The sequence below is a fragment of the Neopsephotus bourkii genome, unplaced genomic scaffold (assembly GCF_033783945.1).
Source record: "Neopsephotus bourkii isolate Nb327-2 ecotype Australia unplaced genomic scaffold, CSIRO-AGI_Nbou_v1 NB_1542, whole genome shotgun sequence".
Classification (NCBI taxonomy): Eukaryota; Metazoa; Chordata; class Aves; order Psittaciformes; family Psittacidae; genus Neopsephotus; species Neopsephotus bourkii.
The window spans coordinates 5,280,827-5,847,042 of record NW_026902018.1 but is presented as its reverse complement, the minus strand read 5'-3'; the positions used below and the strand labels follow the sequence as shown (position 1 = coordinate 5,847,042).

Sequence of the window (566,216 nt, the reverse complement as noted above, 5' to 3'; positions counted from 1 at the left end):
TTCTGCTCATAATGGACCCATCTGACACCCCTGCAAAACAGCTGAGGAAGGCTTTGCTCTGTACAAAGAAAACAGCAGGGCTGCTTTAAAAATGTTTCCAGGTTCCTTCCTAAGTTATCATCACAGAATTAATTTGATACAAGTTTGGTTTTAACACCCCCTCTGGCAGCACCAAAGAGCCGAGTCTTCTGGCGTGACTCGATGGCTGAAGCCGGGCCCGTTGGTGTTCGACGTCGAAGTTCCTGCTCCGTGGTAAGAGGGAATGAAAAAACCCCGGGAGGGACCAGACCTGCTCGGAGCAGCCGCGGCCCCTGGCACAGCAAAGCCCGTGAGAGCCACCTAGTGACTGACGGTATTTTGCTATCGTGCAGGGATAAACCCCAGTTATTTAATACCAGAACCCAGCTTACGTTCTGTGACCGTGTTCTGATGGACATCTATTAACATTTAAGTGGCTCCAAACAATGGATGTGCTCTCATCACAGCCATCAGGACGTTACCCATGCCCTGAGCTCTGGTAGCTGAACACTGAAACATGACAGCAGACTTACCTCGGTTATGTTTTGCTAATTCCTTATTTTTAAATGAACAGCACTGAACCCAGAGTGTTCTTTTAAATGCAAGGGAGTTTTAAACAGAGAAACTAATAAAGAGCTACTAAAAGACTTTGAAATAGGGAACTTAAAATTGCCTAAAACGCACAGAGATAAAGGAGGAAGTTCCTCAGTGGTTCTAGAGCATCACTATACCAGAATACTTACAAAAAGTCTAAATCCCCCCTTTCTGAAAAGAAAACCATGCCACAAAGCCTTTGAGAGCAAATTTTTATTAGGGTAGCAGAATGGAATTGCAGGAAGCCTATACCAGTACTCCTGGGTGTAGTTTTACCAGCATGTTGTATTTTGGATATTAAACTGCACGTTTAGAATTCAGCATGGCTTAGGGAACCGGAGAGAACAAGAGCTTGATTTCCTGAGTTAACATAGGACTTCATACTGTGATTTACTTTCCTCAGACTTCAAGCATACAGCACAGTATCTGATCTGTCTTTTTCCAGAGGGCTGCCTACAAACAAAAGCCATCACTTGGGTTACACATCTCGTGGTTTAGAAAATGAACTATGCCGAACACACCCAGAGAACTGATGGCAGTATCTGTCTTCTATGTGACCTTTGCAGATGAAATCGGAATAGCTGGTGTAGCGCTGCTGTAGGCCTGCAGGGATGGACTGGAGCTCCTCGTGTTACACAGCCCTTCCAGCTCCCTTCAACGGCATCCGAGTTACACCGGTTCAGAGAAACGCAGTCTTTGACCTGAGAGGCTCACAACCAGAAAGTATGCGATTGAGTAGTAACGAGGGCAGCCAACTAGTGCTACAGTCTTGTTTTAAATAAAACCTCAAGGATGGCGAGTTTCCATGCCCACAGACATGATCAAACGGTACAGTGACTCACGTGATGCGGAAGTTACACACTTCAGCTTGACAGATAATTTGGCATTGTTTTATTATGAATCCGAGCGTGAATGAAACAAAATCAGTACCAACTTTCTGCAAATGAAGACACAGAGATGTGAAAATTTGGTAATGGACAGTGCTCTCACAAGCCGGAAAACACTCAGGAAATGCAGGTTTCCGTAAATAAGGTGAACGTGGTTTATTTACCTGCCAAAGAAACTGTCTAAGAACACTTAAAACATAAAATGTCTTAGCTCCCTAACTTAAAAAAAGTACTTTCAGAGGTGAGGTACTGGGCTGTCATTGTTTACACTAAATCGAAATGAAAGCCAGATGGGAGGGATGAATGAAGAAATAGCAAATATACAAGACATTAAAACCAAAAGAGACCTACTGCTTGACACACTAGTTGTGAAAGGTTGCAAAGGCAGAGGCTGCATTAAATCTGGATTTAGGAGTGCAGACAACCACCTGGGTACGAGGGATTTTCTAACTCAGCTTCCTGCATATCACAATGATATGTGCTCCCCGATCCCTGTGGATTTGTGGAGATTTGCTCAGTAACCTACCCAAGTTCAAGAGGCGGGAGGAAGCGGCAGTTTGACTGTATGGCAGTTTGACTGTAGCTACGGTCACGCTTTAGGCTGGGGAAGAAGTGGCGTAGGCAGAAAGCAACAGGCGCAGTAAAGGACGCGCAGTTCTGAGCAGACAGGGCTTCCCCCTTCAGCATGTGCAGGGGGCCCGGCAGGAGCAGGAACACAGCTCTGCCTGATGAGGTTAGAATGACAGAATGAGACCTGACACACTCATTACATCATCTAACCTGTGTGGTTTCACAACGCAGGAGCAGCAGCAGCGAAGTGCACTCCCTTACAGGTTAGTGCTCAGCCCTGCTCTCCTCCCATTCTCAGTCAGAGCTGTGCAGCAATTGGGCTGGCACATGGCACAAGCGCCATCCCATTAATACATGGATATTTGTTACGCATTCTGATGGAAAAGTGTTCCAAGATGGGCAGCAGTGCTGCCAGATTTAGTACCCGAATTCAAAATTAGCATCTCCAGATGACCAATTTTTAACTCAAAACACAGTTTAGCGCTTTGGTACCCCTTGGTCCCCAGTTTCTGAAACTCTTCTGAACTGGTTGGGCTGTTGTTCTGTGGGTGCGCGTCCCCAGCTGCTCTGCAGAGGTGTTAGGAACAGAAGTGAAAGAAGTTTGTAATCACATTCCACTACTCACTTGCTACAGAATATTTTTCCCCAAAGTTTTCCAAAAGCAGGACATGAGCCATATTTTAATTCAATGACGCACACAAAAACTTGGGTTTCCCCGTTTAATAAACATTTGGTGGTAACATCAGCCAGATTTACATAAGACCTGGACATTATTTCTGATTGGTTTTGTGGGATCTATTGGATTCTTATGTTACAAACTGAAGTTAAGGGGAACTTGCAGCAAGTCCCACAAAGCACAGTGCAACATTTGGAAGGAAAAGTAAACAAAACTGCCAAACACTCAATCATTTTCTGCCAGAACTGGGATATTCTTTTCTAAGACATCGGCTTGGGGAGGGGATAAAATCCAATGAAGAACTGAGTGAACTCAAGAGAGTGGGAACTGCAGAAAATATAAGTGACAGCTGCAACCTTTTCAATTTAAGGGCAGAATATAAGTCTAAGATATTTTTGATAAATTCTGACAAGAAAAAGAAAACAGCATACTTTAAAGTATATTGAAGCAGTGATTTTTAAACAAAGAAAGCAGAACTAGAACATCTTAAATTTTAATCCTTTCTTTACAGGTTACCTAGCCCACTTTTGATTAAGAAAACTGTAGAAAGTTAGTAACTGCCACAAGTTAACACCGAAAGGTGGCACTTGTCAATTTTCCATAGAGTCCTGCTTTACGGGGTGTCTCAAATGCACTGCTCCGATCTTCTATCATACGTTGCTGACACCAACTGTGTCAGGTTTAGTCCACTGGTCGCTTTTCACCATATTTCTTTGTAAACTCTTCAGCGTTCTTACAGAATTTTTTACGGTCCTTAGAGTATTCTTCAGCTAGGTCAGCCCGAAGGGGGTGCTCGGGCTGTGGATCATTCACCAGTGCTATGAGGGACTGGATTACTGTCAAAAGAAGTATAAACACCGTCAGGCCAAGATGGTTCATTTGGACAAACATCAAAGTGTAAGCAAAATTCCCCAGTGAGAAAAGAGCTTTAACTGCCTTTAAATACATCCCATAGACCTGGGTATGAATGAGCCATAGCAATGCGCCAAGACTTAGTTCAATGACTGTGAATGAACGCCAGAAAATCCTATTTGTAAACAAAACCTGAACGGAGACCAAAACACACTACAAACTATTTCCCATGTAACTGGCATCCCATCCAAAATACTATGGCTAAGGAAGAGCCTGTGTTTCATGGGCAAGTCCATCTAAAAGGGCTTGGGCGACGAGGGGATTTCCATCGTGAAGCATTTTTCCTATCACCTGTCACAGTAACACCACTGTAACCAGACTGCATCTGGAAACCATTTCTCAGCTTGCTTTATCTACAGTTCTTACTTACAGGGCACAACTCCTCCCTTTTTTCTGAACTGCCAAATGCATCCACTGGCAGAGATACCCTGGGCAAACCGATGGGTAAGAACTACAGGATGCTTTTCACCCCATGTGTACAGCCATTTCGTCAACATTCCCCATCACTTGCAAAGGAAATGTCACTCTTAAAGTAACTGAGCTGTACAGGACATTCAGGCAGTGAACCTCACACCACAGTGACATTTATTGCTACATTCTCCCCATATGCATTCTCCCAACCAGTTAAAGCCAGACAGGTCACAGTGGGCAGGGAGCTCTCATGTCCCTCCGCTAACAGGCACACGTGTAACTGGGCAAGTCTACAGAAAGTGGGGACACAGGAAATGCACCTGGCTGTACAACAGTATTAATAAGATAAGTTTGGGCTACCCAGAATAACACAAAGCAGCACCTCAAGAGTTTCCAAAGCAAGTGGAACAGAACTGTGCATCGCACGGTACAGCCAGATGCCTTCTCCTGAGCTCACCCAACAAACCAACCTCCCCAGCCACAGGGAGCTCCACAGTTCAGCTACACATCAGAGCCCATCGCTTGTTCTGAAGCTGCCACTGTGCAGTTTAACTGGATCCTCCCTACTTTTGCAGTGTCAGTTCCTACAATGCTGGTCACTCCAGTAGATGCCAGGATACCAGAGTGGCTTCTTTAAGAGCACTGATTTTTCTCATGCTCATATTCTTTTCCACCTTGATCTGACAGGAATGGGGAAGACACCCCAAAACAAACACTCAAAATCCAGAGAAGCACACCCATCACTATAGTGCTGAACAGGAACAGTTCTTACCACAAACCAGAGCTTAAACTGCATCCTATGGAATTTATAAATGATACTAGCTCACTTGGCAGGAACTCACCAGTCCTGGACATCTAACAACTGTCATCAAACTGATCATTACTTATGAAATTGGCATCAATACCACATGCAACAATCCCTTCTCACTGAGAAAAAACTCGCTAAAGCTCTATAGAGAAAGCGTTACTGTGTTAACACAAGATGTTGAGGAGCTTCCTCAATACCCAAAGCATTTTTAAATGATACCACCCCAAAGGTCTGTATTAATAGTAGGCATAAATTAATAGAAAGTACAGCAGTAAGATGCACGTTTAGCCCATGAAAGGCAAATCAGTGACTTACACTGAACCTGATCTCAACCTGTTCTTGACAACTGACTATCAAAACCAAACACTTCGATGCTGCACTGATCACCTTGCATTACTGGAGTTCATTTCTCATTGCAGAAGAGTTCAGGAGAAAAGGGAACAGGCATTTGAGCACGGCTGTAATAACATTGTTACAGGTTCATACAACCATGTAGTAACAACAGATGCTGACACTAAAACAACTTCTTGAAGAAAGAGTTAAAAGACAGATGGAAGACCAGAAAACAGCAGAAATTGAGAGATTTGCTGTATTTTGGTACCCAGGGTTTGTTCCAGATTCTGATTTTAGCACAGCTTTTATTCACTCAGTTAAAAAAGGAACTGCTCTTTCTCAGGGAGACACTGACTACTTCCTGCATGTGAACCACTGTTTCAGCAGTTCCACGACTAATGCCATTTGCATTTCAAGCTAGGCAGATGTATGGTTCCTTTACTTCACAAGAGATTAAACCAAGTGCCAAGGTGTTAACAGAAACCTGCTACACATGGCTTCCATTTCATGCCTCCCAAGGATCTTTGCCTTATATAATCAGGAATTAATCAACCACAAATGGTAAGATCCTCACTGACCTATTTTGCAGGTTCTTTTTGCTGCCCCTTTGGCTTTCCCCAACATTCAACTGCTTGGTCTTTACTGAAACAACCACAGGAATTTTCCTATTTTATCTTTGTAGCAAAATCACGCAAACTGTGAGTAGTTTTGTTAGCACACAGAAAAAAAGCAATCTTCTGTACAGCATGGCCTACTATCAGCAACCCGGTTCCAGTGAAAATAACCTTACAGAGGACTGAAAGAAGAAACCACCTCTTCCTACAGAGCAAAACACTTCTGTGTCACTGAAGCTCCTGCAATGAATGCTACTCATTTGAATTAGTGTTATTAAAAAATACACAGTTCAAGGATGTTTGCTCTTTCTAGAGGTAAAATAATAAATGCTTAGTATCAAACCAATCACTACCTGACCGAAACCATGAAGTTCTCACCCCAACTAAAGGGAAGCAACAACAGAAATAAATCCCAACTCCAACCCCACTCTCGGTCTGCCACAGAACCTGATGAAACTTTTTTCCTTGAAGTGTTTGAATTCCTATCCAAAGGCACTCGACACAGCAAACCTCACAGCAGTGATCTTTTAAGATCTAAAGGTTTATTTGTACTATGATATCAGGTTTTGTTTATGATTCCCTATGTATTTCAAACCTTGTGTTCAAATCACTGAGCCACAGGGCAGAGAGCTACACAAAGCCTTGAGGTTTAGGTCCTTAGGTATAGGAATGTCATGAACACCTCTGAACTATAAAGTTCCTGTTTAAATAACCCCTGTCAAAATCCCACGGGAGTTTTTAGGCACATCGAGCACACACCCGTGATAAACTCCTCAGTCATGAAGAGTGGTGTGGTTTCCCGCCGGAGGCAGTGCCACGCGTCAGCGTCATCACCTTACGTTCCAACAACAAAACGAGATTCCACAAGAGTTGCTCATAGCACCTGACTCATGACACAAATCTTATGACAATGAATATTCCATACAAGCGGTGACCAGATGACAAGCTTTACATTTAAACACAATACAAGGGTTTTGATACCCAGTTCTTTCTCCACATGGAGTCCTACCTTGGTCAGTTTTGGTTGCTGGCTTCCAGTTTTCAGCACTAATTACTGGCAGACAAACCTGCCCCTTTTCATCGATGTTAGGGTGATAGATCTTTGTTTTAAATGTAATCTTAGGAGGTTTGAATGGATATTCTGCTGGGAAGTTGATTTCAATTCTGAAGGCTCCTTTATCATACGGAGGATTGTCCTGCAACAGGAAGGCAAAATGTCAAGAATCTGGCATATTCTAATGGATACAATTAAGTAAAAGCATGCTCCAGACTTCTATCAATCAAATGACCTCTTCTAAAGGCACTTTTTTCCAACACATACTGCTGTATCTGTGTGTCAGGAAACATCAAAACCTGCTTGGTAAGAGAAAGACATGACAGCCTCTACCTCTGTGTTCACCCTGGAAAAACAGTTACCACTGTTCTGAAATCAGCTGACATTTCTACCTGTAAGAAAGCATCCAGTCCGATTTACTCCAAACTCAAAGTCCTATGTAATAGGTAGCTTCACTCCCAACTTTGTGTTCCAAAAAGCAGTGTAAACCCTTTGAGATACAAACAGGAAGCTGACAAGGAAAATTGCTCTCTCTAAACCTAGCTATTTTATGTGTCTCACAACACAGCAAAGCAATTTGATTTGTCAGATTTCCCTGTATGTTCTGAGAACATTTTTGTGCTGACTACACAGAAATGTGCTGAGTATTCAACAGCACTAAAGATAGATATTTACTGCGTCTGCTGATGAGAACATTCTGAATTTGTACGTGGTTTTAGCACCCACTCTTATCAGATCATTGTTGAAGAAGCATGATGAGAGAAACCTGAAGTAAGCCAAGCAGTGCTTCGTGCTGCAACAGAAAAAACAATGCCCAGAATCTCATTTAGAAAACCTGTGAGACTACTGATAGTGCTTCAGATGCTAACTGCAGAAGAAAAATAAACCATTGCTACATGTAAAGCTTATGAAAACACCATTCTGCACCAAAAACAGTAACTATGGCATGAAGCCTTTCCAAACACTCTGGGAACAAGAATCAAAGGATGAAAGTTTCCAGTTAGCGTGAAGTACAACCACACACATTCTTCATGAGCAACCAAACCACTCCCTGCAATCAAACCCACCCCAGGAGCTGAAAAAGGTTTACTAATACCTGGGGGGTGAAGAGTGTTCTATTGAAATACTGTTCAACAGAACACATTTAGTTTTAGTTTCATCCATATGGAGATGCCTGGCTGTGCGTTTCTAAGTACGGCAATGATTTCTGTGGTCAAGGAAAGGTAACTGGAGTGGCTTGAAAACCACTTTTTATCCAAGCAACCCTAAATGCTTTGGAAGTTTCACAAGTAAGTTGTGGTGGTAACAACCAAAGCAGTTAGTGCCCTCTTCCCCTGCAGCTCACTTGCTCTTGTCTTCATCACATGGTATAGTTTGTGAGGATGTTCACTGAACTGATATGGGAACTGACCTGGCTTAAAACTGTCCATTTTCTACTTGACTTTCAGTCAGAATAGTCCTTCACTATAACCCACCAATAAATTGAACAAAAAATGTATGTAAAGAGTTGCTCATGTTTTCAACAGACAAACCAGAATATGCAAGCAATCAAGTTCCAACTATTTGTTACATTTGTTTTGATGCTGACAAGGGAGAGAAGCAGAATCATAAACACCAAAACACAAGTGACAAACGTAACTAACACTCACTTGGAGTATTCTTAGTCTGCAAAACTTTGTCCATAGCAAGCAGCTTTGCTTGAGTGACATGAAACTCACAGTACACCAACTGTACCTGACAAGAACAAGGAGCCTGGGGCAGATAGACTTGTTCTGATGTTGAAATCAAACAGTGTACCTTTACCATGCACAGTACAAACTACATAAACTATCTTATTCTACAGAATAGGAAAAGGAGTTGACAAGCTGTCTTCAATTTGCTTCTCAACTGAGCAAACACCCTTAAGAACTAACGGTGGTTCAGAAGAACAAAGTATGTTGAGTACAAAACCTTTTAAAGCAGTATTGCTTGCAGTAATTCTGGATGAACACTGGTAAAAATACCAGCCTTTGCATCTCTCACACCTTCATTAAGCAGCTAATCAAAGTAATGCCTAGTTATAGTTAACAATTGATAACTGGTTAGTCCTGCTGAAGCAGGAGTGATAGATCTTTAAACACAGAGCAGGAACATTTTCTAAAATGGAAGCAGCATGTAAACCTTCAAAAGCAAAAACTAACCGATAACCAGCTTGTGCATTAGAGCTTGAAGCCATCAACTGCAGCACTGCAACAGCTACAAAATTACGCCAAGACTAAAGCATCTTCTACAGCATACCCTGAAAATAATGAACTATACTCTGAACACTTACAACACAACAATTAATTACTATAGGAATTGTAATTTCATGACAAACTCCCTCTTAACTTGAGCAATCATTAGTAAATTTAAGGCTATTTCCTCTGTAACAGGGCCTGTTACAGACCACAAGGCAGGTATGAAGCATGGTTTGCTGCATCTAAACACTTAGAATGTTGTGAACCTCTGCAAAACAAACAGTAGGTTTCTAGTGGGCAAAACCTGTTAAAATAGATGCTGTACATCACATATTGAGGATTTTAACAGGAATAAATATTTTGGTGTTTTGCTTTATCATTCACATTTACCAGTCTTATACTGCTTCACAGTTTTATCAGAGCAGCAAACTGTTACACATGAACCACAAATATCTGAGTGGCTTATTAAAGACCTGTCATATTTTAATGTCAAACCCTGCTTGCTTTATTTGCAAGAGTAGCCTCAGCCACTCCAAAGAACTCCTTCAGGAATACAAGTAAGCAGTAAACTAAAAGTGTTCTACAATATTTAAAGGCCTAGTTATTACCTCAGCCTGCATGACCTGAATTCAGGAATGGCCTCCAACTAACAAAGCAGCAGCACTGCTAAAAAGATGTCTCAAGGTCTTATAATACAAAACCAGATTGCCACTGGTTGTGGTTTCAGTGTGACCGCTCAGGCAGCTCCCAATGAAAAGCAGAACCAATGACCAGTAGTGGCACAGCCTCTACTGCTGCAGGCTTAGAAGTAGCTCCTGTAACAAAGGGAGCACGGGCCATGACAGCAGAAATTACAAGAGGTGAAAAACCAAGTGACTGTCAACCAATGAATTCAATATACCACATTCCCTGCTTTCCCCTCTCTAGTTGACTGATACAGCAGTTATCTACTTCTATCAAGCATCCTCTTACAAGACTACAGTGCTTTTAAAAACATGAATTGAGTTGTTGTGGCATTAATTAATGTCTAAATAAAGAGACTTCCTTTTAAAAGCTTGCTTCTGAAAACCTAAGGCCTTTCCTGGCATCAAACTTTTTCCAGGACTCAATTTTATCCTAGAAATGCAGCCAGTCGATTAAAAAAAATAAGGAGTAAACAAAATATTTCATATCTTTTTTTTTTTCAGATATTGTACTTCAAGCTTAATGTAATAAACCACGAACTTCATTTGCTCCCCGCTTCCAACAACCCTCCCAAGTAACCCAGTGCCAGCAGAGTCCACCGCTTGCCAGCTGTGGCCCCATATTGGACCAGGCCTACAGTAAGGAAGCATCCAAGTAGGTATTGACCACAGACCTTTCAATTACATATGGATTTTTCTTCAGGCTAGCTGCAAGGAACACCTCCTAACATTATCAGTCTGGGATAAAACCAAACACAGAAGACACTCAAATAAAAGGAGACAGGGAGATCACACAAGAGGTCTGAAAAGAGGCAAGAATGAAATCCAGGAGCATATTTCACTGCCCAGAGTATGTTTAAGATGCTGCTGAATAAACTTACACTGTATTTATGAACAACCAGCTTCTGCACAAGCCCACAGCTGTGAAAGCCAGGGTTTATAATAATCAAAGAGACTGTCAGGGTGCAAACATTATCTAACGGTCACCAGCAGTGCTACTGAGCTATGGATTTATGAGGTAGAAATGATCCTTGTTTTATTTTAAAGCTCATTGGAACAAGGAGTGATCTGTACTCACAGGAACAATAAGCCCTTGCCAGGTCAATAAATTCGCTTCATCAACCTGGATATTACGGAAGTTTTTCATTCCACATTTGCGGATTTCTTCAAGCTCCTGAAAAAACAAAGTGTAAGTTAGTGACAGTATTAAGAAAGATGCTCATGTTCACTTTTCAAAACACTCAGAGGCCAACGTGGGTTTCTTTAACATTAAGAAGTTTGAGGTTTCAGTGGTGCAGCCCACACAGACAAGAAATGAAATCGTGCACTGTGAGAACTAAAATATCTGAGTCAAGGGATTAAAAACCCACTTATGTGTGTGTGAGGAAAATACAACCCCACATTGTTATTAACATCATTACAGACACAACAAAGTAAAATGCATTTAAAGGTGTTTTTGTATCTCAAATGCAAACCTGTACCTTTGGTAACAGACTACTGATAACTGTGAGACATAAAGTGTATCTTAGGGCTATCTGAAGGAAAGCAGTGATTTGGAAGAATTATTTCATTACAGTTTTAAATACAGATAAAGCCACTGAACAGACTGATTATTTCACCTGAAAACTAACAAATTCCTGCATGAACTGCTTAAATTTATACAAACTCAGGAAAATATCAATCTAAGCCAAACTAGCCTTATTTAGACCAGTAACTTTAGAAATCACAGCCTTATCTCTTGTTTTGTACTATAACAGCATATAGTAAGATACCTGTCTTCGTAGCTGTTCACTCTTGAACAAGGTACGTTTCTGCTCCAGTCAAAGCACTTTTGATCAGTTGGCGATCCAGGTATCACCAAAACAAGTATTAAGACATTTTATAATTAAAATTATGTATAAGCCCTATTGTAGCAAACTCTTTGTGGGGTATTTCATGAGACCTAAAAAGAAACACCTCAAGGTTTCACTTCTCCCCACCCCCAAACAGCAACTGTAGCCCTTTGCTGTTGAATTCAGCAGTTCTCTCTTTAATTTAACTGAATTCAAATTCAGAAGTCCTCTACAGTTACATATAAAGCTCTCCTGGTGCTTTCAAAACTGAAGCACATGCCTGCATGTCCACATAGGCTAGGAAAAATGTTGCTTATACAGCAACACTGGAGCACTCTGCAGCACATAGCTCCTCACTGGGCACTAGTGCGTTTGCAGAACTGAGCTGTATCACTGATAAAACACCAACTACAGCAAAGCCACTGTGCCCTGAAAACAAAGAAAGATCAGTTTTTCTGCTATGAGTGCTCTACTGCCCAGGTTTTTTTCCTAAACCAGCTCTATGTTCATCAAACCTTTCTGCATCCGACTGGCAGAGATTTAATACTTGCAGTAATCTCTTGCATAAACTTAGCATCACCATAAAAACCCAAAGGGAAAATGAGATTTCCAAATGCACATACAAAAACGCAACAAACCCCGCATGACAGCCACGCATCAGATGAACATTTACATTCCCACCCACTGCACCCATGAAAGCAAGAGCATACTGAGAACACTGACGGTTAAACTCAAGAGTCTTGGGTGCTGAATGGATGCCCAACACAATCTTCATCACACTGCACCCAACTATTTAGTCTAGGCCTCTGGACTAATCCCCAGATTCCACTGCTGTTAGATTTATGCAACATCACACACAGTTTGGGTGGTTTGTTTTGGGGTTGTTTTTTTTTTTTAGAAAAGGATAAGAGGATTATCCTATTTCCTTACAGCAGGAAAACGTATTAAACCCACCCAATAATCCCATGAAGCACATTTACAGGGATACAGAGCAACCCAAAACACTCAAAAGAAAATAACCTTTATTATCACAGCTATAGGAGATCCTCTCTGCCCACTGAAACTGCAAATCCAGCCTCATGGTAGTGCTGAGTGCTCAGAGCAGCAGCTGAGGCAGCATCTGACTGAACCACACCATCTCTCCCATCAGGGTCAGGACACTAACTCAGTTGTGAGCAGTTCACTTCCTACACATACAGAACTGTGAAGTCCTGGCAAAACACTACTCCACAATATGTAGAAGGGATAAATCCCACTCCACACTACATGTAATGTACAAACACTGGGAACAAAAGAAGCTAATTAACCACTAGGTATTTAAGCATAAATAAACATGCATCCCAAGTACCTTCACTCTAAAACAAGGAAAGAAAAATGGGTTTGGACAATTTTCTAGTTACTACATTAAAACCATTATACCCAGGACAGAAATGTCCCCCACAATGTCCCAGTGGGAGTGCAGCTTGCATGAAGAACAAGTTCAGATGATAGCATTAACACTGCTTCTGGCCCAGAGAACTACTGCCCAGACACAGAAAGAGGGAATACTGTGATTCCACAATTCAAGTGTGCTACTAAGCTAATAGAACAAACTAGAAAAGCATGGCTTCACATTACAGGAGAACTGAACACCTGATTTCATAACCAGATTCAGGTTAAAAAAACTGGATGCAGAATTAAGAAATGCAAGAATCCAGCACAGAGATCATTCTGAACTGTGAAACTCTGTGTGAAATTAAAGAAAAGTTTAAAACAAATATGAAAATTGCTCCTCATTTTCCCTCAAGTCCATCACATGAGAGAGGGAAATAAACAGTCTACAGGACACTAAAGAACTAGCTGAAAACAATTCAGGACATCTTCCTCTTTAAACTGACCTATGAAGCCTTTGCAGGAATTCACTTTCAGAATCAAGAAAGTGCTAAATTACTTCAGTGTATCAGGCCTATATCCTGTGCTGCTGCTGCCTTGGGTCCAACGCAGGAATAGATGGGAATAAATGAGGCAATTCTTTTCCTCCCACACAGGCAGGACTGCAAAGAGAATCAAACCTACCTTGGCAGAGGACTTGCCTGAACTCAGTGCTTAAGACAGATTCCAATTCATTTATAGGAGAAATCAGTTATACCCAAAGTGTTTAAGATTTCATGTCACTCCCAACTAACCAATTCCACATCAGACTTGCTTACAAATAGCTTGGTTTTCATTCCACTGTCGCCACAAACACAATGCAATATTATACTTGTAATTCATGCTTTTAAAGGTCTTATATCTAGTGCTCCATGAGATTCACCACTCACAATTTAAGTGTGCGAGGGGAGGTGTTTTGTTTTTTTATTCTAGCGAGTATCAAACCCCACAGGAAAGCTCAAACTGCCCCAGAGCTCCAGAGGCAGACACATCTACAGTATAAATGTACTGCTAAAAAGGTGAATGAGCTACTAAATACTTTCAAACAGCACAGATTAAAAGCGGACACTGCATTTAACATGGGCTTGAACAAGTCCAAAGGGACAAAAATTACTTTATGTGGTAAAAGGATACAGTCCAGATATTTAGCTCAAAATAATACTTAAGAGTCTAGGCAGACAGTAAATAGATTAATTCCTTTTCTTGTCCTCCACCCCTTCATTTCATCAAGTAACATAATTAAAGGAGCAAGTGAGGAGCGTAACTAAAGGTTGAAGGACTGCAATGAGGGCTTCAGTCAGCCTTCATGCCCACTGTTATCAACCTTGCACGTGACCTTGCGGCACTGGGCTTCCCCATTTGTGAAACAGAAAAGCCTTATTGCACAGGCTCTCGAGAGGGGCTGTTTGCAGTTTGGCTGTATTCAGTGTTACACAGCACACGAAATGGAGAAAATGTTTCAGAGCTGGTGCCTGATCTCCAAGTATAACGCTGAAGGTGGTCATAAAAGCATGCACTACCTCTCATACAATAAGGATTTAAAACTTTGATTTTCAATATTGTGTAATTGTTATGTGCTGTTCAGAACAAAATTCTGGTTTTGAAATTGAAAATTAAAGTTACATCAGCTTAAAATGCAGCTGAGTCATTTAAAACCCTGCAATTGTTTTGGCCATCCATCTTTCAACTGTTGGGACTTCTCTTAACAAACCAAGCCAGATAGGAAAATGCAGACAAGCAGTTGTAGGAGTGCAATCCAGGAATATGGGAATACGCCTAAGAGCTCACACTGACTTCAGTAAGCTCTACATCAAGCCCAAAATGCTCTTAAATGCCAAAGAAAACCAAGTCTCCTGAAATACCTCTAAAACATGACTCTCTACTGTTTACAATTTGTGTTTCCCTATTTATAAATATGCTCTCTAAAAGCAGCCTGACAAAGATAAACAGGCTCCACAACACTGATAAGGCACAGTTTTACTTTCTGAACCTCATACAGAGAAGTGTTAAAACACCTTAAAACAAAACATGACTTTATCAAAACAAAGCCACAAAACCACCCAAAACCCAAACCAAATTCTGGTTCTTACAAGAACTATCACCAAGTTACCTCTGCAGCATTACAACCCTGCATGTTCTTCTGTTTACTGAGTAATTCTGCTTTTTGGAAAGGCGTTTTCATTTGATTAAAAATCCTTTTGTCAATTCTCAGTTTCAAAAAGGGAAAACGAATCAGAATTCTCATGTCTGCATCAGAGCAATCGCACAGTGCTCAAAGGCACATTTCCCTCGTTACGGAGAAATGGTGCTGGAGCCAATTTAGAATTGTTTTTCAAATACCAAAGTTGTTGAAAGCCCCTTTCTTTGGGAGGGCTACGGTGTGCCCCAGCTCCCAGCATACTGGAGATCACAGGCCATCCACAGCAGGTACCTGGGTGTGGCCTCGTGTACCTGGCTTTTGTCACAGAGTTCACCAGTTGCATAAATGTCTGACTGCAATCGTGGAAGCGGAATGAACACAGTAAGATTAAAACAATCGCCAGTACACCTCACTACGCATCTGAAGAGTTATTTACACTTCAAATCCATTTCCAATTTCTAATACCAAAGATACTGCGGAATGAACACAGTAAGATTAAAACAATCGCCAGTACACCTCACTACGCATCTGAAGAGTTATTTACACTTCAAATCCATTTCCAATTTCTAATACCAGATACTGCGGAATGAACACAGTAAGATTAAAACAATCGCCAGTACACCTCACTACGCATATGAAGAGTTATTTACACTTCAAATCCGTTTTCAATTTCTAATACCAAAGATACTTTTTAACAACTAAAACCAGGAAAACAAAAGTGTGGACTTTAGACACCTCAGCTCGATCACATCACACATCAACACGGAAGGGAGCAGCTCCACACATGGGACAGGCCAGCCTCCTCCAAACACAACCGTTGAAGGTGCATCTCAGTACCACACACTAGTACACCATCAAACAAGTACTCCAACTATCTAGGACCAAAATAGCCTTCCCTTCACAACTACCCACTACCTCTCCACATAGTTTTTGGCTACGGATCTCAGCTGGAGAACGGCTTGTTTTACATTAGCGGGTGGCAACTGTGAAAAGCATTTCACTGAAATCTCTGGCATGTCTCTTGGAGATCTATGCTCCCAATCATACATGTTTGGAGACAGTCTGCTTTTCATGAGAAAGGGTCATGAAGCAAAGGAGCTCCCTTCAAAGAAGCAGCCTTAGATCCTTCCCTAAATATAATTACTCTACACTGGTCTGTTTTTACCCTGAGAGATCATCCATAACATATCCCTGACAAAGACTGCTTTATTCCCACCTCTCACATTTCACGAGGAGTCAAGATCTGACAACTGTGGCTCTTTGAAGAGGTGTAATGGTGGCTCACAGATCAAAACTCCACCTCAGATGTCACTGGAATATGATTCATTAGCTATGTTTATTGCACATTTCGCTAACCTAGGAGCGCTCCTGGGAAGGGCACACCTCCACTGATTTCTGTGAATCAGCACAGAGAACTTCAGTTAGCCTATTTGACGGTAAAAAGCTGTGCAAAAATAGGCCGTAAATAAGGTATTTGGCCTAGGAAAGGTAATTTGCTCAAACAGACCCTGAGATAACAGAACAATCTTATTCTTGTTATAACTTGACTTTATGTTTAAAAGTGAACTGTACAAGTACAATGGCAAAATTGCGCTGCTTCTTTCACAAGGAGGCTTGCAAACTGCAGATACAAAGGCTTTCACAAGCTGAAAAGGACTCCCATTTCCACCTGGAAGAGGAAAGCTATACTCATAGTCCCAGTTTTCTACAGGCAGACAGCGTGTTATTATGAACTCACTACATGCAGTCTCTCTGAGGCACTGTGATTAACACCAATAGGTACGATGCATGACACGAGCCCAGGAAAAATGCAGTGCTTCAAAATGTTAGCAATACCTGAAGGAAATGGTAATTGTTTTATTTTATGTGACCTATAAAAGGGTCAAAGTTTGTTCTCACTTACTGAAGACTAACTTGATATTTAGCTCAATGAGAAGACAGTTAATGCTTATCCTAAATTAAACATAATTGAGTGGCACACTGAAAACTTGTTTCCTTTAGTTATAAACACTTACTCTACAGCCCTGAGAAAGACACACCACAGACTCTTCTGTAGTGCAAAACACCACCGTGAAAGACTTTTTTAAAGCAGGTCTCTGCATTTGGAACTTACTGAGTTGATACACATGCGAGTCTGGACCTTTGAAACATCACACTGCAGCAACCCAGATTACATCATCTGTACAAGAGCTCTACCTTGTTCCTACCGAGATGAATGGCAAAACTCAAAGCCGTTTGGGCTGTGACTTGATTCTCCAAAAGGCAGGAAGGTGGCTGCTTACTGAATAGCCTTTACAAGCCATGGGATGCAGCACCCCACAGCTCTTGAACTGGCACAAAACACACACACGCAACCCACAAACGTCAGGCAATAAAAACGAAAGTAAAAAAGTAAGAGGGAAGCAACTGATGCCTCCTTCCTTCCTACACCCCTCCCTCCGAGCAGCAACTGCCACACTGCTTTCCAAAAAAGAAGGAGGTCACGCTGTCAAAATCCATTTTTACAGCATTTCAGTGGCAGATTAAGCACTAACTAGCACTTCAGAAGGGCACTGGAACTGAACTGAGGAGCAGGACTGAACAGCAAGAGGCTCTGCAGATACTGAGAACAATTTTTCTTAACTTTAATGTCAAGATTTTAATGTTCTAGTTTAAATTTCAAAAGAAGGAATGATTGGAAATACGTGTTTCCCCTACCAGAACAATAATGATGTGCTTTTGGAGAATTAACACTTCGGTTCAAAACAGGCAGAAAAGCTGGCTTGCAAGCATGCAGAATTACATGGTTGTTTACTATCAGAAACTAAGGGAAACCTCATTTCAATATAAAGCAACAGACACGCTGATGACAAAACTAAAGCTGTGACAATACACAGCTATCAAAAACGAAATACAAAAATGAATGCCCTCTCATCAAGATCCTTCAGGACAATTAAATTGTTACTAATTTAATATATATGAATGACTGCACACAATGTATCCACCATGTGATGTTTGATCACTCCATAGCACATTTTAAACAACAGAACTAGCTCTGTGAAAGCACTGCTATTTGTGTCTTCAAAAATAACCAGGCTGCAATGGTTAATTATGTACCTGCACAATGAAGGAAACACAACTTCAACCATTCTACACATCCCAGCCCCACCAGGGCTCCACGTTCTCAAAGCCAGCTGCAAAACTGATAATAAAATACTAAATTAAACAGAACTGCCCCTGTATCTGTCAGGTCCTAACGCAGGGGGACACCGCACCCCAGAGGGACAGGGGCTTTAGTACGGCTAAAACATCACCCCACAGTTGCAGGGTCTTCCCCCTACGTTTCACAGGGCCAGCCTGTGAAGTTCATTGATTTACGCTACAGGCACTTCGCATGCAAATACTGTAGGGCATTGCCACAGCACTTTACAGATGACTAAATTTAATACCACTGTGTATGCACGTCCGAGGCAAACCCCACTGCACGCAGTTTGTGATGTTAACTGGCAATTATACACAACACATAGAATAAACTCGCATGCTTTGGGGTCAATGGTCACCATTTTCTAAAAGTATGTACTCCTCAAGCTAAATGAGGAGAAACACAAATCCAAGGCGTATTTCACAACAAACTAAACGTGCTCCCGGTTAAAACCCAGCTGAGGCCGCGTTTACATTTACAAGTATCATCCGCACTTCCGAGAAACACAGCGAAAACAGAAACTGTACCGCGTCCGCAGTGAATGAGGAAACTTCTGAACCCAGGTCCACGTCTCAGCGCGATAAACCTCTTACTCATACAAGGAAGAGGTCACCCTCCCATACAGCGAAAACGAAATTATCTCACCCCCGAGCGCCCGGGGAAGGTTCCTCAGCAAGGGGGGAGCGGGGCAGGGGCGAACCCCCTCCCGCAGGGCGGGAGCACAGGGCGCTGCCCCGCGCCCGGCCGAGCCCTCCCGCGGGCAGTGCCGGGGACCGTGCCGCGGATGCGGCACCACCGCCGGCGGGGCGACCCCTCACACCGCCCCGGGCAGCGCCCCGGCCCCGGGCGGGGGGCGAGGCGTCCCGGCAGCGCCGTTTCCTTCCCCCCCGGCCCTTCCTCTTTGCTTAGTCACCGCAGGAGCCCCCCGAGGGAGGGGGACGGGGCGGCCCGCTGCGGCCCGCGGCAGCCACTGAGTGCCCCCACCCAACGCCGGGGGGCGGCGGGGGGCCGCGGAGCGCTGCTAGACCACCGGGCGGCGGCGGGAGAGACAGCGCGGCCCCTCACGGCCGCGGCCTAGGAGCCGGCTGCTCCCGTTCCGGTCGCTCCAGCCCGGGGTGCCACCGAGGGGACGGGAGGAGGCCGCCCCGCCGGGACACGGCAAGGAACAGTGCCCCCCGCACCCGGAGGGGCACCGGGGCGGAGAAGTGTGCCCGCTGCCGCCCGCCCGCCGGCCCTGCCCGGCGCGGCGCTGGCTGTTACCTTCATCAGCCTCCTGCTGGCCGCCATCTTGGCTCTGCTGCTGCCGCCCCACAATGCATGGCGGCGGCGGGCCGGGCGCTACAGCCCTGCGCTTCCTGGGGCGGCGGCGGGGGCGGGCTGGCGGGGCTGTGCTCCCCGCGGGCCGCGCCGGTCACCGCCCCGCACCGGCGGCCGCAGCGCTGCCACAGAACCGGGCCGGGGAGCGCCGCGGCTGTGCGGGAGCGCGGCTCCGTCCCGCGGGCAGAGGAGCGCGCCCGGCCGGAGCCCGCCTGCAGCCTCCCGGGCCGGGTCTCCTGCGGCAGCCGCTCGCTAGAGGCCGGCTGCCCGCCTTCCTCCAGCACTCGGTGATGTCTTTTGTCCCAGTGCAGTTTTAATCCTAGCCCAACGCTTTAACGTGCTGGCGTGGCTTGTTTTATTTACTGGGCATCACCCCAAATTCAGTGTCATTGTGAGGAAAAGGACACCGAGCTGTAGTTGCAGGTTTTATCAAGTAACACACAAGCGTTATTGCTTAGCTTCTTAAAACACCCCGAAGAAGAGGGGGGAGAGTTTCCATAAGAGGCACCTGATCCACAGAAAACACCCCGGGTACATCCCTGCCCTTAGCACGGCCGGTTCAGCCCAGCCTCACCCCGGCACTTCCAGCCCGCTGTGCCCTGCTGCAATCTCCTTGAGGAAAGCAAGCTGTGGAAGAGGACATACTGTCACTGTCAGTGTTAATCAAGGCTGTAAATGGCCATGTGCTTTTTAGCTCTTTAATGGAGCTCTAATTGTAAGTGCTCTCCGGCTCTGGTCCTTCCCAGCTGGCCTCTAGCAATGGCTGCAGGAGCAGTTCAGGTATCTAACCATAAGCATTCAGTACAATTTCGGGTGCCCTAGGGTGTCCAAGACACAGGGCTAGCAGATACAACATGGGACATAAGTTACCATACTGTATGACACCTGAAATGCCACCAGACGTGTATCCAGACACCTGACCTGCTCCTAAAAACATTCTCTGCGTACTCAGGAATTACTCCAAAATCTGCTCTGCTGATGCATGGCCTTATTTTCCCTTTCCCCTCCCTCATGTCACTTAATCATGTCCTCAATCTAACACTTGTTCTGTGAACAAGTCACGTGAAAAGGTTCTAAGCTCTAAAATAAGCTTTACAGGCTCAGACAACCCGAAAAGGAAGTGTTATGGTTATTACAAGAGGCTTTCAAAGACTTGTAAAAAAGCAACAGAAGTTGTTAATTGTAAAGCCCAGGATGCTGTCTTCAAATTATCCCCTGACATAGTGATAGTATCTGATAACCAATATTTTGCATTAATATAGTACTTATTGCTCCAAACCTTAATTAACATTTGTTAATGAAGTAAGCTATACAGCACATACAGGAACCAAGTTCATGCTGCACCTGCTTCACATAGGTGTTATTAAATAATCTATAAATAATTATTAAACATATTTGCAGATCATGATAATTTTATTAAATATCTAAAGATTAGTACATCCACTTTACTCAAGAAAAATGCAGTCAGAGGAAAGTGAAAATGAAAGAAGCAGAGAGCATCCTGGTGCAGTAGCAGAGAGCTGTAAAGCAAGTGAGAGCTCTGACTGGCTGCAGAAGTTACACACTACGTACTCGTGGCAGGTACACGCAGTGTGGAAACAGAAGGTGCAGGCTCTAATGAGGAGTCTGGATGTGCTGCTGAGATGGGATGCTGGTGGTGAAGATTTAAAAAAGCCAACATTGGATAAAAGGGCTAGTTCAGATCATACGATTCAGAAACACCTCAACTGGATACCATGGTAACTTGGAAGCACGGTTCTTACAACTTATTTTCCAGATGTCTACAAATATGAAAACCAAGCTGCTTCAGAGACTATATTGATTTTTTATTTGCCAGAACTCTGTTCATATCCCCATCTCATCGTCATTTGACTGCATAATTTTCCAAGACCACCATATGTCTCCAAGTATTTTCTAACCTATTTTTTGCCCCAAAATAGTTATTCAAGGCCCACACCTGCACTGAGACACATTGCCACCACATGCCAGAGGCACAACTAGAAGCACTACAGAGAATTCCAAATTGATTGTATGTGATTTTAATCCATGAATTTATAGCTTGTAAGAGAGTGTCAGAATCATCTGGGTAATTATAAATTAATCCACATTTCCTTTGACAAGGACAAAAACACCACCCACACTACAACTAACAACAGCCCGGCCAGTTCTTAAGAAATCATTGTTGAGTGTAGCTGTCCTCACAAGTTGCCACCTCATGTTGAAATCCTTTATTACAGCAAGGTGTTTGAGAAGTTTACACAGAGCTAGGCATGTTTCACATACCTGCTGCCAGTATCCTGGATCCTTTCAGGATCTAGTTTCAGGCTGATCCAGAGTAGATCCTGTGGTGCTAACACTGGTGCATCTCCTGGTTTTGAACAAGGGCTATGAAACCATATTGCATCTCACCTGGGTAAGTTGCTGGCAGTCATGACATGCTGTTGTACAGTCTCAAAGAAGCAGTAGGAATTTCCTTTCAGACAGAATTTCAATATACCTCTTACTTCCCTGTAAGCACCAAGACCAGGTATTGGTTACACTGAGTTTTGCAGATGGTTTTGCATCTTTTAGCCTTTTTTAATGTGGTTTCCAGGTTCTATGCATTCTTTTAACTGACTTTTAAGAGTGTCCGGAATACAGGTTTTAATGCTTATTCTGTGATACCTTCAAGGGACTGGACACTACATTTATGTCTGCTCACTCCCAAAGATAACTTTCTACCACATTTCTGCTGTTTTAGGGAACATAAGAGTTCGGCTTCAAAAAAAGAAACTGTGTGAGCAGCCTTTCTGAACACACAAGCCACAACAGTGCCCAACACCTGAAAACCTTACAGAAATCTCTCCTTGCTTCTTTACTGTTATAAAACGGCCATGGAAGAAAACGAGATGTGAAAAACAAAGGGGAGGAGGAAAGAGTAAGGAGAATTTTGTTGCTGTATAAAACCTTGGTACCCTCACATCTTGCTTACAAGAGGGACAAGTCCATACACCTGAAGAATACAAAGAATTAGGAAAGGTAAAGAAAACGGCAGACACAATGACCCAGAGGGTGAGACAGAGCCATATTAAGAGTCTAAAACAGCTGGGGCTTTTCCACCTACAGAGGAGAAGGCTGAGAAAATATGATCAAGGCTTATGAAATAATAAAGGCAATGGCTCAGGTGAATACGAAGTTGTTAGCTATCAGATATTACAATACTAGAATGAAGGTGCACACAGTGAGACTCATCGGGCACCACTCGCAGCCAGCAGACAGTGCCTTTTCTCACAGCAGGTAATTAATGTCTGGGAATCCCTACCACAGGCTGCAGTAAAGCAATAGTCAGCAGGTTCAAAAGAAACTAGTCAAACTGGGTAACACGTCTACAAACAGATTAGAATAGGTATGGAATCATTATTTAACATCTGTGATTGATACCTGATCATAATTATGGATGCTTGGGAGCACTGGATGAGCAGACCAGGAACTTAAATGCTGGTTCCTCAATTGAGCATCCTCTATTGCCACAGAAAGGAGAGAGTAGTGAGCAAGATGGACTGCTGTGCTGGTCCAACAGGCCACTCCTTATGTTCAGGATTCCTTGGATATGCTGGTTTGCAGAATATAGACAGAATTCAGATTTCAGACAGATTCTAATTAATTTAAAACACGTTAAAAGGATCTGCCAGTAAAACACAAGGGCAAAGTTCATCTCCAGGAGCATCTAAGATAAAAAATTATAAAAGTAATTAATGCCCTAACTCATTAGATGCTTCTCCGTTGGCATTATTAAAGCTAAAATGCATTTCAGAAAGTGCGCATGCTTGCTCTGTTTTTTGATGACAAACCTCCATCCTATATTCCTGTCAAACTGCCAACAAATTGACATTTTTATATAGGTTTTCTTGTTCCTTTAGTTCTAAGATCTTTAATGACAAGCATCTTAAAGCAATTAATTATGTATGGTGATTGGTATTTGACACTTGATCCGTTAGGTAAGTATCCACTACAGAGTTATAAACTAATTCTCTCCCTCCTGCATTTTGTATGTCATGTACTTGGATAAAGTGATTGTGCTCTACACAGACCCCTTTCCTCTTGAGTGCAGTATTTCTTAACCGTTTGTGAAGAACTAAATCCATTAAGTCCCTTTTGCCTCTAAGGAAAAGAAAAGGGAGTTATGTCGATTTCCTTTGTACTAACAGTGAACATAACAGACTCCAGCTCAAGGTAACACTGCACAAGCCCTAGTAGATTCTCCAGCTCTTTTAGCACTAGGGGTATACCAACTCATGACTGTTTCTTTCATTCTTAACTTGGTGGATTGCTTCCCTTTCCACCCGTGACCACATAACATCTAATGGGTTACGTAGGAATTTGCTTATGTAGAAAAGTCATATGTATCACTGTGTTTTCAGCTGCCTTGTAGTGAAACAGCAGCATCAAAGAAAGGGTGAGCTCACACCCAGGCCCCAGCCAGTGCTGCACAGATGGACAAAGCAGAGAAAAAATGAATTGCTCACTGGCTAGAGATAAAGGCAATTTAACAAACAAAAGAAAGAGGACGGGAAAAAACCTGCAAGAGTTTAAAAGATGTTCACCTCCAGGAGGAATGGGACAGCACAGAGCTTCTGCCAGAGGCTGTGGGTGAAGACATGATGGTGCATGGTCTGAGCTCCCTGCCAGAAGTAAGGGCAGGCAGTGGTGAGTCTGTGGGAGAGCAGTTGCAGGCAGGAGGGCAGGAAGAGGACTGGCTGCCTGGCAGCAGGGACTGGCACCCCAGAAGAGCCTGGAGAGACTATACAATGTCTTTCAAAATAAGAACTGTCTTCTGAGGAAGGGAAGCTCTTTGGAAGTGTAGCAGGAGGCCAAGTGGCCCAAGCAGAACTGCTTCCACTACCCAGCAACTAGAACAAAGATCCAGGCAACTTTATAAGACCACTTTCAGGGCAATCAGGTCTTGATATCTTTTAGACAAGGAGACTAAATGAGACCCAGGAATCAGTAACAGACAAATGTTCCTGAATTCTAGAGTCTTCAGGACAACAACCTGCATGATTTAAAGTATTCTTAGCTTGATATAGTTATGACCTTTTTGATGGTCCTAATAAGCACCCTAAAGTAGATCTTCCTGTACCTAGTGGAGAATAAGGTTTGTATCTTTTGAGATATGGATGAGGATGGTTTATTTGAGGGAGAGCTGACTGATGGCAGAGGGGGACAGGTCCCCCCTAATGTGATAGAAGTTTCAAAGGATGACAGCTGAGCCTCTGGAGCCAAGTGTGCTCTTGGAGAATGCAGATCACAAAGTCAGATTTTGCAGTAGAAGCATTAGCAATGGAGGAAAAAAGGATGATCTTGACAGAGGAATCTGTGTCATTGTGCTGGCTGACAGACTAGGAGACAAAGAGATTCCTCTTCATCATGCAGCAGTCCCTTATCCGAGAAATCTCACTCTGATCAAACAATTTGCAAGAAGTATCATTATTGGCTGGGAGGCCTCCACTTGTGCCAGCTGCACAGATACTAAATGTGGTTTTATAGCCAGAATGTGAGACTCAGCTCAGAGACTCCATCAGTCACCAAAGATTTCGAGTTTTGAAAAGAATCAGACCTACTGAATTCTAGTTCAAAGTCTAACAGAAAAAGGAAACTCAGGCGATCAGCAGCATCCTGTCCTGGTAGGGAAAGGCTTCCAAGCAGCCCCCCAATGTTTGAGAATTAGGATAATCATTCCTATTTCAGAGGTCATTTAGATGCCAAGCAACAATTATTTGCATGCTGTGTACCGTAATGAAAGGGACTACATGGCGGAGGGTACTGATCCACTTTTGAAAGCTTGCTGCCCAATGCCCAGCAAAAAGCACAAGTGAAAGCATAGCCTAAAGACATGGAATGGCAGATTAACCAAGGGAAGCAGGAGCAAAATTCAGCAACAGTGAGATTTGTTACTTCATCCCTTCAACTACCTCATGCTCCACTCAATGTCCAGTGGATGTCTTGTTTACCAGCTGACAACTGGGGCCAATCAGTGCTGGAGGAGCTTCCAAGGGAATAAAATTGCTGTGTGTATCTGTGAACAGAGAAAGAGAAAAGTTGCATCTCCAACACTGCAAGCGCCCTGGTGGTTTATCTGAGTTTAATAATACAGCAGATGCTCCTTCCTTCAACCAGCAGAAAAACCTCACATGGTTGTTCTCTATTTAGAAAACAAAAAAAGTGCACCCTTTCCTGTTCCAACTGAATTTAGGAGTTTTCTGTTGACTTCTAAAGTGTAGGATTAATGCACCCATTATTTTCTATCTCTAGACCTAAATACAGATATTTGTACCATAAATACATACGTTTTCATTGAAACTGAACAGAGGAGTGACTGCCAAAACCATTCTTCTGCTAAGACATGAATTAAATAACTTTACACGCTATGAGGACTATTTATACTCAAGAAAAAGTTTTCTTTAGCACAGATTTTAAAAGAAAGGATTCTGCTCAACTAGCACTAAGGAACCAATTTTGCAGCAGTTCTACCTATACGTGGAAATCCCCTATTCAAGTTACATCCAGCATCAGAGTCCCACTTTGTGCACTTTATTACACAAAGTGTTTGTTTGCTGTCACTGATTACGTAATTTTCCTCATATAGATTTGTTTCCTTGCAATATTACACTGGTTTATTTGTTAACTTTATTTTTTCCATACATAAAAGCCTGCCTTTTTCTAGGCTGATTGGCTTTGACTGTAAGTGCTGTAAAGGGTGGCTCACAGCTACATTATATGTGGAGTATTTTTAAGCAAGTGAATAGTCCAATGTTTAAATATCACTCTTTAAGATAACTGTTTATAACAGTGGAAAGTTTACTAGTTTCTAAAGCACTGTTGGTTTCTGTACCTATCTCATTGTTTAAGACACAAATTTGGTTAGGTTTTGGTTGTTGAAAACATGGATGTTGGAGACTGCTTTATTGTAATAAAGGCTTACTTAAAACAAGCTTTCTTTTGGTTTTTTTTTTAGCATTTTCTTTTAAAGGCACCATTTAGTGAAGGACAAACTTGTAAACACTTATTAAAAGTTATTTTGCTCTTGCATTGTATTTAGTCCCACCATTAACTCATAAATGAATCTCTTTGTTGAGAAAGGGATTTTGCAGAGGCAAGGTGACAGGTCTAGTACGGGTTCTACCAATTTCTGTGAACCTGCACCTCCCAGATGCTGAGGCAGCTGTGGGCTGAACACATCCCATACATGCACACTGCCCCAGGGACTGTTCTGACTCCTGTCAGACCTAAAGACCCATCAGTAATTTAGAATATGCTTTTTCAATCTTTTCTATTTGTAAGCTACAGAGAGCTTTACACGGAGGTACAGCTAACTTCAGCCTACTGCTGGCATAAGATAGCTTTTCCGACTTACTGCAGTGTTACATTTATGGCTGGACTCAATGATCTTAAGGATCTTTTCCAATCTAAATTCTAACGGGGAGGGGGGAGGAACAACCCATCCCGACTTGCTGCTGAAGCGGTGCTGCCACCGCAGAAAGAGCCATTTCAAGTGACTTCAGCAATGTCGATGGAACCATGAGATGGCAGCAAAGCCCACGGAACGAGCACCGGGACCCAACGATGTCCTTGCCCAAGAACCGCTTCAGTCCTAAAGGGATCTAGAGTTCCCGTCTGGGTGTTTTAAAAGGGGCTCTACTCCAAGCACTCTTCATCTCTGTGTTACACTGCAGCTGTGACAAACGCAGCCAGGAATAATGCGCACAGCAATCAGATCTCTGTTTTAGGAGAGGTGATTTTTCTTTCTTTTTTAGTTCATGCTCATCTTTCTATCTGTCCCTGGTCTGGAAAAGCTTGTCTAAAAGCAAGCCAAGTTTGAGCCAAACTCGACCTTCTAATGTTCATTCCTCAGACAAGTCTATGTAGGAAAGGAATACTTCATTATAGAAATGTTACTGTACTTAAAAGGTTGTGTTTGGAACCAGGAGGAACCAGATCCCAAGACTCCAGGCACTTAAAAGCAAAAGTGAAGTTCTTTTTACAGCAAATAAACTCTAGAGAGATTGTTTCCAACCCCTAAAATAGCTTGATACTTCCCAGTGCTACTATAAAACGTTTCATTATGACTGAAAAAAGTTTAAATCTCACTGCCCTAACTGAAAAGGTGTAGAGACATCATCCTTACCACAATAAATTTTACTAAATACAGTATGAACTCAAACACTGTATAAAGGGCTGAGGGAGCTATCAGAAGGATGTTCGTCTAGCTGTATAGCTAGAAGTTCAGGAAACAACAGATACAGGAATAATCGAGTGGTCTAGAGCTGGCATGGCTCCTGAAGATGGGCTTAGCAAAGTTTGGGGTGAAGTAAAGGGGGGGGGGTAGTACCAGGGACAGCTTGGAGGTGGCTTCTGTGCCATTTGAGGGGAAGCAATGGGGAAGGTTGGAGCTGACATGGTTAGCAGCACATGCCAGGGCAGAGGAAGGGCATTGTAAAGCTGCTGAGAGCCTTGATCAGCCATAACCTTATGGATCATCAGCCACAAATCAGGTTAGATACCAGCTTGCAGCAGCTGGGCTGTATTCTGTTGTGCATTAGCTATGAATTGGGCTGCCTGCCACTGCAGAGGACACATCCTGGCTCATTACACAGAGTCACACACAGCAGTGCTGAGACAGGTTGAAACAGAAAGTAATACAGAGATAGATGTAACACTGGAGTTTTCTGTGGCATCATAAATATCACTCAGTACAGTTGTCTTGGATATCACCATCCATATGTAACCTGCAAGTTCACTGAAAGATGAGGCAGATGAAGGACAAAGATGAAATCATTTGGCAATGGACTTCAAGGGTATTGAGAGGATAACTGGCATGTCTTGCACCCCAGGAGGTATTGCTTTTAATTAAAAGAACTGAAATTGCCTCATGATGCACAACGCCAGACCAGCCAAAAGGACTCATAATACTACAAAAGGATGTTCACAGGGAGATGGCATCAGATGACTGATAATTATTTTCATGTCTAATTTCTATGTTTAAAGAGGCCCGTAAATCCCCAATTTTATATTAAAGTTGTATTTCATTCACAGCCAGGTTTTAACTTGAAGAACAACTGAGGGGTAACAGAACCAACCAGAATGCTGAATGTAGTTTTTAATAAATCAACTTTGAAGAAAGGCATCATCTCTCAGGAACCGCATTTCTTGCACAAATAGCACAGAAAATGGTCTGGGCTCCTAACTTGAGCCCTTGCCTATATGTGTGCCCTCAAAACCAGATCCCCTGACTGTACAGGCTGTGAGCTTCTGAGCATGAGCAAAATTCAGCAGATATGAGAAATGACTGATGGATGAATGGCTCTGCCAGACACATCAGAGCAGTCCACAAGGTAACCCCATAAAATGAAGCCAGAACACTCATGCTTGCCTTACTGCAAGAAATACTCTCTTAGAGCAAAGCTGACACTGGCTGGAGATGCAATGCTTGCAATGCTCCTCTATTCCTAGCTCAGTTACTTCTGTACACATCCAATGGAGCAGACCCCGTGGAATGACAGAACATGAAGCCAAGTCTAGATTTATCATATTTCAGGATGTCAGAAAACCTAACATTATCCTAACCAATGAAAAGCAGGAGTGCCATCCACTTGAAGTGGATATATTTTGCTATGGCTTTTACCCCAACCTTTCCTGCACAGCACATTTCAATCTTGTGACCCAAGCACGACTGGTGCTTGTTATTCAAGCTGTCACATCCGTGAAGGAGGAAGTAGGGCTGGCATTAGCAATTTGTTGCTTACTCATGTAGTCAGGCCTATGACAAGAAGACCCATCCCAAAAGGAGGATCCAGCCCTTGAGGCTGGCACATTTAGAACACACTGGTCGACAGAAAGATTCCTGCATATTAGGCATGCACCTTCTTCATGGTGTTCTGTGGCTATATTTTCACTTCTTACTGCCCATAGATAAAGATGTGATGAACATGGTTTGACAGGGAAGGTTTAGATTGGGATCTTCTTATGTCAAATAACTAAAGACAATCATTCCTTATGTCACTTATTCCCTCACCATATGACCAAAAGCATTTTCCCAGCTAAAATGCTGACATTCTCCATCATACAATGGGTTCACTTCTGATTGCATGCTAGGGAACAAATGCCTTCATCCCATGTCTCCATCAGTACCTGTCCAGTCACAGGAGATCCCATCCTTTCATATATTGAGAGATTAACAGATTTGACAGTTGAACCACAAGTGGACTGTTGTTCACACTATAGAATAATCAGTAGAATGGCCAGAGAAATTCCTCTGCTACCTTGCATCTGGCTCCAGCTTTGGTTCTTCACTTTACTGAAAGGATTTGCTCCCAAACAGGTGGAATAACAGGGTTTCTCACACAGCTGCTGACTGTCCCTGCTTCATTCCCTGATTTAGCTGCCCTTCAGAAGAACAGAGAAGTGGCAGGAAAATTGCTAGTACAATAGATGACTATCAACTTCTGCTGTTGCTTCTCTTAGTTCACAGATATTCAGTTATTAAAAATGTAAGAATACCCTGTATTTTAGGTCACCTTCCTTTCAGGTCCTTCATCACTAAATGTTGTCATAGTTTTCTTTTAGATCATACTAGTAACCTAGTTCAGAAAGCTCCATCACAACACGGTTTATAACTGGTCTGTGAAACATGAGGACCAAAAAGTTGTCTTTGTTTTTTGACTATTCATCCCAAGTTAAAAGCACATGCAGAAAGTTCTTCATGCTTTAAATAATTAAATCACCAAGTAGGAAACCCACCTGAGCTTTAAAACAAACTCACCATGCATTACTGATGATCTCTGAAGGGGCTGCCAGGTGAGAAGGAACATGGTAAAGACAAAGGAAGTCTGTTCAGCAGCTTTTATATCCTGTAATGCAAAATAGCTCTCTAAATCCTAACAGAAATCACCATTCCTTACCTTACCCTAGTAAAGAAGACAAAGAGCACAGGGAGAACAGAGCTTGCATGGCTTATGGCTTTTAGAAATTACCTGCCAAGAGTCTAATTTTAAAGTGATTGTCTCCATTAGGGCTACAATAAACAGCATGGTGGAAAATTCAATCTGATTAGCTTTTCTAATGAGCTGCAGGAGGTTGTGGAGGCCAGAGCAGAAGAATCTTAAACATTTCACCACTGATTACAAACCTGCCTCTGAATTAATCAGATAATGAAGTGCGTGGATTTAATGAACCTAATGCTGATCAACAAATTATCAGTGATCCTTGTAGATTTTTGTCAGGCTAAACACCTTTTTTTCTAAGACTTCCTAGAGCAGGAAGGTTACAAAACCTTGTGCTCTTGAGGTAGATTTTTATGCAATAACCAGTAGTTGTAAACTTTGTAATTTACACAATTATTTAATTTACTCACAATGTGCTCAAGTTCCTGTTGGGGCTCCAGGAGGGCTGTTGTTATCACAGATACAATTTAATTGAGACAACAGCAATTAAAGAGACGAGCTAAATCCTGAGGACTTTTACTACAATCTCACTGGAACAAATGGAGCTCGTACTCTGGAAATGAGAGCACAACAGGTTTTAGATATTGCCAGTGTACTATGTGCAAACCCAAATTCCTAAACCCAAACTACCTCTTTGGTAGATTTTAATTAGCTACTTCCATTTTGCAACAGAAAAACTGGCCATAGTATCCCAAAGCAGTTGTATCTAGCTGGGTGTAGAACAAAACAGATAAATGCTATTGGTACTCAACATTATATTTAAGTGTCAGCAACCCCAGTGCTCCCTGTGAGGTTAACACTTTTATTACACCTTATCAGCCTGATACCTATTTCTTGTGAGACACAGACCTTTAAGGCACAGCGAGAAATGGTTTCACTTGCTGTTTCTTCTGTTTTGGAATGCTCTGCTTTTGGGATTTCTTTTCATTTTCTGCTTAGTCACCAACTTAATACTCACTGAAAGATCAAAGCCATTACTGTTAAAATCTAATATACTGCTCTTGGCTACTGACAGAGTCAGGGTATGGACTAGACAGACCTTTGCTCTGATCCAGTATGGCAGGTCTTATGTTCTTATTATGACTTAAAATTTACTTTCCCCACAGGGATGTGCTTGTAGAAGTCCATCTGTCAAGTGATTCATGAGAAGTGGACATAAAAGAGAACCGAATATGACTAACTGAATACATTAAAAAAAATTAAACAAGTATTCCTGACAAACGAACACTTGAAAGATCTTAAATAAAACCCTAAGCACTTGGATTTGCCACCTCTCTAGTATCTGTTTTGCATCTTAAACAGTTGCACCTTTGATGAAACATTTTTTTAACGTTATGTATTGCCCTTTCCGTAGAAAAAAACATATGTGGCTTTTCCTTTCTATCTCAGTTGTTTTGGATTAAAGAAGAAGAGACAATTACAGCAATATCAAAGAAAGAGACAGAAGCAATCGCATGGATCAAATTATTATCTCATTGAAATCCAGGGGCCTGTTACTTGCAAGCTCAGTCAGACCAGGATTCATCCCCAGTGCCTGGAACAGTGGCAAATTGGTTTTAAACCTTGTGCATTACTCATCTGTGCCCAATATGATTTATCCTGCAATGTTAGGGTTTTGGAATTTGCCTGAATGGCTTTCAATAACAATAGCTCTGGAAATCAAAAATACTCTGAATAAAAGAGCCCAACTTCTTTTGTAAAGTAAATTTTGTTAGAAATTTCATTTCTATTTCAGTTACTGACTTTGAATGTTCAGAGTCACTGTGAAGGCAGAGCCGATTGATAGACTATTTGCAACATTTGTTATTGAGGAGTGGGAATAAGCTGAATTTTATAGCAATAACCATTTAATACATTATTCCCAACATCACTGTGTATGCTTTCAAGTGATGGCATGCACATGTTGTAAACATGGTATCTTTCCGATTCTGATAGGGGATAATTGTAATAGATCAACCAAACCCGCAGATATGTGACTGCATCTGGGGGTTGAATGGCATAACACTGACACTCATGAAATAATCAAATAATCTCATTTTCCTGCCAACCGCAAGCTAAACATTGCTCACTGTGCTTTTGAGGTTGAAATACATCTCTAAAATGTCTTCTTCTAAGTACAGTTTTGAACATCGGCTGTACCATAGCTTTGGAGTTTTCATGACAGGCTTAGTTTACAATGCTAGAAAACAGGATGCTGGAGCATCAGCAAGCTTTTCAAAACCCCTAAAAGAACAGGAATTCTGATGGATACTATCTTAAGTGAAATGAAAAGATGACAACATCCCAAAAGAAACAAAGATGAAAAGTGGGGAGTACTTCATGTCTCATCCTGTTAGCAATGCTCAGCAAAGCTCTACACAAGTAAACTGAGAATAACCTGGAGAACCAAATTAATAAACCTGGGAGTCAAAAAAGTAAAACTTAGTTTGACTGTGTTATTCATGTTAGATTCACAGTATTTGTTAACTTGATTCGTTAACCAAAGAGAGACTAACCTAAAACATTTCTCACTGGAATTTGGACACTTTGGAACTGTTTCTTGCTGTGCTGATTTACTTATTCTTCCCCACATCTCTTTATGGGAATTCTATAATGGATGTGAAACAGCTTTACACTCCCTGCTCAATGAATTGGTTATTTCTCAAGATGAAATACTTAAAAAAGGATTGTGGTAGATGATGCCTACTTTTGGAACCTCTGAATTTCCAAGGTATTTTTCATATTGAAACTATGACTAATATTTTTATTTTGTGTCTGATGTCAGTTGTTCTTTTTCTAGATCAGTTGGGTATATTTGGTTAACGCATTTCTAGTTATTTTGGGGTAGTCCATGCAGGCTGAGGCCACTTTCAGGAAGCCCATTAATAAGCTACTAAGACCTCACAAGTTTCAGAAGGCAAAGATATATACAGAAATAGGACAAAATGCTTATCTTCCGCAAGTCATAGAAAGGATTGTGTCTAAATTCAGGCTCAAGGTGGCAGTTTGGGTTTGTTTATTTGTTTTTGCTTTTTTTCTTTCTTGAGAGGAAAACCAGTGGCAGCTGTATGTGTTCATATCTCAGGCTCACTGAACTTTTCCTTTTATTTCAGGGGGGTAGATTTGGTCATGGAACTTCAGTCTTCCCAACAGTGAGATTTAAATACCTATTTTGGTACTAAACAATCAGCATTTTTTCTGTGGACCTCTGCTGGTTCTTCCACATATCCCATCCTCTGAATCACAAGAATTTCTGTTTGGGCATTTTTCAGATACTTGTAAAAACACAGGGCTGGACAGATCCTCAGGATGTACCGATGACCTGAGCTCTCTGTAAGCTGCAGTCAGTGGGGATTCTTGAGACAGAAGGTGTTTTCCATATCCCACCTACCTGTCCAAACAGTGAGTAGGGAAAAAGAATAATAAAAATAATAGGTAGCTCAGACCTGGAAAACGGCTGTTTGATTTAAAAATTCTCCCTCTCTGGGATTCCATAGCCTTCCCTGACAACCTGTTCCACTGCTCAAGTGTGCTATCCACACACCCAGAAATGATGTGCTACCATTTAACCTAATACCCCTTGGTGTAAACTAGCCAACTCTTTCTTATTGTGTGTTAGGGAACCTAAGAAGTGACAGTTGACATTTAAAAAAACACCATCATCATTTTTGGAGGCTTGTAGCTTCCCTCATTACTCTTCTAAATTTAATAACGACGGTTGTTTCAACCTGTCCCCCAGGCCAGGTTTCCTACATCTCTTAGCACTTTAGTTCTTCCTCTTTCTCCCTCCCTTCCTCTCTCCCCAGTTTTGCGCTGTTCAAACTGCAGAGTTCAGAACTAGATGCAGGAATCTGACTCAAGTCTTACAAGTGCCAAACAGTGCAGATCAATCACCCCCTATTTCCATATGTGCTTTTTGCAGACACAGTCGGGGACAACTCTTCGTGCCATCCAGCTACTCATCCACTACATTCCTGTGCACTTATCTCATGAGGAACACAAGTATTGCCACAAGTAACCAAGAGGAAAAGTCATTCTTGATTTTAAAGTTAATTAAATGGCTGAGAGTTAGCAAATTTCCATGTGTCCCAACCCCGAGCAGGCTCAGCATCATTCCAGCTGTGTGCTAGGATAAGTGTAAGAAGGCAGTCCAGAAAAGTCTGTTTACTAGAGCATTATGATGGGTCAAAGAAAGTTCTTGGCAGGCTACACAAGCTCATGGGTCAGATGTTATGCAGTCCTGTTTTATGTCTTGTCTTTTATATGTTAAATTCTTGGGAAGCTGGGAAAGGAGAGAAGAGGAGAAAAGAGGAGAGGAGAGAGATGTTCTTTGGACAATATAAGAGCAGTTTATAATAATAAATGCATGGAGAGGATTAAATTCACTGCTGTCATCAGCTTCTCTGACTCTCTTAATTTAAATGAACTTCTGTCCTTTTACTCCAACCTGACCAGATCTCCTGGCAAATACTTTCGAAAGCTTCCAGAGTATCCAGTCACAGAACTGGGGACATGCTAGATTAACTGCTTGTACAGATCTGAGTGACCCAACTGTCACATGTTCACTAACCACTGGGGCCTGCTGGCACCGTGGACCTGTGGCTGCTTTCTCGGTCCTGCAGAACGGTGCAGGCTGCAAGTCAAATCCACTTTAGCTGAGCAAAGCAGCTCGTGTGCCATTTTTTGAATATACAGCTCTATAAATCTCAGTATGGCCTTTGGAACTGTATATTACTACAGAACTGTGGGAAACCCCTTTTGGGAGAGAAGTGGCACAGTTGATATTTAATCACTGCAAAGTCTATTGCAACACACTGTCTCTTTCCTTTGAAATAAAAGCTTTTGAATTACAGATGATCAAATATATTCACACCCCAAGCGAAACCAGAATATTTCTGGCCTTTTGCCAGTATCGGCTTGGGTGTAAAATATTTGACATTTTGCATTAATTTTTTACAGTAATAAAAGCACTTCCTCAGCTAAAATCTCCTTTGCCATCCAGCAAATGCCACTGGGCTTGCAGTTAGATTAGACGCATACGAGTAAATCCATAGGTCTTATGACTGTGAAGAACAGTAGTTCTGGGCATTGTGCTACATGACTGCTTATAGATGCCACCATGGTACAGTCATCGACCACATCTACAATTTGACAGATTAGCAACAAGCAATGCTTTGAGATATACTTTACTAAAAGTAATTACATTAATCTATGCACGTGACCAGTGAACAAGGCTGCTATACTGTGTGCGATGTGGCTGAGTTAGCACTGATACAGGCATCTTAGCTCAGCATTTCCAAAATCTCTAGCTCTGCAACCTGAATGTTGCATTAACTTACCTTCTTCTTTCATGTATTGACATTTCATTCCTTTGGGGAAGGAGGCACAAGATTTTAACGAACTGAGAAAGACGATGTTAACCTTATAAGAGGGATCAGTCGCAGAGTGAGTTATGAGTTCATTTCTAACACCTGTTGTCATTGCAGTGTTGCTACTAACAGGGTAAGTATTCCTCTCTCCGGGAAACAAGGAGTCACCCCCTTAAACCCTGCTCTTGTACAGTGCAGGGAACTGGGGATGGCAAATCTGTGAGGGCCCGCAGAGCAGAGGCTGACAGAGATCAGCTCCCTGAGCTTCCCAGCTCCTGCTGAGGCACAGTGAGGGAACAGATCACACCACCTCTGCAGGACCTCAGAGGCATTTGCTTTCTCTTTTCTTCCTGAGAGAACAGCTCTCAGCCTTACTTCCAATGTCTCAACCAAATTGTCTTAGCTGTAATTAAACAGAGAGGGAGAAAAAGTATTTCCTTTCCTGCTACAACAGTCACATCTAGCATTCTATTTATCTCTGAGCAGAGATCTGAACTCAGAATGTGTGACACACGGGACAGAAAGAATGCTGCCACTTGCGGCTCTGCATTCTTAAAAAGGAACATTGCTGGGTATGAGATTTAGACTCTCACTTCTGGCTCATTTGAAGACAGCCACCTTGGGCCTGATTTACAAAGGTAGCAAGGTCCCTCATGGTGCAGACAGGAATCCAAGACCCTGAGTCATGCAAGTCTGTAAAACTATGATCTGAACAGGAGTTTTGTGTTCAAACTTCGGGACTTCTGTTCTCTTCCCATAGGTGCTTAAGTGCCATTGTGAATCAGGAATGGTTTCATTCTTCAAATGCTCTCTTTATTGAAAGGAGTAAATAACTGCTGTTTGCCTCTTTACACAGGAAAAATTGCACCATGACACCCAGACCTACAAGCTCTCCAAATCATGGGAGCTTCCCTTACAGTTAGCACACCATGAACAACAGGACTGCAGTCTGCAAGAGTGTTGTGTTTGGAAGCTACCTAACTTCCACCTAACCCTGTTTTACAAATATATTTCTACCAAAAAAAAAAACCAACCCAACAAACAAAAAAAGCAACAAAAACCCCAGAAAAAAAAAAAGAAAACAAAAGGGCAAAAAGAAAAAAAAATCCCTATATCTTAAAAGTGTTCAACTATTTGTGAATGGATCTACACAGGCATCTGTTGGCCAGCAGACTTTCCTGCTCATTTATGATGTTAAGGGTTGGGATACATGACCTAGTGGGCAGGAAATTAGGCACACACACAAGTTTCCCTCTTTCTGCCTCACATAGAAACAGGATAAAGAAAACACAGGGGGGAAGGGGATGGAGCAAGAGACAATGAGAGACAGAACGGTCACAGTTGTTCCAGCTCTCCAGCACAGTTTTTACCAGCTGCCACCTCCAGCCGCGGATGTTTTGCCTGGGCTGAGGATGCTCTGGGAGAGCTCTGGCCCGTGGGAACAGCCATGTGCATGTGATGTGCAGATGAGAACAAAAGGCCCTGTGAAGCCCGTACATGCTCCACACTCTGAAATGCTGAGAGCCACTTTTAGGAGACAATTTACAGAAAAATAAAGAAGTTTACAAACTGGTTTACGAGACACTTAAATGGTTCTTGAGGGGGGGGCTTTATAATTGAATTATAAGAACAAAAGAAATCTGAGGAGCAGGCAGAGGCCTTAAAGGCCCAACATGCTTGACCTCATTTGGTTTAATTGCACTGCTGGCTCTCTCAGTATAACCTTCAGTTGGAGAACAGTCTCTGGAAATCATTTAAACTCCTTGCTTCAGTTGCCTTTGTTAGTGATTTAGTCAATAATTTTATTAGCTCTTTGGTAAGATAGATCTGAGTGCCCCAGTCTTTAATTAAAAGCCTCTTAGGTTTGAATCTTTTAGCAATATGAACATATCTATCCAAGATCGTTATGAGAACCTTCTATATATTTTATAACTTCCTCCTAGTTATCTTGGAGATGCTGTTTTCCACAGTGAATAAACCCAGCTCCATTTGCATTGTCAGTCTGTCAGGAGCACGGCGCAGAGCTGATGGCAAGCTGAGCTCTGCAGACCTTCCCAAGCCACAGCGAGGTGCCAATGGGAGGGTGGCCAGGGCTGCGGACGTCACTGGGCAGCGACATCGAAGAAGTGTCTGCAACAAGGGCCAGGAGTGGCCAACAGAAGTACTGCAGCACTGTTAAACCAGGGTTTGGTCCTACCCTGCCACCTTAAGTACTGTAGCCTGGGGTACTGGAGAGCGGGTTTTGCCTTCCTCTGTGCTATTGGTTAAAGCAACTTCCATGCCATAGTCCCCAAGATTTTTCCCTCTCCTTGACTTTACAGATGTCAAATTTTGAGCAAGCCCTTCCTGGAAGTCTTAGCTTCAGAGTGACTTTTTTTATATCTGCCCTCCAATAACTTCTTTATTTGTAATATTTAGATAATTTTGTTTGCAGTGAGTTCCTGATTTTTCGGGTGGGTTTCTGTTCGGTCAGTGATCTCCCAGAGTCACAAATTCAGTGCACCATTTTCAATTCAAAGCAATGTGAATACTTGCAAAGCTGGAAACAGTCATTTCCCCTCTGAATATGGCTGTGGTGTTCAGTTTTCTGGGAGCAGAGCAAGGGATGGTAATGAAATGGGCACCATGAAACTCCTGGTAAGCTGATTCCATCAGGGCTCAGTCCTGCTGTGAGAGGGCTGTGGAGGATGGCCTCCTTGGGAGCACATTTTGGAAACATCTGGGTCTGATCCTACTCTGTCTCATGTTCTGAATCCTGTGCAAAGGAGGTCCACTGTGCTCTCTAATTAGATCTGCTCACCCTAACTACAAGGATGGAGTTAGGCAAAGGTACAAGCAGTGCTGAGTCCATCCTGATGGTCTCCAGCAAGACTGATGAGGAAGCTCAAATTGCAAGATAATATACTAGGAGGTGGCACTTCCTTCACCTGTGCACAGTTCTTCCAGTCTCCCCCCAGCACAGCATCCACCCAGGCAGACCTGCAGAGGAGCTCATGCAGGCTGCAGTACCCAACAGCAGGCTGGTTTTTGCTCCTGACTGCCTGTAGGCAAGGGGAACGCTCAGTAAAATGCTCTCCAGGGCTGGAGGAAGCTCCTTGCACCTCTATCCACACACTGAATTTGAGAACTCTCTGCTTCCCAGCATCAGAAGTTCAGCCAGCTCTCCCATAAGGAAGCACAGGAGGGGTAGTGCCAGCTGTGACACTGTCCTCCAGGTCACAACCTTCCTGCCTCAGTTTCCCTTTCTTCAAAATCAGGATAATTGTGCGGGACACCTCAGGTTGGGGGGTACGCAGAGAGCTTAATGAGCTCTTTGTAAAGTGCTCTGACTACAAATACTGCTATCGATAGTAAGTGTTAACTATCAATTATTAAGTGGGAGTCAGGTTTCAGGAGCTTTATAACAGGGAAAGGTTAAGCTAGTGTAATAGCAGAAGATGTGTAATGAAGCTCAGGACTGCCCTGTAGCACCGGCTCTGAGAAGCTAATATCCACAGTAAAAATTCCAGCTCTGTGGCCTATGCAGAGTATTTTGCTCTGCTGCTATAATGATGACACTTAGAATTAGACCGACATAACCTAGAGAGCTCTGGGGACTCATCATCTCTGAGATTTCACTTAATTATTGGCAAACTCTGTCATTTAGTATCCCGAGCAGGCTGCGCTATGTATAACCAACACATCTAATTTGATTTCATCTTGAATTGCTCCTATGAGTGGTCTTGAATGGAACCGCATCTGGTATCTTGGCAACGTCTCTTCTTCTCTTGGAGAGAGCTGTCCTTGAATCTATAAAATGGATCTCTTACGGGGGGGGGGGGGGGAGAGTATGTGTGCATGTGTTGGGGGGGAAAAACCCTCCGAGAGCACACAAAGGGAGGATTTGCTTCATGCGCATTTGATGTGTTTTGGGTTTTAATATTTTTTTCCAGATAAATTATATCCATGAATCTTGGTGTAAATCTTTTTTGAACTCGGGCAGTGGATTTAAGAAGCACACAGGTTACTTTGTCCTTAATTGGAACTTTCAAGAGGGAATTGGCTGCTGGTTTGTGTGGACAAAACATGATTGCTTTCTCCCCTCTGTGATATACAATTATACATAATTGTATATAGGGGACAGTGGGGGGATCAAGTGTATATTTCAAGGAGGAAAAATAGTGATCATAAAAGTATAGTCAGAAATGGATTTTTCTGGGTAACTTGGCACACAGGGATCGCTCAGCTCCCCACTAACTCAGGACTTCTCTGTCCAGCCAGCTCTCCCTCCTGACAGCTGGCTTGCGGAGAAGAAAACTCATCCCAGCTTTCATGTACAGCATAGAAATGACAAATGATGCACAACCCACCACCTTTTTCAGGGTTTTGGATGTTGTACTTCACATGAGGACAAGCCCAGGTAAATGAATGAGTAGATTCCACAGAGAAGATATACCTTCCACTGTTTTTATGGCGGAGCATGGGGGGAGATGTACAGGTAGCGCATATACATTCATGTGCGACACAGTTTCAGTGTCGCCTCTCAGTTTGTATTAGTCCATCATAAAATGACATTTTTCTGAATTATAGGAACTTCATCTGCCACTTAAGACTTGTCGTGCCCTTTTACTATAGAAAACTTAAATCACTGGACTTAGTCCAGGTACTGCAATATCCTACTTGTCAATAAGACTCAATCCTACAAAGCTGAAAGCACAATGACTCTTCTATTTGTTTCTAGACATGCAGTATCTTGTACCATTTGCAATATAAACAGCTACAGAGAATACTCTCCATTTACACCATAAATGGAATGTATTTAGGAGTCACATTTTGAAATTAATATGTCTCAGCTATGAAAAACAGAGGCACATCAGGGAAGCTCGGGATAAAAATGAAGTAACAACTCGGGGGGCTTTTTATGCTCCATAACTCAAAACTATCTGACACTTTCTTTCAGTTTTCTCTTGGTCATTCCCAGACTACCAAGTTAAGATTTTAGTGGGACTACAATACAGATTAGAATCCTGACCATTATCAGCTACTTGGTAACTTGATTAACTGCCTTTTCACTTGACAAATTGATATTCATAGAACTTTATTTTTCCTTTTCCCTATGGGAGGATCCAGTCTTTCTCTACTAAAAAGAAAGCTGCAGTTATTTGTTCCTTTAAAACCAGATCTTTTACCAAAATCAACAAGTTTGTGATGACACAACAGATACTGTCTATGCCTTTCTCAAATCTCTTAAGCAGAGTGAAACCACAGTAACACGTGCATTTGTGAATATACTGTGTTTGAGTGGTCAGTGTACATTCATCAGCTCTAATAAAATGCTCAGTGCTTCCTGGATGTACAGGATATGAATCAGATAATGTGAAGGAGATGACCAAATAGCATCATCATTACAAAATGGCATCAGGGTTCTGCTGCCTGTGGAGCAGCTGTGGTGGTGTGTTGCTCTGCACATTTCAACAGAACGAGCCAAAGAGAGGTAGATGAATGCAGTCCGCTGCTCAGGCACATAGGAGTTAATTATGAAAACGTGTGATCTTTGGGATTTTCTTCTGTAATTATATCCCTTACTTAACAGGGCTTCTTTCCGACTGTTCTTCCCATTAACTATATGCTTTTAAGTACCCAGCGATGATTGCTATTCTTATTTGCACTGCTGGTTTGGTCAGATGGTGGAACTTTGTATGACCTTCCAAAGAAACAGGAAAAAAAATGATGCTAACATCGTGGTATTTTGGGTGATTAATAAGGGAAGCAATGTTTGGAATCAGGATGGAATTGGTAGTGTTGCTGGAGATCTAAGCAACCCTGCTGATGGTTCCTGCAGGCTGAGAGCTATGCTGCGTGTGACACTTCCAATTTGTGCATTGATTCCACTGCCCTTTAACTAGTAAAGAAAATGTTTATAAGCATCTATGAAAATAAGTGATGTTAGGATAACACTAATCAGAACAAAGGGACTTATGTCTATTTAAAGGAATAAGTAGATCTGGCTTTAATTTTTGCAAACTTTTGTTCAACATGCCTTTCTCCAATTTAAAGAATAAAATCCAAGTTTTGGTTACTTTTAGATTCAAACCATTGTGCTGGCACTGTGCAGTGGAACATTTTCTTTAAATTCCAAGGCAGTCCTTTGATTAAAAAACCCCTGATGACTGCCAGACTAGACAATCTCTCAAGGTCTCTGCCAGCCTTATGGCTCTATGATTTGTCATCGGTCTGGAAAAGTCTCTGCTCTCATTCCTATCCATGCAGTTGTACTGCCTGCATTTTACAAGAAGGAGTGGTGCCATAGAGAAGCTGAAGAAGCTTGCCAAGAATCAAAAAAGGGATCAATGATCGAGTCCATGCAGAAATCAGCCTTCTGGTTTTCCACTGTGTAACCAAGGAGCACAGCCTCTGACAAAACTGCTCAGCTATCCCACTGAGGATTCTCTACAGACCTTGGTGCCCGATACCTGCAGTCAAATGTCAAATCCACAAACAACTGCTTTAATGGATTTTTTTAACATTCCATCACCCTCCTCCCTCTTTCCCATCTCTTTCTTACTTCCATCTTTTTACATACCCTGCATGCTCTCCCAGGTCCCCATTGCTGCTCTGTTCTTCAGGTCAGCGTTCCCATCGCTTCTTTCTTAATGGCGTTTGGGGTTGCAGAAGGAGTGAACGCATGCAGAGATGGAGAGAAGAACCTGAGACAGGTTTGACTTATGGGAAGGGAGAACAGACTGAAGAAGGGGACCCAGGCTGTGCTGGTCTTACCATAAACTGGAGCAGTTTTTGTGAGAACTCTCATGGGAGAATTTAACACAGGATTACCAGGAAATGCCAAGGACTTTTCAGACTTCCTCCTGGCTGCCATCAGTAGGCAGCAACATGCCAGTGTATATGACACACACAGCCACCAGACTGCAGAGTCCCCATCCTTATTTAAACCAAACCTGCAATGACCCCTTGGTATTTGGCTTCCAAAGAAAATCAGAATTATGCAGTCACATTGTCTGTCTGTTCCTCATCCCAGTAAGGTTTGAACTGGATGCCCAGCTTCAAGGAAAACTGCTTCAAAGCTATTGAGTTGCCACATGTTTCATGGAAGTGAGTGTCTGGACAGAACATGAAAGCTTTTGCCATAAGAAGTTCCTATTCCTCATAACAAAAACCTGGAAGAGGAGGTGTGGTTGCCCATTCTGCTCTGAGTTAGACTCAAATGTGTCTACATTTTCCTTTGTGAATGATTTTTGAGTCTGAATCTGTTCTTGAAAACCTCTAGCAAGGGGAAACCCTGTCACTCCCTGGCAAACCCAGAGCAGTCACCTAAGCCTTTGCCTTCCTCCATGCACTGCTGCTGCATCAGCTTGGTATGGGAGACAGTTTTAGAGAAACATAAATAAAGAAGCTTGAAAAGAAACAGAAAAAAGAAAATACTTACAAGTAACAATGCCAAATATCAGCTTTGTGTCCTGAGATAACAGCTTCAAAACACAACAGCTGCCTAAAGAAGCAGGCCCTTTCAAAACTGAAAAGACTATTTGAAGAAACCAGTCCCAATAGTCCCATAAGCACAGATCAAAACACAACAGTGCTGGATGTTGCCAATTTGTTGCTGACAATGCTTTGTGTCACTACCCTCATTTAGGCACACAAGATGGAAAACACAGTCGTAATACCTAGTTATATCTAGTAGCCTCTGCTCTTTGTGGCACTTCATTTTTGGTATAAATCTACTCTACATGCCATATCCTTTTGTGAGAGGCAGGGACCCGGGGCTAAATGTATATAAGTATCACTGAGATACATCCTTTAGCCTTGAATCCAAGCGAGGAAGTATTACTCCATTTTTAAGTGCAGTGAGATAAGAGCACACAGCCAAATGCCATCTCCATTAACAGCCCTGCCTGCGGAAAGCATAATGGTGCACAGAGCACAAAGGCACTCACTCGAGCGGCAGCGGAGCAGCCTCCTGCGCACTTCCAGCGCCGGAGACCGGAGCTCTGCACCATGGCTCCCAGCCCCAGACAGCCCGGGGTTCTGTTTGGGAACCCAGCAGAGGGCACTCCGAAACCAGCGCCAGGAGAAGAACTCCTGGGCGGCTGGGCAGAAGTCGCATTGGGATCTCGTTCCAGAGGTTTGTGGTTGGAAGCCTGGCCGGTTTGCTTCCGCTCATGCAGGGGCATTCAGAGAGAGAGGAAATCCTGACACAAAATGAGCTTTCTGGGAAAAAAGCAGAGACATTCAGGGGCACATTGCTCCCCTGATGCATGTTTGGTTTGCCAGGGGAAAAAGTGATAGTTTTCCGTGTCCTCCAGCTCATGGCTGTGGCTGCAACTGCAGTATTTCCGCCAGGTTTGCTGGCAGTGCCTAAGAGTTAGGGATTGTATTTCAATATTTATTAAAAAGAAAGAATATAGGGAAGGATAAAAAATATCTTGGTTTAATGGGAAGGAAGAAGGAGAATGAGGAATTTGCAATCTGTGCTTTCCTTTGCATTTCTGTGCAAACTGGTTGCTTACTGGTTGATATCCCCTCTCTCAGCCATCCAGCCTGACGAGCCCGTGTTGCCTTTCAACCATACTGCAGAGCAAAGGAAGTTTAAAACTCCATCAGTACTCACCAAAAGCATTCAGCAGTGCTTCTTAGTCACCTCTGCCTGTACTGCCCTGTTGCTTCTCAGTAGCTTGTGCCCCTAAATAATTAGAACTACCGTGGAGATTTAATTCTGGCTTTCCCATTTCAGAGCTGTCCTCTGCTTTCAACATGGCATTGTATTTACTGAATACTCTATCCCTGGACCTTCCACCTTTCCAGGAAAGTTACTTTAGGATTTTGCCAAACATGCTGGGGTAAGGCAGAGGCTGGACAGGGAGGAAGTCAGGCATTGCACCTTCTTCCCAGCACCCACGGCTCTGAAGTGTGCCAGCTCACCATAATCTTCCTGCCCCTTGCCAACGAGTAACTGCCTCTCCACAGGCAAACATCACAACAAAGATGTAAGAAAGATTTTGTTAAACATTTTGGGAAATAGGGTGCCATTTAGAAATGAATCCCAAAGGTTCCGGGAGGGGTAGAACTGGCAGAAGGGAAAGTGATTAGGAGACACACACAGTTCTGAGCCTAGCCCAAGAAACATGGGGGCCTGGCTCCCTGTGCAGGACTGTGCCGTGGGATGGAGATGCACACACAATCTCTATTCCACCCTTGGTTTTTATGTCTGCAAGAAGAGATGAAAAACTTCCCCTTGCCCACCGGAAAGAAGTGACAGGTATGAAACAAACCCCAGCTGACTTTGGGGGAATAAAAGCACTAAAAATCAATTCTGTGTATGCTCCTTTGGATTCAGCTCCAGTTAAAATTGCCTCTTTCTATTGATAGGTCTGCTTATGTCTGTTGTGCTGGTAGCTCAGATCGTGGCTCAGCCTTGCTACACAGAGGCTTGGCCATCTAGTGTGGGGTGTTTATGTTCTCAGGTTTTGAATTCTTGCAAGTGATTTAAGGAAATAAATCTGATTTAGGAACTTTTAAGAAAAATTATTACTTGTAAGAGACACAGACGGATTGCAAACAAAGGGCTGGTTCCTGCTCCTGTTGAAGGCATGAAGTTGAGGCAGCAGAGTTCATTCCTGACTGCTTTAGGTTTTCAGGGACAAGGAATGAAGTAAGAGCCAGCTGTAAGGGCAGAAGCAAGCACTGACTTGCTATGAGACCCTCATGATCACCTCTGAGGGGAGAAATGCATCTTGCAGCTTGTAAAAAAATTTATAAGAGGATACCTGCACCTTCTTCTTCATGAAAATGAGCAAATTCCAGAGTGTTTCTTTTGCTGCCTGCTATTGCCATTTGCTTCGGCTTCATTTCACGTGCTGTCTCACACAATAGCCTCCAGGGATTCTCAGGGAAAAAAATTTAGCTGCCTCACCTTCTGTGCCCAACTCCTGCCTCTCTGCAAGAAAATTATTTGCTGCTTTCCTAACAAAGCAGCATCAGTTGTCACTGTAGTTAAGGTTATGTCAACACTTCCATTATAAACTCCTCTTGTCAGGAATTTACAAGTCGGCTGTAAAAATTCCCTTTGCACTTAATTCTGGCATAGGCGAAAAAGCCCCAGGAGCACATTCAAGAAAATCAACATTTACGCATTAGATTTAACACTTTCCAAGAAATGAAAATTTCAGTGCTAATGCAGACACTATCATCAAAGACCTAACCAATGGCTCCAGTGATTGTGTGAATCCTCTGCTCACCTTGGAATGCCCTGCACTCCAGTGTTGCAAATAAGGAAACAACACTTGAGTGCTACCATAGGAATAAGAACAGAAGTCCCCGGAAAAATCCTTACCTATTTATCCTGCAGGGATTAAAATGCAAGCCATCCTGTTTATTGAGGGATACATCCTGGCCCTCATAGCAAGAAGCTCTGTTTAATGTACAAAGGTTTTGCAGGAGCTGAGGAAAGATTACTTGTATCTGTCTAAAATATTTACCTCCCTTTCATCCTCATCAGAGCCCCTTGTAATCACCAACACATTTAGCTTTTCTGGTACACTACTGCCATTTATTTTCATTTCAGAAAGAGAACAGTGCTACGGCGAGAGGTCAAATGATTTGCCCAAGGTTGCAGAGGACAAGCCTCTACTCTGAAAAGGCACTAACACCCGTGCCTGGGATCCACCCTAGCAGATCCTCCATCCTCTCATGGCTTGCGAAGGAGTAACAGCAATTTATTGTCCTTAATACAGCTCTGAGCCGGCAGTTTCTTCTGTCCTCCCCAGGCTACTACTTGGCAGGATTTAATAGTTACTAGCTTCATCCTCCCCCTCTACTTTCAATCTTGCTTTTTTTTTGGTTTAAGAGGAGCCTGAAAAAGTCTGAATTTGTCCCTGGGGAAGTCAAGAGAGCCCATGTATGAGCTCCCCAAATCCTTTGCGTATCAGAAATGTTGCTGCTTACAGGTTGAAACAGAGGCTAGGATTTGCTCTACACACAGAGGGGTGTGCTTTTACATTTTGTCTAGTCCCATATGGAAACTGAGGAGTACAGGGCACTAAGGTAAGCTGTATGTCTTGAGGGGAAAAAAAGGGGAAGGCCAGAAGGAGGAAAAATAAGATACAGAATTAGCAAAAGTGTTGTCAAGACAGTCTTTAGTTAATTTTCAAATGCTACAGGAAATCAACTGAAAGAAATTACAATAATCCAGGCAGAACTAGTGCAGCTTCAATAAGACCACATTTTAGAATGTATGATTCCAGCTCTCTAAACTCTTCCACATACTTAATGCATGCAAATATCTACAGCCATGCATATGACTCTGCAAAGTTATGCTCATGTTTGCAGTGTTGCAAGCCACATTTTAAACAAAGACTTAGATCTCTATCTTCTACCTTCATTTAATTGCACTAGTACATGCACAGGGAATGCTGGTGACAGCTGAGGAGGACAAGGAGTAACCCTGTGACAATGCAGGTCCAGTTCTGAGCAAAGGACAGTGTAAGTCTGCAAAGAAAAGTGCTGAATTCCGAGTAACAGAATCAGGCCCGAGAAGCGCAAAAGGAATTTACAAAGCAAGATTTTCTGTAATATGGTCCATTGGCTTTTGATAATAAAAACCACATTGTAAATGGCCAAGAAATTAATCTTTAAAAGGCAGCTGTAGCCCATGTGTATTAACTATGTATTTCAAAGATGTTTCCTCTGGATTTCTGTTACCTTCTTTAATACATGTTTCCAGCCAGCAGAGATGTTATGCTCTGTGGGCGAAACACAATATGCATTTTGAAAACATTTATAAATATGTATACACCCTATGGATTCACACGGCACTGTAGGAGCTGTGCTCTGGTCTGCCTTCAAATAAAGGCAGTCTTTAAAAAATAATTACAAATATACTAAGGTGTACGTCGAACACAATGCATGGGGATTTAGCCACATCAATTTCATTAGCGCTAATGAGAGGTGTGCAGCTAAAGCCCAGCATATCAAGATATCATGCATAAAGAGAAGCCTGTCTAATGATGTGTTTACTTATTAAACCAGAACATCTCTGAAGGGCATGCATGTTTATCTATTTTTATTTATCCCTTTCCAAAAGAAATTAAATGCGCACATTCACACACACACACATGCATCTCTATTGTGTAGAACACAGAATGTCTGCATTTTTATACATTAATATAGCAAAAAAATCAATTAAAATTCTTTTTTTTTTTTTTTTTTGCAATAGGCAAGATTAAAATATCCCTTGAGGTTGCAAACCAGAAACATGCAAATAATTTGATGATGTCGAATGGCACTTTTGTGCTAGAATAAACAGGTGTGATCATAAAGGCGTCAGTGGTATGTTTTAGTAGAGCTGAGATTGTGACATGCAGCATGACTCAAAGCTGGGAAATTCCCAGCTCACCTACCTCGTTTCCTCAGCTCTCACTTTCGCCTTTATAAAACTTCCTTCCTCTTCTCACCAGTGGGGCATGTAGAGGGCACACAGTCTGAGTTAAGGGAAAGCCTTAGTTCTAGTGCATGTATGTGCATCAGAAACTAGGTATTTTTCATCAGTTTCGTTAATTTCTGGACATGCAAGGATGCAGTTTCTGCAATTGTTTATTTTCTTCTCTTGATTACAAGTAGCTTCCTTTTCTGAATAGCTATAACATGCATTTGCTGCCAAGTTCAGGGTCTGAAGATGTTGCTCCAATGCATCATTTGAACACTTCGATGCCATCTACTAGATCATTGTGTTAGGGGCCAAGTTAGGGCCAGCAGGGTAAAGGCAATTTATAACCCACATAGTGACATCAATCTAACCTAGCAACCTCCCTAGCAACACTGCCAAAGCATCACAATGTGGCCCCTATAGCTTAGATGATATGAAGATAGTAGCATTGTTAGGGTGGGAGGTTGCCACTTTGGCCTAGCAACAAATAACAGCCTGACCTTGGGATCTATTGAAAGCTGAGAAGCCAAGCAGAACAGAGGGAGAACCACCAAATGAAACCCCATGGGTTCCTGCCTGTTTCTTTTATGTAACCTAAACAAATTCTTCGGAGAAAAATATGGCAATGCTTACAGACATGCTGCATTCATGTATATTCAGCATTGCTTTAGCTGGTTAAGCTGGTACATCTTTTATGTTGTGGTTTGGAAATCATAAAACCCAGGTGCAGAAAAAGGATGAGTATAGAAATCACTACAGCCAGCTCAGAGTGGTGATAAACACATTGCATATTGCTGTTGAAGTGCACTGATATGTAAGGGCTCACACATCAGGACACGCAGGGTAATCCAGGAGCCCCAGACACACTGGGGTTTGGACTCACCCAAGAAATCTAGCTGTAGCCATCTTATATGCAGCATTTTGTCACTGAAAATAACAAAATGGATATAATTCATACCCCCCCCCCCCATTCTCTTTCTTGTTACCTCATTCAAATGAGCCCCCTATACATGTCATTGTGCCAGTTCTGTCCATGCAGCTGCCGAAGCAAGGTAGTATTTTTCATTCCCATATAGACATCAACTGTAGGACATCCTCTTAAAGACACTCTGGAGCTATAAGGAGTTGCACCTGAGCTGCTTGATGTTTCCAGTTTCTAACAATGATCCCATACTCCTGGTGTTTGTAATTGAATACCATTTACAGCATCTTGACAGTTGCTGTGATTCAGAAGTGATTCAAAGACAATTGAGGGAAACAAATGAGAAGTATGAAAAAAGCAAGCGATGCATTTGTTTCTGTACAGGTAGCCCTGAATCAGTGTGTGGTGGTGGAGGTTACCTGATGCTGAGCTTCCAAGCACCATTCAGTCTTAAGAACATATATAACAGTATTAGCCCAGCAGTTCCTATGGAACTCACAACCCTTGTAATCTCAAAGCTATTCTGTATAGTGCCCACTTTTAAGCCCAACCAGAGGGGATAATTCACCTCCCCCTCCCCATTTGCTGGTTTAAGCTACCAGCTGGCCAGTGTGGAGAAGCTCAAATTGCAGCTGCCTTCACCCTCTTCAGCATTCAAGATACACAGATGACTTTGGTCTGCAGCAACTACATATTGAATATATATTTTCAAAAATGTAATTTCTTTTGTTAAATGAAACATACCTGCACGTATGTGTGGTTCTGCATGTGGGTGAGTTTACACACATGTTTATGTGCGATTACATAAACTGAAAAGGGGATTTTTTTAGCTTTTTAATGCCATCCGTTTTGTGCCTTGTTTCCCCCTTGTGTAACACTTGGTATCACTTTCAGTTTATAACTTCTCTTGAGAGAGTAGCCACAAGCCACAAATAGTCAATTGTCTACTTACAGCAGACTTCAACAAAGGGACTGATAGAGCTGAACTGGAAATGGCACGTCTATACTGCAGTCACTGCTACAGCAACCACAACTGCAGTTTTGGTTAACACAAAGTCAGGGGCAATTTATCTTATAAAACCTTAGCACAAGTTCCATCACAGAATAGAGCATTTGTCCATTAGCTCCATTTGTATTTTCAGTCAAGACCATGACAAACTCAAAGACATTGTATGAAGTGTGTGAGAGTTTGTTCCTTTGCATGTTTCTTAAATTACAAGCTTTAAATGCATTGAAGAATAGTGAGGATTGGGAGAAACCTCTCATGTCCCAGAGCCACTTCATCCATTCCATACTTTTTCAAACTGAAACTGGCCAGCTGGATTTTTTTAATCCCTTGAATTTCCCATAACAGCCCTTGTTGGAATTATGTGCATCTGAATGGTAAAGCAGAAGGGCACAGTGGTAACCCAAGCAGGATGCCTACCTCCCTGCAACACAGACCTGCTGGGATTCCCACAGATGTGAAGAAAAATGAAATTTCAGCTTCCCAAAGCTTTCTCCATGTATTTCCCATTAAGCTTCTTTGTAACAGTGATAATCTTTCTCTAACCCTAATGTTGGCCACAGCCTGCTCCCCAGGGAACTGCTCCACATCAGTAAGTGAGCCCTCTCTCCCCTTTTCCATCTCATTTCCTTCCCCCTTTGAACCATACTTCCGGAAGGAGGGAAGGGTATGGAAGTTACTCCTCCATGCAGGGCTGCCAGAGAATGAATGGTCAGTACTGGCTGCATGTCTTTCCCTTGGCACCACGTTCTGCCAATCTGTGAAACGTAAGGTGTGAAACACACTTGCAAAAAAATAACCAAGCAGCAGCTCATTTCCTCCTCCCTCCTCATCGCCCTGCACCTCTGAAACTCCAGCCTGAGCTCTCACCAGTCCTGGCCACAGTCTTCAGAAGCACCAGCTCTGACTGTCCTCTGCCTTCCCACTGCAAATCCAGCCCAGAGCAAGCGCCTGGTGTAATGAGTAACCCAGGGCAGATCCGACAGCACCCAACACCAGGAAACCTACTTGATTTCTCTGCTTACAAACTTCAGTGTAGTTCGTTTTCCCAGTTCTTAAACTAAGCAACTGAGGCAAATACCAGAGTCAGGCTCAGCTACTTAAGAGGAGACAGAACACTCTTCCACAAATAGTTCAAGAACCAGGCAATACTTTTAGATGAGAGAGGTTAGGACTGCCTTGCATGGATGTCTGTATGTGTGCAAATTTAACATTTTTAATAGCCAAGCTTTTTCTTACATGAAACCAGAATTTAAAAATACATACACCTTCTTAAATGCTTCAGATTCCTGCGCCTTCCTCTAGAGATCATGCATGACTAACATTGAAGCTGGGCCATTACAACCAAAAGAAATGACTGATTCCAATGAGCAGACCCTGATCTGAGCACTGGTGAGCTCTTGAGAGATTACAGCTAATTTGGGATGTTTGGATCTGTTCCACCAGTGAAAGGGAGGATGATGGATGCAGAATCTGATAGATGAAGGTAGACTTCATCTATATTCAATGCAAATTTAGGTGCCTCTAAATCAGGGTATGTGAGCACTTGGGAAAACACAGGCTCACCCGAACACATTCATTCTTGCACAGGAGTGAAAAAGAAGTGGTGCTGCGTTTGTGAGAGGAATGCAGCTATATATAAGGATCCCCAGTGCCTGTGGTTAATGCCAAGGTCAGCTCCAGCTGACACCGGTGCCCGAGGCTATGGGGGAAGGGATAGCTGTACTCTATAGCGAAGCCACAAGATGTCAGGAGACTGCTGTGCTGCTGCTGCTGCTGTACTGGTCCTGGTGCACTGGGGCTTGGCAGGCACTAGGGCTTGGGAGCAGCCTGGAATCTCCTGCCATCAGTTTTCAGGTCAGCCAGCTTCTCCCCTGTTCTATCCCGTCTCCTTCCTGTGCCACTTTGTTTCTTGATGAAAAGGTTTGGGCAAGAAAATGAAGAATTCTCTCCCTTTTGATGGCTTTTCCCAAGTCCCTGTTTTACAGCTTGCTAAATCCCCTGCTGTATAGCAACATGCAGCTTTCTCTATGATATCTCACTTAATATGGTTAATTGTGTTTGTGTTCTCCACAGGGTTCTTGGCAGTTACAGCATACTATGAGGTCAGTGATTCACCTCCCTGTGTTCAGAAACCTCCTCCCAGTCTCCCCACATGAAACTGGAAACTAGTCATATGTGAGAAAACAGCAGTTTGCAAGAACGCTTACGATAAAAGGGTAAACAAGATCTTACACAGAACCATAGCACTGTTCCCCCTTCCAGACTGCAGCAATCAACATCATTCACTTCTCTGCCCCGCTGCTGCCATGGGCATTAGCACCCATATTTCAGAGTCACCTCTGCAGCTGAAATAATGCTCCACATTGTCCTCACTGTCCTGAAGAAGTGAAGAACTGTGCCTGCTGTCATAAATAAACCCCTGCTCCACCACTGACCCAGTGGATAATAGCTCTGCACAGCCAAAGCTATTTCCACATTTGGGGATCCTCAGGACTCGGAGGAGTAGGCTGAACTGAAGCATGTGCTCTCTCACACATAGTCTCCAGCAGCTTAGCACCAATCTATGCCATCGTTCAACCCGTCTGGTGGCTATTTATGGAAGCACTTGAGAATTTCAAGGAATTTTAATATACTTTGAATACCCTTGAAGCCAACCTGGTCGTTTTGCTGGGAACCAGCATGCTGCTGCCTATGGTTCAGGCCTTGCTTAAGGTTAAACAGCTAATAAAGAATGCCACCATGCTTTATACACTGGATATGATTGTTTCCACAGTGGCCATACACCCATCACTGTGCTGGCTGCCTTGTGGCACCCATCTCCACTGCTCCAGATTTGAGGATCTGAACCTGACTCCCTTTTGATCACCACATGAATGAAGAATTAATTTTGACAAAACTGGGCAAGTGCAGCAGTGATGGGATTGGAATAAGCTTCAGCATGCAACAATCCACCACCACACACCATCCATCTTTCCTGCCCAAAGAGATTCATGAGAGATGGAGCTCCAAGTCATGGACTGAATGAACTCTAACAAACATTTGCAGGGATGGTCCACAGACTACGGGAATAATCTCTCTGTGTGTGTATACATATACATATATATGTATATATATTATGTACACATATATACATCTCAAAGGACAGGAAAGGTGATGGTGTCACCTTTGATGGTGGAAAGTGTGAGAACTGGCATAACGCGAATGCTATGGAATAAAAGGTAGATCCTGGTTTTGGCTGGGACTGAGCTAATTTTTTTCCTAGTAGCCGGTGCAGTGCTGTGTTTTGGCTTCAGTCTGAGAACAGTGCAGGTAACACACTGATGTATTAGTTGTTGCTCGGTAGCACTTACCCTCACCAAGGACTTTTCCGTCTCTCATGCACTGCCATGAGGAGGGACACAAGAAGCTGGGAGGAAGCAGACACAGGACACCTGACCTGAACTAGCCAGAGGGGTATTCCATATCACAGCATGTCATGCCCAGGATATAAACTATGGGGAGTTACCTGGAAGGGACTGATTGCTGCTCAGGTTGGGCTTGGTATTGATCAAAGGGTGGTGAGCAATTGTATTGTGCATCACTTGCATTTATTGGGTTTTTCCTCTTCCCTTTCTCCTTTCACTTTTATATTCTATATAAATATATTGTACTTTAATTACTAGAATGTTCTTATCTCAACCCACAGGTCTTACATTACTTTGATTCTCCTCCCCATCCTATTCGGGGAAGGGGGTAAAAGGGGATGAGAGAGCGGCTGCGTGGTCCTGAGTTACCCACTGGTATTAAACCACAAGAGTGGCTTACAGACAGAATCACTCCATAGCTGTGACTCAGACTGTCACCACAACCTGCAGTCAACCCTCAAAGGCCACAGGCAAATATTCTCAGTACTAAACCTAAAATTTATTATCCAAACAATAAAATTGCCATCAGGACCAACCCTGTCCTACGTGGTGCTTCTGAGTTCTGTAGAGAAATTGACCATGCAAGAAGGAACAGAGGGGTTTGGGAGTTCTTTTTATTTAGTTGTACGTATTGCACCTGCATAAAACAGTTCTCTCTGCCTGCCCTACCAGCTTCTCAGAAACAGAACCTGGAAAATCTGTAACTAAGGATGCATTGAATTCCCAAATACCACCCTGGGGGGAAACAAAAAAGTATCCACCCGCCTTATATGTGATGATATCCAGCATGAGCATCTTCTGAAATGACCCCAAAGCTGTGACCAAGAACATCAGAGTTGCACTTAAAGCCCCAGACAAGCCCCCACCTCTGGCTAGTGACTTCAACCCCTCTCTAATTCCAGTCCCCAGCAGGCTGGACTTACTCTCCTTCATGAACTGGCAGCATTGGTCACCTTTGCTGGGCAGTAGCTAGTTCCCACAATGAGATATACAGGGCATTCTGAAAACACACTGTGACAGATCTCCAGCACATGGCCCCAGATGGAATCCTGAGACAAGGACATCAACTACAGAGCTGCCTGCCTGGAGTTTTCTCATCCTTTAGACACGAGGAGCCAGAAGTAGTCCCCATTTTTCTGCAGAGGCCCTTTGGAGATTCCTATTGATGCAGATGCTGGGACCAGTAGTAGCTGTTTGTGTCATGTTGAGAAAGGATGTATTCAACAGCATTGCCAACATGCTAGAGAGCTGGAATGCATCCACATCCAGAAATGTATTTGTATTCCCTTGCTCCACAAACAAGGAGCCCACAATCAGATTTGCTGTTTAAGGATCTTGTTCTTCTTCTGCTCTTCCTCATTCCAGAGAGCTCACTGATAGCAGTGTCTTTGCTCAAGCACAGCCCAGTGAGCCCAGGCAGAGACAGGATGGCACTGACTTCTGAAAAGCTCTGAGCAGTCAGGAGCTGGCAAGTCAGGAGCCAGGTCTGCCCAGAAACAATACACGGAAGGGAGTGGGCAAGCTGAAAACAGGCAAGGAAGAGGAGAGGGTATTCATACAGGTATTTTGTCCTGTAACCTATAAATACAGAGCTCTCAAAGGTCACATCTTGGTGAAAACTGCTCAGAGAGAGGGTCAGAAACCCCATGAAGTGACATTTCAGAAGGATACATCCAGGTTAGTCCCCAGCCTCAGAAAGGGCTTGAAAATCTCGCTAGAAATCCTGCTCCAGGACAAGAAGAACACTGTTTACGGGACTATCATTCAAACATCTGGTGGCAAACAGGACTGCTGCCAAGCTTACCCAATACTCTTTGGATTTCAGTTGCATTAGAAAGCTAAAATCCACTGGGAGAGAAACCAGGGATGCGTCTCTAACTAAAACCTGCGTTCAGTAATATCTTGCTGTCACATATGACATTAAACATTTGAGTCAGTGAATTTTCACACTGGGTAGAATGATTTAGCACTTCCTTACTTTCTGGGAAGGTTTCTTAGCAAAAGCAGCAGACTGAGGCTGACTGCTGCCACGATGGATCTTTTTTGGAATAGATGTTAAAAGAACCTGTGTTCCGCAAGTCCAACCCTTTCACAGGGAAACAAGGCCAGCAATGTGTGAGGACTGCTGCACTGCGCAGTGTGGTTTGGTGCCTCACCTTGGCACACAAAAACAAGTCGACAGCAGCACAATTTGTAAACCAATTACTGCGTCTGGAATTGATAGTCTCGTGCTGCTAACTGGGGGTCTAACGGAATCAGGTGTTTGACTGCAGCACTGGCCAAACAAGCATTTTCAGTGCTATCCTGAACAGCAAAGAAAATATTCCATTTCTTGCTCTAAATAAGCCACACTGAAGTTTTGATTTAGACCTCAAAGGCTTACACAGAGACCAAAGCAGTATGGTGCTCTCTGATCAGTGTACATTAAAAACAGTAACAATGCCAGACTGAGAAAAAAACCCCCAGAAAGACACAGGATTTGTTCTTGCATGGAAAACACGATAAACTCTGGGAGCATTCGCTACTGTGCCTTGTGACCAAACTTCCCCTGCTCGTGGATGGTGGATTATCGTCAAAACTATTCGGACACACGCACATGACCTTACAAAAATGCGCACTAGCAAAAACAGGCTTTACTCAAGCCAAAAAGGGAACAAAATTTTTCATAAGAGACCTAAGCCTTGCTCCTGTGCTAGTGATTGGATTAGGTAATGACTAATTAGATGAGGTCATCACTTTCTATGTCATATATATACAGTATTTATGGAGAATTTGCTCATTCTAATTAACAAAGAGTTTCTTGACAAACTTCATTTTCCTGAAACTAAGAACCTTGAATTTGTTCCACTTTTGATCTTTCTTCGGTGGCTATGTTTGCTTTACATTAAAATAACTTCTAACATTCCCATTAAGGATAATCCCTCCAGCAGCCACAGTATGACATTTCTATATTAATCTTTTAAGCATTTTAGAAAAGCAAGGTTTCATGTTTTAATAATCACAGTGTTTTTCTCTGAGGAGTTGTAAAAATTTATGGGGCCTTTCTATCCTATTTGACTTCAACATCTTTAGAGTTTGGTGCTAATGGCCCATTCAGCCCGCTTACTCTTTGACTCCTTCTTTATTTCTTTTTCATCTTCTTACAAAAGAAAAATTGCTTCCGTGCCTTACGCTGCTGCAGATGCTGTTCAAGTGGTAAGTCATTTCAAACCAACTAGCTGAAAAAACACCACAGTTTACCCTCATCTCGGAATCACTTGGGGGTCTCCACTGTAGACATGTGCATACCAACCCTTTTATTCTTAATTAAGGATAAAATATAGCCACTTGTTTAAAGCAGCAAAAGCAGCAAGAACAACACACATACAGGTTATTTTAAACAGGTTATCGACTTGTCTTAAAAATAAAATACTTTTTCTGCTTTAATATTTTATCCCTTTCTTGCTTTTTTTAGCAGAAAAATAAAAGTAACAGGTTAACTATGTTTATTATAATTTTAAGATAGCCATAAAAGTGGCTCTCCAGTGCCCCCGGAAGCATTCTTGCCCCATACTACTCACACTTTGTTTTATGCAGAGCCAGGAAAGCCATTGCAACTACTAAAAATCCAGCCACACAATCACAGTAACAAACCAAGCAAATTCCTCGCTCTGCCACCGAGACCTCTCCCAGTGCTCACGGTTTCACTTCCTGAGAGCCTACAAATGTCGTCCCTTTTGGACAAAGTTATTTCCAAAGCGGAGAGAAAACAATATGCCTGCTCTGAGTCAAGATTGCCTCTGTGATTTCTGCTGCTGAAAACCCTGCATCTCAATTAGGCACGTCTCAAAGCATTTGTGGTTACAGAGAAAAAACCAATATTCTCTGTTCAATGCAAGTGGAAGACACTTAGTGGGATCAATTTCTTGTGAGATGCTTCACTCAAGAAATAGATTGTGATCCACACAAGCAGCATTACTGTGAGAAACGGGGTCCTACCCCTTACTGAAGCCACCACAAGTCAAGTCTCACCTGAATGCCCTATAGAGAACCAAGGAGATCAAAAAGTTTTGCAGTATCTTATAAAGCAGCAATACACTGTTTGTTGATACAGTCTACTGTGGCCCTACAAAGGAAACTAGGACAGAGAGGATAAAGAACTGAGCAGTCAGCAACACTTTAGAATAATTTTGATAATGAAGGAGACAGGAGTTTCAGGGGCTGGGAACACTGCAGTAAGTATAGAGGAGTGGGAAACTGTAGTTTCTATTGCATATTCAGGACTGTAATCAAAGAGATATGTGCCAAGAAGATCTGCAGCATCCAGAAATTGTCAGAGTTGTCTTGCCACAGCTTCTTCAGTGATCTTATCCTAAGACAAGTGTTTCATAACAGATCGAATGATACCTAGAATGAATGTTTAAGAATAGACAAGGAAGAAGAAACCTTTTTTTTTCACCAGAAGACTTCATGCCCTACTTAAAAATAAAGGGCATGGTGGCGATTCAGGCACCACCGCCAGAATCAGCACTGTCTCAGTGCCCCCAGCAGCCAGCATGGAGATGGGGCTTCCCTCACTACAGCCTCTGTGATTTACTGCATGCATATAAAGCCTGAGAGCCTCCTGTATGATTTATAGAGGCGTGGGTTGCTCATCTGAGCAGAGGAGTGGGATGCAGAAATGCTTGTGCTCTAACCAGTTTCTGACATGGGCTCCTGCGGCCCAAGGCACGTCATGTTGTTTCTCAGCCTCTGGGCAAGTTCTTACAGCAAATCCTGAGCCTTTTTTGATGTGCTGTTAAAGGTTCCAGAAGAATGGCAAGAGCTTGCAGAACTGCGTTGCTGTTCCACTTCAGTCCCCCTCCATCTGTGTATCCAGGTCTCCTCTCATTCAACCCCTAAGAGCAAGTACTGCTGAGCTGTCTGATGCAAGATGGGGCAATGATTTCCTTCAGGAGCCATCCTTTGTCTCTTGCCTCTAGGAGAGCAAATGCAGCCTATCTGCTGTGCTGGATGAAAGGGCAGAGTTGTCATTTGTCTGTTTCACAATCACATACTTCTGGGCCCTCAGCACTCCAGAATTTTCCTTTGAGCTTCCTGAGCACTTGGAAGAAAGATTTGCCCCTTTGTTCTTCTACTTGTACAATTATGAGTGTAAAAATTCATTGCTCTGTGGTGTCTTTGGCATTCCCAGTAATGGTATCCAGAGTTCCCTGTCCCTGCACCATCCTGTCACTCATCACCAGTTAGAGCAGGATAAAAGCTGCCTTAAATGACACGTAAATGGCCCAGGGGCAATAGAAGAGCACCAGGAATTACGAATTACATCTTTATCTGGGTTTCTAGTATGTCCCTTTTTTACATGCATTGTCCTTAAGATAAGTGTGAGTCAGGGATTTTGTGCCTCTAGAGAAACAGAAGGAAGAAAACAATGCAAGTGTTAAAGGGGAAGGAGAAGCAGAGGGTCTGTATTCTCATGCAGAGCCCCTAAACTGGTACTGCCCCCAGAAATCTGCAAGAAGGCAGCACTCAGCCCTCAGTGCTGATACAGAGAACAATGGAACTAAATCACCCCAAACATTCATAACCAATCTTGTGTCTGCTCCTGAACGCCCCCCTCCAATCTCTTGTTCTTTGTCCTCTGAACTATAGTCACCTTGCATTACGCGGTATGAAATGACTAGTCAGGCTTCCCATTGTCATTGGTGTTAATCACAGGAGATGAATATGAACTGAACAATGGTGTTTATAACCTTGGTTAACAATGCCAGGCACTGGGCTGGAGTCTCCTCTCCCTTTCACCCACACCAGTCCAGCGGCTCCAGTGTAGCTATTTCAGGTTTGCAGCAGCACTGGGGAAGTCAGACTCCAACAGAAAGGCACTTTTAGGATGGAAAAATCCAACAATACTTTTGAAAAATAAAAGGAATGAAAGCAGCAGAACCCGGTGAATTTCTCTGCTTTGCAGCTCAGGTGCACATAAAAGCCACTTTCCATGAAACCAGCATAGTGTATGCGAGAGTAAGGGTGTCTGACCTCTGAAGCAGATCTGCCAGCATAAAGCAAAGCACGGTTCACAGCCATATATTTTAACTAGCATTTGAGAAATCACAGTAAATACAGCTTATGTTGGTACCAAATGAAAACAATGTCTCTCTGGTGGCAGAGAAACTTTATCTTGGGTCACTGGTGTCCTGCTGGCACTGGGATGTATTTATTTTTTAGCATTCAGTGACCTTTGATACCAGTAACTACAGAGGGCTGCCAAGCTGCCCATGGGCTCTTCCATGCCAGTCTTTATCTGCTTTGTACACTGGGCAGTTTGAAACTGAACTCTGCTTGTTTGTGAAGAGGTAGATAGGATCGGTAACAAGCCCTACAGGGACTGCACCCGAGTGTGTCAGTGTATGTGCATGTTTATGGATGTGCCTGTGTGCGTGACACTGATTCTGAGGCTGCTGGTGCTCAGCTAATACACACCCGTGTATGCATGCATGTAATCAAGGGAACTGTAGTTTCTTTCTCTTCTACAATATAAAAGTGGTATTTGCATGGCCATTGGCTTTCAAGGGCAGTCTTCAGCTGGGCTACAACATAGTAATATTCTGGTACCCACTATGTATGGAAATGAGGCTTTTTGTTGTACTTGTGATTATATTCTCTACCACATTAATTAAAACCACTGCTGTGACCTGACCAAACCTGGAGTGTTGCCTGGGTTGTACTTTACCCTGGGCAGTGCCAACTTTGGGGAGTTTGCATAGCCCAGATGCTCTACGACAGTTCAATTAGTTCAGCCAAGTTCCCGTCTGGAGAGGCACACGTGGCCTGAGGTGGCTGTCCTAGCAATGACAGCACGTGGCTCCTGTTCCCCTAGACGCAACTCACTGAGAAAATGGCAAGTTAGGGAAGGAGGAAATGGTGGCTTTTAGCTAGACCTCCACCGACTATATCAAGCTAAAATAACCTGTGCCCTTCTGCTTAAGTGCCACTGGTTGAGAAGCAACTTCATTACGTGCAGTTAACATATAAGCTTAAAAGCATTCAGCTAAAACCAATCCTTCTGCTGTCCTCTGGTCACCAACTGGCAACAAAGCTCCACATTGACACCAATCTGGCAACCTGTAGAGTTTGCCCTGTTACATTTTGCTTCTATAAGCACAGCTATTATTGGAACTGCTTACTTGACCATATTGTATGCTTTAGCTCCATCTGACAATAATTCGTTCTTCCAGCTTGCAACATTAATTACTTATGCATACTATACACACTGCCACTCAAAGTACATGCACATAAAGAAAACAAAAAGATTTTATGCACAGTTGAGTTTTTTGCTTTTTTTTTTTCTATTATTTGTATCTAATGTGAGGACAAGAAGAGATTTTTAGGTTACCTATAACTTGAAAACCAACACCAGAAACACTCGGAAATGTAGCACGTTAACAAACACTGGCTGGGTCTGTAGGTTAGTATAGATAATACAAAGTATAGCTCAGTATGTCTGCTCTACCCAATAAACAGCAGAAGCAAATCTTCACTTAAACATGGATTTGTGGTTGGATGTGTGTGTACACACACACACATTATGTACTTACATGTAACCCCCCAAAAGTAAAAACAGGACTAAAAAAAGCTGGCCAAAATATACATATGCTTTTGGTGATTAACACTGTCCTATCTGTAACACTACAAACATAAGACTGGAAGAGATACTAGCACTCAGGAATTCCCAGCACCATACCGTACATGGATCAGCACTTGTCTGTAAAGCAGTTGTGGCTTTCAGCTCTGTTGTTGCTGGGAAGCTAGTGTCTCCTACGATCACACTGGGCATCCTGATAGACTAATACCTGTCCTAATACCTGTGATGAGATCCTACACAACAACAGACATGACAGTCCAGCAGCACCTTGTGTCATGCCAGCAGAGCTTTCCTATCGCTGCTGAAAGAACCCTGTCTAGGATTGTATTTGTCATTTCTATTACTGCCTCATGTACTGATGGTTCACAGTCATCCACAAACAAACCAATGCATGCATTTTTTCTATCTTTTTTACTGTAGTCAGTTTTTTCCTTCAAGGGAATCTAATTTTCTTCATCCTGCATAGAGCTCTGTATAGATAATAGAGAGACACATCCACAGAACAGTTCCTCTTAACCTAAATCAAGAATCTAGAAGAGGCAGGACAGACCTCCAAGGAGCCCTGATGATCAGCTTGAGGAAGCAGCCTGATTTTTGATGGTTAATGGTGAAGTGCATTCCAAATGTATGTTTTTGCAGGGAATTGTGTCCCATTGCCATTGCTCATTGCTTTCACTGTGCTCCAGCTCACCAGCCCTGATGCTCTGACCCTGTTAATGACAGTGCCTCTTGACTGTTTCATCAGATTTCTTTAGCATACTCCAGCTTAAATGACAATAGATCATTATAGTGAACATTAAACAAGTTTAGTCTTGAATCACCGGTAATCTGTCTATCCCAGTAGTAATCTATTGGCACCTCTCCTTCAGACACTTCCTTATGCCTTTTACTGCTCTTTTACTAATCCCCATCTTTTCCATCTTAATTAATAACTTCCCATGTGGCATCACATCAAATGCTTGACTAAAATCCATACAGATTAGATCTACCACATTCGCCTTGCTTAGAAAATCAGTTATCTACGCAAAGAAATAGTTCAGGAAACTCAGCAAAATCAGCAAAATCAGCACTGTGGTTGTATCCTGTTTATCTTCTCTTTTTCTGGTCCATTATATTTTCTTTCACCACTCTTCTGAAAGCCTCAAATGGTCTTAAAATGAGATAATTTTCAAATATTTTTAAAAATAAAGCATTTAATCAACTATTTTTAAATCATGCAAGAACAACTTTTGGGTCAAAAATGTAATTCAAATCCTTGCTATCAATCTGGTACTTTTTCCTTTGGAATTCTGTGATGGAAATGATCTGGTTTCCCTAGCTTGAAAAATATTAGCTCTTTTAGATTTGCTTTCACCTTTATTGTGATCATTTTCATCCCCTCATTCCAACTAATTATGCTGGGTTTGCTTCATTCTTCCTCTTAAAAGCCTTGGAAAAACCCTCATTTAGATTCTTTTTCATTTAGGTTCTTGTCTCATTCCCTGTTTATTTATGTATCTGAATAAATGTTTCCTTTTTGTTTTAATATTCTTCTGACATCTATTTCAGAGTTATTTTCAGCAATTCTCACTTTATTCTTAACACATGGGTAGTGGGTTTGTCCATCAGTTGCTTTCCTTACTTTCGCTTGCTCTCCCATAGTCTAGTGAAATGATGCCATTGCACAGACTATATTAACTAACAGGATAGACGTGGTTAAATACAGATGTTTTGTAGATAGGTACAGAGTGAATATATCTGCAATTAAATTCACAGGCCAACAGAAATCAAAGATCCTGTTATAATGGAAGCAATGTTTTTATCTGATTAGAGTTGAAAACCCCTTGCATCAGCCCTGCCTATGCCAGAATGCCGAGCAAAATGCTTTGGCTTGCAGCAATAAAAATACTGTATGCTTCTTCTCTTCCAAAGGAATTAAAACTTTCTATCACTAAGAATAAAACAGAAGCAGAATTGTACAAAATAGTGCCTAATTTTTCAAACTGTTGCCTTCTGTTTATTTATTTATTTTTTTTAATTGGGTTTCTAATGCCTGATTTTGAGCAGGAGCCTTACACTGCAAACCAGAGCAGAGCTGAGCCAATCTGTGACCAGCCACAAGATAAAACTAGCTCTGAACTGAAAACCTTTGTGGCTATTTTTGATGCTAAGGATTCTGATTACATTTACAGTTTTTGATTTCCCTTGATCACATCTTAGTTCCTTAAAGATTGCATTTTCCTCTTCAGCTATGGAAAAATCGTATGTGGAATTTGTGCACTATCAAGTTTTGAATTAGTACAAATAGGAGAGATATGAGAAATTCTGGTATCATTACACAAAGGTAAAATGGAATATTCTTTGTGTCCACCCACCAACTGCAATCAAAGGACCATACACAGCAGTGGGAGAACCAAATAATCCAGCTAATTATAAAGAAGCTTTACTGCAGAGGGTATATTCATACATGGAACATTTGCAGCTAAGAGAGAAAAGATTTTCAAAACCCATCTTAGCATAAAATTGGAGTGTCCTCCATGGACACTTTGAATCAGTTGGAAAAAGACCTTCCAGATGACACATATGTCTGACTGTAGAGAGATAGTTCTATTGGGGGACAATAAACTAACTTCTTAATTTCACAAGCCATCACCAACTGTTTGTAACCCTTCAATCACCGTTTTCCTGGGTTAACGTGATGCCTCAGAGGATGCCTGTCTCAGATCCAGTCTGATGTTCTGGTGCTCTGCATTTCTAGTAGCACTGTCAGGACTGCCTCATTGGAGAGCAATGACTGCAAACCTCTGCTAAGAAAGTATTTTTAGGGGTAAATCCTTACTTATTCTTGAGGAGCAGGATGGTGAGCCCTCGCTTTCACTTCCCTTTCTGACATACACCCTACACTGGCATTCTCTGCCCTTTATGTTTTGATTAGTTCCTTGAATTATAACTTTTAGGTTTTCCCTTCAACTTTTCCGCCTAGCTTTACCCATCAGTTTCCTACTGTAAACAACTGTTTTGCCTGCTAGATGGCACTGGACATCCACTAGCGCTGGGACTGAAGGCAGGTGGCACTGAAGAGCTGTAAGGGCACACGGCCACCCTTTGGTCGCTGTTCTATTTACTTTCTGCAATGGCATTTTCTTTGCTCAGATTACTTCATTCCTCATCCACAGCACTGCCCTGCCACTATAACAATTCCATCCGTGTCCTCTTCCTGTTTTATGATGAGTATAAACTTGCTATTAGCACTGCTATGGAGGATTGGAGCTGTTTCTGAACCCATCAGTTGGTTGAAAACAATTAAAACCAAACAGAAGCCCTGAAATTCCTCTGGGTTTCAGCCATTGACTTGATTTGAGTCCAAGTATTTTGCAAGCAATCTGATTTGAGGGATAAAATTAATTAAACTTTTCTGCCTAAAAGCAGCATTACAGAGCTATTTGTGAATAGATACTAAGGGCTAATATAAGGCTGGTGTGAAATCTTCTTGTTCTTGCATTCTGGTCTGAATTCTTTGTATACTGTTAGGACAAACATCCTTGGATGCGCTGTGTACAATATATTCATCAACACACCAAAGAGGAAGCTGATGCTTTCATTTGTGTCTGCAGAGCACCCAGCATAACCCACTGTTGCTGTCCTGACTGTGAGCTTCTCTAACTAAATGTTAAAAACCCCACAGTTGAAACAAACTAGAAAACAAAGTTAACCACAAATATCTGGCCGGAAATACAAGAGCCTCTATCTTCAAAGTATCCACTAGCTCTCATGAAGATACCCCCTTGTGACCCAGCATCTGAAACCAGAGTGCCATCATCACCATTCTAGCCCAGTCTGTCACTTGAGAATGCTGTTCTCTGCACCTACATAATGAGTTTGCTTTTCAAGTACACAGGCAAATGTTTCAGCCAGTGCCAGATGTGCCCACAGTGGGTGTGATTTCTTGGAACCTGAGGGTGTACCCTCTGTTTGGATGGCAAGTTCCATGGCTGTGGTTGCTTGGAGACATTACTGGTATCGAGGTATCTGTCTTGCATGCCTGTAGATGTTTTCCAGGTAGGTGTGGTCATACTTCTACCTGGCTCATCAGATTCCCCACAGATGTCCATGGATCTAGTGACAGAGCCAGGTCTGGCTTTCTCATTAATTCTTTTTCAACCTTATAATTATCATGTATATATGAAGCTGAATGCAGTGCTGCATCCTACCTTATCATTTCTAGGTGCCAGACACCTAATTTCTATCTTTTTTTGTCTCCTCTCCACTAAGAATGTGTCTCTCCATTTCCTCATGGATGCTCAAAACTGATCATCCCCAAAACTAGAGAAGACTCAAATAGAAGCAGAGCTTTTCACAGATTGAATCTTGTGTGGCATTTTAGGATGTCTCTCCCCTTCCTCCCAACCTTTTCATTTCCCTCACTTGGAAAAATTATCACCTGCCTATCAGAGTTGGCAGACACACTGAAATGCTTGTGCCTTGAGCCATTCCTGTGCAACGCCTGGCACCTCTGCTCAACTGTCTGCAGAAAGTGGGTTTGAAGTAAGATGCTGGTCTGTGAAGCAGCAGGGGCATGCAGACTGTTCTGCCGACTCCTGCTGGGGTGGTGAGCTGCTGGGGTGGTGAGCTTCAGCGGAAGGAAGGAAGATTGAGGGCAGATGGTGGCATTGTTGAGGTCTTGAGATGCCACACAGAGATTCACAAAAGTGGCTATTTCTAAACCCAAATGTCTAACCCTGCTTGAAATAACTATGATGCATTTTCTCCCTGTTTAGATAACACAGCACAAGGACTTCTGTGTATTTGCCTACCAATCCCTCTGGCACAGTGTGAAGCAAATGGCTACCTACACCTCTCTGGCTATTTGCAAGGCCACTTAGCTTTAAAATACAGCCAAGAGCTGCATCACCAATCTTAAAATTAACTTTCCTGGTGGGGGGAAGAGTCTTGAATTGATCCTTATCTACTTCACTGGGTCTTGTGCTGACAGTCCGGTTTGCTGTTCTCATCACTGTTAAAGTGTTCTGCTCTTTATTGGGTGCACTGTGAACAAACGCACCAGTCCAGACCTTTCTGATACGGCTGTTGTGATTTGCCTTATCTTTATTTGCTCCCCAAGCCACTTTGGTAGGGCTGAAAAAACCATCTCCTGCAAAAAAAACTTTGAACTCTGGATGAGCAACTAGAAAATACCTTTATTATCAGGGAAGGAGAGCTCAGGCTGCAGCTGGGGTCCAGCTGAAGTGCAGGGAAACTGCAGGGATCTGCACAGGAAGTGGCTGAGAGTCGCTGGCGTGGAGGCTATTAGGGAATTCTTAGAGATGTGTTAAATGGTAGGTTCAGCTTCGCTAATGAATCACCTTGCTCAGGCTACAGAGAGTTTTGGTTATAGGTGGCGTTGAGGGCACAGAAGAAAACGTCATCTCGCACATGCAGCTAATACAGTGATGCCTACACGGGACAGAAGAAGACCTGAGCACGATGACAATAAAAATGTTTATATGCATCACTCCTGTTACGACAAATTAATTAGCTGTTGAGGGAGAAAGTGCTGCAAAGGTATAATTCAGATTTCTGCACGGTTGTACTTTGTGGCAATGGTCAGGAAAATTGAGATGGTATCAGTTCACATTTTACAAAATAATAGTGTGAGCTTGTGGGCTGTGCACATCCAAATAGCCCCTGCTTGCTCAGGGTGATTACTGATGTGCTTAGAGTTAAGCACGCATAAAAGTCTTTGCAGGACCAGGGATGCAAAACACAAATAACTTTTCCCCTCGATATCTTTCCAATAGGTAAGCAACTAAAATAGGAATAAAAGAAAAAAGCACGAACTACAACTTTAGATTTCTACAAATTTTGTGGGTGCAAAGGCCATTTTTTCATCTGTGCCTTGGGTGGTGCAAAACACACTGTTAGTTCTTAACAAACAGACACGAGCGACAAAAAGCTAATATGCAAATTGCCCTATACACGAGGATGTTTTCTTAATTTGTGTGTAAACCTCATTTCGGATTCCAATACATGTCAAACCTGTATCATTTCTCTTAACTCACACTTGAGACATCAGCGACGGGAGAAATAACCTTAACAAATGCCTTTTTCAGTGCCCGGAACCCGGCGGGAGCAGCAGCACTCGGGTGGCCGGAGGTAGGGCTGGGGGTCGGGGTGCGGGTGGTGGGGAGGGATGGGGGAAGCCCTGGTCCCTCGGTGGGAACGACCCAGCTCCGCGTCTCTCTCCCAGCCCCGCCGCGGCAACATTTATTGCAAAAGCAGGAAATTGCTTATTACTAAACTAGCCGGCCAGGGAGCGGGAGCCGATGCTGTTCCACCCTGGCACAGCACTTGCTTAGCTGCTGCTTCCCCTTGTTCCGCTCTTTCTCCTTCTTCTTCTTCCCCCTCTTTCTCTCCTCTCTGCCTCTCTCTCCTCTTCTTTTTTTCATTTTGGCTTCTATTCAAATGTGGGTCAGGGGTGAGCGGCTCCCAACGTCACAAGCTTGCAAGATGGCGCTGGGAGGAAGGCTGTGAGATGAGGAACAGGCTGGTATAAACCGAGAGGACAGGAGAGGGAGAGGAGGAGGAGGAGGAGAGGGGAAGGGGAAGAAAAGCTGCTGCTCCAGATGCAATAAGAAGGTAACGCGGAGCGGGGCGCGGGTCCCGCTCGGCCGGCCGGGCGCTGCCGGGCTCCGCGGTGCAGCCCAGCCCCGCTCCCCGCTCTTTATTCGCAGCCCCGGTCATCTGCCCATCTGCCCGGGGCCGCTCGGGAGAGTCGCCGGGGTGGCGGCGGTGTCCCCTTGTTCCCTGCCCTGCAGCAGCCGTGCCCGGCACCAGCGGCAGCTCCACTGAAAAGAACGGGGGGATCATTTTCTTGTCCCCCTTTACCCCTCTCCCCGTGCCCCAGGCCCCCTCCCCTCGCTCTGCCGGCGCGCTGCCCACTTGCTTTCGGGGCTGGGGCGTGCATACGGTGTACCGGCCACCGTGCCTGCCTGGGGATCGCTAATGCTGGTTATTTGGTTGAAGCGGCTGAAAACTTTCCCCCTCCTCCCGTGCCATTTGTGTGTGTGTGTGTGTGTGTGTGTGTGTGTGCGCGGTGCCCCTTCCCCGGCGGCGCTGGGGTCGGGCGGGGGCCGCAGCTGCTGCCCGCGGGGCCGGCGGGCGCGGAGGGGACCGGCGGGGCGGGCAGGCAGCCCCGAGCGGCAGCAGCCTTCTCCCCATCCCCGCTCGCCCCTGCGAGTGAGCCGTATTTTGTTTTAATTGATTTTACCCCCCGAAAGGAGGGAGCGGAGCCTCCGGGTGCCGGGGGGCGTGTTTGTGCTGGGGATCCGGCCGCATTGTGGCGGAGAGGGCAGGGAAGGGGCTCCCGGGACTCGCATCGCCTCCATTCCCCCCCGCAGTCCATCCGCGGGGCCGCTAGGAGACGAGCCAGGCCCGGCATCCCCCAACCCCAGCGCCGGCCCCACCGAACACCCCCTTCCCCACCGGGACCACGGTGAACTTTTGCCCCGGCTCCCCGCTTCCCCGCCGCCCCCCGTGGTCGTTCGCGATCGCGGAGGGAAGGACCCGCCGGCTCTGCTCGCGCTGCCCGTCGCTGCGGGTCTCTGGCTTTTGTTACGGCACCGCTCGGACGCAATGGACGGAGCCGGGATCGCGCACCCTCCCGCGGCCGGGGTCTCCCGGGACCCTGCCCGCCGGCTTTGTGCCAGGGGGCAAGGCGCGCTCCCCGGCCCCGCCAGCCGGGAGCAGAGCTGTGCCCCCCGCTTTAAAATAAACCCAATTCAATTGTCCGGCCAGGCCGGCACTGTGCTGCCGAGGCGCGGTACGCTGTAATTCCGGGAGCCGGGAGGCTGATCGCCGCCCGCGGCTGCCCGGTCCCGGGGGAACGGCGCCGCGGAGCCGGGCCGCGCTCCACATCCCCAGGCGCGCCGGTGCCGGTGCCAGCTCGGCGGCGGGGGAGCCGCGCTTTTTGTTTTGTTTGGGTTTTTTTCTGGTTGCATTTAAAAGCAAAGCAAAGCCTGCGGGGAGGGGCGGGGGGGGAGGCTGTGTGCGCGGTACGCGGGGGAACCCGCGGTGCCCGCAGCGCCCAGCCTGCTCCCCGCCTGCTCCCGGCCCCTTTTGTATGGGACGGAGAAGTCAATTATTGACTCCGCTTGGCCCGGTCCCAGGTGGCGGCTCTCGGGGCACCCCCCGCGCCCCTGTTATCGCAGGCGCCAGGCGCGCTGTACCCGGGGAGCGCGTACGGACACGCGCGGGGAATCGGTGATGGGGAACTTTCTGCTGCCTTTGGAAAGTCGGGCAGCCCCGGCGCTTGTTGAGGCGCGTAACTTCGCGTTCAGCATCCGCGAGTGGGGCGGGCGCAGCCTTTACACCGAATTACTGCATTATATATGAGCCCGAGTGGCAAGCAGAGGGTTCCTCAAGTCACCCTGGATGTCACTGAGCCGTTAGAATGAATCTGAGAGAGCAGCCAGAAACAAGTTAAGAAGAGCATCAACATTGCATTCTGCTAATAAAATGTCCTTTGGCCAAAACTGGTTTAAATTTGTTGCGGAATGCTGTTTATATTTGAATGGCTCCCATGTTTTTCCACAAATTAAAGGGGAAAACAATATGCAATAGTCACTTTCATTGGAAAATGTCAGAACTATGAGCAGATGTTTGCTGTGCTTGATAAATACACTTTATAAACAACTAGTATTTCAAGATGACTTACTACTATTTTGTATGACTCAGATCTATTGTATATACTGCAGTGGCTCTGGAGAGAAAGCTGTGAATGAGTCCTTAGGATTTCACAGCAAATACATGGGGAAAATGACATATGGAAAGAAAATTGACTTATTTCCACAACTGCAAGTGGCCTCCTTTTGCGCCTTTTCATTAGCAATCTAATCCTAAAAGCATTAGGAGCAATTATTTGCAGTGGTGCCTGACATTCTAGGTCTAATTATTGAAATCAGTTTAACTTTTGATGGTTGACCCATTAGGTCAAATCTGTGTGCCCTTTGTTATATTTATTTAGAAAAAAAAAAGGAGAAGGGGGGGGATGTCTTCAAACTTGCCACCTGCTACTGACATATCATTTTAGCTCCGGAGGAGATCAGCAGTAAGAATAAGCAACCTCTTACATTTGTTACTTTCCATTCTAACACGGGTAAGGGAACCCTGCGGAAGAGCCTTGTTCTTCTGCGTCCAAAATCCATTGCTTAATCATGGCAGACTTGCATGGCCGCAGGGGTGGGAGCAGGAAGAATGGGAGAACCCGAGGATATGGCAGGTTTTTCGTTTGTCCTGCTTCCCTAATCTATGGGAAATGCAGATGAGATGCACATAGGTGAAAAGGATGGGTTTTCAGTGTTTGGGGAAAAAGCTTCTTCCAAGGATCTGGGAGGGCTCTAAATCTTTAATGCATGAAGAAATAGCTCACGTTAGTATTCACATACGTTGCTGGGCAGAATGACTTATGGATGTGTAGATAGTAATAAGTATTGCAAGATGCTTGAAGCAGTTGGTATCACGTGAAAGGCTGTAGTGTCAGTGCTGAATTGCTTGGCAGAAGCCAATGTGTGAGAAGGAGTGGGGGGAGAGAGGAGAGGAAGAGAAGGTGAGAGGCCTTATTTCAGGAGGGTACCCGTTCAATTTATTTTGATTAGTCATTTAAAACAACTAGAACGCAACCTCATGCTAATCCCTTTGGCTGTGTAATGGATTGAAACTCTCTAAACCAGCCACCGCAGCCCAAAATTGGTGATCACAGTGTGAAATTTGAAGTTGTGAACAGCAGGACTTGCAATGAGAGTTCTCATTTTCTAGCATTTTTACAGCCCATAGTAATTAAGAACTGTCAAACATAAACTGTGTTGTACATTGCTTTGACCTTGTATAGAAAATAGTGTGTGGCTATTCTCTGAACTCCTGCTACCTTCTTTGGTGATAGATGTAGGGAAATAGGATAATGTTTGAAAACCGAGGTACATTTGCCTTCATAGCAGAACTCCTGTTTGTGCTGACTGCAGCATTTAACCCTCTCATCCAGTCTGATGAACATACCGTAGCCTGATAGGTAGAGGGCTTAGTGTAGTGAGGATGCTATGTTTTCTCTACTGAAAACCAAGTTTCCCATCCCTTAACCAAACCTGGCTGAGAAAACGTATGAACAAAACTGCAGTTTCTGACAACATTCAGGGAAGAATGTTGCCACAAAGCTTCATTGCAGTGCAGCAGCAAATGTGGAGTGGGAGAAAGCAGAATCACATTTGTGCCATAGCCATTATACTGGCTGCATTGTGACAGGCGAGGCTCAATGGGAAGGGGGACATGCCCACCCTGCTGGGCTTGGAGAAAAATTAACAGGGCTCAGCTGTGGGATTGCCACAACAGAGCATCGTCCCAGCCATAAGCAGGAGAACATCTTTTAGAAAATAAAGATGACTTCTCTTTTGGTTTGCTGTGGATTGCTCCAATGATTAAACCACTAGGGCTGCTTCAATTGGTTTTTATCTTGCTGTAGTATCGGGAACAAGGACAGTGCATTGCAGTCGAGATTTCGTTCTGCTGAGCAGTAGCTCATTGGCAAAGCAACTGCACTGGTTTGTTTAGGTCTTTTTTAATCAGTGGTGACAGTGTGCTTACTGCTCTCAAAAACAGCAGAAAAAAAAGTGTTCCAGAGAGTTTGTATTTTCTTGTTCAGTTACATCTCCAGGTTCCAACAGGATGCCAATTTTAAGCTGGGTTTCTTTCCCTGAAGTGTACACGTATTACAAGCTAGCTGTCCAAACTTGTGAGTTACTCACGCTTCTTGTTTGCAATTCCTGGAAAGAAAATTCACCCTCCAGTGCTGGCTCCCACAAAACAAGGAAGAACTGAAACAGTGAGGTTAATCCAGAATTTTAAGCTGATCTAAAATGGGTTGTTACAATAGCTGTAAGGAGGAGACTACAACACTGCAATAGCTGTACCTGCTCTAAGTGACAGGTGGGAGAAATCCTGTTCTTTTTCATCTATGTTTGGATGACAGCCCAGTGCTGGCCACAAACTGCAATCCGGGATTAATCCTCGCATACTGTTTTCTTTCTATAGATCAGATTTCTCATTTTGTTAATAAGCACAGCCTAGCATGCACTTCAAGTCAGCTGTTCTGGAGTGGAAGCAACAGGGTTTTGCATTATTGAAATGATGGCTCTCGTGCTTTCCTAGAGCCCGTATTGTTTGACCAGGGCAGGGTGGAGGGTGATCCTTGTAATCACAAATACTAAACAGGGATTCCAGTTTCTGATTTTACTTAATGAAAAGGGGAGGGGAGTGTTGTTTATCCGGGATTACATACGTACTATGTAACATTTTCAGATGTGCGCACTGTGGATTTGAAGGGGCTAAAGAGTGATCTTTTAAACCAGAAACTTCAAACAGCGGTTTGAAACTAGACCTACTGTGGGAAACTTCCTTCAGCACTGACTTGCTGATGTGGAAATGACAAACTGCTGCGGTCTCCTGCAGAAAGTGCAGAAAACACATGCACTGACAGCTAAGCTGGGAGAGGAAGGGTCCTAGTCTTCAGCTGGCAATAAGAAGAATTTAGAGAAGTGCACGAGTTTCTTGCTCAACACTTGTCATTAGGGGCTGTTCTAGTAAAGACAGCCCTGAAAACAGGGTATACTTCTTGCTTCTGTCACTGGCTGTTCCGAGAGATCTATGCAGGGACTAGGAACAACTCCCTCTTGTTCTTCCAGCTTTAGATATTGGATGGAAAAACTTGCCAACGTTTTCCTCACCCAGGTTCTGGATGAAAGGTAGAAAGCGTTTCATGTCAGTATGCTGGCCTGAGGCACTCGCTGTCCTTCAGTCTCTTGGGTGAAGGAAGAGGAGGTAGCTTTCAATAATATATCAGTTTGCCCTATCCACTCCCTTCCCCCTCCAAACCGAACACTGTGCAAGATAAAATTGCCTTCAACTCAGTCTTCTGCCATGAGTTTTAAGAGATACACTACAGGCTGACTGGGGAAGAGGCCTCATATGGCAAACAACCTCACTCTGCTCTTCATGCTGGGCTAGTCCCATTCATTCCTGGCCTGGTTTAAGATGACAGGGGTGTACAGCAGATTCCTTCCCCTAAATGTGTGCTCATTTCCCGTTGTATAAAGAACCATTCAGTATGTGGATGCAGTTTTCCAGGAGTCACATAAAGACACTGCCATGTAGGACTCTACTTACTGCATTTCCATCTGCTGTCAAGATGCCACCAGGCAGTTTGACAGTTTGGAAATCTTTTCTCTTGCCCGATAAAGAACAGGATGGAGTAATTTGCATTGCCAATTTTAACTGAGGATTGAAATCAGCCAACAAGAAACCTTACTTTAAAGCTTGCTTGTTTGTCTATGTGGTTGTTAGTTACTCTCCAGTGGAAAGACTGGATCTCACTGGTTTTTACCTATTAAAACATGTATGGATGTGCAACTAAAAATAACTTTGAAGTAAATCTGGCATTATTTTCTGCTGAGCAGGAGGACAGGATTTAATGTATTCAAGCTATGATTTAACATGCAAATCAGAAACAAAATTAATATACTATGTTATTGTTTCTGAGAAATGAATCTAACATCTTATATAGCATTAAATTCAATGAAATGCTAAATCTGAGTATATTGAAGTGTTAAATAAAAATATTTGGAAAATACTTTCTTCTCAAAATACTTCCTGCCAACCTTCCCAGGACTCTTCCTGTGTGACTTACTCTGTAATTCTTATTCAGCTCCATTTTAAATGCAAAGCAAAGGAAATGTTCATTAAGCAAAAGGGAACTGATTATTTTCTAGCTATGCTCCTCTTCTATGAGTTTAGAACTAGAAGATGTTAGTCTCTTAGCACCTAGTTTTGATTTGGAGGGAAGGAAGTTTTCTTGCCCTTCTGCCCTTCCTCAAATATCAATTGCTGTGTGCAGTCTGAAAGAACTAGTTTTTGAACTAAAACTGAAAAAACATCTTCTTTGTCCCTTTACAAAAGGCTCCTGATGCAAAAGGTAAGATAACTGCCCAGGACTGGATGAAACAGTGAAGTAGTGGCTTTCTCTGTTTAGGGGTTAACTTGCCTCAAAACTTCACTACCAAAAAAATAGTGAAGAGTGACTTATTTTTAATAAACCAGATCTATTTACAAGCAGGTTTGCTATTATGCCAGGGTATAGTGAGACATGAACTTATGCTGCTTTTATTTAATGTTGTTTACCCTGGAAGGATGAGGTGCTTTGTATTCCTAGTTTCTTTTTACCCTCTTGAAGTATTCAGAATGATGCTCACGTGGAACTTTTTGCATCAAACTTCTCAAGTCCTTGAAAAAGGCTCTTTGTTAGTTTTCCAGGCAGTTCAAATGCTCTTTGATAATGTGATATTAGTGACGTGATTATGTCCTGTCCTCAAAGAAAAATGTGGATGTCCTTCTACGCAGGAAAAATATTTACCAAAGTTGTAGATGGCAGAGAATCCACTAAAAATAAAGGTCTGTGCACATCTATGAGGTGTAAATAGCCAGAAGTGTAGTACCAAAATGCTCAACAAAAGGAATTTTGGCATGAGGGTGAGTTGTCATGTAATTTCTCAGGTGTCAGCAGACTGATGTTTGGCTGAGCATGTTTTAAAAGTAATATAACTTTGGACTCAAAAAGTTTTACCCAGAAAACTTGGTTATAGGTGCTTACTGTTATGAATTGGTGCAGTGATAGAAGGTATGCGGACATCTAATACTTCTGGGTGAGCCTGTGGTCTAGGGAATTCTGGGTTCAGTTTCTATCACTGATTTAAATTTTCCATGCTCTGGTCATGAAGGAAGTTAAGCAACTTAAGTTTTCTTCATCTTTAAAGTGTAGAGAATACAATGTCCTTGGTTTATCTTGTATATTTATATTATAAGTGCTTATATTTAAAAGTTTGCACAATGGGACCCTGACCTCAGCAAGGGCCTGTAAATGCTGTCATCATACACAGAGTTGTAATACAGCTTCAAAATGGTAAAGCTGCCAAAGGACTAAGGCTTCAGTATTCTGCAAAACCCACAGTGGGGGAGGAAGAAGAGGGAAGATTGCTCTCCACTCCTTCAGAAATGCTACATTTCTTAGTCTCTGCTGTCCTTTATCAAACCAGGCTTTCAGAATTGTAATGAAAATTGCAACATGCCAACTATAAAAACTGTTCACTTTTTGTGACAGCATTGAAAATATTAACAAGACTTTATCCCCCTGCAGCGAACACTGGGGGTTTTTTTGGAGGTCTGTTTTGCTCTGCCAGCTTCTTCCTGGGAATAAATAAATGCCTCTAAATAACCCCTTTCAGGATGCGCAGAGCAGCAGCTTGTATTTTTTGCCTTTCCTCCCTGGGCTGCACGGTGCAGTGCCAGCGTCCTGCGTGACGAAACAGTCTTGGAAATTCTTGGAAAAGCACTTCCGTTTGCTCTAGGTAAAAACTGTGTTGGCAGCAAAACCGACTCTGCTGTTTACAAGCTGGCAGCATTCTTAAGTGAACTCCAAGAAAAGTGGTTTAATGTATGCGGTTCTGCATATCCATCCAAGACGCAGAGGTGTTTGAGACTGTTGGCCTGGTATTATGGGTGGTGCCTCTGGAGAAGGAATGTCTTGAGTATTTCCCCAGGTGTGGACCTCTTTTTAGTATCTGTAGTCAGCTGGCTTATCCCAGTTTGCTGGGTCTCCCAGTTTCTGGTTGCTACTTGTAAGTGATGGGTTTAATTACTCTAGTGATACTCCTTAGCTCCTAAGTAAGGGAAAATTGGACCTGAGCACAGAGAGAGGACTGTAAGCCATTACCTTCATTCTGACAATCTACTTTGGTGGCTAAAACAAAGAGTTGTATATGAGAATTTGTTTGCCACTGATTTGTTGCTTGATTCTGCCTCTGTAAGGACATGGTATTTTGCAGATGGGCTGAATTTCCATTAGCATTTAATGAACAGTAAATAACAGTAGTAGCTGCTATTGTCTAATATTTCACCCTGTTAATTGTGCAAGAGGGTTTCAAGCTGAATGCTGTACTAATAATTCAGTATCCTGTAAGTGGAACCAACTGCAGAGAAAAACTAGTATGTTTGATAGTGCTGTAGTACCGGAAATCACGCTGTTATTTAAAAGCTGCATGAAGGTGTAACTAACAATAGAGGACAGTCATGAAAGGAAAATATATTTCAAAGGTCCTGCTGGAACAGTGAACACTGGAGTATGTATTAAAATATTTGCCTATCCAGCAAAGAGGTCCTTTCCACCCAAGGATCTCATAATGCCTTCATAATTACTAATCAGAGATTTACAGCTGTGTCTCTGCCATCTTCATATAACCTTTTTTGAGATGCTTATATGAGTTTCTGAAAGCTGCAGAAGGGTTCTTCTGTACAGAACGGAAGCCATGGCCATAGCCAGACAAACCAGCTTCCACTCCCAGTACACGCAAATGGCTGATTAAGCACCCCAGTTTCTCTCTTGCACTTGTAACAAATAAAATCCCTCTCCCCTCCAAATTTTGAGAGTTATATGAAATGAGACCTGGGTTACCTGACGCCAGCTGTGGTGTTTCAAAAGACTTATCACTAGTTTTCTGCCTAATACTCAGAGAATCTAATACCATATGCCAGAGGCTTGGGATGTTCCCCATCCATGAACTGGTCGGACAAGAAAGGGGGAAAGGACTCCAGGTGAGTCCAAGTAAGTTTCCATGTGAATCTACTCTGCCATTATTCAGAATATTTGCCTATTTGTGCTTGCTTCCTCTGTGGTTACGCATGGACCATGCTACCTCTGTGTCTGTCTGTAACAGCTAGGGCTGTACCCTCACAGAAAGCAAAAAACCAAAAAACCAAACCCACCGACCAAACCCAAAGCACTTCCCCTAAGCCTTCTTGGAGCAAAATCAAAGTATGTCCCCTGTTGAGGTGGAGGGGAAGCTGCTTCAGTACAATGGCTTTGACCATCACTGATGGTGAGTGGGAGGGTATCTGACAGTGTTAGCTCTGTGGATTGACTGGCTGGGATCACGTTTTTGTAAGTGAGAAGGTAGCAGCTGTCCTTTGTGGCATGCAGGACACAGCGTTTCAGGGCAACTTGCAGCCTTTTTTTCCACAAGAACTGCTCCATGCTGTGTCATGCTTTTGTCCCACTATTCCCTCCTTTGTGCCCAGGGAGGGGAAGGGGCTGGGTGCCCACCAGCAATGCTTGACTGGCACAGGGAAAGCAAGCCTGCCTCTGCTAAACTTACACATCACTGGAGATGAATCAGTCAAGTTTGTTGTTTTGCTTTTGTTTTTAGTTCCCAGTTTTTCAGACCTTCGGGGAAGAAAGGATGTCAGCATCCTGACTGAAGTCAGTGTAATGCCAGGGTGTGGGATTTCCATAATTCAGTGTCTGTCTTACTGCTTTTTAACAAAATGTCTGAAATTAAAGAAGTAGAGAGGTGGTTTTGCAAGAAAATAAAAGAATGAATGGTGCAAACTGGTTGCTGGTCAGATCAGAGTCTTCAGGAGAAACTGTCTTTAATAGATGTCATTGTAAGGGTAATGCTGCACTTGGCACCACAAATTAGATTTAATGCCATAAATGGAGATAAAGCACATTGCAGCTGACAATATACTCCCAGACCATGTCCCTGGGTAAAGATCTTGCAATGCAAGGCACAAATAGGTGCAGCAGAGATAACTGACTGGGGGGGTCAGATTCTGCAAGTGCTTACTCAGGCACTTTGCTTGAACTCAGTCTGGAGTAAGAGCTTGCACAACCCAGCTGGAGGAGCGGGGCTGGAGCTTTAATAGCTGTTGGGTAAAACAGAACTGCTTGGGGGTTTTATTTATTTTTGAAGTGCCTGGTGAGGCTGGCTTTAAGTAAAAGCCTGCTTCCGACCCTGACTTGCCTGCCTGTTTATTTGCTGCTATCACCTGTAACCCAGAATTGCAAAACTCCTGTGGATACACTAGTGATGCCTCTGCAAAGCTTCCCTAGCAAAACTTCAACTGGATTTTAAAAGCACATGCTTCTTTCAAACCCCTCAGCTATGGAGTTCAGGCTTAGCCTAGTGGGGTGAGAACGTTTTGGACTAGGTCAGAGAGCCACATCGAATGCTCTGGATCCAGTTTCCCAGGCTGATCTGTTGCCTGAGTTCTTTGAAGGGAGCAGAGCACCTGCAGATCCCCTTCTGGGGATTCCCTTAAAATGTGGGGAAGCCTCCAACAGGTGTGTGGAGCTGGCATGGCCTTGGCCTAAGGTGGGGAGAGGTGCGGCTGGGACACGTCTGAACCTGCACTTGGGCTGGAGCAGGGAATCAAAGAGGCTGTAAGTGGTAGCTGTTCTCAGCTCCTCTGTGTCCCTGAGCAGAGGGAAGGGATGCTAACCTCCAGCAGGCCCGGTTCAGTAAGATATTCCCGTTAGGAAGTAGGCAGCGGGCAGAGGAGTTGCAGCTGCTTGTCCCCCCCACTCTGAAAGGCAGTGAATTGGCTGCCACGGCAGATGCTGACTAATTGTATCAGGAAAGACGTGGGAGGTGATAGAGCTGATTCAGGTCCCTGCCTTGAAAATCCTGAGCCCGGCTGGGTGAATGCCTGATTAATGTATTTCTCCTCAGATTCATTTGCTTTGAGGTCATGGTTCAGAAGCTTAAGAGCAAACAGGCAAGACATTCTGAGTCCTGCTGGACGTGTGTCACACTCACTGCCTAGGTGCTCTCCGTTTAAAAGGTTTTGACAAAGTGAAGTCCCAGATAGACAGAGGTACTACTCTGTCAGTGAAGGCTCTGCTGGGATGTCAGCATGGGTAGCGGTTTGAATCTTTCTTAAGAGGCAGTTAGTTGGCTGGCATTAAACTCATTCCTTCTGATGGGTCACTGGATTGTCTTCATAAGAGCTTTCTGGCTTATTTTAAAAACTTAATGTTTAAGATGTAAATAAAGCATTTTCTTTTGCTTTCACTGAAAAGAGTGTAAGCACCTCATCCAAGTAGGAAAGAAAAGCATGATTATTCATATGAAGTCAGTCTCTACAGTGAATGACTGAATGAGTGAGTCTAACTGGAAGAGTACATCAGTTCTACTGAGGGCAACAGACTCTTTAATTCTGTTAATCCCCAGAAGCCTTACAGAAAAATATGTTTTCTCCCTCCTGCTTCTTGTCAGAGGATTTGGCAGAAAGAAATCTACCTCCTTCCGAATCTAGTTTCTAGAACGTATTTGCTCTTTAAGAACAAGTCAGCACAGTAATCCTGGTCCACGTTAACTGCTATGAAATATGGTGTTAACGTTTTAGCCCTATAGTGGCAGGAAATTGGATTTAAGATTTTTCCCCTTGAATATAGAAGAGTTTAGGAGCAGGAATAAAAGAAAAAGAAAAATCCTTACAATCCTCTCTCCAAGTCTTATTTCCATAAACTAATCTTTCAGTTCATCTCATCTGCCTATTGTGCAGTTTCGTGTATGATTTAAATCATGATAGTCTTTAAATGCAAGTTGACACCTCAGATCTCTGTGCTGGCTTCAACTCTCAGTCCATAGTGTTTGCTTATTTCGATTTATGCTTTGATTGTCTAACCTGTTGGATTTTTTGCTTCCTCCAGAATGCTCAGTTGTGAACATACTTGCTATTTCCAAACATTTCTACCTATCTGCTGTATCACCTCAACCAATTCATTCCCTGGGCTGTGCTTGTTCCTACCTGGTTTCTCTGTCTCTTTCCACACAAACTTCGCACCATGTTTTGGGCTGTCCTTCACAAGTGTAACACTAATTTCTTCACTGTAAGCTACTCCACAACTTCAGAGACTGACAGAATAGTTTAGGGTTACACGCATGCAAGTGTTTGTGTAGCATTTGTTGGTGCATGAAGACTCTCTTTACAATAAGATCCATGTTTTAAAACTCTCTGAAAACATCCTTCCTATTCTAATATTGGATCCACTTGGCTCAAATCTTTCATTGCCTGACTTGTATGAAACTGATATACCAGTAAATGAGAAAGTATCGTTGCAGTTCTCTTTAGGGACAGGGAAAATGAGGAACATCTAACTGACTTGCAGGAAAATCTTCTGGCTGTTCTACTGACAGTGTCCTTCCACTTCCCTTAGTATACTTTTTAATGTTTGGTTAATTCTTCTGGAGCAGAAGAGTCATATGATAAAGTTCTAAGGAATATTCTAAAAGATACAAACTTCAGTGTGTTGCTGCTTTGTTTTGCTAGATACCAGTGGTTAGATTGAAGCCTCTGTTTGTACAATTCCCACTTGTTCTTGACCTCAAACCTCCAGCCTGTGTCAAAGTCTTGTTTTGCAGAACTGCGTGCCCTTATGTCTAAGGAAAACTTGTGACTGATGGAAGGTTTGATATTGAATGCTCTCAATTCCTATTGAAATCAGTAGGTTGAAGGTGCTCATTGTTAGATTAGGCCCAACAGCTAAGATGCAACTTGCAGATCAGATCTCTCCTGCACCTGGGTCGCAGAGCCTTGGAGAGAAGCAGTAGATGGTCTCATTCCCTGCCATGGACAGTCTCAAGCCGTCCCATTAAATTGATCATTATTTATTATACACACACCCATATGGACTCTTTCTCTATTTTAAATATATGTGAATAATACCAGACATGAGTGTTCCTGTGTGGAATAACTGAACTCAGTTACACCTGGCATTCAGTTACAACAGGAAAAAATGGGGTTTGGTACTTAGTGCTGAATAGCAGAGGCTAACTCATCAAAATTTTCCATTGCAAAAATGCTATGTCCGAATTTCTCAAATAGTGTGTGTCTGTAATAGGCCCAGAGACATGACAGCACACGTGGAGGACATGAGGGGTAAGACACAGGACATGAATTTTTCTGCAGGTTTTAACAAAGCCAGAATCTTCTGTGCCCTCTCTGCTCTGCCACACAGAACAAAAACCCCAAGGGGGGTGTTTCCAAAGTCATCTGAGAGCTGACAGCACAAAATGAAAGCCCCAAGGGTTTCTCCAGTCATTGAAGGGGCATCCACAGCCTATGAATGTGAAAATGCAACTGAGCTGCACTTTGAAAGTGAGAGGATAGCGGCCTGGCACAGTGACTGGGGAGTCACTGAACAGTAAAGACTGCCACAATGTGGAACTCATGAGCCCGTGTTTAAAAAAGTCATTTGTTTAACTGGTCTGTGACTTACTGCATGCTGGTGGCTGTTGGGCCCCAGATCCCGAATGTTCCTCCATCACCCTCCCCATGTCTGTGTCTAAGTCAGCTTCCCTTTGGGGAAGTGTCCCTTTGGGACACTTGCTGTGGCATAAAGCTTGCTGGAAAATCCCAAAGCCATGCTTCGTTTCAGACCTGGGCATGTCGGATGCCTGGCTCTAACAAGTAACATGAGTTCTCCTCTGCTGTCTTTAGGAGGGACTGCCCATTTCTGTGTCTGGAGGCAAGGGCCCACAGCCTGTGAGTAGGAGTCTGCTCCCATTTTTGGCTCCATCACACAGATATGCAAACTTTGGAAGTGAATGATGTTGTTGACCCATTATGCAGCCCATGGGGCAGAAAGCACTGCAGGAGGGAGCTGGAGGGCAGCATGGGCAATTCAGTTCCTGCTCCAGCCCGTCTGTCTGAATCCCCAGCAGGCAGACCTGCTACATGGCCACTGTTACGGACAGTTGCACCTGATGTGTAGAGTTACTTGGCACATTGTGGATGTAGTTTCCCATTGATTTTTGGTGGAATTGATTTATAGAGCTATTTAATGGAATTGATTCTTTTTACAACTTTTTTCCCTCTTAAAGACCAATTGTTTTTCTTGAGTGATGGCTACAGGTTTGTGTTTATGTATTAATATGTTCATGCACCAGCAATCCCAACAGTGCTCTTTCTACTTGCACTGCAAAAGAAAGCCTCAATCTCACATGCCATCTTAAATTTCAATATTATATTTGATGTATGACCTGGAATAAATTAAACGTGCTAGAACTTGCAAGGTGAAATCCTAGTGGTGGGTATAACCACAAGGCAGTGTTCTATTAAGCCAAGGACTGTGGAGAATGTCTGTTGTGGTTGTGTCTGGGTTACGAGTGGCTCCCTTTGGTTTAGTGTGGGTGGATATTTTTATTCTGCCTGGCTTGTGAACAAGGGGATGAAAATTCAGAATTTACCTACAAGAAGTGTAAGACTCTGCTGAGTTTTCCTTTACAAGCCCATAGGTAGAAACCACATTTTTATCCTAAACCAAATATTTTGATTATACTTAATGTCTTTCATTGATTGTCACTCCAGAGTGGCTTGCATTAGGAAAATGTGATATTCTGTACCCGGAGGAATACTATGAGAAAGTGTGAATATCATCATTCTCTGTTACTGTTTTGCACTTTGCAGGTCAGTTCTGTCAGTAAGCTTAACTTGCAAATTTGCGTTGCGGTTTTAGGCTTCTTTCTTATTTCCTTCCTTTCTTTCTTCTTTCAAGAAGCACCAAAATAAATTTGGGCAGGATCTTAGCTCTGGGTGGGACTCCGGAGCAGATACTATACCACCCAAATTTCCAGACTGGAGAGGTTTAAACTTGTGTGCTGGATCCTAGGATCCAGCTAACAATTGCCTGTCAGGATACAACGAAATAAATAATCTCTGAAATAGCCAGCACCCAAGTCATACAGGTATTAGTAATCCGAAAGTACCTCCTTGAATGGCAATGTGAAATAAACATCAGCCATCACAGTTGTTCTGTGTGATCCCTGTGTGAAATCTAGCTAAGCGATTTGGCAGCTGTATGTAGTACTAACTGGAGCTTCCAAACAGTGGTCTGATGTAGCCTTAAGCATAGTACATTTGGGTAATCTAGTTATCACCAGAGAAGTGACAGAGATAGAGTCAGCACTAGTCAACATCCTATTTGAATAGAAGAGCTCTCAACTTCATGACTGCTTATCAAAACTTCCACCCTTGGCCAGCTATAATCTGTAGCCATCTAAAAACTGTTGAGAACCCAGCAGACCCCCCTACTGTGCATTTAACTTATACTGTGAGTTTAACAGGATGGCCAAGAATAATATCATTAGTATGCTGAATGTGCAACTGCTGAAGAAGTGGGCTGTGCATGTGAACAATGCTTAGCAGGAAAACTGTAGATGGTACATGCATGATGCAGAACAGATATAACAGCAGAGTATCCGGTTGTCTTTTATCTACAACTCTAAATCCCACATACCATTAATTTCAGAAAAGGACTCCAAATGTAAGCAAATTGCTCTGACCCAGATTTTAAACTGGTAAAGGAACTTGAATTCACATGCGACACAGTATGGGCCCTCTTGCAAAACATGGTATTTAAATGTGGCTTGCTTAGAGAAGCTTCCAACAACAATCAGCCTTCACCATGTGTCCCAGAAGACAGCAGAGACTTCATTCAACATCTTAGGGATCCTAAGTGGCAGTCTTTGAGAGGGGAAAGTGTATCATTACTTTGTAAATTAAACCTGCAGCAGTTGAATTATACTGTAGTTTTACAGAGGTGTTTTATATACCACAGCCACATTGTAAACTAGATCTTGTTTGCTTGGAGTTATACTAGTAATTTGTAGTCTGTCTCTGACAGACATGTATGTGTCTCCCTCTAACCATCACATGCCCTAAGCAATTATGCAGAGTTAACAAAACCTAGCCAGAGAAGGCAACTGCTCTTATCTGTCTTGCCCCATGCCAAGTCTTTGCCTTCCACTCTCTGCTGGGAAATAGTAGAAATTCCAGGCATTCTTTGGAAGGGAGAGGGTTAAGTTTAAAGAGAAGGGTATCTTGTCTTTCACCACTACTGGGGTGGAAAGATTTTAACTGTGCTTGCTCCCTAGAGGTGCTTGACTATGGGTGTGATGATATGGCCTTGGCATGTCCTTGTGGGACAGATTGGATATTAAGGATCTGTACTGCCAAGGTTCTTTCTTGTCATATGGGCAGATTCTGGTACTGTAATTCTCAGGACATCAGAAAAAAGCAGTTACATGAGAATATGAGATTTCATAGTTGGTGTTATGTAAATTGGTCTATAGCAAAATTTTTATATAAAAGCACTGTTTGGCTGAAGGATCGCAGAGCCCTAAGGTTCTCACTGGGTACTGTACAAGCCCAGTCTCTTCCCTGAAGAAAGTCATAGTCTAAATGGACAAGGCAGAAGGCGAGAAAGGAAGCAGAGACACGAAGAGAAGTATTATTCAGCCAAGATGGTGTGACAGATGGAGGAAACTAGGAGGAGAACCTAAATTTCTTCAAGTTTACTTTGCTACCAAAACTGACTGCTGTTATTATAGCACTCTTCTTTGCATCCTTACTCTTCCAACTAAATTAACTTTCCTTGCCTCAAGGACTGACACAGTCCCCATAAAGTCTTCTGGTATATTGTAGCTATTCCGGAAAACTGGAACAACAAGCACGCAAACAAGTTACTGCACACTGACTGATCATATACTCTCTGTATGTGAGGCTTTAGCTCATGGTAGTGAAAGGTAACCAGATAAAACAGCATTATGCCCAGGAGAAAGCCAGCCACACAAGTAGAAGTTGCTTCTGGATTTACACAGCTAATGTGTCAGTCTGGAGATGCCTACCTTGGCTTTTGGTCTCTGGGTTCCTGATGCTGTGCACAGATGGGTGTAAGGCTAGACAGTGCTAATACCACATCAGTCTGCCCTAGCTCCATGTTGAATGCATCTTACCTGGACTGTGTCTGAGCTGTAGCCAGCTCTGCTATTAAGTCAGAATTGTGTAAGTTGTTCTTGACTGCGTAACTTAAAAAGAGCAACATCTAAGTCTGACCTCTGGCCACCTAGTCTCAGAACACAGAATGGGCCCTGTTTTTATGAGTCTCCTTGGGACAAAGTGGCAGTAAGAAGAAACAAACGCAACTTCTTACAGCCCTGTACTCTGCCCTGGCTCCATAGGATGGTTTTATCAGAACGCTCTTGTGGTTGCCCACTCTAATCTTGCTTGTGTTTCAAACTCCTTGCCAGACTCCTGCCTTACTAAGAGTTTGAGGGATTGCATTTCTGTAGTGCTTGCAGTCAGAAAGCTACAAGATGGAAACAAATATTCCTGCTCCCGAAGATGGTAAACAGGACCAGTTACTTCAACAGTTACTTACTCTTTGTGTGTTGCCTTGGTAGATTTAAAGACTTACATGTATGAAACGATGCAATAGCAAATTCCTTACAAAAAATAAAACGCCTGTAATCAGATAATAGTTGCTTTGGTGCTAGTGGTAACATGGCATTGAATATCTCTTGGTTTGGCTTCCACAGTTCAGGGGTGAGGGAATTGGAATGGTGTTTACTGAGCCAATAAACTTCTCACTAAACATAATTCATGGGCTCTAGCTGGCTAATAACCAGGACCTCAATGCTCTAACAGTTGGCCCCATACATTTTAAAACAAAGCTTTATTTGAAGTGAAAACTTTAAGAAAAATAAACTTCAGGATTTAGTGGCCTCTAATATTGTCTGCCTGCACAGGCCACGAGAGATCTCATAACCAGAGAGTGCATTTTTAAATATGTCTATTGCAGGCTCCTTGACCAACGCCAGAAGACTGCTTGCTCCAGAGGTTGCCTCAGCATCGTTTTTTGTTTGCTGTTTTTAATCTTACAGGAATCATACACTTCTTTTAAAAGAAGAACACTGTGCAGGGATTTTTTTCCCATCTGAGTGCCTCAGGCAGTCAGCATTGCTTCAGTTATAAGAATAAGGTGAAGAGCTGGAACAGCTGAAAAGGCTTACTCTCTTTAAATGGCATTTTAAAAAATTATTTCCATAACCTTTCTTACAGCCCTGGTTTTTCTCTGGAGAGGAGAGATCTTCATCTGAACAGGCTTATTTAAACACTTGCTAGATTATGTACCAGGATTTCCCTTCCCCTCCTCATGAATGAAGACCTGTGCTTCTGCAGGTTCAGTCAAGGAGTGCTCCTCCTCGGAGCACTACAGAACTTCAGGTCTGGATTGGTTTCAGATCCCCATCGTTTCCCTGTTTAGAAGAGTACTCTTGTGTTCTGTGTTTGTTTAGTTTCTCATGAATGAAATTTAAATTCTTAAAGAATCCCAGCAGTTCTCAGAGGGGTGTGGGTGAGTGGAGGTTCTGCTCTCTGGTGCACGTGTAATTTGTACTGGGAGCAAAACAGTTCATTTTGAAGGACTGCAAACCGGATCATTTAGATTTCTGCTAATGGTTTTACCTTCTCTGGGAGACCTTGCCACTCTGTGCTTCAGCTTCTTTCTTGGACCGATGAAGAAACAAGGCCTGCCTGCCTCCTGTCAGATGCTTTGAAGTCTGTAGATGAAAGATACCATATGAATGCAAAGTACTTGCCAGTTAATGTCAGCAAGTCATTTTGCTTGTACCTTGATGGAAAAAGCTGTATTGTCAGCTTACAATGAATGGATCTGCATATGCACCAGTAGTTCTTTAGTTTTTACTTAAGTCTTTTGGAGAATTATATTGCCTACATCTCAGCGATAGAGGCAGGTTAAATAACAAGTGATAAAAGATTATCAGAAGCAATTTTTTGTCATGCAACACCCACCTTATAGATCATACTTTATATATAATATTTTGAAATGAAAAGAAAATAATGACTATGCACCCAGTAACAAGGAGTTCCTCCTAAATATTATCTTATTCTTTGTCTTTTGGGGATTATTTTCTGATGCAGAGCTAAGCCTAGTTCCATCAATGCATAGCGAAATTCTATTATTATGCACTGACTTGATAAGATAACATAATTAGTGTATTGGTCCATTGATGCAGACCTCTACTGTCCAAAACTAACATTAGGTTATTAAATCAATTCTCATATTTGTTACAGTAATAAGTTAAACAGCATTATTTAGATATCGCTTGTCTAAACTGAGATAAGTCATTCAGCTGTATCTATGTTTGCTTATCCACATTCTCTTGCTTTTAAAAACTGGCACAAATTCACTAGGTAGGTGTAGGCTTTGGATTTCCTGGCTTTTATTGTTTGGCGTGGCTACATCTTCCCTGTCAGTTATTTGTGTGGCTCTGCCTCCCCTGCAGCAGATGGGCAGTAAGGAAATGAGGGCTCCAGTGGATAAAGGCAGCAGCAGCAGCAGCTGCCTTCAAGAAGGGTATCTGTGAAGCAGGTCACAAGTGAGATAGTGTCTGGGCAGCTAATCTGGGCAGATATCTACAAGCCATTTCTGCTGACACAGATCGGGAGACCTGGAATTGAAGGCTAAACTGGCCCAGAGCCAACGTCAACAGAGAGAAGAATTTTTAGGTAGAAAGGCAGGTCTAAGTTTACCCGGATTACAGTTGTCTTGGGGAGCTTGGGAGCCTTCTGGCTCCAGAGAAGGAAGAAAGAGGCCTTGCCAAATGCACATTTCAAGTATAAATGCTACCCCAAGCCCCTGGTGCCCAGACTGATAGAGGTGTTTACTATTCTGCTGCAAGTGGGTTGACTTACTCAAAGGTTGTAGGGAATTGGTTTTGTAGGTAAACTTGGTTGTGTTTTGTCATTTTTAGCTGTAGAGGCACAAATCCTACAGGACAATGGATAATTTAGCCTGATGCTGAGGGGCCTCTGTGTCTCATGAGATCTGTTTTGATTGACTGATTGATTTATTAATGCTGCATTTTGTATGAACCTGGGCTACAGACCGCAGTTCTGCTCTGTGCCTTGGTTTTGTAACAAACTTGCATGGGAACATCTTCTTGCATGTGTGAGGACTCCCAGGGCAAGAGCTGAGCCCTGCTTTGCTTTGTTCCCAAATTCTGCAGTGTAACCCAGAACTCTTTGCGAATGCAAAGGGCCAAGCTGTGCTGCTGTGTGCTCCTGGTGTGCTGCTGGCATGATTGTGCAGGGCCAGATGGAGAGGGAAGGCTATTTAATGGGGCCGTGTGTTATTGGAACTTGCCATCTAACATTCCTTGCTTTCCCCAGTGTGCTCTCCCCCTTCCAGGGTGGAATGCAGTAATTGCCATACCAGAAAGAAGCCATGATCTGTCTGTCTAGTCTGGCATCCTTTCTCCAAGAGAGGCAAACACCAGATGCTTGAGGGAAAGGTACAAGAACTCCTAAAACAAACAACTATGGAGTAACTTGCCCATGGAGGAAGTTAGTGGTTGGCTTATGCCCTAAGGCGAAAGTTTCTGGCCTTCACATAAGTGTTCTGTGTAGCTGGGTATTCTCTATCATATACAACATACTTGAGTTTAAACTACTCTTGCTGGCTGTTTACTTCCTGAACTGGGGACCAAGGAACTCCACCACTGTGCACTGTATTAGAGTGGTCCCCAGTCTTGATCTTTTGCAGGGACAGGGATAACAAGATGTGATACTGCTCCATAGTGTTGCTGATATGTTTGCCTGTAGACAATCAGTCACTCTGGGCAGCTGTCATTCACATTTCCTGCTTATTTTATTTGCTAGTTTTGACTGTTGGCTTTTCTCGGTTGCGTGTTGTAAGAGCAGCTCCTGTGTCTTGTGCCAAAGGCATAAACTGTGTTTGCCTGTGTGCTTTTCTTGTAGGGCTGCATTTTGCATACCTCTGTCCTCTACTCTTAGTCCCTTCTACCTCTACCTGTACAGAAGTCTGTGCTGTACATGGCTTCATGCTGTATCGCATGTCTTCCCTGTGGTTTAGGCCTGATGAATATAAGACATGTTCCTGGTCTTCCAGTAGCTCTGCCTGGAGAAGATCCTGACAGACTGTGTTCCTGGTGGTATTACGAAATGACTGGATTTACTCTGTTCAGTGAAGTGTGATGTGAGCTCTTCCCTTGTTCCTTCTGCACACAAGAGCAGGTGGGCTGGCTCCACTGGCGCTCAATCAGGGTCACAAGTAAGGGACCACTGAACATCTATTGCGAGGCAAGATAATAACTACTATCTAATTCCCTCCCTCCTGGTGTTCTCCATTGGCTAAATCTTTCATTGCAAGTTGCATATATGAACAGCATGTCCTGCAGCATAGGAACACTGCTGGTAACTGGTGTGGGATAGCCTCCAGCAACTGAAAGCAAGAGGGAGAGAGGCCTGGCTATAAATGAGAAAGACCTCAAGCGATTGTCTCATTCTCTGGTGCTGATGTAGAAATCAGTATTATGCAGGACCTGTGTTCACCTCAGAGATGAGGAAGGGGAGAGTGCTTTTTTTAAAACTACGTATTGCTAATTCTTTCCCAACCACCCAGCCTGGGATTTCCTTACATTCTGAGGCAATGCTTTCATCTGTCTCCTGTTTGACAGTCTTGACTTGCTTGTGAAGTTGGATTTCCTTCTTGTGGAAGACTGCATTGGAGACACAGCATTGTTTACTTAATGTCTATAAGAAAAATTCTGTAGTCTTATTTCCCTTCCTCTCCTACTCAGAAAGGGGTAGCATGGAGAGTAGCAGGGGGGGTGTGGGTGTGTGCATATGGAGGTCTTTTGGGTTCTGTTTAGGAACCACAGCTACCGGACCCCTCTCACTTCAAGCGGTTGTCAGTCTCCCTTGTTCTAGCTGGACTTTGGTGGTCTGTGGTTCTGATTTGCCACAGCTTCTCCCAGCAATCAACTGAAGCAGAGAGGAGATGTTAAGTCTCTTTTCCTGAACAGCAGATAGAAACACCTCATTAGTTGCCATTTCTCCTCTGTGAAATAATTTTTGCTGAGCTCTTTTGATGAAAAAATGTTGTGTCCATGCAGCTAGGTGAGTTACGGTGTTGTATGACCCTTGATGAAGCTGTAAGAGGTCTGTACTGAATCGGTAAGCTGGAAACATAACTAGTTACTTAAAAACAGCTCCACAATCTCACTTCTAAACCTTGAGATCTATTCTCTGTGTTAGGTGGTCAGATCAATAGCTCATGGAAATGGTGGAGGCCAAATCTAGATCCAGGTCCATAGGCAGACTGTTGCACGGCTGTGGCTGGGATCTAGTGCCTGTCTTTTCTGTGTGTGAAATAATGCCATGAATGTTTCTTAGGAGCTGTTGGCTTTTCCCTTTTTCTATGATATCAATGTCCTTTTTCTTTCTGAGTCTTAAAGAAAACGTATGTTCTGGTAGATTGAAACAAAAGGCAAATGCAGAGCCAGAGGCAGATTTTTTAATGCAGCTTGAGATTTGTAGGCATGGATAATTATAAAAAAAATGAACTTATAATTTTATTTATCTTATTTTTAACGGGGGGTGGGGTGGAAAATGAATGCTCTTTAGCATAGAAGTGGGGAGACTTCCTATACCACATTCGACTCCAGCCTGGCATGTAACTTCATCCTTTGTTCAACCCACTAATCCCTGCATGGGCATTCTTAGAATGAAAATGCTCGTAATTCAGTAAAAGATAAACCAAATTAAAGTTCTTTTGAATACTCAATGAATGTGTCTGTACAGAGATATAATGTGGTTTAGCTAAATTACTTTAAATTCACAACTTTAGTTAATCTGAATTAAGTTTCCCAAGTCCTGCGTGTAAAGACCTCTTTATTTAGAAAGAGCTGCTGTTGTGGAAGGAGCAGTGGACTCAGCCCTGTCCTGAGGCATTCTGGCACACAGCTAGCTTTTTCAGAGAGACTTTCTGGCCATTAGCAAATTGTCTACCACATCCTTTTCTTCTCCTCTCAGAACGCCTCTGTGCCACGTCCTAATATTGAGGTTTCTGAGCCATTAGTCTGAGTAACTTACTCTGTTTTTATTTGCTCTGCAGCTGAGGAGGCAATATTTCAGCAACTTGCATCATTTCAGAACAGGGGATGTTAAACCCATCCAAAAATCAGCCATGAACATACCTTTCATTTGAAAGGCCCGTCCAGTAATGTTTATTGCCCAGGCCAGGTACAGAGCAGGAAGCAGAATGTGGGATCTGCAAAGCTTTGTGCAGTAAAACTTGACTTGTATGCATATAGATGGGAAAGCCAAACCATCTTTTAGGGCTGGAACTTGAGCTCAGAGATTCACTCCTGGAAGTATGTGCTCTTCTGCTTGGAAATGATCTTGTGGTCATGTTATACTTTTCTGATGAAAGTAGAAACAGGTCAAATATACCCATTTAGGACAAACATGGCTTAATGAAACTTGCTGCCTGCCAGATGCAGGGAGTGCTGGACCATGTGAATTTTGACTCTAGTTTCACCCAGTTCAGTTCATTGTTTCCCAGCTCTTGGCCTAGTGGGAAGTTGCTGGGAGAACCACTGCATTGTCTCATGGGCTGCTGGTTTTGCTACAAGATCAGCTGGGGGGATCAGCTGGCTTCCTCCAAAATTTTGCAATTGGAATTTCCATTAGGTTGATCATGGAAATTATGAATATTAGGTAGGAGATAACAGAGCAAAAATTAGCTCCTTTCACTCCAACTTTGAGTTTGGAGTACACAGGGGAGGTGTTTTTGTATGGGTCAGCTGATGAATTGGTGCTCCTTCCACCTGGCAAAGTCATGCCTAACACGCTGAAGTCTCCGGAAGCCCTGAAAGCATCATGCACTGTGCGTGTGTATTATAAATAAACTTTGAAAAACATAATTTAAAATCACCTCTGGCAAAGCACATGCTTAACTGAAACTCGCCTGGTGAAGGTTGACTCAGGGGTGTAGGAAGGAGATGAGGAAAGAGCAAGTGGGAGGAAATAAATGGAACCTGCTGTCAGAAAAAAGCCACTTGTTTGTAATTTTCAGGCTGTCCAAGCCCTTGGCATGTCAGCTTTGGGAGATCCCTAGTGCCTTTCTGGGTATTTGCCCTTGGCATGCATGTTTGTGTGTGAACTGAGAATTCAAGTATTAACAAAGCTGCATGAACAGGTTTAGTTAAGCTACTAGAGAAGGACTGGATGTCTTGGAATGAAGGTTGATCCTCCGGTTCTACATATCCAGAAAGCTCCTACTGACAATCTCCAATCAGTCAGACAGAATAATTTCAACAAGTCCTCTTAATGAATTTTCCTATGTTCAGCCCACGACTTAGATTGCTGCATGCCTTTATTTCAAATAGACAATAGTTCTGATCAGCACAGAACCAGAAGCTGTTTGGGGAGATGGAACTCTCTTAGGGTAAATTCCCCTGACTGTGTCAGTGTAGGTGTATAATCTGCAGTGCTGCTGTCTCAAAGCAGGGCTGGTGTACTTGCTTGTTTGTCAAAGGTATATGAAGACATGATGCATCTTTGAGCAGGAAAAAGAAGTCTTCTACACCAAGGCCTCTTTAGATTGGCCACTAAGGAGTTAAACGCATTGCCTAGTTCTGATGAAGCCTGGTCTGAGGAGGGCATGGACTGGAATAAGGTCTTGCTGCACACACATGCTGATGTGCTTGCAGCAAAGACTGCAGGCTTATCAGTAAAGATAAACATGCAGAGGCTTCCAAAACTGTGTCCCTGCCACTTGTTTGGGATTGTTTTCCAGAGACCAAGAGAAAATACAAGATCTTCTCCAAGATAGATGCTACTTCCAGGACGGCTGCCAGCAGACTTTGTAAACACAGAGCCCATGTATTGCTGTGTGGTTTGGTACAGGTACAGGAGATATTAGTTTACCTAATTCAAAATAGTATTTGAGACCTTGCAGGATCATGGGAGGCTGGCTCTCTCCACTCAAATCATCAGTCTTCTGCAGTGTGTCCAAATGCTGGACAATGCTGGGATTTGTTGCCCTCAGTTACTTGCCACAGCTAATTTCTGCTTGTGGCTTTCTGCTGCCAGGCAATCTGCAAGCTTTACTACCCATTTGTCTGCCATTTCCCACAAATATTTAGAGTATTATTTTATTTTATTTTAAGGCTGGTGATGAGAGGAGGAGAATGGAGTTATTTTTCTTTAAATGAATGGAGTAAAAATGTACCAGATCAGCTATAGAATTTCTGGGCACAGAAAAGACCTTTTGAGTTGCCTGCAAAAACAGTCACAATGGTAACATTAGGTATAATTATGGTGTAGCCTTGTAAATAATACATTTTTCTTTATTTCCCTCTCTTCCTCTCTTTTTCTTTATTTCCCTCTCTTCCTGTTTCTGTCATCAAAAACAGCAAAGCAGGAGATGCAGAAATCAAGCACCTGGCTTCTTGAGGTCAAATTCCAAAAGCCTGCAATGAAAAATGCAGAAATCATTCCAGATGGGTGAGGACTGGCATTTTCTTTCTGTCCAGGGAAGTCTGTGCCATTCTGAAATCTCAGCCTGGGTCCCTCTGTTTTGCCACCAAGCCTGATTGACACCTACATGTGTGTGGCCCCTTTTACACAGGGGGCCACAGGGGTGGACTTAAGTTTGAAAATCCGGACATTTTTGGACTGTGACACCAGTCGGTATGGTGTTTCAATCTGTATTCTAGTTTTCTTTTAATTAGATAATATTATTTTAAATGGAGTGAGGCAACAAGAATCAGAGAGGAGAAGAGTTTATAAAAACAATTGCAAAGTTTCTCTCAGTGGAGTGAGTTTTTGAATGTGCAAAGGGAGACTTGTACCATTTCAGAAATTCTCTTAAACTTGCAGAGTGATAGATAAAGCTAGTTCTGAGAATGTGAAAATGTGGGCTCCATGTGCTAAAGCTATTTGAAAAGAGGTGTGAGTGAAGGGGCTGAGGTTGGTGTGAACGTCAGACTTCCTGCCTTCTGCGCTTTCTGTGTCGCAGCTGTAGCACGTTCATGGTGTGGCACTTCTTTCAAAAGGGACTCTGAACTAACCCAGCCTTTCAGGAAAAGGCTAGCTGCAGCCAGAAATTCAGGCCCACTGCAGGATGACAAGAGGAAGAGCTTTGTTACTAGCTTGTGTTTGATCTTAGCTGCTTTTTTTTTCTGCTCTCAGTAGCATGCTAATGATACCTGTGGGAGGTGAAAAATGGGTGAATTCCTGCTAGGGTGCGGACAAGTTCGCAGTTTAGTTCTTGTCCTCTTCTTCCCCTCTGGTGAAAATTTTGGGGGCTGTCCCAGATACATAAAAAGGATCTTTTTCATAGAATAATTTCTGTCTTACATCTGCTGAGGACTCTGAATCAGAAAGGCAGTAAGTGGTTGACTCAGTTTGTTTTGTCTGCTCTCTCCCTTTCTTTATTTAAAATTATGAGTATTTATGGGAAATGACTGGCTTGAAAGCCCAGGACAAGTCTGAGCTGCCCATAAGCAGTTCCTTTGCTACAGGTCAGTTTTGCCTTGTTTATTTTGAAGTTTAAAGCTGAAATGCCAAGTGCATCCTGAATTCCCATTCTATTTCAAATGCCAGAGTTGCCAGTTTCACATTGCTTACATGTGATTCTCTACATATCACCCCACTCTCACTATCAGAGAGTCCAGCTGGGTGGGTAAGCTGCTCTCTGGGTCAGAAGCACAGGGTGATGTTGAAACAGAAGGGTGCCAAACGTCGAGGCAAATATGCTCCAGTTTCTGGTGCTGCCCAGGGAGAGGGTCTGCAGGTCTGTGATAAGGAATGGAAAGAGACCAAAAGGGATGGGTGGGCCCCCAAAGGCGGTGATCTGGATGCCAAAATATCTTGCTCCAGCCCTGCAAGGAGCAGCAAGCACGTGCTTCAGAGGGAGGGCTAGCTGTGGTTTGTGGTTAGGGAGTTGACACAAATAGGCTCAGGACCCTTTTCTATGGTCTTGCAAAGCAGTGTCCCGTCTGGGCAACCAGGGCCTGTCCTCCTTTGTGTAAACCTTTCTGTCTCAGCAGGTCTGAGGCAGTGCTCAGGAGAAGCAGTTAAGGCTGGCTGTCAGAAAGGCTCCTAGATTAAGAAGTAGGGTTTAGCATCCTACATAGCTTATGCTATGTTAAGACTTAGATGAGGATGGACATATCTGTAATTAAACGCTTGGGTTTGGTTTCTGTTTTTAAACACCTGTTTTATGTAAGTACTGTGGCAAGCAACTTGTGACAATGATTCTGTGCCCAAGAACCTCATGGGCTTGGCTATTTTTTTCGTTCTTTCCGTAAATGAACTGTGTAACTTTTTTGTGGACAAAAAATACAGACCAGCATGCTGACCTTCATTGCTGATCAAACTTCAGTTGCACCAAGATATAACTGATAGCAGGTCTTACCTGGATTTACTTTCTCACAGCGCACGTAGCTAGTCACATGGAGGAGAAGTGAAGTACTTCAGTATATATAGCCCAAATGCCTGGATGGAGTAAGAGGAAACAAAGTGTGTCAAGAGGGGAAAAAGCACTGCAAATATTTCAAATTCAATAAGAAAACATTTCCATAGGTTAAATATTTCATTCTGCATGACAGGCTGGTGCTGAACCTGATAAAAGTCACCCAGATGGAGAGAGATAGCTAGCTAACACGAAACCACCAGCATGCCTATTGACCTGTACTGTGCTCCTGGTACCTGGCAAAGCACTGGTTACGCTAATCTCCTGGTCTGCTTCCCTTCCAATTGAGAGTTCTTCTACAGGGATGGCCAGAGGGAATCTTAGTGGTACTACAAAGAAGCCTGTTTGCTTAAGACAGCATATGTACATCTTTTAACAATCTGGTTGTGTACCTTCTTTGTGGGAGGATCCCTGACCTTATACAGAGAGGGACAAGTGCTAATTAACTTAATTCTGGGAACAGGAGGTGGTATGACCTTTTCCAAAGTGATTCGTTTGGGCTACAGTTTACAGAGAGGTATTTGCTAGGACTGGTGCCTGGGTTTGCTGTAAAAACATTATTCATAGTAAGGGGTAAAATTCCCTGGTGTGGCTAGGGGAAGAAATTCACCTCCCATCCCTCTGGTTTGGATTCATGGTTCCTTGCCTAAAAATTGTTGGCACTGTGGCCACATTTATTTTATTATCAAAACACAGTTATGTTTTCTGTCTCATCTTTTAGCATTGAACACAGCAAGCAGAGCCAAGTTAATTAGACCATTGTTTTGGCCACAACTCATATGTTGTGAACATTCCATCTTTCATTGGCACCCCAGGAGATTAATTTCTGGGGCTTCTTTTTCCTAGCTGTCAAGATGCTGTCTGTCCTGAGCATCTTCCAGATTCCTCCCTCTTTTGCCAATAAAGTGGTAAGGATTCTTAACACCATCTCTTTGCTGTACTCCCTCTGTGCAGCTCAGGGACACAATTACAACCACCCCGAGTGTGCGCCTATGCCATCTGAGTTTTGTTCTTGCTGCCAGCACTAAGCAATCAGCCCCAGTTGCCCCAGTGTAGAGAAGACCAGAGGCAGCTCCAGCACTGCCTTAGCAGCAACTGCAGAGAGCAGAGCTTATGGGGACATGCCTGAGGTGAGCAGGACGGAGGGCCATCGGTGTGACTGTTGAGGAAATGAAGTGCAGCCCTCATGAAGGAAGCAAGTCACTGAAAATGGCCTGGCTGGCCATGTGTCAGGCTCCCAAAGCATCTAGAAAGCCTTGTCCCTTGAGACGTGGGCAGAAAGCTGGCCACGGGGTCTTACAGCTTGAGAGAGGTAAGAAGGCAGCTGATGAGACTGAATTTTCCTCAGGGAAAGAAAGACCTTTGGTCCCCGCTCCCTGTTGTCTTCCGATGTTTTGGGTTTTTCAAGAAACAACAAAGCAACTCTTCCTCATTCCCTGCTACCACCCCCAACAACAAAACCCCGCAGTTTTACTAGACCCTTAGAGAAACAAATGTAAGCACCTCCTTGGAAAACACTCCAGAGGCCTGCGGCCATCCCGCATTCCAGAGGAGGCTGCAAGCCTGCTCCCCAGCGTGCCTGCCCAGCAGGGCAGCCGGCTCCATGCTGCAATGCCGCCTGGCCCACTGCACCAACACACCCACCCGGAGCCCAGGCAGGGGCTCGGAGCTCTCCCGAGCCTGTCCTTAGCTGTGTTCTGTGCTGCTCGGGCTCGGGAGGTGACTGCTCAGGAGAGCAGAAGCAGCATCTTTGCCATGTGGCACTTTCTGCCATATTCATTCCAAGGACAGCTCCATGTCTGAAGTGTTGCCAGACTGATCTATGAACACTGTGAAGCAAACAGCTGCCACGTCCTCCTCCTGCTTCTTGTCACGGCATCGTCAGCAGAGCAGGAAGTTTTTCGGTAATGTAACTAGGTAAGGGGTATTTGTTTAGATGAAAATGAAGGTAAAATCCCTATTTCCCAGTTGGTTTGACCCCTGTTTACAAAGCTCTAGTAATGCATGTGTGTAGAAGAAATATCTACATGAGTGAAAATGTGCTCTGCTAATATTAAAAGGTACACTGTGGAATTTTGCCTAAGGATAAAATGTAATTTTAATTGAAAGCTGCTGTAACTTGATAGGGAATATCCACAACAGTCTTGAGGATCTACTTTAAACTATAGTTAAACACAGAGCCAACTCCCACCACTCTGTCTCTTAGAGCTACATGTCCTCTTTGATCCATCCATGGTGCTTACGATTCCTAAGAGACAGTAGTCAGCTCATTAATATTTATATGATACCTTCCATCTGAAGACGTGTGCTTGGCAATTATTAATTAAAGCAATTCACAAACCCCTAAAATTTAGCTCCATTTCATAGCTTACAAAACAGACCCAGAAAGTTTGTGTATCCTTGCTGTATTTCTTTTATCTTTCCTTCTCCAGTAACTTTTGCAAAGAGAGCACAGGTTTCCTTTGGCAATGAGACACACTGTGAGCCTAGGCAGTATTGAGAAGGTGAGTGAAGGGATCCTTCTCTTTCACTGTGGTTCTTCACACAGCACTTACTTGCTTTTTAGAAAGCCTCTTTAAAAATACGTCCTGGAAACAGCTCGTCAGCCCTGCAGAAAAGACCCTGAACAAGCCTTTACTTGAATGTGTTAAACCCTCCCCTAGCAGGCTGTATTTTAGTTCCTGTGTAAGAGCAGGCAAAAGGGATGGTGGGTTATAATCCATGCCAGACGTGGGCTCTCTTCTCTCAGTCCTTCCTGGTGCATATGGAATGAAGGAGCTTGGCTCAGTGTGAGACTGATAACGGGAGGGAGGGCTTGCCGTTCGATTAGCACTGTTCACTGTAAACACCTAAGTTGCACAAGGGGCTCAAACTTTGATCTTTTTGTTGTGGAAAAGAAATCTGAGACTGTGAAACCTGCCCTCCGTCACAAACAAGGAGGTGAACATTACTCAAACCCAGCTGTGGAAATGTAAATAGAGTTAAATGTGATCAAAATGGGGGGAAAAAAGCACTTCTTTCCTCCCCATCCCCTGCTCCCTGGCATGCATAGAGTCCTCTTTTACTAGGGGCTTCTATTCTGACTTGCCTAGCTCTGTTTGTGAGCACAGGCCCCAGTCCCACACCTGAAACGCCCAAATCCAAATGCTCCCCAGTGCTGTCTGGGATAAGGTTTAAGCCACAGGTGCAATTAAGCTTTTAAGTGGTAAGCCTATTTGGTTAGGGGCACACCTAGAGCCTGCAAGAAGCTGAGAGAAAAACGATCAGTCTTTCAAACTGACAGGCGGTTCCTGAAATATTGCTGGAAGGGTTAAGAAGAAGCTGCAACATTCGTAATTCTCCTGGTATTTATTGTAACAACCCTCTCAGTAAGTTCTCTGTGGATGCATCTGGCTGCCCTAGTGAGGTGGGACTCAGATTTTAATTACAAATCTGGCAATAGATTATCGAAATGATGGTGTTGCTAAGGCCCTGGGCACACTTTTCCTAGTCCTTTCTTCTTTTTCCCCTTACCCCCTCCTTTCCAAATTTGCCTGAGCAAACACTGGAGCAAAAGGAGAAGTTTCACAAGAGTGTAGGCTGTTAGCCTGTAGTCTCTTTGCCTATTGGCATTTGGAGCTTTGATTAGATTTTTAGAGGAAAAATGTCATAGCAGGTTGTTCAGTAAGAGGCTGGTGAATATTTTAAGATGCAAATGTTCATAAGCATTCAATGAGCGTATGAAAAATGCTGGAGGTGAGACCCGGGCGATTCCTCGACACTCTGATTTCTTTGCAGTGTGTCATAGCTTTGCTTTTATAATCATTAGGACAGCATCAGACCTTTGCTTTGCATAGCCTTGAGTTCTTAGGCAAGGATTTAAAAGTGGAGCATTAAGATGTGTTGGTGAACATGTCCTAATTAGTCTTTACCTTGGCTACCGCATGCTCAGAAGCTGTGAGCCTTACCTACAGTATGCCTCTGAAACACCTTCAACAATATAGCATTTTATCCTAGTCTAGACAAAGTCTTAAGGGTTAGGTTGTCTAGTCAACTAATCACTCCTTTTAGTGGGAAAATGCTTTCCTTTAGGTTTGTTTCTCTGCCTGCTTTTTCCTCCTTTCTCTCTTTTCTCCTTCCCTCTGCATACCTTCCCTGCAGCAACTCCTGTTCCATCTGCTGTAATGTAAGCATTAACTATTTAATTGCTGATTAGGAAAATCTCATCATGTGGGGTTTGGAACGATATGGGAATGGTAATAGAGGAGTGGGAGGCAGAGGAAGGAGATGTGCAAGTTCCCAGTTCTCTATCACAGGCTGAACTGGAGAGCATTAGTCATTCTTGATGCTATGAGGCTGTTTAATGTCTCTCCAATCTAATGGGTAGAATAGTTGAATGGGATTTGGATGTAACTGAGTCCTAGTCATCTTTTGCTGCTGAACTTGCTATTTGACCTTGAGGGAGCTAGACCTGGCCTTTCATCCCTTAAGTTGATAGAAGGCAAGTACTGCAGCTAAGTGCTTTGAGATTCTTGAATGCAGAAAAACATATTCATGCAAAGGACTAGATGCTTTTCCTGTATAATAAAATACTGTGGGCTTTTGGAATTCTTCTTTATGTTTCTGCACTAAGTTACACACAGAGTGAGATGAGCAGCTGGAGGAGATCTGCAGTTCTCCAAGCAGTGAAAGCCCTTTAACTCCATGTTCCCTAGCAGCCATATGGGGGCTTTTACCCAACCGCCTTATTTCCCTGTGTGATGCGAATTCAGCTGGTGGCCCCCTTCTCTCCCCCTGGCATCAGCTATTCTAAGCATTCTCGCAATATCAGCATTTCAGCTCCTCTTTGCACTTGCAGCACCTAGTTGCCACAGTCATATATAGCCTGTAGTATAATGCTTGTAAATATGGAAGACTTCTAGAGGACTGTGGACGAGATGGGGAGAGAAGGTGTGCAGGTGGACTCTGCAACCCACATAGTCTCTGCCCCAAGAACTTTTCATGGGTGCTTATAATTGACAGTTTCTCAGTTGGTTTTGCAGTACCCTGACAGCAGAGCTGGAGTGGGAACTGGAGCTTTTCCTTTCTGTCACAAAAGAGAAAGGACTGAAATGTTTTGATAATTGCAGAACTAATGAAATTGCCATTGTAAAAGACAAGAAAATGGTTTTCTTAGCAATTGGGAAGGGAAAGCATTTTAGTCAGACTGAAACTATCTTCTCATTTGTATGGGGAGTTTATTGTTAGCAGATGTTTAATTTCCATCAGCAATTAATAGTTGGAAGGCTTGCAAATTATTTATGTACATATTTTACAAACCCTTGTATTTTACTTCAGTCAGAGAGTAAGCACTATCTGACCCACTTACTAAAGTAAGTGGGGTCTCCTCAAACCCCACAGAGACCATGACTGGCATTGTTGGTACTTCCAAAGAACAGATGGGGCTATGTGTAGGGGAGCACAGGGGAGAGGGAAAGTGTGTGGGCAGGGAACAGAAATAAAAGATAACTGAGGAAAGGGACAAAAAGTGACAGTATACCTGTGCTGTCTGCCTTCATCACAAACAACTCCCACCTCACAAAATAACCCAATTCCATTAGAAAACATCCTTGTGGATCACATGGCAGCTGGCAAAGGCTACTAGCCCTTCTACCAAAGACAGCTTAGACTCCTGAAACAAACCAAACTGGGCTGAAATTCTAGGCATTAAAATACTGAAGCAGCTGCCTCCCTGACATCCTGGGTTGGACTCTGATTTCAGTTTCGCTTCTGCTACATCTTAGGTAATGTCATTGGTACGGTGTAACTGAAATGAGACCTGGGTCTGCTAATCTTTGACATTGGGTCACCCACTGGTAATCCATTTACTGTTACATTTACATTTATCTCTGTTACATTTGTGCGAGCACACCCACTCGCTCCCTTTAGACTGCAATAATTTATTTGGCCTATTTTATGTCTGATGGTCACTTGAAACTGTACCTCTTGCCTGTCAGCAGCTGTAGTTGTTCTGCTAAGTGACTATCTGAAGTGAGACTTCCTTGTGCAAATGTGTATTTTAGACACTGTCACCAGAAATCCAGTGGTTCCTCTCTCTCCCTACCCCTCCTGTCCCCTTCAGCTGTTTAGATATCAGGACACATGGCGTAAATGGACGTATGCTTGGAGTTTGCAAAAGTGGCTTGGATGACACGAGAAATCGGATCACACAATGGGAGTTCAGAACCCAGCCACCAATTGGTACAGCAGGAGTCTCTGCAACTCCCTTGTGCTCTTCGTTGTCTCGGTATAACATCTAGCGCTGTGTGTTTCTCAAGTCCCCCTCTGAAAATGGTAATGCAATTGAAGTGAGCAGGCGGAGGAATGTCACCACCTCCCTTTGAGTGGCTGGGCTGTCAGCCTCTGCTCTCTGTGGTACCCCCAAGGGCTGTGGGTATCGGGGTGGAGAAGGGCCTGCACACCTTATTGTGCCTTCCTGCTTACGCTGGAGAATCTCCAGCTTATCCTGCCAGTGCAGTGACTGCTTGTGGAGGAGGGGGAGAGGTTGTGTTGCAACCTCTGAGAAAATTAGTTGTCTCTATTTTATCTTTTGCAGCTGCAGCACTTTTTTTCCCCCTCATCACACACAATCTCCACCCCCCCCCCCCCCAAGCGTGAGTGGTATGTCTGAACCATATCCTTCAAAACCAGTTTTCTAAGCAGATTAGATGGGGAGCAGAGACAGCTATGCAATCGGGCAAAAATGTGCACTCAAGCCTTCATTTTGTGCAGTGGCCGGAGCAGTAAGTGTCTGCCACCTGGCTGGGGTGTTTGTTCTTCATTCTCTCCCTTTCCTGTTATTCTGCAGCGCTGTGGTCTGTTGCTGTTGCAGACTGAAACAAAATGCTCATTCTAGTGCTTAATTATATCAAAAATAGGGAGAGGAAGGAAGTTGTGTTCCTCATACTCATTAACGTGAAATATAAAGCATGCTCCCTGGCTGGCATGCTTCACCATGCAAAGTGACATTTGCTCCCTGTGAGTGTATTGAAGGGTAATCTTGGGATTACCCTTAGGTCCTCTAACACCAGTCCTCCCCAACCGGTCTGGAAAGCCAGTGTAGAAGTTTGCTGCTCCTCTGAATTCACTGTACCCTCCTGGACTGCCCCTGCATGTGAATTTGGTCTCTTGTTGCCCCGTATCTTTCAGTGCTCCCCATCAGCCTTGTTGCATGCTAGGAATCTGACAATAATGGTCTTCACCTGCTTTGAGATATCATGAGAACTCTTAAGCATTGGTATTTGTTTCATGTCTTGTCTCTTATAGGACAACGAGCTGAATTTAGGATTAAGCTCTGCAGACAAGTTTGGAAAGCTTACGGCTTGTTCAGTGTGGGTGGAAAAAGGGGCTCCGTTAGTGGGCTGAGTGGCAGACCTGAGGAAAAGAGTTAAGTAAGCTTTGGCTTCCTTCCAGGAGAGGAAACGCAGTGAAGTGTCCCAGGAGCCATTTGTTGCTCCTCTGGAGGAGAGGAAGGAACCCAGAGCAAAGCGATCCAGAAATGCTTCTTAAGTGAGTCTGCAGAAACACGATGGATAAGAGAAAGAGGGAGAGAACTTGCATGATAAAATGAGAATTGAGAAGTTGGGCAATAAGGTTTGGGGGAAGAAGAGAGAAGGAGAGAAAATAAACCTTTTATTTCCCATATAAGGCATAGAGAAGGAAAGAGAAACTAACCTGAAGACTTTTATGTGCTTTATGGTGTAAGGAAGATGCTTTTAGAAGTCCAGACAAATGAAGTTATGTTTGAAATATTGATATAAAACTGTGCTTTAACATGTTGGCACAATGCATTTGATTGGTTTTTGCTGATCCCTTAAGAGTAAAGAATTACTTTAAGAAGAGAAGAAAGCTGCAAACAAAAGGAAGACTCAATCTTACTGGCATAAAGGGGGTGAGAAAGTGGGTGGAAAGCTGGTTGGATGTGTCAACCACAGAAGTGGTGAGATACGATCACAGAGAATCCAGGGTTTAAAACACAAGGAAATCATGCAGAGATACTTTTCACGCTGACTTGTAAATAGCATCTTTGGGTGTGCAGCACTGCCAAATTTACCCTTGTTACAGGGGCAACTTACAGTAAGTTCCTACCAAAGCCATACGCCATCTGTTTGAATCATTTAAAAGAAAGGTTTGTCTCCTTATTCCCCTTCTATTAGATGTGACAGATTAATGTCTTTGAGGGCAGATCACTGTTAGGCTAAATCTCTCTCTGGTTATGATTCCTTATAACTATAAAACAGTCACAAGGTTATGGGGTTTAAAAAGAGAGGTTTATTGCAGTTTCCAACACTGGAACTACAGGCTAAGTGTCTCTCCTTTTTCTTTTTTTTCTAAAGTAAATCAAAGCCATACATGCACTCTGCCTTCTCTCAGATATACAGACCTAGGGGTAAGAACACACAGTCTACAGGAAAACTACTAAAACAATGTTCTGTGAATACACACTAATCCTTACACTGAGTCTTTTACACTTGAGTAAGAGCTGCTTGTTAAGCATGGGTTGGTGGCATCCCTGACGGTTGGGGCAGAGCTCGGTGCCTTCAGCAGCTCCACCAGCATTTGTTTCTACCCAGCTACCCTAAAACCCGTGTCCATGCCTCAGCTAGAAGCAGGAAGAGATCGACTGTTCAGACATACATTGCAGAATCTGTAGTTCAATACTTGCCAGGCTCTCCCTACACTACATGTTATCCTCAGCTGATGAACTCAATCCTACAGTCCCTGGGTCACACCAGGAAGCAGAGGGGTGCTGATGTTGCTGTATTTTACGTTTCCTGTTAGGGGAAATTTCTGTAAGAGTGAGCTTTGTTCACTGTATTATTTCTGTGACAGTTTGTAGGAGTGCTGCTCTGGTCAGTAGGAGACTGATGGGAGTTTTTTCTTTGAAGAGGCTTTTTCAGGGAAAAACTTGAGTTTCTTTAAAATTGAAGATTCCCTCTCCCCCCACAGCAAAGCCCAATTCTAGATTTCTGATCACCTGTAAAATTAATACGTAGCTTTTTACCAGAAATATTACATTAACCTGTCTGTACTAACTGTATGGGAATACTTCTTTGCTTTGCTTTACTTGGCTTTACCCAGAATTGGTTCAGAACATTGTGCTGGATTCCAGGTAGTCCTCAGCTGCTCAGAGAGCTGTTTTTTGATGTACCTATCCTCTTCTGCTGGACTCCAAGGGCTTTGGTCTTTCCATATGGTGTTACAGCTGTTCTGGGGCCTGTGCTGTGCCATGGGACACCTCGGTGTGTGCCTCCCAGCCAGGGAGTCTGACCCAGAAGAGAGACCAAGGTCATAAGGCTGCAAGGGTGCAGTTTCTGAGGCAGCACAAGGCTGTGGGAACAACACAGTTCAAGAGTGTACTGACTCAGAACAAAATTTCTCAGGTCAGGTCACCAAACCAAAATGAACCAACCTTGGTTTCAGTGATGTGAAAATATTCCATTTCAAATGGCACAATATGCACTGGTGTTCATAAATGGGTGTTGGGGCTGGTTGGTTGGGGTTTTTTTTTTCCTGAACTTGTGAACTTCTGCAGAGAGTCTCTAATCCGGGTTTTTCTCCCCAAATTGGGATGAGAACAGATGTTGAAATACAGGAATTTCTTCCCTTCTGGAGAGGAGGCAGCTGATGAGTATGAGCAACCAGTTTCGGGGTTAGGACAGCAGCCTCTGAAGACCTGTACAGTGGAGCTAAGCAGGCGATGGTGGAGCAGATAGGTGATGGAGGGGAGGGGAACACACAGGCAGAAGGAGGGAAGGAGACTGGAATGAGAAGCAGCGATGAGGGCTAGAAGAGGAGTAAGAGGAGCAGAAGTTTCTGCTTGGCTCCCTGAGCTGTAGAAACTGCCACATTTTTGTGCTGTGTGCTGTATTTTGTGCTGTTGGCTGTGCCTAGCTAAGCACCTTCTGCTTTGCTGAGTGACCGGCAGACATGTGAGCTGGTGCTGCACTGAGAGCTCCTGTTGGAGTGAGCTTGGAGCATGGGGACAGCAAGAGCTGCATGAGGTAGAGCTGGAGGTTCACACCAGCGCACAACCAGTGCTGTGTGGTTTCGCTTCTGCTCACTGAGCAACTGAGTCCTTCCGTGCTAATCGAGCAGCTGGTGAATGCAGTTGGTCCTCCTTTGAGCATGTCTCAGTTCTCACTTGGGTGCTGAGCAGGGCACTGCAGCCCTTGCAAGCAGAGAATCTCTCTGCCACCAAGTCTTTCTCTGCCAAGCAGAAGGAACAAGAGCACTCTTTCCTGGTGTGACTGGGAAGGAGCACTAGTGACTGTTCCAACACACTGCAGTGTTTATTATGCTGATGCTTTTATTATTTAACAAGTTTCTTAACTTTTTAAAGATACCAAATAGATACACTCCATCCATCAGCAATGCCCTCCAGGAATGAGTAGCTAATTAGAGAGCAGGACTTCTGAAAAGACAAACCCGGGTTATGCACAGAACAGGTTTCTCCAGTATTTATTGCCTACGTTACTGGCCAAGCTTCCTTGTAAGTAATAGTCAAATAATCGGCCTGGGTCCTTTTGTGAATGGCTTGAGCCTGTGTGGTCCTCCTTTGTTAGAGCAGCTCATGGCTTCTTAAAGCTCCTGCACCCCCTGTTCTGAGCAGCAGAGCCTGGTGGCACCAGCTGCTTCTGCTTGGAACAAACAGTTGCATGTGACATTAAAAACAAGCCAATTTCAAAATGTATTTGTTTTTCCTTATCCTTTCACTTTTCGGCTCTTCTTAGAACTCAGGAAATATTTGGAGGATTAATATATTTAGCTTTTGCTACAAGCATCTTTTGAACAAGTAAAGCTTGAAGAGGAAAGAGAAATCTTTCCTTCAGAAATAAAACAGCAGGCAGTGTTTGGAAATATTTTAACAATGGACCATATGGGAGTCCCAAACTATTAAGCTTTATTATTCAGAAGGCGGAAAATGTGGTTTGATATTCAATTGATATACAGCATAAATGAGAGCCGCAAACTCGGCTCCCTTGAGCTGGGATTCAGATGTTCTCTTGAATATAATAACTAACACTTTGGCCTAGTTCCACAGAACGCATCCAGCCTGCTGATCACAAGCCAAGAAAATGTAGGCTTTTTTTTTTTGCCTTCCCCTCTCTTCTCCAAAGTACTTTCCTCTCCTGCCAGCATGAGCTTTTGGCCTGAATGTAAATCTCCTGATATTAGATGCATATAGAAGATGAGGAGGATGCTAATAGCATGGAGCAGGAGAGCTGTGTGTGTTCATGTGTGTTTGTTTTTCTTCTGCTTTAATGGTAAGGTTTTCCCTTCGTGATGCGCTATCAGGGGATGATGTTGGTCATCCTAGGTGGGAGGGAGCTGCTTTGTTCCTGTTCCACTGTTTGTTTCTTGGTGCTGTGGGAGCAGGTGAACGTCTTTTGGGGTTACTGTGAAGTGGTGCCAGAGACAATGAGCGCGTGGAATTTGGAGAGAGAGAGTGGAAGTGGTTTCAGTTTCTTTTTTCCTTTGCCTCGCTTGACTTGCGTATATTTATAATTGCCCTTTCCCTTTTCTATCATGTCTCTATTAACTTCCTCTCCAATGAGGAAAACAGCCCATAAAAGTTGCTTATAAAATCCTACATACATGGACTAAGACTGCCTATATGCAAAGGGAGACTGATAGTTACACAGGTACTGCAATCAAGTAATGGCAGGCTGGATCACCTGCTATTTTTGACGCAGGATCCCTGATTCATTCTGTGTACAGGATGGACCAGCTTTGTCAGTGTGAGTGTGGGAGGTGTGGTATGAACAAGGAGTTGCAGGGACAACAGAAATGGTCTTGTGGGTCTGGCAGTTGAATGCTGCCCTGAAATCCTGAGCTCTGTGCTGTCTGTGTCAGAGCTCCTCTGAGATGCCAGTATCATCCTTGGAAATGGCTGAACTATGTCCACTGATACCCTTTGCCCTAAGCCCCCCACCAGAGCCCAACTACCTGGGCACAGACTTCAGGCATGGAAAATCATGCAGATGATGATGTTTAACAGTCAGGTATACCAAACCAAGTCCTCTTCTAACAGGCTAGAAGAAACCTTAGAGTATGTTACCCTGTAACACATGCAACATGAGATGGTTTTGTGTTTTCTGTTGTAGGTATTCAGTATTTCTCTCAGATTTTTGTGCTGCAGGGCTTGACAGTCGTCTATAAGTAACTCTCCTGGTGTTGTGACACACATCTTCAGCTGTGTTGGGTCCTGCCTCTTTTAGCCTCTTAAAACTGGGAAGAACTTTCTTTCTGGTTTGTGATTTCCCCTCAGGAGCCTATGAGACTCTGGCATTTTTCACTAGAAGTGTGATGAGCCCAAGACAGACTTTCACTTTGCGTGTAAGTCCAGGAATGCCTGTAATACAGAACACTGTAGAGAATATAAATTATTCATTCTGAATGTGAAGTTCAGTTTTGGCTTCTGTCTTTCCTCCATTTCTGTTTTCAGTTGCTCATGATAGCTGAAACTTTCCATGTTTTTTGCCTCATCCCACACAGAGATTTTTTCCTTTGGGGAAAACTGGAGCAAAATCAATTTTAGTGCAATTTTTCAAGTCTCTTTGACTTGCACCTACATCTGTTTAGTGTGGGGGAGTGGAATTTTATCATAAAACGTTTGATTTATTTAATGTATTCAATAAGCATCCAAGATGTGCCAGGTACTTTCTCAGCCCTTTTTGGATGAGAAATCTTGCAAGCTAAGAACTTAATAAACAAAGAAGCTACAGAACTCAAAGTTTCCCTGCTGTTAACGTCTCCATATATCTAAGGAATAAACCAAGTTTGAACAGTGCAGATCCAGGACTTGTACAAAATATCACATGCAGTACTGATGAGATCTAACATAGGAATAACTGTTCTTTACCTATTTTTTGGTCCTATTATTTGGCCAATTTACAACTAACGTGGCTGTGTCTACACCACAGCTCAACTTCCACTGCAGCTGTGAGTCTGTTTTTACTGGTGAAGCCATTGCTGTGATTTTATGACTCCGTACTAACAGCTCATCTAAACAGGGTCATTGATTCAGACCAAGGTAAGTTATAAATCTGAGCAGAAGAGCTATTCCCAATTAACTTTTTCATCCTAACAGAGTGGTGATTTGGAGTAGTTAATAAGGAATAGCTGTTCTGGAATAGTCCCTTTTTAAGACAAAACCTTACTCTTTCTATAATTGCATTCTAGGAAGCTATTCTGTACTGAATAAGCATGGGATAGAGTGCCTAGAAGACGTTAAGACCAAGCACAGCTAGCGGTGAGTGGGGCAATATACGCTGGGATGTCCTATTGCAACTGTAATGAGTGAGCAGAATAGCAGAACTGGATGCCTGTGCATCTTTCTAGAAGGCAACAGAAAGTATCCTACCAAAGTCACTGTATGGAGGCCCCTATCTCAGCAGGGATGAAGCATGAGCTGCCCGTTACTGTCTGAGCATTAACCTCACGTTACAGACAGATTATGTGTTTTAACTCGTAACTGACTGCAAATTGATTAAATGTTGGGGTTTGGAAAGGATCTGTGTGCTTTTTCCAATGTGTATTTACATTATTATGTGGGAGCAATCAATTTATCAAACCCGTCTGATTATACAGTAGTGGAAAAGACAACTGGTTAGAAGAAAACTTGGTTTTAAGGTGGATAGAAAAATAGTTTAGAAGAAATTTGCACACTTTTTTCCTTGAGGAGATCCTACACTAACAAACTAATGAAATGAAGGAAAAAGCCAGTAATTTTAATGGCTTGGAAACTCTCCTGCAGCATAAAATTCTGTACTTCACCTTGCAAAGGAGGATGGGCTGGAGTAGAGATGGTGCTCTTGTGCTCTAGTGCATTGTAGTTGTGATCCAGGTACTGTTAATTCATAGTTCTCTAGGTTCTTGGAATTCATCCCTTCCCTTAAAAGGGAAGGTGGCAGCCTGGAGTGGAGAAGCTCCAACTGCAGCCCTTTGGATGTTAATCCACACTGACTTTCTTAAGCCTCCTACTTAAATCATTATCTTAATGAATCACCATTGCTGCTATCTTCAGTGCTACATAGGAACATGCAAATTTTAAACAGCCTGGGGGAAAGACCTTTTTGTCTGTAAAGTGCTCTGATACTTGCATTTAGATGTTGCCATGATAGGTACCTTGGATACTCTTTTCCACCTCATCGGGTGGATAGATCCTGGGTATAGTGCATCACCAGTGCATGGCTGCTGGGCGGCTCTGGGGCTTGTCCCTGAGAGGAGATGGATGTGATTCTGCTACTGAGTGTAAGCAGCAGCTCAAGCGGTTGAAGCCAGATGCTGTGCAGGTTTGTCATTCCTCTGCCTGCCTGTTGGCTATGCTTTTCTTCAGGTCTGAAATGGCAAGGAGCTGAGGGAGTGAGGATGGGGGACCATTTCGACTTTGGGGCAGGTTTCTTTCATTTGACTCTTTTCACAGCACAAAGAAATAAGACATGCAAATGTTAATGGATCAGCTAAATTTTCTCCCCTGTAAATTTGGTACAGCAGGAAACTGAGCAGCTTGCTACAAAATCTTAGGAACACTTGTTTGAGGAAAAACTGAACATAGTGAAGCCGCTGCGGAGTATCTCCAGAATTTTCAGCACTGTGTAGTACAAATATGTCCTTGAAGAATCAACTTGGCTTGGCATTGAGCTCTGCCCACTTTCAGCTCTCCCAGATTATCACTTAAATGTTTATTCATAGGTGGTGGGTATGGGGGGAGAGCCATGTATAGCTGTTTCAGATGGCAAATCTTTGAGGTTATTTACAGTATGCAATGAAAGATTTGATTCCTTTATTCATTAAACCAAGAGCTGAGGGAGCTGATTTATGCAAATGTCCTAGATGATAAGAAGTACTCCTCTTAAATTGCAGAATAAATTCACCCACTGTCCCCTTTCTGTGGCTTAGAAGAAGAGCCCATTCCCCTACTATGGGTAACTTTTCCTCACCAATAATAGATCTGCTTCTGAAACAATGGCAAGATAAATGCAGAAGATACCAGGTGAACCGAGATCCTCTAATCTCAGGTGGGAAAGGGACATATTAACAGAATTGAACTTAAATGCATTTACTGCAGCAACATTACTAATTGCCAAGTCCTGCTGGGAGAGTTATGCCCACAGGAGGCCAGAACATCTATCTCAGGGAGGGCATCCTTGTTCTTCCCGGCTAAGTCTTCTCTGAAACCAGTTGAGCTAGATGGTTTTAGACTAAGAAATGCATTTTCTTGCCTCATGCTGAAGCTAAGTAACATGTTTTCACTTAGTTACCAGAGAAGGGGAATGTGAGCAAATGGCAAGTGCTTTTTGCAGCTCATGGCCCTCATGGGTCCAGTGTGTCAGGAGATACTAACTGCTTCCTCACCCCTTGATGTGCACCTTCCCAGACAGCAGCAAGTAACCAGTCTGTGACTAAAACTGTTTTCCTTGCCCGGTGTAGCTGTGACCAGATTGTCACTTTTTTGTAATAGCATTTAAGACACTTACTGTAAACTGCTTTACAACAGTAACTTTTCTGCTCATTGTGACCAGACTCTGGTGGATTCTGTATTTGAGCTCTCAGGGGGTTCTGATCCCTCGTTGGATGGCACTGTTGTATAATACAGGGGGTAAGTTAACTGGGGAAGCATCTATTAGGTTCAGCACTTCAAGAACAGTCAGAGTAGGGATTTCAGAAGAAACACCAGAAGTGATTTATATGTGTGTATTAAGTACATGGGGGGGGGGGGGGGGTGTATGTGTATTGTGTGTATATTTCAAAAGAGAGAATTGGGGTGACTAACATTTGAGGCTGAGTGCAAAACTTAAACACAACTTTTTCTCATTGCAGTCTTAGGAAAGTAATGGTGATGGGTAATGGGTGGGAGGTCTGTGCTGACTTTCTGAATTTCCTGTATGTCAGAGCTCCAGGAGGGAATTTGGTGGAAATTTCTCTTTGTTTTGCGTAAAAGTGATGTTCTATCCCACATTTGTTTCCTTGGAAAACTGAAGGAAAGGGACTCTTCTCCCCAGCACTTAAAACGCCCAGTGTTATTTTTGCAGGCACTGTGTGCAAAGTGTTTGGGAAATGAGATATCCAGAAGAACCATTTGTATTTCAATATGCTGAACTGGCTTACATTATTCACCTAGCTTTTGCATGCTATCTCGTGCTTGCAGGTAGTAGTAGAGTTCTGTTGATGTACAGAGGTTATTATTTCTATAGTTTGCTCATTCAAATGTAGAGGTTTCTATCTAGAGAAATACAATGTGTCTGTGCTGTTATTTTGTTACACTGTATTGAGCTCCCTTTGTTAACCATGTGTTTACTGGAGTCTGCTCAGTGTTCTGGTCAGGTGTGCTGAGATGCAGTGTTTCAGCTTGGAACTTGGTTTTAGGTTGTCTTTCTCATGGTGTGTGACGACTGCCTCCTAGGAGTTCTGGAATTGGGGTCAGACCAACTACTCTGTTTCTCCCAGCATTCACTACCAAGAAGCACAAAGAAACTGCAGCTGAGCGCTGTGACTGCCAGTGCTGTTATGAACAAGAGATGCACATAGCATTAACAGGTAGATGGATTTTAATCTACAAGCATATCTGTCATTAATTTTAAGGGCTTTTGGAACCATGGCAGCTCAGCTAAGAGAGGGGAGATAAGCCACGCAATTACATGAAGCAGCTGTATTTGGTGAAGTACATCTCTTTGGATTAGCAGGGGCTCAAAAGGCTGGGTAGGGAACGGTGCATCACACTGCCAAGTCTGATCCTTCAGGACAGTGACGCATTACATGGGAATGCCTGAGAAGTTTTTTAAGCCTGGAATATTCGCTGGGATAACGTTAAGAAAGTTTCCTTGGTTAGTCAGGATAGATTTTAATGCAACCATGCTTTCCCCTGATTGTACTTTCTGCTTCTCTGGCTTGTGGCACTTCTCACTGTGTGCACAGGTGAAAGAAAGTGGTGATGAGCTTGGAGCGGCTACAAACTTCCATGCTTTTGGGAAGACTTTGCAAGGGGAGGAAATAGGGATTTGAAAGCTGTGGGTCTGACTGGCTTGAATTGGGTAAAACAAACAGAGAGATCTGTGGCAGCATTTGTAAGGAGATGAAAAATTTGAGCTGCACCTCAACAGACTCCCTGAGAGCAGTACCTGGAGTGAGTCCCCACAAGGTTCTTGCAGAGACTAATGGGCAGCTGGGAGGAAATGCTGCACTCCCTGACGAATCAACAAGCTCTCTGGGTGTTTACCCAAGCTGGTAAACCAAACAGAAACCATCAGTACGCTTCATGGTGTGCCAGTATCTTCAACAACATACAGGTCTGGTTGCCTCCTCTGGAAGGTAGTGGAGGGCTTGGGAATGTCCAGAGAAGACCATCAAAGATTGGTCTCAAGTCGTGTTGACTGCCTTCTCTTTTACATAGAGAAGAGTTGACCTATTACAGGAATTGCAGATGTTTTATACTGTCATGAATGAAGTGGGAAAGGGGAGTGGGGAGTGATTCTTCATGATTCTGTGTTAACTACCTTGATTCAAAGCAGGCAAAGAGATGGTACTCTGTCAAGCAGCAGTTACCACGTGAAACTCATTGCCAAAGGGTGCTATGGATAGCAGAAGTCTAAACAGATAGAAAAATCAATGAAGGACAGATAAGTTCTTATTAATAAATTCTTATTAAAATGATAGCCTGGGTGCAACTTCTGGATCAGGAGATCTTTAACAACTGCACAAGGGATAAGAAGGGAATAGACTGCCTGTACACTGTTTTACTGCTATTTTCCCCTGTCTCTCCCCTTCTACCAACCTCCTTTTTTAAATTGGCCCTATTCTGGCTACTCCTGAAGAATAGAGACCTAGACCTTTGCTCTTGTAATATGACTTTTTATAGTCCAAAACTAGAAAGGAAGTGCTCCACTGCAGTGCAGAACTAGTTTTGCCTTGCAGCCCACAAGTAATGTAAATGATGTAATAATCATTCTCTATGATTCTGAAGCACACTGAAATGAAGAGAACTAGGAGCCAAATTCCTCCTAATACCTTAAAAATGTGTGTTATAAAATGTTTCCATAGCTGGTTTTCTTCATTAAAATTCTGTCTTACTAACAGGCTCGGATTCCTGTTGAAGCTGAGAGTCACTACAATGTTTCTAGTTATTTTTCTCAGTGTGTTTGGTGCTACAGTCAGTCTGGATGCTTGGTAATGCACCTCATGGCCTGCCTTAGGCGTTTTACCTTGAGTAGTAGGGACACCTTGGGCTAGATGCTGAGGATGGCTGCCCTCCACTGAAAGGACTGTGGAGCATGATAAGGAGGGAAGCAGCAGCAAGTTGGGAAGGAGGCTGAAGAGGAGGGAAGGTATTAAAAATCTCTTGTACATGCACAAAAGTGGGGAAGTCTGATACAGGGCAGGGCTTATAGTTGTGACTGCAGTGGCAACAGTCAGTTGGTATTTGGGAGGTGAAAAAATCAGTTGTACATTTTGCTAGACGATTGTACTGTAATACAGCAGTGCCTCCTGGCAGGGAAAGCAATGTAATGTAAAGCAATACAGCATGGAAGAGCAGTTGGAGAGCTGTCAGAAGCTGAGTAGCTTGGAATGCTTCCATGTGAACCTGGGAGCAAGCGAGCTCGCTGCAGCATGGCATTCCCCTGCCCTGAGGAGGAGTATGGACTGCAGCACAAGCGTGAGCAGTGCACCTGACAAACCAGGCAGCTCTGGAGGAGGTCTATGAGAGGCTTTTCTAGGCAAAATAGGGAGAGCTTCTTCCTTCTCTTCCAGCTTGCAGAGCTCTCCTGAGTTCATGTGCCAGGCAGCCCTGGGGCAAATGAGTTTGTACCTGTCAGCTGTCATTGCCTGGCACACCTGAGTACCCAAGGGCACCAGGTTGCCAAAGGGGTAGCAGAAGGCTGCAAGAAAGCTGCTGGGTCTCATCTGTTTGAGCAAACAAGGAAGTAATGACTTGCTTTTATTTTATATATATATATACACACACATTAACGGTTAGCATTTCCAGAGGGCTTTGGTGCATGGCATTGGCTTTTATTCCAGTTTTCAGATGTTGGATATACTTAGCAATCTTACTTGTGATTTTTGACCCTCCCCCTTTCCCTGCCCCCAGCATTTTCCTTCCCTTCAAATCCTCTGCCTCACTCTATGTATTGCTACTATAAATTGCTGGGGCTGATGGGTCCTGCCTCTTGCTTGGAGCCTCTGGATGCTATTAACAAGTAATTGCTGGAAAAGCTTGTTTAAACATCAAACCCCAATGTTATTTTTTAAATTGCCCTTTGAGGTGGCTGAAGTGCTACTGAAAGATTACTTTAATAGTGGACAGGGAACTTTATTAGCTAAGGGAAATAGTGTTCTTACTAGACTATTTCTGAGGTACCAAGCCATCTTCCTTTTACAGAAAAGATGTGTAGTTTTACTCCTCATGCTTGCTTCTCCCCCCACACCAGCAAAACTGATGTTTTAGCAAGGAGCAAAGAGGTTTTATTGGCCTCATCCCTTTCAATGCATTAGCTTTCTCTTTTCAGAAACCTATAAGAATGGAACGATCCATTCTGCATGTTTCCTATCTAACCACAACTTGAAATCCAGCAATACTGGTAAATTATGCAGCGACATTCTCTCAAAGTCCATGCTACATTTATCAGGGTTGCCCAGTATGATGTGGGACCAGGGTACCATGTCTAATACACTACTTCTCCTGTTGTAATCACATCATTCAGGTTACTGGATGGCTACCCTGCAGTCATGGATGAGTTTGAACAGGATCTCCGCCATTCAGGAAACAGCAGTTACACACATGATGCACCTCTCTGGGTTAAGACTGGCTGAAGTGCAACAGGTCTTGCCCAAAATGTAACTGGGGTGTGTTCTGCCAGTGGTGATTATGAGTCACCATTAGCCTACCAGCAGCTACTGGATAACCAGGTGGAATTGGCTTTTATTTCCCATACTGAAAACTGCTGGGTGACGTCCTTGCAGGATGAGTGTCTCCTGGCTTTAAGAACAAATAGTGCATGTGGACAGAGGGGTGCAGTAAATGTATTGCCTTTTTATTCCCCTCCACTCTTTCATGTGAGTGTACACACATTATTACAAGAAAGCAGCAAGTGAGCTTACAGTTGTACATCATCACTTAATGAAGCTTTTGATTTAAAGACATGACATGGACATTCTGGGGAGGCCGTAGAAGCAGTATCTAGGCTGCCCAGGCCTCAGCCCCAGCAGGCCAAAGGGAAGACCTCATTTCAGGTCTGCCTGAGCTTGTCAGGCAGCCAGGTCTGTGCTAGCAACCAAGGTGTGAATTTTATAAATGGAAGTGCTATCTTGGGAAGGAATAAACAAATAAAGGACTTGGTGCAGAAATGGGCTGAGAAATGTCGTGGGTTGTGGAGACAAACATGAATTTGGAATAGCATGGGAGGTTTCATGAATACCTCTTTCTTCTGCACTTTTCACATAAGATTAGGTCTGATCAGGTGAAGGTCTGTCTTCTGATCCTCTGCCATTTTCCTGATAGCAAATTTAGCTTTATCTTTTTCTATCTGGCAGGAACATTAAGAGGTTTTAGGAAAAGGTTTATTTCTAATATAAACTGCTAAACAGAATGTGGGCAGTCACAATCACAGTGTCTCAGTATGCATGCCACAGAAAGGGAAGGAGAACACGTACTGTAAGAAAATAACAGGTACTTCTGCTTTCATGGTGTGCAAGTGCTACTCTTTCCCCATTCTTATTTATTTCTATTTGTGTTTAGTAGTCTTTATGTTAGGAATTTGTGGGATACTCAGCAAAATACAAGCCCATCATAGGCACGGTGGCTAACAGCTACTGAACTGAACAATCTTTCTAATAGCTAGGAAAAATGACTTGCTTGAAATAGCAATAGCTGTCTGAAATTTCATAGTGAGTTTAGGTCCGTCCTTATTCAGGCACTACTTGTCTTCTGTGAAAGGTTTAAGGAAAGAGAATGTTCAACTGCAGAAAATCTGTCCCTAAGCACAAGGAACAAGAGCTTGGAAGAAAGTACGAGGCTTTTGATAGATGTAGCTGCTTTTGCAGGGAGACCTTGAGGCCGTTTTTGCCAAAAGTTTCTTTTTTCCCATCTGATTTTGTTTAATGCAGTAAAGGATTTCAGTTGAGAAAACAGTGAAAGCTTAAGAAATTTAGGATGCTTGTTTTCCTTTTCTAAGCTAGGGAATAAGAACTAATTTAATGGGAGGCAAATATCTGGTAGCTCTAGATTTTGAAGGACAAGGCAATGAGAATTCACTTCTAAACCATCAGCTACAGTTCACTTTATTAAAGAGTTTGTTTTAAACGTTAAACATGTTTGGACTTAAATGATTCATATGCTTGATAGGAAAATGAAGTCAGAAAGTTCTCAATGGTTGGTTACTTCTTGAATTTTCGGGCAGTATGAGTCAAATGAGGAAAAATAAAATGTCTAATAAAAGTCATTGGCTGTTTATTGAAATAATGAAAGGAGGAAGCATGTCAGCTGGATAAATACCTGTAAAATAGAATAAATGTTCAACTGGAGATAGTGCAGCTCTGGTTAATAAAAAATAATACCAAATTGAGAGCGGACTATATTTAGTTGCAAATCAATATGATTTAGTCGTTACCAGCCACTGTTCATGCTTTATGAAAATAACTACAGTGTAAATGTAAAACAAGATTAAAATTGGTAGCTTTAAATTACTTTGATTTAAATCCACCCTTTCTCTACTGCTGGATGCTATCTGCATAAATAAATAAGTAAAAGCACATTCAGCTGCTGGCACAGCATTGTCATGGCTTTTCCTGTATTTGCTGTGATACACAGATAAAGGCAACTCCCTCTGGGTGTTCATATATTAAGTAACTAACTAACATAACACTTGGTCCCTTTTTTCCCCTCTCCTTCCTCCATGTCTCATCTCCATTACTCTTCCCCCCAGATGTAAATGGGGAAGTGGATTTTGAATTTGCCATGTTTTACATACTTCTCAAGGTGTGTGAGCTGCCTCTGGAGTGCACCTGGCCTCCTCTTTTCCTGTCTTCTATGTATTTGCTGCATACTGCAAGAGAGCCCTGAAGAGGTTTTTCTTATTTTACTCCTGGTCCCATGTTTGGTGCTGGAACTTCCGAAAATTAAGATTAATTATTACCTTTGAGGCAGACAGGGCAGCAGTGAAGCAGCCTCTAACTCATCTGAACTCTGAAACCCACTGCTTAAAATTGTGTAAAACTTCCCAATAACTTGTTTATATGTTATTTCAAAAAAGAAAAGAGCCCTCCTTAATGATGAGTTTGGCTCCTCAATAAAAAAGGGGTAGCTATCTGGCTAATCACTGCTGTGCACTAGCTTATTAATTTTCCTCTTAATGACAGTAGGATTTTTGCCATTTTCCCCTGTAAACCTTCTTCAGTTATACAATAAATGCATTTTTAAAGCACACTCTCTAGGATTTTATGCCCCAAGACAGGTACGTCATGAAATAGCTGGAGGTTGGTGGAGAACCTCAGCTGGATTAAATGCCTGCAAGTCCTGACAGGAGTGGAGGTTGAGCATTTGGATGGAGGCCTCTACAGAGGCTCCTGGACAGCTCTGTTCTCAGCAGCTCCTACCTGAAATGAGTTACTTTGTTTTGCTCTTAGCTAAAAATTCAGTCTTAAAGAAGATGTACGTGCTGCTGTCTCTCTGTGGGAGCACCCACAGACAGGTTGCTCCTAAGAAAGCCTGGTTTTCCCACATTCTGTTTGTGGAAAAATGAAACGAATGACTGCGTTCCTGCACTACATTTTCTTTAAGTGGCTTCTTAAATAATTGTTTCTGCATTAGATGTGTCACTAAGTACCAAGATTTCTGGAAGTGTACATCCTGTATACTGCACAGTTATGAAATACAGCTAGGCTTCCATTTCTCTGCTGGGGACACAGACCTGCTCTTGGATTTGGTTTGATGTGGCTCAAAGAAGATGCATCAGGGTGTATCCTAAGATCTTGTGACAAACATGTGAGGCTCAAGTGTTCTTGCCATGCTGGCTGCTAGCAGGCCAGGACGTCACCAACACTGTGCCTGGCAAAGAGTAAAAGGAAATGCTAAATCTTGGTTATGTGAGACCATTCAACATTTAAACTCCTGATGTCTGAGAACATGGGGCTGCATTTGCAACAGATGTTTGCCTGGTAATCAAAGACCCAGTGTAATAAATAGTTGGTTAAAGACTTGACCTGGCAGTTAATGTGGATTTTTATGGCTATGGACTTGAGACCTCTTGAAAATGAGGAATACCAGTAGTAAGAAGTGTACATTTTTCTAGAGGTAGATGGATTTGGGGGGCTCTGGGGTCCTGCTCATTTGTTTGAGACTGAAGTAGCATAAACTGGCCTTATTCTGGACTCATTTGAACAGAGCTGGCCAGCAAGATGAACATATGACTGGGATGTAAGGTATGTGAGAATTTCCCTCTGCTTCCGACCTGCACTGGACTGATGAGTTGGATTTATTGAACGCACTGTATCACCCGGCCCTGGAGGGGTTATAAAGCAGAGATGCACTGCAAACATCTTACCTATGCCACTTCAGAAGAACACTCAGCTTAGCACTGCCTCCATCCCTGATGGCTGCTTATTATGCCTGGAGCTATTTACTGTAGGGATGATCAGGCAAACCTGATGTGTGCTCAAACCTGGAAATCTGAATCAACCAGTGGAATAAGTTATAGATGCGGCCGATTCCTCCTAAATTACTTTTCATCAAGACTGGTGTGTGCACCCTCACTCGTGTACTCTCTCCCCTAAAAGCTGTTGCAAGAATCACTCACTGGAAAATGAAGGCAGAGTAAGAAGAGGTCCTCCACCTCTGAATGGCTGGTCATCAGCTTCTCACATCATCGCTGCTCTGGCTGCTTGTTAAGTACTACAAGATGCCTTTCATGAGATGGGTGGCATGGGGGCAGGTCTTCATGCTGGAGAATGCTTTTGTATTGAAATGCAGTGCTGTAGCTAAACCAGGTAGCTTTTCTCTTTTTATTATCTGTGCCAGCCATGAAAATATGACATTAAAAAATGCCATTAATGCATTTGCTGCCCTAAAAAATTTCATCTTGGCTCTTTCAGCTGCTTAGGCCAGCAGCTAGTATCCTCCAAGGCTTAGTGAAGAATTAGGTTGAAATTGCCAAAGGGTGTCTCCTGCTGCACTGACTTAGAGAGATGTATGAGGCTCGCTTTCCTTTGTCCTTCCTTCATCCTGCACTAGCCATATCTGCTTGTGCCATGTCAGCATTTTCTACTTGGGAATGGCTGAGTGGACTTTGCTGTGTTAGCCATGCATCTTTTTTTTTATTTAAAGGAGATCTCCAGAGTGCCTGTTTGGCATAAATCAGATGAGAATTTGCAGGTAGTGTGCAGAGGAGGGAAAGGAAAGTATACTTAGGAGCCCTCCATTCCCTTTCTCTTGGCAGTGCCTCATTCCTGCTCTTGGAGGAGGTCTTTTTGCTTGCCCCTGAATTGATTTAACCCCCAGAGCGCAAATGCTCTGAGGCTGCAGTCTCAGGGCTGCTGTCTGTCTCCAGAAAGCCATGTGGCAAGGGGCTGTGCTATGGAGAGCAGCTCCCCCCGTGTTTGGAGTTACAGGATACTGCTGGGGGTAGCTACAGCTGGTATGCACTGGTACTAATATAATCCTGCCGACTGTATCCATGAGACACAAGTGTGACATGTGAGGTATTTAGGGAGACACACCTGTTCTAGGCACAGGCCTGGGCGCTGCATGCCTTGGAAATGGAAGGGTTTGGTGGAGCAGGAAGGACTCTCGTTTCAGTCACAGGAGGGTTTTGCTTGCTTCTTTTCCCTCAGTTTCATGCTATTTTATAATTTCCTAACATTAGGCAATCCTGTGGCCTGTTAGCATGGGGCTGTTTCAAAGGCCAGGCTGGTGTTTGCGTTTGGACTTCTTTTACCTTTAGTGTGTGATTCCGGAGTGATTAGCAGGAGAGAACAGCTTCTGGGCTGAGTGATGGTTTGGGTGTAACTGCTCCCAAGAAAGGGCAGAGAATTCAGAGAATGTCATCTATGTGCGGGGTTGGGTTTTTCAGTCCTTTAGATAATTCAGATTTTATGTTGTGTTTACCTGTATTCCTCTTATAAGGCCTCTGTCTTGCGATTTGGAGCAGTAAATCGCATAAAAGTGATATCATCTTAGCAAATTTTGTACAAAAACATTGTGTGCCTTTGGTTTGAAATCTCTGCCTTTCCCCATCTGCCCCCATCCCCAAAAGTGTTGTGAAATGGCTACTTTCCATACAGAAGAAAAAGCAAGCAAAAGCAGAATAAATCTTATGGTTGTGTAGTATAAGGAAGTGAATGTGCTCACATGTTTATCTCTCTTTTTGTTTTGTTTTTTAAGTTAATCTGACACTTGTTTGGCAGAAGATAACCTCTTTTTTGCCATTGAAAAGGGGATGTATTAAGATGGAGGGAAAAGATCGCAGGGTCTATCATGACTTGATTCCGTCTGTCTGTCTTGTCTTTCAAGTATAATGGAATTTTTCCTTCAAACTTAGTTTTAACAGCCTTTATTTGCTGCTAATGTGGAATCTCCTAGTTTGCCTTGGTCTCGCTCCACATGCCCCTTCTTTCCATGGCTTGTGCTCTTGGTGAGGTTTTAAGTGTGTGTTGGTTTGGGACAGCTTCCAGGACTGGGGCCAAGATTTCTTCTGTACCTGATGGAGTGTTGTGTGAAAATAGTAGCAACTGGACAGTCTTTCCCTCCCATCTTTACTTTAAATAGAATTTGCCAATAAGTATCCAGTATGTCAATTGCTGGTAGAACTTATAATGGCTGGTGGAAATAAGGAAGGGAGGGTGAGAGGCATGTTTTACCCTAGGACGTGATTAGTTTGGGCAGTAAGTTATTTAGGAGGAAGGAAGATGTTATTCCCTTCTATATAAGAACTCTGCATTCTCAGGGGGGTGGACTGGAATAACCAGACCCTGAAAGGACAACATATTCTCCTCAGAAATGAAATGCTGTTGGCAGGGGAGAACGTCCTGAGGATGGAGACTCCTCAGCTCCAGCCTTACTTGGCCCCTGACTGTGAGCAGGTCATTGACACTTATGGCAAGGGGATAAATCTGAATCTGGTTAATCCTAACTTGAAAGATGGCTGCACAGAGGGAAAGGCCTCCTTACCTGCATGTGTGAGCAGAGGTGCTGACCAAAACCCATGGTCCTCTTTAGTCCCTGTGCTGGCATTCGCAGTCTGACCACCCCCGAAGCCTCTTCCTTGTGAGCAGACATTTTTGTACATATGAACGTGAAAATACTTCTGATTGTGATACTAAGAAGCAGAATATCTCATTTTAAGGGAAGAAGCATCCTCATCCTAGCTGTGGTGCCTCCCAGGCTAGCTTTGTATCTGTGTATACGTTTTGCTGCACAGCCTAAGGTAGACATGGCCTCGCTATCCCTGCTGGCTCGTAACGGTGGGCTGGCTCTCATCCCTGTCCCTACTGGGTTCTCCCAGAGTTAATTGATTTCCAACCAAAAATGAGATTCATTCTGTGTTTTTGGTTGGGTTTTGGCTGGGTTTTGGTTATGTTTTTTGGGGGGTGATGGTTTGGTTTAGTGGGGGTTTTTGTTCCTTAACTGCACACTGCAAAATGTCCTGGCTGAGTTGTTTCCAAATACTGACATCTCTAGGGAAGGGGTTATAAATTGCTAATTTAAAGCCTGCAACAGGATAATTAACTAACCAGTTTGATGTAAATGGCTTAATGGGGCTTTACTAGCCCCTTTGAACTTAAAGTGGCACTAAAAAGTAAACTGTAAATACCTTCAAGGAAAGTACTGACATGCTTGAATGTGGGGCTGCTTGCTTGTAAGGAGCAAGCCTGCTCCACTTGCCAGGAATTCAGTGGCCTTTGTGACAGCAAACATGTCAAGGGGGTGAGGGGGCCAACCAGGCACCCCTTGGGGAACGTTCTGCAACTACCCTTGTTCTTCAGGAAGCACATACACCCTGATACATCAGGCTTTCAAACCTGCCCTGCCTGCTGTGGCAAATTTAAATCGCAACCTCAGTGTAAATGCAACTGTAATGAATTTCATCAGGATTGAAGGAAAAAAACAAAAAGAACCAAACCCCTGAGGGGGAGGCAGCCACTAGAGTCCACCCTAATTTTCCTGGAGTTGTATTTGCATTAAGGTCTTTTGGCAAGTCCAGGCAGAAGCACTTATTACGCTGTGTTTTAGAAGACCTCGTTACCCACTGAATCTGCTGAGACAGTGTATTGCAGCCCTGCAGCAGATTCCAGTTTCTGATGCGCTTCGGGGACTTTTGGGAGAACTTTCATTTCTGCTGGGCTGTTATAAAATTCCAAGGGAGGAAGTCACCAACTACCAAGCATCTAGAAATGAAGATCATGGCAAAGTGGAAGCATCTCATGTAGCTAGGCACTGACTTTGCTCCTGGCTATGCAAACTGGGGTGTTAGAGAGAAGAATTTCAGGCCCAAAAGCGGGAGTATTTCCTTCTGTTCCTGCCCCTATGCAAGAGAAGCTCCTCCTGGTCGGAGTACTGCTCTGCTCCATCCTCTCATCACACAGGCACCATGCACTGTCAGCAGTAATTCACAAGAACTTTCTTTTCTTCATCGTTTCTCTGTCTCACCACCATCTTTCACCTATTGCCAGCAGCCTTCCTGGGTACTGGAGGATGTTTTGGAGTCTGAAGCACAGCCCTCAGTTACTGCTGTGACCTCTGACACATGGGATTTGGCTTTACAGCCAGCTCTGCTGATGAGCGTTCCTGGTCCTTGGCTCTCTGCTGTGCTACCTTGAGGACCATGAGGCTGTAATGCTGAGCCAGACCAGGGCTGATGCAGGAAGAGGGCAAGATGTAACATTTTCAGTGGTGGCCCTGACTTGGATGGGCTAAACCAGATCATGATGCCTCATCTGTAATAATGGATCTGTTTCTTTGTGGTGCTGGTTTGTTTGTTTGGTTTTGTTGTTTGGTTTGGTTTTATTCCCCCCAGCCAGGCAAATAATGCGTCATTGGCAGTGTTAATGCTGGCTTAAAAAAACCCCAAAAACCAACCAAAACCACCAAAACCCATAAAAGTGCTGAAGTCTGTTGTAGGGGGCAATGATGCAGAACTGCTACATCTCATTTTAAGAACCATGTCTGACAGAGTCAGTCCTGCACTCTCATTGTCCAGGTGTCCATGGACCTGTTGTATGCAAGAATCAAAATGCTCTCCTGTGGCCTTCAGAAAAGGTGATAACATGGCACTTCTCTGTCCTACATGTTGACTGAAGAAGTTGGCACCACGGCAGTACCTGCTTGCTGTGTGTGGGTGGGAGCAGTGCAGGATTAATTTGGGGGTTGATTGTGTTGGCAAGGATCTGCCAGCAGAGCTGGCCCAGCTGCCTGTGCTATGCTGTAGCTGCTAATCCTTTACTTTTATGAGCACTAACCTAGATCACATAGTTAAAGTTAAAAATGCATGTGCTATTAGAGACACTTGCAAGGGAAGAGCTCTGTACACATGCCATGTTGACGGCTGGAGACTTCCTTCAACGAACGCCAGAACACCTTAGCGTGCCAGCTTTGATATCTTGGCATCTGACAGGGAAATGCAAATACTCAGTCTTAATCCATCATTCCCACATGCTGACATATATCCAGGGGGAACTTCTGCGAATGTTGTTGTTATTCCCATATAGTTTCAGCTGCTTCTTTGCTTCCCAGTACTACCCCATCATATATCCAGCTGAGTACAGAGTCTTTCTCTTGGATTTCTCATGGGGAGGCAAAGGGGCATCAGTGTGCATGTCTTTATCAGTGATCTGGATGAGGGGATGGACCACACGTTCGGTAAGTTTACAGAGGACACCAAGTTGGGCGTCAGTGTTAATCTGCTGGAGGGCAGGAAGGCTCTGCAGAGGGATCTGGACAGCCTAGGTTGATGTGCTGAGGCCAGTTGTGTGAGGTTCAACAAGTGTCAGTGCTGGGTCCTGCACTGGGGTCAAACGACCCCATGCAATGCTACAGTTTTGGGGAAGAGCGGCTGGAAAGCTGCTCAGTGGAAAAGGACCTGGGGGTGTTAAGTTGACATCTGGCTGAGCATGAGCCAGCGTGTGGCCAGTGGCACTGTGGCTTGAATCAGAAATAGTGTGGCCAGCAGGACTAGGGAGGTGATCATCCCCCTGTACTTGGCACTGGTGAGGCTGCACCTCAAACACTGTGCTCAGTTCTGGGCCCCTCACCACAAGACAGACATTGAGGTGCTGGAGACTGCCCAAAGAATGGCAATGAAACTGGTGAAGGGTCTAGAGAACAAGACCTATGAGGAACAGCTGAGGGAATTGAGGTTGTTTAAACTGGAGAAAAGGAGGCTCAGGGGGTCCTTACCACTCTCTACAAGTACCTGAAAGGAGGCTGTAGCAAGGTGGGTGTTGGTTTCTTCTGCCAAGTAATGAGCAATAGGACAAGAAGAAATGGCCTCAAGTTGTGCCACAGGAGTTTTAGATTGGATATTAGGGAAATATCCTTCACCAGAAGGGTTGTCAAGCATTGGAACAGGCTGCCCAGGGAAGTGGCTGAGTCGCCATCCCTGGAGGTATTTAAAAGATGTGTGGATGTGGTATGTAGGTACCACATGGTTTAGTGGTGCACTTGGCAGGGCTGGGTTAACAGCTGGACAATGATCTTAAAGAGCCTTTTCCAGCCTAAATGGTTCTGTGATTCTATGTGCAGTAGAAGAACAAACCCCGTGTTTGGAGGGGTGGGTTGGTTATATGAGGCTTTTCTCTTTCTAATCCCTCCCTCAACAAACCCTTCTGCAGATTTTTAGATTCCTCACTAAGTCCTTTAAATAATAAGATCAGTTAAAAACCAGATGAGGAAAAAAAGCTTTTTCACACTTCCCAGGAAAACAAAACTGAAGTTAAAGAAAAAAATGGGTTGTAACAACCATCCTTTCTTTCACATGAGACATGGCCAGAGTCGGGACTCTGCTCTGGAGTTCTGGTGTAATTTACATTATCTTCCAACAACCATACTTTTGGGTTTTATAATGAAAAAATGTCTCTCAGTGATCCAGTATCTCTCAGTGATCCAGTTCCTTGTGGGGGAAAGAAGTAATAGCTGCAAGATGGCAAAGCAGTATTTATTTTCTCAGCAATTCCACTATTTGTTATGAATAACTGTCTCTAAAAAACCAAACACTCCCCTTCCAATACACCTTTTGTTTTGAAACACACTGAACCCGATACCCATATTTGATTTGTTGGCTCAAGAATAACAGGGAAAATGTGAGCAGTAAACCCTGGTGCAGCACTCTCAAAGGCTCCTGCTAGAGAAGGAGCAAATTACATGTAGCCGTGTGTCCTGACCTTTCCTCTGCTTTTAGAAACATGAAAAATTTCATCATTGCTTTTTCTGCTTATTGCAAATAATAGAAAGTTGTGTGAAAATTAGAACATAATGAAGACAAATTATGGAGTGGTGTCTGCTGCAGGTCTTGGGTGTGTTTGCTGAATTGCCTCCTGCTTAGGGAGCAGCTGGAAAATCCAAGTCCTCTCCCAACTTGTCAAAACCAACTTTTTCAAAGGCTGCAGTAGCTGTGCCAAAGCCCCTTGCCCATTTGTAAGCAAACACATACTACTGGGGCTATCTCTGCCTGGGCCAGCACTCTCACACGCAGCTGGCTGCATTAAATCAGTTTGATGAATTACTAGATACTTCTAAAATTTTCTGCAGGCAGGTCCCTGCTATTTCTTGCCTGCACAAGATTAAATGGGCTTTTACATTACATACTGTGTTGTTAAGACTTTAATTGCCTGGAATGGATCTGTGTGTGCAATGACTGGTTCTGGAAGGGTCTGGGGATTTGGGATTATTGTCAGGCTTCCTACACTGAGGTAGCAGAGAAAGGAGGCGTGTGAAAGCCGTGTTAGCATCCACAGTGGTGGATAACTTATGATAAGAAGGATGCCACCTATGCCACTTACTCAGATTATTTATTTCCTGTTGTTTGATGTCTGGATTTTGGGATGGTTTTCCTGCTGTTAAAACATATTGAGTGAGGAGCCTGCCAAGAAAAAGCCTGGTGAATGGAAAAAACTAACCCTAAATGGACTGACTTGATGGGTCAGAGAAAGCTGGATGGCATCAGAACATCCCTGTGGCTGATGAGGCAGATCTCTTGTTGGGTTCATGAGCCTCACAGTGTGTGTGTTTTGGAGCACCTGCACTGTGGTGTAACAGAAGTACAATTTATTCAGTCCTTCTCTATGACAGAATTGCATATGGCTAAATAATGTGCAGCCAAGAGCCAGGTTCCGAAAGCAGCTTGGTACCCGCTACAGGTGTTTGGGAATGCACAATGCCAAGAGAGAGGTTTTAGTCCAAACATATTCTCACTAAACACACTTTCACATCTTCTGAGAGTCTCTTGGTGCTGTTGTATTAGTGGGTGGTATATATTTATATTATATATATATTAACTGCTGGAAGTGGTAGCAACGTTTTCCTTCCAGTCCAAGTAGTATCAGTGTTTGTTGTGGTTGCTAGCAGCAGTTTGTACATTTACTACTCCTTTGGCCAGGCTCTGATCCTGTTTCTGTAGCTATAAAACAACTGAGTTGTCTCCTCTGTGCAAGGGAGGTTTCAGTCTCTCTGGCCGTTTTGGTTTCTCTGTTTTGGTTCCGTTTGGGTTTTTTGGTTTTGATGTAACCACCTTCCTTGCCGAGAGGGGAGAGCTCTATGGGAAGTGATCCAGAAAACTTCTAAATAGCTTTTTAGCATGTGTGGGGAGTTAACTCTTGCTCAAGCTTTTAAATATGTGAATTCTCACCTGAGCCTATGTAACCTGCCAGCCAAGCCTAAATCTTGCAGGAGGTGCAGCCCCAGTGTTGTCGGAGCTCTCTGGCACAGACACCTGGTACACCTGTGTCTCCTGCTAGTTTCAGTGCTGTCACAACTTCACCCCTCATGCCTGTTTCTCTGGTAACTCCAGTTTTTCCTAAGGTTATCTTCTATAAATAGAATCTGCTCCAGCTTTTCACTCCCCCACACCCATCTTGAGGAGAATAATTACCAATGAGATGGTTTTAACAGTGCTGAAAGGAGGGTGATCTATTCTGCTGTGCTCTTTGAGGCTTTTTTCTGACAGGAACTAAATGCTCAGAGTGCTTTAGCAATTTCCTTAGGTGACAAATGTAAAGTGAGTAGCTTCTGAAATACTTAAATTTGAGTATTTAAACTCTTGATAAGCTCTGGGTTATCTGAAGAATAAAACTGTAATTGTTCTGGCATGCAAAGGTCTCTATTTTCATAGTCATTTCCTTAATCATCGTTAGGTTGGTGGAGGTGACTGTGGTATCTGCTGTTCATCTGTCCAGAAACCCAAACTGTGCTCAACCCAGGCTAGCAGAGATGCTTTGGATGATGAACTATCTGCCAGCACATGATACAGCAGCCAAGACACAAACATTTAGAGCATTCATAAACCAGAAACATTTCTCAAAACATGAAAAAAATAAAAAGTGAGAGCATGTAAGGGGTTGAGATGATGATGTTGACTTTACTGGCCTGTAAACTATGCCTGCAGCAGCCAAGAGCTTAATGTCATATAAACCAAGAGAAATGAAAGAGAAGCTGTATCTACAGGCTACATGATGCAACTGGTGAACAGCTACTCAGATAGCAGGGTGCTCTGTGTACATTAAGGGCCTACAGATAGAAATGCCGTGTAAAGGAATCATTGCTGGCACACTGACACATGCTGGCAAATTAGACTGTACTTGGAAGGATAAGAATCTACTACAGCTCTTTAAAATCACCCCTGTCGTGATCACCTCATGATAAAAATATTAGTTTCTCCAGTGTAAATAAAAGTGTAGCACATTTCCCAATGAATCTTTTGAAGTAAAACCAGATTGGTGTGTAAGAGTAAACCAAGTGGGAACAACCTGTCAACCTGTGTTACCAGACAGAGCTCAGAATGAAATGGGAATGGCAGCACCTTTTCAGGTTTTACAGCCACCTCTTTGCTTGACTTTTGACAATTATTTATTACTGCTAATATTGTGCTTTGTAAACTTATGCAGTGCTTTATGAAGTAAGACATGTTTCCTGTTTTAAAGGTTTTATAATCTCGTGGGCTGATAAGGGGTGCAGATTATCCCTTGGATGTTCATAAACAGCATTAGCACTAAGAGTTTTATTAGTGCTGGGTCCTTTCAAGCCTGTGGCTCTTTCTTTTTAATGACACTTTCCTAGTCAAGTACCCAAATCAGGATTTCAACACCTTGATCTTCCAGGCTGGAAAAGTCTGGGCATTCTTTTGTTCTGCTTGTAGGGGAAGAGCAAAACCCAAGCAGAATCCCAGAGTTGTTGCTCTGCATGGATTTAATCCGCTGCCGTTGCTTGCCTCTCTCTCTGAGACTACAAATCTGGGTTTTGGGTGATGGCAGCAGAGAGCAAGCTTGGGAGGTGTGTGTGTTTTAAATAAACAAACAATGGAACAGCAACTTCAACAAACTGTGAGTGGTGCTAATTTGTTATAGGGCTGTCTTGCCTTCTGGCAGTGTTGATTTAGGAGAGGCTGAGCAGACTGGAACGGATGCGGGGAGCCGCTGGTTCTTTCGCTCTGGGGTGTGTATATGGTTCAGTAGAAAATGCTTTGAGGGGTCCTGTCCTGAGGAGCTTTCAAATTACAGAGTAAAGCACATGCATAGGCTGCCAATCTCCTTTTCAAAACCAAATCTGGGACAGAAGTACCTTCCCCTCTGCCTTGCTCTTCCACTTCCGCTTTTTTTAAATGGAGAGATGCTTTAAGTCTTGATTCATGACAAGTACCTACAATTTGTGTGTTTTGAGGACTGCCAGAAAACCCTTGACAATGATAGTGTCTAGGGCAGGGAAGGAGGAAGATCCTGTGCTTTGGATTATAGCAAAGTTTTCAACACCCCACGGCCTTGGTGGGCTGCAGTCCCCAAAGCTGAGAACCTGACAGAGGGCCTGGCCGAATGCACAAGGTATCTGCAGCCCTGGACCACTGTTGTGCAGCGCTGCAGGATACAGATGGCAGGATGGGAGCCTTGCTGGGAAGAGGTGGATTTTGGAAGTGTAGAGTGACCTCCCTGCAGCCTCTGAGCTGAGTTTAAAGAAAGTCTGAATTCTCAAGTGAAGATGACAGTCAGAATGAGAAGTCATGCCTGAGGAGAGGCAGCCAAGGAAACAAAGAACTTTGAAAACGAGTATACCCTGTTTTCCCCGTAGGTTATCTTCAGTTCAGATAGATTTGGATGCAGAGCCCAGCACAGTTTGCAAACCTAGGCAGTAGTGGCTTTCTGGCATCTTCTCATTTGCCAGGCTCAGAGCTGCAGAAACACTTTTTGGTGGTTGCAAAGAACCAAATCTATGAAGGTTGAGTGGTCAGTTACACATCTGATTTGGAGGAATGTTTGGCAGGCAGCAGAGACTTGATACTGCCAGGACCAACTCTTAAACAGGGGTTTTCCTGAAAGACTTCACTGAAGTGAAACTTAGACAGAAAGATTTCTCTGGGAAGTAGAGGGCTGAGTACAGGGTCAAGTTCCTGGGGGGGGGGGGGGGGGGAAGCGGATAAAGTGCAAAAGGTGCTGTATTTAAGGCATTGTTTATTTATATTAGAACTGTTTCTGCTGCATCCATAGGTACAAATGAGATAAAGGAGTGAGACTTGGTCTTGTAGAAGAAAACAAGACAGCAGAGTTTGTTCCTGTCCTTACTGGTATCTGGCATGTGGTGAGAGAGATGACATTTTGGTCCAAGGCCGTTACTACCCATGTCCATGACCTGGAGGGTCAGAACGTTCCTTTTTCTCTGCCATGCCGTGTGCTCTTGCCCTAGAGCAATGCTCAGCATGAAGCTGCCATCCTATGCCCTCAGTGCCGACTGTGCCTACCATACTGGACAGGGCCTAGGCTTTTAGGACCAGAAGCATCTTGTCACACCATGTAATTCATAGAGCTGTGGATTCTGCCTAACACTCTCTAGGATTAGCTGGGAGGTAGCAACAATCCTTTAGTCATGTCCTAAATTCTTGCATTGTAAAGGGAGAATTCTGTACATCAAGGTTCAAAGGTACCTGGGAAACTGAGGAATTTTGCATACCAAAGGCGCCTTAACTGGTGGATGGGTGGAGGGTATCCCTCCTGTGTGGGCTGAGCTACTCCACTGAATATGTGGGTATTTTAGTGCAATAAGGAGTCATTAGATTAGCATGGGACATCAGAACTGCTTTTCCTATTTGCAATGCAGGTACAGTTGGAACTGAGCTTGCTCAGTTGTTGCAGGGCTGCAGAAGAGCCTAACATCTATTGCTGCTCGTTAGTTTCTGAGGCTTTATTTGTTTCGTGCCACTGCTGTGTTCCTGAGATCAGCTGTGCTCTGCAGATATGCAGGAATTTTTAGTGCCTGGCTCTGCCTGACAAGACCTGCAGTGTCCATGCCTCTCCTCTTCTCCTCCCACTGAAGGGTTTGGGTAGTCATAGGTTCCTTCATATCAGCAGTAAAAATATATGTATAATATACAAGGGTTCTGGTTAGGAATTGGCAGGAAACTTCATTTTTGACTGCAGTCTGATATTCTAACAGTAGGAAACACCTTTGTTTTAAGCAGTTCTCTGCTAATCATTGCCCTAGAGGGGAAATAAAACTACTGAGAAGAGCTTCTTACTTCACAGGAGCAAGAAGCCAACTGCTGTAATCTGGGTGTAAATCTGCATTTGAGCTGCTGTTCAAGAAATATCCTTTTGTAACATTCAGCCTTTCCTAAACAGAGCATTGCTGCTGTTGCTGAGTGTTTTGCAGTCCTGATGCTGGCAGATGCAGCCAGCAGTATGCAGCTTGCATGCATTCTAGAGTGTGTGATCACTTGGGGAGGGGGGAGCTCCAAATCCCTGGGGCTCTGGCCCTAATGTTTAAAGCTGCATGCTATCTAAACGTGTTTGGTCTGTTCATGCTGGCAGTTGTCCGTTCAGACTGGTTCAGCAAATGCTCTTGGCTCAGCATAGCCCAGGTCAGTAAGCAAACACTTGCTTACATTTCACTTCTTCATTGTATTGACAAGATTTAGAAATCTTCAATCTATATCAGTCAAAACAGGGCAATCTGAATACAAAAGACCTATTAGTTCAGTGTGAAAAGGATTTAGTTACAGAATTGTGGGGATAAGAATGCAGGTGGGAATGATGGAACACTGTCCTGGGCTTGAGCCCAGCAAATGTCCAGGACAAATGAGGAACTATCTCCTTAGATTCAGCGTCCCTTTCACAAAGACCCTTTCTATTTCCCAGGCCACTGTCCTCCTTTATGTTCTCTTTTGTCCAGCTACATTAATTACTGTAAGTCTTTTTCATTTGACCTCTTACCTTTTAAGGTTGAAATAGTAGTCAATATTCTTTTAACGTTTTAAATGTAAGATTTCTGTCTCTAACAGCACAGCTAGAGACGTGCAACCATCAATGTGACAAGAGCTGTGCTGAAGTTTCACTTCACTATGAAGGTCTAAAACCCTATTTTAAATCCCTGTGAGGCTGCAGGCTTGTTTCTGTTCTGCTTTTTGTGTTGTGGGTTTGTTGTCTTATTTTTTTTCCCCATTGGGGCAGCATCACCACCTGTAGAGAGGGACCAGTCCTTAGCATCTACCCTGAGACTGCCTGGAGCTGATGACAGGAATTCTGGGGAAGGGAGGACAGGCACTGCAGAGGATACACTCAGCTTATCAAGCCTAGGGTATCTGTGGGATGTGCTTTTCCCTGACATGGAAAAGATGATGTTGCTTTTTCCTTTGGGCAGGGAAGGGTGAAATTACAGATCTGAAGTTTTGCGACTCTCATACCACCTGCAGTTCCCCATGAATCAGCTCGATCCCCAGTCTCCAAGAACCTACATTAAATTAGCAGTGAAGCATTGTTATGAGTAGAAGATACACACTATTTTCTTTTCTCGTCTTGCCCCACAGATGTAACAAAAACCTGTCTCAATGCCGTAACATCTCTAGAAGAACAGGATTGTGAAGGCTTGGGAAGGGGAACTGGGAAATTGGGACAACACACATGATCAGTATTGAAGTGTTCCTTTCATTGCCTTTACTGTGTGGGGAACGAGACCATGAAGCTCTGGCGCCAGGGCTTTCTTGTAGAGGCATTTCTAAATGGTGATATTTAGTTTCCTGAATTTCCAGGCAGAAGGAAGCTGGTACAGACATCCTGGGATCTGCTGTTCTTGGATACACATGGACTGGTCCTCCTGAAGCTCAGTGCCATTGGGAGCCCTGACTGGAGGTGGCCAGAGTCATCAAGAAACTTGCAGAGGCCTTCTGCTGTGTTTCTGTCACAGTTCAGCAGTGCTGGGGAGCTGGGTGGAGGGGAGGTTGTTCTGGTAGTTACATATATAAGGCAGGTGGCCGTTTTAAAATGTACCTTTCAATTTTGATTGCAGTTTTTTAATTGCATTTAACAGCGTCCCTGCTGGTTCTCCATTCTGCATCCGTGCAGCCACGTTCTATTGATGGCCTGTTGTGATTTCAATGGAACATCATGGGATGTACCTGGCACGTCGGGCAGCACTGGATGGAGGTGCCTTTAGCCCAATGTACCTGGCATGGTAAGCAGCAACCAAGTGGTTAATCTGCATTCTACTGCTCATAGTCTCAGCTTGTATAGCAAGGTGTTCCTGCTTTGCTGCAGCCTTGCACTGACTAGAAATCACTTGCTCTCCTGATGTTAGTGCTTTCGTGCACACAGGGCCCTTACCCTTTTCACCCATGGAGATTCCCCTTCTCTGGGCAGTTTGCCATGCAGTAGAGAATGGCCTAGCCATGTTAGGCTCTCCTTGTTGTTCTAGAACAGGAAAGAGAAGGGACTGGCAAATCATTTGACTCTTCTCTCTTTTTTGGGCCAGGAGCTGGTAGCAGTTGAGCATGTATTGCCCATGTACCTAATGTCCAAACGCTGCTGCACAGAGGTACCCAAAAGGTGCTTGTGTCCATAAGCAAGGCCATACTGTTTCTGCATGAGTCCTGCTAGAGCTGCTTCAGGGAGCTGGGAGGGAAGTTCTGCCTGGCACTAATTGGATTGTAACAAGCTACACAATGGCCACTTTTAAGTTTGCTGATGTGGTATCCTCTGTGAAAAGATCCTCCATTCTCCTTCCTTCCATGTCCAAACCTGTCACATGAGCTGCACACCCTGCTCTGTCCTGCATGTCACTTCCTCTCCCTTCCCCAGCTCTGCAGACCTCTCCCTGAGTAACTTGACACGTTGGTCTTACCTATTTTGAAGTGAGTTATTCTGGTGAGAAGAACAAGGGTGCTGCATCCTGTTTTCTGCTTGAGCCCACACCACAAAGCTTTTGCTGCTCCACTGCCAATGATGAAAATGCATGTTCTTACCTCTGTTTCCGAGTTCTGCTGTCTGCCTGCTCACAGGGGATGGGGATAGGGAACCCTTTGGGCTAACACAGTCCCTGCATTCCTCCCCATGCCTCTGCTGCTCTGGAATGTGAATACCTTTAAAAGGCATGGGCTAATGACTGGACTACTGCAGCTCCTGGGGGGAAGCCCACTTCACTGATACGTTGCAGAGTCCTGGAAATAGGTTCTGTTGAGATGTGGGGAGAGAAAGATCAGATGAGCCAGAAAGCAACAGGAAAGCTCTCTTCCCAGTGGGGTCCTCAAGTGCAGCGAGGAAGTTAGCTCATCTGAAACTGGAGAGTGCAGAAGTCACCTGTTTCAGTTTCACCCAGGTCCCATAGCAATTGGACACAGCATTTTTAATGTTGGAAGTAAACTGGTGGGAAAGAGCAATGCAGGAAACAACTGATTTAATTTTGTCTTGTTCTTCCCCACACTCACTGCTGCAGTGTCTGCTCAGCACAGCACAACTGCTTGGGAAGGCGGAGAAATAAGTAAGCAGGCCACTATCTTGCCCTAGGTATATTATAACATGCACAGTAGGCTAATGCTTTAACAGCATCTAATGTGATACATCACATCTAATCTGTTTGTTGGTTTTTATCTGCAGTACTGTTAGTTCACTGTTCAGGTGCTCGGTGTCTAATCTTCTCATCCATCCACAAATCCTCTACGTGAAATGAGTGATTCCTTAGATCTGTTTTTGATTGATTCTTTGCTTCACTGGTGTTGCTTCTTAAAAGGTAAACAATATTCATATGCTGCAATCTATAACACAGAGATGAAATCAAATAGCATCTCCTGCCAGAGGTTGCTAAGATAACATATTTAGCATTCACTCAGGAATTTCTTTTAGGAAAAGATTTAGTGATATTAAAGAAAATCAGATCTGCAGTGAATATGTAGATTTTTACTATTTAAAAGGGTGAAGGGACTCCTGTCTCCTGTACTTTGGCAATGTAATATTCTGTGATGTCCAGAGTCTTTGCGGAAATGGAGAGAAAATGAAGTTTTTCCTGCTTTGTAGTGAGAGCAGCTCAGCTCCTGGAGCTGTCTGTGTGTTCTGCACAATCTTCATGCCCACAGGATCCCAGTGTGCCCCAGGCTGGGCACAGCAGCTGTCAGTTACCCACCTCCTTGGGCAATAAGCTTATGAAGATGCTGTCGGCTCTTAGCTTGCAAAGCTTTGTTTGATGTGTGGCATCTGCTTGCAGCATTACTGTATTCTGTGATTTGTGCCCTGTATTTTTTATGTCTTTGCATGTGCTGTGTGTCTCAGTGTCATGGATATGGTGGAGGTAGTGGGAGCCTCAGTCTTGCTTCATTTCATTGCCTACTTGCATAAGAATATTTGAGCAGGTTCATTGCTCTGAAATCTGTCTTGAATGCCTAGGAAGCAATCTGAATCTAAAACCAGGCCATCTCTAATGCTGTTTGTCCAAAGCCTTCTGTGATCCTGTTTTAAATGCTAAGGAGTGAAATTCTACACACCAAATTCAATGATAAAAAGACTTGGCTCCAGTGAGACATCTACATACTCTTGGGCTTTGGGTTTTTTACTGGAAATGCACCTGAGCATTTCCTAAGGCAGGGCTCCCCTGAAGTAGGAATATGGTTTTTCCTGTCTTTTTGAAGAGAACAGAAAAGGAAGGGTTACAAATGACACTGAGATACAAGAAATACAAACCACTGTGATTTTTCAGGGCTTTGGGGAGCTTCTGCTGTCATTAGTGGTGGTGGTGATGTTATCCAAATGCTCAGGGTTTGTTAAGAGCCAACTGGAAACTGATGGATAGCAAGGCCTTTGCAAGGCTGTATCTGCCATTTGTTTGGGAAGATCTGCTAACTTTTATACTGGACTTAACCTTGTAGTTGTGTCTGGTCCCATGCTTCAAGCTAGAAGTGAGATTTTAGGAATGCCATAGATTAAAGGAATAATGCCTGTTTCTCTTTTGCTAACAAGTTTTCCAACACCCCTCTTCCCCCACCTCTGAAATGCATTAAAGAAGGGTTTGTAACTGGTCAGCTCTGGAAAATACTTGGAATGAATTTAGTTTTGTTCAGGACTGCACAAGACACACAAGCCAGGTTGATGCTGTAAAGCTGCTGTCGGTCAGTCAGAGGTGTGTTCTCTGACCACGTTGCTGCCCTGGGCAAAGCCCTCGGTGGGCAATTCTGGCAAAATTTGAAACATGGGGCTCTAAACTTGGCTGAAGGTTTTGCTGCCTTTTCCCATCACATTCATTTTATTGGGATTGCTAAATCCATGATAGACTTCACCTGGCAAATGCAAATCTGACAGGCAGTGTTACAGTGCTTAAACCTGACCACTGCTTTTAGAATGTACTAAAGGTAATACCTGACCTCACACTTACATGCTACTGAACATGAATACTTCTGTACAATTTGACATGTGAGATAAATAGAGGTAATTTAAACAACTTGTACCATGCTAATTTTTATGCAGCAGAACGTACTGAGGTTTAATAATATTATTTTCCTCATGAAGGTCACTAAAAAACAGACTTAAAATTCTTCCCATTTCCAGGGCTTTCCCTACAGGCTTATTACCTGTTCTCAATATCATTTAAGGCAGAAAGAAAGAAAAAGGAAATGAAAATGTAACCATATTTTCTATTAGTAACTGCAGCAAGTCTTTACTGTTTGCAAAGACTTAGACAAGTACATACACAGAGGTTTCTAGACCTCTGCTTCAAGTACCACATGAATGGGAAATAAGCTCGCTTTTACTTCAGTAACACGCTTTTCTTTTTTTATTAGTCTGTTTAGGAAAAATATATTGGCTGTGCTGTTTCCTTTCCTTTACCATATTTGTACTTTATGGAGCACATAAAAATCATATCCAGGGATTTTGTGTGTTATATGCATGGAAAAGCCACCATTATGTTTGTAGTGAAAATAGTGTAGGAGTAGGCTGTCTCGTGCTATTCTCAAGCAGGATGCAATTGTGTATATATAGATGCTGTGTTATGTTACAGGCCGTGTTTTTGTCCTTCCTTATCAATATATCTTGGTGACCCAGAAGTAAGTGCTTTTACTGGCCTGGCTAGATAAAAGTGGGTATTTGGTGCCTCTGTGCTGTTGCTCCCTCCTCTTAATCAGCAATTCTGGAAGCAAGCCACTAGAACCAGACACATTGCCTGCATGCTGCAACTCTGATGTAACTCATTACAGCAAAACTTGCTTTTAAAGTGCTCAGCACTGTTCGCTGATGGTAATCCCTGTCTCTATCATGTTTTTGGGATGCTGCAGGAAGAGTTTCTGTGACAGAAACACTACAAATGATGAAGAAATAGCTGGCAGCACCATGGCAAGCCTGTAGTTCCTCCTGTTGGCTGCTACCCTTTCTAAAGCCAGCCATCTCTGGGAACATTAACGTGTACAAAGGCACAGTGGTGAATCCACTGTCTTCTTGGGTTACCATCCATTGCTGCAATAATATAGAACACAAAAGCAGAGCAACTATTTCAGCTGCGGGTCAAGGCAATGAGCCACTGAGATCTGTGTGGATGCTGGGTTAGGTGGTGGCGCACTGAACAGGGGCTACCAAATTCTACCAAATGTATAACCAAGTACCAGGCTGACCAGATAACAAAGTGAAGGAATTTGTCCTGTGGAGGAAGGGAAGCACGTGCTTGGCAGATCTGATATGCTGGAAGAAGTATAAGTACCAGGCTAGTCAGGCAGCAGCGCTGGAGAAAGAACTGTATTCCTTTACCTTTCAGTAGCTTTTTTCAGAAAGCAAAATCTTTTTGTTGTGCAGAAATGGATGATGTAAATTTACCACCTTTCTGCCAAATTAAATCTTCCTATTTATCACCAGTTAGTAAGAATCACCTCTGAGATTATTTTTAATACTGATAGTATCGCTCCTTATTTCTTTTGTGTACATACTTGACACAGAGGGAAGTCTAATGCTTCATCATCTGGAATGTGATGGGACAGAATGGGGTAATGGGACTCACAAGCAAGAAAGACATTAACTGATTATGATTTTAAGAGAAAATTTAAGCTCTTCATTTCTGTGCACTTATGGCCTGCTCCTCCTTCAGTAAGAGAAATCTGTTTCAATAACATGATAAACTAGGGAAAGAAGGAGGTGGAAGGCTAAATGTGGCTGTTGCATGTTTGGTATTTAATTCCTGTATTTGAACTCCAGAGACTATTTGAAATCACTCTTCACAGATAAATAAATGCCCATTACAAGTAGTAGGTGGCTCTTTCAAACAAAACCAAACCAAAAATAAAATCTTATGTTGGATTCCTGAACGCAGCCCCAGATTTAAATTCTGGTTTTTATGTGCTGTAGTATCTACCACACATGCAATTGCAATTAGTTCTGATATGCCTCAAACTAGGTATTTCCTACAGTCCATGCTACTGAGAAAATCAATGTAAGTATCCAAAATACATTGTGAATACTGTTTGTGAAATACATGAGCTACACAGAGATAGATAGCCACAATTTTCCCCTCTTCCCAGCACTTCAGAGTAGAGAGACTGTGACTTGTGTTAGTTACTTGACTCTTACCAGTCTGAACAAAACTCCTTCAAACCAAAAGGCAGGGCAGAATTAACTTAAGAAATCAGTTTCAGATTGTTGAAGACATTTGGTGGCATTTAGCTAGCTCAGCATCCTGAACTGCAGCCAGTTCAGGGTTGATTCTAGCCCTTCATGTCAATGGATTTGGGATATGGATATTGCCAGGGGGGTGTTTTTTAAGACAGCCTTTCATACTCTTAAGGAGATTCCCCATTCACACCTCAGTGTGATTAATTCCATCTTCAATGGATTTAGTTGCAACATGTCATTTTCTCAACTCCGGAGCAGCTGGGTGTTGTAGGATTTCAACATGTAAGAGCCAAGAATCAAGCTACATGTTAAAGCAGGGGAGCTGCAGCTTATGCGAATTATTTTACATGCTCAGATATGCAAATGGAAGTGAAGTAGATGCTGCTTTTTTCTTCCTTTTTTTTCCTTGCTCTTCATCCTCCCTTCAGATTTGTGTCAAGAGAGAGAAACAGCTTTCCCCTGTACCTAACTACTGTGTTCCTGCTGGTATTTTTTAATAGTAATTCCAGCCAATGACTGCTGCTTTTCTAAAGAGATATTTACAAATCTGATTTTTGAAAGACTTGAATCGAAGCTTAATGTGAGAAATAATTCTCCCTGTACTCCAAGCAGGGTCACAGCTTGCAGGGCTGAACATACCCAGAGCTCCTTAGTCAATGTCAAGCCTAACATTAACTGCATTAAGCCAGTCTATTAAATGTAGACTTGTTAGAGTTGAAACAGCAGGTTCACACCCTCTCATCCTCCTGTTTTGCAGGTGGTAAGGTGAAGGTGAAAGGAAGAGAAGGTGGAGATGGAACTGCCAAATCATGCCAAACAACTGCTACTGCAGCTGAACCAGCAACGAGCCAAAGGTTTCCTCTGTGATGTGATCATTGTGGTAGAAAATGCCCTGTTTCGTGCCCATAAGAACATCCTGGCAGCCAGCAGCATGTATTTCAAATCCCTTGTCCTGCATGACAACCTGATTAACTTAGACACGGACATGGTGAACCCCACTGTGTTCCGGCAGGTCTTGGACTTTATTTATACTGGTAAGCTCTTAACGACTGACCAGCCCGGTGAACAGAACTTTAATGCTCTCCTCACCGCAGCAAGCTACCTCCAACTGCACGACCTGGCAGCTCTCTGCAGAAAGAAGCTGAAGCGGAGCAGCAAGTCCTTTGCTGGCAAGGCCGGTGGCCTTGGTGTCGGGAGATCTGCCAGGAGTCAGAGACTTTCCACTGCTTCGGTCATCCAAGCTCGCTATTCAGGGTCAAATGAGGGGTTGAAGGGCTCGCACTCAAAAGAGCTGTCAAAGGGAAAGCTCTCCGATGACGAGGTCTTCATCAGTAGCTCCAACCAAGAGAACTGTCACTCCTTAAGCAGGGGAGCCAGTAAGAACGGTGGTGGGAGCGGCAGTGCGAATGGGAGCACTGGGGACCAGGAGCTAGGCCTCGATCTGTCCAAAAAAAGCCCGTCGCTCCCTGTTGCAGCCTCCCATGATGACACGCAGCACAGCGAAAGCCAGCATGGATCTCCCCAATCTGCCTCAGCCCCTGCAGCCAACAGTGCCTCATCGTTTGACGAGTCTGGAGTCGGAGCCCCTCACAGCATGGCAGACAGCAGCGACCCCATGGAGATGGATCTGAGCGAAGAGTGCCACCACTCACTGACGGAGAGCAGCCAGCGCAAGGGCCTCCGGCACTCCTCCCGCAAGAAGGAGTGGATCAAGAAAGACAATGCCTTCGACCGAAAGGAGGGGGGCAAAGACAGGGACGAGGGCGAAGGGCTGCCCAATGGTATCCTGCTGGGGCCCTTGTCCAAGTCTGTGGAGAGGAGTCTGGCCGGGGCCTACGGTGCAGACCTACCCTACCCGTGTAAGGAGGAGGTGGAAAATGGCAAGGAGAACAGTGACGACAGCGGCCAGAGCGAGAGCGAGAGCGGCGGGCATACGAGTGCCAACTACGTCTACCGGCAGGAGGGGTTTGAGCCAGTGGCCTACGGTGACAACCTGTATGTCTGTATCCCCTGTGGCAAAGGCTTCCCGAGCTCTGAGCAACTCAACGCCCATGTGGAGACGCACACCGAGGAAGACCTTTACATCAAGGAGGAGGGCACATACGGCGGCAAGGATGAAGCCGAGGATTTGTCCAACCCCAACCAGTCCTACGCCGCGGAATCCCGACCTTTCAAGTGTTCAGTGTGTGAGAAGAGCTACAAGGATCCAGCCACGCTGCGGCAGCACGAGAAGACTCACTGGCTGACACGGCCCTTCCCTTGCAACATCTGCGGCAAGATGTTCACGCAGCGGGGCACCATGACACGGCACATGCGCAGCCACTTAGGGCTCAAGCCCTTTGCTTGCGAGGAATGCGGGATGCGCTTTACCCGGCAGTACCGACTGACAGAGCATATGCGTGTCCACTCAGGAGAAAAACCTTACGAATGTCAACTGTGTGGTGGGAAATTCACCCAGCAGCGCAATCTGATCAGCCACCTGCGAATGCATACCTCTCCCACATAAGCCAAAGACTCCAGAATGAGCTTCGAGCCCATCCGCAGTGATTTACCTTTCTGTAGACTTGCTGCTTAAAAAAAAACAAAAAGAAAAAAGAAAAAAAAAACCAGAAAAGGGGGCAAGTCCCCACACTCTGTTCAGTCATGGGAGGCCTAAACAAATGTAGCTTTAACATTTAAAAAAAAAAAGTTCCTTTTTTCCCTTTTTTTAAAAAAAAAGAAAGGTCCACAGCCAAGCTGATGCATTTAGTCCAACTCTCCTTCCAAATCCTGGTGATCTGGCAAGAAATGCCACTTCTTTTTGCACACATTGACTTCATCGTCATACTGATTATCTGGAGCAGGCAGGAGGGGGACCATGGGGAACCTTCTGCTGGCTCCCCACTCCCTGCCTCTTTCCCTCCTGTTACTGTCACCCTACTTGCCTCCTCTCTTAAACCCAAACTCATTAGGGACATTTCTTGCCATCAAAACCCCAGTAAAATACACCTTTCCAGTGGCCTCAGCAGCTGTGAAACAACACAGCCTTGCATTCACAAGTGCAGAAGCTGTGTCTGTGGACCATCTCACAGAGTTGGCAGCCCCTTCAGACACTGTGGGAAAGCCATAGCAGTGGTGGAACCCACCACCCTTCCCCTGGCCTGGCGATGGCGGGGAGTGCACCAGCTTGAGTGATGCCTCCCTCACCATGCTTTCCTCTTTTGGTTTTGATCTTTATCCTTGGCACACATAACCACACGCCACCTCCTTCCCACAAAACACACAAACCTCTTCTGCCTTACCCATGACTGAACAGGGCCTGGATGCCCTGGGAATTTCTTTCAGTGAGCAGGGGGTCGTCTTTACTTTTCTAGTAGTTTCGTATGAATATTCTTTGCTTAGAGGTACTTGTTTTATTAAAGGAAAACCCATTGTAACGTTTATGTGAATGTTTGAACTGGAAGGTCTGAGGTTAATTCTGGGGGGTGGGTTGGGAGGGGGTTTGATGTAGGCTGGACTTGCTACAAGTTCTTTAGGTACTTTTTTATTATTTTTTATTTTATTTTGTGTGTGTGTGTATGTTCTTAGCTTTCCTCCCTCACTAAAGAGCGAGTCTGTGTGGACAGGCTTGTTACCTTTGCTACCTCTTGACTTCATGAGAACAATAAGATGGTTAGTGAAAGATTAGGCTTTTTTTTTTCTTTTATTGTAAGTAATTAAATGTATAAAAGTAGAAGCTAAATTAAAGTTAAGGGATTTTTACCACCCCGTCCTTCCATCAAAAGTCAGCTAGAGAAATGTTAAAGCAAAGCTTGGCCAAAGACAAAGCAAAAAACATAGTTTGAGCCAGAGGTTGTGCTGGCTGCTTGGACTGGCTCATTCGCAGTCTCTTGGCTGGTTGTAGTCACTTTTAGATAAAAGAAGAAAACTTCTCTGAGCTTTTTGGGCCCTTTCCAGCTTTGTTTATTGAATCTGGATCCCATGGGGAGGGGAAAATGTCCCCCTCATCTTCCACTCCCCCAGCACATCTGGGTCAGTCTGTAAACACCTGGCAGGACAGAGGGTGAGGGCATAGCAGCCTATAATTTACTAGAATCCAGAGTGCAATAAGGTGGGGGAGAGGAGGAAAAAGCAAACCAAAGTGTTTCATATCCTCCCTTTTAGACAATTTAACACACGCACACAAAAAAAAAAAAAAAAAGGAAAAAAAAAGGATTAAAAAAAAAAGAAAAATGAAAAGAAAAAGAAACAAAATGTTCCTACAACATCTGCATAAGACATCACAGCCAACAGCTGCTATTGGTTTAGGAGAGAAGACAGAGAACTTAGCCCACCGATTCTTGGCCCCCTTGACTTTGTTGGCGTGACCTTGTGGAAAGCTATGGCTTATTTCAAGCCTCCCGTGACTGTGGTGGTAAAAATTCACAGCCAGTAGAATCACCCCTCCTGAACTGAGTCAGGTTTACACTTGTGTTTTCTCAGTTGTTTGTTCTGTTTGGGTTTTTCCCCCACTCAAGCCAGTTCAGTCTCTGCGGAAGGTTCTCCAGACCTCACGCTTTGTCTGTTTCAGAAAAGAAAACCAATTTTTTTAAAGTTTTGACCAAAAAAAGAAAAAAAAAAGAAAAAAGTGATCGTGTTTGACTAAAACAAAGGAATATAAGCTTCATTTTCTATTGGTTTTTTTTTGTTTGTTTTTTTGTTTGTTTGTTAAGGTAGACTAGTCCGTAAGAAGTTTTTGGGTCAATTGAATGAACTGAGGAAACTGGAACCCAGGCTCCAAGCAATAGAGATCCCAAAGGCCGAGCCTTGGCCTGGTGTTATGTTACAGGGAACACGCTGGCCCCTCTCGTGCCATGCTCCAGGGTGCTGCTCCCAGTGCCACTGTCTGCCTGCTCCGGACCCCGCGAGAGGGGAGCATGGATTTGTGTTTTTTCCTGACTGTGCTGAGATGCGCTGTTTTCTTGGGGGGGGTTAGGTGTGATTTTAGTGTCTTTAGCACTTCCACATTTTGATAATATATTGAATTCTTTTTTCCTTGATTCCTTGCCAAACCCCCCTGAGCACATCCCCAAAACAGCCTTTGGGGAGGACAGGGAGGGCCCTGCCATCTACCTTTTTCTCAGAGCAAGTCTCAGCAGGGCTGAGGGACAGCAGTGCAACATTAGTTCCTAGGCACTTTCACCCTGCCTTTATCTTCCCTCCAACCACCCTAAAGCTGAGCTGAATCCCACTCTGGCTCAGGCTGCAGCTCCCTTATGGGTTTGGGACGCTGGTCCCCCTGTTCCCTTGAGGCCAGCAGTGATGGGGGTGGCAGGAGGGGGGCTGCAGAAGCCAGCCCTGGGACAGCAGCTCAAGCTGTGACCCACTGAGCCAAGCCATGGAGCAGCCCAAGGCATGAGGAAGCAGTGAGCTCCTCAGCAGGCAAATAACCTGCTCCCCTCTTAACTCCATTTCTACAAGCATGTGCGTGGGTGATGTAGCCTCTCCCCTCCCAGGCCCCCTCGTTGTTTGTTTCTTAAGCCTTTGAGAATCACGTTGAAGTTTCAGGACCCAGTGCTATTTTTTAAAACCATTTTTCAGAGCATCTTTCTTTTTTAACTTGATCCCCTCCCCAGCACTTAAACCATACGACATAAAGTCTGTGTACAGCAAGAGTATTGTACAAAACCAGATTTTTGTTCTTTTGTTTTCAAGTAGCTGTGTAAAGTTGTGTTCCATAGATTGAGTATAAACAACATTTTCCAAATTGTGACAGTAATAATGAATAATACTCAAAGCTTCAGGGACTGTTTCAGGCCTGCTTGGGGCCTAAACACTCAACTGCATTTGTACGACATAGTATTGTATCAAACATTTTTCTGTATTTTAATGAGAAAGCAAAACACTAGTTTCATATTTAAGATTTTAAGAGTTTTAGGGTGGGGGGGAGGGAGCTGCATTTTTTGGTTTTTGTTTTGGTTTTTTTTTTAATTTTATTTTTTTTTAATACACAAAGAGCCTCAAGAGGAAGAAAACAATTTAAAGACAAACAAAAAAACAAAAATTAAAAAAAAAAAAAAAAGGAAGAGGCCAGGCAGCTTAAGTATATGCTTTAGTCACTTACTTAGTTCCAGAATGTTTTCGGAATAACAGGAAAAAAGATAAAATAGCAAAAGTTGTATAAAAGAATAAAGAAGCTCATACCCAAATTCACAAAACTATTTTTTAAACCAAAGCACATTTGAATGAGTATGGAACCTCACTTGGCTCAGAAAAGTACTAATATATTTATCTCATTGTTTACATAAACTTTTACAGTTTCAGACCTCAACAGATCTAGGGGCCAGTCAAAATTAATCTTTACTTTTTCCATTGGTTTGTCTGTGAAGGCTACGCAGCGCTCCCCAGCTTGGGAGGGAGACCTGTGTCCCAGCCTGCATTCCAGCGCTGCTCAGGAGGGCAGGGAGAGGGAGGGCAATGACAAATATGGCATGTAGATACTATTTTCTTTGTCTTCAACCCATAAGAGATGTTGCTGGGAATGAGACCCAGGCACTGTTGTGGTGGCATTCCAGCCTACCTCTTCCTCAGAGGAGTCTGAGGGTATCGAGAGGGCAAAGACAGACGCAAGATGCTCTAGAGACAGATATTGTCAGAAGATGGTGGGAGCTGCTGTACCCAGCACATCTCCTTACTGTTAGCCATGGGGAGCTGGCCTGAGCTGCTTTCCAGTCCTTTACTGAAAAATCCCCAAAACCAAATTCCTGGCAAAAAAAGCCCCAAAAGCCCAGCTCTGTGCATGTGGGGGAATTAGCAGGAGCCACAAAGTTCACAGAAGACACCAAAGAGCTATTGACATGCAGCTTCTGTGAAGCTTTGTGGCTGCTGACATGGAAGAGTACGCACAACTCAGAAGGGCCCCTCTGGGCAGGGCTGTGGCAGAGGTGGCTGCTCTCCCTGCGCTGACTTGGGTAGCTTTATTGGTCTGGTGTGAGGGCAAGAGCACAGCCCCTACCTGCCTCCTCCTGTTCAGAGCTGTGCTGGGGCCTGAGCTGTACTGTTGGGACCATCTGAGCCACCTCTTAATTTAACAGCTGGATCCATTCACTCCAGACTTCACAGTCACGCCCAAAGAGCCCAACCAAAACTCCTAAGGCATTCTAGGTGGGAACCTAAGCTTGATTTGCATGTTAGGACAGTTTAAAGATGACTAGTGAAGGTGGTTTGCTAAAATACTGCTGAAGCCAAAAAAAAAAAGGATTAAAAATAAGGCTCCCCATCATTAATCTTGACCCGTTGTAGCTTTTACCTTCTACACCAAAGCCACCTCAAAGATTTGAGGGGGGGCTGATGGAAAATGAAATATTAATTTTGCCTGGTCTTAATATCTAACAAAGATGGTGCAAACACTATTTGACAGTGTTGTTTTTGTATCAATATGTATGTGCAGTAATGAATGTATTTATTTCTCAGATTCTGTATGCACAGTTTTGCAATGTAACTCAGAAAGTTGCAAACACAAAGATGTGTCCGCAGGGTCTTCTCTACAGGATTTCAAAAAAAAAAAAAAAAAAAAGAAAAAATATATTAAAAAAAAGGAAAAAAAAAAAAAAAAGGATCTCAGAGACTCTCAGCATAGCCATAAACCATAACCTGTGAAGACAATACAAAGACTGGACTTTTGTAGCTTTGCATAGAAGAGGAATTTATGTTTTGCTGTATTTAAATGTTTCAATTTACAGTGTCACTCTCTTAAGATTCCTGTTTTGGTTTTTTGTTTTTATTTCCTCTCTCTTCGTGTGTGTGGAAAGCATTGTTTTCAAGCAGTGCAGGTTCAAAGTCTGGGTTAGCAGTATTTTACCGTGTTGCTTCAGTTCTGAAAAGCAGGAGTGTGGGTCTTGACCAGGGAAACATCCAGCGCACTCAGTGACACACAACCAATTCTGAGGTGAGTGCTGGCAAAACCCAGAGAAGGTAAAAGTCATCAGGGGGAACAGCTGTGTGCTTCTGATTGCAGCTTGTGACTGAGACCAGCCTCTTGTCCTGCCTGACAGGACATAGCTCCTTTACTCTCCCTCATCCCTCACTCTACTGTGCTAGCAATAAGGATCTCAGAATTGGGGAGCTGATGCCTAAGATACCTAGAGGAAGTTTTGTGCCAAACCCAACAGCCTCTGTGCCATCTTCTGATGGGCCTTGCAAACTATACTGAAGCATCAGATTCCCCGTAGTGTGACGTGCTTAGAGTCCCAGGGTCAAGCTGTACTTCACAAAGCCTCTTATTCCAGCAGTATTGGTGGAGTCAGCAGTTATGGACCTCCTACAGCCTTAAAAATTAGCATAAAGAAAGGATGTTTGTTGATTTATGGATATTTGCCAAATTCAGAAACCGTTCCTATCAGCTGTGCTGGAGTTAAGGGAAAAGCAAATAGAAAACAGAGACAAAACCTTCCTACGTTTTTAAATGGGTTTGAGAAGCTCTAAATAGCAAATATCTTGCTCTCCCCAGACAGCATAAATGCTCATCATTGAGATGGCATGTTTGAATAAACATTTGTTTAAGCAAGAGTTTAAAATCTAAGGAACTCTGAGCTGTAATTCTGGAATAATTCAATAGGCTTCTAGCATTTTTTTTTCTTAGTTTTTGTTTAATAATTTGCTCCACATCAGCAGAGTCTCTCCATTTCTTGTAAACCCCCTTTTCTCCATAGGCTTACCCTTGCAGTCCAGAACTGACCATGTTCTTGAAAATTTGGTGGTTACTTTTAATGGCTGAAAGTAGCTTGCTGCAATGTTTTAAGTCTCATGGTACTTTACTGTCCTGATTTTAATGCAGGGGACAAGCAGGCAAGCAGTAGCTTATTCTCAGCCTCTTTACATTCCTCGTACTTTGTATTTTTCAGAGTAGGAAATCTCACTTTTGATGATTCTCCATTAAACTTGCTAAATCTGCTGCTTTCCATGTAAAAGGAGAAGATCTGGAATCCCTTGTGAGGCAGTTCCAGCTCTGCTGTAAGGCTGTAAGCTGGACCTCCTGATCAGGAAGGATTCTTTCTTTCAGCCCTAGTTAATCCCTGTGTCAAAACAGAATTACTATTTATTTTGCTTTTCCTTGTTTTAACTGGACTCAGAGACACTGAAATACAAATTTAGAGCTAGAAATGCATCTTTTGTTCAGTTGTCTCCTGTCACCATCCTCTTCTTTCCTTCCTTCCCCAATTTTACCAAGTATTTTGAAGCTCAGTGTTGAACACATGGGGATCAATGGATCAGTGTTTTTGAACAGAGCAGCCCTGTGCAATTCAGTAGGGAAGGTCTACACGAGAACACATCATGCTGCATGTTGGCAGTTGGGGGACACAATTCCTAGCGCTTGTTTTCCCTAAGGATGGGATGGTTTTAAACATTCTCATTCACAAGTTAGCAGTCGAAGCACCTCGCACAACTGTTCCTCTAACTTTCACAGGAGTTTGGCTGGCTGGGGATAACTTCTGTGAGGAGAGGATCTTGTTCTGGCTGGCTGGATATTTTTTCCCCATTTTATTTGGATACTTCAACTGAAAAAGTGATGTTGCATCTCTCTTTGTTTTATTTTAATTTTAAGCCTTAACTATCAGTCAGTCGAGGAGCCCTGGATGTTTCCTGGGGAGGGGAAAGGAGGGAAGGGCAAGGGAAAGGCTGACATTCCTGCTGCAATGTTCTGTTCATTTCCTTCAAGAGCTTGAATTCAGGTCAGAGCCACACATAGTCTGTGGCTTCAACTCAAGTGTCATATAAAAAAATACAGAAATTATAATATGATCTCAGCATTCAGAAATTTGCAGTCTTAATGTACAGTGATGAGAAACTGTTATTTTATGATCTTTTCATTAAAAGCTTGATTGAAAAATTGCATCTTTTGCTCTAGAGTTCACCTTGTTCCTATAGCTAATTCTCTCCATGTCTTCTCCACATTTATTCTTGCCCAGGGTTTTGAACCAGCTACTTCACAACGCAGACACCCCCCATGCACACAGAGCCAAGAGAGTCAAACACAACTTCTCATTTTAAGCCCCTATGCTATCTGCTCATAAGCCAAAATCTGATGCTCATTAAAATATATAGAAAGGATGAACTGCATGGGCCTGGTGCACAGTAAATGTGCAGGCAATGAATAACAGAAAAATGATAATTTCACCTTTCTTCTTGTGACCCTGCGCAAGTTGAAGCTGGTTTTGAACAGTTACCGCTGCCTTGTCCACAGTTTGAAAGCACTGTTTGGCAGAGACAGTAGATGGACCTGCCAGTGCATAAATCCCTTCAGTCCATTTGGACTGTAAGTCTGACTCCCTGAGCACACCTTTGAGGAGCAGAGAAGCAGCTGGGGCAGAGAAGTTTCCTAAAAGGAATTACGGTTCTCCATCCACCTGTGGTGCAGGTAAAAAGGGGAAATGCTTCCAGGGAAGGCGGCTGTAAGTAACGACAAAAGCACCCACTGCAGATCTCAGCCTCTCAAATGTTAAGATCCAGACATTTTTCTTTAGGCAGGTTAAGTGTGTCCCTAGTAAAATTAATGAACATTTCCTTGGCCTGGGTTCTAAGTGTTGTTTTCTGGTTCCCAAGCCATATTTTTGGATCTAAGGATCCTTCAATAAAATACCTATTTAATGGAGACAAATTAAGTATCTTCACCATAACACAAGAGCCAAGCCTAGTATTCTGCAACACCTCCCTTTGTCACACTACTCATCACCAGAGTTTTGCTGTTTTCTCCCAGAGCCTGTTGGAATGCCTTAATATGCATCAAAATAACCCTGGTGTTGAATTCATGTATTTCTTTTTGATCCTTCTTCCTTTCTTTATAAACACAATGCTGACTATATTTTAAAGTGACTGACTGAAGGAGCTTCAGGTTTAGTCAGTTTTCTGACAGGTTGCAGAGTCAGCAGCACTGGTAAGAAAATCATTTTTATTTGTCCTTGGAGATGTGTTTTACCCAGCAAGGTTAAAGAGAAGGACAAAAATGAACAGAAAAACAGATGAAGAGCTACAGAAAACCAGAGGCTGTTTTTCAGCAGCTCAGATGTGGTAATGAGTCTGTTCTCTTCCCCCAGCTACCAGGGACTTGTCTTTACCTTTTTCTTTCCTTTATTGCTAATTTCTTCTGGAAGTTTTTGCTTCCTGGCACCCATTGCTCTGTGGCATAAGTGGTTTCCAGCATAGTTAATAGATTGCATGTTCTATTTTCCTTTCTTTGCCGTGGTCAGCTCCTTTTCACCTCAAAAGATCCTGTGACAACTATACAAAACTCTTCGTATAATAATTCACAACTGAAATGCAGCTGCCTCTGCGGTAGAACACTGAAATATGTACAACTGAAGCACAGAGCACAGGATGTAAAGGATACCAGATATGTCTGGAATGCCTGGGAATTTGTACTTTCTTCCCTCTGCTTTCATTGCCCCATTTATTGGTAGGACTTCTTTTCTCCCAAACCTGCACTTGCTTTCTCTCCACTACTCTTCTCCCTCTTGAAAAGCAAACAGACTTTGGGTCAAACCCTTGAATGACAGGTTTGGGTTTTGCTTTTCTTCAGGGAATATCATCAAAATTGGGGCTTTTCTATTAGAACAAAACTTCTAATTTTTTAAATGAAATTTTGTTTCAGCCACTGTTGCGGTCCCATTTGCTGAACAGATACAGATGCAGAATGTTTGTTTCATGAGAACTCTGACGTCTGTTCCCTCATTAAGAAGTTACAAGGGAAGGACAGGTTTTTTAAAGAATAATTTCAGTAAAAGCCAAAAGACCAGCACCTCACTTTGCAAATTACTTCTAAAATATGCCTTCACCCTGTTCTGTACTGAAAATAAACTCTGAAGGACTGGAGGTTTTATCTGCAAGTAATGCAGAAGCTGTTACCAACTATCAGTTTTGTGTATCTATCTGGGTTTTGTTTGTCTGGATGCACTACAAAGTTGCCCAGGTTTAAACACACTGATTTTGTGCACACTTTGTGCAAAGCCTGCTGCGTACCAAGCTTAGCATGCCCTGGCTTAAACTGTAAATAGCTAAAGCTGGTGCCTTTACCTCAGCAGAACTCATTGTTCTTTGTCTTCTTTTCTTGTGCAGTGGCAGCCTCCCATAAGCTGTACCTTGAGAATCCAACTGTTTCTCAGTGTTCATCTCATTAAGACTGTGTTCTTCCAGCATCCAAAGCCAACACCCATCCTGCGCCTTGCCTTGAGGTACCTGGATTACAAAACCTGGCATACAGGGCCAGAGATACTCCAAAGTTTGCTATTTGGACCAAAATTTTCTTCCTTCTACAACCCCTCTGGGCACTGCTTTTGCCTCAGTTCTGCAGTTCCCTCCTATCCTAGAAGTCACCACACCACATCATCCTTCTTTCCTTTCATGGGCTCTGTAGCAGCAGTCAGTTTGGTTTGGTTTTTTTTTCTCTCTGCAATTGTACTGTCTTAGTGATGAACACTATTGGAAACTGCTGCAGAGCAAGCTCTGAGTCCATATGTTTCAGCTCACAGGTTGAGCCAGCTGCAGGAAAGCACGATCTCCCTACAATTACAGTGCATCCATACTCCAATACTACAGAGTGAAAAACATTCATCATACTGTCGTCTTCTCTTCCAGGTGCTAAGAAGAGAGGCCAATGTAGCTGGTATGTATCAGTTTAGGAGGTGATTGATGGCCCTGCCTACTTGCTTTGGTTCTGCCCTCTCACCATTTTGCTCCTTACCTTAGTTCCTTGCTCAGTTACAGAAAGCACTGGGAGAGATGTTGTGGGGCTCTCCCAGCAGGACAGTCATTTTTTTGATAACTGGGCTCTAAAGCAAAGACCTAATTCTTCTTCTCTGTTCTTGTCCATCCTCTCCTTCTTGTACACAATAATTAATGGTTTTAAAACCAGACAGAATCCCGCTGACTCTGGATTCAGACTCAGTCTGGTCAGTTACGATTGGTTAGAGATTTTTAACTTGATAAAAATCAAGAACACTTCCAGAAGCCTGACTTGAAACAAGCAGCACTAAGTAAAGACATGACACAGCCTTTGCTTGATTCTAGAGGACAGTGGTGACAAGAGCAGATGCTAGCTCTAAGGTTTTCTGGTCAGCCTTCCTGCACAGCATGTGTGCACATTGTCTAGTTGTTTGGTGTGCACCTACTGAGGGTTCAGACGCAGGAACCTGGCCAGACTACATAACCACATCCCCTGGCTGTGGCCGCACAGGGAGCACTTTATGAGCACAAGGCAGGAACTGAGCTCCACACCTGGGCAGATGCTGCTTCTCTGTAGCCCTACAGATCTGTGTGCCTTTACACTAACGGGCCTGGCCATTCAAACACTGCCTGGGACTGGCCAGACAGATCTGGCCACAGGACAGAGGAGAGGGCAGCGTCACCAGATGGCCCTTATCAGCCTCCCAAGCATCTGTAAAACGTGCAGAACTAAGCTCTAGGTTTCTAGCCTTGTCACCAGAGGCTCTTGCTACCCCCATTGCCTGGCAGCAGCCTCCTGCCAACTCCAGCTGGTCCCCTTGCCACAATAGCAGCCAAAGGCCAGCCAGAGAAGATTGCACAACCAGGCCTTGATCTGTATTTTCCACTGCTCAGCCAGCAAACCCCTCCTTTTTTCCAGCACAGCTGTTTTCCATCTCTGCTCAGGAAACATGCCCTGCTTTTGATTCCTGGGTCTTGCTTTATGAAGCAATCATGGGCAAGCTGTCTGGGTGGAACGGGTCACAAAGTGGCTGTGGGATAACTCCGGATTCTGAACGCCAACACAGAACAAAAGCGAGCTTTGCCAAGGCTCAGGTGAGCCTGGGGTCAGCATACAGACAGGCTACTGACGCAAGCATGAACGCAGGGTTTTCTTTCTCTGGGCCGTGATGGCTGAACCCCACTTCCCTTTTCCTCTCCTGTCCACTTGCCACAGCCCTTTCCTGGTTAGATCCACATTTCAGTAACAACGGCGGGTGCAAGGGTGACAGTGTCACACTTTTGCTACATCTCACACAGAACTCCCAGACCAAGGTTGTTGTGCTTTCCTAGGCCACAAGCCATACACCGCTAGGGTAATAAGCTGCCAGTTTGACCCCTTCTAGGCATTCTGGTTGACAGTATCACAACACACAACTGCAGCTTGGTAACTTGCAGCCCTAACATTAAAGACACAGCCCACGGTGCAAGCAGAGCACGGGGGTGAGATGTCAGACGGTGGGTGGAAGCCCATGATGAAGCACAGACCCGGATGTACTCCACTCAGGAATACCAGCAGCCAGAAGTACACTAGCATTGCACTTCTTGGCTTTCTCCCCAAAACACTGGAAATTAGCCAGCTCCCTGGTCATGCCGACCTAGAAATTAGCTACCTTCCTCAAGGGTTAAGGCATTAATGTTAACACCATCTATATTAACAGAAAATAATATGTGTGCAAAAAAGGTCTGAGTTACAGCTGTTGCAGGAGTCATACCTTGGCTCTTCTGAGTCATTTACATGTGAAGTGTGGTCCTTTACAGTAAAGTGTCTTTTAGGCAAGAATGGGTAGAAGGGACAGTTATGACAACAGCCTTGGAGCTCACACAGATGCGCCTTGGAGCTGGCTCCAAGATCACCAAGGGCAGAACAAGTGGTGGAGGAGACTGATCCCAGAGGGGCAAAGCTAAAGACTAGCTGGGCACCATCATCAAACTGCCTGGATGTGCTTCTAAGTAGAGGCAACAGACAGAAAAAGAGAAGGGAAGCAGATTTCAGCCTCCTTTCCTTTTGCAAATTTACACATGATCAGTTCCTAGCCACTCTAACTGGTTTAAGAGTGTCCACACAAAGGACTTACTGCCATAAGAGGAAGTATTAAAAAATCATTTAATTGAATCATTGCTGTCATCACAAAAGCCACAGTCTGCAGCAGCAGCAGTTGACATGTGGGCAGCAACTAGGGAACCTTCCGCTATAGCTACTTCTTTGCTTTTAGTGGAAGCCTTTGTTTCAGGGCAGGGGGTGCAGGAGGGAAAGGAACACAAGCAGCTCGGGTGTCTCTGGCAGTGAGTGCATCACCATCCTGCCCAACAGACAGATGAAGCCTGCTCTTCCAGTCTCAGGGCTCTTGTGAGCAAAGTGTGCCACTCACACCAGGTTGTGCAATAGCAGCTTAGGATGTGTACAAACACTGGCAGGAGGGAAAAATGTCAGTCCTTGGTGTACACTCTGACCTATCCTGGCTTCAAGCCGCTGATGGTAGTGGTAAGGTGTACAGATGTCAGGGCTTGTCACGCACTCACAGTGCACTCTACCTTCCCAATAAGGTCTGTCAGGCTCCTCCTGTGCTTTGCTTTACGTGTGTACACACAACACAGACTATGAGCACTCTGTCCTGCCTGTTTCCTTTGAAGACAGCAAAGGTGAGAGGGATCTCTATTATTTGACAGAGCATTTAGCTTAATGTTCTGAACTCCTCACCAGATGGGTATCTTCCAAGCCTCCTGACTGCTGTGAATGCTTTCTACAGAGGCATATTAACTCCCTTGATTTGGTTGGAAATGCCTGCCTGCTCTCATCACCCTTTTGCCACACAGTAGTGCTCTGCAGGCTGTCATACTACAGAAGACCTCTGACCACAAAGTTCAGACCAGTTCCTGCTCCACAGCAAAACTGTAATACAAGTAAAACAACAATTTTCAGATGGAAAGGTAGCCCAGTAGTGGCTCATGCATAGTCTGTGGGGCACATCCTCCCAGCAGCATGGCCCCTTCACACCCTAGGAACCAGTGAAGCAACATTCTTGAGCAACAAAGGGAAGCATGACACAGTGGCACATAAAACTAACTTGTTAAACTTCTACTGCCATGTTCTTTCTGCTGGGCTCAGATTTAACCTTATCTCCAGTGTCAGTACCTTGCCATTACCTTCATCTCCATTTTGTTTATTCATTTTTACAGTTTCATTTTCTCTTGAACAAGCTTAAAGAAGTTTAGGGAAAAGAAACCCTTGATTTGGTTTGATGCCAAAGGCAATTTCCACCCCCACCCCCCCTTTTCAGTTTTTTCAATGCAAACAAGAGATGACATACCTTTGAAAAAGCAGCTTTCCTGGGAATGCTGGTGCCCCGAAAACATGCACCCTGGAAATGCCAGTGCTTGAGAGAAGATCAGTCTGTTTTTTCTGCACTTGGGGAACTAGAAGATGGGCTGGATTCCATGCTCAGTCTTCCCTAGAAATGACAATATATGAAAGCATGAGCACTGAAACGTAAGAGCAAATTAAAAGATGAGGCTCCTTTCCCTTTAACAAGATCTCTTGAACAGCCTTCCTTGACATCTTAGTAGAGTTGACTCCACTGAGATAGAGAAAGGTGATGCTTTGGCAAGCTGATCTCAAATTATGCAGTATACCACTACAGGTAAGAGAACAACAAATAGACCTAGTCCTAAAAGTTTCTGTATTGGCTGGTTCTACCTGCCTCATTAAGCCTTGTAAAAGGATAAAGTGCATTTCTTTAAAATGAAGCAAAGTCTGGCACTGCCTGCTGCTGGAGAGCACTAAGTTCTTCAGACAGCCTTGAGGTGCTTGAAGGGAGGATTTGTGAATACACACAAAAACATGTGAAAGCAAACTATGAAGGCTGTTAAAAAGCCAGAGAGGTTTAAACTGTGGTGCCCTTCAAAGAAGGACTGTTCTGAGCAGAATTAGGTAACATCCCATCTAAACCACAACTGCCTGTGTCACTTAAGCTGATGGAACTGAACGTGTATTAACCACGCAGGGGGAGGGAAAATTTCAGAAAGGAGCCTTTAGAAGCCTTTGATCATCCATTTTGCCTTTTGTTCCCTTGTACCTGCTACAGCCAAAGCCCTCCATCAGGCAGCTGAGGGGATGGCTGGTTTAGAAGTGTGCATAGCAATAAGGAGAGTTAGCAAAGCTATGTCAGGTTGCTCTAGGCCTTATCCAACTGAGGTCAGAGTATCTCCATGATGGAGCTTTCATACACTTTGCTGGGCTACCGTTCCAATGCTTAACCCACTCTCACTGTGAAATCTTTAATGGGATATTAAGGCAGTAGGCTGAGGGGTTTGCCTAAAATGCCAGCATTACACTTTCCTCCCTAACTTTAACGTGTGAAGGCTCCAGGCCATCAGGAATATTACACAGTGACAGCACTACAAAGGGAGCCTGCAATATAATTTGTATGGGCAGACAGGCTGGAGGGGCCCAGGGGTCTGGAGATGACAAAAGACATGGTAACTGTCTGGGCCTTGTCTTTGTTTCTCAAGGCCTGTGCCAACTGTGCTGCCAACAGTGTGTGCCGTGCACATTAGGTAATGGTCTGGAAAAGCCTTCATTCCAGAGGTATGTTCTGTGTTTGTGGTCTTTGCTGCTATGCAGCCAGCCAGTTCTTCTTCCTCTACCTTAGCTTTGTGAGCCTGAGAGTGTGAAGGAGTTGGCCCATGTAAGGGCTGCAAGGAGCAGTCATCCTCTTGCTCTGCTCTTGAGCTTGTGAAGGAGGGGCACTGTGCAGTGCTGAAGGCAGAGGAGGGGACAGATCCTGAGCAGCAGGTGTGGTATAGCACAGAGGGCCTGAGGAGATCCAGAATGCTGAAAGCAACAGATGCCCCTCTCTGTCTCTTAGGCAAGCTGAGTCTAAGCTCAGCTTTCCATGCTTTTACAATTTAAGATACAGGGAAATCTGTATTTAGAAAGCGGCAATAGGATGAAGCCAGTTAATGCCACCATATATGCATCCACTCTGCTTTAAAGAGTATGTAAGGCCTTGCTTTCCTCTGACAAATGGGTGAAGGGAGAGGCCAGGGACTGGACATTTATTCGCTTTATTCTGGTGGCTTTGAAAGGCTTAGTTATAGTAGGGCTAAGAGCCAAATGCAACTCTGTCTTGAGCTGTTCCTTTTCTTCCCCCACTAAAGAATGATTTTTAAGCTCTGGACCCTCATCTCCACCCAGAATGACTGCCCTGATTAATTTTTATGCTTTTTTGTTGTTTCCTTTAAAATCACTTCTAAGCTAAGCTTTTGTTTGCCAAGTTTTCAGCCTGGAGCAAATTTTTAGTTGAATTATAACCTCCTCTCCTTCCCCTTGAAAAAGAGGTGTTTTTCAGGATATGCTGCTGTCCCACCCATTACTCACCTTGCTGCTGGGAGGCAGAGGAGATGGCAAGCATTTTAAATATCAGCATCTCAAAGTTCAGTGTCACAGGCATGGGCGCACATCTGGTTAAACCATTTCCCTCATATCTTGGCTCAAAATCCTTGGCAGAGACATCTCATGGCAGTAGATGTATCCAGGGAGCTGAGAGGGAGGGAATAAAGGAGACAAAGTGGTTAGGTTTCTCAGAAAGGGAATGGTTGTGGGCTGGAATATAAAGAAATGCCAGGACTGGAGAGTCTGCTCTCTCAGCACATTAAAGAGCTTTGTCTGTTCAGGGCAGCATGATGTGAACCTGCACTTGAGAAGCCCCCTCCAAAACACAGGCTGCTGAAAGCAGCAAACAGCTGAGGCCAGTGCCTTCCACTGAAGGGACAGGTGGGAAATGGTCTGAAAAGGTGCTATGACCTGGAGCTTCAGAGACTTGGACACTTCTTTTCCTCAGGGATTTCGGTTTCCCCAGTTAGAGCCCAGTGAAACTGAAAATCCCTGCTCAGCTGCCAGTGAATTTCCAACACTGATTTTGAAGCCAGGAAGGTTCTGGAGAAGACATTTCAAAGTAAGCAACCTCACCTCCCCAACTGCCTGCTTTACCAGTGCGATCCAGTCCCTCATGCTTAATCACAGCATGTCCAAAAATCAGTGGTCTGGGATGGGGTGTGGGAAGGCACAAATAGGAAAGGAATAAAACATATTTGGAGGGGAATTCCCTGTGGATTTGTCAGATCAGGACTGAAAGTCCTTCACTGGACTAAAGAAGTTTCTTGTACAGGAATTGATGCCCAGATTACTCTACTTTATGACCTTTCATTATTTTTATCAACTATACCCCCTCGTCCCACAAGATCAGTTATCAAGCAGCAGTTGACTCTCACTCCAGGCAGGTCGCCTGCAGTTCCACCACACTCCCAGTCCTAAGGAATTGCTCCACGTTAGGAGCCACCATAGTCTGCAACGATGTTTTTACACATGCTGACATGACTGCTAGGCTTTAAAATACTCCATGCATAGGTCTGGCTGTTGACTGGGAAGGGGAACAAACAGCATTCAGCACAACAAAAAGGCCAGTTCTGGTATTGAGCAAAGAAGGGAGCTGGGCCCAGGACTAGCTCTCAATTTGGCGATGTCAGATGTGAAAAGCCATCAGAAGACAGGGATGAAAAACTGCTCATATCCTGTATCACAATCTTCACATTCATTAAAAAAGCCCCTCCCCCCCCCCCCATGTCTAGAAGCCTGCAGGATGAGAGACACTTAAAAGCCCATGCCATGCGTAAGGCATCTTGTGATGCCTGCCTGAATCTGCAGGCAGCCTGAGAAGGATGAGCTCTTATCTTAATATAAGATAACTAAGAAGCACAGATCTGGAAAGGATAAGACAGCAGCAGCTCACTATCTTTCCTAAAATACTATATTTCTCACCTAGCATCCAAACTCCTATCCTGGCTTTCCAGGGAAGGAATAATGTGGAGTGCAGATAGAAACACTGCTCTCTCCTCCACAATCAGTGGTGTGCCAAGATCCCAAACTGCACTAATTTGACTTTGCTAGGCTTTTCAAGGCAACAATTACATGGGTCTCTGCCCTTAAGACTTGACATTCAAAGCCATCTTCACCTGCTTGGCTTACAGCTGCTCATATCCACATGACATGAATGAGTTGTAGGCAAAGAAGGGCTGGGACGTGCATTCTACTGCAAGAGTTGTGAGAGAGCAGAGACTATCACAAACCTTCCCCTCTCCACCCGGTGACAAACCCTACAAACCACGGACCCTTGCAACCTTCGCCCTTGCCTAAAGTCTGATTTTTCCCTGGAATATTTGTCTTTCCTACATTTCCCCTCAGTAATGATCTAATCAAGTAGAATTCTTCTGGTATTAATCAGATGAGCAGGGGAGCACTTTGTGGTTAATATTATCAATGGGGATGTCAGGACGGCTTTGACAGGATTACCCTTGGAATTTGCCATTTATTAACTAGGCCATTAGCTAAAATGGCACAGCTGGGGTGGGGCTGGTTTTGCTTTGCACATGGGAGATGGCTTGTTTGAGGGTGGGGAATCTGAGGGTGGTGGAGTTCTGTCTCCATCTGATTCAAAGATCTCAAACAGCTGCCCTGGCAGCCCTGAGATATCTCTCCTCATCTGTGCATCTTTCTTTGCTTTCATCATCTCTTCCCATTATTGGGAAATCATCACAAATCAGGCTGCAGACAGAGCTAGGAGACCTTGCACCACCATACACAGGCTTGTGGTTCTGACCCAGGAGGATGGGGGTGAAGCCCTGCTGTTACAGACTGTTCTGCTACGGGAGGCCACAGTCAACACTGCAAGCCCCTTAGCCCAGGGCACCAGGAAGGAGAACCCAGGTTTGGAAACTGAAGCATATTAGACTCACAGAAGCATCTGGAACACGAAGTAAGCACACACAGAAAGGTTAGGCAAGTGAGAGAAACAAAACAATTACTTTGTTTTCTCTCCTTGAAATTTTGCAGAGCTGTTCATCCAACACAGGCAGGTGGATAAACATGGTGGGGGAATGGAAAAATACAATCAAACGTTAAAGAGAGAACCTGTGTAAAAGTAGAGCTGCAACACCCTCCCCCTCCCAAATTCCCGAGGTGCTTGGCACCACTTGCTGTGCTCCACACTTTACATGGGCTGATGCTGGAGCGAACTTTGGCAAACTTCACTCTCAAAGATCACTGCACCAGAGAAAAGACAGAGGCACCCAGCACCTAAAGTGGCTGGGCTGTGGAGAAAAGGGCCAAAGAGTAAAAGAAACTCCCCTAACACAGCAGGATATGTCTTCATTCATTCCTTATTCAGGCAGGAGCAGGGAAATAAAGTAAGACTTCTATTTAGTGCTTTTGTTCTTGGTAGGACACCTCAGGAAAGATGGCAGGATTCCCTCTGCACAGCTAGTTCTGCAGGATGAATCCCATGCAACAGCACTGGTTTCCTCGCAAGAGGGGGGTCTCTAGTCCTGGGGGCAGTAGGAGCACAGAGCTCCAGAGCAGAGATTCTGGGAGAGGACAAAGGCACTCATCAGGACAGATGTGAGTCAGTGTCTGGGAAGTCTAAAGTGCAGGTAGCCCAATGGAGGGGAGGCCTGAAAGCTGCCTCTAAATAGGATCTCACTGCCAGAGACAAACCCCTTACCTGGACAGAACCATCCCAAGAATGTGCCTCAGCAGGGCAGTTTTTACATTCCTACAAACCCCAGAATACAAAGACATTGACTGAGAGCTTTTAGCATCTCCCCAGGTTTGTACCTGCAGCACCTGTCACTGCATTCAGATACTCCACGGCGTTTACTTGTCATGGGTATGTCAGTGGAGTAACTGGACTCAGCATGGAGCAGAACTGGGCCCTCACAGAGCATTTAGATAGGAAAAAAAATGTTGCTCTAATCTAGAAAGGCAAACCCTGTCCTACCTGATCAGCTAAAGAAAGAATTAACACTAGAATCCAAACTGCTGCAGGAGCAAAAGCACGTCCAACCCCTACAGTCTCCTCCACTTCAATACACACAATACGTCTGTGTAACTCCAGCTACTCTCACCTGAAATGTGGCACTTCTGCATAGAGAGGCCAGCAAGAGGAGGACCTTGAAACCTTGGTAAAATTGGTAAGATGTATTTCCTAGACCATAAACCAAGATCTTGCATCAGCTCTTTACCATTTATTCAGCACAAACAGAATTAACTGAAAATCCAACAGCTACTCCATAACTTCTCACATTGGTTATGGAAAAACCTATCAATTCGTGTCTCAAAGTCCAGGTGTGAAATTCCCATTTCTCAATTTGTTCCAGCAATTGCTCTGATGAAGGAACATCATCATTTCTTCACAAGGTACTTTGAAGAAGTCTGGCTCTGAACCCAAATTCCCTATACCAATGTCATCTTCACCTGAAGCAGATCTCCTGGGCTTCATCTAGAAAGAAGGTTATGGGTTCTCGTGGAGGCAGCTTGCTCTGAAGAGGTCCACCCAAAAGGTAAATGAAAAGCCAAAAACATGTCAACATAAAATAGAGACTGAACCTAGCAAAACTGCTGCTGATATTCGGGAGCAGAAACCACATGCCTCTTGCCTGAACAATTTCCAAACCATAAATGATGTTTAATGTGGAAAAAGTCATAAATGTACAAAAGTTACTTCTAAAACCAAAAACACAGAGTTCCTTGCTTATGGCTTTGATGAATGAAGTGTTCTGTATTCTGGCGTCACGCCTGGCACTCTAAAGAACCTTGCTGCTAGGTGGAAATTCATGGCACTGTATGTCAGCATGTCCACTGCCTTTGCAGCAGACTGAAGAGTGCCCTTCAAGATCCTAACACAGGCTAGTTCTGTTGACTGCTCAGCAAGATGGGATACGTTCTCCTTCTACCAATGGTGTATCATAAGAAAGGGTTAAATGATACTAAAAGGACTTTAGATGTTGCTGTGCACTATGCTCTTTCCTACTCTCAGTTCCTACCTGTCTTTCAGCTACTGCTCAATTCAGCAAGAGACAATGCATGAATACATCCTACTCAAGCCAGAAGCAGCAGATTTAGGGATTTCAAAAGGACATAGGAGCTAAGGAAATGATGTTCTAGTCTCCTCTCTGTTACTGTCGGTTTGCAGACATTTCCAAGTATGTTCCAAAACTATATTTAAAATTAAGCTTTTAAAGTAAACAGATTGCACTGGGTGCCAAGACTGCTTTGGTGCCAAAATAGAAAACTCTGTCTGGCACATGCACCACTTTCCAAGCAGGAAATCCAACAAAGCATTTAATACAACAGACATCATTTGATAGTCTCAACCAGGACGCCCACTTGGCACTGTCAATAACCAGTCTTCCATCAACTGCATCCAAAAATGATGCTTGCTTAACTCGTTATCATGCAAAACACTGATGGGAGTATCTTCCTCTTTTGAAGTCCGCTGGAACTGGAAGCGTAGGCTGAAAGTGCCTGGTACACAACCATGCAGAACATCTGAGAACCACCCTTCCGAGGTGGAAGCAGACAGAATAACATTGGAAAGCAGAGCTTCCCCAGCCTCTTCGGCATGGTGAGTCACAGAGTGTACACACCATGCTGGGGAATCCCTACAGGAGCTACAGCCATGGGCAACACAGGGAAGCAAAACTAGCAACCACTGTATGGAAGAGGCTTGCTGTAAGAGGTCAGCTGTTCTGTCAGCTCTCCAAAGGCAACTAGCAGCTCATCAGCAGACCACAGCTTTGAGTGCCACTATCTGAACTGGTTTCCTTTTCCCCTACCACTAGTTATTTCCATGTTAAGTAATCCCAAACTTTTTGTACAAGGATTTGTTTCTCTTCCTGCACCAATGAGAGACAGGGGGTCTTCCCATGGTGTGAGAGAGAGCTATAGTAACTCCTTCACTTGCAAAAGCAGCATCACTTAGAAAAAGCAGTGAGTTGGATAGTGTAAGAGCTGCTACAAACACGTAGCAGTATTTTGGCTTAGAAACCTGTGTGTGACATCAGATCCACAGGACCAAGTCATACTATCAACACTTGAGGATTCAGTTTTCCTAGGCAAAAATGGTCTGTTGAAAGAAATTCATAGCTGAAAATATTACATCACCATATGATTTGTCAAAATGCACTCCTCAGTGATCTTCTGAAACCTTGCCTCTAGTCAAAGGCATGCTACTGACCAATGGATCGTTCTGAGCAGATCCTGATTCCTGTTTTCATCGTTTCTAACCACTGAGTGATTCAGTTTTCCTTTTTAACTCTTGCACCTCAATTAAACAGGCTGTCAGTGGCTCAAGGCCAAGTCTGGCCCTCTCACTCTGACAACACACTTTAATTTTGCTGTTCAAGCACTTCTTCTGGGACAGGTGCCCAGTAAGTGCTTTAGAAATCAGAGTTTACTGTTCACGAGAGGAAGAATTTCAGGAAAAATACCATCATAACATCCATGACAGGGGGGTTTTATCACTCTTGTTACAGCTATGCACTTTTGGCCTTCTGAATTGTGCTTTTTTGGGGTCCCACCCACTGTAGGTTGGAAGCTTCCAGTGCACCTGGAGTGAACATTGCCTCAGGTCTGGTAGCATCCAGATCCATGGTGGTGTTCTCCCTGGACACTGGGAAGCAGTGATTAACAGGATCTTTACAGCCAGGTAGTTAGAACTAAGGTATGTCAGAGGAAATACATTCCTTGGCTTACCCACTGTAGCGTACTTGGTTTTTCCTTCAAGCTGGAACTGTAAAGACCCAAATCCTTTGTGTCTCAGCACATATTCCTGAAGAGGCAACAAGGCTGAGTGTCCCCCCTAACAGTTCATGAAGTTCTCTTTCTCTTTTTCACTGTCAGTCTATTTTGCTATTTGATTTCTAACAAGTGTTGTCCCCAGCATAAGCAACTTTTACACTATATTACTGGCTGGCGCAGCTAGGTTAGAGTCTGCACACCAGTGAGCTGTCATACACCAGATGCAGAAGAAAAGACTGAGCTCCACATGAGTGATGAGGCATTCTTCACTGGCGGTACTTCTGTTTTATTCTCTGGATCATTACTGAATGCTGCTCCTGCCTCTTACCCATTTGCAATGTGCCGTTGTTCTCAGAGCAGTACAGTCCCCAGGAATCCAGGTGTTGCTGCCATGCTCCAGCCTGGTGCTTGCTTGTTATTACCCTTCCTGTTTTTCCTATCCTTTTCCCAAAAGGCTGAGGCACTTTTTCCTTTTTCTCAGCTATCCTATGTGTTTTCCTCACACCTATTCAGAATTTCCCACCCTAACAATCCAACAATGCCACCACTGCCGCAACCTCTGAGCAGTCATTCCTGGAGCTGCCATGGAAACACAAGCACTGCTGAGCAAGAGCCTCCTGCACAAGGGATGGCTCCCCACCTGCAGCCTGGGCACACCACCTGAACCTGCTATCACCGTATCCTGTCTCACTAAGGGTAGAAGGTAAATTGCCATCCTTTATTGCTCCACATGGAGCACAGAAATACCCTGAATAAATTCCTTTTGTTGTTGTTTTAAATATGCTCATTTCTTTGGGGGACTTCCAAACTAGATTTTAAAAATGGTTAGGAATGAAGAATACAGTGGTACCCTATTCTAATTGATGAAGAGTCTCACCACTGTAATGCTTTACCCTCTTTCCCTCCTACATTTACTGAGCTCCAGCTTTTAACCACTGAATACTGACACTTTTTTTTCCCCTAATTGGACAATTCCATTATCAAAGCTCAAAACAAGTACTAAGAGATCACAGTAACGGCTCCCTTCTATTCAGTATTCTATTCAGTAAACACATTGTTACCTGTTAACTTAGTTATCAAGAAGTCTCCAGCTCAAAACACATATACCTAGGGCCAAGTGTTGATGCAGCTTCAAGTCAATTGGCATTATTTCCACCAGCGCTGGTGAAAAGAGCCAGGTTACAATGCAGTAGAGACATCAGTGAACCCAAATTTCTCTAAAGAATGAAACAGTGCTTAGACCAGGCCTGAAGTTTTCTAGCGAAGAGACACAAAGTTTGTCTGGTTGCCACACAAGGCTGTTTGGTGACTAAGTATGCCTGAGTATCTTGTTAACATGCCCCACGATCTTGAAAGCTGACCCTTTGCAATAAGAAGTGTGACAAAGAAACAAGCTCTTGAATGGGGGAAAAAAAGGCTGTATGCCCCAAGCACTGTAACCCGAATAAAGGTGCTTTCTAAAGGAACAAAGATGCTTGTACACAGGTGCCTGCTACAATTGCTGCTCCTTGAGTCAGTGGGTGAAGTGCAAGACAGCCACACTGGTGGGAACTGGGCAGCACTGGGTTTTGAAGCAGTGAGGCTGACACTGGTCTGCGCAGCATCCCGATGTCACAACAGTTCCTGAAAATTCCTGAGTTCCAGGAGAGCTGCCCGACTTCCTCGGAGCCGCTGCCTCCCAGCTGCATGCGCAACACTGGCGGGCTGTGTATTTCAGGAATGCGAAAAACTGGCACAGTGAGCTGTGTGATTCAGCCAAGATGATGTGTTGGGACATGACTGAAGTTAATTAAAAGGAGCTTAAGACAGACAGACACAAAAAAAAAAAGGAGTTTGCAAGACTTCTTAAAGAGCCAATTAATTATTATTTGTGGCTGCACACGCCAGCTGGGCCACAACACGGAATCTCCCCTGTGCTCACCACTCACCTCAGAGCCTTTGTACAGTGCCAAAGAAAACCCATATGCAGGTCAGCCTTTGGGAGCTCTGGGCTGAAATCCCTGCACTGGAGCTGGGTAGAACTTTACTGCAATCAGCAGAATGGCATCATTTACACCCACAGAGTTATGCTAGGTCTTAATGGAACAAGAAATGAGCATTATCTTGGCTGACATGTAAAACAGCATGGGCTACTGCAGAGCAGGACGACCCAGTGACAATCATCTTTGTGTTCATGGACTGGAAAAGGAAGGACTGGCTCTGCCTGGATGGAGTCAGGGTGGGGAAAGAGAGAATAACCGTGAACAATTTCATCCTCTCTACTGCATTACAGTGATCATTTTCAGAGCTGCACGAGGCACCCACACTAAAAGAAGCCTGGTTTCCCAGAACACACTTCCAGACTAGTTTCCTATAAGGAATTTGTTGCCTCCTTAGCAATTCCCTGACTCTAAACTCCTCTGAACTCCCAAAGACTAAATTCCAAATTGCAAGTTTGTTTATGGCCCCAAACCCTTCATTACATCCCCAAGGATAGCAAAGCAATGCTCACACGCATGAACAACCTCCTCACTTCCAATTCTTCTACACATTCAGCTAGTGCTGTCCAAGAGGGAGTGAGTTTTGCCACAGACCAACCTGGCTGGGAGCTGGAGCCACGTGCACCGCACAACAGAGCAGCCAGAGCCACCCATGGGCTGCGCTGGCCCACGCTTTCCAAAACTTCCCCTTTTCCCACTCAAGAGGAACAGACCCCACTACACCCGGTCAGTAACCAACACAAATGTTTAAGAGAAGGCTGCACATTTGAACAAAGGGGACTCCTTAACTTCGGCTGCCTGTCATTCCGGTGGCTGATGGTGATCCCAGCTCACAGGGCTCCTGTGTGCGTGTGAGTGGCACGGCTGGAGCCTCCCTCCCACCGCTGCAGGCCCCACACCTGCTCGCACAGCCCTACCTGCACGTCTACCTTGGCAGCCCCTGTGGCATTTGCTGGGGTGGGGGTGGGAAGACCATGGTGTCATTTACACACAGGTTGAGCAAACCAGGTGCAATCAGCTTGGGTTTGGCTGAAGAATCCTCCACCCTTCTCAAGCTATTTTAACCCTTGCAGTGCCAAACCTTTAGGTATGCCCAGGGTAATGAAAGCATTCGTCTGCAGAGAAGAAGAGATCTTTAGGTCAGACATCATTCTCACATTCCCAAAGGCACCACAGGAGGGACGGGTGACATTAAAGATGTACTGCTTAAAGACAGATGGCAAGTGCTCCAGCTACAGTACTTGGAAAATTATTTTAACCAAAGCAATGAAAACACAAAGTACGTATCATAAAATCAATTGTCATCAATGGTTTCATTGCCTTTCTATTACCTGGCCTTGGACAAGCTAAAATGATGTTTGAAAACCCTCTGAAAAGCACAGAATAGAGTCCAATGTGCTGCAAGGACAACAGGCAATAAGACTGTGACCTACCCATTCCTCCCCAGAGGCTGTGTCTCTTCTGGTGCCAGTGTGGGAGCATTAGGAAGGGCTCCCTGCTTCAGCCTTGAGACACAGTGCTTGGTTAGCCACCATGCAGGTTATGTTCAGAAGGTGACCTGGAGGGACACATCTTCTACACAGCTTTGAAAATAAAGCACCTACTGCACACAGCAGCATGTACACTGGAGCATAAAGCAGATAAACTGGCACTTCTGAGCAGTTCACATGTAACTCAAATGAGTCCCAGTGGTGGGCACTGTGGTGGCACAGGGATCACCGGGCAACCCAGGCTTCAGTACTGGGAAGCAGCACAGCAGTAGCACTGCACCAGCCTTAGTCACAGCTGCACGTTCAGTCCAGCTCTACCTCACAGAGGGAAAATCCCTTGGATCCACAATGGGAAAATCACTCCCTGGTACACCCACCTTTTGTCTCCCCACCCACTGAGCTCTCTGGTTTGTGGGGTGAACATCTTGTGGACCTCTGACACAAAGAAGGTTTGGGGATGAGGTTTGTAGGAGCTGGACCATTCATTATCCATCCCTGAGCTCAGGGGTCCATGAAGCCAGTTAAGGGCTGCTGCTTACTCTCTTATGTTGCTCAAAATTAACACTATCATGACAAAACCTTAAGATAGAAACCCCTATGGGAAGTTTCCAACTGCAGGTCACACAGGCTGAGGGGCACACATGTGCAGAAAAGCCTGGAACAGCGGATTTCATTTGAACGTCTATCTCCAGTTGTTCTTCTAAACCTTTCACAAAGGGTTGAAGAAACGGGAGGAATTTGGAGGGAAGTCCTGCCTGAAAGCAGCTCAACACCTTGCTGGATCCTTGCCAAATGCATCAAATTAACAACTCCAAACTAGCAAAGAAAATCCTTCTTTGGACCCCAAGGGTTCAGTGCGACACCCAAGCACAGGCGCAAGGCAGAGTTCAGCTCTGACACTAAAGACAAGGTTGCTCACCTCTCCCAGGGGCTGAAGCCCAGAGAAAGGGGCACTGCTTCCAGGAGGGGACAAAGCCTGCAAACCCCACAACAAAGGCCACTTTTCAGCAGCACATAAAGGAAGGAGGACAGGCTCTGCCCCTCCAGCCAGACCCCACCCCTTGCAGCGTGGAGGCCTTCGCCCCACCGCCAGCCAAATCTAATCAAGCCTGACGCACAAGACAAGCGGACAGCCACTGCCTAAGGCACGCCTGGCCTCCCCGACCCACCGGGGCGCTGCCTTGCTCACGCCAGCCCCACGGTACCTTCCTGCCTCCTACAGCAGCCTGGTCCCCAGCCCGGCCATCACCACCTCTGGCCAGGCAGGGTGAGGTGAGCCCCCTTTGTCTGCCAGCCTGGGGGCCTACGACCGTCACTGCACCAAAGCTGTTTCTCTGCTGGTGTGGGGGGAGAGGTGGCCCACGGCCCTGCTAAAGCTGGCCATGAGCCCTTCCCTGCTTGCTGCCAGGATCCACGTCCCCTCTCCCTCACACGAGCACCCATCAGTGGGTGCTATGTACCGGGGGGAGTCTTTTCCCCCTCGTCTTTACAGTTTAAAGCACAGCCAGTGTTGATTAAAACATACAGGATCTGGGGCAGATCCTCAACAATACAAGTTCACCATCAGCTATGAGGAAAAAACCCACCCCAAACCTAAAGCTTTAAAAGAGTTCGTTTAAGCATTGCTGGGACAAAGAAGCAAGTGCTGGAGATAGAAAGCAGCTCCAAGCAGTCAGACCTGTCTCCTAATAGCAGGGAAGGCTGAGTATTTCCTAAAATTGCCCCTCCTGCATCACCTACTCCACTCCTCAGGTCAGAGCTCAGTGTGCTCCACAGCGGGTGAGAATCTATCAAGGAAAGCTGAATAAGCATTGCCTGAAAGGGAGGCGGCAGGAATTCACCAAAGTGAAGAGGAGGAGAGAGCACCGGCTGTTTTTAGAAGTACTGGCACCACCTCAGTCTGCAGCGGCCAGGAAACTGGTTGGAAGCCCCAGGACTTGAGCAAGACACCCAGACCTGGGAGCCAGAAGAGGAAGGGAGTTGGCAGAAATTCCCCTGCAAAGCAAGGAATCATTCTGCAGCAGAATATTCAGCTTGGCCTCGCTGCAAACAACCCCTGCCAGATACCTGATCACCACCATCAGCACTCTGCTCCCCTGCTCTAATATAGCCATGAATCTTCTGCATCCACATCTATCTTCCATTTGATCTGGTTTGAACAGCTTCCCTCTAACCCCAGCCTTCCTGCATTGCCCTGGGGCCATCACAGTGCTCTGCACCAACAGTGTCCCATCCCCCTGGCTTCCAGCTGCCCACCCTCATTCCTCCCACACTTGCCCTTTGGGCACTGTTGTCCCACCCCCTCCTTTGAGAGGCAATGGCTTATAGCACATGGCAGAGTGAAAACCACAGCTCTGGTCTTCCTGGGGTTAAAGACAAAGAGGCTAAGCATCAAAGAGCCAACTCAGGGAAATTTTGGCACCGTGCAGGAAGCTGAGATAACCTGGCTGATGCATTGCTAAACTCACTGCTTCAGTTTATCTTTCTCCTTCCTCTGCGGGACTGACTGTATGGAGCACGCCCCATGCACAGTGTGGTATAAAGCCCAGGGCAGCTGGAATGTTTGTAAGGGAACAGAGCAGATAGGGTAATATTATAGCACTGCATTTATTTTCTTAACTTGCTTGCAACACAGAAGGATAGTGAGAGATGCAATGCCAGGCAGCTGGAGCGCCTGACACCCACAGTAGTGTGATGGAGCTAAAATACACCTCCCTATCCTGCAAAAAGGTGCCTGTGTCAGGGATCTGGTGCCAGCATAAACCCATGGGCGAAGTCTGAGAGGTTTAAAAGAACTTTGAGAACAATACCACTTCACCCACCTTAAAGCTTCACTGTGCAAATGGCAGCCACGTCCTTGTTTTCTGAACGTGTTTGTCCCTTTTGAAATAAGAAAATGAAGCAGAACCATTTTAACTGTTAAAGACGTTTTCCAGGGCACAACAATGCACCGAATAATTTCTCTTCATCTATTCCATGGAAACAAAAAAACACCCTTTTAAGAAGACTATCATCAGTATATCTCACCCCAGCAGATGCAGAAAAGATAAATCTATGCTTGAGTTGTAGTCCTGTTTTAACATGTCATCTAACAAGACTGTCAATTCCAGTCCAGCTATGAGTATCTGTTGCTAGAGGAATTAAATCCTAGCTGAAGTCTAGAGCTAAAACATAACTACCCTGGAAACATCTTGCTAATGAACAAATGACTGTGTAAAACATCCACTAGCAGTCACAATTGTATGCTAATTATCCTCTGTGTTGAAAAGAAGCATAAACATAACCAAATTCACTTGCAGAATGCCAGAAATTGAGACGAAATAAAGCAAAGTTCACTTTGGACCTGAGATTTGCCACACCAGCTTTGAAGTTACACAGGAACAGCCCCTTCAGACCACAGTTCTGGTTCCAGGCCTTTTGTCCAGTGCATCCTGCTGCAGACTGGACCCTGCATTCTTCCCCTTATAGAATCAATGCCTGCAGAGGGAAGGCCTTGTGCCCATCCAGCAAAGTGTGTGGCACCAGCAGGCATGGAGGGAAGCACAGAAAATAGGTTTGATCATGGCTAAAGGGATGACTGATAAGCAGAAAAGTACAAATTTTGTTCTTCATTACTTTAAATTAGAATAAGGCTGTATTTTTGGGTGCCTGCCTAGTTTTTCCAAGCTAGCTGGATTCCCATCCTGTCCTCCTTTCCACATACGCAGTTCTGGCCATGAGTTTAAGGCTCCTGAAAGGCACCAGATGTTGAGGGCTGTTTGTTTGTTTGAACTCCCCTTGCAAAAACAACAATAAAAAAAGGGAAGAAGATTGGATGAGAGCAGATTTGCTTTCCAGCAGAGTATGACTAAGGCAGGGAGGCAGCTTGGTAAATACACTCAGGGAGGACTAAGCAGAGGGACACAAAAAACGTACAGAGAATCACAAAAGAAGCAAAGGGACAGAAGTTTCCTGTCATTAGCAAAGTGAAAAAAATGGAGAAAAAATGGGTGGATCAGGACAGGTTTTTGTGGGCACAGCCTGGAGGGGGAGAGACAAGAGTTTGATCTCCAGGCATAGTCTAGTATGGACCCAGCAAACTGACAGCCGAGTGAGAAAAGCAAGGGCAGGAGAAAGAGCAGAGAATGGGTCTCACTTGCTGGCGAGCATTCCAAATGTTGTGCTGGACCCTGCTTTGGTCAGTCACTGCTGTGTTACTGGGGATTTCACACTGTCTTTCTGGAAGTTTATAACATTGAGGAAACTTCTCCAGGAAATATGCCATGCCTGCATGGAAGAGCACTGGGATCATGGTGAGCCACTGGGAGGTGTAACAGAAAAGGTGTGAAGATGAATGTAAGGAAAAAAAGTGTCTAAGAAATCCAAATTGATCCTGGTTTGCGGGACAAGGACAATCTGAGGAGGAAAGGATAACGCAGACAAGACAAAAAGAAGGCCCTAGAGGAGAGGACACAAGTTCTTTGAACTGAAATTCTGCTTTACTTTAAAACACACACATTGCAAGAGAGATGCGCACACGCACGCACACACACAAACAAGTCAAGTATCCACATGAACACAGTTGGTTCTGGATATTCCTTCTTTCTTTAATTGGTCCCAGGTGAGGCATCAACAATCACATCTGGAAATTTTTATACAAATGGCAGGAAAGCCAATGACTCGGGTCACAAATATTTCACGCTCTCTCTTTGCCAGAAACACAGGACAAATGTGGTTTACATCTGCCTCCCTATAAATACACATACTCACACTTGCAAGATTCTCTGCTATGGCAAATACTTCTGCATGGAAAAGCCAAGCTGGTCAGTGTGCCTCCTATCCCACACAAGGGGGATTCGGTCAGAACTGAGAAACTGGATGCTGGGTGATACCTGCGGTCAACACCAGGCTTATCACTGGGATAAGGATCAAGACATGGCAAAGACATCCTTACTGACTGTAGAAGCAAAGCACAGAATCAAATTACATGGATGAACACCTCCAAAAGCTGCTGCAGCCTCAGCCTCCCAGAGACAGACTCTCCACGAGACCACAGGAGAGGCTGTGCCACGCACACCCAGGTTTTGCCTGACACACAAACTCAGCTTAGCTTTCAAAAGCTCATCTTTCAAGGAAAAAAGCCACCAGGCTTCCCTTAATCCCCTACGCTTCCTGCCTGGCTGCAGAAAGGCAGTGGTGGCAGTAGCTCCCACCTGAATTTATCCATTCCTAGTCAAGAAGAGACTGTACTAGTTTCTTGTCTGTGATTCAAGCAGGACACTCCCTGACTTAACTAATTCTACCCTCTACCCAGTGTCCACTGGTGCTGCAAAATACTGCACAAATCCAACACGTCTCAGTAGTAAGGACCTACCTCTTGGGCATCAGAGCCCAGAACTCAGATCAAGTGCTAACTGTAGCACTGCTTCCTAACAGAAACACCATGCTCAGCTTCTTTTTGGGAGTAAGCCTCGGAGAACACAGGATACCCTCAACACTGTTGCTATGTGAGCATTACAGTTGAAAAACATGGACACAGCTTCACTGCTATTCATTCACAGGAATGCAGAGAAGACTTACTCCTCTTCAGTACTAGCTAATTCTTAGAAGAACCACAAGATCTTTGGTTCTTTGCTCTTCTGATATGTCCTGCTAGTGTAGATGATGCTGTTAGTAGTTTGCAGTAGGTACTGATTTAGAAGAACTGAGACCTGCTGGGTGCAAAGTGTGCAAAGAAGGCAGTTGGGCAGGAAAAGCTTACACATGAGCCAACTCTGATCCTATCTATGCAACTTTGCGTTGCTCCAGGGGTAAAGAGACTGTAGAGGTGACTAAACTAGATGTCAGAGGGAATCTCCCAACACCACCAAAGCAATCCATTCAGCATTTTTTCATTCCTTCTGCCTGCCCTTAGCCTAGTGGATGCAGCAGTAGCTATTCACAGAGCTCTGCCAACCAGCAGGGTGTTTCATGCCAGCTCATGCCATCAGAATTTGTACTGGACATGCGAGTCAACAGCACTCAGCTACTACATCTCTTGGCTTTGTTTTTTTCTTCATCTGTGGTGTTTAGTTAGGGCATCTGGCCATATTTTCCCACATCTAAAGCTTTAAAGCAAATTGGAAAGTTCCACGTATGTTCAAGCAAGAGCTGATCACTCAGGCAGAACAGCACAGCAAGATATACATTCCCTTCAAGTGAGTGGAATTCTAAAGGCAAAGCACTTAAAATTGACAAAAGGTCATTATTTTTTATTCAATGTTTAATTAACACATCCAATTTACCTCCAGTCCCACTGTTGCAAGGAAGAGCTGAAGAGCTGACTAATTTGAGGGGTTGTTAAAGGATTAAAGAAATTTGATTAAAGATAATAACTTCCTATCGTTCATTCATTAGATCTTTAGAGCAATCCATCAGCCATGGTAAAATGTGTGATGCTGCTGGTACCTGTCCTATCCTCTCAAGTGAAGAACAGGTACTGCCTTAACAAGCACCTCATTCATTCTCGAGTTTTCCTTGGGGAAGCCCTACAAGGGTTACCGCTGGAAACAAGATCACTGAACTCATCAATGAATTTGTCATGGAGGGCTCACGCCGTTCTCCTCTGGTGTTTTGGGAGCTTTCTTGAAGTCCACACCAGGCTGGCCAGCATCCCTGCAGGATGGAGATAACACACAGGCCTAAGAGAAACTGAGCCAAGCGGAAGCACAAATGGCTGGAGTCCTCATTCCAAGTGCTGACAGACACTGCCGTGCTCTGATTTATCCTCTGGAGCCTTTTTAAGGGCACACATTGAAATGACCTCCCCACGTGCCTCCACCAGCAATCATCTGGTATGCCACAGGTGTGAAGCTGTTGCTGCTCTTAACATCATTAAATGTTCCACCAGATGAAGAGATGAATTCCCTTTGTTCCTCGGAGATGGAGTTTCTTTCATTTCCTGCATAAGGATGCAGTCCACACTTCTAGTCAAGGGAACAGATGATGTAGGCCTAGAGGGTAAAGGTGCATTTGCATGGGAAGGTTTATCAGGTATTTTTGCACAATTAATCATTTATGCCCATTGGGCTGTACATGTCTGTTAACAGCAGTACTTTTCTGAGGGTGTGCTCTGTTTCACAAGAGCTAAAGAGAAGAAAACCACCCTTTCAAATCCCTCTTCTCTCAGCGCATGGACAGCATCACCTTAAAACCAAAGCTGAAAGAAAGGACCCCGATTTGGCCTATTTGCATATGTGATTATGTAAATCAACCTACTGCTGCTTATCCCATGGCAGCAGACCTGCCATACTAGGCTGCAGAAGAGCCTCCAGGTCTGTGCCACAGTGGAGAAGAAGATTGGATTATAGAAAGGGACATATGCGTGAAAACAGGTCCTAGCTGCATATTCACAGTTCATCAGCAGGCACATGTGAAAAGTGGGGTTTAACCCTTCACTGTGAGGAAGCAGGGAAGAGGAAGCAGTGCAACGACCATAGAGAATGCTTAGGTATAATGCAGCAGCCTCCATTTGAACAGTTTAATACTTGAAAATCTAAGTATTCTGTGACCACTCAGAGAGCAGCCTGCTGTGTACAAAGGGGTTAATGTTTTTAAGCCATCGGAAAGATTTCCAGCCCCAGGATCATCACAAGAAGAGTTGTCTCATTCACATATCACTGTCACCATCTGATAGGCACACACAATCTGCTTGCTGCTCACCAGCATGTGCAGCACTTACCTCCTGAGATGTATGCTCTGCATAACCACACAGCTATCCTGCACCCCACTGCTGTCTAGACCATCATCTCTCTTCATAGCTCCAGCCTTCCAGTTCCATCCTAGAGATGCAGCATCTAAACTGATGCTAGCTGCGCTGCCCGCATGCTCAGGACATGCCACAGCCCTCTACCCCTTTGTTCATACTATGGGCCTGCCTGCTGAGCACTACCCAAACACCTCCCCCAGGGGCCAGGGTGTTACAAAGCAGCTTCTCTTCTCTGGGAGTCTCAGCAGCACTGCTGGGGTTAACACAACCCCAGACCAGTGTATCTAAGCATCTGTAGGAAGTGGAACGTTTTTAATGCTGTGAGGAAACTGCTGTGTGGACTGGAGGACAGGAGCAGAGAGACCAAGCTGTCTCCATCAAGAGGAAATGGAAGCAGTGTTCAGGGATGCTTGGAAAGTGACAAGGAGTCACAAGATGCATTTTGCAAGCTCAAATAAACTCTTACTAGGGCTAATGATGCACATTTCACCAAAAAAAAAAAAAAAAGGAAAAAAGAAAAAGAATCGGCACTTCTAGAGAACACATCCGATATGAACCAGCCATCTCCAAGGACTGATTTTAAACTGACTACAGGAATAAGTGACAGTCACTTTAGGGTTCCAAGAAATGTCCCGAAGAAAAACTAAATCTCTATCTGGATTTCTCTTTGTTCTGAGATTTGAACTGAGGCTGGTTTTGGCCAAGAGTCACTCAACTTTTAAAGCCAACTTTGCACAATCTGAAGTTTCTAAACCAGGGCAAATAAAGCAGATTTGGCAGAGTTTGAGTTTTCTTTGGAGGGATATTGCACACGTGACACAAACTCAAAGCAAAAGGTGTGGGGCAGGGGAAGGAGGGTTGGTTTTGCTTTGTTAATCCAGCCACAACTAGCAACACAGGGGGATTTTAGCAATACTGTAGGTTGTCCAGACCAGTAATATCTCTTCAGATGGTGCTGGCTTTTTCTACACTGGGTCAGCCACCCTAACCTACCCATTGTGAACATAGGGAAGAGCACACTGAGAGGCAGTAGCTGACACTGGCTAACTCCATCTCGTTTTCCTACTGCAAGCAGGAATGAGGTGAGAACAAACTGTGCTGAGTCAAAGCCCAGTTTAGTGAAATGGTAGTGTTATGCACAGCCCTGGCAGTCCCACAGCACTGCACTTCCAGTATCTGCAGTTTGAAATGCAAACTAGTAAGATAAAATTCCTTTACTTACAGGATTCCTCAACATCCTCCCAATTATCAGGTTTCGATGCCCCTTAAAGACAAGATCAAAAGCAGGAAGCTGGGGTATCTGGATTATATCTGTACTCTAATCCCGCAGTTCAGATGCCACCCTCCTCTTCTGTGGTGGCAAACCATGCTCAGAATCAGGGAAACAACCAACTGTTTCTTTTCACTATCTTTATAGCTAAGACAGAGGCTTAGCTGTGGGGTTTCTTGCAGCCCACTGCACTGCTTTAGCCATGGCACTGTACTGATTCTGTGGTCAGAAGGATGACACCATAAGAACAACATCCCTCTAGCTCCAGCAAAAAATATTCTGGCAACTTACAAGACAGTTATTAAGCTTCCACTCAGTTGTGTTTGTTTCCTCACAGTGGAATGCAGGGCATGTGGTGGTGGAGTCCAAACAGCCCTAGAGGGTTGTACATGACTGCCAGTCATGGTCACTCTGGAGAAGAGAGATAAATCAAGAGAAAGGAAGGAATCCAGCTGAGGAAAGGAACATGCATATGGACAAACCCATCCCACTGAGCACTGCAAGGAAGAGCAGTGTGCTGAGTTCAACGCATCCTTAGGGACAGAGCTTGGCAGCAATGAGAAGGACTTGGCTAAGGCCTCCTTGGAATTAAAGCTGGCGAGAGGGGTCAAGGACAGCAGAAAGAGCTTTTTCAAATACATGGCAGGTAAAACTAACACCAGAGGCAATGTAGGCCCGCTGATGAACGGGACGGGTGCCCTGGTGACAGAAGATACAGAGATGGCAGAGTTACTGAATGACTTCTTTGTCTCTGTCTACTCTGCTGGAGGCAGTCCTGAAGAGCCCTGTACCGCTGAGACCCCGGATGAAGATAGGTCAACGGAGCGGTCTGCCTTAGTCGATGAGGAATGGGTTAAAGACCAGTTGAGCAATCTGGATATCCATAAATCCATGGGTCCAGATGGGATGCACCCGCGGGTGCTGAGGGAACTGGCTGAGGTCATTGCCGGACCGCTCTCCATCATCTTTACCAAGTCTTGGGAAACGGGAGAGGTGCCTGAGGACTGGAGGAAAGCAAATGTCACTCCTGTCTTCAAAAAGGGCAAGAAGGAGGACCCGGGTAACTATAGACCGGTTAGCCTCACCTCCGTTCCTGGGAAAGTGATGGAACACCTTATACTTGGTGCCATCTTAAGGCATATCAAGGATAAGAGGGTTATGAGGGGCAGTCAACATGGCTTCACCAAGGGGAAGTCGTGCTTGACCAATCTCATAGCCTTTTATGAGGAAATAACACAGTGGATGGATGATGGCAGAGCGGTGGATGTGGTCTACCTCGACTTCAGCAAAGCGTTTGACACGGTCTCCCACAGCATCCTTGCGGCTAAATTGAGGAAGTGTGGTCTGGATGATCGGGTAGTGAGGTGGACTGTGAACTGGCTGAAGGAGAGAAGCCAGAGAGTTGTAGTCTATGGGGCGGAGTCTAGTTGGAGGCCTGTGTCTAGTGGAGTGCCTCAAGGGTCGGTACTGGGACCAGTATTATTTAATATATTCATTAACGATTTAGATGAGGGAATTGAGTGTACTATCAGCAAGTTTGCTGATGACACTAAGCTGGGAGGGGTGGCCGACACGCCGGAAGGCTGTGCTGCCATCCAGAGGGACCTGGACAGGCTGGAGAGCTGGGCGGGGAATAACTTGATGAAATATAACAAGGGAAAGTGTAGAGTCCTGCATCTGGGCAGGAACAACCCCAGGTTCCAGTATAGGCTGGGGAACGACCTGTTAGAGAGCAGTGTAGGGGAGAGGGACCTGGGGGTCCTGGTGGACGACAGGGTGACCATGAGCCGACACTGTGCCCTTGTGGCCAAGAAGGCCAATGGCATCCTGGGGTGTATTAGAAGGGGGGTGGTTAGTAGGTCGAGAGAGGTCCTCCTTCCCCTCTACTCTGCCCTGGTGAGACCTCATCTGGAATATTGTGTCCAGTTCTGGGCCCCTCAGTTTAAAAAGGACAGGGACCTGCTGGAGAGAGTCCAGCGCAGGGCAACTAAGATGATTAAGGGAGTGGAGCATCTCCCTTATGAGGAAAGACTGAGGGAGCTGGGTCTCTACAGTTTGGAGAAGAGGAGATTGAGGGGTGACCTTATTAGTGTATATAAATATATAAAGGGGGAGTGTCACGAGGATGGAGCCAGGCTCTTCTCAGTGGCAAACAATGAAAGGACAAGGGGTAATGGATACAAATTGGAGCACAAGAGGTTCCACTTAAACCTGAGAAGAAACTTCTTCTCAGTGAGGGTGACGGAACACTGGAACAGGCTGCCCAGGGAGGTTGTGGAATCTCCTTCTTTGGAGACATTCAAGACCCGCCTGGACACGTTCCTGTGTAACCTTATCTAGGTGTTCCTGCTCCGGCAGGGGGATTGGACTAGATGATCTTTTGAGGTCCCTTCCAATCTCTAACCTACTGTGATACTGTGATACTGTGACTTTGGATGTGCTCAACAGCAGTATGAGCTGGCTGCTGGCAAGGACCATCAATGGCACCATTTGCATGTTATGCTTCTCTTTTCCCTTCTTTGAATGCCCCTAATAGGCTTGTACCAGTCCAAGTTACCAAGCCCACACATACACCAAACCTCTTCTCTCTAGTTTCTTCAAGGCTGGACATGGACCTGTTGCTGTTAACATGTCCCTGCGAAGGCTCAGGAGCAGCTCCCTACAATCCCACTGATCTCTTGCAGTAAGGAACTGACAAAAAGATGGGGATGTAACTGTACCTGCAGAGACAGCCTGGCATATTTAAGCTGCACCAGCTGGAAAAATGACTGCTGAATACCAGGAACTGCTTTATCCACAGGGTTAGTCTAAGGCAGCTCTTGTCAAACTGACCAAGTGCTTCATGCCCTTATAGTAGGGTACTTGCTACCCTCCACTCCTCTGTGTGCTCCTTCCCAGGAGTCTTGTGGCACCAGATAAAACAGCCCAAGGTCAGAGTGTGTTCTGAATGGCAGCACCCATAGTGCCCTGTCCCTAGCCTGAGTGAGAGCATCACTGACATGAGGCATCCAGCCCAGCCAGCCTGAGAGATTAGACTCCAGCAAAGTCTTCCCATTCCCGGCTGGCTGTCTCCCATGTGGCGACGCACAGCACTATTCACCCGACTATTGGCCCAGCCCAGCACTGTTTTTATTAGAAAACACTAAGGCAAGCCTTTCCAAGCCTCAGAAGAATCATCTTGTAAAGATCTGGGCTTGAGATGCCAAATGATTGCTGCTTTGGCGGAGTCTGCACATTCATTTTTTATTGGTCACAAACGCTTTCCAGATGCTGGCACGCTGGCTGCAGATTGCAGCTCTGGGGACTTGGCTCCCAGCCCCAGTCACTTTGTTAAACTCTTGACCTGCTGTGGGTTAAAAGAAGCAGGGAACGGGACTGAGTCACCATGAGGGCACTGCTAAGAGAGTGCGCTCTACACAGCAAAGACCCATTTCAGCAGCTTTCTGCTCTCAGCTGGCATGGAAAACATTTAAGGTGGTCCACAGCAATCCAGCTCCGCTGCCAAAGCTGGTGACAACTGCAGCAGAACACTGCTCCAGGGTTTGGGAGCAGGGACAGAGAGGCTGCCCTGCAGCTGGATTTTCCAGCACTGCAGCCCATACAATTTCCATCCTTTTTTCCCTCTGCACAAGTGGATTTCCCATCCCTACTCCAATACTAAAGCAATCCTCTGAGCCAGAGCCATGTGCAACATCACACTGAAAGCTGAAGCCAGGAAACCTTCCTTGGGTTCAGGTTTCAAGACAAGCCTGAAGCTTGTTCATCAAGGAGGTTTGCAAACCTTGGGGCGGGGGGGGCCCCCCCCCAAGGAGTTTCTGGATCCTTGGTTGTTACAGGATGTCCCAAATAGGGAAGGGGAAAGAAAAAGAGGAAAAGAAACAAAAAAAGAAGAGAGAGAAGTGACCAGCAGAAGGAAACACAGTTGAACACAATTTTGATGGAGCTATTTGATATTTTTCTGAATGAAAAAGATTCCCTTTTAAAAACATAGCTGTTAAGAATCATTGGGAGTTTTTTCTCCCCCTCAGTAGGGGAATAGATTTTTTTAAACTGGTATTTTGCACGTTTTTGATGGATTCCTCAACTGGAATTCTTCTGCAGTTGATGACTTTCTTTAAGCTCAGTTTTCAAGAAAAAAAGCCCTCTCAAAATCTCAGTTCAAAGAGAACACTTTGAGCTGAAACAAAGATTTTTCATTCTGCTTTGAAATATGCAGCCAGAAGCAGTGTTTCAGAGAATGTATTTCCATTCAGAACTTCAGGACAGAAAGGAAATCAGTTCTCGATGAGATCTACTAACCTGAGCTTTTGTGCAGTTTCCCCTTCCCCAGCTCACGGAGCAGAGTCCCTCAGCATGTCCTCTGCCCAGAACATCACCTCAAGGTGCTCAGCCCCGCTCTCCTATCAACTCCCTTCACAAAATGCTGCTAAACCACAGCCCTGACCAGCTCCTGATCTCTCTGCTGGGGGAGATGAACTACGCTGCACTGGAGGTCAACAGTGGACAGGACACTGATGCAAGAATGCAGATTAAGGGCTGGAGATGCACAGAAATTCATGAGCTCCCCCAGCACTCATGCAATGATGTGGTGGTGACAATGCCATTAACACCTGGTCACTCGTCTGCTACTGCTTCAGCTGGGAAAGCTGCTGGTAGAGGTCTGCTTGCTCCTCTCCACACACCCCAGCAGCATCCTGAAAGATGGAGACCTTTCAAGATGCAGAGAGAAGCAGGATGCTGAGGGATGGATGGCTGCCTCACCACTCCGGTTGTTAACTTCTAACCTTCCTTCAGACCTCTGTGGGGGCTTGATGTCACCCACTGGCCATTCGTTAGAGCAGATGGGGCCTCAGGGTCTTGAGCAAAACAAAAAAAGAAGAGTGAGTGAGCAAGTCCTTCTGCTCAAGCCTTCAACAGCCACCCAAGGAACAGAAGCCACAGGCAAAGGTTTCAGTAGAAGCTGCTATCTGCCTTTGTACTCCTCTGGCTCTAGAGGCCTGCCCACAGCTCTCCTGCCCATGGTTGCAAGCAGTGCATGAGCCCTTCAGCATAGCTTGCATATGTAAAAAGCTCTGCAGTCCTGAAGGAATACTGGGGGAAGGTTTTATCCCATGGAGCTGGTCCAGTGATGCTAATTAAATCATCACATTAGAGCTGGGAGCTTTCTTGAGTAAGTGTTACCACTTGAGCTGAATCCCACCTCAGATCATGGCCAGGTGTGCTGAGTAGACTCCAGAGAGCCCTGCCAAACTCATTCCAGTTGTGATGCTGAGGCCAACTCTAGCACAGACTCTAGAGATTAATAAGAGTGGAACAAACCAGTGTAAACCTGAAACCTTTTAGATTCAGCCAAGTGGAAATCCAGCCTGACTCCCCACCCAAAAACTAACAACTGAGGAAAAGAGAGAAAGTTTTACATGATAATCTATCCAATGTTACACAGACAGGGTTTCTCCAAGGACATTATGTAATGTCTCGTAAGGGCTTTCAGCTGAATTATCAGGTGACTTGCACAATTACTGAAGAGAAAACCAGAATCACAGGTGAGCAGTGGGTGTGAGAATACACATCTGCCTGTTTTACGTGAGCAGCAGCAGAAGGGATTCAGATTCAGTGAGATGTCATTGGAGATAGGCTCATGCTACAGACCTCAGAGTTGACAGCCTGCAAAACCTATAGCTATTTAGATCTGACATTCTGGTCCAGGCTTGTGTTCTCCTGTGCTAGGGAGAACAACTCCACAATCCTTTGTAGAAGGAGAGACTCCTCAAGGTATTTTCCTACCTGCTCACAACTTCAGGTCTTTACACCGGGGATCACTGTTCTGGGACTGAGTATTTGTGACACAAGGATACAAGAGAGAGCTCTTGGCTGTTTCCTCTTCCACAGCCCAAGGATGGGAAGGACGAAAACACCCCAGATGAACTGACACTACATAGATGTTGATATTTACTTACCTGGTATTCTCTCTCCCACCCCTTTCACTCACTGAGAGCTGCAGGGACACAGGAGGAAGGACATGAGCAAACACAGCCGGTACATGAAATGATATAACCCCTCATGCCGGTTTACTGACTTCTGTCTTAAACTCTGCTGACAGCAATGAGAAAACCAAAACCAAACCCACCAAACCAGAAAAAGCATCACTTGTTGCTGGGAGCCTGCTCCAGAATCTCTCTCTTCTGATGGTCAGGAACCTTCTAATTACAGCCTAAAGTTCCTTCTGACTAGATGATACCCATCTGCTCCTGTGCCAGTGTTGCCTTTAGTGTAAGCACTTGTTCTTCCTGGCACTTACCCTCCCTTTTCCTCCTGTCCTAGTGTATTTATAGAATTTCTCTCAGCCTTTGCTTTGTCAGACTAAACTTTTTATCGAGGGAAGATTTATCTAATGGGTTATACATTTGCTTTTGCCATACACTGGTCTGCATTTGTCCAGCTTCAATGCCTGAATGGAGCAGCTTTGCTTTCAGATCAGCACTGTCCTTTTAGCGCACCACTGAAGAGGTACCTTATACATCCATTAAATGAATGAATGCTCTATTGCTATGCAGAGTGCTTTGCAACAGTATAAATACTCACATGAAGACAAATGTACAAAGTACTGTCACCCATGGTAGTAATTACTGTAACAACAGGTAGATATCAGCAACAAGAAGGCAAGAGAAGAATGAGGTGGATGGTATTGAGAGCTGTTTGAAAGAGACAAGAAAAGGCACTTGGCAGAATGAAGAATTAAGTTCCAGAGAAGTGGAGAGAGCCAGTATTGCTCTTCAGCAAGCCCCCAGGCAACAAACCAATGGTGGACTGCAATACAAAGAATTTTTCCTAAAGAAGATGAAAAACAAAGTGTTGCCAGAATTTTTACATTAAAATGTCTTTTCTGTAGACAGCTCTAATAATATCAGAGTAATTCTGCACACGGGATCATAAAATTGTAACACAAAAAACTTAAATCCTTCATAATCCCCCACTTACACCATAATCAAATTGCTACTATCATAACCCCATTGTGGTAAAACCAGCCAGACCAGCGAGGAGAATGCCTCTTGGGCGAGTACACAGAAGTCTCACATGATGTTGGGATGAGATAGGAAGCTCTGTCCTGCCTGCTTTTGGATTCCATCAGTCCTGTAATATGGCTCATACGCATACTACCCTCTCTCCTGTGAGTGCAATGCAGAGATACATATGTGAACCGAAGCCAGTGTATGCAGCTGGCTTAAATACATCTGTGAACTGCATTCCCAGCAGAAATTGCCTTAGACTCCATTTTCTGGCTAAATTATTGCTCACATTTTGAAATAGTTTCTACTGGAGACATTTTTAAAGCTAGATTTTGTACATGGGTATAAATCAAACAATTCCATTGACAGCTGACAGATTTCTTCCAGATTTCACTGGGGCAGTTGATATAAAATCTCAGCATTTCATGCTCCTCCCAAACTCTGCTGTGAAGTCCTGTTGGTTCACTAACTTTTGTGTTTCACCCAAGAGGCAACTGCATTAGACTAGAGAGTGAATAACTCTGAGTTAATCCATTACACTGTGTTGTTTCCTACAGAGAGACAACTACACAAGAACATAGCCTATTGTAATTGAAGGTAAGTGCGACTGATAGGTAGAATTCTAGGAGATACAGTTAATCACCCAGGAAGCTTTAAAACACATTAATATCTCTTTCCAGCTTTACATTTCATAGATTCAAAGACTTTACTAACTAACCACTGCAGCAAGCCACCAGCAACACCTACTGTTTAAATGATGGGTGTCCTACCAACAGCTCTTCTGCTCCCCCTAGCACTTGTTCCTGTTATTGCAGATCATTTATTCAATTGCCAATTACTACTAATTTGACAGTGTTCTGATTGCAAAGCTCAGTTTCACCCTCCCACATGGAACCTGTGGGAAGGGAGGAATGGTGAAAGGAGAGTCATGAGAAGATTCTCCTGAATCAGGCTTGGGAAGAGCTGGTTTCAGCTCACCCCTACACACACTGGCCCTCACCACTTGCAAGGAGTTGCAGAGCTTGCTCATCCCAGGGTCCAGCACAGGAAGATCATTTGTTTTTCTCTCGTTCTGGAATCTCATCCCTGTTGCGTTCCTCTTTGGAGTCAGAAAAAGGTATGGTGCTATTGTTTATGCCTGGATTTGGAATCTCAGCCTTACCTACACCTGCATATGAACACACATACACAATACATAGCAAGAGTAAACAGTTCATAGGAGAGCTCCCTGAAATTATTCCACTTTGAACTCTGCTAAGTATCATCACGGTTATTATTATTATTACTACCTTAGCAGGTTTGCAGGACACAGCATTGCTAACTCATGGATTCAGCAGATCTCAAACCTCAGCTCTGGTGCCTCTGTATAAATGGACTACAGCTTCCTTTAGCTGCCACTCCAACACAACACATCCCTACAGACCAGTGGGAACTTCCAGCTCAGAGCTCCTCTTGGATCAGGGCATGTGCAACACCGACATCAGCACTTGCATCAGTAATCTCACTGCTCACTCCTCTTCTCTATGGCTCACTGTCTATTCTCACGTTCCCATCTGGCTCTTTGTAAGTCAGTTTCACCAGTACCAAATAAATTAATGTACACATCCATACTCAGATAACCCAAACCTGCACCTATATCGTGAGAGGCTGGGAGGCACCTAGAAAGGAACAGTGGGTTTGGGGATCCCTATCAAGAGGCAAAGACTGATGTTGATATAGCCTCATCCTTAACGAAAACAAGAAGGGGCTCTAAGGATGAGGAGAAAAAGAGAGACTTTTAGGGGACAACCTTTGAAAATAACTCTAAGATCTCCAACAGACACACCATTTGGGTTCCCTGTGGTTAAGGCAGGAGAAGACTCCTCAGAACACACCCCAGGGTTAGAGAGATAGGAGTATGACTAATTCTAGTGCATCATACCTCTGTCCCTATAAAAAACAAGGAATGAACGTTGACTGGCAGGCGGCAACCAGCAGTTTGGGACTGGGACTTTTCTTACTGTCATCTCTGCTGACTGGGAAACAGATTTCTCTTCTACACATTTCCTACTTTCATTCTCTATCACTCCCTTCCTCTGAAAGTGTAAAATGAGCCAGTTGGAAAGCAAAATAAGAAAGAAAAAGATGATGTTCATTAGAACCTGGGGAGAATATATCTACCTACAGTTGCAGGGATTGGCATGGATTCCCGCCCATAAAGATAAGCCTCCACAGCTATAGCTCTAGGAGGTGAGATGTTCCTCCAAGCACGATAGGCCTCAGTCCAGTGGATAGTACAAAGAGAACAGGGATTTCCCCAAGACTGGTACATACTGTATTAAGTTCCACCTTCAGGCAGTGTATAATGGGTGAATTATAAACCGTTGAAATCTAGTTTTCTAGTACAAACATTGGTAGATCCTTGAAACAGTCATATTGATATAACCATTACACCAGACAGCATTGTTTACGAATGGCAATAAACTATAATCCACCTTGATATTCTAACACTGTACTATGATTACAGCTAAACCAAATATTACACTGAACTAATGCAACTAATTTAGCATATATAAAACTCTTAGCTTAATTTCAAGTTTCACAGTTGCAGAAAGCGCCAAAACAAACTGAAGTTCACAGGCAGAACAAAAGGAAACAGAAGGTTATACAACCATCAGTCTTCAAAGAGAAAAAGGGAAAAGACGGGCAAAGGGAATCACTTTACAGAATTGGAAGGAAAAGAATCTTGGAAGGGTTATAAAACAACATGGTTAAAATGGTCACAAAAGTGTTTGATTTCCCTTTCCTCTATAGGATTAACAAAATAAGCAAACCACACATGTGCAGTGACAAATGATTTGGTCTAATTTGTTTAATGTGTATACCTTTGGAGAACACACTAAATAAACTTTCAAAACAGACTACACTGCTGTTTCCTGCCGTAGCAGCAAGAAGCACCATAACTGTACTATGATCTGCCATGTGCCCTGGAGGACTGTTCAGACCATTCCACAACCTTTTTCAATGTCCTTTGGAGCTTCAAGAAACACGGTGAGAAGGTTTACAGAGCCATGATAAAGCCTAGACCATCACAAAGGTGCCCTAGTTGAGTCATTACTAACAGTGCTTCAGAACTGCCACGGGCTGTATAGTTTTGGAACAGTCCTGTGGTAGGTATGTTAAAGCAGGAAGATAAATCCATAGTCAGAAATGAAAGAAAAACATTTCCATTTGCTAACCCTAAAATGCATGCGCACACACTCATGCACACATGCCCTTCCTTATCACAATGCTTTCCGAACGCAGCACTGCTGTACAGTGCATCGTGACTTTGGGGTGACTGCTCCTGATGCTTGAGGATGAGGATTCTTTTTTCCACTCTCCCACCTAACATAAGAGTAACATATTTCTGGCTTTTGCCCTGCCTGATTTTGTTCAGTGGCAATCAATTCTAATGTTTGCAGTTAGATGCACAGAGGACTTTTCAAAATGGTGTTGAGTTCTTCTGGTAATCTAATAATTGCAGTGAGCAGGCTGGACAGGTCTTCCTGGCCTACAGGAAGGATGGAACATGCCATCTCTCACTTCCACTCCTAACCCTTCATTCAACAACCTTCTCATTTGCTTATTTCAGTGCTGGATCCACCCTACACATGAAAGGCTCAGCAAACCATCATGCAAACTAGCAGAGGTTTGTGCAGAAGCCTCTCACACAGGCAGAACTACAGTTAACATGGGTTTGGGTTAACCCCACAAAACCAATATCTCCAACTTCTCAAGAAGAATGCTGACTCTTCTTCTTACCACCCCACACTGTCAGAGGTGAAATGAAGATGTAAACAACTATCATTCATCCCAGCCTCACCTGATTCAGCACACATGTACATGAAACAGTGATAGTTCAAGTCGTAAGACTGAAAGTCAGGATGTTCATTTTGGAATTTGGAAACACATGCACACTTAGCCTGGGATATCATAAATACAGTTTGCCCTGATATCACCTAGAATGCTTATTCATGTGTGAGTGACCCTCCCATTGCTTTCTGCTGCCAATCAAAGCACTGTATTACATGTGTGGAAGTACCATTGGACCATGAACTCTGCATCCTTCCTTCAGAGTGAGAGGAGCAGGGTAAGTCTACCAATGCTGAGCTTCCAGCTGCTGTAGATTTCTACTATTCAGGTGGTTCTGGTACCTCTGCATTACATTGTAGTCACTCTTAATTTAAGAAGAGAGGATGGAAAAAAAACCTTAAAAAAAATTGAAGACTGATGTTCTATGAAAGCTGAAATTCTCCCCCTCTGCATGATACCATCTCCCACATCAGAGAAAGCCCAAAATAGCCTTGGGCTTCCTATCCAGCTCTGGCTCCTAAATGGCAAAGCTGCAAACAAACCCTAAATTAGGCAATGATTTCAGGTAAAAGCAGAATTACCACACACTTGTCAAGCAGCCAATTCAAAGCAGCAAGACCTGAGGAGGAGGCTGAAAGTTTGATGGCTTTGCTAGCTCGGTTGGCTGCCACAATGCCCAGGACTACCGATGACACTTTGTTGGGCAGGAGCCATCTCCTGCAGGGCCCACACCCTCAGCAGAGGCTGCTCTCCTTCAGAGCTGCTGGCTCCTGCAATGGGTTCATGCCTAGATATTTGCTCCTTCCCAACTTCTGAAACAGGTCCTACGGGGGGGGGGGGGAAGCAAGGGAGGACCCTTGGTGTGTCTCTGGTATTTATAATTACACATTTATTGAGCTTGTGCAATCCAAACTCCAGCTTCAGGCCAAAAGTTCATTGCTAGAGGGGTTCAATAAAGAATTTCCTCCTGAGAATGGAGCATTACATCACTTGCCAAGTGTGTCAGGCGGTTTTCCAGCCTCCTGTTGGGTCACACCCATCTGACTACTCTAGTGGCTGGATACTGCACATGCCTGGCCGCATCCCTAAACTCCATTGGATTAATCGTGTCTGTATGCCCCAGACATCAGAGAACTGAGTAATGTTGTCACACAGCCTTTCCTATCACAGGCCTCAGGACCCCAGAACAACTGAAGCACGTCAACACATAAGGATACAATTAGGTTTCCAAGCATCAGCCAGCCAACTGTTGAATGTTCTGCAGGTACAATGCTAAAATATCATACCATTCTTTGCATTATCATCACACAGGCAAGTCTGTGGTGACAATAATTACATTCTTCTGATGGAATGCTTAATAATCTCAGGGACACACCACTCATCATGCTAGAGACAATGAATACATCATAAAAAATGATGGTTCATGCCCAAAGACTTCATTGTCTGTGTAACATGATATTCCTTTTGTATTATACTTGTAGCATCATGAAGAACTGAATACTTGATAGTGTATTATCATCCTGCACCTAAGGAAATAAAAATCCTGGTCCTTCCAACACGCTATTAAAGGATCTTTGCCTGCCTCTCCATACACAAAACACACACCTGAAGACCCTGAAGTTAAGAAAATAGTTCACCTCTAATGCTCTGATGTGATATTTCACCATGCAGCCACGATGATTAACAGAATAATCCTAGTGCAAACAGATAAACCCGAACTCCTGCACAGGCAGTTTTAGTTTATTATGAAGTCTGATACCACTGTTGATAGTAAACCAGGGAAATGAAGTTAATTTTGTTATCAAGGTTCATGTGAGTATAAATGCTCTTCCTTATGCTTTATATATCTGCTCCCTCAATGACCTTACTGCATGAAGCCTTACAATGTAATAAACCATTTTTTAGATGGGGAAACTGAGGCAAAAAGTCAGAGACCACTCATGAGATCACACAGTGACAGAAAACTGAAGCCAAAGACCTGCCTGTTGCTAGTCTATAAATCCCATTTGCTGACCACCAGGCTGAATGTCCTGCACCTCAGATGGGAGTACAGGCAAACAGTCTGATTATGAGAAGCAGGATACATGAAGACATGGATTTCAGTAGAACAGATTGGAGTGGAGGGATTAATGTGATTTAATGGATCACTTGAGGAGGAGAACTGGCAAACAAATACTATCTTACTCAGTGAAATTTAACTAGAGATAAACTAAACAGCTTCCCAGCCCCTTTTCTCCCAATGAAACTAACAGCTGTGTGCCCTCCAGCCTCAGAGCTCCTACACTCAAAAAGGAGCAAGGACCACACAAACATGACTTGGACATACACAAACAGCACAGTGTGGTGATTTCTTTCCAAGCTAAGGCTGCCAGAATTGGTATAACCTCTCCAGCTCCAACCCTGATGCAAGAGTACCTTCAACTCCCACTGACCAAGGTGGAAACTGAACATATTAAGAATGCTGTAGTATGAGGCTCTTTGTTAACCATTATTCTAGCACTGATGCCTTCAATCAATGCAAGGATCTTCCATGGTTCCAAAGTTTCTGAAGCCAAGAGCCTGGAATAACAGTTTTTTCATTCCTCATGTTGCACAGCGTCTGGTGTCTGGGATAATGGCCAGGGGTATTTCTGAATGCGTTTCAGGTCCTACTAAAGGTTTTGAGCTCAGCAGATCCCCATGATAGGCACAAATCTCCTTGTGATTTGAGAGTGGCTTACCGGCTAAGGCAGCAGCATTACCTGCCATGTTAGTCCCTTAACACAGGGCACGTCAGGCATTCCATCTGGTCTGAAGAAAATGATCACTGAAATGTTCTGTCAATATTTAAACCTACTCACTGTGGCACAGCTTGGCTGGAGAATCCCCTGAAATCCAAGGTAACATTTTTAGACATACATATATGCAGACTCAGGAGAAAAACAGGGACTGGAAGGAGCTTTCAAGTATAAATCAGATTGTTGCTGACCAATAATTGTGCCAGACCACCTTAAATGGACACTGTGCCCATCTGCTCTTCTCCTCTCCTCCCCCACACCTCCTCCCTCAGGGTTGTAAACCATCCTGCAATATTTAAAGTAGCATTGTTCACCTCCCTTCTGAAGCCCCTGGACCATTTGAGTGGCTATATATTCTCTCTGTGCTGTTTGTTATTCCTGAGGACATGCACATTGCTGAACATACTAATAAAAATTTCATAAAAGAGGTTGCCAAAAGGGTGTGTATAAGGGGATTTGTAAAGCTCGCTCACACACACACACTCCATTCACCATTAAGAAAGGGCTGCAGCAGGCAAATGCAAGTACCTCTGTACAACAAAAAGAAAGGGCTCTGCTCCTGAAAGGGACCAGGCAGTCTTAGGTAACAGAGCAAAGATGTGCATCATCCAGTGATTGAATATAAGCAAACACAGAAGCATGTTCCTTTGCAACCATGAGCAAGTTAAGAGAAAGGCAAGAGCAATTAGCAAGAAAATGCCTGTACAAGGCATGCCAGTGTAATAGCATTGTGTATGTTGGTGTACTGCCTGCTTACTCATCTACAGTGAGCCTGCTTGTACCTTTCCTGAGTGCAGATTAAAAGGACAAGGGGTAACACTGACTAGGAATCTGTTTGGAAACAACGTGCTCTTTTTTTCTCCCTCCCCCCTTGTTTTTTCTAATAGCTTTAGCTTTAGAGACTGAAGCCTCAGCCACATGCTGCCACTTTCATGGGATGGATCTGCCTGGGACTGCTGCGCTTCTCTCTAGGGGGTATCACCCAAGACTGCCAGTATCAGCTGGGTCTCTCTGCAGGTTTTGGGATGTGGAAGTCCAAGACCTTCCAAGTTCACTTCCTTTAAGGTGACCAACCACATTAAGGTGTCTGGCTTCTTACTGCTAACTACTTTAGCTTAGGTTTGTTGAACATTACTTCATAATGCTCGCCTGCAGCCTGGGACTCAGCAGAGCAGCACTGGGGTGGGTACTTGAGTCTAAGCATGTATGCATTTTAAAAAGAGTTAAATAATTGTCTGAAGCACTGGGCAAAACCAGTACCTCACAGACTGTTGCCTCCAAGCTAATCAGAGTTAGATCTCATATAACTGGAGGCATCAAGGAAAGCCAAGGTGCTAAGGAATGCTTTCTGGTGATCCATTTGATTCCTTTTCCCCTTTGCAACTTTCCCTAAGTGACCCATACTCTGCTTAGTAGATTTAACACTCACTTTCAACAACTCTGTATTGCTAATTAGGATTTTCTAGGCAGGACATAAGGATTTTAAGATCTCTTAAAGCTCTTCAAGCTGGTCTGTGTTCAGTATTCAGCAGATCTGTACTCCACCTCTGAGCGCCTTCTCTGTTGGTGGTGGAATCACACACATTTTAACTGAGCCTCCTGGATGGAAAGCACAGTATAAATGTATGTCATTATAATCAAATACAACCAGAAAAGAAACAAAACCTCCACAAGATCCACAAACGCATGTTTTGTCTGTACTAAAGAGGTAGAGCATTTATAGAATTGTAAATAAACGACCTAGTGAAGTCAGGCTCTTTGTTAAGGCAGACATTAGGAAATTCTTGCAAGGCAGGTTATTGCCCTCACAGCGAGTAACAGCTCATGTGGAATGGTTATGGCAGAGCATTCAGTTACACATTAGGGATGTTTTTATTATAACACATATTTACAGGCTTCATGATCTGTCTTGTAAATACATATTAAGGAAATGTAAGCAGTCAGCTTTCAGTGCTGGGCCTTAGATATTTGCCAGTTTTACCTCAGATAAACAGGGAGAGTCTCACAGCATGAAGAGCTTTCTTTGTAGTTGCCACAATAGCAAACACCCTGAAAGGACAGCAGGTATTTAAAGCAAGTAGCAAGCTTAAGGGAACCAATGATCTTAATGCTAAGGAAAGATGGCTTGCACACAGAAAGACTGATGCTCCACTGATGAGGCCTACTCCATTGTTTGAAATACAGTTACACAGACGTGGGCATTTATTTGTGTGGGCTAGTGGCTGGGTGCCTGAATCCCCAAGGATTCTTTTGTAACACCAGGATGCTATTCCTGCTCAGTTTTCTACCCAAGTCTCATGCACGGTCTACTGCTGTACCATAGCAAGCATTAATAATTATTACACAGGCAAACAGACGCACACTGAGTGAAGTGCCTTGGCCACAAGTTTACTAATGTTCAAGAATAAATTCACTGGGAAGAACAAATTCTTTTCCAGATTACAGTCTGTATGTGCCGAATATTCCATATCCATTCACTAGCCCAGCAAGCTCCATGTGTGTATATTTTAAACACAGAATGTACAGATGTTCACTGTAATTTGCCTCGCTGAACATCATGTCTATTTAATCCATTTTGAAGGTCAAATGTATTTTAATATTTTGGCAAATGCCTTTGGAACCAACTTAATTAAACACCACAGTTAAATTGGGCAGTAAGTTTTCCTCAAAAATGCTTACAACAACTAGTCTGAACAATTAGCTACAGGCTTAGGCTAATGCAGCTGCAGAGCTGGAGCTGAGGCGACTGTGCTGTGCCAGACCTGCGCTGCAGCACGCTACACAGACAGAGACAAGGAGCACCAGCAGAAGGCACTGAGGCACAGCATGGCAGACGAAGGAAAAGCTGGAAAAATTAAGCAGCAAAACAGTGAGGAAACTCGGCAATACTCCAAACCCAAGGGCAGCTCATCTACAAAGTGTCTGACAATCGCTGTCAAGCATCACACAAATATTAAGGTGAATGAAGCATTACCGCTCCCAGAAAGGGACCCAAGAGCTGGGACTGGAACTCAGTAGTTCTTAGAAGATACTGCCTTCATGTGAAACATGTACATAGAAAAAGACATGCTCATCTCATGGTATACATATATAAAAGTGCAGATGCACTGCTTTGCTACATGAATGCTCAAGCAAGACACTTTTTGCATGTCAGGAGGAGTTTATGCAGGGTTTTCACGTGAAATGTACATCTTATTTTCACACGTCAGCTCAACAGCATGCATGAGCACCAGATTGCCGGCACATGTGCACATGCATGTGTTCTTGTGAAATACTCTGGCAAGTATGCAAGCCTGAGGAAAATGTTCTGTCAGACATTATGTTGACAGATGTAGATGCAATGCTTCTTCCAACTTACAGAAACCAGTCCAGACATCATTTTTCCATACACAAAGCCAAAACTGGAGTGTTAAAAATTCAACATTGACATCACATCCAATATTGTAATTGTTATCACTTGACCCTTTGGTCCACACTTGTTTGAGGCAGCTTCCTTTTTATTAATATCTCAGTACACTGTGTGACACAACTTGAGCGTGTCCTAATTTCATTTTAATTAGCACCGACTTTTACTTTCCTCACTAATGAAACAGTCTCATTACGAAGTGTAATTGAAGACCCCTAGAGGGAGGGGTGCCTGGAGACCTCATTGTGTTGGTACCCAGCATCCTGCCCAATAAAATTCCCTTCTGAACGAAAGCAGTTTTATCATTAATTCATCCTGCAGGGGGGCTAACTAGCTGCCAGGCGCTGAGTTCATACTGCTCTGAGGAAGAGCCCAAAGCCTGTTTGTTTTCTCCAAAGAAACAATTCCAGTTTTCTAATGACTAAAATACTGACATCGTAAATCCTTCGGTCTCGTTGTTAAAAGTATCTTTGAACGTCGGCTGTTATGAAGTATGCCTCTTCATTAAAAGCAGACTATTCATGAAGTCTGGTGTGTGTGTGCTTTTAATTGAGCTTGAATGATACAAATATTGAGTTGTGGTTAACTCTGTTTAAAAAAACAAAACAAAAACAAACAAAAAAAGAGAGACGGAAACAAGCCCTATTTACAGGCACTCCAAGATGACCCGGTCAATCATAGTAAGAAACAAACTCAGAAGAACAGGCCAGGCAGGTGGTTGAGTGACCACCCTTTGGATGCACACATGGATTGCACAAGAAGAGAGGCCTCTATGCCCAGAGCACCCTCAGAGTCACAGTTTCTTGGCTCTGTAGGTATGCAGTCATGGTAACTGCAGAAAAAAATTCTTCAGACAACTGCATGTACACTGCTTATGGAATTTTCAGGGCTTTTTGTAATTTAGGCTTGAAAAGTTTCCCCTCTCCATTACCGGACAGAATACAGAACTGCCATTGCATGTGCTTCAAGTACTGACAGAGTATTCACACGGATTTACTCAGAAACAGTTACTGCACTTTAGATTCACCTTCTGCTTCATCCCAAGCCAAGATTGGAGCATGCCAAGCCTCTACAACAAGACAGAGGAAAATGGGCCTCCACGTTTATCAGAACTATCACCATCTCAAACACTGGCAATGGCAGAGTTCTTCTGGCACCAGTGAGAGTCCCAAATCTGGGTAGCTGGCACCACATCTTGCAAGAGCTGGGGGTGCACTTGCCAAGAGACACACATATCTGCTCAGGAAGGGAATACAGATTTAAATACAAATCTGGTCTAAATTTCCACTAAAACATTCACATCACCAGTGTGGGATTAGGTTTTACCTACCATCCACTGGGATCAGAGGCACACACTAGTGTTAACCCAAGTAGTAGTTGTGTGAAAAAGGCAACTCCCACAAACAGGGTGTCTGAAAAACACATGGCCTTTTTGCCAGCACTGGTCATAAGAAAAATGGCAAACATTTTACCTGGAGCACTGGGGACTCCAAGGTCTTTCCCCTCTCTGGTTGTAAACACCACCACAGCTTGTATTCTAATAAATACCTGTAATGACAGCAGAATCAGCTCTTTTGGTTTCCAGAGCTTCTGAGAGCAAAGGCCTCCCAGTCAAGTCTGGTGCATGTGTGCTGATTTGTAACACTTCCTGCCATCCCATTCCAGGGCAACAACAAGTGACTGCCACATTTGTGTTACCCAGTTTGTATGCACAGGCATTTGCATGGCTTAATATCACTGAGAACCTGGACAGAGTGTATACTGTGCTCAAAACAAGAAGGAAGATGGCATGTTCATACAAACTCAGTCCATCTCCCCAACCTCAAATTAATGACTCTTCATTAACTTTCCTGAGATGACCCTGTATAAAGCGACAGTAGAATAAAAAGGTCCATGGACAATCGTGCATTCAGATGACTCCATTTCCAGTGCAGTTCGGAAGGTGAAACACAATTTAATTGCATCTCACAACAGAAAAGTCTCTGTGTTCATGTGTCCATTATAAGCTTGAGCTTTGGTGATTAGAAAGTTGGGGGAGACACAGGGAAGGGATTTTGCCTATTGACTCACAGCACCCATCACCAGCAAAATACCATTAGTGAAACTTGGTCTCTTTAATAATGAAGTGTCTGATAGACACCACTGCTGTGGTTCTGCTATTAATCTTGTCCTGACGCTGTTACATTAGGGGATGTAAACTATCTTTTCTCTCTACTCATTATGGAAACTGTGCAATTCACATCCTCCCAGGAGTGCTCCAATTAGCGCAGCCTGCATCACATTCAGCTTTCCATCAACTCACTGTGTTATCCTGTGCTAGAAAAGCTACCCTCTACCACAGGCATGCTCAGCAACAGCCGGCGGTACCGTATCGCTGCTGACTCTTCAGATACATTCTCTCTAAAGCTGCAGGTTTTGGTCTCATCAGCACTTCCTGAATCTTTATACAAGAAATGCAAATCCAACAATAAAATATTTTCAAGTAGCTAAGAGAAACACATGATTCTTGATTGCAGTAGAACTTGGGGAGAAAGCAAAGGCTGTGTGTGTAACTGTAACCAGGCTACTGCTACCCATCAAGCAAGATTTTGTACTGTGCAGCAATACTACTGAAAGACACACTGTACAGCCTGAGTAATGCCCCCCTCTTCCTGTTCATAGCACAGTCAATTAGCAAATAGTTTGCTTGGTGTTTTGCACCTCTATCATATTTTGGCAGGTTCTTGGCTCACCTGGTGGGCTTTCCTAACCTGCATTTCGAAGTACATCAGCCCTGGTGTTTTACATAAGTGAGTTCTAAAAAGATATTAGACTTGCTTCTGCTTTGTTTTGCTTCTTCCATCTTAAAAACAAATGATTTCTGCAATATTTCAATAGTTAAATTCATTCTGGATAGCAAGCACCTTACTCTCTTAGGTAAGACCAAGTAGAGGTTATGGATTTTGCTTCACAAGTATCTTCTCCATGGGACTAAAGTCTGTTTCACCAGAGGATGGTTACATTGGATAGAAATCCCTTAGTCTCTGGTCACACCTCTTGTTCTGCATGCAGCAGCCAAATGATGATACTAATTCCCTAGCCCAAGCTCTGCCACTGCATTTCTGATCTGCTAACATATAACTACATTTGCAGTTGCTCCTTAACTCAATGCTGCTGGTTGAGAAGCTGGCCTGGGGAGGGCAGAAACTTACTGCTGCTTCCTGTGGCTCAACTACAGCTGCAGCAGGACATGGAAATGAAACCCTCTGCTCCTGGCTGCCCTGGATGTTGCCATCACTTTAGGCCCTTTGGGGGGGCAGCAGAAGGAAGTATGTATAGTGTTTAAGATTTTAACCTTCAGAAGTTCGTAGCAAGCTGTCCTGCAAGTAGGAAGAAGCAATTACTCATGCAAAGTGATGCAGAGCTGTTGATTACAAAGTCCACACCCTCTGGGCACTGAGCATCCCTAGCACCTCATCATACCTGACTGGGTATCCCAGTCACCAGCGCACACCACAGCACAGCCAGGGAGGCGGAAAGGATGCTGCAGAGGATGCTGCAGAGACTGAGCAGCCCAAAGAAACTACTGAACATGAATCATCTGGAGTGGGTACTCTGGAAAGATGGCAAGAGGTTGGCTTTTCTTAACAGCCCCCCTGCAACAGGTAATGTTTAAGTTCTAATTCTGATACTTTATCTATATTCCTGAATGGCTGGTGACAGAGACAAGGTCTGAGGGATTTTTGGGGAATAGCTATTATTAGCATTTTCTAAGCTCTCAGCTCTCCATAGTTTGAAATGCAAAGTATGCATATGTGCATTAGCAAAATGGCCCATTCCCCTGCGTGGGAGGGAACCACTCTGGAGGTGACACTGGGCCAGGGTTACATGTGTATGGAGCAGCCAACTGACATGTGAATCCATTACTGTTAGCAGCAATGCATTCAAATGACCTACTTTTTAACAGTCACAACTGCCTGACAGAAGAATTCAGTAAATTGCTGGCATGCAGTTCTCTATGTAGAGTGATAGAATAATAACCCAATGTAGATACATAGCAGGCTAATCCTCTTCAGGTATAGCTGCATTTTCCTATGCAAAGCTATCAAAGAAAGATAAAATCCACTAAGACCTTTTAATCTTCCAAGTGCTGCTTTTCCAGCATGGCGTCAGCAGGTCACCCCATAAGATGGTGCTGTAAATGGCAACTGCCAGAGATCCCAGGTTTCTCACACAAGCTGAGGTTGCAGAAACTCATTCAGCAGCACCCAAGTGGCACAGACAGTTTATCATTGTTCCCCTCCTTTGCTATTCATTGTGCCTTTACATTTCTGTGAATGAACTTTCTGCATAAACAGCAACTGTCTTGTTCTCTCAAGCCAGCATAGCCTGCTGAAAAACATACTGTACAGCTCCATTCTTATGAGGTAGCATCACTGTTTGCCATCATATTCCTTATATGTTCCTATTTGAAAGAATGAAGTTGTCTTGCACCTGCAGAGGTGTACAGATGCAGCCACAGGCTTTCAAGCATATCTTGACATAATGCCTGTAAATGCAGCTCTCCCATTTTAATTGAATCCATTTAAAAATTGTGGCTTTTTGTTATTTTAAAAGTAGAACAATTGTACTGACTACAGAAGGATAATAATAAAACAGTGACCCTACTACAAGTGTGTTGCAAATACATTAAGAATATGCTGAAAAGACAACCACAGATCTTCAGCATTTGCCAGATGGGTGTAAGTAATGCAGTAACTCAGATGAAACAAGTCCATCAGCCTCAGTAGGGTTCAAGTATTCAGTCCAGGTCTTACTGAGATCAGGTCCTCTACACAACACACCGATCTGAGCCAGAGCTACAGGCAATCCTGATCATCTTGCAGCCACATCTGAAGAAACGTGACTTCTGCCTTCTGTTCTAAAGGCAAGAGAAGACAGGCACTCGGAAGATTGTCACTGCTGGGAGCTGACCAAGCCACCCTTTGGGTCACCAAGGAACTGAATGCCTGGCACAGATTCATCACTTCTGAACTGAAGTCAAAAAGGGTATGAAGACACAAGAGGAGGAGCTGACTCAAAAATCTCCTCTCCTCTGCTCCCAGCATTTTGAGGAACGAGAGCTTTTGCAAATTAAAATCAGTTTGTCCACTACTCATTTGGGAGCCAGGGCAGGAATATAGACTGCAGGACTCTCACTGCAAGTCATCTGCCTCTCCACTCTCCTGAATGTGTCTGCTATGAGTAGATTACAGCTACAGAGGGTTCAGAGACCTTTGGCCAAAAAGCCCTAATCAGGGTGGCGGTGTGTGTGTGTGTCTGTGTGTAAATCAAAACATTTATTCTTAGAAAGAAGACAGTAGAAGACTAGAGCAAGCATTTAGTATGTAGGATACTGAAAAGTCTTAGGTTCTCATACATTCCTGGAAGGCTGTAAGCACAGAAAGGTACCTATGTAATACATCAAGAGGAATGTTTAATGCCATGAAGCATGCACAAAGAGCAAACAGAGCTAACAGCAGTAGGAGAAACCAAATGTTTAGCTGTAGCATAATAAATACAGATATTCAGAGACAATTAAGACCTCCAAGCATGCTTGTGCACACAGACACACATTGCCACACACACTCATACCACCCCTCCCATTACACAGAAAATCCTCTCTTCTCCATTTGTCCTTTTCTCACTCTTGTTCTTGAGATGACAAACACAGCTTAGCAAATGGCCGTTTCAGGCCAGAGCACCCCCATACCCTGTGATGCTTTACTCCTTAAAGGTGTTAAAATGTAACACATGTAAGAAGGGGTTCAGCTCACATGGGAACAGGGCACTGGCACTTGCAAAGGCTGGTGATGGAGAAGGGGCTTTCCAGACCTGCATCCCCCTGCAGTTAACAGGCAAGAGGCTGGTAGTGTGGGAAAGCTGCCACTCTGTAATTACACACAGAGTATGTCAGGTACTAGCAGCACAACAGCACCAACTTGCTTTGATACCTGAAAATTTGCTTTTGGTATCTGAGTGCCAGACTCTGTCGCTACAACTGCAGTAGAAAAGCAAACCGGTTGAAGTCAGATTACTCTTAAGTTTAGAAACAGCCCTCAAGATTCTTCATCTATCAGACATAAGAGCAGCTTTCTTCTCTATAACCAGAGCACACAAAGCCACGAACTCTCCAAACCACTTGCACCACAGGAAACCTTTGTAAGCAGCCTACTAAACACCCTTCTCAGCAGAGTGAACTGTAGCATCCATAAAAACAGGTTTTTTTCATCTGCACCAGAAGCAGGGATTGAATTTCTCTGCCACTCCTCACACTTGTTCATGCTGGACCAGAAGCTGCTACTGTAGGAATAGGTGGCAGAGATGTTACGTTACTGACACTCATGCTCTTGAAGCACACTGTATTCCATCCCCTGTGTAGAAAGGGCCTGTTTTTCAGGCTGTTTATCTGCTCCTCCAGACAGCTGTCCAGGAACCAAAGTTTGGAAGTCTGTCTTGACTGTGCTGAGCAGATTTGAATTAGCAGCCTAAGCAAGTCCAATTACAAAGGGGGTTTTCCACATGGTTTCTTAAAATTAAATCACAAGCAAAAAATGCAGCTTAGCCTTCAAAAGCTGCAATTTGCTAAGGCCCTGAAGGTATTTTGGCAAAGTCTTCACAACTTCACCCAAATATTGTCTACCTCTTTGTGCTGCCAAATTTAAAGATAAACTTCCACAGACTCCTTAATGTCAGTATGAACCTGGTAGCAAGACTACAGTCTGGGTATGCAAACCAGGTCAGACAGCTCAGGTCCTCCTACCAAGGCCACTGAACTGCTCAGGTCAGGGTGGGAAGAAGATGGAGACTTCTCGAGTTGATGGAGGTTTCAGAGCTGGGGTAAGTAGGTGCCCAGAGTTCAATGGTCAAATGACATGAAGTCTGCTCGCCTCTCAAAGCTCTTCCATTTCACCACACAGTTCTTGTCCTTGGCACTCACTAATGTTAGTTTCAAACTGAAGAGCACTTCTTCATGTTCTGCATAACAAGGAACTCCCTTGTGCTTTCAATTGTGTTTTCCACACAACCCTGTTATTCCTGTGATTTCTAGACTTGTTTTATGGCATGAACTTTGATGCATCCTACATGTCTGTCATCTTTCTGGGACCCTGGAAATACCAAGGCCTCAGGAAACTCTAGGAACATCATTCTTTATTGTATAATTCTTATCATTCACAATACACGTTTTTCTTAAACTTTCTCTTCCCAGAAGCATCACACTTTCCAGTTTCATGCTATTTGCCCTTAAGTCCTATTGTGTAACCTCTAACTTTTATAAGTAATCAGGATTAGCACAAACTTCATTAATGCTTTTGCTATTATAAGTAATTACATCATCCAAAGTGGTTTTCTCTTCCTTTCCCAATATAACTCTAATTTCAAAATGGGTCATTTAAATTCAATTTTTGTAAGTTACATTCCAAACTCCTCATACCTTTAGTATTATTATCTAATGAATCTGCATTGGTTTTGCACCAAATCCAGATAGGAATATGTTAATTAGCTTCACATACAAGCATTTCAGTTCTCAAATTTCCCTTTGTGTTTCCTTTTGCTTTTATAGTGACTATGATCACTCTACATGAAAAAGAGACTAAAATGGCCAGTTTACACAATGGGACTTGCTGTGGCATGGACCAGCTTTGCAGATGATACAAACAGACCAAGAGACAGCTTGGAAGATAACATAAAACAGTGAGGCTGTATTATTGGTAAATCCCACTCCTTTTTTCTTGATAAATGAAGGCTGTTTCTTTCTACAGAATGATCACAGCACAATGAAACAGTGGTAGGACAGCTCTGAAGCTTCCTCTGGTTATGCCCCCTAACTTGTCTAAATACCTCTTTCAAAATGAAGAGGGAGGAGATAAACATATCCGGACCTTCACATGTTCTCTAAACACGTGTGCAGCATGCAACCCCAAGACACATACATGCACCCACGTAGCACAGCAGCATTCAGAGAATGTGTGTTTTTTCTCTCCACAACCTATTTTCCAAGTGATGGAAGATTTAAAGTTTCTAATTTTTTCCTTTCCCTTGATGAAGGATATTCACTTTCTTAACCCCCCTTGGGGAGGCAGAGTCACAGAAACAGCAGCAGGTCACTGTAAATCTTCAAAACTAATAATTATTAAACACATAAATCTATTTAATGCATCAAGCCCCAAACATGCTGACTGGATAATATGAGAGAGAGAGAGAGAGAGAGATCCACACATAGCAAAAGGGCCTTGCCATCTTTCCACACAGGAGGCTGGAAATGTTATTTCAGTGACAAGGCTGCATTTGCCAGAGCAGCTCCTGAGCCCTGGGAAACCTTGGGCTTCCAGCTTTTCATTCCATGCTACTCCAGCTCAGCTGGAGTCCCTGGCAGGAGCTATAAGCAGAAACTGGGAACCAGACCTCCTGGGTTGTTTCAATGACCGCAACTCTTGATCCATGCCAAGCCCTTAGCAATGTTGGGCCCCTGCACAGAAAATAAGGCAGCAGCCATGCCCAAGGAATAGCAAGACACCCCTAACTCAGGGCTCTGCAGAGAGTCCCTGCTGAAAGCATGGATAAAGTGGTGCCAATGCAGTAGTGCCCAGAGGGCCCCGGCTGAAGAAGTGTCCTCCCTCCATCACCTTCATAGCACCTGGTTCCCTCTCCATCCTTCAGTAGCTAAGACAAAGCTGTCCTAACCTGCTTCATTTTCTACCAGATTAAAGTGGGTACTTCTCTCTTACAAAAACAGGGCCTGAGATTCAGGAGAGGTGGGTTTTAGACACAAGAGTTTGCCTCCACCAATACTCTGGAAAAATGGGGAACAAGTGCCACATCCTCTATCAGGAAGCAGCTTTTGTGCTTGGTACAACAATGTGGTTAATGCGGCCAAAGAACAAGCACCCTGCGGCAGCCATGGGAGAATTAAAATCTCTTCACTGCTGACCTGAGGCTAGCAGGAAGGGTAATGGACCTTTATGGTTTCATCTTCTCATTATGGTTCCCCTTTTAAGTCTCCAAGCCCACTGCTTCTGCACATTTAACTAGAGTAGCCTTTTGCCAGGGAATGTAGTTGTCACATTCCTAATCTACCTGTCTTCACTAGCATTTATTTGGCCTCCAAAAGGCAGAAACATTTCAGCAAGCACCTTTGCCTTGCAGTAGTCAAAATGGTATCTGGTGCAATGCAGCAACTGTTTTCAATGCCGGAAAGCTTGGAAGCAGCACTTCTGCAGATCTCTTCTCCACCACCCAACACAAAGGAAAAGGCAAAAGCCTGCTTTCAGGAACAACCTTCCCACTGACTCTGCTAGGACATAAATAGATCTGCAAGACTGCAGCTGGAGACAGGGATGAGGTAAGCAAAAGCCTCACATGAGCCAATTCAGTACCTGAACACTGGGACACTTCCTTCCTGTGACTCACACATTTGCCATAAAAAAGAAGGTAAAACTGAAGTGTGATCACTCTATTCTTATTCTATGAGTAAGGTACTCCCAGGTGCTCATCGGTGTCATGAGCACCAAACTTGCAAAACAACAAATCACATTGCAGACTTTGCATTTCTCTCCATACATCAGTGCTCATCCACGCCATCCAAATGATCCCAGTAAAGAAAAGTAAATTTTAATGGGTAAAATCTGGTGTGCCTTAGTATATGTTTACTTTCCACCACAAGCACTATGACAGTAACAAATCTGTATCTCTGCATTGTAGAGTTAAGCATCTTTGGATGGTTTTCCATTCCTTCCTTTATTTGGATTCCTTTACAGTTTTACTCAATTCTGAATCCCCTGGGTACATAATGCACACTTCTGGAATGACACACAGTGCAATGTTGTACTCTTAAATTACTAATATATAGTCCCAACTTCAGCTCTATCTTAGCACAGCCATTTCCTGCAATTATGACTCAATGTGGATCCAAACTTTGCATCTGAGGACTGTCCCCTGCTATTTGCAATGAAGAGAAACATCAAGAATATAAGATGCTCTGAGCAGAAATGCTCTTAGAAGAAAGCTACCCATGGGACTTTGGTAAATCTCAGAAAAAAATAAAACCACCCAGTGTAGGAATGTGACAGTGAAGTCCAGGATATTAAAATTCAGCTATGCTCAATGAGGAATTTGAGCAGAAGATTGAACAAGATGACCTTCAGTGGTTTCCTCTAACTCAAAGCACTCTATGATTTATGAGAATATCTTCTGGTTTGACCATTGCAGAATTTGTTTCTATTTGTTTATGTTTCTGCCTATCACTCTTCTCAGCAGATGGAAAATAATAAAGTGTTCCATATTGCTCTGAATCCCACCACTGGAGAAGTTCTCGATGGTGTGGACCAGGCACTCCTCTTGTATGTAATGGAAACATGCTGACTGCAACTGACTGAACAGATAGATCAAACACTGTGAGTGACAGGTTGAGAAAATGAAACAATCTCCATATTTTGTTGTAGGATTTTTTTTCCAAGAAACTGTGTAAGTGAAATGTGGTGGACAGGTCCAAGGAGGCTGAATTTATCTCTTTCTGAAGATGTTTGTGGAGGCAAGAAAAAATGTGAAAAGGATTTTTGGACAGATCTCCTCCTATTTTGCAAGCTAATGGAATTTGCTGAAACAAGACCACCAGCTGCTTTGCTTATAACAGTTTGCAATACATTTCAATACATTCATTTCCTTCTGTTAGGTGCCAACTATGTTCCTCATTGAAGATGGGTCTTATCCAGTGCTACAGATGCAAACATCCCTTTACCATAACAGTACTCAAAATTGGAGGCTACATTTTTCAATATGGAAAGTTTGATGACTCAAACCCTTCAAATCACTGATCTCTACCTTCTGAGTGTGTGCAGTGAGATCTTTATTAGAATCCTGTGACCTGGGATCTTGGAAAATAAATAATGAATTTCCTGTTGGGAATAGGCAAGATAAGAAAGATATTGATAATTATTTTTTTAAGCATTTCTAATGCCTATTTTTAACATTTCTTGGATGTTTGAAAAACTTCAGATCCTTCTTTCCAAACCATCCATTACTTATCGGCTGGTTTCCTGAGAAAACAAGTCTTACACAATCCTGCTCTATGTGTAAGGACATGTTTGTGCAAGTCTCTCCATTAATAACTGTGTGATTTAATACAATTATTACAATACCATACACTACATATTGTTTCTTAGTTATAACTTATTGGCCAATATCTACTAAATTTGACAGATAAAGAGATCTTAAAGATAGACAACACTGGTTTTAGCAAAACCGGGTTTTGCTAATCCTGCACATAATTACTGCGTATTTTTTACACATCTCTTTTCTGATTCAAGTCAAGACAGTTCATGAAAATACCCAAAACTGATGGGATTGTCGGTCTGCTACTCTCTGTTGAGCCAGGGAGGCTGGCTAAGTTCCAATGCAAATAGAACTTAGCTAACCAAAATATTGATGTCCATCCTCCTCTAGTAATGAGCCCAGAAGACAGCAGTGACAACGATGAGGTCTTAAGCAAATCTGATATACAAGCAAAAATTACAGGAATTGAGGTTGTTCAGTTTATACTTGCGAGGAATAACAAAACCCTGTGGAGAAATACAACACAAGTACTCAAACACAGAAAAGGATGTGGGAGGAGGCAATCTATTATTCAAGTCCATGGTGGATGTAATAAAAATGGATGTAAAATGAACCAAGGAAAGTCATCAAGAAGCTGGTTCTTATGGTAAAGAATAATGAAGCAATAGGACAGGACTTTCTGGGAGGCTGCAGAAGCTCTGTCCCTGGAGAGCCCTAAGAACAGGCTGGACATCTCCCAGGAGTGGCACTGGGAAAGTTAAGCCTGCCCTGAGTAAGAATAACTTTGATTCTCTTTTGAGATCACTTCCAGCTCGATTTGTCTATGCTTCTGTAAGCTGCAGAGTGGCTGGGAAAAGGAAAGAAAGGAAAGAAAAAGAAATAGAGTAGTAATTCTAGGCATTTAGAGAAGGAGCAGCAGACCAACAACTAGAAAATTAGATGCATTAAATGAGTCTAAGCATCATTTATTCACTGCTGGAGAGGCAACTGAACAAGAGCTTTCCCTCCTGCCCACAGCTGTGGGCCAGGCAGCCTATTTCAGTGTGGGATGTGGAGCCCATAGTAAGTGCAAGGCTAGATGAGAAACTATCTGTCATCATCTTTGTTGCCTTTCAGCTTAAACCATGGAATCTTTTGGTACAATCCATCTGTATAGTACAGGGATACCCTGAGAATCTTTGTCATCCTTTATCTGACACATGTCACTGTGTCCCAACATCACCCTTTCCAGGTTCTGCACTGGTCTCCCAGTAAACTGTGAGCAAACCCCCCAGAGGATGCTATTGCGAGTCTCCCAGCTGTAACACACAGAGAAAGTAAAGACACAACTTGGGACCTACAGAAATTGAGTGTAGGTTCCAGATCTACCACACCTCACCTGCAGCACCGCAGAATCATTTAGGTTAGAAAAGACCCTAAGATCCTCGAGTCCAACTGTTAAACCAGCACTGCCAAGTCCATCACTAAACCATGCCCTTATGTGCCACATCCACACATCTTTTAAATACCTCCAGGGATGGCGACTGCCACTTCCCTGGGCAGCCTGTTCCAACACTCAACAACCCCTTTCAGTGAAGAAATTTCTCCTAATATCCAGTCTAAACCTCCCCGACACAACTTGAGGCCATAACCGTTCCATAAACACTTTGCACTCTGGGCCTTCGTAGCGAACCTGGGCACCGAATTTCTCGGTGTGACCAGGTGATGCGAGTCCGAAATCACACACCTCTGGAGATGCCTTTGGGACTCCGGAGTGAAAGCGCTCTGTAAGTGCTCCAGGAGCACGTTTTGCACATCAAGATGCTGCCACCTAATGGCAAGCGAGGACGAGCAGTACCAGGGTAAATGGCCGACTGCCATTTGCAAGCTTGCAGAGACCCGGGCTTTCTTTGCAGATGTAGAGATGCCTTGAACTTCGCCTAACTGCCAGAAATCCCATTCACTTTCCCCCACTGGTGTACCTTCTAGTAGGCACCATCCTCCCTATGATGTTATTTACTAGTCACACAGTAAGTCACTGCTACTGCCTCCAACTGTCTCTTCCATGCATCCCAGCCAGTAAAAACTTCCCCTGCGGTGTCATATACACATTTAAATATCCATCCCTGTGATCCACGCATGATCGATCCCCCCATCCCACATTACAGTCATGATTAACCTTCTCCCACTACGTCACATATTCAATACACCTCCTTTGCCTCCTTCACTCAAGACAAAATGAATCTCCTTAGTATTGTCAATAATAATTTTCCTTATATCCTGCATAACAACATGAGGCAACCTGACAGAGCACTCAGGCAATAATTCAATCTTAGCTTCCCACCGACGTTCATTAAACTGAATATAATAACTTCACCAGAGCTGCCACTGAATTATACCCTCATATCCTTGTGGGAATTGTGTATTATTCCCTGGGGAATAGCAGCAATGCAGCTGAAGATGAAATAATTCGTTTTAAAAATCCCAGGATTATATCTGATAGCACATTATTTCTTCATCTTGTTACTCATTTTGCATATTAGTAATTAGCAGGTTATTTCCTCCATCCCTCCCTCACGCCCCCCCCCCCCTTTTTTTGTTTCATTTAATGTCTGATTACATTTATCTGTGGGAGATAAGATGCTGCAAGATTTTAATATGGCTGAATCTTCACTAGAGGCAGGCAAACCTACGGAAATTCAAATCCATTTTGGCAGAACCCAAAAATCACTCCTCACCACTCCCGCCTGTATTTTGGCATCTGTCCCTTCCCCTGAAGAATGAACCTCCCCTGGCCCTACTGTGCAGCTGAATGGTGGAAAGCTCAGGTGGTCTCTCTGCTGACACTGTGGTGCTGCTCCTACTGCTATCTTCAGCCTGAATTTATCTTGTTTGCTTTTGGAAAGAGTCTTATGATTCACCCAACTCTAATGATAAGCACAAGATTTTTCCCAAGTTCACGGCGGTTTCTTGTGAGGGCTTTGGAAGCTATTCTGTGATGCTGCTGTGCCATGGGGAGAGTTTGTGATGTGTCACAGAGGCTATACCTGTGCACAGTGAAAGGAAATCAAGGAAATGGAACTGAATTTGTCCTCCTGTCTCATGCTGCTTCCTCCAGCCTTCCTGGCCTCTGGGGAGTCCCCTTTAGCCAGCACATACAACCCCATTTCCTACAACAGGACCATGCTATTGTCAGCAAGATGGCCACTGGTCACAAAGCAACTGAGAACCACTCTTTAATGTGCTACCATCAGCTCCAGTCACAGAACTGTGTCCCAATTCCACCAAAGCCAAAGGGGCTAAAGAGCCTGTGGACAGCTCTGCCAGGCCAGGAGCAGCAAAGGCTCTGCCTTTCACTTCTTTTTAAAGGCTGTCTATTCCTGTGGGGTTTGGGGACAGAGCCCAACATTCCCCCCCACGTCAGTCTCCTGCTCCTGCACACGTTGCCTGCTGTTAAACCTTATCCTACTGAATACCATGTGTTTGATATTAATTACATGTCCGAGCCCCATGAAAGTCATTGAAATTTAATGAGATGCAGGGATGGAACCACTGAGCCAATGGCATTCATTAAGGGTTGCCATGGAGATCAGTTTGCCAGGCTTGACCCACATTAAGTGCCACTGGTCACCTCCCAAACGGACAAAAACATGAAATTAAACAAAAAATTGGAGCCAATTCCTGAGGGGGCTGAGCACTGTGGGCTCTGACAGCCTTTAGTCAGTGCAGCTGGGGCTCAGCAGAGCTCAGCACATGGCCCATGGCTCTGTTAGGGAACAGGGATCTAACAGAACTCAGGAGATGCTCCTGTGGAAAGGAGGGAAGAAACCCAGCAACTCACCAACACAAGCCACTTCCCTTCCACCCCTTTCAAGTAGTGCAGCTGAACAGGGCTGTCACTTGAGACACATTTTGCACTATTTCCAAAATGATGCTGTTCCTAGCAAATATTGTTATTGCGACTACAAGTCTGGGGAGATGGGGTAAGAGATCAAGAGATAAGGAGAGGGGGAAGAAAAGAGGTTGTAACTCATGACAGAAATACTAAGATGGAGAAATTTTAAAAGGGAAAGCTCCAGTGAGAACCAAGAATGCCCTGTAACACAGGCCCCGGCTCAGCCACAGTCTCTGCACAGCCTTGGCAGAATCCCTTTCTTGCCATCTTTCCCATTCCCCCTCTGCAAAATCAGGGTCACAAACATGTCCTTCTTCCCTACCCTTGTCAACTGAGAGAAACCAAATCAAAGCACAGTGTCCTGCCTGTGTGCTTTTCTAGTGCCTAGTGAAAGGGGGCAGCCTGACCTCAGACAGCTCTTTATAGTCTCAGTATAATAATAATAATAAAGCAGAATTCATTACCCAACTCACCAATCTGTCTACTTTCCAGCCCACCAGCAATCTGTACAAATCATACTAAGATGCAGCTGCAGGGGTGGCTGGTGGTGGCGGCGGGGGCAGCAGGGGAAGGCAGCAGAAGGCCAACTGTGCAGTGGTACACACACAGCTCTAACAGCCAGGCACTGTCTTATCTCTCAAGTAAACCTGGTGGCATCACAGAGCAGTCCCTTCCATAGAGCTTGCTGCAGGTGATCCAGTGCAGCAGCAGCAGAACTACCTCGGACTGCCAAACATATTTTAGTATTTTATTTTTCAACTTTAGCCCAAGCAAACACACACTGTCCCATCCCAAGTTCTAGAAGAGAACCTACAAGATAGCTTAAGGTACGCTTCAATGAAATTAAAAGTGCCCTCATCACAAGAGTGAAAATGTAAGTTACAGTTTCTAAGGTAACAAAACCGTAAGCACAGAGGCCATCCTTTGAAGCACAACCCAAAAACCAGAGAGAAATTGCAACAAACTTATCTGAGTACATCTGGTTTGCCTAACCCATCTGCAGCCCTGGGAAAGAACCCCATTGCCAAAACTGGCTGAAACCTTATCCTTCCAGCCTACGGGTGTTCATATAATTATATCTGACATGAAAACTTGTAGCACATACAAAAAAACTGGAGGGGGAAGAAAAGGTCAACTGTATAAAGATGCAATCACTGTGGATGGGGCCAAGTTACAGCATGGTGAGCTATTTAAACAGCCAAGATAAATAAGATACAATTAGGGTTACATTTGCTCACCCTTTTGAGATCTGGTATGTGGGTGTATGAACCTTAAGGGAAAAAAAAGGGCCCAGTTATCAGGACTCAGGACTTGCTGCTTATTTAACTTGGCCCATTTCAAGGCTCAGCCTGTTCTAACTCCATCCCATTCTTGCAGAAAACATCCCATTTCTAGTATTTTTGTACTTGTCAAGTGCTTTCTGATCACATCTCTCTTCTTTTTATTGTTTTCATTAGAAAGAGAAAAGTGCTGAGAAAGGGAAGTGAATCTGAACTCAGGGCCTCCTACACCAAAGTCAGCAAACCTTATCCTTTTGTGCCAGCCAGCCTCGGGTCTTTGGTCAATAATGAAAGCACAAGATTTTCCAGCATGTTTAGTTACCAACCACAGGGAGCCTGGTACAGCCCCACAAATGGAATAATAACATATTGAAACTGGCAAAGGCAAATCAACTGAAAATATTTTGTGGAAGGGCCACAGGGTTGAAGCCCACTTATGGTAGGATGCAGAATTTCATGGGATCAGGATGTCAGCATTCAAAGCCTGGCTCCTGCAGAGTGCCTCAGAATCACACCTTGGGATCAGCATTCCCCAGCCTCTGCAGAGGTTCAGAGATGACTCTTGTATTTCTGCATAGCTACCACACTGAAAGGGGCTTGTGTGCAGCAGTGAGGTTAATACAAAACACTTGTTCTAGCTCTGCCCTCTTCAGCACACTTTATAAACAGAAACTTTAGATCCTATATGCCACCCTATCAATGCATTAGTAACCATTTCTGCACATCTTTGAGGTGTCATCTTCATTCATGTGTGAAAGAGTACCTGGTTACCTGATGCGGGGAGGACCACAGTAACAACCATTTGGGGCACAGATCACAGAGCAGGAGGGAGGCCACAGTGATACAATGCAAACATGTGAGCTATATCCTAGCCGCAGGGAGCAGAGGCAAGAATCAGTGGTGCAAATCTTTTGCTCAGCACCTCAGACCTAACAAGTTTGTTAATGTTGTGCATCTAGCAATAGGATGAGATTTCCTTGGTACATGCACACAGCAAGTCTGCCATGATCAGTGACACAACGTTAGCAACACACTACTGGGGAGCCCAGGAGGGATTGTAACACCACCAGTGTTCTCATCTAGGTACCTCAAATCCAAGTGAGGAGTTTGCTTGCAGTAAAGCACAGACAGTAAAGACAGGCAAGCTGGGAAAGGTTCATGGAGCTCTTTGGAAGAAAAGCATGTCCAAGGCACTGCCATATTCTGTGTCAAGCTCTAAGAGGTCTCAGCTCAGTACTAGCTCTAGAGAGCTAGTCTGCTGAAGTCCTCCATACCTGGCATATCTTCCTGGGCTGCATGCTGCTCTACCATAGCACAAGGGGCAAACCGTTCTCCACTCCCCTTGGCCTGGTGGCACTTGCTCACCCAGTTCATCCCACAGCCCAGCAGGATGGAAGTGCCCATGAGTTTTTAACAGCAGTGCCAGGTTCAAGTGGTCCCCGTACACCAAATATTGCCCATTGAGCCATGAAGAGAAAAGCAGAAATAAAGGAGTTGAAAAGGTCTGAGCCAGAGAGCAGCTTACAATGAGGCATCCCAGGCTGCTGGAGGCCCTTCAGGGCCATCTGGCCCTAACAGCAGCACCAACCTCCCCCTCCCTCCCACCACACACACACCCCCCCTCCTTATCTGGCAAAAAGGCTGGCTCCTTCCAGTTGTGGGGAGGGGCAGTTGCCATATGGGCTTGTGGCTCAGAGACCAGAGGGACACCCAATACAGCAGGCAGATGAAGGTGGGGATAAGCCAAGTGTTCCTGAGAAAAACATACAATCCCCACCTCCTTGCCTCATCTGTCAGATATTTAGGAACCAACATCTCTGTCCAGTTTCCTAAACAAAGAAGACCTACCCTTTTGTCTGCAGTCCCTGCCCCATGCCAGACAGGCATTTTCCTTCTCTTGTGCTCCCTGCCTCTGCGTAGCACTCCCCAGTGCCACCAGCACAGTGATGCAGCTCAGACCAACCAGAAGAGAAGTACCCAGAGGAGGAACCCAGCCATGCAGCCCCTCTTCCCCTCTCCATTCATCACTGTCAAGCTACAATAATTGAACATTTGCATCCCCGATTTCACACAGCCATCCCCCCAACACCCTGCAAATTAGCAGCCACCTATATTTACGGACCAACACGTCTGCAGATATCTGCTTGTGGTGAAAGCTGCAGAGGGCGGGGGGAGCAGGAGAACATGATGTTTCTGTTTTGCTGGTGCCTGACAAAAAGTTCTGGCCATGAGGCTGCCAGCAATACTGGCCTTCCATCTTTTATGTTCCCCCATCCCATCCCAGAGTGTAACGCATCCCAGTGGTGCTACTGCTGTTGTTGGGGGGTGCTTGTTTGCATCATTTCCACTTTTATCTCCTTCCTGTGAGCTTTCATAGAGGTGTCTCCATTTAGTATGCAGGCCTGGTTGACCAGTTGCCATAGCAATCCATTGCGGTCCTCATAATATTGCAGGAAGGAAGATCAAAAAAGCAGGATTGTAATATAGGGGGAAAAAAAAAAAAAGAGGAAAAGAAGCAGGAGGAACGGCATCTCTCGTGCTTCTCTTCTGCCTCACCACACACACAGGCTCTTGGCAAGAGCACATCATTCTGGGAGTGAAAGATGAACAGTTTCAACAACCACCCTGCCAAAAAGCCAGATACCCACAGGGAAGAAAACAGCATCACTCATTTAGAAGCATGGCAGTATGCTCAGCGTGAAGCAGCCTCCATTCCCTACAACACTTTATACACCACTTCTTCTCCCTCTGCTAAATTATGTACTATTTGCCTAGAGACAAGGCTTTACCCAGCACCCCCTTACCCACACAGAGGCTCTAAGGACAGCTGAAGCCTAAGCAGCATGTTTATTCATATTGTCCACCTCAGCTCAAGAGAGAGCAGCTCACAAGCTCGAGTTTGCAAAGGCCTCCGTTACCGGAGGCCAAGCAAAACACTCTTCTCCCTTTATTTCACTGCAGCAATCTCATTTGCTGTTTTTCCTGGATGTGCTTGGGATGCCCATTTGAATCAAGTCTATAAAGTCATGCAAATAAGAACTAACCCAGCCCTTTACACCGTGGCCTCCAAAGTGGTCCACAGATATATCAGCCAAGTCACTAACATGTACAGCTACATCTCAGACAAGCACGCCCTTGCAATTAAGGAGTTCAGCACAGGAATGCAACAAACATACCCCACAACATTCAATTTGACAACAGTTCCAAAACAGAAAGATCAGCTTGCCTGGCCTTGGGGATGCTGCAGCTGATGCTTATGTCAGCACAAAAGCTGTCTCTGTGCCATTTGGTGCCTGCTCTGACATGTGCTGCTAACCACATACATACTGTGGATTTGTGAGATTATGAGCTTCCTAAATGAAAGGAGAATACAGTCAGTGCTACTTGAAAAACATCTGGGCTCATCACCAAGACCAGGCTCTTGGCCCTGCCTCCCCTCAACCCCGAGCCTTCACCCATGTCTTCCTTCACTTATCTTTTGCCTCCATTTTGAACATTTTGATTTACCTGCAAAAATATTAAGGAGATTATTCTTTTTTCGATTTCACATTGTCTGAGCAGCTTTAGGAAGCCAGTGAATGAAGAGTCCATCCCCAGTGGAGAACATGTGGCTAACGGGGAGATTTAATTTATATGAAGCACACGGCGCTCTCATAAGCCCTGCTTGGCATATTAAACTGGTGTCTTACATCTCCTTCCAGTGCCAGAAATATTCATTTCCCACATCATAAAGACCCATCCATGAATAATAATATTAATAATTAAGCGCCTGACTCTAGGGCTATACTTTGAGCATCATAACACTCTAATCATTTGCTTATCCCATGGTAATTACACTCCTCCATCCTATTTCTATGCTCTGTCTTATTGGTTAACCATTTACTTGCTAGGGTGTTTCTTAAGACTCCACCCAAGTTCTCAGACCCCAAGTGTATGTGCTCCAGATTCAAAATTATTTCTTTTAAAAATGAAAGCTATCTGTGCCACCATGAAATACAAGGAGAAAAATCTAATTATACCTACTACTTTTTAACCACAGCATAGAAAAAGCACTTTGTACTCCTTCCTTAGTCTAAGCAGCAACAGCATTCCCAAGGACAACAGTGCCAAGGCTCTGCTGAAAACCATCTTTCTCGCCAAGGTTAACAACGAGGGGTGCACCAGCAATACAGGGTAATTCGGATGTCCCAGCAATCTGTGTTTGCATAGAAACAGCCACACTCATTTCAGGTCCTTCCCAAACTGAGAATTCACCAAAGCAGTAAGAAGGTAGGAGGATGCATTTCTTCCACACAGAGCCCGGCAGATAATTCCAGCTAAGCTCACTCAGCACTAGTGATGAAGTAGAAGCAATACAGCTGTGTTAATATGGCACTCTGCCTGGACTAATTAGGTTTTCTGAGAAGCATGATCTATCTCAGCATGGGTCAACCTGAAAAGGCCATTTATAAAGGGGTTGCTTAGTTCAGTGCTGGTTTTTTTTCAAGCCCATTCCTGTAAAAATTATAGTACCTTTCCCATGCCATGGATAAGTACATTAGCTACTGCACTGATTTCAGATAAAAAAATACAGTTACATGCAACTCAGGGCAAGAAAAGGCTTACTGACTGCTTTCACACACAGCCTTTGCTGTGCTACTTACCTTCCATGTTTCCCATCAAAGCCTGCAAGTGCACCACAGAAATCCAAGACTTCCCCTCCCTCCTCCCTGGCGGTGTTTAAAGCCAGGTTGGATGGGGCCTTCAGCAACCTGGTCCTAGTAGAAGGTGTCCCTGCCTGTGGCAGGGGAATTGGAACTTGATGAGCTCCAAGTTCCTTCCAACCCAAACCATTCTATGCTTCTCAACCATCTCCTTATGTACAGCATTCCTGCAGAGTCCGCCACAAATCTGCCCCATGGAGATACAAATCTCTGGACAGGCAAAGATTCCTCATTACACCTAATCTCACAGTACATAAAGCATCATTTCTGAAGGAGCTTCAGAAAGACAGAAGGTTCATTAAAAGCAAGTGGATAGCAGTCTGCAAGGCCTTCAATAAGAAAAAAACAACAGCAGAGAAGCCAGAAGAAAATACGCAATAACAACCAGTAGTTCAAAAGCAGAATATATCAAAACTTTTGAGGTCAACAAAGAGGGCTTAAGAAAATAACATGAAAGCAGCAAGACCACAAAAAAAGAACAGATAAGACAAAAAGGCTGGTGTGTCAGGAATGATCTCTAATGTTGGAAAAACCTACTTTTGTAATTGTTTCCAACTCCACACAACAAACAAAAAATTTGGCTCTTATGACTGAATTCAGTTGGAGATTGGTGGTATGACTTATTTCTTTTGTCTGTTAAACCAAGTACCCCAAAGAAACCTGTTTCTTGCTGATGTTCTCCCAAAACCAGGGACTAAGAACACTGATTTCAAAGATGATGGGATTTTAAATGCTTGCTTGGGTAGAACTTTATCAAAGAGTTACTAGTTACATATGGATGAAGACAAGTCAGATCCTGCAAACTTCAGTGATATAAATAACCTCTTGTGCAAAGTCTTTTGAAACCAAGAACATCCAGAAGGCTGGATGCCAGTGTAGGATGATGCATTAGAAGAGACGACGCTTTGGCCAGCAATGAAACAAAGTGAGAAAGGGAAGAAACCCCATTTTTTCAAGAAGACATGAAAAGAAGAGACTTTTATAAAACTGTGACCCATTAGACTCCAGCACTGATGCTAACAGACAAGTATCAGTGCAACTTCTCATCAGATTTTAGTGCTCTGAAGTATGGACATACACAGAGCTACCTCCCAGGAATGAGTAACTCTGCTCATTGGTGTCACGTAGAACACATTAGGTTTTATGAGGAAGCAAATGCCCATACGGCTTGTGGTTCCCTGAATCTCTAAAAGCAAGTCACACAATGTCAAACAGAAACATGACTACTCCGTTGGGAACTTTGCCTGGAGCTTGGGCTGCACTAGAAAGCTGTACCACTTTGTTATACTGAGATACCTACAAACCTACCCTGCCAGCAGACCTTGGCTTAAAGGCATTCTATGCAGATTTCTCTATTCCTATGGGGAAAATGGGACAGACACCTCTCGAAGTGCTGCCCAGAGCACAGTGATATGCAGAAGCACATTACCTTTCTTTTTTCTCCTTTGGAACACCACCATGCTGCCCCTCCCCTCTTCTTTATAATCAAAGAGCTGCACACTAAATGCCTGGAAGGACCTCACAGCGGCTGCTGTTTCACACAGAAGCAAACCATCAGCTGCAGGGAGTCAGAGCCAGGAGCAAGTGGCAGCTGATGGCTGAACCTTGCCTCCCTGCAAGGCAATCCCTCCTGGCTTCTTCTGAGCTCAGACAGTATCTTCAGCTCCTCCTGCCTGCCTTGGAATACAGCCTGATAATAACCTATATATCACTATACCTGCCTTTGTACTCTGACTTCTTACCATTGCAACTGTACCAGCAATAAGTCATACTGCCTAAGCACAACCAGTTAAAGTATTAAAATTTCAAAGCAAGCTTAAGACAAGCTGTTAAAAAAAAAAACAAACCCACAAAAAAAAAAACCCAGACCACCACAGAAATAGATAAAACCAATCATTGTTTTAACAGTGTAACACAGCCTTATCTGGTGGTTTAGGCAAACATACTACACACCAGAATACCTGCAACACTTCCTGGAATACCTTACTTATCTGGAATATTTGCTAACAACTTGACACAACTGTTGACTTTGAGTGTTCTTTTTTGTCTTCATTACCTGTCCAGTGTGACTAATTATCTAGATCATGTCCCTGGATTTGCTGCTTGACCAGATGCCTCCCAGAATCAATTTCAGCCTTCATAGTAGCTATTGACTATTTCAGTGTGAACACTTGTGTATGTCCATAGTTAATGGAAGTATCTACAATGCTCTCCTTTCCCCAATATCTCCATGAATTAAACTGTGTTGGTCAGAGTAACCAGGGCAAGCCAAGAGAGGAAGTCAGAGATATCACAGGGATGGTATTTTGATAACTCATACAAGATTCTGCAATGAAACTGGGATGGGACAATGAAAACCACCAACCATCCATCAATGACTTTTGTCAGCAGCCATTCAGCTCTATCTGGCACACAACCACCTCCCCACTAGTTATTTCAGGCTTCTTGTCTCAGCCACACTCTGCACTAAACGGATGTTTTACACTGTTTAAACACAAAGCATATATGCTTGCATAAATGATACACAAGCCCCATTCCATACAGGAGAAGGCCAACTGGAACTTAAACAAAAGACTATCACCTGACAGCCATGTTGGACCTACAGCTGAAATCCAACTGTTGCTTTAGACTTTTAATTGTCTGGTAATACAGATTCATTGCATCAGATGCTGTCTCGTGCGTGCAAGACTGCGAAAGCTTCAGGGCAGAGGCCGTCATTTTTTGTCTGTTTATACAGTGCTTACAACAACAATACAGTAGCAAGTGGAAATAAAATAATTAGGTTGTTATAATACTAATGACAGAGCTGAGAAGCAGTGATGATGGCTGTGTCAATGCTGCATAAATTCATTTAACACTCACACAGATCTTCTAACCTTCCTGTCCTGTTACAGAGCCTAGCTCTTGAGGGCAGAAAATTGGGAGATAAACTAATGCACTGAGGGCTAGCAGATCTAGTAGGTCAGTACACAGCTGCTAGTTGAGGTGATACAGTGGGACAGCCAAGGAAGCAAATTAGTCCAACTGCTTCAAAATTCCTACCCTGAAAGCTGTGGGTTAAATCCCTCTAACCTACAGAACTGAGTATGAGAAAGATGAATGGGATTTTCTTTTCATGAATAGAGAAACTGGTAACAGAAACTTCTCAGACCCACAAGCTAACTCGGCCTTGGCACACTCATCACTGCCGTTGCACAACACAACAGCTTTCCCCTTAATGAAGTTAAAGTCTCAACACTTCCTTTGGAGGCTGCTTCTACTCAGACAGTTAATTAAAATCAAGACCAGCACAAGGCTGCACATAGCTGTCTTCCATAAACTGGAGTATAAACACAGTCAGTTTTGAGACCAAAAAGATGAACAGTCAGTGAGGCAAATCCAGCCACAAGTTCAACTCTGACTCTTTACTACTGGTGCATCAACTCCATTAATAAAAGATCCTTCAGTCCAAGTTACCACAAGACTGTGACCCCATGGCTTTCAGTGGGACACAGACCAGACAGGACACACCCTGTAATCTATCTATTGACAATTTTCAAGCAGAGCACAGTGCAGATTAACAGATAATGCAGAGATGAAAAAGCTTATTTTTGTCATTTCTATTAGCTAATATTGTCAATAAAAGCAGTAACATGTTGTCTGTCATGCTAGAAATTCTATGAACATTTATGTCTACTTTTATTTAAGCAATAACTCCTCTGAACTGATTATGCTCTCAGTTAATAAACGGCACAACAGGCAGGTGGAAAAGAGGAGACATGGCAATGAATAAATGAGAGCATTTTGCATACTATGCAGTTTCCATGTTTCTCTACACCCCAAGAGTGAAGGCACCCTTTCTGCACTCATCTGTGGGACCTGTTCATGGTGTGTATGACAACAGTCACAGCCACATTAGAGAATCATGTGCTGCAGTGCTTGGCACTGCAAGAGATTTGGACTCACCCAGACAGGATATGGTGTTTTAAAACAAACCAGACAGGGCACCAAACCAGATCACATTTGCACCTGGCAAAAAAGCTCCAAAGCCTAAAGCCCTACCCACTTCATTAGATGTCACACTAACATGCTACATGGCTCTGAAATCTTAAAATCTCACCAGGCATGGGGGGAACAAGGCGTGCAGTTGAGGAGCTAAAGGCAATAAAACAGACCAGGGCTGGGAAAGAGCTCAAGCCCCTAGTGTACTAGCTCAGGGTTTCATCAAGTCACCATACTCCCACTGCCTTACCCGCATTTTGCTTTTCAGAGCACAAGGGTTAGACTGTACTGTCACTGCTTGCCCGCACTATTTTTTCCAACCAGTCCAGCCTGTGTTTTGTCAATGAGTGCCTCTAGCAAATGGTAAAAGGCAGCAAGACCTCTCCTGTATGAAGCACCAGGAAAAAATAAGTACCAATTATGAGGTTTGTGACTGTCGTTTCAATAGCTGGTCACTTATGGGAGGACCAAGTTCCCAGGAAGAATCAGCAGCTGATGCAACCCTGAAATCCAAAGAGCAAAAGATCACAAGGCTCAAAGAAAGTCTGTATCCTGAAGGGGTCAGATGCAGGTCCCAGTAGCCATCCAATTAAACTCTGGCACATGCTATTTATGGAATCATTAGTAAGTCAATGGCTGCTGGCCATGATGCAGCCAGCCATACACAACCCACATGAAGAAGTGGCTCTTGAGTAGATGACTAGACCCTGGACACAGGTTTAGCAGGGGACTTTGCTTTTTTCCCTCTGTGAGCTTTAGCGTCCCACACAGCCACCTGGATTGCCAGCAATGGCACCCACTTCCAAAGCCAAGGGAGGCACTGATTCCTGGCTCCTTCCACTCAGGGAGGCAAAGCAGACAGCAGATCTGCAGGGCAACAGTGGGCAAAAGTTGCTTCCTCTTGACACAGGAAATCTCTCTGTCCCACACCACTACTGTGAGCCTCCCTGCAACATTTGCTTTGCAAGGGAACTGCAAAGTCAGGTGGGAGATTTGAGAACAAAACTGCTGCTCTTCCTTGGAGGAACAAGCATCAAAACCAAAACCCTGCAGCCTGGCAGGGTGACTGCAGGTGAAGCTGGCTCACCCCTGCCACTCAGAGCTGTTTTAGCAGCCGTGAATTTAACAACAGTAATATTAAAATAACTACGCTTGTTTATAAAAGCAGGCAGGCTGAGTGACATTTCTGTTACAGAGCACACACCAGGAGATTCCCTGACGCTGCAGCAAACCAGTGTAATCTGCATTACGATGTACTATTCTCTCTGCAGCACGTACAAGACAGCTGTGCTCTACTGGTATAGCAGCAGGGTTTGATTCTCCCCCCACCCAGAGCTGGGGAAAGTTTTTTTAACAGGCTTTGGTGATAATAAGATCAAGTACTACATCCATGAGTAACCACTAATGTTACTTGCATTCACTCGCTTGTTCATCTTGTGTAATCAGCATTATATATCTTGTGCATCATGCTGTCTCTGCAACATCCTGCAGCACGCTGCTCCTCCTGACAGCTCAGTCTGAAATGAGTCCATTCTCTTAGGAGGATGTTGCACAGAATGGTATTATAACATAATTTCTATTTTACAGTGTAAGGATGAGATTTTCACACACTTAAACATGGGACCACTGAAGTTAAGGAAAGGCTTACATTACATTATTTAGACTCCTTCAAAAATCTCAGCAATGCATTGGAATCTATTCTATAGATTCCACTCCTACCCATTACGAAGACTGTTGCTGTACAGCTATGTATTAACAAACATAACAAAACAATGAGGTCAGATGCCCTTAATCATACCAGTTTAAATCCAGAGTTACTTAAATAAAATCAATTGGATTATTGATATTTACAACAGCATACAGGAGAGCAGAATTTGACCCCTAATCTCTATAACATGGGTTGCTGCCCTGCAGCAAACTGCAGGTCCCAGTAATCTGTTCAGATGTCATCAGTGTAACATGCAGCAACTGCTCTGCATCTAGCAAATCAGTATAATAACTAAACACTGAGCAGTAAAAGCAATGCTTATATCAAAGACATGCACTGGCCTCTATAGCCAAAAAACGTACACACAACCTCTGCAGGACACTGCACAAACTAGCTGTACATGCAACACCTCAAAGATGCCCCTCCTGCAATATACCACCTGCTTTATTCTCCCTGACTCAACATTCAGTGGGTGCAATTCTGCCTTTCTAAGGGCATCTCATCTACCTCACATAAGGTATGAGCAGGACTGTATACTCACTTCTGGCTGGCTGGACAATCAGCATCCTTCTGCATTAACCTGGTGCTCACAGCAGCAGAATCAGACCTTTTAATATGAATGGAAGTTGTGGAATGCATTATTCTACTCTTTTGCCCCTTTCTAGTAATGTTACCTACTGAGCTTTGCAAAATGTTCCTTGAATGTACACAGGTCTCATTTGTAACAAAATATGTTTATAATGACTACAGATGAGGAAAGAGAATGCTTTCTTGACTTTTTCCACAAAATAATCATTTATCAAAAAATCTAGTCTTTTTTTCCACTATGACTTAGAGGGAAAATAGTTGTAAATCAAAGCCATAAAGAAAACAATAATGCCTTCTATCAAAGACACTAAGCTCTACTCTAGATGCAAAGATGGCAGCAGCACGTGTTCAATCAGAACACGCTTTAACGCTATTCTATGCCACGGTCAAAAGGCATGCATGGTGTAAATCGTAATCCCAAAGACTGACACTAAAATTGCCTCAGATGCTTCACAACTCCATATAGCTTCGCTTTTACATATTCATTTGGCTGAAAAAGCTCTGCTTTTCTAGTATTCAAACTGCAAGCAAGATGCAGGGGGACAACTTTTATGCAGGTAGGTGGGCTTTTTTTTCCATCCCAGACCACTGCTGAGTTAAAGGTTTATAAACCACAGCAAGAATGCTGCTATCACTGTTAGAAAATGATGCCGTCTTAAAATAGCACAAAGGCAGGTTTCAAAGAAAATAGCATGGTTTCCTTCCACATGCATGCCTGTGTATATGCCGTTCTCATGTTGCGCTGACAGAACAATACTATTAGCATCACTGAATATCTACAGATATAAATACTGTACCTAAATGCTGATGCTATTTGGCTACAGTGCCTTCATTGCAACTGTTTCCTTTTCAGTCCTTGCTCATCATAAATGAATTACCTTCTAAATGAGAATACGTTCATTTAGCTTTTACATAAGAGACCTGTGCTTGGAAAGAAGTCTCCATTATTAACCCCCTCTCTGATCTAAATAATCTCTCCCTCTTTTTGTGGAAGCTGCCTCATGTTTCTAAGAATAAGCACTGCTCCCTGAAAAAATTCCTATTTTTCATAATGCTTTTGTGAACACAGAATGGCTGAGAACGGACCCAAAACCTCAGGTGAAGACTGGAGAGGAAATGTCCAGATCTTAACCAGGAGCAGCTCTGGCTGCTGAGACTGCTGACAGTCTAAATTAACAGTTACCAACCTTTTCCAGGCTGCAGATCCTAAAAGTTTCCCAGTGGCTGTCAAGGCTTTGTATAGCAAATCTAAGCACACTGACAAGAGGTTCGCTTTCCTTCAGGCTCTCAGAAGAGCCTCCAGCCCAAAGATGATAAGTCATTAAATCCCTTAAAAAGAAGTGCAAGTTTCTCAGTCAGCTCAACAAGGTGTTAACACCAGAGTGCAGCAGCAGCAATACTTGTGTCAGCACTCCCAACCAGCCTGACAGTGATGACCAACAGAGACATCACCCGGTTTTGCAACTGTGCAAGGATTTGGGGTATGCAGCTGGTGTCAACATCTGTATTTTTCAACCCAGCCTCTGACGCTGGAGTCCCAATTCAGAGGGTTTAGTGAAATTGCTGTTTCTCTTCCTATGGCCCCAGTTAGCATTAATATATGCAAATTTTTATGCAAATGCCTAACACTTAAAGGTAAAACCTCCTATCTGTATAATAATTGCATATTTTTTTAAAAAAGGGGGTTTAAAGACCTATAATTATGAGATGAGAGAATATAACTATTACAGTTAATATCCTATACAAGTTAAAATGGGCATTGTAGCTAAGATAAGAAAGGGTTTGTTTTTTAAAGTTCTGATTCAGCAAGATGCTTAAGCATGTAAATAATTTTAAGCATATAAAGCTGTTTGACAAATATTGGTCCCTGTTCTCAGGAAAATTCAGGGGAAGTTTCTGATTGCCATTATAATATTTTACTTCATTAACAATAAACCAGAACTTTTTTAAAAAGCATTTTCAAAACTAAGGATTTTCTGTCCTCAAACCTAAATTTTTATTTTCCCTTCAAAAGGGAAAAGACAAGAGGAGAAAGTTTCAGTGGATAAAAATTCAGCACGAAAATCTATTTTTCTACTTTTCCCCTGCAAGCTCTTCTGTGAGCGTGAAGTTTAGCTATGCTTAAATGCTCTGCTGAAACAAAGGCTAGACGGGGTTTCCTTGGATTGGCATGTTAGGGCTGGTTCCTGTAGTCTCTGCTCTGACACCGTAGGCTGGCTGCCCGTCTGCACTGCGGCATCCCCAAGGCACTCAGTGATTGCTGAATGCTGCAGCCCAGCCCCTGCGCTGGGTCCCAGCTGCTGTTCACCTCCAATTCATTTGTGCCTGACTTAACCCACGCTGCGGCGCGGGGGCTTGCTCTCTTCACTAGTGTGTGCCGTAAGCTAATATCCCATGTTAGATGTCACACAGATGAACAGGAGGCAGACAAGGGCAGCGCACTAGGCCCCAGCACAGCCATGAATAACTTGTATTTGCCTAGAAAAATGGGTAAATCCATACGTAAATTATCAAGTAATACCTTAATATGATGATGAGATATGCCAAAGGAAACAAACTGTGTGACTGGCCTCTGTCTTTACCCGTGAAGCACAACTGGGGCACCAGCTATTCACAGAGCCATCAGGCCAGAAAGGATTCACCCAGGTCACTTGTTTTCCCTTCCTGGATTCACACCTACCAGGTTGCTTGGCTTTGCTTTGAACTTGAACAGAGAATTAGGCAATCCCCTAAAAAAGGGGCTAGGGAGGGAATACAAAAACCAAAAAATGTATCCAAAATTAATCCAAGCCAGTGACAACCTGAGGATGGGGGGGAGGGAGAAGGATTTATTCATTTTCATGACAATAGCCACAGAGAAAAGAAATGCTCTCTTGCCTCTCCCTAGGAACTTGAATTGAATTCCCAGGGCTGCCAATCAGATCAAGAATTTAACACCATTTATTCTGTGGGGAGGCTGTCTGGAGCCAGCGCGTCAGCATCTGGATGATGCCCTGAGCCTGCACAAGCAGAGCAGACAGGACCATGTATCTGCCTGGAGTGCCATGTGATGGGGAATTCTGGACACATGCACAGAGAAGCGGTTTCTCTCTCATTTATGGCAACATAAAGCTGGAGAGTCAGAAAAGCCTGTATTATTTCACTAAACCCCAAATGCGAGGACATAAGCTTCAGACCAGAAATGACTGACATCTGGACACATGGTGTTGCTGTAGACCCCACTCCCACAATCCAGGATCTCAACTCTGACTCAGTGACTGGCAACAGACTGGTTTAAGTGGTTCCCATTTGGAAGAGCGGTTTTGTGCCAATGCAAGAAAAGAGACCCAGCATGTTACTGGGCTGGCTCTTCTCCCAGGATGGTTTGCAAAGAGTTAAATTGCAGCTTATGTGACTTTTAGCCCACTGCTTGCAAAATGAATTCATGCTCAGGCTGTAGAGAATGTGAACGATACAGAGTGCCAGGGTGACGGTAAGCTCTTAGGGTCAATTACTGCTCAGATATGTCCCCGTTCAGTTGCCACTCATTTAAGCAATAATTCCACATATATATTTTATTTATTTAGCCTATACAGGTTAGCTGCAGAGAAGTCTGTAATCTACAATAGTTTTCTCCTAAATACCCCTGAGTTTGTATATTTATCACTACAAAGTTTGCAAGACCATTTCGACAGAAACAAACAGCACCATATGGGTATTTCTGCCACTCGCAGTTCAGTCTTTCCCTCACTGCAGTGGACCTTTACTGGAGCATGTCTAACACTGGAATTTTCAGATGTTTCTTAAAGCATGGCACAGCCAATGCAAGACACTGTGCTCAACTGAAAATCCTGGAAAGGTTTCCTGCCACTAAGAGACTGTTCCCAATTTCCTCAGAAACTGGAGAGCCAAAGGAAAGGATCTCCCACTGCAGACATGAAAACTAGTCTCAGACTGCAAAGCATTCCAGGAGACAATTAGCTATGAACAATTAGAAAGTACAGCACAGAGTGAATTACACAGAGGTATCACAAAAGTACCACTGGCATTGCCCCATCTTTCCAGGGCTCCATCATAGAACCAGAATATAAACCAACTTCATATTCTGTCTGGTGCAGGAAGATTTTCAGCTACTATCAAGGACTCCAACACAGTAGTATTGTTGATGACAATGGATGCCACAACTATGATACATATTTCCCTATATTAAGCTAAAATAATTTTTATAATGTCTATAAATGGGTGCATGCAATCCATTGGAAATTCCTCATCTAAGTAAAGAATGTTTCTGTAAAGAAATTACAAGCTGGAGGGCAAGGTTTCATTGACAGCACCATGGAAAAGGTTATGCAAATAACTGCCAGAAAGGCAGGCTGTATTTAAGTGCAACTTACAGACTGATCCAAACTAAGAACTCTATATTATTGTTATTCACCCATTTAAGGTCCTATTTTCACTTCAGTTTCCATAGAAACCTGTTGTCCTAAATCTGCAGCACTTACAGCCTTTTAGTGTCATGGGTTCTCTCTTTACAGCTCTAATTACACCATCATCCACAAGGGGAAATGGCTGGGATGCTTTTCCCACCACAGAAACATTCAGGAAGTGCTGCTCTGTAGACAGAGGGAATATAAAACCTAATCATAAACCTTCAGACATCGTCCTTCTTGGACAATTCCCCTATGTCACAGCTGTATGTTTTATTGTTTGCGTTTTGAATGTGGGCCATGGCAGAAATAAGAATGGAATTTGCAGAGGAGAAAAGAATTTTAAGATTTGGGTTAGCTTTTGCCTTTCCTGTATCTTTTCTAGTCTATGATAAAGAAGAATTAAACATGACTGAAGAAACTAGAAAAATACTTGTAAATTAACTATTCTGGTGTCACATGGATAATATATAAGCTTGAACAGGGCATACGGTCCAGAAAGACCTCCCACCGCCAAAGGAATGAAGCTCATGTACCCTTTTATTCATTTAATTCAGCTCTCAGGTCTGCATACAATTTTATTCTCAGCATATGAGGGGTTAAGGGTCCCACCTATGCATTCCAGATAGACTCAATAAGACTTTTTCAGCGTGCTAATACAAAACACACAGAGACCTTTGTCTTCCTACATGCTGGTAAAATGCCTGTTGTGCTATGCAGATTATTATTATTATTATTTCTGGCACTGTCACTTCTAGCTATGGTGCTTCAAAGCAATGAGATTAAAAACATAAAGGCATGCAGCCCTTTGGAAATGAGGAATTGCAACAGCAATGTCAAGAACTTTCTATAGTACCCCTTATTGAAACATCTGGAGGAAGCATCATCTAATTAGTGAAGATAGCTAAAAAGCCAGGACTCCTATGTTCTCTATCTAGGTCTGTCACTGCCCACCAACTTCACGTAACCTTGGGAGGCACCTTAAATGCTATATAAAAGTGGTACCTACCTTAGTTTGTCTCTTTATGGCAAGTAAAAAAGTAATTTCAGATTTTCTGAAACTTTTCCTCTATAAGCAACAGCAAAGATGTAGCTACACACACACGGTTTTCTGCTATTGCTTCAGTGGTACACTGGTGTTTAAGGACACCATCACCCAGAACCAGTGCTCAGCTCCTCCATCTGCTCCCTTATTCTTCCCATCGCTTCTTACCTTACATAGGTTTCCGTACATTTGCAAAAGGAACACTTCCTGTGAGCACACCCTCATTTTCTTCAGGCAGAGCCAACAGGCTTTCTGTGGCCAACAACTGAAACTGCTTATAGATGGACACTCAACTTTGCCTGGGGCTCTTCTGGTATAATACCAGTTGGTGATGGTAACATCTTTTACCAGTGCAGCTGAATCTGGAAGAAAATGTTTGTCTCTAATCTGACTGATACAAGTGTTTTTTTTAAGGGAAGAGAATAATGTTAATTCACTAACATCTGCATTTGTTAATATGCCCTCATATCTGCATAACTATACATAACCCAGAGGCTGTCCCAGGACCCAGTGCTTTTCACTATGAGCCCCACTCCTTACCAATACAATTTATGGAGATATGGAAGTGGTGTATAGACCAGGTTTTGAGGTCTAGTATTCCCTTGTTCTGCTGGTAGACACACCAGCAACCTCCTTGTCCTGCTCCCAAAAATGCTTAAACTGGACATTCCACTGACAAGCCTTCTCATGGATCAGTCCATAATGACTGATAACAGTGAGACACAAAGCAGTTAAAGTGTTACAGTAAAATTTAAAAAGAAGAGGAGGAAAGAACATTTATGGTTCTTAGTCTTAAATCAGATTTGAAACTGGAAGAAAATACTTAAACTGAATTCTCCCCTTTAACCTTAAAAACCCAAGATCTCTACCCCTCTTTGCAAACCCTAAAAAGACCTCTTCAGTAAGCCATGACCCAGCCAATAGAGTCTCCAACACATAGGTTACTGTGCAGATATAGGACTTCTGCTACAGTCTAACACTGTCTTTTGACATCATTTACTCTGCATAAGGTGTATCTGATAAAATTAAAATGAGACACCTATAAAACTAGTGTTCCTCATGGACATTTTATCTAGTAGCAGCTTGGACTGCTCCTCCAAACAGCATCACACAGGTCCAGAGGACAGCGTGACTGATCTCTGGAGCACTGAAGCACTGCTTTCTTGTTTTGTATTTAGGAGATACTCCATGCTCTTAGTGTGCCTGCTTCAAGTGACAAGTGTGCCTTATTAAGGGAGGAGAAAAAAAGATTACCTGTGGCTTTCCTGACATAAAAATAAAATATATATTTCCTGATATAAAAATAATAGCATCATGTACAGGCAACTGCAATGGTCTTTAGTGGCTCCATAACAATCAGAAAAATACTTATATCTCCACATCCACTTCACCTGGCATTACAACTAAAATGGTTAAAAAAAAAAAGGTTGAGATGGTGGCAATCCTGAGATTGTAGGCGGAGAGGACTCAGAATGCAACACTGCCTTTTTGCTTGTTGTGGTCCTCATCACCCTATTCACCACAGAGATCTCAAGCCAAAATAGCAGGAATATGAAAAACATGACATCCTGACCATAAACACACTCCTCAGAGCAAATGTTGCAAAAGAAACATTGTTTGGCTATGGAAATAACTCTTTTTGTCATTGCTATGCTCTTGCCATAATTTCTGTGAATAATGAAGCTTCAAAGATGCTTTCCATGATTGCCTGCATCAGCAGAAACCCACATGCCAAAGTCTTTACAGAAACAGAACAACAAAATTAATCCCAGCAAAATCTGCACCGTAACTATTTTTAAGGTTAGGGAATACAAAACATTAGTCATTTAACCACAAATAGTGACCACAGTTACCAAGTGCAGGCAGCTGTTTAAAAGATGGCCTATGATGATCCAAAAAGTTCATTCCTCACCCTTCAAAACACAGAAATCAAGTAACTTTTGAATAATAAGCAAATTCAGGAAGAATATTCCATAAAGAGTAGGGCTATATTTGTCAGGTAAATTATCTTTTTGCTTGGTATCCTGCATACTGACACTCTCCAGAAGCAAGGAGCTGCCATGATTTACCAGTATTGCCTGAACACAGTGTGCTTCCAAGCCAAACCAGAGGTCACGCTAACCCCACCAGCTAAGGCTTGTAATCCCCAAGAGCCATGTGCTGTCTGATACAACTTTGCCCTCATCAAACTGTTACCTGTTCCAAGTGTTTGCAGATGTTTTCCAGCTGCAGAGGTTGCCATTATGTTTTGTTGTAACAACATTTGAAAGGTTTCCTTTAAAAATAGTTCAGGCTCCCTTCAGTTACAGCTATTGGGGATGAGGTAGAATGCAGGCTCAGTGTTGGCAGTCAGCTCTGCCAGAGCATGTCATGCAAGCCAAGAGCAGCTCTCACATATGATGAGCAGGATGTGGGAACCAAATCACTGGTTTGGCGCTGGCAGCCCTTGCAAAGCTATTTCCAAACTATGCATTGAGAGAAAAGAGGTCACCAAATTGCTTGTTTCCAATTAGCATATGCTTCAACATTGAAGCAGACTGTGACACATGGGGCCATGTTAAACAGGGACATGGCACTGGCTGGAATCTACTCAGGAACAAAAGGAGAAAACATGCATATTTTCAGTGTTGGGAAAAGCAGGAATGCAGCAGTAACTGTTCGTGCAAGAAAGGTTATACACAAACCAACTAATACAAATACAGGCAGTAGCTCACCCTTCAGGGAAAGGAAGGGGAGGAACCATTTGTTTCTTGTTTCTGGGATGACCATTAACACCACCACTGTCCTCCTCAGAGCCAATGAGCCCCTTTTTCCCCCATGCTGGGTGGTGAGATTAATTCCAGAATTAACTTAAATATGGGGAGACTCCTCTCTGCTCCCCCAGACAACACCTCAGACTGAGCCTGTGCTCTGCACAGGCAGGAATGCTCAGCCTCACACATCTTTGTACTGTATTCATTGCCTGTGTCCACAAAGGTTCAGTCATCCTTCTATTTGGTCCCATTTCCCAATATGAAACACTGGAGAAAGTAACCATGGATGGGTGTTAGGGCTTATGGGGTGGGCTGTGCTCTCTGTTAGGAGCACGTATGAAAGCATCTGAGCTCACAAGAGAAACTCAGCAGTTCCAAGATGGAGTTTTTTCTTTCGGTGTTCTAGTTAATTATAGCATACCTCCCTTCTCCCCACCAGAAATCCCCTCTGTCCTTTCCATTACTGTGCTATTAAGTGTATCACACTGACAGGTGACAAATGAAGCCCACGTTGGTTCACCACACTGACCCTTCTTGGTGGGTTTGCTGGCCTGGGCCTGACCTTTTCTTGCAGGCTAAGCAAATTTTCCTTCTCTGGTATTCTGCTCACAGGGTGCTATGCTGTGGCAAAGCACTGAAGTTAGAAGCTTCTCACTTCCCATTATGGGATTAGGAATCCTCCTCTCCTGGCACCTCAATCAAAATCATCAGGAAAGAGCAGATATAACAGAACATAAGAATTATTCATTGGTAAGTCTATAAGTTTTTTTTCTAGGCACAGGAAAAACGGGCTGAGGGGAAATTGAAGCATTGCTGCAATGTCACCCTGCAATGCCATAAGCCCCCTCCAAACAATGGTACTGTGTTTCTCCCAAAATACTGAATTTTTCTGTGCAGCTTTCAGCAAACACAAGTTTTCCAAAAGAACTGGTCAGCAACTGTCTGCTTTCATGATAACTTGCAAAGAAGGGAGCAGGAGGGGTGATCTGTGCCCGGCACAAAAACAAACCACAAAGACATCCCATGCAGCAGACACGCACAAAGCTGAGCTCTGCACATCAGAATGCTCCCCAGAGAAGGAGTCACAGAATCAAAGCAGAAGAACAGTGATACAAATAGCCTGACTTTTCAAACACATCAAAGGCCAGAAAACAAGTCCCTCTCAACCCCAGGGACCAAGATAGAAAAGATCTAATAAAGAATTCAAATGCCATAATCACATAATCCAATAAGCTACAGTTAAACCAAAACATCTCTTTAGCAAACATCCATGAGTGGAAGAGGAAAGGCTCCACAGTGCTAGGCACGGATGGCTCCCTTTGCATCTCCCTGTTAACACATCACCTCCTGTCGGTGGGACAGATCCAAAGGTCTGATCTCCCACATGGGAGAATGAAAAAGGGAGATCATCTTGAAAAAAAAAAAAGAAACAGCACACATTGAGCTGCTGAGAGCTGAGCAGTGCAGAACATATGCTGGACTAACTTGCCATGGAGAACACAGGTTAAGATATCTAAGTTGGAAAGATGAGAAAGGCTAGAAGTTGGAAAAAGGAAGAAAACCATCCTGTCCAGACTATTGACAAGGTAAGTCCCTGTCTGTATCCTCCCACAGTACTCCACCCATTGTTTCAATTTTATTCTGGATACCTTCCTTCCTCTCTTCCAGCCCCTTGCTATCTCTGAGTCTCTCTCTCTTGTACTCATTCCACCCAAGTATTTGCTCCCCCAGGTGAATCTTTTCCATCATCTTCCTGCCAAATCTGCCAAGCAATAAAATGACCTTTACTCTGCCACTGTCAGCATTGCCAGCTGCACCGACTATTACACGTCTGAGGCAGGATGACCCTGATGCTCAGAAAGATCTCCCTTCGACATTGGTATCAGAGGGTAGTAAGGCACTGGTAGAGGTTGTCCAAGGAACTGGGGAATGCTCCATCCCTGGCAGTGTTCAAGGCCAGGTCAGGGAGGGCTTGGGCAACATGGTCTAGTGTGAGGTGTCCCTGTTCACGGCAGGGGGTTGGAACTAGTAAGGTCCTTTCCAACTGATTGGTATCAGCCAATGGTATCAGTATCAGCCAGAAACTCTGTCTCTCCTTTGACACTCTAGGTAGGACTATCCGCCTTCCAAGCTCAGACATGTGGGACAGGAAGAGACCTAGAGGGAAATTCTGACACTGCCTGACAATGAAAGATCTAGACTTACAATCTTCCCTTTACAGAAAGCCCATCCTTGGCCCAACATGAATAATCAGGGAGAACAAGTTTTGCTGACATATGCATCCCTTAAGTATTTGCTTTTACACCAGCTGTGGAGTACAGTCAGTGAGCAGAGAGCAGTAAATCTCTCTCAAACACAGCAGGAGATGGCAGCACCAGAAAGAGTCATTTCCTCTTGCCGGGACCAGAGCAGGCAAGTACCATTCAATGGGTACAAAGGCAAATGAAAAGGGGCCTCAACTCCACTGATATGTTTGTACATACAGATGCTTCTGCAATATCTTAATATTGTCCAGTGAATATATAAGTAGTAGAATTAACATTCATAAATACGTCAACCTTGTGCTGGCACGTTCCATCTTTTGACCTCCTTTCCTGTACTCTTAGCTCTTCTTCTATGGTAGAAGCCACGTATCCCTGTTTTCTCCGAGAGTGTATTTCCATGAAATACCTTATAAAGTGCTTTGTTAAAATCTAGCTCAGGGATACCTGATGACAATCCAAGACAGGCAAGTTTTCTTATTAAACAAATACATTAAATTAGTTGTAGATACAGGGACACTATAGAACTGATTGACTCAAACATTGCTGCAGAGCCCTAGAAGGTAACATGCCTGCTCACACCAGCAGCAGTTTCAGACCTGATACCTCAGTTTTCACAGCAAGTAAAAAGTATAGGCATCTGCACAAAGTGCTGGCAAGGCATGAGGAGGAATGCTGGAGTCCAATGAAAAAGCACTTTTTCTTTTCTGTAAGTAATCATTATGGAGGGGAGCACAGCTCAATGCACCCATTACAATTCTAAGAGTGGGAATTAACTTATTGGAAAAGGTTGGGCAGTAACCCAGACACATGACCCCCATATGGAATAAAGCCAGAAAGGGTCATCAACTCTTTTTAAACTCCTTGCTTTATGCAATATGAAATCATTTACTGTTGATGCAAAACATGACAGCACTTGCATAGGTTATTCAAGAAAAATCCATTACCTTGATGTGCCACATACGTATCTCTGTCACAGAGCAGTGTGCATGAGCATGTTCACAGCAATTGTACAGTGAATTTCAGGAAGAGGGATAGAGCAGAAATGGGAAAGAAATGGTGAATTGTTATATATGATCTTTCACATGGTGAGTTACCAGTTGATTTATGTAGTAAGAGTCCCAGGGAGTTAGTTCATGATAAATTCATGAAGCATGTCCTTTTGATCACACAGTGCTCGTCTTATGTCTTGCTGTTTCCAGCTCCCTCTTTATCCACCTTCTGGAGACAGTATTGTACCTCACATGGCAAATGGATGCTATAGACAGTAATAATTATAGTTTGCAACCATTCAGTACCCAGAAACAATGTTCCACAGCTAGCTTCAGGACACAAAGGCACCCCTGGGTTATCTTTACTGGGACACTTACATAGCAGGAAGAGCTAGGATGGCATTATGACAGTGGCATGAAGGTAACAGTTGCATGACAAAGCAATGGAACCTGGAGAGCTGCCCAAACTGGCATATCCACAAATCAGAATCTGCCTCTGCAGATTTTTGGCAAATAGTGACCTGTGGGAAAACTGTGGCTTTTCAGCACAGATGGAATTTGGTGGGAAGGAGAACAGAGTCTCTGGCATTAAACCAATTGCTATGGTCTAAAGAATTGTGATGAGGACACGTTCCAGAGTCACAAGGCCATGTCCACCACTGGGCAGGGAGCGCTGGCTTGGAGCACACACGCTCTAGTGAGAGTAACCAGACCAGATAAATCACATAATGATCTGTGTCTCATTCTCCCCATCTGTAAGACTTTATAGCAGAAAGACACATAGACAGGAGAGGAACTAGTGAGCTAAGGACTGTGTATAAGGCTTGAAGATTCTTGCTGGGAGGGATAAGCCAACCAGGAGACATTTCCTTATGTCAAACACCCAGTACACCACCATTTGGTAAAGAGAGGTCCTTTGGTATCCAGATACTCAGCTCTGATTTTGTGTGTGGTACAAGAATCCTTTTCCTGCTAAATATCCTCAATAACTGTGGCACTTTGGGAGACACAATAATTAGCATTAATTGCCAACTCATCCTCTAATAATGTACAACGTGCTCATTAACCCAATTAACCCCATACAGAACAAGCACTATCACAAACAACGCAATTGATGCGGAGGGGAATGGCCGCTTGACAGCCCTGCTACATCCCAGCATGCTGACATGACACTTGCAAAGGCTGAAGGCAAGTCCCAGCAGCAGGACCCCCACCCAGCTTGGAGACAGGGCATGCTGCCACCTGACCCAGTGTGTTAGCCACAAGCCTGGCTTTCCCCAGCCCCTGTCTCAGGGCAATAGAGGAGTTTCTCCTCCCTCAACGTTTTGCCTGGAATGGGCCGGTACATTAATTAAGCACTATGTATCAACACCCCCATGCACACACCTCACTTCTCCAGCCCCCCTCCCTCGTAAGAGTCTCAGGTGGGATTCACTCGCCTGCTTTTGCTGCTGCTTAATTCAGTCAGCCTGTTAAATAATTCAGCAGGCACTCAGCCAACAAACAAACAGGCAGGCAGCACAAATGGCGAGACAGGGAGATGGAAGAATGAAAGACAGAAAGAAAAAACAAATGAGAGAATGACAGGCTTTGCTGGAGCTTCTTTTTTACAGGCAGGACTTCAAGCAAGAAGCTGTTCCTACTTCTTCATTCCCTGCAGTTACACTCTCATCCTCTAAAGAAGGGAGGAGTCTACCCATCTGACACTGCCATGAGCTACTGACAACCTACTGGTTGGGGCCCAACTGAATGGCACCCCAGCCTTTTGCTTCACTTTTAGGGAGAGCTTCAGTGCTCTGCTTAAGCTCTTCTGCTTTGAAATCTGTGAGGGCCCCATCAGCTTCTGAGCTAGAGCTGGACACATGCAACTCTGCATCATTTCCAAGGTGTAAAAGAGACTATGAAAATCCTTCCCAATCAAGGTATCAGCAAGCCCAATAAACAGGCTCAATGCTGAGAATCTGACAGTTCTTCTGACGGAATGCCAAGCCTTGGGATCACAGCAATTTCAACATGAGGCTCTTCACATTGCCCTCTGTTACAGACAGACTCTAGCTGTTTTGCTGACCTTCCCAACATAATGCAGCCCATCAAGTGACCCCACTGAGAAAGCGTCCCATTTTGGCAGTTTGTGCACAGCTCACATCATTTAGGTTATCTGCATGAGCAACCTGTGGGACTCTCACATCCATGTGGGAAGCTAACCTTGCAGAAGGCGGTTGGAGAGTGGATGCATTATGGTGTTAAGCAGCATCAGTGAAATCCAGCTATCAAACATGTCACAAACTCCTGATTTTAGTTGGAGGACCCAGCACAAGGCCAAGATGTTACCCATTTTGCTATCCTGTGTGCAGATGTAGGAACTATCTATCAGGCACAGGCAGCAGAAAAGAGGGAAGACAGACTGATCCTCACTAGTCTCCAAACCACAGTAGAAGCTGACTCTCCATCAGCTTCCTGGGGTATTTCTCCATCACATCAACATGCAAAAAGTGAGCAGATACCAAGCACTAACTTGCAGAATATCAGTTCTTAGGCATGAAATTCCTTATCCCCAGCCAAAGAGAAAGCTACAAGCATTATAGGAATCTGCAAATAGGCTTGCCGCATCTCATCCTGTTAAACAGTTCCATTTGGCCTCACAGACATTCTACAGAATAGGACCTTTCCAGGCCTATGAATAAGTCAGTCACAGAATATATCAGAAACCTACATCTGCAACCACTGATGATGCTTCAGTAACACTGGTGTTTCCTACAAGGTGCAAAGGTTATTCCAGACTTGGACAATAACAACCTGATACAGACAACACATCCATGCAACAATCAGCATTCTAAGCCATGAGTACCCATTTATTTTATTTCTCTTACCTACCCATATCTGTTGCTTCCCCTGATCTGGCCTGGTGTGAGTTTTACACAACACTTGTGGCAGAGAATGTTTCACTGAACTATTACAGCATAAAAAGAGGAAAGTTCACCTTGCATTTCTCCTGCCCAGAGTCCTGCCCCTATGACCAAGCAATGCCTGATCATGTGAAGGGTCCTAAGAATGAAATGTGTAAAATGTGAATAAAAATATTCAATCTCTAATTAAAATCAGCTACAGTGTTGCAGCCTTGCAAGGTAACACGTATACCTGTATTTCAAAAAGACCCTCAGGGTTTTCTGGAGAGCTACAGACTCAAATGCTGTAAGCCGGTAAATTAATTTAGAGGTTAATTAAATATAGGAACAGTGACAGTACTATTCCATGATGGGCTATGAACTGAGGGGTTTTTAAATTAATCCTTTAGAATTCTCTGACTCCATCCATGAATATAGAAATAGACATAATACCAGCAAGCACCAGAAATAAAAATTTCAGCCTTACACGAAAGGTGACTTCCACGGAAAACATACTCCAACCAGAGCTAAGCTTTGGGATCGTTCAGGGACAATCCTCCACTAATCTGTCTACAAAACCAAGCAATAAATCAGAACATTTGTAGTGGGGCTTTCTGTGATGCTTAACCTTAAAATAATAATGAAGCTTTTATGAATGATACTTCGAACGAATTTTCTACACACACGGCAAATTAGCGTAAGATAACCATATGAATACAGCTAGTTTGTTTCAGCTGGCCATCTGGGCAGCCTATGAAAATACCAATGTATGAAGTTACCAGCTCAGGAAACTCCCATGCACCAGAAATTTGCCAAAATAAAATCCAGATCTCCAAGTACTCTTGGGAGTCAACAGTGTTACCAAAAAGACTTGTGTCTCAACCTGCTGGAATCCCTCTAGGCCATGACCAGCTTGGGGGGGTTTGGGGGTGTTTGTGTGTCATTAGATGAATGCCTTCACTCTGTGCTGACTCCTTGCTACAAGATACTCAGCCAGTTTGCATGTGAGGATTGTCACTGAGGCGGTAATGGAAAGACATGAATTTCAAAGGAAGTGACAGAGCATGGTACAAACATCTCTTAGATTATCAATTCCCTGAATCTACCCTTGGAGCCACATAATTACATGATAGCTGCCAAACATCGGGATGCAGAAATACTCTTTGCAAGAGTAGAAGACATGCAGGTTGGTTTACTAACATGCTTCATGTGGACATCCTCCAAGTCTCATTGAAATGGATGAAAAAAGCTATGGAAGAGTAACTTCAGTAGGTGCACATACACAGTAATTAGAGGATAACAAAGCTTTTTCAGGCTAGGAAATACCTAAGCACTTCCTGTGACAAAATACAAAAAAGAGAAAGAAGCAGCAAACAACAGCCACTGCTTAAAGAACAGTTGCAGAGTTGTGCCTGCTAGACCCTGTGTAATTTAAAGAGCAGGAGCCCAGAGAGACGGTCCAGGAGAAACAGACACCTTCTGCTGGTGAGTACCCAGTCAGTTGCTGAGAAAGCAAAGTGCTCCTCCAGACAAGGCTGCCCCTGTAGCGGCTGAGCCACCATTGAGCTACGGTGTGGTGGCAGCATGGCAAGGCGTGCTCAATGACTTCTGTCAAGTGTTTAGTTACCTACCACTCACAGTGACAACGGCTTAAAAGGGACACTGGGCTACCACTGACCAGGTTTATATACTACTGCTTTTGGGTTTGTGCCTCTACCCACTTTGAGTGAGCAGTGAAGTCACACAAAACCTTCTTAGCGCAGTTCTCAGCATGGATGTGCAAACCCCTTCTGGTTTTGGCTCAGGCAGGGTCATATTCCCTGAACTTCAGTCTGAGATTTGTTTCAAATACACACAGACACTCCAAGTGTTGCCACAGCCAAGTTCAGCCTGGTTGCAAGTCAAATGTTCAGATGGTTTCCACCCCAAACCATAAATCCCACCCTGTCACCTGGAGCTGAGCCTATTCTGCTCAAGCCTCAGCCTGCGTTTGGGGGAAACTTGACCCTCGTTCACTGAAAGGTTTGCAAACCCAGCCCGTGTTCTGGGTTTGTCACAAACCCCCCAGAACAGCCAAAATGCCCTTGGTTTTAGGGTTCATCTGGACCTTGTTGCCAGAGTCATGGTGTCATCTAGTGGTGATAGCTTGTATGGACAGAGACAGAGCAATAGCCTTCACTTCCCAGTCAGTGTAGTGCAATTTCAGGCCCAGTGAGTACCTTTCTCCCGAAGTACATCAACTTTCTGAGAGGCAGAACAGGCTCACCATTTGAGGAAAGGCCATCTGCACCTCGAGAAAAGCTTATTGCAAAAGCTGCTTAATAAAGTGAAGGGCAAGCTTTGCTTTTCGTATCACTTCTACACAACTAGTAGATACAAACCACAATAACTTTGAGGGATAGGAATCAGCAGCAGGCTCAGCTGTAAATAAGTTTTAAAACTGAGAGTTATTCTCAGTGTATAAGTTGCATCTGCTGAAATGTACTTTTACCTATACTGCTACAAATAATGCTAAAAATCCTAGTAACAGGAAGAAAAAGTTCTACAATTTCAATTTGTACTTTGTGAGCTCCCTTGCATAGACACACAAATGTGCTCAGTAATGAAAAAATGGCACCTGATTTTTGGATTCTCAACTTACATCCTATTGGGCTCATGCTCCCTAGCTGCTTTGAGTAGCCAAAGCAGCTCCCAAATCCAGAGTACATCTTTTGCAAGAAATCAAACTCCTTACGTCTCACTTGAAGCATTTCTAAAGGGATTTGGTCCACTATATACCCCATGTGACAGGGTTACAGAAACACAAATTCCTACTCCTTGGTGAAGCTGGGAACTGGTGTACCTGCTCTTAAGTCTGCTCTGGTTTTAAGGAACTTTCAGTAAAATTTAAGCTTAGAAATTTTACCTTTCAGCTGAGACAAAGCAGAAACGCAAACACGATTGGTTTTCCAGGCTCAGCTGATGGGTAGGAACTCGGTTACATCAGCCCTGTTCCCATAGCCTCAGGCACTGCACTGAGTCACTTGTCCCATAAACTGATAAAAGCTGTATCTCAAAGGAAAGAAAATTCTCTTCAAATTGGAAGGAGAATCACAGTGTCAGCAGAAAGGCAGGGGAAAAAAATAATTTCAGCACTGTACTGGAAACCAACTGGGCTTTCAGGTTCCTGAGGTCTTTCTGAGGCTTCATCAGGGATCCAGCTCAGGTATTTCTTTGGCAGGTTTGTCTTCTTACCTACAGCTTAATCCCTCCCTCTGATCTAGTCATCTTGTCTGCAAGCTAATGAGCTTGGAATTACTGTATGTTTGTGTTCCCCTCTGTTTAAGCTCTGATCTGTGACAGAGCCACAGCTGCAGCTGGACTTGCTTGATTCTGTATTGTCTGGGGTTGCAGCGCAAAGACCAGGCTTGATGCTAAAAACATTGAAATTCAAATCCCAGTTTACATGTGGGGTAAGAAGGAGAAAGCACTTTTCAGAGCACAGGTTTCCGTTGGGAACCATCCCCAGACAACACTTTTTAAACCTGATAACAGCACAGACCATGGTAGAGGATTCATGGCAGAGAATCCCAAACACCTCGTCCCACCTTTGTCACAGACAGCATAGGGAAGACTATTAAATACTACTTGACTATACTCAAAATGACCACAGGAATTATGAATAAGCTGGAGCAAAGTGTTTTCTGTCCTTGGACCTGTTTTCTTGCCCCATCTTAACACGTGTTCTGCTAATTCTGTGAGGCTTCACAGTGTCATCTACACACTATATCTACTGCAAAAGCAAAGCCCAAGGCAAACTGCTCAAAGGTAAGAAACTACTGTTATGTGGGAAGGTTTTTATTTTTTAGTAAGTATTCATGAACCTTAAAATAACAACTTACAGAGCCTGCACGTAGAGTACCTTTCACCCCAAAGCTCCTTTCCAAAAGCACAGAACCACAGAAACGTAGCTGTCTTTGGAGCTGAATACAGTTGCTGTTCACCCAGCCCGGAACTACTGCACTGTCCACAACAAACATCTGTGTTTTTCTGGTAAATGCATTATGAATTTCTGCACACTTGCTATACCAAAGGAGACTCGTATATATATTCAAAGGCTTCACCTGAGACAACAGTGCAGAGTCAGCAAAATGTATTTCCTTTATGTCCCTTGGAAGGTCAAAAACCTCAGCAGAATATGCCAGAATACAAACTGCCAGGCTCTTGAGCAATTTCGCATCTGATATTCAGGTACTCGCTAGCGCTACCACTCAGTGGCTGCCGTGACAGATATGTCACAGCTAAAGGTCACGGCAAGGTTTTTCCCTGACAGAGTTGCTGGCTTTACAGGAAAGGCACATTTGTTTCTCCCCGTGACTAGAGCCGCGTGTCCCAGGCACCATGGCTTGTTTCGGAGCGCCCTCTGCCGCCCAGCCCACAAAGCTGTGAGGCTGCAGTTAATGAGGCCGAAAAAATTAGCGGGATCCCAGTTAAGGAGAGGCAGCAATCAGCACCATTCAGCCTCACATGCAGCGCAGAGTTGAGACCTGAGCTCAGCATCTGACTCTAATTACCAGAGCTGTAGAAGCAACACGTTTGGAAAGCACTGCCACCTACCAAGGTTTCAAAGACAATTAATTTTCAGGCCCATTTTCTGGGGCAAACATACCTCAGCTTATCTACCACACCTCACAAAGCTCCTGCCCAGTTGTTCTCATCTGGGATCCAGAGCACAGCAAAGCAGAGTTTGTTTTGCCAGCTTGGCACTGCAAAACTCAGACAACTTGCTTAAGAACAGACCAAGACACATTCCTAGTTCTGTATGTGTCGCCAGCAAGCGGTTTTCAATTCCCAAAGGCATGTGTGGGGTGTTAGGGTACGTAACAGTCTTCGTGTGGGACTTACATCCACACTGCCAACAAGCACTCCCAATTCCCTTCTTCTAGCTGCCATTAGCCCCTTGGGAAGAAATACCTGAACGCAGTAAAGTAGGTAACTTCAGGCTCCCTTCAGTGAACTGCTAGCATTGTCTGCCTACGTGATTATCTGTGTCACTGTGTCATCCTCCCTGTTCTGCTCTCCCCGGGCAGACAGCAGAGCCACGCACAGCATTCCTAAACCTGAACATAAGCACGTGTGCAGTTTCTTGCTGCTACAGTAAGCAGTGAGGCTCTAACTATGGCCGTGCTGACCCTGGAGAGGGACATATTAAGAGTAATAAAACTCAGAGCAACACTACTACTGCCATTAGGCAACTGATACCATACCAGAAATAAACACAAAGGCATTGCCTAGAACTGCAAAGCTTTAGTAACAGGGCTGCTGCAGTTGCAATGTCCCATCAGAACAGTTGTATTGGGGAGGCTGTGCTATTTATTAAGCCAGCTGATGCCAGGACTGCAGGTTATCATAGCACATCTACTTTTGCCAGTGAAGCAGCCTACCTAGTAAGTACTGAGACATGTGTTGCCCAGCAGATTCTAGTCCTTATACATGGGACAAGCAAAAATGCCATGATGTCTCAACACCAAGCAGCATAGGTGCAGTACTTTTCATGAAGTCAAACAATCATTAATCATGCTCTTAAGCTGTATCTATGTTCAGGACAAATTCCTTTACTGCTCTTTTTCTTACAGTGTTCATTGTGGAAGCAAGAGGAAAGGACAGACATACCTATGGTGAAAAAAATAAGTCTCATCTAAACTGTTCTCTTGGCTACAATCCCTTTCACCCTCTCCAGCATTTTCCAAAGAGGACTCTAGCTACTCTTCCCATGTTTGCTCAGCTCAATGGCTTCTTTACCAAATTCCTATTCCCTGTCAGTACCAACCCTGATGGTATGCAGCATTTGCTGGGTGTCTGCAGGGGGTATCAGGACCAGCCAGAACATCACACAGACACGTTGTGCTAATGGAGGTGGATCGCTGAGCGTCAGTCTCCAACACACATAATGAGATTAGCATTTGAATAGTGCTGATCAAGTTACCAGTAGCACTGAACCCTGGGTCCATCAGATGCAAATGAATCACTATAAATTTTGCTCCTTTCTTAAGGGCTTTTTATATGCATGGCCAACACAGCAAGAACCACAGTGGGTATAGCCAGGGAAGTCTGTCTCTCACCATGACCTGGAATTTTTGAGAGTGAAGAAACCATAGGAGCATCTTTATAAAAAGAATTTTATCTAAGAAAGAGCATTCCCCCCCTCCCTCCTCCTTTTGAGGCCTTTTTTTCTCCCAGGGCTGTGGAGGCATCAGGACATATTCCAGCATAAGGTTCAGGAACAAAAACCTTCAGAGGACCTTCATGGAGGTCTTAATTCTCTACGTTATTAATTACCTGAGCAATTTATGAAAGTTCTGTCAGCCTCCTGGCATAAAGGATGTATCCTTCCCTGATGGGAGGATGAAGGTGAAGTAAGTCTATGCTGTCTCCAACTGCACTGATTCAGTCCCTCTGAAGTGGCTGCAGTATTCTGGAGTGTCTTGGTATTCTTGCCTCCTCAGTATCCCTGGAAGAAACTACAGAACAGATCCCATTTAGGAAGAATCATCTTTAGGATGCCTTGCATGATTAAATGCAAACTGCCTAATCCTCTGTATCTCAACAGATGCTCAAGCATAGAGGAGTTTTCTCCCACCTCTGTGCTGTGGGCAGGAAGCCTGAGAGGAGGAGAAGCAGGCATATCAACCTGTGAAAACAAAATCTGTAGATTGCAGCAGGTGAGCTTTGGCACACACCGCCACCAGAAACCACAATGAGAAAAGAAGTCACGAAAGCTTGTCATTCCTACTAACACGGAGTTTTAACGCGTTCACGACGTTTCTACAAGCTTTACAGCAGAAGAAATTATACAACTGAGATACATCAAATGCAATAATCTGATAGTTTTTAAGAAGATACTGCAAATGAGCTTGTTTTTGTGGTATCTCCAATTGACCTCTATGTGCAACTAGCTCCAGCTACTTTCAGTTCTCTGAACAAACCTAACAGAAGAAAATAAGACCATGTCAGCTCTCTAGCCAGCCTAACTCAAGTACAGAAAATAAGAGAGCACTGTGAAGAACACTCAAACTCATTTACTTCCCAATACCAGACTCTGACTTTAATTGCAGTCTAGCAGGTTCTATGCATCTTCTGTTAGAACACGCAACAACTGCTATGGGGGTTGAGATTTGCATCTGGGAGTGATCTTCTGAAGTCCAGCATTAGCAGATCTGTTTATTATTCCTAATACAATTATTTGCCAGCTGACAGTCACTTCTAATCGCAGATATTTCTAACAATACTACTACAGGAATTTATTGAGAAATTTACACCTAATCATGTTTATTTATCCCATACCCATTTAGAAGAACAACCTCTGATGCCATCTTCATTTATGCTAGCTCTTAATTGATCTTCTCATCATAATGCTGCTTGAGACACTCATTTGGGCTTTCATCTTACTCACTACATTTATTTTGAGATGTAGAAAAGGAAAATACATACACACAAGCATTAACTTAAATTAGCAAAACATTAGAACTCCTCACCACCTCCCTAGAGAAAAGAAAACTTCTCATCACTCCACCTGCTCCCCGTTACCAGAAAGGCGTGAGGAAGCCTACTGTATTTGTAGTGTCAATCAGCTCCTTTTCCTACAGATCCCAACTAGGTACAACTAAGCGCAGGCAGAGAGTACAAAACTTAACTCCATGCCTCAGCTGCTTGTATAATACAGCTGAACGAAATCAATAATTAAAGCAGTTCTTGCACATGACTTGTGCCCGGTGAACCTCCAATCGTTTTTAGAAAGCCAGCAGCACCTGCTCACTTTGCTAACAAAGATAGGGGCTCAGAGCTCACCTTACTGTGAGCCACCCACCACACAGGCAACAGAGAGCTGCACAAGACCCACTTTAACACCTACTGCAGAAGCCCAAGCCATTTAATTTAACAGGCTGACTGCAGTGCTTTCATACTAAGAAAGGGCCAGGCCTTCAGCACACGCAAAGACCTCACAGGCAGAGGCAAAGTGCTGCCTTCACAACCCCTCTCCCGCCCCTGCCTCGAAGAGCTGTGAGCACAGCAGCATGCTGCCCTCACGCTGCCTTTGATGCCTTCTCCAGAAGGGGCCCCTTCAGACGGCCTGGCTTTGGGCTGGCTGCCCCCTAAGCAGCCTTAGCTGCCCTGAGCCAAGGGGACATGCTGGAAGTTCCCTCATTAAAGCGGAAACTCACCCTGATTTAGGTGTTGGCTCACAGATACTCAAAAACACTACTGAGAGGAAGATGTGGGTGCAGCCACGTGATCAACCCGGCACAGCAGGTGCCCACTCACGCCCTCACCCTGTTCTCTGCAAGGGTCAGCCTGTTACCACAGCCCAGCTCCCGGCTAACCGCAGGGGCCCGGCCTAGCACCTCCAGCCCAGGGCCCTTCCCCTCAGGGCCACGGCAGCCTCCCGGAGGAGGGTGCCCTCGTGTGAAGGCCAACAACCCGCTCCTCGCAGCTACCCCGTCCTCTCAGCACTCCCCATCCCCTCAGGGCTGAACTCACCTCACGGCTGCGCGGACCCGCCCCAGGGCCGGGCCTCCCTCCCGATGCTTCGGCCCCTCAGGGCAGGGCTCGCCTCAGCGGGCGGATTCCCCTCAGCGCTGAGCCCGCCCAGGGCGCGCGCCCACCGCGGCTCAGCGCCCCCTGCAGGCGGGGGCGCTCAGGTGCTGGCAACCGTCACCTTAGCGGCCGCAGCGGCGGGGCGGGCCCGGGCTGGATACGGAGGGAAAATGTCCCCTGAAGATGAGGGTGCCGGAGCTTCCGAGAGCTCCTCGGTATGGAATCTTGCACAAAACATTCATTTCATTAATAAAAAACATCGTTTAAGATGGGCAGTAGTGGTAGATGGGATTGTGGCTAAGGGGGTCTATAAGAAAGGTGAAGAGAGGCTTGTTACAAGGGCATAGCTTTAAACTAGAAAGAGTAGATTTAAGGAGTAATTTCTTTCTAATATTTAATCCATGAGGGTGCTGAGGCGCTGGCATAGGGTCCCCAGGGGAGCTGTGGCTGCCCCATCCCTGGCAGTGCTCAAGGCCAGGTTGGATGCAACCTTCCAACCCAAACCATTCCGTAAGCAGCAGCTGAAGAAGAATCCCCATTTCTCTATTAGAAAGAAAGGTCATAATATAATGATCAGTACACAACCGTGCAGGATGATGTAAACTAAAACTCGGTGCATGGCAAAGGATGGGCGACAGACACAAAGTCTAAAGGTCTTTTATTACATTTTATAGATTAAATATATTTTCAGTAGAGTCTCTTTTTTTAAAACACACAAAAGGAAAAAATACATTCTTCATGTACATACGAAATACTGACCACATAGCAGGGACCATATACAGTGCAAAGTATGAACACAGCTACACAGATATCACCACTTGGATGATTATCAGGCTTTTCTACAGTAAAATTAGGAAAATTTAACATTTCTGCTTCCAAAGAGAAATCCATACCCTTCCCATCCATGGCATTTTGTGGGATTGTGCAGGAAAGAGTATTTTTCACTATTTAAAGGTATTATAAAATCCTTGCATTGCATGAAAACTCATTGGCCTCCACAAGCTTTACCTCTTTCACACATTCATAATCATAGTACAAGTTTACCGTGATTGCAGCCCAACTCCAAAAACCCAAGGAAAACCAGAAATATATAGAACCTGGTAAAGAGAAAAGAATGAATCAGAGTGATTGTTGCAATGTCCAGGAAACATGTACCCACTTGTACACACACATACACAACAGATGGAAGATAGCGAAGTGTGACTGAGCATCTCCTATTTATTACAGGTTTGGAGTGAGGACACAGAGTTGCATGTTTCAGTTCGGCAGTGAATCTCTAGTGTCTCTCAGTACGGGATGTCATTCTGGTAGTACTGGATCATGTCATATGTCCTGCTCCTAGAGGAGAAAAGCAAAGCCAGAGGTAAGTGAAAGCTTAGAAAAACACTGCACCCATTGTCACAGAAACAAACATCAAAATCCCACAGAAACAAAGCATGGGTGAAGGAAATTAGCTGCTAATCAAAACTAGCCCTCTGTGCTTTGAAGGCATTGTGAAGGCCCAGTTACTGTTATGAACAGCACAAAACATCCTGCTCTTGTTTAAACTAGGTAAAAAAAGTATTCTCAGTGTGGCAACAGCAGCTTGGATCCTGTGTTTGGATTAAGCCAGAAGCACCTCACATTGCATTGGTGGTTTGTTTTAGCAGAAGGAAATGCATATTAAATGAAGCAAGATCATCAGGGCTGCATGGAGACAGGATTATGTGGAAATAAAAGGAATCTTAATTAAGGAGAATGCCAATAATGAAAAGTGCAGGGGAAATAACAGCATTAATAGCATCATCTCTGATGAGTGGCTGAACAAACAAATCTAAGCCTTGTTACAGATAACTCAATTATCCATGGGAAGAGCTTATTCAGGTCACAATAACCATGCTACAGGTAGAGGAGCTCCAGCTTATCAGAACTAAGGTGGCTCTGGGCATTCACACTGCAGTGTGCTGCCTCTGTAACCTCTAATATTGATCTAAGATTCTGAGCAGATGCACCAGCAGGCACTAGAAAATCCAATTCAGTTCTAGCAGGGCTGTATCTCAGGACTTGAGCTTTTCTGGTCTCAAGCTGACCCAAATGGAACTAGGTAAGAGTTTGTATTAGACTCTCTAATATATCTCACAAAGTCTGTATTATCTGGGATAATAATAATAAAACATGCACTTAACATACTTAAGTTTTAAATTTATTGTATTTAAAGTATTAAATGTAATAAAATTACATTTTACATGTAATTTCCTTAAAAAAGCTTTGCACAAGATACCAAACTATTTGTTTACTTGAAGGGAAAAAACCCTACAATTGATGGGCTAGCTGGTGATTAAGTTGGTTTTTAAACTGCTAAATACCTGATAGTATACTTAATAGCGATGACAAATAAACATGGACCAGCTACAAAGACATTCAGAACGCACACTGCCAATGTTCCCTACCTGAGGTATTTTCCCTAGCCAATATTACATAAGTAACATATGGTCTACAAAATGATTAATATGTTAATGTAGTATCAACTCATGAAGAAAAAACAGTAGAAGGATTAGAACTCATTTCTAGAGAAGAGTTGTGCACAGAATAACAGCTCAGAATTTCAGGAGGATGTTCAGGCAACTTAATGCCTACAAGCAATTTTGAGAAAGATCTTGGAAAATCACTGTGGTGATTTCCAGCTTCATTCTTACTCAAACCAAGAGAGCATGTTTTTTAAGAAACCTTCTCCTTACAAAATAAAAAGGAACAAGCTTCAGGATCAAACTCTATTAATCTGGACCAGAAAGCATGCTACTCCTGTTGTCATTCAATGCTATTCTTTACTATTTATCCCTTTATTCGTAAAGGTGACCCTACCCTATATAAAAGGAGGTATCACAACTAGACATCTAACCCTAACAGTACAGTTGGCCATAGGAGCCAAAACACTTAACTTTGGGTCCAAAGATTCACCCTGACAGAAAATCTTCCATTCTTTAGACTAGCCACCCTTGCTATTTGACCAGCCTGGGCTTAAGCCTTCCTCACCAGTGTAAAAGAGAGATGAACCATGTTCAGCAGCAAAGCTGCTATCCTGCATAATCAAAATACCAACAACTCAAAAATGTTTGGTATCTGACTGATAAAACTCTACTTATTAGCTCTTCTCAAAGCTTGATGACCTTCCTTTAGCCATAGGGAGAATACAAGCACAGATGCCAAACCTGTTGCTGAGGAAACAGTTCTGGATGATCTTGATGATGAAGGTTGCAGCCTCCCGTTCAGTCATGTTGGGGCTGAACCTATGTCTGTATGCAGAAAACCACAAAAAGCAAGAGTAAAAATTAAGTGAAGTTTAAGCATGATACAAATTCAGTTTTGCACATGCTGAGCCATGGTGTTGATTTTGCTTGCTACAAGTACCTACTTTCTTGTGAGAGTACCTTGCTCAAATTACATGATGTTTTAATAAGCACTTGCTGCCTTTAGTCTTACAGTGGAGACAGAGGCTGTGATCATCAGTCTATTGGTAACTCCAGGAACAGCAGGTCCTTCTTTCTAAGCAGCCGCTGTTTTTACATCTCTGCAACTAATAGTGTCCTCCAGCTCCTGCCCATCATACTTTATAAATCTGCACTTATCTTTAGGAAACTGTAGGAAGGGGAATGCTCAACTAATTCTGCTCAGTCTGGTGCTAATCCTGGAGGCATAAGCCTGAAGGGTTTAAAGTGTCACATTAGAATTTGTGTAAGTTGTTGGATGTGACAACATATTTCCATTCATTACTGCATTATCTGTAGAACAAATTTTAAGATGCTGTTCTTCAGAGTCCAGCACCATTTCAGAGGACATCAGACTCTGCAACACATTACCTCTCAATTAAAGCAGATCTTTCCTTTACGGTCTTAGTTTGCTAGCCCTACAGACTTAAAGATAATCACATACTTGCACAGTAAATGAACAGCTTGAACTTAATTCTACAAAAAGGCCTCTGGAATTCCTGCTTTCTGAGATATTCCATAATCAAAAGTTAAACATTTTTTACAACATTAAGACATTCAAGATTTGAGTACCATGACACCTATACTCCCTGCACAAGTTGTGGCAGTATACATTCTGTGAAGAACATTATGACTATTTTCCAGTTCATACATATGCTGACTTACTTCAACAGCTTGATTGTTTGCCCTCGAAAACAGGGCAGCCCTGTATCCAACATCAGTGTAACCAGTGAGACAACAGCATCCATGTAAGGCCTAGAGAAACAGAGGACAAAACGGCTGCAGCACTCAAACTCCTGCAGTTTTAGTAGGTAAAGCAGGCAAGCTGAGGGGTTCAATGAGCTGGATTACACCTTTTTCTGTAATTAGATCAACACACACAATCCTCTTTCATTTGCTGGTAGAGTTATAACACTGCTTGTAATCTGCCAGTTTAATTAAATTTCCCTCATTAATGTTGGATACCAGATACTCAGAATGCTGCAAGATAAACAGTCTCAAGGAGGATTATACAATACAGTGCTTGATGAAACAACATTTCTTCAGCATCAGACAGGTGAATCAGTGCATCAAAACAGTACAAGAGGCAGAAACCAGCAATACCACAGTAACAGCTTATCTTGTAACTCCTAATTACTCTATGTAATTCTTTGCTACATCAGCCCAGCTTCCCTTCTCCTTCCTCTCCTCCTACTCAGAACACTTATTACCTACCAAGCTATTACTCTGATACTTGGATGACATTTTTTTCTCAACACAAAACTTTCTCCAGACTGCTCCTCCTCAAGGAACCAAACTGATCTTGACTTCAAGACAGCCCCTTCTGGGACTACTAGCTGATTCTGTAAGATAACATCAATAATACTTTATAGTTGTGAAAGAATGAGCTTTTATCTAGACTCTTGTACTCTCCTCCTCCCACCCACATACAACATCCTCTTCATATAGATTTATTAGTGGTCCTGCATATTAAAGCAAACCTTATTGGCTTGGTAGAGAGCAAGGCAAAGCTGCAAATCTTTATTGCGAGTGACTGGCAATCACAGCTGAAGAATGATGCTACCAAAACCCCCCCATATTTTACAACAGATGATTGTAGCACTTTTTCACATCTCCTGCGCAATTATCTCTAGCTGAAATGGTGATAAATGTGATTGTCCTATTTGGGAAAACAAGAAAGATTTCCATTCTTCTGTAGTTTCTTATTGCAAGGTTTTAACAGCATACTAAATGACGTATGGAAATGTGTGTAATATCACAATTATACATTGAATAGAATGTATACAATTTTTAAATATAACACAAGAACAGATGTCCTGGTTTCAGCCGGTATAGTTATTTTTCTTTTTAACAACATGAAAAAACCCCACAAATTAGGCTGTAAAATTGCAGGATTATTAAGTTGTTTCAAAGTTTAGAAGATGTACCAGGACAGCCTGACAGGCTCAGACCCCCTACATGCAAATGTGTATTATAATTTATCTTCTCATCTGGTTTTAGACATGGAAGAATTTCCACTTTTGAGAAGTTAAGAACACCTTACCTGACTGCCAGATAGCCTCTGACACACATCTCCATAAACCATTTGAATGGAGTTGCCTCCATTTTTCCTCCCATTATCATCACCATCTCATCAGTCAGCTTAATGTCAGGCTCCCAGCCCAGATTGCCACCAGGTGAGCTTTCAAACATGAATCCAAAATCTGTGCACAAAAAAATAATCTGCCTTATAAACTGTTGATTAGTTGTCCACTGTCAAAGCTGACAGAAGAAAGGAGATGTGGATTTCACATACTAATACGTACTTCTTTCTACCAACATTTCAACTCCAACTAGAACTGTGGTGAAGTGTAAAAACACCAACAAAAGAAACATCACCATAACATCAGACTAGACACAAGAATGACATCAAATAAACTCCCTGCTGAAACATCTGTGCAGTTCCAGAAAATCAAAGCTAGTAGAGGTTACAGCCTCACATCATTACATAAATTTACTTGCCAAATTTAATTCATAGCCATACAGTGATGAAAGGAACCCAAAGATACATTTATGTATCTTTACATACATATACATACATATGCATGCATAAGAACATACACATGTACAATCCATATGTATGTGTGTATATACTTTTCGGAAGCTGGTAAAACTTTGCAAAGCTACATTTACACAGAAGAAGCCAACACAAATATACACACAATACTGAACAGGCATGAAAAATATTCCATGTATATTTATAAACCCTGAAATCAGAATATAGATTGGAAAGGGAAATGACTTATTGTCTTCTCTGAGCCATACTTCACAGCAGAAGGAAAATGCAACTACTGAAATCTGAATGTGGGCATCACTGACCAATATGAATGATGTGTCCCTTTTTGTCCAGCATGATGTTGCCATTATGCCTGTCTTTAATCTGGAGCAGAAACAGGAGAAGACTGTATGCAGCCATACTGCGGATGAAATTATAACGAGCCTATGCAAACAAAAAGATAAAATCAGAAGAACACAGAGAATTTAATAAGTCTCATCCCAGCAGCAGATACAGCTGAACAATGGGTTTTTTTCATTTATGATTAGTTTGAAGCAATGTTCAATGATAATCGTCACACATGTACAGCTGCAATAATTTCTTTAGCTAACTCACTAAATGGATTATCAGCATCAGAAAACAAATACAGCATCATGATAGCTGTTATCCAATTATTTGTCATTATTTCTTATAGCTAGAATGCTTCTCAGTTGAGATTTTGTTCTTGCCAACTGATATTTTACCTTCTGGAATGCAAGAGTAGACTCATCTCCATACTGTCTTGTAAAGTAATCATACATCCCAAAGTCTGTCTGCCTGCCCAGCTGGTCACGGGATGTGCAGTCAGGAATGCATTCAATAACACCACACTGAAGAGGAAGAGGAGAAACAGGTCTGTAAAGCACGCTCCCAAAATATATTTTGCTCATGGCTCCTGGCAGTCATACAGGTCCTCTGGGAAATGTGGGAAGCCTACACATCACTGAATTTCTAGTTTACTGATAAAAAAAGTGCATCCATTTTTTTTAGGATTTCCATGCACACTATGTGACTTTCCATTGCCTGCACAATGTAGCCCCCAAAAATCAACCAACAAACATGAATAACCACATGCAGCAAAACTTCAGAGCCAAAAGCTTTAGAAAGCAGGAAGCAGGAGAGGACAAACTCTTTTTGTTGCTGGCGCTCCAAATATTTGGCAGTATTTCCTTGCAGTAGGGAATTTTTACGTGTGCTGAAAGAAAATGTCTGTTTTAATTAGGAGCTATTTTCTAGAGCCATACAGTTAATCGTACTTACCCCAGGAGCTGTGGCCACCACTCTGTATGGAAACACAAAAAGATCCAGGCCCACCAGCTGAAATATGTTCTTGAAGAGATCGATGATTTGTAAAGCTAACATGTCCTGTTATACAAGAAAAAAAATTGCACAAGCATTACAGGGGTTATGGATCATAAGTCAAGATTACAAAAATGCTCTGAAGTGAACATTGAAGTTAGCCCAGCAGGTCTGCACATGTGTGCTTGTGCATGCACACTGGCTCTCAGGGAAATCAAAATGGGTAAAGATAAATGCTGCTTAAGTGGGTAGCAAGCCAGACTGAGGATTTAACTGCTGACCTAAGAGGAACAAACTATTCCATCACTCTTTTATACGAGGGCTACTAATAACTCCAGGGGAAACAGCTAGCATTCCCTCCTAATCAAAACCAATCAAATTGCAATGTACAAGATACCACCTTGGAAACTACTGCTTTGTTACCAATAGTACAATTAGAAAATAAGCTCTGAAAAATAATTTTATGTCATGGTAAACTGTCTTAAAAGAATGGCCTTTGTTTCCACACCAGAATTTCTCCAGTGGTACAACACAGTTCTTTCCCTCAGTTTGTAACTAGTGGAGACTCTCAAAATTCCAAAGAAAAGTATTTCTATACTTAAATGATTTTCTTATTACATATTATCACCTACAAATCTGTTTTTTATAGCTGCAAAGCCCAAAAGCTTTGTACCTGTCTGCAGTCATCGCCCACTTTAAAGATAGCTGCCTGCCAACAGATTTTCTTACTGTCCACCCCTTCTTCTGCACTTTCATCTATGGAATCAGAACGACAACGCAGACCTGCAAGAAGAGTACAAAGCAAAACCCAGCCGCGGACTTCAATTAGTAACCTTCTACCAAGACAAGTCCTCTGCATTCAAAACCACCACATTTCACTGCAGGTGCACTACAGGTATTTCTGCCTCATAAGGTGAATACCATAAGACAGTTCCCTTTATCTACTTTAACTGGAACATATCAAGATAGTGTTCACGATTTAACTGAGAATGCCTGAATTGCATTAAGCTAGTCAGCTAGAATATCCAACAGAGTTTATTATGAGAAAAAACTGTCAAATCCTGGCATATGCTACAGTCTAAAACAGAGGGAAAGACAATCAATTGCTATGTTAGTCTAAATTAACTGTTAAACTTTCTAACAAGTGCTATGTGGTCTGCTTCCTGGGACTTAAAAATACTGAAACAAAACTGGATTTCATGGATTTCTTCTCTCTTCCTTTGATCCAGTTTTATTTCTGAGCTGAATTACAGCAGATAAAATTCAATACGGAAATAATATTCCTACTGCTTTACAGGTCACTAAAAGCAATTTTAAAGGAATTGCTGACTCTTAATTAGTAGTGTTGATGATTTAAGATGCAGTGACTAACCTTCTTTTTCGAGCTCACTAACTCCACATCGTTTCACTTTAAATTTGGCCAGGTAGGGTGCCTTTGCTGCACTAAATTGTGAAAAGACCAAAGACAACAATGAGTGCAAGTTAGCCAAACAAGGATTTATAGAAAAAATACCAATGTATCATGAGTTAACTTAATGGGAGAATATAACAAGAGCACAGTACCTCTGCATAGGAGTTCCTGATTTGTAATCAATGTCCAGAACAATAGCTTCAGGATTGCTGGGCAAGTAACAGCCTGCAAAATGGAGCAGACAGTTGAGGACAAACCCACTGGCTAGTGCAACAATGCAACCTGGAGAGTAACTGATGTTAGCATCTGTAACTTCAGTACATAGTTCTGGATTAAATAAAATGTTAGGAGATAAACTGGAGATGATGGTGTGTGAGCCAGGAAGGATGCAGTATCTCCTTTTCGTTAGTGAATGATTGCCAGAAACTAACAGAACACAATTTTGAACTAATCCTGCAGAAATGGACAGACATGACTTCTCTTACAGTTGTCAATAACAAGATGTGGCAGCGTGTCCCATTGCACTGGGGAGGGTTCTTAGCAACCAGCACATGGTAGGAGAATTAAGACCTGCTAGACAGAGATCAGGAAAAGCTTTCATCAAACCCCATTTTAAAGAGGAGATTCAGACTGGGAAACCTATGTTCAAGATTTGAAAGGACTTTCAGACAATGACATTCAAGGGAATGCCTGATGGGAGTAAAAGAAGAAAGAAAGGAACTGAACACACTTCATTCTTGAGGTAACATAACTCCTCAGAAGTGCCCCATCTCCTTAAAAAAAAAAAAGGTGGCCCAAAGAAAAAGAGCTTATTTATCTTTTCACTTCAGACATACACTTCTACTTTGATCTACAAGGTGCATTATCTAACTTGCTCTTGGGCAAGTTTTGATGCACCATATAGAAATTACTGGGTAAAAATATTTGAGTTGTTTCAAGAGAGAAACAGTCCAACTGTAACAGAACAGTCCCAGCACCAAAGCTGAGAGCTGCCACCTGCAGGTATTTCCAGATTTGCTTGCAGAAAATACAGTACTCATGTTGAATGCAAAAAGCCCACTGTATCTCATGATTAAATCACTTCTTACCAGGCTGCACTTTCACCTCAGAGAGAGCACTCAAACAAGCTTTTTTTCTTTCATCTCCTTTAGGGAATGGTCTGGAAAGATGAATGATATATTACTTATCTGCATACTATATATTACCCTATGTACTAGCCTCAAGTTTGTTTCAAATTTACACAAACATCACTAAAAATGCTTCTTCCTGTAATGACAAAGATCTCTTACTGCACCACTTGCAGGGAACTTACAGGCTCAACACCTAACCAGAACATTTTCTATCTTAATGATGGTTATAGTCTTTGCTTCATAGCTTTAACATTCATTTGACATACAGGTTGTTGGCAAACCGAAACAGTGTAAGATATGAGACCGAAATACATGAAGGCTGCTCCTCATATAGAAATTTTTGCATAATTAAACCTGTGTAAGCACCACTATAGTTATACCAATATAAGTCTCTTTGTGGAACTTACTCTAGAATAAGAACATTGGTAACTGGAAAAGACAAGCCAGAAAAACGCCTGTGCAATTACATGCCTAACTTGTTCACTGCAGGTGTCAACTGGATGATTAGTAAAATGTTGAACAATGAGTACGTACAAAAACCCAATTACACAGGCACGTGTGTTAACTGTCTATTGAAGTCAGCCACACAATTGCATGCTCACCTGGTGCAGCAGCATGCAACTGAAAGGCATTACTTATGCTCTAGTTCTAAACAGCGCAGCAGATTACTAAAGCAGCAACAAAATGGTTAAGATAATGAAATCATCCCAGATGATGAATTTATTCATTTGTACCATCTACAAAGCAAACAGGATCTTCTCTGTGTTGCCTTTACATTAGAGATGAACAAAACCAGATTCATTTTAAGGCTGGGGTGCAAAATGCAGTGCTTGCAAAACAATTATTATCAGTTAATTATAATTTGATACTAAGAAACTGGATTGATTTTATTCTAAATAGAAAGATACTCAGATCCTAAGCCCACCATTTAAATCCATCCTAACGGGGTGAAAACATCTTACCATGCACACACAGAAGGCCTAATATTTGATTTCTGTAATGTGTCGTTTAGCCTGATGCCCTTATACTGGTGGTGTGCAAAACTTCATTTTAAACAAGGTATGTTCCATGAAATGCATTTTATATGACTTTCAAATTCTTTTATACACCAGAGAATGTTTTAAAAATATGGAATGAAACCACATTTACAGTCTCAGAGCTTGCGTGCTGAGCTGCTGCCATCCACTGGCAAGCTTTATAATAAATAGCTAAATTTCATATCCTACTGCAGTTTTTACAGTCAGCAATGGGCAGGACTTTGCATTTTAAGAGATCAACAATTCCATTTTTATGGCATCAAATCTTTCTCCCTAACCAGAGTTTAGGAATGAAGGAAAAGAACTTATATATGCTGAAAAAACAACTGTCTTTCTATTATGCTGCACAGTGAAATCTCTCTGGGAACAGGAAAAGAATTTCATGGAGTCTTAACAGAAGGTAAAACCATTTACCTATCCTTGAGGCTTTTTGGTTTTGTAGGTTTTTTGATCCTCATTCCACTATTAGGAACCACGATGTGTTCAAATTTAGAATCATCTACTTCTAAAGTTATAGCTGTTCCAGATGGACTGCTAGCTCAAAGCATGAGCACTGAGATCACGACGGATATGAATTATCCCCAGAAGTCAAACTAAAATGAGCCTTTGCATCCTACAACTATTAAGTTGCATTAAAGAAAAAAATTATTCCTTATAAGTAATTATTTTAGCCTGCAAACACTACCCCAGTACCCTTAAAAACAACTCAGCCTCTTAATCAGGACACTGGCAATTACCAGAACAGTGAGACCCAAAAGAGGACAATTTCTGAAGTACAATACTTACTTGATAATGGCTGAAACATTGGTGATTTTATTAAAGAAATCAAATTCCCGTTGGTAGAATTCCTTGGCTGGGCCAGACAATGAGCCAGTTATCTCCTCTACTAGCTGCTCCAGAAGTTCCCCAATGTCAGCTGCATGTGGAAAAGGAAGCACCTCTGTCAGCAGCTTATTTCAGAAAGCTAAATTGTATGGAGATAACCACCTCTAGATAATATTAAAAACCAAAAAAGTCCTGATGCAAACATTGCCACATCTTTTGATGGACTCTGTCAGCTCGAACACTTCTACAGAATGGGCCCTGCCTCTACAAATGAAAAAAGTTCCTAGCTACAAAGATTCCTCCTGCCAAGAAAGAAGCAGGAAGGAGATTCAGTCTGAACTGAGACAAAGGAATCAAGCTAGATTGTATTTTAAAGCACTCACGATCTTTTTGATGTCCTTCTTCATCCAGGTAGATATTAGTTTTCATGTTCCAGATGAATTGGTGAGCCAGTAGCTGGGATTTGGCAGCTGCCCACAGGATGTATTCTCTGACATAACCCATCTGCAACCATATCCAGTCCAGTAAGGATCAAAGATCATTGCAGCTCTAGCAGACTCAATATTACTACTTCTAATAGCTATTCTTCAAACACTGAAAATATTTAATGGATGGAAAGAAAAACTCTGCTCTCTCATTCATGTTGCTAAAAAGGCTTTTGAAGAATGACAGTGTATTTCCAGAAGTTGCATTCCCTTTCCTCTACTTTCAGCTACTTCTGTAGTCTGTAGATGTTTCTATATTTGACTGATATTAACAGACAAGATGTCTGATGCTCATGTTCTGCACTGCAGAGGATATTTATCTATGCAAAGTTCTCAAAGAACAGCTATATACAGTCACCTACACTACTGGCTGGGGACATCTTCACCTAAAAGTAATGCACTGACCAGAGTTCACATATCTTGTGGGCAGGTAACAATGATCTTACATTTATGAACTCTGAATTTGGCTGGCAAGCTTTACTCTGGCTTCTGCAAGGTGAAACCAAGTTCTGAAATTCACATACGTGATGGAGCAAAAGACACCCACAGATGTCTTCTCTGGTTAGCTCCACAGCAAAATGACTGAGGATAGTAATTTAATGCTATTACTGCTTCTCTCATGCAGACCTTCAAAAGCTTTAAACAAACTCCTCATCTAGGCTTTTGCCATAACAAAATCTCTTTCCTTAGATACATAGCCTCTGGTTTCTCAAGTTTACCTGTTCATATAAGAGGTGTATCCAAAGCAAGCCAGCCTCTAAAGACAATAATTTTTCCTTCTATGTGTTAGATACAGTTTAAGCTGAAATTCTGTCTGACCTGCAGTTTCAAGCCTAAAAGCTGCCTTAAAAATCTGTTTTGTTCATATGCAGCTGCTTCGTATCCTTACCTTGTCATACCGAAGTGCCTGCACGATCTGTGGAATGTAGAATAAAATTGCATCCTGAAAAAGAAAAGATGGCAGGGGTTTTATTGTTATTGTTTTATTAGTTGGAATGGAAGACAGGTCACATGCACAGAGAAAAGCTCCCTCCAGTTAGATGCTGAAAAAAATACCACTTCCTCTTTATTTTAAACTATATATATGTCTCCTTGTCAAATCAACGTATTTTTCTGTCCAATTACTCCCTTCTCAAATATCTTTAATATTCACATATTTACAATCCTGCTATAAGTCTGGCAGGAGTTGAAAATCCAGCCTTCTGCTGCTTCAAAAGGAACACCTTTCCACTGAGAGAAGATTCAAAAGGAACAGTTGAGAACGGCAATCTGAAGAATTCAGTTTAGTGTGATTTACAACAAAAGAGTTGCAAGTATACAAGCCAGTATCACATGGGACAATCAACTTTAAATTTTCATCCTAATCTATTCACATTCTGAAATGTGGTGTGCTCATTCAGCATACATGTCTCTCTGTGGTATTAAAACAAAGCCTGTGGCCATAACCTTTATTCAGAACGTTAAGGCGCTCTTGGAACTAGTCTTACCGGAGGAAAAGATCGCAGGACTTTAACCCCATACTGAGCTGTTAGAGGATGAGGTGGATACATGCTTGAAAAATAGGAAAGGCCAGTTGGTGGATCTGTTGGTGCCCAGCACAGAACATGGCTGAGTTCAGGTGCATCAGCATCAATTGTATGCCACGTAACCAGGTACTGAAAAAGCAGATCAGACACGTTAGGAGTTTATAGCACCCAATAATGTTCGGGTAGTGCACATTAGACAGTAATGCTATAATCTAGCTTCTTATATCAGGGGAAGTTAAACATGGTATACTTTCTTTTACAAAACCACAGCTATTTTATCTAAAGCATTTTTTTCCCATGGAAAACAAACTGTTGGAACCCCCTCACCTCCCAGATCACCACATGAAGTTAGTGAAGTCATGTTACTAAAAGCACAATACAGGAGTTCTAGCACAGGGAGGAAGTAGAAAGCATGAGCCCTTTTGTATGAGTCAAAGAAGGTCAAGCTTTTCTGTCATCTATTTTACAGGGGATGTACAGAATGCAGCTCTGATAAGACTGTCCTTCACATAGCTACAGTGCTTCACTACAGATCAGCATGATGAGTCTCTTCCATTTCAAGGGGCCTCTTGGCATGCAGCACAGGCTCAGCTTGAAATAATTTCAGCGGCACCACGCACCATGACTCAGTCCAGTGGTCTTCTCCATATTATGCAAAAGTAACAGAAATGGTGGCTGCACTGAAAGTGATGAGCTTTGAGACATTTTGTGTATGGTGAGAATATACCCAGGAGCAAGATGTACCATTAGCTAACTAGTTACCTACTCTTATTGCTGTGGCTCTTGCATCAGCACCCTATTTCCACAGCTGTCCTGTCTTTCTCTCCTACAGACCTAGAGTAAGAATATACACTGTGTAAAGTAAAGACTGTATTTTTCAATATATGTGAAAGAAATGGGCATACTGGGCCCTGTAACAGTATAAATATTCACGAGTACCTTTATTGCTTCAGGAACATCACTGACAGCTCCCGGGTCCAACCGAACCAGACGGGTTACTTCTGTTCCAATAGCTTCAGTATTCTTAAATCTAAGAGTAACCAGGAACACAATAACATTATTAGAAAATGTTGACAGCCTCTTCTTTTTCTGCGAAGATGAAGACAGCAAAAGGCAAAGAAGAATATGCTCAATAAACAGATAGTCCAACTATGAAATAATGCACACCGAAGGACCAACGTGCTGAAAAAAGAAGATTTAGGACCAGCTGGTTCTTATCCAATGCTTTTGTATAAACCACTAGCATTTTAGCCCACTATTGGATTTTTGGCTGAAATATACTGTCTGATTCTACAGACACCAGTGTGCAGAACTCTACTTGGCAAAAACTATCACTTTTGTAAGGGGGAAAGAATTTCCTTTCCCTTCTGGAGCCAACTATGCTAATTCTCCTATAATACTTACTAAAATGCAAGCCAATACATAGCTGGAGAACACTTCATTCAAAGATGCTTTCAATCACTGTTTAAATTCTATGCCTGCTAATGGGCTATTAAAAAACAAACATGATTTCTTCTGAACAAAATACCATCTAAGTGGTAGCAAAGAACGGGTGGTAGGAGAGGAAGCTGCACTCCACTAGAGCCTGAGCAAAATGAGTATGTTAAGTAATCTAGTTCTTTTCATTTCAAAGGTCTCAAACAGCTCTGGCAGTATGTAAGGGGGCTGTGAACATGAGCAAGTGCCATCTGTACTTAAAGTGTAAGTACTCAGCAGCTACAGCAGCAGGAATTACATCAATTCTTTCTTTTGAAATATCTCACCTGGTAGGCAGCTGTACAGCAAGATGAGGAGAAATGCTCCACGCCAGATTTACATTATCCTTCCACTGCTTCTCACTAAGACTGATATACTTAGACCTCCAGTTTGCTACACTGCTCTCTCCAGTTTGATCCAGCTCTAGCTCAGGGGAAGACAGTGGATTGTACCATGTGATTAAGCGTTCAATCTCGGTAGCCTGAGGGAAGCAGACAGAAAAGATAATGTTTTCCGGAAGAAGAAAAGCACTCCCAATTTCATACTCTAGTTTATGTATCTTGCAACAATAGCAACAACAAGAGGGTCTTGGAAATTCGTGTAGTTTCTTCATTCTTCTGAATGACCCACCAGCAATGAGAGCAGTAATGTTCTTCGCTTCATGTAGTATTTGTGTAGCTGTGTACCTCTGTTGGTCTTCTTAGACATGCCTTGAGAAAAGGATAAAAAAGTTTTCAGTGGCTTTTGTTCAGTGCGTTAAATGGTGCTTTCAGACTGCCCACCCCTGGCAACAGTAACACATAAGAACCAAATAACCACAGGACACTTTTAAATTTAGATCAGAGTGACTTCAGAAAGTCAGCATGCAGCTACTCATTGTACAGGTGTTCTCTGAATACATGGAGTACAACAGGCTACAGGGATATCAATTTAACCAGTATTGCATTCACTTCAGAAACATGACAGCCTACTAGAAAGAAAGAGCACACAATTTACAACTGTACCAAAACACAGCCCACAGTCTAATGTCACTCTGCTGCCCCAAAAAGCACTAGGGGCATGTTTGCACAAAGCAATTTCCTTACATACAGGTTTTCAATACAACTTGACCTCAAGTCTTACTTCTTCTGTAGTACAGAATTTATTACTCTATTAGAAACACCCAGGTAACTTCAAACCTTTCCCCTTGCTACCAGCAAGGCTTTTCCTGCCCCCTCTCTGGAGTCTGGTAATTAAATACTCTGCCAGAAGAATATGAGCTCAGTATCAGAGGTAAATACTGACTTTAAGCAACATCTGTGTATAAAATCTGCCACGAAACTGACTGCAATGAGCTGGCTGCAATCAAAAAGATACCTGATTTTTTAGATATGGTTGACATGCCACTGGACAAAGGGTAAGTATTTATCCATCCTTGTGTAGCCTGCTGCCGAGATCCAACGTTGATATCAAGGTTGCTCCTGGTGTCTTGATTATCTAACAACAGAGCACAGACCTGATGTAGGAGCCAACTAAAGAAACAACAAGCCTTTGAAACAGCCCCTAAAGGAACTCACCAGGAGGCACAAGTTGGCTGGCAGTCAGATACTTCTTGTCCGAGAACATCGCTGTCCAAAACTTGATCAATATGGTGATATCCTCACGAAGCCTCTTCTCCCCTTGTGTAGGGAACTTTGAGGGACAACTTGGAAGAAATTATACAAATAATGTGAAGTTGAATGTATTATGAAAAGAAAACCAACCAAACAAATGTCACACAAATCTAAGCAAATCATCTTTCTTATTCTGACCAGAATCTACAAGGATGAAGCTACACATCACTATGTTTTATCCTCATGGCTTTATTATGCCTGACTGAAGAGTACAAACTCCCTGTTAAAACTGACAACTAAGGTAGCAGCCTGCAGCAGCCTGGATTTATTTGAAAACTAGTATTATGACTGACCTCACACTCAGACATTCCTATCAATTGTATTATTTTCTGTGGTGCCTATGTCAAACATTGAAATTATCACATTCAGGGTGGATGTGGATTTTCAAACAGTGAAACTATATTTCAGCCACACACTCTGTTAACAAATAATTCCTTAAGTGTTATAAATCTAGGTATGGTTTTGAGCATTGAATAAACTCCAAAATAAGGAAAAAAAGAACAGAAACATTTCGGAAGATACTACTTTATATATAAACCACACATAAAAACTGGAACTTATACCTAAGCCTCTTTGAGATGGTTTACGAACTGCACAAAAGCATAAGGAAAATAAAAGTTTCTGTTAAAATGGGCAAAAAAAGGAGAGGAAGAAGTTAAATCACTAGAAGCAAATGACAGGTGCTGCTCTGAATTACCACAGAAGGTTCAGGAAATCACACACATGCTTTCACTGAAAAGTTGCAAAGAAAGAAGTACCTGAAATAATCAAAGGCAGTTGAATAAATTTTTTCTCTCAAAACATTTCGAATGGTCGCATTTGGAACCACATCAGCATGCAGCAAAGACAACCCCAGAGTCAGCAACCTAATAAGCAAAATAGAGAATGAAAGTTTTGGCACTGCCAAAACAGTGACAAATGTAACATTACACAAGCCACAGGTACAGCTGTTAACTCTGTTCAGTTACTAAAAAGTACTCACTTAAATCGGGGTCCAATTGCTGCCACATGCCGATTCAAACTGCCTTTTGCCCCTCCAATGTTCAGTGACAATGATCGCTGGAGCAGGCTGGAGAAGATCTCTATTTGATCAGAACTGCAGTACTTGGCTATTTCAAATCTCTGCACCAAAAACTGAAAGAGACAGACATACCATGCCTCCTTTGATCTCTTTTAATCTCAACCTCTCCCAATCTTTTCTGTTTCAAACGGCTTTCTCCCCTTCAATTATTATGCTCATCTAAGTGCATGTCTCCTGGCTTTTAAGGCAGACAGACTAGCAGCATGACTCCAGTCCTTTCCCAAATCATGAGAACTTGTAGTGCAGAGTAGCTTAATTGCAGCCTCACTGCAACACTGCCATAGGTGCAATGTTCCAGATGAAATACACACCTCTATCCAGATGTAATGTGGGGTCACCTCTGGCGGACAAGGCCTTGGCTGGCTCTCTTCTGATGCTGCTAATGGATCTGCTTCCTTCTGCTCAGCAGAAAACAGGCCAACTTTCTGTTCCACTGTCATTTGCCAGGCTCCTGCCATTTCCCGCATGAACTGCAAAAAAGGAAGATGAGTATTTCTTGTTTTGAAAGAATCTTCTCATATGTAAAGCACAATCTTACTCCAGAGCACATGCAAGAATCTAATACATCAATTAAAATTCACTGCAATATTAATGAAGAGGCAGAGACAGGTCTATACATCCCACCTGAAATGTTTCATTCACATCCTGAATTAGGAAGGGAAGAAAGACTCCCCGAGAAGTTCAGCTGGTAACAGAAAGACTAAGAGCAAGAGCAGACAAGCCCTCTATTTTGCTGAGCAGACTGAACTGTTAGACTGGCTGGTGCTATTCATCCTCCTGCTCTACTAAAGGTTACTGCCTCCAACACCAAACAGAGACAATTAGATGCACTTTTGCTGAACCTGATCTAGGGACCAGTATCCTCTGATAGAAAGGGCACTCAGCAACCAAAGGTGCTTACTTATCTCCTCAACAAATTAGAAAGAAATTTCCCAAAAGCACAAGAAAAAACAAACTGATTCTCAAGTTAAATACTGAAATGTACGTGTAAACTGACCTAAGTAAATTTAGATGGATGATTATCTTCAGCAAGGGAAACACTTAGTGCTCACTAACTGGAGCAATTACCAGAAGCAGCTTTCTCAGCTGTGTGTGGGCTGTCATTAAAGCATGCGGAGTTGCTTTATTACTATTAGATTCACCCCCACCTCACAAAATACAGCTGGTCTAGGCTTTTACAAGATTAGGACACTTGCAGAAGTGTTTTTTATGCAAGGGTGCAAGGCTAGATGTCAGAGGCTCTGACTGATAAACAGGGACATTGATTTTAATTTGCTTTAAAACACCATCCTACAAATTGTGATAGTTTAGAACCTGATACATGAGCAGCACAGGCATCTCAGCAGCAAAGTAATTGTACAGCTGAGATCCTAACAGACTTCCTTTGCTGTATAATTCCTGCTGCTAAGAAGGATCTGTTTCCCACAGCCTACTTCATGAGGGTGCTCAGACTTCCAACAATACAAGAACAGAGATTTCCTGGCAGGCTAAATTGATTAACAGTACATTTAACATCCTTACTTGACACAGATTAACAATAGCTCTGAATCTCTCAAATTTTCTGCCTTCCCCCGTAGCACGGGCAGAGAAAGAGTAGTTAAACAGCTTCCTACCGGCACTTCTATTCCATTCTTGGCAGCGAGCAACCACTCCCAGCAAGCAATTGCTGTTTCCATGCCATGTTCATTGAACATTCGCAGGGGTCCCCAACACAGATGATGAAGGAGCTGGGCATCACAGTCTGAAAACAAACATTCACACAGATTTCTCCAACAGAATAAATAACTGCTTTTCACATCAGCATGAAACTGGTGTGCACAGTATGTATAATCAGTTCCTAAGAAATAGTTTCTAGTTTAAGAAGGCCTTTCCCCAGTATAAGCCTAATTGAAAAAAACTAAAACACAGTTTGGGTTCAAGTTGATGCACACTGGGTTTGTATACGGATAGTTTTTGTAGTTTATTACTCTTGGCTTTCACAGCCAGAAAGCAGAACTCCATTTGCTTTTCATTACCTTTGCTGCTTATTAGCAGAGCAGTCAACTTAAACATGGCCTGGGTGTAAAACTCAGCGTGGCCTGATTCAAGAGCATCATTCAGTTCTTTGATCATCAGTTTGTTCAGGTCAGATGTTCGTCCTGTAGCATTTGAGAACTGAATCATTCCAGAAACCTGTAAAATATAATGGGGTTTTCAACAGAGAACAGTATTTTTAGGAATCTAGTTTGGTATTGGTCACATGTTGATTAAGGAACTCCACAAAGAGAGACATCTTTTGTTACTATTTTCCTAAATCTTTAGCTTTATCCTCAATCTAAGAACTTTCTGAAAGACCGTTTGTTTAATAACCTACGAAAACTATACCCTTTATCTCAAAGGAATTTAGAGTCAGTGCTTAAAATAACAGACCCATACAGCAGTGTATGTTGGAAGGGACACCACCCCCTGAAAAGCCATTACTGAGCTTGTGGACACTCCACACTCACAAGAAATCCTGCACTTACCTCTCCTGCATAGCGGTTGCGCAAGTTAAGAGAAGCCATGAAGTTGGAGTAGTCCTTCTTCACACAAGTTGGTCTCTCAGTTAGCTGGGTTGCCTATGACCAGATCACACAGAGGTGTTTATACTGTTCATATCCAGCCATTTGTCTGGTTTGTTGGGGTTTTTCTTGTATCATCTCTTCTGTTTTAAGTTTAATTTTCCTTACGCTTATAAATCAGAATAGTATCAGGGCTGTTAACTACAACAGTACCAGGACTGATAAAAAGTAAGGAACGTGTATTTATTCCATGGATACAGTTTGAAATACATACATATTTGGATATACTATTTGAAAGACCAAAACCAAAGTGTGAACAGGGTAGAATCTCTGGCACTGTTGCTCCCTTTTCATGAACAGGTAAGGAGGAAGACAGGAGAGGAGGTACTATTTTGGTTCTGCCCTTTCCACACAACAGCTTGCTGAACTGACAGTAATGTAGAGGAGAGAGTATTTTGTTCTTGTCTTTAAGAAGTGCACTAGTGATCCACATTTCCCTGTGCAGAAGCACTCAGGAATTCATGTCAGAGGTTTTTCCGCAAAACCAACAAAAAAAGAATGCTCTTTACATCGTAAAATGATGTTTTTGTATTACGGATTTCATACTAGAATACAAGCAAACCCAGCAGAAGTTCAACACTCCTGCAACACTTCGCTTCAGTACTGCTAATGGGCAGCTTGGCTCAGCAATGGATAAACTGTTAAGAGCTATTCCTCTTACATGTCTTGGATATAAAATTTGAGTGCTATCTTCTTTTCATTAGCAAAAGCCAGTCCATGGGAATAAAACCAAACAAACTGCTAGTAATCTGAGAGCTTTCTGAAAGAGCTTTTGTCACTCGGCTGACATGCAGGAAGGCCCTAAAGAAAACAAATACTGTTACCATATTAAGACAATGAGAGAGTTATTTCTCCTATTTCCTTTCTGTTTGTAAAGTTTCCAGTTTCTTCCAGCATAGTCTTTATTCTATCAAGCTTTTTTCACCTTGTTCCTTTAGGGAACTACACTGACTGCCTTTCCTGAGTCCTCTGAGAGCTCTTTATCCTATTTACATTTAGAGACCAGTGTCTAGAAGGACACTGTAACAGAGAACAAAAAGGAAATCCTGCTAAAGCTGAGCACAAGGGCAGTTTCAGAGCTGCTACTAGAAAGCAAACTGGGTGATAATACAAGAGATGCTACTGGACACCTCTCCAGGAGATCAGAAATTACAACCACAGATGAGGCAAAATTAATGGCAAAAAACTGCATATAACTGCATTAAAAGTTCAACATGCAAAAGCCTGGTTTGAGTGACTCTATGATAACTCAGAACAAAAGAGAGTCACCCAACACCTGTGTTACTGTTCTAGAAAGTGGCTTATTTCAGCCTTACACAAAGATACTGCTTTCAAATCATTAATCTATAGAAAACTCTTAAACAGCATCAGAGACAGTTTTATTTTCTTGCTTTTTACCTTCTTACTTTTCAGTATTTTATAGAACATGATTACCAGACACCTTGATTTGGGATGGAAAGAAGTAAGGTATCTGAGTAACGTTCAAGTACTACAACAAAGGTGATTTAGAAGATCCGTATGTGGCCATACTGAATGTTACAAAATGAGCATGACAACTCCACAGGTGCACAAATGAACAAACAAGAACCATGCCCAGTACTCACGCCCAGAGTGGTGTTCTGTCTGTTGTAGCCTGCGAAGTGCAAAACACTTTCTGTAGCCATGGCCAGCCCCGTGTGCTGGGACAAGCCCGACACCCAGTTCTGATGCTTGTTTAGGTACTCCTGACAAACAAAGAGGAAGAAGTGTTGGAAAACACCTGTTTTTCAAAACAAGGCAGCTCATAAGCAAGTGTTGCATCAGCACAAACTAGCAGAAACTTAATTACACACATACCTGACAACAAACAGGCTGTTTCTACTCATCCCTGTAAGGCATTGTTTCCCTGGCAGTAAAGAACTCTGAATGCCCTCCTGAATAGCCAAGAGTAAGACTCTATCCATTTTGGAACAATAAGGATCAGGGTATCAAGAGAGATACTTGAAGACTGAGGTCTTCCTTAAAAAAAATCACTTCTGACAAAAAGAACCTTACAAAAGGAAGTGCTTTAGACTCCATGGGGGAAGGGAATGTAATCAATTATCCTTTCACATAAGGATAGAACCCCTTGAGGTTCCTTTTTTAGGGAAGGAAATCTAAAATTCAGGTAGATTTTCAGCATCCAAGATCTTGAGCCTCCCTGGAAATTGTTATTTGCATCAGATTAGGCACCTTTAGACACAATACTAATCTAACTTGGACCACATAGCTTCTTCAACTACTCACCAAGGATTAACTGCATTCGTTATAGTGAGACACTTTAAGGTATTTTGTTTCTTTTATTAGCACATCATTAACAGTCTTTTGTAATATTTGCCTGCAGTCATATAACTGCTTTTCCCTGAACTCTCACATGAGTGTTTACTACACCCATGCCCAAATTAAGTCTCTAGATTATAGTGGTCTCATATAGTAGCAGCATTTCTCCACATTTAAAAGAACCACAGTGACAGAAGAAAACACCCTCCCAAGAGGGAAACGAGAAACAAGTTTACATCCTAATAGCTATTTCGGTCCAGCAGATATCTTCAGCAAATACACCAGCATTAAACTTTGCTAGGCAGATGATTCTGTTACACCAAATTCCAACTTCTGAAGTAAATCCAGGATAATCAGCTGTTCACAAACATGTTACTTTCAGATTACTTAGGTTTGGATTACATCAAAAGTCACATCAAATAAAAACATTTTAATTATCCTCTGCAATGCTATAAAGGAAATTTTAAAGCAATAGGAAATTTAAAATTATGCCTGGATAGCCTGAAAAATGAGAAACACCACTGAATTCTCATTTTAAAGATAGGTGTAACTCCCATGTTCACAGAAGGAGGCTCCTTACCTGCAGATGAGATTTCGTAACAGAGGGTGCCCATTTCATTGCTTCTTGCAGAATCATCCCACAGCGTGCAGCAAAATCCTTGACTATACTCTAGAATGAGAGAGCATCAATACAATCAGTAAAATACAGGACATTTTACAGGAGGCACTGGTTTTAATCGTGTAACAAGTAACGTGGGAAGTAGGTTGCAATAACATGATCCAGTTAAAGTTTTCTGTTATAAACTACCCCTGACAAGCAAAGAACTGACTCAAGTAAAATAATAAGATTCAGAAAGACAAATACCAAGTGTCATATTTTATTACAAAAAATGTATCTAGGGAAGGATTCAAAAAAGACCATTAAGAATAGCTCACTAATTTATCTCCAAGACATAAAAATAATCAGGCATTATTTTGGTCTTTGATAAATCAAGGAGGATCATTTACCTCTCTGGCTTCGTGTGTGTCAGGGACAGTTATTCTATATGGAGCATCAGGAATGTCATAGTATGGTTGGTCCTTGTGAATGTCCTAAACAAAAGCAATTATCAACTCTCAGCAAGATAAAATTCATCACTTCACTTGAACACTACAGGAAGCACTCTCCCCCAAGCAGGAAGCCTGACTTACCAAACCTTTTTGCTAATATTTGCTCTCAAAGTCAATTTGAACAGCTCTAACAAACTGCTTGTGTTGCACTTTGGTTTCTAGTACAGGTCATTTTAAAAATCCAAAGCCCTCTTCAACATTTAGTATAAAAGTAAAACTCTATAAAGCATTTCCATCTTCAAAATACTAATATGCAATAAATTCAAGGTAGATGGATAAACATGCACAGACTGGAATCACAGCTGATTCTATGATTATAATCTGACAATCATAATTCATAAATAAAAAATCTGAAATCAGAAAAACACCACTGATTTATTACTTCAAACGAGACAGTTCAACAATTACAACCCAGAACTGGTAACCCTGTTTTATTCTTGATGCTAAACTTGACCTTATGAACCACACCTGACAACTTTCCAGCACTAGTTTCACTACCTATGAAATAGAGTTGAAAATGCACTTCTTCACACAATTTAAAATAAAAATTTTAACTATCTTGGTAATAAAAGAAAACCAAAATAAGAACTAAAATAACTACCAAATAAATGCAAAACAAACAAATCAGTTCTATGAAAGAAAAAGGAACTTACTGCACTAAGAGACAGTGACAGTGTCTGCAGAATATCTAGCATAGTCTTCAACACGGTTCCACTCCACAGCAAGTGAGGAAATCTAGAGCAAGATAGGATTCAGAAACTCAATAACCATGAAGAGCTGAGGAAGGAAATTACTTTATCGAGCAATATGGCTGCTGAAAGAGCTACATACATCTGTAGGTGAGCTTGTACAGAAGTTTCAAAGCTTGCCATGGCTCACAACAGCCTAGTTCAATACAGAGTGAAAATCTAAGAGCTATCTCATAGTCGAGATTGCATTTATTTCATGGGCACTTTGCTTTACTCCATCTGTGACAATACTAAGCAGACATGGACATTTAAGCAGGGCTTTCAGAGCCCAAGTTAAAAATACTATCAAATGTTACTTTTCAAGGAGATGCTTCAGCAGATGTACCAGCCAAGAAATCCACTCAACTGTCTTCATCAACTACGTAAGTAATCAGTAATGGGGCGATGTGAAAAGGGAACAGGGAAATAAAATCTATACTCACTTGTCTACCAGACCAGATAAGTATTTGTCTGCAACTCTCCTGATCCTTTTGTGAATGTGGTTAAAATTCACCAGCAAGAACTGAGCATGTCTCTCCAGCTCTTCTTCATTCTCCTTAGTTTTAGGCTAAAAAGCATGCCAAAGAGAGGTATGAAGCTTTTCAGGAAAAAAACCAAGCATACTTTCATAAACTAAATGAGAACATTCACACAAATTCAAAGTTTTAGTTTCCATGTAACCTACTTTATCAGCCATCATTGTCAGGAATGCTTCAAACACCTTATCAGCAACAGCTATCACACACTGCATCATGCCTGAGGAATTGAGAGAGGTGACAAGTTTGATTATCAGAATTACATTTGCTTTATAAACCATGCTTAGCAGTTATAAAGCATTTATGTTTACTCAGCCAACATAGAACCAAGCTGTTTCAAACAAAACTAGTGCTCTTGGCAAGAACAAAGCAACAGCAGCCTAGTGAATATGAATCATTTTGTTATGTCATTGCTTGATTTGTTTTAGTTTTGCATGTCTGCAGATAATTTCCAAATATCTCAAGCTGCAAGATAACCTGGACAGGTAATCTTACCAGATTTGTCTTTTTGAATTGCTTTATCCTCAAAATAGCAGAACATAACTTGGAAGCGATCTTGGTCAGTTGAACGCAACACCCTACAAAAAGAAGAGTTTTGTGGCTAGGATTGTTTTGGCATTTGCTGAATTTGCCTATGATGGAAATATCACATTAGCAGGAATACACTTTTAAAGGAAAAAAAAACAACAAACAAAAACCCCCACAACAAAACCCCCACCCAAACCCCAACAAACAGCTTGTGAATTCAGTATGTCTGACCAGCACAACCTAACACACAGTACCGAGGGGAGAAACGTACAGTACACAATAAAATCCCAGCTCCTACACTACACTGATCCCACAGAACAGGCAACTGCTCTTCAGAGGTGCAAGCACAAGAGCCTGTGCAGAGCAGACGTTACACTTGCAACACATTCCTCTGAAGAACTCATTTGTCCATCTTCTGTTAGTTCCTATACAGAGGAGATTCTGTTTTTCAGGCCCTCCTATATTATTCCATCCTTTTTAAATACCTCAAAGGCATTTTTGCATAGATGAATTCCCTGTCTCGGAATTTTCATACGAATACTGATTCTCATTTTTCTTAGTGTCTGGCAATTCTGACTTGAACATACATAGTTGTTTGTTTTTGTTGGCTGGTTTGGTTTTGGGTTGTTTTTTTTTAATTCATCAGTGGAAAAAGCACATCCATACCTCATATACTCTAGGCGGTAAACAGAAAGGAGATAGGTAGACATGGCAAAGTCTAACTTATTGATCAGCGCTGACACTTCTGGAGGGGGATCCAACAGATTTATTATGGTACTCCGCAACTCATTTAATTCAGCCTAGAGATGAATACATGAAGTTATCTTAAGTGGAAGTACTGTATTAGTCACGATTCTTCAAATACAGAATTAAACAGAAATAAATACTGGAGTTGAGCTCCCTGCTGAAATAACTGCTAGCTTCCATGCAGTTAAACCAATGAACAAACACAATTCCTACACTGAAGGAATGTAAGGTTGATCAACATCAATACTGTCCAGTTTCTGAAACTTCATGGCTCTGTTGTGTTATTCTTTGATGTCACAGAACTAAGTATCCAGGCATAAGCCAGATTTCTGTATTATTTGGGAGCCAGACAAAGACATGTGATAAGCTACAACTCTTCTACCCACTTGACTGCTACCACAAATAATTCTCTGGCAAGATCTATCAAGCAAACACTAGAGTGAAAAAAGTATACAAGGACCAATCCAGAGCATAAAAAGGGAAAAAGTTCACTTAATATTTCTCTGAAAGACTGAATAAGTTGCTTCCTTTCAAAGTTTGCTGATTCCTTCTAAAGAGCGAAAATTTTGACTGTCTGATACAAAACTGATGCAAAGTTATTAAAAGGCTTCCATCTCTACAAAGACTTGGTTTCTACACCTAATCAAAACAGGGTAGCTACGACTCTAAACCCTTGTATTAACACTCAGTGAAACTAAATCCAAGCCAGTTACACGTACACTGCTGTCATAAGACTAAAAAAAGCTGTTTTCCACTACTAGAAGGCAGGCTGAAGGGGTATTGTGCAATTTCAGTATATCGTGGTTACCATATCATTTAACATTGACGGACACTATGAAGGAGATAACAGAAGAAATTAATTCTTACAGAAGTTACAGTGTCATTCTTCATGGCAGAATTGTACTGAAGAACAGACCGAAGCGGTTCTTTGCTGGGAAATGTGAGTAATGGAGACTTGGTGGCAATTTCACACACACCTTCATACCATTCTTCTGGCCAAAGACCTGAAGCACAAGTATAAAGAGGAAGGTGGGGTAAGGGAGAAGAATAACATTAAGACCCACACAATTAATCAGCACTATCAAGCTTGGCAGTACTTTTGGCCATTTTTTCATGCACTTAAGCACAAACACTCAATACATGTGATCCATGTTCCAAGTCAAGTTCCTCACTGGGTAAGAAGTTTCTACTTGATTACCATTGTACCCTATGTGTCCAATGCTCCATTTCATACTTAACTAAGGCTGTTAACCTGCGGAAATGAATGAAGCACAAGTTGTACTGTGCTGAATCTCATAGCAAACCAGCAGAGATGTAAAGAAATCCAGTCAGAGACCTGCCATGTTAGCTGTTCATTTTTTAGTGTACCTGTAGTTTTTCTTCAGCCTACTGTGACTGGTTTGCACAGAGTTAGATGCATATTTGTCAGGAGTTTAACTGTGAGGAGCAATGTTCTCTTAGAATTTACACTACCTGATCCTTCCACAGCAAATCCCATCAGCACTGAGTACAACCAGAAGTCACGGAACAGCTTTTGCAGCCTGGGTTTGGCCTCCTTGATGGGTGGCAAGCGTCTGGTGAGCTACCAAAGAAATAAAAATTAACATCACAGAATGGTAGGAGCTATAATAATTTAATTCCACTCTAAGGAATCAATTCATGTACCTTTGATTTACAAAGGCAATATTCTTTGGCATCTATGAAAACCAGTATTATAATGCTACTGTTATACTGAAGAAAGTTAGATCTTGTTAGAGTTATCTAAAATACTAACTTTTGAGATGCCTGAAGTAAGAATCTCCTTTGTTTTACACAGGAATAATACCATGCTGATACAGTAACCTCTGAAGAGAATACATAATATTAGTGTACTATCAACTGCAGAGATAAAGAGGCCACATGATCCTTTAAACTGTGTTGGAGACAATGGCATGCAGCTCTGCCTAAGTGCAAAGGAACTCAAACCTAAATAAATATTAGTCAAACATACTTCTGGTTGCTATTGTTTATTGGCTTTGTGGAAATACATTGAGGCACCAATTGGGGATCTTTTATTGTCTGCACCCACGCACACGATGACATCAGTTCTGGAGAATTTACTATCTAAACAAGCAAGTAAAAGAGCATTATTTTCAACACTTTTTCCTTAAAACTCTCTGATGCTTGTTGCCCAAACAGCTGCTTCCACTGCGGGAGCACAGCCTTCCCTCCCAGCCAACACGATATGCAATTTCAGATTAATTTATGTAACAAACATGACAGTGTGTTATCCTAAAAAGTGCTACAAGTCCAAGCAGTGTTTAAAAAGTAGGAATAGCTCACTGAACTGCCAGCTTTATTCAATACGAATGTATATTATTACTGTAAACTTTATTAAGGAAATGTTAGATTCTAGTCTAGCTTAAAAAGTTTTCTCTCAATGTACACTAATTCCCTTGGGGTATGAAAGCCAGCAGTACTTCAGCCAGCAGTATTTCAATGAAACCTTACATAAAGCCAACTTTGGGCGTATTTATAAATCATGAGGCAGATTGCTCATTTAAAAACATGAAAAAATCCCTTTAATCCCTTTAAAAGCTGGTGAATGGCACCATGGTAAAAAGTTGCTTGTGCAACACAAACGTAGCACTGACAGACCAAGCCTGACCATCACAAGCAGAGGCCACGCCCATTTTTGCACTAAGATGCCCCCCCCCATTTCAGCACAAAATAGCAGTGACATGGCTTTTACTGGTCAGCAACAGTCAAGTTTATGTGCGTGCTTGACTTTGAAACTTTAGATACACGGCAAGTTTTGCTCAAAGATCTTCCTCAAAAGTGAGCAAGTACCTGCAAAGCCATAAAAGTAGTTCAACAAGCAACATACAATTCAGCAGAGATCACCAGGCAAGGGAGGGATTTTGGCTGACGAAGTAAGTTTAGCAGTGTTTGGTTTAGAGAATGTTTACTTTGGGAGATACACAAAAAACTAGCGTCAAAGTTCAGCTTTAAACCCTGCCATTCCTCTTACTCGAGCTATTCAACACATCCTTCCCGCACAGTGGCTTAAAGGTAAGCTTCATTTTAATCTGCTGTTATTTTAGCTAGATCTGACCAAAGACACGTATATTGCAGAGTGGAGGCAAGCTTTCATTGTCTTAGTGCAGCTAAGCAGGAACTGAACTTTGGTGAAGATGAGAATGCAAAGTTGGGAAGTACAGAAAACAAATTCCTCCATGCCAAAAGCAGAAAGCATTCAGCAGTGGTTACTGGACTGAGTATCTCAGCCCGAAGGGCCTGACTTCTGGGGGCGGGGAAAGAAAAAGGCATAAATTTATGAAGAAACAGTAAGAAAAAGACTGACTCGAGTTATTCAGTCACAGGGTAAAACCATTTAAAGAGCACCTTCTATGGATCCTTCAGTGCTGCAAAACAATGTGAGTTTGTTAATATGGGATAATAATCCCCTTGTTTCAGGACTTCAGGCAAATGAGTCTGGGGGGAGAATCTTGAATATTCATCTGTTAGCTCAGTTACTTCAGTCCTGCTACAGCGTGCTTGAAAATGTTTTCTTTCAAGCACTGGGTTTACTCACTGAGGTACAGGTATGTATATCTATTTATTTTGCTCCTATAGAACAGCTCTTTGGACTATTTCCTAATTTAAAAAGCATTTTAATCAACACCTTATAAGATTTTTGTTTCATTTCTATTGCTCTAATTTATATTGTAAATAATTGCCTTTTTATTCCGAAAAGTGCTATTAACAGAATATAAAGTCTTGTTTTCTAAAGAAGTCTGTCTGAGCAGAAGCCAAGACCTTGGCATTTCAGTTTCAGCTGATACAGTTAATGAATACTGACATTTTGGTCTTTATTCGACTGTCACAGAAATGGATTATACTTGTTCATATCTTTTTAAGATCACGGTAATTATGGCAACCCAATATTATGGCGAAAAGTCTCTCAGACCCACTTCTTGGAACAGCGCTTTACAGCTGAGTAAGATGGATTCATTCTCTTCAAATTACAAACATCTAAGATAATTCTCAATTTTAAAAATATCTTTAAAAATGTAATGGTCCAATACTCAGTAGATAAAAAAAGGAGATTAACTTTTCCTTTAAAAAATGGAGGTTCTACTTAAACACATTATCAGGTGAGGTTAGAAATCTGCCATTGGGATAACACCAAATGTAGAGAAACAAATCTCTGATTAGGAACTTACAGGGACTTCACAGACTAAAGAAAGCAGAGAGCCCTACGTGCTGTGCAGTGCTACAGAAAAGCAAACTGACACAAAACAGAATAAAAAATAAGAATCAAGCCAATTTCTCATAAAAGCAGCAGATGAGTGCATACAGCTGCAGAAAGCATGCACAGACACTGAGTTTACACAACCAAATTACACCACGAGTAGGCCAAGATACATGTTTATGCCTTAACGCTTCCCACAGTGCAGTCCCACTAAGGGTGTTTAGTGCAAATACCCATCTTGCTCCAGGTTTGGTGTTACTTCCCTAGATCTCCCTTATTCTAGCAAATTTCAGCCTTGCTCTTCCAAAAGTACTCCCATAAAACTCCCATTTTTGTTGTAGCTACAGGATGTCTGTTTTTCTAACTCTTCTGTACGTCTCAGCCTTCTGGTATGCTCCTGTGGTGGATGCCTAGTCCCTCCTCCTATCAAGCTGGAATCCTCAAACTTAATGTCGTATTCTTAGCTTACACTAGTAACACAGTTAGTAAATATTTCAAGTGTTACAGGGTTATAAATAAAGAGTTCCACATAATTTAGGTAATGAGTTTGTTACTGCTGAAACATGCCCATAACAACTACTTGTATGTGAGGAGGTCAACCAATTCTTTGGCAGAATGGAGGCATCATGTAAGCAAAACTGCTTTTACTGACTGATCTGTAAGTAAAACAGATTCAACCACCTATTTAGCTCTGTTCCGTTAAAAAAAATGCTATCAAACAGGGTAACTATAGACCCACTGCTCACAGAGCTCAGCAGGGACCTAAAATTAGGGAATAGGTAACTAAAATTCAATTACCCGCTGCTCAACTGTTACGTTGTCTTCCAGGTTTTGATCTGTCAGAATGAAGTTTCTGTTTCATTTGCTTGCCCTGGCTCTTGTCATAACCTCCACATTTGGTGGAGTCAAGGACTTCACTGAGCATTTTGAAAGCCTTAAAGATGCACAGCCACATGAAAATGGCACATATGATATGCCAAATTTACCACTGGAGTTCCACAGAGAAAACACTATCACTAATGACTTGATTCCTGAAGAGGAGGAGGAAGAGGACTACCTAGATCTTGACAAGATACTGGGTGAAGACGACTACAGTGACATTATTGATGCTGCCCCATACATAGTTTCTGAAATTCAGCAAGGAAATATACTTGAACTATTCCAAGGCAAAACCAGAATCCAGCGCCTCAATATCCTCAATGCAAACTTTGGCTTCAACCTTTACCGCAGTGTGGCAGAAAAGACCAACTCTTCAGATAATATCCTCATGGCTCCTGTTGGTATTTCCACTGCAATGGCTATGATTTCTCTGGGTCTGAAGGGTAAAACTCAGCAGGAAGTATTATCTGTCCTTGGCTTTCAGGACTTCATTAATGCCAGCACCAAATATGAGCTCATGACTGTTCATAACCTCTTCCGCAAGCTCACTCATCGGCTCTTTAGGCGCAACTTTGGTTACACACTGAGGTCTGTGAATGATCTTTATATTCAGAGGGACTTTTCTATTCTGAATGACTTCAGAAACAATACAAAAACATACTACTTTGCTGATGCTCAACCAGCTGATTTTTCAGATCCCAGCTTCATAACTAAAACCAATGAACGCATCTTGAAGCTGACCAAAGGATTAATAAAAGAAGCTCTTGTGAATGTAAACCCTACAACATTGATGATGATTCTTAACTGTCTCTACTTTAAAGGTAAGAGTCTGCTATCTCAATCTTAGCAATGGATTTTCTCAGTTTGCAATTCACTGCATACTTCAGTAGAAGTCCCAATCTGAACTTAAATCTAGACTACACTTCAAAGAAGCCTACTGATTCCCTCATTAAAAAGAATCTTTATTATTAGCCCACTTTTACAGTTTTCTATAGGACACTGATGTTCCAGTCACACCCTGAAGTTAATGGGTATTGTACAAGTACAGCAAATGCTTATCACATCCAAAAATCTTATAGACTATAAGTGAGACTAAAAAACAACATATGAATGCAGAATAACCCCAGAAATCATAAGCTTTGTAGGAGTCTCAGGCAGCGATGTATTAATTCATGTGCAATTTATTAGTCACATTCAGTCCTTCTTCAAGTTATTGGCTTCACTGAAATGGTACAGATTTCAGTTAAAACACTTAACATTTCCGAAATATGCAAGATTCATAGGAATGACCATAAGGAATTTCAGCTTCAAGTATGGGTTTTTTTCATAGGATCAGATCATGACCCTTGTCAACAAGCCTACACAGGGGACTGAGGAGTATAACCAAACCAGTATTCTACAGCTAAAACCAAACACATTCACTACTCAGAGTAATTCAGCATAAACTGTCTGCTGATATGGGCTCCTACATGTATCCCTGAACAGCTTGAAGACAAGACACTCTTATTATACACCCTTATTTTCTGTTTCTTTACATTTAAACTAAGGGTCTGTGGTGTAATTTTGAACACTGATTTTCTGCCTCAGGTTGAAAGTCTGTGAATTTTTCAATAAACTTTTTAAACGGTATTAAATGAGCCAGGGGTGGGAGGTGCCAGTGCAACAGGAACTGAGGAAGAAGAGGAAATTCTCTTACTGACTGTTTAAGATAATAATCAGATCAAAGTGACTTAAAACACTGGTAAAGAAAGACAGATTAGCACAAAAGGATAACAGTGTTTGGGAATACAACATACTCCTTTCCCTAGATTATAAAGGAGTTTCTTTTTGTCAATTACATCCTGCTTCCAGGAAACAAATGCTCAAGGGCTGTCTTACACCTTCGAAGGACGTCATTATAGAAATACCATTCCTCTAAGCTAATGAAACATACCATTTCCCACTCACTTGCAAGGTGTTACTTCCTCGAATAATGCCACTTGTCTCTTTAAAAGATCTGATGCAGTTATTAGCATAAGAACCAAATATTCCCCTATTTTGAAGTACTATCCAAAAGGGACTTATTCATACCCTTAAGTACACCTCTGATGATTATATCTTACCAAATACATGGCTGTACTGTCCATTAGACCATCCTAAGAAACGAATAATGCAAAGTGAAATGCAAATAATTTTTTTCATGATTTGTTAAAATGTAAAGTACCTTTTTGCTTTAGTCTGAAATTATTAAATACTTCTGCTATCTCAAAACCACAAAAACTCCACCAAAACTAAACAGTTTTAGTACTGGAACTCTTGAGTCACCAAGATCAAAAAGACTTTTGGCTTTTTCTTCTGTCCATGAAGTCCTGTTAGATCAAGTTCCCTTGGTGGTGTCTGCTGAAGACTGTAATTTCCAAACCTCAAAGATCTTTTCTTTATTTCTGTCTCTCATTCTTTAATGAGTGACAGCCTCTTGGTAATTCTATTTTGAGTAGAACTGAACTTTTTAAAAGCAAGTTCTGCTCCTGGGATTCCCAGTTTCCCCACTAGTCCTCCTAAACATCCTAGCTTTTTCTCCACATATTTTCATTTACAATATTAACACTGATTGCACCATTGCAGACAAGCTCTGTTAAACTCTCAGAGCTAAGAAACCTATGAGTATTCTCAGATACACAGAGATGCTCAGTACAAGTGATGCTTGTGCTGAGTAACTGTAACTGAGTAATGGGATACCTGCCAAACACCATGAAGCCTCAGGCTCCCCTTATATTAAATACCATCAAGAAGCTATTGGAAACTATTCACATTGGTAAGCAGCAAGTTTTATCTTGTCTAGGTGTCAAATCTACCTCCAGCTGAGATCTACCCTCCATTCTGCAGAGATCATAGAATCATAGAATAGTTAGGGTTGGAAAGGACCTTAAGATCATCAAGTTCTAACCCCCCTGACATGGGCAGGGACACCTCGCTCTAAACCATATTAGCCAAGGCCTGAACAATCATTTATGAGTTTCCTATGAAGTAGGAGCTGGGTATTTTAACCAAGATAGATCACAGCAGCTTTTGAGAACTGACAGGTTCTGACAGGTCCAAAATGACTTTTCTGAGATCCTAATCATGAACACAAGAGAGAATTCAATCAGTGGAGACAACATTTGCCACTGCAGGTGGGTCCCAAAGACATCTTGGTGGAAGATTCAAAACAAGAAGTCATAAAAGTCAGAGTGCCATGTGGTTTCAGATGACCCCAGATGGCCACAAGCCTCCCTCCCCCTGGAGAACTGTGTTTTATCACAAGACAAATACAGTTGCAAAGCTGAACCCAAGAAAAAAGTTCCCCAGCTCCTCTCTTCTGCTAGGAAGAGCTGACAGAAGTCTCCCATGCCTCAGGTGGTAACAGTGCTGCTGAAGCTCCCCTGGTACACAGCAGCTTCATGTCATTTGCTAGGTAAGAGTCCTCTGACTGTGAATTCTGTTCCCTGAAGAACAGCAAGATGAGATGTTGGATATTCCTAAAGCGAGACAATTTGTTTGGGAACAAGATAAACCATTTTACACCCCATTCCCTTCAGAACATTAACCACAGTCTGATCATTTCTCAAACTGCTCCCTATCAGCCCAACATACGAAGAAACTATTAGAATTAAAGTTGGACTAAAGGCTTTTTTTGTTACTTCGATTTGGCAAAGTCAGATTACGGATCTCAAAATTACTTGCAACTGTTTAACAACAAGGTTACCAAGCAAGGTTAAAGCTGTAGCCTCTCCACACAGTTGCAGCCACATTCCCCATGTACTCATCTGCCAATGGTGACCTAAAATCCAGAGTTTTAACAGGAAATATCAGTAACCTTATTTCCACTATAAAATTCTAGCTTTGTCTGCCCATGAAGGAAGAAATGTTCTTTCCAGAGCCATGGTTCTAAAGAAATATCAGTAAGAATACTGCTTTAAAAGAGCACCTTCTTCTACACAGTCAATAAATATCTGGGGTATCCAAAGAATCTTCACATAGAAAGCTTCAAACCTTGATGAACTTTCTGGTCTGCAAAATACAGTGAATTGCATTTTCTGGGCATAAACCTGTCAGATGAAAGGCTCTTGCAGATGTGTTGAAATCACATTGATCTGGGTCATTAAGAAACTCCTCAGGATGAGTTAAAACAGAAAGTTAATTGGCTTGAATGGATTAAGTCAAGGTAATGCCTTCAGCATCTCTTTTAAAACTTTATGCAAAACTAAAGCAGCCATTACTTAGTTTGAGGTCCCAGTAACATGCTTCAGTGTGGGTTTCAAGTATCAGATCTCAGAAAATACAGCTGTGTCAGTTATTCCAGCTATTCCACTAGGTGCAAACGCTGCCAAGTATCTTCCATCTGTTTAAACTTTGTAATGTCTAGGTTCCTCATAGCAAGACAATAGTACACACCAACCTCTTCCAGATCTGCAGTTTGAGTAACATTTGCTTTTGTAATTCAAAGCACTCAAATCAGACAAATGTTATATTAAAAACCCCAGGAATTTTAAAGTCACTTTAAAACTTCTTAATTGAAATTAACAATCTCCTTCAGTAATTCCCAATGCACATTAATTAAAACTTAATGTAAACTCTTAATTCTAAGAATATTCTATTAAACAAGGATCTTGGGTATTTTTATCTGCCTTCTGCCCTGTATTAACAGGAACCTGGGAGAATAAGTTTCCAGTGGAAATGACTATGAAGAGGAGCTTCCGACTGAATGAGAAGCAAACAATAAAGGTCCCTATGATGCAGACTAAAGGGAACTTCCTAGCTGCTGCAGACCCTGAGCTAGACTGCGGCGTGATCCAGCTCCCGTTCGTGGGGAACATCAGCATGCTGATTGTACTTCCACACAAACTTTCAGGCATGAAAGCCCTAGAAAAGCAGATAACACCTCAAGTGGTGGAAAAATGGCAGAAGAGCATGACAAACAGGTATCTGCTGAAAAGCACATCTTGTTAAAGCCTTAGTGTGTTTTCTTGATGAGATTGACAAGGGTAAGTAAAGAGCACAGAAGGTAACATGATATTGTGATTAAAACTGCTAAACTTAAACAAAACCCCCCAAAAGATGGATTTACTGAATTACAAATTAGGACCAGCGATCAATCAGAATTTAAATGCTGTCAAAAAATCAACAATGACTGAGATGGAAAATTCTAACAGAGTTCCAAAATTGTTTCTATTAAGAATTTAATGTTGTAGATTTAAAGAAAAACCTCTTACTGATGAAGTTTACAATGAGGAGGGAAACCAGGAGTACGATAACAACAGGTTATTTGTGCAGAATAATCACCATCGCATGGAAAGCAGCCTATGCTCATTTCAGCACTGTGCATTTCAACACATCTGTTGAGTAAAGGCACACATTCAGTCATCAACCCCAGACATCACAATTATGGGAGAGAAAAAATTATACAGCCTCTCTTGTGCAAGGTGACAGACTGGGTGGTATCTGTCTTCAGACTTGATAGAAAGATAAAAAGGGCAGATTTGATGGGCTATTCAGGAAGCCAACCTAATTCTCTTGTATACAATAAGTGACAAATCTCCAATTTAGTACTCCAGAAAATCTGACAGTTGGACATTTATTAGAAGCATATCCAACCATGCACTGAACTGCTCAAAGCTGTGTACCTTATACACATAAATACTGTAAATCACTGCAAGTGAAATACCAAACTGACAAACTAACAGTTCTGGGAGGGGAATTATTTTTCAAATACACAGCTTGAAAGTAATGATTTCCAAGATTTGAAAGTAAAAGTAGGTTATGCAGTCCCGTGTACTTATGTGTCCTGCTTGCTGAAGACAGCAAACAACCCAAACCACAACAGGTATCTAAAGCAGAGGAGTTATGCAAATATCTTCTCAATGATTTTTCATTTTTGGTTTTATTTTGACTAGAACAAGAGAAGTGGTTCTGCCTAAATTTAAGCTGGAGAAGAGTTATAACTTGATTGGATATCTGAGATCCATGGGAATAGAAGACCTGTTTAATGGCAAAGGCGACTACTCTGGTATCTCGGATGAGAAAGTCACCATTGACCGGGTATTTACTCCTCTCTTCTTTTCATTTCCTCTCTGATTCAACTGTATCACCTGAAAACATGACAACAGTAAAAACAATTCACAGTAAGCTAAAATAGCATTTTTTTCCTCATTTTTCCTGGAAGACAGAGGGGGGATGTGGGTTTCTCTGTATGCACTTGTGTACTCGTATAATGAAGTACATGTTTAACCAGGTGTCAAAGGCACAAGTATTATGGACAGTCAGGAATAGTCCTGTTCACAGACCAAAACCAAAGGATTGCTGCCATATAAAAGTTACCAGAAAGTGTCACAAGGGAGCCACGTGCATGACATGGAGCCAGGGGGGAAGGCTGTGAGCAGATCATTTGAGAATGCTTAAGAGAGCCTCAATTTCATTTTTGTTTATTTACCCCCTTTTTTATTGTTTGCTTTAACAGTTCAACCATCAAGGCACAATAACTGTGAATGAGGAAGGCACAGAGGCTGGAGCAATAACCAACGTTGGGTTCATGCCTCTTTCTACTCAGATTCGCTTCATTGTCGACCGCCCCTTTTTGTTTCTGATCTATGAACATCGTACCAGCTGCCTTCTGTTCATGGGCAGAGTTGTCAACCCAGCCCAATCCTAAAAGCAGAGAAGATCTCCAAAACACTGTTAAACCTGGGCTGTATAACTACATGCTAATATACCAGTATCATAAAGGAATTTTTATTGCCATGTTAGTTAATATAAAAGCCACTGGTATCAAAAGAAAATATATTACCTACAGGTAGTTTTATATGAATGGACTTGTAGCAGTAGATAATTTGACTGCAATTTAAAATGGTTAGTGCCATGTATTGAAACAAGTGTACTAAAACAAAATTACCACAAAGTAACTTACATTTTGTGTTCCTCAGTGTATAAAATGTAATCAATAAAATATTCAGACTATCTGGATTCTTGAGGTTTAGCTTTAAATTTGTGCTAGGATGTATCTTTATAATAAATAGGTATAAGGAAATCCTGAATACCTGACCAGTCTCAGAAACCAAAACCTCTCCTGGGTGTTTTACGTTCTCTAACTTCACCCTATACACAAAGCTTTTTAATAGGACAGCCAGTGAAATATCAGTATTAGATGAAGGATGATGATGAGCTGATACTGAATAGGAAGCTCAGATATTTGTCTCTACTGCCTCACATTGTGCTTCCTTGTAAGCCCATCATTGTGGGGTACAATTTTCAGTACTGAAGGTTCACAACAGAGATCGTTAGTATCCATATACACATTTTATTATCTATATTCAAAAAGAAAAGCATATTCGTAAGATTAAATATTCATGCCCTACATTTAATTATTTTATCAAGAACTAATTGAGCTGCAGCATCTGAAATATGGGGGTTTGAGACCTTAAGTAGCAGAAATTATTCAAGGGAAAGAGGTCAAGCAGAAGAGCAAATCAGCTACTGCTCAAAACTCATGATCTTCATACATTGTGCAAGAAAGTCAAATATTTGCTTCAACCACCATAATGTAACCATTAACTCTTGCTTCAGATTCTGGCACTATCTGACTCCATTTAAAGGTCACATTGGTTAAGAAAAATAGTTATCACCACCTATTCAGAACAGATATATTATCAATAAAGATTTCAAACAGGAAAGTGCTTCCATAACTTCTACAATGCCTCTAACAAGCACCGATCTTTTCTCACTATGCAGGGAATGATTACATGCCAAACACTACTCAAAGAAACAGCCCCTGCAGTATTATTTAGCTGATGAATTTCTTGAATTCACAACTAGCAACAATTTAATAATCCTGAATTACCAAAGATTAGGCATTTTGAAATACGTCATTAACAAACAACTGTTTTCCCACCTATCAGAGCAAGAAATATCATTTCACAATACTATATTTCTCTTGGATGCTTACTTCTGCACTAGTTAATCAAACCATTTGACCATGAGTTAGCACTGATATTTGACACACATGAGAAATATTATTCCATTTGCAACAACCCAATCATTGGATACTCACCACAGCAATAACAGGAATAAGCACTCCCAGATTCCCTGCGCTACTGGAGGCCTGGAAAGGTAAAAGGAAATTATCAAAACATCTAAAACATCAAAAGCATTTCTACAATACCTGCTACAAGACATCACACATTCCCACTGTCTATGCAAATGAAAACATGTATTGCCAATTACAACTCTATACCTTGCAAACAGATGTGCACGAGATGATCAAGAGAGCATCCTAGAAATCCACAGGACTTCCTCAGGGCACACCCTGGAGTCTTTTAGCAAAGCTTTGCAGGGGACTCCTCACAGACTACTGGGATTCTTTTTCTCTCTCCCAGCAAAAGGTCTACGTTTGGAAGTTAGGTATTATGCCTTTAGCTAAAATGGGGGGGAATATTCATTGATATCACATCTATTCTGGCATTCAACAGCTACAGGAAAAATGCTGATATTAAATGGGTGGCCATAGACAAGTGTTAAATGTTTACTAAGTCTCATTTGACTTGCAAAATGAAGCAAAAATTGACAAGTTTATAAAAGACACAGTTTTCAAGAGTTTATTTAAGCAGTAGGAGCAGCTTTTTCCATTGAAATAGAAGCATAAGGAAAATACATATTTCCTTTGACTTCTTAGGCCTTTCTAATTGTACTCTATACAAGAGGTTTTGCTCTTGGCTAAATACAGTGTTTGAGAACTGAAAACATTCACTGCATACAGGACATTGTCTCTCATGTTCTCTGATGAGGCGAACAGTGACAGCACAGATAACCATGCTCAGAGAGCTCTCTGAGGTCTTGCCCTACCTCCCATACTCCTACATACTGGATTTGGGAGGTAGAGATCTCTCCACCTTTCCCCTTGTAAGAACCCAGTTACAGAAACCGCTGGTCCCGCAGGGCAGAGGCAAGGCAGACACACTAACAGAGTACAGCTTTGCATGAAGTGGAGTAAACCAGAAGGAAGCAATTAAAAAGAGGAAGAAGGAAGGAAGGGCAAGAGAGAAAAACAAAGCCAAACAGCCCTCAGATGAAACAGTAATGATACTGTAGTGTCCAAGATAAAGCAAAACAAAAGATGGACCCTTAAATATTTCTGAAGTGACTCGAACAGCACTCGAGTTTCTCTAAGGGGTAGGAACAACTGGAAAAAGTCACTGTATTTTTTTTTGCTAGCATCAGGACAGCCCACTGCACATGACAAACTGCTGCAGAGTTCAGGTGCAAGCTGATGGCAAGAACCCAGCATAGGACATCAATAGAAGTGTAGAAAACTCACTTTTCTACTAGCATTTTTGTTACAGAATTGGAGATCAGCCTCTTTATGATAATCTATGGCACTGAGGATGAAGAAGACGCATTGAATCCCATCCCTGGGCATATTCGAGGGACATCTGTGTTAACTATCATCAACATCCAAAAAACCCCAAGTCTCTCAGAAGCCACTTATATGATTGAAAAATCCAATCTGACACAGAAAAAAATAAGCCACTGAATTTGCTCACTAATTAGTGAGCAAATTTAAGTCCATAAAAAGGCATACTGAGAAGCAAGGACATAGCAAACCATGAAAGAATGTTTGGGAGCAAAGCATGGGTACTGTTTTAGCTCCTTGACCTCTTCCAGAAAATTAAGTAACCCAGTCTTCAGAATACCTTTCAGAACTTTTACTCTACATTGAGTGAAGAGTGTTCTAGTGAAAACTGCTATCAGTATCTTTATCATAAAGAAACACTGCCTCCTAGCTCAAATCCATGTTAAATCAATCATGTATTTTTCTGTTTGCAGGTAGCTTTAATCCACTGCAGCAGTTTGTCTCCCATAGTGACTCCTAAACTCAGAGAAAGAGTATCTCTGAAAGGAGGAGAGAGGAAACTAATTTAGAAGCATCATTTTAGACCAATGTTTACAGTATGTTCTTCACAATTGCAACTTGCTTATCTGCAGTTAAAAGAAACAATGAAACCCATGGAGAGAGATTTTCCACCACAGACTTCCTGAAAAGCAGATTCTAGACATGTGTTAGCTCCCTTTTAAGAAACAGTTGCTGTCCCTGATTAAATGCAGTCTATCTTCAAAGCAAACAGACTCATTTCAAAGGGATTTACCAAGAGTTCACCCTTCCCATAAAGGAATAAAGAACTTAGCACTATTAAAATGTAGCATGCACGGGGGGTGGGGCGGAAATAGGTTACAAAGAAGCACCACATTGTTCCTTTCACTACTAGGAAAATGTACCTATTTCAAACAGAAGTGTTACCTATCTGCCCTAAGAAGCAAGGAACAGCTCCCAAACCACACCAGTGACAAAATCTTACCAGTACAAACACATTTGAATTACTGAAACATAAAATTGTATATTTTGTATATAAAATCACTATCAAACATGTGAGGTTTTTACAGTTAAAACCAGCGAACATCTGACCTTCAGTGCCGGTCCTTTTTCGCTTGCTCTCTCACTAGCTCTCTTTCCTTCTAGCCCAAGCTGAACAAACAGTTCCAGCAGGTTCATCAGTAGTTCATCCACAAGGTGTTCTCCTTGAATGTTAGCAGCAATGTTAGCCAGGGCATTAATGACTGCTAAAGAACAGTGTCTGGGGAGAAAGAACAGTTATGAACAAGCAATTCCTCAAAGTTCTGTATTTTCAGTGCTTTCTTTATAATGCTGATAGTAACTCTTGTAACAAGGCTGCTGCCATTCTTTCACTGCCATTTTTTTGGGTGGTGGTGTTTCTATGAGTAGCACATCACTAATGACTGAAATGCAATCAGTATTTAAATGAAAAATTATTTGTAAGCTTTGTCTCTTTATGATGTTATTACAGCCAAAAGGAAATTACTTTCCTGTACCAGATACAGCTACAGATGAAAAGCAGCAGAGAGCTGTGTTTCTAGATTGGGAAAGCTCTTAAATGGAAGAATCAGAACTAGGGTGAGTTCTGATTGCTGAGATTACACTGGGACAGACAGTAGGCTAAAATGTACTGAAGGAATAGTATCCTTGATTACTCACGTACTACATTAAAAGATACTCAGCCAACCCCAACTATCAACAAAGTCAGTGACAATCTTTAGTTATAACAGACACTACAATGCAGACTAAGATACTGAGCATTAAATTGTTAATGGTTTGGATTTAAACCCTAACATGTACTGGGACCACATTAAAAACCAAAACCACCACTCACACACAAAACCCAGTGGAACATCATCAGCTTTTCTAGGCTAAGATATTAATTACTCTGGTTACAGATAAGGTACAACCATCTACAAACATTTAACTCCTTAGAAAAGGAAAAAATCAATACTACCTGTAGTGAAAACCATTTTTATAAATCTCCACATTATGAAATGCTACTGTTTTTTAAATAATACATTACTTCTCAAAACCAAAGGAAAAAAAAAAAAAGCAGTGCTATTTATAACCTGGTTATAAAACTTAAAGTGGGAAAAATGTGAAAATCACTCAAGTAGCATAAAGGAAATCAACGTAGTATTCATACAATTCAGGGACGCAGCTAAGTGTTACCTGTATCCATGATCCTTATAGTCTTTTGTGGCAGAGTAAACAACTGAGCTGGCTTTAACACTGATCTGCTGAAACAGATTCCACACCTCCTGGTAAATATATTGCTGTAAAAAAAACCCAAACAAGCAAATCAGTGAGTAAAGCTTACTGAATACAATCTCTCTAAACAACCACCCTGTAAAACACAGTATTTTACATAATAAAGTAAAATGAACATAACAAAATAAAGAAAAGGGATCATGAACTGGCCCTCTCTTAGCCAGTTTTTTCCTTACATTTCCAGTGATGACCAAGCAGCCCAGCTGATCAATAATGAGTACATCAAGATGAGAAGGTGGCTGGCAAAACTTCTGCTGTAAGATCTGTAGGATGGGTTCCATCATTTTTGGGGTGTCCCTCAGTGCCACTGCAATGTGTCCTAGAGCACGAATCGTGTGGTCAGGAATCAAATGAGCTTCCCTGTTACAAAACAAATAAACAAAAACCACCGTACACGTAACTGTTCAACAGTTAAAGACCTCCAAGCACAGCTACCTTTCACATAAGAGACAGCTGACATACTAAATTCAAACAGTTTTAATATGAACACTCTTGATACCCATCTACTCCTAACATTAATATTAGAGATATACTTGCACAAGCTGGTTTTCAAAATAAAACATAAACCCCCAAACCCCCCACAAACGCATTATCCAAGAAACCCACACTAATCCATGAACAAACTGTTCTAGAAACAACACCGAAAAGAGGTAAAAGTGATCTGCAAGACACTTCAGATATTACAGTCAGACCAGCTACTATAGGACCTCCCTTTGACAGTTTCTTGGTTGGCCGGTCTCTTAAAGGTGAAGCAAGCCAAATGCCACAAGTGACACGCTGAATAATGAATCAGATAAAAATGAATCCATACCTCTCAGTATGAAAATGAGAGCACAAGCTCTGCAAAGGTTTGCATGGGAAAATCTTGACCCCACACAAGCTCACTAATCACAGAGATACTTAACTCTAAAATAAAGCTGCCTGTACATCAATCTTAGAGTAAGCTTCAGCTTCACCAAGTGAATTAAAAATTGATTTGATGACGGAGAACTTACTTATCACTCTCCTGAGAGATGTACAGACGGTTAGATAAACTGGCAAGGAAGGCCTCAACAATCACTGAATCTATAGTCAAGCCAGCTTTCAAGCACCTGAAATAACAACAAACAGAAAACCTGCTGGAACAGTGGAAAAAAAATATGCATAAGTGAAACATTTCACTTTTTACTGCTGTAAACACATTACAGGTAGAAGGGAAAAGAGGTATACTGAAGAACTGCCTGCCTATGAAAACTGCAGATGTATTTTAAATACCGATCAGTTTCTACCACTGTTTTCTCCAGAAACAATGAAGAGGGGAATAAGCAATAAGGTAAACTCAGAACCCACTGCTTTAGAAACTTCAGTCCCTTATCTCTAGTCACCAGCTATTTGTCTTCCCTCCAGCTCTCTGTAGCTGTCTACAAGAGAATAATAATCACCACACTGCCCACATTTTAGTGCTTCACAATCCTGTTACAGAGGCTCACTTAACACGACAATCAAAGCAGAAAACAAAAACCCACTGAATATCGAACTGGTGACTGCATGAATTACATATGTGGGAAGCAAAACAATGAGACCAAATTGTAATTTTACAATGTGGACACAAACAGAACCTGGAGATGTGGTGCGGGGCTGGAACTAAATGATCATAAGGTCCTTTCCAGCCCAAACCATTCCATGATTGTGTCCAAACAAAAATGAAGTCATGATCAAAAAAGGCAAAAAGCCTTTACCAGAGGCACAGAGCAGCATCTTCCCAATGGTCATAATGCTTTTCTGGTAGGCAAACAGAACACATATTCCAACATGGTGCAAATCTCTCTTACCGGCAGATGTTGTCTATGGCAATGTCACGCAGCTGCTCATACATGGATGGTTGACTTTTCTTGCCTGGCATTACATTTAGAGTGGACTCTGAATGCTCATTGGTGACACTAATCTTGATGTCATTGCCACCTACTAAGAACAGAGAGTACGGAGATCAACACCATGTGAAATACCCTTTTTCCCCAAGATGAGAGCACACAGGCACAGCAATATCTGGCGAGTGTAAACCACTATTTTACAGCTTAGAAAATTAAGCTGAAGAAATCTGGAAGTGCACGTGTTGTCACTACCTGCACCAGATATTACTGCATTTAACTATTTCTAAATAATTATTCCTAAAGTTAGCCACCTTCAGTTACCATTTTACCTGTTCTGCTTTAGAATTCCAATTCTGCTTTTGCATTTGCAAGTGATTTAAACTGAACATTATTCTCTTTTAAACCATAATATGATATTATAATTTTAAAACAACAACAAAAAACCTGCCAAATGTCATTAGGAAGATCATGGGGCTGGAGCAGAGGAGGTATATGGAGAGTCTGAGGAACACAGCCTTATTCAGCCTGGAGAAAAAGTGGCTTTGGAGAGACCTAACAGCTGCCTTCTATACTGCAGTAACATTCTTTAGGTGGTGATCTCACTCAGGACAGAAGTGCTGAGTTTCAGCAAAAGATGCTCAGCAGTATTACTACTAGGATAAAATGTAGTTCTACACACGCTGCTTGCCTTTAGATACAGCTGTATCAGAATGTGATTGGCATTCCTCCTCTCCACCTCCAAAAAACCCCACAAAAATCATCTCCATTTCCTCCTATACAAAATATCCAAAAGCATCAAAAAGCATGTAAGCTGGAAAGCAACCACTCGCATGTCCTTTGGAATGCGGCCTTTTCTCCTTTACCTGTGTGATACTGGCTATGATACTTGTAAAGTTTCACAAGCACCGGGGAAGGTATCACAAGAAAGTCTCTCAAGGATGGATTGACAGAATGAACCACAACAGGAAACCTCTCACACAAACGTCCTAGACCCTAAAAAAGAAAAACAAAAATACAACACTTAGAATAAAACAGCACAATTTTTATTTCAACTGTTAAGATTGCAACTTCAGCTCAGTAGGAAAAAAACAACCCAAGGCAAAACGAACTACATGTAGTTCTGAGGGGTTCAGTTTTTAGGAGAAGATTTAGGCATTTTAAGCCTCTAATTCTTTCAGATTCTAGAGTGCATCACGCCAGTCACTGCTGCTCGCTTCCTGGGTGATTCCACAGGAGTTAAGATGAAATGAACGGCACTCCCTAAAAAAAGAAAGTTACAGGACAAGTTCCAACATTTAAGAATGTTGGAATCCTGGTAACTTTACTGTTTACTATGTGGTGGAAAATACCACATTTGTAAGACTATGAGTAAGTGCCAAATAAGATGACAAAATTTAGAGTAACCAAGCCTTAGTCTTAGAACTTGTAATATGCCAGTCCCAGTATTTGAAGTGTTTATCTAATGGACTAAGAAGCCAAATATTTCAGAAATTAAATACTGGTAAAAAAACCCTCATGAATATTATTCTTCAAGAAGTAGGTGAGCTAAGAGAATTTTGAAAGCACTGCTCTATTACAGTTCTAGTTTCCACAACAGACCTCTAAAATCCAAATGTAGAACACATTCATGGGAAGTAACACAAATAGCAGATAAAAAGTGTTCTTCTCCCACAACTATCACTGTAATGTCAAATACTGTAAAGACAGACCTGCAGACAGCAAATTAGCAGTGGCAAGTGAGCAATGATGACTTTGCTTGAGGTTTTTGACTGCAGTTTCTCCGATAACTTGATGCACAGGTTTTCTGCACCTGAAATAAAGATAAACTTTTCTGGTTTATTTTTCATCAGATGTATTATTAGGCCATACACAATCCAATGCTTACTGGAATTTCTAAAATTTAACAGTTTCACTCTTCTCATGCTACAGTTTCCCAAAGAGATTCAGTCCTTCTCCTGTTAAAACAGTTTTGGAAACTGAGTATCTGCACCAAACAGCTCTGCCAAACACTGAGAGAATGACAGTACTGAAAGTTGATTTTCAGTGTACTTTATATATGACAGAAATTAAGTACTGCAAGGTTCAAAGGAAAAAAATCCTTCACATGCACAAACTATATAAGAAAATAGAGAAAAAGTGAGAGAGAGCTTCCCAGTCCTGTTAGCAATGAAGAAAAAACATCATTTTTACTGAGAAACATGTAAGACACTAAGAGCAATAATTAAAAACAAACTAGAAAATAAGCAGCTGCGTCTAATGCAGCAATTAGACCATCTCCTGCAGATAAGCGAACAGGATGATTCTGTTTCCATTTCTATAGAGATGTCTAATTACCTACTCAACTAATTTGACAACTTTTTGATGGAAGCTTTACTCTTGTGTTCTAACTACAAAAAGTATCTTGCTGAAATTGATTTTATATTTCTCTGAGCATCATCTATTCTCAGACCTTGTAAGTATTTCTACAACTTAAAGACAACAGACATTCCAGAGACTGAAGAGCATTTATTACCTTGTTCATCTTTGACAGCCCACACCATGAGATCCACACAGGCAGCATTAGCCTGACAACGCAGCTTTAAAGGACTCAGTTCATTGTGCAGCCGATCCACATCATGAAGGATTTTCTGAAGTTCTGACTGACTGGTGTTGAATTGCTCTAGCACAAAATCATGGATTTCCTTCACAAATAAGTTGGGAAGGTCTAAAGAAATAAAAGGAAACGGCATTGTACTAGAAGGATGGGAGTCAGTGTATCAGATTGACAGCGCATATAAAATTCATTGCTAAGTTATAAATAAAACTATTTAATGAACTTTCTGTCCTGACTACATGATAAATTTCATAGTGAAGTCCACCAGTGAGCAGACAACTGAAATGCTATCTATTAATCTTTTTAATAGTGCTTTTTAGTGGTTCTATTTCCATAGGACCTATTTTATATTGAAACATTTTGGAATACAAATTTTACAGCCTATGTAGAGTTCCCAGGAAATGCAAAGCCCAATGTTCAAGCACTCAATACAATGCAGACAATGCTTTGGACCTTAAACATAACGAAGGATAAATTAAAACAATGCAAACACTATACCTTTAATATAGTATAAGGTGTCTCTCAGCATTTTAAACTGAGCAAGATAAAGAGGGTCACTGAATGTTTTATAATAGAGATCCGTACTAGCACCCGTCTGAAAGAGAAAGGAAACAAGCTGCTAGATTCAAAAGTACTTTCCATTATATAAATAAATCTTCTTTTTTGAATCACGTGTTCTCCTACACAATGTAAGCAAGCATTTAACACAGGTACCAGAAGCAGCCTCACAGCTTTTCCTCCCTCTACTTTCACCAAAAGGAAAAGTACAGCCATTCAGTGCATCAAATAAGATTCACTGTTTTGATATGAAGAGCACATGTATGCTCCAACAGTGTTCTTAAAGAAAAAAGGACTTAAACCTCTTATTCTCAAAGAGAGAAACCTGTCTCCACTTAGGCCTACCTCAGCAGTACTTAAAGGAAAGCTGGAGCAAACACCAAAGTTACTTTCTTGCACAACTGAACACACAGTCTTTTCATCACAGCTTTACACCCAGAAGGAGATGAGGCTAACTCCATAAAATGTGGTGGAGGCTGTTAAAAGAACTGTTCCCAGGGAAGGAACAAGGATTTACAGAGCTACAGAAACAAGTATGTCACCTCTGAAAGCAAAGGTCCACAAACTTTACACTATTAAACTTGTAGAAATGACACCTAAGAAGGCAGCAGCGATTTCCAAGCCAGAAAAAGAAAACAACCAACACATGATAAAAAAAGACAGTGTTACTGTAATATGCAATAAAGACCTTAGTCTACTGCAAACCACTTTTGGGCAACCAATGCTGTAACTGAGTAAGATAAGAGTGCTAAAGTAAGAAACAGTTTATTTTTTAGAGAGAATAACTATTTCCTTCTATGTCAGTGAAGGACATTTCCCCTTCACCCCTGCATTTTACACAGTCCAAAGCTACACTTAAGCCACTGAAAGAACAGTTCAAACAGGAAATTAAGATAATTTCACAAAGAAACAGTCTTCCAATTATTTTTTCTTAAGACAAAAAAAACCCAAACCAACAAACAAATCTTTAAAAAAGGAATTTAAAAACACACCTCTGCAACTTCAGCTACAACTGCATCCAAGGTCTTCAGCAGAGAATCCGCAACAATCTGTTTCACCTATCGAGGAGAAAAAGTGAAAAGTAAAGAAAGGATGTTTCCTGATGATGACTCTAGACAGGAAAGCAACACAACTTTGCCCTTGCACAGAAAACAAGTCACTTGACTGCAAAGTGTCAGATGAAATTAAGGCTACAAGAATTTCTGGTTGCAAGAAGAAGATATACATTTGAGCCTCTGTTGCTGCTTGAAAATAGCTGCTGCAGGAAGCAAATATAGGCAGTAGTTTTTATCTCTTGTGTGAGTTCCCAGCAACTAAACCCTTTCAGGAAAGGGTCTCATTCTCACAGCAAAACTCAATCTTCTATTTCAGTAACTAGCAGTATGTAAGTTATCTCAGATCAAGTGCTCTGCAAGATTCAAACAGGAAGACACTGACATAAATTTATTTGATTTTACAAATTCTTCTTGGTTTATATGAGAGCTTTTAGGAATGCTATTGAAGCACTTTGTTAAATGCCAGAAAAATAACATTACACAAAGCTTGAGAGACAAACACAGCCTTTTTATTTGCAATTCTAAAAGCTTAAACTGCAAGGATTTCTAGCACAAATATCAAGAATGCAAACTCACTGCAGCCTTCATAAGAATGCATCACATACCATGTTCAACAGCTGACGGAGCATTTCCAGTGGGATGTTAAACTCTTTATTGTTGATGCCATTGAAAAGAGGAGAAACTGAAAAGCTGGAACTGATTGTAGAGAAATAATAATCAGGATCCAGTGCACTCCCATCAGGAAGATAAGAACCTGATCAGAAAAAATAATAGAAGATTAGGGAAAGAGAGGATGTATTAACTTTATTTACTGGTAATGTTCAGTCACTACTAAAGAGCTATTTCCAACACAGGCACAGTCTTTAACTTGCAACTATGAAGAGGCACATTTCAGCTAATCTACTGGCAAATCAAGACAGAAAATGATGAAAAAATACATTTGTTCATTAGAAGTTTACACAATGGAAGAATTCATTTCAATGACTTGTGTCCATGTCAGAGACAATGCTGACAAGAAGTCTCCCCATACTACTGACGTCCATTAACCTGAAAACCCAGAAACAGAGAATGCCCAAACTGTTAAAACCCTCAAAGGGCCAGACAAAACCAGAGATCCCCAAACATCTCAGATGCAGAGCTCCTCCACTTGATTCTGTGATCGACAGCTTATTTTCAAGCCCTGCTTTGACGTAAGAGCTCACAGCTAGAGCTCTACCAAAACTTAAAGGTTAAGAATTTGTATATTAATGCATGAAATTTTTTCATGTTTCTGCCTTGTATGATCTCAATTAACACACACTAGTGAGCATCCCGGTTTATCCTTTATCATTTCTCACAGCAGTAAATAACTACGTCTTACACAATGACCCATGTCACATTTACTTCATATGGAGCAGTTGTTTTAGATTTATACAATGTGCCACAAACGTTTCAAAATTCCAGATCCTAAGGCAACAATTCCGTTGTCTTGGGAAGCACAATATTCACACTTGTTCCTCAAAGCTACTCTGCCTAATCTCCTGAAATATTTTTGGCCTAGTTGAATTAAGCTCTTCAGTACTAGGCACAGCCAAGCAGCAAGGAAATCAGATGTCTCTCAGAAACAAATAAGCTTGGAAACCACTCGTGTTAATAGTAATTTCCTACTGTCTTTATCTCCCAAAATTTGTTAGCATCCTAGCATGCATGTACCAGAGAATTACTGTAAGAATTCCAGAGGGCATAGAAAGAGGCCAAATTTTTGTTTTTAATTTTCCATAAACAGTAACAAAACCCCAGAATCACACACCATTTCTTTGCAAAATAATTTACCTTCAAAGTAATGAATTGCAGATCCTCCAGGAGAGCTGGGAGGGGGAATTCCACGTTCAGGACTAACCTGAAACATTACAAAAAAGCCATTACTTAAAAACTACTTATAAAACATTGAAAAATCTTCCAGAGAATGGTTTGTACATTTTATAATGGATCACAGCTTCAAGCGAAACTAAGAGGAACTACTCACTGCCAGACCAAACAGCTCCCTTCCAGCCAAAAAAGGGAAGTTAAAAAAAGCCAGTTCAGTGCTTTTGACTAACAGGAAGCTGTAAGAATAACTCATGTCTTATATGAAACCATGCTAGTAACAATCTCTGGTTTTAACACCAGCACCTGAGTCCATTTTTCCCCTAAAACAACATCATCCACAGCTCCTGCTGAAACCAAAGGGAGCTCATGTATCCTCAGCACATCTGAGGACTTTAACCATTAAGTGCCATCTTCCTAAATTCACAGATATATATCATAATGTTTCTGCACAACACAGAGAACAGTGTTTGCCAATTGTTCCATGTGAAGACTTATTAGTACAGTTAATTTAACAGTCACTGATTGTTCTGTAGCTCAGAAACTAAAAACTATTTTGAAACTCAGTTGTGGAATCAAAATAAAGATCTCTGATCAAACAATGTGTTAAGAGACTGTCTGTATACCCAGGCTTAATGCTGTCTTAACTTTGCCAAAGACCATGAAATCGTCTAAGCACCAACTCCAACACAGAGCAAGTCATACAGACCTGTGAGATACTAGATACACTGCTGGCTTTTCTCTTTAGTGTTCCTTCTTGGCAAACAGTGAGTAGAGAACTGGGGAGAATTGATCTGAAATCATTAAAGGATCGTCGGCGAATTCCTTCAAGCTCTTCTGGAACTCTCAGGGAGTGTGGGGGAATTTTGGGGAAAAGCTTTGAAAGAAGAGCCTCCTCTGAATTGCTGTAGCGACCAAAGGCTCGAGAGATTCCTATCAGGCAGGGCACTGCATACTTGCATAAATATACTGGAAGAGAAAAACACACAAAACAGTATGTTGACAGTAACTCAGAACTACTATTTCATAGTTTTGCTACCACATCACTAAACTACTTCAGCCTTATGTGCTTTACAAATACACTTAATGCACTTCCACTTCCATATTTACCAGCCAGCAACAGAATAAATACGTGCTGAAGGAAACTGAAAGCAAAGCTACTCACTTTTCAGGAGTGATTCTGATAACTAGAAAACACGAGAGAAGTCCAAAGGACAGGAGTTTCAAATATAGTAACAATTTTAATAGTACCTTTATCATGCATTTGCGGCGTCTGGCACATTCCCAACAGGAACTGCATTACTTGTAGAATTGCATCCAAAATCTAAAGTAATCAAGACAGACATATAAAAACATCTTTTGGTGAAGAGATATTATCTCATACTAGATCACCACAACAAATGAAACTTGCAAATATTAAGGTAAGCACTTCTGTAAACAAGATGCTTTAATGCTGTGTGACTAAAGTAGTATCTCGCCCTCACCCAGGTCACAAAGCTGCTTTTGTCAAATCTGCAGTTAGCTGGTATGTACTAGCAGAATAAAACTGCAGCATTGCTGATCTCAGTATCAAAACCAGAATTCAGCTGACATTCTCTGACACCCAGAAGTAAGAGCTGATTTATTAATATCTTCTAGATACTTGAGTATCAATTAACACAAGCAAAATAATGCAGCAGTACAAATGTTAACCAATCCCTCTACAAAAGAGGAAGCAGCTGTGGCATACTCTAAACATTTGTCAACATTGCAGCATCTTTTCCAACCGAAATGATTCTATGACTGGGTACTACATCAGCACAAACTTAAAATAAACTCTACCTGCTCTCTGAGAGTCACATCCTTGTAAGCAACATCAGATAACAACGTTACCAAGCAGAAGCTGAAGTTTTCTGCCACTGGAAGCAAGCCTGCAAAGAAACAGACAGCAAATGAGCCACTTAAGCATTGCTGGAGAACACCAACATAGAAAGAGCAAATAATAATAAATGAAGAAGACATAAGTGATTCCTTTGTCATACAGTTCTGAGATAGAATGTAGAAAAACAGTATTACATAAAAAATTTAGAAATATACTCTAACCAGTAGAATTTCAGCATGAAATGTTAAAAGAATAATTTAAATAATTTCATTTTTTCCTAGGCTTTCAAATAATAATAAAACAATACAGTATTACATAAAAGTATTCCTACAGCAATTTCAAGAGATACCAAGTGAGCAAGAAATTAAGGAGTTTAAATAGCAACTAAGCATTAAAGTGAAGAATAGAGCGTACAAATCTTAGGTTCTGCTCTCCTGCTCTAACTGCTACACAATCTTCTCCAATTTAGTAACAAAATATATTGAGCATAGAATTATTTGGATAGTGTAATGTATTGCAAAGCAGTCAAGTAATAAAGCTAGGAGTTACTCAACTTTCTCTCTGCTGCTAAAGAAAATCAGTATTAAAGGCTGTTAAGTCAGAAGCTAAAACCCTAGCAGGACCTGCCAGCTCCCCTTGTACCATGTCCTGAATAACCTTTGTTATTTCTATTTCCTAGCTGTCATTCCATAGAAAGATCAAAAAAATCCAAATATCACCTCTGCTTTTCCGTGCATTGCTTTCTTCTATCCATTGGACTTTGGGCAGACCCTTCAGCAGTCGAAGGAGGTATGGAACCACGTTATCTTTGTGCTAAAGAGAAAAACACTCTTCTTAAAATGGAGAAGAAAAGCTGAACCATATCATCTCAAGCTACTTTACAGAGATAGAAAGACTACACTAACCACACACAGAACTTGCTTCTAGTGATTACTCCACAGGCTTCTTGAATATTGCAAAACTGATTTCAACACCAATTCACTGCTATAAATCCATTCTAGGCAACAGTTCACTCTCCATGAAAGTTGGAGAAAAAAACATTAAGAACAGTAATTAACCCCAAACAATTTATTAACTTACAAGGTCACACAATAATTTTAAGGCAGCTAGAAATTCAGAGCACCAGTCCCAATTCAGTACATGTGATCCATCTCATAGCCACCACTTCACACATCTTGTGTAACGCTTCAGCTTCCTAATCTGCAAATCAAAGGGGAGCACTTCCCTTCCTTAGAGATGGATTAATTAACTGCTGACTTTGGAAACAAACAAAAAAACGCTAGGAAACATGAACAGAACAGCCTTATTTAAACCATACTACAAAAAAATTAAAAACCCCACAACATTAATAACATGCATTCAAAGCTATATCATAGTAACCCAGTATTAAATAGGAAAAAATTCCCGATGCAAACCCTAGCAACATTAAACAGCTTAAAGTGAGGACTAATGCCTTTGGACATAGGGCTCTATATCCTTCCTTTCCTCTGCATGGAACACCACCACACCCAGGGTTTAAAGGGAAGAGAACCAGCTTGTCATTCACAGGCTGACAGATACAAAAGGGGTGCTTGCTTACAATGCAGCCTACATGCACTGTCTGTCTTTTTATCCTGGGTAGTGTCAGGTATGAAAAGGCCTATTACAAACCTGACATTCAGAAGCATGTAGGGAAGAACAAGCAATGACAAATATGGCTTGAGCAAATCCTCTTGAACAGCCTCTTTTCTCTCCATAAGCCATCATAACCAAAAAACATGACAGCAGTTTGGCTGTGGCAGTGCTATGACACACTCGTCAGTGCTGTCCTCATTTCCTTGTGCTCTCCTGCCTGCATCCATCTGTTCTCTCTGATCGTTTTACTTATTTTTATGACAAGTAAATACCAAATTTCCATTTTCACTGAACAACTAAACCTGAATTCATGCAAAAACTTTCACGTTAAATAGAGTTATAACTTAAGCAGGAAAAAATACCTGAAGGTCAGATTCAATTAGAAAGATTCCTAAAGCAATCACAGCATCTCTGCGACGCTCATCTAACTGGAAAATCCCGTGGAAATCCACTGGACACATACAGAGCAGTTTTTGTACCTGAAAAACAGTGGAGGGAACGAACAATGGAATAAGATTGAAACTGTCACGACCACCCAAGAGAACAGCAGTCAACGTGTGAAACGTGTATTTTACAAGTCCACCAGCAGAAATCAGGGAAGCAAACAACTAGCTTCCAACAACTCCCTTTACAGCACAGCCCTAGAGCCCAGCAAGCAATGGGCCTGGGAGCACCGGGACAACTGCAGATGTCTTCAGAGCAGAGGAAGCAGCTGGCTGTGCTTTTCAAGACTCATTCCTGTGCTTGAAGTGGACAGTAATCCTTCCACCTTCTGGAAGACAGGTGGCCATATTACTCTCCTTTAGTCATCAATCTCAATGAGAGCATCTAACGGTGAGGAAAAAGTGATGAATGACAGAAACTAAAGACAGAAAATTCTCAAGTCAAATATTTTTAGTACAACAGGGGTCAATTTAAGTTTTCTTCAACACTTGATCAAGTGTTTCCAGGTTTCAGAAGAATTTCTGAAACTTTCAGAGCATCACATTCACAAAGCTCATTCCTGCATCCCTCCTACAACAAAGCCTTCCTTCCACTAATTCATTGAGCATTTTGGATGGGCAAGAAATACGTTACATTAATTCCATTCCTGCAAACAAAAACTGGGTGGATGGAGCTTTGGTACAGCTGCACCAATGCCTTCTTCATATACAGCAATGAAAAATAAACTGTCACCTAGCTGGATAGGGCTTTTGCTCAAATCCTTTTTTAACACAACAGATTAAGTTTCAAGAACTATTATTTTCTCAATACTTTACCTATTATTTCTCTCCATAGCCTGCAAACACACATCTAAAAAATATAGTGAATCTCCCAAATACTCCCCCCCCCCCATGGAACTGTTAAGAAAGGGAAAATACCACAAGCATATTGTCTTTTGATAAATCCCCTTGACGTTAATAAATATTACCTTAAATGAACTGTCGTAATAACTATGTTTGAATCACAGAGTCACAGAATCCCAAGGGTTGGAAGGGACCTCAAGAGATCATCTGGTCCAACCCGCATATATACCAAGCTACTTCCAATTTAGATAACTCTTTAAACACTCTGCCTCTAAATTTCTAAGCCAAGAAACTATAAGAAACTATTTCCCTAGAGAATTAGAAGAATTTACTGGATGCTTTGTGGAATTCAAGATTCTGGTCCTTAAACTGACACACCTCCGAATTACGAGACCTGTAACACAACGCAAATAATCCTGAACAGAAAATACCAGAGGGAATACAAACTTTGTAAAGTAACTTCTGATGCATATGTCCCATGTCAGGTTAGTATCTGAGGTAATATGAGTGAATACCTTTTGCTACGTAAGAACTTTTAATATCATTTAAGTCTTGGAAGGGAAGTCCATAGATATTAGTCAACCAGCAGCAAAACTTAAAAAGAAAGTTATTCAGAGTTGGCTGTCAGACTAATAGTAGACTCCCAGAACAAGAACAAAGAAGCCTGCACCACCAGGCTGTCCACCTCTCCCCCCTGCAGTATCACTATGCTTGACCATGGCAGCTGCTCTGTGTCAGCAGTGTAAACCCATGAGGGGAACTACCCAGATGGAGATCCCACAGGTCTGGTTTGACGTTCAGGAGATAAACCTCCACCAGGCACATTTTATCTTGAGCTGATTCTGTCGCTTGGATTTAACCAGATACAAAGTAGAGCAACCAGCCCCAGTTAGACTGAGACTAATTACATCTACGAGACAATGTCCCACAAACTCAGGGACATGCAACTGCTGTGAGGACAGGATCCACGCTCCTCATGACGACATGGGGGCTGCTCCAACAGCACCGGCCACTGCTGCTGCTGTGACACCTCCTTCAAAGATGGTGGTTTTGGGTCAAGATGGGCTATGGGTGCCCCTCACAGGCCCAGCAGCCCCCACTGCCACAGGACAGCCCTCACCTGAGCACAGCAGCATTCCCCGGGCAGCGGCAGACACCCACCCGCGTGCCCCCAAACGTGACAGGGCCAAGGGAAGCGGCCCCGGCCGCGCACCTCACACAGGGCCACAACCGGACACCCTCCCCGCACACCCGGCACAAACATTCCCGCAGGAAGGGCTGGGGCCCCCCCCGCCGCGGCTCCCATCACACCGACCCTTCCACGCAGGCTCCACACGTGCGACAGAGACAAGCCCCGCTCGCATAACGACACTCCACACCGCAACTACGCGGCTCCCACACATGACAGCCCCAAAGCGCCACAGTCCTCACAGACGGAACCCCCACACGATCCGCTCCTCACCTTCTCCAGCGGCGCGGGGTTCTGCACCGCCAGCGACCGCGCCAGCGACAGCACCGTGTTGAAATAGAAGCCGCGCGCGGTGCCAGCGCTGCTCCCCCGCCCCGCACCAGGGCAGGGAGCAGCGGCCGCCGCCGCTGTGGTGCTGGCTGCAGCCGTGGCCGCTGTCGCAGCAGCCGCGGCTGCCGCTGCCACCGCTGCGGCAGCCATGTTGTGATGGAATGCCAGGGGCCGCCCTCCCGCCAGCCAGCAAGCCAGCCCCCTCCCCACTTTCCTCTCGCGAGATCACTAATTCGCGCGGGATCACAGCTCAAAGATGGCAGCGTCCGCTGCGGCTTCATAGCTCCGCCCCTCGCCGGTGCTCCTCCCTCCTGCAGCACTGCCCAAGGCCCCGCTCTACAAATGAGCGCCGTCTGCGCAATCACGGCTCCCTCCCCCGCCGCCATGGTTCTTCCTAGTACTCGCCTGTCCCTCAGCGCCGTTCCCGTGTGCCCATCCCACCCCGGGGAGGGGAGCCGTACGCAGTGGTTCCGCCCGGCGCGCGGGGTTGGCCTGTGGGCGGAAGGACGGGAGAGGGCAGCGGACTGAGGGGACGCAGCCCAGGTTGGGCCGCCGTAAGGAGCTACCGCTGTCCCCAGCACCATGTCGGGCCTGCCGAGGAGCTATAACCCCTTCGCCGAGGAGGAAGAGGATGAGGAGGTGTTGCCGTGGTCGGCGAGCGGCGGCGGCGGCAGCGGGGGGGAGGTGGACGGCTCCTCGCGGCAGCGGTACCTGCAGCAGGAGGTGCTGCGTCGCTCCGCCGCCACCGCCGACAGCACCACCCGCTCCCTGTCGCTGCTGTACGAGTCCGAGCGCATCGGCGTGGCCGCCTCTGAGGTGGGTCGCGGGGCGGGAACGGAGACGGAGACCTCGGCCCCGGGGCTGTCGCGATATACTGGGCGGGGGGGTGGAGGCGCGTTTGGGAGGGTATTTTTGAGGTGAAAAAGAAACAACGCTTAGACCCTCTCTGTGTATCACAGGTTGTGTCTCGGATGTGTTGTCAGCTGCTTATTAAGCAGCTCCAATCAACTCTTACTAGGACTATTAATGGCATTTGTACCTATTACTCGACTAAAAAGTTTTCAGTCGTTCTGTTGGCTAAATGGAGAGCCTGCCCTCTTGGTTGTTTGTGATGGCCTGGTGTTGTTCTGATTAATCATTTCCTTCATTCTTCTGGCCGTGTTTCAGAGTAGTTTGTCTTTAGAGGCATCGCTCAGAGAGGTCTTGTCCACTGTGTCACTTGCTAATGGGACGTTTCCTTCAGAGTTAGTAATGTGGTTGCCCAAATGAACCCAAGAGCACCCAGGGACTGCAGGAGGTGCTTATGCTGAAGAGGTTTCTCGGTGGCTCTTCACTGAACTTGTGATTTGTTTGCCCAGAAAAGCATGGAAAAAGCCCACAGCCCTTGAATCGTGTTTGCATCTTTATTGAGGGGAGAAGAATATTCCACTAGAATTCCCAAAAGTTTAGAGACAATATGAGCACAATTTCTTTGTTTTGTGCTCATGTGAGCTGCACATGACTTTCCTGTCCGAATTAACCTTTGGATTACTTTGGAATAATATTTGTGCTGCTGAATTATAAAGTAACGTAATTGTATATATCAACATTTCTAAACTCTGCACTGTATGTATTTGCACTGCTCAAGTAATGGTATGAAAAAATACTTGGACTTACTGCCTTTGGTTATGCTGTTTCCAAATTACCAGGAACATCCCAGTCATGTTAAAAGAGTATCACTTCCCAAAGAAGGTGTCATCCTCAACTAGGAATACTTCTGCTTGCTCATTTTCCTGCTGCAAACCTTTACATTTTCACTATATCATCCACGTATCTGGTGCCATGCTTTTTCCATCAGGAAGACACAAGTATGAACCTGACAAAAGGCCAATACAGAAAATTCCTGGATGCTTTTTGTAGTAGGTGTTGAGAACCTGGCATTGTGTAGTGATGAGGATTTTATAGCTGGCTTGTGACTGAAATGCCCTGGGGGAAGAGAAGTGACTGAAAAAGCTGTATGCCTTCAGAAATAATCTACATGGGATGATGGAACTGCTATTTTTCTTCAGAGAGTCTGTTAAATGTTTGTTTCAGTTTATTGATGCTTCTGTTTATTTTGGCTTAACTAGTTCTCTTTTTCTGTTAATATCTGTTAGGAGCTTGTACGACAAGGAGAGGCACTGAAGCGCACAGAGCAGATGGTAGATAAAATGGACCAGGACTTGAAGACTAGTCAAAGGCACATAAATAGCATTAAGAGTGTTTGGGGGGGCTTGGTGAACTACTTCAAAGCCAAACCTCCGGAGAGCAAGCCAGAGCAGAATGGAACGTCTGACTATTATGCTAACAGTAGGTAAGGAAAATCTGTGTTTTATCTGGGACTTATCTGCCACAGCATCTCTGAAATGTCATCTCAAAATTGGAACTTAAAAGATCTGTTGATTTGGGAAAGCAGACTCCTGAGATGGTGTCTAGCTCCCTATTTCTCTTTAACTCTTAGGAGAATATTTTCACTTCTATTTATATTTATAGTGGTAAGAATAACACTGAGAAATTAATTTCAACAGTTACAGAAAATTACACAAGTGATTCTTCAGTCTTCTGTATTATCATGCTTGCTTCAGTCGTACCAGGAAGCCGTGATCTGTAGTGCTGACATGCTTCCAGTCAAGTATTATGTGTGGTTCTTCAGCTTCTGCTAAAAGCTGTACATAGGAATTAATTGCTGTGAAATTAGTGTCTCACAATACTTGCGTCTCTTCAGCTGAGGAATTTGGGTAAAGGCTGGTAGTGGTGCGTGGATTGATTCCCTCCTTCCTTTTCCTTCCATTCTCCACTAGAGGAAAGCAATAGGTTGCGTCCAAGATGGAAGATACGGTTTTAGTTTTGATATCAGAGTTATTTTTGGCACTAAAGTTCCGCTTTCACTTAAGACAAATGCAAATAGTTTATTTTAAAGTGATATATTGGATCCGGTGTAATAAATGTGCTGCTTTTGTGTTAAGTGTGATACCTATTCTTGTTTAATAGACTGAGTATGAGGCTTGTGGTCCATAGGAATGTTTTCTTTTTATTCTTTGTTACTAGGTTAAAAGAAGCCATGATGTCTAGTAAAGAGCAAGAGTCAAAATACCAGGAAAGTCATCCAAATTTAAGGAAGCTAGATATAGGTTTGTAACTTTATTTTACACTGTCTGTCATCAACGCAGGGTGAAGTCAGAGACCCTTCAACTTGCCCACTGCTGGCTTATGTTGCTGCTTAATGTCTGGAGATCTGTATCCCAGCTTCCATGGCCCTGAATTCTAGTGAACTGTTTTCCCTAAACTCTTTGTAGCCAAGAATCCACATAACAGGCAGGCAGCCTGGCTTACCAAAATGTTAACATGCATTCGGATGTTGTTCTTTTTAACCATCCCTTGTCATAGTTTTCAGATATATTTTCCTTGTTATTTCAAACAAGGACTATAACCTTTCACACTGAAGTCATTACTTGATTCACGCAGGGAGGTGTAGGGGTTTGATCTCATTCCCCGTTCTCACAATGTCTTAACTTCTGTGATGACTTCTGTGTACAAAACAACTGCTCCTTTTTAAAGTGAAGTTCAATTTGTTTAGTAAAAATAAGAAAGCAACAGGATATCTTTACAGGTGTAGTTCTGTACATAAAGAAATGCTTTTGGTAATGTAAATCTCCATTCCACATCGCATAATATTAAAAGTCTGGCCAATAGAGGGCAGAAATAACTCAACTCTGGTGGTTCATCCTGAGGGTACACTAACTGTACTAGAAGTTACCAGCCTACCTCCTGGGTTACTTGGGTAGCTGGGTTTGTTATGTTCTTATTACTCCCAGCTATGCAACAGAACTACAAAAGGCTGCCCAAAATAGAATAACTGTAGCTTAATACCTGTTCATTTTGAGGAATGCCCTACAGATAGCACTGTTGGACTACTTTTGATACTTCTGCTAACAGGTTATGTGATGACATGTCAGCTGTGGTCAGACTCATTTTTAATAACTCTTCTAAAACTTTAGAGCATTTTCTTACCAGCTTTTATCTTATGTAATGTTTTGTACTTTATACTCTTAATAGACAATGAATTCAGCAAAGCAGATTCAGTTTCTTCAGTGCCAAGGGATTCCTATCCAAAGAACCAACACCTGCGTGCTTACCACCAGAAAATTGATAACAACTTAGGTGAGTGTGAGAACTGATGCTGTTTCATGTAATGTAATTCTCAGCCATGGAAAATTACTAATATATTGCCAATGAACACTTTTTAGTTTAGTTCACAGGTGGAATTTGATAAATAAAAAAATTGCTTGCTTGTATTTTGCATTTCAAAACTCTCTATGTGGCAGAATGTAAAGTTTGATTGAAACATACATTATTTGAATGGTAGAATGATGTGGGGTCTGTCTGTCAACTACTTGTAAATACTAATAACAAATCTGAGTTAGAAATGCATTTCACCTGAAACCAGCTAGAAGGAAACTGGCTAGGAGGCCTGGAAGTGAAAATCTACGGTGGCAAGTGATATGCTATTGGCATTAATACTTCAAGTTCTTATTCAACATGCTTGTGCTTTAGAAATTGATAGGTTCTGAGCTGTCTCTGAGTGAAGAGACCAAGGGGGGAAAAAAGCCCCCACACCAAAAGCATGAGTCCTCTCAGATCCTTTACTGACAGTAAGGAAAACACTTACCAAATATGTGTATGCTGGTAAATGTGTTGTTTGAAAGAGGAAGTGGTCCTTAAGTATCGTAACACTTGCAATTCAAGATATGAGTGTTTCTCTGAATTGTCCTGTAGGTTGACTGGGATATCATTCAGACAAGCAGACTTATGTGTTCTGAAAAATCTTACTAAGCAGGTATAGCAGTATTATAAGGAAATACTGCTTCAAATTGACATCCACATTATACCAGTGTGGAGACTTACTGCCTCTTTTTCTAAAGGTTGCTGCTTATATTGAAAGATGCACTCAACTTACCTAACCGACAGTTAAACTCGAATGTTAAATTGCACCTCACTTTGGACCCAAAGAATTTATCACTGTGTGCAGCTTGTGAAATAAACCTGTTTCACAGAAAATGAAAAAATTGAAGGACACTAAATATTTGATTTGTGAATTTGCTGAGTTGCTTTCATTACTTCCCCAAACCATTCAGCTGACTTTCTCTTCCTTTGTTCTGCAGCATATATACAAAGTGCCTCTTTGCTTACATGTGTTGCTGTTTAGTTGACCTAGAAATAAGAGATTGGAAAGAAATCAGAAAGGAATGGATCAAAGAGAAACAGTCAAGCATAAGAGTTAGAGGAAGCATGTTTTTTCTACTCAGAAGCTGTGCAAAGCATATTAGGCTCAAAAGTGTTTACCAATAAACCATGCAATAAAATGGTTCCCTGTAGCCAAATTAGAAAATCTGGAAATGGGTTTTTTTTATCTGTGTTAAATAACTGCTTAAATGGTCAGTGTATTGGTATCTCTGCATGACGTTTACAGAAAAACAATTGACTTCGTGAGCATATTAAGTGTATTGAGAAAAAATGTGCTCAATTTCATATATATATATATATAAAATATATATATAATTTCAAGTAAAAACTACATTACAGGGTATATCCCTTTATAAAGGTCCAATTTGGCTTTAAGCATCTGCAGTTAACTTGGAAAAAAGGAAGTGATTATTTCTGGTAGCAATGCAGTGGAAGTATTAATATGTAAGTGCTTCCCCTGCTGGAGAAAAACACTCAGGCTTGAGCACTTGTAACATCTTCTGACTCAGGGATTTGGAGAAAAGGGAATCCTGACAGTGTCCATTTAAGCAATATGCTTTATATGGCCTTGATTCCTTATGGTCACTCTCTTTGTTGACAGATGAGATGTCTTCTGGGTTGAGTCGTCTGAAAAACCTAGCTCTTGGGCTGCAGACGGAAATAGATGAGCAAGATGAGATGCTGGATCGGCTAACAAAAAAAGTAGAGACACTGGATGTCAATATTAAAAGCACTGATAAGAAAGTCCGACAGCTTTAAAGCATTTTTAGATTACTTTTTTTTTCTTGTCCAGCATCAGTTTTTGGATGTCTCATCTCAACCCATCACTTACAAAATCTTGGACAGTACCTGCTTCTCTTTGTTTCTGATATTGATTTTGTTGTCATTAAAATTGCATAATCTTAAATGCAGCTTAATACCTTAACTTTCTTCTTAGTGGGAAGTGCACGTTGAGTTAAAATCAGCAGTTGGGTCAATGCTTTTGTGCTGGGTACCCCGTGCAATTGTGTAACTGTGCGTCATGTGCGTGGAGGAATTTGCAACCTACAAAGCTTCAGTGTCCTTGGCCTGGGAGCCATGATGAGCAAAGTAACTGCATTTTGCTTCTGTTTTGGGGAGGGGATGGAGGAACAGAATGTGCTGCTTTGTTCAGAGCAAATGTTGCTAATTCTGTTTACCTACAGCTATGTTAAGCTCTGACAAAATGCCGATTTCCAGCTGTAAAGATAATTGGAAGTAACTGTTCTCTGGCTTTCTGGGGCTTAAGGAATGAACTGTTCTGTGGAAGTTGTAAAATACCAAGGGTGTCGTGCAGTGATAATATCCTCTGTGTGTGTTCCCTTTCCTGACGTGACTTTTACCAAATGGTGGCTCCACAAACTATGGTTTTATATTTGGGTCACTAAATGCCATCACCTTTACAGTGCTTTCAGTAAGTTCTTTAAAGGTAACTTAACAGTCTGCAAGAAGTGCTGACTGACAGTGACTCCAAGTGTGAGTAACAAAATCAGAACTTAAATGTTCTGTGTATGTGCTCTTAAAAATTCTTTTGTAGACATTGTCACTGTTTGCATTTTTATTTCCTGCTCTTTCTCAGTTTATTTAGTTAGATGGGTATTTGAAAAATAGCTTCCATTTGAGAAATGGAGAGTTGGTCTGATACTGCACATACAGATCATAGGAGATTGTTATTTGAGTTCACATTTATTACAAATGTGATTAGGGATTGAGCAGATGCTGCATTTTTCTAAGTAGTGTGACTGGTTTTAAGGAACTCAGCTATGGTTCCCATTACTTCTGTGTTAGCTTAGCAGGTATGAAAAGTTCCTGCAAACGAAGAAAAACTCAAACATTTCGAGTCTTCCAGATAGAAGCTTGGCCTTGCACTTTGTTTTATTCTTGTATTAGCTATCACTGTAGACCAAAATAATTACAACTCCATTCCAGCCTGCAGACATGACAGTGGGAACTTGCTGTCTGTCTGGAAAACAAGGAAGTTATTTTGGTTTGGAGAGGCTAAGAGACCCGTATCAGTATTGCAGCACTTGCTATCAAATGACAGATTGTGGCTAAGGAGAGATAGTTACTTTATTGAGTTGCTCCCATGTTAACTTATGAATTAAAGGAAGACCTTGGTATTCAGGGCTATCAAGCTTGTAACCTTCATGAACACCACATTCACACCCTCCCCTTTCCTCCCCCCCCCCCCCCCCAGGAATTTGTTACCTTGAGCTCGCTACAGAGTGAACCCAATAGTTAAGGAGATGAAAGAAAACTTGAGTATTTCTTGTTTTTCTGTGTCTCTTGAGAGTTCACTTGTAAATCACTGAAAATGCTACACTTCTTGGACATAGTATTACTAAAGAAACTACTATTTCTGGGATTTCTAGCAAATAAGAGTTGTGAATTAAAGTGAGCCCCTGCTTCCCCTTATGGTACTGATGTCATTGATTTAGGTCCCTACAAAATGTTTTTCAGGGACATAAAACTTCAGCTTTTGAGTACCTTTAATTGATTTTAGGTTTTCACTGTCATTTATGCTCATTTGGAACCATAGGAAACCTTATTAATATCAATGTATCCTTTAACTTTTTTGGGTGTATACCATGACATTCTCTTTTACTCTGTTAAAGTATTTATGAATTCTATGACTTGGTGTTGATGGTTGATACTTTTTTTACTTCCCCCTTTTTTTTTTTTTTTTTAGCAAATGATACAATCGTTACTTTCCAAAGTACCTCAGTGAAAGATTGAAATTTGGGTTATATCTGGTTTAGTTTATTTGACTTTCTCCTTTCATTAAAAGGGTGAAGAGGCTTGTATTTTTAATTACCCCAATGCTGATTAACAAAAACACCTGTATCTTAGAAAGGATGTCTAAATTCTTTCCATAAGAGAGAATATAGGAACTTGCCTAAAAATGTATAACACCTTGCAGTGTGAAATCTGCCTTCACCTGTATGCAACTATAGTTTTCCAAAGTAAGACTTTACTAACAAGGATGTATGCTGAGACTTCTGATTGCATTATGGTTAATGGAGGAAAAATGTAGCTGGAGGATCTAGTTATGCATAATAAGAAATACAGAGCTTGAATCCCAGCAGATTTGTTTTTATGTAAGCGTGAAGTGTGCTGCCTTTCTGGTGTAAGCTCTTCCATTTCTTCAGTCTAAATTACTTCACAAAGCAAAGTTGATTTTTTGGTGAAGTGTTGTATTAACCTTGTGAAATGTTTACTGCATCCTGGATACCTTTGATGCCTTTAAAAACACGGGCAGGGAAGGGAAAATAAAAAAAAAAATCCCTATTTCTGCTTTGAGAACCTCATCATCCAAGCAGAACATCAGGATTTCAGCCATGTGGAAGTTATACAGATGTCTAACTTCTTGTCTCTTCCAGCAGTCCCATTCACTGTATCGGTTGTGTATGTCTCTGCTTAGGCTTTCCTGCTCTATTTGTTTTTTTGATGGCCTTGTTTTAAAGGATTATTTCCCATATTGGATTTCTTTTGGGGGAAGGGAAGGGGGGAATGTTGTAGATTGTGCATGGGTATAACTGAATTTCTGCTACAAACTGAATTCCTTTTCTCGGCTTTCATACAGATGCTCTGTGCTGATAAAGCACTTAAGTCTAACTGACATAAAGAGACACCACTGTCTTAGACTACCGATTAAGTTTTTTGCTTGCTAGAATAACTTCCTATCCTGCACAAAGGGGAAGCTTAAAGGAAAAAACCCACCTGATTTTTGCCTTTCCAGGAAATGCTATTTTGCACGTGTTACGAAGGACTTAGGTCAGTAGCTTTTCTTATTAGAAGACTTTTACTAGTAACACTAGATAGTCTTATTTCTTCTTGGATACTGCTGAGCAGTTTACCTTGTGTAGGATCTAGGACTTTCAGTGGAACTACAATTTGCACTCAAGTACTAACCTGATAAGTTAAATAATTTTGCCTAAATACTGGCATTGGGCATAGAAATTGGTGCCCTTGCATTAAAATAGCTGTGGTTAATTCATTCTTATTTGCTTGAGTAGAAGTTTAATATTAAGGTCAGAAGAAGACAGTAGGAAACAAAATACAGTCTTTATAAAAGGCAATTTTCTTGCTTCAAGTGGCTTGCTAATAGATTTTGAAGAGGTTTTAAACACCGGGAAGTAGCATACCCTTCATACCATAGATATAAGACACTAGAAACAGCAAAGAAAAAAGGGGGAATACCCAGTATCTGACTCTTAATGTATCTGATTTTTAAGTTTCCTGAGCACTGAGTTAAATATTGTAACAACTGATGCGTAGCTGAATTTGTACTACAGAGGTTTGTTGCTGTGCTGAACTCTACTGGCCTCCTGAAATCACTGGGACACAATAAACCAGGTTGGGTTTTTCTAATGCGTGAAATTCATCTGGAATGTTTTGCTGCCTTGTAGTTTTGTGATGTCATTTGTTAAATGGTGAAATAGGAAACACCTCCCAGCCACTCTGCCTTCTGAACAAAAGGATTTTTATAGGCATTTTTACAAGCATACCAGGGTATGTGTTAATTTTTACTTTGAAACATACGGGGCTCGATTTTCAAAATCACAGGTAGTGATTATTTGTGTCTGGCTTTTTTAAATACTACTTTAATTCTGTGCCACCCAGGTATAACACATTATACATGTCAATTGAAAGTATCTATTATTTAAATGCTTAACAGGGCTGTAGTTCAGCAATTTAGGAAATGGAGTAAGTGTTGAATGTTCGACTGTCAATAAAGGTGCTTATTGTTAATGAAGAGTTTTTGCATTTATTTCCCCGTATTCTTTGATTACAACTTTATTGACTCTTCTTTCCTGTAACGAGGTCTGTTCAAAGGCTGGAACTACTCTGTCAAGTTTGTGCCAGACTGGAAATAAATTTGCAGCTGGTGGGTTTTGGTCTCTGGGAATAAGCAGAGTGTTACCTTTCTACTTGACTCTTAAGTAGATCATTTTAGATCCTGGAAGAGGAATGTGAAAAGGCATTTATTCTGCAGAACTTTGACTTGTGATAGTAAAATAATTCAAGATACTGCTTGAAAAGTAATCTTGCCATAGTGCTTGATCTGACCAAGAACATCATAAACTAAGTGGATGCATGAACAAGGCAGGAAGAGCAGCAGTGAGGCAAAAAAGGTATGCACCATCTTCAAAACCGAAAACCAACAGATATGTAATAATCCCATGTCATCCCAAATGTGCTGATGGCAGAAAACTTCAGGATGTTGTGACCTTCAGTTAGGTTCCTATCTGTATATGAATGGAGGAGCTTGGCTTCTGGGAATGTTTTTGTAGTGAAGTGTACTTAATTTTGTTTGATACCATAAAGCAGAGCTTCAGAAGTGCTATTACAAAAGCTCGCAAAAGGGAAAGTCAGTACACTAGAGAGAGATTGACAGGCTTCTTAAAACTCAGATAACTTTGTTTTGCTGCCTTTGTGCTGAGAGTTCTTCAGCAAATGGCAACCGAGAGCTCTTTTGTCTCTGCACCTTATTGTTGCATACAGAAAAAATACTGTGAAGATCACAGTGGAAGATGGTAGAGAATGGAGCAGTGTAGTGGATCCTGGATCTCTGCTGGGGATGTCAGCTTGCATGAAGAATCTGAATCTTTGAAGAGAGTACCTCACAGATCTATTTGCTTAAGGCAGGTCAGGCATTTCAGCCCTGCTGTGTTTTCTCAAGGACTTGCTTACAGCGCAGTCCTTGCCTTTCTGGGAAGTGAGAGAGGGAAGGGGAGCTAACAGATGCTCATGTGAGTGTGTAAAACCAGGCAGAGCAGGTGCAGTTGCAGTGAAGGACCCCCATGCTTCTGCTGCTGAAAAGAGGTTCTACAGTTTGTTGTTTTAGTAGGTGGCTGGTTGGTTTCTTTGGTTCCAAATAAATACATCTTCCCAAAATAGGAAAATATGAAGAAAACTGCACTGGGGCAGAAGTGAAGGCTTGGGAAGGCTCAGCGGCAAAAATCAGGGAGGTGCCCCCAGAATAAACAGACTCCCAAATCAGGAAGATCCCTGAATGCCAGGCAGAGATTTTGGAGCCCTGCCTCAGCTATAAAAAGTCTAGATGGATTGTGACTTTGCTGTTAGTGATGCAGAACCTTCTAGAAAATGGCCTTCCAGCTCTAGCTGAGGATATTTTTGGGGAAGACAATGGGCTTCCTTGGCATTTTCATTCTAGATGGTCTTCCTCTTCCCTCCACATTAATTGTAAATCTGTTGTTTCTGTTAATGGAGAGCAGTCACTTGCCAATGGTGAGTTCTGCCTGCACTTGGAAGAAACCTTTGCCCAGGTCCTGCGTGTCTCAGCCTTCCAGGGTCATCAAGAGTATGAAGGGTGCCACTAAAGCTGTGCTGTGTGTATTAACCCTTCAGTGTAGAAAGAAAACAGAGCATAGAAAGTTTGGAATGTGTATGTCAGTTGCTGACAAGCCTAGAGGGTGGGAGCCTGCCCAAAGACGTTTAACATCAGGCATGTTAGACCTGTTGAGAGAAATTAGAGAGTTTAATTATTTTATTTTGGTTTTACTCAAAATTTCTTATGGACATTACAGATTTTGTAGAATTCTGTAGAATTTGTGGGCAACCCTGGTGTTAGTTTGTATCTAATGTTTGTTGGCTAGCTGGTGCTTACAGGCCAGCTCATTTGAGTGCCTTTGAGGAAAACTTCCTGTAGGAATTCCCTTGTGTGAAACAACTGAAAAGGCTGGTGATGCAGTCTGCTCTTGGCTTCCATTAAGGTCCACAGCAGCATCAGCACTAAGCTACTGCATACCAACACTCAGAACATCAGGTCTTGAGATTCTTTATTGCCCTATTTTCACCACTGCCTTGTGCATGGATCACCCAATCTGTTCATATCTCTGCCCACTGGCTCTCTAGGATGATGACAGGATCTTCCTTCCCTGTTTTGAGTGAAGTCTAGGCAGAGGCAGTCAATAAATCCAACAGTATGATATAAATAGTAAGGTTGCAAAATTGCCACGTAAGAAAGCAAAGGTTAAAATCTGATTGCATTCACCTGCCCATGGGAAAAGCTTTGGAAAGGCAGGATAGCATCCTGCTAACAGCGCAGCAGAGGAGACCCACGAGCCATCTGATCTGCTTCGTCATACATTGCTGTTACAGGCTGTTGGCACTTCTGGTGCTCTGTGTTCAGTTGTGACAGAGCCAGATAGGGAATATTCATTAGAACACACAGTCTTGTTGTGATAAGGAGAGGAGGATATTCTTTCCTAAACGACACAGTTGCAATAATTCAGTGATGGGTTAATTTTTGTTGGTACATGTTTAGCAGGATCTCTAATGAACTAAAAGTGAACTGCAATATTAAGCAAAGTGCAGGTGAGAAAATGAGCTTGTTGGGGTACTGACACCAAGCTTAGTAAGCTGCAGAACAACTCTAGTGTGTCACAGATTGGCATCTGACACACAGCAAAAGTAGCCTTGTTCTCCAAAGACATAAAACTGGCCGCCTAGCTACAAAAGTGCTTTAGAATGTCTGCTTTCTCTCTCCCAATTAAGTGGCAGACTTTCCTATTGAGCAAAAATACGGGGGAGCTTTGTGCTGAATTATAGCAGAAAATATTAAACAGATTCCTCTGCTTTTTATGCACACACTTCTTCTTAATGCCAACTTGTATCAGTCAGAGGAGTATCTTCCCATACTAGTATTGTTTCAGAAGTCCATGGAAGTCGTAGTCTAGCTCCTCTATCTGATCTTTCCTCACTACTGACTTTGAGAGTTCTTCTTTTCCTCAGCCGTATCCCTCAGCAGTTTCATGTGCCATCCAAGCAATATATTAACTACTCAAATTTGTGATTTAATAATTTCCTGGCATAATGATTCCAAAACCTGTGGGAGGAAAAACAGAAGAATTTTTCCATCTCCAGGTGTTTATTGCCCTAATCCTTGCTCTTGACTATTCTGAATGGCTTTTTGTAGAGCTGCATTTCTACTGCTGGTCAAACGCAGTGTCTTAGAGACCATGCAGTCAGAGTGTCCAGCTGAAGGTGATGGGAAGGAAGCTCGTTCTTAGGAATCTGATGTACCTCACCACTCTTGCGTTTCTAGCTTTGAACTTCTGGAGCTGTTTTCCTTTCCACAATATTCATAAGCTGAAAAGTATCATTTTCTTTCAATTGCCTGCTTTACTAATCAGTGTTTGAAATGCAATATTGAGGCTTTATTCCCTACTCAAGCAAACATGCTGGGTTTACAGTGGCAGCCTGCCAGAAGCCTCAGGGCTTCACCTGTGCCAAAGTGAGGTGAAATGAACAGCACACCCAAATCAGCTCTTCACTGTGGGATACAGCAGCACACTGATGGTCTCCATGTGTCACTGGACACCACATACCCCACCAGCTAGTGGCAATGACAGAGCAGTGGGGATTGGGTGCATTAGAAGGCAAAAAGCCTGTCTTAATTCAATAATGTACTTATTTATGAAATTGGTATGTATTTATGTTGAGTATCACCATAAAAGCGTTAAGCTTCCTTACATATTTGCAGTTGGACATGTGTAGACTTACTGCTGAGTCAGCCTGGCCATGTGAATGACCTGTGTGGTTCTCCAGGGAGTGTCTCTGCTTCCCCAAGTGCCCCAAGTATCAGGGTTACGAAGCCAATTCCTGTAAAAACAATTTGGTATTTGAGAGAATCATTAATTCTAATTTACTCTTCCTTGGAGTAGTGATAAATAATGGAGCTAGATAACATTCAAAGAGACATTTGTTCAGCCTCTACAAACTTCTTACATACCTGCCCAAAAATGCTTAAAATGAGCTGTCATAAGAAAAGGAAGAGAACTTCTGGCGACAGTCTCAGATGCTGTTGTTTAATTGTTCAGTCATCTGTAGGCCACGTAGTATAATGTAGTTTTATTTTGACTCTCATCAACTGCTTTGCTGATTTAGTACCTCTGTCTTTAGTACGGAGTGACTGGAAGGTTGCCAAGTAAAGGGAAATCTGTGTGTGAACAGCCGGGAGGGATAATATGTAAATCTGTTGGAAAGAGGCAATTAAAGGCAGTGTTGAGATATAATGGAAAATAGACAATATTGAGCCTCATCAGAAAAGTCAACAGAAACAGCAGCTACTGTACTACGTCTCTGAAGTGAACTTGTTGCTTTAAATAACTGCATTCTACAGAAAACAGATGGATCATGAAATCTGTGAGCAGACTTCCAGAAAACAGTTTTGGTCTTCAGGAACATGTCCATGTTGATGTTCACTGTGCCCTCCTGGCACAAGAGGACTAAAGGCGGCTTCTCCTGCTGTTGTATTTACATAACACAGAGAGGAGCTGGAAAGTTGGATTACATGCAAGCCAAATATAGCTGAAAATAATACTGCATGTCGTATGTAACTATGAATGGGCATGAACAGAGAGGAAGTGCTATCTGAGATAAGCAGTATAATAAGTGCAGCCTTTATTGCTTTGTAACCCAACAGATGAGGAGGTAACAAACCAGTGAAACAAATCAGGAAGCCCTGACAAACCAGAGGGACCATTCTGACAGTTTACCAGAATCTTGGTGTCACCACCAAATCCAGCTGCATGGGATTTTTACAAGAGTGGGTGGACTGGGAAAAGTCAGAGCGTTCCAAAATATTTAACTTTTTATTACAAATGAGGATGGATTCAGGCTGGTTTAATCTTACAGCCTATGTCTGACTGTCCTTGTTTCGAAATCATTGATCAAAAACCTCAAGACGATTTCCTGTATTCTACCAGACATTTATGCAGCTGTTTGTTGGCCCCCTTTGTGACTGAATATGATCAGTCACAGCCCAGACACTGCAAATCAAGCTCCTGTTTGCAGACACAAACTTGGCAATATGCATTAACTGAACACAGTTCTTGCATCAGGCAACACATCATGTGCTGTCTCAGTCACATTCTAAACTAGAAGAGAAACATGCAGATATTTCAGGATCTTTGGGAGGGCCTATGAAAGTGGTTCTTTCTTAACATTAAATTTGTTTTTTGATTCTTTAGTGCTCCTCTTCCAGCATAACCAAAGAAACAAGAAAAGAGCTGCTTAACAGTTAACATTTCAGTCTTTATGAAATAGAAATTGATAGAAATACACACAGGTGACTCACTTCATCAGCTAGGATGGAAAAGGGAAAATTCTGACACCGGGACTAGGAATCATACCTTTGCTTCCAGGATGCATGGTGCATGAAGAGGGAGGCAACAAAAAGCTACTGCAAATAATTGGATCTCCATGCATTCTTCTTTTAAATTAATACTTTATTAAATAATGTTTTTTACATACCAAAGCTCTTCAATGAAATGCAACAACAAAATACTAAAGAAATGGTTTAATTAGCACTTCACATGCTTTCCCTTTTATTTTTGCATTTCCTAAAGATACTCTGCATACCTGGACCAGCACAGTTGGCCAAAAATTAATGTCACCTTTTTATATTGCAGGGCACCTCCCAGGCCTTCAGAAAAGCACAAAGTACCAAATCCTCCTTTAATTCAGAAAGACCTTTCTAAAAAGATGGGTATTTCTAAAAAAACAACAACTATATTCTAAAAAACAAGAGGTTTTCTCCCTTTATTTAACATTCCTCATACAAGTAGTATCAGTTACACCCAAACCACCGGCATAAAGGGAGGGGCATCTAAGCTCATCCTAGTGACAGGGTAACAAACATGCTGCTGCTGGCACTGGTAGGAGGTTTTTTAAAGGTAATTTAGACATTTCTTTATGAGGACTTAGAGCATGTAAGTCTGTACTTATCTACAGTTTATTCTAACTCAGCTGCCTTGCTGCTTGTTTTCTCTAAAACCTAAAAAGCAGCAAACAGGTATCATTGTTGAACCTCTCTGGGAAACATCCTTCTGTTTGTTTCTTGAATATTCTTAAGACTGAAGCTCCAGAAAAGCCAGTCTGTTACATTCAGGTTACACAGGCCATTAAGAACAGTAAAATGCAAAGAACTTCCATTAAAACCTGTTCCACAAACAATTCAAGACAGAGAAAGCCAAGCGTGAGTAAGAAAATTAGGGTGACTTTTATCTTCAGCTTCATGAAATCCTATGAGCTGATAGGAAAACACAGTTCCTTTGTGTTGTGTTCAATAGCATTACATGGTCTAACAAAAACCTGGTTTTGAAGGGGAGAACATAGTTCAGGAAATAATGGTGTTTTCAGGAGGGGATTTCTGAACCTATCTTTAAAGTTAATGTGGACAAAGGTACAGATTCATACAAAAGCAGGAATCTGGGCATAAAGAAAGGGAACAAAAATCTTTCATGAACAATGAAACTAAATCAAGAAGGTGCAGACCTTGGCCAAAGATTCTTTTTTTCCATGATTTAGGTTGACTGCTTCATAGACCTGCCAGTAAGGGCTGAACTCCCACTTCAGCCATTCCTTCGAAATAAAAGTCTCTCTCCCCTCTCTGGCTGCTGTTTTCATGAGACCTGCAGAAATTGAGTACCTTTGAGCTTATTCTGTTCCATCATGGACAGCTGAATTTGGCCAATATTCTCAAAACTTACTATGGTGCGGAGAAGAAAACAGGCAAACATAGGGAAGGCATAGTCATAACAGACTTGTTCCCATCTGGGGCCAAAGGGAATTCATAGCTGATGAATTTAGAGAGTGCTTCTTTCCAGGATTAGAAGGAGAGGAAATGTATCATAAAGGCCCTGTAGAAAATTAAGTCTGTTTACCATCTGCATGGTTTACTACTATACTCTAAAACATAATGGGGTTTCTGCTTTTCTTGGCTTTCTTCTGTTTCTTGGATAATATAATAATGTTAAGAAAATTAATACTGAGGTTCCCCTGTCAGGGTCTATTTCAAAGGAAATAGCTGAAAGGCCCTAACAGTCAATATATTCAACATTTCCTCAATCACCCTATTAATCTGCAATTAGAAAACATAGGCTCATTCAGTTTTGCTGTAGGACAAAAACCAGAAGAACCCTTCACGTCCTTTCAAGCCTTTTATTCTTCTATCCTATTTATGCACACTTACTGGTTGTGCTTCTAAATGGCATTTAACCGCTCAAACCATTTAGACTAAGATTTTACTTGGTCTGTGTAAGTGCAGCTTGGTTTCTGTCATTCCAGAGTGAGTGAAATCAGCAATAGATGAACACTTGAGTTATATTAGCTACCCCCTTTCTTTCCATTAGTTATGTTTTCAAAGAACACGTTTACCCTCTATCCACTTGATGGATAAGCTGCCAGAGAAAACACTCTGGAGGAATTCAGCTTCTAAAAAGGCTGGCGTAGCAAGCAGCCATGACCTGCCTGTCACGGTTTTGAGGACAGATGTTGACTCCCATGCCCTTTATTGGGCTTTGCATCACTGACCAGTGGACCTCTGTTTTTACAAGGCTGAGCTGGAGGAGTTGCAATTTCAGCTGATAAACTGCTGTGCTGTGAGCCCTGGAGAACACAAGTGTCCAGAGAAGAAGCAAACAACTGTGTGAATGTACAGGGAAAATGAATGTCAGCACACTGCACAAAGACAGAAATGGCTTCTGTAAGTGGAAATGCTTCTGGGAGGAAAGCTAGGCATATTGTTTGCAAGTTACAAGTAAATTATGTATCATCATGGCATTCTCTGTGGGGAACCTAAAGAACTCCAGCCTGTATTGCTACTGCCTCTATACACTTCTGTTTATTTTGACATTAAATGCCATCAGAATCTATCATCTCCAGCAGAGCTTTCCGTGCACAGGAAATACAGGATGGGGCTTCACATACCAAACTAAATTCATAAAGTGACCTTTGTCAGGAGTTAAATCCACCATAGTGGAGGTTTTCTTTGAAATACTAAGTGTGGAGAACACTTCTCCTGCCAGAGAATGAACTAGAGGGAATTAAATACATATTAAATAACTGCAACAGAATCTTTACATTTAAAGTGATTTCCTCAGAAGCATTACAATTTTTACCAGTCTGCTCGCAGGAGCTTGCACAACGACTTAGGAAAACCACAGAAGAGCCTCAGAGTGCTTTGTATGACCCACAGTTATGTGCTCAGTAAGAACAGATGGGAAAAGGAGAATGGAACTCCATGCAAAAAGAACATTATTCAAATGGAATTTTGCACTAACATGGAGAATGACTGCGGGACATGTTCAAGGAGTCAGTTCTGGATGAGAGATGATGATAGGAGGCAGTTCTTCACCCAGCAGTGAGGAGCCTATTGGAAGGAGAGGAGAGACAGACTGGAGGAAAAGGGAGGGCTTGGCTGTTTCCAGGAGACAAGCTGGAAAGAAGTCCAAGGGGTGAGGGTGTGGTTTGAAAAACAAGGAGTACAATTTCAAACTGGAAAGCAAACAGGGCAGCTTTGGGATGCACGAAATGTCAAATTTTCTCTGTGCAAGACCAAATCAGAACTTCTGAAGTTGTTATGATGCTCTCTCTTTGCTGCACCACATCTTCATGCTGTGACTGTTGATACTGAGTTCCTATGTTAGGCAAAACACTGACAGACAGCACCAGATAGCACACAGCTGGGACAGATGCAGCTCATTCTGTGTTCAGCATCAGCTCTCCAGCAGTGTGCAGTGGTCAGCCGCAAGCACACTGAAGTCCAGCCCGCAGAGTCCCTGTTACTTGGAGCTTTACTTGTTCACACTCAGGCAGGTCTGCTGTCAACAAGCAGACACTCTCCCATATAGGCCAGAATATGTGCTGGTGCCTTGTAATTTGTTTATTTAAATCAAAACACTGAACTGGCCAAACATTTGCAAATTGAACAGATTTGTAGTTAAAGGGTAATCTGAACTGATGTGGAGGAAGACTCCGAGAGGAGTACTTTAAGAGAAATGCACATTGCTTTTCCAGTGAGACCTCCTTAGCTTATTCCGTGGGAAGAACACTAGGAACATGCACAATACATACAATATTTTTGCATGTAAATAGCAGCCCCTCCAAGGCAAAAACGCAGCTCCTCTCAGGGCTGTTCCCTCATACTGAAAAAAGAGCATCAGGCTGCCATCCATGGAAGGAGCCAGAAAAGCAAGCATTTGGAGGAGACCAACCTCTGAAAAAACAGTAACATTTACCAGGAGCTTTTCCATCTGCGTTGTTAAGGGATTGCTAGGGATTACAGCCTTCTCAGCTGCAAAGCGCTGTGGCTCTGCCTTTTATAAAGGAGCAAGAGAGTAGCAGTTAGCTTCAGAGGGCTACTAGCACAGCAAGCAATTAGAGATTCAAGACCCTTTACATTTCCTGTTAACAGACTACAAACTGTAGGAGAAATACCTTAAATAAGGCCAGTACCTTTCCATTGAGAGATCCCAAGCTAAATAGAAAAGGAGGTTAGAAGATTCAGTTAAAACATCCCTGCACACAGATGACTGAAGACAGGTCAGCCTCTTTAGCTGTGGAACCTCAGCTAGTTGCAAAGTGGAAAGAATATGGCAAAACACTTTTTGCATTTTGATTTGTGTCAAGATGTGAAAGGCTCTTCAGAGCTGGTATCACTTGCCAAGAACTACTCCTATGACCTACAAAGCCAGGTGTTAAAAAGAGCAGATATTTAACTACAGAACAGCGTAAAGAAGGTACAAATGAGAAAGCCAGCAGCAGACCAAAGTGTGGCAAAGCACTTCAACATACAGGGAGATTTTTTATTTTACTGTGAAAATCATAGGATGTTGTAATTAGGATTTGGCCAGCTGGGAGTGGGCAGGTAGCACTGTATTATTAAAATTGGATTGAAGAAATATAACACACCTTTAATTTTAATTATACTTTAAAAGATATTTGATTTCCTTAGCCAGTGATCTCTCTAGTTCATGTCAGCAGTTTGGTGCCAGACTACTAAGAGTGACTGCAGCCAGTACATAGTGATTTTTGTGCATGTGGAATTCTTGTTATTAAAAATCTCAGAGACAAACCTGTTCTTTCCTTTGTCACAATTTTCTTTAAAATACAAATTATATAAAAAATGTATCCTGTAACTGTCTGCATTACTTAAGAGGTGCTATTTCATTTGTAAAAGAAGTGATGAAAATTCGTGACTCATTTTTTTCCAAACAGAGTTAATTACCCATGAAATAGAAAGCAAAAGCCAGCAATTGGAACTTTGAATATAAATAAATTGTATCCATGAAGTGATTGTGAGCTGTCAGAGGCAAACACAGAATAAGTTCAGTGCGCCAAAATGGGCAGGTTACAGGTCACATCCTGATGTCCCACTGATGGTCTGGTCTCTGCAGCACTTTTAACTCATCCTCATTTAGAAATTTATGCAGCTGAAAGTGAACATCTCCTTACAAACATAGGGAGCTGGTGCTACTCAACCCCTTTTGAGGTCATGCAAACGAAAAGGTGGCGCCACCTCAGCTCGTTTTGCTTGCTTTTGAGACAACAGACCTTGGTGCCTAACCCGAATCATGAGTCCTGCAGGAAGAGCTACAGATTCCAGATTTCCTGAGGGATTAGCAGCACATCAGTTCCAGCACTTTCTGCTACCTGTTCAATGCACTGTCCAGGCTTTGCAGACCTTCTACACACAGCCAAGCGGTTCCCATGGCTGCAGCCTGCAACTGCATGCTCCAGTAGGAACCAAGGTGTCTCCGCAGAGCCATACCTATGATTCCTTTGGAAACCTAACCCAGTTTTGGTAATTCCCGGCTCCATGTATTAAAAACAAATGAGGTTAAGTGAAAATAATGAGGTTTTAAATTGTAATGTATTTTGAATTGTTTTAATCTGCCTTCTGGTTTTGAGTCTTCAGGGGTCCCTTGTTCTGCTTTTCTTTGCAACCCACAGCATGAGAAGCTCATTTACAGAGCATTAAATCAGAGATTCTCCTGTAATCTTGTGCTTCCCAGAGCTTGGCTCGCTGAGAAAATGTGAACAACATGATGCTCCGGATAAAACTGCTGGAGCTAGCAACACCACAGCAGTTTCCTTCTCAAAGGATTACTGCAATTTAGGAGAAATGCAATAGCAGTAATGTTACCTTCACCTCCCTCGTCTGATGCTAATGGGCTGCCTAGGAGGGAGGGTAAAAGTGAAGTGCTGATATACACCTGGCATGCTGGACCCTTCGCTTCTTGCTTATGCAGTAACTTTCCAATTTGCAATGTCAACTCTCTGGGGAAGGAGCCCCATTTCTGTTTAGAAATCCAACAGGGCAGGACAGCTTTTCAAACATACCTGGCAACGGCCACAGAACTCCTCACCCACCTTTGGGCATGGCAGTAGGTAGCAACGCCTATGTGGAGCTATGACCCGATGAAGGGTCACTGAGCCCCTCGAGGCTCTCGGCGGCTGCACCAGGCGATGCCTGCGCCGACCCCTGCGCCCTGATCCCGTCCACGGCTGTCAAAGGCCCCGTGTCCCTGCGCTCCGTTGGCCGGGACGAACCGGTGTCCACCCGAGGAGGGGCAGAGCCGCTCTTTGCCACAACCAGCCGCGACGGCAGGTGCTGGGGCAGGCCGCGGGGCTCGCAGCCAAGGGCCGCAGCAGAGCTGACGGGCCAGGACCTCAAAGCGCTAAGGGGAGCATCACCCCCGGCACCCCCACCCCTCCTGAGGGACAGGGCGAAAGAGACCCCCGATCCCCGGGGCCGCAGCAACCACCGGACCCCCGCCGTTCTGCGGTCAGCCGGGGAGGGGGCCGCGTCACGTGGGTGCGTGTGGCAGCAGCGGAGGGATACAGGGGCTGTGACACCCCACTGGCCGCAGCCGGAGAGCCCCCCGTCTTGTCGGGGTCCAGCCCCAGCCCCAGCACTAAGCGGCATAGGGGAGTGGCAGGGGAGAGGAGGACGGCAGCGGGGTGAGGGCGGGAGAGAGGCGGGTGCCAAGAGGCGGGGGAAGAGGGGCCGCGGAAAGGGACTATTTGAGGAGACCCTGGCAGGCTGGTGAGGTGCGGAGTGATCCCGCCGTCAGAGTGAGCGGCCCCGAGCTGAGGCAGAAAAGGGCGGCGAGCCCGCGGGGCGCCATCCAGCGCGGCAGTGCGCCTGCGCCGATCCCCCCTCCCCGCCGCTGTGTGGGGTGCAGCGGCGCCCGCCCTGCTGCCACCGCCGGCCCCTGCCCTGCGCCCCGGCCCCGGGGAGCTCGCCCCCAACCATGGCACAAATACTGCCTATTCGCTTCCAGGAGCACTTCCAGGTGAGCGGAGGGGCGCGGTGGAGCTGCAGGGACGGGGTTCCCCCGTCTCTGTCTCACCCTGTCCCTGAGGAGAGTGGGGGGGCCGCGGCCTAGCCGGGCCGGGGGCGCGCTGAGGGGTGGGGGCCGGGCCGCGGGGAAAGCCTTGTGTGGTGGGCGAGCCTCCTCATTCTCTCTGGTGCGGGGCAGCCGTCCCGCTGGGCGCCGCGGAGGCGAGTCCGCTCCCGGTGCGGTCCCTGGGCTGCCGCCTCCATCCGTCCATCCATCCGCGGCTGCCTCTCCGCGGCATGCGGAGCGACCGCGATTTGTGCAGAGTCACTCGCCGCCGGAGGGACCTCCCGCTCCGGGGAGGGGGAGGCGCCGGGCCGTGGCCGCGCTCTTCGCCCCTGGGGCTACCCTGCTTCGGCTTAGGTGGGCGCCTTAGCCTTGTAGAGAAGGATCGGGGTTGTTTTCTTTCGCCTAAACTACCGCCAGCCTCCGGATCACGGGGGCTCCAGGGATCCTCTTTCTGTGCAGCTGGAGCTGGGAGGAAATTGGTGAGATGAAGTGCAAGAAACCATTCGGACTTGAGAGCTTCTGTCCCTCCTTCCAAGCATAAAAGTATTGAAAATAAAGGAAATCCCCAACCACCCCCAAAATGACACAGTTCTGTTCTTAATAGCCTGTGAAAACCATAATGCCAGTGTTGGAAAAGATCCATGACTAATGGATGCAGCATAGACAAACCGGTTTATCTGTTCCCTTGTGAACTGGTGGTGAGGGAGGGTTGTAAATGGAGTGAGAGCAGCAGGCTCTGAACATGCAGTTTGAGGCAGGAATTAAAGGAATTTGCTAAATGAATGAGAGAACAGGAAGTGGACTTGGCAAGTCATCCTTCTGTCTCTGGACCGCCCCATTATGTCAAATCAGGCATCCATTTCAAATTATGAACTGGGTATCGTCCCTTGGTGTGGACTTTGTGCTGCTTCAAGCGTTTCAGCTTGGGAAATGGTTATTCAGCTCCCTTTGGAAGTGTTTTAATGCTTTACTGGAAGAACTATCTTGGTCACTCTGGAAGGAGCCCTAGCCTGGAATAGGGCTGGGAAACTCCAGAAATACTGAGCCTCTCTGCCCAAGGGAGCAGGCACTCCTGTCTCCTTGGAGTTGTCATGGGCTAAGAGAGTTTAACATAGTGCCGAATTACACCATTGCTTCCCCCCCCCAGCCACTGTCCAGCATAGCTGTGATTGTAGTAAACTCCAATGAATCCCTAAGAGTTAGAATACAGCAGAGTAAGAAACCAGGGATCAAAGTGTTTTGACATCAAACTCTCCTTAGAAGGAAGCATATAGTTCTCACAATTTAAAACAAGCAGACATAACCAGTTCTGCTGATTGTGTTTAGTCTGTACAATAATGATGAGAGAACATCACACTTAATATGTCATGGGTGTAATATGCTGATTTGCATGTTAAATGACTCTTTCTGTGAAGGCTGGGGTTGTGTGTTGTGCAACACTGCCAATATTAGCGTTGTGGTACTTATGTTTTGGGTGGGGGGCTCGCAGCTTCTCAAGGGATTTGTGCTGAAGTCATATTCTATTTTTTGCTACCACCTGCTTTTGCTCTTAAATAATTTGATCTTATTGAAAGAGCTAAACCTGTGCTTAAGGGACTTTTTCTTAGCATGGAGGAGCAGGAGAGGCCTTGGAACTCTAGTTGCTAATATGTAGGAGTAAACTGTCCTTCACAATTCAGTTTTTCTTGCTTCTTCCTCCAGTCTGAATGTAGTATCTCCAAAGCAGTAATCTTAGCAAAGAGAAATTGAGATTAGTAGGAGCTGGGAGTAGGAATGCAGCTAACCGCCTCAATGCTGCTTCTGCAGTTGTCTCTACGTGGTGGGATAAATGGGGAGGGAAATCAAGAGGCATGTGGGAATTGTAGTGTTTGCTCTGGCTGGGTATCTGCAGTACAGTTTTATCATCTCTAACTTAATATTATGTGTTGTAAACATCTAGAGTAATGAATAAATGATATGTGGTGCTTATTGTTGGCTGGTAGGGAATTCATGAAAACATTAAGCCTGCACTCCTCTTCATAGTGTTTCTCTATTACTCATATTTAGCTTTATCAACTCAATATTTTTGTTTATTTTCCTACATTATGTCGAAGAAAGTGGCTTGGCTACAGTTTAATTATCGTATTTTAAATTAGTTTAACACATCAACTACACTGCTTTATGATGTTAAATCCAAAAATGTTCCAATTCCTTATAATTGTGCTGTGTTTCATTAAATCTTTCTGTACCATAAGTCAGTCTGTGTAGCCTGTATACCTGTAGCCATTTTAATTAATATGATATTAAGTAGTTAGAAGAGCTGTTAGTAGTATAATTACTCAATTTCATATTCAGCCTGTTGCTGATGAAGCATCGTTTCACTTAAATTCAGAATCTTCCTGAGATAGTTGCTGTACTTCACTGAAAGAACAACTGAAGCATGCAGAAAGTGCTCTCCAGAGAAACTAAACATAAGTTGCAGTGCTAAATACTGAACTCCTCTCCCACTCCCTGTAGCTGGAAGTGGATAAATGTGTTATAAAGTGAAACGGTGATCTTGGGCCATGTAAAATTGGAGGAGTATGAAGGACCAGCAGACTGTTTACATTCCTTGTGAAGCTTATTTTGCCTTACGTTGATCATCCTTCTAACTGAATTGTAGCTCCAAGCCTGTGCAGGAGGAATGACTGCCAGTCACAGTGCACATTGAATTTGAAGTTGTTACAGCTTGTGCATTCAGTTCCTGTGAGGGATGGAGAATAGCTGCAGTAAAAGAAAGATCCAGGATTTGATGTAGTAGTCAAGCTGAGAATTAACTCAAGTCTTCCTGTTCATTTAACTCTGATTTAATGCAGTTGAACAGTTGTTTTTGGATGTGAAATCTGTAGCTATGAGTCTTCACAAATTCATAAAGAACTTGCATTTTGCTCATTCTTCTCATAGAGGATGTTATAGTTCAGTCCCCTAGCAAGGGAGGGGGATAAGAACTTAGTTTTTATCTGTCTGGTGGCTGACCAGCTGCAGCAGTCCAAACTATGGCAACCCTGCTATAGTGAAGTACAAGTGCATGCTGCTTAAGCTGCTGTTATTTAATCATATTCTTAACTCCTGTGCTTCTGTTGGAGCAGTGAATTATAAATTATTCACTAGATTGAGCTCTTCCAAAGGGATTGTAGTTTACAATGGAAATGCTGTAAAAGACACTGGTGTGCAGACTGGAAGCAGTACTTGCTGGAATTCAGTGTACAAGGTGTTTCTGATCTAAAATTAAGCTTTTCCTTAGTCATTGATTTGCTTTAAAAAGCTTGTCTTTGCCCCCTTTTTTATTTTCCTTCACTAGCAAAAATCTGTGCTTACCTGCAGGGAAAGCTTTTGCTTATACAAATCTCAGGTTCTTAGGTTGGGGATTTCATCCCTTAGATGGATAGACACATAAATCTGTAGGCAGGGTTCTCCTTTCTATTGAGTAACTAACACAGGCTCTTGAACAAAGCCAGTTAATGTGCAGAAAGCTTGTGTGCATGACATGCTCTCGACACATAAGTTTTATGTGTCTTGGTGCAACACTGAGAAGCTAAGGTATCCTGGTTTGAAACATAAAGGATGTAGATTTACTTCTGTCATTTTATGGACAAAAACACTTTCTGTTTGGATAGTCAGATGTCTTGTTAAGAATTGCTGTCTGTTGTGCAATAGGCATAACTGAGCTGAAGTGTAATGGCTTTCATGAATTTGCTTTGGCTAGACTTGTGGACTTGAAAGCACTCAGGATATTTGCAAGTTGTAAATGGCTCCTTGGACTTGTATTCAGACGGTAGAGCTAAATATCGTGACTTAATTCAGCTATTTAGTGCTGAAGATATCATGTTTGCTCACTCTCTCTTAAATGCCCTATAGGTTGTAGGGAGACTCATTCAATGGATCTACTCCTCATCACAGATATACAGGAACAGGTTTTTGTGTAGGGAGTAACTGTCACTTAAGACGAATGCCTAGTTGCAACTGCAACTAAAACTTGTGAGCTCATGGTCTTCCATGTTTTAGCTCTTGCATACTTCCTTACCTGTTAAAATTAAAGCTATAGAAAATGAGGGTAGCCTATTGAGAGAGGTTATCGAACCACTGTATGCATATTCTTATAGAGCATTATTATAACTCTATAGAGTCACCTGAGTAAGAGTTCTGAGAAACTGTATTAGTGCAATTTTGGGTTCTATTATGCTTGAAATGAGATGTGCTTACAGAACTTTTAGCAGGCTTCTTTTAATGGGATACATATAGTCTCTGCCTAAGCATTACTCTTTTCTAATGGGCTTAAAACTCAATAGATCTTGGGGTTCTTAAATTCTTCTGATGCCAGCATTTGGCTGATGGTAGGTCCCAAGTACTGGAGTGCCAGTATTAGACAGTAAGTTGTTAGGCTTAAATATTTCCCAGTAGAGAAATGGATATAGCTTGAAGACCAGTATCAGTGTCTTGAGTTGGTCTGTGTTGACTCAGTCTGGTTCACTGCACTAAACAGAAAGGGAAATGTGTTAGAAAGCCAGTATTTAGTAGCACTCTTGTGCACAGAAAACATAACTTAATTTCTTAACAAATGGTACCATGCTGGTAAAGTAGAGTGGGGAAAGACTAAATCTTAGATTAATAGTTGTATTTCATAAGTGTAGGACTTGTGTCTCTTCATTCAGGTTGAGAATCAAATAATACAACTTGGGTTAATCTTTACCATGTCAGTATCTGTAAGACGCTTCAAAGTAAGTTTGGTATCTAATCCAGCCTGCAGTGATACTAGGTTATCTCTGAAGCAAAAATCTGTATCTGGTTCATTCAGCTTGATAGTGAAGATAGTTCCACACTGTAGGTAATGGGGATTAGGGTGTAAGAGGGCATTAGGCTATTGTAGAACAGGATGTTTTCCTTTGCTCTACCGTGAGGCTTACAGTGGGGTGTTTGGTAGGCTTTAACTGGGTTACCCCAAAATAGTGTGTGGTAGACTCATGGAAAGAGGCTATCTCCGTAGTAAATGTCTTTGGAATTATTTTGTGATACTGAATCTTTTCACAAGGCAACCTTAGTTTAAGACTACTACTTGCCTAAGAAGCATAATAAAAACCAAGTTTAATAGCAATTGAGAGGGCCAATGTTCACTCCTTTATGAAAATAAACTATAAAATCTCTAGTTTGTATATACAAACCTCAGTAATAACCTGTAGCTCCTTCACCTGAGATATTTTAAGATACATAGCTAAATGCTTGCAACCTCCGATTATAAAGTTTTCTTAATTCTGTGCTTGAGGAAGAGGGGAAGGTGCTTTAGAACAATATCGTCCAGATTGTCTTGGCAGCCTTGTCCCATTCAGGATAGAAGTGCTGCTGGCTGATGTCCCTTTGTTTGGGTTCTGCTCATCTCCTTACCTATAGTAATAAGGGATATGCCTCTTACACTGCTTCAATGCTGTAGGAGCACATGAAATCCGATGGGGATACTTATCACTCTCTTAATGGCAGGATTGGTCTTCAGTGTTTTCAGACTGCTAAAATGTGAAGTTTGTCATCATTCACTGGGACTTGCAGTATTCACATGACCATCCTCTAGGTACTGCTGACATTTTGACTTTAAAAGATGTGTCCGACTTCCTAATAATAAGGATGGAAGTGATACTCGTGCATAATTTAGCATTACATGTTCTGAAAACTTTGCTGGATTTTATAACTGTTAAAACAGGAAATCTTAATACCAGAACTTGATGCTAAATCCTGCTTATCTTAGTGAAGATACCCAAAGGGTTGTTATTTAACATGGACCAGATTTTGGAGCGAATAACCTTGGGCTTAAAGCTAAACTTCAAGTAGACTAATGCCTCGATTCTTGCCATGCAGAATGAGTGGCCAGGGGCTGTCTCTTGAAGAGTAAGTCAAGCTGAAGCACAGTAATTGAGAAGAGACCTTGAGGAGACTGTTTCAACTTCAGTACTCTGGAAATACATCAGTGTTTGGATTAATTAAATCAAGTTAGGAACTTGGCTATGCTGCAGTTAATCTCCTGCCCACTCTTGAGACACTTAATTAGTCTCTTAGAATGAACTGTACTCTATATGTAGATGGACTTAGATCATGCTCAGCATTAAAGTGCTCAGGTGTCTCCTATGTGAACAGGTAATTTGTCACAATAAGCAGATACTCTCCAGTAGCCAAGCACAGTGGAATTAAGAGCCCATCATTTATTTCTCTGTTGTTCAGGGTCACAGAATTTGATGGAACTACAACTTGCATGTTTATTGGGTACTAAAACTTCCTGCCTTACGTATGAAAAGTTCATGACTTGTCTTGATATGGAAGCTTCCTTCCTTACTGATGGAGAAGGCTGTAATAGCCACATGCCCAGTGGACTGGTTTCAGAGCTGTAGCTACAAACAGCTTCTGATGAGCTCGTGCCTAAACTTTGATTCTCTTTTGGAATTAATGACACCTACTGAAGTTTACTAGCATATATTGAAGTATTTTACCGATAAAGAGAGGTGTTAGCTGAATGTGTCTCAATTTTGCTGAGATGCGCTTGTGGGAGGGAGTAAATGTCTTTACATGTATGTCCATTTGGCCTGTACTGTATTACTGAAACTTGAGTATGTCAAAATTAGCAGTTACTGAGCCAAATAGCACTTCATTAGTAAGCTGAACAGAAAACAAAACAATTCCTGAGGCATTCTTGGATACAGTCCTGACATACCACGCTTACGGGTGTCTGTTACATACCCAGTTTATGATTTAGTGAGCAGCTTTACAGAAGCCGTAACAAGCCATAATCAGCTGGATCAAAACACACAAAAATAGTGCTTGTGACACCATTATGGGACTTGTTGCCCAAGGGTGTTTTGTTTTTTTTTTTAGTCTATTCTATGAATGTCCTGGTGGTATGTATAAAATGAGTCTAATGACTCAGTGATGCTGGTGGTAGTTTCTATCCTTTCTCCTTGAGGGCAGTCATTTTTCACTTGCACTGCACTGAAAAGCAGTGTAGGTTAATCCTTTCAGAAGCTTCAGTGAAGCTGATACAGTTCCTGTGCTTGGAAAGCATTGCCCTGGGGCATAAAGCAGGTGCTCTGGCTTGTCACGGTTACTGGTCTATAAAATGCAGTGTGCGTGCGTACCAAGCTGGGGTGTGCTGCATAGGTAAATCTGACTTGCTGTACACTAATTGAAACAGTGATGCTCATTCACTGCCACCTGCTCCTGTTAACCTGAAATTGGAAGTGAATGGAAAGAAGTTAACACAAAAGGATGAGTATGAAAAATAGCCATCTTCTAGGGCAGTCTATTCACTGGTACAAAATGACTTTAAGTTGCATTAAGAGTAACTTAATGTAACCTATTGCCATGCGATTGAGCACAAGTTATGTTTTGAGAGTTGGACATAAGGCTGGAGGGGGCCTGCATTGAAATATCTGCCTTTGTTGGGTCGAGTGGCATGACATTTTCGGCAGGGAGACATGGAATCACTGATTATTTTAACACATCTTTCTTTCACTGGTAAGAATTAGATTCCAAGAAGAACAAGACCACTTGTAAAATCAAGCCATTTGACACATGCCATGTAGGCTTCATTCCGTGATGTTGCTAGGAGTGGCTTGCATAAGGAAAACTGGTTCTTTCAGTAAGACCCACTGATGCTGTATGTTGTAGTTCTGCCACTTAGTAAGTTTTTAATATCAAACTTCCTAGCCTTACTAGATGTTGAATAGTGATGCTACTGATACTGTACAGCCCATCATATTACCAAAGCCAGGTTAAGCAATAAATGCTCAAGTTAAAATTCCTTTTAGTTTGCATCAGTAGCATAACTTGACTTGTCTTTAGGGCTTGAGAATTGTGTAGTTCTTTACCTTTTGAACAAAGAATCAGAAGGTAAGTCCTAGTTCCATAGTATATACACTTGTCACAGAAATTTGCCAGTCTTGCGTGTCCTTGAGGGGGGAGACTTTAGACATAGAGGCTCGAGTTAGGCTTTCAACATGGGAAGGGGTAATAAAGCACTCTCTCCTGTTTTTCTAGCTCCAAAATTTGGGCATTAACCCAGCAAACATTGGATTCAGTACTCTAACAATGGAATCTGACAAATTCATCTGCATCAGGGAGAAAGTGGGAGAGCAGGCACAAGTAGTGATAATTGACATGAGTGATCCAACAACACCAATAAGACGTCCGATTTCTGCTGAAAGTGCCATCATGAATCCAGCCTCCAAAGTAATTGCGCTAAAAGGTGAGTAACCCATTATTCCTGCAGTACAAAACCTACTGTGTAGCTATATTACTGTTTATGTATGCTCTTAAGCTTAAGATTTATGTAAACTTCCTAAGAATGTATATGAGAATAAAAATTCTTGCCTACACTTGCATGCTGTATTTTTGGCAGTGGATATTCAGGTAATCTTTGAATGATTTGGCTCCAAGTAGAAGTGAGATGCTTGGACCTGGCAATGCAGCCTCCTGTTCTCACTGAGGACCAGGTCAATATCTTGTATGCTTTCCCTTTAAACAGGTGTTGTAAACATAATTGATATGTGTGAAGATGAATAGGGCTGTAACCATTCTCTCTGCTCTGCTCTGGCCCTTTCTTGTAGCTTTGGAGAAGCTTACCAGTTGCAAACAAAATGTCATAATGACCACTAACTGTGAAAGCCTGAATGCAGAAGCATGCTAAGTTTGGCAGTCATAAGATCTTGCAGATGGAAGAACTTTGCTTACCATTACCTGTGGTGTTGATACTGTCCTTTAAGTAACACTCTGAGCTCAAAGAAATAATTTTTAATATATCTCAGGTTTTTTCTTGAATGACCAACTTCTGTTATTTGATCTCAATAACTGTTACTGACTATGTACTTTTCTTCTTGCATCTTATCTAAACAGATGGTGAGTGAACTTTGACATTTCATGTTCAGTAGTACAGAATGGTCTAATCTCATAAAAAGTACTGAACTTAAGGTAGCCATTGACAGTTCACTTCAGAGTCTGGTTGGGGCATCTTAATCCTCAACTGGCATTAGAGTGAAAACATTCTCCTTTGGCTCATTGCTAACCATTTGGCTGCTTTGGCTATTGACTGTACCCAGTGAAGGAGAGGAGTGTGTTCTTAATGTTTGTGTGTGCGTGTGTGTATTATGGAAGTACAGTTGATAGACAAATTCAAGTTGCAATATTTTTATGAGAGACCTCTGCTGGCATGTCCTGTGTGCTATTCATTTCTTCATAAGTGTGTGGATTGTGAAAAATCATGGTGAAATTATTTAAGGGTCCAAGAAATAACTGTCCTCAGGACTGGCAAAAACCCTGTAACTTCTTGTTTTGATAACAGGCTCATACTGACATTAGGGGAGAACTGATGTATTAATGTTTGACTTCAGCTGAATCTGTGATTCAGCTAAGATGCTTATACATCTTGCAAAGGACTGCCTTACCTGAGGTGTGGGTAAAGGTAACAATGAAAAAGCTTCATTTCTGTTAAGAGTTCACTGTCCTTAATCTTGAATACCTTTTACAAACTGTATTGGCAAGGAAAGTGCCTTGTCTTGCACTTCCCACGCTAGCAGAGCTTCATTTAGCTCTTAAAACTGGATTATATAGTTCCCTTTTAAAACTAACCTACTAACTAAATGGGTTGTCATCAGCTTTGAAGAATATAGCTTTATTCTTGCCAGTGTTAAGACTTGTTCAAAATTAATATAGTTCTGTTCATGCAGAGTGAATAAGCCTGTCCTCTGAACAGATCAGGTTGAGTGAATGATGTCACATTGACATGCAGAGTTGTGTGGTCACATATTGCAAATTTAGTAATCTCTCCTTTTACTGAATTTAATGACTAGAGGGTTGGGTAGAAAAGAGGATGAGTAGAGAAACCCAGCAAATATTGTTGTTACTCATGGTAACCAGCAGAACTAGAGTGAACTGGACTGAAGAAGTGGTTTAAGTCAGTCTGTCACTCCAGAGTTTTTCCTGCCTATTGAGGCTTCAGTAGTTAAACCTGTTGCACATTGTGACTCAACGTGCCATGATTGGAAATTGCTCATAATTTGAGAATTATTGAGCAATAAACATACAAACCCACCCTCAAAAAAAGAAATGAAATGGTTCTTGATTTAAACTGAATACAGTCTGCACAATTTCATTTCTGGATTGCATGTGGCATTCTCCTGGTGTACCAAAATTTATACATTGTCCTTGTGGTGTTCATGGTTCTCTTGTTTTGCTCTGTCTGAGAGTGCTCCCCGTTTGGTGTAAGTGGAGAATGCAGCACTCAAAGGTGCATCCATTATTTGTGGAATGGAGAAGCTTTATGCTCCAGTGAACTGAAATGTAAATTCTTGTGCCAGTGTTCAAAATCCGAATCTGCTAACTTGACTACACCTGTAGAGAATGGTCTGAGCAGTCTGGTAGCTCGGTCATAAAAACTTAGGTAAGAGTCTGGCTTCTTATCTCAGAACTGTTCAAGTAGGTATAACTCAAACTCATTCCTGCCCTCACTATGACTATGGCTCTACTCTTAATACAGATAACTTATTTTTATTTTCTTTTAGTTTAATTACAGTTTGGAGTTCTGAAGATTGAATTTGTGTTACTACACTTAAACTATATTGCTGTGGCTCCTATGGCCGTCAACATCCAGAGCTAGCTGCCTATTGAAGCTTGTAAAGCCATTTTCAAATGTAAAGCACGACAGTCAAATTTAGTCTAGAAAACGAACAAGCATGAGCTTTTAGCTCATGTTAATAGTTTAACAGTTTCTTCTATGTTTTTATAACTAGGATAGGCATTCTGCTGCTTTTTCATGAGACTGACTTTGAGAAGTTTCTGTATGTACATACTGGTGTTCCTGTTTAGATGGTGATTGGGGCCTTTCCAGAACTACTTGTCTACTTCGTGCATGTGAGGTTGCACACTGTGGAAGCCAAAATCAATCCCTTGGTAGCACCAGTCCACTGCTGCACAGATAGTCCAATACAGTAAATATGCTGTTTCCAACTATCAGTTTACAGCTGGAGTTAGGCCTGGGCTTACTGCACTTTTATGTGCAGTCACTGCATGTGCAGAGAAAGGTGGTCAGAAAGAGGCTGGTTTTGTCCCAGGAAAGCTAGCAAGCTGTCCTAGGAAATAGTTGATCAGGTTAATGGTTCTGTATGCTGTTAATCCAGGGTACATAAATGTTTTATGTGGTAGTGCTGAAGTTTTACCTTGTCTCTTGGCACTGCATTAAACTTGTATGATAAATTTACTATATAAATGATGTTAAAATATTAGAGCAGTGCAAGATGCATATTAACTTGGGGTTAGTATCTCTTGAGAATGTTTCCTCAGTGGCCAGCAGCCACTTCTAATTCTCAGTAGAAGGAACATCTACCAGTTTGACAGAGGTGTTACTAACAGGGAAAGCACTTCTGAAGTGTGGATAGAAATAATGGCATTACAAGCCAATCCTCTAGCAGTCTGAGTGGGTGTCTTGTGAACAGAAAACAATATTTCTAGAGCTCAGCTGTCTCATATACAGTGAACTGAAACATCACTTTGACTTTGTAAAAAGAAGAGAGGCCCTTATTCTTTATAGGTTGGTTCAGTTAACACCAGTTTTGAATCCCCTTTTAGTAGGGTAAGGCCTCTGGTAGTTTAACGGAATACTAAAGTTAAGCTTAAACCTGCAATACAGTTAGCTAAGTCATGAAGCAGTAACTTTAACTGGAATGAGAGCTCCAAACCTTTCTGTAATCTTTCTGAACTTCTGATTCTCCTCTTCAACAGGCACTTGTATTACTGTTGTACAGAGCCCATCCACCTCCTAGTTAAGTGCACAATTCATTCAACAGAAAAATAGAATGGAAGCTGTGGTCTTCAGCTATCTCAAGAGCTGTTGTGAGTCTCATGCTATTGGACTCAGTCCAGGTCATCTACAGCAGCCACTAAATTAACATAAACTGGAGATACTCTTTCTATTAATTATACTGAGTGACATGTACTAGACACCAGTACTTGGCATACAGTGCTGCTACCTAAACAAGAGTTTACACAAGCTCTGTAGATTAGACTGTCTTTTAACTACAGCTTACAGTTAAAATGTCTTGCTTGTCAGTTGTTGGAATGTCCATGTACGTGTCCATAAGTAGACTTTTGTTTCCGCTTCAGGGGTGGGGAGGGGTTCTCTCTGGTAAGAGCCAAGTATCAAAGGAGACTTGGATGTGACAGGACACTAACCCTGTAACATCACTGAATAGTGGGTTAAACAGGGTGCTTGTAAATAGGCAGACTACGGGATGGCCATTGTGGTAATCTGTTACGATGTTTCTTGGGTTTTGTCATGCTAGCTGGGAAAACTCTTCAGATCTTTAACATTGAGATGAAAAGTAAAATGAAAGCCCACACAATGGCAGAGGAAGTGATCTTCTGGAAGTGGATATCTGTGAATACAGTTGCATTGGTGACAGAGACAGCAGTCTACCACTGGAGCATGGAGGGAGAATCGCAACCCCAGAAGATGTTTGATAGGCATGCTAGTCTTGCGGGCTGCCAAATCATCAACTACAGAACAGATGAACACCAAAAATGGCTGCTACTGATAGGAATCTCAGCACAGGTAAGTTACCTGGAAACAGCATGCAATGAAAACCGTTGGGAGAGCCCTGGCCCCACTTAATAGCTGCTGTAGTTAAACTTTGGTTTCTGTAGACCAAAATATCTTTTGTGTGGGGATAATGTGCTCTATAATGCAATTAAAGTGTTGGAGGAGGCTCCATCCCTGGCAGTGTTCAAGTCCAGGTTGGATGAGGCCTTGGGTGATATGGTTTAGAGCGAGGTGTCCCTGCCCATGGCAGGGGGTTGGAACTTGATGATCTTAAGGTCCTTTCCAACCTTAACCATTCTGTGATTCTATGAGAAACACTTACTGCTTTTCAGTTTACTGTCCCGAAAGTCTTGCAATAAACATTTGAAATCTTACCTCTATAGGCTGACCTTTTCTTTGGGCTTTTTTTTTTCTTTCCTAGCAAAATCGTGTGGTTGGTGCAATGCAGCTGTATTCAGTTGATAGAAAAGTCTCCCAACCTATAGAGGGCCATGCAGCAGCTTTTGCGGAGTTCAAAATAGAGGGAAATGCCAAACCTTCTACCCTCTTCTGTTTTGCTGTGAGGAGTCCTGCAGGGGGCAAGGTAAAGTCTGCAAATGTTTTCCTGTTCTGCTGTAGCAGAGCTCTGCTAATAGAACTTCAGTGATCACACAATTTAGTGTATGCTCTTGTGAAGAACAGCTTGGGAGCCATGTGTGTAGCATATTTTGTCAGCATCAAAATGCTTTCTTTCAATAGGACAAACTGCAAAAAGAGTCAGAGTTGCTTTTGTGAAACTTAGACATAAGAACAAATGTAGAAGCAATGAGAACTAATCTCAGGGTGTTAAAGCATCCATTTATGTCCATGTGGGTTTTTTGTGTGCATGAAGTCATTAAGCAGCCTTTTATATCTTAAATTCAGTGCAGAAAGAGAATAGATAAGCCTTAGGTCTGTGGCTAGGTTGTTTGCATCAAACTGGGTGGAATTCAGTAACAGTCTGTGAAGAGCTGAGGTAACACTAAAATGTATTGAGCTTTCTAGTCTTGTCCAGCAAAATTGTTGATGAATTGACAAGTCTCACTCAAAACATCCTGAACAAGTTGTCTTGGATAAAAATATAGTCTGCTTTCATAGAAAGCATAATTATTTTTTATCTTCTCCTGGTTTTTACTTTATCAATTTCCAGAAAACTTGTCCCTCTGACAGATATCTGGGGCAGAGCTCCCCACACTGTCTTTGTTCAGGATTGAGCAGATATTCATCAGCCAAGTGTGGCAGGTGACTGGGTAGCATATCTGAAGAGAGGAACTTCTTTCAGGAGGCTGCACTTACAGGCAATCTTGTGACATGTACTTTTTTATTCCTAGCTACACATAATTGAAGTAGGTCAGCCAGCTACTGGAAATCAGCCATTTGTTAAGAAAGCTGTTGATGTGTTTTTCCCACCTGAAGCACAGACTGACTTTCCTGTGGCAATGCAGGTAAATGTTTGACCCAATGAACTTTACAACCTGGCAAGTAGCTGCCATGTCTATTGTAAAGAATGCTTTCTGCTAATGGTTTGCTGTCATTCTTCCTAGTTCTGGGAAAGTTCATTGATTTGTGGGAGGTAGCCTGGACATTAAAACGTAACTCAAACAGAAATATAGGGTCTTCCAGTATTTCTACAGATATGCCAACTTGAGGTTGTATAAAAAAAAAAAAAAAAAACCAAAAAACCAAAAACCTTCAACAAAACTCTTAGAAGAAAAACCCAGCAACAACAAAAAAGGGCCCCTAAAAAACTCAATAGTGTCTTTCAGTAGAATGTCTCTAAACATTGCCTTGGCTATTGAACTTCCTACTAATGTTTGGAGTTCTAGATAATAATGTGATGTAGCTTCACATGGAAGTGGCATTTCATTACTGTAAAAGCCAATGGAGTGGGAAGTCCCATATCAGCATACCTCCTGTAGTATCAACACAGAAAAAGGCAATTTGGGACATTAGTGGGACGTTCTTTAGGAAGGGACATAACTGATTGCCTTGACAGACCTTCACTTAGCATGTGTGCAGGACTATGAATTGTGTAATTTCTCAGCATGCAACTGCTGACAACTCTAATAGAGTGACTTTGTAAATGAGCCAAGAGGTGCCTTTAAGGTAAGCAAAGCAAGCTGTCTACATGACAGGATTCATGTGGCTCTGTGCTTCAGAGGCTTCATTAAGAAGGCATCCGAAGTAGTGTTTTTGTTTCAAAGTGAAAGTATTTAATTGACTGAAGACCATTTTGGCTTGAAAGCCTCCCCAGTTGAAGTGACCTGACAGGAAACTGGAGTACTTAGTAGCTGAGCTTGGTTTATATTCTGTTGGTGCTTTGGGTAGGCCTTGTTGCAAAAGAGTGGGATTATCTCATTAACTTGTGAAATGGAAAATTGTGCTGACGTATCTAGACTAGAATGCAAATTATGCCCACTTTCTTCCTTAGCCCTGTTTATTGGGATGAGGAGGATGTCCTTTGCTGCAGATGAATTCTAATTTCCTTTCAGCCTCTCTATTCAGTGGAGCTGTGGCTCCAAATGACCAACAAAGTTATTCATTGCTCTGAGTCTGTAAGGAAGAAGCCTGAAATTATATTTGTTCTTGGTGTCAGTGCAAAGGCATGTCACTGCAGTACCAGCTTGTGGCAAGGCTAAAGGCAACTTACTTAACTGTTAGTCTTAGTCTTGACTAATAAATATCCATCTTTTGGCAGATTGGAATTAAGCATGGTGTAATCTACCTGATCACGAAGTATGGATACATTCACATGTATGACTTGGAGTCTGGAGTGTGCATCTACATGAACCGTATTAGTGCTGATACTATCTTTGTCACAGCTCCTCATGAACCTACCTCAGGCATTATTGGTGTGAATAAAAAAGGCCAGGTAACAGATCCAGCATTCTGGTTTTCAGCCTTCTAAAGCTCAGATGGAATGTAGCAAACAGAATGAGTGACTTGATGCAACAAGTGTCATGGAAGGGAGCAAGGAACTATTTAATTAGTCAGGTTTTAACCTCTCCTAGTACAGAACTGCTTGGGAGGAACTTGGGTTTTTTAATGATCTCCTACTTCACTGATGGGCTGCAGAGCCATTTGGATGCTGTATTTCAGAGTAGTGTAAAGCACAGTACTCAGTTTGCCTTTTGTCCTTTTCAGGTGCTTTCTGTATGTGTTGAGGAAGACAACATAGTGAACTATGCTACGAATGTTCTCCAGAATCCCGACTTGGGCCTGCGCATGGCTATACGGAGTAATTTAGCCGGGGCGGAGGAATTATTTGCCAGAAAGTTCAACACACTCTTTGCTCAAGGAAGCTATGCAGATGCTGCCAAAGTAGCTGCATCTGCACCAAAGGTAAATATCTCCAAAGGTAAATATTAAGAGCCATAGGAGTTAGGGACTTGCTTTAGCTTCCTGGACTTGCTTAACTCACTTGCTAATTTCAGTACTTGACGTTCAAAAACTAAAGTGCTGCAATACTTGCCTTAGTACTCTGCAGTCTGGTGGTTGTTGTAATATCCTGTATCTCATGAAGAAGCATGTGCTGTACTCATCCAAGCACAGACTGCACTTGCTGTGGCCACTGACTTCTTCCTAGAATGTCATCAGTTTGAATAATGTTCACCCTGAAGGCTTAAGAGGGATGCTTCAGTGTAAAGCTTCAGTCAAAATCTGGGTTTTGACTAATATTCAACCTTTATTAATTAAACACTGCTTCTATCTATTTTGTGCCTCTTCAGGGAATCCTACGTACTAGTGATACAATCAGGAAGTTCCAGAGTGTACCAGCTCAGCCTGGGCAGGCCTCTCCCCTGCTCCAGTACTTCGGAATACTGCTTGACCAGGGGCAGCTGAACAAGTTTGAGTCTCTGGAACTCTGTCGCCCTGTCCTACAGCAGGGCCGCAAGCAGCTTCTGGAGAAGTGGCTGAAGGAAGACAAGGTAGGCTTGATCATGATGCTCGCTTTAATCTTGTTGCCTTGTAACAACTGTTTGAACAATACTTCTGTTGATACTACCATCTGTGAGTTGTTGTGCTTGACAAAATACCACTTTTGACTTCAGCTGGAGTGCTCAGAGGAGCTGGGAGACTTGGTGAAGACAGCTGACCCAACCCTTGCACTCAGTGTCTATCTTCGTGCTAATGTGCCAAACAAAGTGATTCAGTGCTTCGCTGAAACTGGTCAATTCCAGAAAATAGTGCTATATGCTAAAAAGGTAAAGTTGTTTATCACAAACTGCTAGGCTCTATCTTAAGTTGAATGTGTACATTCTCAAGCTATCTTCTGTGAGATAAGTTTAATTCCTGTTACTTAAAACTGATAAGTAGGCAAGATTGAGAAAGAGTGTTTGTTTTTCTTCATTGTCATAGTGCAAATCATAGTGTATGAGTAAGGTCTGAGCAGTCTGCAAAAAATTAAATTGAGAACATCTGGGATTTTATGAGCTATCAAATTAATGGACTGGCTCAAACTTATTCTAGAGAATAAAGATAAGAGTCTTCCTAAATTCATGAGGCTCTCTGTTTTTGACAGGTGACAAAACAGTTTGCCAGGTGTCCACTTGTAAATTTAGGACATTACTTGATAGATAGTACCTTAAGACTGTTGAAGGATTTATCAGTTGATTTTGCATGATTTAGCAGTTTTCTTACCTAGAAAGAGAAAAGCCCTGGCACAAGTTCAGTTGCTAAGTAGGTGAATACTGAGTTTCTGTGTCAATAGACAAGCAGTGCTTTTGTTTGAGAATTCCTGGAAGATGGGGGTTGGGCATGGCAACCTTGCAACAATTCATACTGCCTATGTTAAAGAATCTGAAGGCTTAAAGATGTGTAAAGCTTCCCAGACATGTGTGACTGTTTCTGAAATCTCTAGGTTGGCTATACCCCAGACTGGATCTTCTTACTGAGAAGTGTGATGAGAGTCAGTCCAGATCAAGGGCTGCAGTTTTCTCAGATGCTGGTACAGGATGAGGAGCCACTGGCTAACATTAACCAGGTGATGCCTACAACAAGAGTACTGGTCTCTTTCTAGACAGAGGTAATAGCATAGTACCATTCTGGGAACTGGTAAGTCCAGTTCAAGTCTCTAGTCAGCTTGGTTAGAAAAGTGACTAAACTATTCTAGTCACATTTGGTTATGATTAAGTCCTTAGAGGGAAGTGTGCTCTCAAGTTCTTTTGAAAGCTTTCTGACTTATTGCTGTGATACTGATAGTGAATCTGCCACAGTCTTAGTGGAAGCAATAGTGTTACTGTCCTACTGATGGCTTTAATGAAGCATACATTAACTCATATCATGTAGAGTCCTTAGAGGAAGATCAACATGTAAATGTAAGTTGAATGCTGGCTGCCAGTGGCTGCTTCTAGTTAAATGGACAGAGAAATAAGGCAACAATTTGCATTATTAAATACTTGAAGGTACTTTTAGAAAGTCTTGGCTTTTCTTTTAGCAGCTATCCCAACAAGAGAGAAGGGCTGGGATTTGCATGCTGTGTTAAAACTAGAATGCATAGCAAAATCTGGGCAAAACCAAAGGGAATATAGGATTGTAGATGCTGTGATGAGCTGCCCTTCTAGCCAGGCCATTAGTATATACACATAAATGTACATGTGTGTATATATATATAGACCCCCTTCTCTGACTTCTCAACAGATTGTGGATGTGTTCATGGAGAACAGTCTTATTCAGCAGTGCACATCATTTCTTTTGGATGCTCTGAAGAATAACCGCCCTGCTGAAGGCCACCTTCAGACTCGTCTCCTGGAAATGAATTTGATTCATGCCCCACAGGTAAGACCTCTTCACTTAGTTTTTCCAGAAAGTGAAGGGAAGACAGGAGTAGGCTTGCACAAGAATTATGAGGTGTGATTTTGATATCTAGTAGTTTAGCAACTTCAAAGACTACTAGTGAGTCACTGCTGTGACTCAACAACTTTTAGGTTGAGCTGCTATGATTCTTTTGACAGTGTGAATATGAAATGTAATCTCCTAGGTTGCAGATGCCATTCTTGGAAACCAAATGTTTACACACTACGATCGTGCTCATATTGCCCAGTTGTGTGAAAAGGCAGGCTTGCTCCAGCGAGCTTTGGAACACTACACAGATCTCTATGATATTAAACGTGCTGTTGTTCATACTCACCTCTTGAATCCTGAGGTAAGTCTGTTGCACAGAATAAGAAAGTGAATGCTTAAGTAAAGCAAATGCTGTTTAGCACTTCTGTAGCTGCTAGAAGATGGATTGTAGGTACTGAAGTATCACACATAGCTGTGCTTCAAGAACACTTGTCCAGTTAATGGTTAAACTGTAATCTGTACTTTGATGGCTTAAATCTGACCTCAGTTTCCTAGGTGGGCATTTAAAATCTTTCTTTGAGTATGCATTTCTGTAGTTATGAAGATGGTGAATGTGTTTAAGCCTTAGACCTTAGCTGGTGGAAGACCTCTCTAGTAGCTGGGGTAGAAACTCCAGCTAGTTGCCACATTTTAGAAATCAATCAAATACTGTATAATTTACTGAGTAAAAATTCCTTCTCTTTGCAGTGGCTTGTGAACTTCTTTGGTTCCCTCTCAGTTGAAGACTCTGTGGAGTGTTTGCGTGCCATGCTGTCAGCCAACATTAGGCAAAACCTGCAGCTCTGTGTGCAAGTTGCTTCTAAATACCATGAGCAGCTTGGTACCCAGTCTCTTGTGGAGCTTTTTGAATCTTTCAAAAGCTATGAAGGTACAGTATTAGAGGGAAGCAGCTTACTTAGAAGCACTACTTGATTGAAGCTAATAGTAAGGATTGTAGCTTTTACAGGAGACAGGTACTTGTCACTTGTCCTAAGGTGGCTGCACCTTAGGATGCATTTGCTGAAGTGAGCTCATCACAGTGAGTTCCTTGGGTAGCTTGTTCTAGATAGCTTCTTAACCCTTCTGAGTAAAGATAAGAAAGAAAGGTGAAACCTGAAATAAGGGGAAAAATCCTTATGAGTTCTCCTGCAGTGGAATGGAAGCTACTCTCCCAGCAGGGTTTTGAAATAAGTCTGCATTTGCTTCACTTACTCTTTTAACTGTGTTAAAAATGTCACTCTTTCTAGGACTGTTCTATTTCTTGGGTTCCATTGTAAACTTCAGCCAGGATCCAGATGTTCACTTCAAGTACATCCAGGCAGCTTGCAAGACTGGTCAGATAAAGGAAGTGGAAAGAATCTGCCGTGAAAGTAACTGCTATAACCCAGAACGGGTGAAGAACTTTCTGAAGGTAAATATTCTGTCCAGTAGATTGGGCAGTTCTCTGTATGTTTTGCTTAGCAGCAGAACTAGGACCTTCCAGTGGAGGGGGAAGTACCAACTCAAGGTTTAGCTGGCATGGGTGCGAGTAGTCTACTGTGTAGCTGGAATAGGAGCCTGATCCTATTCCAGCCATATAATAGGCTTCCTCTGGGAAAATAAGCTCAAATTCACCATTCCTTTAAAACTAGCCTGTATGATATAACTTCTACCGAACTCAGGAATATGTCACCTAAAAAAATAGGTGAATTCAGTCTGGCAGAAGGCAAGAATATGCTGAAGTATTCAGCAGGAGCTTTATCAAGGCAAGACAAAGCTCATTAAAACTGGAATCAACATGTGTTACAATGCTTTGCATGCTTTGTAACTGGTGAAATGGGATGTTAGTGCCATTTCATTTTGCATTGTTAAGTTCTTGGCCCAGCAACTGTCTTCTGAGTTGATGTGTGAATTGATAGTAATTTTGAAGCTAGAGATGCAGGCCTAGTGTAGCACTTCATGAAAAGCCTAAGCTTACAACTCAGCTGAAAGATGGGCTGCATGGTAATCATAGTGGGTAACTTGCTTTTGAAGCCAGTTGTCTGCTTGTAATGTGACTTTCAGTGCTAAGGGAACTTGGTCAGACTTCCTTGCTTTGAAAACACTTCAGCAAATGGTGACTGGTTACTTTTGTTCTTTGTACACAATACAGGAGGCAAAGCTCACAGACCAGCTTCCTCTGATCATTGTCTGTGATCGATTTGATTTTGTTCATGACCTGGTCCTGTACTTATATCGCAATAACCTGCAGAAGTATATAGAGATTTATGTGCAGAAGGTAAGGAGAATCCAGTCTTCAGCTCTTGCTCTTTTCTTCCTTAGAAGGAGCTTTCAGTAGACTAAAGCAGATATGCTGCATCTTTTTTTATGATCATACACTATGCAGAGCCTTTTGTCTGTTACAAACCTGTAAGTGTAGTTTTTCCTGGAATGTCTATACAAATGCATTAGTAACTTAAAATTCTCTGCACTAAAGCATAGTTTAAATTGCTAACTAAGAATTCCCTTTGTGGAAGACTGGGGATGGGTTATTAGTAATTCTAATACTAATTTTAACGATGGTGGCTTATTCTAGGTGAATCCTAGCCGTATACCAGCAGTGGTTGGAGGGCTTCTTGATGTGGATTGTTCTGAAGATGTCATTAAGAACTTGATCATGGTGGTTAGAGGCCAGTTCTCAACAGATGAGCTGGTGGCTGAAGTGGAAAAAAGAAATCGGTAACACAAATGTATCTGTAGACACCAGTGTTGGGCTTTCATGACCCTGCTATGCACCCACGTTGGATTGGATGAAATTTCGTTGAATGATACAATGCTAATATTGTGTTATGCTTCCTTATAGAAAAGCAGTTTAGATTTATTAGTCACTCTTGATTATTTGGGCCATATAGGAGTGCCTGACAGCACTGCATGATGGATAACATGACTTTTGAACACTTCCTGTACAGCCAACCACAGGATGTGCCTTTGGAGTAAATCTGAATAAAACTGTCTTAACAGTTGTCTTGTAAGCACACAGCAGCTTGTGTAATTAGCTTGTAGTTACTTGCAAAATGAACAAACAGCTTTAAGTACGAAGAGCCAGCTCATAGAACAACCAAAAGACTGCAAAATTAGGGGCATCTGCAGCCTATCCTGATGGTAAACTGCAGATCTGCCCTGCATTCATGTAAGACTTGTTAAAAACAACTGACTGGTCTTTGCTTTTAAGTCTAACCAGCGTACTTTCTTGATGGGAAAGCCAGGTATTAATGGGTAGCTGTCAAGCATACCTCAGTCTGATTTATAAACCTAAAATGTTTGCTTCTTCAAAGGCTTAAGCTGCTGTTGCCATGGCTTGAATCAAGGATTCATGAAGGCTGTGAAGAACCTGCGACTCATAATGCCTTGGCCAAAATCTACATTGACAGTAATAATAATCCCGAGCGATTCCTTCGTGAGAATCCTTACTATGACAGCCGCGTAGTTGGCAAATATTGTGAAAAGAGGGACCCTCATCTGGCCTGCGTTGCTTATGAGAGAGGGCAGTGTGATCTGGAACTCATAAAGGTTAGAAAAACTGCATTTCTAGACATGTTAAAGAGCTACTTGCTGCCTGAAGTGGAATCCTAGCTGGCTATTTGTCTAACATTTGCAGTATCCTGTCTTGTATTCTCAGGAGTTGAGGCAGACAGGTTCTTTTATATGGCGACAGTAATTTTTATGTTGATCAGAACTCCTATACTTTGTGTCCAAACTGAAATTGTTTAACTCTGCACCTTTAAGGTACCATTCATGTCTTTCATCCACTGGTTCTGCTCAAAACTAAATAGTTTACTGGGCTCAGGTGATGAACATGCCTACTCCTAAAGCTTTGTTAATTTGTGTTCTTTTTTGAGCCTTGAGCACTTGATCAGCAGAAGGGACCTGCCTGACTCTACAGTGGGAGAAAAAGCTTCCCTGAAACTAGAATGGGACTTGTAATTTTCCCTTACTGTGGCTGACCCTTAGTTAGATTGCTCCATTATTTAACTAGAATAAGGAAAATAAATGTTGACAGTCAAACTGCAAGGACTTACCCTGATAGCAGTCCTCTGCTATCTTAAGCTTGTTGATTCTTAGAACCTCCCTCAGAAGTTCAGGGGCAAGTGAAATTCCCAGGGCTCTCCAAACACATCCTAACCTCAAACTGAACACCAGAGCTTAATGCCAGACTGTAGTGTTTGTGACTGTTGAGAAAGAAAACATTCTCCTCTTACCTGCACTTCCACACTAGTATGTGCAGGAATGTCAGCTGGGGGGGGGGGTAAGAACTAGCCATTTTGTCCTCTCTGCAGGGAATAAATGCTGTTCCGTTGCAGGGCCTATGCTGTGAATGTTAGAATTGTGGTATAATCTAGGCTTGCTGCTGGAAGTGGATGACTTTCCAGCCTGAAGCATCTATTTTTGAAGTAATATCTTCTTTGTAGCTGTAAAAAGAAGTGGCTGGCTATGCATGGCTCTTATTTTGGGATATGAAGGTGGCTCTGAGGTTGTTGTGTTTTGTTTTTTTTTTTTTTTATTATTAGGAAACATTGCTAGGATAAGCTTTAACTTTCCGATTACCCATAAAAACCTGTCAGTACCAGTTTCTTCCTTGAACTGATGTTCTGAACAGGTGTTTCTGGTTATGAAAAGATTATCCTCCCGTAAGAATTTTTCTTCAGGCTTTGTTGCCTCTTAGAAGAGGGCTGAACTGCTGCAACTAGTAGGTGTACAACATAAAGCAAAATCGTACTACTACTGATTCGCTCACAGCAAAATATCTGAGATTCCAGGAGCTAATTTGGAAACTAACAAAGCATGTCCTATTGGTAAACAATCAATTAGGCCTTCAGGTTTCTACTCTTCTAGTTGAAAATTGAACCTAGTGGTACTAATAGGACCATAACTCATAACTCTTCCTTGCCACGCTTCTGTAAGACATTTCACATTTATTCTATGCCCTTAATACTTTAACAGAGGAGTACAAGCCACTTGGTACTCTGAACACTTCTAGTGTGAAGCTAATGACACCAAACCTGTAACCTATTTCTAGCTTTAAACACCAGCAGTATTCCTCAGCTGACTACTTACCACTGCCCAGGCAAGTGGCTACCTTTTTAGATTTAAAACTGAAGTTCTTCAGGCTTCTGCAGGTCTTCAAACAGAAGCAAATAGTTACTGTGAAGCCACTGTCACAGTATTTGTGTCGGGCAAAACCAAGAAGCTATAGAAATTCTGCTGGAGACCTCCTCCATGAGCCTTCCAGATCAGAGGTTGGGTAAGAACATGTCTGTGACATTTAGCATTGGTCAGCAACTAGTTCTAGTCAGTCTTCTAGACTGTCTGATTCACAGCTAGCTAAATATGTCTTGTGGTACTGACTCTTCACATTAATGCTGATGTTTGTAACTCCTCCTTCAGGTCTGCAATGAGAACTCGCTGTTTAAGAGCGAGGCTCGCTATCTGGTGCGCAGGAAGGATCCTGAGCTCTGGGCAAATGTTCTGGAAGAAAACAACCCATTCAGGCGGCAGCTTATTGACCAGGTACAGCATGAAGACTGAACGTTCAGTTCAGGATGTCTAAGAAACATTATGGAGTGCTAAAGTAACTGTCTTTTATTCAGCGAGGTTTCCAGAGGCACCATCTCAACCATACAGAAATTTGTAACAGTGTGAATGGCAGGTACTAATTCTGACCTTCATGATCAGAAAATTTAGTTACCAGTAAGATATTATTTCTGTCCTGTGGACTGACCTATGTCTAGTGAATTTGCTCCATGTACAGACCAGGGTGTGACTTTGATAGCTATATTCATTATAGAAGTGGCTCTTTCTTGCTGTCTGTGATTAAATATTCTGAAGTTCTGTAGCCTTAATTTGTGGTTCACTGGAATAGGTTGGCACACTTCTCATTTGTGGAAAATACTTATTCTTTCTTGCCTTCAAAACCAGGTTGTCCAAACAGCTTTATCAGAAACGCAGGATCCAGAGGAGGTTTCTGTAACTGTGAAAGCTTTCATGACTGCTGACCTGCCTAATGAGTTGATTGAGTTACTGGAAAAAATTGTCTTGGATAATTCTGTATTCAGTGAACACAGGTAAGGAGAAAGCTTTGTCCACAAGTTGAGTCTGTTAAGTGCCTTTTTTAAGGTTGAAGTGACCTGAATTATTTATTAGTAGGTCTCTTGCTTGTAACACCTAAGCACTCTTAAATGTGTGTAATCAGGTGAAAAAGCAGAAGAATTGCTCTGTGCTTTAAGAACAGAGCTAGTTTACACAATGCAGTTAGCAGTGATGTGTTGAGAAGACACTTGATAGTGGTAAGCAATTTTTCTGAAGGCAAGTATCAGTGGTTCTCAATCTGGAGATGAAAGGTGGTTGCTAGTGACAGCAAGTGGGTATGTTTTTTGCATGTACAATATATGTCACTCAGGCAGGTGTTAACCTGCAGTGCTTATAGCCCATGCCTTCTGTTAACCAAAGGAATCTCCAGAATCTGCTGATCCTGACTGCCATTAAGGCTGACCGCACTCGTGTGATGGAATACATCAATCGGCTGGATAACTATGATGCCCCAGATATTGCAAACATTGCCATCAGTAATGAGCTATATGAAGAAGCCTTTGCTATATTCAGAAAATTTGATGTTAATACTTCAGCAATTCAGGTGAGGTTGATTTCTGCATGAAGGTATAAAATGTCAGTAATAGAATGCAAAGTATACTGTCACTGATTCTCAAGGAGTGATCATCACTAAAATCATTAAGACTTGAGAGTACAGATCATGTGTGATACCAAGTTGCAGGGAGAAGTGGGATTATATACAAAGAATAGCAAAAAAAGGTCAAAGTAAGACTTCAGAGGCTGATCTGGTCAAAATAATAAAAAGCTTTTGGGGTTTTGCACTTATGTGCTTGAGGTATGGGCACTGCATTTGATTCAGAGTGACTGCCTTGGAAACTTGAAAGGTGCAGGAAAAGCAAATGCTACTAGGCATTATGTTCCGGCCACCAATACTGAGTCCTGTAAGGTAGAGGAGAAATCAGTAGCAGTAAGAGTCTTATTCTTGCTGCCTCTACTTCACTGGGCAGAAATTGTTGTTACAAAACCAGTCAGCTTCACATTGCTTACACAGAACAGTGTATACACATGAAGGAAGAGTTCTGTTGGAAAGAACAATGTTATAAAGTTGGGGCTTTTTAGCCTGGAGAAGAGAAGGCTGCGTGGAGACCTCATAGCAGCCTTCCAGTATCTGAAGGGGGCCTATAGGGATGCTGGGGAGGGACTCTTCATTAGGGACTGTAGTGGTAGGACAAGGGGTAATGGGTTAAAACTTAAACAGGGGAAGTTTAGATTGGATATAAGGAGGAAATTCTTTCCTGTTAGGGTGGTGAGGCACTGGAATGGGTTGTCCAGGGAAGTTGTGAATGCTTCATCCCTGGCAGTGTTCAAGGCCAGGTTGGACGAGGCCTTGGGTAATATGGTTTAGAGCGAGGTGTCCCTGCCCATGACGGGGGTTGGAACTTGATGATCTTAAGGTCCTTTCCAACCCTAACCATTCTATGATTCTATGATTTTTAACTTGAAACTTCAATTTCAAACAGGTGCTGATTGAGCACATTGGCAACTTGGACCGCGCTTATGAATTTGCAGAGCGGTGTAATGAACCAGCAGTATGGAGCCAGCTAGCCAGAGCACAGCTCCAGAAGGACTTGGTGAAAGAAGCCATTGACTCTTACATAAAGGCAGATGATCCATCTGCCTACATGGAAGTTGTTCAAGCAGCAAATAGAAATGGTAAGGCAAAGCATCCTCAAACTTAAGATTGATATGGACTAGGTTATTGTGTCTACATAAAGTAGCAGGGATTCTTGAGGCTAACAAATTCTGTTTCAGAGGAAATGGGAACAGTGAGTGCGTGGAATCGATGAGTCAATGTTTAGTGAAATTCCTGTCAACAAGCTTGTCTATGTTGCTATGCCAAAGATAGACCTTCCTGTGGAGATAATTTGGACTGGTATTACCTAAAATATTGCCAAGTGCAATGTATTTATTTAGCTGTATGTGGCAGAATCTCTTGCCAGCTGGATTTTAGAATAATTGCAAGAAGTTCAGCCTTATGTGAAGGTGACTTGGTGCTTAGCAGGGAATTCTGTAACTCAAATGCAAACAGCTTAGTGTCATGATGGAGGAAGTTCTTGAGGCTACTACTAAAAGCTGTTCTTCAGGTGGGCAAGGTGAGAAATATACAGAATCACTAAATAGAGGACCTTAAATATCTTTTGTCTCTTCAAGATAACTGGGAGGACCTTGTCAAGTTCTTGCAGATGGCCAGGAAGAAGGCCAGAGAGTCCTATGTAGAGACAGAACTTATTTTTGCTTTGGCAAAAACAAATCGTCTGTCAGAACTAGAGGAGTTCATTAGTGGCCCTAATAATGCCCATATACAACAGGTATGTCTTACTCCACAAGAACCATGTATGATGCTACATAGCTCATTCCTGATTCTTGCTGTTACCTTTGTTTACCTTGAAATTCTAATCCAGGTTGGTGATCGCTGTTATGAAGAGGGGATGTATGAGGCTGCAAAACTGCTCTATAACAATGTGTCTAACTTTGCTCGCCTGGCATCTACCTTGGTGCACCTCGGAGAGTATCAGGCAGCAGTGGACAGTGGCCGCAAAGCCAATAGCACAAGGACATGGAAAGAGGTAACTTAAACTGAAGTTTATTAATAGCCTTCAGGAGTGTGCTTTATTGTTGCTTCTGAGCATCTTGCTTTAGTTCTGACAGTAGCTTGCTAACTGTTCTTGGCTATAGAGTATGTCTGTAGCTTTATAGGCTGTAATTTCACCCAGGATGATAAAGCTGAATTTCAAAACAATGCAAAATCAGAGGCTTCAATTCCAGAACAAGCATTATAGGAATACCAACTTGGAACTGTATGTAAGCCTCACATTTGGTAAAGCTTTGCTAGTAAAGTTTCCCTTTAATATAAGGAGATTAAGCATTGCTGTGTTCTGCTGTTAACTGACTATTGCTAACTCTTATTACAGGTGTGCTTCGCCTGTGTAGATGGAGAAGAATTCCGCTTGGCACAGATTGGTGGTTTACACATAGTCATCCATGCTGATGAACTTGAAGAGCTGATCAGCTACTATCAGGTTAGACTACTGTAAAATCCTAGAAGTCTCTAGACAGCATACTTGTATCTGCTGCTGAAGTGGTCACAGATAACACCTCCTACTCTGCAGGGCTGATCTTTAAATTCATTCTTCCTCAACCTCCATTTCTTAATAGCTGCATGCAATTTTTTTCTGTAGTAAATGGAAGTGTGATGGTTTTCACTGTCCCATCTTTTACAATTCCGTTTTCTCACTGGAACAATGTCTTAGAAATCTAAGCACTCTCGTTTGGATAGGGGAAAAAAAAGGCATGTTGGATGCAAGTAAATATGCATTTTAGTGAGCTTTAAGTGCCAGTTGATCATGATTTTGCAATTAATCCTTATTTTCCAAACATCCAGGATCGTGGATATTTTGAAGAACTGATTGGCCTTTTGGAAGCCGCTTTGGGCCTAGAGCGTGCTCACATGGGCATGTTTACTGAACTTGCCATATTATACTCCAAATTCAAGCCTCAGAAAATGAGGGAACATCTGGAGCTCTTCTGGTCTAGAGTTAATATTCCAAAGGTATGCAGTAAGCTAGCTAGACTGCAAGTGCAGGTGGGAAGCTGTCAGTGAATCAGACCAATGTTTTTGTTTGTTTTTATTAGGTGCTCAGAGCTGCAGAACAGGCTCATCTCTGGGCAGAACTTGTATTCCTCTATGACAAGTATGAGGAGTATGACAATGCAATAATCACTATGATGAATCATCCCACTGATGCCTGGAAAGAAGGACAGTTTAAAGACATAATTGCCAAGGTAAGTAACTAGTTAACTGAAAGTGCTGAAAGCTTCTTTCAGAATTAAGGCAAAAATGCACAACAGAATTGCTATTTCGAGACTGATTTGCTTAAGCTGCTACTCTGTTTTCCTGCTGAACTTAAAACAACTTCCCATCAGTTTACCACAAGAATTAATCTAATCTTACATCCTTCATTTTCTGCTGTGCAGCACATTTTGTTGAGTGGCAGCAGCAAGCACAGAATGTTTTCAGAGACTGCTCAGGATCATAGGTCACAAGCAAGAGGCGTAACCTCCTTAATACCTTTGAGCTGACTGCTGCCTTAGTCTGAGGTTGTAGCTGTTTTTGAAAGATCTCTGCAACTGTTTCCAGCTGCTTCAGTGTGAGAACTGTGGTCTCATGAATCCTGCAGATAATAGTGAATGATGGATAGTTTTGACAAGATTTGAGACTGAATGCATTCTTAGTGGTCTTAAGGGTTTCAAGGCAACAGTTTAGACTGGTTAAGTCTACAGCCTTTACTGGTTTCAGGAGTTCAGCAGATGGTCACGTTAGCTGTAGTGGGATTTTAGATGTGCCAGGATCCTTTCAACTGTGGATGGGTTAGAATTAGTTTGTACTACCCCTGATAAGCTTGTGACTTGTGCCATCTGGAAGCAGATAGCACAAGAAGTCATAAGCTAAACAGTAATTCTGCATGTAGGTGTAACACTTCTGGCCTCTAGAAGGAAACTTCAACTTTTATTCAGGAGTCAGATAAATGTTGTGCTGAGTTAAGTGGTCCCAACTAAGCACCTTTTAAGCCTACTTGTGTGGAAGTGCTAACTAGTGTTTATCCACATCAGGTTGCCAATGTGGAGCTGTACTACAAAGCCTTGCAGTTCTACTTAGACTACAAACCTCTGCTGATCAATGATCTCCTGCTTGTATTATCTCCACGACTAGATCACACCAGGACAGTCAATTTTTTCTCAAAGGTGAGTTTGGGAGATGGTAGATGAACAAGAAATTCTCTTGCTCAAGTTAAGTCTCTCACTGGAAAAAAGGGTTGACATCTGTCCAGGTAGCTTTGTCTTCAGGACAAAGGACTGAGAAGCAACCTGATCCTGGTTTGATATGGGAAACACTGGAAGAGCTTGTGTAACTGGCATAGGGGACTGGCTTCCTTTATTTCCAGCAGTACAAGATGTGTTGAAGGCTTGTGACAGTAAGCACAAACTCTTGCAATAACAAGTGGGAATCTGTTTCAGGAATAAGAAGTGTCATAGAATCATGGAATGGTTTGGGTTGGTACACTCATATTGGAAATGTCTTAATTCCAGGTTAATCAGCTACTTTTAGTAAAGCCTTATCTACGTTCAGTCCAGAACCACAACAACAAAGGAGTTAACGAAGCTCTAAACAACCTTTTAACAGAGGAGGAAGATTTCCAGGTGAGCCCCACAAAGTAGATGGCTAGGCCTGAGGGATGCTTCTTTCTCCAACAACAAAGAAAAGGCCATAGTTTGGTTATTCCCAAGCTGACACAGTAATTCTTTTGAGTAGACAACTTCTGCAATACAGTGGGAGTGGGGGTGGAATTGGGTCCTTTGCAGACAGGAATCTTGAGACACTGATTTGCAAACAAAGCAGGTGCCAGAGTTGTTTTCCTCAGAACAGACTTCACAAAGGTCAGTGTCTGTACTCCTCTGGGCAATGCTTCTGCAAGCAGATTTGCTTCTCGCCCAACTGGCTGCTATTTGGAAGATGCTTTGTCTTCTTAAGGTAATTAGCTTCTCTGTTCTATGAAGTGGAGTCAGTACAACCAAGTTAGCATCTTGCTTTAAAAATCATCTTTTGGAGAGATGTACGAGATACAGAGTAAACAAGCTGTACCCATAGTATCAACATCCAGCTGGCAGAACCTAAACACTTGTGCACCATGCTTAGCTGCTTTCTACTGTAGTTCTTGTCTGCTACTATCTGGAAGCATGTGTAACAACTTTCTCTCAAACAGGGTTTGAGAGCTTCCATTGATGCCTATGACAACTTTGATAACATAACGTTGGCTCAACGTCTGGAAAAGCATGAACTAATTGAATTTAGGCGTATTGCAGCATACTTGTATAAGGGTAACAACCGCTGGAAGCAGAGTGTGGAGCTGTGCAAGAAAGACCGTCTGTATAAGGTGAGTTAATGCATCCTTTCTCCCTGATGGTCAAACAAGTCTGAGCTATGAAGCATACATCTTCTGGATACTAAATGTGTTTTGCTAGTTTCGGGTTTGGAGTTCTAATTTATCTTTGCCCTTCAGGTTAAGGAAAGACTTTTAGAGCAGAAGTGTTTGTAGTTCCTAATATACATCCTAAATCTAATTTCATAATGTTATTCTATATTTGGAGTTCTATCTATATCAGTGGGCATCTGACAGTGATCTGTATTGGTACAGAATATCCTCTACAGAACTGAAGACTTCCTCCCTTGTAAGGGTACAGATGAAACATGAGAGCAGTGGTATAGTCTTCAAGCTCGTAGTGAGTTCACATGGACCAGGTTTTACCTGCTGTGTTGGAGAGCTGGCAAATAGTCTTTCATCTTGCCACATAGTGAGCAGTTGATGGAATAATCTCTTCTGCTTTGGGCAATCCTTAATATCCAATAGTGAGATAGGTGGGTTACCAGCAAGATTGTTTACTTCTCTGCTACAAAACTGAGCAAAATCTCACTGGGTTACTTCAGGTACTTAAGGAAAGCCTGTTGGATAATGTTAATATGCATGCATCTGGGTTGCCTCAAAATAAGAGGTCTTAACTTAGTGCATGTAGTACAACACCAGTCATGTTCTGTAGGAGTCAAGCTAAAGACTAATTTCATGGTATGCCAGATACCTGGCTTCTCTATTTAGCAATAATGTACACATCAAGGTGTAGAGCATGATGTAAGGGTCAAGCTTAACTGCTGTTCTTTTCTGTAGGATGCTATGCAGTATGCTGCAGAGTCCAAAGATGCAGAGCTAGCTGAGAAGCTGCTTCAGTGGTTCCTGGAAGAAGGCAAGCAGGAGTGCTTTGCAGCCTGCCTTTTCACATGTTATGACTTGCTACACCCAGATGTAGTACTTGAGTTGGCATGGAGGCATAACATCATGGACTTTGCAATGCCTTATTTCATCCAAGTGATGAGAGAGTACCTTACCAAAGTGAGTATTGCATAGGCTAAGAAGCTGACACTTCTAGTCTGCTGGGTGATTAGCATTATGCAAACCAGAGCTTTTTGCATGTATTTGGAATATTGTTCCTCATAAGACAAAGTCTTATATAAAGTTCTGTGGGTTTAATCATTTCAGGCTAGCTAGCAAAACTTTATAAATAGACGCATTAGGACTTGAAAGGTACCTAGTTAAACTTGGGTTTTTACCAGTGAATGTAAGCAACTGTACTTTTTCAGAGCAGCTCCGTAGTTGAAGCTGAAAATTTCTGGTGAGGGTGCGCTGTATCACTGTTTACTTTTAACTATGAAAGTGCTCTTTTCTTGTTACAGAGAATGTAGCTTTTGAGTAGCTAATACTACAGGCTGTTCCTATATCAGCCGTAGGAGTAGTCTGCTGAAGATTCTTTTTCTTTTAATGGAAAAAAAAACTTTAGTCTGGCTATACAATACTGGTGCCATTAGCTAGTCCACAGTTAGAGAGAAGAGATTCTCTGATCATATATGGTCCTGAAATGCTTGTCTCAAACAGCTTTAAGATACTAAGCTAAGATCTTTCCTTAGAAGGATCTGTGGTTGCATAGGACATCATAGGACTATAAAGAACTCCATTACAATGAGTAAAATAAAAGTGACTGCTTCAGGTTGCTTCTAATCATATCATGTTAAGTATTCCCCTCTGAATTTTCTTGCAGGTTGATGGGCTGTTCTATAAGGTGACACTCTGATTTCAAACTCTCTGTGTTCATTTGTGTCCCTCAATACCCTAAGTTTCTTTTACAGGAATCTAGCTGTAGCTTCTGCCAGAAGAGCAGTATAATTTAGCTCTAACTCATTTCCTGTTCACTTTCTAATGCTAAAAGGATAACTATTCACAAACAACTTGAAAATCCAACCAGATTCTGCTCCTCTTCATGGGAAACAAGCAAGTGATTGAGGAGGACTTGCATGTTTGGGCTCCTGTTTGATACATTACAGCTATCTTGTGGTGGGGAGGATGTGTTCTTAAGTAAACAAAAGCAGTTGCCATGTAATGGGATTTGTTCCAAGTGAAAATTGTTTGTTACCCTGTAGATCACTGAAGTGTGCAGTCTTTCAGGCATTGTGACTTGGAATAGTAACATAAAGCTTCTGTACACTTCTTGCCTGTTAGTATAATGAAGGTACTTTCACAGATCTAAAACGCCACCTCCTCATCATATTCTGCTGAGGAACTTGCCACACAAGTTCATCTGAACTTTCATGTGAGGTTTAGGTCTAAAATAATGTTTTTTAAACTGCTGGTTGGATTTACAAGTAATCACGTGTACTAAATATGGGATAACTTGCCAGAAGGAAAATCTGCATGGTGAAAGCGGTTTACAGTGGAACTAATTTAGTCTGTTGAATTAACTGCAAAACATGGAACTGGAGAATGGGCTTTATAAATGTGGTGTGTCTAAAATTGTCACGTAACTAACTTCAAAAGTACAAAAGAATAGACTAGTTTATCAGCAAGGTGTGTATGTCTTCTAAAACTTATATTTCTTTTATGCATAATGAGGTGTTAAAGCACAGAGTAGCCTATGGTCCTGGAAGGGGCCAGGCGCACACAAGCTTATGACACTCATTTGGAAACCTTTTGAACAACATCACTTCTAGGCAGCAAAGCAGACAGACATTTAGGCTTTTCCAGAGAGCTGCTTTGTCCCTTCCGCGGGATGTCTGCTCTTGGCATGCGCGCTGTTTCTCCATCAGAGGGCGTAACTGCACTTCTGCTCCAAGTTCTGTAGTGCTTTAGGGGGGCAGTAAAGAGTGGGAATCCCAGGTCGTAAGTAGAGCAATACAAGTTTTGTAACTGGTAGCTTTCCGTTGCTTTGATCCATAGTAATCTGCATAGTATTTGTAACGCCAGTTTTAAGTGTTATCCTGAAGAGCTGTTAGGCTGGCAGCTCTCAATGAACCAATTGAAGACCTAGTGCCACTCAAATTACTGATCTGAATTGCAAACTTCAAAACGTCCAGGGAACTGTTAAACACCAGGTCTAGATAACATCTCTGAAGTATACTGAAGACCCCTCTTGCAGCTCTTCTCAGACCAGATACTGATTCTTGCAGTGGGAAAGGAGGATAAGTGAAATACAGTGAAAGAATAGTGAAATATAGTGAAAGAACTGCCTGTATCTGGATGTGAAGCTGTGTGATTTTTATGCATTGCAGTCTTTATGGCTCTCTTATGGAAGACGTAAGTTGTTAAAACTGAGAGAAGGTAGGTAGTGTTGCCTTCTCAGTTTACTCCCCTTGCCCTCCCACATTTCAAAGCTGTGTTCTGAGCTTCTGCATTATTTAATGTAGCACTTTCACAAATGTGTTTAGCATGAACAGAGCTTTATTTGGCACAACATTGGGATCTGTATAAAGCCAATACTACTAGACCACTTTCTGTGATGGTTCTAGATTTTCGTTTAGAAGGAATCTCTGTGAAACTAATATGGTTAAACCAGTATTCTGCAGGCCAGGTTAGGCTTTAGTCCTAGACAAGATCAAACTTCATTGGTCTGGAGTATTTGAAAATATCTGGGTGCTCTCACCGAAGGGGAGAGGAACTTCAAGTTAACAGATAAGAGTAAACTAGGCCCATCTGAGATCATGCTTGAAACTGCAATTTGGTGGGCTTGTTTTCTGAGTCATGAAGTTGCCAGTGACTAGAATAGGGCCCCAAGAAGTGTTTCACTTAAAGGTAATGATGGTCTCAGCTATGTTTGATAGCTATTGCTTATTGCAATAAACCTAAAGAAATTGGGAAGGCAAGTTTGTAACATAGTTTGCTAGGAATGTGCAGACTTTCATAGTCTCCAGTTTGGACCTATAACAGGAGCACTTGCTAGCTAAGGTACCAGGCATGAAAAGCTTCACACAATGGTGCAATTCCTAGACAAGGTCTTCATGAATCTCCTGTTCACTTCAATGTAGGTGGATAAACTTGATGCTTCTGAAAGCCTAAGAAAAGAAGAGGAACAAGTAACTGAACCCACTCCAATAGTATTTGGTAGGTGAAAGACTTGGTTTTAATTACCTATTGTCATTCTGGTCTCTCTTTGTGGAGGTAACTTAAAATGCTACCTCCTGTCAAAGCAAACTGGTTTCAACTAGGTCATAAAATGGTTGTCTCTGCCAGATGAACTGCATATGTGGAAGTGACATCTCACTCTTACAGTACTTACACTTTTCAGATAAAGTATTGCTCTTTGTACATGGCTCAGAACTCTAGCTTAGGAATAGTCTTTCAGTATGGTAACAGGACAGGGGGTACCAAGGTGTGCACAACCCCAGGAATAACTTAGCATGTCAATTCCTCCTGTCATTCCTGTCTAAGAGGAATGTGTCTGCTTTCTGCTCTTCCAAGTAGAAAGGCAGACTGGCTTTCTAGCTCACCCATTTTAAGACACGTGCAGCCAAAAAAGCATGGCTGCCCTCAAGTGTGCTGCTATTTTAGAAGCCCTTCTGAAGAGGCATTCTGCTAACAAGCACCTAGAAGTGGCTGGTAAGGGAAGGATGTGACTGGTTACTGTCTGATGTAAATGTTAACCTGAATTTAACATAAGCATGAGGCATGTGTGGTCCTAGTGATGAAGACAAATCTGTCCAGGTATGTTCAGGCCTTCTGCAACATTCTCCAGACTGTGAGACCTAACACATCTAACTATTTTCTTGAATTGCTTTACTCTTCAGTTCTGACCATGCATGGATTAAATAGTATCAATTTGTTTGGTTTTCAGTATGGTCTCTTCAAAACAAGCCATGTTTATCACGCCTTCAAGATCAGTTATTACTTGTCTTCCCCCAGAGTCCTGCCTTGCTTTTGTAGCTTTCTGGTAGCAAGAGCAGATGGCCTATGTGCCCACTCCACAGTGCATGTTGAATAACAGTATGATTTGTTAGTGTGTGCTTGCATAGTGGCTCATGTTTTGTTAAAGCCTGTAATCCCGTCCCATAGTACACCTAACATTAGGGAAGTTTGGATTTTTAAACTAACTTTCTTCTTTTTCCCCTCATGGTTTTCTAGGCCAGCAGCTGATGTTAACAGCAGGCCCAAGTGCAGTGCCTCCCCAGGCAAACTTCCCATATGGATACACAGCACCAGGATTCACCCAGCCGCCTGTTTATGGTTTCAATATGTAACTAGCTCTCTGACAGACCTTCACTGTCTCTGTTCTCTTCTTTCCCGTCCCTTTTTAACTTCTCCAAGAAGTGTACAATGGTCCTAAAGGCACAGATGACCTTCTGTTGGCTGAACACACTTGCTGCCTGGCTCAGTGAGGAGACTTCAACGAGATGCCTGTTACTGTTATTTATTGATTATTGTCCGGTTACATTTCAACCTCTGAAAGGCAGCTTTTGTTAATGACATTGTGAGACTCTTGTCTGAAGTTAAGGCACTATTTCACTAACTCATATAGCAATAACTGCTTGAGGCCAGGGAGAAGAGAGCATATTTTTTCTTTCTTTTGCAAAGCCCATTGAAGGCAGCTGGGAAATTGCCTGGCACCAAGTTGTTAAAGCTTTAGCTGAAGCTACTGAAGTAGCAGGGTTGTTAACAATTCAGTGAAGCATCTCGTTAATAATGAATTGTTGAAAGCTTGTGTACATCTGAGTACCCCATTTTGTTTGCACTCTTACATGCAAAAGAAAATGGGCTTTCTAATACTTGTGCTCTGAATGTTTAGAGGAATATTGGGAAAGTTTCCTTTTCTGGACAATAATGCTGTTGGGGTTCAATGCTGTTGGAGTCTGTTCTATATTTTTCTGGAGTAGATCTGAGACTTGAAGAAAATAAATCTTCTCATGCCGGAGAGCAAACACTTCCCAGATCCTTTTTGTTTAACAAGAAGAGAGCATGTTACTTATTGACGTTAAATGGTACTAAAGGAAACCTCAGCTATGTGTGGCAAGTGAACATTGGAGTGTGCATGGGCTGCCAAAGTAGTAGAGATGCAAGAGTCCAGTGTCAGGGTTGGGGAGGGGGGCACTGCTAGAATACTGAGACAGTAGGGAGGGCCCAAATCCTGACATCTTATTTGCACCTTTAACTGATTCTGGCATTGGCTTCCTGCCACGCCATGTTCTGCCCCTGTCTGGTGGGCAGAGTCAGCACCACCTGAACTACCAGGGTGCGGTGACTCGGTTCTGCTATGCTGCAGTTGTATGAACAGCATGTCCATCACCCACCTCTTCCTTTGAGAATGCCAACAGGGATGTATTATTACTTCGTGCCACTTCAAATACATGTATCATTAACGTTTTATGTACTTAGATAACAATGTATAATTTATGGTTATGAATCTTGTGCTAATCTTGAATATTATAAAAGTCCAACTATAAATGTAAAACTGCAGTATCTACTGTGTGGTTCTAGTCTTAATATCTTGGGGATGGGGACTGGTTAGTAGTAATACTCTACCACTGTTAGCATTAGATTTCTTAATGTGACAACTAAGGGTGCCAGGCAGGAAGAGGGGAACTTGTGTCAAATCATCTGTGATGAATGGCTTAGCCGTTTACTTAAGAGGGAGTTGTGGTATCACAGTATGTTAGAGATTGGAAGGGACCTCAAAAGATCATCTAGTCCAATCCCCCTGCCAGAGCAGGAACACCTAGATAAGGTTACACAGGAGAGAGTGGTCTCTTCACTGGACACGTCAGCATGCTTTGTCACGTGTGGAGGCCATGCTGCAGCATGAATGAAGTCATGCTTACATGACTTCATTCACAGGACTGGAAAAGCATCAGCCCTGTGCTAAAGGAGATGCTGCAGTTAATGTTTTCTCTGCTAAAATGCATTAATACAGCAGCGGTAGTGGTAAGCTACACCTTTTCATACTGAATTCTGCTTGAGCAGGGCAAAACATCTACAAGTGTCAACTCGTAGAGACTGCCAGGATTGTGAAATCAGTAACAACAGTCTATACTTTGGCACCATTTTGCGTAGTATATTGTCACTCTTGGTCATGGCACTGCAACAGCAATGGCACAGAGATATGGTGTCCACCTTCCTGACACAAGCCAGAATGCTTCAAGCATTAATGCAACATATTAACCTCAGTTTTATACTGATCAGCACACAACAGCTCAGCTTCAAATACTGAGCAGCTAATGACTCCGAGCAAATCTGCGCTCTGTCTGGACTTACGCCTAGCAGGAACTAGCCAGGTAGCATGCTACTTTCCAGGCAGATGGTAGTTAGGTTTTGTAACCAGTTCCTTGTGGGTAGAAAGGAATTTGTGTAAGTCAGCTAGAACTGAAGGCCAGCTCAAGGGTTAATATGACTGTCAGTTTCCTTCCTCTCAAAAATTTACTGTGGCTTTATAGTAACAAGTATAAGCTGGTGGTGGAATACAGTAAATTGCTCAATTAAATACTAGAACAGCTTATGACCTGTGGAGAATTTGAGCTAGCTTAGGGATCCTTAATAGCTTCACTCTAGAAATCTAATTACAGGAATAACTAAGTTCTCAAGGAAAGCAAAGCTGCAGTCTCTGATTAATATTTTGGCTTTAGTTGCTCTCCTGCTAGCTCTAGCTCTTGCTAAGTATAATGGCTTTTATAAGTTTTGTGATCTTGCATTCTGAAATGCATCCAAAACCATACTCCTGGTGCAGTGCAGCTGTACCTGAAATGTGGAACAAACTCTTTGCATACCAGAGTACCTTACTGTTTCTTTAACAGTTAAGTCATTCTGAGCAGGAAATAACCTCTCTTCTGGTGAGGTAAGTGGAGGATTTAATGCAGTTTGTTGTGTCCATCCAAGGTTTTGAAAACTTTCATAACATTATTTTGCAGAAAATATTTAAAACTAAGTTCACTAATTCCCCCTGCTTCAGTGAGATGGTGCTAGGGCTATCACGAGGAATGATTTGTTCATGCATGTTCTAGGCTTACAAGACTGTCAAACAGTAACTCGTCAGAACACAGCTTTTACCCACTCATGCTTTTCCTATGTGAAGCAGAGTATGGATTGCCTTCTAGAGCAGCTCTTGCAATTTGTCAGACTTTAGGGGAATTTTCCCTCGTCTGGCACACTTCAGGCAGCTACAGCTCTGCATCAGAGGAGACAAGCAACTAGCAAACATTGCTTTGCAGCCACTTTAATGCTTGTGAGCTAGGTGGAAACTGATCTCTCCAGAAATGACTGCAAGGACATGTGCTCCTCTTGGCATACAATTCTGACCTGTATTCAGCTGCTCACTCTGTGCTAGCACTTGAGCTCCTTACCCTATCCTTTGCTCCCTTGCCTCTGTAAAGGTTACTGGTTTCTTTTGGTACAAACACAAGTGAAAGGGGAGGAAGAATGTCTGACAAAGCTGCTGCTGTCTGTGCTGTTGGGCCAGATGAGCCACCCCTATAAACTCAGGAGGAACGCATCGCTGGGGTAAGTTCTGTTTCTTGCTGGCTACACCATGTTTTTACAAGACTTCTATTTCCCTTCCCCTGTTTTTAGGGCTCTTTAATTAAATGGCAGTGTAGCAGAGGAAAATAGTCCTAAGTTATTTTGCTCCTTAAAAAATAAAAACTGTAGGCAGATAGAGCCTGTTTTAAGTTTGTACAAATTATGGAATGATACAGGAAAGACAGAAGTAACTCTTAGGTCCAAAACTTACTTTTGATTCAGAAGCTTCTTTTTTTAGCAACTGCAATGCTGAGCCCTAGCATGACGTGGTTCCCTTAATAAGGCTGCATGAAACAAGGAACAGCTTCTTTCCCTGGGCAAAACCAGCAACTCGGAAGCAGAAAAGATCTGTTTTTTGAACTTTAACACTGAAAACAAGTCCAACTTTGTCATCTGATATCCCACCTAGATAAGTGGGATAACTTTTGTACTTGGGTACATGTGATACATGTGGGTAAAGCTGACTGTTCAACTGCTGTGTAGTTAATGTTTATTCTTCAGTGTGTGACGTTTCAATTGGCAGGCTAGAACTTGGCCACTGAGAGCCTCTTGTTGTGATTAAACCAGCATGAGAGTGGATCCAATTCGTACTGAAAAGAACAGGCTAGAAATCTTGCAAGTCTTAGAAGAAATAGCACTGCACATACCAGGTTCACATATCAAGCAGTTTAGGAAGTGTGCATACTACCTTGTGGCAGGGTTTATTCCTCATGTGTAGAACCTCCCAGTCTTTCTAGGTCCTTCCTGTTGTGCTTGGTTTGTCACTTGGTTCCAAGTTGACTGGTTTCTTGCTTTACAGAGTACTCCAGGACTGCTTCCATCGCATTTATTCCCAGAAGGTAAAACTGGGGCATCCTGAATTTGTGATAAAATGTTACAGAACATAAGGCTGGAAAATGCTAAACACCACCAGAGTGCTCTGTGTCAGTAGTGGGTAATTAGGCTGTGGTTTGCCAAGTGAATTAACACTTCCTATAGCAACCTGCAGGTGCACCAGTCCAGCTTAATGGATCTGGGGTCTTTTTATTCTGCTGCATCTCTTCCTTCAGCAAGCATTCAGCCTTCAACGAGTCTATTGCTAGCGTAGGTATCTTGGTAGTCAATACTGTGTGTTTTCTCTGGGCATCTTTCCAAAGATCCTGACAGATCCTGACTCATGTTTTTATTAACAAAACGCTGCAGAAGTTGCTAGCAGAGGTATGTGCTTCAGTAGAGGACTTTCAGTCTGGAGCCTTTGAGATCATTCAGGAAGGTAGCAAACCCCATCTGTTTTCTTCCAAGCTACAAGAGACAATGTTGTCAGCTGTTAAGATGAAGACAGTATGAGTTTGAAATACAGACAGTGAAGTCCTGCATTGCTTTTATGTGTTAGAATTTAGGAATCCTGAGTCAAATTCTGAGTTTTAGTCATGCATTTTCCTGTGTGGTTTCATGACTCAAGGAGACGATTTTTTTTTTTGTCTGCTGTAGTTTTAATCAAGACTTTAAGATCTCTGTCTAAAAATATGTATTCCTCCTTTTCCCCCTAGTGGGTATGAAAGGGAGGAATTACAAAGTCATCTGGTATGTTGTTTTCCACAGCGATGAGGTCTCAAATGTTATGTAGAGCACGAACTCCCAAAGTGCTGGTTATCCAGCTGGGAAGCAAGGAGTGTGTTTGGTAAATAAATGGTGGGTGTAGTAAGTTTTGGAACTGCTTTACTTTTAGAAGATACTCTTTTTTCCAGCCATAGGGTGGGGAAGTGGTCTCATCTAGGGTGGACAGCCACCAGGGTTTGTCAGCTAGAGTAGTTTCTTTTGGTAAACTATCATGCTGTGAGGGATGCATGACCATGATTTGGAATGACAACCTGTCAATGCTGTTGCTGTATGTGGATTTTGTCATGCCCACTCAGATGGTAATGGATTGAGGACATCTGTGGTCTGTCAGGCTCTGGAGCACCTCAGTTTTGGTAATCCCAGTGAAGAATTTTGAGGCTCAACAGGAGCTCTTTTTGTGTGTGTGCTCTGCTGAAGTGGGAATGGTGCTAGTTGTTTTGGAATACCATCATCTTAACAGTCCCAGTAGCTCCTGCTGCTGGGGAAAGCTGGGGAAATGTTAACTCTTCAGTATGATTACTTCTCCTTGAAGCTCGTTATGTGCAGGATCTGTTATGCATAAAGGAACTGCTTGGTCTTGTCAGGGAACCTGAGGAGAAATCAATTTTCTTATTTTACCATAAGACCCCAAGTGAAAGGGATTAGTAACATGTGGGAAGGTTTGTATTAGTTGATGAGTTGTAACAATTCAGATAACATAGACGATTATTCAGTGAAATTAAGAGATCCTGTGATTCAAGGGCATGTAATAGAGTTACCTGCCCCATACTGACCACTCATGGTCTCTGAATGCTGCTGGGTGCATCAGGCTGTGGCAATTAAACCCACAGGGGCAAGGGAGATAAGCTGGAACTGAAGTGTGGTCACTGCTTCCTAGGATCCAGAAAGCTCTGTCTGCAAACACTGCCTGTGTTGGAAGCAACTTTTTTGATTCTTTTTCTCTTCAGTAGTTCTCTTTAATTCCAATGGAAGGAGGCCATGAGGTGCCCAGGCTGCAGTAACACCCGACCACATACTTCACAATTCTAGCTTTCTATGTCAGCAGAAACAAGCACCAACCACTAGCAAGGGAAATGGGCTGAGAGGGTTGTTCCCATGCAAATTCATGAAGTGAGAGCAGTATGGGAGAGAGCTGATATCCTGCTGTGAGAGTAGCTGCTCTTTTATGCTTTAACTAGCCATTTCCTAGGAGATATGCAAGTCTGGTCAAGTCTTTATCTTCATGTAAGAGGATTTAAAACTCACCTGCTGCAGTCTCCAGTATTTCAAGGTTACGTATCTTCCTTCAGTGCTCTTCTCCTTCAGGCTTCCTGCTGACAAGTGGGGTTAGCAGCCTCTTGGAGGTCAAGCTGAGATGGCTTGCGATCTGCATGTGGTTAAATATGAATAATCCCTTCCCTGCTCAGCAAAGTAAGCACTGCTGTGAATCCCATTGAGACTGATGAGAATTAAGCAGCTGGTGTAGTGTTTTCTTGGACAGGATGAGATTGTGCACAGGCCTCATTGACTTGATTTGGGAATCTCTAAGAGCCTGTGTTTGCTGTGAAGGTCATCACGGCCTCCAGGCAGCATTGGGTATGTGTGTCTGTGAGCACACAGGAATGTTATTATGATTTGATGGAAAAGGTAGTGAGGAGTTGCAGAGATCGATCAGAAATCCAAATGCATTTGTTTGCCTTTTTTGAAAGGATTCGTCTTATGTTTTGCCATTCCAATGCTGCTAACTTGAACACCTGACACCGTTCTGCAACTGGGACTATGAATGCTTGTTCCTTCTGGGTACCCTTCATGCACTATTCCCTCCTCCCCCCTATTTCTCTGTGCTGAGATAGACTTGACAAGAGACCACTTGAATATACTTGTCTCTGTTTTCACTCTTCTGAAGCCAGCTGCAGCTCTGGTCTCACCTACAGATGAGTTCTGCAATGCAAGTGTGTGTTAGTTTGCTTTTAATCCTGGAAGGATACACGTGCTTTGGCTTCCCAAATGGCCTTTCTGCAGGCAGGCATTGAAGCCACGGCGTTATCACTGCAGTTGGCTTCCAGATGAGGCTGGCACCTGGAATCCAGCTGCCTGATTGCTGAATCTTGGTGAGCAAAACCCCTGTCACCGGGCACACAGACAGCAAGTCTCAACAGGAGCACGCACTGCACACGGCCGGGGGAGGCTTTCTGACACAAGATGTTCCCTCTTTGGAACAGGGCGGCTGCTCCGGGTGCAGGGGATAGCAAAGCTCTGGAGTCCAGCGCCAGCATTTCCCGCTTTCTGGGAAATGCCACATGGAAAACTGAAGTGTCGGTTTCACTCCGCAGCATTCCCGCACGTAGCTTTCAGGCATGAACTAGTGCAGTGCTGTCTTCCTACATCTGCAAAGGCCAAACCAGTGCCGTGATTTGCACTCACAGGCACGGTATTCACCTGAGAATGTGTTGGTTTCTCTCCGGGTTGCAGTGCGAGGCGTTCACAAGTGACTGCTGCTCTGGGCGCTTCCTCCTCCTCCTCCCTGACCAAAACAGAACGATCCCAGGGCAGGGCAGCACCGAGCTCCCCCTTCACAGCGTTCATCAAACCCCCACCAGCGCCCGTGCCGCTGCGCGCACCCCAGGGCGGGCAGGTTCAGGCCGCCTGAACACCGCGGGTCCCGCGGCTCGGGGGGCGGAGGGGACCGGCGGCTTCCCGGGCTCGCTTCCGCGGAGCCCCGCCGGGCGCGGCCCCGCCCCCCGAGGATGTGACGCCGCCGGGGCCGCCCCTCGCGGGCGCGGCCCTGAAATAGGGCCCCGGCCGCCGCCGCCGCCGCGGGCAGCGCAGGAGCCGTGGCCATGCCCGCTGCTGCTGCCCCTGCGGCCGCCCCCGGCGGCAAGGCCAAGCTCACGCACCCCGGCAAGGCCATCCTGGCAGGTGAGTGAGCGCCCCGGCACCGGCCGCCAGCGCGGGCATCCCGCAGGTGCTGGTCCCGCCGTGCGAGCCCGGCAGCCCCCGGGCCAGCCCATGCCCCGTCCCGCTGCATCCCAGCCGGGCGCGTCCCGTGGCAGCTCCCGCGGCTGCATCCCCGGCTTGGGCGGCGGTGGCTGCGGGGCTGTGCCTGCAACCTGTGGCCTGGCGGGGAGGGGCCGGTGTGCTCGCAGCCGCCGTGCGTGGCGGGGCAGAGGGACACGTTAACAGGAGAGTTGGGCTGATGGAGGAGGAGGCGGCAGGGAGCTCCCTGTGCACCCCCCGGGGGTGTGAAGGCAGAAAGCTGGAGCGGCAGCGCTCAGATTGTGCCTGCTCCAGCCGTGTCTCGCACGCTGCTGTGATGCAGCTCCTTTTACGGCTTCTTGGTCCCTCCTTTGTGTGTCAGCATCAGTTCCCGTGGATCAGGGCGTGTTTTACCATCCTGTTCTGACCGTTTTCATGGGGTCTAAACAGGCTCTGAGTACAGCAGTAACTGCAGAGTTAATGTGCTCCCTTCTGCTTGTGGCTGGTTTGAGCTCGGAGCTGAACGGAGTCCAAGACAGTGGAAGGCTTGTTAAACTCCTTTGTAGCCCTTCATTAGCTCCCTGGTTTCTTCTGCCACTCCAAGGACAATTCCCAGAGTGCACATCAGTGTCTTCTCTTTCAAACGAGCCCTCGCAGCCTCCACACCATTGGCATGTTTAGAGCTTTTGTGTTTTCCAGCCAATTCTCCCTCCTACGACTGTGCCTTTGTTCGTCTGGCCAACTCTGCTCTGCTCCAAGGGCAGAGCTAAAGCCTCCTGTAGCGGGACGTGGGGGGAGCAAGGCTCTGCCCGTCCCACTGGGTAGGGGAGCAGAGCCCTTTGCCACGCCAGCCCTGCCTCGGTGGTTGGCTTCTCCGTATGCAGATCCAGGTTACTGCTGGAGACAGCATCGCTGTGGGAAATGGATGCGAGCTCCGGAGCACGCAAAGGGTCATGAGGCTTCCTGGGGTCACATCAGTGGCATAGAAGGGTCTGTGCTGTCACCAGGGCTGCCCGGCCAGAAGGGCATGAGAAGGCTGCAGCCATGGCCGAACATTCACATGAACCCATTGATGAGGCCTGGCCTCTTCAGAGCTCTGTGCTCCTCAGGGGTCTCAAACCTGTGCTGCCACCCCATCAAAGTGCCTTGTTAGTTCAGGCATCTTCTTATCCCCTTGTACTCAGAGGTCTTTTAAATGGGATTTAGTCTAAGCTTAGGATGGGATAGAGACAGGATGTTTTCTCCTCATCCAGCCCTCTCAGTCTTTCCCACTTCATTGCCCATGTGTGGTGCATCAGGTTGTCGCTGCCTGGGCCAGTGTACCAGGACACTTCTGTAGCCCTTGCACAGGTCTGTAATCAGGGATCACCAGTGCATGGTTTGTGGGCACACTCGGGAAGAGGCTGCAGCAGGCCTGCCCTGCTCTCCCCTGCCAGAAAAGCTGCCATAAGCGAGCCTGGAAGCTCTTCTGGTGCAAAGGAACGGACATGGTGCTTGTGGCCTCTGCTGGGTGTCAGTCTGAGCAACAACGCAAAGCTGCACATGCTCCTACATGGAGGAGTCCTTCTAGGTCCATGTGAGGCTGCAGAGGTGGAAGAAGGACCCTATTGAGATGCTAGTCTTCTCCTCACACAAAGCAAATCAGAGTAATTGGTTAATGGGCAGAAGTCCAGCCAAGCCTCTGTGGCATCTAATTGTATTAGAGAACCACATAAATGGGAGAAAGCTGCTGTTAACTCCCTGCATTCCGGCCTGCTCAGCCCTCCAGCCCCTTCTGGGGGGATGCAGTGCAGTTTGTGGTTGTCTCTGATGACTTTAAGGAGTTTTAGAGACTGATAACTTTAATCACCTCCGATGCTCTTGAGGCTTTTCATCTACCCCCTGTCTGCACAACAGGGCTGTGTGCTCCAAAGCTCATCTTCCTCATAGAACTGGAGGTGCTCAGAGACAAGCCGTTCCTGATGTGCTGTGCTGTGCTGTGCTGCTGGGGTTAAATGAGCTGCCATCACCCACCCTGGGTGCGTGTCTGCTCCCAGACCCCATGTGCGATGGAGATCCCTGCCGGGGGGCACAGCTCCCTCCTGCTGCCCGGACCTGCGCTGGCTCTTGTCTGCAGAGACACAAGCGGAGCTCTGGCTGCCAAGCGCTCTTCTCCTCCTGTTGTTGCGACGGTGAAGGCAAAGTTAAACATTAATTTGCTAATGGTCTCTCGTTTGTCCAAGCAGCCGCTGTGTGTGTGCCAGGGCAGCTCCTCACCTCACTGCAGCCACAGCACACGGGGACATCTTGGCTGTCCCGGCCATTGGGGTGCGTGTCACTCCCGGGGGTCTTCAGGGTTACAGAGGGCAGAGCTGGGTGGGTGCGGGTTCTGCTGCTGTTCAACCTCTACACCCCCTTTGCAAGGGGGGGACCCCCACGCTCTGAATTGATGGTACAAAGCTAATTTGAGGGGCATGGCTCTGGGTCAGAAGTGATGTGGCTGTAGGACACTAAGGGTTGGTATAATGTGGCTTAGTTAAACTGGGTTAAAAGACTGGCAAACGTGCAGGGCTTATACTGAAACAGGTCTTATGTGTGTCTACCTCGCAGGCTGGCCCAGTTGCCTGTTGTAAAGCTGGTGTAATTATGAACTCAAGAGCTGGTTTGAGGTCCCGCTCCTGTCTCCTCTGCTGGGCAAGAGCCTGATTGCAGGCTGAGCTGGGCACCCAGCCGTGTCTCAGCCTCCCTTCAGCAGCTCCCGGATGCTGTGCTGTGGTTTCCAAACCATCCCGCTGGGCTCCTGTCCCTCCCACCAGCTTCCCACAGGATTTGGTGCTGCTCCTGCACTGCCCAGTTCTTGGCACAGGCCACGCTGCAGCAGGCTCGAAGTGAAGCAGCGAGTGGTGAAACAGGAGCTGGTGGGGGGGTTCACCCCTGTGTGTCCCAGGGGCTCCTCGCTGGGTTTTGGGCACCACGGGGCTGTTAGGTCAGCTCCAGCCAGCCTGCGGTGGCCGTTTAGAGCCCGGCACAAACGGTCCTTGTCCTTTCGCAGGCAAACCTCCCCAGCAGGGCTCACAGGGGCTGGTGGGTCAGCGCCTTTGCCTGCCCTGGCCAGGGTTGAGGACAGCCTTGCTCTGGTTTTAGCCGGCTTTGAAGCCTGGGGTCTGCTCCCTCCCACGGAGCAGCTCCCGGATGCCTTGCCTGGGGGCTGGTGCACAGTTGCTGTTCCTGCCTACACCTAATCCTGCCTGCTCAGGGGGCCTGGATGCTGCCCTGCGTGATGCTTGGCTTGGAAAGAGCTTGCTGCTGCTCTGGTGTTTGCTACAAACACTGAGTGCTGCTGGGAATCAGCAGTGATGTGCACCAGGGCCCCAGGAGGAGCACGGGCAGAGGGGAGAGGGACTGTGCAGGGAGAAAGAGAAGAGCCTGCAGGGTAGGGCATGAAGCACCCAAAGCAGGGAGCCCAGGATCACAGGAGATACAAAGCAGTAATTACAGCTTCAGTCTCCTTTGTTAATCTCCTGATACGACCTTTCTTAGGCAGCACTGTACCTACAGAGGAGAGAGTCAGGGCAGGATGTGAAAGCTGAGACTTGCTCCTTGCAGAGCAGGACATCATTCCCAAAAGGCCCAAGTCCCCCTCTGCTTCCAGGGCCATTGGCGTCCTGGGAGGGCGGCTGTGCTGCTGTGGTCTGGAACACTGCCTGGTGTTGAGACTGCAGCTCGCAGCAGAGCAGGGGATGTTTCCCCCTTGATGCTGAGCGGGGGAGTGGGGCGCTGGGCTGGATGTGGCAGTGGGGAGGATTGGTGAGCATGGAGGGAGCCCATCTTGCCTGGTCTGCTGGCCCGCCGTGCATCCCGCCTGGCCGTGGTCTGTCTGGTGTGTGCCTGGGGAGCGGGGCAGAAGGAACACGCAGGCCCTGAGTGCGTCCCTGCCTGCCTCTGAGCCCGCGTGGACTGCAGAAACCCAGAGCAGCCCCAAGGCTTCTGGTGGGAGGAGGCTGCCAGCCCCAGGACTGGGAAACCACACTGCGGTCCTTCAGCTCCTTCAGTCTGAATGGGTTCTGTGTGAGCTGGGATTAATCCTGGCCTTGAAATGTGCTGCTGAGATTTTCACATGCCTGGTGCTGTGCTTGACGTTCTGCAGGCAACCATTTTCCCTGGGTTGACGTAGATGATCGGAAGAGGCCATCCATCTTCTGGAGGCAATGAGCACCGTGAGCTGACAGCCCAGGGACATTGCAGCATCTCTCAGCTCTGACAGCCTTGTGCAGTGCATGCCAATGCAGCTTAGTGCTCCTGCCTGGGCAGTGGTGACCCTGTGCTTGTGCCATGAGGTCTCAGGTCACCTCCTGACAGCAGGGGTTGATCTTTATGTCATCTTTTCTCTCTCCCTGTGCTCCATTGCCTGCTGCTGCAGCCATTCCCCTGTGCTGTTGGCTGTGGGACCAGAGCCTGTCCCCGGGGAAGGCTTCATTCCCGCAGTGGCTCCTTTATCCAGCCACAGGGCTGCACTGAGGGATGTGTCCAGCAGCCCTGGGCTCTGACACTGGCTCCCTGTTGCCCGTCTTTAGGAGGAGTTTTGGACACTCAAGCAGTAGGTGTCTGAAGTGCTGCGGTGAGTTGGTCAGGAGCAAGCTCACAGGGGCATTGCCAGGGCCTTAGGGTGCACAGGGCAGCAGGGTGAAGGCGAGTTGAGCTGGGACAAGGGACTTGGCTGTCCCCAGAGGTGAAGTCAGCACCAAAGGCAGATGATGCTGTGACTGTGAGCGAAGGGAAATGGCTTCTGCCATTGCACTCGCAGCCATGAAGTCCATAATAAAGATTTACTGCAGTATTGGCCCATTGAGAAGTAAATGCGAAGGGGTGATGAATGAGCAGGTTGTGAAAGGACAACCTGTTGAAACAGGATGGTTCCAGTAAGATTAGGGACAGATTACTCCATCCCATCGACAGCATTATCTGCAGCGCTGTTTGCATGGGGCTGTTTACCCACCCGATGGCACAGGGTACAGAGAGGCACATTTCATGTTTGTCATCCTCAGTATCCCTGGTGAGGGGATCAGGCTCCCTCCAGCCTGGCTGTAGCACAGTCCCATGACGAAAGCAGCCGCGTATTTACCGATGGACATGCTGAACACCCGTGCCTCCCACCGGCCTTGCCCCTATCAGATAGGAGACCCTGCAGGGCCCCAGCGCAGGGATGGATGCCTGCTGAGGCGGGCTGACCTGTTGCAGGACGTGTTTATTTCCCTTCTAACCAAAACACAGGCAATGGGGCAGTGTGGCCGGGGGGAAGCAGCCCTGCCCAAGCTCAGTGATGGGTGGGATCCGTACAACGCATAACAGCCCCCGTGGTGGTGTTCCCCAAGGATGGGGCTGCTGAAGGAGGTGTCCGGGGGGGGCTGTTCAAAGCCAGCTCTCTGAGAGCGCTGTCCCCAGCCTGCCTGCGCCTGAGCCCGTTTCACAAGGTACTGAAGGAGGGGATGGGGTGATGTGGAGAGGGTGGAGCCCGCTCAACCCGTTTCACCACTGCAGGCAGGGCAGGATTTCTCCACCGCTGCCTTTGCTGTGTCATGGGTGGCTCAAGAGCACCATGGGTGGCTGCCAAGAGGGGGTGAATCCCTCTGTCGCAGGCAGTAAGGGCTGTGCTGCTGGTGGGGCAGCATGTGGGCTGCAGAGAACAGTCCTGAGCTGCTCTTTGAGGCCTTTCATGTTTCATTTACTGAGCTCTGAAAGGCCTCTTGCCCGGAGGGGAAGAGCACCAAGTGCCCTCACGAGGCTAGGAACGGCATTCAGGAGGCAGGCAGGGTTGTGGGCTGTGCCTGCAGCATGCGGTCTGTGTCATGCTTCTCGCCTGCTCGGCTCACCCTGTACACCTTCACCTTCTGTGTGTGGGCTGGGTGCCCTCTCAGTAAGGACAAGCATGAGGGTCAGCTCTTGCTGCTGCCCTAGAGAGGAGCTGGAAGCCTGTTTGTGCCTTCCCACTGCCCTGAGCCACGCATTGGGCAGGAAGGGCAAGCTTCAGGGATGGTCCTGTGAGAGCTCTGCTGCTCTGCTTGCAGGCCCTCAGGAGTAATTTCTTCTAGCCTGAAAGCATCCTGCCAAACCTGAAGTTAAAAGGGGCTTTTGTTTGGGAATCAGATGCTTGTGTACATCTGCATGTGAAATTACCCTTAAAATGGAGAGGCTGAAATTGCTCTCCAGGTGCTCACTTCTCATCAGCGCTGCACAGAGACCTGCTGCTCTGTCCGCAGGAGCAGGATGCTCTTGCAGGCACAGTCACTTGCAGGAGTGGCAGAGGCACAGTGCCAGCTCCTGCCCCCCTCTGGCTCCCAGTGGGGCAGTGTGTGCTCTGTGGGGCACTTACCTTCAGGTAGAGGATTTTGGGGGGTGGCAGTGCCAGCCCTGACTGCACAGCCTTGGCTTGTGTCAGCCCTGGGGCTCTGCTCATCTTCCCCATTGCAGCTGTGTCCTGCTGCCCTTGGCACCCACCGGTGCTGGGTGCCAGACCTGTGGTCCCTGGGATGAGCTCCCAGGTGACCGGTGTGTTCCAGAAGCTGCTTGCTGGTGGGGTTTGAGCTGAACCTGTGTGTGCTGATGCACGAGCATCGCAGGGGTAGCACCTGTCTGCTGTCCCCAGAACCCCTCTTCTTCCTGCCAGCTCTCCCCAGCAGTGTCCAATGCCTGCAGCTGCATCCTCAAGTAACTCTGCTGGCCCCTCTGCAAAGGAGAGCTAAGCTTTGTCTGGGAAAGCCTTGCTCTGTGGCTGGCAAACAGGTACTTTTCCCTTCTTCCCCTTCCCCACTGTGCCGATGGGGTCAGGATTGCTGGCACCCGGGGTGCTTGCAGGCCCATTGCAGGCAGGGAGCCATTCCCAGTGCTGGGAGCGGGGTCCCCTCCCCAGAGGCACCTCCTCTGAGGCTGTGCAAAGCGACCTTCCCCGAAGGACATCCTCTCTCCTGTGGCTCCACCACATCCAGCTGATAGCCCAGAGCCTTGGCCCAGCAGCTGGGCTGCCCCACTTGCTCTTTCCCCTCCCGAGTGCTCGCTGCGGCTGTTCTGATGACTCCATGGTGTTGCAAGAGCTGAAGCTGCTGGTTAAAGTCCGGGTAAACAGGTTGGAAAGCCCTCGGCAGCGCTGGCGAGGGAAGGGGGGCTGGAAAAAGCTGCTGCTCATGGGCGATGAGGTGGTTTGTTTGCATAGAATAAGGTTTCCACTGGAATAAAGTGGGGTGGGGAGAGGATGTTTGACAGCAGAGCAGGAGCTCTGATGTGCCTCACTTTAAGGAGGGAAGGGGCTGTAGGGTGGGTGTTTTGTGCCACCTTGTCTCTCTGCAGGCAAAGGGAAACAGGATAAGATAGCTCCAACTAATGCAGTGTGTCTGGGGTCCCTGCTCCATGCCCCTTCCTATGGGATTTGGGGCTGGAGCAGCACTGGGGCACATGTCCCCAAGCAAGACGAGGGAGAAGATCCTCCTCTCCCCTGAGCAGACCTGTTCTCCTGCCCTATAGCTCGCTGCAGGGGTGTCGAGCCTGTCCTGGCTGTGCAGTACCAGCGCAGCCTGCGGGCACGGTGCCCTCCCCTCTCCTCTCCCCAGCACACAGTGATGGGGGCAGTCGTGGGGCCAGCATCCAGCCGTGGCTCTGGGATGGAGACACCCTTCCCATCCAGCTCCCTGTGGCAGCCAGCATGAGTGCCCTGTTCCTGCTTCCTTGGCTCAGGCAGCCCCAGTGCACCAGAGGCTGCCAGTTCCCAGGATCAGCATCCTTTGCGGGGCACCTCACAAGCTATGGATGCAGCTTTGCCTGCAGGATGCTGGGCAGAGCCTCTGCCTCCCCTGCACAGACCAAAGTCCTTAATCCCGGTGCTTGCTGAGGCTGTGGGCAAGTTGCAGGAGGTGCAGCATCCCTCCCTGTGCTGTTTGGGGTAGCCGCTGTGCTGGGTGCCCCTGGACTGGTTCTGTCTGGCTCCTGGACGTGCTGGAGGACTGAAAGGGAACGTTTACATGTGTTAAAATGCCCAGCACTTGAGGTCTGCAGCGTGGAGGAAGGGAAGTGGCTTTGGCAGCGCTCAGGGTGTTTGTGTGGCTGTGGTGGCAGCAAGGCTTGGTGGCACTGTGCTGTGTTAGCAGTGCTGAGAGGTGCCAGCTGCTGCTCAGCTTATCGGGGCCTGCTGCACCCAGCCGGAGGATGCTGCTCCTCATCGCACTGCTCAGCAGGGACCTCTGTGGTCCCACAGGAACTCTTTGGCCCCAGTATCTGCCATCTCTGACGGATGTGCCAAGGGCAGGAGAGGGTTGAGGGGACAGCAGGAGTGCTCTGGGGACCCTTGGGGTGCTGGCTGTCATTCACTGGTGCCCCGGGGTGCTGTGGAGGTGTTATGGCCGGCAGTGGTTGCCCATTGCTGCTGGCTCGGGCTGGGCAGCTCCAGCCCCTCCTGGGAACACAGGGGGGAACAAGGAGCCTTTGTCTGCTGCGGCAGAGCCCGGCTGGCCCCACGCCCCGTCCCCAGCGCCCCACGGTGCCGGGATGGTGCCAGGCTGGGCTGGCTGGTCCTGCTCTGGGTGTGGGGACCAGCACTCGGTGCCATGGTGGCCCCATCCCCGTGGGAGGAAGGGGATGCTCTGAGCGTGGGGCTGGGCTTTCCTGTCATCCCACTGTGCTCAGTGCTGGCACGGCTTCTTGGCTGCCTCGGGGAGGATGAGAATGGGACGAGCCTGAGCCCAGCCCCATGCTTCTGGTGCCTGCAGCAAAGTAACCCAGGATAAGGCTGTTTGAAGGTGGGTCCTGCCCAGCTGCTGGAGGGAGTTGTTTGAGGCTGCTTTCCTTTCCCTCCAGAAGGGCCTGGTGCCATGGGGAGTGCCAGCCTGCACAGCAGGGTGTCCCCACACTGTGAGCAGCTTCACCAGTGGCACTCTGTGGGAGGGAGCTGTGGAGGCAGCACCCTGGATTAAGGGTGTCTCTTGTAAATTGGGAGGCCATACAGAAGGAATAAGACCATATGAGAAGCTGCCGTAGCCTAAGGAGCAGGGGCTGCCTGCTGTTGTCCCAGGGAAGAGCCACGGCTCAGCTCCCCCATCCCATGGGCCCTATCAGCATCCCCTCGCAGGGTACTTTGGAGGGTGCTGATAAGCAGAGCTGTGCTCGGCTGTGCTGCACTGGCTTGCACCGGGCTGCAGAGCAGGGGAACCACCACTGCTCCCATGCTTCCTGCTGGCGCCGGCACAAAGAGCTCCCGCTGCTCGGCAGGGCCCGGCTGCGCTTTGATGGAAGGAAGCGGGCTGCGGCGGGTGCTCGGCCGGCCGGGGCTGAGCCCGGGGCCGCAGCGTGCCAAGGGCAGCCCAGGCACCGGCAGCCGGCACATCCCTGCTCCGGGGCAGGAAGGGCTTCAGCGCTGTAATCAGCGCCCAGCAGCTGCCGCTGCGTGAGCCCGGCGCGGCCGGACTGCCTTGATGATAATGGTGCTGCAAATGGGCTCCTGGGGAGCGCTGCTCGGCCCCGTTGGGTTTATAGAGCCCTGTGCTGGCAGCTCCCGTGCAGCGCTCTGCCTTTGAGAGGAGGCAGTGCTGAATCAGCAGCCCTGGGTGCCGCGTTTGGCCCGGTTTTCCCACCCCTTTGGTCGATCCTGTCGCCAGCTCTTGCCATGGTGAGGCACGGTGCCTGTGCGGGGTGCCAGGCTGGCACAGGGCCCTGCTACCCTGTGAGGTTCCCAGGGGTCTGGTGAGGACAGGGACACTGCATCCCAGCCCACACCTGGCTGGTAAGAGGTCTCTGGCTCAGCCATCATGGAACTGGCAGCACTGCACAGTGCTGGACGTACATGGTGCTGCTCCCAGCCTGAGCATCCCCTCCTCTCCCTCCCAGGTGGCCTGGCCGGAGGCATCGAGATCTGCATCACATTCCCTACCGAGTATGTGAAGACGCAGCTGCAGCTGGATGAGAAGGCAAACCCTCCCCGCTACAAGGGCATCGGTGAGTGTGCCAGCCTGCTGGAGCCTGGCTGGAGCTGGGGGATCAGTGGGGTGAGCAGTGGGGCTGGCACAGTGGCCTCGGTACAGTGAGTGATGGCGGTGGCACTGTGCTCTGCTGCAGGGGACTGTGTGAAGCAGACTGTCCGTGACCATGGCATCCGGGGGCTGTACCGGGGGCTCAGCTCCCTGGTGTACGGCTCCATCCCCAAGGCTGCTGTCAGGTAGGTGCCCCCATGACGCGGGGTGAGCTGGGGACCCTGGGCAGCAGCAAACAAGGGGTGGGTTTGCCCTCGGCATCCCCAGTGTCACTCTGCCAAAGGGTGCTTTCCTGGGTGGGAAGGGTGCCCGGCTGCTCCCAGGGGCAGACCCAGAACAGGGGGTGCAGGCCCCTGGCTGGGGGGCCCTGGGGTTGCACAGTGGCTCCTTTGCAGGTTCGGGATGTTCGAGTTCCTCAGTAACCAGATGAGAGACGAGCAGGGGCGGCTGGACAGCACTCGGGGCCTCATCTGCGGGCTGGGCGCTGGAGTGGCCGAGGCCGTGGCCGTTGTTTGCCCCATGGAGACCATAAAGGTGGGTGGGAGCAGCCACCGGTGTCCCCTTGCCCAGCACCGCACCCTGGGCAGGGCTGGGAGGGGATGAGAGCCAAGGATGCTTTCAGGGACCTGAGGATTTGCCCAGGGTGGGTTTGTAGGGGAGGAGCTGATGCTGGAAAGCCCCATGGAGAGGTCGGGTCCAGCAGCCACGGTCCCTTTCCCACTCTGGGGAGGAGCCCCCCACCCAGGAGCCACCCCATCACCCAGTTTAGTACTGTAGAACCCATGTTGGTGCTTTCAGAAGCAGTTTCCCAGGTTTTCCTCTGCAAAATGCCATGGGCACAAGCTCCCCCTGTGGTCTCACCTTGCATTGCTTGGGCATGAGGGTCAGCTCTGATTTTGGGACCATCCCTGGACAGGTGGCCGTTAGCCCTTTGGGGACATTACATCTCCCCATGGCTTGGCCACGACAAGCTCATTGTCTCCCCGCAGGTGAAGTTTATCCATGACCAGTGCTCCCCCAAGCCCAAATACCGTGGCTTCTTCCATGGTGTGCGGGAGATTGTTCGGGAACAGGGTGAGTCCCCAGGGAGAGGCATCCTGACCCCCCGGGTGCTGCCGCACTGCAGGGACGGGGCAGGAGGTGGCACAGGCTGGGACCAGCAGCCTGGGGAGGTTTTTCTCTGCTGATGGGGTTGGTGCTCTCCTCCAACGCCCTCTTGCTGCAGGGCTCAAGGGGACCTACCAAGGCTTAACCGCAACCGTCCTCAAGCAAGGCTCAAACCAGGCCATCCGATTCTTTGTCATGACCTCCCTCAAGAACTGGTACAAAGGTACGGTGTCCCTGTCCCCACAGCCCACCCTGGGATGCTGGCTCCTCCAGCTCATCCTCAGGAGCTAGGCTTGGGCTTCCCATCAGCACACCCTCCGCTTCTCATGGCTCAGCCAGACCCAGAGCCTTCCTTGGGCTCCCTTGGGGATGCCGTGTTTCATCCCCACACCACCGCCCTGTCCTCAACCTCTCCTCCTTCCCAGGGGATGATCCCAACAAGGTCATCAACCCCTTCGTCACGGGGGTGTTTGGAGCCCTTGCCGGAGCCGCAAGTGTCTTTGGCAACACCCCCTTGGATGTGGTAAAGACCAGGATGCAGGTACAGCACCGGGCATGGTGTGGGACCTCTCTGCCTGTGGTGGGATGGGGCCACTGTTGTTTGGGAGCCTCCCAGACACCATCTGCTGGTGTTGTCTGGGAGGTGCCTGGGGATGCTGCCCTCTCATAGGTGGGCTTTGGGATGCTGAAAAGTGTTTGCACAGAGGAGATGGGGATGTCCCTGCTGGGTTTGGTGGCCCACAGTAACAAAGGGCGATCGGTTCCTCTTGGCTCACCCCCAGCTCTGCCCCCCTGTATGAAATCCCCCCCGATGCATTGCTGGCTCCAGGCTCTGACCCTGCTTTTCCCACCCACAGGGGCTGGAAGCGCACAAGTACAAGAGCACCTGGGACTGTGCCTACCAGATCATGAAATACGAAGGGCCCCTTGCGTAAGCACTGCGGGTGGCATGGGGGGAGCTGGGGAGAAGGATGGGCAAGGACAGGGGGTTCTGAGGGCACCGAGCCCCACGGATCCCCCTCTATCCCTGGCAGGTTTTACAAGGGCACGGTGCCTCGCCTGGGCCGCGTCTGCCTCGATGTGGCTATCGTCTTCATCATCTACGACGAGGTGGTCAAGGTCCTCAACAAGGTGTGGAAAACGGACTGAGGGGGCCGGGCCAGGCGGCCCCCACCTCACTCACCCTGTGGGGATGCAGCTGGAGAGCCGTGACCAAGCCCACTGGGGCCAAGTCTGCCCCACACCCGCCTTCCCCCCACACCCGGCCACCTTTATGTTTAGTAACAGGCTCTGGAGCAGGTTAAATTATTAGTTGTGCGCTAAAAGGAGCAGGGAGGGAGCAGCATCTCAGCATCCAGACCCTCAGCATCCCGGTTATGCCCACCCTGAGCCCCTGGTGACACTTCTTCCTGGTCCTGTATCACTTGCAAGCGCCAGTTATCCAGGACAAGGTGTCCCCTGGGACAGTGGCCCAGGCCCCCAGCAGCCAGGAGTTGCCTGTGGGCCAGCTCTTTTTTGGGTGCTGAGAGCTCCCCCAAGCCATGTGGGCACAATGTCCATGCTGTGCAGCAAGCACTGCAGCTGGAGGAGGCTCTTGGGGCTGATGCACCAGCTGGGAGCGATGCGGTGGGTCTCACAGCAGCTCCATGGGGATCCACCAGCCCTGTACACCCCGGTATGGGATGGCAGCGACCTGCTGCTGTGGTCCCAGGCTCCCTCCTCCCTGCCAGCACCAACCCCCTGGGGTGCTGCATCCCAGCCCCGGGTCCTGCTCAGTGCTGGGCTGCCCGCAGTTGCACATACAGCCAGGCCTTTAGTTCTTGCTGCGGGGCCGGGGTGAGCCGGGTGCCCCATCACTTGCCGTTTACAGTCGAGACGCGTGTGCGAGCCGGGGCGAGGAGGCACAGCCCCGTCCCGCAGACTTGGCCCCTCGGCCGGGGTGCAAACCCCTTTTTCTGCCACATTCCCCCCATCTGCCCTCCCGCTGCCTCTCCGCAGCTCCATAGGTAATCCTGTAGCTTTCCGAGCTTCATGCTGACCCACTAACACCTGTGGCCGTGGGGCTGGAGCCCCGCTCTGCCCCATGCTGGGCTTGGCCCCGCCGGATTTGTGCCAAACTTCTCCCAAAGGAGCTGGGGGTGGGCACGGGAGCCGGGGCTCGACCCATCCCTTCTCCCTCCTGTTGCCAGTGATGAGCGCAGCCTTAACACAGGAGGGCAAAGGAGGAGAAGGAAAGCCCGGGCACGGTTTACCTGTGGCTTTCTGCTCTGAAGCCAGTGAGGGTTGCATTGGGTTTGTTTGGTTTTTTTACTGTTATTCTGTTTTACATTCGCAATTTGAATAAAATCAGTCTGGCTTTAGCAGCCCTGTTGGTGTCCAGGCTGTGCTGAGCACCTGCGGCCAGGGCTTGGGGATGGGGCTCCGGGGGGAGCATCGGCTTCAACCTGACAGTGCCCATTCATGGATGCTCCCAGGCAGCTCCAGGCCTGCATGGTCCCGAGCACAGTGTTGTATTCACCATCCTGGTTTACTGCCCTGGCCGCGGAGCGCAGGGCTGGGATGGCAGCGGGCGGTGGAGCAGAAGGGAGCAGGCTTTGTCTCCCGCCCAGCGCAGGGGCGGTGCGCTGGGCTCCCAACGCCACCGGCGCAGCCCTTGCTCCTCACTGGTGCTGGGTAAAGCCGTTGCTGTGTGGCAAAGCCGTCCCTCGGTGCTGCGGGGCGGCCGTGCCATGCGGGGCCTGCTGCTCTGCGGGGGATGGCTGCTGGCCGCCGGCTGCCTGGTGGGGGCCAGCGGCAGCTGCCGGCACCGGTGCTGCCCGGGCAGGAACAACGCGTGCTGGGTGCCCGGTGCCCGCCGGGCTCACTGCTACTGCGACTCGTACTGCCAGAGGACGGGCGACTGCTGCCAGGACTACCACAGCGTGTGCCGCCGCGCCGGTGAGTGGTGGGAGGGGATGGCACCGATTGAACCCCGGGGCTGGGAATGCCAGCCTCGGCTGCTGCTTTTGGTGGCAGATTTTTGCTGTTAGCTGTTAACCCCGTACTTGGAGCATAACAGGATGTGTCTGAGGATCGCGGATGCCAGCTGGGCTGGATTTGGAGCAGTATCCCGATTTTCCGCTTTTTTCCACGCTGGATGAGTGGATGCTCCTAGTGTAATGAGAGCCTGCAGGGTTGGCCTCCGGTCGGCAGCTGATGGTAGTGCTCCTATTGCAAGCCTGAGTTGTCAGTGTGGGACCTGGGCAGGATGAGCCCGAGCATCACCCCTGCCACTATTGCGGGCAATGCCTTGCACCGGAACACGGGAATGGGGGCAATAAACAGGGAGTGTGGGCTTGGGGGTTGCGGAGCCAGCCCGCCCTGGGAACCCGAGCCCGGGGCAGCTCCCACAGCGGCCCCTGCACAATTGCAGCAGTCAGCCCTTCCTAATCTCCGGGGAGATTAGCGGGGTCCCAGCTCAGCGCGATGCAGAGCCGCAGCAGCAGCATGGGGATAACGGCTGCGGAAGCCCAGCACAATGCCACTGTGCTGGAGCCCGAGGACAGGGGCTGCCAGGGCCACGCCGGCCTTTGCCTTCCTCCCATCCTGCCTCTCCCCTGCTCTCCCTCCACCTTCCGTGCCACTGACGCCGTTTCCCTCCGTCCCCCTGCTCTCCGGCAGCTGTGGGCTGTGCGGTGGGGCCCTGGGGGCCGTGGAGCGGGTGCAGCTCCCCGTGCGGGATGGGCAGCAAGGCCCGCAGCCGCCAGGTCACCGTCCCGCCGCGGCACGGAGGGGAGCCCTGTCCTGACCTCAAGCAGCGCCGCGGCTGCCTGGGCGAGCACCCGACCTGCGGCACAGCCAAAGGTAACGCGGGTCCCGCCGGACGCCCGCCTGCCCCCTGCGCGGCTGTGCCCAGCGCTGCCGGCCCCGCTGCCTGTCCCGGGGCACCGTTAACCACCCGTGTGTGTGTCTGTGTGTGTCTGTGTGTCTGTGTGTGTCTGTGTGTGTGTCTGTGTGTGTCTGTGTCCCGGCTGCGCTTCTGCCAGAGGTGGCCAAGATATTACCCGATTCCTTCAGCCAGGACTTCAGGGATCCCTGGCGAAGAGCTGGGATGCTGCTGCTGGAGGAGCCGTCCCGGTAGGTGTGCGGCTGGGGTGTGCACACTGCCCTGCAGCCATGGCACCTTGTAACCCCCAGATCCAAGGGCTCTTTGCACACCGCCCCCAGCCATTACTCTCCTCTCCCACCCCAAACCGTGGCTCCTTTTCACCCTTTTCTTGACCCGTGGCCTGTTTGTACCCCACTAGAGCTAATACTTTTCTTTTCCACCACAGCCCCGTGGCCCCTTTGCACCACCCTACAAAATTAGGGCTGCTTTACACCCCCCTCTTAAAGCTATTACTCCTCCCAAAACCGTAATCCCTTTGTACTCCCCTAAACCTATTACTCCTTTGCCCCCCATAGCCCCTATTCCAACCCTATACAAAGCCATGGCTCCTTTGTACCCCCTCCAAGAGCTGTGTCCCCTTTGCACCCCTCAGGATCACTGCCCTTCCACCTCCCCCACCCTGAAACAACATCCCATTTGCACCCCCCTCTAAATCCATCATCCCTCTGCAAACTGCCCCAGAGCCATTAACCTCACCCCCAAACCCATGGCCATTCATACCTGCCCCATCCATCAAGAGAACACCACAACCTCTGCCCTACCATCCAACCACCATTCCCCCCCTCTTTCTCCTCCCCATTTCCCCCCTCCCCAGCTCTCCCCTCCCCAGCTACTGCGGCTATTTCCGCCTGACACAGGTAGGGCCCCTGTGCCGAGGGCAGGCCTGGAGCCGCCGGCTGCACCCGGACAAGCAAGTGTGTGTGGAGTGCCGGGGGGACACGTCCCAACACCGTCCCCACTGCACCGGGCACGGGCTGCAGGGAGCCAGGTAGGGGGGAAGCCCCTTTGGAGGTGCAGTGCACCCTTCAGGGCTCCTCCAAAGGGAGGAGCATCTCTCCGTGTCCCTAAGGCACCTTCCTTTTATATTCTTAAATATATAAAACTAATATTATAATATGCTACAACATGAGAAGTTAAATCAGTAATTTATAAAAATAAATAATATATGAATAGAATATTTCAGTTGGAAGGGGCCTACAATTATCACCTAGTCCAACTGCCAGTATGTGTTATATGTACACAGTATATAACTATAGATACCCAAGTGTTTATAGCACTCCCCAGCTCTTACCGTCTTTCCCTTCCAGGACTTTTTGGGTGGCTGCCTCTGTGGCAGGGTGTCAGGGCTCGTGGGTGCAGGAGGGGCTGCAGGAGGGTTGTGTCTGCTCCCCACCAGCTCTCATCTTTGTGTAGCACCCCCAGGTGAGCTGCGCTGCTCCACTGCTGCTTGCTGGGGAGGCAGGGAATGAAATGAAAAAGTGGTGTCTCTTGTAATGTCACCCTTCTGCAGGCTTGCTGCTTGCCCTTGGAGCTGACCCCCTGTGCTCTCCATGAAGTATTGTGTTGAAGAATGGGAAGAAACCCTGCTTATAAAGATTAAGGGAGTCGCTGAAGTGTGGTGACTAATGGTGGAAGGACATCACACTGGTGACACGGGAGGACGATGTGATGTCATGCTCAGCTGCGACATCATGCTGTGCAACGAGCTGCTGTTGGATGGAGATCACATCCTTCCTCTGTGTGTTTGGGCTGGCCCCACTGCAGGGAACTGCTGGGTGAGCCGGGAAGGGCGGCTCAGCTGCGTGCTGTGGTTTGCAGAGACAAATTAAACAGAGGTACCCGAAGTCTGCACGTGGGTGATGATGCTGGTGGTGTCCGGGTTCAGCTGGAGGGAGTGGGGCTGAGCTGTGAAGCTGGGCTGTGCTGGTGCCCTCCTCACCCTGCATGACATGACCCTGCTGGTGGGGTGCCCAGCCCAGCATTGGTACCCACAGCTGAGACATTGTGCTGGCAGCCTCACCCCTGCCTGCACCCACAAACCACCCCTGGGTGACTTCACCCCTGCCAGGCTGGGTGCCAGGGGGTCTGTGTACCTGGGGCTTGGGGTTTGAACCCCCCAGCTGTGGTTGGGAGCTGCTGCCTGTTTGCTGCCCCAGGATGCACCCAGCTCCTGCCGCCTCCCCCTCTCCCCCTGCCCCTCTGGAGCAAGGAAACCACAAGGCTTCAATGGGGATGATGCTCTTGGCCTCTTTATTTGGGATAAAAGCCCACGTTGACCATGAGCTAAACCACTGGTTAAAAAAACACGTGCTGGGAGTCGAGCAGCACAAGATGGGGCAAAGCTCCAGGGAGCATGTCCCCTCCTCCCAGCCAGACCTGAGGGCAGGAATGCCGCAAGCAAGAGCATAGGCACAGGCCAAGGCGACGCTGCACCGGTGTCCTTGGGGTGGAGAATTAGAAAACACTGGGACCAAAGTGAGTGTGTCCCGCACAGGGAGTGGGGTTCCCCTGAGTTACACCATCGAACCTGCGGTCCTGGCTGGTGGCCATAGACAGCATCCAGCAAACGGAGGGACGTGGCTGTGGGGCTCGGTGTGATGCTGCTCTGTGCCTGCAGCTGTCAGGCAGCCCCAGATGGTGGTCCCGGCTCCCCCAGCGCATTGTCCTGGCTGGGCACAGGGGCCAGCCCGTGCTGCACCAGCAGCCCCTGCACCAGCTCCAGCTCCTGCTCCAGCTCCTGGGTGCCACAGCCCAGCCCTGGCACGGTGGCAGCATCTTCCCCCAGTACCTGCAGCGCCTGTGCCACCAGCCGGGCCCTCACCAGCAGCACGGCCACAGCTGTGTGCAGCTTGGCACAGCCCAGAGCCTTCATCCCACAGCAGACAGCGGCTTCTGCGGAGAGAGCAGGCAAAGGAGCCATGAGCATGGCAGAGCTGGCCTGGGGACAAGGACACCAGCTTGCCTGCCCCAAGGCTGCAGGCTGTGCCGTACCTTGGCCCCAGTGCTGCTTGCAGTACTGCAGGTCGTGCAGGACACCAGGGCCTGTGGCTGTCAACCAGTGCAGGGCCGAGGCACGGAGTGCAGTGCTGGTGGATGCCTTCTCCAGGAGCTGCAGCAGGATGGGGAGCAGCTGCCGTGCCAGGACAGCTGGCTCCGCAAAAACATTGGGTTCATCCTCTTTGTACAGGCTGATGGCTCTAGGGGAGAAAGATGAGGTACAAGTGAAGCCAAAGGCCAGCCCCATGGTACCCTGTGCTCCCCAGTACCTACCCACAGGTCCGGCAACTCACTTGTTGGCCTCCAGCTCCTTCACGATGCCCCTGAGATCTAGGACAGGGAGGTGCTGCAGCAGCATGTCAAAGGTTTCAGGCTGCTCCCCAAACTCTGCCAGGAGGAGCTGCAGGAGGCCCTGCAGCCCCATGTTGTCCTGAACAAAGATGCAGCTGTCGTGGAGCAGCTCCCCAGCGTCCTGCTGCAGGAGGCTGGCGAAACCCGCAGCATCATGCCGGACCTCCCGCTCCTCATCTTGCAGAAGGTGAATGCCCACATTTATCAGCCTGGGGAGAGGGAAGGGAAGAAGGTCACTGCACTCCTCAGAGCATCCCCAGCCTGGAGGGGAGGGAAGGATGAGACCCCCTAGGGGAATGCTTCCCTGAGAGGCTTTTCTCCCGGGTTGTGAAAGGCAGAGTCACCACCCAAGCACTGGCAGCTAGGGAGGGCAGGGACCGCAACAGGGACTGTGGGACCCAGCAGTGTGATTTGCTGCACAGAAGGGACTGGTTGCTTCTATGAAAATGCCACCCACAAATGTTTTGTAGGCTTGGGCGCTGCTGATTTTTGAATGAGTGGGGTTTTCTTTACATCCCTTGAGCTTTTTGTAGGGGCATCTTTCACAGCCAGCTAACCCACAGCACCCTGGGGCTGGGGCTGCAAGAGCAGTGCTGCTGGGAATGCATTGCCCCCATGGGCAATGGGGATGTATGCAGCCAGGGGATGCGCTCCGTGACCTACCGCAGAGCCACGGGGACAAGCACAGGAGAGGCAGCACGCAGGGACCGCCGCACCACGGCAGCACCCGCGGTCTGCAGGGAGCGCGCAGCCGCCAGCCGCAGCTCCTCGCACGCAGCGGAGCGGCCGCACTCCTCCAGCGCCGTGCACCAGCGCTGCACCAGCGCGCCGTCCTCGTCCCCAAACCTGCCAGGGAAGCACAGGGAACGCAGAACACCTTGAGTCCATCCAGCTACCGCCTGCCCTGAGATCGCAGGGCCCACATGCAAAGATGGGATTGGTAAATCACAGAATCAACTTGTTCGGGAAAAGACCTTTAAGTTCACCAAGTCCAACCTTTACCCCAGGACTGCCAAGACCACCACTAAACCCTGTCACTAAGGGCCTCATGTACGTGTTGTTTGAGCACTTGCAGGGATGGTGATTTCACCATTGCCCCGGGCAGCCTGTTCCAACACCTGACCACCCTCTCAGTGAAGAGTTTGTTCCTAATATCCAACCTAAACCTCCCCTGGTGCAGCTTGAGGCCATTACCTCTTATCCTATCATTTGTTACCTGGGGGAAGAGACCGACCCCACCTCACAACAACCTCCTTTTAGGTAGATGAGAAGTCACAGCTCTGTTTCCAGCAAGGACTAAGAAGTCTCCTGGAAGAGTCAGGCTGAACCCTTGGCTGCAGCAGGGACCTACCGGTGGGTGAGCAGCAGGCTGGCAGCACACAGCGCCTGGAAGAGGAGGTCGGGGCCAGGACACTCAGCTTCCACCATGTGCAGCAGCATCTCCAGGCATGCTGCCGAGGAGCCCTGGAGCTTATGGGAAGCTTCCTGGGACCACGAGGAGGGGTCTCTGTAAAGATGCAGCAAAGCCTCAAGGTACAATCTCAGGAACTCTCTGTCCCTTCTCTCTTGCAGCACCGACCGCAAGCTCTCCTAGTTGACAATGGGAAAGAAGATACATGGTTAGTGGCCCTGGCACCACACGGTGGCAACCTCAGCACAACCAGGCAAGTGCCTGCACTCTCAGCCCAGGGAGCACTGTGCTTCTCGCAGAGCACCCAGGGTCCCATCTGCGCAGTGCATCAGGAACCTTCTGCTTTACTTAGTGACTTTTGAGCCTTGCCATACCAGCAATGTTAGCCTGAGAGCCTTCTCCAGCTCCTCACACGTTCCTTCCTTCCTGGAGATCACCCAGCTCAGGATGGCAAGCTGGACATCAGGATCTGACTGCTGGACAAGTGAGCAGACAGCACCAATCCTCTTGCCATCCGCCAGCCGCGCTGCCTCACTGCACATGAAACGGGCCATCGTTTGGTGGAGTACGGGAAGGCCCACCTGGAAGCAAACCAAGATCCCCCTTCCAGCGCTCAGCCTCAAGTGATGGGACCCATGTCCCACCCCAGGCTCACTGCCAGGAAGGCCATGGCCATGCTTGTCCTGGCAGGCAGTGATACCTGCAGCTCGACACATCCCGGCTTGCCTCCTGGCGAGAGGCTGCCCAGCTCGGTGCTGATGGCATCATGGATGCTCTGGGCCAAGCCAGGGCTGAAGGATGTGGGCAGGAGGGTGAGGACCCGGAGGAAGGCATCGCGGATGAGTGGGCAGTGCTGGGCAGGGGTGAGCAGCCAAACCCGTGCCTCCAGCTGCAGAGCCACAGGGTGCAGCGCCTCGGCCGACAGCCTGCGGGGAGACACGCTGCTCACCATGCTGCTCACCGCTGCTCAACACTGCTCAGCACAGGGCACTGTGGCCAAAAGCTGTGTCTTGGTGCAGAGTGACAGGGGCAGGGGCATGGCACAGGAACACTCACCCATCGCTGCCCGCAGTGGGCGCCAGCAGCGCCTGCATCTGCAGCAGGCGCCCATGGACAGCATTGTGCGAGCGGACCTGCCTGGGGGCTGTGGGGAGCTGCTGGGCCAGCTGCAGGAGGAACCCAGGGCGCCGGGGCAGGGGAATGACGGGCACCAGTGCCTTGGCAGCCATCGCTCGCACAGCATAGATGGGGCTCCCTGCCAGCCCCAGCAGCGGCTCCAAGAAGCGATCAGAGGGGCTGTAAAGCAAAAAGGACACTGCACAGCGATGCTCTGGCTGGAGCAAAACCCCCACAAGACCAGAGCCATCCCCAGCACCACAAGACCACCTCCCATCACAGGAGCCCTTGGCTGGGGCACAGCATCCCCACTGCCCCTTACCTGCCAGGGCCATCAGCACCAGGCTGCAGCTGGGCCAGGAAGGTGAGGACCGCATGGAGTGCAGGGCGCAGGCAGGGCCCTGCTGGCATGGGCCCTTCGGCTGCCTCCAGCTCTCCCAGCAGCACAGCCCCCAGCTGCGGGTGCTGCCCTAGGAATGCCTGCAGGCTCAGCCCCTCCATTGGGCAGCTCTCCCCGCGGCTCCGCTGCTGCCCCAGCAGCCGGGACGTGAGGGCGCCTGCGTGGAGCATAAATCAGCATCAGGTCCCATCCATTCCCTGCCCCATGCTCCCCACTTTGCCCAGCTAGGCTCGGAACCCCACGAGATCTCTCCCCTCGGTACTCACTGAAGAGCTGGATGGCCGCGTTCCTCATGGCCCAGCACGGCGAGCCCAGGCCCCGCAGTGACAGGGCCACCATTGGTGTGGTGTGCCACAGCAGCGCGCTGCCCAGCCCTGTGCCATGGACCAGCGTCTGCAGCACGTGGAGGGCACACACCTGGGGAGAGCGTGAGGGGCTCAGCAGCACTGCACGGGGAGAGGGCTTGTGCTTCCATGCAAAGGGAAGGTCGGGGAAGAGAGGGTGGGACCAAGGGGCCATCAGCTCTTGGGCTGCTGTGGTCTCTGCGCTAGTGCAGTCTCATAGACTCACAGGATGGTTTGGGTTGGAAGGCACCTTAAAGCTCATCCAGTTCCAACCCCCTGCCATGGGTAGGGATAACTTCCACTAGAGCAGGTTGCTCCAAGCCCCGTCCAACCTGGCCTTGAGCACTGCCAGGGATGGGGTGGCTGGGGTACTCATCACGACCTCCTTTACAGGGCCTGGCACAGGTCACCCTGTCCTCAAACAGGCTCCAGCAGCCAGGAGGTCAGTGCCCACCGCTCTCACCTGCGGGAGGTCGAGGGTCTGGTCCCAGTCCTGCGGCAGGGCTGTGCTGGCCAAGGCCAGCAGTGTCTGGACACAGTGGGTCAGCAGCGGCCGTGCCTGCGCCGGGGGCTCCCCACTGACGATGCAGAGGAAGAGCACAGGGAAGCCAGCGGCACGGCGTGTGATCGAGCTGCTCCTGGGTCCGCTCAGTGCTTCTAAGCCCTGAGGAATAAAACCCATGGGAAATACGGCTGGAAACCTGCTGGCCAGAGCCTGCAGCTGCCCTGCAGGGGAGGGCATGGGCTGCACCAACCCTGTACTGCAGGCAGTGTGCAGTCCTCAGGGCACAGGGGGATATGGGGCAGAATGAGCACGGTACCTGCTCCAGCATGGTCTGCGGGATGGCCTGTAGCTCCCCAGCTGGGTGCTTCAGCAGAGCGGCACAGAATTTGATGAAGCCAGTGCTGCAGCCCTCCACTGCTCCCTAGGGCAGAGCAGTGTCAGGCCCCCCACAGTCCCCAGAAACCTCTTTGCGAAGGGGAAGAAGCAAGCAGGAAGACATGACGGTGCGGGGACATGATGGGATTTGACACTGGGAAGCCAGGTGGCGCTTCCAGCTATGCCCCACGTCCTGCCCCAGAGCAGACCCTCCCTGCACCCCAGTGAGAAGCCCCAGCTATTGGGCCGGGGCCGGACACGCTCTTACCCAGTGCCGGCACCGCAGCAGGATTTCCCGGAACACCCTTGCGGCCATGTGCAGGGTGGGCAGTGGCAGCAGGGCCCCGGATCCAGCCGGCAGCCCCGGAGCCAGCAGCAGCTCGGCCAGGCCCCCCAGGAGCAGCCCTATCTCCTGGAAGAAGCAGAAGGTCACCAGGACTGGCAGCAGGGCTGCCCCATCCCTGCCCTGCCCACCACTGCTGCCTCGGGGAAGCACAGCAGGTGCTGCCATCACTCCCAGCATGGGTGCTCTCGGTTGCCGGTGCCACCAACATGGCCATGAACAGGCACGTGAGCATGGCAGCGTCCCAGCCAGCTGCAAGGTGTGAGTAGCAGAGATGGCCTTTTTCCAGGCATCTGCTGAGGCTGTGGAGGAGATGCTGTGATGGGTGGCTGTCAGAAGGGGGCTGTGATGGGTGGCTGTCAGAAGGGGGCTGTGATGGGTGGCTGCAGGGCTGCAAGCTGGGAAGTCTGGCTCTGCCACAGCTGGGGCCTGTCAGTGCCTGGGAACCAGCTGGGTTTGTAAGGGCAGGCAGGGAGGTGGCTGCTTTCATCCTCCCTGGCAGGGGGTGAGGATGGGTCTGGCAGCTCCAAGGTAAGGGCAGGGTGGGTGAATGCCCCAAGGGGAGCTGAAGAACCAGCTGGTGGGGTGGGCTGGGTGGTGGGTGCTGTGCCGGGCTGCTCCTCTTTCCAGTGCTATGGGGAGGGGTGCTTACCTTCACTGATACCCAGCAGCAGGTCAGGATCAGGCTGTGCTCCTCTGACAGCAAGACCGAGTCCTCCTCTTCCTCCTGTACTCTGCCTTTGCCCAGCATGATGAGGGAGCCGATGGCATTCCCCATGTCTGCAAACGATGGGGCAGCAGCTGTGAAAGGGAGAAGCCTGGTATGAATGGGGCAGAGCCTGTAGGGCATGTGGGGTAGAGGGAGAGGGATGCTGCTGGGAGTTGGGGACCCACTGTCCCATTTGGAGTGCACACAAATGGCAGTGGCCCCTGTGTTGCAGTGTGCAGGTGTGCTTTGCCCTGCTGCTCTTTCTGAGCCATTGCTGTGAGTGCTCCATCAGCCCCTGCCTTCCCAGCTACTTCAACCTGGCAAGTTCCTTGATGCTTCTAGGATGCTGTAGCCTCTACTGCTGCTGCTATTCTCACATGCAGTTGAGAAAGGGACCCAGACCCAGGCACCAGTCACTCTGCTCCTGCGATTTCCAGAGCATCCTGCAGCACCCTTGCCCCAGGTGTCCTGCTTTGGACCTCACTCCTGGGCCAACCTTCCCTGCCTGGCCCCACTGCTGTCCCTGCTAGAGGCAGTGAGCCCAAAGTGCATTCCCCGAGCCTGGAAGGCTGCTGGGTCACGGATGGCTGTGTCACTGGCTCCCGGGGCTGGTTCCTGCTGGGGACACGCTCACCTTGCTCATCAGCGCCGGGGCCTTGCTGGCTCTGCAGAGCTCCCAGGAGGAAGGAGGTGATGTCCCTGGCCGTGGTCACGAGGCGGGTGAGCAGCTCCTGCCAGCTCTGCGCCAGCTCCGCTGCCCGCATGGAGGCAGCCACCTCTGGCACCTGGAGCAGGCACCTCCGCAGGGCTGCGATGACTCCTGCACAAACACGGGCTCTGGTCACAGCTCCCCTGCCCCAGCCTGAGGCCTCAATGGCTCCTGGGCAGGGAGCGAGCAGGGCCCCCGGGGAAGGGGCACACTGGGCAGGCGGTGCAGCGATGCAGGGAAACTGAGGCGAGGACAAGGCACCAGCACTGAGTCCTGCCTGCTCCGGGGGAGAGCTGCTGCAGGAACCACTGGGGCCGTACCGTGCATCGGGGTGGTGGCTGCTGCCTGCAGCAGGTCCTGGCGCGCCGCAGCGTACTGCGCTTGCAGCATGTGCAGAAGGTGCTGAGCAAAGCACAGGCCTCGGTTGGGCAGAGTCAGGGGTGCTTCGGCCTCCAGGGCCAGGCTCTTCATGATGCCGCTGTCTGACCTGGGGGAAGAGGCAGATGCTGCTGTGAGGACAAGGGAGTTTTCTGTCAGTCTTGTGCTGTGCGGCTCCTGCACCCTGGTCCCGCTCCCCAGTGCAAGGCTATTTCAGACCCAAGCCATTGCTGCCCTGAGCTATAAACGCAGACCTTGGTGAGACACCAGTGCTGCGGACACGCTCTCAGGGGCTGCAGTGCTGCTGTGGGGAGGGGAAGGCTGTGAGCTCTTACTTCTGCAGGATGGTCTTCATCAGCACAGCTCCGGCTTCAGCCTCCTGCACTCTGGGGCTGCCCAGGCTGTCCTGAGCCAGCTGGAAGAGAGCCAGGGCGACGGGCTCGGGGAACACAGGGGGGAAGTAGCGCACGAGCAGCTCCGAGGCCAAGTCTCTGATCTGCTGAGATAGGAGAGGTGAGGGGGATTGGGAAGAAGGAAAGAGGCCAGAATGGGGCAGGAGGGAAGCATGGTGGCCTTCCCCTCCAAGGCAGCTCGGGGCCAAGGCATCTTTATGACCTCACCTCGTCTTTCCAGGCTCACCTCGTTAGTGCTGTCCTGCAAGCAGCTCAGCAGTGCCAACAAATTGGGCTGGGAGAAGAAGTCCCAGCAGCCGCTCTGCCTGGCGTAGCTCAGCAGCGTGGCCATGGTCCCTGCGGTGGGGACAAGGGGTGGTGGGAGGGGGTTGGTGGGGAGCACCCCACAGCTGAGGGGTGATGCTCATACTCACGTGGGGGCTGCCCTTTCCTCTTGTCGGGGCTCCAGGTGTCAGTGCAGGTCTCCAACACGGCGGACAGGAGCAGCAGACCTGTCTTCTTCCTCTGGAAGTTGGAGCCTGGGCTGAGCGAGGCGATGCTGAGCTGCAGCAGCCACTCCACAAAGCCTGCGGGCAGAGAGCACGGCAGCGAGTGATGTGCATCCCCCAGGGCTGTGATGGAGGCTGCGGGGTGGCCGCCTCACCTACTGCCTGTGCAAGCTGCCCCTCTCCCTCGCTGGGGTCGGTGCCCAGGGGCTCCTTCCCCCGCAGCTGGGCCAGGGAGCTGTCCCGCAGCCGCACCAGCGCCTTCCTCACTGCCGCCTGCAGCAGCTGCCGGAACGAGGAGGAGTCGCAGTTGAGGTTGAGGGGCAGGAACTGCCGCAGCAGCCGCACCTCGGTGCCCGAGAGGGGCTGGTTGGTGCTGGGGCTGCAGCAGAGCAGCCCCATTGCCGCCAGCCGCACGCCCTCCTCGCGGGCCCCCAGGCAGCAGCAGAGCCGCTCCAGCGCCTCGCCATGCAGCGGCAGAGCCCCCGCCACGCTCTTCTGTGCCTTCAGCAGCGAGACCCAAGCCCGGAGCGACGCCGTGTCCTGGCCACTGAACCGGGCGGCCAGAGGTGCCTGGGCGGCCGGGAGCTGCCGCAGGGTCCAGGCCAGCAGGTAGTTGGCAGCGTTGCTCTGCAGGATGGGCAGGGGGGAGCAGAGCGCCTGGGAGAGCAGGGGCAGCCAGCACAGCGCCCACCGCTCCGCCACCGCCTCCGCCGAGCCCCGCCGCTCCGCGCACTGCTGCCGCACCAGCGCCCTGTAGACCTCGGCGGCTGCAGGACACAGGTGGTTGGTGGAGAGGCAGCTGAGGAGGTGCTGCGGCAGGTCACGGTAGGTGTCCAGCACCTGCGAGAAAGGCAGACAGCCCTCAGCATCCTGTCAGAGTGAAGGCTGCGTGTGGGGGGGGACAGATCTGGGTACAGAGCACACTGTGGTCGCCCGTGGCACTGAGCATCCCTGCTATCCCAAGTCACTTCTGGCCAGTTTTTGGTGGGCATCAACAGGCAAAGCTTCCCTCCCTGCTGGTGGTCCCCAGGGATGCATCGCTGTTGCTGCAGCTCACTACCCCACCAAGGATGCTGTCCCTTGGGAGATGTTATAAGGCCCTCTCTGGCTCGGAAGGCTGTCTGACAGCATGGCTGAGTTGGGCAGGAGGTGACAGGCAGCAGGCAGCGGCTGTGCCACCCCAGCTGCAGCAGTAGCTGGGACAGAACCTCCCCGTCCCCCCACCTTTCCTACCTGCTGGCTGCCCACATAGGGGACGATGGCACAGAGGGGCACATATCTTGCTTTGATTTGCCACGGCATCGAGACCACCCTCTGCAGCATCTGTTGGTAGAGGGGTCTCTCCTGGTCCTGGAAGTGCTGGCACTCAAGGTGGTAGATCTCCAGGAGCAGTCGGAAGGAGCTGTGGATGAACTCAGACACCCCTTCCACCTGTGGGCAGGACAGTGGCAGGAGTGGTTAGGGTGGGCCCCCTCTCCTGTCTTGCTGTGTTAGGAAAGACCCTTTGCTTTCCTGTGTCTGTGGACTTTCAGTACTGGCTGGTAACCATAAGGTTAGGAGCTGGGATGCGGGGATGCCAGACAGTGAGCCTGCAGATGTGGACAGACAGGGACTGCACCCATGGGTGGGTGAAGCACTGAGACAGAGCCCTGCAGAGGTCATGTGTGACATGTCCCAGCCTCAGCACCACGGGTGCCTCTGCTCTGGCAGAGGGCAGGCACAGGCAAGGGGGTTGAGATAGGCTTTATGGAGCTGAAACAGGCAGGGGTGTGTTATGGGCCAGGGAACAGGAGCTGAGCTGGGTCAAGGAAGGGCTGTGTCTGGCTGCTGCAGCACCCTGGTCTTACCGGGGTCTCAGCATTGTCCCACACCAGCTGGAGGAGCTGCTGGAGGAGCTCGGTGTCCTGGGCCAAGATGCGGGTCCCCTTCAGGGACCAGAGAGCAGGCAGAGTATCCCGCAGGCGCTGCAGCCACAGGGCACAGGCTGCAAAAGAACAGAGCTCTGCTGCAACCCTCACCCTGAGACCGCTCTGCAGCACAGCTTAAGGACCACGTGTGCAAAGGGAAAGGTTTCCCTGTGAGGTACACAAGAGCTCAAGAGCGTCCATGGTGCTGGAGCAGAAATTAATATCAGTGTCCAAAACAGCTGCCAGGATCCATAAAGCCTCTTCCCTGGGAGCAGATGAAGTGCCATGGGGGTTCCCTACAGCATTAGCACAGGCAACCTCTCGAACCTCCCCACCATGGTGAGGTCATCGCCTCCTACCTTGGAAGCAGTAGTAGTGGCAGTCCTTCTGCTCCTTGGTCAGGGCACACATAGTGGGGAAGATCACATCCAGCAGCAGACAGGCCTGTGGGAGCACAGAGACTCAGGGAGCAGGGAGGCGCGGGCTTTCCAGGGTTAGAAAACCCCACCAGTGGCTGCAGCCCTCTCCGAGGGCTCTCTCAAGCCTTGGCCGTTGGGTTGGAGCTCTCCTACCTTGTGTGTGAAGCTCTCCAGCTGGCAGCTGAGGATGTCCACCTTGCAGCACGTCAGCAAACCCCTGGTGAGCACCAGCTTCTCCAGCCCGTCTGGCTCCAGGACCGTGGGGGTCTGCACTGACAGCTCCCCGAACTTCAGCTCCCCCGCGCCTGGTGGGAAGGAGCTGCATTGGATGGCAGAAAGATGGCAAACCCGAACGCTGCTCTGAGTGCAGACTGCCCCAGCTCATCCCAGAGTGACCCCGAGAGCCAGACACAGCAGCAGAGTCCAGCCTGGGCTGCTGGTGAGTGGCACTGGTCTCTGTCCCCTCACACCCTGTCCATGACATCCCCATCCCAAGAGGCCATCCCTGGCTCGGGATGGAGCACGCACCTTGCTTGGGGAGCTGGAAGAGGCCCAGCATGGCATTGGCCCCACACTCAGGCTGGGGAGCCATGTTCACCAGCATGCTCAGGGCTGTGCCCACCAGCAGCCTCGTGTCCTTGTTCAGGGCCTGGACTTGCAAGGGAGGCAAAGGCACAGCTCAAAACACCATTTAACCACCCCCTCCATGCCCATACGGGCAATTACACAGGGTCCCTTGGACACCCCAGACACCGGGGCTGTCCCTGCAGCTTCCCTCGGGGAGGGAAACGGGGAAAGCATCCCAGAAGTATGGCATTGCTCTGCTCCTCGGGCCAGGCAGCATCATCCCTCCCTGGGGCCATACGCACCTTCCCCCACACCACCTCCAGCAGCAGCCCCAAGAGGCTCTGCAGGGTCTCGCTCTTCCCCTCTGCGCTCCACACCAGGGGGGCCACGTCCTTCGGCAGCGCCTGGAAGAGCTGGAGGCAGGCCTGGAGGAGCAGGAGGGCCGGGGCCCGCGGGATGGCTGTCAGTACCCCTCACCTCTGGAAGAGCTGTGATTCCCCAGGGATGGCCATTCGAAGAGGCTCTGTGCGTTACATCCCTCCCGCGCATCGCTGCCGGCACCCGGCCGGTCCTTGCGGGGACTGACCCTTCCCCTGCTGCCGGAGCCGGCTCTCACCTTGATGACCAGGTAGCCCCAGGTGGTGCTGGGCGCAGGCTGGCTCCGCAGCACCCAGCGCAGGGTGGTGGCCAGGCGCTGCAGCAGCGGGGCCAGGTTCTGCCGCCAGTGCTGCCGGCCCAGGCTGCTCTCCTCCATGAACAGGCACACTGCAAGCGAGGGGACAGCATCAGCCCCTGCTGCTGCCCACAGCCAGCCCTGCTTCCAGTTAAGCCAAGGACTGTGCTGCCCGTAAGCAGGGTGAGAATGGGGCTGGGATGCAGGGGATGCTCTGGCTTTGTCCGGTTTCCAGTTGTCCCAGGGCGGGTGAGCAGAGCCATTGGGTGCTACTGGGGTCTCTGCAGGGATCCCACAGATCCGGCTGATCCCTGTCCCCTCTCCCATGAGAACAGAGGACCCAGTCTGGGTGGCCAGGGATGTGCTGTGCATTGGTGGTGTGGGCTGGGAGAAACCTCTGAAGGGGAAGGAGCAGAGACTGACCTGACTGAAGGTCCCCAGGAGACAGCACCTGTGGGGGCAGAAGGACAGTTTGTCCCACATGAGAACACGCTGGGGCTCAGTGCCTTGGGCAGGAGGGTCCTGCCTGCACATGAAGCTGTCCCAGGGGTGACCAGAGGGCTGGTGTGAGGAGCAGCCACGTGTCACCAGCTGCAAGCAAAGTCAAACCCTTGGACTGGTGGGAAGAGAAGCAAAGGACCCCGGGCAGCCCAAACCAGGAGGTCCCTGTCACACACAGGTTCCAGGCAAGCCCCGGCAAAGCCAGTGCCACCACAGAACTGGGGTTCTCTCACCTCTCCCTGCGGCGCCAGGCCAGACAGCAGCGTGCCCACCTCCTGGGCCAGCACGGCTTCCTTCCCCACCGCCAGCTGGGTCACGATCTGCCAAGAGACAGCCTGAGTCAGCGGGTCTGCCCAGACCCCATTAGGCACCCACTGCAGAGTGCAGGTCTTAGGGGAGCAGGGTGGTGGCACCGAGGTCCCTTTGCTGGTGAGGATGCACTGCCCGAGAGCTGTGCCACTGCAAGCACAGCTGGGCGAGACCACCACTTGCACTTATGGCTAACAACTGCTCTGAAGCTGCAGCCCTGCTGGTTGCATTATGGACCTGTTCCAGTTTCTGGAAGGAGCTGGAGTTGCCGGTTGCCTCCATCTGGAAAGCCAGGACACAGCGGAGCAGGGGCCTTGCCTCTGCCTCACCCAACGCCTGCAGACCCTCGCTCAGTGCCCGTGACAGCAGCAGAGCCTCCTCCAGGTGCTTGTCTCGGCATCTCTTGGCAGTACTCCTGAAACAGGATGGGGACGGGGTAAGGATACTTTGGGCTCAGTGGGGATTAGGGTGGTCATGCCCCATCTTAATGTGGATTGGGGTAGGGGTGCCCCAGCTCAACATGGATTGGGGTGGAGCTGCCATGGCCTGGTGGAGATTTGGGGGGGGGGGGGGGGAAAGGGGGGCCCCAGCATGATTTGGAGTGGGGGTGCCCCACCTTGATAGGGATTAGGGCTGGGGTGCCCCTGCTTGCAATCATCCTCTCTCCCAGTTGCACTCAGCATTGCATTGGGTCTGTTCTGGTGAATACAAGCCCTTGGTGGGGCGGGGGGCGGGGGGTGTGCGATGGCAGAAAGACCCAAAACATCCTACGAACGGGTGCCCTGCTGCTGCAGAGCAGGCTGGGAAGGAATGGGGGCTCTGGCTGGGTACGGAGCCGAGCTTCCCTCCCTCCGTCCCAACCCGTGCCCAGGGGGATGCTCGGGGTACCCATGCCCGGGAGATGCCGGTATTCGCGCCGGGGGGGGATGCTCGGGGTACCCGCGCTGGGGATACGCGTGCCCGGGGGGATGCTCGGGGGCTCCACGCCGCGGGACTCCCGATGGACCCGCACCCTTGGGGGGATACCGGGGGTTCCTCGCCCGAGGCCCGTCCTCTTACCCGGCGAACTGCCGCAGGCACTGCAGGCAGGAGAGCACCGGCTGGGCGATACCCAGCGCCCCGTAGAATTCAGCGCAGGCCTGCGCCTCCCGCTCGGCTCCCATGGCCGGGGACGGCACCATAGAGCTCGGCCGCGCTCCTGCCTGCTCAGCGGCCCCCCCTACCGCTGTCCCCCGGGCACGCGAGCGGGCTCCGGGGCTGCGGGAAGCTCCGGGTACCGCTGGGTGTCCTGGATGAAGGCTGAGGATGCCGGCGAGCCGCCCTGCCCGGCGGTTGCCTTCGTCAGGATGCTGGATCCACACTAAGAGCCAGTGAGGGGCCTCCTTCCTGCGGGATGGAATGGTCTTGGATTCATTAGAATGATCATCAAATCCAAATGGTTTTATTTGGGTTCTTTTGGCCAGTTGGCACAGGGTTGAGCTATTTTAACAGGCGCGATTTTGAGGTTCCCAAACTGTTCCATGATTCTATAATTTCTGTGTCTTTCTTAAACCCCTGACTAACACATCCCACTAAGCGTCACCCAGCAGCTACCACAAAAGTGCTTCTTGCTGGTTTTGCCCTTGACAGATGTTTTTTTCCTCTATTATTTCTTACAGTGGCGCTGGGCAAGTGACGGTCATGGGCAGTTTGCATGAGGTGGCATCACAGGACAGCAAAGCTGGCACAAACCAGCATCTGAACTGTGTGACCAAGAGGACACTGAGATGGGGCTCCCTTGGGTGAGCGCTGTGCCTGGGGACAGAGAGGCCCCTGCCTGTATTTTCTGGCATCATTTGCCAGCATCATCCATCCCTGCTCTGCTTTAGAAATCAGCCTGGAAGCCCAAATCCAGCCAGGGGTCCAGATTTGTCCTGGCTGCTGCCAAAATCACCAGTGAAGCAGCACAGGGTTTACCCCAGCCAAGGCAGAGCAACACAGGAGGATGGTCACGTCCCTCAGACCCGCTCCTCCATTCCCTGAGCACCACGGCCACCCCACATGGGGGATAAGGGACTAGGTAGAAGTGCTGCCAAACCAGAGCCCCCATGGGTGCCAGCAGACAGGCAGGGGCAAGGCAGGGGAGGGTTCTCCCATGTTTTAGGGTCTCCAAAGCTCCTTGTGCTGCCTGCAGAAGGGGGGGGCCAAGAGGGAGAAAGGGAGATTTTTTTCTGGTTTCACCATAGGAAGGATTTTCAAACCCTATAAAATTCCCTTTTGACAAGTGAACGGCAAAAGCAGATTAACCTTTTTGCTAATCCTCTATAATGGCTTTAGAATCTCCTTAACCAATAAGAAAATGATAACAGCCTGTTTTTTCTTTTCTTTTTATCTATATCTATATTGTCCTCCCTTGTCTGCATGTTTTTTCTTTCTTGTTTTATTTTCCTTTCCTTTTCTAATATGAAATAGCCCAGCGATCCTATCTCCTGGAGGCTCAGTAAACAGAACATCAGAAATCCCTTTCCTTTATTCCTTTCTGGTAACAGGGTGCAGAGAAGTGGCGGCTGATTGGGATTTGATTACCAGCAGCTATCAAAAGTCTCTTTGTAAGATCTGGGTCCTAAATCCCATAATTCTTTGATAAAAGAAGTATTACCAGTCCATTTTCTGAAGTGAAAGGTACGGGAGGAATGAAAGAAAGCAATCAGCAGAGATCCTAATAGGCTAAGTGTGTATGTGGTGGGAAGCAGGGATGGGCAGAGGAGGCCAGGTGAAAGTGTCCTTTGTTAAGGATGGGGAAGAAAAATTAATCTGCTTTTGGTGTATGATTATTACAGCCAAGAGCACAAAGGGTCTGATCCTGCATCGGGCCGTGACATATCCCAGCTCACCTGCCTACAGTCCCTCTGGAGCAGCACAGTGTGGGGAGCAGAACCTGGCCCCACATCCATTCCCATGTCAGTGGCTGGGTATGTGCTTAAAAGCTGGGAGCAGTTTGCAATGATCCCTGGCATTAGTCGATCCCCAGTGCCTCTCTGGAGCACTGACACCTTGGCAGGGCAGCAGTGAACGTGTCCAGACCTGATGGCTACAAAGGTATTCTCCTGTTAAACCTGTAGAAAACAGAATTCTCCTGTCAAGCCTGTAGAAAACCTGTAGAAAACGTAAAGATTCATGGTTATAACTTATGCCACTGGAAGAGAGGCAGATAAAGGGATTGAAGAAACAACAGTGGTTTGGTTTTAAGTGAGATTCAACAGAGATTTGAGCATCACAGGTAGGGTGGCTACGGGACATCCCTTCCCAGCACTGGGAGACCAGCAGGGAGAGGAAAGGCAGGCAGAAAGCAGAGCCAAGGAGAAAAGAATGGGGACTGAGAAGGGGCTGTCCTGGAGACTGGCTCTTGTTTCTGAGCAGTGCTGGAGCAGTTGCTGGGCTGTTCAGTGTGAAGTCACGAGGTGCCACGAGGACCTTTGATGTGCAGTGGTTTCACAGCACTCACTTGTGTGTCTCCCTGCTGTACTGGGAGTGGGACTGGTATCCTTTCCCCTGCAAGGAAACACCACAAGGGAGAGCGTTCCTGAAGCCTTGCTTAAACCACACTGAGGGCAAGAGAAGTTGGGTTTAAATTTCCCAAGCAACCCGAGCTTAACCACATCTTCTCTCTTTTAACTGGAGCTGCTCATTTCAGTTACAAACCCAAGATGGAAGATGTCCTCTGTCCTCCTGTGGGTCACATCTGCCTGGCCTTGCTGTTGGGTTGGTGCCAGGCATCCCCTCCTGTCCCAAGCCACCTCTCTCGGCCATGGCCTCACCCCAGTTTCTCTCGCTGGACAGAAGAAGCTGGGAATTGAACTGATGAAGCTTTGGGGAAGCCTGGCTGCTCCAGGCAGCATGTCCAGGCTGCTCTGGGCTCCCTGAAGCACCCATCACCCGTGGCACCCTGCCTGCGCTGCCGTGGGACCTCCGTGTGCACATGAAGGCAGCGGGCAGCAATCATTCTCTGGCATTCCAAATGCCAAGCAGGGCTGAAGCTCAGCTGTACAGAGGTGGCTCCATGCCACTAAGCTGTGCCACAGAGCTGCTGCGAGCTGCCAGTAATCTAATTTATTAAGGGCTTTGAATCCTGACAAAGATTATGCCGGATACATGCAAAGCATCTGCATTATCACTGTGATTAGGGCAGCAGAGGTGGAGGAAAGGGGAAGGAGGGAAAATACAATTTCTCCACTTTCAGCAGAAAATAAATCAACTTTTGCAGAGAGTTCTGGCACAGCCAAAGGCTGCGCTATCATTAAAAATGATTTCTTATTAAGCTGAACTCTCTCCTCTCTCATATTGTGTGATATGACAGCTCTCTTTTGATGGGAAAGCTTTCATTTGCCCAGAGAAAGGGATAATTTGCTTCTTTTAAGGAGTTAATCCTCTGGTCCATTTCTGGGCTGGGAACAGCAATCCTCCCCCTTCCTTGGGTCGGAGGCTGCAGCACAATGGAGATCATAACCACCTCAAATCTACACCCGAGATGGAGAAATCAGATTTCCTTTTCCAGTCATTTTTGTGGGATTAGCTAAATCTTAGATCCACACTAACCCTTCACAAAGCTGCCAAGATTAGTTAGAATTTATTTTATTCACAGGGGGGTTTATGGTTTGCTTTCCAAAGGGATTATATCTCTCTATATATATAAATTTAGGGTGGCTTCAGTCATAAAGCAGCTGGGATAGAAGGAGAAAAAGTGTGTGTCTGTATAACATAAAACCTCAGCTGTGAGAGTGACAGACACTTGAAATGCCACGACATAGCAGCAATTCCTGATGTCCTTGCCAGTCCATTTCAAAAGCTATGTAAGCTGTGTTTTGGCTTGTGAGACCCCACTGTGGAGTCAGAGCACAGAGGGCAAATCCCTTCAGCCTTAGCTCTCCATGCCTGTGGCCACTGCTGCTGGCAGAAGATGTCTTCAGAGCCAGGGTCAGACGCCAGCACCGACAAGAGAGGCGTAAAGAAGCCGTGTTCATTCAGCATCGAGGACATCCTCTCCAGCCCGGCAGAGAAGAGGCCCCAGGTCCTGGTCCCACTGTGCCTCTTGGACTGCACACCCAGGGGGCTGTGTGAGCTGGAGACCATCCCAGCCAGCTCCCTGCAGGAGGAGGAGGAGGAAGAAGAAGAGGAAGAGCTGGAAGGAGCAGGCTGCAACTGCTGCTGCTGTTCTCACACGAGCACCCGTTCCCTGCAGGACTCCCCAAGCTGGCTGGGTGAGTGTTTGGGTTCTATTCATAGCATTGTGCTTGTGGAGGGACTGGTGCCAGACCCATGTGCAGGGGAAAACCTGGGCATTGAGTCACAATACAGCATCTGACCTGCCACCACAGTGGTCCCAGGAGCTGAGCTCCAAAGAGCAGGCACTTTTACCTGCAATGCTAGCAAGGTTTGAAAGGCAGCAGGTGCTATTGCTTGGTATTACTGCTTTAGTGTAAAACATTTGAGACATGATGCTTCTAGGGGTGGAAGTACTCTGTGAAGTGCGGGGCTCCATGGTTGTGCTGCCTAAAAGTGATGCCTTAAGCCCTTCTCTCGCTTGCATGGTGATCACACAGCTTGTCACCCATGCTGGCTGCCTCCTTCCAAACAAGATGTGTGGAGGAACTCCTGCCTGAACTGCCTTGAGGAAGATGTGTTTCAGCCCCCCACACCTAACACCGCTGCGGTACCTCTCCCCTTGCAGACACCCGGTTCCCCTGGCCCATGCAGCTCTTCCACTCAGCAGCCAGGGTCTGTAAGGGTCCCCAGGGGAACCCAGCCGAGCTTCAGAGTTGCCACCAGATCCAGCGCCGGACGCGCCGGCACCGCACCATATTCACCGAGGAGCAGCTGCAGGCTCTGGAGACGCTGTTCCATCAGAACCAGTACCCGGACGTCATCACCCGCGAGCACCTCGCAAACCGCATTCACCTGAAGGAGGAGAGGGTAGAGGTGAGGTCCTGCCTCCCGGTTGGATGCTATTTGCCCCCGAGGACACAGACCAGGGCATTGCACTGTCTGTTGCAGGAGATGCAGACCCAGGGCCTCAGTTTAAAAACCATTGTTGGGTGTTTGACAGAACACTGGTTAGGTCTGGCAAACAATAGAGCAATACGAAACAGATCTGCTGGGCTGGTTTGTTCCGGTATCTGGCCCCACAAACACACACTGTCTCCTAGAATCACCTGTATTGAATCACAATACACACAATACACATCACATCACTGTGTATGAATCACAAACACACACAGGCCCAGTTCAGCTCATCCCCTCACTGCAGTGTTTATTCCTTGTTTATGTGATCTGTGTGACCTCTGAATTTGCCGGGGGGGGGGGGGCGGGGGGCAGCTCTCTTGTCCCCATTACACATCCTGAGCAAGATCGCAGGGGAGAGGCTCATTACATTCTGTACCAAACCCTTACACTGGGAGGTGTATTACAGTAGCTAAAGCTTATACTGTACAGTCCAAGGGTGTAAGCTGCTGTCTCTCTCCCAAGCAACACACGGGATGTGAAAGTTCTTTTCTTGCTTTGTGCTTTACAGGTGTGGTTTAAAAACCGTCGGGCCAAGTGGCGGCATCAGAAGAGGGCGTCCGCCTCGGCACTGATCCTTCAAGGCACCAGGAAGTCCCCCGAGGAGAGCTGTTAGCGGTCACCGGCTGCATCTCAGCAGCTGAACGCCCAGAGCACCTATTTCCCATAGCTGACAGGTTCTGTAGGGTGTGACCCGAGGGGGACGAATGAGGCAAAAGGGAATCTGTGATTCCCAGAGGATGAGGACAAGTGAAAGCAGACACGGCACATTCCCATCCCAGTTTCTCTCCCAAACCTAGCTCACTTGGCACATAACTCGCCAGGCATCACCCTCAGATGCTCAAGCAGAATCCACTGCCAAAGCCCGTGCAGGGGACAGAGCGATGCCAGTGTTCAGTGTGTGTGCTTCAAGGGGAGGGGAGACTCCTCTCCCCGTCTTGCTCCGCGCAGGCGGTATTTGTGCTTGTTTCACTGCTGTACACGTGCAACACATCAATGAATGTTTCCTGCTTCCAGCACCTCGATGGCACCTTTTGGGGCTGAGCTCACAGCACGGGCAGTCTGATCCTTAACAACGACACCGGGCTCTCCCCATGCTGGAGGGGACCCCGCGCTGCGGTGCGAGGGGCTGGCACAGCGAGCGCCCTGCTCTCCCCGCACCGCTCCCTGTGCGCGGCAGCGGGACCAGTGAACGCCCCCCTCCCGCCACCGCCGGGCGTGCTGGGCCGTGCCTCGCTCACCCCCGCGGGCCGGCCTCCCGCAGCCCCAACCTCCCACGCGGCGGTGCGCACTCCCGGTGTCTTGAGGAGGTCCGTGGGGGGGGGCTGTGGGCAGAGGGCTCCGCAGCCCGGCACAGCCCAACCGTGGGGCAGCCGCCAGCTCCGTTATCACGGAGCGAGACCGGGCGAGTCCTCCCTGCCGACAGGGGGCGCGCTGGCCGCCGCGAGCACGGAACCGTGCGCCTCTTCCTTGGGCGGGCCGGAGGGGCAGGATGTTCCGGGTTCCCTTGGCGCGGCCCTGTGACGTCACGGTGTGTCGCGTTTGCGACGGCGGCTGAGGAAGGTGTGGGGCTGCCTTGGTGGGCCCGGCCCGGCGCTATGGAGCAAGCGGTGGTTCCGGCCGCCTCCGCCCGTGCCGTGGTGCCGGCCGCGGGCAGGGGCGACGGCGCCGGCGTAACCCCGCCGGCCTCCAGGCCCCCGAAGACGATCCTGGATGAGGAGACCTACATCGAGGTAAGCCGGCGGGCCTGGGGCTGGGCCGGGCCCAGCTCTCCCGGCGCTTGGGCCGAGCGCGGCGGGTCCCGCTGTAACCCGGGCTGCGGTTGGGCCTGGGGGCGAGGCAGCCCTGCGGCCGTCTGACGGGATCCGGTACGTCCGGTGCGCTGCCCGGCGGCCGCCGCGGAGCTCCGAGGTGTCCCAGCGCGGCCCCGCAGCTGTGTCTGTGCTTGCAGCGTCTGGAGAAGATCATTCAGCGAGACTTCTTCCCTGATGTGGCGATGTTGCGAGCACAGAAGGAGTATCTGGAGGCGGAAGAAAACGGCGACTTGGAGAAAATGAGGCAAATCGCGATCAAATTTGGCTCCTCCTTGAGCAAATCATCGGGGGACACACCTGTACCCTGTAAGAACTGCATCACTGGGGTGTGAGGGTTGATATCTGATGTTACTGCTCTGATTTATCTAACCGTGTGAAGGCGGCGCTTATCTTAACGATTCACATTGTCATTGCATGGGAATTAGCCTGACAGATTGGGCAGTAGCCACTGTCAGATGAGTGGTGCTGAATTTCTGTTTGATGGTGTTTATATTTCCTTCTTGAGGGAATGGTTTTGGAAAAAAACCCAGCTACTGAATAACCATTCCTCACAGGCATCTTTTGCCAAGCTCCTGCTCCCTAGGACATGTTACATGCTTGAATGTGCAATATTATTGTTATCAGAAACTCTAAGCTATGCTTTGAGTCCTTATTACAGTTTTAAGAGTTTTTGCTGCCTCTGCAGATGTGTAATGAGTTTGTTTATGGGGGACAGAAGATGTTGGAAGCTTGTGATTATCAGAGGTTCACGTAGCAGACATCCAGTGTCCTGTTGTGTGTCTGCTTTCACTTCAGGTTCAGGTGTCTATTACATTAAAGCCCACTCTCTGGCTAAGCTCTTGCAGTGTGGTTTAGGCTTTCTTGTGGCAAAGGGCATGTGTCAGCCAGTGGTTTCCCTTTCTCCCCTCCTGCAAGGGCTGGCCCTGGCCTAGGTCAAGATTGTTGTGCTGCTGCTTGCTTCTGCGGGCAAAAGCTGTGCATAAGGTGGCAAATATACTGGGCTGTGGCTCTCCTGTGAATTTTCCCCAACAGGAGAAAAATGATGTCTTAGATGAGAGCAAAATCTTGTTCAGTGTTTGGGACAAAATTGAATATTTGGCATTTTTTCACAAATTTTAATTAAACTGTGGTTCTCTTGCTATGTGTTCTGTGACTTGTTTGGAATGTGACCCTTTCTGGTGGCAGATGGCACAGCAAGTGTCCTGTTCTGTGCTCTGCTAACCATTTTTTTCTGTCACAGATGTTACTCCAGCCACATTTGAAACCCCAGAAGTGCATCCAGGTGGCCTTCCACTGGAGGATAAATCCAAAGCTGGTGTCAAAGCTGCAGAGGAAGGTAGGAGAATGATGTTTGTTTAGCTGAATTCTTCAGCAGCAGGAAAGTACTTTTGTGAGCTCTGCCTCCTGTATGGACTGTGGGTATTTAGCAGGTGTTGAAGCAGTTTCCTTTGACTTTCTAATGGGTGAAAATGATCACTCTGAAGTTGAACTTGATGTAAAGTTTTGTCATGTGTGTGAGTTCTCAATTATGGGTCTCTTTAGGGCTGTGTAAATTCTGAGCTCAGTTGAACTCTTTGAAGGCAGAAGGGTTTTGTTCTACATCAGCTAAAATTAATTCTGTAAGTAAGCAAAGATTGTAGGGGCAGAGCTACTCATATACAATATTAAAAATGTCTACAAGCAGCTGTCCATGTGTGCAATTTCCTTTAACACAAATAGTTATAAATGCCATAAAAAGTTTTATGGGAAGGTTGGTTGTATGTCTTGCAAAAAAGAACGTTTTATTGTACCTCTCTGCATGTGTGTATTTGTTTTTTCCACTGAGCTTCATGCTAATTATTAGTGGGTCTGTAGAAGGTTTGCTGTCAGAATGATTAAGAATTATGTATAGTGCTGTTGTAGAAAAGGAGGTATTAGCCTTTTTCAGGCTTCTTCCCTCTTTTTGTTAGGAGAAGCAGAGAAAGATGATAAAGAGGCGCTTCCCAATCTGGACAGCTTCCTAGCAAAACACACAAGTGAAGATAATGCTTCGTTTGAGCAGATCATGGAAGTGGCCAAAGAGAAGGAGAAAGTCAAGCATGCTTGGCTGTACAGTGCAGAAGAGGAGTATGCCCAGGTAGGGAAATGGCTCAGCTGTATCTCTGCTCCTGAAGTGACACAACAGGGAAATACTGTTTTACTGTATGTCTTTCTTGTTTGATTAAAGAAAATATTATCTTTTTGCTTTTGAATCCTACTATAAAAACAGATGGGAGTTCATGGGCTCTGAGTGTGAGGCTATTGCATTAGACCATGGATTTACTCATATTGCAGAATAAGAATAGAAAGGTCTTGATTTTAAGTAGTAGGTGCTTGGCGTGATCACATTAAATCTGAGCTAAGCCTGAGTTTCCTGGGTCCTGTGAGAGCTTGTTACTTCCTTTGCAGTCCTGCTTTTTCCCCATCTGTAACTCAAGAGCAGTGTTGACATAGTTGCTGAGGATCTATCTCTTCCTAAAGTTGTGAGACTGGAGCATTGCACTGAGTGCAGGTATTGCTGTTCTTGGCAGTCTCTTCCATAAGTGGCAATACCAAGGAGAGCAGCTGAGAAAAGTTCCTGTTGTTTGTCCATGAGCCCTTTATTATTTGCTGTTAGATTGTACTATTTCTGTTTCTGTTGCCAATAATGATCTATTCAGCTGCTGAAGTAAATTCCTGTACACAGTACGGCTGGCTGTGCTGTTTGCCTCAGACAGGCAGGGGCATTCAGGGCCTGTTCTGGAGCTGCCATGTCAATCTTTCTCCGTCAGCAGTGAGCAGCCAGCATTGATGCCAGATGCATCAGTGATGGATGTAAGTTGCAGTGCCTTTTATTGAAGTTTGGCACTGACACCTGAGTGTTTCCTGCTGTGTTACTGTGAGTGAGTGTTATGGTTTTATCCCAGCTAATGTAAACCCTTGGAGTCCGTTACAATAAAAATGCTCTCTGTGGCTCATTAAGCATCCTCTTTGCCTGAATGCTTTCATCCAGAATTAAAAGGCAGGCAGCAGGAGACCGTTCACAAAGCACAGGGGTTGTTTCAGATCAGGGTGAAGTTTCCAGAGCTGGTCTGTGCTGATGTTGTGTGTCTTCTTGTCAGCCAGCACTGTTCAGACCTTGCATTTCCTCGCACTCAGTGCCTATTTGTGTAGCAGACAATTTTGCTATGCCTTATTTAACATACTTGGTGACAATACTGCTATTTAAATGTATATGGACAACATCAGTTGATGTCTTTAATATAGAGCTTCTGGCAGTAATTTTCTAGTTTAGTTGGTGTGAGAGTTTTTAAATGGAGTAACTTGTTGGTGGGTGACTGCATTCTGTTAGGGGTTTTTTTGGTATCAGTGATACTAGTATGCTGGTAACAGCACACAACTAACTGTGTAAGTGTACACACAAGTAAGTGTAAGTATGTCAAATGCTTCTATACCTGTGTTGCCTGTGGAAATGTTTGGAAACTCTCTTAAGTGTTGAAGAAGTGCCCTTTCTGGGTTTTAATGCTTGCCTCAGCTAATGCAGTTTGCATGATATTAGGATGGTACAGATACTTTCCCAAGGTTACATGCCAAAGCCTTGTAGACTGCCTTTATGTTAGATGTAGTGCCTGATGTTGCTCTTCCCTCTTTTGGCAATGAATGCTTCGTTTGAATTTTTATTAGTAGATAGAGGAAAACCAGAAAAAGCTTGAACCAAAACAAGTGCTGTCACAAGATGTAATAAACAAAGTCGTAATCTTTATGAGAATTTACTTCTCTGGTTCTCACCTCGTTTTATACCAGAACTTCATATGGAATCATTTACAAGCTCAGGCAGGAACAGGATGGTTTCTCAAATGACACTTGCTAGAGAGTGCTTATGCCATGCCAGGAGCAAAGTGTTCTGTGGCAGGGAGCTGAGCTTGTGGTTGAGCTCTGCATGGTGTAGATGCCTGGTTGAAATGTTGCAGGAGTCTGTCAGAACTGATGCTTCCCCCACCACCACCCTTTTCTAATCTTTTTTTCTATAACGCTCTTTCAGCGGCGCAATGAGAACCTGGCCCTTCCTTCAGCAGAGCAGCAAGCTCTGGAGAGTGTGAAAGCCGGACTGGAGACCTGGGAATACACAGCTCGAAACACCCTCATGTATTATCCAACAGGTGAGGTTGCAGGTTTCTTATGACGGGCACTGATTCTGAGTGGATTGACTCTGAACAGTGCTAACAGCATAACAGCGTTTCTGTAGATGACTGAGCACCTCTTACTGGCAATGCTGCACTTTTTCCTCTGTGAAACTCAGATACATAAAGTTGCTTTAAAATGTCTGGTGTTTTCTCTCTCTTTTTGTATTTTTTTTTTCTCTTTTTCTTTATTTGAATTTTGCTCCTTTGCCTTTGATTGCAAAAGGCAATCGAAGTGTGATCATATTCTGTTTGTCATTGAGAAATTCATTATCTGTATTACAGAAGCACTTGGTTTCAGGAGCCAAAGCTCTTTCCAGTTTGGTCTTTCTTCTTTATCAGCACTTTCTTGTCATCTTTATTCAATCTTAGCTTCTGCTCAGAGAGTGCTTCTTGAACTTTTTGGGCTTTTGGTTGCTATAGAAAACTATGTAATTTGTAAATGCCCTTTTCTTTGGTTATAAATGTACAATTGGTAACTTCTGCAAACCAGTGAAGTACAGAAAAGAAAGTCTTGTTAACTTAAAAAGAAATTAAAAATCTGATCTTAATTTATAGATTTCAGGTGTTACAAAGCTTCTTTCTGGTACAAATTCTGTTTTAAATTGCTAGTGGTATACACAGCAATTGCTGATGGATTCTGTTGTGTAGGAATGTGTGGCAAGTGTTGTGTTGGTCAGGAGCTTTAGAGCACACTGCCTAGTGTTATCTGAGCCCTTTCTTAAAAGGCATTTTGCTTTTCAAGGTGTACCTGATGGGGATGAAGTATTTAAGAAGCCCAGGGAAGTTGTCCATCAAAACACCCGTTTTGTGAAGGACCCTTTTAGCCAAGCCGTGAGCAAATCACAGCTCCAACAAGCTGCAGCCCTCAACGCTCAGGTTGGATAATTACACTTCTAATACTTTGTTACACTCTTCCCTCTAATGTGGATCAACCAGGAAAACTGTGTGTGCTAGATAATGCTGATTCACGCCTTTCTCCACATGAATGGCATTGTCTTTTTTTTGTTTCAGTACAAACAGGGCAAAGTGGGACCAGATGGGAAAGAACTGATACCCCAAGAGTCTCCAAAAGTGAATGGATATGGATTTGTGGCTACCCCCTCTCCTGCCCCTGGTAAGAGGGATTTCTTATGTTTTCTGATGTAAAATGCTCTGTTCAACTCTGAGGTATCACTGTTGATTTAGAGAAGGAGATGAGCTTTCTATCTATGTAAGTGTCATGAGCTGGTGACTTTCTTGTGTACTGTGTATGCCCACTCAGCCCAGTGCTTAAATGCTAGTCCTGTATGCTGGCTAGAGGAGTCATGCTGTACCCAGGAGGCTCTGAGCAAGCTGCCATACTATCACTTAGGAATCATGTGGAGGGAGTTGAGCCCTTCTAGCCAACTGGGGTGCTGTGGCTGCTTGTTTTATCCCTGGGTCATACTTGGGAGCTTAAAGAATTCAGATACTTCACAGCCATTAACCTTCCAGTGAATTGTCCTGTAGGTTTTTGAGTGATATTCAGCCTGACTCATAACAATGTGACATATCACTTCCTTCACAGTCTAACCTCCTGTTTCTCTCCACGTCTGCTGCTTTCTTGGTTCCTCCTTTGTCTGAATACACTTGTGTATTATATACTGCTTTTGTTAACGTGGATTAGCTGTAGAATACTTTTGGTTAGAACAGACGTGATTTTTCTTCCAGTTGAAACGTCATATCTAAGTTTTCACTCACTCCTCGCTACCATTGTGTTTCCCCTGTCTTTTGTTATGATGCTAAAAGCTGAATGTACTGAGGCTTTTCCTCCGGAAAGCCTGTAGGTGGCATTTGGAGCGCACCTCCTTTCTCTATTGAAGTGCCTGTGCCATACCAGTCACTAGCCAGTGGCTTAATCGGGCTTTTAGCTGCAATTCATCTTGAGGCTAGCCTGTACCAAGCAGTGACTGCACTTTGTCTAACAGCTACCACCGCAGAATGGATTCTAAGTTAGGCTATTACATGTATTCTAAGTCCTCTGCCTATTTCTCTGCTTTTAAATAGTTCCTTACGTTAAAGGAGTTTTCATGAAGTAACAAGGGGAAGACTAGTACCACAGGGGAAAAAATGAAAGTGGCACTAAGCAAAAGCTCACCAAATGGAAAAATAAACACATGGAAAGGACAGTGCTTGGGTGTTGTCACCTAGAGGGTGACACAGCCACTGGCAACGCTGTTAGTTTAAGGTCATGCTCTTTCAATGGGAACCACATGTTGCTAATGGATATTGGATATGGATATGTGATTTCCTCTGCAGTGGAGGGGCTCCTTTGTGTGTTGATGAATTTGCATTTCATTATTTGCCTCTCTGGATTTTTTTGCTGTGAATGAATAGTCAAATGTCTTTCATAAGCATGACTCTTAAAATTTGGTTTTAGGTGTGAATGAGTCTCCTTTTATGACATGGGGTGAAATTGAAAGCACCCCTTTGCGCTTAGAAGGGTCGGAAACGCCGTATGTGGACAGAACGCCTGGACCAGCCTTCAAGGTATTCCATGTCAGCAGTCAGCATGTCATTCTCTTTGGGGGGGAAAGACTAAGAAGGGAAAGGCAAGTGAGTAACTAATAGGCTAACATTGTTGTAGGAGTGTGACACGTCTCTGGGCTGTGTTCCCAGTCCCTGGTTCCAATAATCTAGGTTCTGCTTGGAGGGTGGAGGTGGACATGAGCGCTGCTTGGTGGAGGTACCTGAGGTGGAACACGCGCTGTTGTCAGGAGAGCGAGGCTTCATATTTGATGATACAAAGCCCAGACATAGGGGTTTTCAGAGGAAGCTGAAGAGATACCCAGTTTTTCCAATTTCAGTGTATAAATGGGTAGAAACTGTAGGATTTCCCTCTGTCTTGATCTTTCAGCTGTCACAGTCTGAGGCAGGTGTATCACTTGAGAATATAAAAGCTGCTCTGGTTTTGCTAATGGTACAGGTCCCTGCATGCCAACTGTCTCCTGCTGCTGTCATTGTGTATGAGCTGAGACTCTTGCTTCAAGAAAGGTGTAATTTGCTGTATGTGCCTATGTTTTGCCAGACTCAGAAGCCCTTGACTGGTTCTCCTGCTGTGTAGCAATGTCTGTTTGCCTGAGAGCTGGCTGGCCACAGGCCAGGCCATGAAAGACACAGGTGACATTGTTTGTCTAGGAGGGACAGCAGGAGGAAATGCCAGAGGTAATGGCTGCTTCCTTGACTGAACTGGTTCTACCATTTTTGTTACTTGCTTAGGCAGGTTGAAGGTCCCTCTGTGTCCTCTCTGGCTTTTATATAGCAGCAGAGGGCTGTGGGCTGACCCCACTTCTCCCCACTTTAGATCCCTGTAATCTGGAATCCAACTGTGAAGGTGCTTTGACTCATTTTTGCAGCATTCATAAGAGTCTCTTGGCAACTGAACTGTGTGATGCATTTGTAGATCCTGGAGCCTGGGCGCCGTGAGAGGCTGGGGCTCAAGATGGCCAATGAAGTGGCAGCTAAAAAACGAGCAAAGAAGCTGGAGGCACTTCGAAAAGCGACAGAAAACTTGGCCAGGTGAGATTTGTTCTGACAGCAGAACCGTGGAGGGGTATCTGCTGATGAGATTTAAATCAACATATGTAGAAAGGGAGGAGTGATCACAGTACTGGGAGCAGCAGTAGGTACAGTCAGACTGCAAGGCTTTAGAAATCAGAAAACTTTGATTCTGAGGGAAGGTGGCTGGTGGCTGTCCTTGATACTCCCTCTTGTCAGTGTTACTGTTCTGCCTTACAGCCACCCAGCAATGCATCTGGATCAGTGTCTTGCCTCATTGCAAAGAGGAGATGTGATAAGCCTTGCTTGGCTGGGTCACAGGAAGGATAGAACAGGCTCAAAGGAAAAGGCAGGTGGTACCACTCAGGTTTGGAGGGATGTAGGAGGTTTCTTTGTCATTTGTCTCTAGAGAGACAGGCTGCATTTACCTGCAGGCAGAATGACTTCTGCAGCCAGTGGGTCTGGTCTGTTGCGAGTGGATATCAAGCTCATCTGTGGAAGCATTGATGCTCTTCCACATAAGTGGCAGATTTTTACTGTAAAATCTTTTAAACCTGTTTATTCTGTTCCAGCTTCACTCCAAAAGGACTAAGCCCAGCAATGTCACCAGCTTTGCAGAGACTAGTAAACAGGACTGCAAGTAAATATACTGACAAAGCACTGCGAGCCAGCTATACTCCTTCTCCAGCCCACACTGGAACGCCTGGTTACAAGACCCCAGCAAGTGGGCCTCATACACCCACAAGTACCCCACAGTCTAGGACAGTATCTCAGACGCCAGTATCTCAGGATACTACATCAATCACAGACAATTTACTGCAGCTTCCTAAAAGAAGGAAGGCATCTGATTTCATCTGAATATTCCAGTCACCAGCAAGGCAACAGTGAACTGGCCTCACTCAGCTGTCTGCAAATGGGATGTTGTGAGCCATCGGTGTAAGGGGCGTCTAGATACAGCTGCCAGAATGGAAGCCAGTGGTTAGAAGATCTGGGACCAGCGCTACTCTAGACTATATAGATAAAATAGCCTGCAATGTGCTTTTAGGAAGCAGGGTATCTCTTGCTGTTGTATAAATTCCCTTTGTACTGCATGGGTGGGATGCACAGGGCTGTGGTAGAAAAAGAATGCTTCCTGCAATGGCAGAGAAGATTCTGGACTCTTGGAAAAGAGTGATAATTGTTTAAAGATATGTTTCTTTTTTTAAGATGGCCATGCATTTAAGTACATTTCTGTACAGATATGTCTATTTATAAAATGTGGTAAGCCTTCCTAAAAGGTTGAACTGGACTTCCTTTGAGCTTGCCAGACATCTTTGGTTTTGTGTTTTGCAGAGGAGCGGATATAATCATGTATATATTAAGAGATGACCCAGAGTATTTAGAGGGCTTCTCTTTAATTTGAGTTGCTCTTGAATGTGGCTTGGACCTGCGGAGAGAGGTGGTATGTTAGGAAGACGGTATGCATACAGATTCAGCTCTCAGTTCACAATGCCCAATAACCTACCTGAATACACGGTGTGATTGATGCACATGTGAATTCTGCAGCCTGTGCAGTCAGGAGCTTGCGAAAGGTGAGTGTAAGAGCTGTTAAATGCCAGCAGCACTGAAAGAAACTGTCCAGTGTGTTTTGACAGTAACTTCCCTGCAAACCATATCAGAGACAGGTCTTGAGAACAAAAGCGTTAAGCTGTTTATTCACCTCAGCAGATGTACAGTGTCTTCTATTACTATTTGTAAAGTAAGAGGTGAGGACTGTTGCTGAAGCAGAAGCTAAAGTGGAGAATCAGCAGTTCACAAGTTAGGTCGACTTCGTGATACTGTTAAAACCAGCCATCCTTAGGAGGATCCTATTTACTTCTCTCTTTTCCCTTTTGCTTAATGGCATTTGGCTTGATGCTTTGGCTTTCCTTCATGTGGGTTGTGGGAACACTCACCCTTTCTGGAGCTGACAGAGGGGACTCGACAGTGGCATTTGGAGTCTGCAACCATGAGTGTTTCAAAACGTCGTCTATGCACAATCTCTGAGACACATTGGGCTGGAGCAAGCGGTTAATGAGATCCTTGCACTCTGCAGTCAGGTGTTTTGTGCTGGGGAAGGAAATCCTGTGTTGTTTCTGAAAAAAAATCATTTTCTTGATGTTGGAATCATCAAATGGCATTAAAGCGTAGACCATTATATACAGGATGACGCCCAGACTCCACATGTCAGAAATCCTGGGATCACAGGGAATGCCCTGTAGCACTTCAGGGGCTGCATATGCAGCAGACCCACAAAAGGTATTGCTGAGAATCATTTTCCCGTTTTTATCCCAAGACAAGAGTTTGGAAAAGCCAAAGTCTGTCAGCTTGACATTGAGGCCATCATCAAGAAGGATGTTCTCACATTTCAGGTCCCTGTGAGCAAAGTTTGAGTCGTGGCAATGCTTGATGGCAGAAGCCAACTGCTGAAACTTCCTGCGAGCAAAGTCCTCTCTCATAGCTCCTGTGCTCTTGATGTAGTCCAGGAGGTCTCCCTTTTCCCCCAGCTCCATTACGATGTACACTTTCCCAGCTGATGTCTCAAAAATCTCGTAGGTTTTGATGATTGATGGATGTTGCAAACATCTCAAAGCCTCTATTTCCCTGGGGAGAAACCTTTCCCAAAAGTCCCCAGGAGTTTTCATCTTGTCGATGATCTTGACAGCCACTTTGCACTTCAGCCTCTCGCAGTAGGCACATTTCACTTTGCTGTACGAGCCTTGTCCTAGTGTGTCGCTGAGGCTATACCCTTTCTTTTCAAGCACTGCAGCGTCATCCATGCTGGAAGAGCTGGGGGGAGCTGCTTGAGGAGGTGCTGGTGTGCATCATGGGTGGTGGCAGATGGTGTGAGCACCCACCATGGTAACTGCTTGGGCTGCTGCTGCCGTGGTCAAGTGGCACCGGAGCACTGGTCCCTGTGTGATGTCACAGGCGCTCGAAGGACCTTGCAGCCCTTCCCTGAAGCTTCAGGATGATGTCATCCAGGACAGAACTTGGCATCAAGTCACTTGGAAACATCACCCATACCCTGCCTTCATCATAAACTGATCTTTAGTTTTGCTAACAGGATGGCAGTACCTCAAATGTTTTTCTTTCCTAAAATATACCTAAATCTGTTTATTCACGTTAAGTAAATTTTGTCATCTTTTTGTATGTCTTGGATGATCTTTCAAGCCCCATGTGGGCGTGCTTCTGGTGTACAGTGGCCTTGCTTCTCACCAGCCAGTTTTCCTCAGAAATGGGCTTGTCATGTCTTCACTGAGGCTGCATTCAAGAACTGGGTTTGAGTTTGGCTTGTGTTTTTTTTCCTGCATGGGCTTGCTAGGGGAAGGACATTGCTTCTCTCAAGTTCATTTCCTTGTTGGTCATCCAGCCCTTCCATTTCATAGCTCTGATGACTGGCTGCTTTTGTGGGCTTTGCTTTTGCTGTGTGAGGGGGTTGTTTTGACTTCTAGCTTCTGGTGTTCTTGAGAAAGGCTCACAGGACACCTTCCTCAGAAGGATTACTGTTCTGCATGTTGACAGCTTCACTGTAACCAGCCTCGGGGGCTTTTTGCTTTCTGTTGATTTCAGCTTTTTCAGGTCTGTTGTTACTGCTGCTTTGAGTGTGACTCCAAAGACTTGATGGTGTTGATGATCAAAACATGGGGGCCGGGACAACCTTGCTTTGTCCATCAGCGTGGGTGACAATGTCATTCTGAAGAACAGAAGTGGCACTCCTGGCAGCCGCACTGGGGCTTTTGGGGGGTTTCTTTTCCCATTCTTTGAAACTTCGGGGTAATTATTCTGATCAGCCAGAAGAACAAGAAAGGAGAGCAGTTTTCCCCATGCACAGCTTGCTCTCAGAGCTGAGTGGCTGAGCACTGGCACGGTGTGATCCACCCTGGAGCAGCACAGAGCACCTTTCAGCAGGAAGCAGGCATAGCCAGATGTGTACGCTTCCTGTAGCACGCCTGAGCACAGGGCAGCCTGTGTGACACTTGGAAGTCTTGGACACTTGCTATAATCAGGTGATGTTTTACCGAGGAAACTTCCATGGCAAATCCTCTGCAGCTCTTTGAGCAGTGCCTGCAGCCTTCTGTAAGGTCTGGAGTGTTTGATGCCGTGTTTTCTTGGTGGAGAGATTCTTACTGTGAAAAATCCTAAAGGACCTGATTTTTGTAGTGCATCATGTAAAAATCAATTGCTCACCATGCCATTGCAAGGAATTAGCAATTTTTGCCTTTCAGTCAGAAATAACTGAATGCTAAATTTTGTCTTTAAGCAAAGAAATTGCTCTCACGTATTCGTGAATGTAAAGAGCCCATTTACTAGCGTTTCCATGCTTTCAGAGATGTTCTTGAAGGACTGAATTGGGTAAATAACAATGAATTTCTTAGGTAATTTAAACAACTAATTATTTATTTCATAATGACCACACGTTCTGCGCATCTCCAGTAAATGTAGGACCTCCCTGTTAGGGCACACAGGCAGATGGTCAGGCCCTGGCCTGCAGTTTGAGTCACCCAACAGAGCGGGAGAATGGAGCAGATGTGACATGAGAGATGGTTGGATGTCGCAGGCACTGCTACAGCGAGCACCCAGGGGAATGTCTGAGCTTCACGGATGACTAAGGAGCAGCACAGGGACTACCGGGATGTGGAGGTGACCCAGTGAGAGGTATCAGAAACACCAAATTCGGCTGTAGATGTGACAAGGCTGGGCCCAAGGGGAAACAGTAATTAAAGGAGGATATTTTGGGAAGAGATGAGGGTTAGAGAAAAGGAGGGATTAGAGAAGAACAAGCATGGGAACACAGAGAAAAATGATGTGCGGAAGCAGGCTGTGACTGGTGTGTGTGTGTCAAGCCCAGTGCCTGATTTCCACCATCTTGTTCACCGATTCCTATCCCTGCTCTGGTTGTGGGAGCTCTCTCTTCTGAACATGGGATGCACGTAAAGGCTGGGTAGTGTTTGAGGACTGTGGATGGGGCATACATATGGGTCAGGAGTGGGGCACACATCTTCCACAGCATTTGAACCTGGTCATGCTCATGCCAAGACATAGCTGGAATGACAGAGAAGGGAATGTGGTATCTGTGAATGATGAGTTCCATGTTGTGCAATCAATGCTCTGAGCAGATTGCCTTAAATATCCTGCGGGCTGGTGTTGGTTTTGTGTTCACCCTCAAGTGAATGAACCCAGACAGCCTTACTAAAATCTCAGTCTCGGTTCTGCCAGACTGAAAGGCCTTCACGTGTTTGCTGGGAGTGTAATTTATTGCTATAAAGCTGGATCTCTTGAAGGGGATGTAGTGCTCTTCAGATAGGCTATTCCTGTAACGCCTGCTGTAGTGTCTGGTCTCCGCTTCCTGCTGCAGTTCAGCTCCTGCTATCTGTAATTAGGAAATCAGTAATAAACTCTTTGTTGCCTGATATTTTTGCTGCTCTAGCACTAGCAGATGATGTGCCTTTACAAGGCCAAATCCCATGTGAAAAACCATCTTGGTTCTTCATGACTTGTGATTTTTCCTTTTTCCTCTCTTTTTTGAGAGGGTTATTTTCCTTTTGCTCTTCCTGCATACCTGCATTGTCCAAGGCCCAAGCATGCTTCCTCCCTCAGCCAGAATAGCGCCTGGAGCTTACCTCAATGAAGCAAACCGCTGATTACACCAGGCACAACTGCTGCTCTTTGATTTGTGGCACACTGGTAAGAACATGATGAGCAGAAGACAAGCAGCAACCCAGGGTTTGGTGAGGCAAGTAGCTGAGAGCTCCTATCACCATCACCCCACACCATGCTGTGAGTGAAGACCCAGGATGGAGGTGGCCAGGGGAGTGGTGGGGCACTGCCCTGGGGCAGGAGGCTGCTCTCCAGCTCATGTTCCTCATCCCCTGTGGGCTATGTGAGCCCTGTCTTGCGGCAGGGATTTGGCTCTGCAACAGGATGTCCCAAGGCACCAACCCCCAACCTGCTTCTCTGAGCACTTCAAGAGTGTTTCCCCGGGGCAGATGCAGCCACCTCTTCTGTGGTGCAAGGGGCTGTACAGGGCCTGCAGTTTTCCACCACCCAAAACCGGGTTCCAGCAAGGAGTGGGGCTCTGAGCTGCTCTCTACTTAAGAGTCGTAGAATGGTTAGGGCTGGAAAGAACCCTATTTAGCTGGGAAGGGAAGCTGTGGTTGGAGTTACTTTGTTGTTTTGGGGGACTGGGCTACTTCTCTGAAGAAGAAAAAAAAGGAAATGGATGCCCTCACTCAGGAAAGTGGGAGATGGAGCAATTCCTACTTCCTCATGTTTGCCTTTGTTGCCTCAATCCCAGCTTGCTGCTGCTGGTTGCAAACCCCAGCTCAGAGTTGGGCCAGGGCAAGAGCGGGTTTGGCCACCCTGCCCGTGAGCCCTTTCCCTCTGCTTCTTCTGGACACGGAGAGCTTTTCTCCACTGCTTTATGGGCACAGGGGATCTGCACTCGCTGGTTAGAGAAATGCTCACTCCCAGTATGAAACGGGGAGTGCCTGGGATGTGCCAGCTCCTGCACGTCCTCGACAGAGGCTCCGTGTGTTCTACTGGCATGCTCCTTGTCCCTGCAGCATCTGCCTGCCCCTTTGTCCTGCCTGGGGCCTTGGGGCTGTGACCGCACAGGGCAGCTCCACCTCACACCTGCCCACAGCCTGGCCAGGGCATTGGTAGATCCCCAGTGATGGTGTCCACCAGCACTGCAGCTCTCAGCACGGCACAGCCTGGGGAAACAGGTGCTCTTAATCTTTACCTTTGTGCTGTGTGGCCGGGCTGGTTACTGCCTGCTTGCTCGAGGGTGCTGTGTGGGTTGTGGTGCTTACCTGGCACATGTGCGCTCCAGAGCCACCTCTGTTCAGAGCTGGTGAGGTTGCGGTGTGGGGAAATGAGGTCTGCCTTTCCTGGGGCAAAAGCCAGGGACAGGCAGCCTATGCCCTGTTCTGATGCATTGTAGGGCATTTATTTACACATTGTGTGATGTAATTCACAGGCCTCGGTTGCCATGGGCTTGGGGTGGGTAAGGAGTTGTCTTGGATCAGTCTGGGGCTGGCATGTGTGGCTGAGCTGCCAGAAGGCAGGGTGAAAACAGCCTTCCTGCACTGTATCCCCTGGGAGGCACAGAGCTGGGGAGCTGGATGGATGTGCTTCCTGCTGGGGGGTGCTGCCATGCTTCAGCTCCCTGCAGACACCCACATCACAACAGTGTCTGGCAGCACACGAGAGCTGGCAAAATGTGTTCTGGCTGGAATCTTCAGGCAGCCCCCAGCATGTGCAGGTCCCCAAGCACACGGCCCCAGCCATGCAGCCCTCCTGGGGCCCAGCACAGCCCCAGGGAAAGGAGCCATTGCACACACTTGCTGCTGCCCCAGCAACCTCCCAGCAGGCACCAGCTTCCACTGCCACGTTAAACTTCACATCTGGGTATGGAAGAAGAATCTCCCTGATGCTGCTGAGCTGGGCTTGGCCGCAACTCCTGTGGCAGGGAGTGCACAGGAGACCCCACTGCAGATTAGCATCTGGTGCCTGATCAGGAGGGGAAGCAGAAGCAATGTGAGAGCAGATGTATCTGTTACCTGTACATCCATTTGTAATACCCTTGGGGGAGGTTTGCCACTGGGTACAGTAACTGATATTAACAGAGAAACAGGGAGTGTTGGATCTTGGGTCCAAACATTGAAGCATGAAAGTGGAAAACAGTTGTTGTAGACTTAAAAAATATATAAACTTCCCAGCAGCTTCCCAGGCTTTGGAATGGGGTTTTACTGGAAAGCTGGAATACCCTGCAGTGGAAAGTGCTGACCCTGCAGCCACTGTGGGTCAGCTGCCCTGGGCAGGACCATGCCTGGTGCTACCCGAACACCGCTGCTTCATTTCCAGTTGCCAGAGGAAAATCCGGCTCGGTCTGGGGAGTGGGTTCTGGAGGTAAAACTGCTTCTGACCCCAGACACGGCCTGTGCAGAGCCCCAGCACCGGGAGAGCTGTGGCACCGGGGCCAGTGCCTCCTCCCCAGGCTGGGTCCCCACAGGGACAGCCACCACCCATCGCGCAGCAACACCCAGGGTCAGATTCCTGAAGGCGCCTGTCATTTGCAGGGCCATTGACGATGATCTGGGCGGCACAACTGGTGCTCTTCACGTGTTTCCTCTCCGGCTCCTGAACCTGGAACACAGCGCTCCCAGGAGCATGGAAACACCATCCTGCTCCAGCCCTGGGGTGGGGATGTCCGGGTGCTCGTTGGGGTCACCCCTACAGGACTGGAACTAGATAACCTCAGTGATGTGGTTCAGTGCTGGTCTTGGCAGTCCTGAGGTAACGCCTGGACTTGATCATCTTAAAGCTGTTTTCAAGCCCGGTTGATTCTGTGATCTTGAGGTCCTTTCCAAGCCAGTCTATGATCTATGGCATGAGCAGGGAAGGCCAACCCGGCTGCGGCAGAGAAAGGCTGCGGCCGCCCCGCGGGGTGGCGGTGGCTGGCAATGGCCACGCCGGCGACAGAGCGGACCGGCGGAGGCCCCCCGGGGGCCTGATGATCGCGGGGAGCTGCCCGCCCCGGCCGCGCTCGGCCCCGTAGGTGGGCGGGGCTTGTGCCTATCCGGGATTTCGGCCCCGCCCCCTCGCCGCCGATTGGCCGAGCTGCGTGCCGTGGGGAGGGGTCGTGGCGGCGCGGGGGGCAGGCGGCGGGGAGGTGCGGCCGCCATCTTGTGCGTCGCCGGAGCCAGGCGAGGGGCCCGCAGCGTGGCGCCGCCCGACCCCGCGCTGCTCCCGCCGCAGCCGCCGCCGCAGCCAGGGCCGCTGGCTCCCGCCCGGGGGCGGTGGCGGACGGCGGAGGGGAAGAGCTCGGTGCGGACGGGGGCACTCCCCCCCGCGGGTCCGGTGGCGGCTGCAGCCCCTCCTCCCGCCGCTCCTCGCGTGCCTCCCCGCGGGTTTGTGGCGCTGCGCCGGGGGAGGATGAACGGAGGATAAATGGTGCCCAAGGCAGACAGCGGCACCTTCCTCCTCCTTTTCCTCCTGGTGCTGAGCATCACCGAGCCGCTGCGGCCAGGTAGGGGCGGCGGGGGGGGGCGCGGAACGCCGGTCCTCCGTCCTCAGCCCACGGGCGGGTCCCGGGCCCGGAGCTGGAGCCGGGCGGGGGGCAGCGGGGCTCCCCGGGGGGGCGGGCGAGGGAGGCGGCGGGTCAGTGTCCGAGAAGCGGTGCCCCCGGGAGGACAGCGCTGGTGCCGTCCCCTTCTCGCAGGGCTCAGGGCGCCGGGAGGAGCCTAGCGCTGGGGTCGCCGTGGCCCAGAGCCGGCCCCGGCTCCAGGGGTCGGTGTCTGCTGCTTCGTTATGCTCTAAAACGAGATGGGACCTGGCTGAGTCATGGGGAAGCGTCGGTCCCTGTGCTGGCGGGGACTTGGAGGAATGGGAGTTAGGGTCAAAAACCTCATTTTAAAGTTTGAAAGCTTGGGTAAAAGCTCTGTAACACTACAGGTAATGAGCAGTGGAAGTGTGGTGGCATGGTCAAGTTTTCAGCTGCTTTTTACTTATGTTGTGGGCCTTGGGTGCCAACAAAACCTTGCTTTCAAAGTGCCGTTTGATCATGCCAGAAAGAGAAGACAACCCTACTGCATCTCAGCTGTATGTCGTCTTCCTAGTTGTGTTTTTGCTTCTTTTAGGGCAATAATTCAGCAGTGAAGTTGGTGTGGTAGTTGCTAGGCACAGTGCTTTAAAATGTTCAGACTAGTAACTGGAGAAATGGTTGCTGTTTGCTGATTGAAAACTACAGCCTTTCTAGGTGCATTGCTCAGTTGAGGTTTCTTCTTGGGTGTTGAACTCACTTGGAGCTTGGCAGAGCCCTTGCCAAAGAGCATCAATTGCTGAAGCGTGAGGCTGCCTGGAGTGGCTTTGCAGGTTTGGAAACCATCCTCCCGTCACACCATGCGACTGCTGCTGGGTGATACTCACTCCTTTATAAACAGGAGAGAAAGAACGATGGTGTGCTTCGAAATCCCCTTGTTCTTTCTATTCAAAATAGCCGGTATGACCCAGACTAATAAAACGTAACAGCATTAGTGAGCTGTGTTTAAGCAAGTTCCCAGTACAGCTGAAACACAATTGGGTCAGTGTAGGCAGTCTTATTGAAATAACCAACTTAGGTGTTGAAACTGCTCTGTGTGTTCCTTGTTTTGTTTTAGCTTGTTTTTTTGGCAGTGCAGTGTATATACAGGGCCTATGATATGCTCTGAAGTAGCCAAAAAAAAAAAAAGCAGAGTTGCTAACCTAGCATTATTACAGCTAGAGGCTTTACGTGGGAGAAGATGCTATGTAAAACTGATTTCAAGCAACTTCCTTTATAGCTGGCACCAAGTGCTACAGACAGCTGAATTACTGGTTGAAAAGGCTCAGCAGAGGTTCATAGCTGTCGGTGTACTTTAACAAGAGGGCAGGTTTGATCCTGAACTCTGTTGGTGTTGAGCATTGTAGCCTCCTAGAAATTAGAAAACGGCTTTTTCCTTTTGTGTCGGAAGATGTGTCGCTCCAGTTTGATAGCACATCTCTGCCTGATGCGTCATGGATGAAGACAAGTTTCTCACTGAGGTTTGCTTCTTTAGGGCAAATGGATGTTTTCAGTGGTGCTGTGTTGTACCTACTTTGGAGATTTGTGGTGCTGTAGCCACGCTGGCAGAAGCATTTTCCATGTGAACAAACCTGAACTCTTTATCTGCTCAGGTTATGTGCCACTGGCTTTGAAACCCATAGCATTAGGATTTCTCTGTGGGAAGTCTGTATGTGTTCCTTGAGCTTTGCTCAAACCACGTGTATTCTTGAACCTAATGTGAAGTAATCCAACTGGATGTAGTATTGCAGCTGGAATTCCTTGCTGTATGAGGGATTTCTGAATTCCATTTGGAATAGTCTCACCCATCCTTCTTACTTGGAGGCTCTGGATGATTCTGGTATTTGAGCTGTCCATGGTGATGCTTCTCATTCTTCCTCAGGAGAGATCCCATTCCTTCAGGGTGGCCTCATCTCTTTTTGCCAATGTCCTTTGCTTTTTAGCTTGCTTCTTTTAATATCTTAAGCCTACCCTGTCAAATAGATCACCCCTTTACTTGATTAAATAATGTGTGGGTTGATCCTGAAACAAAGGATGCAGATAGGGAAAATCTGGTTTGTGCAAGTACAGATGTACAGAACCAAGTTTATAATTTTAATCAGTGGTGAAGAAGTCTCACTTCTCTTTTTGGGAGAGATACATGGATTTCCTCAGAAACAGTGTTTGTATTTAGAATTTTTCTTCCTAGTGATGGTGGTTTTTCTTTTTCCTTCTTTAAACCTGTGTATTGTAGCAACTGTCTTACTGGTTTAGAAAGGATGCCTGCATCATTCTTAGCTTAAATATGTGCTCAGAGCTATCAAATGAGTGCTGCAGAGTGATGGGAGGTTTTATGTTCTCTGAGATGAATGTGTAGTCCCTTCACAATTCAGTCCCAGCGAATCAGGCACCTCTTTGTACTTCCATGTTAATTTGACACTAGCTTTGTATCCATGTTCTTGCTGTACTCTTCAGATAAATAAAACCTCCTTTTAAGCCTCCTCAACTGTAGTATCTTTTCAGGCAATCTGAAAGGCAGTGATTTTACATGGACCTATTTTTTTTTTTCCTGCATTTAAGGGACATGGAGTTTAGTAAATGAAGAGAGAAATCAGTGAGAATTTCTTTTGGTTTTTTTCCTCTGATTTTTTCCATCTTGGTTACACAAGTCTGTTTTATGCTACTGCCAGCACTAACAGCATCAGGTACATCCAACCTACTGTGGCACCAGCCCTAGCTGGAGGCTTGGGTTCCTCACGGTACTGTGGGCAGTTAGATTCTTCTGAGCCTGTGAGCATTTAATGGTAATTTTGTGCCTTTGACAATCTCTGTTTAGATGATTTTTTTGTCCCAGTGTTTCCTCTTTCCTTTTCTAACTGTTTTGACCATAAGCTGCTTGTTTTGACTAGTTGCCTGCTTTATAATACATTGTTGAAGAGTTTGGTTTTTTAAAGTAGGGCATTTCTCCTTGAGTTGTGTTCCTCATTATGTGTTGGAAGTTGCTGATGTGAATTGAAGCTGAATATGTTGTACTTTTCCAACTATACGAGTGTACAGTGAAGTAAATGTTTTCTTTAAATGCGTACTGAATTGATTATATCTGGTGTTCAGACACTTGTTTTTGGGGGTATTTACTACAGTAGGGTTTGGCTTAATAGTATCTTTTCCGGGACAGCTCTAAACATCTGCTTCAGGTTATCTGAGTAGCTGGCTGAGAGCTGCTGGCTTGATGTGAAGAAATATTTCAGCAGTGTGTTAACAGAGTTACAATAAAACGTTCTGGCTCTAGCTCCGATTTAGACCGAGTTTCTGAACACCGCTGCATTCCTGTTGGCTGTCGAAAGAACGTCAGAGAGGTAAATTGTTATGAGCTCTGTTTTGCCGCACAGGTTGAGAAATTCCTGTTTCTGTTAATATCTAATGTGCAGTCGAAAAGCAGAGGTTCTGGTGTCTTTATGTAACACGGGGAACTTAAACAGTCTGGAATGATCTGCATGGCATGTTTCAGAAGAGTGTTTAGAGGATTAATTAGTATCATCATCACTGAAGACAATAACATGTTTTCATATTTCTCTAACAAGATGCTGCTGCTTGCTAATGGAAAACACTTAAACATGGTCAGGCTTTATATTGGATTTTGTAATAGTGGTTTAGTACAGCGCCTTGTGAATGTAGGTCATGGGCTTTCTTATTAGAGCATTTGCCAGGAAGCTAAAAGCCAATTGAGTTCTTGTTCTTGCAGCTTTTTTTCTCCACTTCAAAGCTAGCTAGAGGAAGTCACTTTATTACTCAAGTTCTGTTTTTAAGAATTTTGCACAGCTTACCTAATCGGCAGTGCTTAAAGACTTGCCAGCACAAGTGGTGCAATTAAAAAGACCTGCAATTTTAGCTTAAAGTTTGAACTTCTCATATGCTTTGGTGCTTGCTGGTATGCAGCTGGCAGTTAGGTTTGCGCTGTGTTGGTACCTTGACACAATACCATTGACAACTGTGTTTAAATTACCAAATCTTTCTTGTCACTTAGTTAAAAGTTGTAAGTCTTAAATGCAAGGGAGGGTTCCTGGAGCAGAAGTCTAAACAAACCCACAGACAATGTTTTCACCTAGTGTGCTGTGACCTAACCTGTCTGGTTTTGGCTAGTTGAATTGTTACCAGTTAATTCAGTTGGAGATGCAGATGTAGCAAATGTCAAAATGTGACCTGGGCACAGCATTCCTCTGCTCCAAAGAGTTTGTTGGTAGGCAAGTGAAAGCCCTTCTTTTACTCTTTGTTCACTGTCTCTACTTTAGTGAGACATGTGGTGAGTAGTATTTGCTCGGTTCCATGTTGTTGCTAACTACAGTCCCTCTCTTTGTATTTAGCTGAATTCCCGAGTGAGGGCTTCTAGGTTTCAGGGACAGACAGAATGGTTTTTATCACACCTCAGTTCTGCTACAAGTAGGGCTGTCCTGTCTTCCAGTTTTATGTTACCCATCCTCCCCTTATTACTTAATCTACTGGGTTTAGGTGTTTTTTTTCTTCTACTGTTACCTGTCGGTATGCTCTTTTCCTGGTGTTCTGTGCTCTGCTGTTTGCTGTTATGAGCTGCAAATCAAGCCTGATGGATTTGAAAAGGCTTTCTTCCTGCTGCTATGACTGTAGTAGAGAGGCAAGGCAGAAGGTATCAAACCTTGTTAGCAGGTCTGATACTTTAAGGCTGGTAATTCCTGTTGTTAATTATAAGGCAAAAATTTTGAGGTGCAAGTGGGTTTGCTATTAGCAATGGCTACGGAGTAAAGGAGAAAGGGTTTAGTAGGCAGAGGACTGTTTGCATGTGTTGCTCTGGTTCTGAGAAGTAATGAATCAGAGGGGGAATGTAGGGGTTTGCAAACAAGTGACTTCTATGCCCCTGCTGTAGGTTTGGGAGTAGAGGAAGATCAGGCCAGAACAGCAGAAGTGGTGGAGAACTGCTGCAGCCTCTCTCTGTAGTGGGAGGAGGCAGCTGTGGAAGTGCTGCTGCTTTCTCAGTAGTTAGGGGGAAAGGCACAGCTAGCTTGAAGAGAGGAGAATTTTAGATACTTAATACGAATGATGTAGAGTTCCCCAGTGAATGTCAGAAACCCAGCCAAGACTTCAATGCGTTCTTCTGTCCTCTGGAATTAGCTTCATTCTGATGTTGAGCTGTAATGCAAGTATAGTAACCACCTTTTTGAGTAATGCCTGGGTCTGTGGGTTTGTACATGGTGGTTTCTTGCAACTTTTATAAGCTCCCATTTAATTCTATGGAATGCATATAAACAGCTGCTTTTGTGATTAACAAAACTTCCTGTTGCACTTGCATGTGTCATACTGTGCAGAGTCTGCGTACCCTGAACTTCTGGTACCTGATGCGTGGCTGGAGCAGCTTCAGGGGCATTGCTGCTCCTGCCCTTCAGGGGTTAACGTGGGTGCTTAGGTTTGTTTTGTATTTTAAAGTAAGTGTGTGACGGGTTCTTGCACTGGTACTCTGAACAAGGAAGTCCTTGAGATGGAAAAGAAACAGAGCATGGCTAATGGCTGCCTTGATAAAAGGCTCTGCTGATCTTTGCCTGTGTCATCTCAAGGGCTACCCTGCGATGGGAAGAGGCTTGCTAATGTTTTGTCCTATGTAGACTGATAGAAAGTTATGGCTAGAAGGGGTGCTAAGAGATTGGGTTATCTGTCTTCCTGCCCTAGAACAGAATCTGGTAAACCTAGGCAATTACTGAAGCATATTTGTTTAGCGCATTTTTAATGACTTCCTGTGATAGACTCCAAAGGCCAGATTCTTTTGGTAGGTCTAGTTGCCAGTCTGTTGCTTGTTCTGCAGTTGCAGCTTATTATTCCTGTCTAAATACAGTGTCATGCACGTGTCTCTCTTATGCTACAGTTCTAAAGAACAGACTGACAGTTTCCAGGACTGTTTGAGTGCCAGGACCTCAGAGTCTTTCAGCACCAATCAGTGTAGTTGATGCCTGGCAGTGCCTGTTCCTTCCTGGCTTTCCACTCCCTGGAGGGCATGTACTGTTCAGGATCCTTGTGTGGCAGACTCACACCTTTGCGTTGTACTTCCAGTGGTGGTTTTGTAAAGAACTTACTGAGTTGAAGAGAAATGACACTTCCTTTTGGGAAGTCACTGAGCAGCTGTAGCAGAACTCTAGCAACGGAGTTGCTTAAAAACGTGAGTTGGGGATTAACCTTTAGTCTGCATTTCCCAAACTGTGAAATCCTCTGGCATCTTGTGGCTTCCTGTGAAACTTTTAATTTTGTCTTCGTATTAAAGGGTCAGCCTGCTAATTCTGGGGTTGGTGAGCAGCATTTTAATGGTATTTGCTGTGTAGAATTCCTGAGGAAGTTACTGTTTGTGTTTGAACCCTAGCATTTAGATTATTTAGAACTATAATTTTAATGGAAATTGATATTTGCCTCATTAACCATAGCTAAACAAAGTAACATTCGGCTTCCTAGCAAATTAAAATAAGTTGATCTAAACATTATATTTAGCTTCTGTTTGTTGATCAGCACTTGACAGTTGTCAGCCACCTTGGTGGGTGGGAATGTAGAATTAGCTTTTGGTGACTGCTCTTGGGACATTCCTGCTCTTACTTACTGATTTTTGTCATATTTTCATGAATTTAACTGTTTTTCCTCTGTTATCTTCTGTTTCATATACCTCATCTGTGCTTCGTTGTACCTTTCCCATATGAGACCAGTTACTTGGGGTACCCAGTGAGATTATTTGGGATCAAAAGCTAGTAGAAAAATGGGATTTAGAGCCATTTCTGGTAGAACGATGCTGGGTGTTCTGGGCTCGCTGCAGCTTTGTTTTCTTGAGGGAGCTTCAGATGTCACTTTGAAATGCTGAAGCCTCCATTGGTTTGTGTTTTGACACTAAATCTGCATGTAGAGTTGGCAGTACCACAGCAGCTGAGGTTCGAAGTGGGTGAGCACAGCCTTTAGATGCATATGGAGGGAGGTAATCTCCAGCCTGGTTCTCCCAGCCCATCTCTGACCTCAGACCTCTGTAGGAGGGTAGATGTGGTGATACAAGGGTAGGTGTCAAGCATCACCTTTGTGTGAGTGTGGAGCTTTAAAACTGGGTTAGTGTTGTCCTTCAGTATCTGTATGTTTCATCTTTGCTTTTATTTATTTAGCAACTTAAATACAAAGGTTTCTTCTGACTTAAAAATAATGTGTCTTCTTTTATACACTTCAAATAATCCTGCTTCTAACACCTGCTTGGTTTGAGTTTGTGCCCAAGTAGCATTTTGCCTTGTGTATGCAAAACTTCTAAAACATGTTATAACTTATTTTATCCTAGGGATGGTCAAAACTGCATTTGTGTTTTCTCTCTGTTGACTTTGTGATATTATTCGTTACACTTAAATTACTCTTTACTGACTAAAATACAGTAGCATAAATGTCATCTATTCATGAGGTCTTGGGAAAATCTCTATTAAAAATCGAGGGTCTTGCAGGAGTGAGATCCAAGCGCAAAGACTTCATCAGAAGCATCATCCCTCCTCAACTCAGGTGGTACCAGATTGGAGAGAAATGGTTCAAGGGTGCTGTAATGAGTGAATGCTTGTCTATGTCTTTCTGAACAATAATGGAGTTGAATGTAATTCTTTTATTTAGCTAAAAAATGGCAAAGATGAAGTTGCATGTTACAGTACCTGACACACGTGTGGTATAAAACCTAGTTGATAAGCTGAAGAGTGCCGGCAGTACTTGAGCTGCTAGAAGGGGTGGGGAATGAGAAAACTAATCTTAAAAGATTAAGTGGCTTTTCATAAGTGTGTTGGACTTTTTATTTGTTGGCTTCTGATAGAGCTGTTAAGGGTTTGATAGATGAAATTTCTGTCTAGGTATTTGTTTTAGCATGGAAGAAGAAAGGACACTATCTCATACAGTGTGGACAAACGCAGAAGTGATTTCCATTGCCTCCATTCCTGCCACATTGGGGTTCACTTGAGGGGGGGAATGCTTTTCAAAGCATGAACCATTTGCTGTAATAACTGACACTGCACCAGCTACTCTGCAAAGGATAAAACAGGTTTTCTGTATTTGAGGTCAGAGTATTTCTGTATATCAGATTTTTGCTTTTAAGTGTTCTAGATCCTTGCTCATCAAATCAAGATGTGAAGATGTGTAGAAGAAAGTACAAGATGTGAAGAAGAAAATGAAACAGGAGCAAAAGGGTTTGTTTTTTTTTAGTGTGACCTTCATTTGATTAGTGTTCATTTGCAGGTTTCTTGTCTCCCTGAATTGTTAGATTCTTGTTTAAGATTGTTTAGACTCTTTCTTGTTTAAGACCATGACCTTCCTTAGGGGCCTGTAGAGAGCCTCTTAATGTTCATTTGGTTTTGTAATTAAGAAATGGCATTAATTTTTGGAGTGGAGTGGTTAAAAATATCTGATTTCATAGGTAAGATTTTTGTCACCTGTTTGGTATTAAGGACTCCTGCAGTTCCTCATGTTTTAATTCAGCAAGGTATTGTAAATACATGTTTGGCCTTACATTGTGTATTTTCATTGGATTTGTTTGGATTGCTCGTGTGCAGAAAGTTTAAGGATATGCTTAAATACTACTGGAAAAAAAGATACTAAGTTGTGTTTTCCTGCAAATCAGGAACATGTGTTGTCTTGTTGAAAGTAAATGGGCTTGCTAGCTAATGGTGCTGAAATCTGGCAGTTCCTACTTTCAGTTTAATGGTGGCTACAAATTAGCCTTGATTGCTCTGACAGTTCTTGAATTGCTGTTATCATGTTTCATCGGAATACTCTTGTTGAAACCTGATCTAAAGAAAATACTAATGTAGTTAATGTAAAACTTTGGATTTAGATTTAACTTTCCTCTGTGGAAAACTCTGATGTCTATAAAGCATTTTAGATTTATATTTTTGCCACCTACAGTTTATTTGGTTAAAGGGATACTTTTCCCCCAGTGTTCTTTCTTAAGTGGAAACTGTTTTGCATAAAGGACAAATACTTGTCCAGGCTGACTTGATCCGATGTGTACTTTCCTAATCCTGAGAATACCTTTTGTTTTTGGAAGAGGAAAGGAATTACCTCACATGCTTAGATTTTGGGGGGGCCATTTTAGGTAGGTAGCTGTCAGGTAATAGGATATATAATAAGACAGAGAAGTATGTTCTTGATTACTGTTACTGGTAGTTTCTTTAGATCACTTCTTAGAGGCTTTCCAACAAGCAGCTTGTGTAGTGACTGTCAGAAACTAAAAAGAAATGTTTTTGGTATTCAGATACTTCTGATTACTACGCTGGTCCTCCTAGGCTTGCTGGCATCATTACGTCGTTCTGAACTTCCCAGAGGAGACTGAAGTATACTGGAGATTGTATTGGTGTGAGGACAGAGCTGAGAGCCAGATGCTTTTTCTTTGTTCAGAATGACCCCAACTTTATGAAGAACTGCAAATGAGCAAGAAGAATATGTGTATATTAATAGAATGGTTTAGAGTATTTAGGTGCAGTGGAGTATGAGGACTGTGTTGTAAAAAGTGTGGTTAGAAGAAGGTAAAGGTTTGAGGTGAGGATGGAACCTGGTAGTAGCTAATCTGAGGTACCCAGGTATCTTAAGTGCTTGTGGTCTATGTGGGATAATCCATCTGCCCTGACCTGGGTATACAGATTGTAGGGGTGAAAGTACCACAAACAGTGGTGTTGCTCTTTTCTAGACTGAATTGATGGCTTGTGGAGTATTTTGTTACTGATGTCATTCTTAATGGACTTTCTCTGTTGCTGCATCTGATGGGAGAATTAATATGTTGTGTGCGTGACTGTATTTAAATTCTGTGTGAGGAATACTGCTGTTTTCTTAGTGCCCATGAGCATGTTTCATAAGTAGTGGGATCTAATGAAACCAAAGGGATATATCTCTATACATCCTCTACTGCAGTACCTTTGCCTGACACCACTGATACAGTAAGCCTGTGTCTTCCAATGTCCTTTCTGTCTCCTCTGGCGTGAGGAGGTTGTGAGTCCTCCTGGGTCCCATGCAAAGGTTTGGTTCCCTGATCTCATCACTTTGCTGCCAGCTGCCACTATTACCACCCACTGTGGTGGCAGTGTGACATACAGATGTGCTGGTGGGCTGGCAACTACTGAACAGTGTGAGCACTTTGGGGGGTCCTGGCCTCTGAACTTTAAGGTGGTTGTGGTTTCCTTCCCCTGTGCTGGCTCTAGGCTTTCCAAAACTTGCCTACTGTGTTTTTCTGGTCTTGACTTTTCTCCAGCTAGAAATGCAGTGAATTCAGTTGTGAGGTGTGATTGGCACTTTGACTGATCCACTTGCAGATGCAGCTTTCTGTAGAGTCAAATATTTGGTGTTGCACATGTTTAGGTCACTTGTCGCTATTGTACTAAAGTCCCACCCAAAGCCATACAAAACATCTGAAGTCCTGAAAGAGGTTGTTAGTATAGAGCCTACAGTGTAGGCTTTGATTTTGAGCAATATTAAAGGGTTCTCGGTACCCATGGCTTTGGTTTTGTTTGTACCATACTGCTGTATTTTGCTTTTCCCTTCTGCCTATTTACTTACTGTCTTAACAGAACAGTTTCTTAGGGTGGAGGAAAAGAAAGAATGCAAGCCAGTTGCTTAGCTGGTATCATCACTGCTATGAAAATAAACTGTTTTTCAGCCCTTAACGCAGCATTGTCTAATTCACAATATTTTTTCAGTTTAGTTCAAGGAGCAAGTTTTGTTTTCTGTTTGGTTTTAGCAGTACTGAAGAATTAGGAAGTAGGCTTTTTTTTTGTTTCAGTCTTAGGAATAAGCGTCCGCATTCATAAAGCACAGTCTGTATTTTCTAAGTCTTAGGAAATCATAGCCAAGGTTCCCATTCACGAAGCTCTGATGTTGTTGCGCTGGCTGAATGCTGGGTCTCTCGTGCTGTTATAGCTGGGTTTTGTTGTTGTTATTTTGATTATTTTTGATTATTTTTTTCCCCATCCTTACTGACATTGAGTCTGGCCTCTGGACAAAGAGCAGACACTGAATTGCGTTGAAGGACACTTGTGAGCAAGGAAAAACTGAGTCAGTTCCAAGCCTGTGCAGGGTGTAGGTGTAATGTTGAATAGAACTGTAGAATTATTTAGGCTGGAAAAGATCTTTAAGATCATTCAGTCCACCTGTTAACCCAGCACCGCTAAGTCCACCACTAAACCCTGTGTGCCACAGCCATGCATCTTTTGAATACCTCCAGGGATGGCAATCCGCCCACTTCCTGGGCAGCCTGTTCCAGTACTTGACAACCCTTCTGGTGAAGTATATTCACCTAATATCCAATCTAAACTTCCTCTGGCACAACCTGAGCTCATTTCCTCTTGTCCTGTCACTTATTACTTGGCAGAAGAAACCAACACCCACCTTGCTACAGCCTCCTTTCAGGTACTTGTAGAGAGTGATAAGGACCCCCTGAGCCTCCTTTTCTCCAGTTTAAACAACCTCAATTCCCTCACCCATTCCTCATAGGTCTTGTTCTCCAGACCCTTCACCAGTTTCATTGCCATTCTTTGGGCAGTCTCCAGCACCTCAATGTCTGTCTTGTAGTGAGGGGCCCAGAACTGAGCACAGTGTTTGAGGTGCAGCCTCACCAGTGCCAAGTACAGGGGGGTGATCACCTCCCTAGTCCTGCTGGCCACACTATTTCTGATTCAAGCCACAGTGCCATTGGCCGCCTTGTCCAGTGGGCCACACGCTGGCTCATGCTCAGCCAGATGCCAAGTTAACACCCCCAGGTCCTTTTCCACTGAGCAGCTTTCCAGCCACTCCTCCCCAAGCCTCTTCAACACTCCCACCCAACTTGGTGTCATTTGTGAACTTAGTGAGGGTGCACTTGATCCCCTCATCCAGATCATTGGTAAACAGAACTGGCCCCAATACTGAGCTCTGTGGAGCACCACTTTTGACCAGCCACCAACTGTATTTCACTTCATTTGTGGGCACTCTTTGGGCTCAGCCATCCAGCCAGGTTTTTATCCAGCAAACGGTACCCCTGTCCAAGCCATGAGCAGCCAAGTTCTCCAGGAGAATGCTATGGAAATGACATCAAAGGCTTTACTAAAGTCTGGGTAGACAACATCCACAGCCTTTTCCTCATCCACTAAGCGGGTCATGTTGTCATAGAAGGAGATCGGGTTAGTCAAGCAGGACCTGCCTTTCACAGACTCACGCTGACTGGGCCTGATCACCTGGTTGTCCTGCACGTGATGCATGATGGCACTCCGGAAGATCTGCTCCATAAGCTTCCCTAGCACCAAGTTCAGACTGACAGCCTTGTATTCCCTGGATCTTCCTTCAAGCCGTTTGTGTAGATGGGTGTCACATTTGCTAACCTCCAGTCAACTGATACCTCCCCGGTTAGCCAGGATTGCTGATAAATGGTGGGAAGTGGCTTGGTGAGCACTTCTGCCTCTCTACCTTCATGTGGATCCCATCTGGCCCTATAGACCTGTGCGTGTCTAAGTGGTGTAGCAGGTCACTGACCATGCACCCTTGGTCTAGAGGAGCTTCATTCTGCTCCCTGTCTTCCAGCTCAGGGAGCAGGGTACCCTGAGAATATATACGAGGGGGTAATGAGAAGGAGACTGCTGCTGTTCCTCACTGTGCTGTAAAATCTTTTGATGGATGTTAGGATCATCTAACATAATTTGCTATGACAGAACACTGAGTAATACAGAATGTTCATTAGAGTTATTCATTAAGGATTTACAGTTTTTAGCTGGAGCGCTGTCACAGGTTTGGTTGCTTCATGACACTGCATGCTGAGGTTATGCAAAAAATGCCAATGCTTCTAACATGTATTATTTATCTGTTTTTGGAGCTGATGTGTTCCTACTAAATGGATTATAACTTCAGAGTCTCTAATTTTCAGGAGCTGGAATTAAATTTGAGCATGGATGCGGGTTGTATTTGGCTGTGTGCATAGCACGGGGCCCAGTTCTTACTTTCCTGGGCTTTGTGCTATGTACCATTGTGCTTCCATACCCTCCTGCACAGACTCAGGTCATGATGAACCAGAGCTACATGACCTAAGGATTGTGCTTAGGCACATTTGCAGTAGCACAGATGAATGGCTGAGCATTAGATCTGAACACAAAAATGGAGTGCTCTGTTCTTCTATAGCTTTTTCATTCTTCTGTAGGTTTTAAATTTTAATTAATCTATAGGCTTTTAATTTGAAGAGTAGTGAACAACCAGTTTTATTGAGAAACTTTAATGCAGTTCATCTGTTGAATGGATAATTATCTCATGGTGATTTGTGAAAATACTCTGAAAATAAGGTGGTGTTATCGTAGCTTGTTTTTCACCTACTGTGGCTTTGTAATCAATTACTGTATGTACTCCGCTGCACTGAATGTGGCGGTGAGTGAGGTAAGGATACATTTAAAACCATGGAATGGAAGTAAGATGCACCAAGTGACGTAAAGAAACCTGTGGGAGACTAATAGATAGAGAAAACTCTGCGATCTGGAGCCGAGGGGAAATACTACCATTTAGGTACAGCTCCACTTGCCTGAGAGCAGCGCCTTTGCTTGGGATTGGTGATACTTCACAGACAGGTTTAAAAACAAAACCTGCTTAAAGATGTTTAGATTGGATATAAGGAGGAAATTCTTTGTTGTGAGGGTGGTGAGGCACTGGAATGGGTTGCCCAGGGAGGTTGTGAATGCTCCATCCCTGGCAGGTGTTCAAAACCAGGTTGTACGAAGCCTTGGGTGGTACGGTTTAGTGCGAGGTGTCCTTGCCCATGGCAGGGGGGTTGGAACTGGATGATCTTAAGGTCCTTTCCAACCCAAACCATCCTGTGATTCTGTGATGTGTCAGAACATCCTCAAGCAGTCAGCTTCTCTGTCACTGAACACTGTTCAGCAGCTGACTTGTGGGCACCAGGAGCAGCAGCTGGGCAGGACTGCAGTGTTCTTCACAAGCTGGCAGGTTTTCAGGAGTTCTGGGATATGGTACCTGCCCTGGTGAGCTTCGCCTGTGGACTTGAGACAAGTCCTAGTTACGAAAGCTGCTTTTCAAGTGCAGAGGACTAGATTAAGGACAGGTTTTTACATGAATCTGCTGAGTATTAAATTAATAAAACCATTGTGGTACTGGGAATAGTAAGAATATTTTAAAGTTTCTGTTACTTCAGTAAATACCAGTCTAGAGAAATACTGTTTGTGTTATGCTTCCGCTTGAGCATAAATATTAGATCTGGAGGTGTATGTGTTTGTGTGATAGTGATGGGCGTGGTGTTCCTTTTGTTGTTGTTGTTTCTGATGCTTGTTTTGAGGCATTTGTTGAGCACTGGTGTTGAGCAAAATCTCCAGGAGCCGAGGACTTAGGGGGTTAGGCTTCTTGCTGAAGATGCTAGGAGCTGATCGTGCTCATCCAGTTTGGAGTGGATCGGGTTATATAGAAACAATGGTTTAAGAAAAAAGCAATTTTCACTTTTAGTAAACTTAAATGTGCCAAATGTGAAACGATAGTGCAACATGTAGGTACAGGCCTTTAAGTATGTAGGTTTAGTATTAATATAAGAAAGATCTTTTGGACAAGTTAAAATCTGAATAAGAGGAGTTACTGGCCTACACACTTGTAGTTTGAGTTTTTCTTAATGCTTAAATTGGCTTTTGTTAGCTGTAATTGTCTCTGAAACCAGAACAGAGATTCTCTACAAGATGGTTCATCTGCTTGGGGTCAAAGAACGACTTACACTGAGGAAGCAGGAAGTATTTTTGTCTTTTGTTTTCCTTCACTCTGTAGATAAAAGTTATGCTAGAGGATGTACCAGACCCAACCTTGAGAAATGTGACCAAAATGAGTGAACTACGTGTGAGGTACACACAAAACTGCTACTATTTGTTAAAACCTTACATGCAAACCCAAAACATGTACTGTACTTCAAGCTTATCCTTCCCAATACTTGCATTTCAGAGTAATAGCTTTTAACTGAATAACATTAAATACTGGGTTTGTACGTTTAATCAAATTTCAATTTCCATACAAATGAAGCTCAGCAGACAAGAACAAACAATTAGTGTAACAAATGAGAAGTGGCATTTCTTTGTACTAAAAGCTGAAATAGTTTCAGATCTATGGTTGCTGTGTAAATGCTGAAGCCAGATGCATCTGTAGTTTTAGCTACCAAAAGAATTTCTTCAAGTGTCAGACTTTACTGACTGGTGAATCTCTTTAATAGAGATTTAGTCATTGCAACCAGAAAAACTCAAAACTTTCATAATTAGTGATTGCAGTCACTGAATTTAATCTCTGTATCAAAGCACTCTCCTGAACTGAGACTTGTAATTTTGGAGCCTTTAATTTAGACTTCTGGCTCCTCATCTCTACCTCTTAAATTGTGAATTGCCAAGTCATCAGGGTTTTTGTGCTGCTAGTGGTTTATATATCAGAGTTAAGAACATTGGTCATTTCTGCTTTTGGAGACATTTGGGTTTTAACTGTTTGGTTTTGTACTGGTTCTTGTAATGGTAAACTTCAGTTTCTTGAAAATACAAGTTTGAAATCTGGATTTTGAAAACTTCCTGTTCACCTAATGCTGTACAGGAGATGTTTATTATATGTACCTGAGACAGGACCTCTGGCATTTCTATTGGATGTAGCATTTCTTCAGGCTGAGTTACTCTTAACATCTCTGCCTTAAACTGAAGGAGGATAAATAGTCCTGTGAAGATAGTATCAAGGCATTCTCATTTACCCACCAGCTTGTCTTTGCAAAAGTGTTTTGATGTGTAAATGGTGCTGGTAGGCTAGAAGGGTGCTTTTTGAGGTCCATATGCAGTTGGTTTCTGTCACTTGGCAGACATTTTTAGAGCTTGCTGGTTTTTGATCATTCCCAAGAGCTATTTTCACCTCTGCAGCTTCTCCTACCCCTCTGGTGGTGTGACCTGGTGCAGGTTTTCAGGATCAGAGCTGTGACTCTGGTTGGTATTCGAGGCTTTTCTTATGGTACGGAAGTGAAGGTTCCAGCTATGTTCACAGGGCAGCTTCTGGTAGCACAGGGCTGAAACAAACCGCTTTGCCTCTGAGGAGATGTGTGTAATGCCAGCATATAGGAAAACATCTATTAGAGCTAATATTTAAAAACTAATACATTAGGAGATGATTTAGCTTCATTGACAGACCACTATTATAAGGCCAAATTCCACATTACTTGATACCAGCTCAGTACAATTATATTTCTGCTAAATTAGCTGGAGCATACGGTCTTTCTGGTTGTAGGGGACAGACTGTAGCTGATCTGACTTAAAATTAATGTAGACAGACAATAGCTTAATTTGATCCAAAGCTTGCAGTTTCAAAGCCAACTGATCAAATCCATTCAGGAAACTGAACTAGCAAGGTGAACTTGTATCGAATCAACACTTTGCCTCATGCGCCTGTAACAATCTTGATTTGATATTGGGAAGCTCTAAAATGAGATTTACTGCGTGGAAAAGTAGTCTCAGGTACTGGATATAGATCCTCTCTGCCTTTCTTTCAAATAAAACAGTGTATTTAAGTGACAAATTATCCCTTATCTTTTGCAATAAAACAATAAGAAATTAGTTCCAGTGTAAATGCAAGCAGGTGTCCTAATCAAATACATCTCAAAAAGACTTAAAATGAAGCAGAAAATGCAGGTACTGTAATGCCCAGGCAGTGTACTGACCAAGTGTGCATCTGCAGGAAGGGTGCACGGTGGCTTCCCAGTGCTCAGGCTCCAGAAGGAAAATGTTCTCAATTACACGGAAAGATTACAAGAGATGATTGAACCTGAAAGGGCTTCCTGGATTGGTTTATAATGGCAAAAATGTGTTTGTTTTATGAAACATGTGAAGCTAGCTGGAAATTAAAGCAGGGGGTGTGTGTGTATTTTATGCATCTGTCATGAAGCCCTTCCTGTGGAAAATGCTTCTAGTAAATGTCTGTTTTGAGTGCTTAGCAGAAAATCTGGAAATTAGCATGCTCTAAAGAAAGCTTAAAAAGCTGGGTGAGCCCTGTGTTGAGATACGTGATGAGTGCTGTGAAACACCTGGCATTCAATATGTAATTGGGAAAATGTCTGGAAGAAAAGCTTTCTGTAAGGATCTAAGCAACAACCTCAAACTTAGGGTTTTTTTCCCCTGTATGAAACCTAAATTTCTCTATTAGTGAAAAATCTTTTCTGTTTCATTGCTAACTTAGAAAAATAATGATGAGGATTTCTTGTTTGTATGGCACACTTTAAATGTATTTATAATCTTGCATGTTATTTCCGGTGCTTCCAAGTGTTTTGTAAGATTTCTTTCAGATTTCAAATTACAGGTCCATGTGTAGCTTTGGCAAGACTTCTTTCAGGTGAGTGGCTTGTGGCAGATTATGTTCCCTAATAATGTGTCCCAGCAAATTGCTATTGGGTTTTTTTGGCCTTCACTTGACAGTAAGTTTTATCTTTGGCTATATATTAAGCTTGTAGAGCTAGTGTATGGTCCGAACCTGATTTCCATTTTTCTTCTTTTTGTATATAAAGTTAAGGAGTTTCTTGCTGTCTCTGGCCAATTCATAGCTCTCAATAAACTGTTGCTAGAGAGAACAGGTGAAGCGTTACCAGTGAATGGGTTGTTGTGAATTGTTGATATTTCTGACAGGCAGACGTTCCTTCAGGTAGGGGTGTGCTGATGAACCAGCAGGTTCCGTGGGTTTTTGGCAAGAAACGCAGTGTTGTCATGAAAACATGGAAGCAGCAGTCAGTACAGCTGACTTCTGCTCATAGTCTTATCTTATCTGTAGCCTTTGGCAAGCTGTACAATTTTTCTGTACTTCCTTGTAACCACTGGCAGAAGGATGCTGTGGTTGGCAAGGTTGTTGAGGGTTGATGTTGTACAAGTGCTTTGAGATGCTGAAGTGAAGAGACTATAATGACACCATCACTTGAAGTGTTTTTGTGTTTTCAGACTGCTTGAGCTTTGTGATGTTTTGTAAGTTTATACTGCATGTAGTGCAAAAACTACAACTGCTTCTATTTCCAAAGTTTTACTTGCCTCCCATCTTTCCAGCATGTGCCAGATGAATTTAATTGCTTTAAAATGAAATTTCAGTGCACGAAATTTTGTGTTGTAGCAGAGCTAAGGCTGCATCTGATCCTTGAAAGAAAAAGAAGCCTTTTATGTTAGAATCTCTTATGTGAATCATAATAGTGCTGCTGTAACTTGTCACGTCGTACATGAACGCTGGAGGTGGTTGCATTTCCATTTTTTCACTTCTAGGCAGTTGTTGATGCCGTTAGCTAATGTGGTATCAGTGCCTCTGCTCCCACAGCTGCTGGCTTATAGCTGAACTTGCGCCATTACATATTTCCTAACAAGTTTGAAAATACAGAATGTTTTATCTTTAACAGCTGGTGGAAAATGAGTGGTTTTAGTGCTGCTAGGAGGTGAAAGGTTAAGATGTTTTCTTCCTCATTTGTTTTTGCTGTGAGTTACCACCAATAGCTATGAACAGTGCGGGATAACTGGCTTTAGGGACAAAACAGGGACTGGTATTTTTGGAACTTTGCTGTTCTTTTGAAGAACTGGAATCTTGTATGGATAAAGAAGCCTTTTTTTATTTACCACTCTCCTGGAAAGAACAAAGTCTGACCATCAGCTAAGTGATCACTTGCATTTCAGGAAAGGTGCATGGTTACACTGTGTTGTACTGCTGTTCCCCTGCTCATACATGAATCATGTTCTGCTGCTGGTGCCATCACTTGATTTTTACTTTTTTTTTTTTTTAACAATAGACTACTGAAATGAAGTGCTTGACAAGGTTGTAGCGACTAGCACCTGTTCTGTGCATCCTCACCTCTCCCAAATTTCTCTGTTCCTTGGCCAAGTATGTTCATTATAGGCTTCTGTCTGTTTTAATATATGTATTTTACCTCTGAAGGCCCCTGCTCTGGCTAGCTGATGTGCTCTGCTGTGGGAGTCATGAGCCTGGTGTGCAGGGCTGTGTGGCACACACAGGGCTGAATGGTGGCAGGCGCTCTGCTGCCTGGGCTGCTGACCTTCCCACCCTCTGCTGTATCTGGTCTGGGTGACAGCCACCAGGATGGGTATGGTGGGGCCTTAATGGAAAAACCTGCACTCCATCAGTGGCAGGAGGCTTCTGAAACTTCTGATCTTAAACATCAGTCCTAAAGGAGGCCATCAGTTATGTCCAAACCCACCCTGAGCACAAGTAAGAGAGGCAGTTAGAATTTCTCAGATGATTGCATCTTGTTCCTCTGTGTTAAGCCACAATAGTCATCATGTCAAAGCAAAACAATTCAGATGAAACTCTTTCTATAACTGCACAGGATTTATGTAGTTCATTAACAGGTAGAGACATGGGCCCTGGCTTAGGGTAGCTCAGGAGTTGGTATTGGCAGTGTTTGCATAAAATGGAGATTTCAGTTCTGCAGTATTTCTTTCAGTGTCACTTTTCCCCCCTGCCGTTGCCGTAGAATTGCATAGTTTCCTTGGTCTGAAATAATAAGTGCATCTGACATAGCATGGTTTCCATTGGGAACGATTGTTCAGCTGGTTGGAGTGGTGTTTTAATAGAAATGTTTTCTACTCTTCCATGTATCCACATTCTTCAGAGAGGAGTGTCTGTAGCACAGGAAGTAATGACATTACGGCATGTAACTGGCATTTTTTTAATGCCCATAATATTGGGATGGAGTCATCCTTTTATCTGAGCCAGTTGTATGTAATTGTACGTAAAACAGTAATAACGTGTATGAAATTGTAGAGACAAAAATATACTGGTTTTGCCATGTGCATGTTGACTTGTGCTCTCCTGGTGGATGCTGCCTCTGAAACCAGAGGGCTGCAGAACAGCTTTCTTCACAAGGGTGTGTGCATGACTTCCATTACAACCAAGCAGTAAAGAAATTAAGGGTTTATCTAAAGTATCGAACTTTGAATTGAATTTTGCTATAACTACAGGGGGATGCAGCAGTAGAAAAGTGGAACCGGGCTGCGAATAGTCTTTCATGTGTTAAAATATTTACCACAGTCTCCAGTGTAAATTCTGTGCTTGGAACTGCAATGATAGAACTTTCTAAGAAGCCTTCCGCTGCGTGCTGACATTGCACAAAAGTGGTGAAAGAAGCTGCAGTGATTTACTGAAGACTGGCTGCTTTCTGTGAGCTTCAAATTCGAGTAGTTTCAATTTCAGCTGGAGGTTTTGTGTGTGTTCGGTTGTGTTTGGTGTGGGTCCTCCCCCCTCCAATTTAGAGGTAGATTCTAAATTTTCCTCTTCTGTTACATTGGGCAAGTGAAGCTTAACCTTTTATTCCTCTAATTTGGGGGAATAACAGGTTTTATTTCCCCCTTTTCCTCTTTGGAGTAAAGAAAATAACTTCAGTTATTGTTCAGGGAGAGGGAATTATTGTGACCTAAGGTGATAGATTATTTTATGATTATTATTATTTTCCCTGTTAGCTCTTTGGACTGAGTAAAACTCTTAACTGGGTGAGCACACTCTTCTCTTGGCTGTGGCTGTCAGTAGTCTGGCAGGTCTGTGTGAGTTCTTAGCCATTTTGTGACCTGGATGTTTGCTCTGAGTAGGTGGTTGCTAAGAGGATGTGTCTGCTTTTATTTTTCTAGAAGAGCAGGTCTGTGCTTTGCAGAGAAACCAGTACTGGAGCTGGATTTTAGTCTAACATCAAATTAGAAACCTATTATCAATATCCTATACCAATTACTAGGTGTACAGTTACAGCTTTTATTGAGATTGCATGATGACTGGTTTTATTACGACTGGTCATGTTGTCTAAACACTTAAATGTGACCTCTGTCTTGATCTAGCTTAAATGTGTGTTTCAGGAAAGTAATAACTGCAATTACAGTTGCTTTTAGGTTGTATACTGTGGACAAGAGAAAACGTGCTAGTGTGGTAATTCTTCCCTGCAAACAGTTACTTACTTGATCCTTTCACACCCCCCCCCACCCAAGGTGGTCATTTTTTAGACATGGGTTACCTGGGATTATTGTAGCTCGCTGAGAGGAAAACATGCAAAATTGCTCAAAAACGTTGGTTTTGGAATTTTCACAACCACCATCCAGAAGATGGGCAGTGCAGAAGTGAACCTATGGATGCTAATGGGGACCTGCAGACCTGCCCTTGTTCACTTACATAGCCAGATTATGTTTTTTTTTCTCATGCAAAATGTTTTGAGGGACACAAAACGAAGCTGTATTATTAGGTGCTGGCATTTGATAGATGGAATTGATATGAAAAAGCTATGTAGAAAATCGTACTTTTTATAATGCTAATTAGGTCTGACAGTATAATGATGGCAAGTAGGCAGTATTCTTACAGAAGCAGGAACTAAATGTTTGCAGATATTGACAGTTTCTTGTGAAGGATATGTTTGCATGGAGAATCACTACAGAAGAGCTTAAGCTAGAAAGTGAAAGCATATTCATGGCTATAGAAATTGTTTTACAAACAAGTCTGTGAAATGGCTCTGAATCAGGCTGGACGTTTGCACAAGTCTAGTGGGTCCTGCTGTACATAGTGATTGGAATGGAAATATGGGTCTGAATTTATTGTGTGATATAGCACGTAACTACCAGAGCATATTTCGGTTGAACTTTGCTTCTGAGAAAAGTGAATAAGCAGTCCTCAGTGCCCCACAAGAAGTAAATGGGTAACTCTGTGGTGATAGCTGCTCCCATGGTGCCCTTATCAGGAAGGTTTTACCAAGGATGTTTAAGAGAATTATTTCCCAAGCATAGGAAGGTGGCCCTCCTGACTGTTAAAACCACACAGTTTAACACATGGAAGTGGTCTGAAACAAAGCAGCTTTTTAACAGGCTGAGTTATCCAGAGGTTTTGTCCATTAACATTCAGTGATATGTTACGTGATGGATGATTAATACACGTAAAACTTGCAAGAATAAATAACACTTCAAACAAAGCACAATTTTATTCTTCTTTCCTAGAGCTCCGCTGCACCCCAGGGCAGTTTGCGTGTCGAAGTGGTACCATCCAGTGCATCCCTTCAAATTGGCAGTGTGATGGATGGCCCACCTGTGAGGATGAGAGTGATGAAGTTGACTGTCCGGGTAAGTAAACCTGAGAATACTGCTCATCCCAGTGTCAGCTTGTTTTGCAGCAGTATGCTGACTTTTTAAGGTCATTTGCTTATTTTTAATTGATAGTGGTGATTGATGGAACTGTACCCGTTATTAACAAACTCTGAATTGTCTCCTTTTTTTTCTTCTGGTTTTTTTTGCTTCCTTCCTTACAGTCTGATTAGGTATCCTGGAGATGAGAGTTTGTATTCTAAAAAGAGACTTTCATGACAAGTTAAAAATCGTGATTAAATGAAAATGCTACATAGGCCTGTGGTTAAATTCAGAATTACTGTTTTGGTTGAATGTGTATATCATTCAAACTGGGTGACGCTGTTGGACTTAGGTGGAGAGCTTGTTTTATTGCTGCCTATTCTGATTACACTTCTTGTGCTTAAGTGGAGAACTTTGTTCTTCCAAACAAGCTGGTGTATTAACTCTTCATCAGCTTTTGTGGTCATATGCTCTCAGAAGCCTGTCACCAGCAGTGGCTCTCTGCTAAAGCTACTGGATACTGAGATGTCTTAAAAAAGGCAAACAGAAGTTTTTGATTGTGAATATATGTAATCACAATTTTGAACCTTTTTATTTGTTCTTCACAAACAGGCCAGTGCATCTCTTTTATTGTGTGTCTTAAAACTTTTCTCTACAGTGTTACTAAATTACATTCAAAAACTGTTGTAAGAAGTTCTTTGCCACTAAACTACTTAATTTGCTTGGGAGAGAATCACATCAACTTTTCAGTTGTCATCACAGCATGCAGTCTGTCATCATTCTGAGTTTTGAGCTACTTTATAGAGGTGCCACAAAATTGTAACATCAGTATTTTACAGCAGCAAGCTCTTCTAAATATACGTGTTTCCTAGTGGAATTAGAGAAGTAAATCTAACACACAAACTTTGAAGCTGTGCTGTAGTTACCCATCTCCCCAGTGTGTGCTATACACAAATAATTGAAAGAATGTTTTCAGTGCTCTCTTCTAAAAAGCTTTTGCCTAGTTTGTGTGAGTGTATGTATTCACAGCATGGGGGGAAAAGCTGTTGGTAGTTTCTTCTGACATTGAAAAATAAGCTGTGCCATTGATACCTTGTTTAAGGATATTCTTTACAGTATGGATGTCCTAAAGAAAAATGCCTTTATAGTTGTGCTGTTATTTTCTGTCCTTTTTAACTTTGGCAAAATGTGAAAAAATACGGACCTAGTAAAATTCTGGAGGTTAATGGAAGACAGTGGCTAGAGGAAAGCAAAGTCATGTTTGGATTTACTCAGATAGCACTGAAGGCTTCACTTGCGGGAATATGGGAACATTTACATTAGTAGAAAACAGTATTTTTATCGTCTCTTGTTGCCTAGTGTATTGATCAGCAATTTAAGTTGTTGCTGGAGGATGCAACAGGATGATGTTGACTCAAGGACTGGAGGTACAAAGAATGTTTGGTATATGGCTAGGAAAGGGATTTTAATGAAAGTAACATTTCTCAGTAGATAGGCCTTGCTTTTGTGTTTGGGGTGTAGGTCTCACTGGGCTGTCTGGCCTGACGCAATAAGAAGAACTTTAAGAAATGAAAGGAGATGTGTAGGAGAGATTTGATTCATTGTCATGTCTGTATGCAGGAAGATGAGAATAACATACATAAGGAATACTAGGGGAGAAAATGATGGACAGCATAGAGAAGGAAAGTATTGCACTTGATGAGAAGAGTAATTGGATAACTAATTGGTGAAAAGGCTGTGCTTGGTGAAACAGCCAGAAAGCTGGGTGTGGTGGTTATGAAAGAACTGGGGTATTTGCACAGTAATGCAAGGAGTGTATGTAGCCAGCAAACCAGAGGAACGAGAACTACTGGTGTAGGATGTAAAAATTCTATTATACCTATAAGAAAAAAATTGGTGGGACAGCTTTGTGACCCAAAATGGGTGTTGAAGGACATCTGTTACTCAGAACTGTCAAGAATAAGAACAGGTTGGTGTGTTGGTGTGCAGGTGAATGGCAGGCTGGAATAGGGGAATAGGGTGAAGTAAAAATTCTGAGGCTACAATAAGTTTGGAAGAGCATGGTTTTCTTATGTTGGGGAAGACTGTACATATGTGACTAGTCACAGGAGAGAGTAAGTCCTGGTAAGTTGATTGGGGAGCTAATGCTACTAACAATAGTAGTACATAATCATACTCAGGAATGATAACTTTCTTCTTTGGCCACTGAATTAACAAGAAATGATGCAGCTTTAAATTTAGAAAATACCTTTGGATTTGGATGAGCAATTGTGAGATGATTCAGCTAAATTTAAGTACTTTTTAATTAAGGTTCTTAATTTCAATAAAGGCAGACTAAACACTAAAAGAACAAGTTAATGAAGCCACCTGGACTTGTGAAACATGGAGAATTAATGTATCTTTAAATTAAAAGGTATGAAATCTCTGTGAAGCATGAAAAGAAAGCTTGCAAGGAAGGGTTCTGAATCTGGTTGGGAAGCTTGTTACTTTTCAGCCTTCGAGCTACTAATGGCACACTCCATGAGGAGCTCTGAAAGATCAATGGCAGTGAATTAGTGTTTTATGGTGGTGATGAAGGTGAGTTTCGATGACTACTTCGCATGTTGGTGTTTTCAAAGGTTTAATACAAAGACATTGTAAGTTTTGTCACTATTGGTTTAGTTCACCTTTTCTAGGTCTGATTCATTCACATGAGTAACAAAACTCCTATTAAAATCAGAAGATCATAAATTAATAAAGTATTTTGGTAATCACATGTTGCCTGAAGTACAAGGAAGCAGCCCAAACCCTAAGAACTTTTTTGTTAGAATAATTTCTTACGGCTTTTTTTCAGAACACAAATAGGTACAACATTAATTCATTGACCATCTGAATTAAATGTATGAAATGCCTATTTTTGCTAGGCCATATATTTCTCTGAATGTAGTCATAATAGCTGTTTTCATTCTTACTGTCTCTTTTCAGAATTATCATGTTCCTCTAAAACATGGAATTCCTTTCAGTCCCAAACTTGCAATGTGTGGAGTGCTATTCCTCCTGCCCTTCCCACTAGGCAAGCAAATATTAGTGGAATCTGCAGCAGTGATTACCCTCAGTTCATCTCTGGTAGACTAAAGCTCTTGGCTGCCTGCTCTTGTGAGCATACTAAAAATTGCTGGGAGGGTTTATGTAGCATGTGCGTGCAACTCTCTTCCACTTAAGCAATGGAGACTTAGGAGATTTGTGTACTCTTCCATATCGACAGTAACTGATCCTAGAAATAGTTTATCCCAAAGTGGTGTATTCTGTGAAATGGTAGAAACAGGCATTAATATCTTTAATATGGACTTTTACAAATGGGAATTTCTTATTTTTACTCACTTTCTCTTATGTTTCTATACAAGTATTCAAAAGAGTAACACAATGTTTTCACTGCATTTAAGAAGTTCTGCACTTAAACCCTGAAGAAGGAAGGGCTCTGCAATTTGCCTTTTACTGCTTATGGAAATTCCAGCCTTGCTTCTACCAGAATATCAGATCAGCTTCTTCAAGTATCCTGTAATCTTTGCAGGCCTGTTGGGCAAAACTCATGTACAGCAGCACAAGTGGAGCAGGGTTTAGTGTGTCTCTGACTGTTTACCTGTTTTAATCTTATGCTACAGACTTGATATTTGTTATGTATGAACAAAAAAATGGATGTCTTAAACTCCAGTGTCTGTTGTAATTCCTATGCCTACCAGTTATTCAGCTTGCAATATATTGGTGACCAGTCTGTTTTGTCTTTTTATTTATGTTTTAAATTGAATTCTTCCCAAGAATAAGTGATGAGATTGTGGTGTCAGCTGTGCTTGGGTTTCTTCCAGCATCTGAATTTGAAACCCTTCAGCTCATCCCGTAGTGCACACTTGCCTAATGCCACATTCTTCTTGTATAGGTTATTTCTCAGTACTGTTTCCTAGGCCTGCTTGGTCAGAAACAGGAACACTGGGAAGTTTCAGGTTTTCCCTGCCTGAAGCCACAGTCAGCACTGGAGAGCTGGCCACCCCGGTGGCCATGGTCCCGGGCCAGCAGTTGCAAGCAGTGGATAGTTGGTGGTATGACCTGCCCTGCAGTTCCATGGGAAACAGTACAACTTTAAATGTTTTTATGTTGAGATTGGGAGCCTAATTTCATACGGAAACAGCCTTATGGGGGAGCCAGCAGTAGATGCTTATCTTGAGTAATGTCTTCTTGTATGCTGTTCTTAAGGACTTCCCCAGATACCCTATCAGGAAGAAATGTGCAGACTTGGAGGTCACTTACCCCAACACATACACACTACATCATCTCTGAGGCTGCAAAATCTCCTTTGTGGAGTCCACTGAAGGCAGGTACCATAAAGCAGCAATGCAGCACAGTTTTGCAATCATCATAAACAACTTTGTGTTTTGTTTCACCAAGTTTATTATGTTTGGTCAAAGTGGCTCTTGTCATTTGTGCACTTCTTAGTGCATCTCTTTTTTAAAAGCTAGATAATAATGATAAAAACTTGATAATTTCCACACCTTTTTCAGAACCCTTTCTGAACTCCTATATGAGTCATCCTTTTTACCCTACTTTAAATTATTATGAGCCCCTTTAAATTATTACGAGCACTTTACTGTTGTTCTATTACTTTGAATAGTGCTCAGCGCAGCAGGATGCTGTTCTTGGTTGGCATTTATTTCCTAGCATAGAACAATTGATAATGCAAAGCATTTCAGAAGAATCACTCCTCTCTGGAGACTTCTGAACTGTATTTCCAAATCTTAAGGCACAGAACTGGATTTTATCCTGAAGTTCTCTCACCTCTCAAATTATCAGATGGAAATAAAAGCTTTCCAAGCTGTAGTAGGTAATGTGTTGGACAAAGTATTGGACGCTGAGGGGACAGGGCAGCTTCCTATGTAAATTTTGTGAATCTGTGTTTAAACAGGTGCAACTCAAATCTTGGAACAAATAAGATATGACAAGACCTGACAGCTTCACAGTTTAATTTTGACATAATTTGACACAGTGCATCCATCCTTTTGAAGGGTTTGTCTTGAGTGACTTGTCATCTGTGACACAGTAGCTCTGGAAGCTAGTTCAACTCCCCAAAATCCAGTATATCCCCCTTTGAGTCTTGACCCTTCAAGGACCTCTCTCTATTACAGTCAGTGTCTTCTGCCTGCCTGCCCTTTTCTTGGTGCAAAGCAGACCTTGGTGTTTGTGGCAGATTGCAGTTCCTCTTCCAGCTCCGCCAAACACAGTTTTCCATTTGGCATCTTCTTTGTTCCCCCATGCAGTGCTGCTCGGCACGTGTATGTTCTAGCCTGTTCCCGTCTCAGCTGGTGCCAGCTCTTGCTTTTGTGTGGTCTCAGCTCTTTGGCTCACGTTTCATTTGCACTACTTGGCTCTTTTTTTTCTTCCTTTTACTTGGTCTGAATGATGGAGGTGCTGAGGGGGACAAAAAAGGCGCTTTCTGCTCTGCTTGTGTGCTTGGCTTCCCTTAATGAGATACCATGTGCAAAGAAAGCGTTGCCGAGATCCTGTGGATAAATGCAGCAGGGTAATCTCCATGGGTGTACATGGCAGAGTGTGCACAACTTAACTGAATTCCTTCCACCCTCTATGAGTAATGGCAAAGCTCATATTTCTTTCAGACTTAACTGCATTTTTCCCCTTCCGTTTTTTCCATGTTCCCAACAGGAACAGCAAAACTTGTACCATGGCACAAAGCTTTTTCTGTGAGACTGTGGGCTGAGGTTTGCAAGCTGCAGTGACAGCACTTGTACAACTACAAGGTAGTTAGAAATGTAAGCAAGCACTTTTCCCCTTCCAATCTCTTAATTTTTGTTCCAAATAATTGTTGAACTGTTTTCATTCAGATCTGAAAAAGTTTATCAATATAAAATTCAGTAGGAGCCATCCAGCATGGCAAATTTCCATTCTGAATTAGTAGCTTAAACTTTAAAACAAGTGAAAATACTCACAGAATCAGCAGTGCTGGGCAACTTTCTGGATGTATAGCACTGTACTTAGACTGTAGTCGTGCTAGAGTGAACTAGATAGCAACTGTACATCGACAGAATTGCTGTGAATACGAAGCATGACTTGATCCATGTGGAAACAGATTGGAGGATGCTTGTGTCCATTGTGCTATAGTATTTGAGGGGAGGAAAAAGAAATTTTCACCCTGTGAATTTTTCCCTGAACCCATTTTTGCTTTTTCCCCACCAGCTGACAATCAAATTTCTGATATAATTGTACGAAGTCAAAGGAAAGAGGACTCTGTCTTGGCTAGTAAAAATATTGCTGTTGGTTATAGTATCTAGAAGAATAAAGGGCTTGAAAAATAGCTGGTCTCCCAAAATCTGATAGCTTTCAAAATACTAAATATGCACATAAGCAATAAAAAAAGATGGCTTTTCTTTTCTGAAACACTCAAGCGTGGTTAGGTTGTGATTTTCTGGCTTAGGTTGTTATCTGAAAGCTTTGTCTGTGGCAATATTAATTTATCTTTAAAGATAAAAATACCTCTGTGAAGGAAGCATGAACAGCAGAGCATGTGGAAAACTTTTCTGCAGAGTGCTGAAAAAGTACAATAGAAAACCAGTCCAATTACTCCTTTGCCACCAGGATCTGCAGTGACTTTTCATGGCAGTCAGGTAACTTAGAGGCTTGTTAGCATCTCTTTCTTTATTGCCCTGGAAACACTTGTCATTGTTGCTTTTCTCAGAGACTGAAAATTCAGGTCAAATAGAAGCAGTTTAATATTTGAAGAGCACTGGTTTATTAAGCAGCTGACAGTGTTGTGCTTGAAGGAGAAGTGACTTGTGGTGGCTGCTTTCTGCCTCTTCAGTCCTGCCTGGTTTCAGCAAGTCTGCTGACATGGGCAGATGCTGAGGAAGGAATGGGTGTCCGGCTTCCTGGGTGAGGACCGATTGAACTTGCTCTGTGTGCGATCTGTGTATCTATTTTTCAGAGCATCTGGCATAAATTCTGTCACTTTAAGATGCTAACCCAAGTAACCCTTTCTTAACCTTGCGTGTTAAAACCTGTGAACTTCTGCTTTATTCCCCCGGGGAGGTTGATTGTTAAGTCCTCGTGGGCGTTCTGTTTAGCCATGGAGGGTCAGCCATATGGTGTTGCATCTGCTCTCACTTCTGAAAGGGAACTAATTCTTTGTGTGTTTGGTTCTTACTGGTTCTTTGGGTCTAGTTGTTACCATTTAATGCCATGGGAAAATAGAGCTTTCCATGCTGATCTCAGTTCATCTTTGATAAAGTGTTATTAGTTAGTGTTATTTTTAAGGTCTTGCTATAATTAAAGGTTTTCTTTTTTAGTGTCAGTACTGCTCTGAGAATCACAGTGTAAATACTGCTGCTGAACCATGAGGATTAAGAACAAATTCTAAAACTAGATTAGTCTTTAAAATAATGAAAAATGATCAGCCATCTTCACTGTCAAATTATTTTACCATCTTGTGTCCTTTGAAATGTAGACTAACTGAATTTCTTGGCACTAACTTCTTGCCTGTGATAAATAGCATACTTTAATACTGAACAGTAGAATTACTGCTTTATTCCTGTAAGGCCACGTGAGTGTATTATGCACAGCCATTTCTTAATGGGCTATCTCTGTAGACTTGTAATTCCTAGGATAACGTGATAATTAAATATCCCTTGCTTATCCCATTAACCTAGGGCAAACTCGGTATGCTCGAGCCAGATGAATGCAAAGCTACTCTGCTGTTCCTAGGCTCTAGCTAGTGATGCTTTTTGCTCATCTGTGCTAACATTTGTTCCAAGGAGTGCACTGTTTAATGGTGGGTCTCCTGGAGGTCTTTCCCCCCACGTAATACAGTGAACAGTCTGCAGCTCTGGATTTAAATTACCATGAAATTGCTGTGGACCTCTTGCTTTTTAAACGTAGTCTGAAACGAGAAAGTTCTATTGACATGGTTTTGAACATATTTCCAATGGATGTAGTTAAACCTGTTGAAGATGACTGTGTAGCCCCTCTTTATTTGGGATCATGACTGGTTTATTTGGTTTAGCTAGGCTAAATAGAGCTAATCAGCTTTAAAGGAAAATAAGCTGATCTCTTTATATAGAAATGGATGTCTGCAATAGCTCTTTGTGCTGGTTAACTGTATTACGTTAATAACATCTAGAAATATTAGATAATGTACTAGCAGATATTTCTAATGCTTACATTCTTCGGTTCTTCATTTTTCTCTTTGTAAGGTTAATCCCTTGTTTCCAGGTTAATCTTTCCCAGTGCTCATCTCCATCTTTCTTAAAGGTTTCTCCCCACCACTGTGCCAGCTTTCTTAGGATCTTGCTAGTTTTGCTGACTACAGCCCATCCTGCAGTGTCTCCACCTGAACTCCTGGTAGGCATGTGGAGCTCTCAGCCCTTTTTCTGGAATAACGTCATGCATTGTGTTCTTCCTAAGTTATTGAACCCAGTTGTTGTGCGCACTTGTTAGAACCCATGATGCTGAGGTGAGGGTGTGTATGTGTTTTGCTTCAGAAATAGCAAACTAACATTTCCTTTAGAAACTTGACACTGAATAAAAAACCTTGTTCTTTCTGTTGGAAAGTGTATTGGAAATGTTGTCTTATATCCTTGAACACACAACTGCAAAATGAAGCAGGTAGAGTGCAGGTAGCTCTGTAAACAAGAACAGATAAAATGCACTGGGGATGATGTGTTTGCTACAGCAATTGAGATGATGAGCGTCAAGTCCTGTGTATAACTGCAGGCTGTTGAGAATCTGCCAGAACATTTTGCTTACTCTGCAAGACTCATGTAATGGCTTGTTGGTTCTTTTCAACTGTAAGTATTTTGGTTGCGTATCATGTGAAATGGCCAAGCAGGGATTTGCCATCTTCGTTTACGTGCATTACGTATGTCTTGAATTAAAACCAGGGAAATATTAATAAAATGAAATCTGCCTTTGCTTGCATCTTTCACCATTACTGACAATGCCTTCTGGTCCCCAGGACTGACAGGGGACCAGCGAACTTACCATGGGAAGGAGAATGTGGACTCCAGGCACAATCGAGGGAGAGGAGGAGAGACAACCCGCTTTCACACTGTCAATGTGGCACAGCCTGTCCGATTTAGCAGTAAGTTGCAGACTGGGAAATCTGGGCCATCTTCCTGCTAATTAATTTACCAATTTAGGCTACTTTTTTTTTTTAAGGGGAAATTAATAGATTTTACTCTTGCATAGCTTTTTGACCAGATTTTCTTAAAATACACTGCTTTTTAAGGTTTTTGTACATTTCCTTTATATAAATATGTTGTCCATATTAGATATTGGTATACTCTGTGTATATTCTGTATATTCTATATACCATCTTAGTGATGCTGCTGTATTCTGTCCCTTCTTAGTAATGTGAACAGTAGATCTTAAATGATCCCGTATAAATGAAGGGTAAAGAAAGATACTTAATTCAGGGGCTTCAAATCTGTTTATATGTCACTATTTGATGATAAAGATCACTGTTTCTGAAGGGAATAAAAAGGCTTGAGAACAGGAACTCTGAATGCATGTAACAAACATAAAAAAGTTTGTGTATTTGAAGTTCTTAAGTGTTGTGCAAAATTAACACTGCAAATGCAGGTGCAAATATAATTTCCTGTCTTAAATTTCATGTGCCTGTCTCTGTGTTTCTCTCTGTTGGTTACCCGGCACCCCCAAGAATGCTTGTCAAAAGTCCCTGGGCCTGTTTCATCCAGAAATGTCTCAAGGCTTTTGTTGGATATTCCCTCAGTTGAGTTAACTGAAAGAAAGCAGAGACAGCAGTTCACACTGTCACCTTGTTGCTAAAGATCCAGTTTGCAGTGATGTTTTTCCGAAGCAAACAACAGTTGCCCCAGAACCCCCATTGTCTTGAATTATTGACTATGGGAGCAGGATTATGTGAATACTACTGGGACTGTCTGTAAAAGTAGGTTGACAACTTCACAGCATGTTGGATGTATTGCTAACCACCTAATAGAAAGACAGTCATTAAGTTGACCACCTCTGGTTTTTGATTCCTGCTTCTTACTGCTTGTTTTGACTTGGATTGATCGAACTGATTGGTTTTACAAAGATGTGCAGGGAAATATCTTCCACAGTAGATCATCAGTCTTAATTAAAGGCTTTAAAGGCTGCCACAGTGCAATGAAACATTACTTGGAGTTGCATCTTTTAAAATATATTCATAACGATTTTCCTGTATCAAAAGCCATAGTAAAGTATGTCTTCTATGATCTGTAATACGTGCATCTCTTCCTGGTGAGATAAAGTATATGCAGTACGTTGTGTGTACACACCCAGGTGATTATGCATTGCATTGTCATAAACTGATAAGGATGCATTATCTTGAAGGTCCTAATTTGGGGGGAATGGTTTCCCTTCTATTCTTCATGTTTCCTAGGAAAGTGCCCAACAGGATGGCACCACTATGAGGGCACAGCTAGCTGTTACAGAGTGTATTTAAATGGAGAGAATTACTGGGATGCTGTGCAGACATGTCAGCGGGTGAATGGATCCCTCGCCACCTTCACTGCAGACCAGGAGCTAAGGTTTATCCTGGCACAGGAGTGGGACTTGGAAGAAAAAACATTTGTAAGGAAGGACCAGCGTAGGTGAGTAAGAAGGAAAGGTCAGAGATCTCACATCACATGAGAATGGTTTCTGTGCAATGTGAATGCTGGTAGTTCAGTTTGCTTACAAAATCTAATGGTAAAATTGACTTCAGGTTACTACCCCGTATGAGTGTGCTGGTTGGTAGTTTGGCAGTGGCCATCTGTATTTTATGTTTAAATTAACATTCAGAGATAGGCTACAATTCAGCAGTCTTTTTATCTTCAGGCTGTCTCAGCAATGTACTAGTGTTCTTGAACTGCAACAGGGAAGACTGACTTTACAATGACTTATTGCTGCCCTGGCTCATGCAGAAGTAATTATTTAAAACTCAACAGAATTCATGCTTCCTTTAAGTCCTATGAAAGACTGCAGGTTTGAGATGAGAGTGAAGTAAAAAGCTATTTTGAATTGTAAGAATGTTGTGGCTTTAGATATTTCATACTGTTAGTTCACCACAAACAGTTCCTTTCTTTTGCCTGTGGGTTTTTTGTTACTCATGGGCTGCTGTGGCAGATCACCAGGAGTGGTTCAGTAATGCTGTATCTCTGTCTCTTCAGAGTTAGATGGCTTGATCTGGAATAGTCTTAACATTAGTTGTGTATGCTTATAAAATATTTGACTTCTGGGTGCTTTTCTGTGGTTTTTGGGTTTGAGATACTGAAATGCTACTATAAAAACAAAATAGAGTGCTTATGAGTAGAAATAAAAGACACGGTGAGCTACCATTTGTAAACAGAAAGCCGTCAAGTATTTCCCTTTATTCTTCAGCTGTATCTCTGTATATTGCTAATGTATGGGCTGAAATGCTAGGGAAAAAGTCATCAATGTTTTGAAAGTTAGCTTTGAACTATAAAGACATTGGAAGATTCTGTGTAATTTAACTTGTTAGTATGATTTTTGGCTTTTATCTTTAGAATCTCACACAATTTCTTTCAGGTTCTGGGTTGGATATCAGTATGTGATTACCAATCGAAATCACTCTCTAGAAGGTCACTGGGAAGTAGCTTATAAAGGTAGGCCTCCCCAGTTATTACTTGGTTAAATGGCCCATGGAAACAGTCTCAAATATGAATATGATTTGCAAGAACAATATAACTTCTTTCAGTGATAGTGTTGAAATAGTGAAGAGGAGCTGCTTTGCTCTACTGTATCAAAAAAATGTATTACTTAATAAGCATCTTATTTTTGAGTTTAAGAAGTTTCATAGTTTTCACATTGGTATCATTTGGAAAGAACTTGTTTTTCAGTTTATTTGGGCTTTCCCCTTCATTAAGCTGAGAAAAGGAAGCTACTCTGTAGTTCCTTGTTCTTTGTCTAGATCAATTGCTGATTCCCGATTCTAGTATTTGCACAGACTAGTGCAAGTAACATATCTCAAGGTTTTAGCTTTTTAAAAATTGGTAGTCTTTTATGTAAAAAAAGAAAATCCCAACCAAACCCAATCTTGAATTTTGGAGAATTATTCAGATTTTTTTCACTTTACAGTACTTCAGGTAGTTCATGTAAACCAAGACAAAATTTACCTAATACCAAAAATAAATCCCAGTTTATGTGAAAAGCTGAGCATTAATCTGACAGGCATCACTGAATTTGTTTAGTTGCAAAACAGGCAGCTCCCTCTGCTGAGTTATGTTTGTTATTTTTAATTAATTCAGTTGAGGGATTAGTTAGAGTTGTCATATCATAGAATCACAGAACGGTTTGGGTTGAAAGAGACCTTAAAGCTCTCTCAGTTCCAAACCCCTGCCATAGGCAGGGACACCTTCCACTAGAGCAGGTTGCCCCAAGCCCCATCCAACCTGGCCTTGAACACTGCCAGGGACAGGGCAGCCACAGCTTCTCTGGGCACCCTGTGCCAGCGCCTCAGCACCCTCACAAGAAAGATTTCTTCGCAGTATCCAGTCTAAATCTGCTCTTTATCAGTTGCTGTTATGTGTAGAATTGAATCTCTAAATGCTGTACTGGTTTAGATAATGGAAAGGGTTTTTTTTTTAAGCACTGGCACTTGAATTCCACTGTAGCATTTGAAAACTAATCTGAGTAGTTTTCTTCTCATATACAAGTTTCAGTAATGGAAAACCTGGAAGGAAAACTGGCCATTAGGTACAGATACGTAATTTTGAACAGAATTTTGCTGGACGATTGGGTCTTGAAAAATACTTCGACATATGAGAAGTAATAGAACCCTGCATGGTGCCATGCCCAAAAATACTGCTTTTATCATTAAAGTGAAGAGAGTTGACTGAATATTCAGAGGAAACTGCTGCTTCTTGTGGAGGCAGGAGCATTTCCATTAGTTCCTTAAAGCAAAGCAGCTGAAGATGTCTTTGGACAGCAGGGGTAAGGAAGGGAGGGAAGTCCAACTTTTTTCTCATAACAGGGATTTCTGGTCTGGACAGAACTGTTTATGTAGGTAGGTTTCTCCTGGGAAGCTTATATGGGGAAAAAAAAGGCATTCTCCTTTTAAAGGACCTTTCTTCGGTGTTCAGAAGGTTGACTGCACTGCCATCTGCTGACAGTGTTTTCTACCAGGGAAGCATAAATGACAGAAGAAATAGTACTTGTCTTTTATAACAAGTTTTATTTAATTTGATGCATTATATAAATTTAAGCCTTCTCAATACTATATATTGTTTTGTTTGCAAGCTTTCTATTTAATAAAGGAGTACTACATGAAATAAAGTACATAGCTGTACCTAGTAGCATTCAGTAGCTTCTGAAAAACTTTACTTAAGACTCTTAGACTCGTAGTGAGACTTTCTCTGAATTCCTGCTATCTTTGAAAAGTGGTTTAGGCTCTTCTAGCTTGGAAATTTTAATCCAGTATTGGGAGATGTGGAAGATAAGGCTTCAAAAACTGATAGCAGAACGTAATTGCATTGTAAAAAGATAAGCATCATACCTAAAAGTGTTTGAAAGGACCGTAATGTGAGAAGACTGTAATATGCTAACCGCAGGAGCTGATAAAATCGATGTTTAAGCACACAGGTTTGGAAAGTAACTTCTGAAAGCATAGGCTAATTTTGATAATTGCTGTCGTGGTCTCCCATTAATCTCTGCAACTTTGCATACCAGCAGATTTAATGGTGAAGCAAGTCACTGGTCAAAAATAACATTTAAAAAGCTGTATAATCCCCTGAACACCTCTTGCCCTGTTTGCAACCCATCACAATGGTCTCTTAAGTTACATGAGTTGGAAGGACCACATAGTCCATGCCACCACTGCAGCAGCAAAGGCAGCATTGGAGCCATGTTCTCTGCGTAGCACTGCTCTGCACTCTGACTGAGCAGCCTAAGATGTGGGGGAACAGCGCACAAGAGGTGTACACACATCTTTGGGGTGTCAGGTACGAGATGGGTACAGGTTATTATTACTCCACTAGTTGAAAGCATGGCCAAACTGTGTTGTTTGGAAGGGTGCATAACTATTGGTAGGCAAACCCCATGGGACTCTGGAAAACAGCACTTGTAGGGATATTAGGACATCACTGCTGCTGGTTCAGAATGACAGAATTACCCGGTACTTTGAAAACAGCAGCCTCTTCTCTCTGTGAGTCACCCCTTCCCTCCTCGCTTTTGCCTTCCCCCGGAGGAAGGAGGAATGTTGCTAATGGAAGCTAAAGCTAGAGGACAGTAGCCTTGTAGCAGAGTTGGTGTGCATGAAATGAGTGACATTACAGAGCCTTTCTAAAGCTTTGCATACCCACAGGCTGCTTACACTAATGCATCTCGTTCTAGGCTCTTCAGAAGTATTTTTACCCCCTGACCCTATCTTTGGTACGGCTATGTCTGAAAAGGAAAACGTTCTTTGTGCCCAGCTTCAGTGTTTCCATTTTCCTACCCTTCGGCACCATGGTTTACACAGCTGGTATGCTGAAAACTGCTACGAGAAATCTTCATTCCTTTGCAAAAGGAGTAAGTTGGTTTGAATTTAGTGTTTACTGTGTTGTCTGTTTAAATATAACAAATATGGGGACATTTATTAGTTGTCCTTTCTACCTTTTGCCCAGTGAATTAACAAGAAGAGTGTAGGAGTTAGATTTCCGCTTGGCTTAAATAAATAAGAACACTATAATGTGTGGTTGTCAGCCACAGTACAGATTGTCACTAAAAGATTACTGTTGAGCAGCTGCATCTGCCCCAAAATAAAATATACTTGGGGGGAGAAAAGGTTAGAATAGGAAAAAAAGTTAGAAAGCAAGCAAAAAGTGCCTTATTAGGAAATATCACTCTTAAATCATCACATGAAAATGAGGAATGTTTATTTCTGGTTTCATTTTGCGTATAGCAAATCCCATTAAATTCTTTTCAGCCAATGATTGGAACCAGGGGGTGAAAAAAGCAAGTGGAGCTACTGACTTAAAGTGGAAAAAATACAGCTTTCCTTCTGTATCTTGCATTTCTTTACTCCAAAAGGCCTGATACCATTTGCAGTATTTTCAGGTAGCATTTAACCTGATACTGATGGTGCTTCTTTCAAGGAGAAAGGTTGTCGAACTTCTGCTGCAGTTCTTGAAGTTTTTCTGGTTTCCTTTTTCTTTAAAGCAGTAAAAAGAATTGCAGAATGGCAAGAGAGGATAATTCAGCCCTTTATCTGCTTTTGCACCTGAAATATTGAGAAATGGGAAGACAGGATATTACCTTGTCTAACTTGAGATGTAGTAAAATCTTGGTATCTGATATTGAAAGACGTGTTTTGTCAAAATGATGATCAAAAGAGGACCTTTTTGGTCATCCCTGAAAGAGTGTTAACTCCATTAAATACTTGAAACTCACTGTGTCAATTTTGAGCAGTAAGTCATCCCTCTGTGCCTCCAGATTATCCATTATCTTCCCCACTCCTTGGAGATCTCTTTTCAAAGTTGCTTTAATGTGAAGGTGTGACTTTTAACTGATGGTTTGCTGATGTTTGCAAATCACTTAATGTAACAGAATAAACGGGACTCCTGTCTGGCAGGCTCACAGGCACTTGGATATTGATGTGCGTTTCTGTTCTAGGCCAGACTTGCGTTGATATCAAAGACAACATTGTTGATGAAGGCTACTATTTCACTCCAAAAGGGAATGATCCCTGTTTGAGCTGCACATGTCACAACGGTGAACCTGAAATGTGTGTGGCTGCTTTGTGTGAACGGCCCCAGGGGTGTCAGCAGTATCGAAAAGACCCTAAGGAATGCTGCAAATTTACATGCTTAGACCCAGGTAAGAGCTGACTGCTACAGTTTTGTCAAGAGAAATGAGTTCAGTGCTTAACTTGGTTATCTTTGGGTATAACATTGTTTGAAATGATGCATCCTTTCCATGCCTCTACATTGCTGGATACAAACTCCCTGTGGGGAAAGATATTAAATCATGGGGAATGGAACATTTCAGACCATGGTTAGAAATAATTAGTCATCCTTGATGCTACTTGTGTAGGAGAAGCAGTAGCTTATTTTCTGTATGGAAGTTGACACTACACTCAGGATTTTTAGTAGCACTTTTTGCATGGTTCCTTTATTGTGTTTAGTTGTCATGAAAAGAAAATACTTTTCTCTTGAGCACTATTCAAGCATCTTTCCCTGGACATGAGGATTTATGTGCCTGGAAGTTCGTATGCAGGATCACACAGGAAGCAGAGTTTATAAATTATATAGAGGTTCGATAATAATCCAGGTGTGCAACTTCGCATATTGGATTTGGCATCTTGGTGCAGATTCTTGTTTTGGATCAATAAAGTCTTCAGTTGACTCTGAGCTGTTCTTCAGTCTTCATTTGGGAATGTAGATTTCTTTTTGGGGAGGTGTTTTTCTGTAAAGAGACTTGTAAAAAGAAATGTATCCTACTTGGAATTTACTGTGAGAGTGGTCAAACACTGGAGCTCATTGCTTGTGGAATCTCTGTCTGGGGGGATATTTAGCGCCTGGTTGGATTCTGTCCTGGGCAAATTACTCCAGCTGATGCTGGTTGAGCGGGGTTTGGACTAGATGACCTCAGCACATCCTTTCCGACCTCAGCCATTCTGTAACACTGTTATTTCCTCGTATTTGTAAGAGAGCCTAATTTTATGTGTGTGCGCTAAGAAACTATTCTGCACCCCATATGGAAAACATGGAAAGTCAACTCACTCTTCCCATCACAGGCTTCTCTTTCAGCCTGTTGCAAAAAAAGGGGTGCTTATTGGCTTCCAAATTTGCAGTCTTTTTTATTTGTCTTAACTACAGAAGTTAATCATTAAAGGCGTTTGGCTTCTCTTTGCTGTCATTCACATTTGTTCTGAGGGTTAAGCTTTTAACAGATGTAAGTAGCTAGTGTTGGAGGTTGGTCGGTGAAGGAGTGGGGGAAAAACAGGAGTCTTCCTTCCACTCTTAGCAGCAGACTTAAGGCTTTGTCTTCACTTTTTTTTTTTATATCTTGAGGAACAGTATCAGCAAAGCATCATCCAGCAGACAGGATGAGATGACCTGGGATAACCTTGTGCTGTGTTCTTTAATCCTTGCTTATTGCTGTAAGTCTTAACTATTTCATGAATACTGATTTGAAGAGTGTATTTCACCACATCCTTCCTGATCCTTAAGCTCTTCTTTCTATACTCTTGCTAAATAAGAGACTTTCATTATACTCTTGCCTGAGCTGAAGAATCATCAAGCAGTTGTCAAACTTCCTTCATAATGAAGTTACTTCAGCTAGCGATAAACACTGAAATTTTTAAATGAAGCATTTCGGTTTTCCTTCTGGGTGTTTATAAATGGCTGTTCCAGATGACAGAATTAATGAATTACTTTCTTTAATCAGCATGTATTTATCTTTGTCCAGCTTTTACATATATCTTCCCTAAGCTCTGTTGCAAAGGAAAGAGAACAGTTTACTAATCAACAGTAAGTAAATTAATCACCCAAGGAGAGACTGGGGGATAATAAATCCTGCTGTTGGGTTGGCAGGTAATCAGTTCTCACAGTGTGAGTGGGTGAGCAATGATTACAAGTAGATAGCAAATATTGCTTAAGGATTGATAGTAGGGAAATTTTCCAGTGGTAGGAGTAAGCTGAGCAATCACAGCTATCCTCCCTGGAAAGATGCTTCTCATCATTTATTTGAAGACAAATAGCAGGGGAAAATCTTTCCTGCTGCTCCAGGGATGTGGTAGAAAACATTTTTTCTGTGTGGCTCTTGTTTAGGCAGACCTGCAACTCCTATTTGTGAAAAGATAATCAAATATATAAAACACTTTGAAAAGAGGTGATAGTGCAGAAACTTTTCTAGTGCCTCAGCTAATGCCGTTACAGGGTATTATGACTGTATTGGGTGTACAACAGCCTTTCTGAAACAATCTATTTGTGTTTATGTGGGTTGGAAATCTTTTTGATGACTTCTCTTGTGTACAAGCTGAGTCTTTACCTTGTTTTAATCTAATTTGACCTGACAGTAGTTTATCCAGGTTGAACATTAGGAGCTTTCACGGTGTAATGGAGTGTGATAGAGGTCCAAGATGCCTCAGAAGGTCCATGAATTGCAGTTGTAGCTGGCCTAAGGAGAATATGTGGAAACCAAGACTTTCTGCCTACAACATTGCCTGTGTGTATGTTTTACTTAATTCACTTTATTTAAGGCAGCTAATAGCACTAATTTATGATGTTCATGAAGTTAGTGTTGCCCTATAATGGAGGAGCAACAACAGCAGGTCTGTGTGTTCAGGAGGGTGTGTTGGTTGGTAGGTGTGTGACTGCATTGGTTTAAGCTCTGACAGTAATGAGTTGCTAAAAGGTTTGACAGCACAGAGGCTTTTGTACTGCGCAGCCAGATTTGAGAGGGTGTAATGTTTGAGCTCTGTGTGCTATTAAGTGAATTTCTTGTTGCCAAGAATGCTTCCCATAATAAATACCAGCCTATTAGCAGTGTACTTTAACAATGTATAAATTTGGTGAATTTTTCTGTTACTAGCATTTGTAGCAAGTCAGTGCTTCATCTGCTTCTTATCCACACCGAACCTGGATGTGTTTCTCCTTCAGAGCTCTGTAGTGGGGAAACTGGTGCGAAGAACACAGCACAGTCATTTTTAGGTCATTTTTCTTTGTGTAGAGTATCTCTATGTGTACATGCTACTTAATCATAACCAAGTCTGATCAGTCGAATTGTGAAAAATGAATACCTTTCGTGTCTGTCCCTGGTAGAACAGGAATAATTTGCTCACACCAGCCTTCAAATGTGGATCTGGTTAGCAATGGTGTAGAGCTCTCGGAAGTTCTGAGCTCCTGGGTCTGTTTCATATTCTGCCACTTGCTTTCTGTGTGATCTAGGACAAAATTTATTCCTGTTGACCTTAATCTCTTCTGATTCTGAAAGATGATTGTCATGTTGATTCACCTTTTTAAGGTATTTTTAGGTCCTGTCATTTAATGGTGCTAACCAGTATACCAATGACATGGTGACCACGTCTTGGCAATGACACTATTTAGAGATTTTTGTTGTTGGAAATGTTAAGATGTCTGGAAGTCATTTAGAAATAGTGGGCAGATAACACCAGTTCTCAGGCCTTTCCCATAGCTTCCAGGCTTGATGTTTCCTTTAGTATAACATCATCAGCTATGTCAGGGAGACAAATGCATGTGCAAAACGCCACTAACCTTTCCTTTTCCCCATTTCCAGAGACCTGAAGCCTTCAACAGTTTGTCCCTTTTGCCAAGATATTTTCAGAAACCTTTAGATCTTCTTGCAATAAATAGATCAATCACCTGATGATTCATAATTTTCTTCCATTTTTGAAAAGTGTTAAACCAGCCTAATGAATCTCCACTCTACATTTCTCTCTCCATCACTGACAGAAGAACATCAAGAAAAATGAGTCCTGAACAGAAGTATAACAGGCTTCTTGTATGTGTTTTCTGTAACAGATGGCAACAGTTTGTTCGACTCAATGGCTGGTGGAATGCGTCTGATTGTTAGCTGCATTTCCTCCTTCCTCATCCTCTCTCTGCTGCTTTTCATGGTCCACCGGCTACGCCAGAGGCGGAGAGAGCGCATAGAGTCTTTGATTGGAGCAAATTGTAAGTAGCCTCTATCTGTAATAAGTCCTGACTGAAGCAGTGTATGTGCCTCCGCATAAAGGGAGCAGAAGGAAAGAAATAAAAGTCTGTGTAAAACATCAGGGAAAATCTGGTAGTAGATTCTAGTCAGTGTTGTACCCAGATGTAGGTCTGTGATGGCTGCCTGGGCTGGTCATGATTTGTGCAAATTTTGGTTCTCTGAACCACTGCACGTTCCAAGAAAAAAGGTGTATCAACACTTGTCTTGTGCCTCACACTTATTACTGACGGATTGACACACATAAAGGTGAGAAATGTTGCGATCTTGCTTGACTGTGCCTCTATGCGTGTGTCTTGGTAAGTTGGTCAAACTTGAACTCCAGAATATAATGGAAAAGTATTTTTTATGTGATCCAAATGTGAACTGTCTTTTATGTGTCACCTTAGTTTGGAGAGGTTAGGTTAAAGTTCTGATGTAATGCAGGACAAACAGGCTGGGTTCAGGTGGGCCTGGGTATCATTGTGTAACCAGCAGGGAGTTGACTTGTATAGAGCATGTAGACTTTTTTAGGTCTTCAGGAGACATGAGTGTCTTGGTTATAAAAAGTGGAAAAAGGTGTTGAAATCTGCCTTAAACTGAAGAAGAAAGCATGGGATAAAGCCACTTACTACTGTTTCTTCTCTTGAAATAGTGCACCATTTTAACTTGGGCCGCAGGATGCCTGGTTTTGACTATGGTCCTGATGGTTTTGGAACTGGCCTTACTCCACTGCATCTTTCAGATGATGGGGAAGGTGGGGCATTTCATTTCCATGATCCACCTCCACCCTACACTGCTTACAAGTATCCAGATATTCAACATCCAGATGACCCACCTCCTCCATACGAGGCTTCTGTCAATCCAGACAGCATCCTTTGTTCCGCTCCAGGTATGCAGGCAGTAGCTTCTCTTTTGTATCTCTTTTTCATTTTGGCTAGAGGGTAGGTTTTATTTATTTATTTATTAGCTATAATCATGTGGTTTAATGATTGTGATGAGAAAATATATTTAATGGTAAAATCTGTTAATGCAATGGGAAAGTCTTTTGTTAAAAAATTATTATTAAGCTTGTTTTTTCTCAAAGGTTCTTTGGAACACCTAAATTCAAATAGAATCCTTGCTACAAATAGCTTAACTGTTAGACCTTACCTATTTTCAAGCCGTACCTTGGATGGGTTACCTGGTTACCTAGTTTCCCTTATTCTGGTACCTTTTCTGGTCTTCTGGAAACAGGTCTACAGAGATTGCTATTAAAAAGTAGACAAAATGTCAAGTACAAGAGATGTTGAATAAAATCTATCCGGCGTCTTGTCTCTTCCCCACTTCCCCCACCCACACCCCCCAAAAATTGACCAAAAATACCACTTTCTAATGATTCACCCAGCACTCTTCAGTTTTGCAGCTGTGCTAGTCACATACTGTAGAAACCATTCCAATTTGGGATTTTTATAGCAGCATATCTCACAAGATAAGTGAGCCTGATTAGTGCAAATATCTTATTTATATATCAAAGTTTTATTTTTGCTACACAGTTTTCCTCTTTTGCAGTGTCATCTCTTTGTGCATTAACGTGAAACTGGGAAAAACTCAGAGCTTCTAGAAATACAGATAGTAAACCTATTTGGGAATGTGAAATGGTATACCTCACTTTCTGATTCTGCTTGGTTTTTGTCTTTTGCAGATGGAGTTCTTTCTCAGACTGTGCAAAGCAGTCCTCCATCACTAGGAAACTGTGATGCATCCCCACAGCTTACAGAGGGATCGCTTCCTCCCTCAGTTGGTCCTTCTCCAGTGGAGCTGGAAGACTCTGCTGACAGCAGCACCTTTCTTGTCCCTCCTGACACAGTGCTAAGTGAAAACACTCCGGCAGAAACTCTTACAGGCAGCCGTCACAGCCACTGTTCTCTCAATACCATTGTATAGAGGAGAAAAAAGCTGATCACCGGTCAGAGAGAGTTTTAGCAACTGTTTGCACAGACAAACACTAATCCGTGGTTTGAACTTCAGAAGGAATCTCCACTTTGTTTTTTGAACACTGCTTTTATGTTCTAGTTTAGGATTGTGCCTCTCGTTTTTTGGCTGTCGTTATTCATTCACTAATCAGTTTGTTCTGTAAATATGGATTGTATAACTGCTCTTTTTCTTCCATTGGCTATGGAAAAGAGTGCAGAGAATTCCTTTCACTTCTAAGGAGGTGAAAAATATGGGTAGGGGTTTTATTTTGTTGGGGTTTTTTTCTTAACGTGAGAGGAAACAAAATCTACATCAGAAAAAAGCTGCTTGGATTTGGCTGGATACCACTGGACCCAGGAAACAGGCAGTGGAAAAGGCGGGTGGGGGCAGTCACTGCTCAGTCAATTGCTTTCTCTCTTGCTTCAGTGCTATACTTGGAAAAGGCAGAGAAGACGGAACTGCAAGGGAAGGGGCTGGGGCTTGTTTTACAAAGCGGGAACACTGAGGAGCTAAAACACATACCACCAAGTACGAGTTACACAGTATAACACATTTGCGTGTTTTGATCTGCCTTGCTGTCTCAGAACACCATAGGGACTGCAGGATGAATGATCTACACAATATGTGACAAGTGGGTACTAAGAAAACTAGGATTTGCAATCACAATTATTTGTTGTTGGTAGCTGCAAAATCTGATGTTGTTGGGTAAACTTCTGGACCATAAACAAAACTGGGTCTGTGTAATGCTTGTGTCCCTTCAGTAGAATCCTCATACATATTAGGCAGTACTTTAGGGAAGAGATGGGGAGCACTTAATTTTGGTGCAGTTGGACTTTACTGTATGAAGCCCCTGTTTGCTATAACCCTGTAAGGAAGAGTGAGGTGTTTTTATTTGTAGTTTAACTCCTGAACAGTTGCACAAGACTGGGCTGGCTAAAAGGCCATTGTTTTTGCTTTTCTTATTGCATGCTATGTTTAGCATGTGTGTTCCCTCCATTTCACTTCTTTACAGTTCTACAAATAGCATTGAAAAGCAGTGGTCAACATGCGCTATACATGATGTTTAATTCTAATTGGACATGTGTTCCTTATCAGGGCCCCATAAATTGCCAACCCTCTTGTAGGGATTTCCCATGTGTCCCCCAGACCATTTATCCAGGTCCCACAAGGGATTATCACGAGGTTAGTGCACTTAAATGATTTTAAAAAGCAGTTTGCTTCAGTCAGATATGTCATCTTAAATTTCCCCTTCGATCGAACTCTTTAATTTACAGATGGCAAAATGATTCATTCACTCCCTCACTAAACCCAAAATCAAGCACTGTTGGTTTTGATAATGAATGCAAAATAATCTTTACAGGTGGTTTTACGTTTAAATTTGGACTTCAGTGCACAAATAATTTATCCTTTCCCCCCATCCTCCTCTTGCCTCTGCTTCTTGACTTACTGTAACAGTCAGCAGATGAGATGCATTGTAAGGAATTTGTGAGAATGCCCCTGTGAGTGTTCGTCTGTTACCTTATGAAGGGCACAAGCCTAGAGGGACAGGAAGAAAACACTGCATGGGGGTGTGTGTGATCTATTTTTCTAGTAATGATGAGAAATCATACTTGTATGACAAATCCTAACCCACTGTTTTGGTTTCCCAGTGCAGATGACTCTTTCCCCATTGAATATGCTGCTACTTTCTATTCTGTTTCTTGCCTATAGGCTAATACTGTACGTGGGGATTGGTCTTGACAATTCAACTCCTTTTGCACAGAAGACTGAGTTATTGAGTTCATATCTTGATGTCTTGACATTCAGACACTTGCTAATGGTCTTGAATCCATCAGAGAGTGTGAATCACAGTTCTGGGGTGCACTGCTGGCACTCGAGTGGGAGGAAGCACTGTTAGGAAGCCTCATCCGCCTGGAGCCGTACCACTGCCCGCGTTTTGACTGGCTCTAACAGCAGTGGTATGAAATGAGAGGAGCAGTTATCCACCCTGTGGGATCTCTTACTGTCTCCTCTTCCGAGTCCAAGTCCTGGTCTAATGAAGTGGATGGATAGCAGTAGTCAGAACCATGCACACAAATCGCTGATCATTTCTGAAGTATGAAAATAAAGCGGGTTTTGTGCGTTTTTGAGCACAATCATACTTTTTATACATTGTATGTACTGATTTTTCCTTAGTTTTATAGGTACGAATGCGTGTGTGTGTGTGTTTCTGGGTGGTGATATATCTATATCTATACATACTGTAGATCGTAACCTTTGTGCTGCGTCCAGCTAGGTGAAGCTAAGCACTGGGATATAAACTAGGCTCTTAGGGTTAATACTTCTCTCAAGCTGGCTGCACTCTGTTGTAGGACAGGCTGTGATAGTGTACACTTAAGTAGGATGCCAAGTCTGTGCTACTACAATCTGTTCCTGAAAAATACTTTTGTTAGCAGTGGGAAACAGAAAACTTTCCGTTTCTTTTGAAGCCAGATGGAATATATTTGTTCTTTGTAGTATCCTAGCGCAATAACGAAAGGCCTTGTGCCTTGGTTTAGTGTCTGAAGCTGTGTTTTGTGGCTGAGGTGAACAGATACCTTACCTCACACTCCTCCTAACACTGCAGGAATCTGTTCGATGTTTTTCTGTTTTACTTTTGATTCTGTGATGAATTTTATTTGAAAATAAGCTCTGTTACAACTGGCAACTTGACGGTGGCTCCTGGTTGTAGCTATTCCAAATGGAGGCTTCTTTGTAGAAGCCTTGGTGTGATATTTTCCCCATTGCTTCTGAGCCTTTCCCACTTGTATGTTGGCACGGAGGCTGCTATTGTTTGTCTTTTCCCCTATTCTCTTTCATCTTAACTGTAATCAAGGGAAATTTTGCCTTGAACAGAGCAGCTCACTAAGTAAAGCTCATTTACCTCGGTGAGCTTCTAATTTGGCAATAAAATTGGTTTGGTTTGGTTTTTTGTCCCATTTTAATTTAGCTTTTTCACACTGGGTGTTTTCTCTTGGAGTAAGAGCTTTTGTAGCAGAAAACATCGCAACTACTCAGACTTCTGGACCAACTGGGGAAGAGAAGTTTTCTTGACAGCAGTTGACTCCTCAGCAGACCTTCCTTGCCCTGGGTAAGCAGTTTGTCCTGGGCACCAATTAGAGGACTGATGCTTGCCAAAGGAGGACCTTCCCGTTTTGCTTGCCCTATTAGATGAGATCTTTGGGAGTTATTCTGTGCATTGGTGTTTTTTTTCCCCACCACTGATCACTTTCTCTGGATGTTTCTTCTTAACTACTGATGCATCGCAGATGTCCCTCGGGAACCAGCGGGGGAGATGGCATTACCACGTCATTCCCAGCAGCACGTGTGAGCAGAAAGGGCATTTTCCATGGGATATGCTCAGCTGTGGTTGTGTTAAGCCACAGTTCTCAGTTCTGCGCAGGGCTCGCACCTCCCGTTGTGGCCTTGGACAAAACTGCTCTTCACATTCCCCATCCTTACGATGTACTGTGGTGCCATATTGAGATCTCTGCTGTTCCAGCAAGAGCAGCCCTAGATATTCACTTCTGTCCGTGTTCTCAGTGATACCTGTTACACAGTCTCACAGCAGCCTCTAATTTTTTTACTAGATGAGTTGTAGACTATTGTAATGTTATAGAAGGACGGTGGGTTTCATTCTGTGCTAGAAAATCAAAGCTGTCATTCAGATGTACAAAGAACTTGTTTGCATAATGTTCAGTCTTGCCTAGTTTTGAGCCTCAGACTATTCCTGTGCCCGTTCATGGCAGGTCAGTGATCTAGAAGAAGAGTGAAGTAGGTGGGAAATGTTTTTCTGAAGGCTTAACCTCTCAGTGAGCAGGTTCTGCTTCCACAGATATCATGGTGATGGCCTGTCCACATGTACCTCAAGATTCACTTAGGAAGAAAATGTTGTTGTGACCAGTAGTTATTACTGTTCTTTTCCCATCTAATAATGTTAAATGAATTTGAAGCTGGTTTTACAGATGCTTTTCTCTTTCAAATGTGGCTTTTCGGTGGCAAAGCACTGGCGTTTTAATGTTGCCTCATACAACCTGTAATGTGCATCTCTTCTCTTTTCAGTTGCTGAAATGTCTTTGTTCTCCCTGGCTAAGGAACATGCAATGTACAGAAATTGCTTTTAAATTTCCCTTGCATGGGAAATCTTAATTTAAAGAATTAAATGGGAGCTGGACCCTAAAATTGGAGCAGATGAGTGTAGAGGAGATGAATCAAAGTTTGCTTCTGGTGTTCCCCGGTTCCAAATAAAATGGGGGTTTCTTTTTGGAATAGATGCTTTTAGTGGTGGCCAAGATGTGTTGGAATTAGATGATCTTTAAGGTCCCTTCTGCCCCAAACCATTCTGTGATTTCCCTAACAACATCCTGCATTACCTGCCTGCTACGGTACGACATAGCTTTAATTTGCCGGTATTGTGCACCTTGAACGTGGAGCGGGTTGGAGCCGATGCCAGCGGAGATGCTGTGCCTGCAGGCTGCATGTGTGGCCGTGCACGGGCTGGAGGATGCCTGGGAGGCTGTGAGAGAGTGAGACACTGCTTTTTACCTTCTCCTGGAAAACAATGCTAGCCAACACTGCATTCGCAGGCTTTTCCTGTGTAGTTGGTTTGTGACTGGACTTAACTGTGGCAGTGTATAAAAGATTTTGATATTCTGTGAAATACCATGTAGGATTTAAATTTGATACTATAATAATTCAGTCCCTGTGACACTGGTTTTTGTTTTGACTTCTTTCCTTGGGGTTGGCACTAATTATTTTTTTCTTCTCAAGATGCTGTGAGAAACATTTCATCCAAATGCCAAATAAATTGTGTTCTGTAAGAGAAATGGCCTGTGCCAAAGCCTCCTGATTTCTGCATCACTGTGGTTCCTCAGCGTTGGGAAGGAAGGTCTTGTTAAATCCCACTTCTGAGCTGTGATCTTGCAACAAGACCAGTGGATGCATTTAACTTCAAGGAGGGAGGCTGCTGAAGTTTTGTGTACAGATTCCAGTGGAATTTAATTGTAGGAAGGTCTTGGGGCTGTGCTGAGGAAGGTGAAATGCAGCCCATGCCTGCTGGGCTCCCCAACCCTGTGGGAAGGTGCTGAGCAGGAGGCTCAGGTGGCTGTGCTGGATGGGAGAGGGGGTTCTGCATCCCCAGCTTCTGGTACAGGGCAGGAGGGCTCTGGGAATGAACTGGGTCAGTCGCTGATCCTCCTGGGGGGATGATGTGAAATGAGGGGGACAGTGTTAGCACTGAGTGGTGCAGTTTCTGTGCCCAGCACGCACTGGTGAGGCTGGTGGAAAAGCCTGGTGAGAGGTTGGGCTGTCCTGACCCTCTTCAGCTCCGAACTTCTCACCCAAACCCTTCTGTTAGAAGTTGGTATCGCCACCCTTCGCTTGCCTGTGCATTACAGCCCCTCATGGTAAGGGGGCTGGAGGGAGGGCTCTGTGGTCTTCTTGTGGTGGGCTGCATGTTCCGGGGTTGCAAAGGTTTCCCGTCCCTGCCGGGACCCGTTGTGTCCTGCGGGAGATGCACAGCAGATGGCGTTTGTGCTCAAACCAGCCCCAAAATGCATTACATGGCAGGCGGCTGCAATTCCCTGTGGAGCTGGGGGGGGACACGAGCAGGGAGAGGCAGCTCTCGGCCCCCTCGGCCTGCAGTGTGCTGGGGGTGATGCTGCCTCCCCTGAAAGAGCCTGTAGTCAAATTGTTGAGCAAAGCCGGCTGCTAACAGGGAATATTTCACCCAAGGAGCTTGTTGGATAAACAAGCCCTTTGAAATAGTGGTGCTGGTTTAGTAATGCAGGTTTGCAGCAGGAGCTGGCAGGTTGGTGGGGTACGGGATGGAGCAATACCAAGTCAGGGTCAGTGGCATCTGTCCTGTTCTGGCGAGGTGTTCTCAGCATCGCTGCCCTATGCTGCTGTGGAAGTTCCTTGTCCTGCAGTGAGTGTGTGCTCACAGCAGCACGACTGAAGGCTCCAGAGGGTGGTGTGCTCAGAGGACATGCCCTTCCAGAGTGGGGAAAGCCGAGAGTGCCTGCCTGCACTGCCTCTCTTCTGGAGCGGTCCAGGCAGTGAGTGCGGTGCCACAGAGCCTTTGTGTCCTGACCCCATCCCGGGGAGGGCTCTGCGGATGGCCTGCAGCACCACTGCTGCGGTCAGGATTGCCAGAGCCATGCAGAGTCAAGCCCACCTTACCTGGGGGAAGTAGGTAAGGAACTAAAACCTTGCCTGCTGCAAGCAGGGCTGGCTTTGGGCACAGGGAAAGAGCAGCCGCTCTGTTCTGCATGGTCCAGACCTGGCCCCGGTGCTGCCTGCCTGCCCCTGCTCCAGGCTGGGAGCTCCGCTCTGCTCTGCTCGCTGCTGGTTTAAGGGCTGCTGGGCTCGCAGTGTTTGCTGTGGGTCCCCGCGGCACTACCGGGCTGTCCCCGTGGCCGCAGGATGTGTTCATTGCGAGCACCGGCCCGCGTGCAGTGTCACTGTCACCGCTGGTGCGGGCGGCTCTGCTCTCCCGTGCCCGCAGAGGGCAGCCTCCATCACTGATGGACCTGAACCAGCTCCCGGAGCTTCATCTCTGCTCTGGGCTCACACTGGCTCAGCTGAGGGCGATGGGACGCGGCCCTTCTTCTGCTGTTGGTCTCGGGGGACACAAACGTCTTCCTATAGCAACTGCCTGACGTTGGGAGTGCTTGGAGGGCTTAGTCTAGCAGGGACCTTGTGCAGACAGAACTTGTCCTTCTCTCCTGCCCTCTTCCTGCCTGGGGACAGGGCTGATGCTGCAGGGAGCAGCCAAAGGTGCCTGGAGCACAGCTCCCCACCGCTCCCCTGGGACACACGTCTCATGTTGGCACTTGGATGCTGTGGCAGGGGCATTGCTGGGCACTCTTCTGCTGTCAGCTCCTACCAACTTCAAGGTGTTTCCCTGCGGGGTAGTCAGCAGCTGTGCTCAGTGCCGTGGGTCTGGGTGCCCAGCCCTGGAGCATGCCAGCGACTTGGGGGTGCGGTTTGGGTGCATGTAAGTGCCACACGCTGGCAGTGACCCTGGGGGGTGCCAGCCTGCGGGGAGGGAGATGTCACATAGGGAACATGGGATGAATGGAGGGGCTGTGCAGCGGCCTGTGGCCAGTGCGCATCTGGTGGCCACAGAGCCTCCTTTGTGCCAGCTCCTGCTGTGCTCCCTGCCCTGCTCCCTGCTTCCTGCCTGGGCTAGCAGTGGGTTCTTATGGAGATCAGTTCCACATGGAAAATTGGGAGCTGCTGGGCATCTACTGCCTGTAAGCTTCTCCTCACTGCACTTTCTCCTCTGGATGCCCACATCCCTTGGTGCACCCATCCCTGGGTGATGTGAGCTGTGCTGAAGTCTTGTCCCTGTTGCCACCAGCACAGGATTTACCTCCAGGAGCTGTGGTGGGGGTTCCCAGCAGGGTGGCCCCGTGCCCACAACTGATCGACGGCTGCAGCCTCAGCGACTGTCTTTATTTTTCAGTGGCATTTTTCCCCCTCTCCCGGCTCCTGCCCTTGGTGCTGTGACTGCAGGTGTCTGTGCCAGCAGGACGATGGACGTGGTCTCTCCGTGTGAGGACAGTGCAGAGCTGCAGGATGGGCTGTGAGCTCCCCACCACCACCGTCAAGTACAGAGCGGCTCTTTCAAGGTTTGATCTGGTTCCTATAGAAACTGGAGGTTGCTCCTGCCTGGTGCTGGTGCCAGCAGCCAGTGGTACCTCTGGGGAGCGGGGACAGCAGGGAGCAGGGTACGGCACAAGCAGAGTGCTGCTGCTGCTGCCTTTCTATGTGTATTGTGTCCCCCTCTGCTTCCTCACTCTGCTCCTGCCCTTCAGGAAGGCCGTGCTGAGCCCCACCAAGGCTCAACATACCCTCCAGCCATGGAGGGCTCTCCAGACCCCATGGGACCCTGCAATAGATGTGCTGGTTGCCCTCTGTGGGACAAGGGACTTGTTGCCATTGCATGCTGTGGCACAGTGCTGTGGCTGTGCGTCACTGCGGTGACACCTCTGGTCTTGCCAAAGGTCACCACTGGAGGAGTCTGGAAACCTGAGAGAATGTCCTGGGGGCACCTGGTTGATGCCCCGGGGGGGAACAGCCCCGGGCTGCGGGGTCCCATCAGCACCAGAGCCTCGAGGGTCTGGGCTGCTCTTCCACTGCCTGGCACTGTGGGCTGGTAGGTGGCAGAGGTGCTGGTGCCGTTTGTCGCCCCTGGTGCTGGAGCAGCTCCTCTCCCTCCTGGCAGCAATGGGCAGCAGGCTGTGGACCTGGTGCACCCTCCGCCTCGCCTGCCCGCCTTTGCGGCTGCTCCGGAAGGATGACCGCAGCCCTCTGCAAATACCTCATCCCTGGAGCAGGGGCCAAGCTTCAGCCATGGCTCGGATCCAGAGCAGCTCGGGGGAGCTCTGCCCTGTGCCCCCCTTTGCACCCTTTGCAGGTGCCCAAACACACAGCTTCGTGCTGCCCAGGCGCCTGGGGCTGGTTCTGCCCTGGGGGGAAAAGAGGACCCAAAGAGCCAAGGATGAGCACCCTGAGTGCGTTGTCCCCTTGTAGCTTATAGCAGCCAAGCAGCTCTGCTGAGCCAGAGCATCCCTGGCCAAGCCAGCAGCAGGAGGCTCTTCCCACTGCCCTTGTGCTGCTGCCGGGTTTGCTCATCCTGGCAGCGAGTCGGCGGCACTGCTGCCAGCGACAAGTGCCGGTGAGAGGAGCTGCGGGATGGGCCTTGTGGCTTCCCCTGTGCCTGAAGATGGTGGGGAGGTCCTGGGGGAATGCGACAACTCCGTGCTCCTGTTTCCATCCCCTTCCTACTGCCCGCTGACAAGATACTGGCTCCCATGGGACCTGTCTGGATGGGTGCAATGGGGATGGCATGAGCTGCTTCCATGCTGGGGAGCTTGACCACGGGATCCCTGCCCCAGGCTCTTGTGATGCCCAGGTGGGTACCAGGGCTTGTGTTATGGTGTGGCCTCATGCTGGCTGGAGGGAGGGGAAAGGGTTGAATCTTGCCCCACCAGTGTGTTGCTCCTTGGTGATGCCGATGGCTGAGGGTCCCCATAGTGTGGTTGCAGACACCACCCAGTCCCGAGGATGGGGCACTGTGGGTGCCCACTGGGCTCTGCCCATTGAGTGGCCTCTGTTTGCAGGGATAAGCTGGATGTGGCCTGTGGGTCCCCATGCCATTGCCTGCCCCATATCAGGCTCCTGATGAGAGCTACCATTCTCTGGGCATGGGGAATGGAGGGCCCACTGCTGGCTGTGGCGTTGGATGCTGTCCCATGGCATGTGCCTGCAAACAGTGGGGAGATGATGGGGCAGAGCTGGTGCCCCAGCCCGTTCTGGCTACTGACAGCCCCTCTGAAGCCCACATGTGTCCCCACAGCACTGTGCAGGGAGCGGGATGGGGCACAGTGGGGATGCTGCCGAGCCCCTGCTTTGGGGATGGGGAGCAGGATGGTACCAAGGGCCGCCCCTCGGAGGGGAGTGGGCTCCTCCAGCCCCCTGCTCCCTGCCTTGCCCCTGCCTCCTGCCCTTGTGCTGGCATCCCTGGCAGGGGCCTGGCACGGCGCGGCGGGGCTGGCTGGGGGCCGGGCCGCTCCCCCGCTCCCCGCTAGCAGCCGAGGAGTTAAAAACTCAGCCCTTGTGATGAATATTTAACAGCAGAGCACAGGCTGGAGCCGAGGATTCCTCCGGGCTGGCTGGGCGCTGGCAGCGCTGCCTGCCCGGGCGCACTGCGCAGGAGGAGGAGGAGGAGGACGGGGCGCTGGGGTCCCCGCTGCCGTTGCCATGGGCACGCAGGGGCTGGGAATAACTTTTCTGACTTTGCCTCTCGTCGTGCAAGCAGCCGCGGGAGGTGAGATGGGATGGGATGGGATGAGGTGGGATGAGATGAGATGGGATGCGCTGCCTCGCTCCTGCCGCGCCTGGGGTAGCTGAGGGGATGGTGGGTCCCATGGCAGGAGATGATGGGGGTCCTGGGCTGCGGGGCTGGGGTGAGCCTGTGCTGACCCATTTATTCCTTTCCCTTTGCCGTGTTCCGGGGGGCTGGGTGCTGGGGGACCTGGTCTGGCCCAGGAGTTCTCTCCTGGCCTCCCAGCACCCTTCTCCCCACTGGTGCATGTCCCCACTGTGCTGCTGCGCTCGGGAGGTCTCAGCCCAACCAGGGCTACCTGTCCTGATAGGGATGTCTGGGCCGGGTTCCCGTTGGAGCATTAGGGTGTTGGGCTTCAGCTTGCCCACCCCACAGACCTGCATCACCAGTGAGGATGAAACCTCAGAGCTGCTTCCCCGGGGCCGAGGCGCTGGGTGCTCACCTGCATCTGGGCCAGGCTCCTTTGGTTGCTGCCAGAGGATGCTCGAGGTCAGGCAAGGGCTGGTGGGTGGGGATCTGAGCACCTCAAAGGAGTTCGGAGGAGAGCTCGAGGTCCCTGCCCTGGGGACCCTCTGAGTCCTGCTCCGTCCCGCTCCCAGGATGTGTTGCTGCAGGCTGGCACCACGGGCAGCATAGGTTGAGGCAGGCAGGGCTACTTTCATCCTGCTGGTCCGAGCAGTCGCGGCTGGCATGGAAGCATAGCTCACCATAGCTGGCATGGCCCCATGGTGTCCGGGGGGACCGCTTATGTAGGCTGGCCCTGGGCAGCACTGGGTTGCTCTGTGCCTCCTCCAGGAGCAGGACAGGGAGCTGAGGAGGGAAGGGCCGCGCTCCCTGGTTCCCGTTGCAGAGGTGATGGCTCTGGGGGGCTGTGCAGACAGCAGGAGCAGGGTTCTGCCTTCCCTGGCATCCTCGGCATCCCCGTGTCTGCTGTGCTGGCACCCGGCATCAGGTGCACGGCTCCTGTAGCTGCTCTGAGTGCGGGCACCGCACTGGTGGGAGTGGAGCAGCTCCGGCCCTGAGCGATGGGGTGAGCTTTAAGTCCCCGCAGCGTGGGCACGGGCCTCTCCAGCAGCCCCCAGCAGCCGCCTTCTGCTGCCAGCCCACCCCTGGGAGCCGCAGGGCTAGCGGTGGGGGCTGCGGCAGCACCTTCAGCTCCCCGCTCGCCCAGGGAAGGTGATGTGTGTGGTGAGGGGCTGCCTGGGCTCCCCACGGTGCGCAAGGGGGGATGCTCCCACAGCAGCTGGGGATGGAGCCCCGTGAGCAGTGAGGTTTGGCTGCCACAGAGTGGAGAGATGCTGAGGGAGGTTTCCCTGTGGAGCGGCTGGGGGAGGCAGGGAAGGTGTGAAAGCACCAGTGCTAAGAATAACCGGGATGAACACAAGTGCTGGCGGGACCCCTGGCTGTGATGGGGGTGCTCTCACCATGGGGGGGCTGGGCACGGCTGTGGGTGGGTTTGGGGAGTGGGTCCAGTCTCCATCACTTGCACTGAGCTCTCCTCTCTCCGCAGGGCAGTGGTGCTATGACTCACAGGACCCCCAATGCGGTGAGTGGTGCCATGTGCAGGATGGGGGTGTCGGGGCTGCGTGGGATTTAGACCCCTACATCTCCCCACAGTGCCTGGCCGAGGGCACTCTGGGCAGCATCAGTGTGGCTGCAGGGGGGAGCATGGCTCGGAAAAGGGGAGATTCAGCCGTATTACACCCATAGAGGGGCTATGCTTCCAGGTGTGCTGATATAGAGACTGGGGACAAGTGCTCAAGCCCATTCCACCCAGCTCTGGGTGCTCCCAGGGCAGCACCAGCCTCCCCCCTTCCACCTGGAGCAAGTTAAATGACACATGTAAAACATGCCATTAGCAACCCCATCAAGGCATTGAGGGGGCTGTGGGGCACGGGATAGCTCTGTTTTGGCAGGCAGCAAGTAGGGGAAGGGAAGCATGGCTGGGGGCACTTTGTCTGGAAGCAGGCAAATAGCTTGTAAAAGGTTAATTAAAGATCAACGAGCATTTAATCAGCTGTTACGGCCCAGCTGGTTTATAGCTCTTGGGTTTACACGCCTTGTGCCCAGCGGTCCATGCTCACCGGCCATGGCCAATGTGCCATGGCAGCTGGGCTCCGCTTATCCCAGCCGGAGCAGCGCTCCATGCTACCAGCAATCCATCCTCCCCGGGGGGTGGCTGAGCAGGGCTCTGGGAATCGGTGCCTTAATGAAGGCACCAGGCGCTGTGTGGGGTACCCGAGAGCGGCGTGCTGGGGAGCTGGTGTGGCGGCGGCACGGCCAGGCTGCAGCTCCCAGGGTTTCCAGGTGAAAAGGTGCCTGGAGTAAGGAGAGGAGAAGGGAAGGACACGGGGCTGAGCCCAGGGGGCAGGAGGTGGAGGTGAGCGTGGGTCTGTGGCTTTGTCTGCCCAAGAGGAAGGTTGGTAAGGGCAGGAGGTGCACCGCGGGGTGCTGCTGGAGGAGCAGCCCCTCCTGACCCTGGTTATAGACAAAGGCTGCCCAGCCAGAACGTGTGCCAGAGCACAAGAGCAGTGCTGAGGGGGGATGCTCTGAGCTGCCCCGGGACTGGGGGTGCCCTGGGAGGACAGGACTGGAGGTGTCAGGGGTGTTCCCATGCCCTGGATGGGATGCAGCCCAGTGACAGCACCTTCACCTCAGCACAGGCAGCTCCGGCTGCCCTGGGGCCTTAAGGTGAAGCAGCAGGGTGCCAGGGCAGCCACGCTGAAGCAGTGAGCAGCACGGTGGCTATGTCCCATGCCACAGCTGTGGATGGCAGCAAGTGTCCAGTGCTGCAAGAACAGAGGATGCTGGGGTGATGGGCACAGTAAACCACACGTGTGTGCGTGGTCTGGCCATGGTGTCAGCCACGGGGACCACTGCTTATAGCCCTCAGGCAGCACACTGGTTTTGCAGTGGGTACAGCTGGTTACTGGCACTGCCAGCTCTTGCCATGGTGACCCCTACCCCGGCAGTTGCTGATGGGGATCATGCAGTCCTGTGGACCCCATGTGGGATTTGCCCCGGCATGAGCTGTATGGCCAGGATGCGCTGTCACCTGCTACAGCTGGACAAGTGCGGCATGCATAGGGTAAAATGTGGTAAGCTGGTAAAACCCAAACTGTGTGTCCTATGAATGGGCCTGAGCTCCTTCATCCCTACTCAGTAGCTCCTGTCTGTCCTTCCCTTGCAGGTGCTGTATGGAGCAGTGGGATCCCTCTGCATAGAGCATTCCCCTGCCCAGCCCTGGTGTGAGCCCCAGGGACTGTGGTTGGCAGCCAGCACAGCCCCACAGGGAGGGATTGCTTGCAGGGATGGGCAGAAGGGGCTGGAAGAAAAGCACTGCCCTTCACCAGCAGTGTGCCAGGCTAAATATAGCCCCCAGCCCTGTGAGGAAACCCTGCTGCATTATGAATGAGGCTTGCAATAAGCCCCTGCTCATCAATAGGGAGGAAGGCTGGCCAGGCAGGAGGACAGCTCCTGTGGGATGCAGGCGAGCACGGCGGGGCTGACTGGGACTGCAGGGCTGGCTGAGGACCCAGCAGCCTGTGCCTCCCTCGGTGGCTGCCCGTGGTGCCCCTGCTCCTCCTCTGCAGGCCCCAGCCACTGGAAGGAGCTGAAAGCCACGTGCGGCGGCAGCAAGCAGTCCCCTGTGAACATCGACAGGCGCCGGCTGCAGCGGGACCGGGGCCTCGGGGACATCCTCTTCGAAGGCTACGACCAGGCCCCCCCGGGCAAGTGGAGGCTGACGAATGATGGGCACACAGGTACGAGCTGCATGGGGACCCCCCCGTCCCATCTCCCAGGCACTGTCCTGCCCTGGCTCAGTTCCACCACCAGTGTGGGTGTCCTCTGCCCCTGTGGGTGTGTGTTAGTGCTGGGATGAAGCCTGAGGAGGATGAGTCCAAGTGTGCCAGGGCTGTCCTGCATCCTCACCCCATCCCGCTGCCCTTGCAGTGATGCTGAGCCTGGCGAGTGAGTTGGTCTCTGAGCACATCGCCATCAGCAGCGGGGGCCTCCCCGGCAGGTACCGTGCGCTACAGCTCCACTTCCACTGGGGCAGCCCAGCGGGGAATGGCTCCGAGCACACTCTCGACGGGTGCCAGCTCCCCATGGAGGTAGGTGAGACAAAACACTCCCTGGGTGGCCCAAGTCCTTGCTATGATGGGAAGGTGTGATCCCAAGGCTGCCGTGCAGGCTCTGGGATGCTGCACTGGCAGGTTTGGCTGTGCTCCCATCACTTGTGCTGATGGTGGGATACAGGCAGCTGCTGCACAGGGCACCTGGGTGGTTGGAAAGCAGTTGATGCAAGACTCTGAGGTTTTGCTTTGTGGTTTGTGGGCCACACTGCCTTGTTGGAGGCACTGGGTGAGGTTCGGATGGCTCTGTGCCCCGCTGAGTCAGTGAATGCAGCAGGAGTGTGCAGGAGCATGCTCTACCAAGCGTGTTGGGATCCTTCTGGGTGAAAGAGGCTCTGTGCCTCTTTCTTTGCTCTCTGTGCAAAACTGATGTACTGTGGCTGGTGGGCGGTTGCCCATGCTTGGCCCCTCTGTGCTTTCCCCAGATGCACATTGTGCACATGAACGCCAAGTACCGGACGCTGGCAGAGGCCAAGGGGCATCCCAATGGGCTGGCGGTCCTGGGCTTCTTCTTCCAGGTGGGTCTGAAACTGCTGGAGGGAGGGCACCCTGTGCTGGGAGCAGGCCCCTCAAGGCACGGCTGGTGGAGCCTTGCATGGTGCTCCGAGGCAGCGAGAGGGGCAGGGAGGCTGGGCCAAGGCCAGGAGGTGCTGGAGAACCTCAGTGGTGCAAGGTGCCCACCGCTGGCTCCGTGCAACGGGAGCTGTGAGCTCTTCCCCACTGCTGCTCTGTGGTGATGTGGGGCTGGCTCTGCCTGCGGATGCTCAGCAACATGGAATGACCTGGCTCTGCGCTGCCCCAGCCGCTTACCCTCCTCACCCACAGGTCTCTGAAACTCCTAACACCAACTACAACACCATCGTGGCGGGGCTGAGGAACATCTCCCATGCAGGTCAGTCACCTTCTCATTGGGGTGGGGGTGAAAAGGGGAGAACCCTCCTCAGGGGGTTGCACTGGGGAGGAACCTGACAGTCTATGGCACCATCTGGCTGAGGGGAAACTGATGGGGGCGGCCCTGCTGTCCCCACCCCGTCCCTGGCATGGCACAGGCTGAGCACCCGTGTCCACAGGGGACTCTGTGGATTTGGCCTCCACCTTCCGCCTGAGCACGCTGCTGCCGCGTGCCGGCCGGCTCTCCCGGTACTACCGCTACCAGGGCTCCCTCACCACCCCCGACTGCAGCGAGGCCGTCCTCTGGACCGTCTTTGAGGAGCCGGTGGAGATCGGGCGGGAGCAGGTACCAGTGTGCACAGCCTGAGGGGATGGGCCTCCCGCCTGCCCCCTCTCCTTGCCCTTCCCCACCCCTCTGCACAGGGAAAGTCATCTCTACAGTAATGCTCCTGGCAACCAGGCACTTAATTTAATGAGCGTTAAGTAATGGAGCCATGGCCACATGCCAGCTCGGAGACATCCTGTCCATAGCGCTCTGCCACCCAGCCCCAGTATTCAGAGAGTGAAATGGGAGCAAACCCACTGGAGCTTAGAAGAGGGTCCCAGGGGGTGGGTGGGCGGATGGATGGATGGATGGATGGATGGATGGATGGATGGATGGATGGATGGAGTTCTCCTCTGCTGCCCAAGCATCTTAGCAAATGATGGAGTCATGGAGGGAGTCATTGAGGGAGTCATGGCCCAGCTACTCTTCCAAGCACTCAGCGCAGCCACTGAAACACAATTACCTCCTTTAAAACTCAAGACCTGATCCTTTTAAGGACCTGGTTCATGTACTTGCCTTATGGGTCTGGTTTGGGGACAGCAGTGAAGGGTTGCGGGACGCCCCCCTCTGCAGCGGGGCCACGGCATGGACCCTGTGCACATGAGGGACAGCAGGGAAGGGGCCTCACGAGCCGGCAGGGGCTGGTGTGCCTGGCACCGGGGCTGCCCGCCCGCTCTCCCTGCGCAGCTCCAGGCCTTCGTCAGCACCCTCCACTTCCCGGCCGTGGGCTCCACGCTCCCCACAATGACCAACAACTTCCGCCCGCCGCAGCCCCTCCACGGCCGCAAGGTCTTCGCCTCCCGGGCGGCCACGGCCAGCGGGGGGTCCCCACACAGAGCCCCCCATCAGTTCCTCTCCCCACTGCTGCTCCTGGCCCTGCTCGGCCCCTCCTCGCCAACCCCCTAACGCCTGGGCCGGCCGCTCACCAGCCTCCACACGAGCACCCCCCTGCTGCACTGGTGATGCCGCTGGTCCACGGGTGGATGGGACAAAACGGCACAAAGAAGCACGTCGGGACCTGCCAAGGTGAAGGTGTTGCAAACCTGGATCTCTGCAAGCCCAGAATGCGCCTGGAGCCGGGTGGTGGAGCTGCTGGGAGTGGGATGCTGTAGGCCCTGGGATGAAGCCGAGGTCCTCGCTGATGGCTGTGGGTTGCTGCCTCTTTGGCTCTGTGTCTCTTTGGCAGGGCTGTGCAGGCAGGCACGAGCCTTCCCCTTTCCTCCTTGTGCAATAAATCCCCATGGCCAAATCCTGTCCCTGCACGTGGCTCAGTCCCTGTGGTCCCTGTGCTGCTGGGACCCTGTTGCTTTCCCAGGAGTTGGGGCTGGCTGGCAGAGGGATGGGGGCTGCTCCTGGGGCCACAGCACCCTCAGTGCCCTGGGGCAGGACACAGGGCACCCATGGCTAATTTTACACTGGCACAAATCACTGTGCTGCCCAGGGAGGCAGGGGGAGAGCCAGGGCCTGAGCGAATGGGGCAGTTCATAATTAATGAGCTGAAGCTCCAGGCATGTTCCCGTCTCCCCCTGAATTATGGGTGTAAGGGCACAGGTCGTTATCTGGGAGCAGATCCCCACACCGAGGTGCCTGCGGGCTCTGTGGGTGCTGGGGCTCTATAAGCCCCCCCCAGAGCTGGGCCTGGGAGCAGCGGCCCTGGCCTGTGGAAGGGCGGCAGAGCTGGTGCGTGCTGCCCGGGCTGCTGTTGGCAGCCCACAGGATGCAGCCCATGGGGTGCCGGGGGCTGCTGCAGGCTCCCGTCACGGGCACGGTGGTGGCCATCGCGCAGCTCGGTAACTGCCGGCGGGCTCCGGCTGGCGCCGGCTGGAAGCAGTATCCTGGCTCAGGGGCCGCCCATGTGCTGACCTTTCCTTAAGGACCTCGTTAGTGCCGGGGAGCGCCCTGGCCGCCTGCCCCGCCGCGCTGGGGGCTGGGGCCGTGCTGCCGCCCTGTGCCCGCCCGTGCCCCGGCCCCGCCAGCACCGACACCGGCACCGACCGCGGGACACGCGGCGCCACAGCGGCAGGCGGCCGCCAGGGGGAGCTCGCCCCCCGGCTGCGGGCGCGGCTGTGCCCGGGTCGCTGTCACCCGCGGGCCTGTGCCCTGCGTTTCCTCCCGAGCCCCTTATCCCTTCGTGTTGCGGAGCACCAGTCCGATGAGGAGCGGCTGGGGGAGATGGGGTTGTTAATGCGGAGAAGAGAAGGCTCAGGGTGGTCCTTATCACGCTCCCCAACTACCTGAAAGGATGGAGCCAGGATGCAGCTGGTCTCTTCTACCCAGCAACAAGCGATAGGACAAGAGGTGACAGCCTCAGCCTGTGCCAGGAAGGGTTTAGATTGGATATTAGGAACAATTTCTTCACTGAAAGGGTGCTCAGCCATTGGAACAGACTGCCCGGGGCACTGGTGGAATCGCTGTCCCTCGAGTGCTCAAAAATGGAGTAGGCAATGGACTTGATGATATTAAAGACCTTTTCCAACCTAGTCCGTTTTGTGGTTCTATGTTCCCCCTGTGTCCTCCAGTCTGTCTGTGCCCCCATGTCCCTCCATGTCCCCACCGTGCCCCTGCCCCTCACACCCACAGGCTGCAGGATGGCGGCCCCATGAGTCCAGCCTGGGGCCAGCCCAGTGTAGTCACAGGAGCAGTGGGTTCAGCCACAGAGCATGGCAGTGCCTGGCCACCCACAGTGACCCCTACATGGCTGCAGCCTCCCAGGCCAGTGTGTGAGGGGCACCTGGGGCCAGACCTTGCTTGACAGGGGGCTCATTGAGGGCACAAAGCTGTGGCTCTTCAATGGCAGCAGGGGATGCCCTGTCCTCGGGGTCCCTATTCCCTGGGGAACCTGTCCTGGTCAGCTGTGGTGCCCCTGGCAGAGGACAGCAGTGGCACCAGGCAGCCAAGCCCCTCTGTACAGCAAAACCACTCCAGGGGCCCAGAACACGCCATGCATCCTCCTAGGTCCCCCGATCCGGGGAGGTGCTGTGCCTCCCACTGGGAACACTGGGCTGCCTTGCCTGCCTGGGAAAAGGACCTGGAACCATTCCCCAGCCCAAGAGCCGTTGCTGAAATGGGTCTGCAAGATGTCTTTTCCCGCCTCCTGCTCGGGCGGGCAGCGATGCTCTGGGTGTCAATCATGCTGCGGTCGCGGTGTGTGCCGGGGCTATTCCTGGCTCCCAGCTGCTGTTTGGCAGCAGCAGGCCCTTGGTTTTGGCCAGGCTGTAATTTTAGCAGTGGCTGTTCCTGATCAGCGCGGCTGCGGTCGGCACAGCTGCCTGCAGAGCCACCGCTCAGCTGGGGACAGTGGTGCATGGCGGCAGCGCCTGCCCATGGCCACCTGCGGTGCCCAGCCATGGCAGAAGCGCTTAAACCTGGTGTTCCTACCCCACCCTGGTGCTGAGGAAGGGGAAAGGGCTTTGCTGGGGCTGGAGGTGAGGGTGGCACTGGGCAGAGTGAGGGATTCAGCCCCAGGGTGCACCACACATCTCCCTTCAGTCCCCTCATGCTGACTGCAGAAGCCATGGCACTGGCACTGCTCACCCTGGCAGGATGTGGAGAGGGAGAAATGCAGCTTGGAGCCTCCTTAACTGCCTGAGTCAAACCCTTTAGTTGCATCCTGAGGGCCCGGTGAGGATCACAAGGGGCTGCCTCCATCACACCCGCCATCCACCTCTGCCACCACCTTCTTGTCACCTACTACATAGAGATCTCTTCACATAGGCTAAAACCACCCCATTTTGGGGCTGAAATTTATCAACCATAATTCTGCAGCTAGGCAATACCAGCCTAGCACTATGACCCCCCCATCAGCACACCTGCCTGGCGGGACCCGCTGCTTCTTCCTGATGTGAGCAGAAAACACGGGTGTGCTGGGTCCCCAAGGAGGGCTGGAGCTCTGCTGGGAGCTCTATTTTATCACCACTTACACAGTTCAGATGACAAACCCTTTGAAGCAGCTGAGCCGTGTTTATTTTTCAGTCGGTTCAGCTTGTTTACAGCCTGTTTACAAGCCCAGGGGTTTATCTTTGGGGCTGTTTACCTCGGTTTAATACCCATCTAAACAACCCGACACCAGGGGTCGGGCACCGGTCCCCATGCAGCCGCCAGCTGCGTGCCCTGACGGTTGCTGTTTTGCCGGAGCTATGCAAATGCTCTCATCTCCACAGGCGGGGTGGATCGCTCAGGTCCTGTCTTCAACCACACCAGCCTCAAACGTTTATTGATTTCATTTAATTCCCTTTCAATCCTAGGGCAATGGAACCTCAGCCTTCGGCTCTCTGGCTGTTCCCAGCTGGGGCTTTGATCCAGAGCTGCCCAGGGGGTGTTTGATGGTGTCTGATGATTCGTAACTTGTACTTTATCATTTATAGCCTCTGTTGTTTTCTCATTTATAGCCTGTATTTTACTCTCAGATCTGGGGGAATCTGCCCCATGCATCCTGCAGCAGGTTGGACTGAGGGACAAGCCTAAGGGGCTGCCTGGCAGGCGGCAGGGACTGTTCAGTGTAATTCAGTCAGTGAGAGAGGATTTAGGGTGACCTGGCCTAAAATGTGCTCCAGGTTTATACCCCGGTGGTGGTGGCACAGGGGAGCAAGTCCATGAGCTGAGCAGTGTCAGGGTCAGCCCTGGTTCTGAACCCCACATGGCAGTGGTGCCCAGCCTGGGGGCCCTGGATGCACTGGGATCACTGTGTGTGTGTGTGTGCCAGTGTGTGTGCATGCATGTGCACATACCCCACATCGGGCAGGGACCTCTGCCAGGCACCATCCTGCTGGGGACCCTCCAGGAGACGTGACCACAGGCTGGGGACACACACGCTGCCCTGGCTCACAGCCCCACCACCCTTGGTGCCATCTCACACGGGGTCCCAGGACCTGCACCCTGCCAGCTCTGGGCAGGGTACAGCTGCCCCAAAGCCTGTCCCCCCCGATGTGATGGCAAGTGAGGACTCAGCAAGGGAACAGGGGCAAAGCTCTCTGCAGCAAAGAGCCAGCGCTCATGTCAGGGCTCTGCTGCAGCACTCGCTCCCCTTCACACGTCAGCACACACTGGACATGGTTTCGCTTCCTTTTCTGGGGCCCCTTTCGAGTTCCTGACTGGGGACTGGGGCAGGTCAGGAGTTAAATTTAGCTGGGGATGCCCCACTCTGCACAGCTGCACAGTGGCAGTGCCGGGGGTCCAGGAGGGCACCGAGCTGGCGTGGCACAGCCTGGGCTCTGCACAGCCTGCCCCAAACCCTGTGGAGAAGGTCTGGGTTATGGGGAAGGTGGCTACGTGAGCAGGGGGTGTCAGGATAGGGTGCAGCAGCCACCAACCGCCCCTCTGGGTGCCCCGGTCAGGCAGGGCAGAGCCCATCAGGCATCACCCAGCCTGGGCACAGCAGCAGAGCCAAAGCAGGGGGCTCATTGTGTCCTCCCGCTGCCATCCCAGTGGGGTCCGGCTCTGCCCCGCTCCCCACAGCCTGGCCTGGGGCTATTGTTGGCCCCCGCTCTCGCTTTCGGGTTTCAGCCCTGCTCCTCCCGAAGCGGTGGCTGTTGGGGTGGCCGGGCAGGCAGAACATCCCCGTCCGCTCGGGCTGTGCCACGTCGCACAGGGCTCTGCAGAGGAGGGGTTTCATCAGCCCCAGGTGCACGCGCTCTGCTCCCGCCACGTCCCCACAAAGACGGTGGGAGATGCTGGGGGAAACACGGGGTGACGGTCAGTGCAAAACCAGCAAGCCCAGGCTGGTTTCTGGGGGGACAAACCCTGTCAAGTTGTCCCTCATGGATGGGGTTCAGCACGGCCGCCCCCAAGTGCAAGGTTGTGGGTGCAGGAGCTGCCCTCACCCCAGGGCAGGCTTTGGGGACCTCTGGGGCTGGGGGTGATGCTTTGGGCACAGGTTGCAAGAGCTCCCACTGCCCCATGCTCCTTTGTTCCATCCCCACATCCCTCCCTCTGGTCCCAGCCATGGGGTCCCTCCAAGCCCAAAGCATCTAAACCACAGGGGTTTATTAAACTCCCTCTAAGGCCTTGCTAAGCCCTTGTCTGTGGGCGCAGATCTCACCGAGCCCTGCTCCCACCATGGCACCTGCTGCAGCTCTCTGCCGCTAAATAAAGCCCTTCTGAATCATCCCATCTACTAAAATAGATCCCCCTCGTTCAGTTAATGGTGAGCTGGGGAAACAGAAAACAAACAGCTTTAAAACGGCAGCGCAGGAGATGCAGAGCGAGAGCGAGAGCTGCAGCTGCGGAGGGAGGGATGCAGGTTTCTGTTTCCCTCAGCAGAAAACCCCACCGAGGGTGGCTGCAGGAGCAGGACAGCTCTTTCCTTCCCAGGCACCGCTTCCCAGGCCTGGATCAGGCCCCGCATCCCGGTGTGATTCCCAGCAGTGGCTCCCCAGCACTGTTGAAGGCTTGCTATGGATAAAACCAGGGTTGGGAGCTTGCTGTGCTGTGGCAGCGGGGGGAGCACGGGAGCACTGGGGTGGGGGACATTGATCCATAATTCAGCAGCTTTTCCCTCGCTTATGGAAGGGATTTAGCAAACTCTTTTGATCAATCATTAATGAGGTTCCCTGCCCCTGGAGTCAGATGCACCAGTGCTAACCCAGACCCAAGGTGAAGCCAGACCCAGCCCGACCTGCCCCAAACTGAGCCCATGAAGGCTCAGTCTGGTGTCTTGTGAGCAAGGGACAGGCTTTACCCACGGGAAGCTGGGATGGATTTCAAGCCCTCTGGAAAGTGTTGCCCTGCTGCCCCCTCCTTGCTAGCTGCCCCCGACCCCAATGTACCCAATGTAGCAGCGTAAAATCTGGCAGCATGGCTGCAACAGGGGCTCCTGTGTCACCCCATCATCCCCTCCAGCCTCAACCACAGCTTTAGGGTATGGTTTGCCAACTGCTGGAATCAATAATTAGTGAAGTTTGGGCTTTCTCAGTGGGAAATGGAAGCAGGCGTCCTTCCTGGCAGCAGGTCTTGCTCCTTGAGGCTTTCCCAGCTGGCACAATCCCAGGCAGCCTCTACTGGGCAAAAGCCCCAGCAGAGCCATGACAGAGAGACAAGGATGCTGCAGGCAGGGGTTTGCCAGGGAATAACCTCCCTTGAGCAGGGCATCCCTTGAGCTGGTGCCATCTCTGGGTCTGTGTCCCCCAGCAGTGAGCTGGGATGGGTGCCGCAGGGATCTCACCTCCCAGACCCCTGCTGCAGCCTGGCAGCCCCCCTGGACCAACGCTGCCACTGCAGGCTCTTCTCTGCCCAGGAAACTGTCTTAAAGGAGCTTATGTTGGAGCACAGCAGGACAGACCCTACCATTGCTCTGCCCACCTTCCTCTAGCTCCACTGCAAGCTGAGCATCCCACTCCTGGCACCTTCCCCAGCTGCTGCAGTCTGGTCTGTGTATGGGTTTGTTCCATTCCATGGGGATGGGGTTTCCTGTGAAAACCCCGAGCCTTGTCACCTAATACATGGGCAGGGACACTGGGACTGCTTCCATCTCCCCAGTCCCCTGTGTGCAGCAATGAGAGGGGAGTTTGCTCCATGGATGGGGCTGGGCCGTGGCAGGGTCTCTCTTGCCTGGCTGGGGAGGATAAAGACAGAATAAAGTCAATTGTTTTGGAGCACAAAGTGCCTCTTGGAACCTCTGGTGGGGTCCAGACCCTGCTGCCAGCTTCCTACCAAAAGCAGGAGGGAGGGAGGGAGGGGAGGGGCAGACCAGGGCGCAGGCTATGTCCCCTTCTGCCCCTTCCATCTGCATCCTGCCAGGACAGCCCAGTGCCCTGGGCCCCGCAGGGCTGGCACACATCCCTGCAGGGCTGGCACATGGCCCTGGAGCTGCTCGGGGCTCCTGGGGACAGCTCGTGCTGTGGAGGGCAAAATGCCTGGTGCAGCCAGGAAACCCCAGTGGCCCTGGAGTGGGTGCAGGGGACAGAGGCTGGGCAGGGGGGAACGGTTTGGGCATGGGGACATGGGGACAGCATGGAGTGGGGAGCTGCTGTCTCCAGTAGCAATAGGGAGGGATGGGGACAGGGATGGGGATGCTGGTGGAGCAGAGAGCCTCAGGCTGAGACTGCAGGCCCAGGGCTGGCTGGAGAACTGTGTCACCTGCAGAAATGCAGGCTGGAAAAGCACCTTATCAGGGTAAACAGCAGCATCTTCCCACCAGAATAAAGTCTTCTGAACTGTTAATCCACTGTGTTGCCATTGCTGGGATGCCCCCAACAGCACTGGAGGACATGGGGCTCCTTTTGCGAGCAGCAGAACCACTGCTTTGTTCAGGCCACCCACCCTGTCCTGTCCACGTGAGCAAGAGATGGCTGAAAGAAGCTTAATTCTACTCCAAGTTCCTCTTTGGTACTTGCTTTCCTGGCAGGCTTGGAGTCGGTGCTGCAGTGCTTGCTCCCTGGAAGGTTCCATACCCTTAGACATTTTGCCAGACAAGGAGCAATGCAGAGAGAAGAAACTGCCCCTTTGGATCTTGTCCCATAGAGTTTGAGTTTGGCAGATTTTTTGGTTTCATTTTGGCTTCATTTCATGATAAACCCACAAGCGGCTGCTGAACGATTGAGTGAAAAAAGAGCATTAAAGAGCTGGGGTGGGCAGCTCCATCAGAGCTTTCTGGGGTGGATGGAGGCGTCAGGGTGGGTAGGATGGGTGGAGGCACTGGGGTGGATGGGATAGATGGACACAGCAGAGGAGAGCTCTGGAGCCCCGAACACAAGGGGGACATGGAGCTTTTGGAGAGAGTCCAGAGGAGGCCACCGAGATGCTGCGAGAGCTGGAGCAGCTCTGGTCAAGACAAGCTGAGAGCTGGGATCTGGGGAGACCTTATTGTGGCCTTCTGGTACTTAAATAGGGCCTGTAAGAGAGATGGGGACAAGGCTTTCAGCAGGCCCTGGTGCATTAGGACAGAAGGTAATGGTTTTAAACTAAATGAGGGTAGATTAGGCGAGATATGAGGAATACATTTTTAATGATGAGGGTGATGAAACACTGGAACAGGTTGTCCAGAGAGGTTATAGATGCCTCATCCCTGGAAACATTCAAGGCTATGCTGGAACAGGGCTTTCTTTAAGCAACCTGTCTGAGGTGCAGATGCCCCTGCTCATGGCAGGGGTGTGACTGGATGACCTGTAAAGGTCCCTTCCAACCCAAACCATTTTGTGATTCTATGAGACTCTGTCACCAGAAATGGCTGCAGGGACACAGTTTCCCCTTGCACAGGATGCAAGGGACAGACTGGTGCATGTGCATGACTGGCGGCTACACCGGCACCCCCATCCTTGTGGACACAGTGATGACAGAGGAAAGAGGGACACAGCCAGGGCTGGTGGCAAAGGGACATGGCTGTCCATGGCATGTCCCACCGCAAGCCATACATCCCTGCAAGGGACCTGGCACCCAGAGGCCAGCAGGCAAGGGATGAGAATGGCACAGCCAGGGCCATGTGCTTGCTGCTGGGCTGGGGGTTTAGATTAGGCTGCTGCCACAGGCTGCTCATCCCCTGGTCCCAGCAGTGCCGGGGGGTTCATTGGGGTTCCCAGGGGGGAGCAAGAGCTGCAAGGAGCCCCAGCACTATGTGTATGTGTTCCCATCCCACCCTCCTCCGTACCGGTGCCCCTGGAGGCGTGAAAGGACACAGAGACAGGGATGCTGAGGCAGCGCTAGTTCAGTGTCGGTGTTTATTTGTGGGACACTCAGGGTGGGGGGACAGGAACAGGGCACTGGGGGACATCCGCAGCAGGGAGAGAACCGCTGCCCCTCATGGTGGGGAAGGGGGGGGCACGAGGGTGCGCAGGGAACAGGGACATCCCAGTGGGGTTAGGAGCACTGGGATCTATTCAGGATCTTCTCTACATCTCCAGCCTCGTGCGTGACCTTGCAGGCATAGGTTTCGTGGCTCTTATAGTCAGAGGCACCCAGGGTCAGGTAGCTGCTGGCCAAGTACTTGTTGTTGGCCTGCCGCACCGCCTTGCTGGTGTCGGCCCCAGTGCTGATGGTTTTGCCATCAGCCGTCCAGGTCACCTGCATGGAGCTGGGGTAGAAGTCTCCCAACAGACACACTATGGTGGCTTTGCCCTCAGACTCGATCTGCTCACTGGGTGGTGGGAAGAGGTACACAGTGGGGGACGTCTTGGGCTGGCCTGTGAGGGAGAGAACGTTGAGGAGTCAGAGGGGGCTTTGTGCCCCCCACAACCCCCTGCCTGCCTGCACTGCACAGAGACCCCCCACTTCCCCCACCACTGACAGTTCATCGTCTATAACTCTAATGTATTTGCATTGGGGTACAGCTATATTTTTATAGTGTTGCATATATAAACATGTATAAGCACACATATATACACATATTTCATATATGTATAACATGCATTTTATACATATATGTGTGTATTGTACATATGTGTGTGTATTGTACATATATAAAATATATAGTTATATAAATGTATGTATAATTACATACCATGTATAATATACAGTTATGCATGTGTACATATTCATATATAAAACCCATGTTACATATCTACTATATAAGTATATATAAATATACATAGCATACTATATAAAAGTATATGTCTTATATATATTGTATACCTATATATAGTATATAATACATATAAAACAAAATCTCTGGTTACTTGCCCTAAACCCCTTTCTTCCCTTTTGCGAGGCAATTTCATCTAAAAAATCAGATTTTTGAAGACAAATGCTCCCGTTTCCTGCCCAGCTCTGCTTTCACACCCTTTCAGGTCCGTCTCAAAACAAGCACAACTAAGAACCACCCAAAGGAAGACAGAGAAAAGATGTTTGGTCCTTCTGAGGTGGTGCTGCTGCCTCCTCAAAGCTGCAGTGTGTGTATTTCTATTCAAACCCCAGGACTCCACCATTCAAAACTTCCTGCTGCAGAAATCATCAAACTTGATTTTCTGCCCCTAATGATTTGGTTCAGGGTGGGATTTTTTTGACGAATTCTCCTAAAACTGACCCAGACAGACAGACCATGCTCCCCGCAGCGTTTCCAACACAATAACCTCCCGTCTTTACACGGCTTCCCTGGACAACGTGCTCTTTAAGAGATCCCTGACAAGTGTTTGGTTAAGATCCCAGGGATGTGCCCATTTAACACAAAGTCGGACGCGCTTTCAGCCTGCTCCTGGCCAAGGACAGGCTCCATTTTGCAGTGCCTGCACCCCTGGCTGCTTGAGCCCAAAGAGAAGCCCATTCTCCTCAGTCCTTCAGGACTAAGAACTGAGGACCTAGACCTTAAACTAATGACTAATTCCTTTAACAAAGACAAAAATTCACTGTCTTAGAGACCTAAATCTGCATTTCTGAAATAGGCTCCTGGGGACCTCAGGCACATTTCCTGGCCAAATTTTAAGACCTTTCAATTGAGAAAATACCCCCCCCTCAGTCCTCTATGGCCCGCACCAGAGCCCTCCGAGTCCGCAGGGACAAGACACAACCCAAAACGCTGCACTTAGTGCCTGTCTCTGAACTGGCGGCAAATCCCAGCCCAGCACCAAGTCCGAGCCAAATCCCCCAAATCACCCCAAAATCAACAAAACGTCACAATTTCACGGTGGGGAAGGAAAGACCGAGACGAAATCAGCGACTCACCTAGGACGGTCAGCATGGTCCCGGCCCCAAATACACCACACAGTGACACAGTGCCATGCAAAAACCCCTGCCTCATGGCAGGAGAAGTTCTGGTTCCCATGGGTATGGCAGGGTGAGGTGATAGGATGGAGATGCCCCAGTGGATGCAGCAGGATGAAGGTGATTGGCTGGAGGTGTCCCAATGGACACAGCAGGATGAAGGTGATTGGATGGAGGTATCCCAATGGACACAGCAGGATGAAGGTGATTGAATGGAGGTGTCCCGATGGACACAGCAGGATGAAGGTGTCCTGGTGGCTGGGTGCACTGTGCTGGATGTGCCCAGGTGGATGTGGCAGGGCAGGAGCAGCAGGACAGCCATATGGGAATGAATGCAAGTCCTTGCTGGAGCATCCATGAGGAAAGGGGTGGCCTTGGCCCCGCCAGCCCACTTGGAATCTGTTGGCTGGGCTTTCCAGAGATATGGCTGTGCTGTTGGCTATCCAAGGCCCCACTGCTGCAGAGGACTGCCCACCTATTGATTTTTATTTTCCTTTTTTGTTACTAATGCCTCAAAATTGTTTGAGTATACTTGTGTAAGCATTGCTATTGCTCGATATTTGGCAGTATATCCTCTTCATTATAAAGGAAGGCAGGAAGAGGTTCAGTAATCAAATTCCTGAATGAAAAGATTGTGATCTTCAGTGCAGTGGGCACATGGTCAACAAATAACATCAAGTGGTGCCTCATGCTCATAGAATGTGACATGCGTTCTTTGTGTAAGCATTTTGATGGTTTATTACTGGCATCAAAAGACAAAAGGAATTAGAGAGGAGATAGATGTACTGTGTCTTTACAGTGGGTGAGTATCTGAAGTGGCAGATCCTCTACTGGACAACAAAAATAAAGCTCTTTCAGGTAGGTCTTAGGAAACAATTTCTCTCTGCAAAAGTTTCCATTCCTCATACAGCATTGAGAAAATAGATTGAGTAGCCAGGAGATCAGTGACCTAGGCAAATCAACATTACATATCACAATCCATTTAAACTTCTGATGTTGGAAAAGCTGTTTGAAGACTGGCTTCCCTTAGTCAGAGGTGTCCCTGCCCATGGCAGGTGGGCTGGAACTGGATGATCTTAAGGTCCTTTCCAACCCTAACTATTCTATGATTACAAGTCCATGTCCCTGCCTGTGCTGTGAGGCCGTTAATCTCAGGTGATGAAGAACTTTGGGTGCCCCTTAGGCACCACAGGCAGCATCGTGCCTTGACCTGTGCTGCTGCCACTCAGGCAGCTGTGGGCTGCACTGGGGGACCACCAGCCGTCATCCTGCCACACCACGGCTGTGGCCAGGGGAAATGGGGATCACTGTAGACAGTATGTGTGGGAGTAAACTTCATAAATAAACTTCCTTTCCTTTCCTTTCCTTTCCTTTCCTTTCCTTTCCTTTCCTTTCCTTTCCTTTCCTTTCCTTTCCTTTCCTTTCCTTTCCTTTCCTTTTCCCTTTCCTTTCCTTTTTCCTTTCCTTTTTCCTTTCCTTTCCTTTCCTTTTTCCTTTCCTTTCCTTTCCTTTCCTTTATCCTTTCCTTTCCTTTTTCCTTTCCTTTCCTTTCCTTTCCTTTCCTTTCCTTTCCTTTCCTTTCCTTTCCTTTCCTTTCCTTTCCTTTCCTTTCCTTTCCTTTCCTTTCCTTTCCTTTCCTTTCCTTTCCTTTCCTTTCCTTTCCTTTCCTTTCCTTTCCTTTCCTTTCCTTTCCTTTCCTTCCTTCCCACTGCCCAGAAACACCAGCACTGGCTTAGAAGCAGCAGTATGGAGCATCTGCTGAGGGCCAAGACAAACAAAAGGGGTTGGGCAGGAGACATCAGAGGCTGTTGGTAGAGAAGAAGAGCTGGACTAGAGGAGAAAAGCATGCAAGGGATGCAGATGTCTACATACATCTGCAGCAGCCAAAGTAGAGGTGAGCCAGGATGAGTTTCAGCTAAGACAAATAAACTTCAAATTCCCCAGGGAAAGCTTGGCTGCTGCTTTGTAAAGTGTTTTCCCAGCATGCTGCCAATCTCTCGGGGCACAGGCTGCTCGGCTCAGAGCAAACAAGCTCTTGCAGCAATGAATGTAAAGAGCAACAACTTAAACTCAGCCAGAAAACGTTCAAATGTCGTGGTTTGTGCACGCAGTTACAGTCAGTGAGTCCAACAGCTCCTGAGTTCTTAGAAAATAAATGATGCTTCAAAGATGTTGTGGTTTGAGGCACGTTCCATTTCATTTTTACTCTGCCTCTGGGAATGCTTTATGTATTGGGGCATAGACTAAAACTAGCCAAAAAATCACTGAAATTATCTATGCAAAGCATTTACCTGAAGCCAATGCTATCTGTGGTGGGCAAGCACTTTCTGAGCATCTTTTCAGCCTTCAGTTGGGTTTTGGTTCTATTCTAAAGCAGGATAATAAAGGCAGACAACATTAGGCTCTGCTAACTAAAGCAGACATCAAGGGCATGGCCATGGCAGGGAGCTGCCCAGCCATCAAACAGGCACAGCAGAGACTCCTAACTGGCCCCTGCAATGGCAGGAGGTTTTTGTATCACTTCCCTATTGTTTCATGTCACTGTGGGAATATAATTGCTGCCATCGTAGCCACCACAGTAATAGACGGCCTCGTCCTCGGGTTGGACCCCAGTGATGGTTAACGTGCCCGTGGAGCCAGAGCTGGATCCAGAGAATCGCGAAGGGATGTCCGAGGGTCTCCTGGTGTCACCGTAGATCACAGTGACAATGGCACCGCCAGGCACCTTCTGCTGGTACCAGCCATAGTTGTTGCTGCTCCCGGAGCAGGTGATCTGGGCGTTCTTTCCTGGCTCCACTGAGAGCGATGGGGGCTGAGTCAGCGCTGCCTGGACCAGGGAACCTGGAGAGGGAGAGGAGAGAGGGGAGGAGACGGGGGTCAGCCAGTGCCCAGGAGCACAGCCCTGCCCGGGCAGGGGGACAGGGCCCTGTGCACAAGGGCCCCATGAGGGCACAGCGAGTCTGGACAAGGCACCTGAGCCATGGGCGAGCAGCGCGAGGAGCAGAGGGGCCCAGGCCATGGTGCGATCCCACCAGCTCCGTGTCCCCACCACGATGGGGCTGTGCCGGGGACCCCATCTCCCTTTTAAGCCCCCCCACGCCCCCGGCACAGCCCCTCCATGCAAATCTGAGCCTGCGCTTGCGCCAGGTCCTGTCCGCACCTCTGTCCCCACCTCCTGCCCTGCTCCACCACCAGCCCCACACCCCGGAGCTGTGGGGCTTGTCCCTGGGCACAGACAGAGACACCTCCCAGTTCAGTGCCGCAAACCCACCCACACGGATCCCCCATCCCCAGTGTGGGTCAAGTGGCTGCAGAGCCAAAGGGCACGGGAGAAAGGGGCACTGGGGACCGTAGCTCTCGCAGCTCCACCATCCCCATGGGCTGGCAGAAGCAAACGAGCCAGTGCCCATGCTAGGAATGGAAGGACCAGCCCTTGCCCAGGCTATTGTCACTAGGGTGGATTCTTGGGTTCAGCTGGGCTGAACTGGGCTCTTGCATGAGGAAAGGGCTGGGAAAAGGTACAAGTAAAGCCCTTTTTTCCATCGCTCTGAGGTCCTCAGGTGGACACTATGTGTGGCAGATAAGCACCTGGACCTTAACCTGGAGTGGGTGAGTAGAATAGGGCCAGGAGCGGACTATACTGGGAGCTCAGAGGAGCCCTCACTCCTGAGCACTCATGGTGCTCGCTGCAGCCATGACCTCCTGGCCCCTGCCCATGGCTCGTGGCACTCCTGCCACACACCACAGTCACAGGCACAGAGCTGGAGAACAAGACCATGTGGGGCTCCCCTGCCCACTGCAGCTCCTGAGACACAAAGGAAGCCCCTATGGGGCCAGCAGCCCTGTTCAGAGCCTGGCAGTATCACTCGCCCTCATGCCAAACCTTGGCCCCTGCCCTGTCACGTTTGTGGGGACACAAGGGATGTCACACCGTGAGAACAAGTGGCACACCATGAAACGACAGGGCTGGTGCCTTTGTCCCCAGTGGCAGACCCAGTCCTGAGCTCCCGCAGCAGGATGAGGATGGGGTCAGGGTGCTGGGCAGAGCCTTGCTGTCGTGGGGGCCATAGGGTGACATTGCCCAGGAGCGGGGCTGCTCAGGGGGGCAGAGGTGCAGCCAGTGCTGCAGCACCCATGGGCTCCTCGTGCAGCACAACAGATCAGCGCCCAGCCAGCCCTGTTCTGCCTGGCAGCCTTGTGCATGACCCTGGAGCTCTGCACCACAGGAAACATCTCTTGCCATGGCTGGAAGGGAAAGCATCAGCCCTGCTCTGCAGCCAGTGATGTGTTCCACATCCCAGCTGTGGGGCTGCAGTTTGAACAGGGCTGCAGCACCCTTGGGGGATGCCCCAGGGGCTCCCTGTGCAGGGGGGCTGGGAGGAGGGCAGGGAGCACCCAACAGTGCCCTGGGTGCAAGCTGGGAGCGCAGGAGCCCTTGGACCTGCGGTGCAGGGCAGGGACAGTGCTGCAGGGCCTCATCCCCTCCCTGAATGACAGGGGATGAGCACAGAGCTGCGGCACTAAGAGACATCTGATCGGGGACACCAGCACAGCCACCTGCAGCACAGACACCAAGGGCAGGGCCATGGCAGGGACTTGCCGTGTTTGTCCTTTCAAACAGGGACTGTAAAGATTCCTAAAAGGCCCATGCAATGGCAGGGTGTTTTTGTATCACTTCCCTATTGTTTCACGTCACTGTGGGAACATCAGTGCTGCCATCGCTGCCACCACAGTAATAGACGGCCTCGTCCTCGGCTTGGACCCCAGTGATGGTTAACGTGCCCGTGGAGCCGAACTTGGATCCAGAGAATCGTGAAGGGATGTCCGAGGGTCTCTTGCTGCTCTCATAGATCACAGTGACAGGGGCAGTGCCAGGCACCTTCTGCTGGTACCACCCAACAGCATCACTGCTGCCAAGCTCAGATTAGGTGAGATCACAGTCACCATGACACAGAGACAGCAGGGACTCCTGATGGGTCCCTGTGGTGACGGGGTTTTTGTATCACTTCCTCATTACTCTTTGCCACCGTGCCAGCAGCAGCACTGCTGTCCCAGCTCCCACAGTAATAGACGGCCTCGTCCTCGGGTTGGACCCCAGTGATGGTTAACGTGGCTGTGGAGCCAGAGTTGGATCCGGAGAATCGTGAAGGGATGCCCGAGGGTCTCCTGCTGTTAGCATAGATCACAGTGACAATGGCACCGCCAGGCACCTTCTGCTGGTACCAGCCATAGTAGCTGCCACCACCAGAGCAGGTGATCTGGGCGTTCTTTCCTGGCTCCACTGAGAGCGATGGGGGCTGAGTCAGCACTGCCTGGACCAGGGAACCTGGAGAGGGAGAGGAGAGAGGGGAGGAGACGGGGGTCAGCCAGTGCCCAGGAGCACAGCACAGCCCGGGCAGGGGGACAGGGCCCCTGTGCACAAGGGCCCCATGCGGGCACAGCGGGTCTGGACAAGGCACCTGAGCCATGGGCGAGCAGCGCGAGGAGCAGAGGGGCCCAGGCCATGGCGCGATCCCACCAGCTCCTTCTCCCCACCACGATGGGGCTGTGCCAGGGACCCCATCTCCCTTTTAAGCCCCCCCACGCCCCCGGCACGGCCCCTCCATGCAAATCTGAGCCCGCGCTTGCGCCAGGTCCTGCCCGCACCTCTGTCCCCACCTCCCATCCTGCTCCACCACCAGCCCCACACCCCGGAGCTGTGGGGCTTGTCCCTGGGCACAGACAGAGACACCTCCCAGTTCAGTGCCGCAAACCCACCCGCACGGATCCCCCATCCCCATTGCTGGGCCAGTGGTCAAGGCAGAGGTGAGCTGCTGCGGGTAACGGGGGCAGGCAGCACTGCAGCTCTGAGCTGTGGCTCTGGAACGACACCAACACCAGCACTCCCCACCCCAGTTTCGCCATCTTCCACTCCTATGGGTGTCCCAGGACATTAAGGTATCCTCTTGCTCTGCTGTTTCCCTGCCATGGCTCTTGCCCTGCCAGCCCAGATCCACCTCTCAAAACCTGTGCTCTTCCCAGGTGTCCACTCTCCAGCACCACGGGAGCCCCCAGCACCGGGCCCTGGCAGTGCCACCCCATGAGCGCAACCTCTGGTGCTGGGCAAACACAGCCAGAGCAGGGGCAGCCACAGGGCTCTGCTCAACCACCGGGGCAGCCCCCGGCCAGCCCTGCTCTGACCCAGGGCACAGGGCTCGTGGCCACCTTGGGCCCAGCCAAAAATCACTGTGACCACAGGAAATGCCAGCACCCCGTGACCCACCCCGTCCCCATCACTGCCTGCCCCTGGGTGCCCGGGGCACGTTGAGCAACGGGCAGAGCAGGGTGCAGGGGTCTGTCTCCTTGTGGGCTGCACAGAGGGGACCTGCTGGAGCAGAACACGTGCTCCATGGCAGGAGCCGCCTCACAGGAACATGTCCTGCTCCAACACAGCGTCCAAGCAGCACCTGCAGCAGCAGGCAGCACCTGCGGCATCAGCGGCCTTGGGTGTGCTGGGAGTCAGCATGACCCTGAGCAGCTCTGGTGCCCCAGCCAGCACAGGAGAAGACAGCCTCTGCCTCAGCCTGGAGCTCCGTGGTGAGGAGCGTGGCCATGGGGAGAAGCACCTTCCCTGGTGCTGCACAGCCCCTTGCCAAGTGACAGGGGACGGGCACAGACATGGGGGTCTAATGGACAGCCGAGCTGGGACATCAGGCTCAGGCGCTTGCAGCACAGGGCATGCCTATGGCAGAGACCTGTCCCACCACCAAACAGGGACAGCAGAGACCCTTAAGTGGCCCCTGCAATGGTGGGGAGTGTTTGTATCACTTACTCATTGCTCCATGTCACCATTATAGCTGCCATCGTAGCCACCACAGTAATAGACGGCCTCATCCTCAGCTTGGACCCCAGTGATGGTTAACGTGCCTGTGGAGCCAGAGCTGGATCCGGAGAATCGTGAAGGGATGCCCGAGGGTCTCTTGCTGCTCTCATAGATCACAGTGACAATGGCACTGCCTGGTGCCTTCTGCTGGAACCAGCCATAAACATTGCCGCTGCACCCAGATATGATCTTCCCCCCGGGAACAGAGACACTGGGGTGGGAGAGCCAGAGCCATGTGAGAGCAAGGGACTCAGGCAGGAGGTCTCCCTGCCCTGCTGCAGTGCCCCAGGATCCTGCAGGCTGGCAATTGCCCCTGCACCCTCCCTGGCACCCGGCATGGCTGCATTGCTGCAGGGCTGGGGGTGCAGCTCAGCCTGGGGGAGCAGAAATGCTGCAAAGCTTTTTGCAGGGAGCTCCATGGGCCCAGCTCCCAGCACTGCCCCAGGCTCTCTGCCCCTCACATAGATGCTAGCAGTGGAGACAAGCACAGCCAGGGCTTCACCAGTACCATGGCCCTGTCACTGGAGACACAGTCACTGCCCTGAGACACGGCACACAGGGAAGAGCATGGCGGGGGGGTGGGGGGGGATGGAAAACCCCAAAGCTGAAGAGACAGCACTGCCTGGTGGAGAGGGAGCAGGAGATAAACCCCACACCTCTGACTCTCAAAGGTGCACATAGCTCTGTGTCACCATGAGACTGATCAGTACTGCTGTCGTCCCAGCTCCCACAGTAATAGATGGCCTCGTCCTCTGCTTAGGCCCCAGTGATGGTTAACGTGGCCATGGTGCCAGAGATGGATCCGGAGATGTCCAAGGGTCTCTGGGTGTTCTGATAGATCAGAGTGACAGGGACACTGCCAGGCACCCTCTGCTGGAACCAGCCGTAGGTGTTGTTAATCATGAAGAAGGCAATGCAGGGCTTTACTTCTGAGGACACTTACATTAAGAGCACATGAGTAGACCTGCCTAGAGACCAGGAGGGAGAGGAGAAGGCAGAAGATGGGGTCACAAGTGCTGCAGGAGCACAGCCCTTCCTGGGCAGTGGGACAGTGATGGGTTTCCTGTGCCAGGGCCTGCAGGGCAGGGCATCTCGCGTCTAGGGAGCCCATTGGGAGATGATGTGTGAGAGAAGGAATGAATGAATCTCCAGCACACATTGGGCTGGTGAGATGCACCACCACGGAGACCAGAGACAGGGTACTGCTGGGGCAGGGGGCATGAGCTCCACCAGGGCCTTTTGAAGACCAAATGTGTCCCAGGTAACACCCTCTTCCCACATATGTCCTGCCAGTACAGCAGCACGAAGCACTCACGGCACACGGACTCTGGCCCATTGGCTTCTCTGCACCCCTTAAGATTAGTCAGGAATGTCCACAGAGCAGCCCAGGCCGAGTCGCTGGTGGGATGAGAGGGCTGGTAGTGCAATGGAGGGACATAGAGCCTGGGAGCTCACAGCCTGCAATAGAAATGCATTCCTAGAGCAGATAGATCCCTCCCCAGCCAAGGATTCCCCTAAGCCTGTTCATCCCAATGGAAAAGCTCTCAGACACAAAAGGGACAGAGACTCCCTCTGCACAACAGTACAGCAACACTGTGCAATGGAAACCATCATTTGCAGTACCCAGAGCAAGGATGGAGGTGCCCAGCATCACACACCAACACTGCACTGGTAGCACCAGAGGGGAAGTGGCATCAGAACAGACATGTAGACAAAACCCTGCAAAGGCAGAGCTGGAAGAAGTACAAGTGCAACATGGCACCAACTGCCTGCTCTCTGCATCTTTTCCAACCAGAGGAGGTGTAGGAAGGAACAGGAAGGAATATAGCAATCTTAGCATCACCATGACCCTATCAGCACCAGTGCTGCTGTCCCAGCCACCACAGTAATAGACGGCCTCGTCCTCGGGTTGGACCCCAGTGATGGTTAACGTGCCCGTGGAGCCGGACTTGGATCCAGAGAATCGCGAAGGGATGTCCGAGGGTCTCTTGTTGCTACCATAGATCACAGTGACAATGGCACCGCCAGGCACCTTCTGCTGGTACCAGCCATAGTCATAGCTGCTCCCGGAGCAGGTGATCTGGGCGTTCTTTCCTGGCTCCACTGAGAGCGATGGGGGCTGAGTCAGCGCTGCCTGGACCAGGGAACCTGGAGAGGGAGAGGAGAGAGAGGACTGGTGAGGGGGACAGGGCCTCTGTGCACAAGGGCCCCAGTCTGGCCGGGGCACATGAGCCATTGACAAGCATCACAAGGAGGAGATCAGAACACGTGCTCCATGGCAGGAGCCGCCTCACAGGAACATGTCCTGCTCCAACACAGCATCCAAGCAGCACCTGCAGCAGCAGGCAGCACCTGTGGCATCAGCGGCCTTGGGTGTGCTGGGAGTCAGCATGACCCTGAGCAGCTCTGGTGCCCCAGCCAGCACAGGAGAAGACAGCCTCTGCCTCAGCCTGGAGCTCCGTGGTGAGGAGCATGGCCATGGGGAGAAGCACCTTCCCTGGTGCTGCACAGCCCCTTGCCAAGTGACAGGGGACGGGCACAGACATGGGGGTCTAATGGACAGCCGAGCTGGGACATCAGGCTCAGGCGCTTGCAGCACAGGGCATGGCTATGGCAGAGACCTGTCCCACCACCAAACAGGGGCAGCAGAGACTCCTAACTGGCTCCTGCAATGCAGGAAGGTTTTTGTATCACTTCCCTATTGCTCCATTTCACCACGTCAGCATTAGTACTGCTGTCGTACCTCCCATAGTTGTAGATGGCCACATCCTCGTCTTGGATCCCAGTGATGGTTAACATGCCCCTGGTGTCACACCTGGACCCAGAGAATCACGAAAGGATGCCCAAGGGTCTCCTGCTGCTCTCATAGATCACAGTGACAGGGGCAGTGCCAGGCACCTTCTGCTGGTACCACCCAACAGCATCACTGCTGCCAAGCTCAGATTAGGTGGGGTCACGGTAGGGACCTGCCCAACCATAAGTCAGGGACAGCAGAGACTCCTGACAGGTCCCTGTGGTGACGGGGGTTTTTGTGTCACTTCCTCATTTCTCTTTGCCACCGTGCCAGCAGCAGCACTGCTGTCATAGCTCCCACAGTAATAGACGGCCTCGTCCTCGGGTTGGACCCCAGTGATGGTTAACGTGGCTGTGGAGCCGGACTTGGATCCAGAGAATCGCGAAGGGATGTCCGAGGGTCTCTTGTTGTTATCATAGATCACAGTGACAATGGCACCGCCAGGCACCTTCTGCTGGTACCAGCCATAGTAGCTGCTGCTCCCGGAGCAGGTGATCTGGGCGTTCTTTCCTGGCTCCACTGAGAGCGATGGGGGCTGAGTCAGCGCTGCCTGGACCAGGGAACCTGGAGAGGGAGAGCAGAGAGGGGAGGAGACGGGGGTCAGCCAGTGCCCAGGAGCACAGCCCTGCCCGGGCAGGGGGAGAGGGAGTGCGCAGCTGGAGGAGAGCACAGCTCTCATTCAGGCAGGTGTTTGCTCTGCCTCTATGCTTTCCTTTTAACCAAAACCTAATTATTCAAACTTACACCTAAACAATGACTGAGTGTGACAGATGAACAAAGAAGGTGGAGTTTAAAGCTCATGCTGTCCATAAGAGATTGTGGTCAAGTTCCCAGGGCCACTGTGTGGTTTGTGTCAATAATTAATACGTGGCTGTTTGGTCTCTTTTTCAGGACATCGAAACAAAAGACACATGGAGGAGCAAGGTCTAAATCTGTTGCAATTTTTCAGCACAAGGGAAGGAACCGTCAACAAAGTGTTGTTACTACAAACACCATCCGTCAGTTTCTTCTAACTGATGTATGACAACCAAGTGATTCATAAGCATACACACAGGTACGGCAAAGACCAGAGCCACTGCAAGACAGGGGCAGAAATAACCAAATAGGACTCTAAGTAGTGTGAGAGAACATCTCAGCTGCATGTGCCCCATTGTGTCTGCAGGAAAAATGCTCCGACTCCCTCCTGTCCATGGTCGCAGGCACATTTTGGGAGCGGGGCCCAGCTGAACACATCCCAGCAGAAAGGCAGCTCTGGCATCAGCAGGAGGACATGGCCCTCAGTAGCAAGAGGCAGCAGGGTGGCAGAAGGTGCCACGCTATAAATACTGTGGGGAGGAGGACAACGGTCCCAAGCCACAGAGTAACCCCTCCAATTCATTGGGACAGGAAAGGGAGGACGTTCACAGCTCTGGCTGTGCAGAGGGGACAGGAACTTGCCTCAGCCCCACAGCCAAAGCTCTGCTCAGCCAGGACAAAGAGGGTCACAAACCTCCCCCTGATCTTGGAGTATGCATCTCACTTTCTACTACTCATTGCCAGCAGACACCATAGCTGCTGCTGCTGTCCCAGCTCCCACAGTAATAGACGGCCTCGTCCTCGGGTTGGACCCCAGTGATGGTTAACGTGGCCGTGGAGCCAGAGCTGGATCCGGAGAATCGTGAAGGGATGCCCGAGGGTCTGTTGGTGTCCTTATAGATCACAGTGACAATGGCACCGCCAGGCACCTTCTGCTGGTACCAGCCATACCAGTTGCTGCCCCCGGAGCAGGTGATCTGGGCGTTCTTTCCTGGCTCCACTGAGAGCGATGGGGGCTGAGTCAGCGCTGCCTGGACCAGGGAACCTGGAGAGGGAGAGGAGAGAGAGGACTGTGCAGGGGGACAGGGCCCCTGTGCACAAAGCTCCTTAAGGGCACAGAGAGGCCCCAGCTCCACAGACAGAGCTCAAGGAGTGAGCCCTTCTACCAGAAGCAAGAGGACATACCCGACAGCAGCATGAAGAGGGAGGCAGACAAAAGGCACACATGTCTTTTGCAGGACACACACAGGCACAGGGTCACATCCTGCACGGTTCGGTATAACCAGAAGGACATTCACAGACATGGCCATGCAGAGGGGACATGAAGCTGTGCAGGACAACAGCCAGCTCCCCAGGGAGGGAGAAGCATAGAGACCCTCCTCTATAGCTCACTTTCACATCTGTCTGTACCATAACAAGAGCACCAGTGCTGCTGTCATAGCTCCCACAGTAATAGACGGCCTCGTCCTCGGGTTGGACCCCAGTGATGGTTAACGTGGCCGTGGAGCCAGACTGAGATCCAGAGAATCGCGAAGGGATGTCCGAGGGTCTCTTGTTGCTACCATAGATCACAGTGACAATGGCACCGCCAGGTACCTTCTGCTGGTACCAGCCATAGTTGTTGCTGCTCCCGGAGCAGGTGATCTGGGCGTTCTTTCCTGGCTCCACTGAGAGCGATGGGGGCTGAGTCAGCACTGCCTGGACCAGGGAACCTGGAGAGGGAGAGGAGAGAGGGGACTGTGCAGGGGGACAGGGCCCCTGTGCACAAAGCTCCTTAAGGGCACAGAGAGGCCCCAGCCCCACAGACAGAGCTCAAGGAGTGAGCCCTTCTACCAGAAGCAAGAGGACATACCCGACAGCAGCATGAAGAGGGAGGCAGACAAAAGGCACACATGTCTTTTGCAGGACACACACAGGCACAGGGTCACATCCTGCACAGTTCGGTATAACCAGAAGGACATTCACAGACATGGCCATGCAGAGGGGACATGAAGCTGCTGCAGGCCAACAGCCCAGCTCCCCAGTGAAGAAGGGCAGAGACCCTCCTCTATAGCTCACTTTCACATCTGTCTGTATCGTAAGAACAGCATCAGTGCTGCTGTCATAGCTCCCACAGTAATAGACGGCCTCGTCCTCGGGTTGGACCCCAGTGATGGTTAACGTGCCCGTGGAGCCGGACTTGGATCCAGAGAATCGCGAAGGGATGTCCGAGGGTCTACTGCTGTCACCATAGATCACAGTGACAATGGCACCGCCAGGTACCTTCTGCTGGTACCAGCCATAGTTGTTGCTGCTCCCGGAGCAGGTGATCTGGGCGTTCTTTCCTGGCTCCACTGAGAGCGATGGGGGCTGAGTCAGCGCTGCCTGGACCAGGGAACCTGGAGAGGGAGAGGAGAGAGGGGAGGAGACGGGGGTCAGCCAGTGCCCAGGAGCACAGCCCTGCCCGGGCAGGGGGACAGGGCCCCTGTGCACAAGGGCCCCGTGTGGGCACAGTGGGTCTGGGAAAGGCACCTGAGCCATGGGCGAGCAGCGCGAGGAGCAGAGGGGCCCAGGCCATGGCACGATCCCACCAGCTCCTTCTCCCTACCACCATGGGGCTGTGCCAGGGACGTCAACTCCCTTTTAAGCCCCCACCTTCCCAGGCCATGGCTCTTCCTTGGATCACGGCAGGATCCTTCCTGCAACTCTCTCCTCACCTCCCTCCCAGCTCCCTGAGCAGGAGCCGCTTCTCTTTCAGCTCCACAACAGAACTGCAGAGCAGAGAGCTGGGGTTTGAAGGGGACTGGAACCACACGGAGACCAGGCGCTGCCAGGCTACCCAGCAGTGAGGAAACCCAGTTCCTCCAGCTATAAAGCGAGCCATGGGCCTCCAGCGGCTTCAAAGCAACCACAAACAGACTTGGGCTGGATCTTGTATCAGTCAAGTGCACGTAATCATCCTCCACATTCCCCTGGCTGGGAGCAGCCCCTGCTACCTGCACCACGGAGTTACCCACAGGCACCTGGTTGTCCCCAGCCCTTTTGCCCCATGAACATCAGGACTGTGGTGCAGGGCCACACTGACACCATGTGGGGACAAAGGTGGCCCTCAGGGACAGCAGCAGTGGAACTGAGAGCAGAGCCCAGCACAGGACTAGCCCCATGCTGTCCCTCCTCGCTGACAGCTTCCACCATGTCAAGAGACATCTCCAGCTCCTGCCACAACCTTCAGGACTTCTGTGTGGGACCATGAGCAAGGCACCCCATGCTCAGAGAGGCAGCCTCACACACACACACAGGGCCTTTAGGCACAGCTGCTGTCACCAGAGGAGGGTGGGCATCAGCCCTGAACTGGCTGGGAGCACAAGGACCAGAGCAGGATGGCACAGGTAACAGCACTTCTCCCAGCTTACATGAGCCACACGACCAGATGCAGGACAGGACATTCTGAGGGCATCAGGAACCAGTCACACAACAGCTCTGTGCTACCAGGAGCTCTGTCACTTCCGCACCCTCCACATCCACCATTACAATTGCTGCCCCCATGCACGGTAGACAACAGATGGTCAACCAGAAGCACCCAACCATAGCCACCCTGGGGGCACCAGGATGCTGATCAGCACTGCTGCTGTCCCAGGCACCACAGTAATAGACAGCCTCGTCCTCGGGTTGGACCCCAGTGATGGTTAACGTGCCCGTGGAGCCGGACTTGGATCCAGAGAATCGCGAAGGGATGTCCGAGGGTCTCTTGTTGTTCCAATAGATCACAGTGACAATGGCACCGCCAGGCACCTTCTGCTGGTACCAGCCAACAGCACTGCCACTGCTAAGCCCGGAGCAGGTGATCTGGGCGTTCTTTCCTGGCTCCACTGAGAGCGATGGGGGCTGAGTCAGCGCTGCCTGGACCAGGGAACCTGGAGAGGGAGAGGAGAGAGGGGAGGAGACGGGGGTCAGCCAGTGCCCAGGAGCACAGCCCTGCCCGGGCAGGGGGACAGGGCCCCTGTGCACAAGCTCTTTAAGGGCACAGAGAGACCCCAGCCCCACAGACAGAGCTCAAGGAGTGAGCCCTTCTACCAGAAGCAAGAGGACATGCCCGACAGCAGCATGAAGTGGGAGGCAGACAAAAGGCACACATGTCTTTTGTCAGGACACACACAGGCACAGGGTCACATCCTGCACGGTTCGGTATAACCAGAAGGACATTCACAGACATGGCCATGCAGAGGGGACATGAAGCTGTGCAGAACAACAGCCCAGCTCCCCAGGGAGGGAGAAGCATAGAGACCCTCTTCTGTAGCTCACTTTCACATCTCTCTGCTTCACAGCAACAGCACCAGTGCTGCTGTCATAGCTCCCACAGTAATAGACGGCCTCGTCCTCGGGTTGGACCCCAGTGATGGTTAACGTGCCCGTGGAGCCAGACTGAGATCCAGAGAATCGCGAAGGGATGTCCGAGGGTCTCTTGGTGTCACCGTAGATCACAGTGACAATGGCACCGCCAGGCACCTTCTGCTGGTACCAGCCATAGGCATAGCTGCTCCCGGAGCAGGTGATCTGGGCGTTCTTTCCTGGCTCCACTGAGAGCGATGGGGGCTGAGTCAGCGCTGCCTGGACCAGGGAACCTGGAGAGGGAGAGGAGAGGAGACGGGGGTCACCCAGTGCCCAGGAGCACAGCCCTGCCCGGGCAGGGGGACAGGGCCCCTGTGCACAAGGGCCCCGTGCGGGCAGAGCGGGTCTGGCCAAGGCACCTGAGCCATGGGCGAGCAGCGCGAGGAGCAGAGGGGCCCAGGCCATGGTGCAATCCCACCAGCTCCTTCTCCCTACCACCTGTGCTGTGGGCATTTGCTCCCTCTTAACTCCCCTCCCACCTTGGCACAGCCCCTCTGTGGAAACAGGGTCCCTGCACTCACAGCCAGCTCCTGTCTCGCTCCTTCGCCATCCACTGCAGGCACATCTCACCCACCAGTTTCACCAAAATCAGTCTGGACTGTCTGCTCACAGGGTCACTCAGGTGGGAAAACCAAGTCCTGCTTCACACCAAAGCTCCATAAAGGGGTTTTCCTTAGGTGTCACAGGACTATAACCATCTGGATCAAGCTGTCCAGGCAAGTGGTCCTCAGCTCTGGTTTTCGTTACATACAGCCTTAGCCAAGACATGCACCACAGGATAGCAGACACACTTGTGTACCCTGCTCAAGCATCTTCTGCAGCCACCTTAGCACAGCACCACGCAGCAACCAGGCAAACCACAGCTTCCTTCAGCCATCAGTGCCCCCTCACTGCAAATTCCAGCCCACCTCCGTCTTGTTGAAGCATGATGAATAGGACACAGACACATGAAGACTGGTGTTTATTATTCTATCCAGTTTACAGAAGAGGTTCTATGCCAAACTACCACCACCCTCTGCAATTCCTTATTTAGGAGCATAGCAGTTTCTCCAAAGACATAGGAGATTCTCTACAGTCCTCTCTCTTCAGTTTCTTCTGTTTGGGAACCAAGACTAACCGTGGTGTTTCAGGGCTTTTTCTTTTACAAGCTCACAGTAAAGCGCTGTGGCAACCTTATTGTGCAGCAGCAGCACCCCCCGGTGGCCTGCCGCCACCTAGACTTAACCGGGAAGAGAAGCAATGAAAGGGGGTGAGAAGTCAACAAGCAAGTCGGACATGATTCAGTACTTCTTGAACTCAATTCTTTCTACTTGCACATCATCCTCAATTAGCTGGTATACATAAGCCACAACAGTGGAAGCCTGGATATCCATCAACACAAATGAAGGGATGATGTTCCTGGAAAGAAAACATACTTTGTCCATCTTCCCAATCAACTCACACTTCTTGCTACGAACATACCTTATGTTTATGTGTTCTAATACACCCAGCTGCAGGGATCTGGGAACCTGCAGTTTGCAGGCACCAACCGCAGCCCCTCAGGCAGAGTTGCCCTTTGCCTAGTGAAGCCCAAGTCATGCCTGGCTGAGACATTTAAGCTGACAGTGCCTTCAATAGTCTGATATTCTACAAAATATTAGCATGCAGCTTCTGGGAAGACACCAGAAAGCAAAGCAACTTCAAGAAGCTGCTCAGCTCACCCCTTCCAGGCCCAGGAAGAAGCCCCAGACACACCAGTGCTGGACTGGCACATGGACTAAGTCAAACCCTGGTGACAGGGGAGCCCCACTGCATCCCCAGGGAGGGCAGACAGCTGGCCTCCTGCTCCCCACAGCACCTTAGCAGCATTCTGCAGCACAGTGGCTGGACACTCACAGGTGAACACAGACATTCCGGTATCACCTATGGGCTCTGCTGTGCTGGGCAGCTCAGGGCTCCCCTCACTCACGTTTCCAAAGCATTGTAGGCTCCTGTAGCTGATCCCGGGTTGATGTAAAATTTGTTTTCATGTTCAAATGCTTCAAATCTGTGCGTGTGTCCAGAGATGAGAATGTCCACATCCAGCTGCCTCTGCAGCAGGGCCAGGCTGGCCACATCGCCCCAGGGGATTACCTGATGGCCATGAATCAGCCCGATTCTGAACTGCCCGACAGTTACAACCTTCTCTTCAGGATAATTCAGGCTCTGAAAAGACAAAAGGCACAGCTATAAATCAGCCAGAGAGCCCTCACCTACACAACACAGGTTCCTACATCCCAAAACATAAACCTGCTTTTCACTTTTGGAGAGCACAAGGTCTTTCTCAACGCGCAGACCCACGGGATACTCATACCACACCCCAGCAAGAGAAACCACAGAGCAGAGTGAAGAGTTTGTGCAGAGATCAGGTGCCCCAAGGCTGCCCAACAGCAACTATGCACACACACAAGCCCCCAGCTCCTGGAGCTACGCAGGCAGCTGGGGAGCTCCTGTGGCCTGTCAGCAACCACAGACAGACCTGTGCAGAGTCCATGGGAGCCAAGTGCATCGACTCCCCCAGGCAACAGGGGTCTAGAAAATAATTCTGTTTCTTCAGTGTTACTCATTCCCACCTCCTATCCTGGTGAATAACAGCTTAGGAACTACTAACACTGAAGGGCTCCCAAGTTTAATCGAGGCCACAGATTCCTCAGGAAGGGGAAGCAGCAAGAACATTACCTCAGCGTCCCCCCTAACAACGTGGACGTCCCCAGCCAGGGTCCGGAGGTAGTCATAGGTCTCCTTGGTGCAGAGGTTCCCTGTACACAAGATGTGCTGAATCTTTCCCGGAACCAGCAGCTTCTTGAACTTCACAGGTAGCCCAGAGCACCGGTGTGGGATGTGAAGGTCCCCTAACACTAACACCAACTCCACACACAGCAGGGGGAAAACGAGAGTTAAACTCGGGGTACTCAACAGAACAGCACAAGCCCTTCCTGCCGCCCCAGGGCGTTCACAAAGCCCGCCGAGCCACTACGGGCCCAGCAGGGGTTTCAGTCCGATACAGCCGTGAGGAAACACCGCCGGCACTCCCGGCAGCCAGCCCGTTCCCTCGGGGGAGCCAGGCCCGCAGCTGAGGGGGATCAAAGAAGCGGCGGGGGCCAAGCAGCCGCCCCACGCCGAACCCCCGGGCGCGGGGCCCGGCCCCCGGAGGCGCAGGGAGAGCTCCGGTCCGGTCCGGTCCAGGCCCGGTCCAGGCCCGGCCGCCGCTCACCATCGCGCCGCTCCACTCCACGCCGTTACCAGGACGCGCACAGCGGTAACCAGGACGTGACGCATCCTTTTTCTCCTCCGCCAAGCCAATGGCAGCGCCAGCAGCTCCCCACGTGATGTCGGCGCCCATGGATGGGTCCTAACGCCCGCCCGTGTGCCCGCTGCTCTGCGCAGGGGGCGAAGCGCTTTGGCGTGTTCGTTACCTCCCCCCCAGTGTTTTAAGTGAAATCTATGGGATTTTTGTGCAAAATGCAGGCTCTTTCTGTGTGGAAACGTGCATACAAAGTACCTACAGGTGTCTGCGTGGTTACACGCGTCCTTTTCCTTTCAGAAGACTGGGGGGGCTGGGGCTGAGCAGGGGCTGGGGTGGGTGGTGAGGGGAGATGGCTGCGCGGAGACACGGGTGAAGGAACGCGCTGGGGGCCTCGAGACGGCTTTGAGGGTGCTGCGGAAGGGGACAGGTCCTTGGGGCATGGGGACAGCGTCCCCGCGCAGGGAGGGCTCTGGCTCTGGTGAAGATGGGCTCTGCCAGGGATGGGTGAGCTCCATCCAGGTCCCGCAGACCCCATCAAACTCCCCCCCCTCCACGGCGCTTCTGGGTCACCCTCCCCATCGGGTACCCGCAGGCACGACCACATCCCTGCAGAGAAGCCCCAGGGGCTCCTCAGGACATCGCACACACGACACAAGCCCCGTGGCAGAGGATTAACCTTTATTATCAGGCGAAACAAACCACGCAGAAGCCCAAGCTGGATCAAGCCCACGTTGTGCCAAGTGGAGGAAGAGCCCGGCCATGGCAGAGCTCGCACCGCAGCAGGAAATCCCTGCTAATGCGCCCCAGGGCCGAGCCCTGGCTGGTCTCACACTGTGTCAGGCTGCCCAATGCTCCATGGGGGACACGGGGGTTGAACAGGAGGTTGATGCACCTCACAGCACAATGCAGTGCTGCCGGGCTAGCTGCAGCACACTAGAGGGACCTTTTCTATTCCTCCTAGAGCTGCCACCTCCCTATTAAATAACTCATGTCAGCCTTGCAAGGGGAAACGCAACAAGCTTTTGTTCTCTTGCTTCTAAAACCGGTTGAAGGCAGCTGACAGGGAGCAGTAATAGTTGCCACTGTCTTCATCACAGATGGATGTGATGGTGAGGATGCAGGCATTGCTGGCGATGTCTTTGGTAGCAGAGAAGCGGTCGGGAGTCTTGGTGGCCTTGTGCTTCTCTCGCTCAGAGTTGTAATAGAGCAGATATGTCAAGTTGTGTCCCGGGCGCTGCTGGAACCAGGAGATGCCGAAGTCACTGATGTTGTACTGGGGGCTCAGGGTGCAGGACAAGCGAGCAGTCTGCCCGGGCAGCACCAACATGAAGGTTGGCTGGGTCAGCACAGGCACAGCCCTGGAAGCTGCGCACCAAAGATGCAGTTACTGATGGGCTGAGCCATGTCCCACATCACCCTCAGCCCCAACGTGTCCCCGTGTCCCTTCAGGCAATCCCATCACCCCATCTCCATCCTCCCATCACAGCCCTGGAGGAAACGCCCTGCTGAGACGAACACCCCCTTGTACAGCCCAGTCCTGCCACCACCCCACACGAGACAGCAGCTTGCTCAGCCACACCATTCGTACCTGTCTCCATCATCCCCACCAGGAGCAGGACCATGAAGCCCAGGGCCATGGCAGGACGCGGAGGACAGGAGTCTGTTTCGGAGAGGGTCTGCAGTGCTACAGGAACGCGGGTGCTGTGCTGCTGCTGCTGAGGTGTATGTAAATGACACAGGGGGCTTGGGGAATACAGCTCCTCACGTTGCTTGCTTTGCTGCAGCCAGGCTTCAGGGAGCAGGCCCGAAGCAGTGGGGTGAGAGCTAAGCATTGCGCCCCACCACCCGCACACCCCAGGCTAGGCCATTTCCTCCCGGCGCACTGATGCACAGCCCATCGCTCCCTGCCCCAGCACTGGGGTACAGCAGCACTGACCAGCCTTCCTCTCTGGGGGGGGACAGAGAGCTTTCCCTGGGACCTTTTGCCCTCTGCCACCAATACGCAAGGGGCCTGAGCCACGCCATGCCAAGGGTGCCCTGCGGCAGCAGCAGGCTGGGACAAGCTGGCTCTGCTGCCACCAGGGACAATGACAGATGCGCCAGAGCTGCCCCAGCAGCTGGCTCACGGCAGAAGCAATACAAGGACAGTTGCTGTCCCCTTCTCCATGCAGCTGCACCAAGAATGACTGCCGCACGGCACAGGCTGGGAGCTGCCGCGGGTGTGAGAGCTCTGCCGTGGGCAGACACACCGGGGGGGCTGCCGAGGTCACCGGCTACGAGGCATTTCCCAAGGGAGCGGGTGCAGCGAGACACGGCTGCAGCTCAGCTGGCGCGGAAGGAGAGCAGACCGTTACAGGCAGGGCTGCCCGACACAGCAGCGGTAGCACCCTGCTGCCCGCGACACCCAGCACAGGCCAGAGATGCCACGTTACACTGCCAGGGGCTGCCCTCTGACCCCAGCACATCACTGCAGCCACCATGCAGCCCATGGCAGACCTTCACTGCAGGGTGGTCGCAGTGTCCTCACCAGCACTGCCATCCAGGGGTGGCTCTTTCCCTCCCCTCTGGAGCACCCAGCCCTGCTCCCAAGCTGTCCCCAAGGCAAACATGTTTGCAAGTGGCTCCTGACACACCCGGCCCACTCGATCTCCTGGTTTGAGGGAAAAGGCAGCTCTGAGGTAGAGCCCGGCCTTGTCAGATCTCCCTGCAGTGTGTCCCTGGCACAGGGAGAAACTGATGAGGAAGCACCACCTGCATCCAAGGATGCGGAACTGCAGGCTGGGCACTTGCCACTGTGGTGCCACCCTGCACTGCTCTGAGCAGGGGCACCCAATGCATTGCCTGGTTTTAGCTCCTTCTCTACAAGTTGGTCTAAAAAAAGCACTTACACAACCTCCCTTGGGAGCAGAGAGGGGAAAATGAGAGCAAGAGGTGCTGATGGGGACAATCAGAGCAGCTGTAACACACATGCCACAGAGCAGGGCGCTCGCCTGCAGCATGCATGAAGGTGCCAGTTAGACCTGATGGAATCACACAGTACCTTATGCAGCTGGACTGCTGCACATGGTTGGGCAGCAAGGGCTGTTGTGCACCTGCCAGGGAGATGTGGAGCACATGGGTGCCACACAGCAGTCCCTGCACCTGCAGCTCTGTCCCATCCAGGCAAAATTGCTGCCTCAGACTTACCCCAGCCAGCCCCTACAGCAGGCGGCACCAGTGGCACAAGACCAGCTCCAAAGCCTGTTCAAGGCTGGGTGCTCAACTCCACAAGGCAAACAGGAGCCACCCTGTGCTGTGTGCTAGGTGAGGCACATCACACACCCCCATCCATGGGTTAGACAGGGACTGTGAAAGGAAGACCCACCAAGGGCCAAGGAAATCAATCACCTCCTCCTGCAAGAAGCGGTGTTTTGAAGAACGGGACCTTGTCCATGGTATGTTTGTTACAGTGAGATACAGAGGGAAAGCATCAGCTTCACCTCAGCTCTGGGGCCATCTGGGCACCTGGAGCAACTTCCAGGCAGTGGGCTCATAGGGAGGGACAAGGGCACCTCAATGCCCAGGGAGCAGGGCAGGAGAGCTCTGCCAGGCACAGCTGCATCCTTTGTGTTATCTGTTTTAAAAGGGAGATCTTTAACCTCTACACGATGAGCAATGGAGGACAAAACCCAGCAGAACTGAGCTGATTCAAGGAGAGAAGCCAGAGGCAGCTCTAGGGGATCACTGGATGGGGGCTCTGCTTGCACAGACACAACCAAGGGGAATGGGGGGTGTGTGACAGCTGCCAGCAGAGCTCCTCTGCTCCGGCTGTGTGAGAAGGGTTCCCTGGCTCTAACCCTGTCCCTCAGCTTCAGAGAGCGGGTACCGGCGGCTGCTGGAGGGAAGGGGCAGATCCTGTCCTGACCTTGCCCAGTTGGCTCAGAGCCCTTGCCTGACGTGCACAGCTGAAGCCGCCAGGCACACGCGGAGCCTTTGCTCCCTCTGCTATTTGAGCTGCGGCCACCGACGTGCGTCAGCCCCGGGGGTTTCTCAACCCTGACAAACTCGGTGAGAGATCACGGCCACAGCGTCCTGCAGCGACTGAGCCACAGCCTCCAGCTCCGTCCCCTTGTGACCAGCAGGGATTCATGGAAGGGGCCAGCGCTCACTGCTTCTTCCTGCTCATGCCTGGTGAAATAACAGAGACACTGCATGAACCAGAATCATTTTCCCCAGATCAAAAGAACTCATCCCTGCTCCTAACCTGGAGCGTTCCCAGCACCAAACACCAGCAGACGAGGCTGTAATACAGCAGCTGGAGCCCTGCTGAGGGCCACACAGGGACCCTACCGTTGCTGGCTGTGACAGTGGGCACTTCTCAGCCACCCACTGTGCCTCCTGTCCTTCAGGCCCCTCGACCCAGGGTGACCACACTCCTAGCTCAGGGCTCACCCCCTGGGTGCAGCCAACTGCCAAGAGATGGTGAACCTCCAGTGCTGCGTCCTGATCCCCATTGCTTGTCTGAAGAGAAGGTGGCAGTGCAGGCCTGAAGGTACAAGTGCTCCTGAGCAGTCACCAGGGAAGGTCCCTCACCCACCAGCAGAGAAGTGGCAGAAGGTGACAAACAGCTTGCCTGGGAATCCCAGATGATCCCAAAACACAGTGAAAGGGGCCGCAAGCCTCCTCCCCTCGAGACCTGAACACATCTTCAAAGCACAACCTGCCAAGGAGATCACCTCAAAGCCCACAGACTCGTGCTGGCTGCACAGGGCACACTGGACCTTATTCACGTTTCTCTGCTTCCAGACTGCACCCACCTGCTGCATGAAACAGGAACCCTGATGAACCTGAGCAAAGTGGGAAATCCTGCATCCGAATTCACCTAGGGTTAAGGATCACTACAGCCTCAGCCATCCAGTGAGACAGCAGAGCTCAGCCGCTGCTTTGGGCACGTTGGTGTCACACCACAGAACCCCTCTTACATCCCAGAACCAATGACACAGCTTTGGAAAGGGGCTTTATTCACTTGGACATGGCACAGTAGCTCTGAGGCAGCCGAAGCCAGCTTGGATTAAGACCTGAACCTTGTGTTTGTCCGAGATGGCTGCACTGTGGGAGAAGGAACCATTCCCAAGCAGAGCTCAGGAGAGATGAGTCCATTCCCCCATTCTGCTGCAGGAGGAGAAAGCTCTGAAGGAAACCAAAGCCAGAGGAACATGCACCTCTATCACTGGAGGAGCCCACCTCCAGCACCATCACCATGCTGGCAGCGGCCTTCCAGAGACCAGCGAGCTGCTCAGGAGCTCCAGCAGCAGCATTGCCAGCACTGAGCCGCAATGGGCCAGAAGACAGCACACAGCTGCTCCTGATGGCTCTCCTGTACAGCTTCCACCTCCCCAGCACCACCAGTCCCCAGCATTCATTCCTTAAAGGGAGTCAGTTACAACAGCTCCTTCACAGTGGTTCCTCCTGCTCGGGAGCCTGGGGCTTCTCAGCACACAGAGCTCTTGGGCTTTGAGTCCAACACCTTTTCCCTTTTGGCTGTTGCAGGAGAGCACAAGAAACCCCAGTAAGGGCAGGGGCAGCTCAGCACATCACCCACCAAGAACTTAAGTCTTGACATTTCCAAGGGGCAGGACTCGCACCACCAGCCTCAGTACCTGCTGCCAGCTCTTCCCATGCAGACCTGGATTTCCCCACAGACCCAGGCAAGTGGCTGAGAACCTGCCCCTATTTAGCAGTGAAAGGTCAGCAATTAACAGCTTAATCCTGCCATGAAATTCAGCAGTTCAGCATCTGAAAGCGACTTCAAAACCCTTTCACACCAAACACCACGGGCCCAGCCTGCAGGCAGCACCCACTGTTCTGTTACACTGACAGAGAAAACAGCTCCAAGCTTCACCTGATGCTGGTGACCTTGAGAACATTGCATAACCCACCAAGGCTTAAGCCAGCCGTACCCTGTCACGCAGCCAAGATGGGTATTTCCTTAGCTCCAGGGTCAGAACAGCTCTTCAGGAAGAGGGGATTGGTGGAAAAAGAATTTGTGACTGAAGATACTGTAGGGCACATCCACTGGAGGGCAGCCAATGCAGCCTCTGCTCAGTCATGGATCTGCTTTCGCCAAGTCATGCAGGCACAGTCCTGTGCAGGAAATATGGAGTCATGCCTTGCCCTTGAATACTGATAACTGATAACATTAGGGTAGCTTGATTTCAGCTTGAGAATTGAATAAAGACCATGCACAAGTGATAGGTCCAAATAAACTCATTTATTTCTCTGTAATAAATACAATGCTAGCTGAACTCCAGTCTCACAGCTCCAACCATTCCCTCTCTCCCCTACTAGCCTAGAAGTGAATTACCACTACAAGACTCCTGTGTGGCTCATCTGTTCCCTCCAGCTCACTCCCTGTCCATCCTCCCGCTGCCTGCAGGCAGCAGGGCTCTACATCAGGCTCCTCTTCCCTGCAAGGGCACAGATTCTTCACAGGAGAGAAGAAACACCTGTGGGGAGAAAGCACAAGTTCAGCATTAGGTGCATGTTCCAGCAGCTTTTACTTAAAGGTGACCAGATCAAGACAACTCCAGACAACTGCCTTAGCAGGTGCAACAAGAACTAGGGCATCAAGCAGGGAAAGCAGCAAGCTTCCTACGGCATTAAGAGAGGAGCATCCAGGAGATCATCTATAGGCTCACCACCTTTACAGGACACGGTCAGGACCATCTCCCCTGCCCTTTCCAGTTCCCTTCCGCATTCCGGGACACGGGAAAGACAGAGCTGCTTCCCATTTAAAGCCCTGATGGGCACTCTAACCTCGACAGGATGCTCCTGCAACCTCTGCCCCCTCTCGGGTATTCTGGCAGCAGCCCCCCCGCAGGGGCACAGGCTCACCATTGCTGTACTTGCACTGCTTCAGCGCCTCGTTGAAGCCCTCGCACAAGGTCAGGTCTCTCTGGTTGGTGGCGCACTCCAGGAACTGCTTCATCTCATAGTGGCAGGGGCCGTAGTTGGGCTGCTGGAACACGGGCTGCTGCCGGGGCCCGGCGGGGAGGGCCTGGTCAGGAGGGGGCTCTGGGGCAGAGCCAGCTCCTCAGCCAGCACCGGCCCCGTCACCTTGTGCTGAGCCAGGCTCCGCCGGCCCGGCCCCCCCCCGCTCCCGCCGCCAAGGGCAGCCCAAGGACGCCGGCCCGGGGAGGCCCAGCTCCGGGCTCACCTGCGCGGGAGCCGCCGCCTTGGCCGGTTCGGAGGAGCCGCCGCTGAAGGCGCCGGTGAGGGCGCTGCCCACGACGTGTCCCACGGCGGAGCCCACGGCCACGCCGGCCGCCGTGCTCGCCATCTGCGCCATCAGCCCGGGCTGCGCCGGCTGCGCCGCCGGCACCGGGGCCGCCGGGGGGGGGCTGTGGAGACACCGGGTCAGAGAGCGGCAGAGCGGAGGGCACAGCCCGCAGAGGCCCCACCGTGCCCCCCCCCCCGTACCTGGCCGGTGCCGGTGCCGGTGCCGCCGCCGCCGCGGGGCGCCCCACGCTCCTTCCGCCGCGCGCCATCGCCTCGAGCTTTCCCGCCACGCCCCCCGCGCCGCCTTAAGAGGAGCCTTCGCCGTCACGTGACGAGGGGCGCACGCTCGGCGGGAGCCCGGCGCCGCGCCCCTCTGCGCATGTGCGGAGAAGGAAGGGGCGGCTCCGAGCACCGCCCCCCGGCCCTGAGCCGCTCGGCCCCGCCAGAGGGCGCCCTCGGCCCGGTGCAGGGCCCGGACCCGGACCCGGGCGGTCGCCGCGGGAGGGCGGGAGCGAGGCGGTCCCTGCAGTCCCTGCTCCCGGCAGGACGCCCTGCACCCGGGCCTGTCCCTCCCAAGCACAGAACCATAGCCCGGGCCCATCCCCTCCAGCAGCCGGACCTCCGCTAGCGCCGGCCTCTCCCCCAGCGCAGGGAGCCTGACTCGCCCGGTCCCGCACGCCGGGGGCTGAGCTGCCGGCGGTGTTTAACGGCCCGTTATGAGAGAGCACCGGAGGGGCCGTCAGCCCCCCCGGGTAACAGCAGAGGGGCGGCACCGGAGGAGGAAGGATTTCTACTGATGTGATAGCTCCTGCCCCCGTGGGAGGCACTGGCACAGCGGCTGCCGCAGCCGTAGCTCGGCTCGGTTCTGGGCTCCCAGCACTGGGTGAGGACCATGTCCTGCTGGGCGCTGCAGAGCCACGCAGCCGACGGGGAAGGACGAAGCTCTGCGCAGTGGGGCAGGACGGGAGGAATGCCTGGGAGCAGTCCGGCCTCGCACGGGGGAGCGGGGAGGCGCTGCCTGCGGGCGGCGGGCGCAGCACAGCACCCCTGCGGTGAGGGCTTCTGCAGATGGGGTGACAAAGAACAGCTTCCAGGAGCGCGGTGTGGTGGCTTTACAAACACCCAGAGGCTGCTTAACCCAGGTGTGGGGCAAAGCAGGAGAGAGCATGAAGGGGCTTGTTGGGAAAGGGCGATGGAGACAGTCTCTGTTGCAGGGGAGATGCTGGGTGGAGGAGAGGTGGATAATGAAGGGCTGGGAGGGGGAAGATGAAGAGTCCACAATTGGGGCAGAGAAAAGAGGGTGCCAGGGAGGAGCATGGGGAGGAATGATGTGGTCTAAGCCACTGGCCAGCACAACAACTTTTGCAGCAGCCCTCTAGATACAAACCAGCAGATCAAGGAACCCTCTGCAAGGCGTGGACATAGTTGGGAACTAGGAATCCATGGAAAGATGATGATGAGCCCTCAAATAACAAAACAGCCAGGCTGGACGACGCCAGCTTTACCTTCAAACCACTTTCCTGACAATCATCTCTGCCCTGGCACCCCAGCTGGTCTCTGGGGCCTCTGGGTCCATGTCTGCTCAGTGTCTCCCTGGGACAGGCCTGGTCGCCTGCTCCATCTTTGGATGTTCTTTGTGCCCTGTGGAGTGAAAGACATTTCAAAAATTGAGAAGGATCCAGAAGTTGTCCAGGAAAAAAAAAATCCTAAAATAATCCCAGCTCTGCCATGTCTCCAGGGCTGTGTTTGTACATTGAGCACGTTACAAAAGCCAGCTCTTGGGGCTGGTTCATTGACTGGCAGGAATTAGAGAGCTAAGTCACTGCAGGGCTGGCAATTAGCTCCTGTGTAAATGTTTTTGTAGAATCAGATTTCCAGCACGAGGGGAAGAGAAAAGCATTTGTAAAGCAAGCTCCCCCCTCGGCGATGGAGCCGTGCAGGCAGGGGAGAGCTGCAGCTCCTGCGCTCTGGAGCAAAGGGATTGTGCCTCAAACACACACAGCTCTGGTCTCTGGAGGGGTAACACCCCCAAATCCTCCCTCCTGCAGCGCCAGGGAGCTGCTGTGTGGCTCTGCTTTCAGCTGGAGCAGCAGCATTTTACATGTGGCATTTGCCTGTCCTGCCCACTGACAGGAGAGGGGTGAAAAGCAGCTGTAAATCCATGAGGATGTGACTGGGAAGCCCCTGCACCAGCAGCACCTGCACTTGTTCCCTTTCCCATGGATCCATGCATCACAGGAAGCAAAGTTTCCTTCCCTTTGCAGCCCCATCCCACTGAGCCACGAGCACTTGTGGGGAAACAGAGGCCTTCAGAGAGAAAAAGCAGGGAAAACAAGGGGAGCCCCTTGCTGCAAGGAAACCCCAAGCTCAGCCCTGTGCCATGGGCACGGTGCAGCCCGTCAGTGCGTGGGGCTGGGGCTACAACACCACAGGCTCTTCTGCCCTCCTGGTTCATCCCTGGTCATGGGGAGAAGCTGAGCGTGTGCTAGGGGGGAGAAGAGGACGGACTTGCAGGGGCAGAGGGAATGCCAGACCTCCATCCATAAGGACTCAGGGCTCATTAGTTCCACTGTGTGCAGGGCAAGCTGCTGGAGGAGCCTGGGCTTCACGCTGAGAGCAGCCCTTGAAGCTGTGTCTGGGGTCCCTTCCATTTGGTTAATTAGACACGAAGCTTCCCTGTGCAGTGGGAGGCCGGGTATGCGCCAAGGAGCACAGCAACCCCGGGTTTGCTATGGGGTAACTTACTGTGGCCGGCTGAGTGTACACAGCTCCACCTGCACCGAGCCCTCTGCTCCCGGCTGGAATGGCCTCAGCATCAGAGGTGGAAGCACTGAGGTGTCCCTGTGCAGAGCCCTCAGCAGCCAGCCTCCTGTTTGCAGCTATAGATCAGGTTTCACTTATTTGTTCTGAGTATCAGTTATTTTCCTAAGTAATAGTTTCACTACTTCCTAATCCCACTATTTTTCGGCCTAAATTTGAGCTTTGATTCGATCAAGTAGCTTTGTTTCTGCCACTCTCTCTTCCCCTGCTCCAGAAGATCCCTCATTACATAGTTCAAGTGTTGGGGCTTGCCTGCACTTGAAGATTAACTCTGGATCAAGGGACACAAATATGAAAGAGAGTAACTGATTCCTGAATAGCTCTGGAAAGCTTTACTCAAAACCAGCTGGTTCTGAGTAACCCAGCGCACTGGCCTGCACGTTCCTCCTGTTAGCAGCGGGATCAGGTGAGACAAAGTCTGTAAAAACCAGGTCTGTTGTTTCCCACTGCTTCCTCCCCATTGCTCCAAAAGCAGATAATCATCTCCCCCTTCAGAGTTTGCCTCACTTCAATCCTGACGCTGTCACAGCCGAAATGGGGCTACAAATTGCTCCAGGAATTCCCCAAGCATTTGCATCGCGAGGGGTTATTTCACAGGTAAGGAATGCAATACCGGCCTCCTGCCTCCCCTACCTGCCTCTGCCGCTCCATCGGGTCTGTCCTTACCAGGCTGCAGTTTCACCGGGGATTTGCTTTGGGGATGGGTGCCAAGTGTCACACTCCTATTGAAGCCTTCTCCCCGCAGCCATGCCAGGCTGCAGCACGTCCCTGCCACAGGCCGCCACCAGCAGGTATCCATCTGGAGATGCTGATGGAGCCTCCCGAGCTGCAGGTTTGCACTTGGAGAACCCTAATTACTGCATGCAGGGGCAGATCTGGGCAGTGCTCTGGGTGTACCTGCATTTAAGTTATTTAGGTTAACAGCAAATTGCACGGGATGATCGCTCGGGGATCTGGGCACACTATTCAAAGCAGAAGAAAAGCGTCTGATGAATTAGCCAATATTTTTGTTTGTGGACAATCCCTCCCCCCTAAAAAAACCAAGAAAAGAAACAAATCTCCAGTTCTTACCAGTGCATTTGCTACCCAAAATTACTCCATGAATCATCTATGACTGAACGTATTGCAGTCAGTGGGTTTCTTGTGTCCTGCTTTGATTTTCATCTTTGAGCTCTGGCTAGTCCTGATTTTGCTTTGTGCCAAGTGGTGGGTTTCAGTCTCCCAAGTCCACACAGAGCTTGCAGGTCAGATGTGACTACACAAGCACTGCTTTCTCATCCTAGAAGGTTTTCTGCAAGCAGAAGTTTCAACTGACAATCAAATAAAAACGAAAAAGGAAAGTTGCTATCCCTAAGTGGAATTCCCAGATTTCTCCTGAGCAAAGGGGCACATTTCCCATGGTCCTGCCTCACTGATGTTCCCCTGAGGGATAACAAAGTGGTGGCATCACAGGTAGGTGGCATTTGATGGCCCCACCACGGCAGCGTGGCACACAGCCCTGTGTCAGGCTGGGTGCAATGGGCTTTGAGCACACCCTCCCCACACAGACCTCTTGCTGTCTGCATCCTTCCTCTGTCTCTTTTTAGCCAAAATACAATGCCTGGAATGAAGTGACTTATGGCAAGAGTCAGAGATGAGAAAAGGGAGGAAGACAAACCGCGGTGTCTGAGCAGAGGAGCTGCAGATGGCTGGACGGGACGGGACTGCACGGGAAGGGGAGGCAGCACTACAGAGCCCGTCTCAGCTTTCAAGTCTGGTGCTCCCAGGCTCTACATGCCATTTCTTGGATGTGGTTTGCCCCCAGGGCAATCTCAACAGCTGTGAAGTTTCAGCAGATGAACAATGTAGTTTTCAATAAATTTCACCCAGCAAACGAAAGGATTTTAACTCATTCCTGCTAGCCCACTTCTGGTCTGATGCCTCTTCCAGACCTCAATACCCTCATCATAACCCCAGGGTCTGGCTGCTGGAGCACACCTGAGCTGGACTGCCCTGCTCCAGGCTGTTGGAGAGCTCTTCCCCTTCCAAAGCAGCTTCTCTCAGCCATGCCCACGGGTCTTGGGAGGTGTAGGTATATCTCTGCATTTACCTGCACAACTTAAACCTCCCTGGTGACCCAGTGTAGAATGAGGATGCTCTCACCTCCAGGGGAGGAAGGAAGAGGCAACAGGAAGAGAACTTTTCCAAATCTCCTCTTCCTCAGGGTCAGTTGTATCTCAGAAGTTCAAATTCCTTTATATTCACACATCCAGCATAAGGGCTTGTGCACTCGGAGGCCTGTTCTGATCCCAGCTGAAGGCTGATGCCATAGGTTGTAACTAAAAGAAGGGCTTTTGTGTCCCCAGATTCCTCAGTCAGACCTAGTCAAGAAATCACCTCTGTCAATACACCACTGGTGTATCCTCAGAGAACGAGGATGACAATTACTGTGAGCTCTCTGAATTCACCTGCTAAACATGAGACAAGGCAGCAAACCTGAGCTCAGAGCTGTTCTTTCATTTCCTTCATGGCTGCAGAGCACCCCGTGAGCAGGGCAGCCAAGAAGCCAGCACAGGTTGGTTTGGTGTGTGTGGAGGGTCTGAGCAGTGAGGCACTGCCCTTTGCTGCCTCTGCTCTGCCTGGGATTTGCAGGGAGCTGGCATCCCCAGCAGGAGATAACGGTGCTAAGCGGGCCCTGGAGGGATCTCACACCTTTCCAGGCTTCCGGTGTTACCCGTGCTGTCCTGCTCAATGGGCTTTGCATTTCCTCCTCACCCAAATGCCCGCCCGGAGGCCATTCCCTCCCTTCCACTCTCACACAGCTGCTCCCTGCCTGGTCTGATTCCCCCCAGTCTGATTCCTTGCAGCCACTGCAAGCAGGAGCTGTGCACGGTGCTTTCCCAAGCACAGCTCCAGGCTGAGATGTGTCTGTAGTAAAACAACTTGTGAGCAAATAGAGAAGCGAGGATGGGGTCTGTGTAAGGCAGAGGCACCCATGACCTTCTAGGAGGCTGTTAGCACCAACCCATGAACAGCTACTGCTTTGAACTAGACTATTACAGTTACTACCTCCTCCATCTCCCCCTTCTCAAGCAGACATAGCCCCCGTGGTAGCCAGAGAGACCTTGTGTGATGCTGCAGCCTCTACGCAAGCAGTTCACAGCCACCCGTGACGGGGGTCCTTTGTCTCAGCTCTCCAAAAGATCTCCTGAGTTTTAATGACCACACTGCTCTCCCTGCCCTTCTGAGGCTCTCCAGCCACCAACTTCCACCATCTTTTCTCAGATGGAAACTGAATACTGGAGACCATCTTTTTTTTCCTCTGTAAAAGAAGATGGGGGTGTCTTCTTTTCAAATGGAGGGTCAATAACCCCTGCAAGTGCACAAGCCAATCTTGTTGTGTGCTCTGGTGTGACATGATTCCTGTCACTGTGTTCTTGTTCCAGCTGCAATCCTCCATAAAGTGCTGAGCAAAATACAGAATCCATCCATGGCTGCTCTGTAGGAACAGTCCATACATTCTCTCCTGTAGAAACAGCCTGGCCTTTGCAAAACCAGTGGCCTGAGCAAACACCTCAGCTCTCTGGAAGGGCTGGGCACTGTGTATGCAGTGCTGGATCCATTCCCAGCCTTCTGCAAGCTCTTGTGGTGCTCCTTTAAGCCAGTTCTTTGAGGTGTTCGGGTTGGTGCTTCCCTGGATCTGAGGGCTCTACAGTGAGTTTGTGAGGATGTGGTCTCAGAGTCCAGCAATTGCTGTCCAAGAGAAAGTACCTTGGGCACCAAGCTCTGCCACATTCAGCAGCCAGTTTGTGCCAGACATTCATTAGTGGCAATGCAGCATGGGTCACAGATGTGCCCTTCCCCGCAGCACCCAGGGCAGCATGGGGTCCGAGGTGCAGGACACTGCATCACTGCTGCATAAATTAACAGCTGTCAGAGGCTTTGCATCCCATGGGAGCCAAGAGAGCACTTATCCATGCAAACCCACACCTCCGTGATTTCTCTTCCCATTTACCTCCTCTGGCCTGAGTTACTTGTCATTCTTCCCTCCTGGCTCACATCCTTATGCCTCCACACAGCTTCATTCAGTCAAAGCCCACAGCACTACACTGATGCTGGGGAACCAACAGTTCAGCTCCCTCCCGGCCGTGAGCACATTCATCCCAGTCATACTGAGATGTGGGGAGCACTCTCCCCTTTCCACTGCTGGCCCTGGCCTGCCAAGCTGGCCTGTGCATCCCGGGGATGGACACCTCCCGCTCATCACAGGCAGACGCAGGCAGCGGGATGATGCCTGAGCAGTGTGGAGGGGCAGGAGGGTCCCATCACAGCGAGGCTGTGCTGAGAGGGGCTGGGGGAGTGGTACCTGGTGCAGGGAGGTGAGTTCAGCAGCGTTTGCTGAGGAGGAGAGGGAGGGAGGTGAGGGGCTTGGCTGCTCTGAGCAGAAACGTGCATGAAGTAAAGCCGCGACCCACACCCTGAATTCCACAGCTCAGCTCCAGGGACAGGGGGAGGGTGAGAGGACAGGACGGGACATTTCCATCAGACCTGCGACTTGTTTGTGAGTCTCATCTCACCAGCCCTGCCTCCTCCTCCCTCGCCTCCACCGCTCAACCTGGGTTTATTAGCGCAGTCCCCCTTAGGCTAGAGGGAATCACATCCCAGGAGACATTCCAGGCTCCGCTCAGCTTCAGAGGGGATCAGAGGGAGCCAAGGGGTGGGGGGCGCTTCACCAGGACGTCTCCTTTGTGGAGCACGGGCAGGTCGGGAGCGCTGCAAGACGGCACTAGCAGCGTCCTTATCAGGCACGGCGCAGCCGCAGGCTGGATCGAGTCTCTGCTCGGCTCTGTATCTCCCAGCCACTTCTGCTCCGTCCAGGCAGCGAGCTGGAAGCTCTTAACCGGGTTCTGCACGGCTGGGCACAGGGAGCCTGGGCAGGCTTTTTGTTCTCACCCTTTCGCTCAGGTGATGAACACAGCTGTTGGTGACACGCAGCCAGGTCCAGGCTGCTGCAGGGCTGGACCCATCCCCGAGCACCCGCAGGACCTCACCTGCCAGCTCCCCGCACTCTGCACCAGTCGGGGCTGACACCTCTCGCCAGGAATTGGAGCTGGCTCCCCGGCGTCTGGCTCCTCAGGTGAATTGTGGTGTGCCCTGAGCCCGCGCCAGGAAAATGCCAGCAGATGAAACCTCGTCTCAGGCCAAGAGACACGAAGATGGATGTGTTTTCCTTGCCTGGCTTATCGCGCAGGCAGCGCTTCCCACCGGAGCCCTGCACTGTTTGTGTGCGCTCGGCTCCTGGCACAGGGGCAGGCGATGATTAAACAACAAACACTGTGGTGCAGCTCTCCTGAGCCTGCAGCCTGTCCCTGCCCCGCCAGACCATGGCCCAGCAGGGAGATGCTTCTCAGGGGCTGAATCCCAGGGTGATACAGGCGAGGAAGAGCCGCTGGACCCCACAGCTACTTGGGCACCACTTGAGCTGCGGTGCAAGCTATGGGTTTGGGGCTGTGGCTGCCCCAGGGACCTGCTCCTTGACTGGACCCCTGTGCAGATGCACCCCTGCACGGCAAGGGGCAGGACAGTCCTGGCATCACCTCGCTTGTTGAGAGGTTAGAGGAGGCAGCAGTGCTGCCCAGCCGCTCTGCAGGCAGTCATGCACCCAGCCAGGGGGCTCTGCTCCACACTTGCCCCTGGTTTCATCCAGTGCACCCAACCTCTTCACACTCTGCACTGCTGGGTTCAACACAGAATTAAGGCCAAGGAAGGGTTGTTTTTAAAGGCAAAACAAAATAAGTGTGAAATAAGTAGTAGTGGATCAAGCAAAACTTTCTGGAAATCCATAGTGGGAATGTTTCCCTGGCCTGGTTACACTGAAGTCTGGGAAAAAATCAACACATTTTATTCTGGCGTTTTCATGGGGCGCTGTTTGGATCCAGGACAGCTTGCACAATTCCAGCCATTTTCATTAGAAAGAGCTGAAAAAGCTCAAAGGAGTTTTGAAGCAAAGTGTTTTCCTGACCAACAGACATTTTTACATACTACCTTACCACTCCTGAGTTAAGACCCAAAGGCCAAATTTCCCCTAACTCCACATCCTTCCCTTGCCCCCTGCCTATGGCCATGCTTTGGGCTGCCAGCTGAGGGGGAGAACTGAGTAATTCAAGGCCTCTTCAAGAAATACTCCTGATTGCTGGTGTTTACAAGGGCAGTTCAGGGTGCATGACCCCAGCCCTGTTTGCACCTTGTTTGCATCACCTGTACAAACACCCCCTTCGCTTTGGCTGCCCAGGAGAAAAAAAAGGTGCCAGTGCCAAAGAAAAGGGGAATCCAAAGGTGAAAGGGTGAGAACAAAGACTTGCCTGGTGGGGATGCGCCCCATTTGTCACCCACTGATCAGTGGTACCGGAGGCATCGATTCATGAGCCATTACCTACAGCGAGAAGAGTAAAGACATTAGAGAGGGGAAGTCAAGGGGGTTTCACTGTCCTGGGGATTTGGCTCCTGGACCCTCTTCCAGCTGCTCACGGAAATGCCCAGGAGGTGTAAAACTCCATGCTCACTTTGCAAGGAGCCTAAAACCATGTCCCCAGCCACACAGAAAACAGCTGTCAAAGTCACACCAGGGAGGTGGCAGGAAACAAAGGACTTCAGACAAGAAAGGCTTAATCCATTTAAATTCAGTTTCTCTCTCACTTCTTTCCCCTCTCCCGTTTGCTCTGATCAGAGACCTCTTCCCCCACCTCCTCTCAGTCCAAAGGGCATCACAGCAGTTTCATACCCAAGCAGCCCATGAGCTGGAAGAGTTCTACTTTGAAAGAGCAGAACTGGACCTGATGCTCCCTTCCTTCCTCTCACAGTCTTCTTCCACCAAACACGTGCTGGGGAAAGGGCTGCTGAGAGAGGCTGTCCCCAGTTGGTGGTTCCTACTGAGACACATTACAATGCCACGTCGCATGCCCAGGCATTGACAAGCTGTAAAGCACCAGGGAAGTGGAGAAGAGCTAATGCTTGTGGCCAAAAGGACTTGGAAAACCAGTGAGAGCTCTGCTGCTTGCTAGGCTTGGAAGGCAGTGAAGAAGATGCTGAGCAAGAGCTACGCATGAAGATGCTACATCAGCAACATCTGGTAGCATTGGGACCTCCCAGTCATGAAGGCTTCTGCTGAGCTTCTGCAGCTATCTTGAGATCCCTGAACCCTATATTTGTCTCCAGCCTGGGCAGGAGTGGCAGGAAAGCAAGCAGACAGAGCCTGTACTGAGAGATATTGGGCTGTTGGAGCTCTGGGGCTGGGGTGGGAGACCCGTGCCCATCTGCCAGCAGCCAAATTGCAGAGGTAGGGATGAGTGCTGCACAGACAGGACAAGCAGTGGCTGAGAGACCTCCCAGCACAGCAGCACCAGCAAAAGGACTTTTGCAGGCTGCACATAGGGCTCTCTGCAGAAGGTGGGCACACAAGCCCCAAACACCCAATGGGCCATTTTCTGGCTCTTGAACATCTACTTACTCGCCTGGGAAATATCTGTAATGCCAAACACACCATGCACTTTCTTTTGTGCTGAGAGCCTTGGCCGGAGCCGGCAGTTCTCACACACAGTCCCATCTCTGCAAGCACCATGTTTCCCACAACATCCCCTTCAAAAACCTCCCTTTATTAAGAGGAGCCAAACCACCCGTCACTGCTTCACATGCTGCTCCCATGCCTCTCCCCAGATTCCCCAGGCACCAGCAGGCTCCACTGCCATGGGCTGGAAAGCACTGAGCTCCCAGAGACACCGGCATTAGAAGAAAAGACACTAAAGAAAAGAGAGACAAAGGCAGGAAAGCTTTTCTCTCTCGGACCCAGCTGTCTGGCTCAGAGCAAGGCAGGAGGAAAGCAGGATCTGCTGTGCATTCCCACAGCACAGCCGGAATAGCAGGAAAAGGGTAGATTTCACAGTGTGAAGTCTGAGCCCCATGAACACCAGCTCCTTGCTTCTTCCCTCCTTCCCTTTCACTTCTCACAAGTATGGCCTCAGGGATGGACCAAACCCACCGCGCCGGTACAGCAGCACAGCAGCACCTTCCAAGCACAGCCACAACCAGGCTCCTTCTCACATCTGCTTACTGTACCCAGGATTTACATCCTCAGTATGGTTCCCATTAAACCAAACATGAACAACATGATAGGAATAGAGCCTGAGATGTCAGGAAGCCTTACCCACTCCCTGCATGCCAGCCCAGGCAGATGGAGATCAAAGTTTTCTTATTCACATACATTTCTTGAAACAATTTGCAGCTAAACTCAGTCTACTGAAGAGATGCTAACACAGTCCGGGGCTTCACTCATGGAAACAGGAACCAAGAAACCAGATCTGTGCATTGCTGCCTCCATCTCCAGGTGGCTGAGCAGATGGAGGCATCGGCATCTCCAAAATGGGGAGCTGCTCTCTTCCTTCCCTCAGCATACAGCACAGCAAAAGCCTTCTAGGAAATGGTACAAAGGGCTAGACACACGTACATGGCTTCAGCAGGGATGCTCCCCATGGGAACTGAGCAGTCTAAGAGGGTCTAAAAGGTTTGCTTTCAGTCCTGGATACCCCTAAGCAGGAGAGATGAAAGCCACCTTTAAACTGACCCGTTTAAAGCCATCCCAATCCGGACAGAACACACAGGACTGGAAGCATTTAGTTGACTCCAGCCGCTGCTCCCTCATCTGCAGATGCAAAAACACGGCGACGAGGCAAACTCTCACCCCCGGGGGAGCACCGGGACCCGCTCGCACGGAGGCCAGGGGCGGGAGGGGGGTCCCGTTCGTCCCGCCCCGCTCCGCCCAGACGCCGAACGCCGTCGGGGCGGAACGGGGCGGGCCGGGCGGGACCCCCCCTCCCGCGATGCCGCCGTGCCGTGTCCCCCCGGCCCGTAGAGCTACGGCTTGCGGAGAACAAAAGGCAGGAGCGGGAGGAGGCGCGGGGAGGAGGGCAGGCGGCCACGGGGGGGGATAAAAGGCTCAACGGGGAACCCCCCCCCCCCTTTCTCCCTTTACCCCATGTCCGATCCCGCTCCGCCGCCCGGCATGGCCCGTCCGCCGCTGCCCGCCGCCGCGCTGCTGGCCGCCGCTCTGCTGCACTGCGCGCCCGCCGCGCCCGCCCGCCGCCACAAGCCGGTGAGTCGGGATCAGCCGGTGCCTCCTTTCCCCTCCCCATGGTGTTCCCCCTTGTCCCGAGGGCAGTATCTCGCTGGGCGGGGTGAGCCGCCCTCCCTGTACGTACCCAAATGGCCCTAGGGATGCCGGTACGGGCGGGGATGCGCTGCCGGGAATCACGGGTGTCCCTGCCCTGGGGGTGCCACCGCTCCGCGGGCTCCTCTGGGCATGTCCTTCCTGTAGAGCCAGGGAAAAACAGGGGCCGGGACAAGGAGTGTTTACGGGAGGACAAGGGATCCCCCCTTCCGTTAAAGGCAGCGGAGTTTGCAAACAATCCCCCCCCCGCCTGCTGTGCGGGCAGTGCCGAGAAGTTAGGAGGAGACGAGGCTCAAGGGGTGAATCCAGCGCGCAGCAAAAGGGGAGCAGCAGGGCTCTTTCTTCCTGCATGAGCCTGCCAGATCCCAGCACCTGGGATGGAGCTGCGAGCAGCAGGGACTGCTGGAGAGGAGCAGCGAGAGGTTCAGGGGACAAGAAGACAGAGAGCTCCTTGTGCCGGGAATGTGTGTGTGTGTAATTGGGTTATTATATACACGCACTTTGCTGATGTGCTATAAAATAGTGACAGAATAAATGCCCGGTAGCAGCCCAAGGGGGATTAGCTCAGGTTCTGTCGATGGTTTTATTATCAGCTCTGTCATCTGAGTGCTTTCTAACTTGGCTGCTAAATATGCTGTGGGCTGGGACTTGGCACAGGACAGCCTTGGCCCCCAAAGTGCTTGTGTGATTCCAAACGACATGTCACTGCGCTTGGCTCCACTCAGCGCCTGAGGAAGGTGAGACTGAGCTCTCCGGTGGTGGTACACTGCATCCCGGCCACCACACCGCTCTGCAGAGGTCATCCTCATCTGAGTGCAGCCAGAGGTGGGCTGGGAGGGCAGAGCTCCACCTGTGGAAAGCTGGAGACCACCGGTTCCTGCGGGATGTTTGTTGGGCTCGCGGGTGCTTCATGCTCTGCTGTGTGCAAGCTGTGAAGCTGCTGCTCCTGCAGGGACCTGCTCAGCCTCTGCTCCTGGTCTTGCTGCCAGCAAAGACCTGTGTGGGATCCCCAAGGAAGGGAGAGCCAGCCCAGGTTTCACACTGCCTGGACTTGGATCTGGTTCAGCTTTGATGCGCACTGTTCATCTCTTTTCACCAGTGCTCACAGCTGCTGACTGACTGCAGAGGCTGCTGGGGCTCATTCGCCTTGGCCAGTGCCCCTTAAATAGGTGGAATACACCAAACTGCTGAAGAGCAGAGAGTTTACGCAGGGATCCAGGTCTGCTCAGGCTCCTGGTCCACCTAATCCACCACCATACTCCTGAAGAAGGTCCCCCCAGCTGGCAGTCTGCTGCCCAGAGATGGTTTGTTCCTCATCTCAGGCTAGTGCATTGTGAGTACTAATACTTTCCTTTTGGCTGCAGTAACTCCAGGTCATGCTACTTCAGGTATGTTTTGTTCAGGAACACCTTGTGCTGGTGTCTCACCAGCCTTGGGGAGCTCGGGGTTTCAGATCAATGTGTGTCACTCAGTCAGAGATAGTGGCTGTGCTGGTTTGGGATTGGAGGTGCACAGATGATTTCCTAGCCTTTTAAATAGCGGGTCTCTTATCCCGAATAGCTGCCCTTTTGGGTTCCCTGTCTGCTGTCAAGGCTTCTGAAGGTTATTCTGCTGTCTCTGAGGCTAGCATTACAGTGGTTGCTTTCACATATGACATAAATTGACAGCAGTGCGCCCCATTCCTTTCCCAGCTGGGATATGGATGTCAGCACGGAATGGCAGAGGTGAGATTGCTGGGCTGACAGTGCCCTGTACATCTGTTTCTGCCCTCAGCCCTTCTCTACCCTCTCGTGCTAGAGAGCTCTGGCATGCCGTTGCATGTTTACTTTGCTGGCTACTTTGGGTCCACACAAAGAGATGTTTCCCTATGTCTTACAGCAGCTGATTTCCTGTCTGGGCACCTTTTGCTGTTGGGTGATGAATGAGAAAGGAGCTGAGAGGCTGAGCTGGGTAAAGAGACTCACGTTCTTACAGGACAGATAACAGTGACTTCCTCGAGCTGTAGATGGAGTGGTCAAGGACAGGATGCTGCACTGTGTCTGTTCACCTCTCCATACCAAGTCACAGCAGCAGTAACTGAGGGGAGAAAGAATCAAGGGCTAAGATTCATTTTAAAGCCAGGCTACACGGGGCAAGTTGCAGAAGGACCCGTGCTCTTTGTAGCAGACCCTGTGGGTCTCCTTCGTTTTTACATTAATGCCTAAAGAAAGGAGGAGAAAACTGAGAGCAGAATGCAGGCTGTGTCTGGTGTCCACTGTAAAACTTGAGAACAAAAGATCTGCAGTCCTCAGGGCAGTGCACGCGCAGACAACGAATTCCTGCATTGCTTTCAGCTCCCCGGGGAAATCACAGTCAGTCCATTTGCTGGGAAACTCGCTCTCAGTGGAGAAGTGCTGGGCACCCTCCCAGCTGCCAGCGTAATCTCCCAGGGGCCGTATCCTGCAGGTCTTGCCCTGAGCCCAGCAGGTTCCCCCTTGGAATCATGGTGCTGCCTTCACAGCCCCGGAGCTGGGAAGCCTCCTGCCTTGCTCCGGGCTCTGGCAGCTCCCGCAGGAAGGGTTTGATTTGCACTCTGGTTTGGCTATTTAAATACTGCACGAGTGTTGGGGGTAATTTTAGGCATGTTTATCCTTTGCGCTGAGACAAACTCAAGACACATGTAAGCAGTTATTCTCCAGTGGGTTTGTTGTGTTTGTGCTTCTGCATGAAACACACACGCACACCCTGCACTGTGGCAAGGCTTGGGGTGTGCAGCTGGCAAACCTGGGACGGGAGAGAGAAGAGAGCAGGGAGCAGAGAAGCACTTTGGGGAGAATCCCCCCCTCCAGTTCTTTACTTCCTTCCCCCATGTGTATCCTGCCCAGGCACTGTAACCTGGGGGGGCTTAGCAGGGGAAGAGGGCACTTACTCTTTTCCTTGCAGGGACTTTTCCCACCAGAGACACTGTCAGCTTTTTCCTACTAATTCCAGATACTCAGACAGGTAAATGAAGGGTTCCTGGGTATTCTTACAGTAGGGATGTCTCAGCCTGTAATGTGAATGGAAGCACCGCTGAGTTTGCATGTAACTGTCCAGCAAAATAAAAAGCAGAGCACTTCAGAGGTTCACTGAGATTCTGGTGCAGATGAGACCCAAAAGGACAGGCAGGTGACCAGACCTCCTCCTCTTAGTGGGAACTGGGCAGGAGAGATCTGTCACCCTCTGTGAAAATAGCAGAGGGGGAAAACCCTGCAGACATCTCCAGTAGACTGAGCAGGGGAACAGTGCTTGTCGTGTGGTTTGGAGATCCCAGCCTGCCTATCTGAGCAGCACACACTCCCTAAGGGTAGAACACCTCCCCATAGCTCTGGAGAGGGCTGCACTGTGCCAGGAGGCTGTACACAGTGAGACATGTCCTGGCTGCTGTCCTTGGGCAGTGATAGCTTGTTGCTCACCTTAGCTTGGATGTAATTGCACAGTAGACGAAACATCTCAGCCCTCTTCCTCCCGTGCCTGGAGTGTGCCACATCCTACAGCGGTTTCCTGGTTTCAAGGGGACTTCTAGGTCATGAGATTAAGGGCTCTTGAGACCTTTTGCTCTCCTGGCATCCTGGGGCTTGTTTGCTTTGTAAGTACTCCTGTTTCTGGCAAACTGTTGCTTGGGTGACACCAGCAGCTTGGCTGTGGTGTTGTTGATGGAGTACACTCACAAACTGTCACGTAATTAAAGTGTCTGATAATAAAAATAGTCCTGCAGTGTTTATTCATTTGCTTTCTCTTGTTACACCAGAGCCTAGGTCTTCTCATTCTGTCTGTGGGCATAAACATTTGCAGTCCATTATGTTTCATGTTCTGTGTTGCTTAGGAAAAATAAACATTTTCCTTTTTTCGTTGCCAACAACAACTACCACCAAATAATCCGGAAACAAACTGTCAGGCCCCAGGAGGTAGTGCTTGATGGTGCCACGGAGTATGGGAAGCAAGCAGAGGGGAACCTCCAACTGTGTATGCATGGCCAGGCGCTGCAGCACCTCCTCTTTGGCCTCGTTTAGCCTAAGCTTGGCCTCAGCCTTTGCGTCCTCCATGCCTCTGTCTGCATGAGACTGCAGCCCAGCATGAAGGAGCCGGTCCTGTAGCAGAAGGGTAAGCAAAGGATTCATAGTTAGAGGGGTTGGGAGACTCTGCCTTGTTCTGGGGGAGGCAGGATCAATAGACCTGCTGGCTTTGCCTCAGCTTTGTTTCCACCAAGTTTCCATTGTTGCCACTAACAGTGCCCTGACCAGCAACACACTTAGCTCAGGGTCAGACCAGACCACAAACATCATCTGTTTCTTGCCATGAGATTTCATCTGCAGCATTAGCACCTTCTGGGGCCAGTCTGCTTCTGGGACACAACCTGTTTAGAGTGGAGCTGGCTCCAGTTTTACCACTAACCATCAGCTATAGCTGCACTTTCAAAGCCACCCGCTGCAAATCCATGCTGGGCTGAGAGGCAGGCTGGCCACAAATCTGGCCGTGGTACTCTGTGCATCAGGACAAGCGACAGTGTTGATCTCGGGCAGCAACATTGCTGCAGCTTGTTAATGTGGTGTAGAGCCCCTGGGGGGCACAGCACCCCGTCAGTGGACAGAAATGGGGTGAGAGAGCTATCTTACCTGAGAACTGCAGGAGAAAACATCTCTGCTCTCTTTCCCTGTGGGTTGAACCAAGGGCAGGAGTGCTCTGAGGTGCAGGTTCAGAGGTAGGAGGAGGATAATGCTACTAGCCAAAGAGACAGCAAATATCAGCGCCTTGACAAACACTGGGTAACAGAGGAAGAAAGTGGGGAGAAATGGAAAAGTAGCAGCAGAGGGACAGGGAGATGGGGAGAAAACCCATGAGATCATCCCCTAGCAGAAGAGGAAACAGCCCCCAGTGACAGGGGAAGTATCCAAGACTGATGTGATTCTTGTCGTAACTTGTCCAGTCACTCCTGTCTGATGGGGAGAGGGGCTCTCCTTTCATGTCTGTGCTGCAGAAGCAGGCAGGAGCTCGGATAATTAGGTACACAACAGAGGAGACAAGTTTAAGTTCAGGGCAGGCAGCTGGGGATGGACCCAGGCAGACAAGAGCAATGGGTTTGTCAGTACCAGGCCCTAGCCTCACTCTTGGGGTTATTCTCCACTGTAGCTATGGAGCTGTAGCTGCTTCTCTTCCTGGGAGGCTCTGGAGGGCAAATGCTGCCCAGCACAATGAGGTTAAAGATGATCCTGGCTCCTCAGGGTGGCTGGGACACTTCCTGGGAAGCTTGGCTGGTGTTCATCTGTCCTCAGCAGACCAGAAGTGATGGCTGCTTGTATCGCAGCACTTGAGGTCTGATAAAGCTGCGAGGAACTGAGTGGGCAGCCTGTACCTCTGCTGTGGTTTCTGCTTTTCCATGGGATCTGTCCTTTCCCTCCTGTTCTCTCTTAGCTTTTTGGTCACAAGGCTGAGGAAGAGGCACTTCTTTTGTGAGGAGCTGTGGCCAGCCTGCAGCATGGCCCTCTTTTTGTATAGCTTTGCTCCTCTGCTGTCCTTGCTGCCCTTGAGCCTTGGTTTCAGGCAGCCGCTCTGCACTCATGTTGTGCAGACATTTTACTGCTCAGTCTCTATTGCAAAGCCCTGGCCTCTTCCTTTGGCTAAAATCTGGCTGTTCCATGCACAGCAGCCACCCCAGCTGTGGGTTATACTGGGAAGGGCAGTGTGTCTGCACACACTGGCTAGAGGCTCCGATCCAGCTCTGCACTCAGCTGGTCTGAATGCCTGTGACTTGGGATGCAGGGATTCTCCTTTGCTTTTGTCTTCAGTAATCCTTTCCTCTCTGGTGGTGGGGTGGGAGGAGTGAGGATGCCCTGATAGTTACCCAGCAGCCAGTGCCCTCCTCATCCTCTCTACACAGGCCTGTACGAGCTCTAGCAGCAGCACAGCCCTAAGCAAACCCCTAAGCATACAGCTGGGACATTATCCCACAGCTTGGGAGAACAAAGCAGGACCTGCCCAGGAGAGGGTGGGTTCAGCACTGGGTGGGAAGGATGCAACCTTAACTGAGAGGACGTTATCTAAGCCTTGGGAAGTGCCTGCAGCGAGGTGTGTCCAGCCAAGGAGACCAAAATCTCCAGCCTGATGCGTCTCCTGAGCATTGTTTGGCAAGTGGTTTCTGCCTGTCACATTTCCCCTTGCTGGCTGTGCCTGCAGTGGCATTTTCCAGCCCTTTCCTGCCATGGTGCTAATGTTGGTGCAGTGACGACAAGGAGAAACTCACTGTTTGTCTAGGGGCACAAGGGGCACAGCGAGCACACAGGGCAGCAGGGCAGGTCTTGCCTCCTGCCTCCACCCACAGCCATTCAGAGGACCACAGTGTGACCCCTCAGGGATGGATCTTGGCAAGGGCAGCCAGGCAGGAGCAGGGAGGGTCCTGCTTAAGGCAATGTGGGGTTTGGTTGGCTGGAAGCTGGGATTAATGCCAGTGGCCTTGAACTAACCAAAGAAGAGAAAGAAAACCTACCTCTGTCTGCCTCTGAACGTGGGATGCCTCAGGGTGAGGAGACAGGCAGCTCCTCTCTGTGCTCTGGCTGGGAGGGCAGTGATAATCTCCAGTTTATGCCAGTGCCCCCAGCCAATAAGGCAACAACTGACCTTCCTGGGAGACCAAAGGGATGTGCTTACCATAGCCAAGACAAAAAAACAGGACTAAGACCATCGGGGTCAGCTCAGCTGGCTCACCTACCTGGGCAACTCTTGAGCGTTTCCCAGTGATCTAGGTTCCACAGTGAGAGCTCTCCCCAGAGTCCATCTCCACTCTCCCCATGTGCTTCTGAGCAGCTGTCCTGCACTTCCTGCTCCTGGGAAGTGAGACACATTCATTACCCTGTGTCCTCTAGTGACAGGACCTGCCTCTGGTGCATGTAGGAGCAAGGAGCCAAGTGGCCCTCCAGGCTGGGCTTTGGTGACACAGCTGCCATTATGTGCTTGGCAGAGGGTCTCATCAGGGCTGGAAGCAGCGTGTTGGCCAGGACATGGACGTTATCAGCCTCTCCTGCTAGCTGTACTTTGCAGGCAGTAGCTGCCAGCCCAGGCAGGGCGCCAGGTGACTCTTAGAGAGTTCCCCTTAGAGAGACAGGTACCTTGGAGCTGCCTGGGCTCCAGCCTTCAGCAGTTGCAGACTCCCTTGGGACAGGCTCATATTCCCTCCTTCCACTAAAGCACTGGATGGATTCTCAGTGCTGGTGGCTTGGGTAGGCTTTGCTGTTCAGGATGTAAAATGGGTTTCTCCTTTTCACGTGTTGATGGTGTGGTTCCTGCACTGTGTGGAAGTGCACTGGGACACCAGGATTGTGTCAATGGTTTCTAAGGCAAAGGCTCGCAGCCTGCAGGCTGGGGTGGTGACAGACACACAAAGAGCCTAAACTGACACATGGACACCTAAACTGCACCTTACGTGACCTCCCTGGCTCCTCTGCCCATCTGTGTGCATTGCTCAGAGGCACGGGGCCACTGCAGAGCTGGGAGCTCGGCAGCGGAATTAATGCCAAGGGCTTCACACTTAATTCCAGCCCGCATGAATGGGCTCATTGTGGAGAACAGAGTGGTGGCAGCACGTGGATTACACGGCATCATGGCAGCTCTGGCATCATGCCATCCTGACCTTTGTGTCCCCTGCAAGGCAGCCTGGAGACCTGGCCAGGGAGAAGCTCTTTGCAGGGGAAGGAAAGGGACCCCTAAACCCCAGGTCCTCACCCTGGAGCCCTGTGGGATGGAGCCTGCCTGTCTGTTGTATCACTGCTGCGTCTCAGCTCTTCCTGCTGCTCAAACACCTTTAAATTTGCTTGCACAGAATAGGGGAAAAAAAAGGTCTGCATTTGGACCTCTGGCTTGGTCAGCACAGTGAGACAGGGAGCAAGCACCTCTCACCCCACATGCCTTACTGCAGGTTGGGGACACTTGGGTCATGTTTCCTGTTGGCCCCATAGTCCTGCTGTCAGGTGGGGAAGCAGCAGGAGTCAGCTAATCACCATAAGTCAATGTTGCCAAGAGGAGCTGTGCTTTTCCAGCTAATCCAGGGGATCCTGTCCCCAAGCAGAGTCGTGGGTCACCTCTACTCGTGTCAGGAGGGAATAAAGGTTGTGTGGTAAAGGGATGGAATTTACTCCCTAGTGATTCGTTTCATTCTTGAAGGATCTGGTTCTCATCCACAGCTTGGAAAAGCATTTCCTGCCAGCCAGCTGCCAAGGAAAAGTGGACCAAAAATAGCCCAGTGCTTAGGGGGTGCCATGGCATGACACAACCCAGTGCCTCCCAGGTGTGATCTGGCTTGGAGCAGCACGGCCCAGAGAATGGAGGATGCCTGTGGGGAGCAGTTGGTGCCCCAGTAGCAGGGGAATAGCCTCAGGCAGGGGTGGAACTCACCACTGCAGGACTGCTGTGGGTGGGCATTCACCACTGCATCAGGACACCTTTTCCCAGTCACTGAAGTTGTGGCTTTGCTTTCTCCTTTCAGGATGTGTCCCGAAAGCATCACACCTGGAAGGAGCAGAGTCCTTGGCTGTCTTCCTTGGTGAACACCGTGGGGACCGGTGTGCCTATGAAGGGCTTCCCTGTGAATGCAGACGAGCCAGCGGTGCGCTGGAACCCTCCCCGGTGCGGCGTTCCAGACCTCCCGGTGCTGCCGGATGGACAGAACGGGCGGAACCGGCAGAAGCGATTTGTCCTCTCCGGTGGGCGCTGGGACAAGACCGATCTCACCTACAAGTAAGAGAGTTCCAAGCTGGGAGCCAGGCTGGTTTGCTTCTCCCTCCCCAGACCTCTCAGTCTGATGGCCCCAGGAGTGTGGCATGCTTTGATGTGACCAGGGGGCAGCCAGGGAACAGGGGGGCCGCACACTGTACCACCAGCAGCATCGCACCCAGCACCTCCACATCCCCTCTTGCACACGCTGCCATAAACACAGCTGCCCACCCACCCCTCACATTCTGCATCACCCCTCAGTCAGTCCCTTGTGCATCAACACCCCTGTGCATTCCCTTCCCTACATCAAACCAAGCCGAGCCTCCACCACCCAGCCTTCTCCCACTGTGCCTTTGCCCCTACAGCCACCCCACCGTGGGCTCACCTCACAGTTTATTTTACAAAGGCCTTTTTATTCAGCTGTTAGTGATGTTCCCATAAACACAACTTCAGTGTGAAGTTTTGCCCCCATCACCTGACACATGCTCAATTGCAGGTTTGCTCAACAGGTTCGTAGGAGTGTTGTGCTGCCTCCCCAGTTGCCCGCATGGGCATGAGCAGAGAAGTGAGCACACTCGTGTGGACCTTGACAGCATGTAATCCATCTTTGGTTTAACTGAGTGCAGGAGACAGTTCCTTATGGTATTAGGGGTCTGTAGGTAACAGAAAGGTGTCTGGGTTTTTTTGGTCAACTGTACTAAAGAAAGAACCACAGCAGAGACTAACAATCCCCAACAGCCTTAATGGAAGGGAAGGAAAGCTCCCTCTGTGGCACACCTTACAGTCTGCTTATGGTATAGGAGGGGAGAGGATGCAGCAACTGCTCTGAGTGAGCCCAGTTTCCAGGGACATAAATGCAGAGATTGAGGAGTAGAGATCACATCACAGCACTTGCAGGCACCTCTGTGGGGTGAACTCGGGGGACAGACCTGGAAAATGCTGCAGCACTTCAGCAAAACACGGCTCTGAAAGCTCTCCAGGGAGCTCACCTCCGGCCCACCAGCCAGAGGGTTTCAACACTGACAGGATTTGTCTGTTGCACATGAATGGGGTGCTGGAGCAGTGCTCGTATGGATTGGAGGTGTTCTGGTGCTGAAACAGAGCGGCACTGATCCTGTGTCTTCATGACAGCAGTGTGCATGGGACAGCACATGATGCTCTCGTCATCCAGTGTCTGCTGCCTTTCAGAATCATCAGGTTCCCGTGGCAACTTGTGAAGTCTAAAGTGAGAAGGACCATTGAGGAAGCTTTAAAAGTGTGGAGTGACGTGACACCACTGACCTTCACAGAGGTGCAGGAGGGACGGGCCGACATCGTCATCGATTTCACAAGGTGAGCGTGGTGGGCAGCAGCACCCTCCTCACACACAGAGAAGACCCCAAGGCTCTAACCAGAGCAGAGGGCCAGCAGCACACAACTTGAGCTCATGTTTCTGCTTTCAGTTACTGGGATCATTTTGGGTTTGGTACTTGTTGTCAGCTGTGGCTGCTAGGTGTAAGGGCAGCTGTCCCATGCTGGCTGTTCACAGCACCGTTACTGATTGCTCATTAATGTTCCTGGTGCATTCATATTTCTCTGCCCACAGGCTGTTTTCTTAAGTGTTTGACTTTCCATCTTCGGATCCTCCATCCTGTCCCTTGATGGAAGGACGTAACTGTCTGCCCAAAGACAAATATAGTTGCTTGGTTAAATGGATCTTGGCTCCTGGCCTGAAAGTCACTTTTGGCAAAATACGCATGGGGGCAAAGACTTCCCTCTGCTGCGTGTTTTCACAGAGCTAATAAAGGCAGTGGAGACGGTCCAAGCAGTGATGGGGTTTGCATACTGTGTCTTTGCCTGTGCCTCCCTCAGCTCTCTAAAGTAGCTGCATCTCTCACAGGTTTCCTTCATTAGTCAAGAGAAGGTTTGGCTTGAGTGAGGACCTGAGGATTTGGCTGGGTTTGCTGCCAGCTGCCCCTCTGCATCCCCCCACCACTCCGTTGTGTCAATCTTAGGTTGAGCAGCCACCTTCTTAATTCTTTAGGCTCTACAGTCAGCTTTGGGCTGGAAGCTGAACAGCGGGAGGATGAAACATCCCTGAGAAAACAGATGAACTCCCCAGGGATTGGTGTGACTAAGCTCAGCTTCCTCAGTGCCCAGAACTGGCTCTGTGGCAATCAGAACGGCTCTGAGCAGTTGATCTGGACTTGTGGGGTGAACTTGGGTTGGGAGTAAGAGCTGCTGTCCCTTCACAGTGGCTCCCCCCACCTTTGGCCGTACAATGCTGTTCACTGCAGGTACATGGCTGTTTGTCTGAGGTGCAATGTGCCTTCCCTCCAGGTACTGGCATGGAGACAACCTGCCTTTTGACGGGCCCGGAGGGATCCTGGCACACGCATTCTTCCCCAAGACACACCGGGAGGGAGATGTCCATTTTGACTATGATGAGACCTGGACGATTGGGAACAACCTGGGTATGGTACTGTTTCAGGGGGAGCTGTGGATGGTCCAGGATGCTTAACAGTGCACTTGGAAATGATTCCATTATGGTGTGAGCAGGGACCCTGTAAAACTGAGAGGCAACAACCATTTTTGTGGCATGCAGTGTTGTCTCCCACCACTTACAAGCATAACGTTAGTATTGAGGCCTTTCCTTGTCGTTTTTCAGCCACAGCAATGCCTGTGTCCAGCACCAGGACCTTCCTGGTGGGCTCCTCCTGTTCTCTGAGGGGGGAACAAGGGAGATGACTCCTCTGCCACTGAGGATTGCACCCAGCATTGGCAGGAGCCATTAGAAATAAAGTAGGGCAAGGATGAAGGAAACTGGGGCTCAAGCATGGGGTGACACAGTTGTCTTCCAAAGGACAGTTTCAGCCCCAGTCCCTGCATGCACTGTTCACCATCTGCCCTTCAAACAAGTCCATAAAGGGAAACTGCCCAGGCTCCACCTCTGTGTCCCCGTGGCCTGGGAATGCTCTGACCATAAACAACACCACATCGAGTCAAGACTCTTTTAGCTTTTTCCTTTTGCTAATAATAGCTCCAGCTGGTAGCTCTGTGTGGGGCACTCAGGCTCTGGTGTCACAGTATCTCATGAGATACTGCAGCGCCGCCTGGGACCACCTGGATCAGTGCCCAAAGCATCAGTTTCTGCAAGACCCAGCAACATTAACACAGGTCAGGCCCTCCTCCTCCTTCCCAGTTTATCTGCAGGGGCAAAAACCAATCACAAAGCCCACGTTAACCCCCTGCCTCGCTCTCCAGTTTCCCAAACGTTTTGCCCATGTTGATGTTGAGGGCTCAGATGGGCTTCCCAGAAGCTGATGTCCTTGTTGGCTGTACACCAACTTGACTCTGCATGGGGCAGAGGACCCTGCCCATGCTGACCCCAAAAGAACCACAGAGCACTAGACCTCTCTGCAGAAGCATTTCTGCTCCTGAGGAAGGGTGGGCTCTGCCTTCTCTCACCTTCTGTTGGGGCTGCCTGTGTGGTTGAAGAATGTCCTACATTCTCCCATAAGACAGTGTTGGAGGCAAACCAGGAACTGAGAATGGATGCAGTTCCCATCAGAATCCAGCCTTATTCCATAGCCTTTCCCCCCCACTACATCTTCCATAAATAAATGTTGTAAAAGCTCTTTGCAGCTAATTGCCATTTAATATGCTGAAAAGAGCTTTACAGTATAAACATGGATAAATCCTTGGCTTAGTTCTGAGTGAGAAGGGGAAATTCTTAGCCTCATTTTACAGATAGGAAACCAGAAGTACAAGGAGGTCTGAGATGTCCTCTCTGGGGAGCCCTGGGGTCACCCCAGAGCTGAGCAGGACACGGGACTCCACAGAGAGGACCTGTGAGGGACACAGGGATGCTCCCAACACGGCTCCTTCAGGCGTGCTCTTGTTCACCTTCCTCTGACAATCTGAGAACAGCACCGCTGATCTGCCAACGCTGGAAAGCATCAAGTGAGGAGCCTGCCAAGCTAAACACAGTGTCTGAGAGTTTGTAATAAATCTCTGACACAGAAATCCCGCTTTCTCAGCTGACCTACATGTGTCGATTCAATTGGGTCAGTGCTGTGCAGATTCAGCAGTTCAATATAAAGCTGAACAACGACAGGGGCTCACCTTCCCCTCCACCCTTCCCAGGCGTTCCTCCCAGCAGCATCGCCCCTGCCCCATCCCATCCCATCCTGTCCTGGTGCTGAGAAGTGACCTGCTCCCGTGGAGCCAGTGGGGAAATCCTGCTTGGAGCAGTGAGGCTGCCTGACTCACATCCCTGCCTTTCCTATCACTTGGGCTGCAGCTTGGAGGATTTCTGGCTGGATGAGAGTGAACGAATAAGCTGGGACTTGTCAGAAAAAAAAAGGCTCTGCTCGCAGGCTGTGCTGCTTAATACGCCTGTCTTCGAGCTTCCCCTGAAATCTATCAACTTCAAAAAGGATCCATTAGGAGCTAAACACCACCTGCCAAATGACACATTTTTTCACACTGAAATCCACTTCCCCACCTCCCCCTCCTTTTCTAGATGCCCCAAGGTCATGTATTCCTAAACACGGTCTCCCGTAAATCTACTTCAGTCTGGTGAAGAAGGCCCAGGCCTTGACACGGGATGATTTTGTATGGATTTATTTCTAAACGTCACCTCGACACAGTCCAGTCCACCCACAAGCAATAAATGAGCTCCCTCTGTCTGTGACAACAGCCATTAGCAAGTTCTAATCCCAGGGGGTTCAGTGGACGTGACCTAAATGGGGCCTGATGCACTCCAGCTGTAGACAACAACTGCTGGGTGGACAAAACCCAACCTTGCCACCCCCACCTATGTTTATGAGTCAGACTTCCTTCTCTGTGCAAATCTCTCCTTTCCAAAAGTGCACGGAGCATTCCTTTCTTCCTGGTAGCCGGAGAGGTGCAGAGCCCCTGGCGACAGAATTGCAAATTACCGACATGCCCAGGCTGATACCTGAGTGTATGAATTCACTCAGGTGCTCCCGAAACAGTGGATCCATTAATTATGCCCTTTTACTCCTTAGAAAAACACAAACATGGTGCAGAGCTACACAGGGGAAGTGCAGGAACAACAACCTGGGAGCACTGTAGTGAGGCAGATTTCTCTTTCCTTGTGTTAGACTCCTACAGCAATCGCTGCTGGTTGGTAGAAGCGAACCTGGGGGGCATTTGTCCCACATACAAGCAGACAAAAGCATCTCCCATCTTTTCCCTTTGCAGGCACTGACCTCCTGCAAGTGGCTGCTCATGAGTTTGGCCATGTCCTGGGCCTGCAGCACACGGCTGTCTCCAAGTCACTCATGTCTCCTTTCTACATCTTCCGCTACCCGCTGAGCCTGAGTGAGGATGACAAGCAAGGTATCCAGTACCTCTACGGGAAACCCAAACTGCATCCTGCCCCAACCCCAACTGAGCCAGCAGAGCTGCCCCAGGCAGGCCTTGAAACCAATGAGATCACCAACGTGGAGGTGAGCAAGTAGCTTGTGTGTCCTCCTTTAACTCCACAGCTGGGGCTGTCCTCACCAAGAGGCCAGCAGCAGGCTTACATGTGGTTTGGTGTCTGTCTTCCACCTTGAGCCCAGGTCCGGACTCCATGCTGGCACTGCCAGCCAGGCTGGGGTGTTGGAACCAGATGAGCTCAAGGTCCTTTCTAACCCTTACTATTCTGCTTTGGCAGGCGGTGCAGCCCGATGCCTGTGACACAGCTTTCGACGCCGTATCTACCATCCGAGGGGAGCTCTTCTTCTTCAAGTCCCGCTACGTGTGGCGGCTTCGAGCAGGAAAGCTGCAGGATGGCTACCCAGCTCTGGCCTCCCGGCACTGGCAGGGCATCCCCAGCTCTGTCGATGCCACCTTTGAGGACCCTCTGGGCAATATCTGGTTTTTTCAAGGTAAGAGCTGGACTGGGATCAGACAGCTAGAAATGCATCTCCTTTACTTAGGGGTATTCAGGACCCAACAAGTTCCTGGGAGGATAAACCTGGCCATCCTCAGCAATCCAGTGATCCCTCCTGTTTGTTTCCTTCTCTGTTTAGGTTAAACTTCTTAGCAGATACTGTCACTTTTACGCACAGTCACAATATCTCATTCTTCTTCTTTGGAACACAAACATTTATTTTGAGGCTTTGCCCTGGCAATACTGCTGGCAGAGCATCTTCCCAGCTGTCCTGGTAATCAGTGCCAGAAGAGAACCTCAGACAGCTTCACCGGTTGTGAAACTCCTGTGCCTGTGCCCCAAGGCCCTGCATCTTTTCTGCTCCTCAGAGATGAGCATGTGGAGCTTCTTTAGTGCCCCAAGACCGAATGAGCCTACGTGGAGCCTGTGTGCAGAACCAGACAACCTCTGGCTATCACAGGGATTAAAAACCCATGGTGAGGGTAAACCTCCTCCTGGCCATCTCTGGAGTTCAAGGCCAACAACAAACCCCATTAAAGAAAACAGCTCCACTGTTTTCCTTAATGCTCTTTCCAAGTGTAAATTGAATAGCAAGGATGCAGAATGAGGAAGGTACCCAGGTGCCCTGGGTGTGCCCACCCCGTCTGTCCTCCATGAGCACATTATGGGGCTCTGCAGGCAGTGCTCCTGCATAAAGAGGTCACTTAGCACCTGACCTGCACACAAGGACTTACAGTGCTAAAATTGGCAGGCTCCTACCAAGAGTTAAAATAAGGGGAAAGTATCACATGCCATAGACTAATTACAGAGATTCCTATTTTAATCTAACCTGGAAATAGGCTTCTAGTCTCTATGTCAGCTTGGCAATTACTACTTGGTTTCTGTAGCTTGCTCCTCTACAGCCGCATGCCCCCTCTATGCCTGTGCATGCCCACATATGTTCTCCAAGCATGGAGTTTGCAGGGTGGTTGCTGGTCCCTCCAGCCAAGTCTTTCCTTATAACTTCCACAGATAGAGAAAAGACAGCTGCTAAAATGGTCCTGCTCATCCCACCACTGACAGCCTTGGGGTTGGACTGAGGTGGGAAGTCAACTCCCTGCACTGACAGCACCCATCAGTGACAGTGTCCATGACACCAGTGGGGTTTTTGCCTCTTAGGCACAGCTTCCCCTGAGAACTGTGACAAGGCACCAGCTCCAGTTGTCCAGTTCACTGACAAATTACCAGGTACAAAAAGAGCTTCTGACCCTTTGTCTCCCTTTTCTGTCCCCTCACCAGATTCTCAGTACTGGATATATGATGGTGAGAGACGGGTATCTGGTCCCACCCCAATTGTGGAGCTGGGCCTCCCTGCATCCCCTGTGCAGGCAGCTCTGGTGTGGGGGGCTGAGAAGAACAAGATCTACATCTTCGGTGGAGGCAACTACTGGCGCTTCCACCCTCACACGCGCCAGGTGGACAACATCTACCCTCGGACCATGGCTGACTGGCGTGGTGTCCCTCAGGAGATCGACGCAGCTTTTCAGGATGAGTTTGGTCAGTGCAGGGACATGGCCTGCTCTGGGGGGTTATCATTCTTAATGGCAACATTCAACAGTTAAGTGTCTGATAGAGAGAATTCAAACTTTGACAAAGAAATAGTCACAGAGTCCTACCCAGATGTTACAGCTCCTGACAAAAGAAAGTGGTGAGAGGACAGCAGAGATGCTCCACTCCAGCCTCAGTAGCTGTCCTGAATGAATAGGCTCCTTTTGGTATTGCCTAGTTCTCCCAAACATGTCCCATGCTGAGTGAAGACAGTATGTCAGTGCTGCGGAAACACTGGGGACAGGCAGGGTGCTTGGGATGACAGGGGCAGTGATTGCCTCTTTCCTCAAAAAGGATGTGGTGGAACAGCTACCCACTGCTTCCAGAGCCTAAATCCCAGGGCTAGTTCCCTGCAGTAACAGATGCAGCAGGTCTTCCCAAACTCCCTGTCATTGGCCCTGTTCAGATCCTAGACACCCTCTACTCACTCAGGACCACGTCACCACGTGGGTACCAGGAATACAAACTAAAATCTACCCTGTTTATTCTCCTGTCAAAACTAAAGCAGTGTGAAAGAACAGTGTACACCACAAGCCTGGGTTCAGGTGCGATGAATCTAGCAGCATCTCCTGCCTCTTCCAGGCTCTGTTTTGGGACTGCACATGCTGCAGTGTCAGCTAGGGAAGAGCTCTGTGCCATGCAGACCCTGTCTAACTCTTCCTCTCCCCCCCAACAGGTTTTGCCTATTTCCTGAGAGGCCGAGACTACTGGAAGTTCGATCCAGTGCAGGTGAAGGTGCTGGAGGGTTACCCACGCCAGATCAGCCAGGACTTCTTCAGCTGTGTGCCTTCCTCCAACTCCTTCAGATGAGGGGGATGCCTGTCCTCCACGCTCCCCTTTCATCACCCTTACACCAGCAGTCACAAAGAGGGTTCCCTCTGCCATTACTGACTTCCTGCCAGGCACAGCATCTGAAAAAACAGGTCTCTGTCACAAGTGACAACGTTTGCGCCTCTCCAGTTCCAGCAGCCCCAGCTTCAGTTGCTATCAATGTAAAAGCATTTGCCATGTTATTTGCAGGCAAGAGCAGCCACTAAATCCTTAATGTGGCCATGCTCTTCTAGCAATAGCATCCCAAAAGTCATCAAGCCAGCCTGGAACAGGATTACACCCTCCTAAGTAACCTGGACCCCACCCTGTAGAACTGATCGGTCGGCATTTCCTATGGTTACACAGCTCACAGCAGCAGCCCTTTGCTGCTTCAGACACGGGCCGGGAGGGAGGAGGGCTTCCACCGATGCGCTCCCTCGGCAGCAGGCGGGGACCTTGAACGGACACTGACTGTACCTGCGGAGGAGCGCGGACGTGCGGCTGCTGCCAGGGTCACTTCACCGGGACTGCAGCGGTGACCGACAGACCCCGCCGCAGCCCTGCTCCTGGGTTTGTGTTGTATGACTAGTACGCGTTAGGGTTTTATACGGATTTGTATATAGACAAGGGCCCCCCTTCCTTCCACGGTGCTGGGTGCCAGTGCTGGACACTGCCCCGTTGCTCCCCGTGCTAGTACGGAGCTCGGGTCCCCATCCCGGGTTGCTCACACGCCGCTGGTCCCGGTCCGCGCGGGGCTGACACCGCACACCCCTCTTTGCTACATGACCTTGTGCCAAAACCCCAGTGGCGCTGCGGCCGGTTTCTCCCCTTCCACCGCACCCGTGCCCCTCTCCATCCCCGCCCGGGGGGACCGGCTGGGGTCACCGGAGCAAGCGGGCCGGTGTCACGGACGATGACCCCCAGTACCGCAGCCGCAGGGGTCTCGATATCGGTCCGCCCCGCTTACTATTAAGTGCCTATTTAGGGCTGCCCATCACCACGTACGCGGTGTGAGCCCCATAACGCGCCTGCCTGTATTTAAGTGCCAATAAACCGCCTCTTTCCTAAGCACCGCCTGCCCGCGCCGCCCCTCAGCGCGTCCGCCTGCGGCCGGGGCATGCGCGCAGCGGCGGTTGGAGTAGGCCGCGGCGCCGCCCGTCGTTGCTTGGCTCGGTGCGGCCGGCTCCCCAGCCCCCATTCAGGACGCCGGGCGGTGCCGCCGCCGCGATGATGATGATGGCGCTGAGCAAGACCTTCGGGCAGAAGCCCGTCAAGTTCCAGCTGGAGGAGGACGGCGAGTTCTACATGATCGGCTCCGAGGTGCGGCCCCGCGCACAACGGGCCTGGGGGAGGCCGCGGGGCGCCGCGCCGGGGCGCCTGTCGGGGGACTGCGCTCGGGGAGGGCGGGCAGAGGGGAGACCCATCGGGACATGGTGGGGAGCAGCCTTCCGGCCCCTGCGGGTCCCCTCCCGCTGCCCGCGGGGCTCTGCCGGGCTGGGAGCAGCGCTGCCGGCGAGGGCCGCTCCTGGAGTAAGTGGAGGCCGGATCCTCGCCCGATCGCAGCCCCAGGCCCCGCTCCCCGCTGCTCTGCCTGGGACTTTCGTAGCGGGTTTGGTCAGAGATTTGGATTCTTTGACGTGCCGCCAGGTAGTAACGTGACAGAGCGGCCTTGGTGCTCAGTAACACCATCAGAGCCAGGCCTGAAGACGAGCCTCATTGAAGCAAGAAGCATGGTTTACCTCCCACCCCTTGATTCAAAACAAGGAAATATAGGATAAATTAAACAGGCAGCTGTATGTGTGAGCAGGGACTAAAAGCCTCTCGTGCTTTCATGTGAAACATAGAGTTTGACTGTAACTGCAGTAGCTAGTCTGTGGGATTGCCATGCCAGGCACGTGGAAGGGGAGAAAGCATTACCTTCTTTATGTACCGTTAATTTCTGCCTGTTGATGAGCACTGTGGAGCAAAAGATGCGATTAAAAATTACCTGCAAATACATGTTAAGATCAAAATAAGTCTTGTCAGACGAGGAATAAAAGTGTTACTCTGTTGCAGCCTGCCAATATGCTGCCAGTCTGAAAATGTGATTTCAGAGACTGGAAATAGTTCTGTTGTTCAGCATGTCCTGCTGTAGCCCTCAGCACAGGTGAGCATCTTGTACCAGGAAAAGCACAACTGCTTTACAGATGGTAAACTAATCTGAAAGAGGATTATTGACAGTGATCGCATTTTGCGTGTGCCAAGGATTTAAACCAAAATACACATCTCCGGGCATTTGCTGTATTTGAGCTATGTCTGCATGGCACAGAGGTTTGAAGTAAAAGCTGGAATGAGGGAGCTGGGTGCCTGGTTTAATTCCCACTGATCGTTGTGCCTTGAAACAGAAATAGAGGTAAAGAAAGGTTAGGTTGTTCAAAACTACATGAAAATGAACGGATTATTTTCCTTATTAAATGGATTATCAGTGGAATGGAAATTTTCAATATCAGTCTAGTGAAATACAGAATATAGTTTTCCGTATTGCCACAAAAATTGTGGTGCCCACGATGCCAAACCCAGTATATCAGGATATCATTAAAAGTATAAAAAGCAGTCAGTATATCATAAAAAACCCTACAAAAATCCTCTTGGGATGTCCCGTTTACCATCACAAAAAGCTAAATTTGTTTCAGCTTCTGCCAAAAATGTCTTGGGTGGAACACCAGGCCACACAGGAACACCAGCCACGTCTCCACTTCTCTTCTTGTAGGTGGGAAACTACTTGCGTATGTTCCGGGGTTCCCTGTACAAGAGATACCCCTCGCTCTGGAGGCGACTAGCCACAGTGGAGGAACGGAAGAAGATAGTGGCCTCTTCACATGGTGAGAAGATGAGTAAACATTCCCAGTGTTGTTACATGAAACCTGAAGTTTTGCCTTGAGAAGCTCTTTGGTGACTCGGAAGCTTGTGCCCCATGAGGGCTGCGTGAGTGGCCTCAGGCTGCCCCAGTGATGGAGCCCTCTGCAGTGGTGGTACTGGTAGCTCCTGCGTTGGCCTGGCACCAAACATCAACTGATCAAAAATGTTCTAAAATGGGAAAAACACCCATCATGGCTTTCCTGGGGCTGGCTGCATCCATCATAAAGCAAAAGCCACATCTCAGAATCTATACCATGTTTCAGAAGAGTCTTTTTATTTTGACGGAGCATATTTGTGTCTTTTGTCAAGCATGCAGGAATGTTGTGAGGATGGCACGTTGAAAATGTGTGTGTTTCCTTAACTTTGCTTTTTGCAGGGACTGAATGTTCATGCCTGCCAGAATTTGCTGTGGTGTATTGCTGTTGATGTGACTGCCACAGTGAGAATATGCCTCGGTATTATTTTTGATGCAAGACTAATAACCAGCAGTCAAATTTCCCAGCAGTGTGATTTGTTGTATGCTCTTTAGACTAGAGCATGATAAAAAAATGGGTTAATTTTGGACTTCTGTCTCCTTCCTCCAAGTATCCTGCTGACCTGTTGCTTTCTTTTCTTGTTTTATTCCCCAACAGAAAACCAGCGGTCTCACAGTCCCAGAAGATGTAAGTCTTATCTGCATGTTAATCTTTGCTGTGCTAGAAGAATCTCCACTGTGACCTTTTGTGCTATTAGAATATATATTACTGTCTAATCCTGTTCCTCTTGATCTCTTTCTGTGGCTGCCCTACTTGAGCATCTGATCGTGTGCTGAACTTTTGCTCAGAACCTTGGCAGGACTCTCAAATGCAGATGGTCTCTAATTCAGCCAGAGCTGTCCTGAGGTTTCTGCCCCTTTCCCAAGTCTTACCAGCTTCTGTATTGATTGTTGCCTCTCTATTTCTAACTTTTAAGTCCACTGAGGATGTATTGTTTTCTGGGCTTTTCATCCCAGAAGGCTATGGAAGAGATTTTTATATCATTGTGGCAGGTGTAGGTGTGCAGAGCTAAACTTTGTCATTGCAAAGGGCAGCTCTGGGTGGGAAGGAATTTTCTTCCTCTCCTTAAGTGAAATCACATTAAATTCAAAATTTAGATAATAATTATAAGTATTTGTGGACTTTTCTCCTGAAATTTTGGCTCTGTTGCATTGCTTTCCATCTTAAGTAAATTCCATAGCAGAAATGACCAGGGCCTATGCATAAGTTGCACCCTGGATAAAGGAGGTTCATCCAGTGGTAGTATGTGAGAGAAGCTCCTGTAATTCTAGCCCTCCCTGTGTGTTGACTCTTTAGTCCCAGTGGAAGATGTTTTTAACAGAGCGTGAACAGGAAAGATGTACAAGGTAAAGAGATACTGATGCCTTTTGCAAATCTTGGCTCTAACATTACGCACCCATTCCAAGGTATACTGCTTTTGCCTTCTGAGCTGGCTTTGTGGTGGGGATTGCTATATATTAACTAAGACATTCCACTCCTGCTCCCAAGAAAGTCAGGTTTATTCCTGTTTAGATGGAAGTCAAAACCCAATTATGTTTCTTTAGTGCCAGCCTAGGCACTGTAGCTAGGCTTCTGGTCACTCTAGTGTTAGTAACCTACTCCAGTGCAAGTAACCTACCCCAGCAGCAGAGCATCTTGGTGTGTAAGGAAATGTGGAGGCTTCTGGCAACTTGGAAATGACAGTGGAAAGTTCTGTCATCTCCATTTTATCCCATGTGTACAAAATGCCATGGCAAAACCTTTTTTTGAAAGTTAAATTTCTACAAGAAGATAAATGAAGCCACAGAACTTTGGGGGCACACACACTTGTACAACTTGGTAACTGATGTTAGTTCCTTCTGCGGCAACAGGGAAGCTTTTCACCATGCAGCCTATTAATGCTACATTGCTATGTAACACGTTTCCATGTTATTTATGTGCATCTTTCCTGGTAATAGATCATGGCTATACAACATTAGCCACTAGCGTGACGCTGTTAAAGGCCTCTGAAGTGGAAGAGATCTTGGATGGAAATGATGAGAAGTATAAGGCAGTGTCTATCAGCACAGAACCTCCTACCTACCTCAGGTAACCAGCATCAGTGAGGGCCAAGATCAGAAGGGAGCTGCTTGGAAGATGTCAACTTGGGCAGGGAGCATGAGAAATTGCATAAACCAGGGTCCTTGTGCTGGGGGGGGGTGCTTGCCAGTCTGTGCTAACAGTTGTTTGCAGTGCTGGGCAAATGAAGATCTCCAGAAGGGTTGGGTTACTGCCCACATACAACAGGAAGAAAAACATAAGTGTTTGATGATACAGCTCTTTCTGAAATTACTGCATTCCAGCTGTACCAGATGTTTTCCAGAACACGCTCTCTGCACGTACTGCCTTCTGGAGACCTTGCTTTTCTCAGCAGTCCTTTTATAAAATACAGACATAAAATCCAAATATGAACTTAGTATTTATAGTGGTGCACCTGGAGTTATAGCTGGAGAACGGGCTTCCTAGGGGCTGGTGTGGAACATGAGTTGTCAGTAGAACACTGTTGTTCAGAGTTCCAGAGTAAAATAGCAAGAACTCGGAATAGGACTTTGAAAGTCTAAAATGTAGCAGTGTTGTTCAAGGGCTGCATTTTAACATACAGTCCCCTTCTTCAGAGAACAGAAGGCCAAGAGGAACAACCAGTGGGTGCCAACGCTGCCCAACAGCTCTCACCACCTGGACGCCGTGCCGTGCTCAACAACCATTAACAGAAACCGCATGGGCAGGGATAAGAAGAGGACATTCCCTCTGTGGTGAGACAGCTTCCTGCTTCTGAGAAGTGGAAACAGTTACCCAAATAACACACTGCCAGGGTAATGCTGATGGGTTAGAGATGAATCACAGAATCGTAGGTCTTTTGTCAGTTAATACAAGTTGCTAATTTGGAGGTTCGTAGTTAAACTGTATGTCTTGAGGCTCTTCCTTACAGCTGCCAGCCATGGCTCAGAGAGGAGGCTTTCTTTTTTGTAAGGAAAATCGTTCATTCTTTTCCTGATGAGTTCCTTCTACTTTTTGCTGATGGGCTGAGCAGTTGTCATTTGAGGAGCCTGCATACCCACTCTGTAAAGGACAGGCTGCCTCTCAGTGGCATATTCCAGTAACTTTGATCTAGTTTATTCAATGGGAAATGCTGCTGTGGCTCATGCCTAACTTACTTTCCATTACAAAAGTTTAGAAAACCAAGATAAATGTAACCCTGGAAAGCTTCCTTGATTTATTTGCAGGAATGTATTATGATAGGTGTTACAAAAGGTGATAAACTGGTATTGGTTGTCACAGCCCTATAAGCTTATGTTGAAGAGTCTGTCTAAAGACTGACTGGGGAGTTGGGAGTGTGAGGATTGCTTCCCACAACCATTGCCTGCCCTCTGTGGATGCCAGATGTCATGTGCTAGTTGCATATACTGTGTTGTTGCTTTTCGTATTAGCTTTGATGACCATGACCCAGCAGTGATCCATGAGAATGCATCCCAACCGGAGGTTCTGGTTCCAATCAGGCTTGATATGGAAATTGATGGGCAGAAACTCAGAGATGCATTTACGTGGAACATGAATGGTATGTAGGAAGGAGAGTTTCTTGAGGTTGGAGAGATATAGTTGTATCTGTCACCAAATATAAAGAGACAATAAGCATAAGCATGCATGTCCGTGCCCCTATACACACAGCTTTAAAGCTCTCCTACTTTAAACTGTATTCAGCTCTCGCATCTCTTCATGAATGCTCTGCCAGTTCCATGGGTTGTAGTCATTCTGGACACATGTAATCTGAAGAGTTTAACTGGCATATTTTCCTGACCCAGTTCATCAGCTCAGCAGTCTGAGAGTATTCTGTTGGCTGAGGTACTCTGAATGAAAAGCAGTTAATGTGTAGGCTTCTTTATGTATGTGAATTATTAGACCATAGCTATGTTGACTCCACAGAGCAGCTGTAGGAAGCTGTAAGCACCTGTGACAGAGTGCATGTCCTTACGGACTTAATACAAAATGCCCATTTTAAAGCAGAAGGTGATACATTTGGGATTTTGTTCGTCATGCTGTGGGATTAATTTTGTGTATTCCGTAAGTGGCAGACATAAATTTCTGTGAATGTTAACAGTGTTCATTCTGTTCTGTATCAGAAAAACTAATGACCCCAGAAATGTTCTCGGAGATTCTCTGTGATGACCTGGATTTGAATCCTCTGACCTTTGTCCCTGCTATTGCCTCTGCCATCCGACAACAGATCGAGTCCTACCCAACTGACAGTATCCTTGAGGATCAGTCAGACCAACGAGTTATTATTAAGGTAATACAGGAAGGCAGCAGAACAAGAGCTGAACCGGTTGGGTTTCTCTGATTATGTTATGGGGGAGTAAGTGTACAAAAGGCTTCCCTCAGTGCAAAGGAGCTCTTAATTCCAGTCCTGCGCCCAGACTGAATTTGTCCTTTGTATTGAGAACGGAACCAAGGTGGCAGATTATTAAACATTCATGTGCCAGCCCCTGAGATGATAAAGTTGTTCTGTTAATACACTGATGTCATCTTTTGGAAGAATAAACCTTAGTGAGCAAAGCTGAGTTTTCTTCATGCTACTGGAATTAAGAATTTGGTTAAGGAGCTCTGTGGATGCAGTGAACTAAGAGTTACTGCTCTGCTTCTCTTCTCCAGCCTCTGCCTCCTCAGCTACATTATCTTTGACTAACTTGTGAGAACGGAAACAAATGATCTGTTTCTTCCCTTGTCTCCAGCTAAACATCCACGTGGGGAACATCTCCCTTGTAGACCAGTTTGAGTGGGACATGTCAGAGAAGGAGAATTCACCAGAGAAATTTGCCTTGAAGCTGTGCTCAGAGCTTGGCCTGGGTGGGGAGTTTGTCACTACTATTGCGTACAGCATCCGGGGACAGCTGAGTTGGCATCAGAAGACATACGCCTTCAGGTACAGAACTGTTCTCTTCCTCCTATGGCTGTGGGGGAGGGGGGTGTTTGCATTTCATGGGTGCTGGCATCAATGATCCTTGAACAGCTGCCCTGAGGAAGGAGGTTTCATTGGAAATTGGTCCTTACAGCTTGCACCCCTTCTGTCCTTACCATTTTTTGTGCTTGTGCTCAAGTATCTTTCCCTGTTGTGTCTAATAATTTCAGGACCAAATATTGTGGTGTCAGCTTTCACTGCAGAATGAAAGGCTGCTGTAATTAAGTGACCTTGTGTCTCCCTCTTCTAATGTTTGCTAATGATGAGCTCCGGATGCTTTTCTGTTTTGTTGGCTTTTCCTGATTTGGGCCATCCACTGTCTCAAGCTTTGGTGTTTTGAAGTAAGACTGAAACTGTAGCTGTCTCCCCTGCCTAATGTTAAAGTTGGTTTGATCATAGGCTGTTCTCACAGCTGGAACACAGCAGTGTCAGGTTTGATTAGTCACCTTTGTAACATGTCTCCTAATGATAATCATTTCCAGTTGGGCCGTGTTCTGTGGTGAGTTACTGTACTGATGTTGCTATCCTCAGCATGTTGCTGAGTCTGCAGCTCTGAGTATACCTTAATGTGTGCTGGGTTTTTTTTGACCTCAAGTCATGGTGATAGTCAAGGGAGTTTGAGAGTTCAGCAAATGATGTATTTTATGAGGTGAGGGAATGGTACTGCAGACACCAGTTCTGTAGAGGTCAGGTCAGGGAAGCAGGATGGGAAGCAGCAAAGGGAAACATGCCCAGCCCTGTCCTGCCTCAGGGATGGGGCAGTGAGTAGTCGGTGTGGGGAGAAGCTGGCTGCTGCTGTGGGCTCTACTACTTCTTCCTCCTCTATCTGAAAGTTTCCTGTCAGGTCAACCTTCTGTGGAAAACAGTGATCTGTTCTGGACCAGTTGCTCTTCCACTAGTCTCACTCCACTTCCTCTGGAGGTTTATTTTCATCCTGAAAATCTTCCACAGCAACTACTTGGTTCTGAAATTATTCCCAGAGTGGTTTATACTAAAAAATGGAAAGCAACTCTTTAGCATATGGGAATTCAGCTGTTCTACTGTAACTATTAGATTATGTGTCCATCCCACTGATGCCCCATCGCCTCATGGAGGTGAGGAGGTCACCTCTACTTTTCCATCTACAACAGCTGACTGACATTTGCAGATCCAGCATGGGACCACATCTGTCTGTAACAACAGAACAGTGGGTATGCATTCCTGAGAAGGGATGGGCACTTGAAGGGTGGTAGATGGGAATCTGATACCTTTAGTATTCTTCTTCCCTGCTGATGACTATTAGAACAAAGACATGAGCTAGTGCTTGAAGTAGAGAGGTGGCCCTGTTCCTACCATGTTGGCCAGGAAGCCCTCTTTTCTACTCACAATTTATTTACCTTCCCAGTTAATTTACTTGGACAGCTTTTTAGCATGCTGCCTCCCAGCACATACGGCATTTGTTCCTTGCTCTTGTCACTTGGTATATCAGAGGGCCATTTAGTGGACACTAAATATTCTCTCTTTCCTGTGCTTCTCCATGTATTGCAGGTACCTGGGTTAAGAAATGAATCTGTGTACATATTAACTGTTGTAAGAGTGGGGTGGTCATTTCTCCCTTTGCTTCCTGTTAGTCTCTCTAACCCGCAGCATGTAAAGTTTTAGTCAGTGCTGCCCAGGCTCTCTCAAGTACATAATACTAGTGCCAACTTCACACTATTCTCTCTAAAAACATGTATCTGCCCATAGTTACTGAAGAGGACTTTGTTTTAGGGGTAGTTCAGACAGGTGAAGTCAGGCCTTCTGCAGACTGTGGCAGTATTGCAAGGGGGAGAATGAAAAACTAGAAAGGCAACCCCAACAGAACAAAGCTTGTAGACATGAGCTGTGCAGAGAGGAAGAGCCATCTAATTTAAACCTTGTTTTGTGTCATACTACAAACATGTCCTCCTCTTCCCTTTGTTCTTCCAGCAAAGGAGTACTTTTGAAACCTTACAGTGATTAATGATATTTGGGTTCTGTGGTTGGTTAGTTCCTGAATTCCCAGACCACGGGAGTGGTGGTTGCTCCAAAGTCATTCCACTGATGTAAAGAGAGGGTCTGCTTTAGATGTATCAAAATAACCTTAATATCTCAAGGGACTGGGGGTTTGAGAAGTCATGTGCCTCTTAATCATCTGAGGGAGAGGTAAAACTTGTCTTCTAGCTGATGAAAGCCAGGGCAGTTTTCAGCTGCCTGCTCTGTGCAAAACAAGGAGAGCCTGCAAGTCCAGTGAAAGGGGCAGGAATGGAAGTAGAGAGGTAACTGGTGGTTGTGGGATTTTCAGGGGGGGATGGCATGCTATGCCATCTGTACTGAGTGTTTCTAGTGGCAATACACAGCAGCTGATAGCCAGAGTTTTGCTTGAAAGACCCGAGTGGTGGCACAGGTTCTCTCATACACCAGAGGGGAGGCACCTTTTCCAAAAGAAGGCATAGCTGTGGACACTGCTGCTAGGGACCTGCTCCCTTGCAGAGGGAGCGTCTTGCTCTACTGGGAATCCTGCAGAACTTCAGTCTTTCTGCCAGCACCATCATCCTCTTAATCAGAAAATAACAGGGGAGGAAGAGCTGCCTTTCTTTGGAGGTTGGGAGATGGAGGAGGATTTTTTCAGTTTATCTCTGATTCTTTGCTAAGGAAATGTGGTATCTGAGCTGGCTTGCAGTCAAGTAATATGCTTGAGGCCAGCTTTCCTACCCCCACTTAATTCTAGTGGGTGTTCAGTGTTAAGCACAGTAAATGAGGTTGACCATGCCATCAAGTCAGAAAAGCCAGTTAGGGTCTAGCATTTAGCCTGGAATGTGTAGCAGTCTGGAGCTAAGATGAAATTCCTGGGTTTGAGTGTTGCTTAGTGGACATAAGCAGTACTGGAAGTGGATCTGACTTGAGCTTCCTCCCAGGATCAGATACCAAAGGCTCTGGATTAATTTTTCATTGTAGCATTGCTTTGAGGAGTTGTTATTCCAGATGAATAGCTTTGATGCAGAGGCTGATGTTCCCATGACGATTAGCATTTGAGTCCCTTCCTGGGGGAAGGAAAGGGTTGCTCATGAATACTGAAACCCTGTGCAGGAAGGCAGGTCCCTGGGGAGGGGGCCGGATGTGTGCACACACCTGCGGAGTGCTCCTTTCACACACACACACTTCGTGCTGCTCAGGCTGAGCTGCTTTCTAGAATTCGAAGCAAACATTTACATTCTGAGGCTCTATATTTATGCTGGGCTTCTGACCACATGTCAAATGTTTGGGAAGCTACTCCTGGTCAGTTCCTGTTGACTTTTACTGAAAAGCCACTGGTGAGGCAGTAAATATTTTCGTGCATGTGATAATGCAGCTGGTCAGGGCAGAGATTCTGTCTGAGACAGACCTTGTGATCTGGGACAAAGCCTGGTGTTTCATTCCATGTGCAGGGAGTAGCCACAGCATCTGGTTGCAACAGCAGGTCCTGAAAGACTACCCTCTCCATAGCAATTGGGAGAAGAGTGTGTGTTCCACTATCAGGCTCCCAGAAAGCCAGGCTTGTGTCAGGGAAGAGCTGTGAGAGGTGTGCTAGGCAGACTGCAGCTAGGAAGACAGTTGCAGAGCAGCAAAGCTAGACAAAGAGGAACCCCTGCTACCAGTCTCTGCTCAGCTGCTGCTCTGGGTGCAGTGCCTCCAGCACTAATAAGCTGGTATGAAGTTTGCCTTGAACACTGTCAGCCACTTACAGCATGGCCTTTGTGGGAGAGAACTGCATCAGCCATGGCTGTTGACAAGCTCCTCTATGGTGGTGAAAGGAGATGGTTATAGTTGTTTTTTCAGAAGCTTTGGGCTCCACAAGGTCACAACCATCAGTCCCTGGTGTACTTCCAGCAACGGGACTGTCCTAAGAGGGGCTAAGAATGAAACACTGTAAACGATGCTCTGTTGTCCTTGTGTCTTGCCTCTGGGCTCATAACCCAGAGGGGTGCTCTGGGACCACTGATGAATGTTGCTTTGTTGCCTTCTTTACTGCCGCGTAGTGAGAACCCTTTGCCGACTGTGGAAATAGCTATTCGCAACACGGGGGATGCTGACCAGTGGTGCCCTCTCCTGGAAACCCTCACAGATGCCGAGATGGAGAAGAAAATCAGAGACCAGGACAGAAATACAAGGTGCTGCCACTCGCTCAGACAGTTCTCCTTCTGCCTTTCTCTGAGACAGAAATTAAGCTTTGATGTTTGTCTTTTTCTACTGAGATCCAGCTGGCAGGATTTCAAACTTGCACACCACAGAAACTCTTATCCCTTCAGGATATTAAAACTCTTACCACCTTGCTCCACAAATACTTAAATCTCTACTTTAACCATCTCCTGCTTGAACCTAAGTTTCCTTTTGTCTTTTTTTTTTTCCTTTCCCTGGGCTCTCTGCTCATGGAAGGGGATTTGTTTCTATAGGAAGGCATTCATAAAGAATATTGGATTCTCATGCACTGTTATGCTACCTAGAATCCTTCCACAGGGCTTTCTTTTATGTAGGGTGAAGTGCTGTTTGATGTAGGAATGGCCAAGCTTCCAGCTCCAGCACTGTTGTGATTCTAGGAGGGGCTGTGCCCACCAGAGACCTAAGCAATGTTTGACAAGCAGTCGAGAGCACTTGCTCCTTCTTGGTGAAATTGCTCCTGACAGATACAAGTGAATTGCTAGAATCTCTCCAAAAGATACAATGTAGGAGCAGTAAATATGCTGGCCCAGTTTACCAGGAATTTGCTTTTTGTGTTGTGTTTTTTTTACTGCTGATTAACAGTTTCATTATTATTTTGCTATTAACTATGGTTGCTGAATAGTTTTCAGTAGCAATCAGTTCAAGCAAAGTGCCCTAAAAGCTGTTACTGAACATAGTGTCTTAGCCTTATTAACAGGTGCAGCCTCAGGTGGCCAAGAAGCCTGTGTAGGGAATAAACCTGTCCACAGAGCACACAAAGTTGTGGCAGCCTCCCCAAAAGTGTTGGTGTTTGTAGGACTTCCCATGCCTGTAAACAGCACTCACTGTATCTCTTTCTCTCTCTTGTAGGCGCATGAGACGTTTGGCCAATACTGCCCCAGCCTGGTAATCTTCCTATTGTGACACTGGTGCTCTTCCTACAGACTTTATCCCTACTCCTCTCCCCAAATGGATCTAGGATTGGCAGGGGTCTTTGTCCCTGAAGGGGACACACATTCCACCTGCCAAGAGTTCCCAGTACTGCTGACTTCTGCCCCCACCCCTTCCACCTAAATGCCACGTACCAAGAATGCTGTGTTAGCACATGATCTATCTGAGACCTGTGGCAGCTCTTGGAGCCCTTACATACCTGTGTGTGGACAGTGTAAAGATTCTTTTGTATAGGTGCAACATGCACTATTAGGACAACTTTTTAAATAAAAGGAATGCAAACTACTTTGAGTTCAGTAAGTTTGAATGATTGGTGAATCTTACCACAGTTTTGTACTGTTCTGGTAACTGAGCAGGCTTGGGGCCTAATAGTAATGCTTTTGGGTATAACACTCAACACCTGAATGTGTTGTTTTCCTAGAGATTGGTGGAAACTGAGTACTTCAACAGATAAAACCAGGGGAAGGTGGGTGGGAATGAGGCTTAAACCCAGAAGCAGCAAACAACTCTGAAGGACTGGTCTGTTGCTACACTTTGCACAGCCTGTGATGAAGTGAGCAACGTGTTCAGCTGGCTTACTTGACCAGGGTAGAACAGGTTAACTGCAGTCACAAAGTTAACACTGCTTTCTGGCAGGTATCAGCCTGCAGTGCCGTGAACCCTTTTTTCTGTGAAGGCCACATATGGAAGACAGCAGTCTCTGAACTGGTACAAAAGTTGAGTCATGCAATTAATGAGCCTGCAGCTTCAGCAGGTGGCTTTGCTGTGGTCATTGTCAGCACATACAGCTGCCAGCTACAGAGCACCCAAAGCAAAAGTGGGTGTCTTAAGTACCCTTAGCACTGCAGTGTGAGGATTTTGCAATCCTAAAAACCTGTCTTTCCTTGGGCAGTTTAAAAACAGAAACCCATTGAAGTGAGATTAGAAAAGTCAAGCTTACTTAAAAACCTAATTAGAATGTACCTCGCTGTTGAGGTACACCAGCTCTTTGATAAGAGTTCCTACCCTTCACTGCCAGTACTGATGAGTGTTGCAAGCAGCGGAGATTTTGCTGACAGCCCAAGAGTTACTACATTCAGGCCTTTATGATAAAGCCAATAGGCTTTACAATCCTTGCTGATCCACCCACACTGGTAACACACAGTCAAAAAACACTCTTCAGTCTTATCATATATAGACTTGAGGAATAGCAGAGTCAGTTCTGATTCCTGGGTGGGAGGGAACTATTTCCAGATGTTAAGTCTGCAGAAACCAAAAAATTGGCAATAATATTGCAATGTTATCCTAGGTTCCTGTGCCAGAGTGGTACTCCATTATTCCTTATTAGAAAGGTTGAAAAGTTATTTCAGCAAGTTAAACAAAACTTGGGGCTTGTGCTGCATATGGCAGCCTCCCATGTAGAACACCTATTTTGCCTTACAGCTATAACACTTCTTAAGAACACTTCAGCGTCTCTTTGTTATGATCCAGTACTTCTGCAAGCAGCCTTTTCAGGGAATTTGACCACAACAAGCATGAACCTGTTATACTCTTAAACTAACATATGCAGTGCAATTTCTGAATTGCTGTGAACCTTGTGGTTACCCATCCTGAAGGTTACAACCAGGTACAGACACACAGGGACTGCAGCTTCTGTAGTGGGCTTACACGTACCTTGCTCTCCTGAAGCCCTAGAGAAGCTGCAGGAATTGTCCCTCCAGGCAGCCAGGGGCAAGTCCCAGGAAGATGAGAATTTAAACCAGCTTTTTCTATGTACTGGGACTACTAGGGAACAGCTGCAAGTGACTTTCCTGCTCTACAAATAAATTCTGAGATTAATGTAGCACCCTAGCTAAAAGTGGAGCCTGGCTTTTGCATTCCAAAAATCCCATCCCAGAAGTCATTTAAAACAGAATGTCTGCAGACTTTAAAGGCAAACTTTTACCAGGATTGAAACTCCAGCTGTGTTACTAGGTCACAAGCAAAGCACACAGCAAGTACCTGAGGCTTCTTAGCCCTTAGTACCACCATGTGTTCTAGAACAAGATTAGTATTCTGTAAAGGTCTTTCATCCTGCAGAGGTAAACATGAGTGCACTTGGTCAAATGAAGTCTGAGTTTCTCATTAAAAAGGTGTTTCATGGGAAGCTCACAGAGGGGAGGGGAGGCTTTGGTTCTATCTTGCAGAAGACTCCTATACCATTCTATTTAATTGGATAATGGTTGCTCACGGTTGAGTAGCTTTAGGGGTGGTTTCAAGTGTGTCTAACCTGAGCAGACAGCAACACTACCAAAGAAACTATCCTAAGAAACAACCTTTACAAATCTGCTCCAAAGGTTTTAAGGTCTGGTACAAGCAGAGAGATGCACTGCATTAGCATGAATGATCAAATCCATTTCATGCAGCTGTTTACGGTAGGGGCTAACTTCCACTTTCTCTTAAATTTCAGATGTTTAAGTTTCAGAACTCAAAAACTCAACAAGAGTGGAGTTAAACTGCATGTGCAGACAGCCTTTATTACCAGTGTGAAGTGCTACTTCCAGTCACTGCATGGATCAAGCATCCAGCTCTGTCCCCTGTCCTTTCCCAGGGCATCCCTTTCTCTAAGACAACCCCCCACACGCACCCCCCCTCACACTCCACAGTCCTGATGACAAAGGAGGGCAAGGACATCTTCCAGCTAGCCTGAACTTTGCTTCCACCAAGAAAAGAAAAGCCCAAGCAAGCAACTTGGCAGCTGTGATCCAAGTCCTGATGAGAACTGGTGAATTGCTGCCTCTGCCCCTGGCAGAAATGGAGATATTACTGAAAAATAAAGACTTTAATGTAAAGACTCTTTGGAAATGAAAACCAAAAAGGAGTGGGGGACTGAGAGGCAAGGAAGAGGCTGAGCTGCATTCTACCATGACAGAGTTGGGAATACCACCTCATTGAAAGCCCACAACCGGGAGAGCCAGGAGCATTCTACAGAGGGCAAGAGTGACCTGGCAGACATCAAATCAAACAGCAAGAGAAGAAGCAACTGGTTTAACACCCGATTTGATACTTACTCCCCAGTAACTGAGGAGCCATCACAGCTTCCAGTCCCTGTCCCTAGAACACCTCCAGTAAGTATTCATCAGTTCTTACGTGCAAAGCTCTTTGGAACCATTTAGTACAAGGGGAAAATGGGTTACCCATACAAACAGTGAAACATGACACATCAGAATGTCAACTGGTGTTATTCCAGTAGGATCTCTGGGCCAAAGCATCGGTCCATCCAGAAAAGAGGAATCTGGCCACATAAAAGAGTCCCACATGTTAGTGTGGATGCTGGTTCCGGTCCTGGTCTCCAGGTTGGTCTTCCAGATGGTCTTCAGGGAGAGGGTTATAGTTGGGATCCTCCTCCGGTGTGTCAAATACCATCTTCCTGGCAAGGGACATGCCATCCCACCAAGCAGGCAGGTTAGGAGAATGAGCTGAGGACACAGCTCCCAGCCCTCCAAGGAACATCCCAGCCTTTCCCAGAGCTTGGCTGTATGCCTCAGCCACCTGCCCTCTGCACCAGCACTACCTGTTCTTTAGCACAGATCAGTATCTAACAATGACAGTTACCTACTTCCTGATCTCTAGGTCAGTTTTGATCCTCAGCATGAAGCAGAAAGTATTCTGCCTCCTTGAAGTACAGAAACGTTATCAGAAAACAATCCTACCTGCATCTAGCATTTCCACAAGCAGCAAGAGCACTCCAGTTCAACTAGCAAAGTTAAAGGTACCAGCAACTGCTTTACAGACCTTGCGTACATACATAGATAATGTGCAGCGTGCCAGTGCTTTCTGCAGCAGAGGCACAAACTGTTGAGCTGAGGTGCTAACAGCATGCAATTGCATCCTACAGTCACCCCACATTGTCACAGTCTGCTGAAAGTTGAGAAACACCACAAAGCCCAGAATCAGCTTTACTTACAGGAAGCCAGGAGTTAACAGCAACTTCTTTCCGCCAGGCTGGTTGGGAAAAACATCTTCCAAGAAATAATAGATGTGACCCACAGCAATCCCTGGGAAAAGATGTGACCAAGGTCAGCCCCAGCTGCGACTCCTTTGCCAGCTGAACCAGAGCCATTGGGAGCTTAAGCAGGAGGAATCTACAGGAATCACTCAGCTATGTACCCATGTCCCAGCTCCCACCAGTGCTGCAGTTCCACAGGGCCAGGCTCTTTGCTGCAATGGGCACACAAGCCTGTCAGACTCTGCCAGCAGAGCTCACTATATCCAACTTCAGCCCCTGGGGAAGACGCAGCAAGAGCTGAGGCACAAGGCTGGCCACCCAGCAACCTCAGCCAGCTCACTTTAGGAAACCCACCATCTTAAATAAGATGATAGTAAGAGACAGTGCCAGTGCCCCAGGAGCACCTGAGATTTGAGCACAGTGTGGCTGCAAAATGCCCTTGTCCCCAGCACCCACCAGCTTTGACTTACCCAGTAAGTCAATGATGATGGAGTTGCCCAGGAGCAGAGAGAATCCCATCAGGACCCAGGGCAAGAAGGGGGCCTGGAAATTAAGAAGCCCAAAGAAGTTCATGCGGATATAAGGGTTCCTCCGACTCCACACATACACCAGCATGATGGTGAAAGCCTGGCCCAGGAAAAACAGGCTGGCAAAGAGTCCAAATAGCTAGGAACTACGAGTCAAGGAAAGGCCTACCCACCCCATGCACCTTCTCCAGACAGCACAGGGTGCCTTGTGACTAGGAAACCCAGAACTACAGGCAGCTAATATAGGCACCTCCACAAAGTTACCATCAAAACTCACCTTCAAAGAAGGGCCTTCACATTCTTACAGCCCTTGGGACATGCGGCACATATTAGCAGCTAGCTCACATCAAGCATTTGCCTTCTACAGACAAACTTCAGCAGTGAGATGCTCTTGACATTCACAACCCTCTTCTCCAGAGCACAAGTAGATGAACAAAGGCAAAATATTCCCTTGCCCTTATCGCAGTTGGATTTCAAATCCACATATGGCCAAGTGCATGGCTGCTGTGGGCTCCTGGACACTGACAAACACCCAGCAATGGCCAATACCCATGAGAGCAAATAAAGCTTCATGCAGAGCTCTGTGGGGAGAACAGTCCTGATCCATTTGCATAAGACAGCAGCAAGACATTCAGAAAAGGTTTTATGTTTGGGAAGGAGATATTTCTCCCCAGACTATTTTGTCCTACAATAAGAGAACCGGAGATGTATGAGAGTATCTCCAGCCACTGGCAGGCTGCAGGGACGGAGTGCTGAGCTCACGCTGCCTGACATGCTGACAGCAGACACTTCCCTCCTTGTCCTCACAGCTCTGTGTTCGTCCCCTCAACTGCAGCTCTGAGCAGCCTCATGCCAATGGTAGCAGTGCTCCAGTGTGCTCCTCACCAGAGCTCAGACACAGCTGCCTGGCCACAGCTAGATGGTTTCTCACACAGCATAACAGGGGGCTTCCTGTGAGGCTGAGATTCCCCTGCACACTGCCACATGTCCTCTTCCGGGATCAGGCAGCCCATCACCTTGCCAGGTGCATCAGCACTTCTGCAGACAGCAACAAAAGTACAGGCAGCTTTTCCCATATGTGCTTCTGCTCTAAGGACACGGAGGGGGCACAGGCCAGGAGACAAGGGTGGGCAAGGCAAGGAACATGAGCACAAGCCTGGGGCACAAGAAGAAGGCTCATAAACCAGCTGTCCTGCTCAACAGGCAGGTACCTGCTACTAACCACACAATGCAGCTGCAACTCAACAAGCTAGCAGTCAAGACCCACGCTAGCCACAGCTCAGAACACCAAAGAGCCTCATCCAATTTAAAAGGATACTGTCATGAGAAACCCTCCAAAGAGGAACATGAAAACAAAGTCAGCCGTTCTTCCACGAAAGGAGCCTTCTTCTAGCATGCGGCAGTACCTGTACCTGAGAGCCGGAGAGAAAGGAGGGGTTGCAGTATAGGAAATTAACAGCTGGCCACCTTGTGTCCCCACAGCACAACTTTATAGGGAATAAACCCACTGCGAGCTATTTCATCACAGGAGCTGTCAGCCCCAGAGCAGAGCAGCGCAAACATCACCTTATACCACTGACCCCAGGGAAAGAAAGAGGCAACTGCTGTGCTCCAGCCGGAGCTCACTCCAGGAATGGGCACTGCTCTCCAGCATGAGCCACAGCAGTGCTGATGGCTTCTCCAGCCCTGCAGCAAGCAGAGATGGAGATGCAGGAGGTGGCCACAGTTGTGGGGGACTGGCTTCAATTCAGACCAAAAGAGCCACAGCCCTAGACCATTACCAAGAAAAGTTAGCCTGGGGAGGAAGATGGATAGGGTGAATTCACATCTAAGATAAAATAAAACAGAGTTTCACTGAGACCAAAGGATACAGAAATATCATGTTGAAAAAGAAACTGAATCCCAGTGGCCCAAAAAAGAGGAAGTTGGTGATCAGCCTCCATATCTGCAAGAGAAGAGAGAGAAAAGGAGGTGGACAGACAGGTCTCTCACCATCACATGTACAGCAGCTATCACTCACCCCCTGGGGATACCCAGTCATACCCCTGTACACTCAGAAGTACCCCAGGACAACAGACAGCTCCACCACCTTCACACAGGACTCCCCTTCATTGCCCATATCAGAGTATCTTGCCCTTCCACGTGTGGGAAAGACTTCTCAGCTTTTCAGGAAGGGACAAACAGCCACGATTAAGCACCCAGAGCCAAAGTAAATCAGTGCTCATGCTTCTCTACAATAAAGCCTTCCCACCCAGCCTGACATCAGCTGGCCAAACACCTCGGTGTCACAGAAGAGACAGGTTTTAAGCAAAATAAAAAAGGAAATGCCAAGATGATGCATGGCAGGGAAAGACTGTGTGTCTGTGACAAGAGGGGACACCATGTTGGCAACACAGCTCCTACCAACCTGAGAAGGTTGGAGCAATGGGAGAGAAGCCCTTTCGGATCATACAGCATTCCCTGAGTACCCTACAAAGGAGGACACCCAGGGCCCAGCCTGTCACACCCACCCCTCGCTGAGAAGGGGCAAGAAGGGCCCCCAAGCCCGGTCAAGGCCTCACCTGGAACTTCCTGAAGATGAGGTCAGGGTTGAAGTACAGCTGGAAGGGGGTGATGAACTCCAGCTGCTGTTGGAGACAAGCAGAGCACTGCCACCCGCTGCCGGGTACCCGCTGCCCTCAGCCAGCCCCCTGACCGCCCCACCACAGCACCCCTTCCGGAACCCTGACCGCCTCACCACAGCACCCCCTCCGGGACCCTGACCGCCCCACCACAGCCTCCCCCCGCCAGGACCGCTCTCGGCCTCACCACGGCGGCGGTGGTGAGCACGCAGGCGGTGGTGTAGGCCCGCGTCACGGCCGGCATGCCCAGGTACTCCTGCGCGAAGCCCTGGTAGGCCATGGCGGACAGCAACAGCGCCCGCCCGCGTCGCGGGCCCTTTAACACCCCCCCCCCGAGCGCCGCGCACGACCAATCCCGACGCGACAGGCGGCGCGAGCTGGCCAATCGGAGCGCGCTTCATGCCCTCGGCTTCCACCCGCAGCCAACCCGGCACGGACCCGCCGCGGCAGGTAACGGATGGGAGGGCAGAGCCGCTGGGGGCCTCCTCCCGGGGGCGGGGCGAGCCTCCACAGCCAATGGCAGCGGAGTATCGCCGTGACAGGCAGCGGAGGGCGGGACACGTTACGTGCCTCCCAGGAGCTGGCCAATCAGCAGGAGGGAAGGGTGTAGGCATGGAGGGCGTTGCCGTTGCCGTTGCCGTTGCCGTTGCCGTTGCCGTTGCCGTTGCCGTTGCCGTTGCCGTTGCCGGTGCCGGTGCCGGTGCCGGTGCCGGTGCCGGTGCCGGTGCCGGTGCCGCAGCATTTGCAGTTAACTCTAGAGGAGAGAGCGGAACATTTGTGCTCAACACGTAACTGTGTCCAGCACTCT

At 46.1% G+C, this 566,216-nt stretch overlaps 23 protein-coding genes, 2 long non-coding RNA genes and 4 gene segments (V, D, J or C); 12 read left to right on the top strand and 17 right to left on the bottom strand.

The window, feature by feature from the left end:
• Positions 1-184,202, bottom strand: part of TOP3B (DNA topoisomerase III beta) — a 297,002-nt gene extending 112,800 nt beyond the window's left edge. Inside the window, exon 1 of the mRNA XM_061370796.1 lies at positions 184,192-184,202. The gene's annotated coding sequence lies outside the window, so the exon portion shown is untranslated. The remainder of the gene's footprint in view (positions 1-184,191) is intronic.
• On the bottom strand, positions 811-19,734 carry UBE2L3 (ubiquitin conjugating enzyme E2 L3). The gene is made up of 4 exons (XM_061370793.1): positions 19,600-19,734; positions 10,855-10,950; positions 6,833-7,019; positions 811-3,581 (listed from the first exon to the last, which is right to left on the bottom strand). The coding sequence occupies exons 1-4, from the start codon at positions 19,624-19,626 to the stop codon at positions 3,427-3,429; spliced, it is 465 nt and encodes a 154-aa protein (XP_061226777.1). The 5' UTR covers positions 19,627-19,734; the 3' UTR covers positions 811-3,426.
• Positions 33,391-97,756, bottom strand: LOC133221689 (uncharacterized). 3 transcript variants are annotated; one of them, XR_009728046.1, is made up of 4 exons: positions 95,304-97,756; positions 86,519-86,613; positions 48,376-48,456; positions 33,391-34,005 (listed from the first exon to the last, which is right to left on the bottom strand). It is a non-coding gene; the product is annotated as an uncharacterized LOC133221689 (long non-coding RNA). The 3 variants fall into 3 exon arrangements; XR_009728048.1 differs by lacking the exon at positions 48,376-48,456; XR_009728047.1 differs by lacking the exons at positions 33,391-34,005; positions 48,376-48,456 and adding an exon at positions 69,986-70,640.
• HIC2 (HIC ZBTB transcriptional repressor 2) lies at positions 108,421-142,647 on the top strand. Its single transcript, XM_061370790.1, has 3 exons — positions 108,421-108,633; positions 132,868-133,011; positions 139,171-142,647. The coding sequence occupies exon 3, from the start codon at positions 139,207-139,209 to the stop codon at positions 140,917-140,919; it is 1,713 nt and encodes a 570-aa protein (XP_061226774.1). The 5' UTR covers positions 108,421-108,633; positions 132,868-133,011; positions 139,171-139,206; the 3' UTR covers positions 140,920-142,647.
• A 58,810-nt stretch (positions 184,203-243,012) lies between the features above and the next one.
• PI4KA (phosphatidylinositol 4-kinase alpha) lies at positions 243,013-300,002 on the bottom strand. Of its 2 annotated transcripts, none has more exons than XM_061370799.1 (55): positions 299,791-300,002; positions 297,405-297,521; positions 296,148-296,241; positions 295,389-295,477; positions 294,819-294,891; positions 294,277-294,536; positions 293,535-293,601; positions 292,328-292,476; positions 291,660-291,725; positions 290,608-290,704; positions 290,029-290,220; positions 289,226-289,326; positions 288,380-288,509; positions 287,478-287,610; positions 286,662-286,757; positions 285,843-286,026; positions 285,568-285,671; positions 284,464-284,632; positions 282,055-282,105; positions 270,353-270,461; positions 269,747-269,883; positions 268,799-268,932; positions 268,100-268,182; positions 267,754-267,824; positions 267,512-267,636; positions 266,994-267,075; positions 266,239-266,322; positions 265,811-265,900; positions 264,537-264,656; positions 262,837-262,929; positions 262,348-262,504; positions 261,946-262,073; positions 260,644-260,802; positions 260,234-260,385; positions 260,010-260,117; positions 259,156-259,283; positions 258,956-259,075; positions 258,230-258,309; positions 257,887-258,080; positions 257,063-257,153; positions 256,085-256,252; positions 255,487-255,540; positions 254,496-254,616; positions 254,074-254,203; positions 252,209-252,279; positions 251,273-251,345; positions 251,082-251,152; positions 250,383-250,492; positions 249,671-249,775; positions 249,115-249,240; positions 248,695-248,815; positions 247,880-248,039; positions 246,502-246,591; positions 245,560-245,643; positions 243,013-243,709 (listed from the first exon to the last, which is right to left on the bottom strand). In XM_061370799.1, the coding sequence occupies exons 1-55, from the start codon at positions 299,995-299,997 to the stop codon at positions 243,658-243,660; spliced, it is 6,360 nt and encodes a 2,119-aa protein (XP_061226783.1). In that variant the 5' UTR covers positions 299,998-300,002; the 3' UTR covers positions 243,013-243,657. The 2 variants fall into 2 exon arrangements, with proteins under 2 accessions (XP_061226783.1, XP_061226784.1); XM_061370800.1 differs by having other exon boundaries at positions 287,478-287,607.
• On the top strand, positions 271,807-280,970 carry SERPIND1 (serpin family D member 1). Of its 2 annotated transcripts, none has more exons than XM_061370805.1 (5): positions 271,807-271,930; positions 273,942-274,813; positions 278,659-278,932; positions 279,905-280,049; positions 280,468-280,970. In XM_061370805.1, exons 2-5 carry the CDS (start codon positions 273,958-273,960, stop codon positions 280,657-280,659), a joined length of 1,467 nt encoding a protein of 488 aa, XP_061226789.1. In that variant the 5' UTR covers positions 271,807-271,930; positions 273,942-273,957; the 3' UTR covers positions 280,660-280,970. The 2 variants fall into 2 exon arrangements, with proteins under 2 accessions (XP_061226789.1, XP_061226790.1); XM_061370806.1 differs by lacking the exon at positions 271,807-271,930 and adding an exon at positions 272,446-272,463.
• Positions 300,003-300,418: 416 nt separating the features above from the next.
• Positions 300,419-306,016, top strand: SNAP29 (synaptosome associated protein 29). The gene is made up of 5 exons (XM_061370789.1): positions 300,419-300,663; positions 301,983-302,179; positions 302,914-302,996; positions 303,922-304,026; positions 305,711-306,016. The coding sequence occupies exons 1-5, from the start codon at positions 300,430-300,432 to the stop codon at positions 305,866-305,868; spliced, it is 777 nt and encodes a 258-aa protein (XP_061226773.1). The 5' UTR covers positions 300,419-300,429; the 3' UTR covers positions 305,869-306,016.
• LOC133221684 (uncharacterized) lies at positions 304,877-321,460 on the bottom strand. 3 transcript variants are annotated; one of them, XR_009728045.1, is made up of 3 exons: positions 321,280-321,460; positions 313,627-314,128; positions 304,877-305,076 (listed from the first exon to the last, which is right to left on the bottom strand). It is a non-coding gene; the product is annotated as an uncharacterized LOC133221684 (long non-coding RNA). The 3 variants fall into 3 exon arrangements; XR_009728043.1 differs by having other exon boundaries at positions 313,627-313,755; XR_009728044.1 differs by lacking the exon at positions 321,280-321,460 and having other exon boundaries at positions 313,627-313,755; positions 313,886-315,982.
• A 482-nt stretch (positions 321,461-321,942) lies between these two features.
• CLTCL1 (clathrin heavy chain like 1) lies at positions 321,943-359,165 on the top strand. 5 transcript variants are annotated; one of them, XR_009728049.1, is made up of 34 exons: positions 321,943-322,235; positions 330,321-330,528; positions 334,616-334,884; positions 335,294-335,455; positions 336,222-336,335; positions 337,589-337,762; positions 338,035-338,232; positions 338,619-338,819; positions 338,943-339,095; positions 339,752-339,874; positions 340,531-340,668; positions 340,871-341,035; positions 341,422-341,602; positions 341,961-342,124; positions 342,845-342,970; positions 343,268-343,410; positions 344,007-344,241; positions 346,117-346,239; positions 346,648-346,793; positions 347,179-347,362; positions 348,300-348,492; positions 348,991-349,148; positions 349,242-349,406; positions 349,752-349,859; positions 350,222-350,389; positions 350,473-350,622; positions 351,451-351,582; positions 351,928-352,038; positions 352,602-352,772; positions 353,559-353,780; positions 354,484-354,504; positions 356,741-356,816; positions 357,177-357,311; positions 357,834-357,972. XR_009728049.1 is itself a non-coding variant. In XM_061370801.1 (33 exons), exons 1-33 carry the CDS (start codon positions 322,194-322,196, stop codon positions 357,947-357,949), a joined length of 5,040 nt encoding a protein of 1,679 aa, XP_061226785.1. In that variant the 5' UTR covers positions 321,945-322,193; the 3' UTR covers positions 357,950-359,165. The 5 variants fall into 5 exon arrangements, 3 of the variants coding, with proteins under 3 accessions (XP_061226788.1, XP_061226785.1, XP_061226786.1); XR_009728050.1 differs by lacking the exon at positions 354,484-354,504 and having other exon boundaries at positions 321,944-322,235; XM_061370801.1 differs by lacking the exon at positions 357,177-357,311 and having other exon boundaries at positions 321,945-322,235; positions 357,834-359,165.
• On the bottom strand, positions 352,979-510,765 carry LOC133221697 (pre-B lymphocyte protein 3-like). Of its 2 annotated transcripts, XR_009728051.1 has the most exons (3): positions 510,572-510,765; positions 509,861-510,348; positions 352,979-352,992 (listed from the first exon to the last, which is right to left on the bottom strand). XR_009728051.1 is itself a non-coding variant. In XM_061370810.1 (2 exons), exons 1-2 carry the CDS (start codon positions 510,618-510,620, stop codon positions 510,020-510,022), a joined length of 378 nt encoding a protein of 125 aa, XP_061226794.1. In that variant the 5' UTR covers positions 510,621-510,765; the 3' UTR covers positions 509,645-510,019. The 2 variants fall into 2 exon arrangements, 1 of the variants encoding a protein (XP_061226794.1); XM_061370810.1 differs by lacking the exon at positions 352,979-352,992 and having other exon boundaries at positions 509,645-510,348.
• Positions 365,558-379,224, top strand: SLC25A1 (solute carrier family 25 member 1). Its single transcript, XM_061370786.1, has 9 exons — positions 365,558-365,711; positions 375,615-375,722; positions 375,843-375,942; positions 376,153-376,291; positions 376,747-376,831; positions 376,983-377,087; positions 377,290-377,405; positions 377,722-377,795; positions 377,899-379,224. The coding sequence occupies exons 1-9, from the start codon at positions 365,633-365,635 to the stop codon at positions 378,011-378,013; spliced, it is 921 nt and encodes a 306-aa protein (XP_061226770.1). The 5' UTR covers positions 365,558-365,632; the 3' UTR covers positions 378,014-379,224.
• LOC133221682 (somatomedin-B and thrombospondin type-1 domain-containing protein-like) lies at positions 379,285-382,641 on the top strand. Of its 2 annotated transcripts, XM_061370787.1 has the most exons (6): positions 379,285-379,801; positions 380,525-380,707; positions 380,890-380,980; positions 381,622-381,780; positions 382,100-382,214; positions 382,303-382,641. In XM_061370787.1, exons 1-5 carry the CDS (start codon positions 379,594-379,596, stop codon positions 382,203-382,205), a joined length of 747 nt encoding a protein of 248 aa, XP_061226771.1. In that variant the 5' UTR covers positions 379,285-379,593; the 3' UTR covers positions 382,206-382,214; positions 382,303-382,641. The 2 variants fall into 2 exon arrangements, with proteins under 2 accessions (XP_061226771.1, XP_061226772.1); XM_061370788.1 differs by having other exon boundaries at positions 380,921-380,984; positions 381,654-381,780; positions 382,100-382,641.
• Positions 383,026-397,343, bottom strand: LOC133221680 (tRNA (32-2'-O)-methyltransferase regulator THADA-like). 3 transcript variants are annotated; one of them, XM_061370783.1, is made up of 31 exons: positions 396,767-397,319; positions 395,945-396,122; positions 395,632-395,718; positions 395,321-395,348; positions 394,841-394,989; positions 394,527-394,649; positions 394,186-394,306; positions 393,811-393,962; positions 393,598-393,682; positions 393,179-393,315; positions 392,565-392,762; positions 391,487-392,171; positions 391,257-391,409; positions 391,070-391,179; positions 390,766-390,926; positions 390,373-390,539; positions 389,978-390,163; positions 389,287-389,414; positions 388,560-388,703; positions 388,233-388,337; positions 387,875-388,075; positions 387,334-387,484; positions 386,990-387,224; positions 386,608-386,847; positions 386,252-386,477; positions 385,926-386,132; positions 385,492-385,730; positions 384,804-384,986; positions 384,083-384,349; positions 383,784-383,989; positions 383,026-383,684 (listed from the first exon to the last, which is right to left on the bottom strand). In XM_061370783.1, the coding sequence occupies exons 1-31, from the start codon at positions 396,886-396,888 to the stop codon at positions 383,413-383,415; spliced, it is 5,646 nt and encodes a 1,881-aa protein (XP_061226767.1). In that variant the 5' UTR covers positions 396,889-397,319; the 3' UTR covers positions 383,026-383,412. The 3 variants fall into 3 exon arrangements, with proteins under 3 accessions (XP_061226767.1, XP_061226766.1, XP_061226768.1); XM_061370782.1 differs by having other exon boundaries at positions 389,287-389,435; positions 396,767-397,317; XM_061370784.1 differs by lacking the exons at positions 383,026-383,684; positions 383,784-383,989; positions 384,083-384,349; positions 384,804-384,986 and having other exon boundaries at positions 385,492-385,647; positions 389,287-389,435; positions 396,767-397,343.
• Positions 399,287-402,710, top strand: GSC2 (goosecoid homeobox 2). The gene is made up of 3 exons (XM_061370430.1): positions 399,287-400,944; positions 401,415-401,662; positions 402,255-402,710. Exons 1-3 carry the CDS (start codon positions 400,644-400,646, stop codon positions 402,357-402,359), a joined length of 654 nt encoding a protein of 217 aa, XP_061226414.1. The 5' UTR covers positions 399,287-400,643; the 3' UTR covers positions 402,360-402,710.
• On the top strand, positions 403,337-412,542 carry ESS2 (ess-2 splicing factor homolog). Its single transcript, XM_061370780.1, has 10 exons — positions 403,337-403,476; positions 403,695-403,863; positions 404,798-404,893; positions 405,507-405,673; positions 407,597-407,714; positions 408,481-408,614; positions 408,750-408,852; positions 410,137-410,246; positions 411,160-411,275; positions 411,827-412,542. The coding sequence occupies exons 1-10, from the start codon at positions 403,342-403,344 to the stop codon at positions 412,110-412,112; spliced, it is 1,434 nt and encodes a 477-aa protein (XP_061226764.1). The 5' UTR covers positions 403,337-403,341; the 3' UTR covers positions 412,113-412,542.
• TSSK2 (testis specific serine kinase 2) lies at positions 412,922-414,688 on the bottom strand. The gene is given in 3 exon segments (XM_061370781.1): positions 412,922-413,107; positions 413,109-413,200; positions 413,203-414,688. Coding segments are annotated over 3 exon segments (975 nt in total). The 5' UTR covers positions 414,053-414,688; the 3' UTR covers positions 412,922-413,074.
• On the top strand, positions 419,990-468,895 carry DGCR2 (DiGeorge syndrome critical region gene 2). 2 transcript variants are annotated; one of them, XM_061370778.1, is made up of 11 exons: positions 419,990-420,306; positions 437,653-437,685; positions 442,302-442,424; positions 451,417-451,542; positions 452,845-453,055; positions 453,993-454,069; positions 456,795-456,971; positions 458,055-458,258; positions 461,927-462,079; positions 462,751-462,987; positions 463,780-468,895. In XM_061370778.1, the coding sequence occupies exons 1-11, from the start codon at positions 420,228-420,230 to the stop codon at positions 464,019-464,021; spliced, it is 1,662 nt and encodes a 553-aa protein (XP_061226762.1). In that variant the 5' UTR covers positions 419,990-420,227; the 3' UTR covers positions 464,022-468,895. The 2 variants fall into 2 exon arrangements, with proteins under 2 accessions (XP_061226762.1, XP_061226763.1); XM_061370779.1 differs by lacking the exon at positions 437,653-437,685 and having other exon boundaries at positions 419,991-420,306.
• LOC133221676 (carbonic anhydrase 15-like) lies at positions 473,698-480,536 on the top strand. 3 transcript variants are annotated; one of them, XM_061370775.1, is made up of 8 exons: positions 473,700-473,904; positions 475,433-475,468; positions 477,516-477,686; positions 477,877-478,037; positions 478,484-478,576; positions 478,884-478,950; positions 479,129-479,295; positions 479,962-480,536. In XM_061370775.1, the coding sequence occupies exons 1-8, from the start codon at positions 473,838-473,840 to the stop codon at positions 480,178-480,180; spliced, it is 981 nt and encodes a 326-aa protein (XP_061226759.1). In that variant the 5' UTR covers positions 473,700-473,837; the 3' UTR covers positions 480,181-480,536. The 3 variants fall into 3 exon arrangements, with proteins under 3 accessions (XP_061226760.1, XP_061226759.1, XP_061226758.1); XM_061370776.1 differs by lacking the exon at positions 475,433-475,468 and having other exon boundaries at positions 473,698-473,904; XM_061370774.1 differs by lacking the exons at positions 473,700-473,904; positions 475,433-475,468 and having other exon boundaries at positions 476,445-477,686.
• Positions 488,894-494,018, bottom strand: LOC133221675 (immunoglobulin lambda-1 light chain-like). The gene is made up of 4 exons (XM_061370773.1): positions 493,873-494,018; positions 493,452-493,740; positions 490,861-490,895; positions 488,894-489,386 (listed from the first exon to the last, which is right to left on the bottom strand). The coding sequence occupies exons 1-4, from the start codon at positions 493,916-493,918 to the stop codon at positions 489,064-489,066; spliced, it is 693 nt and encodes a 230-aa protein (XP_061226757.1). The 5' UTR covers positions 493,919-494,018; the 3' UTR covers positions 488,894-489,063.
• On the bottom strand, positions 495,840-496,499 carry LOC133221755 (Ig lambda chain V-1 region-like). The segment is given in 2 exon segments: positions 495,840-496,225; positions 496,359-496,499. Coding segments are annotated over 2 exon segments (432 nt in total).
• Positions 497,517-500,560, bottom strand: LOC133221754 (uncharacterized). Its single transcript, XM_061370930.1, has 4 exons — positions 500,477-500,560; positions 499,246-499,934; positions 499,041-499,159; positions 497,517-498,117 (listed from the first exon to the last, which is right to left on the bottom strand). Exons 1-4 carry the CDS (start codon positions 500,558-500,560, stop codon positions 497,711-497,713), a joined length of 1,299 nt encoding a protein of 432 aa, XP_061226914.1. The 3' UTR covers positions 497,517-497,710.
• Positions 500,743-501,249, bottom strand: LOC133221753 (Ig lambda chain V-1 region-like). The segment is given in 1 exon segment: positions 500,743-501,249. A coding segment is annotated over 1 exon segment (492 nt).
• LOC133221674 (Ig lambda chain V-1 region-like) lies at positions 501,604-503,958 on the bottom strand. The segment is given in 2 exon segments: positions 501,604-502,395; positions 503,862-503,958. Coding segments are annotated over 2 exon segments (393 nt in total).
• Positions 505,518-506,156, bottom strand: LOC133221673 (Ig lambda chain V-1 region-like). The segment is given in 2 exon segments: positions 505,518-505,951; positions 506,078-506,156. Coding segments are annotated over 2 exon segments (465 nt in total).
• On the bottom strand, positions 506,665-509,079 carry LOC133221752 (vacuolar protein sorting-associated protein 29-like). The gene is made up of 4 exons (XM_061370929.1): positions 508,756-509,079; positions 508,416-508,709; positions 507,667-507,902; positions 506,665-507,116 (listed from the first exon to the last, which is right to left on the bottom strand). The coding sequence occupies exons 1-4, from the start codon at positions 509,077-509,079 to the stop codon at positions 506,999-507,001; spliced, it is 972 nt and encodes a 323-aa protein (XP_061226913.1). The 3' UTR covers positions 506,665-506,998.
• Positions 510,766-515,214: 4,449 nt separating the features above from the next.
• CHCHD10 (coiled-coil-helix-coiled-coil-helix domain containing 10) lies at positions 515,215-516,541 on the bottom strand. 2 transcript variants are annotated; one of them, XM_061370771.1, is made up of 4 exons: positions 516,442-516,541; positions 516,179-516,362; positions 515,857-515,995; positions 515,215-515,468 (listed from the first exon to the last, which is right to left on the bottom strand). In XM_061370771.1, exons 1-4 carry the CDS (start codon positions 516,507-516,509, stop codon positions 515,449-515,451), a joined length of 411 nt encoding a protein of 136 aa, XP_061226755.1. In that variant the 5' UTR covers positions 516,510-516,541; the 3' UTR covers positions 515,215-515,448. The 2 variants fall into 2 exon arrangements, with proteins under 2 accessions (XP_061226755.1, XP_061226756.1); XM_061370772.1 differs by having other exon boundaries at positions 515,857-515,992.
• An 11,321-nt stretch (positions 516,542-527,862) lies between these two features.
• MMP11 (matrix metallopeptidase 11) lies at positions 527,863-546,129 on the top strand. Of its 2 annotated transcripts, none has more exons than XM_061370768.1 (8): positions 527,863-528,184; positions 536,754-537,004; positions 538,169-538,312; positions 539,300-539,433; positions 542,189-542,436; positions 542,646-542,859; positions 544,143-544,400; positions 545,128-546,129. In XM_061370768.1, exons 1-8 carry the CDS (start codon positions 528,068-528,070, stop codon positions 545,259-545,261), a joined length of 1,500 nt encoding a protein of 499 aa, XP_061226752.1. In that variant the 5' UTR covers positions 527,863-528,067; the 3' UTR covers positions 545,262-546,129. The 2 variants fall into 2 exon arrangements, with proteins under 2 accessions (XP_061226752.1, XP_061226753.1); XM_061370769.1 differs by lacking the exon at positions 527,863-528,184 and adding an exon at positions 535,234-535,376.
• A 214-nt stretch (positions 546,130-546,343) lies between these two features.
• Positions 546,344-558,576, top strand: SMARCB1 (SWI/SNF related, matrix associated, actin dependent regulator of chromatin, subfamily b, member 1). Its single transcript, XM_061370764.1, has 10 exons — positions 546,344-546,581; positions 548,011-548,122; positions 548,792-548,821; positions 550,132-550,261; positions 550,828-550,965; positions 551,641-551,768; positions 552,331-552,497; positions 552,940-553,130; positions 557,183-557,314; positions 558,213-558,576. Exons 1-10 carry the CDS (start codon positions 546,489-546,491, stop codon positions 558,250-558,252), a joined length of 1,161 nt encoding a protein of 386 aa, XP_061226748.1. The 5' UTR covers positions 546,344-546,488; the 3' UTR covers positions 558,253-558,576.
• Positions 558,577-561,078: 2,502 nt separating this feature from the next.
• LOC133221669 (derlin-2-like) lies at positions 561,079-565,810 on the bottom strand. Of its 3 annotated transcripts, none has more exons than XM_061370766.1 (7): positions 565,596-565,810; positions 565,349-565,411; positions 564,659-564,732; positions 564,106-564,199; positions 562,731-562,926; positions 562,219-562,309; positions 561,079-561,681 (listed from the first exon to the last, which is right to left on the bottom strand). In XM_061370766.1, the coding sequence occupies exons 1-7, from the start codon at positions 565,686-565,688 to the stop codon at positions 561,573-561,575; spliced, it is 720 nt and encodes a 239-aa protein (XP_061226750.1). In that variant the 5' UTR covers positions 565,689-565,810; the 3' UTR covers positions 561,079-561,572. The 3 variants fall into 3 exon arrangements, with proteins under 3 accessions (XP_061226750.1, XP_061226749.1, XP_061226751.1); XM_061370765.1 differs by having other exon boundaries at positions 565,349-565,414; positions 565,596-565,802; XM_061370767.1 differs by lacking the exon at positions 565,349-565,411.
• Between the last annotated feature and the right edge of the window lie 406 nt (positions 565,811-566,216).

Coding starts and splice junctions, on each gene's coding strand:
- HIC2 (XM_061370790.1), top strand. CDS start 139,207: ATGGAACTGCCAAATCATGCCAAACAACTGCTACTGCAGCTGAACCAG.
- LOC133221676 (XM_061370774.1), top strand. CDS start 477,407: ATGCAGGCGAGCACGGCGGGGCTGACTGGGACTGCAGGGCTGGCTGAG. Junction 478,038..478,483: donor GGTGCCAGCTCCCCATGGAG/GTAGGTGAGACA, acceptor TGCTTTCCCCAG/ATGCACATTGTGCACATGAA. Junction 478,577..478,883: donor TCCTGGGCTTCTTCTTCCAG/GTGGGTCTGAAA, acceptor CCTCACCCACAG/GTCTCTGAAACTCCTAACAC.
- MMP11 (XM_061370768.1), top strand. CDS start 528,068: ATGTCCGATCCCGCTCCGCCGCCCGGCATGGCCCGTCCGCCGCTGCCC. Junction 539,434..542,188: donor GACGATTGGGAACAACCTGG/GTATGGTACTGT, acceptor TTCCCTTTGCAG/GCACTGACCTCCTGCAAGTG. Junction 542,437..542,645: donor ATGAGATCACCAACGTGGAG/GTGAGCAAGTAG, acceptor CTGCTTTGGCAG/GCGGTGCAGCCCGATGCCTG.
- CHCHD10 (XM_061370771.1), bottom strand. CDS start 516,509: ATGGCGCGCGGCGGAAGGAGCGTGGGGCGCCCCGCGGCGGCGGCGGCA. Junction 516,363..516,441: donor CCGGCACCGGCACCGGCCAG/GTACGGGGGGGG, acceptor GTGTCTCCACAG/CCCCCCCCCGGCGGCCCCGG. Junction 515,996..516,178: donor AGGCGGCGGCTCCCGCGCAG/GTGAGCCCGGAG, acceptor GGGCCCCGGCAG/CAGCCCGTGTTCCAGCAGCC.
- SLC25A1 (XM_061370786.1), top strand. CDS start 365,633: ATGCCCGCTGCTGCTGCCCCTGCGGCCGCCCCCGGCGGCAAGGCCAAG. Junction 375,943..376,152: donor ATCCCCAAGGCTGCTGTCAG/GTAGGTGCCCCC, acceptor GCTCCTTTGCAG/GTTCGGGATGTTCGAGTTCC. Junction 377,406..377,721: donor TGGTAAAGACCAGGATGCAG/GTACAGCACCGG, acceptor TCCCACCCACAG/GGGCTGGAAGCGCACAAGTA.
- LOC133221669 (XM_061370765.1), bottom strand. CDS start 565,688: ATGGCCTACCAGGGCTTCGCGCAGGAGTACCTGGGCATGCCGGCCGTG. Junction 565,415..565,595: donor TGCTCACCACCGCCGCCGTG/GTGAGGCCGAGA, acceptor TGTCTCCAACAG/CAGCTGGAGTTCATCACCCC. Junction 564,733..565,348: donor TCATCTTCAGGAAGTTCCAG/GTGAGGCCTTGA, acceptor CTTCTCTTGCAG/ATATGGAGGCTGATCACCAA.
- UBE2L3 (XM_061370793.1), bottom strand. CDS start 19,626: ATGGCGGCCAGCAGGAGGCTGATGAAG. Junction 10,951..19,599: donor CCAGCAGGAGGCTGATGAAG/GTAACAGCCAGC, acceptor TTGTTTTTTCAG/GAGCTTGAAGAAATCCGCAA. Junction 3,582..6,832: donor AGCAACCAAAACTGACCAAG/GTAGGACTCCAT, acceptor TTCTTTTGACAG/TAATCCAGTCCCTCATAGCA.
- DGCR2 (XM_061370778.1), top strand. CDS start 420,228: ATGGTGCCCAAGGCAGACAGCGGCACCTTCCTCCTCCTTTTCCTCCTG. Junction 420,307..437,652: donor CACCGAGCCGCTGCGGCCAG/GTAGGGGCGGCG, acceptor TTCAAATTACAG/GTCCATGTGTAGCTTTGGCA. Junction 458,259..461,926: donor ATTTACATGCTTAGACCCAG/GTAAGAGCTGAC, acceptor TTTCTGTAACAG/ATGGCAACAGTTTGTTCGAC.
- SNAP29 (XM_061370789.1), top strand. CDS start 300,430: ATGTCGGGCCTGCCGAGGAGCTATAACCCCTTCGCCGAGGAGGAAGAG. Junction 302,180..302,913: donor GACTATTATGCTAACAGTAG/GTAAGGAAAATC, acceptor CTTTGTTACTAG/GTTAAAAGAAGCCATGATGT. Junction 302,997..303,921: donor TTTAAGGAAGCTAGATATAG/GTTTGTAACTTT, acceptor TACTCTTAATAG/ACAATGAATTCAGCAAAGCA.
- SERPIND1 (XM_061370805.1), top strand. CDS start 273,958: ATGAAGTTTCTGTTTCATTTGCTTGCCCTGGCTCTTGTCATAACCTCC. Junction 274,814..278,658: donor TAACTGTCTCTACTTTAAAG/GTAAGAGTCTGC, acceptor CTGTATTAACAG/GAACCTGGGAGAATAAGTTT. Junction 278,933..279,904: donor CAGAAGAGCATGACAAACAG/GTATCTGCTGAA, acceptor TATTTTGACTAG/AACAAGAGAAGTGGTTCTGC.
- SMARCB1 (XM_061370764.1), top strand. CDS start 546,489: ATGATGATGATGGCGCTGAGCAAGACCTTCGGGCAGAAGCCCGTCAAG. Junction 548,822..550,131: donor GTCTCACAGTCCCAGAAGAT/GTAAGTCTTATC, acceptor TCCTGGTAATAG/ATCATGGCTATACAACATTA. Junction 553,131..557,182: donor CAGAAGACATACGCCTTCAG/GTACAGAACTGT, acceptor ACTGCCGCGTAG/TGAGAACCCTTTGCCGACTG.
- ESS2 (XM_061370780.1), top strand. CDS start 403,342: ATGGAGCAAGCGGTGGTTCCGGCCGCCTCCGCCCGTGCCGTGGTGCCG. Junction 404,894..405,506: donor TGTCAAAGCTGCAGAGGAAG/GTAGGAGAATGA, acceptor TCTTTTTGTTAG/GAGAAGCAGAGAAAGATGAT. Junction 407,715..408,480: donor CCTCATGTATTATCCAACAG/GTGAGGTTGCAG, acceptor TTGCTTTTCAAG/GTGTACCTGATGGGGATGAA.
- GSC2 (XM_061370430.1), top strand. CDS start 400,644: ATGTCTTCAGAGCCAGGGTCAGACGCCAGCACCGACAAGAGAGGCGTA. Junction 400,945..401,414: donor GGACTCCCCAAGCTGGCTGG/GTGAGTGTTTGG, acceptor CTCCCCTTGCAG/ACACCCGGTTCCCCTGGCCC. Junction 401,663..402,254: donor TGAAGGAGGAGAGGGTAGAG/GTGAGGTCCTGC, acceptor TGTGCTTTACAG/GTGTGGTTTAAAAACCGTCG.
- LOC133221682 (XM_061370787.1), top strand. CDS start 379,594: ATGCGGGGCCTGCTGCTCTGCGGGGGATGGCTGCTGGCCGCCGGCTGC. Junction 380,708..380,889: donor GACCTGCGGCACAGCCAAAG/GTAACGCGGGTC, acceptor CGCTTCTGCCAG/AGGTGGCCAAGATATTACCC. Junction 381,781..382,099: donor CACGGGCTGCAGGGAGCCAG/GTAGGGGGGAAG, acceptor TTTCCCTTCCAG/GACTTTTTGGGTGGCTGCCT.
- LOC133221675 (XM_061370773.1), bottom strand. CDS start 493,918: ATGGCCTGGGCCCCTCTGCTCCTCGCGCTGCTCGCCCATGGCTCAG. Junction 493,741..493,872: donor GCTGCTCGCCCATGGCTCAG/GTGCCTTGTCCA, acceptor CTCCCTCTCCAG/GTTCCCTGGTCCAGGCAGCG. Junction 489,387..490,860: donor GACCATGCTGACCGTCCTAG/GTGAGTCGCTGA, acceptor TCTCCCTCACAG/GCCAGCCCAAGACGTCCCCC.
- PI4KA (XM_061370799.1), bottom strand. CDS start 299,997: ATGGCTGCCGCAGCGGTGGCAGCGGCAGCCGCGGCTGCTGCGACAGCG. Junction 285,672..285,842: donor GCTTGGTCATCACTGGAAAT/GTAAGGAAAAAA, acceptor TTTTTTTTACAG/CAATATATTTACCAGGAGGT. Junction 248,040..248,694: donor GGGACACATCATTCATATTG/GTCAGTGATGCC, acceptor TTTTGTGCACAG/ATTTTGGATTCATGTTTGAA.
- CLTCL1 (XM_061370801.1), top strand. CDS start 322,194: ATGGCACAAATACTGCCTATTCGCTTCCAGGAGCACTTCCAG. Junction 338,233..338,618: donor TAGCTGCATCTGCACCAAAG/GTAAATATCTCC, acceptor GTGCCTCTTCAG/GGAATCCTACGTACTAGTGA. Junction 341,603..341,960: donor ATCTTTCAAAAGCTATGAAG/GTACAGTATTAG, acceptor CACTCTTTCTAG/GACTGTTCTATTTCTTGGGT.
- LOC133221754 (XM_061370930.1), bottom strand. CDS start 500,560: ATGTTAACCATCACTGGGATCCAAGACGAGGATGTGGCCATCTACAAC. Junction 499,935..500,476: donor GCAGTACTAATGCTGACGTG/GTGAAATGGAGC, acceptor CCCCCTCACCAG/TCCTCTCTCTCCTCTCCCTC. Junction 499,160..499,245: donor GGCTGGGGAGGGATCTATCT/GCTCTAGGAATG, acceptor TCATCCCACCAG/CGACTCGGCCTGGGCTGCTC.
- LOC133221752 (XM_061370929.1), bottom strand. CDS start 509,079: ATGGGCGCCGACATCACGTGGGGAGCTGCTGGCGCTGCCATTGGCTTG. Junction 508,710..508,755: donor CTGCCGGGAGTGCCGGCGGT/GTTTCCTCACGG, acceptor CTGGGCCCGTAG/TGGCTCGGCGGGCTTTGTGA. Junction 507,117..507,666: donor GCCTACAATGCTTTGGAAAC/GTGAGTGAGGGG, acceptor TTTTCTTTCCAG/GAACATCATCCCTTCATTTG.
- LOC133221697 (XM_061370810.1), bottom strand. CDS start 510,620: ATGGCCCTGGGCTTCATGGTCCTGCTCCTGGTGGGGATGATGGAGACA. Junction 510,349..510,571: donor GGTGGGGATGATGGAGACAG/GTACGAATGGTG, acceptor TTTGGTGCGCAG/CTTCCAGGGCTGTGCCTGTG.
- LOC133221680 (XM_061370782.1), bottom strand. CDS start 396,888: ATGGTGCCGTCCCCGGCCATGGGAGCCGAGCGGGAGGCGCAGGCCTGC. Junction 393,316..393,597: donor CCACTACTACTGCTTCCAAG/GTAGGAGGCGAT, acceptor GTTCTTTTGCAG/CCTGTGCCCTGTGGCTGCAG. Junction 392,763..393,178: donor GGGACAATGCTGAGACCCCG/GTAAGACCAGGG, acceptor TCCTGCCCACAG/GTGGAAGGGGTGTCTGAGTT.